This window comes from Nematostella vectensis, chromosome 9 (assembly GCF_932526225.1).
Source record: "Nematostella vectensis chromosome 9, jaNemVect1.1, whole genome shotgun sequence".
NCBI lineage: Eukaryota > Metazoa > Cnidaria > Anthozoa > Actiniaria > Edwardsiidae > Nematostella > Nematostella vectensis.
This window is the reverse complement of record NC_064042.1, coordinates 5,120,495-5,688,941: the sequence shown is the minus strand read 5'-3', so window position 1 is coordinate 5,688,941 and position 568,447 is coordinate 5,120,495. Positions and strand designations below refer to the sequence as shown.

At 41.1% G+C, this 568,447-nt stretch overlaps 48 protein-coding genes and 4 long non-coding RNA genes across 99 annotated transcripts in view; 22 read left to right on the top strand and 30 right to left on the bottom strand.

The window, feature by feature from the left end:
• The window catches only part of LOC5500091 (tetratricopeptide repeat protein 28), a 27,714-nt gene extending 8,938 nt beyond the window's left edge, over positions 1-18,776 (bottom strand). Inside the window, exons 1-2 of one of the 2 annotated variants that reach the window (XM_048732036.1) lie at positions 18,634-18,776; positions 14,336-14,479 (exon numbers count right to left, since the gene is read on the bottom strand). Coding sequence is in view for 1 of the 2 variants with exons in the window: in XM_048732041.1 (XP_048587998.1) it covers positions 12,981-13,332 (352 nt within the window). In the remaining variant the exon portion in view is untranslated. Of the gene's footprint in view, positions 1-12,980; positions 13,345-14,335; positions 14,480-18,633 lie in introns of those variants that run through there. The other variant, XM_048732041.1, reaches the window with a different exon arrangement.
• The window catches only part of LOC5504906 (tetratricopeptide repeat protein 28), a 93,988-nt gene extending 44,541 nt beyond the window's left edge, over positions 1-49,447 (bottom strand). Inside the window, exon 1 of the mRNA XM_048732046.1 lies at positions 49,375-49,447. The gene's annotated coding sequence lies outside the window, so the exon portion shown is untranslated. The remainder of the gene's footprint in view (positions 1-49,374) is intronic.
• Positions 4,888-6,872, top strand: LOC116613810. Its single transcript, XM_048732060.1, has 3 exons — positions 4,888-5,114; positions 5,493-5,534; positions 5,946-6,872. Exons 1-3 carry the CDS (start codon positions 5,009-5,011, stop codon positions 6,200-6,202), a joined length of 405 nt encoding a protein of 134 aa, XP_048588017.1. The 5' UTR covers positions 4,888-5,008; the 3' UTR covers positions 6,203-6,872.
• LOC5502288 lies at positions 20,924-26,359 on the top strand. 3 transcript variants are annotated; one of them, XM_048732058.1, is made up of 7 exons: positions 20,930-21,273; positions 21,785-21,934; positions 22,645-22,680; positions 23,441-23,567; positions 24,396-24,592; positions 24,980-25,021; positions 26,054-26,359. In XM_048732058.1, exons 1-7 carry the CDS (start codon positions 21,216-21,218, stop codon positions 26,101-26,103), a joined length of 660 nt encoding a protein of 219 aa, XP_048588015.1. In that variant the 5' UTR covers positions 20,930-21,215; the 3' UTR covers positions 26,104-26,359. The 3 variants fall into 3 exon arrangements, 2 of the variants coding, with proteins under 2 accessions (XP_048588016.1, XP_048588015.1); XM_048732059.1 differs by lacking the exon at positions 24,396-24,592 and having other exon boundaries at positions 20,924-21,273; XR_007313603.1 differs by lacking the exon at positions 22,645-22,680 and having other exon boundaries at positions 20,931-21,273; positions 23,457-23,567; positions 24,980-26,359.
• LOC5499448 (tetratricopeptide repeat protein 28) lies at positions 30,049-38,736 on the bottom strand. The gene is made up of 3 exons (XM_048732061.1): positions 38,600-38,736; positions 34,309-34,452; positions 30,049-33,961 (listed from the first exon to the last, which is right to left on the bottom strand). The coding sequence occupies exon 3, from the start codon at positions 33,933-33,935 to the stop codon at positions 30,483-30,485; it is 3,453 nt and encodes a 1,150-aa protein (XP_048588018.1). The 5' UTR covers positions 33,936-33,961; positions 34,309-34,452; positions 38,600-38,736; the 3' UTR covers positions 30,049-30,482.
• Positions 49,448-64,560: 15,113 nt separating the features above from the next.
• On the bottom strand, positions 64,561-65,487 carry LOC125572210 (transcription initiation factor IIB-1-like). Its single transcript, XM_048732384.1, has one exon. The coding sequence runs from the start codon at positions 65,485-65,487 to the stop codon at positions 64,561-64,563; it is 927 nt and encodes a 308-aa protein (XP_048588341.1).
• A 3,316-nt stretch (positions 65,488-68,803) lies between these two features.
• LOC116605798 lies at positions 68,804-118,460 on the top strand. Of its 4 annotated transcripts, none has more exons than XM_048732051.1 (7): positions 68,806-69,148; positions 69,657-69,809; positions 70,527-70,562; positions 71,327-71,453; positions 116,143-116,339; positions 117,081-117,122; positions 118,130-118,460. In XM_048732051.1, exons 1-7 carry the CDS (start codon positions 69,091-69,093, stop codon positions 118,261-118,263), a joined length of 747 nt encoding a protein of 248 aa, XP_048588008.1. In that variant the 5' UTR covers positions 68,806-69,090; the 3' UTR covers positions 118,264-118,460. The 4 variants fall into 4 exon arrangements, with proteins under 4 accessions (XP_048588009.1, XP_048588011.1, XP_048588008.1 ...); XM_048732053.1 differs by having other exon boundaries at positions 68,807-69,148; positions 118,156-118,460; XM_048732052.1 differs by lacking the exon at positions 70,527-70,562 and having other exon boundaries at positions 68,804-69,148.
• LOC125572146 lies at positions 72,140-73,978 on the top strand. Its single transcript, XR_007313604.1, has 2 exons — positions 72,140-72,228; positions 72,610-73,978. It is a non-coding gene; the product is annotated as an uncharacterized LOC125572146 (long non-coding RNA).
• On the bottom strand, positions 76,578-107,340 carry LOC5499909 (tetratricopeptide repeat protein 28). 3 transcript variants are annotated; one of them, XM_048732032.1, is made up of 4 exons: positions 107,186-107,340; positions 102,594-102,737; positions 101,545-102,243; positions 76,578-80,325 (listed from the first exon to the last, which is right to left on the bottom strand). In XM_048732032.1, exons 3-4 carry the CDS (start codon positions 102,215-102,217, stop codon positions 76,925-76,927), a joined length of 4,074 nt encoding a protein of 1,357 aa, XP_048587989.1. In that variant the 5' UTR covers positions 102,218-102,243; positions 102,594-102,737; positions 107,186-107,340; the 3' UTR covers positions 76,578-76,924. The 3 variants fall into 3 exon arrangements, with proteins under 3 accessions (XP_048587989.1, XP_048587990.1, XP_048587991.1); XM_048732033.1 differs by lacking the exon at positions 107,186-107,340 and adding an exon at positions 103,179-103,811; XM_048732034.1 differs by lacking the exon at positions 102,594-102,737 and having other exon boundaries at positions 107,186-107,332.
• On the bottom strand, positions 109,942-112,432 carry LOC125556685. The gene is made up of 2 exons (XM_048732055.1): positions 112,121-112,432; positions 109,942-111,797 (listed from the first exon to the last, which is right to left on the bottom strand). The coding sequence occupies exons 1-2, from the start codon at positions 112,430-112,432 to the stop codon at positions 111,381-111,383; spliced, it is 729 nt and encodes a 242-aa protein (XP_048588012.1). The 3' UTR covers positions 109,942-111,380.
• A 4,108-nt stretch (positions 118,461-122,568) lies between the features above and the next one.
• On the bottom strand, positions 122,569-130,887 carry LOC5504889 (tetratricopeptide repeat protein 28). The gene is made up of 3 exons (XM_048732062.1): positions 130,674-130,887; positions 127,251-127,381; positions 122,569-126,899 (listed from the first exon to the last, which is right to left on the bottom strand). Exon 3 carries the CDS (start codon positions 126,871-126,873, stop codon positions 123,052-123,054), a length of 3,822 nt encoding a protein of 1,273 aa, XP_048588019.1. The 5' UTR covers positions 126,874-126,899; positions 127,251-127,381; positions 130,674-130,887; the 3' UTR covers positions 122,569-123,051.
• A 1,389-nt stretch (positions 130,888-132,276) lies between these two features.
• LOC116605287 (uncharacterized protein K02A2.6-like) lies at positions 132,277-134,595 on the bottom strand. The gene has a single exon (XM_032368079.2). The coding sequence runs from the start codon at positions 134,593-134,595 to the stop codon at positions 132,277-132,279; it is 2,319 nt and encodes a 772-aa protein (XP_032223970.2).
• A 2,301-nt stretch (positions 134,596-136,896) lies between these two features.
• On the top strand, positions 136,897-142,967 carry LOC5504911. 2 transcript variants are annotated; one of them, XM_048732056.1, is made up of 8 exons: positions 136,897-137,233; positions 137,739-137,885; positions 138,547-138,582; positions 139,346-139,472; positions 140,255-140,451; positions 140,842-140,883; positions 142,205-142,227; positions 142,779-142,967. In XM_048732056.1, the coding sequence occupies exons 1-8, from the start codon at positions 137,176-137,178 to the stop codon at positions 142,818-142,820; spliced, it is 672 nt and encodes a 223-aa protein (XP_048588013.1). In that variant the 5' UTR covers positions 136,897-137,175; the 3' UTR covers positions 142,821-142,967. The 2 variants fall into 2 exon arrangements, with proteins under 2 accessions (XP_048588013.1, XP_048588014.1); XM_048732057.1 differs by lacking the exon at positions 138,547-138,582.
• On the bottom strand, positions 142,231-172,074 carry LOC5504897 (centrosomal protein of 164 kDa). The gene is made up of 33 exons (XM_048732031.1): positions 171,841-172,074; positions 170,815-170,926; positions 169,859-170,072; positions 168,338-168,646; positions 167,751-167,885; positions 167,256-167,405; positions 166,774-166,854; positions 166,286-166,341; positions 165,710-165,793; positions 164,664-164,732; positions 163,898-164,219; positions 163,269-163,481; positions 163,059-163,136; positions 162,493-162,615; positions 159,803-159,862; positions 159,638-159,700; positions 158,711-158,854; positions 158,150-158,254; positions 156,947-157,036; positions 156,703-156,806; positions 156,004-156,148; positions 155,635-155,853; positions 154,290-154,482; positions 154,025-154,106; positions 153,417-153,510; positions 153,249-153,314; positions 152,278-152,334; positions 151,547-151,657; positions 150,785-151,242; positions 150,363-150,475; positions 146,915-146,981; positions 145,205-145,369; positions 142,231-142,878 (listed from the first exon to the last, which is right to left on the bottom strand). The coding sequence occupies exons 1-33, from the start codon at positions 171,911-171,913 to the stop codon at positions 142,746-142,748; spliced, it is 4,488 nt and encodes a 1,495-aa protein (XP_048587988.1). The 5' UTR covers positions 171,914-172,074; the 3' UTR covers positions 142,231-142,745.
• Positions 172,075-172,151: 77 nt separating this feature from the next.
• Positions 172,152-187,482, top strand: LOC5504896 (N-acetylneuraminate lyase B). Of its 3 annotated transcripts, none has more exons than XR_007313602.1 (12): positions 172,152-172,351; positions 172,419-172,459; positions 176,091-176,161; positions 176,333-176,420; positions 182,102-182,159; positions 183,236-183,311; positions 183,667-183,759; positions 185,292-185,437; positions 185,917-185,963; positions 186,279-186,419; positions 186,552-186,636; positions 186,709-186,846. XR_007313602.1 is itself a non-coding variant. In XM_048732049.1 (12 exons), the coding sequence occupies exons 1-12, from the start codon at positions 172,334-172,336 to the stop codon at positions 187,397-187,399; spliced, it is 918 nt and encodes a 305-aa protein (XP_048588006.1). In that variant the 5' UTR covers positions 172,165-172,333; the 3' UTR covers positions 187,400-187,482. The 3 variants fall into 3 exon arrangements, 2 of the variants coding, with proteins under 2 accessions (XP_048588006.1, XP_048588007.1); XM_048732049.1 differs by lacking the exon at positions 186,279-186,419 and adding an exon at positions 187,245-187,482 and having other exon boundaries at positions 172,165-172,351; positions 186,709-186,748; XM_048732050.1 differs by lacking the exons at positions 172,152-172,351; positions 172,419-172,459; positions 186,279-186,419 and adding exons at positions 172,594-172,694; positions 187,245-187,482 and having other exon boundaries at positions 186,709-186,748.
• A 4,358-nt stretch (positions 187,483-191,840) lies between these two features.
• Positions 191,841-201,435, bottom strand: LOC5504908 (serine/threonine-protein phosphatase 2A regulatory subunit B'' subunit beta). 3 transcript variants are annotated; one of them, XM_048732064.1, is made up of 15 exons: positions 200,467-201,435; positions 198,721-198,824; positions 198,213-198,315; positions 197,699-197,773; positions 197,408-197,494; positions 197,107-197,145; positions 196,655-196,772; positions 196,259-196,307; positions 195,646-195,732; positions 195,335-195,479; positions 193,806-193,836; positions 193,444-193,562; positions 192,926-193,032; positions 192,501-192,724; positions 191,841-192,460 (listed from the first exon to the last, which is right to left on the bottom strand). In XM_048732064.1, exons 1-14 carry the CDS (start codon positions 201,001-201,003, stop codon positions 192,550-192,552), a joined length of 1,776 nt encoding a protein of 591 aa, XP_048588021.1. In that variant the 5' UTR covers positions 201,004-201,435; the 3' UTR covers positions 191,841-192,460; positions 192,501-192,549. The 3 variants fall into 3 exon arrangements, with proteins under 3 accessions (XP_048588021.1, XP_032229152.2, XP_032229153.2); XM_032373261.2 differs by having other exon boundaries at positions 191,841-192,724; XM_032373262.2 differs by having other exon boundaries at positions 191,841-192,724; positions 197,432-197,494.
• On the top strand, positions 195,379-197,531 carry LOC116612495. Its single transcript, XR_004293933.2, has 2 exons — positions 195,379-195,509; positions 195,617-197,531. It is a non-coding gene; the product is annotated as an uncharacterized LOC116612495 (long non-coding RNA).
• An 803-nt stretch (positions 201,436-202,238) lies between the features above and the next one.
• On the bottom strand, positions 202,239-210,366 carry LOC5504907 (coatomer subunit delta). The gene is made up of 12 exons (XM_001625718.3): positions 210,241-210,366; positions 209,791-209,830; positions 208,714-208,946; positions 208,302-208,481; positions 207,584-207,801; positions 206,582-206,670; positions 205,257-205,326; positions 204,625-204,790; positions 204,406-204,553; positions 204,045-204,153; positions 203,334-203,538; positions 202,239-202,985 (listed from the first exon to the last, which is right to left on the bottom strand). Exons 1-12 carry the CDS (start codon positions 210,241-210,243, stop codon positions 202,896-202,898), a joined length of 1,551 nt encoding a protein of 516 aa, XP_001625768.2. The 5' UTR covers positions 210,244-210,366; the 3' UTR covers positions 202,239-202,895.
• Positions 210,367-211,879: 1,513 nt separating this feature from the next.
• LOC5504901 (serine/threonine-protein kinase PAK 1) lies at positions 211,880-228,930 on the bottom strand. Of its 4 annotated transcripts, XM_032373265.2 has the most exons (18): positions 225,483-225,855; positions 225,283-225,374; positions 222,003-222,077; positions 221,626-221,713; positions 220,061-220,573; positions 218,741-218,823; positions 218,477-218,566; positions 218,290-218,338; positions 217,584-217,679; positions 217,077-217,140; positions 216,687-216,735; positions 216,227-216,364; positions 215,956-216,048; positions 215,528-215,627; positions 215,036-215,151; positions 214,325-214,405; positions 213,903-214,040; positions 211,880-213,533 (listed from the first exon to the last, which is right to left on the bottom strand). In XM_032373265.2, exons 1-18 carry the CDS (start codon positions 225,634-225,636, stop codon positions 213,447-213,449), a joined length of 2,106 nt encoding a protein of 701 aa, XP_032229156.2. In that variant the 5' UTR covers positions 225,637-225,855; the 3' UTR covers positions 211,880-213,446. The 4 variants fall into 4 exon arrangements, with proteins under 4 accessions (XP_032229156.2, XP_032229155.2, XP_032229158.1 ...); XM_032373264.2 differs by lacking the exons at positions 225,283-225,374; positions 225,483-225,855 and adding an exon at positions 228,413-228,930; XM_032373267.2 differs by lacking the exon at positions 220,061-220,573 and having other exon boundaries at positions 225,483-225,850.
• An 11,052-nt stretch (positions 228,931-239,982) lies between these two features.
• LOC5504909 (rho guanine nucleotide exchange factor 12) lies at positions 239,983-289,664 on the bottom strand. Of its 17 annotated transcripts, none has more exons than XM_032373246.2 (67): positions 289,272-289,664; positions 288,705-288,786; positions 282,806-282,910; positions 282,479-282,528; positions 281,191-281,248; positions 280,613-280,669; positions 280,160-280,200; positions 279,660-279,734; positions 279,529-279,579; positions 279,276-279,350; positions 273,562-273,732; positions 272,923-272,976; positions 271,272-271,457; positions 270,381-270,407; positions 269,457-269,699; positions 269,101-269,155; positions 268,752-268,807; positions 268,500-268,598; positions 267,973-268,076; positions 267,737-267,834; positions 267,331-267,403; positions 267,178-267,234; positions 267,025-267,082; positions 266,506-266,598; positions 266,015-266,120; positions 265,594-265,670; positions 265,114-265,189; positions 264,539-264,652; positions 264,342-264,379; positions 264,220-264,272; positions 263,981-264,028; positions 263,791-263,809; positions 263,581-263,621; positions 263,337-263,403; positions 262,575-262,654; positions 262,031-262,131; positions 260,499-260,554; positions 259,505-259,561; positions 259,333-259,384; positions 258,027-258,079; positions 257,845-257,938; positions 257,341-257,420; positions 256,600-256,725; positions 256,266-256,383; positions 256,084-256,133; positions 255,785-255,835; positions 255,601-255,678; positions 255,415-255,490; positions 254,515-254,624; positions 254,276-254,333; positions 254,090-254,177; positions 253,477-253,523; positions 252,389-252,646; positions 251,148-251,395; positions 250,495-250,756; positions 249,958-250,031; positions 249,129-249,164; positions 248,296-248,327; positions 247,988-248,016; positions 247,366-247,487; positions 246,331-246,384; positions 245,954-245,988; positions 245,312-245,508; positions 244,613-244,668; positions 243,433-243,483; positions 242,391-242,460; positions 240,464-240,534 (listed from the first exon to the last, which is right to left on the bottom strand). In XM_032373246.2, the coding sequence occupies exons 2-66, from the start codon at positions 288,736-288,738 to the stop codon at positions 242,410-242,412; spliced, it is 5,439 nt and encodes a 1,812-aa protein (XP_032229137.1). In that variant the 5' UTR covers positions 288,739-288,786; positions 289,272-289,664; the 3' UTR covers positions 240,464-240,534; positions 242,391-242,409. The 17 variants fall into 17 exon arrangements, with proteins under 17 accessions (XP_032229127.1, XP_032229129.1, XP_032229132.1 ...); XM_032373248.2 differs by having other exon boundaries at positions 245,324-245,508; XM_032373236.2 differs by lacking the exon at positions 242,391-242,460 and having other exon boundaries at positions 239,983-240,534.
• Positions 274,808-281,616, top strand: LOC125572148. Of its 2 annotated transcripts, none has more exons than XR_007313607.1 (3): positions 274,808-274,859; positions 278,347-280,690; positions 280,962-281,616. It is a non-coding gene; the product is annotated as an uncharacterized LOC125572148 (long non-coding RNA). The 2 variants fall into 2 exon arrangements; XR_007313606.1 differs by lacking the exon at positions 274,808-274,859 and adding an exon at positions 275,645-276,709.
• Positions 289,665-292,122: 2,458 nt separating the features above from the next.
• LOC5504892 (serine/threonine-protein phosphatase 2A 65 kDa regulatory subunit A alpha isoform) lies at positions 292,123-307,065 on the bottom strand. Of its 2 annotated transcripts, XM_032373269.2 has the most exons (21): positions 306,905-307,065; positions 306,707-306,797; positions 305,387-305,433; positions 305,001-305,054; positions 304,282-304,332; positions 304,063-304,153; positions 303,442-303,532; positions 300,495-300,561; positions 299,890-300,078; positions 299,288-299,335; positions 299,013-299,127; positions 298,269-298,339; positions 297,943-298,028; positions 297,810-297,858; positions 297,372-297,423; positions 296,743-296,999; positions 294,936-295,016; positions 294,493-294,635; positions 294,004-294,095; positions 293,555-293,603; positions 292,123-292,714 (listed from the first exon to the last, which is right to left on the bottom strand). In XM_032373269.2, the coding sequence occupies exons 1-20, from the start codon at positions 306,980-306,982 to the stop codon at positions 293,596-293,598; spliced, it is 1,761 nt and encodes a 586-aa protein (XP_032229160.1). In that variant the 5' UTR covers positions 306,983-307,065; the 3' UTR covers positions 292,123-292,714; positions 293,555-293,595. The 2 variants fall into 2 exon arrangements, with proteins under 2 accessions (XP_032229160.1, XP_001625764.1); XM_001625714.3 differs by lacking the exon at positions 293,555-293,603.
• Positions 307,066-307,328: 263 nt separating this feature from the next.
• On the top strand, positions 307,329-308,822 carry LOC5504899 (F-box only protein 36). Its single transcript, XM_001625731.3, has one exon. It carries the CDS (start codon positions 307,446-307,448, stop codon positions 308,076-308,078), a length of 633 nt encoding a protein of 210 aa, XP_001625781.1. The 5' UTR covers positions 307,329-307,445; the 3' UTR covers positions 308,079-308,822.
• A 2,789-nt stretch (positions 308,823-311,611) lies between these two features.
• LOC5504895 (netrin receptor DCC) lies at positions 311,612-316,224 on the top strand. Its single transcript, XM_001625730.3, has 5 exons — positions 311,612-311,890; positions 313,208-313,471; positions 314,198-314,479; positions 315,308-315,592; positions 315,851-316,224. The coding sequence occupies exons 1-5, from the start codon at positions 311,821-311,823 to the stop codon at positions 315,925-315,927; spliced, it is 978 nt and encodes a 325-aa protein (XP_001625780.2). The 5' UTR covers positions 311,612-311,820; the 3' UTR covers positions 315,928-316,224.
• Positions 316,225-316,923: 699 nt separating this feature from the next.
• On the bottom strand, positions 316,924-326,264 carry LOC5504912 (tumor necrosis factor receptor superfamily member 16). Of its 5 annotated transcripts, none has more exons than XM_048731990.1 (7): positions 325,800-326,075; positions 323,463-323,630; positions 322,847-323,092; positions 321,994-322,204; positions 320,753-320,944; positions 319,777-319,920; positions 316,924-317,586 (listed from the first exon to the last, which is right to left on the bottom strand). In XM_048731990.1, exons 1-7 carry the CDS (start codon positions 325,869-325,871, stop codon positions 317,315-317,317), a joined length of 1,305 nt encoding a protein of 434 aa, XP_048587947.1. In that variant the 5' UTR covers positions 325,872-326,075; the 3' UTR covers positions 316,924-317,314. The 5 variants fall into 5 exon arrangements, with proteins under 5 accessions (XP_048587947.1, XP_048587948.1, XP_048587949.1 ...); XM_048731991.1 differs by having other exon boundaries at positions 323,481-323,630; positions 325,800-326,052; XM_048731992.1 differs by having other exon boundaries at positions 322,051-322,204; positions 325,800-326,051.
• Positions 326,265-326,444: 180 nt separating this feature from the next.
• Positions 326,445-350,314, bottom strand: LOC116612493 (thioredoxin domain-containing protein 16). 2 transcript variants are annotated; one of them, XM_048731987.1, is made up of 27 exons: positions 349,679-350,314; positions 349,518-349,603; positions 348,048-348,106; positions 347,200-347,274; positions 346,026-346,147; positions 345,530-345,626; positions 344,621-344,774; positions 343,389-343,543; positions 342,539-342,635; positions 340,407-340,515; positions 339,715-339,825; positions 337,103-337,233; positions 336,667-336,797; positions 335,218-335,366; positions 334,778-334,930; positions 334,475-334,531; positions 334,026-334,140; positions 333,504-333,572; positions 332,578-332,711; positions 332,175-332,259; positions 331,795-331,936; positions 331,551-331,714; positions 330,949-331,036; positions 330,394-330,484; positions 329,590-329,752; positions 328,031-328,142; positions 326,445-327,412 (listed from the first exon to the last, which is right to left on the bottom strand). In XM_048731987.1, exons 1-26 carry the CDS (start codon positions 349,851-349,853, stop codon positions 328,055-328,057), a joined length of 3,000 nt encoding a protein of 999 aa, XP_048587944.1. In that variant the 5' UTR covers positions 349,854-350,314; the 3' UTR covers positions 326,445-327,412; positions 328,031-328,054. The 2 variants fall into 2 exon arrangements, with proteins under 2 accessions (XP_048587944.1, XP_048587943.1); XM_048731986.1 differs by having other exon boundaries at positions 326,445-328,142.
• Positions 350,315-350,366: 52 nt separating this feature from the next.
• LOC5511008 (mitochondrial adenine nucleotide transporter ADNT1) lies at positions 350,367-357,493 on the top strand. Its single transcript, XM_032380215.2, has 6 exons — positions 350,367-350,485; positions 353,013-353,619; positions 354,019-354,171; positions 354,579-354,804; positions 355,372-355,526; positions 355,976-357,493. Exons 2-6 carry the CDS (start codon positions 353,026-353,028, stop codon positions 356,195-356,197), a joined length of 1,350 nt encoding a protein of 449 aa, XP_032236106.1. The 5' UTR covers positions 350,367-350,485; positions 353,013-353,025; the 3' UTR covers positions 356,198-357,493.
• On the bottom strand, positions 357,373-358,423 carry LOC5511007 (fibrous sheath-interacting protein 1). Its single transcript, XM_001631369.3, has one exon. It carries the CDS (start codon positions 358,297-358,299, stop codon positions 357,502-357,504), a length of 798 nt encoding a protein of 265 aa, XP_001631419.1. The 5' UTR covers positions 358,300-358,423; the 3' UTR covers positions 357,373-357,501.
• A 48-nt stretch (positions 358,424-358,471) lies between these two features.
• LOC5511020 (U2 small nuclear ribonucleoprotein auxiliary factor 35 kDa subunit-related protein 1) lies at positions 358,472-372,687 on the top strand. Its single transcript, XM_048731988.1, has 15 exons — positions 358,472-358,593; positions 358,823-358,914; positions 359,284-359,317; positions 359,590-359,652; positions 360,090-360,198; positions 360,502-360,588; positions 361,684-361,728; positions 362,072-362,146; positions 363,567-363,622; positions 364,213-364,333; positions 368,424-368,516; positions 368,833-368,888; positions 369,301-369,410; positions 370,608-371,499; positions 372,207-372,687. Exons 1-15 carry the CDS (start codon positions 358,520-358,522, stop codon positions 372,430-372,432), a joined length of 2,133 nt encoding a protein of 710 aa, XP_048587945.1. The 5' UTR covers positions 358,472-358,519; the 3' UTR covers positions 372,433-372,687.
• Positions 365,440-367,300, bottom strand: LOC125572128 (somatostatin receptor type 2-like). The gene has a single exon (XM_048731995.1). The coding sequence runs from the start codon at positions 366,690-366,692 to the stop codon at positions 366,036-366,038; it is 657 nt and encodes a 218-aa protein (XP_048587952.1). The 5' UTR covers positions 366,693-367,300; the 3' UTR covers positions 365,440-366,035.
• A 4,953-nt stretch (positions 372,688-377,640) lies between the features above and the next one.
• On the top strand, positions 377,641-381,202 carry LOC5511004 (prenylated Rab acceptor protein 1). Its single transcript, XM_032380234.2, has 4 exons — positions 377,641-377,932; positions 379,135-379,232; positions 379,667-379,768; positions 380,142-381,202. Exons 1-4 carry the CDS (start codon positions 377,667-377,669, stop codon positions 380,234-380,236), a joined length of 561 nt encoding a protein of 186 aa, XP_032236125.1. The 5' UTR covers positions 377,641-377,666; the 3' UTR covers positions 380,237-381,202.
• On the bottom strand, positions 380,828-384,830 carry LOC5511018 (beta-2 adrenergic receptor). Its single transcript, XM_001631366.3, has 2 exons — positions 383,824-384,830; positions 380,828-382,180 (listed from the first exon to the last, which is right to left on the bottom strand). The coding sequence occupies exons 1-2, from the start codon at positions 384,219-384,221 to the stop codon at positions 381,559-381,561; spliced, it is 1,020 nt and encodes a 339-aa protein (XP_001631416.3). The 5' UTR covers positions 384,222-384,830; the 3' UTR covers positions 380,828-381,558.
• A 2,253-nt stretch (positions 384,831-387,083) lies between these two features.
• On the bottom strand, positions 387,084-390,646 carry LOC5511003 (beta-1 adrenergic receptor). Its single transcript, XM_048732590.1, has 2 exons — positions 389,575-390,646; positions 387,084-387,895 (listed from the first exon to the last, which is right to left on the bottom strand). The coding sequence occupies exons 1-2, from the start codon at positions 389,931-389,933 to the stop codon at positions 387,259-387,261; spliced, it is 996 nt and encodes a 331-aa protein (XP_048588547.1). The 5' UTR covers positions 389,934-390,646; the 3' UTR covers positions 387,084-387,258.
• A 433-nt stretch (positions 390,647-391,079) lies between these two features.
• On the top strand, positions 391,080-397,858 carry LOC5511017 (NADH-ubiquinone oxidoreductase 49 kDa subunit). The gene is made up of 15 exons (XM_001631390.3): positions 391,080-391,217; positions 391,516-391,646; positions 391,978-392,162; positions 392,718-392,838; positions 393,213-393,325; positions 393,470-393,544; positions 393,763-393,840; positions 394,366-394,451; positions 395,111-395,230; positions 395,536-395,587; positions 395,730-395,807; positions 395,954-396,049; positions 397,080-397,163; positions 397,255-397,312; positions 397,676-397,858. Exons 1-15 carry the CDS (start codon positions 391,126-391,128, stop codon positions 397,711-397,713), a joined length of 1,407 nt encoding a protein of 468 aa, XP_001631440.3. The 5' UTR covers positions 391,080-391,125; the 3' UTR covers positions 397,714-397,858.
• Positions 397,859-400,355: 2,497 nt separating this feature from the next.
• LOC116617487 lies at positions 400,356-401,975 on the bottom strand. Its single transcript, XR_004295772.2, has 3 exons — positions 401,838-401,975; positions 401,114-401,211; positions 400,356-400,427 (listed from the first exon to the last, which is right to left on the bottom strand). It is a non-coding gene; the product is annotated as an uncharacterized LOC116617487 (long non-coding RNA).
• LOC5511001 (hormone-sensitive lipase) lies at positions 401,205-408,663 on the top strand. The gene is made up of 7 exons (XM_032380186.2): positions 401,205-402,000; positions 402,676-402,915; positions 403,361-403,540; positions 404,153-404,269; positions 404,594-404,780; positions 405,299-406,365; positions 406,710-408,663. Exons 1-7 carry the CDS (start codon positions 401,431-401,433, stop codon positions 406,941-406,943), a joined length of 2,595 nt encoding a protein of 864 aa, XP_032236077.2. The 5' UTR covers positions 401,205-401,430; the 3' UTR covers positions 406,944-408,663.
• Positions 408,664-409,936: 1,273 nt separating this feature from the next.
• LOC5511016 (homeobox protein PKNOX1) lies at positions 409,937-417,714 on the top strand. Its single transcript, XM_032380190.2, has 5 exons — positions 409,937-410,228; positions 410,366-410,722; positions 414,155-414,871; positions 415,193-415,269; positions 415,583-417,714. Exons 2-5 carry the CDS (start codon positions 410,384-410,386, stop codon positions 416,235-416,237), a joined length of 1,788 nt encoding a protein of 595 aa, XP_032236081.1. The 5' UTR covers positions 409,937-410,228; positions 410,366-410,383; the 3' UTR covers positions 416,238-417,714.
• Positions 417,715-419,149: 1,435 nt separating this feature from the next.
• On the top strand, positions 419,150-431,566 carry LOC5511000 (ATP-binding cassette sub-family G member 4). 3 transcript variants are annotated; one of them, XM_032380189.2, is made up of 14 exons: positions 419,150-419,288; positions 420,884-421,225; positions 425,090-425,164; positions 425,389-425,431; positions 425,823-425,955; positions 426,369-426,425; positions 426,595-426,740; positions 427,212-427,335; positions 427,840-427,954; positions 428,393-428,640; positions 429,288-429,504; positions 429,862-429,962; positions 430,339-430,497; positions 430,758-431,566. In XM_032380189.2, exons 2-14 carry the CDS (start codon positions 421,015-421,017, stop codon positions 431,121-431,123), a joined length of 1,995 nt encoding a protein of 664 aa, XP_032236080.1. In that variant the 5' UTR covers positions 419,150-419,288; positions 420,884-421,014; the 3' UTR covers positions 431,124-431,566. The 3 variants fall into 3 exon arrangements, with proteins under 3 accessions (XP_032236080.1, XP_032236079.1, XP_032236078.1); XM_032380188.2 differs by having other exon boundaries at positions 419,179-419,293; XM_032380187.2 differs by lacking the exon at positions 419,150-419,288 and adding an exon at positions 420,359-420,662.
• Positions 431,567-432,238: 672 nt separating this feature from the next.
• LOC5511015 lies at positions 432,239-440,327 on the bottom strand. Of its 2 annotated transcripts, XM_032380191.2 has the most exons (11): positions 439,811-440,325; positions 439,092-439,349; positions 438,471-438,719; positions 437,439-437,505; positions 436,679-436,819; positions 436,341-436,459; positions 435,640-435,835; positions 435,074-435,217; positions 434,537-434,657; positions 433,753-433,865; positions 432,239-433,289 (listed from the first exon to the last, which is right to left on the bottom strand). In XM_032380191.2, the coding sequence occupies exons 1-11, from the start codon at positions 439,849-439,851 to the stop codon at positions 433,179-433,181; spliced, it is 1,560 nt and encodes a 519-aa protein (XP_032236082.2). In that variant the 5' UTR covers positions 439,852-440,325; the 3' UTR covers positions 432,239-433,178. The 2 variants fall into 2 exon arrangements, with proteins under 2 accessions (XP_032236082.2, XP_048588480.1); XM_048732523.1 differs by lacking the exon at positions 438,471-438,719 and having other exon boundaries at positions 439,811-440,327.
• A 1,180-nt stretch (positions 440,328-441,507) lies between these two features.
• On the bottom strand, positions 441,508-445,272 carry LOC5510999 (pinopsin). Its single transcript, XM_001631362.3, has 4 exons — positions 444,578-445,272; positions 443,362-443,623; positions 442,799-442,958; positions 441,508-442,063 (listed from the first exon to the last, which is right to left on the bottom strand). The coding sequence occupies exons 1-4, from the start codon at positions 444,958-444,960 to the stop codon at positions 441,792-441,794; spliced, it is 1,077 nt and encodes a 358-aa protein (XP_001631412.3). The 5' UTR covers positions 444,961-445,272; the 3' UTR covers positions 441,508-441,791.
• Positions 445,273-445,860: 588 nt separating this feature from the next.
• LOC116617480 lies at positions 445,861-453,236 on the bottom strand. The gene is made up of 7 exons (XM_048732381.1): positions 452,883-453,236; positions 452,189-452,293; positions 451,851-452,032; positions 450,657-451,475; positions 449,551-450,369; positions 447,009-449,263; positions 445,861-446,643 (listed from the first exon to the last, which is right to left on the bottom strand). The coding sequence occupies exons 1-7, from the start codon at positions 452,965-452,967 to the stop codon at positions 445,962-445,964; spliced, it is 4,947 nt and encodes a 1,648-aa protein (XP_048588338.1). The 5' UTR covers positions 452,968-453,236; the 3' UTR covers positions 445,861-445,961.
• A 1,957-nt stretch (positions 453,237-455,193) lies between these two features.
• Positions 455,194-495,218, top strand: LOC116617479 (centromere protein F). The gene is made up of 16 exons (XM_048732380.1): positions 455,194-455,619; positions 456,875-457,132; positions 461,233-461,454; positions 462,492-462,758; positions 463,045-463,226; positions 473,344-473,538; positions 474,218-477,300; positions 477,472-477,725; positions 478,319-479,068; positions 480,036-480,269; positions 480,613-480,903; positions 484,631-484,747; positions 484,940-485,011; positions 485,547-493,468; positions 493,834-493,985; positions 494,336-495,218. The coding sequence occupies exons 1-16, from the start codon at positions 455,386-455,388 to the stop codon at positions 494,638-494,640; spliced, it is 14,538 nt and encodes a 4,845-aa protein (XP_048588337.1). The 5' UTR covers positions 455,194-455,385; the 3' UTR covers positions 494,641-495,218.
• LOC116617486 lies at positions 464,785-466,154 on the top strand. The gene has a single exon (XM_032380196.2). The coding sequence runs from the start codon at positions 465,723-465,725 to the stop codon at positions 466,152-466,154; it is 432 nt and encodes a 143-aa protein (XP_032236087.2). The 5' UTR covers positions 464,785-465,722.
• LOC116617483 lies at positions 466,063-466,633 on the top strand. Its single transcript, XM_032380193.2, has one exon. It carries the CDS (start codon positions 466,196-466,198, stop codon positions 466,631-466,633), a length of 438 nt encoding a protein of 145 aa, XP_032236084.2. The 5' UTR covers positions 466,063-466,195.
• Positions 495,219-495,529: 311 nt separating the features above from the next.
• LOC5511014 (leucine-rich repeat-containing protein 74A) lies at positions 495,530-502,622 on the bottom strand. Of its 4 annotated transcripts, none has more exons than XM_032380192.2 (3): positions 502,477-502,622; positions 498,436-498,489; positions 495,530-497,126 (listed from the first exon to the last, which is right to left on the bottom strand). In XM_032380192.2, exons 1-3 carry the CDS (start codon positions 502,480-502,482, stop codon positions 495,858-495,860), a joined length of 1,329 nt encoding a protein of 442 aa, XP_032236083.2. In that variant the 5' UTR covers positions 502,483-502,622; the 3' UTR covers positions 495,530-495,857. The 4 variants fall into 4 exon arrangements, with proteins under 4 accessions (XP_032236083.2, XP_048588666.1, XP_001631411.3 ...); XM_048732709.1 differs by lacking the exon at positions 502,477-502,622 and adding an exon at positions 499,616-500,087; XM_001631361.3 differs by lacking the exon at positions 498,436-498,489.
• Positions 502,623-504,765: 2,143 nt separating this feature from the next.
• On the bottom strand, positions 504,766-529,077 carry LOC5510998 (fibronectin type-III domain-containing protein 3A). The gene is made up of 25 exons (XM_048732328.1): positions 528,206-529,077; positions 525,258-525,301; positions 524,778-524,908; positions 524,282-524,341; positions 522,012-522,150; positions 521,056-521,237; positions 520,453-520,580; positions 520,217-520,260; positions 517,732-517,818; positions 517,330-517,405; positions 516,522-516,584; positions 515,362-515,427; positions 514,695-514,813; positions 514,382-514,493; positions 513,653-513,730; positions 513,385-513,488; positions 511,822-511,935; positions 511,414-511,485; positions 510,700-510,870; positions 509,962-510,161; positions 509,833-509,877; positions 509,481-509,642; positions 508,861-509,027; positions 508,166-508,299; positions 504,766-506,399 (listed from the first exon to the last, which is right to left on the bottom strand). Exons 1-25 carry the CDS (start codon positions 528,708-528,710, stop codon positions 506,040-506,042), a joined length of 3,363 nt encoding a protein of 1,120 aa, XP_048588285.1. The 5' UTR covers positions 528,711-529,077; the 3' UTR covers positions 504,766-506,039.
• Positions 529,078-530,137: 1,060 nt separating this feature from the next.
• Positions 530,138-533,479, bottom strand: LOC5510997 (dehydrogenase/reductase SDR family member 12). The gene is made up of 3 exons (XM_001631359.3): positions 532,883-533,479; positions 531,288-531,446; positions 530,138-530,983 (listed from the first exon to the last, which is right to left on the bottom strand). The coding sequence occupies exons 1-3, from the start codon at positions 533,418-533,420 to the stop codon at positions 530,709-530,711; spliced, it is 972 nt and encodes a 323-aa protein (XP_001631409.1). The 5' UTR covers positions 533,421-533,479; the 3' UTR covers positions 530,138-530,708.
• A 1,782-nt stretch (positions 533,480-535,261) lies between these two features.
• LOC116617496 (uncharacterized protein K02A2.6-like) lies at positions 535,262-536,275 on the bottom strand. Its single transcript, XM_032380206.1, has one exon. The coding sequence runs from the start codon at positions 536,273-536,275 to the stop codon at positions 535,262-535,264; it is 1,014 nt and encodes a 337-aa protein (XP_032236097.1).
• A 282-nt stretch (positions 536,276-536,557) lies between these two features.
• Positions 536,558-538,875, top strand: LOC5511013 (BTB/POZ domain-containing protein 1). Its single transcript, XM_048732204.1, has 2 exons — positions 536,558-538,023; positions 538,081-538,875. Exons 1-2 carry the CDS (start codon positions 536,775-536,777, stop codon positions 538,332-538,334), a joined length of 1,503 nt encoding a protein of 500 aa, XP_048588161.1. The 5' UTR covers positions 536,558-536,774; the 3' UTR covers positions 538,335-538,875.
• An 853-nt stretch (positions 538,876-539,728) lies between these two features.
• LOC5511012 lies at positions 539,729-549,388 on the bottom strand. 2 transcript variants are annotated; one of them, XM_048732202.1, is made up of 11 exons: positions 548,801-549,388; positions 547,253-547,790; positions 546,841-546,944; positions 545,309-545,400; positions 544,681-544,764; positions 543,861-543,942; positions 542,854-542,926; positions 542,208-542,291; positions 541,588-541,732; positions 540,804-540,901; positions 539,729-539,953 (listed from the first exon to the last, which is right to left on the bottom strand). In XM_048732202.1, the coding sequence occupies exons 1-11, from the start codon at positions 549,318-549,320 to the stop codon at positions 539,746-539,748; spliced, it is 2,028 nt and encodes a 675-aa protein (XP_048588159.1). In that variant the 5' UTR covers positions 549,321-549,388; the 3' UTR covers positions 539,729-539,745. The 2 variants fall into 2 exon arrangements, with proteins under 2 accessions (XP_048588159.1, XP_048588160.1); XM_048732203.1 differs by having other exon boundaries at positions 542,854-542,923; positions 548,801-549,384.
• Positions 549,389-549,595: 207 nt separating this feature from the next.
• Positions 549,596-556,381, top strand: LOC5510996 (choline-phosphate cytidylyltransferase A). Its single transcript, XM_001631385.3, has 7 exons — positions 549,596-549,822; positions 550,193-550,304; positions 550,431-550,550; positions 551,015-551,166; positions 552,110-552,337; positions 553,484-553,630; positions 555,414-556,381. Exons 1-7 carry the CDS (start codon positions 549,715-549,717, stop codon positions 555,639-555,641), a joined length of 1,095 nt encoding a protein of 364 aa, XP_001631435.2. The 5' UTR covers positions 549,596-549,714; the 3' UTR covers positions 555,642-556,381.
• A 5,087-nt stretch (positions 556,382-561,468) lies between these two features.
• On the bottom strand, positions 561,469-566,991 carry LOC5511011 (alpha-L-fucosidase). Of its 2 annotated transcripts, none has more exons than XM_048732201.1 (8): positions 566,201-566,991; positions 565,636-565,742; positions 564,921-565,051; positions 564,502-564,635; positions 563,684-563,781; positions 563,480-563,615; positions 563,202-563,372; positions 561,469-562,204 (listed from the first exon to the last, which is right to left on the bottom strand). In XM_048732201.1, the coding sequence occupies exons 1-8, from the start codon at positions 566,860-566,862 to the stop codon at positions 561,592-561,594; spliced, it is 2,052 nt and encodes a 683-aa protein (XP_048588158.1). In that variant the 5' UTR covers positions 566,863-566,991; the 3' UTR covers positions 561,469-561,591. The 2 variants fall into 2 exon arrangements, with proteins under 2 accessions (XP_048588158.1, XP_032236131.1); XM_032380240.2 differs by having other exon boundaries at positions 563,480-563,612; positions 566,201-566,990.
• Positions 566,992-568,447: the final 1,456 nt, after the last annotated feature.

Sequence of the window (568,447 nt, the reverse complement as noted above, 5' to 3'; positions counted from 1 at the left end):
GTTGCGCTTGGGTTTCACTGATTCTCTCTAGTGCTGCTCTTGCGTTTCACTATTCTTTCTTAAGGTTGCCCTAGCGATTAACTGATTCTCAATTGTGTTGCGCTTGCATTTACCGATTCTCACTTGTGCTGCGCTTGCGTTTCACTTATTTTCACTTGTGTTTCACTGATTCTCACTTGTGTTGCGCTTGCGTTTCTCACCGATTCTCACTTGTGTCGCGCTTGCGTTTCACCGATTCTCACTTGTGTTGCGCTTGCGTTTCACCGATTCTCATTTGTGTTGTGCTTGCGTTTCACAGATTCTCTCTTGGGTTGCGCTAGCGTTTGACCGATTCTCGATTGCGTTTCAAATACGATCAGTGGTGCTTGTTTTGTATGGATTTATGGTTACTACTTTTTTTTCTTAGTTATTACAGCTTACCCTAATTGACACTAATTTTGGGGCAATTTTCTTTGCTCGATTTTATCACAGACCCAACTTAATCATATGAAATATCGCTGGGATATGGTATTGCTTTTCTGTAATTTGTAAAATAACATTAACTGGCAATCAATAATGCAGTGTCTCTTGTAGTTCATATCTTGTTCACTTAGCTTATCAATTTGTTGCTAAACTTTGGTGAGCAAATAACAAATTAACCCTATCTTAAATGTCTATGGCTTTCATGCACATATTTGTGTGTGCCACCTGGGCTTTAACTGTTTAATGGTTACTGCTGCATATCGCCACCATCGATTGTTTTCATCTCTCGTCACCTGCTCACCACCATCATTAAGCTGCGCCAAGGAAGGTTAGCTAACACTAGTGAACCATGTTTTCCTCATTCAAGCCCCCCCCCCCCCCCCCCGCCCACCCCCTGTCAGCGTCTGTTAATAGAATACTGTAGCGTGAAAAATTGTGAGAAATGTTTACCATTGTCCAACAACAAGCCATACACACCTCAAGTGGCACGTGACGGTAAAGTTTTGATAAGTCAACTTGAGGGCTGGTTTGCACTGCAGTAGCGGATCTAGGGGGGGGGCTAGGTGGTTTAACCCCTCCCCCCCCTTTAGCCTTCCAAAAGCAAATTGTTATGTGAAGAAAATACATGTCCCTATCCATTCCCTTTGCTGTGTTTTTAACGAGGTGCCATGACAATAGAGACGTTAGAGTACCAGCACAAAGTGAAAAAATATTTCTAAGCAGCGTCCCGATTGGTGCACATTTCATCGATAAAATTGGTATTCGTGTCTGGTGTGAGTCAGAAAGCCAAAAAGCCCCCCCCCCCCCCCCCCCCCCACACACACACACACACACTTCAACGGAAAGTTACATCCGCACTAGACCCTCCACTGGATGTTGTAAGATTATCATAAGGCAGTAAGGGGTCAGGAAGGTCAGACACCCCCCTCCCCCCCCCCCTGTATAAAAATGCCAACTCTACCTTCTAGTCCGATAGAATGTGTAAAAAAGGAAACTCAGTAGAAATAAAGCTACGAAACCAACTCCCCCTCCCCCCTCCCCCTGAACAAGGTAGAATTTGAACATTCCGTCACCATTATATGCTGTAAATACTTGTTTTAGGACCCTTGACGCTTTAAGGCTTGTTCTCACGAGCGATGGAAGTGTAAGCGGAGACGGAAGACGGAAGTGCCTTATGTCGCGTGAGAACCGGCTCGACATAAGCGCAAGAAGAACGGGAAGGTTTGATAATCTTACGTCTCCGCTTACGCTTACGTCGCGTGGGAACCAGATCGGCGTAAGCATAAGCGAAACATAAGAATAAATTAACCAAACTCGTCGAGGAGGAATGGACACTAGACTACAAACTGAGCATGCGTAAAACCTTGCGCTTACGTCGAGCCGGTTCTCACGCGACATAAGACTCTTACGTTTCCGTCTCCGCTTACACTTACGTCGTCGTGAGAACCAGCCTTTAATTTTTAGAGTCGGGAGGAAGAGGCGTAAATTATATGCGCGGTACCCATTTCAATATTTTATTCTTATATCTTAAAAAGACATAAGCTCGTATAAATAGCTGTCCTGATTGGTTAAGAGTATTTCAACTTTGAACTCGCGTCAAAGCGCGCCTCAAGCACGTAAAAGCACAACTCAGAAAAAATCCAAAACATTTCAAGTACACTGACAGCATGGTATGCAAAAAACACTACAATAATAATACATCTATGTCCTACCCAAGTCTTCTCATTTACAATCGCTTTAAGCAAAGTTCTAATGCAAATTGACCAACTTCGTCACTAGAAGAACGATCGTCTTGAAATACGAGACAGTGTTGTGGATTGTATATTACGGCTCAGACGCAATCCCAGACATTCCGCGGTAGAATTGGAGCAGAGTGCAACCCGCCATGCGCCATTTAGCCATGATTATTTGGTTGGCTGTACTGACCGTCTTCCCTTCGCTCGGTAAGACATTTCAAGATCATTCAAAGTATGGTATATAACAGCCAAGAAGTAGTTTTATGGGACATCTTTGGCGTATCCAGATAACAGATACAAATTTATGCTCTCTTCGTAAAATTAAGTAAAAATGCCCCAAAATGTGTTAGAGATCATATGTATAATATTTAACAGCACTTATACCGTGACAACCATGTTTTTTAAAACATTAACGCTTTAAAATGTTATGCGTTTAAACTTCTATGGAAGTTCTCGTTAAATATTCGGAGCTCCGAAAAAGGGGCTTTCTAAGAGGGGGGAGAGGAAGTTCGGGTGGTTGTAAGAGGGCAATGGGAGGAGGGGGGGGGCTAAGAATTATGTACAATGGCTCTGAAGTTGTGTTTTTTAATGCGATTAACGAAATGTTACCGATAAGACTTACTAAAATACGGCTGGTTGCCAAATGGGATCAAGCACAACGTCTTGGTGCAAGCTAAGCTTTGTGTAAACCTCACAGGTCCACCAGTAGTCTCGCAAACAACACCATACCCAGCAAGAGAACCAGCAAACATGACGATGGCTCCAACAACAAGAGAACCAGCAAACATGACGATGGCTCCAACAACAAGGGAACAATTATAACCAAACATGACAACAAGTAAGTCTTGATATTCTTTATGTTACGTTCTCTTGAAAAGAAATTAAAGCCGATCTCCCTTCTCAATAACGCTGTTAAATAGCTTCCAGATGCCAAAAGTTAAAAATACCCATGGAAGGTAATCCTTTCTCATGCATTAAATCTGTAGTATGTTATAGTAAGTTGATGATGATATTTGTACGCACGTTACAGTGCTTCGTGTTGAGAATATAAAGACGAATTCTGTGACTAATCCTTTACTGTCGCAAAAAGTCGATGCAAAGAGTCATTTCATTTGCTAAATCCACTTGGATCAAAGTGAAACTCAATCCATCCTACGATAGAAACAGCTCCATTATTTTACTAGCGTATCAATATATACAAGGGGAAATAATATTTCCAAATTGACGAGAGTTTAAAACAAAAAACAAACAACTATTGTATAGATTAATTATTATATGGAAGATATTTCTGATAAGCCCAGAACAGCCCAACCCGGCCGTTTGGCTTATCTGCGTGGCAAAGTCGCTATGTTGAATACTAATAAGTCAGTACCGTAGCAGGCCTCGGAATATTGGAGGGGCACAATACAGAAATATTAAGAAATTATCGGGAGACACAGCACGCCCATGCTGGTCATTTCCTTATAATTTTTAAATTGTGTGTGTGAGGGGGGGGGGGGAGGGGACATGTGCCCCTAGTGCCCATCCCCCCTACGTATAAAAAATATCTCTCTAGAAAATCTTAATTATGCTCTGCTATTCCACAGTCCTTCCCAATTCCATCGGAACACCATCTCCAGCAAGTAAGATATGAATCAGCGAGGGCTTTCCGGGGCCAGAGATAAATTATGCTCCAGGAAATAAAACTATGACTAAGGGATCTTGTAAAGATAAAAACATTCCAAAAAATAAATAAAAAAATGTATGGAGGAGCCTCCTATCCCCTATCCGTTTTTTTTTTAATAAGCACAATATTTAAAAATATATATAAGAAAGTCATCATGTATATCAAACTGAGATGAAAATAATAAAAATAAAAAACACACTATAGAAAATATCAGAAATAGCGCAAAAATATAGACCAGCATTTTTTTTTTCGATTTTCCAATTTGCCTTTTTTTTTCGAGTTGGCCCTTGACTTAACCACCTACTTCCGAAGTTTTCTAGGATTTTCATATCTTTTATCTTTACAAGATCCCTAAGAAAATATCATCACGACCAAGGCAAAATGCTACACTGTTGATAAGCGGTATAAGACTGATAAGAACAATAAAAACAATGAAGAGAGCTCGACGTTTGAATTGGCCTCGTGCTTTTTGTCGTGTGACACGACTTGGTGCGGCCGTGCGCAGCGTCGGGCCGAACCTAATTGATTCAGACATCCAACTGTTAATGTGCCCAATCCAAATAATTAGATTCGGCACGGCAGGAGCGCGACAAATAAATTGGGCCGCGTCACGCAAGCCGGATCAAAAGACTAAAGAAGGCCAATCACGCCGCCTTTTTACGCTACCGCTCAATTGGCGAGTCACACAAAGCACCCATTTCCATCGGCTTATTCAAGCAAGCAAGATATTCTCAATCAAATATCGTCAATAACATATCAGACTTAATTCGTAGATTGTTATTTTAAAAGGTTCCTTGCGAATAAACCGTTGTATTTTCAATGATAAACAATAAGAAAGGGGTGGGTGATTGGCATTCTTAAAGAATGTCAACCGTTGCTCCTATCTCTTCACTTGATTTGGCTTTACTATGACCAAATGCTTGTAGGCCGTCTATATCTGACTCGCTCGCGATTATCCGGGACTTTTACTTTGAACGCGAAAAATATACTTCAAGTACGCGCGCGTGTAACATGTCGCGAAAAAGATTGTTTCTTGTGTCTCTCCACATGTAGAGTGTCCACAAGGCAAAGACCAGGAGAGATAATCACTCTCAAGCGATGTGCTCATTCCATTATTTGTGAAGAAGAAAGAACACTGTGTATCATGGCCGAGAGACTGGCAGGGGGGGTCCTAGCATCCTGCTCTGCTGGGTGTTGCCGCGGAAGTCTATGCAATGTCGGTGACGCAATTCCCAGTCAACCTACAACAGGTCGGTGTTGCACTCTATCTAGTCATGAAAGTAACGTGTGCAATTGTTGTAATTCAACGCCCCAGTCTTGCCTAAATAATTCTGTGCTATAGTAGTAATGCAATTCCAAGTCAACCAAGTACAGAAAGCCAGTACAAATCTCTCATAACCTTGCGCCTGACCTCCTCACTTTTTATAAAGTATTCTGTTAGCATTAGCGAACTAAAAGGGGGGGGGTACGCAAGGTGCTGGCCAAATCCACCCCCACCCCCTCCCCCTCAGCAAACGGACTCACCCCCCCCCCCCGACTGTTAGAGGTGCACCTGACGGTGCCCCACCCATGTAACTGAGACCCCTTTCTCTTTTTCGTAACGTTGTTTATTTATTGATGATTTGTAGATGCATCAACCTTCGATCCAACAACGCATCCACCGAGCAAAGGTAAGTGTGGTAGTGGAACAGCCAAGTATTGACGACTTTTGTTTTGATCTTAATTTCTCGTGAGAATCTTTCACCTTTGCTTCATGAGAGACTCGTTATCCTAAATCACAATAACTACGTAATAGTTACTGATCAAGGTTAAACTTTTTATTTGGTATCTTGCAGCTAGTCGATATAATTTTCGTGATCAAAGTTGAGGAGTTATATTTGTTTACCATAACAAAAATAACCTTCAACAAAAAACAGTCGCTGAATTCAAACAATACTTAAAGAAGACTGTTTGTGTGTTTGTTGTTAACTACACCCATTGCAGAGCAAGATGGTATGTTGTCGAACTTCGCAACATTACCCAACATGGTGCACATTAAGCACAGCATTGCTGTTCTCAGTAATGTTGTGTGTGTTTTTCAGCAATGTTGGCGGTGTTTCCACGGGACAGCACCGGTGCAACATTGCTGGAACAACTTGTGTATTCGACCACAATCCAAAAGATGCTTCCTTGGTGTTACAACAACACTTTATTACTAGAAACAGCATTTTTCGTAGCCGCCTCCGCAAACATCTTTATTTCCTTTTTGGGAATCCTGTGGGAAAGAAGAGGGAAATTTACTCGTCCCAGTCTCCTTTCCTCAACACAGGAGCCCTGTCATCTTGAAAGAAATCAATAAAGGAGATGTGTGTGGAGCTACATTTTCCTCTGTAATACTGCGTTATTTGTACCTTATGTTACGACACGATAAGGATTCATATTCTATGTGAAAATAAAAACTGCATTGATATCCTCTAAAAAGGGACAGAAAGAAGGGGAAACCATCGGGATTTTTTTCGAGTAAAATCGATAAACAGCCCGTCAACTTGTTTCCCTCTTTGGTGAATCTGACAAGGGTTACTTCTTTTTCAACATCATCATTTTAAATAGCTATCCCAATTTTTCTGCCATTCAACAGTCAATTCGTTTATATATTTGATTATATACTAATACCCTTTTTTTCTTCCTATATCTCGGATATATGGCGGCTCACATCTTCGAAGACACAGCCTTGGTGGCCTTGGGTGTTATCGAACAGACGGTATACAAGTGATCACTTTGTATCATTTGACAGAAGGCCAATAGAATTTATCATTATGCACAAAGGTTAAAATGAAGCAGTTTCAATCAGTGTATTTAGGATGTACAAGATGTACAAGCCTTTGTTTAATAATATGTTCATGATGAAGAAGAAAAACGTTTGATTTATTTATTTATTCTTCTGTAAAAAAAAAAAAAGTAAATTCCACTGTGCTTGTTACGAGAATCTATAAAAACAACACAATTCCTCGGCTTTTACTGCAACTCAATATGTGTGTTTTATCTGTTATCGCGAATAGACATACGTACCAGTGGTCCTGGGGGCAGGAAGGGGGAGGTAGAGTTGTGGGCTCTTTCTGTGCTGGTGGGGAAGGGGGGGCCTGGAGATAAGGATACCGTGAATTATCTAATAAATGCCCCCTATCATAAGAACGCCTCCTATCTAATGAACGCCCCCCCTCCCCTAGGCTTACAAATTTGTATTGAACGCCCCTCTCTAACAAACGCCTCCCCTCCTTACCCTCCCTCCCAGCCTAAAAACAAACGACATAGGAATTCCGGTGATATAAATTCAAATTCAATTGCCCTTTTGCTTAATCTTAATGTGAAGAAACGCTTGCTACGAAGGTTATAATTTAACGTGATCCTGATGACTGGGACTAGAACCCCAATGCACTTGGGTTTGTTATATTTTCATAGTTTGTAAAGTACGCCCCTCTCTAATAAACGCCTCCTACCTATTGAACGCCCCCCTCGGACCATCGACGCCCCGGTCGTTTATTCGATTATTTACGTTGCGCATGTTTTTTGTCACTTGACATCGGCAGGGATTTTCGCTACTTTAGTATTTAGCAAGGGGAGGGGGGGAGGAGGGCTCTGATTTTTTTTGGGGGGAGGATCTTATTTTTTTTCGCATGTCTAAAGGAAGGGTCCTAATTTTTTTACATCTCTAGGGGGAGGGTCCTATTTTTTTTCAACAAATATTTCGTGTGGAATAGTTCTTTGCTCCATCACATAAACCTCAGCATGGAACTCATTAATCTGCACAGTACTGTCTCTTATAGTTGTGTCACTTTACGAGTCAACCATTAACTGGCCGTTGTGCAATTAACATGTATAATTTCTTAGCATCATTCTAAAAGTAATCGTCAGATAAATGCTATAGAAGGGACATGGAGTAGGATTTATTACAATATGGTCCAATTTCCTCCGTTGACTTTGACGAGTCACTTAAATGGCCGAGAGTCAGGTGACTTTTTTTCCTTCTAAAGGCCCATGACAGGCGCGTACACAGGGGGGTCCGCAGGGTGCTCTCACCCCCCCCCCCCCCTACCCCCTTGCGGCCTATACGTGGGTGATTTCTTATTAAAGAATCTTCAAATACTACGCTTTTTCCATATGATACCTATGACTGCGCACCCCCCTTCAGCCAATCCGCTTGTATGTGTTGAAGAAAAGAAAGAGGAAGCCAAGAAGGAGGCTGAGCGACAAAAAAAGTTTGAAAAAGTATGACAACTATGATTGGGTACACCCAAAAAGAGATGGAAAGCCCAAGGAGCTAAAGATGTCGGCCCTTAGTCTATACATAGAGAAGGAGAAGCTCAACTGCTAGAAGAGGATGTTGGAGGGCGATCAAGTCGATGCCATCACCTTTGCACGGAGGACTGTAGCGAACGCTAGGGCCAGAAAGTGGCGATTCAGATTAGAAAACGTAGCGATGTGATAGGTCAGATAGTGATGGAGAACTTGATAATTCGGAGAGTGACTGATATAAGGGTGACAGACAGGAAACGCTATACAATTGTTTCATGGTTTCCGCTAGATAATCTGATAAAATGGTAAAAAAATATCAACAAAATGTTTTAATGGTACAAGCGCTCATCGTCGTCATTAACATCCTCGATCATATCTGTTGTGCTGCAGTTTTCGTGCATGGAGAAGATCGACAAGCCATTTTGTTTGTGTATTATCTATAGCATCAACCTTTATCAGGTTGACAATCTGGATTTAGTCGCATCTTGGAAAATGTTGTTCCTCCTGAAGGGGGGAGGCAATTAATTTTAACCCTTACTTTTACCGAACTTCTCACGCCCCCACCCCCCTAAAATAAATGAACTTTCCCTTAGTGAGTTTATGGTACTTAGTTGTAGTGAGTTGTCTTGAGTTTATCCGTACCTAGAGTATTTGTTTTGTTATTTAGCGTCTTAGAGAGTTTCTCAAGGTTTCGTTTTTTCCCAATTTCCCAATCTACGGAAATGGATGCTTTCTCGCGCTTTTTAAAGTCATTTAAATTTTTTTAAAGTCATTAAAAAATTACTTGATATTTTAAGTTGATAACCAGGGTCGGATCTAGCTTTTTGCCAAGGGAGGGGGGGTTGACCCATCATTATTATTATTTTACCTTCGTAACCATTTTGGAATGAAAAGATGCAATGAAAATAATGGAAAAAGACAGCCCAAGGGGGGAAGGGGGAGTTTAAAACCCTAACCCTTCCCCCCCCCCCCCCCCCCCGCAGATCACAAACGATAGAGACGACATGTGTGGACGGTACCGGGTTTACTTGGTCGCTGATACAAACGCTACTTTACCAAAGTAATTTTAAGATGAAGATGGGGTATCGTACCGCATCCCTTTTGTATGCTTTCTAATGACGGCAAGCCCAAACAAGAGACCTTCACCGACACCCCGAAAAACATTTAGTTTCGTTTGGATAAAGGTTCTCGGCCAATGGGTGTTCGAAGGAAGACATTCCAACACAGCAATACCAGTGGGTTACCCTTAGACTTGCCGTGACCTACATAATGATTATACGATTATTGTTGACTTCGGAGGTAACGCACTTCATGCTTACCGAACAAGTGCGCATGACAATCTTCATGCGTGACCACAATGATTGACAACATCCCAATCATTTTTGCACTTGCTTCCTTAATACCAATTCTGGCTATACCAGAATTTCACTAGACCTTGACGATACCTAGAGTTACCTGCTCCCGAAGTCAAAACCAACTTTCTACCGGTGGTTGATGAATACGGAACGGGCATAGGTGCTCGATTTACGATTCACGAATATCTTGAAAACAATATGGACCCGCCTACAATTGGGGAGGGGCCAATTCCCGTTGACTCATAACTAAACAAAACGCATCATTAACCCCCGGCATAAGTTGGCGGTAAATGGACAAAAATGCTAAAGTTATAAAAATAGCGAAACCCATCACCTAGTATTAATTTCCCGCTTGGCTAGTACTAGCGCATCCCGACTCCAAGCAATAATTTTCCGCGTAGCAAGTAGTAGCGTAGCCCCGACACCCTGCGATATTTTCCCGCGTGACAAAAAACATGTATTCTTAATGTGCTTTAAATTACAAATCTCAATTTTACAAATATATACACTTCTGTTTCTAGATATTTCTCGCTACAAGCATCCCATGATATCTAGCGAAGCAATAGAGCTTGTCTCTATTGATAACAACATTACAAATAAATCGCTCTTTCAAACAGAGAGGTAACACGGAGCTACACCAATACAATAATTTACCTTATTTAAAACTCTATTTTAGAATGAAATGGCTCCCTCATACAGAAAGATGTGTTGAACTGAAATTAAGCACACATTATTTACAACTTTATAATAGAGTAACATCGTCCATTTATACACTATGATAAGTTGAGCTTCATTTAAGCCCTCATTATTTACATCTTTACGTGAGAGTAGCATCGTCCATTTATACACTATATGTCGAGCTTCATTTAAGCCCTCATTATTCACAACATCACGTGAGAGTAACATCGTCGCCGACTAAGATAAATGCGCCCCAGTAGTACGGGTGGCTGTATTTGTCTTTGTCGGCGATTGTGTCGCGGATAGTCTGTTGGAGACTGGCACTAGCAGTCAGTCCGCTGACCAGGTGGCGATAAAAACGCTTCATGAAGTAAAGCGTAGCCTCATCGCTGATCTGCCATAGTGTGGCAAGAACAGAGCGCGCTCCTGCAGCGAGGAACGCTCGGGTGAGTCCCATTACACCCTCGGCTCTGATCTCGCCTGTACCGCTATGGCAGCAGCACAGCACAACAAGACGCGCGTTGATTCGGCACGAGTAGATCTCCTCCATTGTCAGAAGGAAGTCTTTGGAGGGGGCGATTTCGTCATGTGGGCGTGGTCCAGGGGCTACTAGGATTTTCCCTGTCCTTGCGTTGCCATGCGATGCTATATGGACTATCCCGACACCCTCCTTGAGCTTGGCAAGGATCGCATTCTTTGTTGCTCGCTCTTCCATCAGACAAGTCACATCGGGCAGAAGATCGCGGATCATTTTTGCTTCTTCACTTGCCTTAGGGAGACCTGCAAATGTATCACTGAATGGCTTGACCTTAGGTTGTCCGAACTCATCGGGCCACTCAATGTTCACATTAGATCTCGGGTTGGCGACAACCAGCACACTCTGCTTGCTGTGTTTGTGTTCAGGACACTCCCTCAGCAGCTTGAGGGTAGACAGCGATGGGCCAGTCCGGATGCGTTTTCGCTCAGCCAAGAATCTCCCATCGGGGTCTTTCATGGCCCCAAATGGAATCTTGAAAGTGAAATCTTCCGGAATGAACACCACTTCAGGCCCAGTGAGGTGATCCTCAATTGGAGAGATCAGCAGTCGGTACAACACTTCTAGCGGGTCGTGGTGTATGGGTGTCTCGGGACCGCTTGGTAGGAGTGGTGTACACGTGTCATCCTCGTGCTCCTGCGGCACTTTAACAGAGGGGATTGCATCGCTTTCTTGTGGTATCCCTGTGGCTTGGATCATTGGAGCTTGGGTAGGTAGTTGAGGTTGATTCTGTGTACCACCAGTAGCCTGACTATTTGTCGAGCTTGTTTCAGGGAAGTTCCCGTCTTCACTGTTCTCGCTTGGCTCGGCTCTGACCTCAGTCGACTTGCGAGCCCTCTCAATCTCGGTAGCTGTTCTCACGCCTCGTGCTAACACGGATGGCTGCCGTGACTCATCACCGTCGTCATCGCAGCTCAATCTCAGGGATCTGTCTTCAAACGATTCGTCACGGTTTAGACGAACGTGTGCATTTGCCTCATTTACCATCCTGTCTATGTAGTCTCGTAACCACTCTTTTCCATTGATTTCAGACTCGACGCTTGAGAATATTTCTTTTGGTACCGATTCGGTAACCAAGGGCTTCCCGCTTGCAAGTGTAAACAAATGAAGCCATTTTAGTGACAAGCAAATGACAACAAACGACGTATTGTCTTCACTGATTAATGAGCTTGTATAGCGTGTGTCCTCATCACTGGGGGCATTGCTTTCTAGTCCATATTTTTTCTGTAGGCTATCTTTGAGAGCGCGTGATCGTCCTTGTTCGCTTGCTAGTAGCGCCTGTTCTGGTTTGTCTAGTATAATGGAGACGTAAAAAAGACAACGATATGTTTTGATGTAAGTCTCTATAACGGTAATTTTCAATTTTTCGAGGCTTCCAATGTTCATAAATACTAGTTCAAAAAGCCGTAAACTCTCTTTTAAACTCTTCTCTGCCTCTGGATGCTCCGACATATTCAGATACAGGATACCTATGTTGTTCCATGTTTCAGCCTGAAGAATCACGTCACCGCGTTTTTGAAAAAAGGCTAGTGCAGACCTGTAAAGCTCCATTGCTTCCACGAGATCATAAAATCCAACAATAGCAGCAATGTTACTATATGCGGCTGCTTGACCGTGCTCTTCCCCAAACTTCCTGAATATACATAACGCTTTTTTGTAGTTCATCATAGCTTGACCACCGTCACCGAGGGAATAGAACACAATACCGATGTTGGAATAAACACCTGCTTGTTTACGCTCTTCCCCAAACTTCTCTTGTATACATAACGCATGTTTGACGTTCACCATGGCTTGACCATTGTCACCGAGGGACTTGAACACAGCACCGATGTTGGAATAAACATCTGCTTGTTTAAGCTCTTCCCCGAACTTCTGGTGTATACATAACGCATGTTTGTAGTTCTCCATAGCTTGACCATTGTCACCGAGGGACTTGTAGACTATACCGATACTGTTATAAACATCTGCTTGTTTACGCTCCTCCCCGATCTTCTCGTATATACATAACGCATGTTTGTAGTTCTCAATGGCTTTACCATTGTCACCGAGCGACTTATACAATAAACCGATATTGTTAGAAACATTTGCTTGTTCACGCTCTTCCCCGAACTTCTCGTATATACATAACGCATTTTTGTAGTTCACCATAGCTTGACCATTGTCACCGAGGGACTTGAACACATTACCGATATTGTAATAAACATCGGCTTGTTTACACTCTTCCCGGAACTTCTCGTGTATACATAACGCATTTTTGAAGTTCACCATGGCATGACCATTGTCACCGAGGGACTTGAACACAACACCGATGTTGTTATAAACATCTGCTTGTTTACGCTCTTCCCCAAACTTCTCGTATATACATAACGCATTTTTGAAGTTCACCATGGCTTGACGATTGTCACCGAGGGACTTGAACACAGCACCGATATAGCTATAAACATCGGCTTGTTCACGCTCTTCCCCGAACTTCTCGTATATACATAACGCATTTTTGAAGTTCACCATGGCTTGACGATTGTCACCAAGGGAATAGAACACAGCACCGATATTGCTATAAACATCGGCTTGTTCACGCTCTTTCCCGAACTTCTCGTATATACATAACGCATTTTTGAAGTTCACCATGGCTTGACCATTGTCACCAAGAGAATAGAACACAGCACCTATACTGTTATAAACATATGCTTGTTTAAGCTCTTCCCCAATTTTCTCGTATATACATAACGCATTTTTGTAGTTCACCATGGCTTGACCATTGTCACCGAGGGACTTGAACACATCACCGATGTTGTTATAAATATATGCTTGTTTACGCTCTTCCCCAGTCTTCATGAAGGCGTTTAGTGACTGCTTGTAGTAGTCCAGTGCCTTGTTGTAGTTATGAAGCTTGTTATAGGTACTGCCCATGTCATTATAACATGTTGCCTGCAGCCCTATGCTGCCTATTGCTTTTGCAATTTCTAGTACCGTTGAGAAACATGCCAGTGCTTGGTCAAACAGACGCATCTCACGATACACCTTACCCGCAGTCCCATACACCGCCACCATCATCTTACTGTCTCTTAGCAAGAAGGCGATGTCGTAGCACACCTTCAGTAACTGAATCTGCTGGGCTGGCGTAAGCGGACTGATCTCCGTCCCCCATATTAAGAGGAACCAGAAAATGACGGGCAGGTTTGGCAACACCCTTTGCACCCTCTCCCACTCGGCCACGCCCCAGTGAGTGAAGGGCTTGCCCTCATTATCCATCTCGCTGCTGGAGAAACTCTAGAATTCTGGATAAAAAGAAGAAAAAATATAGAAATCAAACTGGTAATATATTATATATTATTATCGAGGAGAAGATTGAAACAATAACACATATATATATACAATCAAACATTCTACTGTAACATTCTACTGTAACTCAAACAAAAGATATATTGAGTGTCACGTGACAAGTATAACGCAAGCAACAAAACACATGATTTGATCTTTTATACTAATAAAGCTGCCAACGAGGAGCAAGTCGGTTTCAACTTGTACTTATGAGGATTGGGATTCCTTTGTTTTGAGACAATAATAAAACCTTAGCAGTCACTGAGTGAATTGTGACGTGCAGATTCCACAGAAGTATGAAATTACTTACTTTAAAAGTATTGACTCCTGAAAAACAGGCTCGACGTATGCAGACACTGGAAATAAGCTTGTCTTGGACACACACCAGTTATTCAATTGATTCGGTTGAAGTTCGGTTCGACGTATACCTTATTGGAGATTTTCTGTTGTGAACCTTTCAAAAGAATAAAGAACAATAGTTTTTGCTTGAAATAATTTTCACAAGGTTCACCACATAAGATTTGTTTAATAAGCCATATTTTACACATAACTTGTATTTAATTGCTGCGTGACAGTATAGTTAATAATTATTTGACTTTCACAAGGTTCCCCACATAAGATTTGTCTAATAAGCCATTATTTTACACATACTAATAAATCCTAAGTCTCATATTTTTTTAAACAAATATTAAAAAAGGTTTGCCAGCATTGAGCTTAAAAATATTAACAAAGGCATTTTTGACATACAAGCCTGCACATGCCGTTAGGTTGCCTAGTTCTTACATGGAGCATCACTGTGCTAGCGTCCCGTCCTGGCCAGTCCATACATACTCGCAAGGTTAGTTTGGCTATCCGACGGAGTCTCAAACTAGCAAAGGTCGCATGCGTGATCTGCACAATTGGCATCACGCTAGCCCGGTCGCAGCTGAAGATCCCACATGGATCTTAGCTGTGGTTTAAAGCACTTGGTTCGAGTCGAAGTCGCCCTACAGTTTATTGCCGATGAAGTTTAACTGAGGCAAACCGGCTATTCCATGCTGACGAGTCCTAAAAACGACGAAACAGCTGTCCATGGTTGCCGAACTGCACGGGTAATAGACTGTGCTAGAGTCCCGTCTTGGCCAGACTGGTGCCAATGTGTGTATGCTAGTGTGCTTCAAAAGTCCACTTAAATAATGGCAGAAAGTTGGGTCTGACTTCCCCAAAGCAGGCGCGTACACAGGGGGGAGCGCAGGGTGCACGTGCACCCCCCTTGGCGGCCAAAAGTCGGTCATTTCTTACTAAGGAATCTTCAAATATTATGCTTTCTACATATGACACCTATCTGCACATCCCTTTCAGCGAATCCTGGGAACTAGCTCGCAAACGCTTACTACATGTACACACTTCGGTATATTTTAACTATGGTATTAGGTCCCTCCGGCAAAGTGACCAGCTCGTTGTTACAAAAGCCTTTTAAAACGGTTTTAAAACATGGAAAGGTATGAAAATCTCACCACAGGGTACCCGCAACCTTAGATTTCTAAAAATAAAGAATTGCTCTTTATCTATGGATCCGCTAATGGTACCGCTGGGCACCGGTCTCAATATTAATTACCATCTCATAGGCTATAATTATACCAAATTTGGTGCTTTTTTCCGCTGTGTATAGATTGAGCTCTTTTTGTGCGCTTAGCGACCCGACTATTAGCAAGATTCCATTATATTTTTAAAACATATATTTTTAAAACATAATCTGATCATGAATCGCTATGCCATACCAGAGGGCGAATTTCTAAAAAAAAATAAGGAATTTAGGGAGTGTTCAATAAATGATTTTTAATCAAGACACCTAAAAATTTCAGAGCCCCCGTTTCATTGTAAACATTGTTTTTCCGTGCCCCCCTTTCAGAACCCCAAAATTTCCAGACCCCCCCCCCCCCGCCCGCTTTACGACCTCAATAAACAAATAGGTCTTTAAATGTGGAAAAGGAATACTGGGAAGCTGCCCTCCTTGTCCGAGTTGATGATCCTGTCAAGTTCATCATTATTTCTGACTTCTTCATAACTTTCGCGTTTCGGCCTTCATAATCTCATATTTTTTTTGCTTAAACATGTAAAATGGTGCAGGGTTGTGTTTGTAGGGATTTTTTTCCTCGACCAGTTTTTTCAGGAAATTGTTTTTTTTTTTCAAAATCGCATGTCCTCCCCTCATAAGTCACATGGTCCGCCCCTAAGAACGCCTGTGAAGGAATATACATTTGAAAATTTAAGAGCTACTTTAAATTTTGGAATTGCAGGAAAATAAAAGTCGAGGTTGGTATTTCTTTAAAAATACCTGAATATGGAATAGAAGTAATATAAAAAAGAAGATGCGAAAGTGAACATAAAAAATAATTATCTAAAACTTTAGTTAGAAAACTACTAGCTTGAAGAAATTCCAACTCCCTTAACCCTATTCAGACCGGGCTTTTTAAGGCTTCCTCTGACCGGTGGGGGGGGGGAGGGGGGCTCTTTCGGCCCCCCATCCGTTACTTTTGAACCATTGGAGCTCTTATGACCAAAATTTCAAAGAATCATTATCTGACAAAGAGGAACAAAATGATATATTGTGTTGCCAAAGCAACACAATATGACGTGATTATGACGTCATTTAAGGACATATGGTCCTTATCATAATCAGTTAGTATTCAAAAAGCGACCAATATCCTTAAAAAATATTGTCTTTGTGACGTCACGATGACGTCACTTAAGTGAGCAAAAACGAGCAACATTTCTGTTTTTGTTAGATGTGTATTTCTGTATGTCTTTTTTCGATAATCTTGCAGGTAGACATATATTATTAGTGACACTGTTTTCATGACAACACTATATGACACCTGTGACGTCATTGATTGGTATGGTACCTTTAATATAGCATAAGTTTGCAACTGGACTCTTAATTAAAGTAATAATTTAAATATCTTTCCCAAAAATGTTTTTTTCTATTTTTTATTTAAAATAGAGGAAAATAAAATTTTGCCAAATTTAGATGTTAGTTTAAAAAAAAAAACAGCGAATTCTAGCTAATTATGTGACATCGGCATCCGCCATCTTGGATCCGCCATCTTGGATTTAATGAAAGTTATTTATTTTAAAAAACTGGGTGGCAAAATCTGAAGCTTTTTGACAATATTTAATCTTCGTTTCAAGTTGTATTAATGATTTCAGGTGACTATGAATGTTTTTGCTATTTCTACAAGCACAATTTCGAGAGGGCAAAAATAACACCACAAGTTTTTTCAAAACTCGGTATAAAACGTTTATATGAAATGGATTTACGTTGAGCCAACGTATGAATAGTTGATCTTAACGACTTAAAGCGTTTTGCCTAATTTTCATTAAACCTATGTCTCAAAACTTGGTTACTATGGTTACCAGGGTACACATATCAAAATTTTTTTACACCAAACTGATTCAATATAAATTTTAGGAAAAGTCGTCAAATTTCAATGCTCTAGCCCTACTAGTTCAAAAATTATTACAGATCAAAGGTGCTGGGGGCCTCAAAAGCCCCCCACCCCCCCCCCCCCCGGTCTGAATAGGGTTAAACCTGCTAGCAGGCTCTAATTTCGGGATTATACGAAGAAATGAAGCAGGAAAACTTTTCTATTGAATCGCCTGTTCTTCGCTTTGTACTTTTGCAACCCGTCCTAATTCGGCTACCGTATTCACATTACAGCACAGGCCTGTGCATGCTGGTTATATCACAAGTAGCCCAAGCTCACTGTGTGTATGAATAAATTATAGTGGTTCACGTTTACAGTAAACATATGGGATTGAAATAAGCCGTTCACTTTACTATGAAATAAAATCGTAAAACTCTCATAAATATTCTGACCTGACAGTGGAGTCTTAAATGTGGTCAGGGTGAAGTTTGAAGCAATTTGGGCTTTCATTTCGAGAACAACGTAACTCATTCGACTTGGAAGCGAGTAAAATAAGCACACGAGGCTGAATTCTCCGAATTCTCTTAGAATATATTATGACGCAAATTTACTACCGCAGTAGAAAAAAAAAGTAAGCCCTATTTGCTAGAAAACATGTTCCTACTCAACAATATTACAGTATAGATCATGTCCTTATCCACGATTTCAATGGCAAATCGACTAAATGTTCCAAGGTTTCATGCCCTTAGCCACGAATTCATTGCAAATCGAGTAAGAATTCATGGAAAGTGGCGTAGATATTTGTAAGCTTCCGCACAAATAACACTGTGTTTAGTCTTGTAAAGACTAGATGTCACCGCGTGTATTGAAACTTTCGCAGAGAGAAAGCCGAGTGGATTTAGAGGCACAGTTGACATGGAAGCGAGTAAATATAATAAGCACACGAGTGCCGAATTCTCTTTGAATACATTATGACGCAAAATTTACTGAGTCATACCGCAGTAGAAATAAAAGTAAGCCCTTTCGCTAGAAAACGTGTTCCTTCTCACCGACACTACGGTATAGATCATGCCTTTATTCACGATTTCAATGCAAATCGAGTAAATGTACCTTGTTCAGAATTCATGGCAAGTCGCGTAGATATTCCCAAGCATCCGCACAAATAACACTGTGTTTATTCTTGTAAAACAATTCCACTCACCGTTAGAAAACTGAGATGATATCGAGCCACTGTTAACTTGAAATTTCGGGAGTAGAAATGAAGAGTGATAGCGAGAGCGTTCTCAAAGCAAGTAATTACGCCAGCGAAGCAGATTTTCACTTTCGAAAGGTTGTTACACTCCAGCAGTTCCCAACAATGATGACCTCATAGTATGAATATAGGACTCAATAGCGATGGTACCATGCATGGGGTACATTTTTTTCACGGCAATTTTTTTTTCTTCATTGCGGTCCGGAAAAAAAGGCGTTTTCATTTCGCTGTTTTTCGCGCTTGCGTTTCACTGATTCTCTAGTGTTGCGCTTTGGTTTTAACTGATTCTCTCTAGTGTTGCGCTTGCATTTCACTGATACTCATTTGTGTTGCGCTTGCATATCCACTGATTCTCACTTGTGTTGCGCTTGGGTTTCACTGATTTTCTCTAGTGTTGCTCTTGCGTTTCACTATTCTTTCTTGAGTTGCCCTAGCGATTAACTGATTCTCAATTGTGTTGCGCTTGCATTTACCGATTCTCACTTGTGCTGCGCTTGCGTTTCACTTATTTTCACTTGTGTTTCACTGATTCTCACTTGTGTTGCGCTTGCGTTTCTCACCGATTCTCACTTGTGTCGCGCTTGCGTTTCACCGATTCTCACTTGTGTTGCGCTTGCGTTTCACCGATTCTCATTTGTGTTGTGCTTGCGTTTCACAGATTCTCTCTTGGGTTTCGCTAGCGTTTGACCGATTCTCGATTGCGTTTCAAATACGATCAGTGGTGCTTGTTTTGTATGGATTTATGGTTACTACTTTTTTTTTCTTAGTTATTACAGCTTACCCTAATTGACCCTAATTTTGGGGCAATTTTCTTTGCTCGATTTTATCACAGACCCAACTTAATCATAATGAAATATCGCTGGGATATGGTATTGCTTTTCTGTAATTTGTAAAATAACATTAACTGGCAATCAATAATGCAGTGTCTCTTGTAGTTCATATATTGTTCACTTAGCTTATCAATTTGTTGCTAAACTTTGGTGAGCAAATAACAAATTAACCCTATCTAAAATGTCCATGGCTTTCATGCACATATTTGTGTGTGCCACCTGAGCTTTAACTGTTTAATGGTTACTGCTGCATATCGCCACCATCGATAGTCTTCATCTCTCGTCACCTGCTCATCACCATCATTAAGCTGCGCCAAGGAAGGTTAGCTAACACAAGTGAACCCTGTTTTCCTCATTCAAGCCCTCCCCCCCCCCCCCCGTCAGCGTCTGTGAATAGAAAACTGCAGCGTGAATAATTGTGAGAAATGTTTACCATTGTCCAACAACAAGCCATACACACCTCAAGTGGCACGTGACGGTAAAGTTTTGATAAGTCATCTTGAGGGCTGGTTTGCACTGCAGTAGCGGATCTAGGGATGGGGGGGGGGCTAGGTGGTTTAACCCCTCCCCATTTAGCCTTCTAAAAGCAAATTGTTATGTGAAGAAAATGCATGTCCCTATCCATTCCCTTTGCTGCGTTTTTAACGAGGTGTCATGAAAATAAAGACGTTAGAATACCAGCATAAAGTGAATTCTAAGCAGCACCCCGATTGCACATTTTATCGATAAAATTGGTATTCGTGTCTGGTGTGGGTCAGAAAGCCAAAAAGCCCCCCACCTCACCCCCCACCCCCATCCCCCCCCCCCCCCCCCCCCCCCACACACACACACACTTCAACGGAAAGCTACATCCGCACTAGACCCTCCACTGGATGTTGTAAGATTATCATAAGGCAGTAAGGGGTCAGGAAGGTCAGACACCCCCCTCCCCCCTCCCCCTGAACAAGGTAGAATTTGAACATTCCGTCACCATTATATGCTGTAAATACTTGTTTTAGGACCCTTGACGCTTTAAGGCTGGTTCTCACGAGCGACAGAAGTGTAAGCGGAGACGGAAGACGGTTACGTCGCGTGGGAACCGGATCGACATAAGCATAAGCGAAACATAAGAATAAATTAACCCATCCAGCTTTGGCTTATCGAGGAGGTATGGGCACTAGACTACGAACTGAGCATGCGTAAAACCTTGCGCAAGCCGGTTCTCACGCGACATAAGAGTCTTACGCTTCCGTCTCCGCTTACGCTTTACGTCGCCATGAGAACCAGCCATTATTTTTTAGAGTCGGGAGGAAGAGGCGTAAATTACATGCGCTGTACCCATTTAAATAGTTTATTCTTATATCTTGAAAAGACATAAGCTCGTATAAATAGCTGTCCTGATTGGTTAAGAGTATTTCAACTTTGAACTCGCGTCAAAGCGCGCCTCAAGCACGTAAAAGCACAACTCAGAAAAAATCCAAAACATTTCAAGTACAATGACAGCATGGTATGCAAAAAACACTACAATAATAATACATCTATGTCCTACCCAAGTCCTCTCATTTACAATCGCTTTAAGCAAAGTTCTAATGCAAATTGACCAACTTCGCCACTAAAAGAACGATCGTCTTGAAATACGAGACAGTGTTGTGGATTGTATATTACGGCTCAGACGCAATCCCAGACATTCCGCGGTAGAATTGGAGCAGAGTGCAACCCGCCATGCGCCATTTAGCCATGATTATTTGGTTGGCTCTACTGACCGTCTTCCCTTCGCTCGGTAAGACATTTCAAGATCATTCAAAGTATGGTATATAACAGCCAAGAAGTGGTTTTATGTTACATATTTGGCGTATCCAGATAACAGATACAAATTTATGCTCTCTTCGTAAAATTAAGTGAAAATGCCCCAAAATGTGTTAGAGATCATATGTATAATATTTTACAGCACTTATACCGTGACAACCATGTTTTTTAAAACATTAACGCTTTAAAATGTTATGCGTTTAAACATCTATGGAAGTGCTCGTTAAATATTCTAAAGAGCTCCGAAAAAGGGGCTTTCTAAGAGGGGGGAGAGGAAGTTCGGGTGGTTATAAGAGGACAATGGGAGGAGGGGGGGGGGCTAAGAATTATGTACAATGGCTCTGAAGTTGTAAGTTGTCTTGAGTTGAGTTTTTTAATGCGATTAACAAAATGTTATTGATAAGACTTACTAAAATACGGCTGGTTGCCAAATGGGATCAAGCACAACGTCTCGGTGCAAGCTAAGCTTTGTGTAAACCTCACAGGTCCACCAGTAGTCTCGCAAACAACACCATACCCAGCAAACGTGACAAGAGAACCAGCAAACATGACGATGGCTCCAACAACAAGAGAACTAGCAAACATAACGATGGCTACAACAGCAAGAGGACAATTATTACTAAACATGACAACAAGTAAGTCTTGATATTCTTTATGTTACGTTCTCTTGAAAATAAATTAAAGCCGATCTCCCTTCTCAATGACGCTGTTAAATAGCTTCCAGATGCCAAAAGTTAACAATACCCATGGAAGGTATTCCTTTCTCATGCATTAAATCTGTAGTATGTTATAGTAAGTTGATGATGATATTTGTACGCACGTTACAGTGCTTCGTGTTGAGAATATAAAGACGAATGCTGTGACTAATCCTTTACTGTCGCAAAAAGTCGATGCAAAGAGTCATTTCATTTGCTAAATCCACTTGGATCAAAGTGAAACTCAATCCATCCTACGATAGAAACAGCTCCATTATTTTACTAGCGTATCAATATATACAAGGGGAAATTATATTTCCAATTTGATGAGAGTTTAAAACAAAAAACAAACAACTATTGTATGGATTAATTATTATATGGAAGATATTTTTGATAAGCCCAGAACAGCCCAACCAGGCCGTTTGGCTTATCTGCGTGGCAAAGTCGCTATGTTGAATACTGATAAGTCAGTACCGTAGCAGGCCTCGGAATATTGGAGGGGCACAATACAGAAATATTAAGAAAATATCGGGAGACACAGCACGCCCATGCTGGTCATTTCCTTATAATTTTTAAATTGTGTGTGTATGTGTGTGGGGGGGGGGGGGGGGGGGGGAGAAAAATCTAAATTATGCTCTGCTATTCCACAGTCCCTCCCAATTCCATCGGAACACCATCTCCAGCAAGTAAGATATGAATCAGCGAGGGCTTTCCGGGGCCAGAGATAAATTATGCTCCAGGAAATAAAACGTTGGCTAAGGGATCTTGTAAAGTTAAAAACATTCCAAAAATCCCCCCAAAAAAAAACTGTATGGAGGAGCCTCCTATCCCCTATCCGTTTTTTTGAACAAGCACAATATTTAAAAAAAATATATAAAAAAGTCTTCATATATATCAAACTGAGATGAAAATAATAAAAAAATAAAAAATACACTATAGAAAATATCAGAAATAGCGCAAAAATATAGACCAGCATTTTTTTTTCGATTTTCCAATTTGCCCTTTTTTTTTTCGAGTTGGCCCTCGACTTAACAACCTACTTCCGAAGTTTTCTACGATTTTCATATCTTTTATCTTTACAAGATCCCTAAGAAAATATCATCACGACCAAGGCAAAATGCTACATTAAACTATGACTAGACTACATTTTCTATCTCTTCGTCATGCGTTTGGGCAAGAGAGCATGAATTCATTTTTTCTTGGTTTGGGCTATTCCGTTTTTCTCATTACGTCTTGTTGCATACTTCTTTGTACACACACACTGTGACGTCATCTGTGCATCTATTAGAGGACGACACACGAGAAAATGTGATCTTTTTGTTTACCTATTAATCTGGCGTAACTATATTGACCATTATTTTTTCATTTCGAATTGGTTTTCTTGGAATTGGTACTTGGAATATCTGAGATACTCGGATTGACAGTGATCCCCTATTCTAATTACAGCACCTTTGCGGCCAAGGTTCAAGTGTTACGAGACTAATTGCACCCAAGGGGTGGCTGAGTGCCAAGTGGTATGCAAGGACTCCTTCATGGGTCTACCTGTGGTCCCGGACAGGTGCACGACTGCCAGGTGATTGCGCCTGCCATGCGTTATTTTCAAAAATAGGCCCGTAAAACATGCATGTTGCTACACTACAACAATTATTTACAACTGTGTGTAATATATTCTGTATATATACAACTTTCATATGGTTCTAGGTTGTTTTTTAAGTATAATCGTAGTATAAAAACTGTTGATAAGCGGTATAAGACTGATAAGAACAATAAAAACAATGAAGAGAGCACGACGTTTGAATTGGCCTCGTGCTTTTTGTCGTGTGACACGACTTGGTGCGGCCGTGCTCAGCGTCGGGCCGAACCTAATTGATTCAGACATGCAACTGTAAATGTGCCCAATCCAAATAATTAGATTCGGCAAGGTAGGAGGGCGACAAATAAATTGGGCCGCGTCACGCAAGCCGGATCAAAAGACTTTAAAGAAGGCCAATCACGCCGCCCTTTTACGCTCCCGCTCAATTGGCGAGTCACACAAAGCATCAATTTCCATCGGCTTATTCAAGAAAGTTACCAAGATATTCTCAATCAAATACCGTCAATAACATATCAGACTTCATTCGTAGATTGTTATTTTGAAAGGTTCCTTGCGAATAAACCGCTGTATTTTCAATGATAAACAATAAGAAAGGGGTGGGTGATTGGCATTCTTAAAGAATGTAAACCGTTGCTCCTATCTCTCCACTTGATTTGGCTTCACTATGACCAAATGCTTGTAGGCCGTCTATTTCTGACTCGCTCGCGATTATCCGGGAGTTTTACCTTGGACGCGAAAAATATACTTCTTGTACGCGCGCGTGAACATGGCGGGAAAAATGTTGTTTCTGTGTCTCTCCACATGTAGAGTGTCCACAAGGCAAAGACCAGGAGAGATAATCACTCTCAAGCGATGCGCTCATTCCACTATTTGTGAAGAAGAAAGAACACTGTGTATCATGGCCGAGAGACTGGCAGGGGGGGTCCTAGCATCCTGCTCTGCTGGGTGTTGCCGCGGAAGTCTATGTAATGTCGGTGACGCAATTCCCAGTCAACCTACAACAGGTCGGTGTTGCACTCTATCTAGTTATGAAAGTAACCTGTGCAATTGGTTGTAACTTAACGCCACCGTCTTGCCTAATTACTTGCCTAAATAATTCTGTGCTATGGTCAACCAAATTTTGTGCTATGGTCAACCAAGTACAGAAGGCAAGTACAAATCTGTCATATTCTTGAGCCTGACCTCCTCCTTTTCATAAAGTATTCTGTTAGCATTAGCGTACTTTAATGGGGAAGTACGCAAGGTGCTTGCCAAATCCCCCCCACCCCCTCCCCCTCAGCAAAGGGACTCACCGCCCCGACTGTTAGATGTGCACCTGACGGTGCCCTACCCATCTAACTGAGACCCCTTTCTCTTTTTCGTAACGTTGTTTATTTATTGATGATTTGTAGATGCATCAACCTTCGATCCAACAACGCATCCATCGAGCAAAGGTAAGTGTGGTAGCGGAACAGCCAAGTATTGACGACTTTGGTTTTGATCGTAATTTCTCGTGAGAATCTTTTACCTTTGCTTCATGAAAGACTTGTTATCCTAAATCACAATAACTACGTAATAGTTACTGATCAAGGTTAAACCTTTTATTTGGTATCTTGCAGCTAGTCGATATAATTTTCGTGATCAAAGTTAAGGAGTTATATTTGTTTATCATAACAAAAATAACCTTCAACAAAAAACAGTCGCTGAATTCAAACAATACTTTATGAAGACTGTTTGTGTGTTTGTTGTTAACTACACCCATTGCAGAGCAAAATGGAAATGTTGTCGATCTTCGCAACATTACCCAACATGGTGCACATTAAGCACAGCATTGCTGTGCTCAGTAATGTTGTGTGTGTTTTTCAGCAATGTTGGCGGTGTTTACACGGGACAACATCGGTGCAACATTGCTGGAACAACTTGTGTATTCGACCACAATCCAAAAGATGCTTCCTTGGTGTTACAACAACACTTTATTACTAGACACAGCATTTTTCGTAGCCGCCTCCGCAAACATCTTTATTTCCTTTTTGGGAATCCTGTGGGAAAGAAGAGCGAAATTTACTCGTCCCAGTCACCTTTCCTCAACACAGGAAGCCCTGTCATCTTGAAAGAAATCAATAAAAGAGATGGGTGTGGAGCTACATTTTCCTCTGTAATACTGCGTTATTTGTACCTTATGTTACGACACGATAAGGATTCATATTCTATGTGAAAATAAAAACTGCATTGATATCCTCTAAAAAGGGACAGAAAGAAGGGGAAAGCATCGGGATTTTTTCGAGTAAAATCGATAAACAGCCCGTCAACTCGTTTCCCTCTTTGGTAGATCTGACAAGTGTCACTTCTTCCAACATCATCATTTTAAATAGCTATCCCAATTTTTCTGCCATTCAACAGTCAATTCGTTTATATATTTGATTATATACTAATACCCTTTTTTTTCTTCCTATATCTCGGATATATGGCGGCTCACATCTGCGAAGACACAGCCTTGGTGGCCTTGGGTGTTATCGAACAGACGGTATACAAGTGATCACTTTTATATCATTTGACAGAAGGCCAATAGAATTTATCATTATGCACAAAGGTTAAAATGAAGCAGTTTCAATCAGTGTATTTAGGAAGTACAAGATATACAAGCCTTTTTTTAAATAATATGTTGATGATGTAGAAGAAAAACGTTTAATTGATTTATTTATTCTTCTGTAAAAAAAACCTTTAAATTCTACTGTGCTTGTTACGAGAATCTATAAAAACAACACAATTCCTCGGCTTTTACTGCAACTCAATATGTGTGTTTTATCTGTTATCGCGAATAGACAGACGTACCAGTGGTCCTGGGGGCAGGAAGGGGGAGGTAGAGTTGTGGGCTCTTTCTGTGCTGGTGGGGAAGGGAAGGCCTGGAGATAAGGATACCGTGAATTATCTAATAAATGCCCCCTATCATAAGAACGCCTCCTATCTAATGAACGCCCCCCCTCCCCTAGGTTTACAAATTTGTATTGAACGCCCCTCTCTAACAAACGCCTCCCCTCCCTACCCTCCCTCCCAGCCTAAAAACAAACGGCATAGGAATTCCGGTGATATAAATTCAAATTCAATTGCCCTTTTGCTTAATCTGAGCTTGGTTTCTTCTGTGTGACACTTGCTAAATGTGAAGAAACGCTTGCTACGAAGGTTATAATTTAACGTGATCCTGATGACTGGGACTAGAACCCCAATGCACTTGGGTTTGTTATATTTTCATAGTTTGTAAAGTACGCCCCTCTCTAATAAACGCCTCCTACCTATTGAACGCCCCCCTCGGACCATCGACGCCCCGGTCGTTTATTCGATTATTTACGTTGCGCATGTGTTTTGTCACTTGACATCGGCAGGGATTTTCGCTACTTTAGTATTTAGCGAGGGGAGGGGGGGAGGAGGGCTCTGATTTTTTTGGGGGGAGGATCTTATTTTTTTCCGCATGTCTAAAGGAAGGGTCCTAATTTTTTCACATCTCTAGGGGGAGGGTCCTATTTTTTTCAACAAATATTTCGTGTGGAATAGTTCTTTGCTCCATCATATAAACCTCAGCATGGAACTCATTAATCTGCACAGTACTGTCTCCTATAGTTGTGTCACTTCACGAGTCAACCATTAATTGGCCGTTGTGCAATTAACATGTATAATTTCTTAGCATCATTCTAAAAGTCATCGTCAGATAAATGCTATAGAAGGGACATGGAGTAGGATTTATTACAATATGGTCCAATTTCCTCCGTTGACTTTGATGAGTCATTTAAATGGCCGAGAGTCAGGTGACTTTTTTTCCTTCTAAAGGCCCATGACAGGCGCGTACAAAGGGGGGGTCCGCAGGGTGCTCTCACCCCCCCCCCCACCCCCTTGCGGCCTATACGTGGGTGATTTCTTATTAAAGAATCTTCAAATACTACGCTTTTTCCATATGATACCTATGACTGCGCACCCCCCTTCAGCCAATCCGCTTGTATGTGTTGAAGAAAAGAAAGAGGAAGCCAAGGAGGAGGCTGAGCGACAAAAAAAGTTTGAAAAAGTATGACAACTATGATTGGGTACACCCAAAAAGAGATGGAAATCCCAAGGAGCTAAAGATGTCGGCCCTTAGTCTATACATAGAGAAGGAGAAGCTTAACTGCTAGAAGAGGATGTTGGAGGGCGATCAAGTCGATGCCATCACCTTGCACGAAGGACTGTAGTGAACGCTAGGGCCAGAAAGTGGCAATTCAGAGGAGAAAACGTAGCGATGTGATAGGTCAGATAGTGATGGAGAACTTGATAATTCGGAGAGTGACTGATATAAGGTTGACAGACAGGAGACGCGCCTAAAAGGACTAGGTCAGGGCGGATTTGCCGTACTTGGAGGGTCCGTACAAATGACGTTAACAAGTGCACTTTCCATGAATTTCATGTTCACACGAGCGTACACACACATTTGTGTTAGGGTTGTTTGTATGAGGGGAGAGCCATTTTTTATCCTATGGCTGGGGGGGGGGGGTACTATATTTGTTTTTCGTGTGTCTAGGGGGAGGGCCGCATATTTTCAACAAAAAAAATCAGAGCCCTCCTTCCCAGAGTCCTCCTATCATGAATAACTTTCAATGCGATAAAAATGATACCCAAAAACGATGTCGAGCTGTAGTGAGTTTATGGTACTTAGGGAAAGTTCATTTATTATCCGGAAGGGGGGTCAGTGGGGATACCGTGGGGAAGAGGGAGGAGGGCTTCGAAAAAATTATTGATTTTGAAAAGGGGGGGCACTGATTCCTTGGGTGTTGTCCTTTCTATAAAATTTGCCCAAGTTTCAAATCAGACTTTTTGGTTCAACAAGTCTCGGTTTCGGGGCAGTTTAGTATTTGGCATCCACAATCCATGAGTCCAGGATATGTATTAAGCCACGCTTTACGTATGCAATGCAAACCTGTATATAAACTCTATACAATTTTTTCATGGTTTCCGCTAGATAATCTTTAGAAAATGCTTGAAAAAATCAACAAAATGTTTTAATGCTACAAGCGCTCATCTTCGTCATTAACATCCCCGCTCATATCTGTGGTGCTGCGGTTTTCTTGCATGGAGAAGATCGTCAAGCCATTTTGTTTGTGTATTATCTATAGCATCAACCTTTATCAGGTTGACAATCTGGATTTAGTCGCATCTTGGAAAATGTTGTTCCTCCTAAAGGGGGGAGGCAATTAATTTTAACACTTACTTTAATCGAACTTCTCACGCCCCCCCCCCCTAAAATAAATGAACTTTCCCTTAGTTAGTTTATGGTACCTAGTTGTAGTGAGTTGTCTTGAGTTTATCCGTACCTAGAGTATTTGTTTTGTTATTTAGCGTCTTAGAGAGTTTCTCAAGGTTTCGTTTTTTCCCAATTTACCAATCTACGAAAATTGATGCTTTCTCGCGCTTTTTAAAGTCATAAAAAAATGCCTTGATATTTTAAGTTGATAACAAGGGTCGGATCTAGCTTTTTGCCAAGGGAGGGGGGGTTGACCCATCATTATTATTATTTTACCTTCGTAACCATTATGGAATGAAAAGATACAATGAAAATAATGGAAAAAGACAGCCCAAGGGGGGAAGGGGGAGTTTAAACCCCTAACCCTTCCCCCCCCCCCCCCCCGCAGATCACAAACGATAGAGACGACATGTGGGGACGGTACCGGGTTTACTTGGTCGCTGTTACAAACGCTACTTTACCAAAGTAATTTTAACATGAAGATGGGGTATCGTACCGCATCCCTTTTGTATGCTTTCTAATGACGGCAAGCCCAAACAAGAGACCTTCACCGACACCCCGAAAAACGTTTAGTTTCGTTTGGATAAAGGTTCTCGGCCAATGGGTGTTCGAAGGAAGACATTCCAACGCAGCAATGCCAGTGGGTTACCCTTGGACTTGCCGTGACCTACATAATGATTATACGATTATTGTTGACTTCGGAGGTAACGCACTTCATGCTTGCCGAACAAGTACGCATGACAATCTTCATGCGTGACCACAATGATTGACAACATCCCAATCATTTTTGCACTTGCTTCCTTAATACCAATTCTGGCTATACCAGAATTTCACTAGACCTAGACGATACCTAGAGTTACCTGCTCCCGAAGTCAAAACCAACTTTCTACCGGTGGTTGATGAATACGGAACGGGCATAGGTGCTCGATTTACGATTCACGAATATCTTGAAAACAATATGGACCCGCCTACAATTGGGGAGGGGCCAATTCCCGTTGACTCATGACTAAACAAAACGCATCATCAACTCCCGGCATAAGTTGGCGGTAAATTGACAAAAATGCTAAAGTTATAAAAATAGCGAAACCCATCACCTAGTATTGATTTCCCGCTTGGCTAGTACTAGCGCATCCCGACTCCAAGCAATAATTTTCCGCGTAGCAAGTAGTAGCGTAGCCCCAACACCCAGCGATATTTTCCCGCGTGACAAAAAACATGTATTCTTAATGTGCTTTAAATTACAAATCTCAATTTTACAAATATATACACTTCTGTTTCTAGATATTTCTCGATACAAGCATCCCATGATATCTAGCGAAGCAATAGAGCTTGTCTCTATTGATAACAACATTACAAATAAATCGCTCTTTCAAACAGAGAGGTAACACGGAGCTACACCAATACAATAATTTACCTTATTTAAAACTCTATTTTAGAATGAAATGGCTCCCTCATACAGAAAGATGTGATGAACTGAAATTAAGCACACACTATTTACAACTTTATAATAGAGTAACATCGTCCATTTATACACTATGATAAGTTATGCTTCATTAAAGCTTTTATTATTTACATCTTTACGTGAGAGTAACATCGTCCATTTATACGCTTTGATATGTTGAGCTTCATTTAAGCCCTCATTATTCACAACATCACGTCAGAGTAACATCGTCGCCGACTAAGATAAATGCCCCCCAGTAGTACGGGTGGCTGTATTTGTCTTTGTCGGCGATTGTGTCGCGGATAGTCTGTTGGAGACTTGCACTAGCAGTCCGTCCACTGACCAGGTGGCGATAAAAACGCTTCATGAAGTAAAGCGTAGCCTCATCGCTGATCTGCCATAGTGTGGCAAGAACAGAGCGCGCTCCTGCAGCGAGGAACGCTCGGGTGTGTCCCATTACACCCTCGGCTCTGATCTCGCCTCTACCGCTATGGCAGCAGCACAGCACAACAAGACGCGCGTTGATTTGGCACGAGTAGATCTCCTCCATTGTCAGAAGGAAGTCTTTGGAGGGCGCGATTTCGTCATGTGGGCGTGGTCCAGGGGCTACTAGGATTTTCCCTGTCCTTGCGTTGCCATGCGATGCGATATGGACTATCCCGACACCCTCCTTGAGCTTGGCAAGGATCGCATTCTTTGTTGCTCGCTCTTCCATCAGACAAGTCACATCGGGCAGAAGATCGCGGATCATTTTTGCTTCTTCACTTGCCTTAGGGAGACCTGCAAATGTATCACTGAATGGCTTGACCTTAAGTTGTCCGAACTTATCGGGCCACTCAACGTTCACATTAGATCTCGGGTTGGCGACAACCAGCACACTCTGCTTGCTGTGTTTGTGTTCAGGACACTCCCTCAGCAGCTTGAGGGTAGACAGCGATGGGCCAGTCCGGATGCGTTTTCGCTCAGCCAAGAATCTCCCATCGGGGTCTTTCATGGCCCCAAATGGAATCATGAAAGTGAAATCTTCCGGAATGAACACCACTTCAGGCTCAGTGAGGTGATCCTCAATTGGAGAGATCAGCAGTCGGTACAACACTTCTAGCGGGTCGTGGTGTATGGGTGTCTCGGGACCGCTTGGTAGGTGTGGTGTACACGTGTCATCCTCGTGCTCCTGCGGCACTTTAACAGAGGGGATTGCATCGCTTTCTTGTGGTATCCCTGTGGCTTGGCTCATTGGAGCTTGGGTAGGTAGTTGAGGTTGATTCTGTGTACCACCAGTAGCCTCACTATTTGTCGAGCTTGTTTCAGGGAAGTTCCCGTCTTCACTGTTCTCGCTTGGCTCGGCTCTGACCTCAGTCGACTTGCGAGCCCTCTCAATCTCGGTAGCTGTTCTCACGCCTCGTGCTAACACGGATGATAGCCGTGACTCATCACCGTCGTCATCGCAGCTCAATCTCAGGGATCTGTCTTCAAACGATTCGTCACGGTTTAGACGAACGTGTGCATTTGCCTCATTTACCATCCTGTCTATGTAGTCTCGTAACCACTCTTTTCCATTGATTTCAGACTCGACGCTTGAGAATATTTCTTTTGGTACCGATTCGGTAACCAAGGGCTTCCCGCTTGCAAGTGTAAACAAATGAAGCCATTTTGGTGTCAAGCAAATGACAACAAACGACGTATTGTCTTCACTGAATAGTGAGCTTGTATAGCGTGTGTCCTCACTGGGGGCATTGCTTTCTAGTCCATATTTTTTTTGTAGGCTATCTTTGAGAGCGCGTGATCGTCCTTGTTCGCTTGCTCGTAACGCCTGTTCTGGTTTGTCTAGTATAATGGAGACGTAAAAAAGACAACGATATGTTTTGATGTAAGTCTCTATAACGGTAATTTTCAATTTTTCGAGGCTTCCAAGGTTCATAAATACTAGTTCATAAAGCCGTAAACTCTCTTTTAAACTCTTCTCTGCCTCTGGATGCTCCGACATATTCAGATACAGGGTACCTATGTTGTGCCATGTTTCAGCCTGACGAATCACGTCACCGTGTTTTTGAAAAAGAGCTAGTGCAGACCGGTAAAGCTCCATTGCTTCCACAGAATTATAAATTCGAGCAATATTAGCAATGTTTAAATATACGGTTGCTTGACCGTGCTCTCCCCCGAACTTCTCGTGTATACATAACGCATTTTTGTAGTTCACCATAGCTTGACCATTGTCACCGAGGGACTTCAACAAAGCACCGATATTGTTATAAACATGGGCTTGTTTAGGCTCTTCCCCGAACTTCTCGTATATACATAACGCATTTTTGAGGTTCACCATGGCTTGACCATTGTCACAGGGGTAATTGAACACAGCACCTATATTGTTATAAACATCTGCTTGTTTACACTCTTCCCCGAACTTCTCGTATATACATAACGCATTTTTGTAGTTCACCATGGCTTGACCATTGTCACCGAGGGACTTGAACATATCACCGATATTGCTATTAACATCGGCTTGTCCACGCTCTTCCCCGAACTTCTCGTATATACATAACGCATGTTTGTAGTTCTCCATGGCTTTACCATTGTCACCGAGGGAATTGTAGACTATACCTATATTGTTATAAACATCTGCTTGTTTACACTCTTCCCCGAACTTCTCGTATATACATAACGCATTTTTGAAGTTCACCATAGCTTGACCATTGTCACCGAGGGAAATGAACACAGCACCTATATTTTTATAAACATCGGCTTGTTTACGCTCTTCCCCGAACTTCTCGTATATACATAATGCATTTTTGAGGTTCTTCATGGCTTGACCATTGTCACCGAGGGTTATGTAAAGAGTACCGATTTTTTTATAAACATTTGCTTGTTCACGCTCTTCCCCAAACTTCTCGTGTATACATAACGCGTGTTTGTAGTTCTCCATCGCTTGACCATTGTCACCGAGGGACTCGTAAACTATACCGATATTGTTATAAATATTTGCTTGTTCACGCTCTTCCCCGGACTTCTCGAGTATACATAACGCATGTTTGAAGTTCTCCATGGCTTGACCATTGTCACCGAGGGACTTGTAGGCTATACCGATATTGTTATAAACATCGGCTTGTTCACGCTCTTCCCCGGACTTCTCGAGTATACATAACGCATGTTTGAAGTTCTCCATGGCTTGACCATCGTCACCGAGGGAGCTGTAGATAGCACCGATATTTTTATAAGCACCTGCTTTTTTACGCTCTTCCCCAGTCTTCATGAAGGCGTTTAGTGACTGCTTGAAGTAGTCCAGTGCCTTGTTGTAGTTATGAAGGTTGTTATAGGTACGGCCCATGTCATTATAACATGTTGCCTGCAGCTTTATGCTGCCTGTTGCTTTTGCAATTTCTAGTACCGTTGAGAAACATGCCAGTGCTTGGTCAAACAGACGCATCTCACAATACACGTAACCCGCAGCCCAATACACCGCCACCATCATCTCACTGTCTCTTAGCAAGAAGGCGATGTCGTAGCACACCTTCAGTAACGGAATCTGCTGGGCTGGCGTAAGCGGACTGATCTCCATCCCCCATATTAAGAGGAACACGAAAATGACGGGCAAGTTTGGCCACACCCGTTGTACCCTCTCCCACTCGACCACGCCCCAGTGAGTGAAGGGCTTGCCCTCATTATCCATCTCGCTGCTGGAGAAACTCTAGAATTCTGGATAAAAAGAAGAAAAATATAGAAATAAAACTGGTAATATATTATATATTATTATCGAGGAGAAGATTGAAACAATAACATATATATATATACAATCAAACATTCTACTGTAACATTCTACTGTAACTCAAACGAAAAGATATATTGAGTGTCACGTGACAAGTATAACGCAAGCAACAAAACTTGTAACTTTTATACTGATAAAGCTGCCAACGAGGAGCAAGTCGGTTTCAACTTGTACTTATGAGGATTGGGATTCCTTTGTTTTGAGACAATAATAAAACCTTAGCAGTCACTGAGTGAATTGTGACGTGCAGATTCCACAGAAGTATGAAATTCCTTACTATAAAAGTATTGACTCCTGAAAAACAGGCTCGACGTATGCAGACACTGGAAATAAGCTTGTCTTGGACACACACCAGTTATTCAATTGATTCGGTTGAAGTTCGGTTCGACGTATGCCTTATTGGAGATTTTCTGTTGTGAACCTTTCAAAAGAATAAAGAACAATAGTTTTTGCTTGAAATAATTTTCACAAGGTTCACCACATAAGATTTGTTTAATAAGCCATATTTTATACATAACTTGTATTTAATTGCTGCGTGACAGTATAGTTAATAATTATTTGACTTTCACAAGGTTCCCCACATAAGATTTGTCTAATAAGCCATTATTTTACACATACTAATAAATCCTAAATCTCATATTTTTTTTTAACAAATATTAAAAAAGGTTAGTCAGCATTGAGCTTTAAGTGTATTTTATGTTGTATTTTTTTGTCTTATCAATCAAATTTCGCGGGAAAATATTAACAAAGGCATTTTTGACATACAAGCCTGCACATGCCGTTAGGTTGCCTAGTTCTTACATGAAGCATCACTGTGCTAGCGTCCCGTCCTGGCCAGTCCATATTTATGTATACATACTCGCAAGGTTAGTTTGGCTATCCGACGGAGTCTCAAACTAGCAAAGGTCGCATGCGTGATCTGCACAATTGGCATCGTGCTAGCCCGGTCGCAGCTTTAGATCCCACATGGATCTTAGCTGTGGTTTAAAGCACTTCGTTCGAGTTGAAGTCGCCCTACAGTTTATTGCCAATGAAGTTTAACTGAGGCAAACCGGCTATGCCATGCTGACGAGTCCTGAAAAGGGCGAAACAGCTGTCAATGGTTGCCGAACTGCACGGGTAATAGACTGTGCTAGAGTCCCGTCTTGGCCAGACTGGTGCCAATGTGTGTATGCTAGTGTGCTTCAAAAGTCCACTTAAATAATGGCAGAAAGTTGGGTCTGACTTCCCCAAAGCAGGCGCGTACACAGGGGGGAGCGCAGGGTGCACGTGCACCCCCCTTGGAGGCCAAAAGTCGGTCATTTCTTACTAATGAATCTTCAAATATTATGCTTCTTCCATATGACACCTATGACTGCACATCCCCTTCAGCGAATCCTGGGAACTAGCTCGCAAACGCTTACTACATGTACACACTTCGGTATATTTTAACTATGGTATTAGGTCCCTCCGACAAAGTGACCAGCTCGTTGTTACAAAAGCCTTTTAAAACGGTTTTAAAACATGGAAAGGTATGAAAATCTCACCACAGGGTACCCGCACCCTTAGATTTCTAAAAAAAAGAATTGCTCTTTATCTATGGATCCGCTAATGGTACCGCTGGGCACCGGTCTCAATATTAATTACCATCTCATAGGCTATAATTATACCAAATTTGGTGCTTTTTTTCGCTGTGAATAGGTTGAGCTCTTTTTTGCGCTTAGCGACCCGACTATTAGCAAGATTCCATTATATTTTTAAAACATATATTTTTAAAACATAATCTGATCATGAATTGCTATGCCATACCAGAGGGCGAATTTCTAAAAAAACATAAGGATTTTAGGGAGTGTTCAATAAATACACCAACGGGGGGGGGGGGGGAAGATTTTTAATCAAGACACCTAAAAATTTCAGAGCCCCCGTTTCATTGTAAACATTGTTTTTCGGTGCCCCCCTTTCAGAACCCCAAAATTTCCAGAGCCCCCCCCCCCCCCCCCCCCGCTTTACGACCTCAATAAACAAATAGGTCTTTAAATGTAGAAAAGGAATACTGGGAAGCTGCCCTCCTTGTCCGAGTTGATGATCCAGTCAAGTTCATCATTATTTCTGACTTCTTCATAACTTTCACGTTTCCGCCTTCATAATCTCATATTTTTTTGCTTGTAAAAACATGTAAAATGGTGCAGGGTTGTGTTTGTAGGGATTTTTTTCCTCGACCAGTTTTTTCAGGAAATTGTTTTTTTTCAAAATCGCATGTCCTCCCCTTAAAAGTCGCATGGTCCGCCCCTAAGGACGCCTGTGAAGGAATATACATTTGAAAATTTAAAAGCTACTTTAAATTTTGGAATTGCAGGAAAATAAAAGTCGAGGTTGGTATTTCTTTAAAAATACCTGAATATGGAATAAAAGTAATATAAAAAAGAAGATGCGAAAGTGAACATAGAAAAGAATTTTCTAAAACTTTATTTAGAAAACTACTAGCTTGAAGAAATTCCAACTCCCTTAACCCTATTCAGACCAGGCTTTTTAAGGCTTCCTCTGACCGGGGGGGGGGGGGAGGGGCTCTTTCGGCCCCCACCCCCATCCGTTACTTTTGAACCATTGGAGCTCTTATGACCAAATTTTCAAAGAATCATTATCTGACAAAGAGGAACAAAATGATATATTGTGTTGCCATAGCAATATGACAATATGACGTGATTATGACGTCATTTAAGGACATATGGTCCTTATCATAATCAGTTCGTTTTCAAAAAGCGACCAATATTCTTCAAAAATATTGTCTTTGTGACGTCACGATGACGTCACTTAAGTGAGCAGAAACGAGCAACATTTCTGTTTTTGTTAGATGTGTATTTCCGTATGTCTTTTTTCGATAATCTTGCAGGTAGAAATATATTATTAGTGACACTGTTTCCATGACAACAATATATGACACCTGTGACGTCATTGATTGGTATAGTACCTTTAATATAGCATAAGTTTGCAACTGGACTCTTAATTAAAGTAATAATTTAAATATATTTCCCAAAAATGTTTTTTTTTTCAACTTTTTATTTAAAATAGAGGAATATAAAAAGGATTTTGCCAAATTTAGATGTTAGTTTAAAAAAAAAACAGCGAATTCTAGGGCAAAAATTGACAAAAATAACACCACCCATGTAAATTGTGTTTTTTCAAAATTTGGTATAAAACGTTTATATGAAATGGATTTACGTTGAGCACGTCGTATTAATAGTTGATCTTAACGACTTAAAGCGTTTTGCCTAATTTTAATTAAACCTATGTCAAAACTTGGTTACTATGATTACCAGGGTACACATATCAAAATTTTGTTTACACCAAACTGATCCCAGATAAATTTTAGGAAAAGTCATCGAATTTCAATGCTCTAGCCCTACTAGTTCAGAAATTATTACAGCTCAAAGGTGCTGGGGGCCTCAAAAGCCCAACCCCCACCCCCCCGGTTTGTATAGGGTTAAACCTGCTAGCAGGCTCTCATTCGGGATTATACGAAGAAATGAAGCAGGAAAACTTTTCTATTGAATCGCCCGCTTTTCGCTTTGTGCTTTTGCAACCCGTTCCAATTCGGCTACCGTATTCACATTACAGCACAGGCCTGTGCATGCTGGTTATATCACAGGTAGCCCAAGCTCACTGTGTGTATGAATAAATAATAGTGGTTCACGTTTACAGTAAACATATGGGATTGAAATAAGCCGTTTACTTTACTATGAAAAGAAATCTTAAAACTCTCAAAAATATTCTGACCTGACAGTGGAGTCTTAAATGTGGTCAGGGTGAAGTTTGAAGCAATTTGGGCTTTCATTTCGAGAACAACGTAACTCATTCGACTTGGAAGCGAGTAAAATAAGCACACGAGGCTGAATTCTCCGAATTCTCTTAGAATATATTATGACGCAAATTTACTACCGCAGTAGAAAAAAAAGTAAGCCCTATTTGCTAGAAAACATGTTCCTACTCAACAATATTACAGTATAGATCATGTCCTTATCCACGATTTTAATGGCAAATCGACTAAATGTTCCAAGGTTTCATGCCCTTAGCCACGAATTCATTGCAAATCGAGTAAATGTACCTTGTTTAGAATTCATGGAAAGTGGCGTAGATATTTGTAAGCTTCCGCACAAATAACACTGTGTTTAGTCTTGTAAAGACTAGATGTCACCGCGTGTATTGAAACTTTCGCAGAGAGAAAGCCGAGTGGATTTAGGGGCACAGTCGACATGGAAGCGAGTAAATATAATAAGCACACGAGTGCCGAATTCTCTTTGAATACATTATGACGCAAAATTTACTGAGTCATACCGCAGTAGAAATAATAGTAAGCCCTTTCGCTAGAAAACGTGTTCCTTCTCACCGACACTACGGTATAGATCATGCCTTTATTCACGATTTAAATGCAAATCGAGTAAATGTTCCTAGGTTTTATGCCCTTTAAGCCACGAATTCATTGCAAATCGAGTAAATGTACCTTGTTCAGAATTCATGGCAAGTCGCGTAGATATTCCTAAGCTTCCGCACAAATAACACTGTGTTTAGTCTTGTAAAACAATTCCACTCACCGTTAGAAAACTGAGATGATATCGAGCCACTGTTGACTTGAAATTTCGGGAGCAGAAATGAAGAATGATAGCGAGAGCGTTCTCAAGGCAAGTGATTACGCCAGCGAAGCAGATTTTCACTTTCGAAAGGTTGTTACACTCCAGCAGTTCCCAAAAATGATGACCTCATAGTATTAATATATAAAACTCAATAGCGATGGTACCATGCATGGGGTACATTTTTTTCACGGCAATTTTTTTTCTTCATTGCGGTCCGGGAAAAAAAGGCGTTTCCATTTTGCTGTTTTTCGCGCTTGCGTTTCACTGATTCTCTAGTGTTGCGCTTTGGTTTTAACTGATTCTCTCTAGTGTTGCGCTTGCATTTCACTGATACTCATTTGTGTTGCGCTTGCATATCCACTGATTCTCACTTGTGTTGCGCTTGGGTTTCACTGATTCTCTCTAGTGTTGCTCTTGCGTTTCACTATTCTTTCTTGAGTTGCCCTAGCGATTAACTGATTCTCAATTGTGTTGCGCTTGCGTTTCACAGATTCTCTCTTGGGTTGCGCTTGCGTTTCACCGATTCTCTCTTGTGTCGCGCTTGTGTTTCACCGATTCTCACTTGTGTTGCGCTTGCGTTTCACCGATTCTCATTTGTGTTGTGCTTGCGTTTCACAGATTCTCTCTTGGGTTGCGCTAGCGTTCGACCGATTCTCGATTGCGTTTCAAATACGATCAGTGGTGCTTGTTTTGTATGGATTTATGGTACCTACTTTTTTTTCTTAGTTATTACAGCTTACCCTAATTGAGCCTAATTTTGGGGCAATTTTCTTTGCTCGATTTTATCACAGACCCAACTTAATCATATGAAATATCGCTGGGATATGATATTGCTTTTCTGTAATTTGTAAAATAACATTAACTGGCAATCAATAATGCAGTGTCTCTTGTAGTTCATATATTGTTCACTTAGCTTATCAATTTGTTGCTAAACTTTGGTGAGCAAATAACAAATTAACCCTATCTAAAATGTCCATGGCTTTCATGCACATATTTGTGTGTGCCACCTGGGCTTTAACTGTTTAATGGTTACTGCTGCATATCGCCACCATCGATTGTCTTCATCACTCGTCACCTGCTCATCACCATCATTAAGCTGCGCCAAGGAAGGTTAGCTAACACTAGTGAACCCTGTTTTCCTCATTCAAGCCCCCCCCCCCCACCCACCCCCTGTCAGCGTCTGTTAATAGAATACTGCAGCGGGAATAATTGTGAGAAATGTTTACTATTGTCCAGCAACAAGCCATACACACCTCAAGTGGCACGTGATGGTAAAGTTTTGATAAGTCATCTTGAGGGCTGGTTTGCACTGCAGTAGCGGATCTAGGGAGAGGGGGCTAGGTGGATTAGCCCCTCCCCCCACCTATCAGCGTCAAGTTGCACGTGACGGTAAAGTTTTGATAAGTAATCTTGAGGGCTGGTTTGCACTGCAGTAGCGGATCTAGGGGGGGGGGGGCTAGGTGGTTTAAACCCTCCCCCCCTTTAGCCTTCCAAAAGCAAATTGTTATGTGAAGAAAATGCATGTCCTTATCCATTCCCTTTGCTGCGTTTTTAACGAGGTGCCATGAAAATAGAGACGTTAGAGTACCAGCACAAAGTGAAAAAATATTTCTAATCAGCGTCCCCTGGTCCCGTGTGGTTCACATTTCATCGATAAAATTGGTATTCGTGTCTGGTTTGAGTCAGAAAGCCAAAAAGCGCCCTCCCCCCACCCCCCCACACACACATACACTTCAACGGAAAGCTACATCCGCACTAGACCCTCCACTGGATGTTGTAAGATTATCATAAGGCAGTAAGGGGTCAGGAAGGTCAGACAGCCCCCCTCCCCCCCCATACACACACACACACACTTCAACGGAAAGCTACATCCGCACTAGACCCTCCACTGGATGTTGTAAGGTTATCATAAGGCATTAAGGGGCAGGAAGGTCAGACAACCCCCTCCCCCCCCCCCCCCCATACACACACACACACACACACACACACTTCAACGGAAAGCTACATCCGCACTAGACCCTCCACTGGATGTTGTAAGGTTATCATAAGGCATTAAGGGGCAGGAAGGTCAGACAACCCCCTCCCCCCCTGTATAAAATTGCCAACTCTACCTTCTAGTCCGATAGAATGTGTAAAAAAGGAAACTCAGTAGAAATAAAGCTACGAAACCAACGTGATTTATGCAAAAAAGGATCAAACGTATGATCGGAAAACAACGATTTCAAACCTCGACAAAAGGTGAGCTTTTTATGCCTAAAATTTACTTTTCATAACTTTAAAACTCAGAAAACAGGATTTAAATTAGTCATCATAAGCTTATAGGTACTTAAAGTGGCTGGGAAACTCTGTTTTGCTGGAAAATAACATTACTGCCGAAAGAAGTAACTTAAGTAACGCAGGCCTTCTATAGAAAAGATGTTTTTTGTAGATCAAATCTTGCTTTACTCTCGTTTGTTTTTATTTTTTACCTCGCCTCGAGCTCGGGCATATTTGTTTTGTGGTGTGTGAGGTTTTAATTCTATTTAAAAGCTACTATAAGTTGGAATTTAAGTATGCATATGTAGTAAATTGTAGTGTTTTTTTATTGTTCGGATATTTCTATCAATACACATAAATCACCAGAGAAAGCAGTCCATTATATGTATTCTAGTATTGTTAACTAAACAGTTTAGTAAGCCTTTCTGAATTAATTTGGGGCCAAACTCGACTGTTGAATCTATTATATATAATTTCTAATTCTATAATTTCATCCTAGCTATACCCAAGTAGCAAGTCATAGTAACATCTGAATAATCAACAAGATATATTCCTCAAGAAAAAGCAGATACATAGACTAATTACATTGCCCTTTATAAAGGAAACATGTTTTTTTGACTGATATTTATGTATACATACTCGCAAGGATAGTTTGGCTATCTGACGGAGTCTCGAACTAGCAAAGGTCGCATGCGTGATCTGCACAATTGGCATCACGCTAGCCCGGTCGCAGCTTTAGATCCCACATGGATCTTAGCTATGGTTTAAAGCACTTCGTTCGTGTCGAAGTCGCCCTGCGGTTTATTGACGATGAAGTTCAACTGAGGCAAACCGGCTATGCCATGCTGACGAGTCCTAATAACGACGAAACAGCTGTCCATGGTTGCCGAACTGCACGGGTAATAGACTGTGCTATAGTCCCGTCCTGGCCAGACTGGTGCCAATATGTGTATGCTAGTGTGCTTCAAAAGTCCACTTAAACAATGGCAGAAAGTTGGATCTGACTTCCCCAAAGCAGGCGCGTACACAGGGGGAGGGGGGGGGCACGTACTCATGTAACACTTCGGTTTATTTTAACTCTGGTATTAGGTCCCTCCGACAAAGTGACCAACTCATTGTTACAAAAGCCTTTTAGTACGGTGGAGGGAAAAGTATTTAAACTTTCACACATAAAGGATATGAAGTTACCTCGGACATGACGACTTATAAACATTACCTTTATCTCGGGTAATTTTAGCAAGATTCTATTATATTTTTAAAACATAATCTGATCATGAATTGCTATGGCATACCAGAGGGCGAATTTCTAAAAAAGCAAAACAAACTTAAAAAATCCTTAGAAAAAATAAGGAATTAGGGAGTGTTCATTAAATGCACTGACGATGGCGGGGGGGGGGGGGGATTTTTACTCAAGACACCTTAAATAAGTCTTTAAATGTGGAAAAGGAATACTGGAAGCTATCATCCTTGTCCGAGTCGATGTTCTAGTCAAATCCTGTCAAGTTCATCATTATTTCTGACTTCTTCACAACTTTCATATTTTTTTTGCATGTAAAATCATGTAAAATGGTGCGGGGTGGGGTTTGCAGGGTTTTTTGCCTCAACCAGTCGTTGCAGGAATTTTTTTTTCAAAATCCATCCCCCCTCAAAAGTCACATGGCCCGCCCCTAAGGATGCCTGTAAAGGAATATACATGTATATATTTGTTTTTGTTGAGAATATTTTTCTGTATAAAAAGGGATAATGTCTAACGTATACAACATTGTATGTATCATTTGGCGTGCTCTACCACTGTTTAGAGGTTTATTTCCATTTGTTCCTGTTAATTGATAATAAACTAATAATAAATAATCGGTAAATCCAACTGTTATATACTGGGATTATCTATATTACGGTTTATAAAGACAAAAGTATTAAATACATTGGTCATTTGGCTTAATATCAAAGCTAAAAATTAAAACTATAAAGTACGCTATTTGTGGATTTGCATGCTCCACAACTGTTTAGAAGTTTATTTCCATATGTTCCTGTTAACTTATAATAAACTGGATAGGTAAATTCAACTGTTATATACTGAAAGCTGGAAGTATCTATATTATGGTAATTATAAAGACAAAAGTATTTTAATACTTTTTAAAAATACATTGGTCATTTGCCTTAATTTTAAAGCTGAAAAGTACGGCTCCTAAAATTTCAGAGCCCCCCCCTTAGGGGACCTTTTTTTTAGGAGCCCCCCCCCCCCCTTTTGGCGGTTACAAATTTTCGGAGACCCCCCCCCTCAATATCTCCCCCCCCCCTCTCCCGCTGTATTAAATGAACAGATTTAAGAGATATTAATACTTCAGTTTTTGGAATTGTAGGAAAATAAGAGTCGAGGTTGTTTTTTCTTTGAAAATACTTGAATTACTTGAATATGGAATTAAAGGGATATAAGAAGAAAGATGCGAAATTGAACAAAGAAAATAATTTTTTAAGACTTTATTTAGAAAACTACTAGCTTGAAGAAATTTCAACTCCCTTAAACCTGCTAGCAGGCTCTCATTCGGGATTATACGAAGAAATGAAGCAGGAAAACTTTTCTATTGAATCGCCTCTTCTTCGCTTTGTACTTTTCAAAACTCGTTCCAATTCGACTACCGTATTCACATTACAGCACAGGCCTGTGTATTCTGGTTATATTTCAGGTAGTCTAAAGTTTATGCAAGTAAAGAAAAACATTCTTCTGTTGAGCGAATGCAACTGCCGTTCTACAGCAAAAAAAAAAACAAATCCCGTTACCGCGTGTATTAAAACTTTCGCAGAGAGAAAGCCGAGTGGATATAGAGGCGCAGTCGACTTGGAAGCGATAGTAAAATGAGCAAACGAGGCTGAATTCTTTGAATTCTCTTAGAATACATTATGACGCAAATTTACCGAGTCATACCGCAGTAGAACTAAAAGTAAGCCTCATTCGCTAGAAAACTTGTTCCTACTCACCGACACTACAGTATAGATCATGCCTTTATCCACGATTTCAATGCAAATCGAGTAAATGTTCCTAGGTTTCATGCCCTTAGACACGAATTAATTGCAAATCGAGTAAATGTACCTTGTTTAGAATTCATGGCAAGTTGCGTAGATATTCCTATGCTTCCACACAAATAACACTGTGTTTAGTCTTTGTAAAACAATTCCACTCACCGTTAGAAAACTGAGATGATATCGAGCCACTGTTGACTTGAAATTTCGGGAGTAGAAATGAAGAATGATAGCGAGAGCGTTCTCAAAGCAAGTAATTACGCCAGCGAAGCAGATTTTCACTTTCGAAAGGTTGTTACACTCCAGCAGTTCCCAAAAATGATGACCTCATAGTATGAATATAGGACTCAAAAGCGATGGTACCATGCATAGGGTACATTTTTTTCACGGCATTTTTTTTTTTTTTTTGCGGTCCGGAAAAAAAGGCGTTTCTTTTTCGCTGTTTCTCGCGCTTGCGTTTCACGGATTCTCTAGTGTTGCGCTTTGGTTTTAACTGATTCTCTCTAGTGTTGCGCTTGCATTTCACTAATACTCATTTGTGTTGCGCTTGCATATCCACTGATTCTCACTTGTGTTGCACTTGGGTTTCACTGATTCTCTCTAGTGTTGCTCTTGCGTTTCACTATTCTTTCTTGAGTTGCCCTAGCGATTAACTGATTCTCAATTGTGTTGCGCTTGCATTTACCGATTCTCACTTGTGCTGCGCTTGCGTTTCACTTATTTTCACTTGTGTTTCACTGATTCTCACTTGTGTTGCGCTTGCGTTTCTCACCGATTCTCACTTGTGTCGCGCTTGCGTTTCACCGATTCTCACCTGTGTTGCGCTTGCGTTTCACCGATTCTCATTTGTGTTGCGCTTGCGTTTCACCGATTCTCACCTGTGTTGCGCTTGCGTTTCACCGATTCTCACCTGTGTTGCGCTTGCGTTTCACCGATTCTCACCTGTGTTGCGCTTGCGTTTCACCGGTTCTCATTTGTGTTGTGCTTGCGTTTCACAGATTCTCTCTTGGGTTGCGCTAGCGTTCGACCGATTCTCGATTGCGTTTCAAATACGATCAGTGGTGCTTGTTTTGTATAGATTTATGGTTACTACTTTTTTTTCTTAGTTATTACAGCTTACCCTAATTGACCCTAATTTTGGGGCATTTTCTTTGCTCGATTTTATCACAGACCCAACTTAATCATAATGAAATATCGCTGGGATATGGTATTGCTTTTCTGTAATTTGTAAAATAACATTAACTGGCAATCAATAATGCAGTGTCTCTTGTAGTTCATATATTGTTCACTTAGCTTATCAATTTGTTGCTAAACTTTGGTGAGCAAATAACAAATTAACCCTATCTAAAATGTCCATGGCTTTCATGCACATATTTGTGTGTGCCACCTGGGCTTTAACTGTTTAATGGTTACTGCTGCATATCGCCACCATCGATTGTCTTCATCTCTCGTCATCTGCTCATCACCATCATTGCTGCGCCAAGGTTAGCTAGCACTAGTGAACCCTGTTTTCCTCATTCAAGCCCCCCCCCCCCCCCCCCTGTCAGCGTCTGTTAATAGAAAACTGCAGCGTGAATAATTGTGAGAAATGTTTACCATTGTCCAACAACAAGCCATACACACCTCAAGTGGCACGTGACGGTAAAGTTTTGATAAGTCATCTTGAGGGCTGGTTTGCACTGCAGTAGCGGATCTAGGGGGAGGGGGGCTAGGTGGTTTAACCCCTTCCCCCTTTATCCTTCCAAAAGCAAATTGTTATGTGAAGAAAATGCATGTCCCTATCCATTTCCTTTGCTGCGTTTTTAACGAGGTGCCATGAAAATAGAGACGTTAGAGTACCAGCACAAAGTAAAAAAATATTTCTAAGCAGCGTCCCGATTGGTGCACATTTCATCGATAAAATTGGTATTCGTGTCTGGTGTGAGTCTGAAAGCCAAAAAGCCCCCCCCCCCCCCCCGCACACACACACTTCAACGGAAAGCTACATCCGCACTAGACCCTCCACTGGATGTTGTAAGGTTATCATAAGGCAGTAAGGGGTCAGGAAGGTCAGACACCCCCCTCCCCCCCCCCCCCCCCCCCATACACACACACACTTCAACGGAAAGCTACATCGGAATTAGACCCTCCACTGGATGTTGTAAGATTATCATAAGGCAGTAAGGGGTCAGGAAGGTCAGAAAACCCACTCCCCCTGTATAAAAATGCCAACTCTACCTTCTAGTCCGATAGAATGTGTAAAAAAGGAAACTCAGTAGAAATAAAGCTCCGAAACCAACGTGATTTATGCAAAAAAAGGAGCAAACGTATGATCGGAAAACAACAATTTCAAACCTCGACAAAAGGTGAGCTTTTTATGCCTAAAATTTACTTTTCATAACTTTAAAACTCAGAGAACAGGATTTAAATTAGTCATCGTAAGCTTATAAGTACTTAAAGTGGCGGGGAAACTCCGTTTTGCTAGAAAATGGATCTTGACTTTGCCCACATTACTGCCGAAAGAAGTAACTTAAGTAATGCAGGCCTTCTATAGAAAAGATGTTATTTGTAGATCAAATCTTGCTTTACTCTCGTTTGTATTTATTTTTTTTACCTCGCCTCGAGCTCGGGCATATTTGTTTTGTGGTGTGTGAAGTTTTAATTCTATTTACAAGCTACTATAAGTTGGAATTTAAGTATGCATATGTAGTAAATTGTAGTGTTTTTTTATTGTTGGGATATTTCTATCAATACACATAAATCATCAGAGAAAGCAGTCCATTATATGTATTCTAGTATTGTTAACTAAACAGTTCAGTAAATCTTTCTGAATTAATTGGGGGCCAAACTTGACTGTTGAATCTATTATATATAATTTCTAATTCTATAATTTCATCCTAGCTATACCAAAGTAGCAAGTCATAGTGACATCTGAATAATCAACAAGATATATTCCTCAAGAAAAAGCAGATACATGGACTAATTACATTTCCCTTTATAAAGGAAACATGTTTTTTGACTGATATTTATGTATACATACTCGCAAGGATAGTTTGGCTATCCGACGGAGTCTCGAACTAGCAAAGGTCGCATGCGTGATCTGCACAATTGGCATCACGCTAGCCCGGTCGCAGCTTTAGATCCCACATGGATCTTAGCTGTGGTTAAAAGCACTTCGTTCGTGTCAAAGTCGCCCTGCAGTTTATTGCCGAGGCAAACCGGCTATGCCATGCTGGCAAGTCCTGAAAAGGACGAAACAGCTGTCCATGGTTGCCGAACTGTACGGGTAATAGGCTGTGCTATAGTCCCGTCCTGGCCAGACTGGTGCCAATGTGCGTATGCTAGTGCGCTTCAAAAGTCCACTTAAATAATGGCAGAAAGTTGGATCTGACTTCCCCAAAGCAGGCGCGTACACAGGGGGGGGGGGGGGGGGGGGGTGCACGTACTCATGTAACACTTCGGTTTATTTCAACTCTGGTATTAAGTCCCTCCGACAAAGTGACCAACTCATTGTTACAAAAGCCTTTTAGTACGGTGGAGGGAAAAGTATTTAAACTTTCACACATAAAGCATATGAAGTTACCTCGGACATGACGACTTTTAAACATTACCTTTATCTCGGGTAATTTTAGCAAGATTCTATTATATTTTTAAAACATAATCTGATCATGAATTGCTATGGCATACCAGAGGGCGAATTTCTAAAAAAGCAAAACAAACTTAACAAATTCTTAGAAAAATTAAGGAATTAGGGAGTGTTCATTAAATGCACTGACGGTGGCGGGGGGGGGGGGGAGATTTTTACTCAAGACACCTTAAATAAGTCTTTAAATGTGGAAAAGGAATACTGGATGCTGTCATCCTTGTTCGAGTCGATGTTCTAGTCAAATCCTGTCAAATTCATCATTATTTCTGACTTCTTCACAACTTTCATATTTTTTTGCATGTAAAATCATGTAAAATGGTGCAGGGTGGGGTTGCAGGGTTTTTTTTGCCTTAACCAGTCGTTGCAGGAATTTTTTTTTTTCAAAATCCATCCCCCCTCAAAAGTCACATGGCCCGCCCCTAAGGACGCCTGTGAAGGAATATACATGTACATATTTGTTTTTGTTGAGAATATTTTTCTGTATAAAAAGGGATAATGTCTAACGTATACAACATTGTATGTATCATTTGGCGATTTGCATGCTCTACCACTGTTTAGAGGTTTATTTCCATTTGTTCCTGTTAATTGATAATAAACTAATAATAAATAATCGGTAAATCCAACTGTTATATACTGGGATTATCTATATTACGGTTTATAAAGACAAAAGTATTAAATACATTGGTCATTTGGCTTAATATCGAAGCTAAAAATTAAAGCTATAAAGTACGCTATTTGTGGATTTGCATGCTCCACCACTGTTTAGAAGTTTATTTCCATTTGTTCCTGTTAACTTATAATAAACTGCATAGGTAAATTCAACTGTTATATACTGAAAGCTGGAAGTATCTATATTATGGTAATTATAAAGACAAAAGTATTTTAATACTTTTTAAAAATACATTGGTCATTTGCCTTAATTTTAAAGCTGAAAAGTACGGCTCCTAAAATTTCAGAGACCCCCCCTTAGAGGGCCCTTTTTTTAGGAACCCCCCCTTTTGGCGGTTACCCCCCCCCCCCTCAATATCTCCCCCCCCCCCCACCTCCCGCTGTATTAAATGAACATTCATTAATGCAGAAATTTAAGAGATATTAATACTTTAGTTTTTGGAATTGTAGGAAAATAAGAGTCGAGGTTGTTTTTTTTTAAATACTTGAATATGGAATTAAAGGGATATAAAAAGGAAGATGCGAAATTGAACAAAGAAAATAATTTTTTAAGACTTTATTTAGAAAACTACTAGCTTGAAGAAATTTCAACTCCCTTAAACCTGCTAGCAGGCTCTCATTCGGGATTATACGAAAAAATGAAGCAGGGAAATTTTTCTTTTGAATCGCCTCTTCTTTGCTTTGTACTTTTCAAAACTCGTTCCAATTCGACTACCGTATTCACATTACAGCACAGGCCTGTGTATGCTGGTTATATTTGAGGTAGTCTAAAGTTTATGCAAGTAAAGAAAAACATTCTTCTGTTGAGCGAATGCAACTGTTGTTCTACAGCAAAAAAACAAATCCCGTTACCGCGTGTATTAAAACTTTCGCAGAGAGAAAGCCGAGTGGATATAGAGGCGCAGTCGACTTGGAAGCAATAGTAAAATGAGCACACGAGGCTGAATTCTCCGAATTCTCTTAGAATACATTATGACGCAAATTTACGATTTACACGATTTCAATGGCAAATCGAGTAAATGTTCCAAGGTTTCATGCCCTTAGCTACGAATTCATTGCAAATCGTGTAAATGTACCTTGTTTAGAATTCATGGCTAGTCGCGTAGATATTCCTATGCTTCCACACAAATAACACTGTGTTTAGTCTTTGTAAAACAATTCCACTCACCGTTAGAAAGCTGAGATGATATCGAGACACTGTTGACTTGAAATTTCGAGAGTAGAAATGAAGAATGATAGCGAGTAGTAGGGTTTTGGCGCAGCTGGCGCAACTTTTTGATCTCCCCAAATTTCATTCCAAAAGTGGCGCAAAAGTCTCCGCACACCTCCGCCAAGCCTCGCGACCTGCGCATGCGCGAGTTTGCCAGAGATCTCTTGCACGACCAAGCCCACCTGTCAATCACTTTGTCACGTGACGGCCACGCCCACCTGTCAATCATTTTGTCGAAAACCTGTCAATCACTTTGTCACGTGACGGCCACGCCCACCTGTCAATCACTTTGTAAAAAACCTGTCAATCACTTTGTCACGTGACGGCCACGCCCACCTGTCAATCATTTTGTCGAAAACCTGTCAATCACTTTGTCACGTGACGGCCACGCCCACCTGTCAATCACTTTGTCAAAAACCTGTCAATCATTTTGTCGCGTGACGGTCAAGCCCACCTGTCAATCACTTTGTCACGTGCCGCACCTAGGAGGAGCTCGGGAGGCTAGCCTCTAAGCTTCACATCTAAAAAAAAAGCTTTTGAAAAGTGGTTTAAAGACATGGCTGGTTTGATAGAAATGGAGAACCTGAAGGTGAAAGATCTGAAAGCCCTCGCCAAGGAGCGGGGTATCCCAAGATATTACTGGATGCGGAGAGACGAGCTCGTCGGGGCGCTGACCAGCACGTCACCACCACCACCACCCCGACGGGTTCCTTTACCCAAACTTGTCAAAGGGCTGCCACGACCACCCCGCATTACCCCGTCCAACACGTCGGAGAGTATTCTCGACGGCCCGATACCTGAGATTAATGTCCCTATTCTAAAACCCTCCCAACCCCCACGGAGTTCCCGCGTCCAATCACTCAAGCATTTTGCAAACAGGGCGGCCAACTCGATCAAGAGCGAGTTAGACAAGTTTGCGGATTGGATACTATCTTATGTCCCTGAGCCCATCAAAAAGACCGTCAAAGAGGCTGCAGATAAACGGGTCGAACGTCTGAAGGAGAGGATTAAGCGTCTACACGAGGAGGTGGAAGATCGCTTCACACCCAAGGAACAACAGACGGCGTTGAAGGGGTATCTTAAAACCCACGGAATAGCCGGGCAGAGAGGTTACGACCCCAAGACATTCATCGCCAGAATCAAACCGAAAGTCTTAGAGCTCATCAGTCGACAAAAAAAGCCTATCAAAGTGAAGTTTATCTTTACTTGCGGGTTTATAAAAGAGGATCCGGCTACAGCTCAGATCGAAGAAGAACTGGGATATTTTCATACAGAAAAGCCCGAGATTGTGACAGAGTCGACTGATCTCTCTGATTTGTTCGATACGATGACAAATTATTTACTCGGATTAGTTGAGCTGTTCCAGAAGCAAGGCTCCGGATGGCAGTTTGACCAAGTGGAATACTTTGACATCAACATAGATCCCTTTGAACCGCTTTCTGGGTCTTCCTATATTCCGCTGCCGCCGAAACTAGCGTCTAAGAAGGCGATCATCAATGTTAAGAACGAGAATGATCACGAATGTTTCAAGTGGGCAGTAACCTCTGCTGTGTATCCTAGGGAGAAAGATCCTCAAAGGTTCAGTAAACAAATGATAGAGAACTCTGAGAAATTCGACTGGTCAGGGATAGAGTTCCCCGTCTCACTAAAACAGATTGACAAGTTCGAGAAACAGAACCAGTATACGGTTAATGTGTTTGGATACGAAACCAAAGTATATCCATTGAGAATCAGTGAGAAGGATCCAGATAATGCAATCAACTTACTTCTCATCTCGGATGATGAGACGAATCATTACTGCTGGATAAAGAATATGATGAGATTAGTATCTACTCAAATTGATGAGTTTCATCATACTCGTTTTTTATGCTGTAGATGTCTGAACTCGTTTCGGTGCAAACAATCATTAGAAAAACATTCTGAATGCTGCGGCAATCATGAAGCGGTTGGAATAGAGATGCCTAAGATAGATAAGGATGGAAATCTACCCCACATTAAATTCAAAAACTACAACAGAAAAATGCGCGTCCCCTTTGTTGTCTATGCCGACTTTGAGAGCTTCACAGAGAATATAGACACTTGCTCCCCAGATGGGAGTAAAAGCTTCACTAAGCAATACCAGAAACACAAACCGTCTGGTTTCTGCTATCTCATCAAGTGTTTCGACGGAGATATATCCCCACCCGAGCTTGTACGATACACAGCTGAATCTCCAGACGAAGATATCCCACAGCTTTTCGTAGAGTCTTTGGAGTCAGACATTAAGAAAATTTACGATAAGTTCAGGTTCCCTAAGAAGGTGAAAATGACTCCGAAGGACAAAATCGCCTATAACGACGCCACTCACTGCCACATCTGTGAGGGTGAATTAGGGGGAGACAAGGTTTTGGACCATTGCCACCTCACCGGAGAGTACAGAGGTGCTGCTCACAACGCATGCAACTTAGATCACAAAATTCCAAAGTTCTTTCCTGTTATCTTTCACAATCTGTCTGGGTACGACAGCCATCTATTTATCAAGAACCTTGGTACATCGGAAGGTAAAATAAACTGTATACCTAATAACGAGGAAAAGTATATTTCTTTCACAAAACAGATTGTAGTCGACAGTTTCACGAACAAGGAGGGCAACAAGATTGATGTTAAACGTGATATCAGATTTATCGACAGTTTCAGGTTTATGTCGGCCAGTCTCGACAGTCTAGTAGGTAATATGTCAAGGGAGTGCTTCAAAAACATGGCGGAGTACTACGAGGGGGAGGAGCTCCAGCTGTTGTTGAGGAAGGGTGTTTTCCCTTACGACTGGTTCGACGGCTTTAGCAAGCTCGACGCAACACAGCTCCCACAGAGAGAGGCATTCCACTCCAAACTCAACGACACCGACATATCGGAGGAGGATCACCTGCACGCGCGGAGAGTGTGGGAGGCCTTTGGGATGGGGACCATGAGGGATTACCACAATCTGTACCTAGAGTCGGATGTGTTGCTTTTAGCTGACGTTTTCGAGAACTTTAGGGACGTTTGTCTCAAGAATTACGGTCTGGACCCCGCTTGGTACTACACAGCGCCAGGGTTGGCTTGGGATGCAGCGTTGAAGACCACCAAGGTGAGGCTAGAGCTTCTAACGGACTATGACATGTTGCTCATGATTGAGAAGGGCATCCGTGGGGGTGTCTCCATGATAAGCAACAGACATGGGGAGGCAAATAACCCTTACATGAAGGAGTATGACCCTGACCTACCCACAAAATATATCACCTACCTTGATGCTAACAATTTGTATGGCTGGGCGATGAGCAACCCTTTACCGACTCACGGTTTCAGGTGGATGGGTGACCAAGAGCTGTCAGGTTGGAGAGACCGCCCATGCATTCTGGAGGTTGACTTGGAGTACCCTCACCACCTACATGACTTACACAACGATTACCCACTAGCCCCGGAATCTATCGGGCTAGGCAATGTGGACAAGTTGGTCCCAAACCTTAACGACAAGACGAAGTACGTTATCCACCATGAGACTCTGAGACTTTATGTGAGTTTTGGGCTAAAAGTCACCAAGATTCACAGGGGTGTCACTTTTGAGGAGTCTGCTTGGCTGGAGCCCTACATTGACTTGAACACCGATCTGAGAGCCAAGGCGACAAACGATTTTGAGAAAGATTTTTTCAAGTTAATGAACAACTCCGTCTTTGGTAAGACTATGGAGAACATTAGGAACAGGGTGGACATTCGGTTGGTGACGGACGAGAAGCAGGCCAAGAAGCTCATATCAAAGCCGAACTATCAACATCGCACCATCTTTTGCGAGAATCTAGCCGCCATCCACATGAAGAAGACAAAGCTGATCTTCAACAAGCCTGTCTACTTGGGCATGTCCATTCTGGACCTGAGTAAGACGCTCATGTACGATTTCCACTACAACTTCGTCAAGCCCAAGTACGGTGAGGATGCAAAGCTCTTATTCACTGATACTGACAGCCTGATGTATGAGATCGAGACGAAAGACTTTTACGAGGACATCAGCGGGGATGTGAGGTCCATGTTCGACACCAGCAACTTTCCGAAGGGTCACCCATCTGGTATTGAGGTGGGTGTGAACAAGAAAGTCATCGGAATGTTTAAAGATGAGGCTGGGGGCCAGCAAATCACAGAATTTGTAGGACTGAGGGCCAAACTTTACTCGTACAAGATGGATGAAGGTAAAGAAGAAAAGAAATGCAAGGGCGTCAAGAGAGCAGTCGTCAAGAAGAGCATCGGTTTCGATGACTACAAGGATTGCTTATTTGGTAAGAAACCTCAGATGAGACTTATGAATGTCATCAGAAGTCATAAGCATGATGTTTACACTGAAACGGTGAACAAGGTCGCTCTATCTCATGAGGATGATAAACGGGTCATCTGTGATGATGGTATTCACACCTTCGCTCACGGTCATTTCAGAACGCTATTAGGTGGTGGCTCAGTATCTTCAGGGACGACTTGAAGTTCTTCCCTAACGAACGACCTCCTTGGAGCGCCTTCGGAGAGGTAGTACAACACAGGCTGTCCAACTGAAACAACACTGCGTGATAGATCAAACACTTTTAAACTCCAAATAGGGTCTGTGGCTCGTCTGCGTTCACCTCCTTCCTCTTCTCCAGGAGCTAATAGATATCTAACTCTAACCCCTGGTGGTAGTCTAACTTCGTCAAGTCCAACAGGCCGCTTATACGTTGGAGGGTCAATATCAACCTCTTTCAAACCAATAGATTTTGCAGGCTCTTTGCCAGTAATTCTTATGGGTTGACTATTCAGAGTTTTCAAAACACCTGGCAATCGTTTCACCCAAACTCTGGACCGATCATCGCTAACCATTTCTTGAGCATACTGATGAGAAAACAACCTCTCCGCCAGTGTTCTATTGGCGCGTTCGACAAAAGCCTGTGCGCGATGGTTCCCAGCCTCGCTTCGCTGGATGGTGACACCCTTCTTTTTCATAATCTTCGTTACCTCTCCCCTAAATTCTGTCCCCGGATCGACAATCACCGTATGAGGCCATTTAAGTTTTCTGGAGTATATCTTTTCAAACCCTTTAGCAATTCCACTCGAATCCTTGGTAGTCAGTGCTTCTGCATCTTTATATCTCGAGGCAATATCAATCACGACCAACGCGTAACGGTAGGTTTTTCTGCCTACGTTATCGTGGGGCATAAACAACAGATCGGCTTGGTGAATCTGATTAGGTTTATTCACAGTCCAATGCGGTCTGGGGACGTACTTTGGGGCTGGGAGATAGATCTGCCACAACGCCTGTTTTTCAAACCACCTCTTAGCCTCAGCTTCACTGACTTTAGCGACACTAGCTAACTTAGAAATAGCTGAATACCCTTTCCAGTATCCATCGGTGGAATAGTATATTTTTGATAACCTGCTTTCGTTACTCATTTAAAGATTATCTCTCTTTTCTTAAAATAAAAGATGGCACAAGCGATATCAGAAAAAATTAACCCAAACAGGATCCCACGGGAACCCTTCGGCCTGAAAGCGGAATCGTCGCTGAATCGGATTACATTCAATCCCTCATCGGCAAGTCCTGGAGAAACCCTCTATATAAATATTCCAAAACTTGCTGAAAATGTAGTGATTGTTCCAGGTAGTGTATCCTTACTATTTGACTTAAACGTCACAGGACACGCGAATAATACTCTCGTCAACAACGTTGGCCGGAACCTAGTGTCAAGGCTCAAGATTCTTTTCGGTGGAGAAACACTACAGGATACTCAAAGATACGATCTCTTCCAAACCTATCACGACTTATACTTACAAGCTGAAGATCGTGAGGATAGAATAAAACAAGGTATCTCCTCTGAAAACATGAGGAAGCTCAGGACAAATGCAGGTGACAAAGCGACATCAGATGCTAAGGAAGTAGCTCTTGCAGCAGTTCACAACACCAAGTACTGCATTCCACTCGACCATCCTATTCTCGGCGAGCATGGGGTCTTTTATCCAAAGGCGTTACCTCATCCGCTAATCTTTGAAATTACTCTAGCCCCAGTTTCCGACGTCGTTGTTTATGCTGACACGGTCAAGACTCCAACGTACACAATCACAAACCTCGAGTTGGAATATGCTTGCATCTCAAGTGAATACTTGGCTCGTGAGGCGTTGTCGGCTTATCAGGTTGGTAGAGGATTCTTTTACGAGAACGTCATTCTCCACAAAACGTTCACCATTTCCAAACCTAATGATGGTGTCATAAACGAGCACATTAATCTGCCGAGGAGGTCAATGACAGGGATATTGTGTCTGTTCACAGAGAGCTACACAGGAGGAGCAAGGGATTCCGAAAAGTTTGTCAATCCAAGTATCACATCGATCAACATTAATGTGGATGGCATGCCAAACCGTCTCTACTCCAAGGGGATGACACCGCCGGACCTCTGGGAGTCGGTAAAGAAACGTTTCGGTAGAGAGGGTGTTAAGCAAAAGGATTTTTACGCTAATAACAAGTTTGCTCTGTGGGTCGACTTGAGGGCACATCCAGATAACAGCATTCACGGAGGAGGTCTGGTCTTGAACAACACGCGGGACGGAGTAAAACTAGAAATGAAACGAAAAGTTGGAGGAACGGGAAACATCACCTGCTACATGTTTGTAGTAGCCGACGCGTTGATGGAGGTTATGAACTCGAATTTGAGAGCAATCATGTATTAAAAAGGACTTGTGTGATAATACAAAAAGAATGGAAGAATTACGGGAAAAAGTTCCTTTTCATTGTATTATCACAGGACCTACTAATTGTGGGAAGACAAAGTACCTAACGGAACAGCTCCGAGGGCCGTTCCGGCATGTGTTTGAATACATTGTGTTGATTTGTCCGACTTATGCGAAAAACAAGTCCTATCGTAGATTTGCTCACGGAGATAAACGTTTCTTGGTATTATCGCCGGATGCTAGTAACACCGATGAGATTAACGAGTTACTAACAGATTGTGCGGTGCTATTTTCTAGTACAAATACGTTACTCGTTTTGGATGACTGTGCTGTATCGAAAGATCTAAAGCAACGCTCGAACAAGTTTATCGATCTAGCGTTCTCAGGGAGACACGAAGGATTATCAGTGTGGGTATTGACGCAACAATTAACATCCATAGCAAAGCCCTTCCGTGATAACGTCGCCTGTGTGGTTACATTCCATAATCCATCTCAAATCGGTACCAAAACACTGTTTGAAGATTATGGGGGTGACTTAGACGTCGAGACTCGTAAAAAGTTTGTAGAACTGCTGAAAACTGAAAAGTATTCCAGACTCTGTTTCTGCCTACGACATCCATTCCAACGTTATTTGGAGATTCCTGCCACGCGGTGAGAGCTCGAGGGGCTGACCCCTCGAAGTGGTTTAAAAACATCTTGGTCTACTTACAAAATAAGATGGCAAGCGTCGAGGATTACATGGAAGAGAAACCCGAGTCTGAGGGAGCCCGAGGGGCTAGCTCGAAGGGCGAGCCTCCCGAAGATGATGTTGAAGTCAAACGAGAATCGCTGGCTATTCTCGCATCTCTTGGGACTACGAAGGAATTTCTTGGTGTCGGTATGAGTCTTGGTGATATCAAGAAGCTCTCGGCGAAAGACGTCGAGAAATACTTTGTTCGCTACCAGACTGTCTTAGGCAAGCAAGTTACTGATGGATTAGTAGAATCAGCACTTCAAGTGGTGTCTCAAGTCATTTCCTACGTGGTTCCTGTAGATGACACCGAAGCGCTTAGCAAAGACTTACAGAACGACGAGTTGGTTAAACGCGAATTGTCAAACTTTGCAGGTCTCTTGGTATTGAAGGGAGGAAGGATGGTAGCACTTGCTAGCGGTCTCTTCCGAGTCGCTAAGCATGTTAAACTAACACCTTCTTCACAGGAGACTTCCAACAAACTTCAAGAAGTTTCAAGCACAACTGAGCAAACTCTTGAGCACACCTGAGCACACCTAAGCAAGCTCTTGAGCACACCTGAGCACGTCTAAGCAAGCTCTTGAGCACAACTGGGCAAGCTCTTGAGCACAACTGAGCAAGCTCTTGAGCATGATGTGATTTAAAGATTCTTTATTCAGAGTAAAGAATCATGTCTGACGAAAATCAAGAGGTTGAGCAAATCACAAAGGACCCTCCCCCCAGGAAGAAGAGTGCCGCTAAGGAGAAAGATCCTATAAAAGTCGCTTCTGGTAAGAGAGTTGCCGAATATAATAGGAGGTGTAGAGAAGCGCTCGCTAGGGAGATGAAACGCGAGGCGGAGGCGAGTTCAGAAGACGCTGCACGGGCAGAGACACCCCACCAAGAGGGAGCTCGAGGGGATAGCCTCTCAGACGCTTGGATTCCAGAGCTATCGTTTACAACTGTACTGGCTCTAGTTGGAATAGGGCTCACCGCATTGGATATGTATATGCGTTTTTACAAAAAGACGCCCAAGATCAACGCCAACGAGACTGAAACTTTCGAGAGGCCTGCCGCTCGAGTGGCTAGCCTCCCGAACGCGACGCCAAAAATAGGAATGTTGTGATTTAAAGATTATCTGAATCTGTAATAAATAAAATCATGTCAACTGAAAACAAACTTGTGAAAACGATCACCGACTCAGCAGTCATCATCGGATTAGCCGCCGGTATGGGTTATGTTGCTAAAAAGGTTATGAAAGAGTCATTCATCAGCGACCCTTCGTCAAGTGTTACAAACTACGCTAAATGGGTTGCTGTCCTGTCCGGTAGTATGTATCTGAAAGATTATCTGGAAACACAAAAGATTTTGCCAAAACCGCTGTAGGCGACTTAAAGATCTTATAGATTGATTAATAAATGGCGAGTATAGCATTTATGATTGGTGGAGCTATTCTTAATGCGACGGCATTCGTTGGAGGGAGTTACCTAGCGAGATACTTATCTTCTGACGCTACTCATGTTGATAAAGAAAAAATAAGACACGATAAAGCGCTTGAAAAGTATCAACAAGCAATGGGTGATTGGCAGAAAAAAAGACAGGAATACCAGGATTGGTTGACTGAACAATACAACGATAAAGTTCGTGCGGATGAGAACGATAAAGAGACGGATGAGGCCTTCAAACTATACGCTCAAACACATCCAGATTTTGATTTGAAAGAGCCTGAGCTCTCAGATTACTACAGACCAAGTAGCAACCAAAAGATGGGAGAGATGGCATATGTTGGAGGTGGAATGTTAGCCCTTGGCTATGTAGCGAGTAGGTGGATATGAGCCGGCACGACTTAAAGATTTCTTATCTTCAAACAAGATAAGAAATGGATACAGATTTTGATCCCACAACAGAAGAAGGTAGAGAAGATTTGAATACTACTGTAGACGAAGATTATGACTCTCTTATTCCAAACGATGGTGAGGGAAGAGAATCATGGAATGAAAGGATTTCAAACAGATTTGGTAGAGGTGCGAGCTATGTGATTAGGAGGTTGACCGACTTATGGAAAACACGAAACCCCGGGAGGGTTGTCCCCGAATACATGGAATTACAGAATATTGGAGGTTCTTCTTCAACGGACACACTTAGGGTAGACCTTTTGTTATCGAAATATCCAGATCTTGATGAAAATTTAGTTCAGATTTCGACGGATGAAAGAGGGAAACAATTCATTTCCTTCTATTCTGCGAGAAAAGGTGGTTGGACTAGACCAGAAAGGTTGTATAATGAGGATGGAACGGTGCGGAAGAGTGTTGACGACAAAATCAGATCCGGAAAGTACAAGCAAATTCAGATTCAACTCGATGAACTAGACGCTACAGGTAATACACTCAGAGAAGAAGAAGAGAGAAACACCGAGCAAATGAGAAAAAATAATGAGGAACGAAGTGAAACAACTAACCAAGAAAGACTAAGAGCTATAGATCGTAAAAATGAAGAGCTCAGCGAAAGAAATTCTGTCATAGATGAGACTTTGGAAGAGAATCAATTGGAGAGAGAAAATCTTGAAGAGAGAACGTCGTTGAAAGATCGTGTCAAAGCGATTTTTAAGAAATACGGATTTACAGTCGCTGCTGTCGTTACCGCTGTGGGTGTTGTTATCGGTGTTATCGTCTCTAACCTGAAGACGGGTTTGACAAGTGTTGCAAAAGGCGTTGGAGACGGTCTTAAAACAATAGGCAAGAAACTAGGAGAAATACTCCCAGGAATGGTTGGTGCGATAGCCAGTTTCATCTTTAGAACGGCGGGTGAAGTCGTAGGCTTTTTAGCTAAAAACGCATGGCTTCTCATCGTCGCCGTCGTCCTGTATTTCGTAGAACGATTTAAAAGGAGACGGAAATCATAACAAATGGTATTACTCTACATTGAAGGGAACGTTGGCGACTTTACCGTCTATTTAGAACACCCTATTGAAAAGCCGCGGTTTATCGCGCTGCGAGGATGTGCGTTTCATAATCGTTGTAACAGTCTCTCAAGCGAGGGAACGGTCTCCGACGGTGAGAACATTATCCTTAGGATCCCCGCGGGGCAGTATACGATCGAGACGCTAAAACGTCAAATAGATGGGGGTATGCGTCTTGGTGAAAAGTCAGTCTCTATTAGAGACTCGTCACTCGAAGTTCATCGGAACGTCGTGCTGAATGAGCCGCTCGCCTGCCTGTTAGGACTCAAGACCAGGGAGCTGGAAGCAAACACTCACCACAAGATAAAGACGATAGGTCACGAGGCTATTTTTATCCACTGCGATCTTGTGAACGCGTCCGACTCCCTCCAACAAGGGGCGCCCTCACAAATCCTAGCAAGTGTAGAACTTGATGAAGGAAAGATATACCTCAATCCAAGCGATCCGGTACGGGTTAGCACCACATCAGTCGGTTACGTGAGTAGTCTCCGTCTTAGTATAAAGGGCGGTGACGGAAACACAATAGAGCGCGGTCTCTACCCGATACGTCTAATTTTAGAAATCACTTAAAGAATAAACTCTCCCCATAATAAAGCTATGGAAGAGTACAACTCAATCTACCCGAACGTACCCCGAGGGGTCAGCCCCTCGGGTGATAACTTCAGACTCCAAAAGACCCACGATGTTTTGGGAAGTTTGGAGCAAGAAGTTAAACATTACGAGAACGTGAGGAAAAAGTATAAACGAGGGCAGAGCGTGTTTTCAAAGTTAAGTGTGGTCTTAGGACTCTTATCCGTCATTCTTGGGTCTAGTGGTTTGGGGACTTCTCTGTCAGGTTTGGGCATCATCGTTGGAGTTCCGTTGGGTGCTTTGGCTGGTGTTTTCGGTCTCACCTCTGTAGGCTGTGCGGCGGTTTCTAAACGGCTGTCGCAAAAAGTCTCCAAGCACGACCAAACAGCGGCGATGGCAAAGGCAAAAGTAAATAGCATACGCGACCTGGTCTCTAAAGCTTTAAAAGACAACAAAATATCAGACGAAGAGTTCTCTTTAATCTTGAACGAGTTGGACAAGTTTGAGGCTCTAAAGCTCCAGATCCGTCAAAAGTCGGTAAGAGAGGACGAAAAAAACGTAAACATTACCAAGCTGAGGGAAACAGTAAGAGAAGAGATTTTGAAAGACCTGGTGAGTCGACCCGCTCGGTGAAATTTCTGTACGAGAGAACTCCCGTCGGATGGATCTATGAATTGAGATGCGTAAAGGACTGATTTAAAAACATCTTATATGTCATATAAGATGAAGTTTACAGAATTTGTGAAAAGGTACCCCTACTACTCACGCTTCAGGTTCTCTGCCGACGAGCACGGCAATGTGAAATTCGTTTTCAATGGGGACGAATACGATCCATTCGACAAGAATGGGAATCTAGTCAAAACGTTATATCACTTCCCTGGTGATAGCTGGAAACCCGAGAATATCCAGGATTTTCTAGTCGCCGACGACACACAAGCATACAAGGAAACGATCCAGCAACTGTTTGGGTTCCCAAAACAATACAGACTAGACGCGCGTGCAGAGTACAAGATATTACCGTGGGACGAAAACCCTACGAGAAATAATTACGTCTCTTTTAATGTTTTTATAACACCAAAGGTGAAGACACACTTTGTTTTTAGGGACATATTCACCGACAGCTTGCTAGTATTCAGAACAGCAAAGGAGGCTAGTAGGTGGCTCGACGCCCCAAACCTCAGTTATTGGAGTCAAGCCTTAAATTTTGCTATGTTTTGCGCGACTGCTGGATGTGGTGTGACGCGTGACATGATTGACGACTCTCAAGTGGGGTCATTCTACAGATTTCACATCATTTTCACTATCAGACGAATATTAAACGAGCTACAATGCCCTCTTCCAAAAGATAGGCTCTTTAGTTGGAATAAAAACTTTTACAGCGAAGCGGCTTACCAAAAACTAAGAACAGAATTCCGAACTGGTGACGATTTCCGGTTCCTCGGACCGATAAATCATGGGTTAGGGAACGTTTATAATTATGATTATCACGGCTTGTCATCTTCTAACGACAAGTATAAGCCTTATGGCACCATTGATCAATTACACGACGAATGGGACGCTGCCAAAAGCGACCACGAACACATGAATCACTTTGAGATCGAGTACCTGAAAGATCTTAGAACTGGGTTTCAGTATGAGTGGTTCTTTCCAGAAAAATCAATGGGGTTAACCAAAGCTGGGTTGTCTAGGATAAACCAGAGCATCGAAGCCTTTGTTTACTGTATTCTAGGCGCGCAAGTTCAGACCCGGTCGTCAATCGTCGGTGATAGCGGTTCAGCTCAGGAAACGAAACAGGTCTTCACGAAACTCTTCGAAAGCGCGGTGGTGGAAAACAGTATATCGAAAAGTATACAACGGTATCAGTTTGCTTTACAACAGGCGAGACAAAAACTAGACCTGGCTTTCGCCCTCGGCTGTTGGTTAAGTCCATCGTATCTTGTGATAAATAACAACACTTCGATCGCTGACTATAATAACAAGTTACAAAAAGCCACCACAGATATGAAACTGGGGTTGAATCCGATAAATAACGAGATAAAAACGATCCCAAAACATAATATGGGTCATTCAAAGATTGTGTTACCTCATACCGAGTCAGTCACGGCTCACAAACCGGAACCGGAGGCGAAAACTAACCCAAAGCCGGACGTGATTAAACCCACGAACACACAGCACGAAACTAACCTTGCCACGATCACAGCCTTTACGGCTGGTTTAGCTTGGTATCTATTCCGGTAACATGCGGGGTGCATGTGGACGGATGTGACGTACCGCAAGAAGACAATACCTGTTCACGTGTGCATACCAGACCACCCTGGCGACCGCGAACTCTCAATGTAAATACAAAACCTATTTTCAGAATCGCTAGTTGTTAGGGTGATTAGGAATGTATGTGTTTTGTAACGTGAGACGCGTTACAAAACTGAGTGGGTCAATGTTAATTTCCGTTACACGTTCTGCAATGATGCTTTTGTCTATCGTGTTCGCATATTTGAGACCCTCCGCATAACTTACAAAAGGGTCTCTGTTTGCCGTGTTCACACATCCCTTTCCCCTTGCAGTCTTTACAGACATATCTTGCTCGTCTGTGCTCACAAATGCTACCGCCGTTACATTCTCTGCACCGCGTTTTTCTCCGGTTGTGAGGGCAGATTTGCGATCCGTGACAATCTTTGCAATAATATTTCACTCTACCATGAAGACACTTATAATCCGTTGTTCGCTTTACGGGGGATACTTTCGGGTCTTTCACCGTTTGGTTCTCCATTTCTATCAAACCGGTCATGTCCTTAAATCACTTTTCATTTTTTACGCCTCGATACTCACCCTCCTAGCCGGCCGACGTCTACCTAGCGAAGCATTCTCCCAACATTTCCTTCTCTTGCTCATCCATGCACCAATCCCAGAACCTGTCTGGGTGCCAAGCCTTGGGCATTAACTCATCCTCAATCTTCCTCAAGAACTCACGCTTATGCCGACTCCTAAACAACTCCTCATGCACATAACCCCAACCCTGCGCCTCGCGTAGTAGGGCCATGGCCTCACGCATACCCCAAAAACATGCATAGACCATAGGTCTAGAGAGGTCGACCGCACCCAACTCGAGGCACAGCCTCATAATACCAATATTATTACGTTCAGTAGCTTCTAACAGGGCGTAGTCTGGGTTGAAATTCTCAAAGCTCTCCCTCAACAGTCTTAGAAACCTATAGCAGCCATTGGACACCGCCTCAATGGTGTAAGCACCAACATAATCACCAACACCCCTCTCTATTAACCACCTGGCCACCCCCACCTGATCCCACCCCGCGGCCTCAATCATGGCCTCCTCCCAGACACATACATCATCACAGTAGTCATTCATCACCTCTAAAACCCCTATGTGACCGTACCTGGCCGCCTCGGTGGCCGGCTCAAAGAACGAACAGGCCCCCAGCTCACAACACATTCTAACGACCCTGACGTTGCCGCCCCTGCCAGCCCTCTCCATCTCTGAGTCTAGGTGTCCCAGCCACTCCCAGTGGTCGCCATCGGGATCTTTGACGTCATACTCCACATCAGATATCTTTGCACCTGCGTCACGAAGCATCCTCACAGTCTCCAGGTGACCGTTAGAGACCGCGCATCGAAGCGCCTGCCCCAACCCACCGGCGCCCCACTCTAGACACCTCCCCACCACGCCGACATGACCACGAGAGGAAGCGCGCGCCAAAGCCCCGTCGAGGCCGACCGCCCCGTGGTGGCGGCACGCCTCCATGGCACCAAGATTGTCACAGCTCACTGCGGCCAGCATGACCTTCTCCAACTCGTCAGAGAGGCGGTCACCTGTCGCCTCAGCTGGGCTACTAAAGTACTCATCAACCTCCGCGACGCCGCCACGTCCTACGGCGTCGACTACTGACTCAAAGATGGTTTGATCATAGTCATCAGACGCACCACAAAACGCATCGAACCATTGAGGCCGTCCATAGTAGTCGTCAGTGGGGTCCCCCCACGATTCTCCCCAGGAGTATATATCGCACATGTTGTCATCCTGTAGATGTGTATCACCGCCACCGCCACCGGTCACCAGCAATCTTGTTCCAACCATTTATACAACCGGCGCAAATCTTTAAACCACTTTTTTCGAATTTTTTAGACGTGTTAATTCACATCTACTCCGAACTTACAGTTTTCTGGAAATCCTGATTTCTCTGGAAATCAGGAAACATCATACCACACCAGGCGTACCCAGGACTGTGGCCACTTCTCTCGCTTTCCTACTGATGGTTAACTCGGAGACGCCCGTTCTTTCGGAGAATTTTTTAAGTGTAATATCGACCCCCTTTAGCCGTACCCAGTAATAGGTTAAAGCGACCGCAAAGGATTGTGGGCGAGCGCGATTCAACTCAGACGAGCGGTTCTTAGATCTGTAGTAGAGCTGGACCACCTCTCCCTTCTGTGCGGGGGACGCCGAGAATCTATCCATCACATCGCGAATGTGGTCCACGACGGTGGGAGACGTCCCGTGTAGTAAGTAATCTTTAGGCATGTTAATACTAAAGATTTTTAGACCCTTAAGGCAACTCTTCCTGCTCAATCCAAAAGTCTCCATCAAGGTTTTCGGTGTCTGACACTTACCGGACATCTTGTAGGCGTAGTAGATACACGCAAAGACGATCGCCTTCCGTGGGTCGCCGCGAAAAATCTGGCCTTTCGTCACCTGAGTGTATATCTCGTTAGCTTTGGATACAATTACCCCGCTAAAACCCATGTTCTCCACATCCTTGTCAATATTTCTATCCTCAGACCTACGTACCTGGACCCGACTTAGGTCCGAAGACCGTTTGCCGTCGGAATGTCCGTAAAAACCCCACTCCCTTTCGTGTGCGATCACGCGCTGCATCTGTTCCCCGCACTCTAAGCAACTAGTGACCCCGTCTTCTGTGACTAGGTCGTCATGATTGCAAAGGGTGTTACTACTATCCTCGTCTCCCAAGGAGGCTCTACTAGTCTCGTATTCGGTGAGGGCTCGGTCAAACAGTGCAAATTCCGGTATGAGGGTGGGGACGTCAATCTCAGGCACCGGTCCGCCGGGGATATTATATGGTGGTGGTGACCGATCTTCAACCGTGCGTTCAACTGTTCGTTCCTCCATTTTATTAAACTGTTCATGTCTTTAAACCACTTTTCAAAGGCTTTTCAGATGTGAAGCTGAGAGGCTATCCCCTCGAGCTCCCCCTAGGTGGGGTCTAAAGTCTCCACACCACATCTGTGGACTAGTATCTCACCCATCTTTTTTCACCATACCGTGGCATGGAGACTAACATTGCTAAAACACCGAGGACAATTGTCGCCGCTCCGGCCACAAACCCAACGGGGTCGAAGCTTCCGTATTCTGAGTCTTCATAGTAATCAGCGTCACAACAGCAGTGTTCAGGCCCCGCATCCGCAGTGTTACTCACATTCACCTCCAGCACCGGACAACCGCCGGCTGTAGCCGCATCGTTTTTAATCTTCACCTCCGTCTTTAATGTCATTTTATCTATGACCCCATTCGTCTTTAGACCAGAATAGCCTCCCGAGCTCCTCCTAGGTGCGACACGTGACAAAGTGATTGACAGGTGGGCTTGGCTATCACGTGACAAAGTGATTGACAGGTTTTTGACAAAGTGATTGATAGGTTTTTTACAAAGTGATTGACAGGTTCTTGACAAAGTGATTGACAGGTTTTCGACAAAATGATTGACAGGTTTTTTACAAAGTGATTGACAGGTGGGCTTGGCTATCACGTGACAAAGTGATTGACAGGTGGGCTTGGTCGTGCAAGAGATCTCTGGCAAACTCGCGCATGCGCAGGTCGCGAGGCTTGGCGGAGGTGCGCGGAGACTTTTGCGCCATTTTTGGAATGAAATTTGGGGAGATCAAAAAGTTGCGCCAGCTGCGCCAAAACCCTACTACTTAGCGAGAGCGTTCTCAAAGCAAGTAATTACGCCAGCGAAGCAGATTTTCACTTTCGAAAGGTTGTTACACTCCAGCAGTTCCCAAAAATGATGACCTCATAGTATAAATATAGGACTCAAAAGCGATGGTACCATGCATGGGGTACATTTTTTTCACGGCAATTTTTTTTCTTCATTGCGGTCTGGAAAAAAAGGCGTTTCCATTTCGCTGTTTTTCGCGCTTGCGTTTCACTGATTCTCTAGTGTTGCGCTTTGGTTTTAACTGATTCTCTCTAGTGTTGCGCTTGAATTTCACTAATACTCATTTGTGTTGCGCTTGCATATCCACTGATTCTCACTTGTGTTGCGCTTGGGTTTCACTGATTCTCTCTAGTGTTGCTCTTGCGTTTCACTATTCTTTCTTGAGTTGCCCTAGCGATTAACTGATTCTCAATTGTTTTGCGCTAGCATTTACCGATTCTCACTTGTGCTGCGCTTGCGTTTCACTTATTTTCATTTGTGTTTCACCGATTCTCACTTGTGTCGCGCTTGCGTTTCACCGATTCTCACTTATGTTGCGCTTGCGTTTCACCGATTCTCATTTGTGTTGTGCTTAAGTTCCACAGATTCTCTCTTGGGTTGCGCTAGCGTTTGACCGATTCTCGATTGCGTTTCAAATACGATCAGTGGTGCTTGTTTTGTATGGATTTATGGTTACTACTTTTTTTTTTCTTAGTTATTACAGCTTACCCTAATTGACCCTAATTTTGGGGCAATTTTCTTTGCTCGATTTTATCACAGACCCAACTTAATCATATGAAGTATTGCTGGGATATGGTATTGCTTTTCTGTTATTTGTAAAATAACATTAACTGGCAATCAATAATGCAGTGTCTCTTGTAGTTCATATATTGTTCACTTAGCTTATCAATTTGTTGCTAAACTTTGGTGAGCAAATAACAAATTAACCCTATCTAAAATGTCCATGGCTTTCATGTACATATTTGTGTGTGCCACCTGAGCTTTAACTGTTTAATGGTTACTGCTGCATATCGCCACCATCGATTGTCTTCATCTCTCGTCACCTGCTCATCACCATCATTAAGCTGCGCCAAGGAAGGTTAGCTAACACTAGTGAACCATGTTTTCCTCGTTCAAGCCCCCCCGCCCACCCCCCACCATCGATTGTCTTCATCTCTCGTCACCTGCTCATCACCATCATTAAGCTGCGCCAAGGTAGGTTAGCTAACACTAGTGAACCCTGTTTTCCTCATTCCCCCCCCCCCCCCCTGTAAGCGTCTGTGAATAGAAAACTGCAGCGTGAATAATTGTGAGAAATGTTTACCATTGTCCAACAACAAGCCATACACACCTCAAGTGGCACGTGACGGTAAAGTTTTGATAAGTCATCTTGAGGGCTGGTTTGCACTGCAGTAGCGGATCTAGGGATGGGGGGGGGCTAGGTGGTTTAACCCCTCCCCCCCTTTAGCCTTCTAAAAGCAAATTGTTATGTGAAGAAAATGCATGTCCCTATCCATTCCCTTTGCTGCGTTTTTAACGAGGTGCCATGAAAATAGAGACGTTAGAGTACCAGCACAAAGTGAAAAAATATTTCTAAGCAGCGTCCCGATTGATGCACATTTCATCGATAAAATTGGTATTCGTGTCTGGTGTGAGTCAGAAAGCCAAACAGCCCCCCCCCATCCCCCCCCCCACACACACACACACAGACACACACACACACACTTCAACCGAAAGCTACATCCGCACTAGACCCTCCACTGGATGTTGTAAGATTATCATAAGGCAGTAAGGGGTCAGGAAGGTCAGACACCCCCCTCCCCCCTCCCCCCCACACACACACACACTTCAACGGAAAGCTACATCCGCACTAGACCCTCCACTGGATGTTGTAAGATTATCATAAGGCATTAAGGGGTCAGGAAGGTCAGACAACCCCCCTCCCCCTGAACAAGGTAAAATTTGAACATTCCGTCACCATTATATGCTATAAATACTTGTTTTAGGACCCTTGACGCTTTAAGGCTGGTTCTCACGAGCGACGGAAGCGTAAGCGGAGACGGAAGACGGAAGTGCCTTATGTCGCGTGAGAACCGGTTCGACATAAGCGCAAGAAGAACGGGAAGTTTTGATAATCTTACGTCTCCGCTTACGATTACGTCGCGTGGGAACCGGATCGGCGTAAGCATAAGCGGAACATAAGCATAAATTAACCCATCCATCTTTGGCTCGTCGAGGGGGTATGGGTAATAGACTACGAACTGAGCATGCGTAAAACCTTGAGCTTACGTCGAGCCGGTTCTCACGCGACCTAATACTATTACCCTTCCGTCTACGCTTACGCTTACGTCGTCGTGAGAACCAGCCTTTAATTTTTAGAGTCGGGAGGAAGAGGCGTAAATTACATGCGCGGTACCCATTTCAATATTTTATTCTTATATCTTAAAAAGACATAAGCTCGTATAAATAGCTGTCCTGATTGGTTAAGAGTATTTCAACTTTGAACTCGCGTCAAAGCGCGCCTCAAGCACGTAAAAGCACAACTCAGAAAAAATTCAAAACATTTCAAGTACACTGACAGCATGGTATGCAAAAAACACTACAATAATAATACATCTATGTCCTACCCAAGTCCTCTCATTTACCATCGCAAAGCAAAGTTCTAATGCAAATTGACCAACTTCGTCACTTAAAGAACGATCGTCTTGAAATACGAGACAGTGTTGTGGATTGTATATTACGGCTCAGACGCAATCCCAGACATTCCGCGGTAGAATTGGAGCAGAGTGCAACCCGCCATGCGCCATTTAGCCATGATTATTTGGTTGGCTCTACTGACCGTCTTCCCTTCGCTCGGTAAGACATTTCAAGATCATTCAAAGTATGGTATATAACAGCCAAGAAGTGGTTTTATGGGACATATTTGGCGTATCCAGATAACAGATACAAATTTATGCTCTCTTCGTAAAATTAAGTGAAAATGCCCCAAAATGTGAGAGATCATATGTATAATATTTAACAGCACTTATACCGTGACAACCATGTTTTTTTTAAACATTAACGCTTTAAAATGTTATGCGTTTAAACTTCTATGGAAGTGCTCGTTAAATATTCTAAAGAGCTCCGAAAAAGGAGCTTTCTAAGAGAGGGGAGAGGAAGTTCGGGTGGTTGTAAGAGGGCAATGGGAGGAGGGGGGGGGGGGGGGGGGGGCTAAGAATTATGTACAATGGCTCTGAAGTTGTAAGTTGTCTTGAGTTGAGTTTTTTAATGCGATTAACGAAATGTTACCGATAAGACGGCTGGTTGCCAAATGGGATCTAGCACAACGTCTCGGTGCAAGCTAAGCTTTGTGTAAACCTCACAGGTCCACCAGTAGTCTCGCAAACAACACCATACCCAGCAAACATGACAAGAGAACCAGCAAACATGACGATGACGATGGCTTCAATGACAAGAGAACCATCAAACATAACGATGGCTCCAACAACCAGAGGACAATTACCAAACATGACAACAAGTAAGTCTTGATATTCTTTATGTTACGTTCTCTTGAAAAGAAATTAAAGCCGATCTCCCTTCTCAATGACGCTGTTAAATAGCTTCCAGATGCCAAAAGTTAATACCCATGGAAGGTAATCCTTTCTCATGCATTAAATCTGTAGTATGTTATAGTAAGTTGTGGATGATATTTGTACGCACGTTACAGTGCTTCGTGTTGAGAATATAAAGACGAATTCTGTGACTAATCCTTTACTGTCGCAAAAAGTCGATGCAAAGAGTCATTTCATTTGCTAAATCCACTTAGATCAAAGTGAAACTCAATCCATCCTACGATAGAAACAGCTCCATTATTTTACTAGCGTATCAATATACACAAGGGGAAATTATATTTCCAAATTGATGAGAGTTTAAAACAAAAAACAAACAACTATTGTATGGATTAATTATTATTTGGAAGATATTTCTGATAAGCCCAAGACAGCCCAACCCGGCCGTAGCTACGTTGAATACTGATAAGTCAGTACCGTAGCAGGCCTCGGAATATTGGAGGGGCACAATACAGAAATATTAAGAAATTATCGGGGGACACAGCACGCCCATGCTGGTCATTTCCTTATAATTTTTAAATTGTGTGTGAGGGGGGAGGGGGGGGGGGGTGCTCCTAGTGCCCATCCCCCCTACGTATAAAAAATATCTCTCTAAAAAATCTTAATTATGCTCTGCTATTCCACAGTCCTTACCAATTCCATCGGAACACCATCTCCAGCAAGTAAGATATGAATCAGCGAGGGCTTTCCGGGGCCAGAGATAAATTATGCTCCAGGAAATAAAACTATGACGAAGGGATCTTGTAAAGATAAAAACATCCAAAAAATAAATAAAAAAATGTATGGAGGAGCCTCCTATCCCCTATCCATTTTTTTTTTGAATAAGCACAATATTTCAAAATATATATAAGAAAGTCATCATGTATATCAAACTGAGATGAAAATAATAAAAATAAAAAATACACTATAGAAAATATCAGAAATAGCGCAAAAATATAGACCAGCATTTTTTTTTCGATTTTCCAATTTGCCTTTTTTTTTCGAGTTGGCCCTTGACTTAACCACCGACTTCCGAAGTTTTCTAGGATTTTCATATCTTTTATCTTTACAAGATCCCTAAGAAAATATCATCACGACCAAGGCAAAATGCTACACTAAACTGTGACTAGACTACATTTTCTATCTCTTCATCATGCGTTTGGGCAAGAGAGCATGAATTCATTTTTTCTTGGTTTGGGCTATTCCGTTTTTTTCATTACGTCTTGTTGCATACTGCTTTGTACACACACACTGTGACACACTGTGACGTAATCTGTGCATCTATTAGAGGACGACGCACGAGAAAATGTGATCTTTTTGTCTACCTATTAATCTGGCGTAACTATATTGACCATTATTTTTTCATTTCGAATTGGTTTTCTTGGAATTGGTACTTGGAATATCTGAGATACTCGGATTGACAGTGATTCCCCTATTCTAATTACAGCACCTTTGCGGCCCAGGTTCAAGTGTTACGAGACTAATTGCACCCAAGGGGTGGCTGAGTGTCAAGTGGTATGCAAGGACTCCTTCATGGGTCTACCTGTGGTCCCGGACAGGTGCACGACTGCCAGGTGATTGCGCCTGCCATGCGTTATTTTCAAAAATAGGCCCGTAAAACATGCATGTTGCTACACTACAACAATTATTTACAACTGTGTGTAATATATTCTGTATATATACAACTTTCATATGGTTCTAGGTTGTTTTTAAGTATAACCGTAGTATAAAAACTGTTGATAAGCGGTATAAGACTGATAAGAACAATAAAAACAATGAAGAGAGCACGACGTTTGAACTGGCCTCGTGCTTTTTGTCGTGTGACACGACTTGGTGCGGCCGTGCTCAGCGTCGGGCCGAACCTAATTGATTCAGACATGCAATTGTTAATGTGCCCAATCCAAATACTTAGATTCGGCAAGGCAGGAGCGCGACAAATAAATTGGGCCGCGTCACGCAAGCCGGATCAAAAGACTTTAAAGAAGGCCAATCACGCCGCCCTTTTACGCTCCCGCTCAATTGGTGAGTCACACAAAGCATCCATTTCCATCGGCTTATTCAAGAAAGTTACCAAGATATTCTCAATCAAATATCGTCAATAACATATCAGACTTCATTCGTAGATTGTTATTTTGAAAGGTTTCTTGCGAATAAACCGCTGTATTTTCAATGATAAACAATAAGAAAGGGGTGGGTGATTGGCATTCTTAAAGAATGTAAACCGTTGCTCCTATCTCTCCACTTGATTTGGCTTCACTGGCAGGGGGGTCCTAGCATCCTGCTTTGCTGGGTGTTGCCACGGAAGTCTATGCAATGTCGGTGACGCAATTCCCAGTCAACCTACAACAGGTCGGTTACACTCTCTCTAGTTATGTTGTGCAATTGTTGTAATTCAACGCCACCGTCTTGCCTAATTACTGGCCTAAATAATTCTGTGCTATGGTAGTAGTGCAATTCCATGTCAAACAAGTACAGAAGGCAAGTACAAATCTGTCATATTCTTGAGCCTGACCTCCACCTTATTCATAAAGTATTCTGTTAGCATTAGCGTACTAAAATGGGGAAGTAGGCAAGGTGCTTGCCAAATCCACCCCCACCCCCTCCCCCTCAGCAAACGGACTCACCCCCCCCCCCCCCGACTGTTAGAGGTGCACCTGACGGTGCCTCACCCATCTAACTGAGACCCCTTTCTCTTTTTCGTAACGTTGTTTATTTATTGATGATTTGTAGATGCATCAACCTTCGATACAACAACGCATCCACCGAGCAAAGGTAAGTGTGGTAGCGGAACAGCCAAGTATTGACGACTTTTGTTTTGATCGTAATTTCTCGTGAGAATCTTTTACCTTTGCTTCATGATAGACTCGTTATCCTAAATCGCAATAACAACGTAATAGTTACTGATCAAGGTTAAACTTTTTATTTGGTATCTTGCAGCTAGTCGATATAATTTTCGTGATCAAAGTTGAGGAGTTATATTTGTTTACCATAACAAAAATAACCTTCAACAACAGTCGCTGAATTCAAACAATACTTTATGAAGACTGTTTGTGTGTTTGTTGTTAACTACATCCATTGCAGAGCAAGATGGAATGTTGTCGATCTTCGCAACATTACCCAACATGGTGCACATTAAGCACAGCATTGCTGTGCTCAGTAATGTTGTGTGTGTTTTTCAGCAATGTTGGCGGTGTTTACACGGGACAACATCGGTGCAACATTGCTGGAACAACTTGTGTATTCGACCACAATCCAAAAGATGCTTCCTTGGTGTTACAACAACACTTTATTACTAGACACAGCATTTTTCGTAGCCGCCTCCGCAAACATCTTTATTTCCTTTTTGGGAATCCTGTGGGAAAGAAAAGCGAAATTTACTCGTCCCAGTCACCTTTCCTCAACACAGGAAGCCCTGTCATCTTGAAAGAAATCAATAAAGGAGATGGGTGTGGAGCTACATTTTCCTCTGTAATACTGCGTTGTTTGTACCTTATGTTACAACACGATAAGGATTCATATTCTATGTGAAAATAAAAACTGCATTGATATCCTCCAAAAAGGGACAGAAAGAAGGGGAAACCATCGGGATTTTTTTCGAGTAAAATCGATAAACAGCCCGTCAACTCGTTTCCCTCTTTGGTAGATCTGACAAGTGTCACTTCTTTCAACATCATCATTTTAAATAGCTATCCCAATTTTTCTGCCATTCAACAGTCAATTCGTTTATATATTTGATTATATACTAATACCCTGTTTTTTCTTCCTATATCTCGGATATATGGCGGCTCACATCTTTGAAGACACAGCCTTGGTGGCCTTGGGTGTTACCGAACAGACGGTATACAAGTGATTACTTTGTATCATTTGACAGAAGGCCAATAGAATTTATCATTATGCACAAAGGTTAAAATGAAGCAGTTTCAATCAGTGTATTTAGGATGTACAAGATATACAAGCCTTTATTAAATAATATGTTGATGATGTAGAAGAAAAACGTTTAATTGATTTATTTATTCTTCTGTAAAAAAAACCTTTAAATTCTACTGTGCTTGTTACGAGAATCTATAAAAACAATACAATTCCTCGGCTTTTACTGCAACTCAATATGTGTGTTTTATCTGTTATCGCGAATAGACAGACGTACCAGTGGTCCTGGGGGCAGGAAGGGGGAGGTAGAGTTGTGGGCTCTTTCTGTGCTGGTGGGGAAGGGGGGGCCTGGAGATAAGGATACCGTGAATTATCTAATAAATGCCCCCTATCATAAGAACGCCTCCTATCTAATGAACGCCCCCCCTCCCCTAGGTTTACAAATTTGTATTGAACGCCCCTCTCTAACGCCTCCCCTCCCTACCCTCCCTCCCAGCCTAAAATCAAACGACATAGGAATTCCGGTGATATAAATTCAAATTCAATTGCCCTTTTGCTTAATTTGAGCTTGGTTTCTTCTGGGCGACACTTGCTAAATGTGAAGAAACGCTTGCTACGAAGGTTATAATTTAACGTGATCCTGATGACTGGGACTAGAACCCCAATGCACTTGGGTTTGTTATATTTTCATAGTTTGTAAAGTACGCCCCTCTCTAATAAACGCCTCCTACCTATTGAACGCCCCCCTTGGACCATCGACGCCCCGGTCGTTTATTCGATTATTTACGTTGCGCATGTTTTTTGTCACTTGACATCGGCAGGGATTTTCGCTACTTTAGTATTTAGCGAGGGGAGGGGGGGAGGAGGGCTCTGATTTTTTTGGGGGGAGGATCTTATTTTTTTTCGCATGTCTAAAGGAAGGGTCCTATTTTTTCATATCTCTAGGGTAAGGGTCCTATTTTTTTCACATCTCTAGGGGGAGGGTCCTATTTTTTTCAACAAATATTTCGTGTGGAATAGTTCTTTGCTCCATCACATAAACCTCAGCATGGAACCCATTAATCTGCACAGTACTGTCTCCTATAGTTGTGTCACTTTACGAGTCAACCATTAATTGGCCGTTGTGCAATTAACATGTATAATTTCTTAGCATCATTCTAAAAGTCATCGTCAGATAAATGCTATAGAAGGGACATGGAGTAGGATTTATTACAATATGGTCCAATTTCCTCCTAGGTCAGGGAGGATTTGCCGTACTTGGAGGGTCCGTACAAATGACGTTAACAAGTGCACTTTCCATGAATTTCAAGTTCACACGAGCGTACACACACATTTGTGTTAGGGTTGTTTGTATGAGGGGAGAGCCATTTTTTATCCTATGGCTGGGGGAGGGTACTATATTTGTTTTTCGTGTGTCTAGGGGGAGGGCCGCATATTTTCAACAAAAAAAATCAGAGCCCTCCTTCCCAGAGCCCTCCTATCATGAATAACTTTCAATGCGATAAAAATGATACCCAAAAACGATGTCGAGCTGTAGTGAGTTTATGGTACTTAGGGAAAGTTCATTTATTATCCCGAAGAGGGGTGCGTTGGGGATACCGTGGGGAAGGGGGGAGGGGTTGAGAAATTTCAAATTCAACTTAGTTGTAGTGAGTTGTCTTGAGTTTATCTGTACCTAGAGTATTTGTTTTGTTATTTAGCGTCTTAGAGAGTTTCTCAAGGTTTCGTTTTTTTCCCAATTTCCCAATCTACGGAAATTGATGCTTTCTCGCGCTTTTTAATGTCATTTAAATTTTTTTTAAAGTCATTTAAAAATGACTTGATATTTTAAGTTGATAACCAGGGGCGGATCTAGCTTTTTGCCAAGGGGGGGGGGGGTTGACCCATCATTATTATTTTACATTCGTAACCATTTTGGAATGAAAAGATACAATGAAAATGGTGGAAAAAGACAGCCCAAGGGGGGAAGGGGGGTTTAAAGCCCTAACCCCCCCCCCCCCCCCCGCAGATCACAAACGACAGAGACGACATGTGGGGACGGTACCGGGTTTACTTGGTCGCTGTTACAAACGTTACTTTACCAAAGTAATTTTAAGATGAAGATGGGGTATCGTACCACATCCCTTTTGTATGCTTTCTAATGACGGCAAGCCCAAACAAGAGACCTTCACCGACACCCCGAAAAACATTTAGTTTCGTTTGGATAAAGGTTCTCTGCCAATGGGTGTTCGAAGGAAGACATTCCAACGCAGCAATGCCAGTGGGTTACCCTTGGACTTGCCGTGACCTACATAATGATTATACGATTATTGTTGACTTCGGAGGTAACGCACTTCATGCTTGCCGAACAAGTGCGCATGACAATCTTCATGCGTGACCACAATGATTGACAACATCCTAATCATTTTTGCACTTGCTTCCTTAATACCAATTCTGGCTATACCAGAATTTCACTAGACCTAGACGATACCTAGAGTTACCTGCTCCCGAAGTCAAAACCAACTTTCTACCGGTGGTTGATGAATACCGAACGGGCATAGGTGCTCGATTTACGAATATCTTGAAAACAATATGGACCCGCCTACAATAAGGGACGGGCCAATTCCCGTTGACTCATAACTAAACAAAACGCATAATTAACCCCCGGCATAAGTTGGCGGTAAATTGACAAAAATGCTAAAGTTATAAAAATAGCGAAACCCATCACCTAGTATTAATTTCCCGCTTGGCTAGTACTAGCGCATCCCGACTCCAAGCAATAATTTTCCGCGTAGCAAGTAGTAGCGTAGCCCCGACACCCTGCGATATTTTCCCGCGTGACAAAAAACATGTATTCTTAATGTGCTTTAAATTACAAATCTCAATTTTACAAATATATACACTTCTGTTTCTAGATATTTCTCGCTACAAGCATCCCATGATATCTAGCGAAGCAATAGAGCTTGTCTCTATTGATAACAACATTACAAATAAATCGCTCTTTCAAACAGAGAGGTAACACGGAGCTACACCAATACAATAATTTACCTTATTTAAAACTCTATTTTAGAATGAAATGGCTCCCTCATACAGAAAGATGTGTTGAACTGAAATTAAGCACACATTATTTACAACTTTATAATAGAGTAACATCGTCCATTTATACACTATGATATGTCGAGCTTCATTTAAGCCCTCATTATTCACAACATCCCGTGAGAGTAACATCGTCGCCGACTAAGATAAATGCGCCCCAGTAGTAAGGGTGGCTGTATTTGTCTTTGTCGGCGATTGTGTCGCGGATAGTCTGTTGGAGACTGGCACTAGCAGTCAGTCCGCTGACCAGATGGCCATAAAAACGCTTCATGAAGTAAAGCGTAGCCTTATCGCTGATCTGCCATAGTGTGGCAAGAACAGAGCGCGCTCCTGCAGCGAGGAACGCTCGGGTGAGTCCCATTACACCCTCGGCTCTGATCTCGCCTGTACCGCTATGGCAGCAGCACAGCACAACAAGACGCGCGTTGATTTGGCACGAGTAGATCTCCTCCATTGTCAGAAGAAAGTCTTTGGAGGGGGCGATTTCGTCATGTGGGCGTGGTCCAGGGGCTACTAGGATTTTCCCTGTCCTTGCGTTGCCATGCGATGCGATATGGACTATCCCGACACCCTCCTTGAGCTTGGCAAGGATCGCATTCTTTGTTGCTCGCTCTTCCATCAGACAAGTCACATCGGGCAGAAGATCGCGGATCATTTCTGCTTCTTCACTTGCCTTAGGGAGACATGCAAATGTATCACTGAATGGCTTGACCTTAAGTTGTTTGAACTCATCGGGCCACTCAACGTTAACATTAGATCTCGGGTTGGCGACAACCAGCACATTCTGCTTGCTGTGTTTGTGTTCAGGACACTCCCTCAGCAGCTTGAGGGTAGAAAGCGATGGGCCAGTACGGATGCGTTTTCGCTCAGCCAAGAATCTCCCATCGGGGTCTTTCATGGCCCCAAATGGAATCATGAAAGTGAAATCTTCCGGAATGAACACCACTTCAGGCTCAGTGAGGTGATCCTCAATTGGAGAGATCAGCAGTCGGTACAACACTTCTAGCGGGTCGTGGTGTATGGGTGTCTCGGGGCCGCTTGGTAGGAGTGGTGTACACGTGTCATCCTCGTGCTCCTGCGGCACTTTAACAGAGGGGATTACATCGCTTTCTTGTGGTATCCCTGTGGCTTGGCTCATTGGAGCTTGGGTAGGTAGTTGAGGTTGATTCTGTGTACCACCAGTAGCCTCACTATTTGTCGAGCTTGTTTCAGGGAAGTTCCCGTCTTCACTGTTCTCGCTTGGCTCGGCTCTGACCTCAGTCGACTTGCGAGCCCTCTCAATCTCGGTAGCTGTTCTCACGCCTCGTGCTAACACGGATGGCTGCCGTGACTCATCACCGTCGTCATCGCAGCTCAATCTCAGGGATCTGTCTTCAAACGATTCGTCACGGTTTAGACGAACGTGTGAATTTGCCTCATTTACCATCCTGTCTATGTAGTCTCGTAACCACTCTAGCTCTTTTCCATTGATTTCAGACTCGACGCTTGAGAATATTTCTTTTGGTACCGATTCGGTAACCAAGGGCTTCCCGCTTGCAAGTGTAAACAAATGAAGCCATTCTAGTGACAAGCAAATGACAACAAACGACGTATTGTCTTCACTGATTAATGAGCTTCTATAGCGTGTGTCCTCATCACTGGGGGCATTGCTTTCTAGTCCATATTTTTTCTGTAGGCTATCTTTGAGAGCGCGTGATCGTCCTTGTTCGCTTGCTAGTAGCGCCTGTTCTGGTTTGTCTAGTATAATGGAGACGTAAAAAAGACAACGATATGTTTTGATGTAAGTCTCTATAACGGTAATTTTCAATTTTTCGAGGCTTCCAAGGTTCATAAATACTAGTTCATAAAGCCGTAAACTCTCTTTTAAACTCTTCTCTGCCTCTGGATGCTTCGACATATTCAGATACAGGATACCTATGTTGTGCCATATTTCAGCCTGACGAATCACGTCACCGTGTTTTTGAAAAAGAGCTAGTGCAGACCGGTAAAGCACCATTGCTTCCACAGAATTATAAAATCGAGCAATAGCAGCAATGTTACAGTATGCTTCTGCTTGACCGTGCTCGTTATCAAACTTCTCGTATATACATAACGCATTTTTGAAGTTCATCATAGCTTGACTATTGTCACCGAGGGAACAGAACACAGCACCGATGTTGTTATAAACACGTGCTTGTCTACACTCTTCCCCTAACTTCTCATATATACATAACGCATGTTTGTAGTTTTCCATGGCTTGACCATTGTCACCGAGAAAGTAGTACGTATTACCGATGTTGCTATAAACATCTACTTGTTTACGCTCTTCCCCGAACTTCTCGTGTATACATAACGCCTTTTTGTAGTTCACCATGGCTTGACCATTGTCACCGAGGGAGTAGTACGTATTACCGATGTTGCTATAAACATCGGCTTGTTTACGCTCTTCCCCGAACTTCTCGTGTATACATAACGCATTTTTGTAGTTCTCCATGGCTTGACCACCGTCACCGAGGGAGTAGTACGTATTACCGATGTTGTTATAAACATTTGCTTGTTTACGCTCTTCCCCGAACTTCTCGTAAATGCATAACGCATTTTTGAGGTTCTCAATTGCTTGACCTTTGTCACCAAGGGAGTCGTACGTAATACCGATACCGTTATAAACATCTGCTTGTTTACGCACTTCCCCTAACTTCTCGTATATACATAACGCATGTTTGTAGTTTTCCATGGCTTTACCATTGTCACCGAGGGAGCTGTACAAACCACCGATACCGTTAAAAACACATGCTTGTTTACACTCTTCCCCGAACTTCTCGTATATACATAACGCATTTTTGTAGTTCACCATGGCTTGACCATTGTCACCGAGGGACTCGAACACATCACCGATATTGTAATAAACATCGGCTTGTTCAAGCTCTTCCCCGATCTTCTCGTATATACATAACGCATGTTTGTAGTTTTCCATGGCTTGACCATTGTCACCGAGGGACTTGAACACAGCACCGATGTTGGAATAAACATCTGCTTGTTTACGCTCTTCCCCTAACTTCTCGTATATACATAACGCATGTTTGTAGTTTTCCATGGCTTGACCATTGTCACCGAGGGACTTGAACACAGCACCGATGTTGGAATAAACATCTGCTTGTTTAAGCTCTTCCCCGAACTTCTCGTGTATACATAACGCATGTTTGTAGTTCTCCATGGCTTGACCATTGTCACCGAGGGACATGAACACAGCACCTACATTGTTATAAACATCTGCTTGTTTAAGCTCTTCCCCGAACTTCTCGTATATGCATAACGCATTTTTGAGGTTCTCCATGGCTTGACCACCGTCACCGAGGGAGTAGTACAAATTACCGATATTGTTATAAACATTTGCTTGTTCACGCTCTTCCCCAAACTTCTCGTATATACATAACGCATTTTTGTAGTTCACCATGGCTTGACCATTGTCACCGAGGGACTTGAACACAACACCGATGTTGTTATAAACATCTGCTTGTTTACGCTTTTCCCCAGTCTTCATGAGGGCGTTTAGTGACTGCTTGTAGTAGTCCAGTGCCTTGTTGTAGTTATGAAGCTTGTTATAGGTACTGCCCATGTCATGATAACATGTTGCCTGCAGATCTATGCTGCCTATTGCTTTTGCAATTTTTAGTGCCGTTGAGTGCCATGCCAGTGCTTGGTCAAACAGACGCATCTCACGATACACCTTACCCGCAGTCCCATACACCGCCACCATCATCTCACTGTCTCTTAGCAAGAAGGCGATGTCGTAGCACACCTTCAGTAACTGAATCTGCTGGGCTGGCGTAAGCGGACTGATCCTTGTCCCCCATATTAAGAGGAACCAGAAAATAACGGGCAGGTTTGGACGCACCCTTTGTACCCTCTCCCACTCGGCCACGTCCCAGTGAGTGAAGGGCTCGCCCTCATTATCCATCTCGCTGCTGGAGAAATTCTAGAATTCTGGATGAAACAAAGAAAAAATATAAAAATAAAACTGGAAATATATTATCGAGGAGAAAATTAAAATAATGACATTACATCAAAATATACAATCAAACATTCTACTGTAACACTTAGAAGCGGGAAGTTTTAACATATCAACTCAAACGAAAAGATATATTGGGTGTCACGCCACAAGTATAACGCAAGCAACAAAACACATGATTTGATATTTTATACTAATAAAGCTGCCAACGAGGAGCAAGTCGGCATTAACTTGTACTTGAGGATTGGGATTCCTTTGTTTTGAGACAATAATGAAACTGAGTGAATTGTGACGTTCAGATTCCACATAAGTATGAAATTACTTACTCCTGGAAAATAGACTCGAAGTATGCAGACACTGGAAATAAGCTTGCCTTGGACACACGCCAGTTATTCAATTGATTCGGTTGAAGTTCGGTTCGACGTATACCTCAAGCCTTATTGGAGATTTTCTGAACCTTTCAAAAGAATAAAGAACAATAGTTTTTGCTTGACATTATTTTCACAAGGTCCCCCACATAAGATTTGTTTAATAAGCCATATTTAACACATACTAATAAATCTTAAATCTAAAATAGTGAAAAAGATTAGGCAGCATTTAGCTTTAATTGTATTTTATGTTGTATTTTTTTGTCTTACCAATCAAATTTCGCGGAAAAATATTAACAAAGGCATTTTTGACATACAAGCCTGCACATGCCGTTAGGTTGCCTAGTTCTTACATTGAGCATCACTGTGCTCGAGTCCCATCCTGGCCAGACTGATGCCAACGTATATGCTAGTGTGCTTTTAAAGGTTAGTTTGGCTATCCGACGAAGTCTCAAAATAGCAAAGGTCGCATGCGTGATCCGCACAATTGGCATCACGCTAGCCCGGTCGCAGCTCTAGACCCCACATGGATCTGAGCTGTGGTTTAAAGCACTTCGTTCGAGTCGAAGTCGCCCTGCGGTTTATTGACGATGAAATTCAACTGCGAGGCAAACCGGCTATGCCATGCTGACGAGTCCTGAAAAGGACGAAACAGCTGTCCATGGTTGCCGAACTGCACGGGTGATAGACTGTGCTAGCGTCCCGTCCTGGCCAGACTGGTGCCAATGTGTGTATGCTAGTGTGCTTCAAAAGTCCACTTAAATAATGGCAGAAAGTTGGGTCTGACTTCCCCAAATCAGGCGCGTACACAGGGGAAAGAGCAGGGTGCACCCCCCTTGGCGGCCAAAAGTCGGTCATTTTTTTCGGTGCCCCCCTTTCAGAACCTCAAAATTTCCAGATCCCCCCCCCCCCCCCCCCCCCCGCTTTACGACTTCAATAAACAAATAGGTCTTTAAATGTGGAAAAGAAATACTGGAAAGCTGCCCTCCTTGTCCGAGTTGATGATCCAGTCAAGTTCATCATTATTTCCGACTTCTTCATAACTTTCGCGTTTCGGCCTTCATAATTTTATATTTTTTTTGCATGTAAAATCATGTAAAATGGTGGAAGGTTGTGTTTGCAGGGATTTTTTTCCTCAACCAGTTTTTGCAGGAAATTTTTTTTTCAAAATCGCATGTCCTCCCCTTAAAAGTCGCATGGTCCGCCCCTAAGAACGCCTGTGAAGGAATATACATTTGAAAATTTAAGAGATACTTTAAATTTTGGAATTGTAGGAAAATAAGAGTTGAGGTTGGTATTTCTTTAAAAATACCTGAATATGGAATAAAAGTGATATAAAAAAGAAGATGCGAAAGTGAACATAGAAAAGAATTTTCTAAAACTTTATTTAGAAAACTACTAGCTTGAAGAAATTCCAACTCCCTTAACCCTATTCAGACAGGGCTTTTTGAGGCTTCCTCTGAACGGGGGGGGGGGGGGGGGGGGGAGGGAGGGGGGCTCTTTCGGCCCACCATCTGTTACTTTTGAACCATTGGAGCTATCATGACCAAATTTTCAAAGAATCATCATCTGACAAAGAGGAACAAAATGATATATTACGTGTTATGACGTCATTTAAGGACATATGGTCCTTATCATAATCAGTTCGTATTCAAAAAGAGACCAATATTTTTCAAAAATATTGTCTTTGTGACGTCACTTAAGTGAGCAGAAACGAGCAACATTTCTGTTTTTGTTAGATGTGTAATTCCGTATATCTCTTTTCGATAACCTTGCAGTAGAAATATATTATTAGTGACACTGTTTCTATGACAACAATATATGACACCTGTGACGTCATTGATTGGCATGGTACCTTTAATATAGCATAAGTTTGCAACTGGACTCTTAATTAAAGTAATAATTTAAATATCTTTCCCAAAATGTTTTTTTCTACTTTTTATTTAAAATTGAGGAATATAAAATTTTGCCAAATTTAGATGTTAGTTTAAAAAAAAACAGCAAATTCTAGCTAATTATGTGACATCGGCATCCGCCATCTTGAATCCGCCATCTTGGATTTAATAAAAGCTATTTATTTTAAAAAACTGGGTGGCAAAATCTGAAGCTTTTTGACAATATTTAATCTTCGTTTCAAGTTGTATTAATGATTTCAGGTGGCTATGAATGTTTTTGCTATTTCTACAAGCACTATTTCGAGAGGGCAAAAATAACACCACAAGTTTTTTTCAAAACTTGGTATAAAACGTTTATATGAAATGGATTTAAGTTGAGCCAACGTATTAATAGTTGATCTTAACGACTTAAAGCATTTTGCCTAATTTTCATTAAACCTATGTCTCAAAACTTGGTTACTATGGTTACCAGGGTACACATATCAAAATTTTGTTTACACCAAACTGATTCAAGATAAATTTTGGGAAAAGTCGTCAAATTTCAATGCTCTAGCCCTACTAGTTCAAAAATTATTACAGATCAAAGGTGCTGGGGGCCTCAAAAGCCCCCCACCCCCACCACCCCCGGTCTGAATAGGGTTAAACCTGCTAGCAGGCTCTAATTTCGGGATTATACGAAGAAATGAAGCAGGAAAACTTTTCTATTGAATCGCCTGTTCTTCGCTTTGTACTTTTGCAACCCGTCCCAATTCGACTACCGTATTCACATTACAGCACATGCCTGTGCATGCTGGTTATATCACAGGTAGCCCAAGCTCAATGTGTGTATGAATAAATTATAGTGGCTCAATTTTACAGTAAACATATGGGATTGAAATAAGCCGTTCACTTTACTATGAAATAAAATCGTAAAACTCTCAAAAATATTCTGACCTGACAGTGGATTCTTAAATGTGGTCAGGGTGAAGTTTGAAGCAATTTGGGCTTTCATTTCGAGAACAACGTAACTCATTCGACTTGGAAGCGAGTAAAATAAGCACACGAGTCTGAATTCTCCGAATTCTCTTAGAATATATTATGACGCAAATTTACTACCGCAGTAGAAAAAAAAGTTAAAGCCCTATTTGCTAGAAAACATGTTCCTACTCAACAATATTACAGTATAGATCATGTCCTTATCCACGATTTCAATGGCAAATCGACTAATTGTTCCAAGGTTTCATGCCCTTAGCCACGAATTCATTGCAAATCGAGTAAATGTACCTTGTTTAGAATTCATGGCAAGTCGCGTAGATATTTGTAAGCTTCCGCACAAATAACACTGTGTTTAGTCTTGTTAAGACTAGATGTCACCGCGTGTATTGAAACTTTCTCAGAGAGAAAATAGCCGAGTGGATTTAGAGGCACAGTCGACATGGAAGCGAGTAAATATAATAAGCACACGAGTGCCGAATTCTCTTTGAATACATTATGACGCAAAATTTACTGAGTCATACCGCAGTAGAAATAAAAGTAAGCCCTTTCGCTAGAAAACGTGTTCCTTCTCACCGACACTACGGTATAGATCATGCCTTTATTCACGATTTCAATGCAAATAGAGTAAATGTTCCAAGGTTTCATGCCCTTAGCTACGATTTCATTGCAAATCGAGTAAATGTACCTTGTTCAGAATTCATGGCAAGTCGCGTAGATATTCCTATGCTTCCACACAAATAACACTGTGTTTAGTCTTGTAAAACAATTCCACTCACCGTTAGAAAACTGAGATGATATCGAGCCACTGTTGACTTGAAATTTCGAGGGTAGAAATGAAGAATGATAGCGAGAGCGTTCTCAAGGTAAGTAATTACGTCAGCGAAGCAGATTTTCACTTTCGAAAGGTTGTTACACTCCAGCAGTTCCCAAAAATGATGACGTCATACAGCAATATTTTATCTTCGCGGCGGACATGGTATTGGTAGTCTCCCGACACAAAAAAACGGCTGCGCGGGAGACTAGATTTTATTACAGACCCAAATTAATTATATGAAATATAGCTGGGGTATCGTATTGCTTTTCTGTAATTTGTAAAATAACATTAACTGGCAATCAATAATGCAGTGTCTCTTGTAGTTCATATATTGTTCACTTAGCTTATCAATTTGTTGCTAAACTTTGGTGAGCAAATAACAAATTAACCCTATCTAAAATGTCCATGGCTTTCATGCACATATTTGTGTGTGCCACCTGGGCTTTAACTGTTTAATGGTTACTGCTGCATATCGCCACCATCGATTGTCTTTATCTCTCGTCACCTGCTCATCACCATCATTAAGCTGCGCCAAGGAAGGTTAGCTTACACAAGTGAACCCTGTTTTCCTCATTCAAGCCCTCCCCCCCCTGTCAGCGTCTGTGAATAGAAAACTGCAGCGGGAATAATTGTGAGAAATGTTTACCATTTTCCAACAACAAGCCATACACACCTCAAGTGGCACGTGACGGTAAAGTTTTGATAAGTCATCTTGAGGGCTGGTTTGCACTGCAGTAGCGGATCTAGGGAGGGGGGGCTAGGTGGTTTAACCCCCCCCCCCTTTAGCCTTCCAAAAGCAAATTGTTATGTGAAGAAAATGCATTTCCCTATCCATTTTCTTTGCTGCGTTTTTTAACGAAGTGCCATGAAAATAGAGACGTGAGAGTACCAGCAAAAAGTGAAAAAATATTTCTAAGCAACGTCCCGATTGGTGCACATTTTATCGATAAAATTGGTATTCGTGTCTGGTGTGAGCCAGAAAGCCAAAAAGCCCCCCCCCCCCCCCCCCCAGCGTCACGCAAGCCGGATCAAAAGACTTTAAAGAAGGCCAATCACGCCGTCCTTTTGCGCTACCGCTCAATTGGCGAGTCACACAAAGCATCCATTTCCATCGGCTAATTCAAGCAAGTAACCAAGATATTCTCAATCAAATATCGTCAATAACATATCAGACTTCATTCGTAGATTGTTATTTTGAAAGGTTCCTTGCGAATAAACCGCTGTATTTTCAATGATAAACAATAAAAAAAGGGGTGGGTGATTGGCATTCTTAAAGAATGTCAACCGTTGCTCCTATCTCTTCATTTGATTTGGCTTTACTATGACCAAATGCTTGTAGGCCTCTATATCTGACTCGCTTGCGATTATCCGGGACTTTTACTTTGGACGCGAAAAATATACTTCCAGTACGCGTGTGTAACATGGCGGGAAAAATATTGTTTCTGTGTCTCCCGTGTGTAACATGGCGGGAAAAAGATTGTTTTTTTGTCTCCCCACATGTGTGTCCACAAGGCAAAGACCAGAAGTCGACGGTTCAGTAGAAGACCATCATGGCGGCCAATCACGTCTCCCTGAGCTCTGTCATCATTTTGTTAGCTATACGATCCTTGCTACTTTTTGCTCAGCCACCTATTGCTAATCGCAATGGCAAAGAGACGTCATTCTATATATGGAGATTTTGCAAAGTGGGTTTCTCTTATAGGCCTGATCTCGGGAATCAACATCATTCCCTGTTTCGTCCAAGACGAGACTCCACCAGACCAAACAACTACCTTGTTGGGCTTCTGCTTCTCTGCGGAGATGTTGCATCCCATCCTGGCCCACGGGCGTTCTCTAGAGGGAAAAGTAATTGCTGTACCACCGTGAAATGCTTGTATATGAATTCTAGGAGCGTCGCTAAAAAACGGAGTGAACTCCAAGCACTTTCCATTGGCAAGGACTTAATATTCTGTGTGGAGTCTTGGCTGAATCCAAATTATCTGGACTGCGAATTACTCCCTATTTCCGCGGACTACACAATCCACAAATGGAACAGACAGTCCCGTAGAGGAGGAGGAGTGTTCCTGGCGGTCAAAAACAGTATCGTGAGCCTCCGTCGATGTGATTTAGAAACCGACGCTGAACTTTTAGCATGCGAGCTCCGTCCTAACTCACGACGCAAGATTCTGGCTATCATTTATTACCGATCGCAGGACACTGACCTAGAGTATCTAAAAACAACTCAAGAAAACTCTGCGCCTAGCTTCTAAAGCGAAATACGATCAGTTAATAGTGATTGGCGACTTCAATCTCTCTCAGATCGACTGAACGACAGGAGCCGCTAAAACCGGCGATTGCCTCACAAACTATTTCTGCAAAATTATAAAAGATAACTATTTATGGCAGCTTATTGATTTCCCAACAAGGGAAAGGAACATTCTCGATTTAATTTTGACGAGTATCCCATCCAAATTTCAACACATACACGGATTCGATGACATTATTTCTACCGACCACAAGTTGATCAGTCTCGAACTAGACTTGAATATCTATAAAAAAAAACAAAACAAAGACCAAACGCGTTGTGTACAACTTCAAGCGTGCAGACTGGACGGGACTTAATGAGTCGCTTAAGAACATCCCGTGGGACCTGTGTTTCTCTCAAAGCGATAACATCGATTCATCACTCGCTAATTGGACTGATCTATTTCTTGCCGCTGTTAACGAGCATATTCCGAAATCAAAACCAAGGAATGTGAACGATTACCCGCAAACAAAACCGGATCGCTGGCTGTTGAAAGAAAATACAATGAGCTTCGACGCGCTGCGAAACAAATGCTTTCCAAAAAGAAAAAAGAGCACGCCGCAAAACTAAAATCTGTTATATCTGACAACCCAAAGCGTTTCTGGACATACGTAAAATCATGCACTTCCAACAAGCCTTCGCCGAATAGTTTTCGCGATGGCTACAGAATACAGACCCGCCAGTCACCATATCTAGACGTCTTCTACAATCACCATACCGTACGAATGACCGTCGACAGCGGTGCCACAGGCAACATGATAAGACTCTCCACCGCGACACGCCTCGGTTGCAATATTACAACCAGCTCTCAGTCCGTAAGCCAGGCCGACGGCTCATCCCAGTTACGTGTTGTTGGTGAAACGCGCCTTTCTTTCACCCGGGCAGATAAGTCTTTCTCATTTGAAGGTCTCGTTGTGGAAAACCTAGACGTAGAAGTGTTAGCCGGCACGCCCTTTATGGAGAAAAATGACATTGCGGTCCGACCTGCAAAAGGGCAGATTATCCTTGGAGACAACACCATCTACACTTATGGAGCCCACCACTCCAACCTCACCTCGACCACGGCACGCCTTGTAACCGTCCTCCGTGCACCACCACGCAACGCAACAGTCTGGCCAGGCGAGTTTCTTGAAATCACACTACCGGACGACACACCCACTGATGCCGAGTATGCACTTGAACCTCGTACCGACGCGCCGAGCGCTCGTAGAGTAAAACCATCTGCTGTCTGGCCTCCCCCTGGCATCGTTACCAGCATAGCCGGAAGAATACGTATTCCTAACCTTACATCGGAGCCACGCTCACTCAAACGTAACGAGCACTTCTGTCAAGTCCGCCAACTTTTCGAACCATCGAACGTCACAACGACCAGCCCAGCCCGTGCGTTCCCTTCTACAGACACCCTTCATTCAGCAAACGTTTCTCTAGATCCTGACAGTTTGCTACCATCAGATATCAAAGCCAAGTTCAAAGCCCTCCACCATGAATACGACCAGGTGTTTGACGCTAATATCGAAGGCTACAGCGGCCACGTAGGCCCCTTCGAAGCCAGAGTCAACATGGGGCCTGTTGAACCCCCCCAACGGAAAGGGCGCCTTCCCCAATATGCACGTGAAAAACTTCTCGAGTTACAAGATAAATTTGATGAACTGGAGAATCAGGGGGTCTTTAAACGCCCAGAAGACGTAGGCATCTCCGTGGAATATCTAAATCCATCATTTCCACCCGCGTCATCACCCTGCCAAGACCTGAGGATTTCCTATGGATTGTCACGGATGGCGCCCTGCGTGACCCAGGAATCGGCGCCACACTTTACATCACACGTAACGGCAACCTACACCTCGCTGGGTTCTACAGTGCCAAGCTAAAAGGTTCACAGTCGTCTTGGTTGCCCTGCGAAGTTGAGGCACTGTCTATAGCCTCTGCTACCAGACATTTCAGCCCCTACTTAATACAATCTCATCACCGAGCGTCCATCTTGACTGACAGCAAACCCTGCGTACAGGCGTACGAGAAATTATGCCGCGGCGAGTTTTCCGCAAGCCCACGAATTTCGACCTTCCTCTCTGCAGTCAGTCAGTACCAAGCCACAGTCAGACACGTATCAGGGTCCTCCATTCTCCCCTCAGATTTCGCAAGTCGAAACGCTCCACCGTGCGAAGATGAAGCCTGTCAGATCTGTTCCTTTGTCAAACAGCTCGGGGACTCTGTTGTCAGGCGCTCATCAATTCAGGACGTCATTGATGGCAACGAGCGGCTCCCTCTCACTAGCCGATCAGCTTGGCTCGCGATTCAGTCCGAGTGTCCTGACTTACGTCGAACTCACTCCCACCTCAAACAGGGCACCCGACCTTCGAAAAAGGTAACAAACATCAAAGACGTCAAACGATATCTTGGTGTCGCCACCATCGCCAAGGATGGCTTACTCGTCGTAAAACGTGAAACACCCTTATCGCCCAGCCGTGAGTGCATCATTGTTCCACGTCGCGTTCTTGACGGCGTACTCACAGCTCTACATATTCAGCTATGTCACCCGTCAACTCACCAACTCAAGATGGCCACCAAGCGCTATCTGTTCGCCCTTGATCTTGAGAAGGCCATCGTTCGCGTGTCTCAAGCTTGCCACCATTGCGCTTCTCTCCGTACAAGCAGCAAAGCACGTATAGAACAGTCGTCTTGCGACCCGCCCGACGCCATTGGAGTTTCTTTCGCAGCAGACGTCATACGTCGGTCAACCCAGTTTATCCTGATTGTACGAGAGTGCGTGACTTCGTACACCACCAGCTTACTGTTAACCAATGAGCAACACTCTACCCTTCGCGATGCTCTCATTCGTCTTTGCGTGCAGATGCGTCCCCTCGACGGTCCCGTCGCCATCATTCGCACTGACCCAGCCCCAGGATTTCAAGCGCTAAAGGAAGACAAGCTCCTGCAACACCATCGATTAGTTCTCGAAATTGGACGCGCAAAGAACGTCAATAAGAACCCGGTAGCTGAAAAGGCAGTACAAGAGTTAGAACGTGAGATCCTACAGCTTGACCCACTAGGGGGCCCTGTCTCTGAAGTAGCACTTGCAGTCGCTACAGCTAATCTCAACGCCCGCATCCGATTACGTGGTCTGTCTGCGAGGGAAATGTGGACTCAGCGTGACCAGTTTTCCAACAGTCAACTCCCCTTCCAAGACCAAACCCTCATAGAGAAACAGCACGACCAGCGGAATTCTAACCACGCGTACAGCGAGAAATCTAAAGCGCCCACCGCAGACTTTCGCCCATCCACAGCAATCACTGTTGGCGACCTCATTTACCTGCATCCCGACAGGAACAAGACCCGAGGGCGAGATAGATATCTCGTCGTAGACACTGAAGGAGGCTTCTGTAATATCAGAAAGTTTATTGGCTCGCAGTTACGTTCTACGTCATACAGAGTAAAAAAAACAGATTGCTACAAGGTTCCATCTGAAGTACCGGACAAGACACCGACTGCAGCCTATGACTGTGACTCTTCCGCAGATGAAGATGACACTCCGGCCACCAAGAGGCTTCCGCCCCCAGCCCCACCAGATATACCGACAGCGATAACTGATCCACCTTCCCGGGATGTACCACCCCAAAGTGATGCCGACGCCTCTGAGACGAGAGCTATGGACTCCAGTCACTGTCCCTCCAATCTTCAAGATGATGACACATCCCCACCTAGGAGGTCTACCCGCGAGCGTCACCTTCCCTTACGTTATAGAGATGACGACTTTATCACTGACTTTAAATAGGGCTTAATGTATAAACTATGCTAGCAATTAGGCTTACTGTTATAGTCCTATCCTTTAATCAGTCCATCGTATTTACATTGTACGCCGTGAAAGACATTAGTTGTGTGATTTCTCTACAGTAGATAGTATAAGAGAGAAAGAAAGGAAGTCACGCCAGTACCGGTCAGCGGTACTTAGTTATGTTACGTTCACCAAATCCGGCCAACGTCCGCCATCTTGTTTTTGCTGTGTTACGATACCGGCTTTGGTTCTCTGTTGATTAAAGCGTTTCCAAGTTGTGTCCTAGTTTGTGGTCTTATTCAACTGGCGACGCCTTCGTTACAGATACCAAGAACATGGCTAACCTGTTAAACAGATATTTTCACTCCATATTCAGCCCATCCGCCAGAGAGGAATTTGTTAGCGCCCAGCCTACCAACCGTGAGCCCGTGTTGGGTCTGGGCTCTATCCAACTCACTGTCCTTGAAGTACTGAATGTCTTACGAAATCTTGACTCCCATAAAGCCTGTGGAACGGATCAAATCCCTGGTATTCTGCTGAAAAACACCGCTCATCAAAACGCACCACCGTTATGTCGGTTGTTTAATCTGTCGCTGTCTCTTGGATCCGTTCCCGCGCTTTGGAAGGACGCAAATGTCACACCTGTGTTCAAGAAGGATGACCCCACCCTGGCAGAAAACTACAGGCCTATCTCTCTTCTGTGTATCCTGTCAAAAGTTCTTGAACGCTGGGTCTTCAAGCGCTGCTTCAACTTCATTTCCCCCAATATTTACCAGCTTCAACACGGATTCCTTAAGGGAAAATCCACCGTGACGCAACTTGTTGAAGTCTATCATGACATCGTAGACAGACTAGCAGGGGGGAAGGACAATGATGTCATTCACCTAGACCTTTCCAAGGCCTTTGACAAGGTCCCTCATCATCTGCTTATTTCCAAGCTGCAGCAGTATGGAGTCACGGGTTCTCTGCTGAAATGGTTTGTGTCCTACCTAACGGGAAGGAGGCAGCGTGTTGTCCTCGATGGTGTGTCCTCCTCTTGGCTGTCAGTGACCTCAGGGGTCCCACATGGATCTATCCTTGGGCCCCTGTTGTTCCTAGTATATGCCAACGATATGCCTAACTACGTGCAGCAAGGCTCAAACATCGCTCTTTATGCTGATGATTCTAAGCTCTGCCGCTCTATAGACACTGCAAGTTCTTCAACCTCGTTGCAGGCTGACCTTGACTCCCTGTACAGCTGGAGTCTAGAGCACGGCATGGAGTTTAGTGCATCTAAGTGTAAAGTGGTGCACATGTCAAAGAAGCGTTCCACCAAGCGTCCTCCGTACCCTTACCAACTATGCGGTCGCACCCTGGATCAAGTAGCGCAGGTGACTGACCTCGGCCTTACAATTACCAAAGATCTGTCTTGGGGTCCTCACATCGAGCCTATGTGCGCAAAAGCAAACAGGGTGCTTGGACTAGTGAAGCAGGTCTGTTCTGACATCCTCGACCCAACTACAAGACAGCTGCTAGACTGCACCCTTGTTAGGCCCCACCTGGAGTATACTTCTTGCATTTGGTCGCCTTCGACAGGCAAGCACAAAGCTCTGATTGAGAACATCCAGCGTCGGGCATCCAAGTTTATTTTGAACTATCCCGCCGATGTCTCATACACAGAAAGGCTGAAAACTCTTAAGCTCCTCCCATTAGAATATCGAAGAGACATAACTGATCTAGTTCTGTTATTTAACATACAAAATGGTGATGTGAGCATTAGTTTAGCTAGCCTTCTTTCTCCAGCCACGTCCCGTTACAATACTCGAAATTACCATCCTAACAATTACCGCCTTTTTTCCACTCACAACCAAAATTATTACAGGAATTTGTATTTCTTTAGAATTGTCAAACTTTGGAATAGTCTTCCTTCACTTATGAAATCTTGCACTACGCTTGCGTCTTTCAGATATCAGCTGACAACTCACTATTTAGAGAAACTTGCTTTTTACCAGAAGGCAAGTACAAATCTCTCATAATCATGAGCCTGACCTCCTCACTTTACATAAAGAATTCTGTTAGCATTAGCGTACTAAAAGGGGGGTACGCAAGGTGATGGCAAAACACGTTGTTTATTTATTGATGATTTGTAGTTGCGCCAACCTTCGATCCAATAACGCATCCACGGAGCAAAGGTAAGTGTGGTAGCGGAACAGTCAAGTATTGACGACAGACAGCACTTTTGGTTTGATTGTCATTTCTCGTGTGAGTCTTTACTTTTGCTTCATGAGAGACTCGTTATACTAAATCACAATAACTACGCAATAGTTACTGATCAAGGTTGAACTTTTTATTTGGTATCTTGCAACTAGTCGATAATTTTTGTGATTAAAGTTGAGGAGTTATATTTGTTTACCATAACAACAATAACCTTCAACAAATAACAGTCGCGGATTCAAACAATAATTTATGAATACTGTTTGTGTGTTTATAGATATATTAACTTCAGCCATTGCAGAACAAGATGGAAATGTTGTCGATCTTCGCAACATTACCCAACATGGTGCACATTAAGCACAGCATTGCTGTGCTCAGTAATGTTGTGTGTGTTTTTCAGCAATGTTGGCGGTGTTTCCACGGGACAACATCGGTGCAACATTGCTGGAACAACTTTTGTATTCGACCACAATCCAAAAGATGCTTCCTTGGTGTTACAACAACACTTTATTACTAGACACAGCATTTTTCGTAGCCGCCTCCGCAAACATCTTTATTTGCTTTTTGGGAATCCTGTGGGAAAGAAGAGCGAAATTTGTTTCCCTCTTTGGTGGATCTGACAAGTGTCACTTCTTCCAACATCATCATTTTAAATAGCTATCCCAATTTTTCTGCCATTCAACAGTCAATTCGTTTATATATTTGATTATATACTAATACCCTTTTTTTTCTTCCTATATCTCGAATATATGGCGGCTCACATCTGCGAAGACACAGCCTTGGTGGCCTTGGGTGTTATCGAACAGACGGTATACAAGTGATCACTTTGTATCATTTGACAGAAGGCCAATAGAATTTATCATTATGTACAAAGGTTAAAATGAAGCAGTTTCAATCAGTGTATTTAGGATTTACAAGATGTACAAGCTTTTTTAATAATATGTTGATGATGTAGAAGAAAAACGTTTAATTGATTTATTTATTCTTCTGTAAAAAAAGCTGTAAATTCCACTGTGCTTGTTACGAGAATCTATAAAAACAACACAATTCCTCGGCTTTTACTGCAACTCAATATGTGTGTTTTATCTGTTATCGCGAATAAACAGACGTACCAATGGTCCTGGGGGCAGTAAGGGGGAGGTAGAGTTGTGGGCTCTTTCTGTGCTGGTGGGGAAGGGGGGGCCTGGAGATAAGGATACCGTGAATTATCTAATAAATGCCCCCTATCATAAGAACGCCTCCTATCTAATGAACGCCCCCCTCCCCAAGGCTTACAAATTTGTATTGAACGCCCCTCTCTAACAAACGCCTCCCCTCCTTACCCTCCCTCCCAGCCTAAAATCAAACGACATAGGAATTCCGGTGATATAAATTCAAATTCAATTGCACTTTCGCTTAATCTGAGCTTGGTTTCATCTTGGTGACACTTGCTAAATGTGAAGAAACGCTTGCTACGAAGGTTATAATTTAACGTGATCCTGATGACTGGAACTAGAACCCCAAAGCACTTGGGTTTGTTATATTTTCATAGTTTGTAAAGTACGCCCCCCTCTAATAAACGCCTCCTACCTATTGAACGCCCCCCTCGGACCAACGACGCCCCGGTCGTTTATTCGATTATTTACGTTGCGCATGTTTTTTGTCACTTGACATCGGCAGGGATTTTCGCTACTTTAGTATTTAGCGAGGGGAGGGGGGAGGAGGGCTCTGATTTTTTTGGGGGGGAGGATCTTATTTTTTTTCTGCATGTCTAAAGGAAGGGTCCTAATCTTTTCACATCTCTAGGGGGAGGGTCCTACTTTTTTCCAACAAATATTTCGTGTGGAATAGTTCTTTGCTCCATCACATAAACCTCAGCATGGAACTCATTAATCTGCACAGTACTGTCTCCTATAGTTGTGTCACTTTTCGAGTCAACCATTAATTGGCCGTTGTGCAATTAACATGTATAATTTCTTAGCATCATATTCTAAAAGTCATCGTCAGATAAATGTTATAGAAGGGACATGGAGTAGGATTTATTACAATATGGTTCAATTTCCTCCGTTGACTTTGATGAGTCAATTAAATGACCGAGAGTCAGGTGACTTTTTTTCCTTCTAAAGGCCCATGACAGGCGCGTACACAGGGGGGTCCGCAGGGTGCTCTCACCCCCCCCCCCACCCCCTTGCAGCCTATACGTGGGTCATTTCTTATTAAAGAATCTTCAAATACTACGCTTTTTTCCATATGATACCTATGACTGCGCACCCCCCTTCAGCCAATCCGCTTGTATGTGTTGAAGAAAAGAAAGAGGAAGCCAAGGAGGAGGCTGAGCGACAAAAAAAGTTTGAAAAAGTATGACAACTATGATTGGGTACACCCAAAAAGAGATGGAAAGCCCAAGGAGCTAAAGATGTCGGCCCTTAGTCTATACATAGATAAGGAGAAGCTCAACTGCTAGAAGAGGATGTTGGAGGGCGATCAAGTCGATGCCATCACCTTTGTACGGAGGACTGTAGCAAACGCTAGGGCCAGAAAGTGGCAATTCAGAGGAGAAAACGTAGCGATGTGATAGGTCAGATAGTGATGGAGAACTTGATAATTCGGAGAGTGACTGATATAAGGTTGACAGACAGGAGACGCGCCTAAAAGGACTAGGTCAGGGCGGATTTGCCGTACTTGGAGGGTCCGTACAAATGACGTTAACAAGTGCACTTTCCATGAATTTCATGTTCACACACATTTGTGTTAGGGTTGTTTGTATGAGGGGAGAGCCATTTTTTATCCTATGGCTGGGGGGGGGGGGTACTATATTTGTTTTTCGTGTGTCTAGGGGGAGGGCCGCATATTTTCAACAAAAAAAATCAGAGCCCTCCTTCCCAGAGCCCTCCTTCCCAGAGCCCTCCTATCATGAATAACTTTCAATGCGATAAAAATGATACCCAAAAACGATGTCGAGCTGTAGTGAGTTTATGGTACTTAGGGAAAGTTCATTTATTATCCAGAAGGGGGGTCAGTGGGGAATACCGTGGGGAAAGGGGGGGGCTTGAGAAATTTCAAAGTCTAAAGGGGGAGGGCTTCGAAAAAATTATTGATTTTGAAAAGGGTGGGGCACTGATTCCTTGGGTGTTGTCCTTTCTATAAAATTTGCCCAAGTTTCAAATCAGACTTTTTGGTTCAACAAGTCTCGGTTTCGGGGCAGTTTAATATTTGGCATCCGCAATCCATGAGTCCAGGATATGTATTAAGCCACGCTTTACGTATGCAATGCAAACCTGTATATAAACTCTATACAATTTTTTCATGGTTTCCGCTAGATAATCTTTAGAAAATGCTTGAAAATATCAACAAAATGTTTTAATGCTACAAGCGCTCATCTTCGTCATTAACATCCTCGCTCATATCTGTGGTGCTGCGGTTTTCTTGCATGGAGAAGATCGACAAGCCATTTTGTTTGTGTATTATCTATAGCATCAACCTTTATCAGGTTGACAATCTGGATTTAGTCGCATCTTGGAAAATGTTGTTCCTCCTGAAGGGGGGAGGCAATTAATTTTAACCCTTACTTTTACCGAACTTCTAACGCCCCCACCCCCCTAAAATAAATGAACTTTCCCTTAGTGAGTTTATGGTACTTAGTTGTAGTGAGTTGTCTTGAGTTTATCCGTACCTAGAGTATTTGTTTTGTTATTTAGCGTCTTAGAGAGTTTCTCAAGGTTTCGTTTTTTCCCAATTTACCAATCTACGGAAATTGATGCTTTCTCGCGCTTTTTAAAGTCATTTAAATTTTTTTAAAGTCATAAAAAAATGCCTTGATATTTTAAGTTGATAACCAGGGTCGGATCTAGCTTTTTGCCAAGGGAGGGGGGGGTTGACCCATCATTATTATTATTTTACCTTCGTAACCATTATGGAATGAAAAGATACAATGAAAATAATGGAAAAAGACAGCCCAAGGGGGGAGGGGGGAGTTTAAACCCCTAACCCTCCCTCCCCCCCCCCCCCCCCGCAGATCACAAACGATAGAGACGACATGTGGGGACGGTACCGGGTTTACTTGGTCGCTGTTACAAACGCTACTTTACCAAAGTAATTTTAAGATGAAGATGGGGTATCGTACCGCATCCCTTTTGTATGCTCTCTAATGACGGCAAGCCCAAACAAGAGACCTTCACTGACACCCCGAAAAACATTTAGTTTCGTTTGAATAAAGGTTCTCGGCCAATGGGTGTTCGAAGGAAGACATTCCAACACAGCAATGCCAGTGGGTTACCCTTAGACTTGCCGTGACCTACATAATGATTAAACGATTATTGTTGACTTCGGAGGTAACGCACTTCATGCTTGCCGAACAAGTGCGCATGACAATCTTCATGCGTGACCACAATGATTGACAACATTCCAATCGTTTTTGCACTTGCTTCCTTAATACCAATTCTGGCTATACCAGAATTTCACTAGACCTAGACGATACCTAGAGTTACCTGCTCGCGAAGTGAAAACCAACTTTCTACCGGTGGTTGATGAATACGGAACGGGCATAGGTGCTCGATTTACGATTCACGAATATCTTGAAAACAATATGGACCCGCCTACAATTGGGGAGGGGCCAATTCCCGTTGACTCATAACTAAACAAAACGCATCATTAACCCCCGGCATAAGTTGGCGGTAAATTGACAAAAATGCTAAAGTTATAAAAATAGCGAGACCCATAACCTAGTATTAATTTCCCGCTTGGCTAGTACTAGCGCATCCCGACTCCAAGCAATAATTTTCCGCGTAGCAAGTAGTAGCGTAGCCCCGACACCCTGCGATATTTTCCCGCGTGACAAAAAACATGTATTCTTAATGTGCTTTAAATTACAAATCTCAATTTTACAAATATATACACTTCTGTTTCTAGATATTTCTCGCTACAAGCATCCCATGATATCTAGCGAAGCAATAGAGCTTGTCTCTATTGATAAGAACATTACAAATAAATCGCTCTTTCAAACAGAGAGGTAACACGGAGCTACACCAATACAATAATTTACCTTATTTAAAACTCTATTTTAGAATGAAATGGCTCCCTCATACAGAAAGATGTGTTGAACTGAAATTAAGCACACATTATTTACAACTTTATAATAGAGTAACATCGTCCATTTATACACTATGATATGTTGAGCTTTATTTAAGCTCTCATTATTTACATCTTTACGTGAGAGTAACATCGTCCATTTATACACTATGATATGTTGAGCTTCATTTAAGCCCTCATTATTTACATCTTTACGTGAGAGTAACATCGTCCATTTATACGCTTTGATATGTTGAGCTTCATTTAAGCCCTCGTTATTTACATCTTTACGTGAGAGTAACATCGTCCATTTATACACTATGATATGTTGAGCTTCATTTAAGCCCTCATTATTCACAACATCACGTGAGAGTAATATCGTCGCCGACTAAGATAAATGCGCCCCAGTAGTAAGGGTGGCTGTATTTGTCTTTGTCGGCGATTGTGTCGCGGATAGTCTGTTGGAGACTGGCACTAGCAGTCAGTCCGCTGACCAGATGGCCATAAAAACGCTTCATGAAGTAAAGCGTAGCCTCATCGCTGATCTGCCATAGTGTGGCAAGAACAGAGCGCGCTCCTGCAGCGAGGAACGCTCGGGTGAGTCCCATTACACCCTCGGCTCTGATCTCGCCTGTACCGCTATGGCAGCAGCACAGCACAACAAGACGCGCGTTGATTCGGCACGAGTAGATCTCCTCCAATGTCAGAAGGAAGTCTTTGGAGGGGGCGATTTCGTCATGTGGGCGTGGTCCAGGGGCTACTAGGATTTTCCCTGTCCTTGCGTTGCCATGCGATGCGATATGGATTATCCCGACACCCTCCTTGAGCTTGGCAAGGATCGCATTCTTTGTTGCTCGCTCTTCCATCAGACAAGTCACATCGGGCAGAAGATCGCGGATCATTTTTGCTTCTTCACTTGCCTTAGGGAGACCTGCAAATGTATCACTGAATGGCTTGACCTTAAGTTGTCCGAACTCATCGGGCCACTCAACGTTCACATTAGATCTCGGGTTGGCGACAACCAGCACACTCTGCTTGCTGTGTTTGTGTTCAGGACACTCCCTCAGCAGCTTGAGGGTGGACAGCGATGGGCCAGTCCGGATGCGTTTTCGCTCAGCCAAGAATCTCCCATCGGGGTCTTTCATGGCCCCAAATGGAATCATGAAAGTGAAATCTTCCGGAATGAACACCACTTCAGGCCCAGTGAGGTGATCCTCAATTGGAGAGATCAGCAGTCGGTAAAACACTTCTAGCGGGTCGTGGTGTATGGGTGTCTCGGGACCGCTTGGTAGGAGTGGTGTACACGTGTCATCCTCGTGCTCCTGCGGCACTTTAACAGAGGGGATTGCATCGCTTTCTTGTGGTATCCCTGTGGCTTGGCTCATTGGAGCTTGGGTAGGTAGTTGAGGTTGATTCTGTGTACCACCAGTAGCCTCACTATTTGTCGAGCTTGTTTCAGGGAAGTTCCCGTCTTCACTGTTCTCGCTTGGCTCGGCTCTGACCTCAGTCAACTTGCGAGCCCTCTCAATCTCGGTAGCTGTTCTCACGCCTCGTGCTAACACGGATGGCTGCCGTGACTCATCACCGTCGTCATCGCAGCTCAATCTCAGGGATCTGTCTTCAAACGATTCGTCACGGTTTAGACGAACGTGTGCATTTGCCTCATTTACCATCCTGTCTATGTAGTCTCGTAACCACTCTAGCTCTTTTCCATTGATTTCAGACTCGACGCTTGAGAATATTTCTTTTGGTACCGATTCGGTAACCAAGGGCTTCCCGCTTGCAAGTGTAAACAAATGAAGCCATTCTAGTGACAAGCAAATGACAACAAACGACGTATTGTCTTCACTGATTAATGAGCTTGTAAAGCGTGTGTCCTCGTCACTGGGGGCATTGCTTTCTAGTCCATATTTTTTCTGTAGGCTATCTTTGAGAGCGCGTGATCGTCCTTGTTCGCTTGCTAGTAACGCCTGTTCTGGTTTCCCTAGTATAATAGAGACGTCAAAAACTTCACGATATGTTATGATGTAAGTCTCTATAACGGTAATTTTCAATTTTTCGCGGCTTCCAAGGTTCATAAATACTAGTTCAAAAAGCCGTAAACTCTCTTTTAAACTCTTCTCTGCCTCTGGATGCTCCGACATATCCAGATACACGATACCTATGTTGTGCCATGTTTCAGCCTGACGAATCACGTCACCGTGTTTTTGAAAAAGAGCTAGTGCAGACCGGTAAAGCTCCATTGCTTCCACAGAATTATAAATTCGAGCAATATTAGCAATGTTACAATATGCGGTTGCTTGACCGTGCTCTTCCCCAAACTTCCTGTATATACATAACGCATTTTTGTAGTTCATCATAGCTTGACCATTGTCACCGAGGGAATAGAACATAACACCGATGTTGTTATAAACACCTGCTTTTTTACGCTCTTCCCCGAACTTCTCGTATATACATAACGCTTTTTTGTAGTTTTCCATGGCATGACCATTCTCACCGAGGGACTTGAACACATCACCGATGTTGTTATAAACAGTTGCTTGTTTAGGCTCTTCCCCGATCTTCTCGTATATACATAACGCATGTTTGTAGTTTTCCATGGCTTGACCATTGTCACCGAGGGACTTGAAAACAGCACCGATGTTGTTATAAACATCTGCTTGTTTACGCTCTTCCCCGAACTTCTCGTATATGCATAACGCATTTTTGAGGTTCTCAATTGCTTGATCTTTGTCACCGAGGGAGTCGTAAGCACAACCGATACCGTTATAAACAGCTGCTTGTTCACGCTCTCCCCCAAACTTCTCGTATATACATAACGCATTTTTGTAGTTCTCCATGGCTTGAACATTGTCACCGAGGTAGCTGTACAAATCACCGATACCGTTAAAAACAACTGCTTTTTTACGCTCTTCCCCGATCTTCTCGTATATACATAACGCATGTTTGTAGTTCTCCATGGCTTGACCATTGTCACCGAGGGACTGGTACACAGCACCGATACCAAAATACACATCTGCTTGTTTACGCTCTTCCCCGATCTTCTCGTATATACATAACGCATGTTTGTAGTTCTCTATTGCTTGACCCTCGTCACCGAGGGAGCAGTACGTATGACCGATTTTGCTATAAACATCGGCTTGTTTACGCTCTTCCCCGACTTTCTCGTATATACATAACGCATGTTTGTAGTTTTCCATGGCTTGACTATTGTCACCGAGGGACATGAACACAACACCGATATTGTTATAAACATCTGCTTGATTACGCTCTTCCCCGAATTTCTCGTATATACATAACGCATGTTTGTAGTTCTCCATGGCTTGACCATTGTCACCGAGGGAGCTGTACACAGCACCTATATCGTTATAAACATCTGCTTGTTTAAGCTCTTCCCCGAACTTCTCGTATATACATAACGCATGTTTGTAGTTCTCCATGGCTTGACAATTGTCACCGAGGGACTGGTACACAGCACCGATACCATAATAAACACCTGCTTGTTTAAGCTCTTTCTCAAACTTCTTGTGTATACATAACGCATGTTTGTAGTTCTCCATGGCTTGACTGTTGTCACCGAGGGACTTATACAAAAAACCGATATTGTTATAAACATCTGCTTGTTTACGCTCTTCTCCAGTCTTCATGAAGGCGTTTAGTGACTGCTTGTAGTAGTCCAGTGCCTTGTTGTAGTTATGAAGCTTGTTATAGGTACTGCCCATGTTATAATAACATGCCGCCTGCAGCTCTATGCTGCCTATTGCTTTTGCAATTTTTAGTGCCGTTGAGTAACATGCCAGTGCTTGGTCAAACAGACGCATCTCACGATACACCTTACTCGCAGTCCCATACACCCTCATCATCATCTTACTGTCTCTTATCAAGAAGGCGATGTCGTAGCACACCTTCAGTAACTGAATCTGCTGGGCTGGCGTAAGCGGACTGATCTCCGTCCCCCATATTAAGAGGAACCAGAAAATGACGGGCAGGTTTGGCAACACCCTTTGCACCCTCTCCCACTCGGCCACGCCCCAGTGAGTGAAGGGCTTCCCCTTATTATCCATCCCGCGGCTGGAGAAACTCTAGAATTCTGGATGAAAAGAAGAAAAAATATAGAAATAAAACTGGTAATGTATTATATATTATTATCGAGGAGAAGATTGAAACAATAACATAGATATATACAATCAAACATTCTACTGTAACATTCTACTGTAACTCAAACGAAAAGATATATTGAGTGTCACGTGACAAGTATAACGCAAGCAACAAAACACATGATTTGATATTTTATACTGATAAAGCTGCCAACGAGGAGCAAGTCGGCTTCAACTTGTACTTGAGGATTGGGATTCCTTTGTTTTGAGACAATAATAAAACCTTAACAGTCACTGAGTGAATTGTGACGTGCAGATTACACAGAAGTATGAAATTACTTACTTTAAAAGTATTGACTCCTGAAAAACAGGCTCGACGTATGCAGACACTGGAAATAAGCTTGTCTTGGACACACACCAGTTATTCAATTGATTCGGTTGAAGTTCGGTTCGACGTATACCTTATTGGAGATTTTCTGTTGTGAACCTTTCAAAAGAATAAAGAACAATAGTTTTTGCTTGAAATAATTTTCACAAGGTTCACCACATAAGATTTGTTTAATAAGCCATATTTTACACATAACTTGTGCTTAATTGCTGCGTGAAAGTATAGTTAATAATTATTTGACTTTCACAAGGTTCCCCACATAAGATTTGTCTAATAAGCCATTATTTTACACATACTAAAAAATCCTGAATCTCATATTTTTTTAAACAAATATTAAAAAAAGTTAGGCAGCATTGAGCTTTAAGTGTATTTTATGTTGTATTTTTTTTGTCTTACCAATCAAATTTCGCGGAAAAATATTAAGAAAGGCATTTTTGACATACAAGCTTGCACATGCCGTTAGGTTGCCTAGTTTTTACATTGAGCATCACTGTGCTAGCGTCCCGTCCTGGCCAGTCCATATTATGTATACATACTCACAAGGTTAGTTTGGCTATCCAACGGAGTCTCAAACTAGCAAAGGCCGCATGCGTGATCTGCACAATTGGCATCACGCTAGCCCGGTCGCAGCTTTAGATCACACATGGATCTTAGCTGTGGTTTAAAGCACTTCGTTCGAGCCGAAGTCGCCCTACAGTTTATTGCCGATGAAGTTTAACTGAGGCAAACCGGCTATGCCATGCTGACGAGTCCTAAAAACGACAAAACAGCTGTCCATGGCTGCCGAACTGCACGGGTAATAGACTGTGCTAGAGTCCCGTCCTGGCTAGACTGGTGCCAATGTGTGTATGCTAGTGTGCTTCAAAAGTCCACTTAAATAATGGCAGAAAGTTGGGTCCGACTTCCCCCCAAAAAAGGCGTTTCCATTTCGCTGTTTCTCGCGCTTGCGTTTCACTGATTCTCTAGTGTTGCGCTTTGGTTTTAACTGATTCTCTCTAGTGTTGCGCTTGAATTTCACTTATACTCATTTGTGTTGCGCTTGCATATCCACTGATTCTCACTTGTGTTGCGCTTGGGTTTCACTGATTCTCTCTAGTGTTGCTCTTGCGTTTCACTATTCTTTCTTGAGTTGCCCTAGCAATTCTCAATTGTTTTGCGCTAGCATTTACCGATTCTCACTTGTGCTGCGCTTGCAGGCGCGTACACAGGGGGGAGCGCAGGGTGCACGTGCACCCCCCTTGGCGGCCAAAAGTCGGTCATTTCTTACTAAGGAATCTTCAAATATTATGCTTCTTCCATATGACACCTATGACTGCACATCCCCTTCAGCGAATCCTGGGAACTAGCTCGCAAACGCTTACTACATGTACACACTTCGGTATATTTTAACTATGGTATTAGGTCCGACAAACTCCGACAAAGTGACCAGCTCGTGGTTACAAAAGCCTTTTAAAACGGTTTTAAAACATGGAAAGGTATGAAAATCTCACCACAGGGTACCCGCAACCTTAGATTTCTAAAAAAAAAAGAATTGCTCTTTATCTATGGATCCGCTAATGGTACCGCTGGGCACCGGTCTCAATATTAATTACCATCTCATAGGCTATAATTATACCAAATTTGGTGCTTTTTTCCGCTGTGAATAGGTTGAGCTCTTTTTTGCGCTTAGCGACCCGACTATTAGCAAGATTCCATTATATTTTTAAAACATATATTTTTAAAACATAATCTGATCATGAATTGCTATGCCATACCAGAGGGCGAATTTCTAAAAAAACATAAGGATTTTAGGGAGTGTTCAATAAATACACCAACGGGGGGGGGGGGGGAGATTTTTAATCAAGACACCTAAAAATTTCAGAGCCCCCGTTTCATTGTAAACATTGTTTTTCGGTGCCCCCCTTTCAGAACCCCAAAATTTCCAGAGCCTCCCCCCCCCCCCCCCCCCCCGCCCGCTTTACGACCTCAATAAACAAATAGGTCGTTAAATGTGGAAAAGGAATACTGGGAAGCTGCCCTCCTTGTCCGAGTTGATGATCCAGTCAAGTTCATCATTATTTCTGACTTCTTCATAACTTTCACGTTTCCGCCTTCATAATCTCATATTTTTTTTGCTTGTAAAAACATGTAAAATGGTGCAGGGTTGTGTTTGTAGGGATTTTTTTCCTCGACCAGTTTTTTCAGGAAATTGTTTTTTTTTCAAAATCGCATGTCCTCCCCTTAAAAGTCGCATGGTCCGCCCCTAAGGACGCCTGTGAAGGAATATACATTTGAAAATTTAAAAGCTACTTTAAATTTTGGAATTGCAGGAAAATAAAAGTCGAGGTTGGTATTTCTTTAAAAATACCTGAATATGGAATAAAAGTAATATAAAAAAGAAGATGCGAGTGAACATAGAAAAGAATTTTCTAAAACTCTATTTAGAAAACTACTAGCTTGAAGAAATTCCAACTCCCTTAACCCTATTCAGACCAGGCTTTTTAAGGCTTCCTCTGACCGGGGGGGGGGGGGGGAGGGGCTCTTTCGCCCCCCCCCCCCCCCCATCCGTTACTTTTGAACCATTGGAGCTCTTATGACCAAATTTTCAAAGAATCATTATCTGACAAAGAGGAACAAAATGATATATTGTGTTGCCATAGCAATATGACAATATGACGTGATTATGACGTCATTTAAGGACATATGGTCCTTATCATAATCAGTTCGTTTTCAAAAAGCGACCAATATTCTTCAAAAATATTGTCTTTGTGACGTCACGATGACGTCACTTAAGTGAGCAGAAACGAGCAACATTTCTGTTTTTGTTAGATGTGTATTTCCGTATGTCTTTTTTCGATAATCTTGCAGGAAGAAATATATTATTAGTGACACTGTTTCCATGACAACAATATATGACACCTGTGACGTCATTGATTGGTATAGTACCTTTAATATAGCATAAGTTTGCAACTGGACTCTTAATTAAAGTAATAATTTAAATATATTTCCCAAAAATGTTTTTTTTCAACTTTTTATTTAAAATAGAGGAATATAAAAAGGATTTTGCCAAATTTAGATGTTAGTTTAAAAAAAACCCAGCGAATTCTAGGGCAAAAATTGACAAAAATAACACCACCCATGTAAATTGTGTTTTTTCAAAATTTGGTATAAAACGTTTATATGAAATGGATTTACGTTGAGCACGTCGTATTAATAGTTGATCTTAACGACTTAAAGCGTTTTGCCTAATTTTAATTAAACCTATGTCAAAACTTGGTTACTATGATTACCAGGGTACACATATCAAAATTTTGTTTACACCAAACTGATCCTAGATAAATTTTAGGAAAAGTCATCGAATTTCAATGCTCTAGCCCTACTAGTTCAGAAATTATTACAGCTCAAAGGTGCTGGGGGCCTCAAAAGCCCAACCCCCACCCCCCCGGTTTGTATAGGGTTAAACCTGCTAGCAGGCTCTCATTCGGGATTATACGAAGAAATGAAGCAGGAAAACTTTTCTATTGAATCGCCCGCTCTTCTTTTTGTGCTTTTGCAACCCGTTCCAATTCGGCTACCGTATTCACATTACAGCACAGGCCTGTGCATGCTGGTTATATCACAGGTAGCCCAAGCTCACTGTGTGTATGAATAAATAATAGTGGTTCACGTTTACAGTAAACATATGGGATTGAAATAAGCCGTTCACTTTACTATGAAAAGAAATCTTAAAACTCTCAAAAATATTCTGACCTGACAGTGGAGTCTTAAATGTGGTCAGGGTGAAGTTTGAAGCAATTTGGGCTTGCATTTCGAGAACAACGTAACTCATTCGACTTGGAAGCGAGTAAAATAAGCACACGACGCTGAATTCTCCGAATTCTCTTAGAATATATTATGACGCAAATTTACTACCGCAGTAGAAAAAAAAGTAAGCCCTATTTGCTAGAAAACATGTTCCTACTCAACGATATTACAGTATAGATCATGTCCTTATCCACGATTTCAATGGCAAATCGACTAAATGTTCCAAGGTTTCATGCCCTTAGCCACGAATTCATTCCAAATCGAGTTAATGTACCTTGTTTAGAATTCATGGAAAGTCGCGTAGATATTCCTAAGCTTCCGCACAAATAACACTGTGTTTAGTCTTGTAAAGACTAGATGTCACCGCGTGTATTAAAACTTTCTCAGAGAGAAAATAGCCAAGTGGATTTAGAGGCACAGTCGACATGGAAGCGAGTAAATATAATAAGCACACGAGTGCCAAATTCTCTTTGAATACATTATGACGCAAAATTTACTGAGTCATACCGCAGTAGAAATAGAAGTAAGCCCTTTCGCTAGAAAACATGTTCCTTCTCACCGACACAACGGTATAGATCATGCCTTTATTCACGATTTCAATGCAAATCGAGTAAATGTTCCTAGGTTTTATGCCCTTTAAGCCACGAATTCATTGCAAATCGAGTAAATGTACCTTGTTTAGAATTCATGGCAAGTCGCGTAGATATTCCCAAGCATCCGCACAAATAACACTGTGTTTAGTCTTGTAAAACAATTCCACTCACCGTTAGAAAACTGAGATGATATCGAGCCACTGTTGACTTGAAATTTCGGGAGTAGAAATGAAGAATGATAGCGAGAGCGTTCTCAAGGCAAGTAATTACGCCAGCGAAGCAGATTTTCACTTTAAAAACGTTGTTACACTCCAGCAGTTCGCAAAAATGATGACGTCATACAGCAATATTTTATCTTCGCGGCGGAAATGGTATTGGTAGTCTCCCGCTTAGCCGTTCTTTGTGTCGGTCACGCAACGCTGACCGACACAAAAAAACGGCTGCGCGGGAGACTAGATTTTATTACAGACCCAAATTAATTATATGAAATATAGCTGGGATATCGTATTGCTTTTCTGTAATTTGTAAAATAACATTAACTGGCAATCAATAATGCAGTGTATCTTGTTGTCCATATATTGTTCACTAAGCTTATCAATTTGTTGCTAAACTTTGGTGAGCAAATAACAAATTAACCCTATCTAAAATGTCCATGGCTTTCATGCACATATTTGTGTGTGCCACCTGGGCTTTAACTGTTTAATGGTTACTGCTGCATATCGCCACCATCGATTGTCTTTATCTCTCGTCACCTGCTCATCACCATCATTAAGCTGCGCCAAGGAAGGTTAGCTAACACTAGTGAACCATGTTTTCCTCGTTCAAGCTCCCCCCCCCCACCCCACCCCCTGTCAGCGTCTGTTAATAGAATACTGCAGCGGGAATAATTGTAAGAAATGTTTACCATTGTCCACCAACAAGCCATACACACCTCAAGTGGAAAGTGACGGTAAAGTTTTGATAAGTCATCTTGAGGGCTGGTTTGCACTGCAGTAGCGGATCTAGGGATGGGGGGAACTAGGTGGTTTAACCGCTCCCCTCCTTTAGCCTTCCAAAAGCAAATTGTTATGTGAAGAAAATGCATGTCCCTATCCATTCCCTTTGCTGCGTTTTTAACGAGGTGCCATGAAAATAGAGACGTTAGAGTACCACACAAAGTGAAAAAATATTTCTAAGCAGCGTCCCGATTGGTGCACATTTCATCGATAAAATTGGTATTCGTGTCTGGTGTGAGTCAGAAAGCCAAAAAGCCCCCACCCCCCCCCCCCCCCCCCCCCCCCACACACACACACACACTTCAACGGTAAGCTAAATCCGCACTTAACCCTCCACTGGATGTTGTAAGATTATCATAAGGCAGTAAGGGGTCAGGAAGGTCAGACACCCCCCTCCCCCCTCCCCCTGAACAAGGTAAAATTTGAACATTCCGTCACCATTATATGCTGTAAATACTTGTTTTAGGACCCTTGACGCTTTAAGGCTGGTTCTCACGAGCGACGGAAGCGTAAGCGGAGACGGAAGACGGAAGTGCCTTATGTCGCGTGAGAACCGGCTCGACATAAGCGCAAGAAGAACGGGAATTTTTGATAATCTTACGTCTCCGCTTACGATTACATCGCGTGAAAACCGGATCGACGTAAGCATAAGCGAAACATAAGAATAAATTAATTCCACTAATTGTGAAGAAGAAAGAACACTGTGTATCATGGCCGAGAGACTGGCAGGGGGGGTCCTAGCATCCTGCTCTGCTGGGTGTTGCCGCGGAAGTCTATGCAATGTCGGTGACGCAATTCCCAGTCAACCTACAACAGGTCGGTGTTGCACTCTATCTAGTCATGAAAGTAACGTGTGCAATTGTTGTAATTCAACGCCCATCCGTTACTTTTGAACCATTGGAGCTATCATGACCAAATTTTCAAAGAATCATTATCTGACAAAGAGGAAAACAATGATATATTGTGTTTCCATAGCAACACAATATGACGTGATTATGACGTCATTTAAGGACGTGGATATGGTTATAAATAGCCTACCTTTCGAAACCTTTGCATAGAACATCCAAAAATCCAAATAAGTTATCATAATCAGTTCGTATTCAAAAAGCGATATATATTCTTAAAAAATATTGTCTTTGTGACGTCATGATGACGTCACTTAAGTGAGCAGAAATGAGCAACATTTCTGTTTTTGTTAGATGTGTATTTCCGTATGTCTTTTTTCGATAATCTTGCAGGTACACATATCTTATTAGTGACACTGTTTATATGACAACAATATATGACACCTGTGACGTCATTGATTGGCATGATACCTTTAATATAGCATAAGTTTGCAACTGGACTCTTAATTAAAGTAATAATTTAAATATCTTTCCCAAAAATGTTTTTTTCTATTTTTATTTTAAATTGAGGAATATAAAATAGATTTTGCCAAATTTAGATGTTAGTTTAAAAAAAAAAACAGCGAATTCTAGCTAATTATGTGACATCGGCATCCGCCATCTTGGATCCGCTATCTTGGATTTAATGAAAGTTATTTATTTTAATCAATAAAAACTGGGTGGCAAAATCTGAAGCTTTTTGACAATATTTAATCTTCGTTTCAAGTTGTATTAATGATTTCAGGTGGCTATGAATGTTTTTGCTATTTCTACAAGCACTATTTCGAGAGGGCAAAAATAACACCACAAGTTTTTTCAAAACTTGGTATAAAACGTTTATATGAAATGGATTTACGTTGAGACAACGTATTAATAGTTTATCTTAACGACTTAAAGCGTTTTGCCTAATTTTCATTAAACCTATGTCTCAAAACTTGGTTACTATGGTTACCAGGGTGCACATATCAAAATTTTGTTTACACCAAACTGATCCCAGATAAATTTAAGGAAAAGTCATCAAATTTCAATGCTCTAGCCCTACTACTAATTGCGTTCAAAGTTTTCTTTTGTTTCGCATGAACGGAGAACGAGATCGTCGACTTCACACAATCTCGTGCTCCCCCAGCCCAGGACTGATGCTGGCAAACGCACCTTTTCCTTTTCTGCAGTTTCTGTTTTTAACCTTCTACCCCCCAGCCTTAAACAACTTGCTGACTCCCGTATTTTAAATCCCAATCAACTACAAAATGTTACAAGTCTTGCTAAGAAAAAAGTCCGTGATATTTTCCACTCTCACCTTAACTCGGTATCTCACTTAGAACAACTTTTTTGCCATACATGCCGTTTTTATATAGACTGCCGCTGCTACTTTTCCTAAAACCGGTTATCCATTCTCATGTTAATTATTATTGCATGTTAATTAATGTTTGTCTGTTTGTACTTGTTTCTATGTTGACGTCTACCTGTTTTTGTAGTTAGTTTTGTAGTTAGTTTTTAGTTGCTTTATCAAGATGTAGTATTAGTGATGTCTTGTATAGTTTAATTTTCAAGTTTCCCCTTTGTATTTCCGTAAATGTCTAACATCGTCTTTTATTATTATCATAGGTACTTAGATATAGGGAGGGCCATATATTATAAAACTGTAAAAGGTTAATATGAAACCCTCGTTAAATAAAGTTTATTGTATTGTATTGTATTGTATTGTATTGTATTGTATTGTATTGTATTGTATTGTATTGTATTGTATTGTATTGTATTGTATTGTATTGTATTGTATTGTATTGTATTGTATTGTATTGTATTGTATTGTATTGTATTGTATTGTTTCTACGGGAAATGTCCCTAAAATGGGACACTTCCCGGGACATTTCCCGGTTAGAAATGGCAGTTGTCCCGGGAAGTGTCCCGTTTTGGGAAGTGTCCCGGGAATTGTCCCGTAAAGTGGGAAGTGTCCCGGGAATTGTCCCGGGAAGTGTCCCGGGAACTGACCCATCAGGGAAATGTCCCGGGAAATGTCCCTTTCAGCTGGGAAGTGTCCCGGGAAGTGGACCCTTGTGCATGGAATATCGAGGAGAGAAGCTTACGAGCTTCAATGACGCTTACGAGGTTCAACAAAGGTGACAATATCTCCTTTTTAATAATAAGCCTTTTACTGTATACAAATTTTCATTGAGTAAATGATAAGTTAATTTAACTACAAAAGGCTCGTATCATCTGTATGAGTTTGTACATTTTTCCCCAAACTCTAATGGGATGGACTTATCTGCTGCAGTATACCGGTCTTGATTGCACTAAACGTGGCACTTCTCTAACGTAACGGAAAAACATATATAATCTTATGATCATCACAGTCTTCGAATTTACAATGATATAATACAACGTCTCGTTTACTTTTCCTTTAAGAGTATCATTTGGGCTTATCAAAAGATCAAACTTGTAATCAAAATTATGAATTGTGGGAAAAGTATGGAAACAAGCATTTGTAGTTTATATTAACACCCTACCCTTTCTAGACTTCCTGTTTAGAGACAAATGCATAGTTTTGCATTTTGCCAAGAGCCGGTACTGAATTGTTGGCTGGTTACTCCCGAGAGAGAGCATCAACATTTGAAAGTCTTCGTCTTTACACGTGTCCATGACATGCTTTATATCATGGACCCGAGGAAGGCGAGACCCTCTCTTGAACAGGTGAGAGTACACTCTCTCCACAATGGCTTCATCCTCAGTTGACCAATACTTCCGCGTACCCATGGAGCTCCCCTTGAGCAGCGAGGTCACTGTCGGTGGGATTATGTCGGAGGAATTGTCATCCACCCACTTAGCGGTTCTGTCCTCGTCTGAAGAAGCTGTTGGGAGCTCTGGATTTGGCTCAAGGGAGGACAGATAGCGAATGCGGTTGAAAATCTAAACATGAGAAGGCGTAAACTATGAGTAGGTCATTTTTTCTCTGCATATCAAGGTAGACAGCGACATAAACCCCTAGTCAGTAAAAGGAAAGCGTGCTTTCTTGGTTTATTTCTTTGAACTATATTGATGTGATTGCTGGAGATCAGGGAAGAATAAAAAAGTCAAAAAAGACCAAACAAATAAATATCTTTCAGGGGCGGGGGATATGTAACATACATAAATTTGAAAAACTCTGTCATTAAGGGGGGATTTCAATCAAATGACAAAGAATATTAACAAGCAAAACAGATTAGACTGTAACAGGAATATATTTTACTAACCTTTTTGATGTCTAGGCCCTGCAGTGTTTTGCTTGTCTGTACTCGTTCGCCTACCAGGTCCTTGTTGATTACCAGCTTGTTCTTGATCTCTCTCTCAAACAATGTTAGAAGCTCAGCCTCTTGCTGTTCGTCAAGTATGGTAGGACGGCCAGTTGGACGGTTGCTCTGTGAAGACGCAGCATCTGAAAGTTCGCTTGATGGCTCATTAGAGCATTGGAATCGCTCTGCGAGACTCTTCTGAGCACTTACAGATCGCTCAATCTTGTCCTCCAAAACATAGTATTGCTTTTGGGTCTGGATCTTGTGCGTCATCAGATTATAAAGGTCTGTGCGGCTCTCATCAGACTCATTGCGAAAAGACGACGCCGCAACCTACCGAAACTTGGTGGGGAAAAGCCGTCCCTTCTCAACTCGACCATATTTTCTCCCCTGATATGCAAAGATTGAGGAAATTCGGCTTGACTGAATTGAAGTCCCTGCCCTTGTCAAAAAGAACGCCCTTCGTCCTTCCCAGGGTTCTCCGCCGCCGCGATAGGTCGAAACACCTCAGATATCTCTTCATTAGGTCGTGGGTCTCTGTGGTTAGGACCACAGGTGCTGGACCATCGGCACCGGTCTTGTGATTTTTTACGAGAACTACGAAGCGTTCTTCTCTCCACTCCGCCTTCTCAAACTCAGAGACTTGCAGCCCCTCCCCGACACCAGAACGTTGGGCATTGGAGTGTACCACCATAAAAATCTGGTAATCCCTTACTTGATTGTGTTCTCTAAGAGAGTAGCTGCCTTTAGTAGTAGCGTTTGATAGGAACTTTCTGTCTTCTTTAAGCCAGAGTTATTCATGTCCTGTACCTCCTTTAGTGTCAGCTGGTTGTGATATTTTTCTACCTGCTTGTCGGATCTCTCTTGTCTCAATACCGGCTTAAGAGAGGTTTTCCAGCCTGACATAGCTGCTAATGTCTTTTTGAGGTCTTTCTCGACATCATAAGGCAATATCATTTCGCTTTGGCAATTCAAAATAAAATGCAAGAAATCCTCCAGTGCTAAGATGTAATTATATACAGTGCGCTTCTTAAATCTTGAAGCAATACTTGCTGGGTTTGTGGTCATACCAAAATTGTCCCAGATAAAGCAGTGATCACGGAAGAGCTCGAAGTCTACACGTTTTCCCGATTGGTTGCTTAGTTCGATCATGAGCCGGTAAATTTTGCTTGTGACCTCAGCGGCAATTGTAGCGGTTTTTTTCATGCCACCCTCCGGCCTCAGTAGATGCTTCCAGAATGCTGAAAGTTGTGCTTCAACTCGATCTTTGCTATTCCCAAGCTTAGACCAGTTCTTGGCTTTGTTTTTTCTGCAAAACTTTTCCTCCTCGTCGTCTGCCTCGGTCTCATTTTCTTGTTGCTGCGCTCCTTCTTCGTCTTTCCTAGGAATGTAGTCGGGGTCGGCTTCCTCCTGCGAGGGCTTTCCCGAGTTTACCTGGGCTGAAGTTATAAGTAGAACGGCGTCCTTGTGGCTCATTGGGCCTACTAGCTCATCATCCTCAGTATCGTGTACGGTATTGGAAGCCCCCACGTTTTACAGAAAAGAATACGAGGGGGTCATTACTCTTGACTTTCTGACTACCAAAGACACAACTTCCTAACTCCTAGCTAAGGCGTTTAGGTTATTGTTTTATGCCCTCCTTGGGATTCCGACTCCTCCATTTTCTCAGCACTTTTTCGAAAGCAACGCAGCAAAAGAGATAGATAGCGGCATGCACCAAACACTTTCCCTTTGCATCCCAGAGAGGAGGGGAACCTCACTCTAGATCCGCTGCTGGTAATGCATCGCTCCCTTATTCAATGCTATTTCCACGGACTTTGATATTCTATCATATCCAGCCTTCCAGCGTCATGTAATATACGTTTTTCTTACTTTTTTGTCAAAACGTGTGAATATCTCAAAATGTGGAAAAGGCGAAACAATTGTTCTGAGTAACAACGCTTCCTTTTTTAGCTCTTTCTCAAACCAAACCTAACGCTATTGCTAACCCTAATTATAACCACCCTGGCCTTAACCCTAACCCTACCTTTTAATCGAAAAAATGTTTGAGAGCTAAAAAAACGTGGTAAAAACCAAAACCATTATTTTAACTGTTTTATGTCCTGCATTTGATGGATTCCGCTTATTTATTTATTTCAATACAACACTCAACAATTGTGTGGGAAGTGTCCCGTGCTGAACATACAAAAAGCACCTACAAATGGATAAAACTATAACATTTTCCCCTAAAAGACATGCTATCAGCAGATCTAACTGTAACACATCGTTCGTTTGGTTATACTCCATTTGCTACGATATTTTCCATCATCTATAGCATCACGAAGTTTAGCGGGACATTTCCCGAATTGCAGATATTCAAGGGCCGTAACAAAAATGTTCATTATACAGGTTTATACTCTCCCGAAAGGATGTAGGTATAAATAGGCATGATCAGCAATAGTTTCATTATCTTGCTCCATGTAGTGAATAAGAAATGTATTCCTATTTACAGCATTTTCTATTTGTTTAGGCGTTTTTTTATTAAAAACACTTAAAAAAAGCTAGAGGTTTGAGAATTTTGTAAATCTCGTCCAAGCTTTCTGATCTTGCTTTTCATTAATTTTGCCGTTCTTTTGACTAAAAAAAGCGACATGAAGTAGTTATTTCGGGTTGCTATAGTAACCACTCCCTTTTCCCCCCACCTACACCCCCTCTAGGACAACAAAACCAAGGAACGGAAAAAAATCCGTAAAACAGTTTACAACCATTATTACAACTAACATTTATCGTGTATGGCCCTTTTTCCTTAATAAATTTTGAAATAAATCTTCTATAATTTTCTGGGAAGTGTCCCGCATCGAATATATTTGAAGCGTAAAAAAAATGATAAAATTGCATATCTTTAAAAATATGGACCGACACTCCGAAGTACTTAGTATAACACACCACTCCTCTTGTTTGGTCCTATTTGCAACGACGTTTTCTATCATTTCTAGAGTCATATAATCTACAGGGACACTTCCCACTCTTCTGGGTTTCAAGGGCCGTAACCAAAAAAGTTCGATAAATGCGTTGATCTTCTTTTAGTAAAGTAACCACAGAGTTAGGAGTCACCAACAATAGCGGGAGACTCTACTCATATGACACGAATCAGTAATACAGACCATTTTAGAGCATTTTTTCGCTTTAGAACGTTTTGTACATATTTTTTTTTCGTGTAAGTGCACCAGATCTTGTCCCGGACTTGTTGGTGAACATGACTATTCTCTCGAAAACACCAATGTCAGTGTCCCGCACTAGATAGCGGCTTGTTTTACTGGCAGTATTGAGTGTAAAGTTGTTTAGGGATGAACTGATTTCTCCTTGAAAGTATCGGGAAATTCGATAAAAAAATGAAGTTTTAGACCACCTTTTGGAATTTGTCCCGTGAGAGTCGGGAAATTGCAAAAAAATACCACTTTTTTTGATGCGCATTCAGAGAACTTTCAGCATACTTTAAAAGAGATAGATACGTCACTGATGACTGATTGTGTGAGCTGGATTACTCTATTCGTGGGAAATATTGCGAAAAGACGTAATACAATTTCGCGGGACAAAAATTTGGAAGTAGAAACAGTAGTATTGTATTGTATTGTATTGTATTGTATTGTATTGTATTGTATTGTATTGTATTGTATTGTATTGTATTGTATTGTATTGTATTGTATTGTATTGTATTGTATTGTATTGTAGTTCAGAAATTATTACAGATCAAAGGTGCTGGGGGTCTCAAAAGCCCCCCCCCCCCCCCCCTCCCACCCCTCCGGTCTGAATAGGGTTAAACCGTTGCTCCTATCTCTTCACTTGATTTGGCTTCACTATGACTAAATGCTTGTAGGCCGTCTATATCTGACTAGCTCGCGATTATCCGGGACGTTTACTTTGGACGCGAAAAATATACTTCAAGTACGCGCGCGTGTAACATGGCGGGTAAAAGATTGTTTCTTGTGTCTCTCCACATGTAGAGTGTCCACAAGGCAAAGACCAGGAGAGATAATCACTCTCAAGCGATGCGCTCATTCCACTATTTGTGAAGAAGAAAGAACACTGTGTATCATGGCCGAGAGACTGGCAGGGGGGTTCCTAGCATCCTGCTCTGCTGGGTGTTGCCGCGGAAGTCTATGCAATGTCGGTGACGCAATTCCCAGTCAACCTACAACAGGTCGGTGTTGCACTCTATCTAGTCATGAAAGTAACCTGTGCAATTGTTGTAATTCAACGCCCCCGTCTTGCCTAATTACTTGCCTAAATAATTCTGTGCTATGGTCAACCAAATTTTGTGCTATGGTCAACCAAGTACAGAAGGCAAGTACAAATCTGTCATATTCTTGAGCCTGACCTCCACCTTATTCATAAAGTATTCTGTTAACATTAGCGTACTAAAAGGGGGGAGGGTGGGGGTACGCAAGGTGCTGGCCAAACCAACCCCCTCCCTCTTATCAAATCCTGGCGGCTGTACTTCACAATCCTACCTACTGCCAACACCCCAGTTAACACAGGCTCGGACACCCCCCCCCCCTCCTTGACTGTTTGGGATGCAACTGACGGTGCCCCACCCATCTAGCCGAGATTGCAATTGATGTAAGTCAACGCCCCCGTCTTGCCTAAATAGTTCTGTGCTATAGTAGAAATGCAATTCCAAGTCAACCAAGTACAGAAAACAAGTACAAATCTCTCATAGCCTTGAGCCTGACCTCCTCCTTTTCATAAAGTATTCTGTTAGCATTAGCGTACTAAAAGGGGGAAGTACGCAAGGTGCTTGCCAAATCCCCTCCACCCCCTCCCCCTCAGCAAAGGGACTCACCCCCCCGGCTGTTAGATGTGCACCTGACGATGCCCCACCCATCTAACTGAGACCACTTTCTCTTTTTCGTAACGTTGCTTATTTATTGATGATTTGTAGATGCATCAACCTTCGATCCAACAACGCATCCATCGAGCAAAGGTAAGTGTGGTAGCGGAACAGCCAAGTATTGACGGCTTTGGTTTTGATCGTAATTTCTCGTGAGAATCTTTTACCTTTGCTTCATGAGAGACTCGTTATCCTAAATCACAATAACTATGTAATAGTTACTGATCAAGGTTAAACTTTTTATTTGGTATCTTGCAGCTAGTCGATATAATTTTCGTGATCAAAGTTGAGGAGTTATATTTGTTTATCATAACAAAAATAACCTTCAACAAAAAACAGTCGCTGAATTCAAACAATACTTTATGAAGACTGTTTGTGTGTTTGTTGTTAACTACACCCATTGCAGAGCAAGATGGAAATGTTGTCGATCTTCGCAACATTACCCAACATGGTGCACATTAAGCACAGCATTGCTGTGCTCAGTAATGTTGTGTGTGTTTTTCAGCAATGTTGGCGGTGTTTACACGGGACAACATCGGTGCAACATTGCTGGAACAACTTGTGTATTCGACAACAATCCAAAAGATGCTTCCTTGGTGTTACAACAACACTTTATTACTAGACACAGCATTTTTCGTAGCCGCCTCCGCAAACATCTTTATTTCCTTTTTGGGAATCCTGTGGGAAAGAAGAGCGAAATTTACTCGTCCCAGTCACCTTTCCTCAACACAGGAAGCCCTGTCATCTTGAAAGAAATCAATAAAAGAGATGTGTGTGGAGCTTCATTTTCCTCTGTAATACTGCGTTATTTGTACCTTATGCTACGACACGATAAGGATTCATATTCTATGTGAAAATAAAAACTGCATTGATATCCTCCAAAAAGGGACAGAAAGAAGGGGAAACCATCGGGATTTTTTTCGAGCAAAATCGATAAACAGCCCGTCAACTCGTTTCCCTCTTTGGTGAATCTGACAAGTGTTACTTCTTCCAACATCATCATTTTAAATAGCTATCCCAATTTTTCTGCCATTCAACAGTCAATTCGTATATATATTTGATTATATACTAATACCCTTTTTTTTCTTCCTATATCTCGGATATATGGCGGCTCACATCTTCGAAGACACAGTCTTGGTGGCCTTGGGTGTTATCGAACAGACGGTATACAAGTGATTACTTTGTATCATTTGACAGAAGGCCAATAGAATTTATCATTATGCACATAGGTTAAAATGAAGCAGTTTCAATCAGTGTATTTAGGATGTACAAGATGTACAAGCCTTTGTTTAATAATATGTTCATGATGAAGAAGAAAAACGTTTAATTGATTTATTTATTCTTCTGTAAAAAAACCCCTTTAAATTCCACTGTGCTTGTTACGAGAATCTATAAAAACAACACAATTCCTCGGCTTTTACTGCAACTCAATGTGTGTGTTTTATCTGTTATCGCGAATAGACAGACGTACCAGTGGTCCTGGGGGCAGGAAGGGGGAGGTAGAGTTGTGGGTTCTTTCTAAGCTGGTGGGGAAGGGGGGGCCTGGAGATAAGGATACCGTGAATTATCTAATAAATGCCCCCTATCATAAGAACGCCTCCTATCTAATTAACGCCCCCCCTCCCCTAGGTTTACAAATTTGTATTGAACGCCCCTCTCTAACAAACGCCTCCCCTCCCTACCCTCCCTCCCAGCCTAAAAACAAACGGCATAGGAATTCCGGTGATATAAATTCAAATTCAATTGCCCTTTTGCTTAATCTGAGCTTGGTTTCTTCTGGGTGACACTTGCTAAATGTGAAGAAACGCTTGCTACGAAGGTTATAATTTAACGTGATCCTGATGACTGGGACTAGAGCCCCAATGCACTTGGGTTTGTTATATTTTCATAGTTTGTAAAGTACGCCCCTCTCTAATAAACGCCTCCTACCTATTGAACGCCCCCCTCGGACCATCGACGCCCCGGTCGTTTATTCGATTATTTACGTTGCGCATGTTTTTTGTCACTTGACATCGGCAGGGATTTTCGCTACTTTAGTATTTAGCGAGGGGAGGGGGGGAGGGGGGCTCTGATTTTTTTGGGGGGAGGATCTTATTTTTTTCGCATGGCTAAAGGACGGGTTCTATTTTTTTAACATCTCTAGGGGGAGGGTCCTATTTTTTTCACATCTCTAGGGGAAGGGTTCTATTTTTTTCAACAAATATTTCGTGTGGAATAGTTCTTTGCTCCATCACATAAACCTCAGCATGGAACTCATTAATCGGCACAGTACTGTCTCCTATAGTTGTGTCACTTTACGAGTCAACCATTAATTGGCCGTTGTGCAATTAACATGTATAATTTCTTAGCATCATTCTAAAAGTCATCGTCAGATAAATGCTATAGAAGGGACATGGAGTAGGATTTATTACAATATGGTCCAATTTCCTCCGTTGACTTTGATGAGTCACTTAAATGGCCGAGAGTCAGGTGACTTTTTTTCCTTCTAAAGGCCCATGACAGGCGCGTAGACAGGGGGGTCCGCAGGGTGCTCTCACCCCCCCCCCCCCCCACCCCCTTGCGGCCTATACGTGGGTCATTTCTAATTAAATAATCTTCAAATACTACGCTTTTTCCATATGATACCTATGACTGCGCACCCCCCTTCAGCCAATCCGCTTGTATGTGTTGAAGAAAAGAAAGAGGAAGCCAAGGAGGAGGCTGGGCGACAAAAAAAGTTTGAAAAAGCATGACACCCATATAGAGATGGAAAGCCCAAGGAGCTAAAGATGTCGGCCCCTTAGTCTATACATAGAGAAGGAGACACTCAACTGCTAGAAGAGGATGTTGGAGGGAGATCAAGTCGATGCCATCACCTTTGCACGGAGGACTGTAGCGAACGCTAGGGCCAGAAAGTGGAGATTCAGAGGAGGAAACGTAGCGATGTTATAGGTCAGATAGTGATGGAGGACTTGATAATTCGGAGAGTGACTGATATAAGGGTGACAGACAGGAAACACGCCTAAAAGGACTAGGTCAGGGCGGATTTGCCGTACTTGGAGGGTCCGTACAAATGACGTTAACAAGTGCACTTTCCATGAATTTCATGTTCACACGAGCGTACACACACATTTGTGTTAGGGTTGTTTGTATGAGGGGAGAGCCATTTTTTATCCTATGGCTGGGGGGGGGGTACTATATTTGTTTTTCGTGTGTCTAAAGGGAGGGCCGCATATTTTCAACAACAACAAAATCAGAGCCCTCCTTCCCAGAGCCCTCCTTCCCAGAGCCCTCCTATCATGAATAACTTTCAATGCGATAAAAATGATACCCAAAAACGATGTCGAGCTGTAGTGAGTTTATGGTACTTAGGGAAAGTTCATTTATTATCCCGAAGGGGGGTCCGTGGGGATACCGTGGGGATACCGTGGGGAGGGAGGGGGGGGGGGGCTTGAGAAATTTCAAAGTCTAAAGGGGGGAGGGCTTCGAAAAATTTATTGATTTTGAAAAGGGGGGGCACTGATTCCTTGGGTGTTGTCCTTTCTATATAATTTGCCCAAGTTTCAAATCAGACTTTTTGGTTCAACAAGTCTCGGTTTCGGGGCAGTTTAATATTTGGCATCCACAATCCATGAGTCCAGGATATGTATTAAGCCACGCTTTATGTATGCAATGCAAACCTGCATATAAACTCTATACAATTTTTTCATGGTTTCCGCTAGATAATCTTTATAAAATGCTTGAAAATATCAACAAAGTGTTTTAATGCTACAAGCGCTCATCGTCGTCATTAACATCCTCGCTCATATCTGTTGTGCTGCGGTTTTCGTGCATGGAGAAGATCGACAAGCCATTTTGTTTGTGTATTATCTATAGCATCAACCTTTATCAGGTTGACAATCTGGATTTAGTCGCATCTTGGAAAATGTTGTTCCTCCTGAAGGGGGGAGGCAATTAATTTTAAACCTTACTTTTATCGAACTTCTCACGCCCCCAACCCCCTAAAATAAATGAACTTTCCCTCAGTGAGTTTTTGGTACCTAGTTGTAGTGAGTTGTCTTGAGTTTATCCGTACCTAGAGTATTTGTTTTGTTATTCAGCGTCTTAGGGACGTTTCCCAAGGTTTCGCTTTTTCCCGATTTCCCAATCTACGGAAATGGATGCTTTTTCGCGCTTTAAATGACTTGATATTTTAGGTTGATAACCAGGGGCGGATCTAGCTTTTTGCCAGGGGGTGGGGGTTGCCCAAAAATTTCCGTCATTATTTTACCTTCGTAACCATTTTGGAATGATAAGATACAATGAAAGCAATGAAAAAAGACAGTCTAAGGGGGGAGGGTAGTCCCCTAACACCCCCCCCCCTTCCCGTAGATTCGTAAGTGACTTAATATTAAACTTCACCAAAGCAACTTTGCAAATTAGATGCTGAGAGATAACACAGCCACTAACAAGTAAACTGTAACAAACAACAGAGAGATGTGGGGACGGTACCGGGTTTACTTGGTCGCTGTTACAAACGTTACTTTACCAAAGTAATTTTAAGATGAAGATGGGGTATCGTACCGCATCACTTTTGTATGCTCTCTAATCTACGGAAATGGTTGCTTTCTCGCGCTTTTTAAAGTCATTTAAAATTTTTTAAAGTCATTAAAAAATGACTTGATATTTTAAGTTGATAACCAGGGGCGGATCTAGCTTTTTGCCAAGGGGGGGTGGGTGACCCATCATTATTATTTTACATTCGTAACCATTTTGGAATGAAAAGATATAATGAAAATAATGGAAAAAGACAGCCCAAGGGGGGGAAGGGGGAGTAATTTCAACATGAAGATGGGGTATCGTACCGCATCCCTTTTGTATGCTTTCTAATGACGGCAAGCCCAAAAAGAGACCTTCACCGACACCCCGAAAAATGTTTAGTTTCGTATGGATAAAGGTTCTCGGCCAATGGGTGTTCGAAGGAAGACATTCCACCGAAGGCATGCCATGCCATGCATAATCCCATGCCATACATAATGATTATACGATTATTGTTGACTTCGGAGGTAACGCACTTCATGCTTGCCGAACAAGTGCGCATGACAATCTTCATGCGTGACCACAATGATTGACAACATCCCAATCATTTTTGCACTTGCTTCCTTAATACCAATTCTGGCTATACCAGAATTTCACTAGACCTTGACGATACCTAGAGTTACCTGCTCCCGAAGTCAAAACCAACTTTCTACCTGTGGTTGATGAATACGGAACGGGCATAGGTGCTCGATTTACGATTCACGAATATCTTGAAAACAATATGGACCCGCCTACAATTGGGGAGGGGCCAATTCCCGTTGACTCATAACTAAACAAAACGCATCATTAACCCCCGGCATAAGTTGGCGGTAAATTGACAAAAATGCTAAAGTTATAAAAATAGCGGAAACCCATCCCCTAGTATTAATTTTCCGCTTGGGTAGTACTAGCGCATCCCGACTCCAAGCAATAATTTTCCGCGTAGCAAGTAGTAGCGTAGCCCCGACACCCTGCGATATTTTCCCGCGTGACAAAAAACATGTATTCTTAATGTGCTTTAAATTACAAATCTCAATTTTACAAATATATACACTTCTGTTTCTAGATATTTCTCGCTACAAGCATCCCATGATATCTAGCGAAGCAATAGAGCTTGTCTCTATTGATAACAACATTACAAATAAATCGCTCTTTCAAACAGAGAGGTAGCACGGAGCTACACCAATACAATAATTTACCTTATTTAACCTCATACAGAAAGATGTGTTGAACTGAAATTAAGCACACATTATTTACAACTTTTTAATAGAGTAACATCGTCCATTTTTACACTATGATATGTTGAGCTTCATTTAAGCCCTCATTATTCACAACTTCACGTGAGAGTAACATCGTCCATTTATACACTATGATATGTTGAGCTTCATTTAAGCCCTCATTATTCACAACATCACGTGAGAGTAACATCGTCCATTTATACACTATGATATGTTGAGCTTCATTCAAGCCCTCATTATTCACAACATCACGTGAGAGTAACATCGTCGCCGACTAAGATAAATGCGCCCCAGTAGTACGGGTGGCTGTATTTGTCTTTGTCGGCGATTGTGTCGCGGATAGTCTGTTGGAGACTGGCACTAGCAGTCAGTCCGCTGACCAGATGGCCATAAAAACGCTTCATGAAGTAAAGCGTAGCCTCATCGCTGATCTGCCATAGTGTGGCAAGAACAGAGCGCGCTCCTGCAGCGAGGAACGCTCGGGTGAATCCCATTACACCCTCGGCTCTGATCTCGCCTGTACCGCTATGGCAGCAGCACAGCACAACAAGACGCGCGTTGATTTGACACGAGTAGACCTCCTCCATTGTCAGAAGGAAGTCTTTGGAGGGGGCGATTTCGTCATGTGGGCGTGGTCCAGGGGCTACTAGGATTTTCCCTGTCCTTGCGTTGCCATGCGATGCGATATGGACTATCCCGACACCCTCCTTGAGCTTGGCAAGGATCGCATTCTTTGTTGCTCGCTCTTCCATCAGACAAGTCACATCGGGCAGAAGATCGCGGATCATTTTTGCTTCTTCACTTGCCTTAGGGAGACCTGCAAATGTATCACTGAATGGCTTGACCTTAAGTTGTCCGAACTCATCGGGCCACTCAACGTTCACATTAGATCTCGGGTTGGCGACAACCAGCACACTCTGCTTGCTGTGTTTGTGTTCAGGACACTCCCTCAGCAGCTTGAGGGTGGACAGCGATGGGCCAGTCCGGATGCGTTTTCGCTCAGCCAAGAATCTCCCATCGGGGTCTTTCATGGCCCCAAATGGAATCATGAAAGTGAAATCTTCCGGAATGAACACCACTTCAGGCCCAGTGAGGTTATCCTCAATTGGAGAGATCAGCAGTCGGTACAACACTTCTAGCGGGTCGTGGTGTATGGGTGTCTCGGGGCCGCTTGGTAGGAGTGGTGTACACGTGTCATCCTCGTGCTCCTGCGGCACTTTAACAGAGGGGATTGCATCGCTTTCTTGTGGTATCCCTGTGGCTTGGCTCATTGGAGCTTGGGTAGGTAGTTGAGGTTGATTCTGTGTACCACCAGTAGCCTCACTATTTGTTGAGCTTGTTTCAGGGAAGTTCCCGTCTTCACTGTTCTCGCTTGGCTCGGCTCTGACCTCAGTCGACTTGCGAGCCCTCTCAATCTCGGTAGCTGTTCTCACGCCTCGTGCTAACACGGATGGCTGCCGTGACTCATCACCGTCGTCATCGCAGCTCAATCTCAGGGATCTGTCTTCAAACGATTCGTCACGGTTTAGACGAACGTGTGCATTTGCCTCATTTACCATCCTGTCTATGTAGTCTCGTAACCACTCTAGATCTTTTCCATTGATTTCAGACTCGACGCTTGAGAATATTTCTTTTGGTACCGATTCGGTAACCAAGGGCTTCCCGCTTGCAAGTGTAAACAAATGAAGCCATTCTAGTGACAAGCAAATGACAACAAACGACGTATTGTCTTCACTGATTAATGAGCTTGTATAGCGTGTGTCCTCATCACTGGGGGCATTGCTTTCTAGTCCATATTTTTTCTGTAGGCTATCTTTGAGCGCGCGTGATCGTCCTTGTTCGCTTGCTAGTAACGCCTGTTCTGGTTTGTCTAGTATAATGGAGACGTAAAAAAGACAACGATATGTTTCGATGTAAGTCTCTATAACGGTAATTTTCAATTTTTCGAGGCTTCCAAGGTTCATAAATACTAGTTCAAAAAGCCGTAAACTCTCTTTTAAACTCTTCTCTGCCTCTGGATGCTCCGACATATTCAGATACAGGATACCTATGTTGTGCCATGTTTCAGCCTGACGAATCACGTCACCGTGTTTTTGAAAAAGAGCTAGTGCAGACCGGTAAAGCACCATTGCTTCCACAGAATTATAAAATCGAGCAATAGCAGCAATGTTACAGTATGCGGTTGCTTGACCGTGCTCGTTATCAAACTTCTCGTATATACATAACGCATTTTTGAAGTTCATCATAGCTTGACTATTGTCACCGAGGGAACAGAACACAAGACCGATGTTGTTATAAACACGTGCTATTTTACACTCTTCCCCTAACTTCTCATATATACATAACGCATGTTTGTAGTTTTCCATGGCTTGACCATTGTCACCGAGGGAGTAGTACGTATTACCGATGTTGCTATAAACATCTGCTTGTTTACGCTCTTCCCCGAACTTCTCGTGTATACATAACGCCTTTTTGTAGTTCACCATGGCTTGACCATTGTCACCGAGGGAGTAGTACGTATTACCGATGTTGCTATAAACATCTGCTTGTTTACGCTTTTCCCCGAACTTCTCGTGTATACATAACGCATTTTTGAGGTTCTCCATGGCTTGACCACCGTCACCGAGGGAGTAGTACGTACTACCGATGTTATTATAAACATCTGCTTCTTTATGCTCTTCCCCGAACTTCTCGTAAATGCATAACGCATTTTTGAGGTTCTCAATTGCTTGACCTTTGTCACCAAGGGAGCCGTACGTAATACCGATACCGTTATAAACATCTGCTTGTTTACGCACTTCCCCTAACTTCTCGTATATACATAACGCATGTTTGTAGTTTTCCATGGCTTTACCATTGTCACCGAGGGAGCTGTACAAACCACCGATACCGTTAAAAACACATGCTTGTTTACACTCTTCCCCGAACTTCTCGTATATACATAACGCATTTTTGTAGTTCACCATGGCTTGACCATTGTCACCGAGGGACTCGAACACATCACCGATATTGTAATAAACATCGGCTTGTTCAAGCTCTTCCCCGATCTTCTCGTATATACATAACGCATGTTTGTAGTTTTCTATGGCTTGACCATTGTCACCGAGGGACTTGAACACAGCACCGATGTTGGAATAAACATCTGCTTGTTTACGCTCTTCCCCTAACTTCTCGTATATACATAACGCATGTTTGTAATTTTCCATGGCTTGACCATTGTCACCGAGGGACATGAACACAACACCGATATTGTTATAAACATCTGCTTGATTACGCTCTTCCCCGAATTTCTCGTATATACATAACGCATGTTTGTAGTTCTCCATGGCTTGACCATTGTCACCGAGGGAGCTGTACACAGCACCTATATCGTTATAAACATCTGCTTGTTTAAGCTCTTCCCCGAACTTCTCGTGTATACATAACGCATGTTTGTAGTTCTCAATGGCTTTACCATTGTCACCGAGCGACTTATACAATAAACCGATATTGTTATAAACATTTGCTTGTTCACGCTCTTCCCCGAACTTCTCGTATATACATAACGCATTTTTGTAGTTCACCATGGCTTGACCATTGTCACCGAGGGACTTGAACACAACACCGATGTTGTTATAAACATCTGCTTGTATACGCTCTTCCCCAGTCTTCATGAAGGCGTTTAGTGACTGCTTGTAGTAGTCCAGTGCCTTGTTGTAGTTATGAAGCTTGTTATAGGTACTGCCCATGTCATGATAACATGTTGCCTGCAGATCTATGCTGCCTATTGCTTTTGCAATTTTTAGTGCCGTTGAGCAACATACCAGTGCTTGGTCAAACAGACGCATCTCACGATACACCTTACTCGCAGTCCCATACACCCTCATCATCATCTTACTGTTTCTTAGCAAGAAGGCGATGTCGTAGCACACCTTCAGTAACTGAATCTGCTGGGCTGGCGTAAGCGGACTGATCTCCGTCCCCCATATTAAGAGGAACCAGAAAATGACGGGCAGGTTTGGACGCACCCTTTGTACCCTCTCCCACTCGGCCACGTCCCAGTGGGTGAAGGGCTCGCCCTCATTATCCATCTCGCTGCTGGAGAAACTCTAGAATTCTGGATGAAAAGAAGAATAAATATAAAAATAAAACTGGAAATATATTATCGAGGAGAAAATTGAAATAATGACATTACATCAAAATATCCAATCAAACATTCTACTGTAACACTTAGAAGGGGGAAGTTTTAACATATCAACTCAAACGAAAAGATATATTGGGTGTCACGCCACAAGTATAACGCAAGCAACAAAACACATGATTTGATATTTTATACTAATAAAGCTGCCAACGAGGAGCAAGTCGGCTTCAACTTGTACTTGAGGATTGGGATTCCTTTGTTTTGAGACAATAATGAAACTGAGTGAATTGTGACGTTCAGATTCCACATAAGTATGAAATTACTTACTCCTAAAAAATAGACTCGACGTATGCAGACACTGGAAATAAGCTTGCCTTGGACACACGCCAGTTATTCAATTAATTCGGTTGAAGTTCGGTTCGACGTATACCTCAAGCCTTATTGGAGATTTTCTGAACCTTTCAAAAGAATAAAGAACAATAGTTTTTGCTTGACATTATTTTCACAAGGTCCCCCACATAAGATTTGTTTAATAAGCCATATTTAACACATACTAATAAATCTTAAATCTGAAATAGTGAAAAATTGTATTTTATGTTGTATTTTTTTGTCTTACCAATCAAATTTCGCGGAAAAATATTAACAAAGGCATTTTTGACATACAAGCCTGAACATGCCGTTAGGGTGCCTAGTTCTTACATGGAGCATCACTGTGCTAGAGTCCCATCCTGGCCAGACTGATGCCAACGTGTATGCTAGTGTGCTTTTAAAGGTTAGTTTGGCTATCCGACGAAGTCTCAAAATAGCAAAGGTCGCATGCGTGATCCGCACAATTGGCATCACGCTAGCTCGGTCGCAGCTTTAGATCCCACATGGATCTTAGCTGTGGTTTAAAGCACTTCGTTCGAGTCGAAGTCGCCCTGCGGTTTATTGACGATGAAGTTCAACGAGGCAAACCGGCTATGCCATGCTGACGAAACAGCTGTCCATGGTTGCCGAACTGCACGGGTAATAGACTGTGCTAGAGTCCCGTCTTGGCTAGACTGGTGCCAATGTGTGTATGCTAGTGTGCTTCAAAAGTCCACTTAAATAATGGCAGAAAGTTGGGTCTGACTTCCCCAAAGCAGGCGCGTACACAGGGGGGGCGCAGGGTGCACGTGTACCCCCCTTGGCGGCCAAAAGTCGGTCATTTTTTTCGGTGCCCCCCTTTCAGAACCTCAAAATTTCCAGAGCCCCCCCCCCCGCCTGCTTTACGACCTCAATAAAGAAATAGGTCTTTAAATGTGGAAAAGGAATACTGGGAAGCTGCCCTCCTTGTCCGAGTTGATGATCCAGTCAAGTTCATCGTTATTTCTGACCTTCATAACTTTCGCGTTTCCGCCTTCATAATTTCATATTTTTTTGCTTGTAAAAACATGTAAAATGGTGCAGGGTTGTGTTTGTAGGGATTTTTTTCCTCTACCAGTTTTTTCAGGAATTTTTTTTTTTTCAAAATCGCATGTCCTCCCCTTAAAAGTCGCATGGTCCGCCCCTAAGGACGCCTGTGAAGGAATAAACATTTGAAAATTTAAGAGCTACTTTAAATTTTGGAATTGTAGGAAAATAAGAGTTGAGGTTGGTATTTCTTTAAAAATACCTGAATATGGAATAAAAGTGATATAAAAAAGAAGATGCGAAAGTGAACATAGAAAAGAATTTTCTAAAACTTTATTTAGAAAACTACTAGCTTGAAGAAATTCCAACTCCCTTAACCCTATTCAGACAGGGCTTTTTGAGGCTTCCTCTGAACGGGGGGGGGGGGAGAGGGAGGGGGGCTCTTTCGGCCCACCATCTGTTACTTTTGAACCATTGGAGCTATCATGACCAAATTTTCAAAGAATCATTATCTGACAAAGAGGAACAAAATGATATATTTTGTTGCCATAGCAACACAATATGACGTGTTATGACGTCATTTAAGGACATATGGTCCTTATCATAATCAGTTCGTATTCAAAAAGAGACCAATATCCTTCAAAAATATTGTCTTTGTGACGTCACGATGACGTCACTTAAGTGAGCAGAAACGAGCAACATTTCTGTTTTTGTTAGATGTGTATTTCTGTATGTCTTTTTTCGATAATCTTGCAGTAGAAATATATTATTAGGGACACTGTTTCCATGACAACAATATATGACACCTGTGACCTCATTGATTGGTATGGTACCTTTAATATAGCATAAGTTTGCAACTGGACTCTTAATTAAAGTAATAATTTAAATATCTTTCCCAAAAATGTTTTTTCTACTTTTTATTTAAAATAGAGGAATATAAATTTTTGCCAAATTTAGATGTTAGTTTAAAAAAAAAAAACAGCGAATTCTAGCTAATTATGTGACATCGGCATCCGCCATCTTGGATCCGCCATCTTAGATTTAATGAAAGTTATTTATTTTAAAAAACTGGGTGGCGAAATCTGAAGCTCTTTGACAATATTCAATCTTCGTTTCAAGTTGTATTAATGATTTCAGGTGGCTATGAATGTTTTTGCTATTTCTACAAGCACTATTTCGAGAGGGCAAAAATAACACCACAAGTTTTTTCAAAACTTGGTATAAAACGTTTATATGAAATGGATTTACGTTGAGCCTACGTATTAATAGTTGATCTTAACGACTTAAAGCGTTTTGCCTAATTTTCATTAAACCTATGTCTCAAAACTTGGTTACTATGGTTACCAGGGTACACATATCAAAATTTTGTTTACACCAAACTGATTCAAGATAAATTTTAGGAAAAGTCGTCAAATTTCAATGCTCTAGCCCTACTAGTTCAAAAATTATTACAGATCAAAGGTGCTGGGGGCCTCAAAAGCCCCCCACCCCAACCCCCCCGGTCTGAATAGGGTTAAACCTGCTAGCAGGCTCTAATTTCGGGATTATACGAAGAAATGAAGCAGGAAAACTTTTCTATTGAATCACCTGTTCTTCGCTTTGTACTTTTGCAACCCGTCCCAATTCGACTACCGTATTCACATTACAGCACATGCCTGTGCATGCTGGTTATATCACAGGTAGCCCAAGCTCAATGTGTGTATGAATAAATTATAGTGGTTCACGTTTACAGTAAACATATGGGATTGGAATAAGCCGTTCACTTTACTATGAAATAAAATCGTAAAACTCTCAAAAATATTCTGACCTGACAGTGGAGTCTTAAATGTGGTCAGGGTGAAGTTTGAAGCAATTTGGGCTTTCATTTCGAGAACAACGTAACTCATTCGACTTGGAAGCGAGTAAAATAAGCACACGAGGCTGAATTCTCCGAATTCTCCTAGAATATATTATGACGCAAATTTACTACCGCAGTAGAAAAAAAAGTAAGCCCTATTTGCTAGAAAACATGTTCCTACTCAACAATATTACAGTATAGATCATGTCCTTATCCACGATTTCAATGGCAAATCGACTAAATGTTCCAAGGTTTCATGCCTTTAGCCACGAATTCATTGCAAATCGAGTAAATGTACCTTGTTTAGAATTCATGGAAAGTCGCGTAGATATTTGTAAGCTTCCGCACAAATAACACTGTGTTTAGTCTTGTAAAGACTAGATGTTACCGCGTGTATTGAAACTTTCGCAGAGAGAAAGCCGAGTGGATATAGAGGCACAGTCGACTTGGAAGCGAGTAAATATAATAAGTCGGGTAGATATTCCCAAGCATCCGCACAAATAACACTGTGTTTAGTCTTGTAAAACAATTCCACTCACCGTTAGAAAACTGAGATGATATCGAGCCACTGTTGACTTGAAATTTCGGGAGTAGAAATAAAGAATGATAGCGAGAGCGTTCTCAAGGCAAGTAATTACGCCAGCGAAGCAGATTTTCACTTTCGAAAGGTTGTTACACTCCAGCAGTTCCCAAAAATGATGACGTCATACAGCAATATTTTATCTTCGCGGCGGACATGGTATTGGTAGTCTCCCGCGCAGCCGTTCTTTGTGTCGGTCACGCAACGCTGACCGACACAAAAAAACGGCTGCGCGGGAGACTAGATTTTATTACAGACCCAAAATAATTATATGAAATATAGCTGGGGTATCGTATTGCTTTTCTGTAATTTGTAAAATAACATTAACTGGCAATCAATAATGCAGTGTCTCTTGTTGTTCATATATTGTTCACTTAGCTTATCAATTTGTTGCTAAACTTTGGTGAGCAAATAACAAATTAACCCTATCTAAAATGTCCATGGCTTTCATGCACATATTTGTGTGTGCCACCTGGGCTTTAACTGTTTAATGGTTACTGCTGCATATCGCCACCATCGATTGTGTTCATCTCTCGTCACCTGCTCATCACCATCATTAAGCTGCGCCAAGGAAGGTTAGCTAACACTAGTGAACCCTGTTTTCCTCATTCAAGCCCCCCCGCCCACCCCCTGTCAGCGTCTGTTAATAGAATACTGCAGCGGGAATAATTGTGAGAAATGTTTACCATTGTCCAACAACAAGCCATACACACCTCAAGTGGCACGTGACGGTGAAGTTTTGATAAGTCATCTTGAGGGCTGGTTTGCACTGCAGTAGCGGATCTAGGGATGGGGGGGGCTAGGTGGTTTAACCCCTCCCCCCTTTAGCCTTCTAAAAGCAAATTGCTATGTGTAGAAAATGCATGTCCCTATCCATTCCCTTTGCTGCGTTTTCAACGAGGTGCCATGAAAATAGAGACGTTAGAGTACCAGCACAAAGTGAAAAAATATTTCTAAGCAGCGTCCCGATTGGTGCACATTTCATCGATAAAATTGGTATTCGTGTCTGGTGTGAGTCAGAAAGCCAACCCCCCCCCCCCCCCCCCCCCCCCCCCCCCACACACACACACACACACTTCAACGGAAAGCTACATCCGCATTAGACCCTCCACTGGATGTTGTAAGATTATCATAAGGCAGTAAGGGGTCAGGAGGGTCAGACACCCCCTCCCCCCTCCCCTAAACAAGGTAAAATTTGAACATTCCGTCACCATTATATGCTGTAAATTGTAATGATCCGAGCTTTGTAGAAGATGAAGGATAGTGTAGGATGGATAGCGGAATAACGTACTCCAAGGGTAGTGATTGAATAGTGTTTATTGATGGTCGAGCTAAAGCTTATACGTGATTACAAATGGGTGAGGTTATCTAGTATTGATTACAATGTCGATCAAATAATACAATAGGCTATTATTATTACATCTCCCTTCTTAAAGAATTTGATTTAAAAGGCATTTAAAACAAATTAATAAAATATACAATGTTTGCGTTATTTACACGCTATATTCTAAAAGCTGAAATAAAACGATTATAGTGTTCATAGTCTATATCAAAAATCAAATCTATTCGTCGTATCCATATCTAGTAGGTGCGTTGCGAGATCTGTTTGATCGGCGAAGTTCGGGTTGTTCTTTGGGTGCCGTAGGTTGTTCTTTGGGTGCCGTTGGTTGTTCCGTAGGAGAGTCGGGCTGCTCTGGTTCTGGTGGTTTTACTTCGGGAGCTTGTTCGTTGGTCTTAAGAAGGTGTCGTCGATTTCGTCTTAGCTCCTGACCTGTCTCTGTCTGTATGATGTATGAGCGAGGAGTTCCAGCTTCTTGTTTGACAGTTGCTCGTATCCATTTCTTCTTGTCATAGACTCTCACTCCCTCGTTAGGTGTAAGGGGTGCTAGTGGTTTTGCACCTCTATTGAAGTATTTGGCTTGTTTGTCTTGACATGCCTTTAGCTCTTCCCTAACGCCAGTGGGGACACTAGGAACTAGTAATTCCTTGTTGACAGGAAGCTTAGATCGTGTAGTGCGGCACATAAGAAGTTGAGCAGGAAAGTAGCCCATTCCTGTTACTGGGGTGTTGCGATACTCCAGTAGTGCAATGTACGGATCGTCAGATTTCTTCAGGATGCGCTTTATTATCTGTACAGCCTTCTCGCTGCGTCCATTGGACTGTGGAAATCGGGGACTACATGTTGTAAGTTTGAAGTTCCAGTCTTTGGCGAAATTCTTAAATTCCTTTGAGTTGTATGGCACGTTGTCTGCCACGGGTTCTTCAGGAATTCCGTGCCTTGCAAAGATCGATTTCATGTTTGATTTTACTGTAGCGGCTGTCTTGTCACGCAATAGACAAACTTCAATAAATTTAGAGTAGTAATCAACTACAACTAAATAGTCCTTTCCCTTAAGTTCCATTAGGTCAGATCCAACTTTTTGCCAGGGTCGTTCCGGTCGTTCATGTGGTAGCATTGGCTCTTTGATGTTCTTATGCTGGTGTTCCATGCAGACTTTACATATGCTGACTTTTTCGTAGATGTCACGCGACATACCAGGCCAATAAATAATAGCTCTGGCACGCGCTTTGCATTTTTCTATGCCGAGATGGCTTTCGTGAATGAGGTTTAACATCGTTTCCCTCATAGATGTAGGAATAATTAGTTGATTTCCCTTTAAAAGTAGGCCTTCAGCCTCACTAAGTTCGTCTCTAATTGTCCAGTAAGGTGCAATGATTGGTTTGACCTCTCTCTTGTGGTTGGGCCATCCCTTTATTAGTTGTTTTCCTAACTCTTGTAGGGTCACGTCATTTTCGGATGCGTGTTTTAGCTCTAAGAGCCTGCCAGTTGTCGCCGGGATTTCCTTGACAAAACTGTGGACACACACCTCAATGTCCTCATTGAGATCCTGTTGTTCGTCCGTGTCTTCAATCAGAAATGCCCTTGACAGCGTATCCGCAATAAACATTTCTTTTCCGGGTACAAAGCGTACAGTGATGTTGTATTTCTGTAATCTGATAAGTAGGCGTTGAATGCGACAAGGTGCTTGAGATAATGGTTTAGCCATTATCGCCTCGAGTGGCTTGTGATCGCTGTGCACGATTATGTCATTTCCGTAGATAAACTGGTGAAATCGCTCGCACGTGAAGACGATCGCCAACAGTTCCTTTTCGATCTGGGCGTAGTTTCTCTCAGCATCCGTGAGTGATCGTGAAGCGTAAATTACAGGGTGTCCCTCCTGAATCAAACATCCTCCCATTCCGTTTTGTGAGGCGTCACATTGTATAACTATTTCTTCATTGATGTCAAAATAGCGTAGTACTGGGCTATTTGTTAGCGCTTCTTTTATCTTATCCACTGCTTGTTTGTGTTCGTTATACCAAACCCATTGTGCGTTCTCCTTTAGAAGTGACCTCAAAGGTGCCGTGATTTCTGACATATTCGGTATGTATTGTGACAGGTAATTGACCATGCCAAGTAATCGTTGTAGATCTTGTTTGGTTTCCGGTTGTGGCATTTCCTTAATTGCCTTTATTTTCTCTGGGTCAGGTTTAAATCCGTCGGCTGTGACAATATTTCCAAGATATTTGACTTGATTCACGCGTAGTTGGATCTTGTCACGGTTAAACCTGATGTTACGTTCCCTTGCGCGTAGTAACACACGGCTCAGAGCTTCGTCGTGCTCCGCCTTGTCGCTCCCTGCGATGATGATGTCATCGTGTACCGCTAAAACTCCAGGAATGTCACTGAAATTATCATCAACCATTTTCTGTGCTACATCAGCAGCTACAGAAATTCCAAAAGGCATTCTATCGAACTTGTGTCTCCCGAAAGGCGTGTTGAATGTGCACAAGTACGAAGATTCCTCGTCGAGTTTCTTGTGCCAATAACAATTGGACATGTCAATCACGGTGAAAATCCTTTTTCCGCTCAGTTTGCTTGACAATGTCTCTGCGGTTGGCGGCTTGTAGTGCTCGCGCTTGATTGCATTGTTTAGTTCCTTTGGATCTAAACACAGACGCAAGGTTCCGTTTTTCTTTTTCTACGATAACTAAACTGCTAACCCAGTCTGTCGCTTTTTCCACTTTGCTTATGACACCCATTCTGGTCAACTTCTCCAGGGTTTCCTTTAACTTGGGCATCAGACTAAGGGGTACCTTGCGTGGCGGATGGATTGTAGGTTGAGCCTCATTACTCAAAGTGATATGGTACTCGCCATCCACGAGTCCAAGTCCTTCAAAAACATCATTGAATTCGTTGAGAATTTCTGCATCTCCTTTGCTTATTTCGCTCACGTTTCTGCCGATTCTTATCAGTTCTAATATCCGGCATGTCTCTAGACCGATAAGGGGTTTTGCTTTGTTAGCTCTGACAACATAGAATTCCGCGGCTAACTCATTTCCGTCGCGTCTCACAGCGAGAGAGCATTTTCCCAACAGCGGTATTTTCATTCCACCATAGGCACTCAGCCTGATATTTGCATCTTGTAGCCTTTGTTTTTGCGGCAGTGAGTTGTAGATTTCTTCTGGAATAACATTGCATTGAGCTCCAGTATCAACCTTGAATTTGATATCTTTGTTTTCCACGTTAAGGGTAACAAAGAGTTCATTGGCGTCGCTTTTTGTTGAGTCGATCTCGCCAAGAAATAACTCGTCAATTGAGTCGTCGCTCTCTGAGACGCTGTCCTTTTCCAAGTCGTGAACTTTCTTGGGCGGGACTTCCTTCGACTTGCACATAGATGAAAAATGATTTTTTCCGTTGCATTTGAAACATTCTTTACCAAATGCTTTACATTCTTTTGGCTTGTGGGAGGGAACCGCAACGTCCACACGTTTTCCTGTCCTCTCTCTTAGGGTAACGCTGGTTATGCTGTTTTTGGTTTCTCCTAGCTGTTCCTCTTTTGTTTAGGGCGGCTGCTTCGAGACTTGCACCATCTTTCAGATTTTCTATCTGCGTTTTACTCGTCTCGGCGGCTCTAACAGCATTGATAGCAGTGTTAAGGGTCAGTTCGGTGTTTCTGAGTAGTCGCTCCCTAATACTATCACTATCGATTCCACAAACAATCCTGTCTTTAATAAGACTGTCTTGGAGTGTTCCAAATTCACAGGTCTTGGCTTTGGACCTTAGATCTGTTACAAATACGTCGATAGACCGACCATTTTGTGCGCACGAGTTGAAAATGTATCGCTCGTACGTCACATTCTTCTTTGGCGTGCAGTATGCCTCAAACTTGCTGATTATCGGTTCTAGTTTGTCCGTTTCACTATCTGCAAAAGTGAAAGTGTCGTACACTTCTAGTGCGTCTTCCCCAATCGTGTGCAGGAATATGGCGCACCTAGTAGCCTCAGGCTTCGACTCCGCTCCACTCGCCTTTGCGTAGAGGTTCCATCTCTGACTCCACTTTCGCCAATTTTCTGCGGTATTTCCTTCCAACTTCAGGGGTCCCATTGGTTTCATGTGTTCCATTTTGAGCACTTTCTGACACCATGTAATGATCCGAGCTTTGTAGAAGATGAAGGATAGTGTAGGATGGATAGCGGAATAACGTACTCCAAGGGTAGTGATTGAATAGTGTTTATTGATGGTCGAGCTAAAGCTTATACGTGATTACAAATGGGTGCGGTTATCTAGTATTGATTACAATGTCGATCAAATAATACAATAGGCTATTATTATTAATACTTGTTTTAGGACCCTTGACGCTTTTTAAAGCCTTAAAAGGCTGGTTCTCACGAGCGACGGAAGCGTAAGCGGAGACGGAAGACGGAAGTGCCTTATGTCGCGTGAGAACCGGCTCGACATAAGCGCAAGAAGAACGGGAAGTTTTGATAATCTTACGTCTCCGCTTACGATTACGTCGCGTGGGAACCGGATCGGCGTAAGCATAAGCGAAACATAAGAATAAATTAACCAAACTCGTCGAGGAGGAATGGACACTAGACTACGAACTGAGCATGCGTAAAACCTTGCGCTTACGTCGAGCCGGTTCTCACGCGACATAAGACTCTTACGCTTCCGTCTGCGCTTACGCTTACGTCGTCGTGAGAACCAGCCTTTAATTTTTAGAGTCGGGAGGCGTAAATTATATGCGCGGTACCCATTTCAATATTTTATTCTTATATCTTAAAAAGACATAAGCTCGTATAAATAGCTGTCCTGATTGGTTAAGAGTATTTCAACTTTGAACTCGCGTCAAAGCGCGCCTCAAGCACGTAAAAGCACAACTCAGAAAAAATTCAAAACATTTCAAGTACACTGACAGCATGGTATGCCAAAAACACTACAATAATAATACATCTATGTCCTACCCAAGTCTTCTCATTTACCATCGCTTTAAGCAAAGTTCTAATGCAAATTGACCAACTTCGTCACTAGAAGAGCGATCGTCTTGAAATACGATACCGTGTTGTGGATTGTATATTACGGCTCAGACGCAATCCCAGACATTCCGCGGTAGAATTGGAGCAGAGTGCAACCCGCCATGCGCCATTTAGCCATGATTATTTGGTTGGCTCTACTGACCGTCTTCCCTTCGCTCGGTAAGACATTTCAAGATCATTCAAAGTATGGTATATAACAGCCAAGAAGTGGTTTTATGGGACATATTTGGCGTATCCAGATAACAGATACAAATTTATGCTCTCTTCGTAAAATTAAGTGAAAATGCCCCAAAATGTGTTATAGATCATATGTACAATATTTAACAGCACTTATACCGTGACAACCATGTTTTTTTAAAAAAATTAACGCTTTAAAATGTTATGCGTTTAAACTTCTATGGAAGTGCTCGTTAAATATTCTAAACAGCTCCGAAAAAGGGGCTTTCTAAGAGGGGGGAGAGGAAGTTCGGGTTGATATAAGAGGGCAATGGGAGGAGGCTAAAAATTATGTACAATGGCTCTGAAGTTGTAAGTTGTCTTGAGTTGAGTTTTTTAATGCGATTAACGAAATGTTACCGATAAGACTTACTAAAATACGGCTGGTTGCCAAATGGGATCAAGCACAACGTCTCGGTGCAAGCTAAGCTTTGTGTAAACCTCACAGGTCCACCAGTAGTCTCGCAAACAACACCATACCCAGCAAACGTGACAAGAGAACCAGCAAACATGACGATGGCTCCAATAACAAGAGAACCATCAAACATAACGATGGCTCCAACAACCGGAGGACAATTACCAAACATGACAACAAGTAAGTCTTGATATTCTTTATGTTACGTTCTCTTGAAAAGAAATTAAAGCCAATCTCCCTTCTCAATGACGCTGTTAAATAGCTTCCAGATGCCAAAAGTTAACAATACCCATGGAAGGTAATCCTTTCTCATGCATTAAATCTGTAGTATGTTATAGTAAGTTGTGGATGATATTTGTACGCACGTTACAGTGCTTCGTGTTGAGAATATAAAGACGAATTCTGTGACTAATCCTTTACTGTCGCAAAAAGTCGATGCAAAGAGTCATTTCATTTGCTAAATCCACTTAGTATCAATATATACAAGGGGAAATTATATTTCCAAATTGATGAGAGTTTAAAACAAAAAACAAACAACTATTGTATGGATTAATTATTATTTGGAAGATATTTCTGATAAGCCCAAGACAGCCCAACCCGGCCGTAGCTACGTTGAATACTGATAAGTCAGTACCGTAGCAGGCCTCGGAATATTGGAGGGGCACAATACAGAAATATTAAGAAAATATCGGGGGACACAGCACGCCCATGCTGGTCATTTCCTTATAATTTTTAAATTGTGTGTGAGGGGGGAGGGGGGGGGGTGCCCCTAGTGCCCATCCCCCCTATGTATAAAAAATATGTCTCTAAAAAATCTTAATTATGCTCTGCTATTCCACAGTCCTTCCCAATTCCATCGGAACACCATCTCCAGCAAGTACGATATGAATCAGCGAGGGCTTTCCGGGGCCAGAGATAAATTATGCTCCAGGAAATAAAACTATGACTAAGGGATCTTGTAAAGATAAAAACATCCCAAAAATAAATAAAAAAATGTATGGAGGAGCCTCCTATCCCCTATCCATTTTTTTTTTGAATAAGCACAATATTTAAAAATATATATAAGAAAGTCATCATGTATATCAAACTGAGATGAAAATAATAAAAATAAAAAATACACTATAGAAAATATCAGAAATAGCGCAAAAATATAGACCAGCATTTTTTTTTTTCGGTTTTCCAATTTGCCTTTTTTTCGAGTTGGCCCTTGACTTAACCACCTACTTCCGAAGTTTTCTAGGATTTTCATATCTTTTATCTTTACAAGATCCCTAAGAAAATATCATCACGACCAAGGCAAAATGGTACACTAAACTGTGACTAGACTACATTTTCTATCTCTTCATCATGCGTTTGGGCAAGAGAGCATGAATTCATTTTTTCTCGGTTTGGGCTATTCCGTTTTTTTCATTACGTCTTGTTGTATACTTCTTTGTTCACTAACACTGTGACACACTGTGACGTCATCTGTGCATCTATTAGAGGACGACGCACGAGAAAATGTGATCTTTTTGTCTACCTATTTATCTGGCGTAACTATATTGACCAGTATTTTTTCATTTCGGATTGGTTTTCTTGGAATTGGTACTTGGAATATCTGAGATACTCGGATTGACAGTGATCCCCTATTCTAATTACAGCACCTTTGCGGCCAAGGTTCAAGTGTTACGAGACTAATTGCACCCAAGGGGTGGCCGAGTGCCAAGTGGTATGCAAGGACTCCTTCATGGGTCTACCTGTGGTCCCGGACAGGTGCACGACTGCCAGGTGATTGCGCCTGCCATGCGTTATTTTTAAAAATAGGCCCGTAAAACATGCATGTTGCTACACTACAACAATTATTTACAACTGTGTGTAATATATTCTGTATATATACAACTTTCATATGGTTCTAGGTTGTTTTTAAGTATAATCGTAGTATAAAAACTGTTGATAAGCGGTATAAGACTGATAAGAACAATAAAAACAATGAAGAGTTGGTGCGGCCGTGCTCAGCGTCGGGCAGAACCTAATTGATTCAGACATGCAACTGTAAATGTGCCCAATCCAAATAATTAGATTCGGCAAGGCAGGAGCGCGACAAATAAATTGGGCCGCGTCACGCAAGCCGGATCAAAAGACTTTAAAGAAGGCCAATCACGCCGCCCTTTCACGCTCCCGCTCAATTGGAGAGTCACACAAGGCATCAATTTCCATCGGCTTATTCAAGAAAGTTACCAAGATATTCTCAATCAAATATCGTCAATACCATATCAGACTTCATTCGTAGATTGTTATTTTGAAAGGTTCCTTGCTAATAAACCGCTGTATTTTCAATGATAAACAATAAGAAAGGGGTGGGTGATTGGCATTCTTAAAGAATGTAAACCGTTGCTCCTATCTCTCCACTTGATTTGGCTTCACTATGACCAAATGCTAGTAGGCCGTCTATTTCTGACTCGCTCGCGATTATCCGGGAGTTTTACTTTGGACGCGAAAAATATACTTCCAGTACGCGCGCGTGTAACATGTGGGGTAAAAAATTGTTTCTTGTGTCTCTCCGCACGTAGAGTGTCCACAAGGCAAAGACCAGGAGAGATAATCACTCTCAAGCGATGCGCTCATTCCACTATTTGTGAAGAAGAAAGAACACTGTGTATCATGGCCGAGAGACTGGCAGGGGGGGTCCTAGCATCCTGCTCTGCTGGGTGTTGCCGCGGAAGTCTATGCAATGTCGGTGACGCAATTCCCAGTCAACCTACAACAGGTCGGTGTTGCACTCTATCTAGTCATGAAAGTAACGTGTGCAATTGTTGTAATTCAACGCCCCCGTCTTGCCTAAATAATTATGTGCTATAGTAGTAATGCAATTCCAAGTCAACCAAGTACAGAAAGCCAGTACAAATCTCTCATAACCTTGCGCCTGACCTCCTCACTTTTCATAAAGTATTCTGTTAGCATTAGCGTACTAAAAGGGGGGGGGGGTACGCAAGGTGCTGGCCAAATCCACCCCCACCCACTCCCTCTCAGCAAACGGACTCACCCCCCCCCCCCCCCCCCGACTGTTAGAGGTGCACTGACAGTGCCCCACCCATCTAACCTAGACTGCACCCCTTTCTCTTTTTCGTAACGTTGTTTATTTATTGATGATTTGTAGATGCACCAACCTTCGATCCAACAACGCATCCACGGAGCAAAGGTAAGTGTTGTAGCAGAGAAGCCTAGTATTGACGACAGACCGCACTTTTGTTTTGATTGTAATTTCTCGTGTGAATCTTTTACTTTTGCTTCATGGGAGATTCGTTATCCTAAATCACAATAATTACGCAAAGTTAAACTTATTATTTGGTATCTTGCAACTAGTCGATAATTTTTGTGATCAAAGTTGAGGAGTTGTATTTGTTTATCATAACAAAAATAACCTTCAACAAAAAAAAAACAGTGGCTGGATTTAAACAATACTTTATGAAGACTGTTTGTGTGCTTGTAAAATATCTTAACTTCACCCATTGCAGAACAAGACAATGGAAATGTTGTCGATCTTCGCAGCATTACCTATACCCTGGGTAACAAGAGCCTCCAACTTCCCGCGCCCAGTGACGCTCAGCTGGTAGAGCGTCACTGGACGAGAAAAGTCTGGAGGCTCTGGTACCCAGGATACATTACCCAACATTAAGAAAAGCATTGCTCATACTCGAGGATCCAGCGTACTTTGCGGGATGCTCGAGGACCCAGCGTACTTTGCGGCATGCTCGAGGATCCAGCGTACTTTGCGGGATGCTCGAGGACCCAGCGTACTTTGCGGCATGCTCGAGGATCCAGCGTACTTTGCGGGCGCTCCCAAGGATCCTCGAGCATGAGCATTGCTGTGCTCAGTTATGGTGTGTGTGTTTTCAGCAATGTTGGCGGTGTTTAAATGGGACAACATCGGCCAACATTGCTGGAACAACTTGTAGATTCGACCACAAGTCAAAAGATGCTTCCTAATATGGTGTTACAACAGCACCTTATTCCTAGATGCAGCATTTTTCGTAGCCGCCTCTGCAAATATTTTTCTTCTCCTTTTTGGGACTCCTGTTGGAAAGAAGAGGGGAATTTGTTCGTTCCCAGTCTCCTTTCCTCAACACAGGAAGCCCGACATCTTGAAAGAAATCAATAAAGGAGATGTGTGTGGAGCTACTTCTTTCTCAGTAATACTGCGTTGTTTGTACTTTGTGTTACGACACGATAAGGATTCATTTTCTCAGTGAAAATTAAAACTGCATTGATATCCTCCAAAAAGGGACAGAAAAAGGGGGAAAACATCAGGGGGGAAAACATCAAACTTGTTCTTTTTTTATAAAATCGATAAACGTCAACTTCAAACTGTTCCCCTGTTTGGTGGATCTTTTCACCATCATATTTATCCCACTTTGTCTGCCATTCAACAGTCACTTCGTTTATATATTTGTTTATATACTAATTTATCTTTTTTGCTTTCAATATCTCGGATATATGGCGGCTCAAATCTTCGAAGACAGCCTTGGATTTTATCAAACAGACGGTATACAAGTGATCACTTTATTATTTGACAGAAGTCTAATAGAATTTATCATTATGTACAAGGTTAAAATGAAGCGGATTCAATGGATTCAATCAGTATTCAATATAAAGAATGTATAAGATATGCGTTAGTTTTTAAAATAATGTTGAGCAAGTAGAAAAGAACGTTTATTTGATTTACCACTCTTCTGTAATAAAACACCCTATAGAAGATTTTAAATTCCACTCGTGCTACAGGGATTAAACTGTGCTTGTAACAAGAATCTAAAAAGAAAACATCACAATTCCTCTATTTTCACTGCAACTCAATATTTGTATTTTATCTGTTATCACGAATAGACAGACTTACGTAAGCATTATCTATACCATACGCACCTGCTATTTTTAGTCGAATAATATACAGAATCCTAAAACCTACACATTTTTACAAGTAAAACATATTTGTAGATTCAAACAAGTGCAAGATTATAAAAATCTGAATAAATACTGTCTCTGAGTATATAAAACTATTTTTGCTTGTCATACGTATCTGATCTCATTGTTCTTGCCTAGCTCAAAGCGCAAAGGCCTATGGGACATTGCGTGACCACGTGACGGATCCTGCCACATCTGATTGGCTCCTTGGTTGTTGTTAATCGTGGTGGACTGTGTGCTAGAATGTTGTCAAGGAAACAATGGTTGCTGGGAGCTCGGTTTAACTAGATGCAGCTGCAGAGACTACAACACGTGCACATTAATCCATAGGAAAGATGAAAAAATTTTGTAATACACAAGCCCTTAATACAACCGGTCCCTGTAGTGCTATCAGTCCCGACTGAGGTGATTTACAAAATGCTATTTTGCTAACTCCTCAGAGCTGTTGTCAGCACTGAACTGGTACAGTCCAGCCATGATCGCTGAAGTCATGCCACAAACAAAAGCTTTGTTTTGTTAATCCACCACCCCTAGATTTTAATCAAAATAACTAGGCCTTTTTAGACTTGTGCTGTGACATACACCAGTGGACTGGATCACATATATGCCATTTCTAGCAAGTGAATATCTTTAACCTAGAAAATAGATTTTTTTTTACTTGTACATGACTCGACTCATTGATAGGGATGATATGCATAGCTTTTTTAGAAAAATATGCCCAAGAAAACATCAGATTCAGGCAAGGTTTTGTGATAAGATTACTTTGACGGTGAATATACAGGAAAAATATCAAAAGTGGGTTGACACTGCTGCTTTGAATTTATAAAGGCAAATACTTTATAGAATTTGGGCTCCCTGTGGTTTCCCAAATGGTTTTAACATAAAAAATTATCTGTTAGAATATCAGCCATAACTAAATGGAGGCCTGTGTTTCTATCAAGCATAATTTGCTTACACTGTTGTATGCACCTAAGCTTGCGAAAAAGGCATTGTTCTCAGGCAGTGAGGCAAGCATAATTTTTTTAGGGTGTGTTGGTAAACACATTGACCCCTCAACCGGCCTGTACCGGCTTTGGGAAGTACCCACAACCCAAAAAATTCATAAATGCAAACTAAACACAACAAGATGAAGATACCCAGGCATCAGTCTAAGGGATAAATGGTCTTGAAGATATGCATCCAACCAAGGTGTTGGCAACTACTTTTAAGCCAAATAATAGCACAGGTTCTTTGACAAATTTCAAATCGAACAATGAAAGAAAAGCAGAATCACCCCTCTCAATAAAACGCTCAAAATACAACACAAGGGAGAGAGATCAGCAAACACAGCTCAAGACACAAATAGATACCTTTATTCTGATCCTCCAGGTTCATTTCCATGGCCTCAAAACACAATGTCCACTTCTTGAAGGCTTGTAAAACCACGAAGATGCCTTTGCGGATTGAAAAGCATTCTGGGAGATCCAGGGAAAAATTCACGAGGGGAGGGCCAGTCAACACTCCTCTCCCCAAAGTCAGATGGTTTTTTATAAGTCTTTTCACCCCGAAGCCAAACAAATCAATTCCAGGTCATACAGACCCAGAATAGCAGTGTAAACAATTTTGGAATCAATTTGGTTTCAAAAAAGACAGCATTTAGGAGAGCTGTGGTGATTCACTAGAAAATTATTTTCTCATCCAGGCAAAGCCAAACAAGAAAAAATCATCATGAATCCACCTTTGCTTGCAAATATCCATAAGCAAAGCACTCAATTATGCCCCAAAAGACTTCATGATGTCCTGAGACACTCTCCTAATATGCTCATAGCTGTATTTTTGATGAAAAATACAAGCAACCATCAACTTGTGCTGGCTTCAGCACAACGACGAGGGATTAAAAGTGGGGACCGCAAAGCACTGTTGGAAAGATTGGATACCGCTGACTAGGTGCAGCTGTGTTTGACTTTGACAGGCTGTACAAAACTCAGAATAGGGGGGAGGAGGTATCTGTTTTCAGTCTGTTTTTAGTAAATTCAGCTCAAAAATAGCCAGGAGTTAATGGGTTAAAATCACTTCTATCATATCATTTGTATCTCGGTTTGCTTCCAGTTACCTCAAAGTCCCTGTCCTCAGGTATCCGTAGTTTTTTCGTCCGTTCATGCCTCCCCTTACCAAGTTTAGTCTAAATCGTTGTATCTAAATGGTCTTTTCGAGATTAGCTCGTATAATTTGTCTTCTAAACGAAAACATTAATAAGGCATGTCTTAGGCATAGACATTGTTACCAGTTTGCTTCCGGTCGATTACGTAACAATCTCTGACGATTTTTAACGAAAACGCGAAAACTATTTTAAAATACTGAAAGCATTGTGTCCATTGGAAGTTTCTTTGAGGATGTGATTGATAATTTAGAGCGGATGGCCTGTTAAATATCTTGGATTCTAATGGCTTCTTTTGTCTTTTAACGGTTGAGGTTTCCGTCGGACCTCCGAAAGTAAACTGGTGACAATGCGGCTTTAAGCTCGGAAATGCGGCACATGGTGATCATTCAAGACATGCTAGCCCTGCTCGATTTAGCAAGGATACAATAAAGCGGAAGTGGTGGTGCTTCTGTTCGGTGTGCCTGGGCCCAGTCCCATTTCGCGCCGGAAGTTGCGAAGCCACTCAGCATGATTCTGTAGCCGCTCCGCCACGTTCAGCTGTCCTTGTGAAGTCCAGTCCGTCAAGCCTTCTTGGGCGTTAGGCGGACGGCTGCGAATTGTGTTGGTTGAGTGTTAGAATTAAATACTGGTCATCTCGCATACTAATGCCTCGGGCAGTTTTTTTTTCAAATCTTTCTCCCCTGGACAGCGCTGAGTAACGTATGCGCATGCGCGGACAAAATCCAACTCGACCGTAGTGGATCGCGCGAGGATAAAAATCCCAACTTTTTTTTTCAAAAAGAGTGCCTAAAGTCTTTAGAAAATTAAGTTCTGTTTGTCGAGCTACCAAAATCCGATCTCCCAAAAAATAACCCGTAGTAGCTAACGTTCAAAACAAATCAGCCTGAGGAAAAGGGGGCATGATATTATTATTATTATTATTATTATTATTATTATTATTATTATTATTATTATTATTATTATTATTATTATTATTATTATTATTATTATTATTATTATTATTATTATTATTATTATTATTATTATTATTATTATTATTATTATTATTATTATTATTATTATTATTATTATTATTATTATTATTATTATTATTATTATTATTATTATTATTATTATTATTATTATTATTATTATTATTATTATTATTATTATTATTATTATTATTATTATTATTATTATTATTATTATTATTATTATTATTATTATTATTATTATTATTATTATTATTATTATTATTATTATTATTATTATTATTATTATTATTATTATTATTATTATTATTATTATTATTATTATTATTATTATTATTATTATTATTATTATTATTATTATTATTATCACATTTAAGAGATCGCACTAAAAGACACTGTTTTCGCCACTATTTATACGGTAAAAAACGCCATTTTGAAGTATTTTTAAGGCCTTTTTAAGAGAAAATAAACAAACTTCTACAACCCAACTTTTTTTCTTCTTTCAGTATATCATTTTTCCGTATATATTTAACTAATTGAGCAAATAAAAATTGGGGTAACCGACTTCGTTTTTCTGTCAAAGTGATTTTTTTAAAATTTTTAAAAATTAAAAATTAAAATTTTTTTCTTGTACAACTATGGCGCGCACGCGCACTTAATACCTGAAAATTCAAACAAACAGCGCGCGCCACTATGCGCAGAAGGGGTGCGCAGTGCAATTCAAGGGTATTAACTTAACTAGGTCTACAGCATTCAAACCGAAGGTATACAAGAGGTGACGGGTCCTCTTGTTAATAAGGGAGTCGTACAGAAAAGTAAAGCGTTGGTTTGCTCTATTTTTCTTGGTTTCAAAAAAGTATGAAAGTTTGTCGGTGAAACGCCGCAATTTTTTAACAAAAAAAGCCGATTTCAATAACCCGTACTGGAACTAGTCTTGCGTTTTTCAGCCCTTCTCTCCCCTGTATCAAATTTCCGCATTCATCTCAAATCACACTGCCCTTCAAACCCGCAACAACCATCTAACCCCTTCCCTCCCCTCATCCTTCACATTTCCCCAACAACCATCGTCCAAAACTGGCCCATCCCCGAAAGTATAGAACCACGCCCTCAGTGTTTTAGATTTGTCAATTGGTGGAGCAAGGCTCTGACGCGCCCTCACTGACCTTGTGGTTATTTGAGTCCGTAGAGTGGCGCTCATGTTCAGATTCGCAGGGTTGTCACGGTTGCTCTCTGAGAAGAATAAATATAGGAACAAAGCCATTTTAGACTGAGAGAACCTTTTAAGACAGGGTGAGACCTTGTTTAGACTTAGCGAGACCTTGTTTAGACTTAGCGAGACCTTGTTTAGACTGAGCGATACCTTGTTTAGACTGAGCGAGACCTTGTTTAGACTAAGCGAGACCTTGTTTAGACAGGGCGAGACCTTGTTTAGACAGAGCCAGACCTATGTTTACACTGAGCCAGACCTTGTTTACACTGAGCGAGACCTTGTTTACACTGAACGAGACCTTGTTTACACTGAGCGAGACCTTGTTTACACTGAGCGAGATCTTGTTTACACTGAGCGAGACCTTGTTTACACTGAGCGAGACCTTGTTTAGACTGAGCGAGACCTTGTATAGACTGAGCGAGACCTTGTTTAGACAGGGCGAGACCTTGTTTAGACAGAGCCAGACCTATGTTTACACTGAGCCAGACCTTGTTTACACTGAGCGAGACCTTGTTTACACTGAACGAGACCTTGTTTAGACTGGGCGAGACCTTGTTTAGACTGAGCGAGACCTTGTTTACACTGAGCGAAACCTTGTTTACACTGAGCGAAACCTTGTTTACACTGAGCGAAACCTTGTTTACACTGGGCGAGACCTTGTTTACACTGAGCGAGACCTTGTTTACACTGGGTGAGACCTTGTTTACACTGGGCGAGACCTTGTTTACACTGAGCGAGACCTTGTTAATCAGAGCGAGACCTTGTTTAGACTGAGCGAGACCTTGTTTAGACTGAGCGAGACCTTGTTTAGACTGAGCGAGACCTTGTTTAGACTGAGAGAGATCTTGTCTAGACTGAGCGAGACCTTGTTTACACTGAGCGAAACCTTGTTTACACTGGGCGAGACCTTGTTTACACTGAGCGAGACCTTGTTTACACTGAGCGAGACCTTGTTTAGACTGTGCGAGACCTTGTTTACACTGAGCGAGACCTTGTTTACACTAAGCGAGACCTTGTTTACACTGAGCGAGACCTTGTTTACACTGAGCGAGACCTTGTTTACTCTGAGCGAGACCTTGTTTACTCTGAGCGAGACCTTGTTTACTCTGAGCGAGACCTTGTTTAGACTGAGCGAGACCTTGTTTAGACTGAGCGAGACCTTGTTTAGACTGAGCGAGACCTTGTTTAGACTGAGCGAGACCTTGTTTAGACTGAGCGAGACCTTGTTTAGACAGAGCGAAACCTTGTTCAGACTGAGCAAGACCTTGTTTACACTGAGCGAGACCTTGTTTACACTGAGAGAGACCTTGTTTACACTGAGCGAGACCTTGTTTACACTGAGCGAGACCTTGTTAAGACTGAGCGAGACCTTGTTTACACTGAGCGAAACCTTGTTAACACTGAGCGAGACCTTGTTTACACTGAGCGAGACCTTGTTTAGACTGGGCGAGACCTTGTTTAGACTGGGCGAGACCTTGTTTACACTGAGCGAGACCTAGCTTAGACTGAGCGAGACCTTGTTTAGACTGGGCGAGATCTTGTTTAGACTGAGCGAGACCTTGTTTAGACTGGGCGAGACCTTGTTTAGACTGAGAGAGACCTTGTTTAGACTGAGCGAGACCTTGTTTAGACTGAGCGAGACCTTGTTTAGACTGAGAGAGATCTTGTTTAGACTGAGCGAGACCTTGTTTACACTGAGCGAGACCTTGTTTACACTGAGCGAAACCTTGTTTAGACTGGGCGAGACCTTGTTTACACTGAGCGAGACCTTGTTTACACTGAGCGAGACCTTGTTTACACTGAGCGAAACCTTGTTTACACTGAGCGAAACCTTGTTTAGACTGGGCGAGACCTTGTTTAGACTGAGCGAGACCTTGTTTACACTGAGCGAAACCTTGTTTACACTGAGCGAAACCTTGTTTACACTGAGCGAAACCTTGTTTACACTGGGCGAGACCTTGTTTACAATGAGCGAGACCTTGTTTACACTGGGCGAGACCTTGTTTACACTGAGCGAGACCTTGTTTAGACTGAGAGAGACCTTGTTAATCAGAGCGAGACCTTGTTTAGACTGAGCGAGACCTTGTTTAGACTGAGCGAGACCTTGTTTAGACTGAGCGAGACCTTGTTTAGACTGAGAGAGATCTTGTCTAGACTGAGCGAGACCTTGTTTACACTGAGCGAAACCTTGTTTACACTGGGCGAGACCTTGTTTACACTGAGCGAGACCTTGTTTACACTGAGCGAGACCTTGTTTAGACTGTGCGAGACCTTGTTTACACTGAGCAAAACCTTGTTTAGACAGAGCCAGACCTATGTTTACACTGAGCGAGACCTTGTTTACACTGAGCGAGACCTTGTTTACACTGAGCGAAACCTTGTTTAGACAGAGCCAGACCTATGTTTACACTGAGCGAAACCTTGTTTACACTGGGCGAGACCTTGTTTACACTGAGCGAGACCTTGTTTAGACTGAGCGAGACTTTGCTTAGACTGCTGCTCGAACATATTTCTCATTTTTATTTCATAAAATTCATTGTATCACACATTTCCAAACATATCTGCTTATCAACCAATCAACAACGAGGCTGCAATCAACAACGAGGCTGGGGCACTCACATGGCACCCAGTCACGCAATTCATTCACACCAGATGAAACGTCTGGTGTGCAAGTCGATATTTGCTAAATCCATAGATTGACAACACAAAACCAAATTCGAATCGTCAGTTCTCTGGATTTAAATATATCACGCCTCCAACGTACGACTTATGACGTAGATATTACACACCTCCAAAGTACGACTTATGACGTAGATATTACACACCTCCAAAGTACGACTTATGACGTAGATATTACACACCTCCAAAGTACGACTTATGACGTAGATATTACACACCTCCAAAGTACGACTTATGACGTAGATATTACACACCTCCAAAGTACGACTTATGACGTAGATATTACACACCTCCAAAGTACGACTTATGACGTAGATATTACACACCTCCAAAGTACGACTTATGACGTAGATATTACACACCTCCAAAGTACGACTTATGACGTAGATATTACACACCTCCAAAGTACGACTTATGACGTAGATATTACACACCTCCAAAGTACGACTTATGACGTAGATATTACACACCTCCAAAGTACGACTTATGACGTAGATATTACACACCTCCAAAGTACGACTTATGACGTAGATATTACACACCTCCAAAGTACGACTTATGACGTAGATATTACACACCTCCAAAGTACGACTTATGACGTAGATATTACACACCTCCAAAGTACGACTTATGACGTAGATATTACACACCTCCAAAGTACGACTTATGACGTAGATATATCACACCTCCAAAGTACGACTTATGACGTAGATATTACACACCTCCAAAGTACGATCTCCACTTTTTTTCGAGCAGGGCTTCCGCGCCTTCTTGTGGGGGCTTGAACAGCGACTGGTAACCGCCAGGGACTGGAGCGGGGGCTAGATCGGGTCGGCTGTGAAGAGAGAAGTAATCACATCAAGCAAAACAGAAACAGATGACATGTATCGGCTCGGCGGGTAACGTTATATATGACACGTAGGTACGAACGGACAAAAGAACGTCCAAAGAACAAAAAAATTATGGACAAAAGAACGTCCAAAGAACAAAAGAATTATATTTCAGGACAAAAAAAATCATATATAACGTACCTACAGCTCGGCGCACGAATCACGCTTTTGTAACGGCTCGGCGCACGAATGCCTTTTTTCTAATGCTAACAATAAAAATATCGGAGAGAAATAAATCCAGGACGCAAACCTACCTTGTCTGCGCATGCTCCGGTGCGTAGCTCGCCCCAGGCCTCATGCTCTGCAAGAATGGCGTTGGTTCAGAGATGGCCTGGGCGTAGCGGGAGGACTTGGGCCCAGATGAACCATAAGAACTACCACCTCGTTGGGATGCCTGTGTCTGTAGCAGGGAGAGAATTCGCGCCAGATCCGTGTTGATCGAGAACAAGGAATGCTGCACTTCGTCTATATTAGTAGACTCGCCACCCGCGGGAAACCGAACGCTCTTGTGACCGCGGGCGCCCACTCTGACGTCATTGATGGCGTCACCATAGTCGCTGCTACTGAAGCCGCTGGAGTCATCGTCGTCCGCGGGACGTCTGGAGGTAGGGGCTGTCCTGTGAGGGCGGTATTTGTCCCTCGACTGGAGGTGGGATTTTCGGGATAGAGCCTCCGGGATGGGGATGCTCTCTGAGTCAGACGTCGTGGTGGTCTAGGGACAGAGAGAACTCTTAAGGATCATCATGACATAATCACCAATACCACCAGCATCTTCTTCTCTGGTCATCCTTATTATCATCATATCATCGCCTACCATTTCCAAATCACCAGGAATACTAACGCCATCGACATCATCAACACCGTTATCATATTTCTTGACATTATAAACACCATTTCTGTTATCATTGCCACCACTACTGTCATCATTACCACCATCTCCTCTGTCAATGTCTCCCTTATAATCATCACTATCATCATAACCACCACTACTATCATCGCTACCACAACAGACTTACCATGCCTCCGAGAAGAGCGTTCTCGAGGATCTTAAGTCGTTCCTCCTTTTGCTGCAGTAACTCCTGCCCAACGTTCATGTTATCCATGACTATCGTCAGCTCGGCTTCCTCCTGTTATCGTATTAAAGGAACAAGGAATAAGACGTGTTTGTGTGTTTTGGAGTGAGGAGTCAAGAAGGGCGTGTGTGAGGGGGGATCTATATGCCCTAAAAACCCTGAATGAAGGTATTCCTTATGTTAAAGCCGCATTGCCACCAGTTTACTTCCGGTCGATTACGTAACAATACCCGATGATTTTAACGGAAAACGTGAAACATATTTCAAAATATTGAAAGCAGTGTGTCTATTGGAAGTTTCTTTGAGGATGTGATTGATAATTTAGAGCGGATGGCCTGTTAAATATCTCGGATTCTAATAGATTCTTTTGTCTTTTAACGGATTAGGTTTCCGTCGGACCTCCGGAAGTAAACTGGTGACAATGCGGCTTTAAGGCTCTATTATATGAAATAACAGCCTGTAATACTGAGAAATTGAAATATTACGGGCCTTGAACATTACGAGGACGGGGGGACGACGACACACATGTGACTCATCAGAGCGCTCGAAAATATTTTTCTTTCAGCGCGCTGATAAATCTAACCAGAGTACGGTCTTCGTTCCCTCGTCGTCCTGAATCGTAAAGTCCCTACCATACAGCAAGAAAGCTAGCAAGTAATCCCGGCACTATTTACCTCCTCCAGCTTAGACTTGACGTTGTCGAGGATGGACGCGTTCTTGAACGAGGCGGGCTGGGGAAGAACGCAACACTCTCTTAGTTGACTAACAAAAAAAATGTACGTTGCTCTAACGTCTTTGACCGACGTCGTTGTGTAGTTACGTAAACACCATAGTTGCCTGCTAGCTTTACTATGGTTACGTAAATGGGTCGATATGCCACCGACTCTCCTCTCCTTCGGAGTAATCAAACGTGATAGTGTCCATCAATTGCGTTCTCGCTTTATTGTTTTATTGTACCATTGTATCGTCACGTCTTTGTGTTTTTACGTCATTGTGTCGTTACTTCATGGTGTAGTTACGTAATTGTGTAATAACGTCATCATGCAGTTGTCATCGTGTAGTTATGTCGTGGTGTACTTACGTTAGTGTCGTTACTTCATGGTGTAGTTACGTCATTGTGTCATTACGTCATGGTGATGTTACGTCATTGTGTAGTTACGTCATCATCATAAAGTTATATCATCTTTATGTCGTGTTGTTATGCCGTGGTGTAGTTACGTCATTGTGTAGTTACCTCATCGCGAGGTTACGTCATTGTGTAGTAACGTCATTGTATAGTTATGTCATCGTGTTGTTGTCATCGTGTTTCTACATCATGGTGTAGTTACGTCATTGTGTAGTTACGTCATCGTATAGTTATGTCATCCTGCTTTTACGTCATTGTTTAGTTATGTCATTGTGTTGCTACGTCATGGTGTAGTTACGTCATTGTGTAGCTACGTCATCGTATAGTTATGGCATCGTGTTGTTACGTCATTGTGTAGCTACGTCATGGTGTAGTTACGTCATTGTGTAGCTACGTCATCGTATAGTTATGTCATCGTGTTGTTACGTCATTGTGTAGTTATGTCATTGTGTTGCTACGTTATTGTGTATTTACGTCATTATTTCGTTACGTCATCGTGTTGCTAGGCGGCTGACTTACCTTGCCCTTTGAGTAAGTTGAAGTGACGTCATGCTTCCATTCTCTGCGCGCCTGCTCTAACGCGGCCTGAGAAAAAAAAAAAGACCCCTCATCTGTCTTGCGCCTCCATTAGCCGACGTAAAGCTATCGCTCCACGAGGAAATAGGGCGTTACGTGACGTAGCGTTACCTGTCGCTTCTGGACTGACTTCTTGTGTCGTCTCAAAAAAGCCCTGGCTTTGGAAATAGCGTCACCTTCCACCGCTAAACGCTTCTTCAAGTCACTAAAAAGATAAGCAACTCATATCTCTCCATTCTTCACTTGTACGTCGAGCGGAGTCGGAGAGGGTATATGGATGTCATTGTAACTCGTTGAGCTACAGTAAATACCTTTTAAAAGTATTTATTTTTTATATATTTTTTATTTTTTTATGTGAGAGGTTGGAATCCTTCGGCATTGTTACCACATTAAAGTGCAACCCCAATCGAAAAAGGCTAATTATAATATTCTGCGAACTCTCGCCGACGACTTTTCACAGCTAAATCGCCTGCTGACTTTTCATTGGCTTACACTGAAATGGTCTCTCCGCAAGGTGCTGGCAAATCATAAATCACCAAATGTGATTCCGTTAGTTTGAATGACGAAAGCCAGAAAGTGATTCAGCAGTTGGTAATTATTGATGACAGCTCGCAGAATACTGAAAATCGCAGTAAATGAAACTTTGATACAAAATGGCAAGTCACCTAAAATGGTTCTATGTACAGTCCACGTGGTGGCAAGATTGTCTTGATACTTACGCGTTACGTATCTCGGCCTGCTTCTGCAGTAGAAGTAAGTTTTGTTGAAGTTCGTCTGCAGTGCTCTCATCTGAAGATACATCTGTACAAAACATTAAACAAGGCCAAACTCGCTCATCCAAAGACACATCATACAAAACATTAGAAGAGGCCAAAATCGCCCATACAAAGACACATCTATACAAAACATTAAACAAGGCCAATCTCGCTCATCCAAAGACAAATCTATACGAAACATTAAACAAGACATAGTCACTCGTCTCACCTATGGGTGCAGGTTTAGGGGCGTGGCTCTTGACCAGGGCTTTGCCCCTCTGGGAAGTCTTGCCACGCCCTGAGTTCCTCATAAATTCTGCCCGAGGGGACACCTCACCCGGGGAGTCGGACATGTCAGACTCGGTGTTTGAGGAGAGCTGGGTACGTCTCTGCTTGTTGGAGCCTGCGCGCGAGTCGCTACCCTACAATACGAACACCTGGTTATTACGGAAACTTCCATTATAACACTCCTTACAGTCATAACATACACACACACACACCTCGTTATTATGAACAATTTCATGATACCACTCCTTACAGTCATAACATACACACACACACACACACACCTCGTTATTATGAACAATTTCATGATACCACTCCTTACAGTCACAATACACACACACACACACCTCGTTATTAAGAACAATTTCATGATACCACTCCTTACAGTCACAATACACACACACACACACCTCGTTATTATGAACAATTTCATGATACCACTTCTTACAGTCACAATACACACACACACACACACCTCGTTATTATGAACAATTTCATGATACCACTCCTTACAGTCATAACATACACACACACACACCTCGTTATTATGAACAATTTCATGATACCACTCCTTACAGTCACAATACACACACCTGGTGATTACGGACACTCTTATATACACCATTTATTATATACACCATCATACCATGTCAAATCACACCATCATACCTTGTCACATCACACCATCATACCTTGTCACATCACACCATCATACCTTGTTATGTCACACCATCATACCTTGTCATGTCACACCATTATACCTTGTTATGTCACACCATCATACCTTGCCACGTCACACCATCATAACTTGTCACATCACAACATCATACTTTGCTATGTCACACCATCATACCTTGTTATGTCACACCATCATACCTTGTCACAACACACCATCATACCGTGTCACGTCACACCATCATACCTTGTCACGTCACAACATCATACCATATCATGTCACACCATCATACCTTGCTATGTCACACCATCATACCTTGTCATGTCACACCATCATACCTTGTCAAGTCACACCATCATACCTTGTCAAGTCACACCATCATACCTTGTCACAACACACCATCATACCTAGTCACGTCACACCATCATACCTTGCCACGTCACACCATCATACCGTGTCACGTCACACCATCATACCTTGTCAAGTCACACCATCATACCTTGTCAAGTCACACCATCATACCTTGTTATGTCACACCATCATCATACCTTGCACGTCACACCATCATACACTCTGTTGTCACACCATCATACTTTGTCACGTCACACAATACCTTGTTCGCTGTCACACCTGGCGGCTCCAGGTCCTCTAAATGTAACGCCATGTCTTTTGATGGACGCCTCCCTGTCACGCCAGCTCTGTCAGGCACTCGCTCCTGCTCCTTGACAGGGGCGCTCCGAGAATGCTTCCCGTGATCCTCCACAAGCGTATCGTCCAGGTCTTCATTTGCATTCATCTGGTCAAGTTTACGCCTCAGAAGCTCCTGTTTCTCCTACAACAATATTTACACTAGATAAACATAAAAACTGGCTTAATGTTGGCTTAATATCCAACGTTTATCTTCATCAAATTTCGGTCATTAGCGTTACCTGTAATGGTGTTGCGTTACCTGACACGGTTTTGCTTTACTCTACTGCGTTACCTGTAAAGCGTTGAACTCTTGCTCCTGCTGACGGTAGCTTCGCTGCATTTGATCGTAGCGTGACCTCATATCGGCGATGTCGTGACTCAAGCGGTCACGCAATCCACTCAGCTTGTCCACCTCTTCTTGGAGCTCTTTCTTTCGTCTGGAACATGACGTTATCAATTTATGAGAAGGTAGATAATTTTAACACCCTAAACAAACTTTGAATTTCAGGGGAATTTGGAATGTTTGGTGAATTTTAAAAAAGCTTCTTCACGTTGGAGGCAGAAAAATACAGAGCAAGAAAGGATGGCCAAATAAATTCAAGGTATTTTTATATCTTTTAGGGGGAATAATATATAGAAAATATTTCCTTTCAGTGCTCTAAAAGTGGCTGAGTACAGACCGCCAGGCAGACAGAATAGATCACAATCTTATCTTTGCTGGATCACATTTTTATCGGGAATTTGTTGAAATATGGATCATAGTCGCCATTTTTAGCGCAAGTTCGAAGGCCACAGACAGATTATTAAATTTTTGTTGTTAATTCTGGAGATTCGCTACAAATTGTCTTTCAAATCTGAGCCTTGTAATATAAAAAAAAATCAAATAACGCTCTTATAGAGAATAAATATCTTTCCGAAGCAATTAATTCCGAATCAAAATAGCCCCGTCTACCTTAGCAAGCAAAATTGTACGAAACTTTCTAATACACACCTTTCTATCTGTTGCATTTCTTCTCGACTGCGATTAATTTTCCTCTGAATCTCCTCCAGGTTTGAGCCCGCTGTTGCCTCTTCAGCGGTATTCTCACTCAGAGCCTACAGGGAAAAACATGGTTTAAATCAATTGTAGAAGTAGTACACAGCTTAATGCGTTACGAGCTCACAGAGCCACCGTTTCGCGCCATTTGGCTTGTTGTCATGGTAGCGCATAGCAAAATTATAACCACGTGACGTACCCTTCGGTTATCATTCAATTGTTCTCTCTCGGCCTCAAAATTCGCTTTCTCTTCATCAAGCTTCTTCCTTTTTTTCTCGACGTCCTTCTCCTGAAAGAAAAATTATACACGTCTAATGTGTATCTAGGATTTACCAAGATAGCAGGAAATGAAAGTCCTTCGGTCCAATTTAAGTGAAAATGCTTGAATGTTTTAAACTAAAACTATTTTATAAAATATAACTTCCCCTTTATTTTATGATACGTTAGGAATATAACAGAGCCGTTTTGTTGTATGATGGTTTGAAATCAACACCATTCAAGCGGATTTAGTATTTCAATTGCATTTTGGTGTTTTCGTTACGAAACCACGAGACGCAGATCGGATCAAAGGGCTTTAAACGACCTAAGATGGCGCGTTTCGGAAAGGTAAACACGTGACTTGCTGATCATGTCAGTTCAAACCAGTTTATCCAGTTCATGCAAGCTTGTTTTTTCGCTTTCCAATGGCCTATTTCCCAAGTTTGTGCTACACCAGTGACCGACAGTGCTGAATAACGTATGCGCATGCGCGTGTTCTGGTGAAAACAAACAAAATCTCATTGTTGAATCGTTCGAGTAAAGGTACGAAAGGCTGACTTCGGTCGCTGTTTCGACTTACTGTACAGCATTAAAACCATACTGTACAAAAGATGACAGATTTTTTTGATAATGAGGGAGTCATAAAGAAAATTTTAGCCTTAGGTTTGATCTAGTTTTCTTAGCATTCGACAAAATGTGACAGTTCACCGGTAAAACGCCGCCATTTCAAAACAAAAAGGCTGGTTTAACCGCGGGGTACTGGAAATAGTCTTGCGTTTTTCAGCACTGTCCCAGTGCCCATCAAGTCAGGTCACTAGCAGGTAAATCCAGTTATAATTTACTAATTTATTTCGTCGTTTATCCAGTTTGAACGCTTCACCTTTCTAGTAACATAGTGCTTATAGCGCGACCAAGAAAACCGCGAGCACCGGAAATATGTATGGAATGTTTGTTCCGACCAATCACTTGCGAGATATTAAAAAAATCAACTAGAAACATGTCTCAACAAGTCTCAGTGTCTGAATTCTCGCGTCTGATTCGTCAGAAGACAATAAACATTCAACACATATTTCAGGTGTTCACGGTTTACTGGTTGCGCTGTAAATCAAAATTTTGGAAGCCTGTTTATCTTGTTTGTGCTTACCTGATTTTCCAGTTCTGCCTGCACTTTTTTCAAAGCCTCCTGTTCTTTCTCCAGCTGCTGGCGTTGCTGCTCAACTTGCTGTCTCTCGTTACTGAGTCGGGATTCCTGTGGATCACAAAACAAAGGTAAGTGGGGATGTCGTCTTCGGGCTATCTGCAATAATGCGAGCGATACTAACAACCGAAGCGATATCCTCTACCTATCTGAGCGATACTAGCAACAGTAGAAATGTCGTCAAGCGATCTTAGCGACAGTAGCAACATTAGCGATGTCGTCAAGCGATCTGAGCGACAAGTAACAACAGTAGCGTTGACGTCAAGCGATTTGGACGACGCTAGCAACAGTAGCATTTTCGTCTAGCGATCTGAGCGACACTAACACCAGTAACAATATCGTCAAGTGATCTGAGCGACAAGTAACACAGTAGCGAAGTTGTCTACCGATCTCAGGGACACTAACAACTTAGCGATGTCGTCTAGCGATCTGAGTACTACTAACAACAGTAGCAATAGCGACACTAACAACAGTAGCGATGTGGTCTAGCATCGCTGTAATACTTACTACGCTCGCGATGTCGTCTTGAAGCATCTTGCGCTTGTCCGCGCAGTCCTGGGCAAGCTCAGCCATCACCTCCTCGTGCTCCTCCTGCAGACGGCGCCGCTCTCTCTCGAGCTTCTCCTCCAGTTTGAACTTCTCCTTCGTCTCCTGCAAGTCGAGGTAAATATCAACGATAAAAGCCCACTCGAGGTGAATATCAACGATAAAAGTCCACTCGAGGTGAATATCAACGATAAAAGTCCACTCGAGGTGAATATCAACGATAATAACCCACTCAAGGTTAATATCAGCGATTATAGCCCACTCGAGGTAAATACCAACGATAATAGCCCACTCGATGTGAATATCAACGTTAATAACACAGTAGAGGTGAATATCAACAATAAAAGCCCACTCGAGGTGAATATCAACGATATTAGCCCACTCAAGGTTAATATCAGCGATTATAGCCCACTCGAGGTAAATATCAACGATATTAGCCCACTCGATGTGAATATCAACGTTAATAACACAGTAGAGGTGAATATCAAAGATAAAAACCCACTCGAGGTGAATATCAGCGACAACACAGTCGACGTGAATATCAACGATAACAAATGGTGGTGAACGATATTTATTATATCGTATATCAATAACAATAATAATAACAAGAAACATAATTTTTACTGTACAGAAATACAACTTTTACTATTACAAATACTTTCGGGACCCTGATATGGTGTGCATATCGAAAGCCCTTACGACAAGTCAAATTTATTGTATTTGGTCTCGTCAGGGACTTATTTTCTGCCAATAATAAAGTGCAATATATAGTTATTTTAGAAAGTGTAGCAAATACTTGCTCAAAGTGCGTTCCCCTTGTCCATCCAGTAATTTGTTTACCCTTGCAGTCATATCTCGCCTCACGGACACCCCGTTATCATATCTCACCTCTTCCTTCCACTCCTGTTTCGCTCGACATAGCTTTGCCTCAAACTCTTCCTTGGCTGCATTCTAAGGGGAAAAACAATTTTTTTCTAAATGCAGAATACAATACCAAAAAACAATAGAAATAATAAATGGTATTTATAATTTGATGATATATAGTTTACTTACAAACTGCTCTGCGTATTTTGCTTCCATCTCCTGTCGTTTTTGCAGAAATTCCTCTTGCATCTAAAAATAAACGAATCACATCAGCTTAATAGCGAGCAACCAGAATAAAGGCCATCTTAAGGAAACTTCGATGGTGTGGCAAACACAGTCTTTATTGAACACGACACCAGAGTCCATAGTCATGTGTGGCGTACTAACCTCCGCGTCAAGAGAGTCCATAGTCATGTGTGGTGTATTAACCTCCACGTCAAGAGAGTCCATAGTCATGTGTGGTGTATTAACCTCCACGTCAAGAGAGTCCATAGTCATGTGTGGTGTATTAACCTCCACGTCAAGAGAGTCCATAGTCATGTGTTGTGTACTAACCTCCGCGTCAAGAGAGTCCATAGTCATGTGTGGTGTATTAACCTCCACATCAAGAGAGTCCATAGTCATGTGTGGCGTACTAACCTCCACATCAAGAGAGTCCATAGTCATGTGTGGCGTACTAACCTCCGCGTCAAGAGAGTCCATAGTCATGTGTGTTGTATTAACCTCCACGTCAAGAGAGTCCATAGTCATGTGTGGTGTATTAACCTCCACATCAAGAGAGTCCATAGTCATGTGTGGTGTACTAACCTCCACGTCAATAGAGTCCATAGATAGTCATGTGTGGTGTATTAACCTCCACGTCAAGAGAGTCCATAGTCATGTGTGTTGTACTAACCTCCACATCAAGAGAGTCCATAGTCATGTGTGGCGTACTAACCTCCACGTCAAGAGAGTCCATAGTCATGTGTGGCGTACTAACCTCCGCGTCAAGAGAGTCCATAGTCATGTGTGGCGTACTAACCTCCACGTCAAGAGAGTCCATAGTCATGTGTGTTGTATTAACCTCCACGTCAATAGAGTCCATAGATAGTCATGTGTGGTGTATTAACCTCCACATCAAGAGAGTCCATAGTCATGTGTGGCGTACTAACCTCCGCGTCAAGAGAGTCCATAGTCATGTGTGTTGTATTAACCTCCACGTCAATAGAGTCCATAGATAGTCATGTGTGGTGTATTAACCTCCACGTCAAGAGAGTCCATAGTCATGTGTGTTGTACTAACCTCCACATCAAGAGAGTCCATAGTCATGTGTGTTGTACTAACCTCCGCGTCAAGAGAGTCCATAGTCATGTGTGGCGTACTAACCTCCACGTCAAGAGAGTCCATAGTCATGTGTGGTGTACTAACCTCCACATCAAGAGAGTCCATAGTCATGTGTGGTGTACTAACCTCCACGTCAAGAGAGTCCATAGTCATGTGTGTTGTATTAACCTCCACGTCAATAGAGTCCATTGTCATGTGTGGCGTACTAACCTCCGCGTCAAGAGAGTCCATAGTCATGTGTGGTGTACTAACCTCCACGTCAAGAGAGTCCATAGTCATGTGTGGTGTACTAACCTCCACATCAAGAGAGTCCATAGTCATGTGTGGTGTACTAACCTCCACATCAAGAGAGTCCATAGTCATGTGTGTTGTATTAACCTCCACGTCAATAGAGTCCATAGATAGTCATGTGTGGTGTACTAACCTCCACGTCAAGAGTCCATAGTCATGTGTGGTGTACTAACCTCCACGTCAATAGAGTCCATAGTCATGTGTGGTGTACTAACCTCCACGTCAAGAGAGTCCATAGTCATGTGTGGTGTATTAACCTCCACGTCAAGAGAGTCCATAGTCATGTGTGGTGTATTAACCTCCACGTCAAGAGAGTCCATAGTCATGTGTGGTGTATTAACCTCCACGTCAAGAGAGTCCATAGTCATGTGTGGTGTATTAACCTCCACGTCAAGAGAGTCCATAGTCATGTGTGGTGTACTAACCTCCACGTCAAGAGAGTCCATAGTCATGTGTGGTGTACTAACCTCCACGTCAAGAGAGTCCATAGTCATGTGTGGTGTACTAACCTCCACGTCAAGAGAGTCCATAGTCATGTGTGGTGTATTAACCTCCACATCAAGAGAGTCCATAGTCATGTGTGGTGTACTAACCTCCGCGTCAAGAGAGTCCATAGTCATGTGTGGCGTACTAACCTCCCCGTCAAGAGAGTCCATAGTCATGTGTGGTGTACTAACCTCCACGTCAAGAGAGTCCATAGTCATGTGTGGTGTATTAACCTCCGCGTCAAGAGAGTCCATAGTCATGTGTGGTGTATTAACCTCCACGTCAAGAGAGTCCATAGTCATGTGTTGTGTATTAACCTCCGCGTCAAGAGAGTCCATAGTCATGTGTGGTGTATTAACCTCCACGTCAAGAGAGTCCATAGTCATGTGTGGTGTACTAACCTCCCCGTCAAGAGAGTCCATAGTCATGTGTGGTGTACTAACCTCCGCGTCAAGAGAGTCCATAGTCATGTGTGGTGTATTAACCTCCGCGTCAAGAGAGTCCATAGTCATGTGTGGTGTATTAACCTCCACGTCAAGAGAGTCCATAGTCATGTGTGGTGTACTAACCTCCGCGTCAAGAGAGTCCATAGTCATGTGTGGTGTATTAACCTCCACGTCAAGAGAGTCCATAGTCATGTGTGGTGTACTAACCTCCGCGTCAATAGAGTCCATTGTCATGTGTGGTGTACTAACCTCCACGTCAATAGAGTCCATAGTCATGTGTGGTGTACTAACCTCCACATCAAGAGAGTCCATAGTCATGTGTGGTGTACTAACCTCCACATCAAGAGAGTCCATTGTCATGTCGTACTTTGCTTGCACGCTTGACATCTTCCTCTTCGTCTCGCTCAGTTCTGCATTTTGCACCTGATCCAACTCGGTCAACACGTCTTCCATCGCCTGAACGATTAATCACGATTAATCATAAGCTAATATATAAACTGAGGCACGATTTAGGCGCTATCTAAAAGCGTTCATTTCAGGCAAACAAACTTCGAAAATAACCTATATATGTAATGATAAGCGAATAAAAATATACTGAGACAGTGCGCCGCTAGATGAATTGTGACACACAGGGTACCCGCGCGATGACTACGACAACGTGGTAGTTATATCAAATTTCTATATTCTCTTTTTCCATAGCTTCTTTTCAAGCCTCTGCACCTAGAAACTAGTTTGCAGGTGTTGGGACCAAATAAAATTACACCCATTACAGTATAGCATCAGACTTCATTCGTGGATGGTTATTTTAAAGTTGTATTTTATATAAACAGTCGTATTTCAATTGTAAATAATAACAAAGAAGTTGTTGGTCGACATTCATTGATGAGACGAGGAATCACCTTCTCGTGTTTTTCAATCAGTTCGGTTTTCTTCTGCTGTAGTTCATACTGGTTTTTCTGCTGAAGCTTCTCGATTTCCTTGGAAAACAAAATGCAACGTTCATAATATACATGGACCCTAGTATACTTGTTAAAATGGCAGTAAAGGATTTAAGGGCAGAACGGGAGGGTTAAGGGTGGTAAAACCCCCTCCTGGCTATCAAAACTCACAGCATCTTTCTCCTTGTCCAGTTTCTCTCTCTGCTCGTCTAGGGCCGCGTGATACTCCTCCTCAATCTTTCTCTTCTCTTTCTCGTGTTCCCTCGCGAGACTCTCGCGGAGTTTTCGCAGGCTCTGTTCCTTCTCATCTCTGAGTCGCGATTCTTTTTCCTCCTGTTCTTCTTCCAGCTCCTCTCGAACGGCGTCCAGTGCCTCCTCTTTTTCCTGAAGGGGGATTGTTTTAAAAAAAATTAAGAACAATGAAACAAGAAGCCTTATGATATACTCTTTAGCAAACCTACATACTTTTGAACGCAATGCATATGTGTTTGTTACAAGTGTAAAACTAGAAACTTTTAAATGCATTCCGTGTGTATTTGTTCAAGTGTGTTAGCACTGTGACACAAGATAGTAATTTGGGGTCAGAAATTAAAGCTTGAGAAGCAAGCCTGAGTCACTGAGTTACAGTACAAGTCTGTGACATTCTCATCTTTTTGAAGGCCGTCTATCACACAGGCCATACGTCACATGACCACACCTTACAGGCTGTAGCATATTGAATCACATTACCTCACCTTTCTCAAAGCTACTTATCGTGTAAGCCTGTGACATTAAGTCACTTGGCAGTTATATGGCCTCACCTTTCTCAAGGCCGCCTCCTCTTCTTCCCTCTCTCTTTGTATCGTCTGTCGGAGCTTGCGTAGCGCATCCTGCTTTCCTTCCTGTAGCATGGCTTCTTCTTCAAGCGTGTCCTCCCGGGCCTTGTCTCCGAGTGTTCTCATCACGGCGTCATGTTCCTTCTGCAAGCGTTCCTCCTCGCTCTCCCGCTCCTTCTCAAGTCTCTCCTTCAGCTTCTTGACAGAATCTTTCTTCTCCTGTTCCAGTTTGACTTTGGCGTCTTCCAGCTCTTTTTCCTTCGTTTTTCGAAGCTCTTCCAGAGTCTTGGTTACTTCTTTTGCTAGCCTACACACCAACAAACCTTTGTCATCACAATCTTTTATCACGATTGATAAAACTCAACAATATCTTCTTATTCACAAAATATGGTAAAGAATGTAATGTAACGAAAAGAAGAGATTTTCAAAGGTCTTCCAGAGTTTTGGGTATTTCTTTTGCTGTACAACAAGAAACCCATTTGAACTAAATCTTTGCTAATGCAAAGTTTAATCACAATCACTGAAGCTCAATCCAATGTAACGGCATCACTCTTTCAGAGTTTTTTTTATACTTCTTTTACTAACTTGTTCACCACAAACCAATCAAATTGATAATAAATCTCGAGCAGTATATATATTTTTGTCATGTAGAAGGTCTGGGTTTTTTTTCTTCAAAAAGCCCCCGCCCCCTTTAAAAGTTAAATAAGTTGGCCCCTTATGACATGGTAGCAAACTAATGGGTGGCAATTACTTGTCTTGCTCTTCTTTCTCTCTCTTTTGCTTGTCCTTGCTATCGCCATCAGTCTGGAATGTGACCCTCCTAAAACAATAACAGAAATGTAATTTATATATGGATAGCACTCTTTCTATGGCGCGATAGCTCAGTTGTACCAGCTTCGTCTCTCGAGCAAAAGAACCAAAGTTCGAACCACGGTCAGGTCAACTTTTTTCACAGGTGGAAAGCCTGGTTTTTATATTGAGGACTCTGTAGCCTGCTTTTATCCGGTGTTATTCTAAACAACATTGAAAAACAAATACATTTGAATGAGAGCCGGCTAGCATAGTTCTCAACGTTAAGTCAGAGATCCCATCTCTCACGCACGACATTGACCTGTATTGGATGACTAATGCTTATCTGCACTACAATTTTTCATGTGTGACAATTTTTCATTGCCAAGAAAAACCTGCTGGCTTTTGAGCAACTATAGTTGCCACATATAGTTGCTCCATCTACACTTAGCAAATAAAAAAATGCCACATAAAAATTGTTAACTAAAAATTGTTAGTGTAGATGGGGCATTTGGTTATTGATATGTTTTAATTTGCACTATACAAATACCAAATATTAGTGTTACTGCTCGTCATCTATCCATCAGTGTTTCCCTACACAAAAGCAGCTTTTTACAAAAAGTGTTTACAAAACAAACAGTGAAGTAGATGTAACAGCTACATGACTATCAAACATTAATAAATAAAAGTGAATTTAGGGAGCTAATCACCATCCTTGCACCTGGGGTGCTGAATAACATACGAGAACGCAGATACAGATAGATATAATGCAGATATAAGTGGTCGAGTCGAAGGCATAGAAGGCGTCTCGGGCAACAACCATACGGAACACGGCTAAGATAAAAATGGTTGGTTCTGGAGGAGGAGAAAACTGGAGACCCGGGGGCAAACCCTCAAAGCCAAGTTCTCTTACAAGTAGACTATTGTATTATCAATTGTAAACAATATCCCAAAGGAGAGTGCCTGATCAACATTCTTTAAAGGCCAAAATATCGAAATAATGCCTACCTCTCAGCTGCCTCTGCTTGTATTCTTGCACGAGTCAGTCGCTCCTCTTCTTCAACTTTCTTATTTGTTCCTGCATCCATAGCACTACGAGTACAAATATTTCCTTATCAGCAATACAAGGACGGTGTATAACCATAGAGATTTTCATAGCACTAAGGGTAAATATATTTCCTTATAAGCTACACAAGGAAGCTAAATGGCATTAAATTCAAAGAACACAAACTCACTTGCATCCATGGTATGACTAGAAAGACTACTGACGAGCTGTAGCATAACTGGGTTGTTTGTGCATAGGGGTTTTGGAGTCAGGGAAATAAATCGATACAAGGTTGAAATGGTGCTTTTATGCCTCTGTCAAAACAGAGTAGTTTCACTGACGTTTCGAATTTCGTCAGAGCAAAAAAAAAGAGGTGAACAACTATACTCGAAATGTTAGCAAAATTACTTTTCACAGTGGCATAAAACATACAATTTAATCATGTGTTGATTTATACACTTGCATCCAGTAGTTAGAAAAACATAAGACAGAATAATCTAGTATAATATGTGGGCACTCAGCGTTATTTGGCATTTTACCTTCCTGTCAATTGAATCTTGCCTTGTTTAGTAGGGGCTTCGTTTTCGCGAAGTTTCTGGAAACACAAATGGGCAAGTGATTACTTATGGTCCATGATCCGCATATCTGTTTAATAACTCTTCCACAATATCCAGTTTAGCGAAGTTTAGCAAAGAAAGTGCTCAAATCAGGTTTGAAAGTCAGGGGTGGATCTAGCTCTAGCACTAAAGGGGGGTTTGGCTAACTGACAAAGGGGGGTTTGGCTCACTGACAAAGGGGGGTTTGGCTCACTGACAAAGGGGGGTTTGGCTCACTGACAAAGGGGGGAGGGGGTATTTTTTTTTGTTACATACAGTATGGCTTTCTGGCAGCCCAAAGACGGAAGTAAACCCCTTAAACCCTCCCCCTTGATCCGCTAGTGAAAGTGATTGTGCACAACTACAACATTTTGGTCAAAATATCTCATGTATTTTATGTGGATGGTCACAAATAAGGTTAGAGCAGGTACCTTGGACTCCTCGGCAGGGAGAAGGTTTTCTACACTCATTCCCTCCAAGCGGTCAGACAGTGTCCCACTGATGCCAAAGTCCTGCGCCAAACAGCAGGTGTTAGTACAGTAGGTTTGAGCTACTAAAAGCAGTAGCATAGAATAGAATGACAGTCATACATAGAAAAGCATGATGTAATTATAAAAAAAATAAACCTATTTCGAATTTTACTGTACTGTTAAGTACTTGGATTCTCTGATTATTCTGATTTAGACAGCATGATTTTGTTGTATGCGCCTGCCTTCGACATGTCTTAGCCCTGAATTACACGCTATGACTTTTGTATTTGAGCATCGTAGCGGAGTCGTAGGCTGATTTATACTCTACGACTTGAGTTGTAGAGGTGTCGCATACAACTTAACCGTGCTGTCTAAATCAGCCTTCAGAGAATCCACGTACTTTACAGTAAAGTAAGACACGCATGCCACCTAGCATCACTTACCACCTCCTCGCCGTCATCAACATCACTCAGAGACGGCGTGACAGGCTGGCGGAGGTTAGAACTCTCCTCAATGTCTGATTCCTCATAATCCAAGGCAGCAATATCTTGCATGCCACCAAAGTCAAACGTGCCTTTTCGAGGGATTGGGCTCTGAAATGAGTACATGAAGTTGTGGGGTGTGAAATAGGCTTTTGCTTTTGTTTGGAGGGTACAGTACACATTTAACAGTCACTGTATTCTAAAATAACTGTGTAGTAACTGAGATTTTGAATAATCTCATGGGCTGTGACACAAAAAAAAATTGGCTGGTGACTCTCTGAAAACACAACCACCCAATATTGTGGTCTTGCATGACTTTCAAACAATGCCTAGCTGTCAATCAACCATATATGTGAACCAGAAGTGTTCTCTGGCACATGTAAATACCTCATTGCCATCTGATGACAGAACCTCCATTAGATGGAGATTGATAGTAATATTATAAGTCTTAGATACCTCACTGCCATCCGATGACAGATCGGCCATTAGATTGAGATTTATGTGGTCACCAGATCCTGTGTTCAGGGTGATTCCCAGTCCCTCCCCGCTGTCATCTTGGTCACTAATCTGACCTTGACCTTTCTTGCTCTTCTGAAAGAGACCGAATCAACAACGCATTTAATATCCTTTGGCCTTGCTTGATTGCTATATTCAAACTGAAGATATAAATATTCATCATGAAAATACATGCCAACAATTATAAAAATAACATTTATTGTAGCCTAAAGTGAACACGGGGAAATAAATAAACACAAGGCTGAAATGGTGCTGTATGTTTCACACCTCTTCTGTGAAAACAGGGTGGTTTTGCTGGCATTTTGAGCTCCAATGAAGGGCTAATGCTCAAAAGGACAGTGAAACTACACTGCTCTCATAGAGGCATAAAACAGGCCATTCGTGTATTGATCTATTTTCCGGATCCCACCTAGCCTATTGTTAGTTTGTCTGGTCATCATAGCATTTAAGAAAACCCAATTTCAACTCACTGATTGGACAAGATGGCACAAAAGGGTTCAAATCCTTATATTTTAAGTGCTTCTTACCTCCTTTAGACCAGACTTATATAAAGAATCCTGTGCCGAGGATATGTTTGAAAACCTTGAGCCTCCACCTTGACTGTCAAGAGTTCCTTTAGGTCCTAAAGAATTCCCAGATAAGGGCCCTCCTAAGGGAGGAGCTCCAAGGGAGCCTCCAAGTGGGGGTCCTTTGAGAGGCCCCCCCAATGAAGTTCCACCAAGAGAGCTGCCCATTGGCCCCCCCAAAGGAGCTGGAGCTGTGCTGCGCAGGGGTGCAAGTGACCCTAGAGGGGCTTCGCCTTTCAGAGGTGCAAGTCCGCCAACAGAACCAAGACCCTGCACAAAAATATAAAACATGCTAATCAGTGTTCTTTTTGTATGTGTTTTCAAGATCTAAACTACAGTAAATGGCAGTTAATGTGTGAGTTTAGTCGTCCATAGAACAGTGTTCAATACACAGAATGTAGAGCGGGATATATCTTGGTTTGTAGGGGAAAAAACATACGAAACAGGCTTGTAGAGATGAAACGGTAGTTCACGTTTTTTTCCCTACAAACCAAGATATATCCCGGTAAATGGCAGTTGTGTATTTTCACACCATGCACAGCTCTTTTTTTCTGGTATCGTATACAAATGATTTCCCAACAAAGAGTGCTCTGCAAGTGTTTTTAACAGATGAGTTTATTTTCTCCAGCGCAGATCTTCGCTATAAGCTTTTATGGTTTGAGCGGCTGGATCATGTCAAAAGATGAGTTTAGCAATATACTTCATGTATTCTGATTTTAAGAACTCGGTTGGGAGAATGTTTCTAATATAAAAATGCTCATGACTTCCACAAAGTAGTGTACTAGCCTTGTTGAATGACTACTGTATGTTAAATGACAGCACACTGGAAACCCGGGATTTCGCATTGTCATTTGAAAATAGGTGTAAGCTTGCAGCAAACAAAGCACGCCCTGCATTACGGTAGTTGTGGTAGGTCTCCATGTTTATTGGGCATGCATACTTATAGCTGAAATGGCCTTTTCTTGCAATTATATTTTCTTTCTTTCATTCTTTTCACAATGTGCAGTAACAAATTCTGCATTTTCATTGGTCCAGTTCTGACTGACACAGTAACCATTAATTTGTGTAAAACAAAATTTCAAGTCTTAAGAGATCGCAAAAACAAATGCATAAGTTATTTACCAATGAAGGTCAGGCAGTTTTGGGAAAAACTGTAACAGTGGTCTAGAAAATACCAATCTTCGCCTAGCAGCCTCAGGCAGAATTTTCATGGCCTCAGTCTACAGGGTTTCATTAAGTTTCAGAGTAGGTGGCGGAGATTGATAAGTAGGGGTGGAAGTTATTTTATTTTATTAGTTCAAAAAAACTTAAAATAACTTTAGCTGGCACTCAGTGGAAAAAAGCTGGCGGTTCCGTCGGCTACCAGGGCCTAACGGAACCCCTGGTCTATATATATTTATCATATTATATATCATACATCATCCCTCTCTTGTCACTGAGAAGGCATCATGAATCCCCTTTCCCTGTCCTATTGTACTGCACCTTTTGCTTAGAAGGAGGATCAAGAGACTTTGATAATTTCTTGTTCTCTTTTTTCTCCTTCTTCTTGCTCTCTTTCTTATTCCCAGAGTTGGCTTTTCTGGGCTTGCTGCGCTCTTCTTGCACCATATTCCGATAATAATCATCACAAGGGTGGTCCCAGACGCTGTCGCCAGTTGTGAAGTTGAAGTAGTAGATGTCTCCACTGGCATCTTGGCTGAAACAGCGATAAAAAATAAATGAGCTTTTATACACACAACCTAAAAACAGGTGATGAAAAAATAAATCAGCTTTTATACGCACACTCTTCTTCAAGCTGGCAACAGGATAATTCCCTGCTAAATTAACTGAATTACTAATTTCAGTCAATCCTACTTGCATAACTCTCTGCTCTCAAGCTGACTTCGAGTTCTCCAAAGACTAATAATATTGAGTCATCTCTACTAGAATAACTTAAACTCTCTGCTACCTCAAGCTGACTTTAAGTTCTATAGAGACTAATATTCGGTCATCTATACTAGAATAACTTATCTTGAACTGTTTTCCTCCCCTGGGTGTTCTATCACGTTATCACGGTTTAACTATAGTGTAGTCAGTGTGGGGTCATTTCTCAGGATAAGACCTCCCCAGCTTTTGCTTTGTCAAGCAAAATGCAGCCCTTTCCACAACCCCCTACCACAATACTCCTAATACACCTCTTCTTATATTGCAACAGGTAAATTTGTACTATGAAAACCCAGTTATATGATGATACAGTAATGTTTATTACTAGACTTTTACCTTAACTGTACCATATAATATACAAATTGACAGAAAAAAAATAAAAATCTAATGATGATTCATATTTTAGGATTGAAGAAGCTATTAGATCTTAGGATGTACTGTACATCCTAATAATTTCTATTTCTATATCTAAATACCCAAATCTACTAGCTAAACTCTCTATAATCTGCCCTCACCATGGTTTCCAGTCTGGTGGTAGGGGTGCCACTATCCCCTCGCGTGCAATCCATAGGAGATCAGACTCCCTGTGAGGGTCTATGCCAATCAGCTGTGCATACTCATAGATTTCTGAAAAATATAAATATACATGTATAGGGCTGGTTTTAATAAAAGAAGAAACAAAGGGATGTAAATAAAGTACACCTAAACACCCAGCAGCACAAGTGGCCAAGTAAGCATGTCAGCTCGGCATAGCTGTCAACCCAACTTGGACAAAAATCTCATGAAATCGGGTGAAATACAGTAAATTTGTAAAAAAAAAAAAAAATAAAAAAAAAGAGAGCCAATGTGGGCTAATAAAGAGAATGTATAAACATTCTCACAAAAATTAGGCTGTGATGAGGTCTAAAATCTTGTGACACCTGCCTAATAAAGGTGAGTCGACAGCTATGGCTCTGACAAGTTGGAGTTATCAACATGGAAAATGTCCTATTTGCTCATAATATGCAAACAATTACCAAATCTAGAAAATCCATTTCCTGACACAAAGCAAGATAATATCTAAATTTCCTAGAGCGCCTGTAAGAAAGTTGAATACACAACACAAAATATTAAATATGACTCAAAAACACATGACGTTTGGTATCTGCTAGGTCTAAGTTTAAATTCACTCGTAAATTATTGCAATCGTTTCATTATAATTTTATAGTAAATCCTACAGCATATTTTCTTTTATAATAGGACCCTTCAATCTTTTAGCGGCTTCATTGTTATTGTTATTCAGTAATGATTAATTAGGTATGGAAAAACCTGTTAAAAATGTCTACTCTACTAAAACGAGCTAACACTATTTTATACAGTATAGGTACAACTGAAGTTCTCAAACTGAGTTTTACTAACGCTTCAATCAAACTAGAACCAAAAGAGTCCAAATCATGAGTACAATTATCGATAGGGTAAATAATTAGCACTCGCGTTTTCAAACTTTTCTAACGAAGACCAAAAAGAGTTCTCAAAACAAAATTCGAATTTGACCGACTAACCTTGCTCGGTTGGTTCATATGTTTCATCGTATTCTTCCTCCAGAATAATTTGCCCGTTGATCATATTCGCCATGGCGAGCTAACTGACTATCCCTCGCCCTTTAGAGCAGTTTGTGCAGAGATACTTCGTCAGGGGAGCATGTTTTGTGGGGTGTTTTGTGGGTTTTCGAGCGATTATTGCTTCTTCTCGTCTCGACGCTTTTGTTGTCAGTGAAACGAACTTTTTGAGATTGGATCGAGGAGGACTAGGGGCTACCTCAAAGCACAGGGAGCCCACAAACACGTCTGAGAAAAAAACTTACTGAAAAAACTGGTCAATATGGAATTTTTTGTAGATAAACTAAAAGACGGCTGAAATATTGAAAAAAAAATTCAGCATGTGATGTTAGCGTGTGCATTGTAGCAGAATCGCTTAACTTTTGCGAATGCGTGACAAAGTTGAGTAACGCCATATCTCCGCTAGCAAGAAGCAAAGCTAAAAACACGAATTTTAATGATGAAGGAATTTGAGGTACTCGTGATTTTCTCACCGGTTTCCATCGCTTCACCACATTAATGCGTGTTTCTTATTACCCAAGGGACTGATTGCTGCACCCTACACTCCTTTTGATCAAAATGGGTGAGTAATTATTCGCTTGTGGGACGATATCTCACATATCCCCACATGTACGTAAACATCTACACTTTGTTTCTGGTTATCTAGCGTATCAGGATAATTTAAGCAACACCCTGGGCCCTGGGGTCACATCATTCACAATAGCTTTAGATGAGCTGCCTCATTCATCGAAAATATCGCAACCCTCTTCTTCAGTATCTTTCCGTCGTGCTCGACTAAAACTCATATGAAGAATAAGGTATTTTTCAATGTATATTATAGGTGATAACACAAATCCCGGCTTGTCGTATATGGGAAATACGTTCCTATATTTAATATAATTTTCGCCGGTGCGTCGAACCGTTTGTATATTCTCACACACCTCGTAAACCCTTCTATAATCGGAGCAATTTTCATCCCGGGGCAACCCGTTTCTCTGATGGGGTTGCCTCGGATGTAAATCTGCCACGTTCGTCAAATGTCTCATGTAAACACGCGATCCTAACCCGGTATTATGTAAAGATACAGGGACGTATCTAACGTAACAGCCAAAAATACAGTAAATGTATGAGACATTATCTAAAATACAGAACAAAATGCCTTGAAAGTCTCTTTTGGCCCCCCTCCTATTAAAAATCCTGGCTACGCCGCTGAGATACCCTTTAATAAGACCGTTAATATCTTATCTGAAGGCAAAAAAATCTCCAAAAAAAAAGATTGGAGCAAGCAAGAATCTCTAGAAAAAATAATCAAATACGTGACCCGTGACTAACGTGACTAACGGTATCTTTACATGATCCCGGGTTGAGCGCGAATCCGGGCTAGCGGCCTAACCCGGGTCAAAATTTGTTTTACTTTATATGAGCCGAGTCGACCCGTATGTCTTCGCAATTCTCGGGTTCAGGCGCGTAAACAGGGGGTACACAGCGCACTCTCCCTTGGCGGCCAAAAGTGGGTCATTCCTTATTAGGGAATCTTCAAATATTATGCATTTTCCATATGATACCTATGACTGCGCAACCAAGAGACAAGAGCAAGAGACCATGATGTAAAAAAAAAAACGAATCCCAATAAACGTTTTCAAAGCTGATTCGCAATATAAAACAACAATCAATCAGAAATCTGTGTTTACAATCAGTGGAACAAACCGGCAATTCTGTTTTTTTGTTCAATGATAAAAGGCGGTTGTCCAAAAATGGGCCTTTCCCGTGTAACACCGATATTGTGGTTATTAAAACATATATTTCACAAATAAAAGATTTCAAGTCTTTATAATGAAGTAAATCTTCATTTCAGTGACAAGGGTTTCTTGAGTGACATGATTTTTTTAAAATTTGCATGAAAAATTGAAGTTCATTCATTTAAAAATATTAAAGATCAAAGAGCCTTCTTTTATTTAAAAAAACATAACATAGATTCTAAAAATGCCTAGGATTCTATCCACCGAATTGAAGAGATAAAGAACTTTTTAGGAGTCTGCATCTTGAATAAACTTCAAATTCGCCGTCTCCTCGACATCTTCCCGTCGAGGAGACGGGAATTAAAAAAACATTAACCCATTGACTCCTGGCTATTTTTGGAGCTGAATTTACAAAAAACAGACTGAAAACAGATACCTCCCCCCTATTCTGAGTTTTATACAGCCCGTCAAAGTCAAACACAGCTGTACCTAGTCAGCGGTATTCAAGCTTTCCAACAGTGCTTTGCGGTCCCCACTTTTAATCCCTCGTCGTTGTGCTGAAGCAAGCACAAGTTGATGGTTGCTTGTATTTTTCATCAAAAATACAGTTATGAGCATATTAGGAGAGTGTCTCAGGACATCATGAACTCTATTGGGGCATAATTGAGTGCTTTGCTTATGGATATTTGCAAGCAAAGGTGGATTCATGATGATTTTTTCTTGTTTGACTTTGCCTGGATGAGAAAATAATTTTCTAATGAATCACCACAGCTCTCCTAAATGCTGTCTTTTCTGAATGAAATTGATTCCAAAATTGTTTACACTGCTATTCTGGGTCTGTATGAGCTGGAATTGATTTGTTTGGCTTCGGGGTGAAAAGACTTATAAAAAACCATCTGACTTTGGGGAGAGGAGTGTTGACTGGCCCTCCTCTCGTGAATTTTTCCCTGGATCTCCCAGAATTCTTTGCAATACGTAAAGGCATCTTCGTGGTTTTACAAGCCTTGAAGAAGTGGACATTGTGTCTTGAGGCCATGGAAATGTACTATTATCTATTTGTGTCCTGAGCTGTGTTTGCTGATCTGTCTCCCTTGTGTTTTATTTTGAGCGTTTTATTGAGAGGGGTGATTCTGCTTTTCTTTCCTTGTTCGATTTGAAATTTGTCAAAGAACCTGTGCTATTATTTGGCTTAAGAGTAGTTGCCAACACCTTGGTTGGATGCATATCTTCAAGACCATTTATCCCTTAGACTGATGCCTGAGTATCTTCATCTTGTTGTGTTTAGTTTGCATTTATGATTTTTTTGGGTTGTGGGTACTTCCCAAAGCCGGTACAGGCCGGTTGAGGGGTCAATGTGTTAAGATAACTTAACATCAGACCACCACCACCCTACGAGTAGCATTGTGATCATGAGCTATGGGAGCAGCTAAAAGGATAAAAACAGGTAGCGAACAAAGTAAAAAGTGCAGAGGGAAAAAGTTTTTGTATGAAAATGTACTCTAGCTCGCGAGGTGCCCATCACCAAATATGACGCGACGAACCATATATAGATGCTATGATTGACAAGCTCGCGAAATCTAAAAATCGCTTTCAAGGACGACATCATGGGCCACGGGGATTCGTTCTCTTATATCATGGTCCTTTGCCTGGGGTTAGTTTTTGGCTGTTCGTCATGTAAACGTGTGTTTACATGTGAAAACTGACCGAAAATAACTACCTTCAATCCCAAATCCACTCCCCCAATAAAATCCGTGTCGTCAATAGAATGTACTCGTAACTATCGACCCCGTCTGTTTATGATATTAAATATATAGGCAGGCTAGGAGTGAAAGATGCTGAAAGAAAAAAATAAGGGGGAGGAGGTGCGCAGTCATATGTGTCATATGGAAAAAGCATAGTATTTAAAATGACACACTTTTTGACCCATATGAAGAAACCGTTGTCGTTTTAGGGGTCTGGTACCGAGGAATTTTAGTTTCTTTTCAGAGGCTTTCTCCATTCACTAAAAATGGTCACGGTCACTGTTTTTCTCTTCTGAATACAATTTATAAAGTTTGCGAAGCACCTGCGGTACGGCAACCTTAAAAATGACAAGAATCGTCCAGGTTTTCCAAATAAGGAGTATATTAATTTCTTTATATGGAAGTGACCGCGTCTGGGAAAAACGACAATTTTTGGCTAAATTTTCTTGATATGCCAAAGGGGGGGGAGGGGGGTTGCGCGCCCACTTTTGTACGCGCCTGAAGCCAACTGCCGAAGATAACTTCAACTCATTAGCTTCAATCCCTTTCCCTCTCCCAATAAAATCCGTCTCGTCAATAAAATGATACCCCCAAAAAATCCTAACCAAATAGATAGATCGAAAGGACACGAAACGTCATAAAATATACTTATAAATATGCACGTATGTTTTTTTTCGTGTGTTTCTTGAGTCGAACAAAATGTGTCGCTGATCAAGGTCTGTACTCTCCCTAGTGACCTGAAGCTCGATGTTATTTCAAAGTACATCCAGTTGCTGCTCGACCAAGGAGTACAAGGGGTCTGGGGTGAGTAGCCACGCGTTCATGTGGCCTAGGGAGAGCCCGTTTTACAAGTGCATACCGTGCAAGCAAAAGGTTTCACCCTTTCGCGCGTTAGTATAGTTAAGGTGTTTTCAAGGTGTAAAGAATATTTTGTTTAATTCGCATAAATTGAATAAAATGTATGCTTTGATTTAGTTTGCGGTGCTACTGGCGAGGGAATGTCTCTTACAGTCGAGGAGCGTAAAGCGGTGGCCAGTGCATGGGTGTACGAAGGCAAAGGACGGTAAGGGGTGCATACGGGATATAGAACGCAGGGGCTTGTGGGGTATAAGTAGATCGTAGGGGCTTGTGGGATATAAGTAGATCGGGGCTTGTGGGATATAAGTTAATCGCAGGGGCTTGTGGGATAGAAGTAATATCGCAGGGGCTTGTGGGATAGAAGTAGATCGCAGGTGCTTGTGGGAAAGAAGTAGATCGCAGGGACTTGTGGGATATAAGTACATCGCAGGGGCTCGTGGGATAAAAGTAATATCGCAGGGGCTTGTGGGATATAAGTAGATCGCAGGTGCTTGTGGGATATAAGTAGATCGCAGGGACTTGTGGGATATAAGTACATCGCAGGGGCTCGTGGGATAAAAGTAATATCGCAGGGGCTCGTGGGATAGAAGTAATATCGCAGGGGCTCGTGGGATATAAGTAGATAGCAGGGACTTGATGAAATGTACTCGTTACTATCGTTTTTTGATATTAAATCATAAACTATCTGTCTATCTGGTAGCAAGGGGTGGGCGCCATGAAAAGGTGCAAGTACAAGTGATAGAAAAGAAAAAAAACGGAAAAAAAGGGGAGTCTATTGGTCGAGGATCGAACCTCATCCAGATCAGATAGAAAAAAAAAATAGACCATACTTCCAGACATACGCTGAAACGCCGTATGGCAGTATTAAAGCCGCATTGTCACCAGTTTACTTCCGGAGGTCCGACGGAAACCTCAACCGTTAAAAGACAAAAGAATCTATTAGAATCCGAAATATTTAACAGGCCATCCGCTCTAAATTATCAATCACATCCTCGAAGAAACTTCCAATAGACACACTGCTTTCAATATTTGAAATATTTTTCGCGTTTTCCGTTAAAAATCATCGGATATTGTTAGGTAACCAGTAAACTGGTGACAATGCGGCTTTAAGCTTTACGGCTAAGCTGGAGATTTCGGCCCCATCACCGCTTTCTAGCGAACTGTACAACACAAACGAACCTGAGGTACCCGCGCATTAACGGGGAGGCAATAACCAGAATCCCAGCCCTGTCTTATGCTGCATTCACACCAAAACCATGTTAAGTTAATAACAAGGTTTTTCTTTGCGTGATAACTTGCCAAGTTTCTCATTGTGTTGAATTCTAACTAGCTAAATGATCACTTAGTAACATGTACAGCACAGTCTATTCAGTTTTGTTCTTGGTTCTGTCCACTTTTGGGAGGTTGAGATTTAAACAAGTTTAATTAAACCACCTTTAAACTGGTTTAGGTGCTGGTGTGAATGCGGTATTAGTCGGTTACGCCTCGCACAGCTTGCTGAAATGTAGAGTGAAAATCATCGGGGTTTTGACACTATTGCAGTGCAGGCAGGCCTTGACATATTGTCTCTAACTTGCCTTTCCATAGCTATTTTCTAGACACACATTTGAGATTTGAGACCAAATTAAACAACTACCCTCGAGTAATGCATTTTTATCTCCTATAACACTCGGGAACAAACTGTTGGTTCCACTTAAAAGTCCGATATATCGGGAGAAGTATGTATTTTGTAAGGTCTGTTTATCTAATCGTTGGGTTGTATTGTAAGGTCTGTAGTTAATTCTGTGTATATTGCCAGGTCTGTATAGCTAATCGTATAGATGTTGTCAGGTCTGTATAGCTAATCGTATGGATGTTGTAAGGTCTGTATAGCTAATCGTATGGATGTTGTAAGGTCTGTATAGCTAATCGTATGGATGTTGTAAGGTCTGTATAGCTAATCGTATGGATGTTGTCAGGTCTGTATAGCTAATCGTATGGATGTTGTAAGGTCTGTATAGCTAATCGTATGGATGTTGTCAGGTCTGTATAGCTAATCGTATGGATGTTGTCAGGTCTGTATAGCTAATCGTATGGATGCTGTAAGGTCTGTATAGCTAATCGTATGGATGTTGTCAGGTCTGTATAGCTAATCGTATGGATGTTGTAAGGTCTGTATAGCTAATCGTATGGATGTTGTAAGGTCTGTATAGCTAATCGTATGGATGTTGTCAGGTCTGTATAGCTAATCGTATGGATGCTGTAAGGTCTGTATAGCTAATCGTATGGATGTTGTAAGGTCTGTATAGCTAATCGTATGGATGTTGTAAGGTCTGTATAGCTAATCGTATGGATGTTGTCAGGTCTGTATAGCTAATCGTATGGATGTTGTAAGGTCTGTATAGCTAATCGTATGGATGTTGTAAGGTCTGTATAGCTAATCGTATGGATGTTGTCAGGTCTGTATAGCTAATCGTATGGATGTTGTAAGGTCTGTATAGCTAATCGTATGGATGTTGTCAGGTCTGTATAGCTAATCGTATGGATGTTGTAAGGTCTGTATAGCTAATCGTATGGATGTTGTCAGGTCTGTATAGCTAATCGTATGGATGTTGTCAGGTCTGTATAGCTAATCGTATGGATGCTGTAAGGTCTGTATAGCTAATCGTATGGATGTTGTCAGGTCTGTATAGCTAATCGTATGGATGTTGTAAGGTCTGTATAGCTAATCGTATGGATGTTGTAAGGTCTGTATAGCTAATCGTATGGATGTTGTCAGGTCTGTATAGCTAATCGTATGGATGCTGTAAGGTCTGTATAGCTAATCGTATGGATGTTGTAAGGTCTGTATAGCTAATCGTATGGATGTTGTAAGGTCTGTATAGCTAATCGTATGGATGTTGTCAGGTCTGTATAGCTAATCGTATGGATGTTGTAAGGTCTGTATAGCTAATCGTATGGATGTTGTCAGGTCTGTATAGCTAATCGTATGGATGTTGTAAGGTCTGTATAGCTAATCGTATGGATGTTGTCAGGTCTGTATAGCTAATCGTATGGATGTTGTAAGGTCTGTATAGCTAATCGTATGGATGTTGTCAGGTCTGTATAGCTAATCGTATGGATGTTGTCAGGTCTGTATAGCTAATCGTATGGATGCTGTAAGGTCTGTATAGCTAATCGTATGGATGTTGTAAGATCTGTATAGTTAATCGCATGGATGTTGTCAGGTCTGTATAGCTAATCGTATGGATGTTGTCAGGTCTGTATAGCTAATCGTATGGATGCTGTAAGGTCTGTATAGCTAATCGTATGGATGTTGTAAGGTCTGTATAGCTAATCGTCTGGATGTTGTAAGGTCTGTATAGCTAATCGTATGGATGTTGTAAGGTCTGTATAGCTAATCGTATGGATGTTGTCAGGTCTGTATAGCTAATCGTATGGATGTTGTCAAGTCTGTATAGCTAATCGTATGGATGTTGTCAGGTCTGTATAGCTAATCGTATGGATGTTGTCAGGTCTGTATAGCTAATCGTATGGATGTTGTCAGGTCTGTATAGCTAATCGTATGGATGTTGTCAGGTTTGTATAGCTAATCGTATGGATGTTGTCAGGTCTGTATAGCTAATCGTATGGATGTTGTCAGGTCTGTATAGCTAATCGTATGGATGCTGTAAGGTCTGTATAGCTAATCGTATGGATGTTGTAAGGTCTGTATAGCTAATCGTATGGATGTTGTAAGGTCTGTATAGCTAATCGTATGGATGTTGTCAGGTCTGTATAGCTAATCGTATGGATGTTGTAAGGTCTGTATAGCTAATCGTATGGATGTTGTCAGGTCTGTATAGCTAATCGTATGGATGTTGTAAGGTCTGTATAGCTAATCGTATGGATGTTGTAAGGTCTGTATAGCTAATCGTATGGATGTTGTAAGGTCTGTATAGCTAATCGTATGGATGTTGTCAGGTCTGTATAGCTAGTCGTATGGATGTTGTCAGGTCTGTATAGCTAATCGTATGGATGCTGTAAGGTCTGTATAGCTAATCGTATGGATGTTGTAAGATCTGTATAGTTAATCGCATGGATGTTGTCAGGTCTGTATAGCTAATCGTATGGATGTTGTCAGGTCTGTATAGCTAATCGTATGGATGCTGTAAGGTCTGTATAGCTAATCGTATGGATGTTGTCAGGTTTGTATAGCTAATCGTATGGATGTTGTAAGGTCTGTATAGCTAATCGTATGGATGTTGTCAGGTCTGTATAGCTAATTGTATGGATGTTGTCAGGTCTGTATAGCTAATCGTATGGATGTTGTAAGGTCTGTATAGCTAATCGTATGGATGTTGTCAGGTCTGTATAGCTAATCGTATGGATGTTGTCAGGTCTGTATAGCCAATCGTATGGATGTTGTCAGGTCTGTGTAGCTAATCGTATGGATGTTGTCAGGTCTGTATAGCTAATCGTATGGATGTTGTCAGGTCTGTATAGCTAATCGTATGGATGTTGTCAGGTCTGTATAGCTAATCGTATGGATGTTGTCAGGTCTGTATAGCTAATCGTATGGATGTTGTCAGGTCTGTATAGCTAATCGTATGGATGTTGTCAGGTCTGTATAGCTAATCGTATGGATGTTGTCAGGTCTGTATAGCTAATCGTATGGATGTTGTCAGGTCTGTATAGCTAATCGTATGGATGTTGTCAGGTCTGTATAGCTAATCGTATGGATGTTGTAAGGTCTATATAGCTAATCGTATGGATGTTGTCAGGTCTGTATAGCTAATCGTATGGATGTTGTAAGTTCTGTATAGCTAATCGTATGGATGTTGTCAGGTCTGTATTGCTAATCGTATGGATGTTGTAAGGTCTGTATAGCTAATCGTATGGATGTTGTAAGATCTGTATAGCTAATCGTATGGATGTTGTCAGGTCTGTATAGCTAATCTTATGGATGTTGTAAGGTCTGTATAGCTAATCGTATGGATGTTGTCAGGTCTGTATAGCTAATCGTATGGATGTTGTCAGGTCTGTATAGCTAATCGTATGGATGTTGTCAGGTCTGTATAGCTAATCGTATGGATGTTGTCAGGTCTGTATAGCTAATCGTATGGATGTTGTCAGGTCTGTATAGCTAATCGTATGGATGTTGTCAGGTCTGTATAGCTAATCGTATGGATGTTGTCAGGTCTGTATAGCTAATCGTATGGATGTTGTAAGTTCTGTATAGCTAATCGTATGGATGTTGTAAGGTCTGTATAGCTAATCGTATGGATGTTGTCAGGTCTGTATAGCTAATCGTATGGATGTTGTCAGGTCTGTATAGCTAATCGTATGGATGTTGTAAGGTCTGTATAGCTAATCGTATGGATGTTGTCAGGTCTGTATAGCTAATCGAATGGATGTTGTAAGGTCTGTATAGCTAATCGTATGGATGTTGTCAGGTCTGTATAGCTAATCGTATAGATGTTGTCAGGTCTGTATAGCTAATCGTATGGATGTTATCAGGTCTGTATAGCTAATCGTATGGATGTTGTCAGGTCTGTATAGCTAATCGTATTGATGTTGTCAGGTCTGTATAGCTAATCGTATGGATGTTATCAGGTCTGTATAGCTAATTTTATGGATGTTGTCAGGTCTGTATAGCTAATCGTATGGATGTTGTAAGTTCTGTAGCTAGTAGTATTAGTAGGGATTTTAAGCAGGCGCGTATACAGGGGGGTGCACAGGTTGCGCGCACCCCACGCACTTTTTGGCGGCCAAAAAGTGGGTCATTCCTTATTAAGGAATCTTCAAATACTATTCTCTTTCATATGACTCCTATGACTGTGCACGCCCCTCGTTTAACCCTGTAAACGAGCCTGGCAAGGCTTTCAGTTATTCTTATGTGAATTCTACATGATATTTTCTCATCAGTTTGAAGCACATCATTATCAACGTCGGAACAGGGAATCTGAGAGACACACAAGAACTGGTAAGGGACTCGTCGAAACGGTCTTTTAAATGAAAATAATTCGCAAAACAAAACTGAAATGGCATGTTTTAAGCGTGTTCACAGCAGGGGCGGCGAGTGGGGGAGGGGTGGGTAGTGGTTCCAGGGGGAGGGGTGGGTAGTGGTTCCAGGGGGAGGGGTGGTTAATGGTTTTAGGGGGAAGGGATGGGTGGTGGTTCCATATCCTATTTATAAGAACGCTGAGATTTTAAACTGTTCAACAAATTTGTTGTCGGTTGCATGTATACCGCTTGAAACCCGTTAGATTAAAAAGACGTTAATATATAAAGAAACATCCGCTCAGAAAAGTAGGGGGGGCGCGGCCCCTCCCCTTCCGCCGCCCCTGGTTCACAGAGACGTAAAACATGCCTTTGTCAGGGGCGCATCCTGGGGTTCAAAAAAGGGTGGCCGAAGTAAGGGTCTCAAGAAAGGGAGGGGCGGAATCTGAATATAGGGGGGGCAGGGCCCGATCGGCCCGCCCCTAGATCCGCCGCTGATTGTAACCTTGTTTTAATACGATTCCACTGGGTGGAACGAGTGTACCCTTGCCCCTCCAATTTTTAGAAACTTTGATTAAGAAGTATAAGTCCTTGCCCCCCCCCCCTCTGATTCATCTGCATACGCAGACCAAATACAGCTTGACTGTAGTCTTTCTTGTCACGCCATACTTATGAAAAACTTGTACCATCGAGAAAAAAAACTATTTTGACAATATTGTTTAGTTAAAGTATTTCTGTTACTAGCATCAATTAACCTATGGAGATTGATGTCTCGTTTTACTGGGTATTGTATGTCGTTCCCGCGTATCCGTTTTCCTTTAAAAAACGCAAACGATGATCGAAAACGTTGACGTTTGCTGCGATGTAAATAAGCAAAATAGTGTGCAGTTATCGCATCTGTATCGTTTCTGCGTTTCAATATAAAAACGCTTCGTGTGGACGCGAATCTTTTGAAAACAAAACAAACAGATTGCGTTTGTAAACGAAAACGGATACGCGTGAACGGTGTCTTAAATGACGTAATACAGCATGTCTGGTTGTCTCTTGACCTATTTTTAGGCCAACCATGCGGCAGCTATCGGTGCAGATGCAATAGGATCAACCCCAACGGTGTACCCAAGGCCAGTCAGCATAGGTAACCCTACCGACGAACTGCAGGCGCACAGGGGGTCTTGATGTATTTTGCTAAGGGGGTTTAACTTGTTTTTATTCGCAGTAGATCCAGACCTTCCACAATCTCAATGTCTCTTCCTCTGGAGTTACAATTGTATGAATTCATCAATTATATGGGCTCTTGTCTGGACTGTCAAAATGAGGAATACTTTGCTTTTGTTCGAAATAAGGGATTTATAAATGGCATTTTTTACTCCCATAATCTGATCTGTTTACTTTTCTATTTTGATAGAAAAGCAGAATGAGGTAAAAGTAAAGTTTTATCCTCATTTCAGCTGTAACGTCAAGTTACTGTGACTTTATTAATTTTTAATCAGACAACCTGGTGCAGTATCTTTCCGAAGTTGGAAGAGTCGTCCCAGACACGCCCCTCTTATACTACCATGCACCGGGAGCAACAAATGTCACGTGTGAGTACCTAACTAGCATGCACTTGGAGCCACGAATGTCTCGTGTGAGTAGCTAACTAGCATGCACTGGGAGCCACGAATGTCACGTGTGAGAACCTAACTAGCATGCACTTGGAGCCACGAATGTCTCGTGTGAGTAGCTAACTAGCATGCACTGGGAGCCACGAATGTCTCGTGTGAGAACCTAACTAGCATGCACTTGGAGCCACGAATGTCTCGTGTGAGTAGCTAACTAGCATGCACTTGGAGCCACGAATGTCTCGTGTGAGTACCTAACTAGCATGCACTGGGAGCCACGAATGTCTCGTGTGAGTAGCTAACTAGCATGCACTTGGAGCCACGAATGTCTCGTGTGAGTAGCTAACTAGCATGCACTGGGAGCCACCAATGTCTCGTGTGAGTACCTAACTAGCATGCACTTGGAGCCACGAATGTCTCGTGTGAGTAGCTAACTAGCATGCACTTGGAGCCACGAATGTCTCGTGTGAGTAGCTAACTAACATGCACTTGGAGCCACGAATGTCTCGTGTGATTAGCTAACTAGCATGCACCGGGAGCCACGAATGTCACGTGTGAGTGCCTAGCTAGCATGCACCGGGAGCCACGAATGTCTCGTGTGAGTACCTAACTAGCATGCACTGGGAGCCACGAATGTCACGTGTGAGTAGCAAACTAGCATGCACTGGGAGCCACGAATGTCTCGTGTGAGTACCTAACTAGCATGCACTTGGAGCCACGAATGTCTCGTGTGAGTAGCTAACTAGCATGCACTGGGAGCCACGAATGTCTCGTGTGAGAACCTAACTAGCATGCACTTGGAGCCACGAATGTCTCGTGTGAGTAGCTAACTAGCATGCACTGGGAGCCACCAATGTCTCGTGTGAGTACCTAACTAGCATTCACTTGGAGCCACGAATGTCTCGTGTGAGTAGCTAACTAGCATGCACTTGGAGCCACGAATGTCTCGTGTGAGTAGCTAACTAACATGCACTTGGAGCCACGAATGTCTCGTGTGATTAGCTAACTAGCATGCACCGGGAGCCACGAATGTCACGTGTGAGTGCCTAGCTAGCATGCACCGGGAGCCACGAATGTCTCGTGTGAGTACCTAACTAGCATGCACTGGGAGCCACGAATGTCTCGTGTGAGTACCTAACTAGCATGCACTGGGAGCCACGAATGACTCGTGTGAGTACCTAGCTAGCATGCACCGGGAGCAACGAATGTCTTGTGTTAATACCTAACTATCATGCACTGGGAGCCACGAATGTCTCGTGTGAGTACCTAACTAGCATGCACTTGGAGCCACGAATGTCTCGTGTGAGTACCTAACTAGCATGCACTTGGAGCCACGAATGTCTCGTGTGAGTAGCTAACTAGCATGCACTTGGAGCCACGAATGTCTCGTGTGAGTACCTAACTAGCATGCACTGGGAGCCACGAATGTCTCGTGTGAGTACCTAACTAGCATGCACCGGGAGCAACGAATGTCTCGTGTGAGTATTTAACTAATGAGAGCTTTGTGTTATTAGTTCCCATGGAGGAATTCCTTGTGGCTGCTTCTGAAAAGATCCCATCCCTCGTGGGGATCAAATATTCGTCCCCAGACCTCTTCGATTTCAGCAGATGCCTTCGGTACAAAAATGGGAAGTACCAAATGATGTGGGGAGCAGATGAGGCATGGTTATAATGGACCTGTTATCTCTTATTATCATCTTTAACGCATCGCCATCGTCATTATCATCATCAACACACGACAGCAACCAGCTTTTTTATCATCATCATCATTAACGTATCGTTATCGTTATCATCATCAACACACGACAGCAATCGTCTTTTTTATCATCATCATCACTAACGCATCGTCATCGTCATCATCAACAAGCAAACGATCTTCTATTTCATCATCATCATTAACGTATTGTCATCACCACGACAGCAATCATCGTCTTCATTATGGTATCATCACCAGCATCATTGTCGTAGTCATCATCGTACTCTTCATCATCATCATCGCCATCATTATCATCACCATCATCATAATAATCATTATCATCATCATCATCATCACCATCATCGCCAATCACCATCACGTTATTATTATATATTACTATCAGCATGGCTTATTCGTTGATGTTTTTTTTCATCTCTTTATAGCTACTAATCGGTGCTTACAGCGTTGGTGCTCGCACTGCTATTGGCTCGTGAGTATCACGTGATCACTAGTTTTGTCAACATTGAGAGAACACCAAATGTTCACTTGTGGCAAATAATTCAAAATTTTCCTTGGAGGGGTGCTAGTTGTCGAAAGAGGAGACTAATTTCAGTGTACTACTTGGTGAAGGGAGCTAGCTAGTAGACTAGAGCAAACCCAAGGCTATAATCTTACAAATTATATATTACTCCTTTATTAGCAAACCTCTTTTGCACACTTATAGATATAAAGCTGCAAACTTCATAAAACAGCGATATCTTGTACTTAACCCGAATGACTTAACACTGCGGTTCTGTTATTTTAGCCTGTGTACGCGCATGCGTATACGTTATTCATCTCTGTCGGGTACCAGAGGCTTTTCGTTTCCAGGCCCTCCCGTCGGCATTGGTTTGTCGCGCTCTCGGTTCCCGTCGGCGTTCGTTTGACGCGCTTCGGATTTTCGGCGGTAAGGGAACCTCTGGTACCCAGGTTACTGGACAGAGAAACCACAGGGAGCTCACCTTAGCGTTTAAGTAAAGTTTAATTGTTTCCGCGGCTTTGTAAACGCTCACACTCACTGTGTAATTTTTTATTTCAGGACATACAACTATATGGCGCCCGTTTATGCTCGTATGATTACAGCGTTCAAACAGGGAAAGATGGAGACGGCACGCAAAGAAATGGTCAGTTATGAGCCCGCGACTTCAAACAGCGGGTGTTTATAGAATTGTCATGCGTATTTTTTTTTCTCGCAGGATCGATCACAAGCTCTGGTCAAGATCCTTTTCAAGTTTGGTAAGATATTCCTCTCATTGAAAATAAGTATTAAGTTATCCTTCTATCTCTTTCATCCTTAATAGTAACACGAAATAAAGTTTGATGTTTACATCTCACACGTGATTTCTGTGTTGGTGGAGATATACAGGCGCGTACCCAGGATTCGATAGGGGGGGGGGTGGGCAGTCATAGGTATCACATGAAGAATAGTATTTGAAGATTCCTTAATAAGAAATGACCCACTTTTGACCCCGACCCCTGCACAACAGCTGTGTACGCGCCTGATATAGGAGTCATTCCGGTCAAACGCTATGATCACGTGCCCTGGCTTCCAGAGGCTGAATACCCGCTTTTCCCAGCATGCTACGGGGGCGGGGGATCACATGGGCTGACGGCGTCAGCTTCGCTTCGCTCGAAAAACTCTCGCGAAGAAAAAGTCTTGCTTCGCTCGAAAAACTATCGGAGCCTCTGGTTTCCAGGGTAATATGATCACGTGATTCATTGATATGTTTAGGTGGCGACGGTGTAATCCGCTGCAAGAGCGTGCTCTCCATGCTTGGGGTAGATGTCGGTCCTCCTCGCCTTCCCATCATGCCTTTAGATGACACTGAGTTAGACGCCTTGAGGCGTGACCTGGGCGGCATTGGGTTCTTTCAGTGGCACAAATGATTTTATTGTTATCTTCGCATATTACCTGTCTCAGAATTGTTAAAGTTTCGTACGCAAAACTAGTAAAGCTTTCGCTAGCAGCCCTCCTTTGTATGTTGTGTATGAACGCTATAAGTGCGTGGGTTGACCCGTGAAATCCAAGAGAAATTTAAAGTCTTGTAGAGGTTTGGCTCGATTTCCAGCTCGTCTGTGAGCCCACAATCCGTTCTCCGAGAGAGGCAGCATCTCTACACTCGTACAATGTTAAGCGCGCTACCGTGACCACGTGCTATCAGAATTACAGGAATTTCTCCAGCCAACCAATGTGCCAAACAAATGCTCTTATCTGCACATCAAACACGTAGTGTGATGTCAATCAAAACTGATTCCCGCAGCCTGCTTGGCTATCTTTATCTTCGTGGTCACTGGTATTGCGTGTCGCACTATGAAGGCTGTTTTACACCATGTCGCAAGCACAAATTAATACCTCGCAATCTCTTCGGGTTTCCTGTGATTAGGATCGCTCTTCCTAGTCTCCCTAAACTTCCAGCCAACCACAGGAATCCAGAAGAGAATGACCGGGAGTAAGAAGGGCCAGGGGATTTAAAAGCTGCTTTTGATCGGATCCTTGTTTTGTTCTGCGAAATAAAATAAAAAGTCATGAATCGGTTGGTTACCCAAGGAGGACTAGAACGCACCGATTTGTCTGACCGACGTCGTCCAGGGCATTTACTTTATCCATTTGTCGTACCTATTCAGAATTTTCTTCCTGTTTGTTTCTATCAGTACAGTATTCGTGTCGCAAATTTTGTTTATTCGCGTATGTTTTTCGGGGCCCTGCTTCATGCAGTTAGAAATCTGACGCCAAATATACTTGAATTATTAAAATTAGCCCGACATTTCAGCGCGTGAAAATCAACCTACATACTACGTGTTCACACCTCCGTTCATTTCCTCGTTTATTTTGTCAACGACGGAAACAAAAAAAATACGAGAAAAACGAGAAAAACTTTTTTTTGCATTTACTATTGCGGTCAAAAGAACGTCTTCTTTTCAGCTCAGCTCGTTTTTATTTGATAAGCAATTAAATTTTCCCCCAATTTCAGTTCAATGACAAAAAAATCCACCTTATTTGATTCTGGGTGTTATTTTTTACTTGTTCACGTTGTGGTTTCAAATTTTAAGGAGCGAAACTTATAAAAATAATATTTTTTATATAAAAAGAGTGTAAAGGTATTAAAACAAGAGGTAACGTAAAGCTAGTATTAGAAATGCCCAAATTATAGCTAATTATGACAAAAACAAAGCAAGGGCAGGTCCTATTTAGCAAGGTCAAGGAGTCCATTAGCATGCCTGCAATTGGGTGATTGTTGTAGGTGTTTTCAACCTGAAGTAGAACACAAACGACGCAAGTAGGCGATAAGTTGTCCGTCACACCCTTGTTATTCTTTTTATTCTAAATTATAAGAAAAAAGAATGTGAAGAAATTTCAAAATAAAAACCTAATAAGAAAATTGTATACGTTTCGCCCAATGACAAGTTCTCCAATAGGGTTCTGGATTCCGGATCCTAGTGTGCTGATTCCGGATTCCATGTGGGTTTTTTCCCGTGGATTCCGGATTCCATTTTTTCCAGGATTCTTGCATTCCGGATTCTAGTTTATGGATTCCGGATTCCAAGTCTCATTTTTTCATGGATTCCAGATTCCGGATAACCTGTCATGGGGCGATACGTTATTTAACAACGTCGATCTTAAATGTCGCAATAGCTTTCCCGAAACAGCCGATAGGAATGTCGGAAATGGATTCTTGTAGCACTTCGTTAGGAAAACAAACTGGCGGCTGTGGTTTGGGTTATACTCTTAGCATTCTCCCAACAGCGTTAAACCTGGAGGTAGGATAGCAATAATAGATAGACAAAAGAAGACGCAGTAATAGAGGAAAGGAATTGAATTTGCGAAATTTCCTTATTAGGCAGGTTTTAAAATTGTTAAGTGTTTTGCATTTAGTAACACTAACCGTGTGTTGTTAACATTAATAATAAAAGGGGGTTGTATTTAAACATTGTTTGCTTGGATGTTTACCACTTCCTTCTGAGGAAAGCCGAGTGATGTTATCAAGTGGAGGAGTTGTGAATCAAATGCAACAAAACTTCCAAAAAAGGCAAGTAAATTTTCGTCCTCAGTCGTACAAGAACAACTGTCTTCCCTTTTTCTTCGTGCACGCTGTTAGGGGTCCCTTTGTACACATGCATCTGATCAGGGCCGTAGCCAGCATGATGCAAGTGAGGCAATCACCTCGGTAAATTTTTGATGTTTCTAGCGTTTCACAATTGAAAAGTATGAGATAAAACACCCGCTTCTTGTTGGATTTATCATCCAGTGGCTAGCTTTGCCTCGGTATAAAATTTTGATTCTGGCTACAGGCCTGCTGATTCAATGCGTACTTTTTTTTTTTTTGCATTCTCATCGAAGTTTAAAAAAATATATTGTTCTTTCATTAATCCACAGTTTCTGATTCTGATTAAAAAAGCGAGCATAATATTTTGTATTGTATCTGGGAATGCATCGGTAAAAGCATTGCTCCTTATATATTTCTCTTTTGCAAACCTTAATTATGTGTGACCCTTGTTGCAAATGTACATGGATACGAAATATCACTTTTGGTTGTCATGACAATCAAGAGAGCATAAACATATCAATCAATCTGTTTAAAAACTGTTGTTTTTCTAGCTCGCTCGGTCATTACATACCATGCTTTAAAGTCCGCTTCAAACATGCTTTCGCTTTTTGTCGCCAGAGCTTTGTGCATCGAAAATTTCCACACAAACTTGCAGGAAATCGTGTTTACTGCGAGTCTGCATCTGCAGGCCGCCATCTTGAAATAGACTCAGGCCCTATCGCTTTTAGAACACGCTCACCCCAGGCCCTTTTAGACCATTTTAGAACATCACAGACTTTCTGCACGCTCACCCCAGGCCCTTTTAGACCATTTTAGAACATCACAGACTTTCTGCACGCTCACCCCAGGCCCTTTTAGACCATTTTAGAAAAACGACTGCCATTTAATGATATGTATTTATGCTATCTTGTGACAACTTAATATTAATTTTTTTTTTGTTACAGAAAGGCAAGTGATAACCAATACAAGGCATCCTGGGATAATGAAAATGCAAGGCATTGTATGTGGGTTTGTAGCTCATAGCTCGTATTGAAAGGCATACTATATATGCTATTACCTCCTTCGTGCCATCTCTAGTATAACTGTAAGTACAATAGGTTGGGAATATCTTGCAATATACCATTATAAGTTAGTATATGGATTCTTAGCTCTCACTTTGTATTGAAAGGCACTCTAAGCAATATGCCTCTTTCGTATCATCTCTAGAATAACTCTAAGTACTCACATTTCTTTGCACCCTCTCCCCAACTTACCTCGGCCTTTGCACGCGCCACAGAATTCCCAATATATCCGAAAACAAAACATTTCCGAATAACCCCGAAACAGAACCGGCTAGCAGGCTACTAGATGATCCTGAGAATCCTAAACCTATACATTTACATAAGTCGAGAAAAAGTACAGATCCCTCTGACGGGAGTTCCCGTAAGTATATTTTAACGACACACATCTCAGTGAATATACATGCAGCAATTGCTAAATAATACAAAGAGCAGAGATTTTGAGACACATAGAACGATGGAGCGAGCGATACTAACTGCTGTGTAAAAAAGGGCGAATGGGCTAGTCATGTTCTTTCAGCGGTAGATGTTGCCTTCTGCGTAACCAACTTCAAGCTTCAACCGTGAGGGGGCTGGGCGCTTCAGGATGGCTATTCTACTAAAACGGATGTTTTTTCAGTGCCGTAGCAGGCTTTATATTTGTATATTTGGGGGCTTGAGGAGAGGAAAAATACAGAAACATTAAGAAAATATCTGAGGGCACAGCCGGTCATTTCCTTATAATTTTTTAACAAAATTGCGGGGAGTGCAGGCATAGCACTGCCACGCCCCACCCCACCCCACCCCCTGCTACGGCCCTGTTTTGATACCCTCAACACGAGGTTATAACTCCGCAATTTCAAAATGCCGAAATTTCGCGACAATTCATTTTCGCGATTTTACTATTTTCGGTAAAAAAGGTTACTATTTTCATTTCGGACAAATAAATTCAATTCAAAACAAGTGGGATTGTCCAACAAAAAGCATAGACAAACGTGTACCCATAACGAGTATATTTCACCCAAGAATGTCACTTACGTTTTCCCGCATGGATTTTTGGAAATCGCGAAACTAGAGTTACGTGTATCAGTCGGTAGGTAATGTTTTATTTTATTTTTAAGGATCTTCTCAAGTGCTATCCTTTTTCTATATGGCACCTAAATCTGCACCCGCCAGCAAACCTGGAAACGCGCCTCAAGTTCGTAATATTTCGCTAGCCTCACGGCACATCAAAGGCAAACGTAGTAAGACTTTATCTGACCTTTATTCGTAACAAAATCTATGCCATCCGTTTTATTTTTTCAGAATATATACGTTCATTAGTTTTAGGTTCATTTACATGCATTTGCATTTGAAACGGTACATGAAAAGAACGTTGGTTGCCCTGGAACTGAAATGTGACAATTGCGCCAAATGTTATACATATTTTATTTGCTTTTATTACTGCACATCTGCATTCAAGTCGATAAGCTTAACCACGCTATCACACATCTCGGTAGCCGGCCACTACCAAATAAATACCAAATAATCTTCTTAGCAGGGCTTTATTTGGTGACATATAACAATGAGTGGATCCTTGCTGAACGGGGCGATACAAACTTCTGTGTAAAGAAACGGTAAATGGCAATAAGGCCACTGAGATATACCCTTAACGAATGCTTTACTGGCTTTTCGCTTGTACACCCATGTGTTTCGAGCCGTGGGACAACTTGAATACTAGCCTCCTGCCATTATAAAAATTGATAGGATTATCGGTATGCTATATCATAGAACCCTTTATTGCACACATTTGGAATGAGTATCGGTGTCTCCGTTGTGACACTGACACGAGCTCAGCCATTTGGCGACTCAACCAGCAGCAAAGGTAGACACCCAGAAGTGCACCCTTCAGTAGAAGGAGCCGCGAAGACACCCAGAAGTACACCCTTCAGTAGAAGGAGCCGCAGACCACCCTTCAGTAAAAGTTGAAGTCGTCATCATCGTCCTTATCGTCATCACCTTCGTCAATCCCTGTCACCATCCCCCAGGGTTTAGGGTCCTCTTCATCGCTCGTCAGTCCTTTTAGCGAGAGGATGTTGTCTTCTGCGTTAAATTCCTGGAGCTCTTCTTCCTCAAAGTCATCTTCGTAGCTGTGGAGCGAAAACGCCATAACAACATCTTCTTATTTGGTGCTTAATTCGAGCTTAACCGCGAGAGACTGTTTCGAGGGTGGCTTTTTTTAAAGGCCTGTTGAAAATTCGGAATCGGCCACGAATTCATGATCTTATTTGTCACCTGTATTGGCCAGAATGCCTAGTTTTCTATGCTTTGTAGAGAAGTGTTGTCCTTACCCGTCACACTGTTCGGCAGCGCCTTCCTCGGCTACAAGGAGCTCGTATTCCTCTTGGGCGTATCTCTCCCAGTCTGTTGGGGGCGGCAAGTCACTGTCGGCCACTTCCTGAATCACACAAGCATAACTCTAAGGAAATGCTACCACTAACCATGACATTTTAACTCCTGAATGGCCAAAGCAGAACACACAACCGTGACATAACCAACAATAAAACACTAGCTTCTGAATCAGCAGAACATCCAAACATGTCATCACCCAGCCACAACACACTAGATTCTGAATTACTCAAAAAAAACAACCAACCCTACAAAAGCAGATCATAAACCTCAAATCAAATGTATCTTCTGTCATCTCTTATGTTACTAACAGACTCCAGTAAGCGCAGACTAACAAACTTTCTGACCTATACCAGACTGCACACTCCATTCTTGTGATTGACACAGAAGAGGTTGAAACATTAACTCATTTCATATTCAGGGACCTAACTGCTGTGGAAGGCATGATCAATTCACCCACCCTGGCTGAGCCAAACGGGTCCCTCTGTTCGAATTCCAGGTACTTGTCCAGATTAAAGAAGGTGTTGAAGAAGATGAATGCCATCTTGCAGTTTTTGAGATCTGTCAGGGTTATCTTGCCTGTCACACCAAAGATAGACAACAATTAGACAAATAGACTGATGTGATGAGAAATTAGCGAGGTAGATGAAAGACCAAAGGAATACGCTCAAATATCAGTGGTGGCAGTAGTTCGGGTAGGGGGGGTTGGGATTGTGTTCCAGAGAAGGCTTTTATGTTGAGATAAGAAGGCAGCTACATCGAACTCCTACGGCGCCATTTTCAAGTCCTTCACAGGAACCTAAAGTGTTTTATTTTTCTTACCCTCAGTCTTTGGCTTGACCATGTCAAGAATCTGCAGGGAAAAGAACAATAAATAAGATCGTCACATCTTTTGTAAGAACTCCAAAAAATAGTTATGAAAGGTGTAAAAGACTGTTATTTTGGTGGCCATCTTTAAGTTTGACAGTTTTGGAAATACATAAATCAATAACAGAAATATACTATAAGATTTACATGCACGCATCTAGTCATATGAGGTGGCATAGAAATTGTTTTGTTCATTACATGACGGAAACTCCACTGTCCTAAATGTGTCAATCAAAACCTTCGCATTTTCGCTTCCTAATTGGCTTTGTCGTCGTAGTCATGGTAGCAAATGTCACAGTTAAATAAAACGGAGCTATATTCTATGAATTCTAGAGGATTAAAATACTGTTGATCCACTTTTAACTCAAATTCTGTTTCTTTAGACAAAGCATAACTATTGGTAAACAAAATAAATAGAAAAACAAATTATATTGCAACTCCTGGCGACAGGGTGGGAGATTTGTTATCATATGAAGTAAGGTTTATATATGATTGACAGTTAGGGCCTCTTAATATGGCGTGAATTCCACGCCGTGGCATTAGCATTTATCAACAAAGATGGTTTTGGAGCAATGCCCGAACTCAATAATGTCGTACCAATTACACAAAAGTCTATTTCGCAAGAAAGAATAAACATTTCGCTCTGCCATCCCGACTGAACCAAGTAATAGCATGGTGGTATATGTCTATGAGTGATTGAGGGCCAAGTAGAAAAGCTAGTCGCCTTAATCGGACCTTCAAAAAGTGGTGTTAACCTTTCCCTATCTTCATATTAGGCGAAGGTTATGGGCAAGTCTTGGAAATGTAAAAATCCTTCGGTTTGCTTTTTACTACAGACGATCGAACTGATGCTTCACATATTATAGGTTATAAGATGACTTTTAGTCAATAAAGTTCAAGTTCGGGTCTTTTGTAGAAGATTGTAAAGACATTTGAATTTGTATAATTAATTGCAAGATATTTTACTATGCGATTAAAAAAAGCTATGAAACGCAGAAATGCGTCCTACGATTTTGCTCTCGTTTTCAGGAAATGTCCACCAAGTGTGTTGAAGAAGATTAACAAAGTAAGGTGCAAAAATATCTGCACAAGAAGCGCCTAAGAAGCGCTAATAGCGAGGTTACTTTGATCGTATATTATTAAAAATACAAAGACTATGAAAAATCGAATAAATCGCATCTATTACAGAAGGTCAGTCTTTCATTTGGTCCAAGTATGATATCTGAAATGTGCGCATTGCGCGAGTTACAGCAAAAAAAGGCAGCTTGGCCTAGACGCGCTTGGGTTAGCTTGGAATTTCTTTCGAGTCACCTTAAGACTGCACTGGATCACAGCTAGTATGTGGCAACTGAACGCATTCAAACCGCAAAGAGGCTTTCAAATGATCACACAATCACACAAAATCGGAGGGGAGTTTCCATATAATCATACACGAACTATATGGCAACCAGCCTTAAGGTTCCAATATCCGATGAACTTCCTACCTGGCATAGACAGTCTTCAAAAGCCATCGTCTCTATCCCAAGAGCGTCCATTTTGGCTACTTGCTCTTCATAGAAGTACTCTAGCTCGTACATGGACAGCACGCCATCGCCGTCAAGATCCATACAACGGAACCAGTACTCTATACTGAGTGGGAGAGGGTCAGCAAGTTGTCAGGTTACTTGTCTTTTTGTACAGTTCTTTGATCAAACTTATGAGCTTATGAACTTTGTATTGCAACGTTTTGGAGAAATCAATGCCAATTGATATAGGTATTTCTTTAGGAAAAAGGGAATAACTTTAGCTACTGCACCTTCTTGGGTGTTTTTTGTCTTCTTCTGACAGCAGGAACCACACATACTTAGGGTAAGTCATTTTCCCTTCCAAGTACGTTTTACCCCTGAGATAAAATAACACAAGTTAACACAAGGTATTTCTCTTAACCGGAAATTTGCTCAAAATTACGCCAATTTGCTTGCACTAATTTGCTCAAAATTACGCCAATTTGCTTGCACTAATTTGCTCAAAATTACGCCAATTTGCTTGCACTAATTTGCTCAAAATTCTAGAAAAGAGCTCTGGGGGATGCTACCCAATGCTAGAATTTTCATAAAAAGTGCTTACACACTAAGTCCCATTGATAATTTTTAACTGCTCTGCATCTTAGCCGGATTACTCATCTAGATTCACAGTGAAGCACAATTGATCCTGTCTCGAGATGTTACTTTGGGCTTCAAACAAAAAAGCTACATATAATTTCATTTTTCATAAGATCGAGTGATTTTTCAATAAGAAGATACATCTGTTTGTCGGTCTAGGAGGGGTGTGAATACCCCCTGTACCCACGTTAGCTATAGGTCTACACACAGCTGGTGGTTCAGCTACTATAATCCTTACGATGATCTGGTGTGCTGAAAGAACCATACCTTGTGACACAGCCTGAAAAAAGTCTTTTCACCATCCTAGAGGAGAGGGCTGCAAACAATACCAAGAGCTAAATGTTAACATGTGCAAGTGCAAGCTTAATGTTTACATGTGCAAGTGCAAACTAAATGTTAACATGTGCAAGTGCAAGCTAAATGTTAACATGTGCAAGTGCAAGCTAAATGTTAACATGTGCAAGTAGATTGTTTGGATATAATGTGGCACAAAACAATTAGCCAACAAACAATAACACATGAAAAATAAATAAAAGATCGTTTGGATATAACCTCTGCAACTGGAAATCCCTCAGGTAACAAATCAGTGGAACACTAAAAACTGTTGGCTACTTCATGCCTAATTCTAATGGTCGGATTTGAGCTTAGGGCTATGTCTCTCACCATGGTTGCTGTGTTTACAGAGGTCCTTCTCATCAATCAACAAGTCATGGTCTGTGTCAAGCTCCCAGAACTTGCAGTATATTACATAAAAATGTTCATATGAAAAATACTCCAGCACCTAGAAAAACAGCGAGATCTGAGCACCAGAAACACTCTTGTGTGTTATACATCATTTTTACATGAATTAGGCATGTGTTGTACCTCATTAAAATGTGAGAGTGTGTGTTGTAACTGATTTATATGTAAATCGAAAGTTTTTACCTCATTTATACGAAAGGTGTTTGTTAAAAGTCATTTTTGTACATATATAAGGCATGTGTTTATTTATACATATATGTAAAAGGCATGTGTTATGCCTTACATATATAAGGAATGTGTTATACCTCATTTATACATATAAGGCATGTGTTATACCTCATTCATACATAAAGTATATAAGGAATGTGTTATACCTCATTTATATCTTCCTCCTCCTCAAGAGATGCTAAAACCTGAAAATAGAGATGAAAATGAGAATGGTGAACATGAGAATGGTGGAGAACTAAAGCTGTCTTTTATCAACCTTACTAAGTGTTGGCGTATCTTGCCATGAGTGTAGCTAGGGGTGTGCATGGGAAGGATCATCAAATAATATACTCAAAATCCCAAAATACCTATGACTGCAAAAATATTGGGTGTGGGCCTGCTTCGTCTAGGAGCTCCCCCCTTATCATTTTTGGCAACCCTCAAGCCTTTTTTCATCATAAACCCTACCTCTAAAAAGTTACTATGTCTCACTTCTGGTATTGTTATCTTTCCTGTCCATGAACTGTTTACACTGTAGAAGATTCTTGCTATAACCTGAAATAAAGGAAAATACTGTACATAAAACAATTCACATGCACTGCCTTTTCCCTTATTTTTAACAAGAAGTTACTTAGTGTGCATAGGAGGAGTTTCAATTATATGAAGCTAATTCATTGGATCAGCCAGTTTTATATCTGTTTGAAACCTATGATTATAATATTAAAAGTCATTGAAAGGTAACAACATTGATTAACTTACAGTATGCACATATCTTGAGTGAAATTCGGGCGCATCCTCAAGGAAGGATAAGCCAGGGTGAGACTGAACAATATCCTAAAAACACAAGTGTCATCATGGGGATGTAGATAAATAGTGTTGGGGAGAGAAGGGAAGTCAAAGAGGGGGGGGGGGGGGGGTAGAGATGCATGGGAGCAGTGAAAGATGCTGGAAGAGGGGAGGAGAAGAAAAAAGGGTTAGCTGGGAGGGAATGGCGAATGAAACCGAAAGCTGTGGGGGAGAGAAAGGAGGGTTGGCTGGGAGGGAATGGGAAATGAAGCTGAAAGCTGGGGGGGGGGGGGGGGAGAAAGAAGAAGAATGAAGGATACAGGCAACAAGTTCGAATCTTTGTACTTCAGGATATATGCTTTATGGAGGTTTTACTGTAGTACAATATGATAGAAGATGTAGAGGGATTTGCAGCTCAATAACCAAAAAAGAAGCAGAGTCAGAAGAATTTTGCACTGTTAAATATTTGAAATTCTGCGATATTAACCTGAATGAGAGGTACAAAATCTTCTGAATCCAGATGGCTACGACCTGGCTTGGCCAGCAGCCTCACGAACCTTGAGGCATCATCATGGCAGGTGGCACTCACCCTGGATATTTACACAACAGTTTACACATTTCTATATTCCTATGAATAGGGTATTCATTTACACTTGCAAACAAGTGCAAGATTGTTCAAACTCTAACAGGACCTATCCTGGAAATTACAAAAAAGTTCATAATTATATATTCCTTTGCATAGGGATATTTATTTCCAATATTCTAACATGACAAGTAGCATTCTTCCTGGAAAAATTAACACAGTTCTATACTCTCCCATATTGCTGTATCTCTACTTTTGCATTTTTATATTCTCCTGTTTCTTTTCTATACGCTCCTGTTCTTTATTCTGCTGCATCATTACATTTCCTGACAAGACAGAGGATTAACTATTTTATGGACAGTGTCACAGAAAAAAGGCCTGGAAAACAACAACAAAAAAACAATCGGCATACCTCCTCCACATAGATGTGAACATCGGCAGAGTGACAAAGCCATTCTTGTTACCACCAGCACAGGCGAACAGTGGTTGCTTCCAGTACAAGGGCAGATTACATGCCTAAAATAGAGAGTAACAAATCATAATATCATATAAGGAATTATGCCTTACAGTACTAGGGAAGATTATAACCCTAACATGAAGGGGAATAGGAAATCTGTTAAACACAGGTTACAATAAGGCCTTCCAATACAAAGGCAGATCATTTGCTTAAAACCAGATAGTAGGAAATCTAATGACCTAGAACATGACAAAAATAAACAAAAAACTGGGAAAGAACATATTTTTAGTTAAAAATACATAATATTTAAGAAAAATGTTTAAATTCTTCCCCTATGTTACAAGACATATAAAAATCCTAATGCATTAACTTCTTATTATCATAAGTTAGTCAGTTAGTTTTGCCCATGGAGAAATCAAGATTCGCCTGACTGAGCAAGAAGATTAGGATCATTTTATCAAGTTATCAAACTTATTTGGTAACTTAATATTTTTCCTTTACCATAAGCCAAAAGCAATGGGGAGTAACAAGATGAGGAAACACCTTTAGTCCTCAGTAGAATTAGCATGTTGATAAGCATGTTTATACAACTTTGATAAACTGCTTTTATCATGCAATGAGCTATTTGCATGATGCTTTGTCTCTCTAGATGATTGTTTGCCAAGCAATTTACCAAGTCAACAAACATCATGGATCACATTGTTATATTAGAAAGTAGAATCTCAAAACCTAAAGACTAGAAGAAGAAAAAACACAATTGTTTAAGTTGCAATAACACATTTGTTAGATCTGTTTTTATTCTATTTTTTTAGAAACAAATTGTTAAACGCATCATACTGTTTGTCCAAGCATTTTCAACTTGGCCTGAATATTCGATTATAGAAATTGAAATGAAATATCAGCGTTATTTTAGAATACTGTACTAAATTTACAATGCCGTGACTTTGGTGTTGAGATACATTTCCAATAAGATTAGCCAGCTACTTCACTTTCCACTTAAAAAAGAAACTATATTTTTAACGGCATTCGGTTTAGGCAGCCGTTCTTAATATGCTATAAAATTAAAGCCGAAAAACCTTTACAAACAAAGAAAGAATCATAAGCGGATCCCATTTAGTGGTAATTCTAGAATAAACCGAGAGGTGTATTTCGTAAATGTTTCCATGTGTTCGGCTAATTACCTCCATGTGTTAAAATTAGCAAAAAAATCACCACCGTAAATACTAAATTTATAATGAGCCGTTTCACACCAAGGGTTTTTGGTTATACTTTTCTGGCTCATGGCCATATGGTGTGAATATTACGGGGATATGAAAATGGTACTTCCGTTTCGGATTTAGCTCCGTACTCACTCCAGACGACATAGCGTGAACGGTCTTGTGAAATTAGAAACCCGTAGCGAACTCACGCGAAAAATGCCCGCTCGTTTTTCGGTGACCTTCCATAACCGAGCAAGAATTTGACGAATTATTTGATGAGGTTAACAGTCTGGGATTGAATTTGACGGCCAATGAATACATACAAAGATAAATTCTGCTACAGTGTTTATGCTTTGCGATAACGAATTATTGTGAGCTCTTTGTTGTACTTGTACAACTAAACGCAACGCTGGCCTTCTTTCTTTCAGCGCGCGCGATAATGTAAAACAAAATATTATACACGTTATTGTTTTCCCCCTAAGAAACCTTCACATATTCCTACCTTTGTCACGGATGAGAATTGTTCCTTTTTTGCTTTCCCTCCTTCAAAAACACCAAAGACTTCAGAAACTCGTTTGAAAGTTAACTCAAGTCTCTTTCCGCTCGGTGGTGGAGGTCCGTTTGGAAAGTAAAATTGGGGAATATTCGCTGCACAACCCTCGCGGATTTCAGAGCCATTTAAGTCAATTTTAACATGCTCCTTCATGAGATTTTTCCCTGAACCATGCCGCTCTAGCCTTGGCGATATCGGCGGAGTTTTTGTCCCGGATTTTCTCAGCGCTCTCACATCTCTCGGACTTCTAGGTGACCGGGAGGGGGTCGGGGACGAACTAGGGGCGGGAGGGGAAACCGAGCGACTTGAACCCACTGTCAAATTACTTAGCACATTCTTGTCGGTTTTCTCCGCGATCGGCCGCCCCTCAATGACTCTCTCTAAGTCCTCATGGAGAATCTTTTGAGTCTCTGGCATGGATAGCCATCGTAGGAATAATTCATCGACTTTTGCCTTTAGCAGAGGTGTTACAGCCATTCGTGTCATCGAGGAATGACTTTCTATCTATGATCTGTGCTGTAAATGTTTATAAGCCCACGTTTCCTGACGTTTTTACGCCCAATAGTTTTGAGCATCTCTCCTGGGTACGAGTGGGCAAGTCAAAGGTCTGAATGTTTTCAGAACAGCGTCATTAAAACCCAAATTATCCTCCTTTCAAGACTAAAGAACGCGCCCCAACTAGAAGTTACCGTTGACATCGAGGAGATGAAAAAGTTTGTAATATAATCTTGCTCCAGTAAAACCAGCCAAATCCGCAGTATTACAGTGCACCAAGTCCTTTCAAAGCTTCCAGTATGTACTTCAAGTTGATAAGATAAATGAAAAGGCCATGGAATCCATGATTTACGAGGTGAATCCGAAAGAAATTCAAGTTCTTCACATAAACAACATCTCGAAAGTGGCGCGCGCCGAGCCGGAAGTCGGCCGGTCAGCGGTATGATTAGTTCTCATTTTTACTCTTGAAGTAAAACCACAGGTATGCCCACATATCCCGGGCGTGGTGAGTTTGGTCTTCTGAATAAAATCGCCGATACTAACTATCTAGGTCTGAGGTAGAGTTGACATGGGATAAGGAGGTTCAGGCCAGGGACCGCGGAGACCATGGTAGGACTAAAAATTTGGCCAAGACAAACGAGCCCTGAGAAAAATCTGGAGCCCTGAAAAAAATCAACCCAAGCCAAAAAGTGGTAGGGCTATAGCACTACCAGCCCTTCCCTATACATGGTCCCGTTAGGCCCATAGACAGACCAGCCCTCTCAACCAGGGCCAGGTTCCTAGAAAGCTAACAACGCTAACCCTGGGATGAGTGCCCTTTTTATCCAATCAAGTCTCAAGATAGCCGTATTTATCCTGTGGTTAGCACTAACTTGCTTTCTAGAAAACAGCCCCAGTCTGGTCACGTAAAGGATGCACTGCTGGATATAATAAGTCATTTTTTTGTCCAGCTAAGTATTTTTCCATGGCCAGTTGGCATGCTTAATTTTTTTTCATGGAAGATTGATATGCCTTTTAGTCAAGACAGATCTTGGACTGCTATTTTTTATAAACAGACCAGTCCAATTTGCAATGTCTGCCCCTAAATATGTAAATCACACTCCCCCCTTTATGAGAGGATATGGCCACCACTTTCCAGTTTCGTAGTCACCACCACCACATTTAACACTTTTTGGTATGGAAAATTTAAAATTGCACAACAAAATAAAACAAATTGCACAACAAAATAATGAACGTCCAGAGTTCTTTAAAATTTACTAATCAGTTACAATCACATTAGCTCATCTACAGTAACAGCCTAAAGACCTACAAACATTTTTATTTTGATCATAACACTTATAGCATCCATACTCTTCTGGCAGTGTTCCCCCTTGAAGAGCTCAATTTACAGTATAAATACAATAGTGTGAGGCTTTAAAAAAACATAATTCCAAGAATGATGATAAACTACTTTATAATTCTTTCTTTTAGTATTAAGATATTGCAGTAAGTAATATTGATGTGTTTTGAAAGCGCATACACAGGGGGGTGCACAGGATGCCTGCCCCCCCTTGGCCACCAAAAAGTGGGTCATTTCTTTTTGAAAGATCACCGAACTACCTTTCCATATGACACCTATGACTGTGCACCCAATGCAGCGAATCCTGTATACATGTCTGCTCTGCTTCCGTTTCATTTCATATACCAGATCGATTTTGATATTTGATTTGTCATGGATGGCCTGCTATATGCAGCAGGTATGAGCTGGATCATAAACCAATCTATGTATGCCATGCACATATCGTTGATCTCTATTTCTCTTCCTCTGGTAACACTCTTGTCTGCTTGCTTTGTAAAATATGAATTGCCTATAAGTCAGTTTATTCGATAACATGTAGTAATTTCTATACGAATTCATATTTATCCACAGTAAATTGTACTTCTTGGGAAAATTTGACTGGTTCTCCACCTTGCACCTGGGAAACACTGATAATCTAAAAAAGAAGAAGTGTTAGTCTATATATGTATACCATTATTGCATGAATATATAACCACCTCCCCCAAATTAGCACCTTGGTAGAATGTTAATATAGTTCTCAAACATTCCGTTTAGCCCATAAAGTCTCACAGACAATTTTCAATACCTAAATTGTGATCTGGCTTCCTTCAATTAAGTTTATTAGTTGGAAATTAGAATATTGAAAATCGAAAAATAAAAAAATGCAGCAATGAGTTTCAAACAAAATGTTTGAAGAATGACTCTAAATAAGAATCATTCTTCATTCAGATCATTTTGCTAACAAAAAGAACCCCCCCCCAAAGTAGATGAGGGAGACATTTACCTTTAAATCACAATATGTTTTTGAAGAGAAGAATGAGACGGTAACTGGGAAGAAGTCGCCAGGTTGCCCTGCAATACTGAACTCCATGCTGCCACTCTTGTTACTTGCATCAATGACTGGCACCTGCCAATCAAGCGTCGACTGCTTGTGGTTGTAGTGATACTCGCCATCAATTTCGCCAACGACTGGACCACCGACGCCATGCCTATAGAGAGATTCACAAAATTAAAAATAAACAATGATGTAGCATATGACATGCTGTTTTGATTTTAGAATGTAAAATATATTATGTCAATATTATTTAAACTTAAATTGTTGTGTGCTTTCAGCAACCTCTTGGACATCCACGGAAAATCATAAAATCAAGGGTATAGCTCCAAATGTGTAACCAAGTAACAAGCTTCATTGCAAAGCTATTCTATGATTTTATGTTTGTTAGTTGCACTTCTGATTAATCTTTAAGACCCTGTGTAACCATTCTTGGATAACTTACTCTTTTGCATTTAAAATTGGGGTAACAGATAACAGATGGAGGTGCATGTCCTTGTTGGATACTTACGGCACAGGTATGTATTACGATAACATTAGGGCTAACAGATAGGATATGGATGCAAATGGTCTTGTTGGATACTTACGGCACAGGTATGTATTATGATAACAACAGGGCTAACAGATAGCAGATGGATGCAAATGGTCTTGTTGGATACTTACGGCACAGGTATAGTGATGACAACATCATTTAGTTCCAGACCATCCACCAAGAGCTCATATTCAATGTTAACATCACACTGACCATCATTTTCTGAAGGCCAGCAGTTTACTGTTGAGATAAAATGAATTGTAAAAATTAAGAAAAATTAAAATGGCTCAGATAGTAAAGATGCCAATTACTCATTTAGGTAAATGTATGAATGTTATTGGGAACAGTACATAGAGACACCTTAAAACTAGACTACGCATTTATCATATTTTAAAAATCTACTATACATCTTGTATAGTACTCCCATGTAAATGTACAAATGACCCATTCAATCCTAAAACAAGATGTTTCAAATGAAAAATGTATACTCACTTGATAAAGGCATCAAGCTCTCATCGGTTGTCTGCATTCTCCACCTAAGTAGACCGATATCAGAGTTGGTGGGAAAGGATTTTCCTGCTTGCTTCAGCACAAGGATATTGTCTTGGGCAAACGATTTCTTGTCTACATTGGGGTGAGTCTGAAAAAGACGAATGAATGCATGATTTTCTGTAATCTCTGAAAGAAATCTTCTATGCTATATTTAGTCACCTGTATCTGAAAGCCTTTATCATCATTATTCTCCACAGCAAGCTTGATTTGTGCAAACTGGCTGTCAGAGATTCTAAGTAGAACAATGCCGCGGATCTCCATGTTTTGCAATCCACCATCTCTGCCTGCAGTGAGTGTGATCTTCTCTTCTGTCTTGAGGTGAACACTACCAGGCACAGATATGCTTTTTGTTAGTTACTTAGATATTCATGTTTTCTATATTTAGTATAGTTTATTGAATCATGCAAGTGTCTGTCTCCCCTTGTTTCCATATTGTATGACTGAAGCTCCCAAACAAACAAATACAATAGATAAATCTAAATACATACAATATCATAATGAGCTGAGAAATTAATGTTATGCCAAGAATATTGCTATATTGAGTATCGTTTTTGTGGAGTTTCCCCTGTAGAAGGGTAGTACAGTAGAACATCTCATACATTTCACAAATGAAATGGCTTCTTGCAACTCTGGCAGTAACATATATACACAAATGGTAAGAGATGTGAACGATGACATTAGCATCAGAGCTTTTAAAGTTGTATGAAACCCAATAGCAAACAAATAATCACATTTCTTACTGTATAATTCTTACAGTAAAATTTTTACAGCAAAATAAAAATAAATTTTACCTGGACTGGTTTACTACTGGAGCTGCTGCCGGCTTCTGAGCGAGAGATTTCTGTTTGTGACTGATGACTTCTGAAATTTGAGAGCATGTACAAACTTGAGCTAAGCTCAATTACCAAGACAGAGTAGTAAAATCTGTAAGAAGGAAAAGCTCTTTTTAAAGAATGTACATCCTTTGCTATTATGTTTCATGCATTAGCCCTTATCAGATTCGACCACGCCTACACAACCAAGATTTTCTACAGCTTGTATATAGTCTAGTCATAATGTACAGCCTGGAAGAAACTTAACAGCGTTGCGCGTTTTTTGCATGTATTTTGAATGTAGTTTAAGTGTAGTGCATGCGCAGACTTTGCGTGTAAAACGCTGAGTGTACTACACAATCGGTGCATGTAGTTTTCTTTTGTCATGCATATTTTAGTAGGACGATTCAGTAGGGCCGCAGTGATTGTTGGACATGCCTTTGGTTCTATTTCGCTGTTCGACAAGAATAAAGCCCCAACGGCTCACAACTTTTACATTTATTCCTTTCGTGCATCAAGAACCTCTCTCCTACATTACTGGTTACTGACGCCAAATTGACCAGTGAATTGTATAGACTAAGGCTTTTGTCGTTATTTCTGTGTGATTTCGTAAAACGGCTAAGAACAGTGATATTTGAAACGGCTTTCAGAGCTCTTCAGTTGTTTGAGAAACTGGAAGGAGTTCAACAGACAACATTTGCTTTTATCCCTTCAACACATTGTGAAGTACAAAATAACACCATCCATATATAAAGACTAAAGATTTCATAGCGATTTTAGTAGCGCTGCTAAATATATTAGTTTGACACGGCTTTTTTAACTTTTTTGTTGTTTGAGCAAGAAAGCACCAGTTTAACACAAAACCTTCGCATTTATTCCTTCATATTAGTACAAAAAAAAAACTTTCTTCTATCGCTTAGTAAAACTACTTGTATTAAGCCAAATTTGGCATGAAGTTTGTAGAGATCAGTTTTTATTGCCAATATAAATTAAAGGAGCTAAAGTTGTATCAGGCTATTGAATAGCGGAATTCTATCACATCGAATGCCAAACGCCCAAGTTTGCTTTACGTGGCATTGAGTTGTAGCCACAAATACTCTCAAGGGATTTCATAGAAGTTAATGAGGCAAACAGGTGCGTGTAGTTTGGTGCGTGTAGTCCACTCTAGGTGTGTGTAGCTTGAGCGTATGAATCTAATTACACTCAAATTACACACAAAAACGTGCAAAATTTGGGCACAACATGTTATGTTCCCTGCAGGCTGTACTGTACTTAACCAATGAGAGAGTTTAATGTTATGTTACCTGTTCCTTCAGATCTCAGCTTGTCAACAAAAGAATCAACATCTTTAGACTTGCTACCTAGCTTCATGGCCTTGCCACTTCCAGCAGGTCTGTAAGGCAAATATCGTTTTAGGGAAATAAATCAAAACAAGGTCATGTCTTATGCCTCTGTGAAGACAGTAGTAGTTTTTGCTGACATCTTAAGCAATTGCTTGTCTGTAGTTTTTCTAGTCATACCAATTCTTTTTACGCACATTATAAGAAACTTAACACTTATTTTAAAAAATAACAATAATAACAGAACATTTATTTACTATTAAACATATGTGTGTTCTAGCCCTTTGCCAAGTAAAGCACATATCACAGTGCAACACTATACTGTTTGAACTAGAGTTATTCTACCTCATGCTTTTACAGATCAAGCAATGGACATGCCCAGACCTGCCTTATTCCTGAGGCATGTTTGTGGTGGACACAGTACTTTAAGCAGTTGTCAGGTTGTGGTTGTCTCAGTATGTATGTCAGGCTCTAGGCAAGTGACTAGTCAGGTGCATGTCAAAAAGGCTTTCAAAATGCAAGCAAAGAATACTCTCCTCATTTCTCTTTTTTTTTTTTTTTTGCTGTAGGGTGAGTTGGGTGTGGCTTTTGGAGAGGGGGGCTCAATAGAGAGGTGAATTATTTCAAAAACTTGTTTTCCCATTGTTAATACGATGCATTTTGGCCACTACAGAAGTCTCAGATGCTATAAATTAGTGTACATTACACTTGTCTCTACATTAACAAAGTCCTTTTGAATGTACTGTGTTCTTACATTCAAACCAAGAAAGAATAGTGTTTACTATTGTAGCTGTGATGGGTAGGAAGGTTTTGGTGTTATCTAGCCATGATGGGTAGTAGTTTTGGGTGCTGGTGTTGGATCAATAACAGGTACTGTGTGATAGGTTGGCTTGGGTGTTATCTTACTATGAAGTGTTGGATAGTTTGGGGAGTTATCTTTCTGTGAAGGCTAGGAAGGTATCGTACCGTGAAGGGTAGGAAGGTTTTGGTGCTGGTGTTGGATCAATAATGGGTACTGTGTCCATGTTTCCTGAAGAGATATCTGATTTCGTTGAGCTGGATCCCATCCCACCAAAACCAGGCATGGCCACCCTGCCACCACGTCCCTTTGCAGCTGCCACTTTAGCAGCTTGTAGTTCCTTAGCCCTCTTCTTCATCTCTTCTTTAGCTTCGCGTTCTTGGGTCTACAAGTTCAGGAGGCAAATTTGTAAAAGAGTGCTTGGAAATCATTATTTCACGTTTGTCAAAAAATTAATCCCTGATGAAAATTTGCTATGTCATTATTAGTAGAAGCATCTATCTATTTTAAGAATCTTTTATTGTGATACTGAGATATTTTAGTTCAAGATGGATAAATAACACATATCAAATATCGCTTTACAGTAATTTTTCAAAATTTCTTCAAATGGTTTTATGCATCTTCCAATTTTGAATAGAAATAAAAACAAAAGCGTGGCTGATGGTCATTTTTCAAAATTTCTTGAAATAGTTTTATTCATGTTCCAATTTTGAATGGAGATAATAACAAAAGGGTGGCTGGCAAGATCCATTTATCTTGTTGTTACTGAATATTGAATGTGCACTATGCCTTTTTATACCAGCACTAATACTGCCAAAACAACCTCTCTGACATATTAGAAATGACCTCAATTCACGGGTAAGGGACTTGCAACATTTTTATTACCTGTCTGACTGCCTGGAAGACCTTCTCTTCATGACTGTCCATCTCGGTAAATGTCCTTATCTGTGCTAGGTTGACATTCTCACGGTAACCAAGAGCAACAATCTCATCAAAAGCGAATATCAACTCAAATGCATGCTCTCCTATCTCGCTCTCCTCCATGGCTCGACAGTACTCTGGGATCTAAAATGCGCAAAAATCAATAATCAGGTTCTCAACTAGAAGGGACTGAGGGGAAGGGGTGCCAGGGTTTGCTAAGGGGGAGTGAGAGGGGTACACAAAAAAATGCTGAGGGAGAGAGGTGCACATGATTTTCTGGCACAGGGAGGGGTACACATAAAAGAGCCCTATAAAACCTAAAATCCTATAAAACAGTAAAGTTTATATAAAAACAACCTCAAAATTAATTACGTACCACTCTAGAGAATAATCTGAGAGTTTCCAGGTCTTCCAAGATATTACTGTGTTTAGTTGTGATCAACAACATGTAGAGTTTTTCTAGTGGTTGGTAAACATATCGAACACTTTCAGTCTCAACAAACGTGTGCTGTTTGACACTGCTTCCTGACGTCATGAGCTTGGGGAAGGCGGAGAGGAGACCTTCTATCCTAGATCTTGTCATCTCCACAAACTGCCGGGAAATGATGGCTGAAACAAATATCAAATTGAGGGTCATAGCTACACTGCAACAGCTCAGTGGTACGGGCTTCAACTCTTACGCAAGAGGAACAGGGTTCAACCCCTTGGGAACTTTTCAGTGATGTAAAAAAAAAAACAGATCTCGACATTAGGTGCTGCAAATCCCGCGCTGCAAATCCCTCTTCTACTGTAATTGGTTATGGATATTAAGCCAGCCGCAGTTAAAAAGTTAAATACATTGACACAAGCCAGGAATATAGTTATTTCTTACTGCTTAGGAAAAGATAAGTACACCTGTGACTTCTAACATATAACGTAGCATTAACTACCAAAATTTATTTAACGTTTTAAAACTGCTATGAAATTTCAATACAACCCAATCACAAATTTTAGTGCAACAACTTTATTGTTTATATCCATGTTTAACCATGATCAGTTAGTCCTTGCTTTCTAGTGAAACTTGATTTTTAAGCCAAACAGTGGACAAATGCTTTATGGACAGGCCAGTAGGGTAACACTTGTCATCTCTAGCAAACAGCCAGAGTTAGACACAAGGTTGGATACAGGAAATCCCTGTGGCATAGCATATGGATACACTATTAAATTCAAAGGTAGGGGAATGAAGTAAAAAATAAATAAAAGTGGTTGGAAAATTATATGGGTATAGGAAGTAAAAACACAAATATATTGAACATGGTTATAATGTCCCACAAAACTTGCTACAGTTTAAGCTATTGCATAGACGGCAGTTATGGACAGAAGTGTGAAAACAAATGTTCCAGGAGAGATTATATTTAAGTTATAATATGAGGGTTTCATTTGTGGTAACAAAAACAATGCCAGACTTGCTTACCTTTTCCATTTTTTGTACATATTGCGGCAGCGAGGAGAACCTGCGAGAGGGGAACAAAGTTATAACGAATATTTAACAAGCAAAAGAATAGCCAGCTATTCCTAGTACAGAAAGCCGGGTTAGAGATTGCAAATTCAAATTTCATTTTAAAGAGTCATAGGAACAGCAACTTCAGACAATGTTTGAATGCAACAGAAGTGATGTAACGAGTAAATCAAGGCTTAAAATAATATCTAAAGCAAGAAGAATATCAGTGTACCAGTGAGGATCTTCCGATCGCCATAAGCTCGTAGAAAGAAATGAATTAAGAACTTAGAGAATGTCAGTGTCACGTTCATAAAGTTCACACACCACTTTCCAGATCACGACACGTAATCACTTCTCGTCGGCTGAATAACGATCAAACTCAGCAAAAAACGCCCTCAATCTGTACTCTGATTATCAACTTACCATTTTGGCTTCCGTTCGCTGTTTTTAGAGCTTTCTAGGCTCTCTATGGCCGAGTTGTTTCACGATTTTCTCGTTCTCTTCGGCCGCCACGTCCGCAATACAGTCGTCGACGACACGAGGAGGATTATGGGAGAAATGATTAGTGCGCATGTGCACCCCGGATCAACCAATATTCGTTCCCAGGCCTAGGTGCGACCACGGGCTTTAGGATAATATTGAAAATCGTTGGGTATACTGTTTTGGACGCCTATAATATAATTCACAAGTTTCCCATAGTTTTCCGTGGTATGCGAACTCTTACTTCGTATGTTTAAGTGTGAATGTTTCGACATAAAGACATAAGCCCGACACAATGACATGGACATAACGACATAAGAGAAAAGAAATGTTTTTTTCTTATGTCACTATGTCCATGTCGTTATGTCACTAGTGTGTACCAGGAATCATACACAACCAGGAGTACACCACGATATTCGTCACCTCATGATAAAAATTTTGTGTAGTCACAAGGCGCGTAGTAAAATATCGTGGTGTATGAGAGTGCATACCACGGAAAACTAAGGGAATTTTCTTTCTACATCACAAAAAAAAGTATTTTAGAAAATCAAAACAGCGCTTGTTAGTTTGATATCGCGTATTTTCCTAGTGCGTGCTCGAGTACATAAGCGAAAATAGAAAAGTTTAGCTTCAAAACCCTACGGTCTTCGTTACTTTAAGTGCCCTTTTGTACGAATGGGGGAAAAGCATTTACTAGGAAAAGTTGAGAACCAAACTTCGCGAAGTTGAATCATGGTTTTCGGTCGTCTTCGCCCAAACCTGCTATGTGGTAAATGACGAATCCAGGAATATGTTGGAGGCAGACGCGTAGTCAGGATTGGCTGAGGGGGGTTCTCAGTATATATAATATAAGTATTATATGGATAGAGCATAGTATTTGAAGATTTCTCAATATGAGAAGTGACCCACTTTTTGGCCGGGGGAAGCGCGCGCACCCCCCTCCCCCCTGTGTACGCACCTGGGAAGGGCGAGGAGCCTGGGGTCGAGGAGGGCAGACAAGCCGTAAGATTCTTCTGTTTTAAAATCTCGGCATTTCAGGTGGGGCAGCTAACCATCTTATCATGTGCTAGCTGGTTACGCGAGGTTTCCCTGTACTTACAGTAGCTTAGCCGACGAGAGTGAAGCGATTTGGAGTGGGACAAACGGCGTACATGTACCGTTCCTAAATGTATGCTAATAAACTGATTCGATTGTCGTATGCTAATCTGCAAGTATATGAATTACACGAGAAGAGCGAGCTCGTACTGGGTCTTAGTCACTAATTGTCCTGACACGTTGACTCACTGACGGCCGATTGATAACTGATTGTTCTTGGGCCCGGGGTTGGGAGCGGAACCTCGTGTTTAAAATCCATGCTCCTGTATGGGCGTTAAAGGGGAGGGGGGGGGGGGGGGGGGGGGGCGCATTGTGTACTACAAACAAATTAAGTGAAATTGTATCTGTTTAGTATTTAAATAATCTTAGGCATTAGAAGCTGGTATATGTGACCATTTTACCTGTGATTCAGTTTCACTGCAATGGGTAATTAATAAACGAATTATTATTATTCCCTTCAAACGAGGCACTTAATTTATAAGAATGATAATTCTTTAGTAGGTTTTATTTCCAAGAGTTTTTTTTCCATGAATTACACTACAATAAAGAAACAAGTACCACACACCGTCCTTGCAAAAATGACTGACATATGAATGTTCCTTTATATTTCATGAAATAGATTAGCGCTATATCGACAATTATAATCATGTCCAAGAAGTTGTAGAATCTGCTCGATAACGGTTCAGCCTGGGCACAAATTCCAAGAAACGGGCAGTAGAACAGAGCTCCATGTAACGAGAAAGTGAAGCCGAATTTATACCTTTGCTCTTTCTTCTCTTATAAGTGCTACGGGTTTATTATTTCAGAGACACTGCAATAAACTTCATGCTGATGCTAATCTGTCTTAACACCGACCAGCGCACCGCATTCTTTCTACCAGTAAAAGGCAAACGCTCTGCCCTACCCTAACAGTAACAAAAACAGGGGCAGACCATAGGGGTGAGGAGCGGACACAGGGGAAAGGGTATTACAATCTTTACTGGATCCATTGAGCAAAAACCCAACCATGGTTCTTGACGCGTTTTAAGTATCTTTGTCAGCCATAAGTATATTATTGTTTTCATTCTAAATTAGAAGTCAAATTATTTGAAACAAATGTCAAAATAACCTCGATAGCAAGTCTAAAACATTTTTTATATGTTATTTACAAATTTCAATCGAAAACTTTGCAATAGCTGCTCCAAATCAACCGATGGAATTGATTTTTTGGTATTTTGCTAGAATGACAATAGCACACGTCATTAGACACAACGCACAACAAGCAATGTGCCCTAGCTCTTGTGCGCAAACATCCAGGCTAACACAACGCACAACAAGCAATGTACCCAAGCTCTTGTCCGCAAACATTCAGGCTTAAACAACGCACAACAAGCAATATACCGCATAATTCAAACGTCGTAATTTTTTCATGAGCTGTACCAATGCAAATACCTGTAAATTTAGTCGAAATATAGTCGATTTAGTTTATTTGCATTGATACGGCTTAAAAAATACGAACTTGAGCTTTAAAGGCTTAATGTATCTGGCATTTGCTTGCATTGGGCAGATAACGATAGCTATACTGGAGTTCTACATCCATATTTTATCTTCTCAGTAAATAATGCATTACACTAGAATGGAAGCCCACTTGTCGTCTCCCTCTCCTTTTCATTGCTTTTATATCTATACAGATCAGGCAACGACTCTAAGTCTAAAGTCTAAATCTGAACGTTATATAGCAATATAAAAATCGAAATTCAATAAAAATTTACAGTTCCCCGCGGATAAACTCTTTGCCCAATCTCTCACGCTTTGTACATACAATGAGGTCATTACGGTAAAAGAGCCAATTAGCGCTATTAATTTTCTTTTTTGATGATTGAAAAAATACTCAAATAAACTGTAAAAACGCCCCGGGGATATTATCACTTTCGAGGTAATGTCGTGATGAACTAAATTCTTTTATATTTAATTTTCTAAAAAAAAATGAAAATAATTAAAAGAAACCTAGCGGCATAGTCGCATGTCCCTCTCCGAGCAATTTTTGCTGGTAGAGGGGGGTCTAATATATTGGATTAGTGAGCCCTTGAAGTGGCCTCCTTGGCTGCTAAGATGAGGGGCACCAAACTTGCTAGTGGCTTGGCTTGCTTCAAGAACGGGTGCTGGGAACAAAGAAAACAGCCAACATTAAAACATTATCCTTGTTTTTCTTACTGCAGTCAGTAAGTCTATATTAGGCAATATTCTGCAATGAGATGAAATGGTTTCCCATGAGGTCACATCTCCAAAAGGCGCTGACTAATAAAAAGGCAGACCAAACTGAATTCCGTTTGAATGACTGAAAGCCAGAAAGCCGTTAAGCAGTTGGAAATTATCGAGAAGAGAAATAGCCAATTTCGTTCATAATTTATCTCAGACTTTCATTGAAGTTTGAAGAGAAATGGCACACAGGAAAATGTACACAAAGCCGCCCCTGAGTAATGACTGATGTCTTTTTGTTGACCTAATTGACTAACTGAGTCACAAATTACTTGTAATAGTTCCCGTGCAGAGGAGCGCTTTTCTACATCCATCTCTAGTGACTGAGCAAGGAAGTCTTTGAAGACTGGCGAAAGCTTCTCTGGGTGCGCAAGTTCAGGTGTGCCGTTCGTGGCGATGAGATATAACGCCTGCAAAGAAACAGAAGAAAGTATTAGCATACTCCTGCTCCCAGTAGCTTTACAAACTATGCTAATAATGCAAAGAAACATCCAGCCACCATTTGTCATCCTAACAAAGTACCAAGTGTGAGAAGACTTTTGTATCATTTCTTTATCAGATCCATCATGGCGGATTAAAAATTGCAGTTGAGATGTGTTACTTACTTGTGATGCGTTTAACAAAGCAAATATAAAAAAAATACTATAAGAGACTCAATCATATAACGATTTAACAGTTAAGTGTGCTAACATACTCTGAGTGGATTTTCATTCAGATATGGCGGTTCCCCCTCAACCATTTCTATGGCCATGATTCCTAAACTCCACACATCAACCTGCAACAAACAACACCCAGAATTAATAAGTGATAAATAAAAGTGGGGAGAAAATTAACCTAATTGTCACAGGGATACTGAATTATGAGGGCACAGATAACCAATGTCAAGTTGAAGGCATATGGACGCTGTTTGCTGCCACAATGCAGAATATCGATGTATAAAAAGCAACCTCTGTTCAGGCCTCCATTTTAGGCATTGTAACACCTCTTGGTTTAGTCTTACCCCGGAAAGCTAGCAAGTATCACTAAAGATTTTTGTTGCAAATACTGCAACAAATGAAATGGATTATTCAAGCTTATACAGCATAAATATTACATAGCAACTTCAGATGTTATAGGCTATGGTATACCATGAATCTTGTTATGAACAATGTTAAAGCCCCATTGTCACCAATCCGGTCGATTACCTAACAATCTCCGATGATTTTTAACGGAAAACGCGAAAAAATATTTCAAAATATTGAGAGCAGTGCGTCTATTGCAAGTTTCTTCGAGGATGTGACTGATAATTTAGAGCGGATGGCCTGTTAAATTTCTCGGATTCAAATAGATTCTTTTGTCTTTTAACGGTTGAGGTTTCCGTCGGACCGGAAGTAAACTGGGGACAATGCGCCAATGGCAATCTTACCCGGGGGCCATACTGTTTTCTCGTGACGACTTCCGGTGCCATCCAATAGGGCGTGCCAACCATGGTGGAGCGTTTATTCTGCTCAGGGGTAATGGTAGCGCAAAAGCCAAAATCAGCTACAATTAGAAAATAATGAATGAGTTTCATAAACATTCAAAGCTGAAACCAGCTGTTATAACAAATTAGTGGTAAATGAAATTATGTTGTTTCGTTTGAGAATGCAAAAAATGGTGACAATTTTCCAGAACACACTTTGGAATTTCTGATATACTCTTTTAGGAAAAGAAACATGTGAAAGCAACTGAAAAGATTGGTCTCTGTTGGGCACAAATAAAAAACTTAATTTTCTGTTTCTCACTGCAACACAAGCGCAAGAAAATCAAGCAGTGAAGTTTTCTTGTTTATGATGCTCTCCTGTGTTGCACTTGCAGTTATGATCGCCCTTCCACCCTAGTAAGAATTACCCTAAAGTTATCGATTGGAAATACTTACTTAGCTTTACTTGCCCGTCCATACCAAGAAGAATATTATCACTTTTGATATCTCTATGGATCACACCATTACTGTGTAGGAACTCAAGGGCTTGTAAACACTGACAAGAGACAACAGCAGAATTTTAAAAGACAGAAACTTTCACATATTTTCCAATAGTTTCCAGTAGTTTTTCCAATTATATCACTTATATTACTGTATTTTGTTATTCTATAGCCCGTGTAGTTTTTTTTTAGCCATACCTCTCTACAGACAACAGCTATCTGCTGTGTAGTTTTTTAGCCATACCTCTCTACAGACGGCAGCTATCTGCTGTGTAGTTTTTTAGGCATACCTCTCTACAGACGGCAGCTATCTGCTATGTAGTTTTTTAGCCATACCTCTCTACAGACAATAGCTATCTGCTGTGTAGTTTTTATGAGTCATACCTCTCTACAGACGGCAGCTATCTGCCCTTCATCCATACATGTCTCAGTCACAACATCTGTCAGGGAGCCACCAGCAAGGTACTCCATGACAACCTGATGAACAAGAACCACTTTTCAACACTACCACATAGCCATGGCTATAAAGTATGCCCACCACCATTTAGAACCAATGCATAAAAGTGAATGCTTTGCAGGGCTTGGTATTGGGGGTAAAAAATGGGGTGTCATTAACTTCCTTCTTGAAACCAAAGTGAAAAGGTTGTGTACCCACCCAGAGTTCCTCGCCGACTAGGTAACTGTCAACATAGTTGACAATATTTGGGTGTTTATTCTCTCTCATGACTAAAATCTCATTGATGATCAGTTCCTTCTTTGGCTGCTGGGAAAGGTTCATCTGTTTGATGGCAACCTATGACAGAAATGATAAAATAATGCTTTGAGTGGTGTGATTTGATACGTTTTAGCACTATGAAGTTCATCCAGTGAGTCAGCTTAAAATCTTGAACTCAATAAAACCAGTGAACTTTTCAACACCAAAACAAATATTATTCAAACAGAACCACCAAATAATAAGGCAAATTTTGTTTAGCATTTTCAGTGTTCATATTGTCGCCTGTGCGTATGTTGATATTCACCAAGTTGATGACACCAGGAATTATTGCATTATAGTAGGGCCAGCATAATGACATCAAATGTAAAAAAATAACAGTATTATCACTAGAATGTCATACCTCATGCCCAGTTGCAACTTCTATGGCTGTGTACACAGTTCCAGAGGCTCTTATGAATAGAAAAAAAAAACAATTCAAGGAAACATACAATATAGGTTACTTTGAATACTCCACACAGGTCCTAAACATCGGATAATTCCAATTGCTGGATAACTTGAGCTGGGTTAATCTCCCCAGAATTTAATTTATTATTTTTAGTCATTTCTAGACAAGAGAAATAGAGCTTAAAGCCTGGATAACACAAAACTCGAAGCTAACTTGCATTTTTTATCATTTTCCTTGGCCTTAACCTTGAAACTCAAAGCCAGCAGACTTGAACCAATATTTGCCCATCAGAGTTCAAGTTAAAAGAGTTGTACCATAGTGCTTCACAAAGTGTTGTTTACTCACCCCTGACCAATCTTCTCAAACTTTGTATATTTCTTTTTAGGATCACCGATGCTGACTATAGTTCCTGCAACAATGTCAAGGAGGATTAAAAAAGGACATGGAGGATAAGGAGGGAGTCATGACCTCAGCAGAACATCAAAAAACCATAAAAACAGCAATGAGAACAACAGCAACAAAAATATCAACATCAACAACAACAAAAACCTTAACAACAACAAAACAAAAAGCAGATAACATTAACAAGAAACTAGAGACAGTAACACAGAGAAAAGTAGAAAATAGTAAACATAATTATTAGTGGTGACAATAATAGGATCATAACCAGAAATAGGAGTGACAATACACATAACAGCAACAACAGCATCAACACCAACACATTAGCACAACAAAGCCATCACCAGGAACAGCAGTGGCAACACCACGACCCTAGAAGCACAATAGTAATACTAACAATGCTGGAACAACATACTATAGCAGTAACAATCAATGAGAGTTTGTTGTTCTTACTGAGTCTAGCTAGGATTTCCTCATCTGACATTTTCTTCTTCCTTTTGTCCCGGGCTTGTACTTGCCCATGAGATGGCTTGGCTGGGTGATCACTGGCTGCTCATTAATTCAACATAACTAGTTTAATATTAACACTTTACCACCTTAGCAATCTAGCACATGGGCTTTAAAATCTTTCTGATTTTCAGTTGGGCATTAAAGGGCAGATCAGGAGCTTATGGATTAATTGAATTTTTAAAAATAAAGAAATGTTAAAGAAATGTTTTCACAAATAAAGAAATGTTGATGAAATTCGGTCAATCCAATCTATCTTATCTTTTATGTAAAGAAATGCTATTCTGTCATTGGGATAGTTGATAGGGTTTCACGTGCAACCTATTAATTCATTTCTTATTTGTTATTATTCATTTCACTAGTCAAGATACCAGTAGTAGCTCTTTAACAAGCACAATAGAAGGTTGTCCAGGTAATGGCAATCATGTGAAATTGAAGCATGAAAGTGAGGCAGGCCTGAGTCTTGGTCACATTCTTGTGACATTCTACTAATTTTACAAAAAACCTTAAAGGCTTGAATTTGGAGAAATATAGCAATAAACATTTGCAGGGCAGCTGAAAACAAACTCAGACAAAGGCCTGGCTTTTCTGATCAAATTCCACAGAATCTGGAACACAGACCACTGTACAAAAGTACAGAAGGACACCTCACCTTTTTCATCATCTTTCGGCTTTATGGTCACTGGTTCATTCGGTATATACTGCATGACACATTAAACATGATGAGAAAACAAATTGGTTGAAATATGGATAAATCAATGCTACAATTACTGGACAATAGTTAAAAAACGGCCATAACAAAGAGTTCTGGCCTTGTAGAACATTCTTGCAAAACCAACCTTAGATTTTGTGTGCTCTGGCCGTGATGGTATAGCTGGAGGCTGTGCATCGTCATTGACTGAATTACTTGACCCGTGTTCAGTTATTGTCTATGTGAACATCAGAACATACCATCAATAAGTTTCAAATAATGCTGTTACAGTATATCTAATTATAAAGCCATAAAGAGTAAAGTGGCAACGGAAAATGGGGAGTGTTACACAAATTCATCAAGAAATGTGTTTTGGATATTCTTTTACGGCTCTATGAGTCACTGTACTTACATGTGTAGGCGTAGCATGTGGAGGCGGAGGGGGGACGTACGTGTTCTCCCCAATAGGTGGCCTACTGGATGGTTGAGTCTGGCCTGCCAATAACAAGTTACCACGACGATAAGTTAGGTATGGATCAGAGGGAGAATGTAGGCCGGCCTACCTGTGAGTAGATAACCCTTTCCACAGTTCTGTGTCTAAGATACAAAGCCCTGAGTTTTGCACCTGTGCACCTAGTGGTATTGGCTAGGTAAGTAGTTGGGCAAAGCTCAAGTTATCAAAAAGGCTCTTATATTTCATCTTGAATTGTGGTAAGTTAGCAAAAGCTCAAAAGCTAAAATCAAAAACTGCAAAGTCATTTTTTTTAATGGAGGCAAATTCGAAAAACATTTTTCTATAAATGCTTGGTCAACCTCCTCTGATATCATATTTTTTGGGGGGTAGCTGCATTATTTGCTGAATTTCTTCACAAGATACAGAGGCCAGAGCAAAAACACCAAATATAGATATGAAAAAGAAAGTTCATAATGATTTTGGTGTCTTTACAATGGAATTAAAGCTGCCTACAAACAAATCCAGTGTTGGGGTAGAGGGAAACATGACTACTATAAACATACTAAAAAGCTATTCTAAAATCAACTCCAATTAACCTTTTTTGCAGCAGCTTTAATTCCAGTGGGGTGAGCTCTGATAACTTGCAAACTCTATACACCAACTCCAGCACCCATACACCAGGCAATAACATCCAAAATTAAACATAAAATAGAAAGAGGCCACTCTTCTTTCCTGAGTGGGATCACAGAAGATTACATTTTGTTAGAGTACGACAACTGAGCGTTTTGAGTTGGTGGTTAGTATAGCGGCACTGGCATGCAAAAGAGGGTACGTATGAGGGACAGTGCACATGTTGTGATATGCACTGTTGGGACGAAAGCTGATGCCGAAGTTGCAAGTACCAGTAGCCCATGACCTCTGTTGCCCTAGTAACCATATGCTGCCCTAGAAACCGTACACAGCTGGCTTTTAAATACATTTGGCAAACGATAACAAACACAATAAAAATAAACCACACAAGATAAATTGATGGTTTACAGAAATTAAATAATTATAACTTAGGATGAATAATTAGAAATGCTGGAGAAATAAATATTTCAAAGAAAAACACATTTAGAAATAGGTAAAATTCTTTAGATAATAAATGTAGGAAACAAAAACAATTTTAAAAATAAATAAATTTACTACATTAAGCACTGAAAATAACAAATTTAATGTTTATGGCTTTACACAATTTACACAAATGGTGTTTCTTCTGGCAGGGAAGGCTTTAAATACCTTTAGAAGGAGATGAATTAAGCTTTGAGGAATCGTTACTTGTGCGTATGGGTTCAGAACGAAGACTAAGGGTGGATTCAAGCTCATCGCCGAGCGACGCCGGTGACGAACCCGTAAGTGAACTTGAAGTATCAGATCTCGACACAGATGGTACCCTCTCGGTAGATTCTCGCTGTGACCCAGTCCTGGCCGGTGTCGAATGTTTACGGCTTGGTTCTTTAGTTTTTAAAGTCTCTTTACAATCATTACAATGGTTACAGGTCGAAGAAGGCAGGGATTTCCTGCGCTTCTTTGATAAGCTCCGTTTGAGTTTTAAGCGAAAGCTTCCTTTACGGTTTAGTGGTTGTTGTTGTTGTTGGCTTTTAGCTGAGGAGCAAGCAAAAGGGGAACAAGAAAGGGGTGGGGCTGATGGGTCCTGGCTTGGCGAGGTACATGGGCTACTGGTATCATGGGGAATCTTGTGATGGGAACAGATATGCTCAGATGAAGAAGAGGAGGATCGATGCTTGTGAGCTGTTAGAAGTTAATAAAAAAACAATTATAGCAGTATTCACAGAGGTTGAGTGCTGTTCTCTGAGCTGATAGGGCTGAATATGGCATCACAATGATCCAAAGTCTGTACCTTCTTGGCATATCTTTGGTGGCAACTCAGACCTCTTATCAACCAATAACTTTCAAATAGCAAGTCTCAATTTCATTTGAATATGTATGTTTTGATCATTGCAACATCATAAATTCAGCTTTAATGCCACTATTAGAGGGGGTAGAAAATAATTCAAAATGTCTAACATGCTTGAATGCACAACTTTTAAGGAATAAAAAGAGACTTGTAAAAACTGTTGTAAATGGTGGGCAACCAAGCTTCACTGAGGTTAGTAATCACACTTTCATAAGACAATCAGTAGCTTTACCATTAACAATTAGTATGCTTTTTACAGTTTATAGTATTGTTAGTAATATTGTTAAATGGTGGTGGTGGTGAAGTTGTTTTTACATTTTATTCTAGGAATCCAGTATCAAATCAATCTTCACTGCTTTCTCGAGGCAAGATGCTAGTGATATTGTAAACAGTGCAGACCAATTGGAAATTGGACATTTATAATCAGGTTTCTTTAACTTTTGTGGTAGTTTTATATATGTATCATTTTTAAGATTATTAGTCATTGCTATTACAACAAGGGATCTCAAGTTATATGATTCCAACAAAGTCCAAATTTTCCATTTAATGTGCAAGTTCTTCCTTCTTTCTCAGAGTACCATCTCATTACTTCTCACATCTCTTTGCCCGGTGAGATAACACAAGCAAATCAGCCCAGCATATGCACACTATGGGCATTGTGGAGGTAACTCATCCTGACAAAATGATTGCTTTGGTGGCCATTATCGATACCAGATAAAAAAAATGTCAAGCTAAATGTATCTTTGTACATTATAACATCTTGAATGGACAAAATCCTACGGATCAAAACCATGATGCATTGTGGAAGAGTGACACTGCCCCTTTAACTTTTAAAGTAATTTCAAAATGTTACCATTCTCTCATGTGCTATTTGAGTATTACTGACCATAGGCAGGCTTGACAGTTGTCCAGAACTTGGTGGGCTCAGTTTTGTCTTTACTACTGTCATAGAAATTCAGTACATCCAGAACCGCCTAGAAAGGAAGAAAGAATGCATAAACCCAATTTGATACTCAGAAATATGATTAATTATGATGGTTATAAATGTGAATGTCACTGGTTCCATCTTTCTTATTATATTTGATCAATCCATGATTTAAAAAAAATAAGATGAGCTACCTTGAACACGAAATGTAGAAATGCAGTTCTACAATGGAATAAATGCCAATAGACATTTTTGTGTGTGCACCATGCTATTACATAATACAGATATTAAATTATTTTGCCAAAATAAATGAGAATATAATAAGAAATCAACCTCACCTGTGGGTTCTTTTTCTGTTCGGCCTGGGTGATGTTTGACACTTGGAGGAGACGTGCCCATGCCTCCGGCATCCCCTGCAAAAAAAATATGTAAACTCATTATTTGATCACTTTTGCTGATTGCTCTCATAACTCTTTACTTTTAATGTATCTAGTTTTCAAACAGATTCACCAGTGGACCACAGTAAGGGTTGGAGAGCCCTAGACAGCAAGCTTTCATTTTATTCAATATCAGAAGATAAAGTTTTCAACTTTATCATATTCACTTGGAAATATTGCAATAGCTCTCACAAGTAAGCTGATGGGATGGATGGTCTGGCACAATTGGTATTTTAGCATTTATCTCTCCACTGGTAAGAAATATTGCCTCCATACAATATTTACCAATCCCTTCTAGAAAATTGTTTTTGTTGTTGTCTTTTTAGCTAACTGAACATTATATCTACAGGCTAAAACTTAGATATGCATTGGCTCACCATGTTTATTTTCAACTTCGTGCAGGTACACAAATTAACAACCAGTAATATAACAAAGTCTGTTACTAAGAATTCTACTAAGACTTTGAAAACATTATATTCATCACTTCCATTATATAACAACATATGTAACAAGACTACCAACATCAGTTTACTTCCAGTCGATTACGTAAGAATCTCCCATGATTCTTACGTAAACGGAAAACACCAAAAATATTTCAAAATATAGAAAGCAGTGTGTCTATTGGAAGTTTCTTTGAGGATGTGACTGCTAATTTAGAGCGGATGGCCTGTTTAATATTTCGGATTTTAATAGATTCTTTTGTCTTTTAATGGTTGAGGTTTCCGTCGGACCTCCGGAAGTTAACTGGTGACAATGCGGCTTTAATTCTTTGTAGTGCTATACATGAGCTTAGCAACTGTTAAAAATAACTAGGAAAATAAAGTATTATACATTGGGATATCCCACATATCAATAGAAAACAATTTTCTGAAGTAACTAGCTGTTAAAGTTTTGGACAGGGATATAAAGCAGGTACCAATAACATTCAAATTTGTCATCTCAAGTCAGCAATATTTTTTAATACGCCCATAAATGCTTGTTTTTAGTAATCTAAAAAGCATCCAGAAAACATGACTTTGTTTATACAATATTTTAGATTTTAACAGCAGTTTAACTCAATACAATACTACATGACAGAAATTTTTGCAAAATACACAAAAGAAGTCATGTTTTCTTACAAAGGCTGTTGGTTCTTTGGCATATAGCACAGCATGGCAGACTTTGTTTAAAGTGACAGAAACAAAATACTGTGCATGATGTCTAATAAAGCCAAACAGATGCCCCCCATCTACTGCCTTTACTGTGAAGGGATTATTTTTCGTATATTGCTGCAGGAGAGTGGATGGCTGAGTCGCCACCATAGCTAATTATACCAGGGATCCAATCAAATGCAATATAAAACCTCATAATGACATTACAGGAAGCAAATATTTGCAATCTTGTAGATATCTTTTAAGTCTTTGGTCAACAAAGAGCTCAGGTTGATAATTAGATCAGAAAAAGGAATAGGATATGTAAGTCCTTAACATTTATCAAGATTTTTTTTTAAATTCATCCCTGTTGGGTGGGGAGTACAATCAAAATTTGACCAAGAGGATGGCTCTAAAGGAAAATGAAAGATCAGCTGGAAATCAGAGCTAATTGGAAAATCAGATATTCAATGTCATGGCTATACTTGGGAAACAGATCCACTAAATAAGATAGTAAAATCATATAATTCATGTAAATCCCATTTAATAACTTAGTGATTGCAACAATACAACAAAGTTAGATCTTAATTGACTTTGAGCTCGATCAAAAGTGAATTTGCAAAGGGCACTGGGGTTTAAAATGAAAAAATCTCAAAGGCATAGGTAGATAGCATGCAGAGCATTGTTTTGTACTCCTCAGAGTTTAATCATCAGAATTTAAATTAAAAATACATTAAGAATTATAATTGAGAGTCAGTAGGTGAGCCAGCTGTTAGGTGTAAGGGGATGCCATTCTAAATAATGGTGATGTACATACTGCAAACATCACACATGACAGCTAGTTAGCATGGGTAGTGCTTAGATAAGGAAACCAAAGGAACCCATGCATACTCCAAAACAAACCACAAGTCGGCTTGACCATACAACGCGCTGAATTCAGCCAGATGGGGTTGGACTAGTCAAAGCTGTTGAATCCAAACACTGAATGGATGCATATCAGAGCCCGTGGTGTAAATTTCAAAGCTATATCACTTGATCTTGTAATGATAAAACTTAAACATGATTTGATTCCAATAAACATGTCAATGAACGCTAAAGGATTTTAATTTTTCCTGCCGAAAACCTATACGCAAAATTGAAGCTCATACAAAATTGATATTCTATTTTCAACACGTCCTTTAATTCCAATAGAATTCTACAAGTAAACTCACATACCGGAAAATATTCTTTCTATAAACATTAATCTAAAAATATAAACAGAGGCACCTCATATATAATAATGCGATTCTGGTGGAATTTTCATACTGAATTCTTTTATAGGAAATTCACCCCCTGAAACATAAACTGTAACTTTTACGAATCCGGGTTTCGATTCCATTGAAAATGATCCAATTCAGTTTAACATCATCGGATACGGCCCCTTAGCTCGTTGGAAATTGTGCAAAGATGAAGTTCAGCCAAATCTAACACCTGCTTAGCAGAGAGAGTATGAATTTTAAAAATGCAGATGTAACAAGAATTAATATCATAATAGCATAGCGAAGCACCAAGCGCTGAAACGTAGAAAAGCGTTTAGCATTATTAGACGAAACCCAATTTACAATAAAAATCTGTTCCTAGGTTCGACATGAGAATTAGCCGAATAGGAGTAAAATACGTGTAGTGGAATTATTCAATTCACGGAGCTATAGCTAAACAAACTGTAACGCGTGTATAGACTATACATATTCTAGGTCGCCTCTGTCACCGGTACGAAATGTCAAACTCACGCGCGCACATAAAACACTCAACATTTGCAATGATTCCTCGATTTTCTTCACTCTTAGTTTTTGTTTTAGGTGCTAAAAGGGTACCTAAACCCAGGGTTGGGTGAGCTAGGCTCATGTTTGGGGTAATCGAAGGAAAAACCCCGTGGAATGGGTGTGTTAGCTTGTATCCTGGTGGGTTTTAGTACTTCTGAGATCAAAGAGTTTATTGAACGCGACGGAACATCGGCATATCGCCATGATGTCTAGCTAAAGGTAGACGAACTCATACAAAACAAAACTTACCGTAAATTCTCCAGTAACAGGATCAAAACCCACATGAATCGTATGCTCGAACTGAGTTGGGTACGAGATTTCCGGTTTGTTTTTCTTGTTATCTACGAGACGAATGGAACAGACTGCATTCAGAACTAAAACGAAAGCAGGCCGATGCTCGAGCGAAATCGCTGAAATTGCCCTATCCACGATTTGCTACATATACGTACATTCTGTCTTGTTTGGGAACAGACGAAATGTCGCTGTTTTCTTCTTCTTTTCTTCCACCGGAGCATTCGGAAGAGGTTTGGAGCCAAGAGAGTTCGAAGCGTCTTTGCTCGTAAGTCGAATAGGAGGGGCCGGCGGTCTCTCTTCATCCGCCATTTTGAAGCGATACAAATGCTAGAAGCCTTTCTCCGGGATCTGAGATGTTTGGGGTTGGGTTTTAGGAGAATAAGGCCGAATTCCAGCAGTGTTTGGCCACATCAAGAACTCATAGTTTGCTCGGCAAACTGAAGGCTATGATCAAGCAAAGAATCTGCTTCCACTCGGGGTCTCCTAGTATTGCCGCACGCCGATTACAATGACCACCCTCTAGATTAAAGCAAAACATGTTGCCGAGAGAGACTAGGCTCCAGTAGGAAATAAAGCATCCTTTTCCGACTCGGTTATATTTCGAGTGATGACTTCATTAAAATCGATAATTTGTCAAAAACATGGACCAATAAAACTCCTACCCAGAGTTGCATCATCTATGACTTTCTCTCCCATAGTATGTAGTTTAGATATACGAATATCCTTTATTTACATCCGCGGGGGAATTTTTCAGATTTTTGTCATATTTATCAATGCCATGCCCTTCCATACAGGACAAGGGACTGATTTTGGCGGAATGGGAGAAGAAACCAAATTAACACGAAAATCCACAAACGATTTCGGTGTCACACTAGCTAAAGACCACCAAAAGCTTTAATAAAGTATCGATGATTTATGGTTAAAAAATAAAAGCCCCCCCCCCCCCAAAAAAAAAAAAAAACACTCTAAAAAATAACAAAAAAACAACAACAACAAAAAAGAGCAATAACAAGAACATTGGGGTAAAGGCGTGGAGATGGAGGAAGATTAATTCCTTGACTTGTCATTGTGCAAGCTAATAAGGTACTCTATACAGCGACCCATTGCCCATTTGTACTGTTGTTAATGGTTGGAGAATGGCTAATTCTGGTACTCAGGTAATTAGTGTCTTCATCTGGGCGCCAAAACAAACTCTCAGTCCCGCAAGTCATTTAGTGAGAAGGGAAGATTATGTTGCTTCTAGACTGACTTTACTAATTATACATAACCAGGTCAAAGCCGACGTTGGCTTTCATTACCCGTATTGCTAATAGCGCAAGCAGATCTACTTAGACCAATTAAAGCCATCAGATTCAACGCACTATGCAACTAATTATACGGGAAAATAGAGTATCCAACAATGGCGTAACAGCGTAAGTGGTTTTCATGGCATAAGACAGCTGACGAGATAGAAAAATTTTAAAAAATAATAATAATAAGCTTGGACCCTGATAACACCGAGCTTGGATAACCGAGCTCCCTGTTAACCGTACTGTTAAAAGGGTTCCATTGTTTTTTAATTTAATTCTTTATATATGTGAAAAGGGTCTGCACCGAAACGTTATCTCGGAGAGAAGTGGAAAACATCATGATGTATTTGGGCGAATGGCTTACGTACTCAAACAAATGTACATAAAATGTATTGCAAAGAGATTTCCCATCAAATCCGTCTTATTACTTTCCGTTTAACTAATACAGATAAAAATGCACTATATCATATACCGAGATGGTTATTATTTAGTGCGCGAAAGCGAATTCCTACTTTGTCCCCATACACTACAGGGTACCCGGTGTACTGCGAATTATCACCACGTTACGTAGGATCGGATTTGTTGCAAAGCGGCTACGATTCTCGAAATAATCAAGCTCATGTATCCGCCGAACTCTTCTTGTGCTACTTGATTACGCTTGCGGTAAATACAGCTTCGAGAAGAGATTGGCCCGTCTGTCTCGCATATAGCCAGCGCGAGGGCGAGAGAAAAGAGAGGACTCCAGCCCCCAAATCCCTCTTCTCTCGGCCACAGGAAGTCCAAGACGCACCACAAACACAGACTCCTAGTTTTGTTTTGTTGTTGTTGTTTATTACAAGCTAAATTATTTTTCGAGAAGATATGTTTTTTTTAGATTTTGTGTAACTCTGTGGAATGCTGTCTGTTTCTATTCTGACCATAAGAGGGGAAACTACTCAAAACAGGTTAAACGGAAACCCGCGATCTTCCGCTTAGTTGAAAAGGAGTAACGATATAACTCCGCGGCATGTTCGCGATTTCAAATTTTTCCTCTAAAGAAAAAAGGCTTGAACAGATAGTCCCAAACGGTGATGCATTGTGGGATATTAACGAATACTGCGAAAAAGAAATTGGCGGGAGAATTTGGAACAGCAACACGCGCGTTATTTTTACATTTTATGCGTTAAACCCAAGCGTTAAGTATTCCAGAAAAGGTTCTTATTCTTATTCACCGGAATGCTGGTGATGTAGTATTTTTTTAATTACCCCGGATTTTGTGCAGGATTTGCATGTTTACAAGATGTCTCTTTGTAGGATTTATCACAACGATCTGCAATTGATAGCATTAATAAGCGTATCATTATCTCGGCCAATCCCGCCCTGAGTACGTTCAATTAGCGAAGTCACCTCTGTCAAGAGGGAGAAAAGGTGAAATGTTTATACCGTCTGAAAGTCGGAGGAAGTTTGCTTTTGCTACTGTCAAAGTTCGAAAACGTAGACCCACGGTAATGGAAAAACAAATAAAAAATCTAATTGTTTTCCTACGACCTACTGTTAAAAGTCAACGGTGATATTAAAAAAGCGTATGGATTTGTTTATTTCTTTGAGGGGATGAAGGATAACAAATTATTTGTTATAATCAAAAACTTCGTCCCCACTCCATGACGTCCCAAATACTAAAACACAGCAAATAACTTACAGCGTTTAGCACCTAAATGGAATCATTTGTGGACGCAACATAATCCTCCAAAGTCATTAGCACTTAGCGTTTACTCATCGAATGGCGTTTTTGTTATCACTACTATAGCCATACATACCTGGATTCCGAATTTGTTGATGTTCACTTGGATTAATGGCATCTTTATTTGGCATTTCGATCCAGTTTGGTTTTTCGAGTATCGTGCGTTTTGTGCGGCCTGGAGTCCCGCTCGGGGAACAGATATTTGTACAACTTTCTGAGGACTTCTAAATTGCTGCGGTGTAGGTTTTCCCGTTGGTTTAGAATGCGGTGAAGGTTGAATGTACTTTACCACGAGTTTACGACTTGGAGATTGTTCTCCGGTCTTCATCTTTGAACTCGGTGTGATCTTTAGCATCAGAACGATTCAAATGGCGACGAATTGTTATCCCGTTATTTACAATCACACATCCATCCTTTGTTGTAATTCGAACATATGCGTGTAGTCTAATCTTGTCAGAAATCTACTTGAGTCGAACCAAGTGCACTTCGTAACTTAAAAAACAGTCTAGTGGGTCGTCCTATTTTTGTATTACTCGACGGGGTGGTCACAGCTCAACGGATTGTAGTCAACATTCAGAACACAATAGGAGCTGCCCAAGCGAAGTCATCACATCACTCTGTCGACAGGAGCTTTTGATGGGTTCGTGCGCGAAGGGAGTGGACTAAAGCGCACATTACCCACACAGATAACCCACGCCTCGGCGTTGATCGAACACGGATAATCTAGTCACACACGGGGATTGATATGCATAGAGCCGCATAGCGCGGGTTAACGACCTTTTTATTGATAATACTCCATTCAAAGGGCCTCTTTCAGCCGCCATTTTGTCGTCCTTCCAAAATTGAGAAGCAGCAAGCCCGTGGTCTTTGCCTAATTTTTGTTCGTGTAAAATGAACTCAAATCATGAAATGACATCATAGACGAAAGGGCAATTTTATTCTTCCCATGATGAGGTTAGAGAATGGCTATAAAAATGATAGAAAACATACATCAAACTAATTTTAATGACTTTTGGTAAAATCGTTCGGGAAGCTCTAAAGTTTCCAGTATCAGAGAAGGTTTGAGATCTTTTGTGGCTCTTGTCCACCCCCCCCCCCCCCTCTTGGTCTTTTATCCCATTACTCTAAAAAGACGGTTGTATTTTTCATTTTAAACAATGACAAAGGAATGGCTGGTCGACATTCTTTAATTTGATTGAATCATTGAGATTTGAACGCGTGCATGCAATGATTGGGGTCTATTACCAAAACAAACCGACTTCGTCATCCTGCGGGACCCAGGGCCACGCGATAAGAGCTTTTCACATAGTTCACATGCTCAGTTTGCACCGAAAAGAGTTCAAGGGTGTGTATCACCCATAAATGTAATTACACCCATAAATGTTATAACAACCATAAATGTAATAACAGTCATCCATAAATGTTATAACAACCATAAATGTAAGAACACATCGCCCATAAATGTAATAAACAGTTAATCATAAATGTAAGAACACCGACGAACAATGACGTCATCAATGACTTCATGCCGAGTTGACATATCGTTGCACCCCTCTTGACACCTACAAGACATCTGCCAAGTTTGGTTGTCTAATGTTGTTTCTACGAGTCAAAATTATAAGTTATAACATTTATGGGCGACGTGTTATTACATTTATGGTTAACGTGGTTTATAACATTTATAGGCGACGTGTTCTTACATTTATGGTTGACTGTTTATTACATTTATGGGCGATGTGTTATTACATTTATCGTTGTTATAACATTTATGGGTGGCTGTTAGTACATTTATGGTTGTTATAACATCTATGGGTGACTGTTATTACATTTATGTTTGTTATTACATTTATGGGCGATGTGTTATTACATTTATCGTTGTTATAACATTTATGGGTGACTGTTATTACATTTATGGTTGTTATAACATTTATAGGTGACTGTTATTACATTTACGGTTGTTATAACATTTATGGTTAGTATAACATCTATGGGTGACTGTTCTTATATTTATGGTTGTTATAACATTTATGGGTGACTGTTATTACATTTATGGTTGTTATAACATTTATGGGTGACTGTTATTACATTTATGATTGTTATAACATTTATGGGTGACTGTTATTACATTTATGGTTGTTATTACATTTATGGGTGTTATTACATTTATGGGTGACTGTTATTACATTTATGGGTGTTATTACATTTATGGGTGTTATTACATTTATGGGTGTTATTACATTTATGGTTGTTATTACATTTATGGGTGTTATTACATTTATGGCTGTTATTACATTTATGGGTGTTATTACATTCATGGGTGTTATTACATTTATGGTTGTTATTACATTTATGGGTGTTATTACATTTATGGTTGCTATTACATTTATGGCTGTTATTACATTTATGGTTGTTATTACATTTATGGGTGTTATTACATTTATGGCTGTTATTACATTTATGGCTGTTATAACATTTATGGTTGTTATTACATTTATGGGTGTTATTACATTTATGGGTGTTATTACATTTATGGTTGTATTACATTTATGGGTGTAATTACATTTATGGGTGTTATTACATTTATGGGTGTTATTACATTTATGGGTGTTATTACATTTATGGTTGTTATTACATTTATGGTTGTTCTTACATTTATGGGTGTTCTTACATTTATGGGTGTTATTACATTTATGGGTGTTATTACATTTATGGGTGTTATTACATTTATGGTTGCTATTACATTTATGGCTGTTATTACATTTATGGGTGTTATTACATTTATGGTTGTATTACATTTATGGGTGTAATTACATTTATGGGTGTTATTACATTTATGGGTGTTATTACATTTATGCGTGTTATTACATTTATGGTTGTTATAACATTTATGGGTGACTGTTATTACATTTATGATTGTTATAACATTTATGGGTGACTGTTATTACATTTATGGTTGTTATTACATTTATGGGTGTTATTACATTTATGGGTGACTGTTATTACATTTATGGGTGTTATTACATTTATGGGTGTTATTACATTTATGGGTGTTATTACATTTATGGGTGTTATTACATTTATGGTTGTTATTACATTTATGGGTGTTATTACATTTATGGGTGTTATTACATTTATGGTTGTATTACATTTATGGGTGTAATTACATTTATGGGTGTTATTACATTTATGGGTGTTATTACATTTATGGGTGTTATTACATTTATGGTTGTTATTACATTTATGGTTGTTCTTACATTTATGGGTGTTCTTACATTTATGGGTGTTATTACATTTATGGGTGTTATTACATTTATGGGTGTTATTACATTTATGGTTGCTATTACATTTATGGCTGTTATTACATTTATGGGTGTTATTACATTTATCGTTGTTATAACATTTATGGGTGTTATAGCATGTATGGGTGTTATAACATTTATAGGTGATACAGGGGTGGCCGCAGGCAAGCGCATTATACTCAGTAAACCCTTCGACCTGGTAACCCTCACTATCCACACCCTCAGCAAACCCTTTGACCTGGTAACCCCTACTATCAAAAGACCCTCAGTAAACCCTTCGACCTGGTAACCCTCACTATCCAGACCCTCAGTAAACCCTTTGACCTGGTGACCCTCACTATCAAAAGACCCTCAGTAAACCCTTTGACCTGATAACCATCGCTATTTAGACCAACAGTAAACTCTTTGACTTGCTAACAACGGCCATGTAGACCTAGGCCACAGCGTAAGTGATTACTACTAGCTCTTTATTTAAAATTCCCATGAGACTAGCGTTAAAAAAATTCCGATATTTCCCCCTCTACGTTGCAATGGGCTGTGCGTGGCTTAACCGACTAAGACAAAGGCCTTAGGTTAACGAGTTCGTTTGTCTGTTATTATCAGTTTTTCATGGACTTTTCATTCAGCTCTCGGGAAAAAAATGTTGACTTATAGGATTTGCCGACGAGACACGTACCCCTCTACACTACGCACCGGGGGAATGGTGAACAAAACCTCCTTCAAGACCCTGTCACCGGGGAAATGGTATACAGAACCTCCTTCAGGACCCTGTCACCGGGGGAATGGTATACAGAACCTCCTTCAGGACCCTGTCACCGGGGGAATGGTATACACAACCTCCTTCAAGACCCTGTCACCGGGGGAATGGTAAACAGAAGCTCCTTCAGGACGCTGTCACCGGGGGAATGGTATATCGAACCTCCTTCAGGACCCTGTCACCGGGGGAATGGTATACAGAAGCTCCTTTAGGACCCTGTCACCGGGGGAATGGTACACAGAACCTCCTTCAAGACCCTGTCACCGGGGGAATGGTATACAGAACCTCCTTCAGGACCCTGTCACCGGGGGAATGGTATACAGAAGCTCCTTTAGGACCCTGTCACCGGGGGAATGGTATACAGAAACTCCTTAAGGACCCTGTCACCAGGGGAATGGTAAACAGAACCTCCTTCAAGACCGTGTCACTGGGGGAATGGTATACAGAACCTCCTTTAGGATCCTGTCACCAGGGGAATGGTAAACAGAACCTCCTTCAAGACCGTGTCACCGGGGGAATGGTATACAGAACCTCCTTCAAGGCCCTGTCACCGGGGGAATGGTATACAGAACCTCCTTCAGGACCCTGTCACCGGGGGAATGGTATACAGAACCTCCTTCAAGGCCCTGTCACCGGGGGAATGGTAAACAGAAGCTCCTTCAGGACCCTGTCACAGGGGGAATGGTATACAGAACCTCCTTCAGGACCCTGTCACCGGGGGAATGGTATACAGAACCTCCTTCAAGACCCTGTCACCGGGGGAATGGTAAACAGAAGCTCCTTCAGGACCCTGTCACCGGGGGAATGGTATACAGAACCTCCTTCAGGACCCTGTCACCGGGGAAATGGTAAACAGAACCTCCTTCAAGACCCTGTCACCGGGGGAATGGTAAACAGAAACTCCTTCAAGACCCTGTCACCGGGGGAATGGTATACAGAACCTCCTTTAGGATCCTGTCACCGGGGGAATGTTAAACAGAACCTCCTTCAAGACCCTGTCACCGGGGAATGGTATACAGAAACTCCTTCAAGACGCTGTCACCGGGGGAATGGTATACAGAAGCTCCTTCAGGACCCTGTCACCGGGGGAATGGTATACAGAACCTCCTTCAAGACCGTGTCACTGGGGGAATGGTATACAGAACCTCCTCCAAGACCCTGTCACCGGGGGAATGGTAAACAGAAGCTCCTTCAGGACCCTGTCACCAGGGGAATGGTATACAGAAGCTCCTTTAGGACCCTGTCACCAGGGGAATGGTAAACAGAACCTCCTTCAAGACCCTGTCACCGGGGGAATGCTATACAGAACCTCCTTTAGGACCCTGTCACCGGGGGAATGGTATACAGAACCTCCTTCAAGACCCTGTCACCGGGGAAATGGTATACAGAACCTCCTTCAGGACCGTGTCACTGGGGGAATGGTATACAGAACCTCCTTCAGGACCATGTCACCGGGGGAATGGTATACAGAACCTCCTTCAGGACCCTGTCACCGGGGGAATGGTATACAGAACCTCCTTCAAGGCCCTGTCACCGGGGGAATGGTAAACAGAAGCTCCTTCAGGACCCTGTCACAGGGGGAATGGTATACAGAACCTCCTTCAGGACCCTGTCACCGGGGGAATGGTATACAGAACCTCCTTCAAGACCCTGTCACCGGGGGAATGGTAAACAGAAGCTCCTTCAGGACCCTGTCACCGGGGGAATGGTATACAGAACCTCCTTCAGGACCCTGTCACCGGGGAAATGGTAAACAGAACCTCCTTCAAGACCCTGTCACCGGGGGAATGGTAAACAGAAACTCCTTCAAGACCCTGTCACCGGGGGAATGGTATACAGAACCTCCTTTAGGATCCTGTCACCGGGGGAATGTTAAACAGAACCTCCTTCAAGACCCTGTCACCGGGGAATGGTATACAGAAACTCCTTCAAGACCCTGTCACCGGGGGAATGGTATACAGAAGCTCCTTCAGGACCCTGTCACCGGGGGAATGGTATACAGAACCTCCTTCAAGACCGTGTCACTGGGGGAATGGTAAACAGAAGCTCCTCCAAGACCCTGTCACCGGGGAATGGTATACAGAAACTCCTTCAAGACCCTGTCACCGGGGGAATGGTATACAGAAGCTCCTTCAGGACCCTGTCACCAGGGGAATGGTATACAGAACCTCCTCCAAGACCCTGTCACCGGGGGAATGGTAAACAGAAGCTCCTTCAGGACCCTGTCACCAGGGGAATGGTATACAGAAGCTCCTTTAGGACCCTGTCACCAGGGGAATGGTAAACAGAACCTCCTTCAAGACCCTGTCACCGGGGGAATGCTATACAGAACCTCCTTTAGGACCCTGTCACCGGGGGAATGGTATACAGAACCTCCTTCAAGACCCTGTCACCGGGGAAATGGTATACAGAACCTCCTTCAAGACCCTGTCACCGGGGGAATGGTAAACAAAAGCTCCTTCAGGACCCTGTCACCGGGGGAATGGTATAAAGAACCTCGTTCAAGACCCTGTCACCGGGGAAATGATATACAGAACCTCCTTCAGGACCCTGTCACCAGGGGAATGGTAAACAGAACCTCCTTCAAGACCCTGTCAGGGAGGGAATGGTATACAGAACCTCCTTCAAGACCCTGTCACCGGGGGAATGGTATACAGAACCTCCTTCAGGGCCCTGTCACCGGGGGAATGGTAAACAGAAGCTCCTTCAGGACCCTGTCACCAGGGGAATGGTAAACAGAAGCTCCTTCAGGACCCTGTCACCGGGGGAATGGTAAACAGAAGCTCCTTCAGGACCCTGTCACCGGGGGAATGGTAAACAGAAGCTCCTTCAGGACCCTGTCACAGGGGGAATGGTATACAGAACCTCCTTCAAGACCCTGTCACCGGGGGAATGGTATAAAGAACCTCGTTCAAGACCCTGTCACCAGGGGAATGGTATACAGAACCTCCTTTAGGACCCTGTCACCGGGGGAATGGTAAACAGAACCTCCTTCAAGACCCCGTCAGGGAGGGAATGGTATACAGAACCTCCTTTAAGACCCTGTCACCGGGGGAATGGTATACAGAACCTCCTTCAGGACCCTGTCACCGGGGGAATGGTATACAGAAGCTCCTTTAGGACCCTGTCACCGGGGGAATGGTATACAGAAGCTCCTTCAGGACCCTGTCACCAGGGGAATGGTAAACAGAACCTCCTTCAAGACCCTGTCACCGGGGGAATGGTAAACAGAAGCTCCTTCAGGACCCTGTCACCGGGGGAATGGTATAAAGAACCTCCTTCAGGACCCTGTCACCAGGGGAATGGTAAACAGAAGCTCCTTCAGGACCCTGTCACCGGGGGAATGGTATACAGAACCTCCTTCAGGACCCTGTCACCAGGGGAATGGTAAACAGAAGCTCCTTCAGGACCCTGTCACCGGGGGAATGGTAAACAGAAGCTCCTTCAGGACCCTGTCACCGGGGGAATGGTATAAAGAACCTCCTTCAGGGCCGTGTCACCGGGGAATGGTATACAGAACCTCCTTCAAGACCCTGTCACCGAGGGGGTGGTATACAGAACCTCCTTAAGGACCCTGTCACCGGGGGAATGGTAAACAGAAGCTCTTTCAGGACCCTGTCACCGGGGGAATGGTATACAGAACCTCCTTCAAGACCCTGTCACCGGGGGAATGGTAAACAGAACCTCCTTCAAGACCCCGTCAGGGAGGGAATGGTATACAGAACCTCCTTTAAGACCCTGTCACCGGGGGAATGGTATACAGAACCTCCTTCAGGACCCTGTCACCGGGGGAATGGTATACAGAAGCTCCTTTAGGACCCTGTCACCGGGGGAATGGTATACAGAAGCTCCTTCAGGACCCTGTCACCAGGGGAATGGTAAACAGAACCTCCTTCAAGACCCTGTCACCGGGGGAATGGTAAACAGAAGCTCCTTCAGGACCCTGTCACCGGGGGAATGGTATAAAGAACCTCCTTCAGGACCCTGTCACCAGGGGAATGGTAAACAGAAGCTCCTTCAGGACCCTGTCACCGGGGGAATGGTATACAGAACCTCCTTCAGGACCCTGTCACCAGGGGAATGGTAAACAGAAGCTCCTTCAGGACCCTGTCACTGGGGGAATGGTAAACAGAAGCTCCTTCAGGACCCTGTCACCGGGGGAATGGTATAAAGAACCTCCTTCAGGGCCGTGTCACCGGGGAATGGTATACAGAACCTCCTTCAAGACCCTGTCACCGAGGGGGTGGTATACAGAACCTCCTTAAGGACCCTGTCACCGGGGGAATGGTAAACAGAAGCTCTTTCAGGACCCTGTCACCGGGGGAATGGTATACAGAACCTCCTTCAAGACCCTGTCACCGGGGGAATGGTAAACAGAAGCTCCTTCAAGACCCTGTCACCGGGGGAATGGTAAACAGAACCTCCTTCAAGACCCTGTCACCGGGGGAATGGTATACAGAACCTCCTTCAGGGCCGTGTCACCGGGGGAATTGTATACAGAATCTCCTTCAGGACACTGTCACCGGGGGAATGGTATACAGAACCTCCTTCAGGACCCTGTCACCGGGGGAATGGTAAACAGAACCTCCTTCAGGGCCGTGTCACCGGGGGAATGGTAAACAGAACCTCCTTTAGGACCCTGTCACCGGGGAAATGGTAAACAGAACCTCCTTCAAGACCCTGTCACCGGGGGAATGGTAAACAGAAGCTCCTTCAAGACCCTGTCACCGGGGGAATGGTAAACAGAACCTCCTTCAAGACCCTGTCACCGAGGAAATGGTAAACAGAACCTCCTTCAGGACCCTGTCACCGGGGGAATGGTATACAGGACCTCCTTCAGGACCCTGTCACCGGGGGAATGGTAAACAGAAGCTCCTTCAGGACCCTGTCACCGGGGGAATGGTATACAGAACCTCCTTCAGGACCCTGTCACCGGGGGAATGGTATACAGAACCTCCTTCAGGACCCTGTCACCGGGGAAATGGTAAACAGAACCTCCTTCAAGACCCTGTCACCGGGGGAATGGTAAACAGAAGCTCCTTCAAGACCCTGTCACCGGGGGAATGGTATACAGAACCTCCTTTAGGATCCTGTCACCGGGGGAATGGTAAACAGAAGCTCCTTCAAGACCCTGTCACCGCGGGAATGGTATACAGAACCTCCTTCAGGACCCTGTCACCGGGGGAATGGTAAACAGAACCTCCTTCAGGACCCTGTCACCGGGGAAATGGTAAACAGAAGCTCCTTCAGGACCCTGTCACCGGGGGAATGGTAAACAGAACCTCCTTCAGGACCCTGTCACCGGGGAAATGGTAAACACAACCTCCTTTAGGACCCTGTCACCGGGGGAATGGTATACAGAACCTCCTTCAAGACCGTGTCACTGGGGGAATGGTATACAGAACCTCCTTCAAGACCCTGTCACCGGGGGAATGGTAAACAGAAGCTCCTTCAGGACCCTGTCACCAGGGGAATGGTATACAGAAGCTCCTTTAGGACCCTGTCACCAGGGGAATGGTAAACAGAACCTCCTTCAAGACCCTGTCACCGGGGGAATGCTATACAGAACCTCCTTTAGGACCCTGTCACCGGGGGAATGGTATACAGAACCTCCTTCAAGACCCTGTCACCGGGGAAATGGTATACAGAACCTCCTTCAAGACCCTGTCACCGGGGGAATGGTAAACAAAAGCTCCTTCAGGACCCTGTCACCGGGGGAATGGTATAAAGAACCTCGTTCAAGACCCTGTCACCGGGGAAATGATATACAGAACCTCCTTCAGGACCCTGTCACCAGGGGAATGGTAAACAGAACCTCCTTCAAGACCCTGTCAGGGAGGGAATGGTATACAGAACCTACTTCAAGACCCTGTCACCGGGGGAATGGTATACAGAATCTCCTTCAGGGCCCTGTCACCAGGGGAATGGTAAACAGAAGCTCCTTCAGGACCCTGTCACCAGGGGAATGGTAAACAGAAGCTCCTTCAGGACCCTGTCACCGGGGGAATGGTAAACAGAAGCTCCTTTAGGACCTGTCACCGGGGGAATGGTATAAAGAACCTCGTTCAAGACCCTGTCACCAGGGGAATGGTATACAGAACCTCCTTTAGGACCCTGTCACAGGGGGAATGGTAAACAGAAGCTCCTTCAAGACCCTGTCACCGGGGGAATGGTATACAGAAACTCCTTTAGGACCCTGTCACCAGGGGAATGGTAAACAGAAGCTCCTTTCAGACCCTGTCACCGGGGGAATGGTATAAAGAACCTGGTTCAAGACCCTGTCACCGGGGAAATGATATACAGAAACTCCTTCAGGACCCTGTCACCGGGGGAATGGTATACAGAACCTCCTTCAGGACCCTGTCACCGGGGGAATGGTATACAGAACCTCCTTCAGGACCCTGTCACCAGGGGAATGGTAAACAGAAGCTCCTTCAGGACCCTGTCACCGGGGGAATGGTAAAGAGAAGCTCCTTCAGGACCCTGTCACCGGGGGAATGGTATACAGAAACTCCTTTAGGACCCTGTCACCAGGGGAATGGTATACCCTGGCATTAGAAATGTGTTTTGGATTGAACTGGACTAATAAGCGTGCTCTAAATGTGGAGCTACCCCTTGGATTAGTGACTTAGAGTCACTAATTAGAGTCGCATGGGATGGTCCTGAGATCGATATTGTGGTTCTACTTAAGAGCGTTTATTTTTTACATTACCGGCATTAAAAGGTGTTTTATATCAAAGCTGTCATTAAGGGCTTTTTCCAGGGGCTCGTTTCTCGTAACACCCAAGAATTCTTGGGCCCGAAAACGTTTTATACCCTAAATTTGAAAAGCTGGCTAATTCCTATAAAATTAATGTTATCTAAATGTGTTGAAATATCGTCAAACATCTTATTTTACCACAAAGATTCATGTTAAGGATGATTCTCTTTATAGATCCTCCCCGAACTTAGTTCTCGGGACCTCGCAGTCACCAGACTTTTCGGATAACTTTTTGGATTCAGCAAAACTTCGAAAAAAAGCCCTATAGAGCGTGAATATGAACCAAGAGGAAGTTCAAACTGTTCTAAAACATGAAAGCGGTTCTCAAAAAGAAAAACATGTACGATTTTGAGCAAAAATGCAAAATAAAGTTTTCGGGCCCGTGAATTCTCGGGTGTTTCGAGAAACGAGCCCCTGTTCATCCCCGTTTGATACAAAGGGGATCCACCAGACAGAAAATAGAGAGCTTAAGCAAGTCAACACGAACGGCATCAAAAACGGCGCACGCTCTGACGAATTGTTGGAAAAACGGCGTTGACGTCCGTGACCGCGCACGTAGAACGTAAAAATAGGGAAAATGCCGTTCTAGATTTCCTGTCACGGACGTCAACGCCGTTTTTCAGCAATTCGTGACCGCGCGCGCCGTTTTTGATGCCGTTCGTGTTGACTTGCTTAAGCTAGTCCACAGGGAGGTCCCAGGGGTGAATGAATCCGTGCAAGAGTGCGGCTCGATATCCTCGGGAAGTGTGATAATAGGGTCAATATGGGCGGTGGTCGGCCTCGAGAAGTATAATGTGGAAGTTCTGAGTAAAAAGCTACCGCGTATAATATCCATTTAAAAGTGATTTATTACTTTATTTACAACAAAGTAATAATGTAGCAGGAATATCCCCAAAAGCTGTTACAAACTTCATCTCTAGATTTGGTCATGTTGACACGAAAAGGCGTTTTTAGTTGAATTGATTTTTGAGTGTTTGATGCAAAAACTCTCTAATAACTGCGATCTGAGTCTAGTCCTGCAAGCTGTCTTGCAATGCGCCCTTAGAATGAAGCAAACGATTCGAGAATTGTCTCTACACAGGAATGTTTTTTATAACCCTTATTAATACGAACATGCGGGGCTACTAGCCCACATACAGGAAGAAAAATTAAAGGGCTAAGAAGAATTATTTACCTATATATAATATATATATATATATGATTTGCTAATTATTAAATAAAGCCTAACGCTTCGCTTGGATCCAGTCCTGCGCGGATCGGGGAAGCTAAAATTGGGACTCGTAGTCTGGGTCGTCACTCCAGTACGTTTTGTTTGAGGGTATCCTGTGGCGAGTATGGCGCGCAGCAGACGAGCCTGTTGAGGAGCGATAACCACTCGTGGCCTGTGGAACGAGAGGGACTGGTTATACGTCAACGAACGGAAGAAAGTAGCATGAATTGGTGGATGTGCGTACATAGTATTTAAGGTGCATAAGGTTTATAGTGCAAGGTTCTCTGAGGTATCATGACGTCATACATTCTCTTATAAGGCTGTGTGAAGCCTTAGGGGCCGTCCACACTAACACGGATTCGTTTGAATCCGTATACTTTTTGATACGTTTAGGGCCTTCCGTCCACACCGACACGGATTCGTTTGAATCCGTATACTTTTTGATACGTTTAGGCCTTCCGTCCACACTAACACGCGCGCTGGAAATAGCGAATCCGGATACTTTTGAAAACGCTGTCGAAAGTGAATCAAAATGAATCGGTATACTTTGGTCCGTAGTGTGGACGGTCGAATCCGTATCAAGATGAAAAGGATGGCGTCATATCGTAGGCGCGCGCTGCTTTGAGCATGCGCATATCATAAAAATGACGTCACCCCGTACCTTTCAGCGTTTTCAAACGTTTGAATCCGTGTTAGTGTGGACGGCTGGATCCAGGCGAACACGATTCGAAAACGATAGTGTGGACGCGAACCAAGTGATGCGTTTTCGGGGAAGAGAATCCGGATACTTTTGAATCCGTGTTAGTGTGGACGACCCCTTAAGCATTGCGGTGGTTTGGGTGCGGTGCAGGCGAACCTGATAGAAACTTGGCCAGAAATGTTCCTAAAATATTTCCGGTGGTTGGGGTAAGAAAAGCTATGACGTCATATACATCTTGGCTATTTATCGTTTGCCTTATTTGCAAATTTAACGTTTTCATAAGCTGCTTAGAGTTTACTTAAAATGCTTTTAATTCATTTACAAAACGCTTACCGTGGAAATCTTTAGCTTACTATTTTTAATAGGGTGATAGATTTAAAGAAAATTTAACGGATAATAATAATATACACAAGTTGTTGCTTGATGGCTTTAGGCACCCAAGATGGCGAAGTGCGCTTTTTAGCTGGAATAATTACTTTAGATTCTTCGGTGAAGCTAACTTTATAAAACATATTCTCTTCGGTGAACATGGAGGAGTCAATCTATTCTCAGCAAATCCTTCACATATTTTGCTTATAAAAAATCAAGCATCGAACAAACGGAGATGAGAGTTGATGAGACTTAAGTGACTTTATGTAAAATGGGATTAATTCTGTCAGAAGTTTGCACAAAAAGTGAAATTTGACATGAATTACATATTCGGCGATGAATCCTTAAGTGCAATAATGGGTTGATTCTTGGACAATGAAACTCTCATCTCCGTTTCATCGAGACTTTCGTGCATGAAATCATTGTTTTGGGAAAAGGAACCTCAGGAAAAAACTAAACAATGCCCCACTTAATGCACACGGCTTGCTTGCGACTGTGTTACATCGAGTGTGTTCCATCCCTCTCTTGAAATTGTTACTTCTGTGGTTCAACCATGTAAAACAGAAAAGAAACTATCGACAGGAATACCACAACTCCCTTTTTCCCGGGTTTCATTTTATCAAAATTGCACTCTAATAACAACATAAAAAAATATCTAGAACGTGGACATCGAACAATAGATAGACGGCCCTATTTTTGGAAAATAGATAGATGACCCTACATTCGAGAATAGAAAGTTTATCCTATTTTTGGACAGCAGATAGATGGACATTTTTTCGGACAACAAATATATAGCCCTATTTTTGGAATAAAGAAATATGACCCCTTTTTCAGACAAGAGATAGAGGGACCTATTTTCGAATAATTGACCTATTTCCGGACAACTGACAGGTGGCCCTATTTTCAGACAACTGACATGTGGCCCTATTTTCGGAAAGTATATAGATTGACATACTTACCGGACAGCCGGCACGGCCGTCACACGTCACAGCAGTCGGAGCCAAAGGAAATATCTGCGTTTGTTAATATCTTTAACAGCAAAACAACAAGTTTAGGCTTTAACGACGAACAGCTTAGTGTTTCACAAAAACCCTCTTTGCCCCTTAAGTGCAAACCAAACCACGTTAGAATGTTAACCGTTTAGAGGTTTAGATTAGAGGACAGGTTACATTGAGCGGTTTTGTCGAGCTCCGACGCGGTTTAATGGCTGAACAAAATTGAAACAAAATTTGTATCTGTTTTAACGACAGAATAAATATTTAGCGCCCACAAGCATGTGGTCAGCGGACTTTCGTTCGCTTTCTCCATTTCCCCAGTTTATGAGTTAAGTTGAACGCCTATAACAAGAACAGAATTTCACCATGTTACATGCATGCAATGGTGATCTTTACTGGATTATTGATGAGTTTATCATTTATGAGTGGTTTTAAAGTGTCTCATATCTTTCTTTGAAAACAGTTTTCAGTTTCTCCTAGTAACGACTTCATTGATGTGATTTAACTGCAACGCAGTGTTTGTCAAGGTAGATCTAAGTTATTTACTTGAAGTCGCAGGTTTAAATAATATAATGAATTCATTTTTAAGTACAAGATACATGATCAAAGTACATACATACATCATAACAAATGAAGGTTATCGAAGGTCATACAAGGAAACCCAGTTTTTTGTCTGTCTTACCGTTTTTGGGTTTCAAGGCACGAGTAAACAAAACAAAGTCTAAATACACCCATAATATTTCTTTTTGCCATCTTGTTTCGAAGTTTAGTGTACCTATTTCAACCAAGGTTGCAGCCGAGAATCCATGTGATGAATCAGATAATCTTTTCAACATAAGCCATCCTATTATTTTGAGAGTTAGTTAAAAAAAGTTCATCTACAATTTATTGCCAAACGAAAGGATGAAATGCTCTCGTTAAACCAACGAGAAGCCAAACTCAACAGACAATCGAAATGTGAAGATGGCGTGACATGCGTGACGCAAACATGGAATGCGTGACTTACAAAGGAGCTTCTAGTCCTGTAGCCACTGAACGACGATGAGCGATTGACTTCCTGTGGTGGGCAAATGCATGCACATGAGTGGCTAATGAAGCATCACGTGTCAACCATTATTGGAGCATGCGTGATAGCCATGACATGTTTAACATGGTGTGATGATTGCCCCAAGCGTTAGACCTCATATTATCTTATTCCCCGCTGGAATTACGTTGGCGAAAAAGGGGCATATAACAGCGATTTTAAATAATCTGCGAACTCTCGTAAACAACGTCTAACAGCTAAACACTTCTCTGGCTTACATCATTCAAAAATAAACAGAGCTTTTTGAGTGATAGGAAACCATTTCAGTGCTGGCCAATGAATCCTCTTCAAGGTTTTTGAAAGACAGAAGCCAGAGGGTGATCTAGCGGTTAAAATTGTCAGTGAGAGTTCGCTTCATATTAAAAAATGCAGTAACTAAGCCATAAATGAACACGTATACAATTATTCTATAATAACGTTGCTCCTTGAGAACCAATCTATTGACAACACGCGTTGCCTCACGAATGACCAAATCAATGTTTTAAAATCCATAAAGGTTTGAAAACTGCATTGCTCTTATCCTTTTAAAATTCCAAACGTTAATGGCTAAATGCCCGAAAGTCGGGCATAAAATTACGATTTTATACTGTACACAGACAACAGAAAGTATTCAATACCAACAGCAAAGCTCAATTCATATTCGCTTGCCCTTTCTCAACAAATATAGAATACTTTGAACTCACTAGGAAGACAATTTACTGGGTTATTTGAATAAACTGAAAACTGTCGGGCATTTAGTCCATCCAAGACCTGTACCGACTGTCGGGCATATAGCCACTGCGAATTCAAAAATGGCCGAGATTTGGCCATTTATATGCTACCCATGATACAACGCGGGTTACGAGGCATAACCTTTCACAGTGCCAACTTATTTGAAAAACTTGTATGAATTCGTTGTCCTTCCTGAGAATCCAGCGCCCAGATTGCGGGACTCAAGGGCAGTGAAGTATTCAGGGCAACCCATAAACAGATGAATCAGAAACATCATTATAATAGGTATGAAAAACTTTCACAATTTTCTAATCCACGACTAAAATAAACGGTTGAAACTGAAACTTTGTACGATATATTTTAAGGGAATTTTTGGATTTGGAAAACCTACCATATTATCTTCTGATAACCAGTCACTTGTGCTTGCTTCAGATAAAGGTGCATAATCTGCAAATATTGGACATGGTCAGGAACGGACAACCGGACAGGGGTTTCAACGAGAAGGCAACGAAACGAGAAGTGATTTTACTAGTATTAAATGCCATTAAGATTCAATCACAAGCTATAAATTTAGTTATTACTGTCTTTTGTAAAGATAAGTATACCAAAAAGTGACAACTTTCTAGTACGCCATACAAAAAAAAACTGACTTTCAAGTCCGTCGATACTAGCTTGCGTCATGCGTACTTTCGTAGGCTATGAAACCCTATGCACATAAAAAAAATCATTTCTGTAGGGAATTATACATTGAATAACCGTATATATTCAACCATCTTGAAATAAAAACGGCTCAATTACATTTTTAGCGCACTAAAAAATGCAGGGAATATTTTCCAAAATAGTGAGAGGTTGTCATGTAAGTCGGACCGACGAACTTTACCCGTTGGAAAGTCACAAAAATTCAACAGTGCAAACGCCCAGGCTTTTGTCGGAGAAGGTAGCTTCTCAACGATACATATCATTAGTTCGTTGTTATTAGTCCTGTGCAGCGGATACAGCTGCGAACGCTGTGAAACTGTTCAGCACAAATCACAACACAACACAACACACACATACACACACAGAGTATAGAAAGAGGTTTGACACTAGCCTGATGGGATACCTGAGTCTATGTCGGCCGTGTTCGTCGGGGAAGTGGGCCGAGGTGAGTCTACTCTGAAGCCCGAGTAGCCGTCATCGTGAGAGAGGTAGTTACTACTACTGCTTTCGCGACTGCGCCGGGAGGATGTACGACCCTGCTTCAGTCTCTGGATTTGTGTGTTGGCGAGCTGAAGATCGCACCGTAACCTGCAGAAAGATTGAATTCAGTTGCTCATCATAAAATATATCTTTTTTTACATACCACATTCAATATAGATTTGAATATAGATAAGGGACCGGCCCCTAGAAAGCAGGTGAGCGCTATCCCAGGGATAAATACGGCGCTATCTTGACATTTGATTTGATAAAAAGGGCATTCATCCCGGGTATAGCGTATAGGAACCCAGCCATGGACTTCAAGAACAGATAGGAAGACTTTCCGGATGAGATCAATTGCTTTAAAAGCCCCTGCCAGCCGCCATCTTGTCATCCTAGCAAAATACCAAGTGCAAGAGAGCATCCATTTCAATCGGCTGATTTAGGGATGCTATTGTTATATTTAAATGATCGAATTTGGTAAATGAAGTAATAGCAGCAGCAAACAAGAAAACATGAAATAATGAAGTAATAAGATCAGCACGAATTTTCTCACCTTTCCCTCGCCATGTCTCTCTCAGTGATTATTCCCTGTGAAGAAACGCGAAAATTAGCTTCCGAAACTAACAAACATTAGGAATAAAATCAAAGAGAAAGGGATAAAAAAATAAACAAGGAACTCTCGGAAATAACCCGACGAGGTTAAGGTGGGGAAAGCCACGAGGATCCCACAGGAAACCCAAGGAGAATAATTGGAATTGGAATAGTGTTAGTCAAAAGGATTGGGATCCCTGTCCATGCGCATCAAAGGGCCCAAAAACTTTAATGTTAGTCCAAAGGATAGGGATCCCTGCGTACCGCGTACCACAGGGCCCCCAGACTTAAGTGTTAGCCACAAGCCAGCAGCGATTACAAGTTAGAGGAATTTCTTACCAGAAGGGTAGTAAGTTGCTCGTTTAGTATGGACGTCGATAACACAAGCTGCTGCTGTAAAATCAAGCACTAGAATGTTAGTTTATATCATTTACCCATTAAAGCAGGCTGTTTTGCTAGCAAATAGAAGGACACGGAGAAGGAAGCGGATACTTAAAGCGACAATGTCATCAATTTACTTTCGGACGATTACTAACAATCCCCGATGATTTTTACGGAAAACGCGAAAAGTATTTCAAAATTTTAACAGCAGTGTGTCTATTGGAAGTTTCTTTGAGGATGTGACTGATCATTTAGCGCGGATGGCCTGTTAAATATTTCGAATTCTAATAGATTTTTTGTCTTTTAACGGTTTAGGGTTCCGTCGGACCTCCGGAAGTAAACTGGTGACAAGTGGCTTTAAGATGATTACTTCGAGTGTGGAAATCGGTGCGAAGGAGACGCTAACGGAATAGGAAGAAAAGCAACCGTTCTGTTCCGTCCTATTCCGCGAGCGTCTCCTTCACGCTGGTTTCAACACGCGAAGTTAGCATCTAAGTGTCCATCTTCCTCTCCTCCCTGCTTTCTTCGGTAGAGATAAATGCCTCAAGCACGCATGCTCGGTGAACCAGCGGTTTTTGCGGGCGATCGACTATCTCCGATTAAAGTCTGATACTTATTTACGATATTTCAAAGATACAATTTGGTATTTTGAGATCACTGCAGTATGTAAATCATTCGCATAGTGAAATCTGGAGTCACGCAAGAGAGTTAGAGTGCCAAAAAAAAACTGAAACCACAAAATGCCGCCATTTTACGCTCATGCATTCGATTCCATTTAAGCATTTTTCCATTTTGTTACTTTCGCAAGCAACTAAAATACTTCTAAAGAAATACCTTAAAAAAGGCATCACACTTTTCAATGATAAACAATAAGAAGGATGTTGTAGCATCTGCTTATATTAAAACTTTATGAGGCTAGTTTGATTTAAGGTGGCGACAAAAGGGCTACCATGGCGACATGGTATCCACAAAAGGGTTACCATGGTGACGCACCTGTGGCGAACACATGTTCTCTCCATCCGAACGATCGAGTGACGTCATCGAGTAGGACCGACTGTAATCCTCCCCAGGCCCCGGACTTAACACATCGCTCACGGCAACCGTCAGCCGGTTCGCTGTAGAAGTTCAAGGGATCATTCTTCAGTCAGGGGATACTCGGAATAGTAAGTAAGGGAGGGGATGGTGGGGATACTCAGAATAGTTAGTTACGGAGAGGAGGTTTGGGATACTCGGTAATAGTACATAAGGGAGGGTAGGGTGAGGGTACTCGGAATAGTAAATTAGCGAGGGTAGGGTTGGGATACTTGGAATAATAAGGGAGGGTAGGGTTGGGATACTCGGAATAGTAAGTTAGGGAGGGGAGGGTGGATATACTTTAAATAGTAAGTTAGGGAGGGGAGGGTTGGGATACTTGGAATAGTCAGTTAGGGAAGGTAGGGTGGGGATACTCGGAGAAGTAAGTTAGGGAAGGTAGGGTGGGGATACTTGAAATAGTAAGTTAGGGAGGGGAGGGTGGATATACTTGAAATAGTAAGTTAGGGAGGGGAGGGTTGAGATACTTGGAATAGTCAGTTAGGGAAGGTAGGGTGGGGATATTCTGAATAGTACGACTCACCTTGCAAGATGGCCGCCAGGATGAGGTCCCTGCAAAAGGTAAACAAAATGCAAATATTAATGTGTTAATATTCACGTGGCACTGGATCCCTGGCTTAATGTCTTTATCTGAAAAGACGAGAGATTCACAATCCTCAAGGTAAAGGGCGAGTTTCTTACACCTCTGAAAAAAATCCCAAGTTGACCTGACCTGAGTTCGCACCCTCCTGGTCCTCTTGCTTGAAAGACCAAGCCCGTACGACTGATCTATCAAGCCACTCTCTAACGTTCAATAGGTTCAAACTAGTAATTCGTGGATTTTAAACTCACCTGGCTTCCAGAGGGTCCCCATTTAGATTGCCCTGCAACAACATCAAAACAACATGAGTCATGCAGGACAGTCAGGACGCAAGATGTCTACACCTAGCTGGCATAATGAATTCAAACAATCAAATGGAAACAGGCCTTAAGTCCCATTACAGTAGTGAATTAAATCCGCTTTGAATCACGCTGAATTTCAATCCATCTTACAAAAAAAAGAAAAAACGACGACAGAAAACAATAGTGAAGTACACTCTGAAACGGATACATTTTAGCCGCATTTTTTAATTCACGAATTGTAAACTCCAATACATGGGCTAGTGAGGAAGGAGCCGTGTGTGCCATAATGAAGACTTTCATTGGTCGCTGTGGTAGAAAAAAGCTTCTAGGTTTATCTTTACTTGTATGGAACTACAAAAACAAGTAATTTTGTCAAAACTAGTTTAGAATTGAGTTCTAAGCATAAAAGCATTTTTTTTATGGTAACATTCGTTTTGCCATTGCCGGGCGACTGCAGGGAGAACGTGATCCCCAAATCCATCAATTGCAATCAATTCTAAACTTGTTTTTTAAATTTACACGTTTTTGTATTCCCTAAAAACTGTAGAAAAGCCTAGAATCTTATTTCTAACATAGCGAACAAGGATAGTCTAGTCACGTTCCCGCCCTCGCTAGACCGTGAAACTTGGGAGTTTTCACGTTGTCGTTTGAAGGATAACGGCTAAAATGTATCAGACAGAATCCATTTCAGAGTACATTTCATGTCTGGCTCTTTATTCTCGATTGTTTTCTGCCGTCGCCGTTTTGGGTTGCTGTTTTCGCTGTTTTGTGACGACACACACCTCATTTGAAGACAGACCGGTCGTCATAGTCGAACCCTATGATAAACCATAGCCGTAGTCAGTAAGAGCTCTCATTGTTACGCACAGAGATGCTGCGCTTAGAAGGAGAGATAAAGAGTGTTTGGTAAGGGTTAGAGGAGAACTACTGAGTGATTACTAAGATCGCAGGAAGGTTGGCGTACAGGGTTTGACGAATGGATTGTTCACTCAGCCTACGACACATCCGGCAAACACACCACTATAGGCGACTTGCAATAAGATGGGTAGCAAACGCGCGCGCACCGAATTTTGACGTCAAAAATAACAAAAAGAAAATTATTCAGCGATTACAAATCAGCGTACAGCCGTAGCCATAATTGTGTTAATTTTAGGGTGAGTTTGACACTCAAAAGGCACGTCTAGGGCTAAGTTTAAACGTCGTATTATTTATGAGCCGTATTCAATGCAAATGCATGCGAATGATACGATTCGAGTGTTTCATCTTCATTTGCATGCATTTGCATTCAATACGGCTCATGGTAATACGACGTTTGAACGTAGCCTAAGTGCAAGTTGTTTATTAAAGAGCCCGTGCCATGACTCGCCGTTTGACACATCAATCTACTCCAAAAATCATGTCTCATTCTTTCAACATCACGCTTTTACCTTTCATTGTTAATTGTGATATTCCCCTGGAATATCGAAAAAGTCGAAAAATTGCTTCTCGAAAAAATCATGACACACTTCATAGTAGTGGATTTTATCCGGACGGCCTTAGCTTAGGCTATTTAAAGTACGATGAAATGTTAAGCCGTTAGTTGAGCGAAGTGAGTTAGAAGCAAGCACCAACCCTTAGTTCAGCTATGATTCTCGCCTTGTCCTCTAGCGTTCTCTTCAGATCTTCATCTTTACCGCGAAGTTGTTCTGCAGGGAAACAGGAAGTGTTCCCTGTCAGATATCAACTGTTTTTCTTTGATTTTAAGTACCATCAACAAATCCCGACATAAAAATATGGCAAGGTAAATAAAAATTTCATCATTAATGGAGATTACTTCTTTTATATTTGACTAATGTTGAGACCTATAGTAGATAGACAAAAATCCAGCAATTGAATAAAGTTTGTGCGCATGTATCTCTTGTCTGCTTTCTTGTCGCCTGGTGCTTATCAGCGCTCTCTGATTGGTTAGCGGTCTAACGGCCCCCGTAATTGCGAAATGGCTTCTGTCACCGAAAACCAGTCGCGACTCGGATGGGAAAAACACAAGGGGCACGTGTGACTGAAAACGAGTGTAATGTCGAGATCCTTTTTCACATGTCTTGTAATTCTGAATAAAACAGAAATAAAACAATGGCTGACTATGGTTTCTTAAGTGGGTGGGCCCCTTACCTAACAGTTCTAACGACGACCTGTTTGAGCTAACGCTTCTGCTGTCATCTTGCTCCTCGCCGGAACCCTGGCCGAAGCCGTTCCGAATCTTCATCGTCTCGTTTGATGAGGAACTCGATGACCATCCGGATTCCGAATACGCATTCGTGTGAGTCGGAGACTTCTCGTCGACGCTCTCCTCGTTCGTGAGGTCGGCGATGGTGCACGGGCGGTCGTACATAGGGGGGACGTTGATTGTGATCGGAGGGGGAGGGTCGGGAAGCTGAAATCACAGAGTTGTTGGTGCAAACATTAGCAAACAATAAGCTATTTGCACTAAGAAATCACGCGACTTTTAGGGTGGCAAACTTCTGCCAAAAGAAACAGAGATGGCAACGGCCGTCAAGCCAGGGATCGACGAGAAAATACAATATTTCAATGGAAATAAGCCCTTTAAAACAAAGACAATTACTGACTGATTCGTAAGCGCTACTTGCATTTTGTTGTTATTTTGCCCCCCTAAAGCCTGGAAGCGCACGAGTTTGGCACTCAAAAATTCAAGTGATCTCTAAGGGTAAGTCGCCGATTCGAGCGCAGCTTCCAGGGATGTTTTGTGTTTGCATGGGCAATTCCTCAGACAAAGAAAAGGAATGGTCTAATGGTCCGTCGCTAACCTGCATATCAGGCGGTGGATTGGGCAGCTGTGTGCTATCCGTATCATCCCCGTCATCATCCGGAATGGGAGGAGGTGGGGGAGGAGGGAGGGGCTCATCACTCTCCACCTCTTCCGCCGTTTCCGGTTCCGTCTCGGTCTCCGTGTCAGCCTCCTCTTGGGGGTCCTCTACCTCAGGCTCATTAACAGGCTCCTCGATCCGAGGAACCGCGCGACTTGAGGTGCTCTCATCCTGCGGCGCAGGGGGTGCTAGGAAATATAAATTAACGGAAGTGAGATAACAAACACGTGAATGAATAAACTCGGGAAGGTGCTCTGTTGCAGCTGGGATACTGAATAAAGACAGCGCAGATACAACGTGGGCATGTGGCAAGCACAAAGGTCCCTCGGGCAGCTACCACGGGACTCATGACAAACCACGGACAGAGCACCGAACGTGGTATGGAGTAGCTTTAAGGTCCCTCGGGCAGCTACCACGGGACTCATGACAAACCACGGACAGAGCACCGAACGTGGTATGGAGTAGCTTTAAGGTCCCTCGGGCATCTACCATGGGACTCATGACAAACCACGGACAAAGCACCGAACGTGGTATGGAGTAGCTTTAAGGCCCCTCGGGCATCTACCACGGGACTCATGACAAACTACGGACAAAGCACCGAACGTGGTATGGAGTAGCTTAAAGGTCCATCGGGCATCTACCACGGGACTCATGACAAACCACGGACAAAGCACCGAACGTGGTATGGAGTAGCTTTAAGGCCCCTCGGGCATCTACCATGGGACTCATGACAGACCACGGGACAAAGCACCGAACGTGGTATGGAGTAGCACGGTATACGATAACGACGGAAAAACCTGGGAAATGCGCCATTCGAGATAGAGAAAGAAGTCACACTTTCATACAATGGCCATCGGTTCCTTGTATTCCGGAATGATTTTTAAAACACAAATAACGCGAGGCCGAAATGCACACACCCAGATTTTGCGCCTTGCGCTAAGTATGGGCTAAGGGACGAAAAGCTCAAATTTCAATCACTTTACAAAAAGTCACATCAATTTAAAAAAAAGTCGCATTTGATATTTTGTTTGCTATTACTCAATAAGTACTTATAAAAATTTTGAGGCGTCATGCCATGTTTTTCCGTCATGTTTAACGACGTATAACAGGTAGTTATTAACCTTGCGAGATATTCTCTATCCGTATATCGGAAGAGATATACGTGTTATATAATATCATACCTTGCGAGATATCCTCTATCCGTATATCGGGTGACGTGTTTCTCTTCTTGGTGGAGTCCTCCTCCGGTCCAGGAGACAGCGACTCATCTCCCGTCTCACCATCATCGTCGTCTTTCTTGTCCAGGTTCTCCGGGGGTGTGAGTGGGATGCCTGGGGGCGGTAACGCCCCTCTCCTCTGCCGCAGAGGGGGGTTCATCGGGGCGGAGTCAATGTCTGAGCGTGGACCTGCAAGCGAGACTCCACCTCTTCTACCGCGCTCTGTTAAAACAAGGAAAACGAGTTGAGAGATTTCCACGTTTTGCTCGCTATACGCTTGAAGCTGGTTGTCACTAGGACAAAAGTGCAACAGTGCAACTGAGAATCGGTGAGACGCAAGCGCACACAAGTAAAAACCAGTTAAACAAAAGCGCAACACAAGTGAGAATCAAACAAGTGAGAATCGGTCAAACACAAGCGCAAAAATCGACTAGTTCCTTTCTCTTGCTCTTATGTTTGTGTTCTCGTTTGCGCTGTGTTCCTCGTGTGTTGCGCTGCCCTTGCGTCCTAGTAAGACCAACGATTATCATTTTGGAGCATGCGTATTAGATAACAGTTCTAATGTATAAAGATCTAATTTAGATCTCGCACAACTAGTTTAATACCTGTAACGTCTTTCCTTTTTCCCCCTGCACTGACGAAGTCGTGAAATAAAGTTCACGAAAATAATATAATCCGATTTATCAGATATGGTTTGAATCACTTTCTCGGTGCAGATGACATTCTTAGCGCTAATCATAAAAAACTAAACTCTATTATACATAGTCACCACTTTTGAGGTTTGCCATCAAACCTTATTCTTCGCTCTTGAAAGCAAACAAGAGACACGGCATCACTGATGGCTGATGATTTTTATATTATTTTGATCGGACTAAAGCGTGGCAGACTCTTAACATTATCATGCATTCTCGGCTGAAGTCGCAACCAGTTAATTATCATTTGGTTTCGCTATTTCGCCCGATCCCATTCCGTATGTAAGGAGCGCGGTAGGTTGTGGGAAGATTAAGGGGCACGCTAGGGGTTGTGGGATGGAGGAGCCGTCATTTGTTTACCTCTTCCTTTAAAAGCTTCAGCAGCATCAGTAATATGCTTATACCAACTGAAAGGGAACGCAAAAAATTGTCAGAAAGAAGATCAACTTTTTATATGTCAGTCGTACTAAAAATATCACGCAGGCTGACAAGATTTCACTTCTGCTTCAGTAAATATCAATCGGTATTTATATTTTTATTACATTTCAGTATCAATAGTTAAGAAAAGCGCAAATATCTAAATATCTATCTAAGTTTTAATCAGTTAAAATCATAATATTAAGAATGATCCATCTTGGAACTTAGAAAATCAAGCTTTTATTGAGTTCACATACGTTCGATAAGTGAAATATGGGGCCGAAAACACACTCACCCTCACACACACACAAAAAAAAAAAAAAAAAAAAAAAAAACAGGAAACAGAAACAGAAAGATACTCTCCATGTCTCGACCAGGAATCGAACCCGTTTCAGCAGAGGTGAGAGGCCCCATACGCTGACGCGCTAACACACTGATCTCCCGGCAAGCCACACATTCAAGCGCTAACACACTGATCCCCTAGCAAGCCACACATTCAAGGATTATTTTTTACTAATGATAACCACTATTTTCTGTCAATAACATCAATCCTTACTTTTTCCGCTCCGTTATGGTGGCGGCCACAAGTTCGTAAATCTGCGGTCCAACCGACGAGGTTCCGACGAGAAAAAACGCTCGCTTATCTACGCGAAACAATATTTGGGTGGGGTTAGACAAGGTGCATACTTGGAGTAATAAAAGGAGGGGTAGGGGAGGAGAGTGAGGTCGCTTCCGTACAAACCTGTGGCGACGTTTCTCGTGAGTACGTTGTTCAGCTTGATAATAGGGCTATGTGTAGTCTGAAATCACATGAATCACCTTTCAGTACATCATTCTAGCCATTTCTTAGCGATTAAAAAAACATAGTTGTGATCATCTTGGCCGAGTGACACCTGAGTACTAGTCTATCGACCTACTTTTTCCTGGTAGCCTGTTGTCATGTTGGTAGAGTGACACCTGAGTACGAGTCTATCGACCTACTTTTTCCTGGTAGCCTGTTGTCATGTTGGTAGAGTGACACTTGAGTACGAGTCGATCGTCCTGCTTCTGTAGGATCACCAGTAGGTCTTCTAGTAGAAGCACATGGAGGTCTGTGTACAGGAAGACGGCATTGAGTACATCACGCGAGGTAAAGCGCATATCACGTGAGGTACATCACACATCACGTGAGGTACATCACACATCACGCGAGGTACAGCGCATATCACGTGAGGTAAAGTGCCCATCACGCGAGGTATGGCACACATCACACAAGGTAGAGCGTAAATCACACGAGGTATAGCGCACATCACGCGAGGTATAGTGCAAATCACGTGAGATATGGCGCACATCACGCGAGGTACAGCGCACATCACGCGGGGTAGAGCACACATAACGCGAGGTATGGCACACATCACACAAGGTAGAGCGTACATCACGCGAGGTATGGCACACATCACACAAGGTAGAGCGTACATCACACGAGGTATAGCGCAAATCACGCGAGGTATGGCGCACATCATGCAAGGTATAGCACAAATCACGTGAGATATAGCGCAAATCACGGAGGTACAGCGCACATCACGCAAGGTAGAGTGCACATGACGCAAGGTAGAGTGCACATGACGCGAGGCAGAACAGAAATCACGCGAGGTAGAGCGGACATCACGCGTGGCATTGCGCTCATCACGCTAGGTAAAGCGAACATCACGCAAGGTAAAGCGGACATCACGCGAGGTATTGCGTACATCACGCGAGTTAGAGGGGACATTACTCGAGGTATTGCGTACATCACGCGAGGTACAGCGGACATCACGGGAGGTATAGCACACATCACGCGGGGTATAACACTTATCACACGAGGTATAGCGCAACACGTTCTCTTTTCCAGGGCCTTCCTACCTATAGATTTTGTTCTACTAATCCGCCACGTGAGGGGACCATCATAAATAAGCTTTTTCTTGGAAAAATCAAGCGTCTGAAAATAATCAGTGCAACCGACAGATCAGACAAATACATCATATGAGTGCATAAAGAAGATGGAATAACTTCTGACTTCTGACTGACGTGACTTAGTCAGAAGGGTACCTTGAATTCCTCCATCTGTTTATTAGTGGCGCTGTCCATTGGTTTTCTGTCCACTTTTTTCTGGAACTCTTCTAGTCTCTAACAGGGCAAATAAAATAAATTATAACACGAGAACAGTCAATATCAACTTCCTAGCTTTCGTGAGGGTATGAGGTGTTAACAAAAGTTGACTGTAATTACTTACTTGTTGATTTTCGCATTCTTTTACACTTTGATTGACAAAGGCGAGAAGATCCTGCAAGGGTCGGACAAAATGAAACAAAACATTATTGATTGATATATTGACACATTCATTGACAGTTTTGTTAGCACTTTGGTTGACAAGAAGATAGAAGATCCTAGAAGGATTAGACTAAAAGGAAAAATAATCATTCCGAGTGACACTTTGATTGATTCATTGACCTACTGATCGACACAATGAATGTTATTTTTCTGCATTGTTATATACTCAATACTTTACAAAGTTAAAATGCTCATTCTCACCTTTGCACATTGTATTGCTCTTTCTATATCCCTGCTATCAGGCAGTGAACCTTAAAAAGTAAGATGAAAACTCGTTACTAGTAACGTAACGAATCTTCCATGTGGATTCGAGCCTCAATATTTTCGGTGAACTCACAAGAGGGAGAGATTACAAGAAAATGAGATCAGTATTCAATACTTACTAGGAGTGTTTTTACCGATTCCTTCAAGCAAAAGCGGGTATTTTGTTAATCTTTGATAACTAGTTGAAATAATCTCGTTAAGTTTTAATCTCCGGCACAAGGGACTTGCTTCGCAGTTCTGAAATCACAAAGAAAAAAAAAACGGGTAAATAAAGAGATCTCTTGAACAACTTAGAGCTTATTTTGGAAATTCCAACAAAAATCAAGAATCTGTAAACACAGTAAATGGAGCGCTTCCAGCGACCCCACTCCACCCCCCTGAATTGTCTTATTCACATAGAATTCGTGGGGGGAAGGGGAGGGAAGCTTCCTTTAGCTGAGAATAAAGCCTCACCATAATAAATTGCAGGAGTTTGGGGTCCTTTTTCTGTCTTTGGCGTAGCTCTTCCAGAGCGTTCTTTTGGTAATTACAAAATGTGGCGCAAGCTTGCTTAGCAGCCTCGCCAGCCTCGTTATCAAACTGAAATTAAAACAAGTGCAACGTTTGACAATGGAAGGCACTTTTTTTTAAAGTTTTCAAATACACTGTTTGTGACAGGAGTCGAACTGGAATCCAGGAAGGTGTACGTAATTAGATGTAAACTTGTGTTAGGAAGGCGTCCGCGATGTAATAGGAAGGTGTTAGCGAATTACGATTGATACTCGAGGATCTAGCGCTTTCTTTCTCTGCCGCAAAAACACGAGTCCCTTTCAGAGCGATCACAAGTTACAATGAGTTTAAAGCCTGCCAAACAACTAAAAATGAAACGAGTCTCTTTCAGGGCGACCACGTGGAACAATGAGCTTAAAGCATGCAATCAACGAATGAAGAATGATATTTTATTGACTATGTTATGTTATTATTATTGATTAAAAATATATTGGCTACTCGCTTGAATTAGCCGATGGAAATGGATGCTTTGTGGTGACTCGCCATTGAGCGGCGTGATTGGCGTTCTTTAACGTCCTTATCCGAGAAGACCTCTGGAAGTTGACCAGACCTGGGTTTCGGGCGCCTGGTCATCTTGCTCGAGAGACGACGCCCTTACCCCTGAGTACGGGCACCATGACAAAGAAAGATGTTCATATACGTTACCCTATTGAGCATAATGTCGCCAATACACTGGATCACCTCCCCTTCTGCCTCTCGCTTCTTCATCGACTGAAGTAGATCGCCTGAAACCCGAAAACATAAAGCCTCAGGAAAGTGCTTTCCAGAGATGAGTTTTTGTAGGTTAGGAAAGAGCTTTTTGAGGTATTCTTACCGTGAATTTCGATGAGTTCTTGTAGGTTAGGGACTTTTTGATGTATTCCTACCGTGAATTTCGACGAGTTCTTGTAGGTTAGGGACTATTTGATGTATTCCTATCGTGAATTTCGATGAGTTCTTGTAGGTTACGGACTTTTTGACGTATCCCTACCGTGAATTTCGATGAGGTCTTGTAGGCTAGGAAAGAGCTTTTTGATGTATTCGTACCGTGAATTTCGATGAGTTCTTGTAGGTTATGAAAGTTTTTTTTATGTATTCGTACTATGAATTTCGATGAGTTCTTGTAGGTTAGGAATGGTAAGAAAAGAGCTTTTTTTTATGTATTCGTACCGTGAATTTCGATGAGTTCTTGTAGGTTAGGAAAGAGCTTTTTGATGTATTCGTACGGCATGATGTTCATCTTTTTCATAGGTTTGTGGAATACCTGAAAAATAAGCACACTCGGTGAAATAACAGAGCTCTGACAAAGTCTCAAAATACCCTGAAACAGTCATTTTAAGTGTCTCACTTACTTTGTCTAAGACTTTAAGATTTCTAACGTGAGTTTTTTCAGTATAAATGAGTTCTGAAATAAAAAGAAGAAAATAATGTAAGTAAAAAGCAAATAACAATGAGACGAGCACCTTTACTTTAAGGGAAACCTGGGTCCGCCCTGGGTGACGCATAGTTTCGTAGGCTATGAAACCTTATGCCAATTAGAAGTTCATCTGAATAGTGAATTAAATCCGGCTAAATCACGGCGAATTACAATCCATCCTATAATTGAAATTGCTCAATATTTTTAAACTATTAAAGGAAGTTTTTTTTTTAATGTTGAGATCTTTGTATATCCTTACCATGTATAAATCAGTTTTAACACATTGACCCCTCAACCTGCCTGTACCGGCCTTGAGAAGTACTCACAACCCAAAAAATTCATAAATGCAAAATAAACACAACAAGATGAAGATACTCAGGCATCAGTCTCAGGGATAAATGGTCTTGAAGTTATGCATCCAACAACTAACTACTCTCAAGCCAAATAATAGCCCGGGTTCTTTGAAAAATTTCAAATCGAACAAGGAAAGAAAATCAGAACCACCCTTCTCAACAAAACGCTCAAAATACCACACAAGGGAGAGATATCAGCAAACACAGCTCAAGACACAAATAGATACCGTTATTCTGATAATTCAGGTCCATTTCCATGGTCTTTTCATCCCAAAGCTAAACAAATCAATTCCAGGTCATACAGAATAGCAGTGAAAACAGAATAGCAGTGTAAACAATTTTGGAATCATATTAGTTTCAGAAAAGACAGCATTTAGGAGAGTTGTGGTGATTCTTTAGAAAATTATTTTCTCATCCAGGCAAAGCCAAATCACCATGAATCCACCTTTGCTTGCAAATATCCATAAGCACAGCACTCGATTATGCCCCAATAGACTTCATGATGTCCTAGGACACTCTCCTAATATGCTTATAGCTGTATGTTTTGATGAAAAATACAAGCAACCATCAACTTGTGCCTGCATCAGCACAGCGACAACGGATTAGAGAAGGGACCGCAAAGCACTGTTGGAAAGCTAGGATACCGCTGTCTAGGGCAGCGGTGTTGGACTTTGACGGGCTGTATAAAACTCAAAATAGTGGGGAGGTATCTGTTTTCAGTCTGTTTTTTTTTTGTAAGTTTAGAGTCAATAGGTTAACCTTTACTTTTTCTTACCATGTAAAATCAGCTTTCAACTTTAGTTTTTTTACCATGTATAAATCAGCTTTTAACTTTAGTTTTTTTTTCTTACCATGTAAAATCATCTTTCAACTTTAGTTTTCTCTTACCATGTATAAATTCTTGACGCTTGATTTCTTTCTGCTTGAGTTTCTTTATTGTCTGTCGATGATATGTTAATTTTAAAATAAATAAAAACAATGCAATTGTATAAGAGTTGCTAAATAGAGATGTGGCGATATTAACCTAGTACTCGAGGTGAATAAAAGAGGACATATCTACCTTTTTATCAACAGTTTGTTGCCATGGTGCTTGTGTATCAGCTTCCATATCGGAGTCCTGAGAAAACAAGAAAACACAGTTAGAAATGCCAACATCTAAAGACTGTTAATACTTGAATCACTCTTTGAGTCTCCTCGCGAATGATCTATGAGAATATGATATTATATCAAAGCTTAGAAAATCCAAATATTATTCTGTTGTCCGTGTGGTCGTAATGAGATGGAAAGCCCTTCAAATAAGTTATTATGGAAGATTCTCGCTGTGTTAAGAAATAACATTGGAAATGCCCCAAGTGACTTTTCTTTTACTCATAGCAAAATAACTATTCCAACGATTACTTCTCCAAACTCTTAAACCTTTAGAACAATAGTTCTTTTACTTTGACTATAAAAGCATTTAGGCAGTGGGGACACGTAAGAGAAAGTAAATATTCAGTTTCGTGGGGTTCAATAGTTCCAAAATGTTATAGGTTAGTTGATAGAGTAATACAAGAAGGCAGACGTTATGCATGAGCTGTCACACATGAGATGTTACACCTGACGCCGATACATGGCTACATGAAGAAAGAAAATATTAGCATGCACAGTGAGAACACACAAGGTAATGTGAGCAGCAATGTTGAGGCAACATAGCATACGCAATTCACGTAACAATGTTTTCTGTGTAAGCATGTTGCATCAACATTCATCACAAACGACGTGTGAAAAGAAGATTATGGTATCAATGGACATGGGGGGGGGGGGGGGAGAAAAATGTATTCGACTACAAGAAAAATTCAGGTAACACAGTGAAATCACTGGGTGAATGTCATGTTTTAACATTTTAAAAAAGCATAAATCGAAGAAGAATGAAGTCATTAATGTTCCCATTAACCAAGGAGTTCTAGGAAAGGTTAATTCAAAATTAAAAGTAAGAAAATGTAGAAAAGTTGTATTATTCTCGGAAATCTGTAAGGGGAGCTAAATTCTAAGAAATGCAATAAAAAGGTACTTACGAATTCCTCTTCCTCTGCAGATGGGAAAACAGGAGAACGTGAGCGAGCACGTCTCTCTGATAACAAAAACACAATCAGTACATGGAACCTTGTGGCGTGACATGAGGTGATATGCGTGACACGGTGAGAAAGGGAAGCACTAATCATCAAATATATCGCTATATTTTTTCTTCATATGTAACAGCTTCCTTATGTCTCTATTGCTGCTGCAGAACCTCGATTAAGGCATATCGATCACCCACTCTTTTGTTATTATTAATCATTGGAAACACAGGGTTTTTTTTAGCATGGAAACTTCAAAATAACAATCTACGATTGAAGTCTGATATGTTACTTGCTTGAATAAGCCGATGCAATTGGATACTTTGAGTCACTCGCCATTGAGCGGGTGCATAAATTTGCGGCATGATTGGACTTCTTTAATCTAACGCAAACGCCATTATCGTCCAAATTTGGTTGTCGTAAGCTTAATTTGTGTATACTTATCACCGTAATGCGCTGTACCGGTTTGAGATTCACATCTCTTTAGTAGAGTTTTGAATTTGTAAAAAATTGGAACCACATCACTGGACACGGAGTGAGATGGTGGGGGACCGTGTGACGAGACAGTGCTGGAACTATATTGCGTGACGGTGATGGGCAGTGAATGCGTGATGGTGCATTGATGATGTATTGCGCAATTATGATGTGAAGATATAATGCGTGACGAACAATGACAGCGTAATGCGTGACAATGATGTGACAGTACGATAGACGATGAAATACTGCGTAACAATGGTCACGCGTAGCACACTAATCTGCAAAATAAAATCGCAATTTCTTGCAAATTAAAAATCATTTAAAGTAAATCAACAAAACATCATTTCAAATTCGAATTACGCAACAAAATAGTTAGTTTAGAGTTATTAGATTAACAGAGTTACGACACAAAATAAGCATGGTCAGCGGTATACACGTGACGAGTCCACAACAAACAAACAAACAACGAAACACGAACACCTACACTACAAAACGCGTGGTGTAAGCAAAAATAGCGACCGAAACATAGCACGAAGAGGAACTATTAGGCAGAAAGATGGGGTTAAATAACGGATATAAAATATTAAGTGACTTTATTATATAAATAAAGTATAGCATGATGATAAAAAAAACACAATTACAATCTAGAAAACCAGATAAAATTAATTTAAAAAAACATAATAATTTGTTGTCAGACTGCTTTCAGACGAAATAATCACTACAACGATCATATATTCGGAAGAGATTCCTATCCAAATTTCTAAGTAAGCACTAGCCGGATGGCTGTAGCGAGTTTAAGACGCCTAGTCAACCCCCTCTTTGTTTTATTTCATTTTTAATAACCATCTAAAAGCAAAGTTTTTATACTTTATTTACTCAATTTGAATTGAGAATATATCGCAATAGCTTCTCCAAATAAGCCGATGGGAATGGATGCTTTCTCCTACTCGACATGACAAAATGGAGTCTGACAGAGAAACTTTAAGGTTGTGTAGTTGGTAGGAGAATCTTACCGTCTTCTGACAGTGTATCTAGCCCCGCTGTCGGTGAGTCAACACCACGACCGTAATTCAGATTCAGCGCAGACTCAGACATATCCACCTCGCGCGCAAAGCTAAAAAAAACATAAACGACACGAGAAGGAGTTTAAGGAAAATGGTCGACCATTTAACGTTCGAGGAAGGAGGTACTTTGTAGGTTTCTCACAATCGTAACAGGCGTGCATGAAATCTGTCCCCCCTCACCCCCTCCAAAGTTCCCATGCTGTTGTTTTTCTAAAGGGTCCAAAAAGGGGCCTGAGGCGATTGCGCAAAGGAAAGCTGATCTAAACGTCAGGATCTGGGCCGATTTTTCCAAATGTCGGCCTTCAAAATCCTAGTTCACGAGGATATTCTCGATATACAGTTCTAGGGCGAAACAATGGGGAAAAATATGGTCGAAGCGGATTTTCAAATATGGGCATAGCATTTTTTTTTTGCGTGACATAACATGCATGACTCATCGTGTGACACTGTTTGCGTGACTTTCCATAGCGTGACATGTCCCTGGTGTACTTACACATCTCCGCCAGCGACGGATTTCCGAGACCTGTGCATGATGCCTCCAGACACGATAGGCTTTTTTCGGATCATCTCTTTCTGTACTCAGAAGTAGAAACAAAACGGTCACAGAGGACGGTCAGACTTTGCTAAGGGTCAATCTAGTCACATACAGTATAAAAACCAGCGTTTACAGCGCGACCGAAAACCGTGAACACCGGAAATATGTATGGAATGTTTGTTCTGACCAATCACTCGCGAGATATTCAAACAGTCAACTAGAAACATGTCTCAGTTTTTTAATTCTCGCGTCCGATTCGTCAGAAGACAATAAACATTCCACACATATCCTAGGTGTTCACGGTTTTCCTGGTTGCGCTGTAAGAACTTAGTTAATTAAGAATAAAAAAAGGTTCTTGTATAATGGTTTTTTCCATGAAAAATGAAACAATTTATGGGGCTTTGAAATATAATTTTCCTAAACATTTTGCTCTTCCATAAAGATAATATTACAGAATGAAATAACATTTATACAGTAGGATAGCAAAGTAGCTATGTATTCAGTCACACTTATGTTATTATAAATCCTACTGTTGATTAAGCATTTTTGAAAAAAAAAAAGAACCTTATAAGAACACATTTTGTCTCAATTGTTAGTAAGTACCCCAAAAATATATGAGCCCGTTTTGCCGTTTTTAAAAGAATTTAGATTCTTACTTACACACAGGTTTTTACTGTACTGACATGTGATTTCAATAGTAATGCATGTAACTCAACGTACCGGGGTCTTGACACTCTCTGATCGTATGACAGGACGGGCGAATCTGCGGGGTGTTGAAAACAGCTCGCTGGATGTGACAGGGAAAAACATATTTTTAAAAACAGTTGCTCTAAACCTAATCACTATGTACCGGTCGTCTGTCTGTCTGTCTGTCTGTCCGTCCGTCCCTCCGTCTGTCTGTCCCTTTATTCCTTTGTCTGTCTGGCCTCCTGCCTGTTTTCAGTAGTAATGTAGTCCAAGCTACCTTTTTTTCGTTGCTGTTGCCGATGTTGGTATCGTTAACTCCTATAGGAAGAACAAGTGAAAACCGTCACATTCTCCTCTTAAACATCAAACAAATTTGCAAATGTCTGTCTTTTTTAGAGCATCCAAATCATAGCTCGGAAAAATAAATATTGTGAAAACCAATGAGAAGTATTCAGACATCCCCGCCTACCCACGTATGCTCACTTACATCAGGTGACGATATAGACCTGTAAAATACAGATGAAAAATATGTCAAAAACTGATGAAATACATGTCAAATGCAGATAACATACATGTAAAATACAGATGAAATTAACAGATTTACAGATAAAATACAAATAGAATATACATGACACAATGTAAGGGAATCAAAAGAGGAATATTGTGTAGGCAATTACCTGTCCTCGCCTTCCGAGGTGGAGCCAAGGTCGATTCCTTCCTCGGGTCTAAAATGGAACAAAAATGAAATGACATTTATAATCCAGCGCAATCTGTCCCCTCCCTCCCTGCTTCAACCCTCACCCCTCCCCCCCTTTCCTTCCGGCGACAAGAACTATCAAACCTTCCCTCCCCTTCCCCCTGCTAGAAGCCTCGAATTCCCCCCCCCTCCCCCCTCTCTCTCCCGGTAGTCTCAGACCTGTTAAAACTGTCCAGGCTCGCGTTAACTGACCTGTCTCTCCTTGAAGATAACTAAAAAAAAACAACACTGCGTTAGATAAAGAGTATGAAAAAAAATCCTTTCAGACGTCTAGTACTTACAATTTCCTCATCGAATGATCCTTGTTTCTTCCTGCCATCTATAGATAAATGATAATAATATCATTTGATATTGTTCAATTTTTCAAGAAAACAAATGAAATCTGAAAAAGACTAAAAAAAAAATCTGAAAAACTATGAAGTATGCACTTTGCCCAATTTCCGAAAAATATATTTAGTTCCTCTATTTGTACTTGTACCTTCAGACCGGAAGTCGTTAGACTCTGCATCCTTGTCTTTGTCTTTACCCGTTTGGTTTACGGTAGGTACAAGGTGAACGACGTTAGACACGTGACGGTTATGCGCCTGCTCGACTGTTGAACCAATCAAACATCCAGAGGTTAGTAACATGATACCACAGGTATACCACATGTTGTGGGGTATAGAACAGACACGACACCAGGAGGCTTCCTTTCTGCAAGTGCCTTTCATTTGAGTCTGTTTGACCACTAGGTAGTCCGCACAGTCCCCGCTTCGAAATACATACATAAGAGAAAGAAAAGAACATATGATATATAAAATATTGTTGTGGACTCCCTCCCATTATCAGGTTTCAGTCCGCCTACTACCTGCGCCACCCATTTCCCCACTTCACGATCCCCATGAGACCTCCCGCACAAATATAACCTCTGCTTGGCGAGTACACTCATAGTCCCCTACAAATTTAATGGAATCATTCTTTCTAGGTCACACTCAATCGCCTTTATTTCTCTACATTTGTCAAGCCAGGAGATTTTCAGAACATTTGATCTATTTCCCACTGAATATGACTTACTCGCGTCAGGATTTGGCGCACTAGTTCGTCGGGGGTTTATCCCTCTTCTTGTTGACAAACCATTGACTTTTTGCTGCTGAAACAGACAATCCGTGTCAGTTGGTACAAGACAAGCACGTGATCTGCACGTGATTTCAGATCGTGACACAGTACACGTGATCTGCACGTGATTTCAGATCGTGACGCAGTACACGTGATCTGCACGTGATTTCAGATCGTGACACAGTACACGTGATCTGCACGTGATTTCAGATCGTGACACTCGCCTGCCTGTATGCTTTGGTAGTTTTTCCGGCACAAAAACCCCGAAAACACGGAGTTCGGGGAGGTTGAAGAAAAATGCCCCGCACATTTTTCTTCCACCTCCCCCTGCGGAGCGAATTATCCAAGATGGCGGCCGGGTTATGCAACTTCGTGTTTTCGGGGTTTTCGTGCAGGAAAAACTATCAAAGCCTACAGGTAGGCTAACACAGTACTTACTTTTCGCTTCTTGGGGCCTGGGCACATCTCTTCAATACTTTCCAAACAACCAACTTTGTGTACGTTGAACTCGCATACTGGAAAACAGGAAATGTGGTGTAAGTAAGGTCACAAACTGATTTGGCGAGGCACAAAACATCTTATTATCCAGGAAAAGTACGCCATCTTTTAATCTCGCTCGTCTTATTCCCGGCTGTACTAACAGATTGAGAAAATCGTCAAAGCAGTCCCTGGTCAAAGTGATCAATACGCTCATAAAACAACGTTTCCATAGCAAATCTAACAAAAAGAGAATGAAGAACCAGGTAAGGCTTACAGTTTTCCATGATCCCTTTTGCAATGCTCACACAGAATGAGAAGGCTTCACAAATGAGATCACACATGAAACAATTTACCTTGAAAACGAAATAAGATCACTTACTTGAGCACTGGTAACCTTGATCACCGATCCCCCACAGCAGGTTGGAGCAGTGATTACAAAATGTTGTACTTGTATAGTGTGTGCTCACAAAGTGATGCCCTTTTATCTGCAAAACAAATATTATATGCAGTTTAAAAGGTAAATTTTTAACCAAACAAAATGGTACATAAATGGTTATCCACTTGTGTAATTCTATCTACATGTGACATTAATTTCGAAAAAAAATAGTAAAGCAAGAATGTGACATTAATTTCGATAACATTTGGTAAACCGATTAGATTCTTTTCTAGAGCAGTTACAAAATTCATTGGTTAAGCAACACTACTTAAAGAAGTTAAACTAGAGTGATACAGGGTCCTACTGGATAAAATCTATATTCATCGAGAAAGGGATACGCAGAATATATCTCTAATGCCATAATGCATGTGGCAAATGCTGTGGTAACCGTTAAGAAAAAACTTATATATTACATAATTCAAATAAGATCTCACCTTTTTACTTCCTTTAATCTTGAACAGTGATTTGTTCTCTTTTTGTGTAAAACTGGAACATCTTTCCAAAATGTTTCCGTAACTTGACCCCGCCTGTAACAGAAAGTCCGACATGGCATACAGTGTAACATATTTTTTTAATAGGTAAAAGAAATGAAATATTTAGTATTTGATAAGCACAAATTGGCATTGGGAGACATGATCAAATGCACTCTACATGTGAATGATTTTACTCGTCAGTGTGTATTCACAGACTGCTCCATGGGGTTAAAACACACGAGTGTGAGTAGGTGTGTAAGCATCTTCACTGCAGATGGTACCACAGGACAAAGTCTCCAGTGATTTTTTTTTTTTTTTTGCGTCCCAATGACAGGTTGACTAAGTGATGTCCTTATCTAAGAAGATGAAGGATTCACAGTCCATAATGTAAAATGCTAGGTTTTCACACTTCTACTGTCCTTTTACTTGAGGGACAAAGCCTGTAGCAATGTGCAAAGTGTGTATATAAGTGTTATCTACCTTCAATGAGAGACCTGTCTGCTTCATGAAGGTTGTAAGTGCTGAGGCCATGGCAGAGCTATAGAAAATGATAAAAGGGCAACACTTAGAAAAGCACTGGCAAAATAATAAAAAAAAGCACATTTGCATAACAAACACAATGGAGAAACCTACTTTCTATCATACTGTGAGCTGGTCGCAGTATTTGATGTGGTTGAGTCCAGCTCAGCCCTGTCAAGATAAATGGAACCTACGTTACCAAACAAGAAATGGACAAGAAAAATAAATAAATATGAAAGGAGGTGATATCAGGCTGTATTTACTTACATTAAATTATCTAAATGTGGCATAAGAGTTTGTTCAACAACACTCATTTCTTTACTTTTGTCCATGTTATCATCTGAAAAAAAAAACATATATACTTTACACAAATTGCCAGTATCCTGATCTCAAATCAATAAGGCTGAAGACGAGTGCGATTATAACAATAGATTTATTAGCAGGTCATCATTGTTTTAAAACGATACACAGTTATAAAGCCCTTGTCAGCCACGCCTTTGCTACTGTTTTAAAGCAAAATGGAAGACAATTTGATTGGAGAAATTCTGAAATAACCACAAAACAGAGTTTTATGCTTTATTAAAAATTTCAACCGAAAAAAATCACAACAAACGGGTACTTTTCCACACTTTGTCAAAATGGAGGCTGACAGATGCTTTTTTACGAGTTTTACCTTCTAATTGATGGTCACCAAATAGGCTTCCTAATCCTAAAGCTCTTTTATTTCGGAAGTCCGCAAGAAGTTCATTTATCTCTTCTGAACATGCCGACCTTATAAAACAAAATAAATTGCTATTACTTTATTTGATCTAATTAACAATCCTGTATAATTTTCATTATCATGTTCAACAGGAACCTTTTCCTGTAAAATCAACGAATTCATGGAATGCTGTTAAATATTTAGTTTACCTGGCGGGGATGAAAAGATTCCTTATACATTCTTCACTACAATCTTTACCAAGCGTTGACTCGATGGCTTGAACAATGCCACGGTCAATAACAATTTTCAATGGCTGAAAATGAACAGAAACATTTGGTTAACACCTAGTTTTCAACTTTTGGGAAATTACATGGGAGGGGAAGACTACAAAAAGTGTGTTAGGGAGGGGGGGAAGGGGCACAGTGCTCAAGCCACCGTCATCCAATGGGAGACTTGCACTTAGAAATCATATGACATTTACTTGGCAAACTCACATTAGCTGCAGCTTTTGGCGACAAAACGCTAAACATTCAGTGATTATTTCAAATGAAATATTTTTTTTATCGTCGCTCACTGGCATAAGGGCCACAGCCATTGCTATGTTTATTTTGGCATGAGTAGCCACTGATGAAAAAGTCAGTAATTAGCGAAAGTCAACTTATATTTTTGCTAAGGGATAAAGGCAAGTTATACTATGAACCAGATTGAGCTATCACAGTTATTAATTATTACTCACAGCTTTCTCAGCGAGAAATGTAGAATAGATCTCGTAAGACCATTTCTTCATCTCCTTCAAGTTTCCGTCTCTATATGATTCAGTCACCAGCCAGAAAAACTAGAAGAGACCACAAAGCATGGGGTATATTTTTTCTTGAGGAATATCTATCTTTGTTCTCTATCTACTAGTCTATATCTATACCATATTCATATCTCAACTACTATCAACCCTTCTTAAACTGCTACCTTAACACATAAGGCACAGACTTACCAAGCTACTGGGGTCACTGTTGGAGATGAGATAGTGAAGAAAGACCGCCAAGTGAGCTGTAAAAGAAAACCAATCAACATAAGTGGTATTACCAGTTAACTTTTTAGGGGGGCTTATTTGTCCTTCGGGTGTAAAAAAATCCTGCATCGTTAGGTGCAAAGAAAAAAAAACACTAAAGTACAAACAATATCCCACACGTAATAGTTACGCATAGAAAATAACCTTCAAACAAAACATAAAACGTCCATAAGTTGAATGGTCGACCCCTAAACTCGGCCCATGAGTGAATGCTAATGTCATTATTTTACATATTTATTTTCGTTTATCATTATGCTTATCATGATCTCACCAGGTTTGTTCTTCAGTATCTCCAGATCATTGAATGGGCCATGGTCGTCACCAAACTGAATTGAGAATAAAACTATGAATTAGCGAAATGGAGGGTACCATTATGTACAAAGTAAATGATCAAACAATTTCCCATAATACACCTTCAAGAAAAGAGGAAACATATCTAAACAATATCTTACTATCAACTTAAAAATACAACTGTCAGAAGACAGAATAATTTCAATTGAACAACCCATGCTTTAATTTCTTTACTTTTTTGTCAACATAGAATTTCATGTCATCGTTGTTGCATAGGCCCCTAATATATATGTGCATCGCCATTATAACCTCAACCTTCCCCTAGCTAGTGGTTACCTTCTCCTCATCTGACTGAAACTCGTCGTCTTCTTGCGAGATGATCTGCATGTTGACTGGGATTTCAGGTTTGGTGCTCTCCGTCGAGGTGGACCCTGACTCATCATCGGCTAACGATTCTGTAGTCTCGCTGCGGTTGCGCTTTTCAGCAGGCTCCATCTCACTAGGTGTTGGTGTTGTCGAGGATGTACTGGACTTGCGCTCGACTGTGTCTGGTGTCCAGGCTGATGGTAGTGATGGTGACTGGAAAAGACCAATAACAAATCAATATAAAGACGTTCGATTGAAAGGGGGACGAAGTAAAAGCTTGAAATATTGTAATTCTCAACAAAGTGGTTAGATGAAAATGATTATGTCCAAGAGTAGATCAAATGAGATATACAACCCAAAACATTGGCATTGCATTGGTGAGTGGTAAAAATAAGTAGAAAAAGTCAGGCATGCATTTACCATGTAAAGAGCACGCAGCAAACCAACACAATGTGTGTGGATTACACTAAAACAGCTATAGATAATATTTGCATACTTAGGGGTATGCAATATCCGAACTAATATGTGCATATTGTGTTTTAAAAGAAATTCAACTTATAAACGTCTGCCAGCTCAGGTCAGGCCAGGTAGAGATCAGAAAACAACTCATAAAGGCTATAATTCAAACTTTGCAAACTAAAATGTTATCAGTTTTACCAGAAACCATTTTTAAATGTTTAAAATAATATCATTTCAAATAAGGCGTTTAAAATTCGGACAGTGTTCTCCATTAGGAGGGTTCTGGGGCCCCTGAAATCCAATTGGGTACACCCCTGCTAAAACATATCCAACGTTAGGGTGGTTAGGTCTGTTAGTGAAGCACGGTGAGTCAGGGGAGGGATGGGTGGTAAGAAGGGGAGTAATTAGTAATCAATTGTGAATTGATGCAATTACCTTTTTGAAATTAAAAATGGTTACCTTCTAAAGAAATGACAAAGGAAAGATGTTATGGCATGTCAAAGGTTAGGAACAACACAAGGATAAATAAGTTATACACATATACAAATCACATAACCTAAATACCTACTGCAGCTACACATTTAGTTTCTGCTCCAAATAACTTACAATTGGCGATCACCTGACTTTTTAAGTGTCAAACTCACACAAAAATGGCTTAACTTCATATGCAGCTCAAAAACACTTCCCAAGTCCACAACAGGGACTTGAGCATCAAGGAGGAGATGTGGAAGGCAGTAACAAAATAAGCTGTATTTAAGAGAATTTACAATTTATCTAAATGCTACATTCTCATGCTTCTAACTGGACCCATAAATCCCTGGAATATGATACTGATACAGCTGAAAAGTCACCCCTTGCCTAGGAACAATGCAATCACACAGTAATCCTAACATGACCTCCCAATGATTAAACATTGGGTTTCTTCCTGGGCAATGTGTTCCCTGGGATATGGTACTGATATATTATGAAACCAGTTTCCAGGAGCATTGCAACCACCAAGCCATACTAATATTACATTCCACTAGTTATACAAAGGTTGTGCCTGGGTATTGTGTTTCATGGGATATGGTACTGATATATCTGAAAACCCACACACTTATCCAGAAACATTGAGCCCACCCAATCATACTAGCATGACCCCCTTTTAGTTATACCAAAGTTTTCCTGGACATTGTGTTTTCTGGAAAATGGTACTGATATATCAGAAAACCCATCCCCTTATGCAGAATCAGCCAGTCATACTTACATAACCCCCACAAGCTATACTAGAGTTTTCCTGGACATTGTGTTTCCTGGAATATGGTACTGATATATCTGGAAACCCACCCTCTTATCCAGTAGCAACTTTCTTATCTGTGAAGGGGAGGAGGGTGTGAGACCACCAAAGTGAGACACGTCCTCCAGACTGTGCTTCTTGTCCCGGTTGCTCTTTGGCCCACCACCCTCCCCCTCAGGTCGAAAGAACGCATCCGGACTTGAGTGCTGTCGCTGGTGGCTTGGCCCTTCAGGACACTGAAAGGTCACCAGAGTATGCTTTACATGGTTATGCATGACAGCATAAGTGAATGATTTCAGCCTCGGGGTGTAACTGACACGATTTTGATATATAAAGTATAACATCTATTTCAAATAACGTTGCACTCAAAAATCAATGTCATAACCCATAGTGCTGCGTGAGTAGCATACAAGTGGACAAGTCCTGGTCTCTTAAATTCAGCTGAATCGTCATAAGACATTTGAATGCTAAAGCTACATTAGTTTCCATTGAAACAATTAAAAAAAACTCAAACTTGAAAGAGATCAACATCTGTATTTTGTGTAATTAGTTGAGGCCTCAAAACGTGAATATGCGAAAACTGTAAATGCTTATGGTTCTAGTGCTGTAGAACATTTATATATTATGTATCAAGTAAAAATACTAATCTAGACAATAAAACAAGTTCATGAGCTTGAATGAGTTTCTTTTCCTTGGTTCCTTTGCAAAGTATTGGAAGGTGAAAAGAAGCCCATACAATCTTGAAAGATAGAATTGAGAATTGTAGTGGACTCCTGGTAACAATCTACCAGCAGTGGCAAATTAAGTGGTGCAAACAGTGCAAGTGTTGGTGAAGGATAAAGCTTGTGCGAACAAAAGATACAATATCAGAACATTATCACACATGGCTACATAGATCAGAGGGTTGATCAGCTTGTCTGAGATCTATAGCAGCTCATCACTAGCTACCCACCCAGCTATCAGACCTTTACTTCTGTGTTCCTATCAGTTCACTTATCCCCCTCATGTCTCTGTGCTTCCGTGTTTTGGTTGAACAGAGATGCAACACACATGAGTGAACAGATAGAAACAAACAGGATGCTCTGCGGGCAGGGTCCTAGTGACATAACTGACTATGGTCATTCTAGAGCAGTGACAGTGTCTTCCCAAACGAAAATTTAAGGAAAAATATATGGGATATAAATTCCACAAATTTGCTTGCAACCATATGATTATTATATTATATATTGGTGCCCTCATTTGGGATGTTCACACCACACCCTTTGGTAAAAAAAAAACAGATCCATCCCTCTCCTAACTAACTGTGACAAAGAGATTGCAATAAAAAATTATCTGATATTTACATTATTGAGTAACATGCTGAATACTCTTGACTTATCGATGGAGAGATTACTGTAGTTGCTACATATTTTAAAACTGTGAGAAAAGGGTTAAATAAGTAATGTTATAACTTTGTTAGTTTTACTACCAAGACCTGACCATCACTGGAAGAGATTCACGGTAAGAAAAATGCCTTTCCTCATGCGTGTATTAGTGCAGAACAAAAAAAAAAAACTTGGAAAAACAAAAACTGAACACACAAAGTGTGACAGATGTGCACACAATAAAGGCACATGCTAAAAGAATATGCAGAATGTGCAGAATACACAAAATAAAATAAGAGCCTAAGATTAGCAGTATCAGTTGGAAGGCTATACTTACAATCTGGTGTCTAATTCTCCCCGGGAGAGTGCTAGACTTATTTTGAAGCTGAGACTGAAATTAACATAGCCTGGTTATTAGCTTTAGATTTTTTACATGCAGTTAGGGGCCAAATATTAGTACTTTTTGGCATAAAGTATATGCCACAAAACAGACCAAACCAAATGCATTCTCACATATGTTTCTATTGCTAATTTTGCATTTTTCTAGTAGTTATTACTGTATGTCTTGTTTATACTAGTACTTGATATTAATAATGTATAAGCTTATATCAAATTTTCATTAAAAATGAATAAAACAATAAACTGCTAATGACTAAGCTTTTTAGTTTTATGAAGACAAATGTATGCAAATTAGGAGAGGAAATATCCACTCCCTATATCAATAGAGAATAAGGAATAAAGTATATTATTACCAATAAAACATGAACAATTCATGTATAGAGCATTTATTCTGACCAATCACATGCGACGTTATCAAACTGTCAACAAGTTTCAGTTGACTATATTCTCGCCTTCGATTTGTCAGAGACCGTCAAACGTTACCCATATAATTTTGGGTGTTCACAGTTATACTGGTGGCGTCTTAAAGGGACAATGTTCATAGTGTCAAGCATGATGGTAGGATTACTGTACTTACAGCAAGCTGGTCGGCCTTGTTGTGGTATTTCCTCATTGGAGGTTGAGGGGGAAGTCCATTATTTACATCCCTAACTTCTGACCAATCAGAATCAGACGCTGATCGAAATAAGTTGGTAGGGGCTGATAGTCGACCGGGTGGAGCTGATTGAGGCCCTCCAAGTGGGGTACTCTGAAATAAAAGAGTTCAATAAAAATAAGTTCATGATTAGCGAGCATCATCTTGTTAATGTCAGGGGTGTGGTCACCCTATGGACGCAGTGGTCATAAAAGCTGAAAAATTTAGTCATTTTTGTTACTATATGTTTGCTATATTAACCAAGGTGGACCATTTGCAGAGGCATGGCAAATCCTGAAATTAAGGGTCAAGACCTTGTTTTTTTTCCCCCTTTCATTAAATTACTGTTTACATGAATCTTAGGCCCCCCTTGCCATGCTCATATTTTCCAGAATATCATGAACACTTTCCCATTTAAAAATGTACTTTCCCATTTAAATGTGTACTTTTGCGAGAGCGTTGTTTTCACGTCCTCAAAACGCGGGTCAACCAATCAGAGACCGTCACTTCAATAGCCTTAATTCAACGCGTCTGGAGAACGCCAGTCAGCCAATGAAATGATCTTGAAATTTGAGCCTTCGTGATTCCGCGTTCTTCGACGCGACTTGACCAATCACACGAATCATTCTTATCCCGCAAAAAGGTCAATACAAATAGCCTTCTGTCAACAGATGCAGATTGCCGGTGATAACGATAATTAACGCGGACTAGGGGTCAGAAGAGATCAAATGGAGAAGACGACTTTAGAAAATAAAAGGAGTAGCCTTACATCTTCAAAACTACGTATAGTACTCGAACTTTAACAAGTCATTAAACAAGCTATTTCTAAAACCAACACCAAGGACACTCGAATTGGCTTACCCTAGTAATGACCTTTTTCTTCTTTGCACAGCTCTTCCAGAATCTCTTTTCGCTATACCAAATATGTCATGTCTTTCTGTGAACAATTCACCAAGTGGATATTTTTAGTGTTCCCAGGTCGGACTAATCATACTTGATCTCAATGAACCAAAGATTTGTGATGGCGCGAAACGAAATTGGCGCCCTTTTAGTCCCGTGGCTTGGCTCGATCACGGCTGTATCCAGCCTAAATTTGTCTGCATCCAAATCAAATATTGTTCTTTTTGCCGTCGGTTTCATCCAAGAATGACCCATTCGTATTGTTCTCATTATAAAAAGATGCAGGAGAGAAATCTTCTAGCTCACGCTGCACATGATGCCGTGTAACACGAGATCTCAGGGTATGGAATGAATTGATAAACAATTTACTGTTTCAACAGATTCGGATTATACAGCAAATCAAAGTGCGTTTTCGAACGCAGAACGTGCAATCTGTAATATAGGTGAACTCGAAAAATACCATCGTGTTTCGAAGCAATCACATACGGAAAACCCCTTTAATAAAGCAAACCTCTAACTACTGAAACATTTCACCGAAACGTGAAAGAGGAAGATAGTATACAACATCATCATTTATTGCAAGGAGAACGAATAAAAGCCAATCACATTCCCAATCAGTGCGTTTGCAGACGCAACGAGTGTCTAGGATCGATTTACAAAGCTACATAGGCATGGAAAGCCGGTAAAAATTTTAGTGTACTATGTATCTAAAGTGACTAGCCTTTAAACAATATATCGGCGTTTTCTTACTTTTTAAGTCAAGCACGCAAAAGGATTTGTTCATTTCACAGAGATCGGACATAGCCATGCGTTATACTTCTCGATAGACACTCAAGAGTAGGCTTTGAAAACAAACCGGAAACTGTGCGTTTTAAAGACGCAGGCTAGTCAATAGTGTGAAAGAATCTAATTTTCGGAACGAGAAACACATTATGGCGTTTGTAATTGGTTGTTAGAAGACCAGGTTGATACAACTTTCTTATTCAAACATCAAAAGCAAGCTGTTATAAGTTGATTTACGTCTAGTTATGTGCTTTGGGAAAGCACCCGACTCCGGGACAGATGGAGCACCAAAGGTTGAGCTCTCTGTTGGTGGTCATATGATATGATTAAAAAACTGCTATCTTGTAAGCTAGAGAATAAGGCCCGAACAAACCGGAAAGTGTGCGTTTTAAAGACGCAGGCTAGTCAATAGTGTAGAAGAATCTAATTTTCGGTACAAGAAACACATGGCGCTTGTAATTGCTTGTAAGAACATGATATAATTTTTCTTGTTCAAACATCAAAGAAAGCTGTTATTAGTTGATTTATAGTTGATTTACGTCTTTAAAGCTAGTTATGTGCTTTTGGTTTGCTTAATTTTGGGTATAAGTTCATAATATTTTCTACATTCATGTCACCATCCTGGGTTTACATTCAAAGTAGTGGACTACAATTTATTTCATTGAGCATTTTTGTCTATAGTTTGGTGAGCTTGAGTATAAGCAGGGTATAAATAACAATGTCAAGTAATTTATCCCTTAGGATAAAACCAATCGCATGTCTTTAGTGTGTTCGAAAATGCAACGGTCTAGATATTCATGCAAGCATGAGATCAAGAGACAGATATAGGCATGGAAAGCCAGTGAAAATATTATATCCTCGCAAACTTTAAACACCGCCAGATTACTGTTTTCCAAAAGTAGTTGTTCATCCGAGAACTAGACATTTTGTTGCCAATAAACAGTGAACAATACGCTCTGAGAATAAAGCCGATGTTCTGGGATGTTGGCGCGTTCTAGAGACCCCTTTTAGGGTTAGCGATGAGTAAGTTCGAGATTTGCCGAGGCGCCGAGACCGCGTTTTAGAATCCGAGCCCGAGACTTTAAGTCAAATTTCGGAATCAGTGTCCGAGCTTTTACTAGCTTGAGTTCGGACATCAGATAACTTGCTCGAGGTATGTCATAAACATTAGTTGAAAAAGAATAGCTAGAGCGGAAAGGCTTAAGACTCGAGACTCGAAAAAGAGGGAAACCCTTAGCAGTAACAACATAAAACAGATCGCGTTTAACAGAGACTCCGAGAACGTGGTAGAACAAGAGGCTCCAAGACCCTAAAATGTCGGGGGGAAAAACGAGACTTCGAGACTTCCGTAAAAACGCCGAGATTCCGAGACTTTGCGAAATTTTTGCGAGATTTTCGAAATTTTAAGGTACCCATCGTTACCCCTTACATATATTACAGATTGCACGTTCTTTTTGCAATTGGTTCCCTCCAAGAATGACATATTCGTATTGTTCTCATTATAAAAAGATCTTCTAGCTCACGCTGCACATGATGCCGTGTAACACGAGATCTCAGGGCATGGAATGAATTGATAAACAATTTGCTGTTGTTGCAATTAAATATTGACAGATTCTGATTATACAGCAAATCAAAACGTAGTAAGTGCGTTTTCGAACGCAGAAACGTGCAATCTGTAATATAGGTGAACTCGAAAAATACCATCATGTTTCGAAGCAACCACAACTTGAGTAAATAGCCGCGGGTATAGGTGCTGGGGCTCCCACGTGCTACATGAATCTACTATACTGTAGGATGATAATAGGCTAAATTCTTTTAAACAGATTATCTGTTCAAATCTTTTGATTTTTCTCTAGAATTATATTGATGCGCTCTTTTGCTCGACTGGTGCTTGGAATGCTTGTGTGCAAAGAGCAAAGCTCCCTAGCTCGGGCCTTATCTCCTAGCTTACAAGATAGCAGTTTGTTAATCATATCATATGACCACCAACAGAGAGCTCAACCTTTGGTGCTCCATCTGTCCCGGAGTCGGGTGCTTTCCCAAAGCACATAACTAGACGTAAATCAACTTATATCAGCTTGCTTTTGATGTTTGAATAAGAAAGTTGTATCAACCTCGTCCGCTAACAACCAATTACAAACGCCATAATGTGTTTCTCGTACCGAAAATTAGATTCTTTCACACTATTGACTAGCCTGCGTCTTTAAAACACACAGTTTCCGGTTTGTTTTCAAAGCCTACTCTTGAGTGTCTATCGAGAAGAAAATATAACGCATGGCTATGTCCAATCTCTGTGAAATGAAGAAAACCTTTTTCGTGCTTGACTTACAAAGTAAGAAAACGCCGATATATTGTTTAAAGGCTAGTCACTTTAGATACATAGTACACTAAAATTTTTACCGGCTTTCCATGCCTATGTAGCTTTGTAAATCGATCCTAGACACTCGTTGCGTCTGCAAACGCACTGATTGGGAATGTGATTGGCTTTTATTCGTTCTCCTTGCAATAAATGATGATGTTGTATACTATCTTCCTCTTTCACGTTTCGGTGAGATGTTTCAGTAGTTAGAGGTTTGCTTCATTAAAGGGGTTTTTCGTATGTGATTGCTTCGAAACACGGTGGTATTTTTCGAGTTCACCTATATTACAGATTGCACGTTCTGCGTTCGAAAACGCATTTTGATTTGCTGTATAATCCGAATCTGTTGAAACAGTAAATTGTTTATCAATTCATTCCATACCCTGAGATCTCGTGTTACACGGCATCATGTGCAGCGTGAGCTAGAAGATTTCTCTCCTGCATCTTTTTATAATGAGAACAATACGAATGGGTCATTCTTGGATGAAACCGACGGCAAAAAGAACAATATTTGATTTGGATGCAGACAAATTTGGGCTGGATACAGCCGTGATCGAGCCAAGCCACGGGACTAAAAGGGCGCCAATTTCGTTTCGCGCCATCACAAATCTTTGGTTCATTGAGATCAAGTGTGATTAGTCCGACCTGGGAACACTAAAAATATCAACTTGGTGAATTGTTCACAGAAAGACATGACATATTTGGTATAGCGAAAAGAGATTCTGGGAGAGCTGTGCAAAGAAGAAAAAGGTCATTACTAGGGTAAGCCAATTCGAGTGTCCTTGGTGTTGGTTTTAGAAATAGCTTGTTTAATGACTTGTTAAAGTTCGAGTACTATACGTAGTTTTGAAGATGTAAGGCTACTCCTTTTATTTTCTAAAGTCGTCTTCTCCATTTGATCTCTTCTGACCCCTAGTCCGCGTTAATTATCGTTATCACCGGCAATCTGCATCTGTTGACAGAAGGCTATTTGTATTGACCTTTTTGCGGGATAAGAATGATTCCGTGTGATTGGTCAAGTCGCGTCGAAGAACGCGGAATCACGAAGGCTCAAATTTCAAGATCATTTCATTGGCTGACTGGCGTTCTCCAGACGCGTTGAATTAAGGCTATTGAAGTGACGGTCTCTGATTGGTTGACCCGCGTTTTGAGGACGTAAAAACAACGCTCTCGCAAAAGTACACATTTAAATGGGAAAGTACATTTTTAAATGGGAAAGTGTTCATTGCATCAATAAGATTCCAAATTTCAGCACAAAGCTTGTCCAGCTGATGCAATACATCCAATGCAAGACTTAATCTGATACAAAATTTCCCTGATATTTTCCATAAAAGCCTGTTATATTAGAGTAGGGAAAATTAGTATGTTAAAGTTAAAAATGGTTAAATACACCCAATGCAAGACTAGATCTGACACGTAGAACAACAATGCAAGACTTTATCTGATACAAAATTTTCCTAAAATTCCTAATAAACCCCGCTTATATTACAGTTGGCGAAATAAGTATGTAAAAGGTAACAGATGGTTAAATACATCCAAAAACTTGATCTTTTACTAAGTTCTTCTGAAATCTCTTATAGAAGCCTCCTACTACAGTAGAGAGAAAACAATGTACCTTGACATTCTCTACCCCAATTAGAGCACCAAGCTCAGCATCGAAAGCTTTGATCCTTGTGGTAGACTCTGCAAGCTGAGGGGATACAACCAAAATAATATGGCCCAACATTAAAGTGCTGAGTTATCACTGTACCTCCTCCTACTTATTGTTAAGTTAGGGGCAACAAACATTTAAACTGTATGGGGGGTAAAATATTTGAGGTGGTTTTTTTAAAATATTTATTCATTTTAACAACTTGCAGTTTCTATACCTGTTTTTGCAGTTTTTCAGAGGGTTTCTTCATGTATTCTTCTCTGGTTTTCTAAAAATGAAGAGCACCAAAAAGAATGATCAAAGATAGTCTATCGATGCACACTGTCTTTGCCATCAAAAGCGATATACCTCATAGAATTGTCGTTCCTGGTCCAATACCCTCCGTATAGACATAGTCTTCTCATCTTTACAGGGGTCTCGCGGCTGAACAGAAAAATACAAGTCAACATGGTTCATTTTCTTATTAGAGATTTTAAGCAGACACTGCATCTATTGAAAAATTTTAAGTTTACAGTTGGTACTACAGGCCAGTGTCCCCAGCAATTCTTTAGACAGGTTTTCACACCACTCAAACCCTGGCCCGGCTCTGGCCCTCTTACTTTTGAGAATAAGCCTGTACCATGGAACCATCAGGCCGCTGGATTGTGGCCCGCTCTCCAGTAATGACTGTCAGTTAATACCCAGAGTGTCACGGGTACCATTGACCAGCTTTACAGTAAAAAAAGATACCCTGACCCTGGAATGAACACCATCCCTCTGGCGTAAAAAGCAAATCATGTTCCACTGAACTTTTGCAGCTCATTTATGTGCAAGAGCTATCAAATCTCATTGTTATGTCTTTCACTTACTGTTGCAGGAGGAGACACAGGTTGTTTATCTTGGGAAGATGCTGAAAATTAACCAGATTTTTATTATCTTTAAACAGCTTTATTTATACCAAAAATAAAATCAATTACAGAGGTTATATGCAATGAAAATTGCATTTGCATATGCAATGAAAATTAAATAAACTCAATATAAAGCAATACTGTATAATCTATACAATGCTGGGTTGAGGATCAATAAAAAATCTTTATCATTATGGAAAAAGCTGGAAGGTAAGGACAATAATGCAGTTTCTGGATAAGTTTCAAAATAAGGCAAAGAAAAAAAAGGCTTTTGTTTAATTAGCACAATCTTGGTTGAAAGAATATAATCAATAAAACTCATAATATACTCATAAAGGTGCGATTTTCACCCTCTGAATTTCTAGAATTTGTAACAAAAGCAAAACTTAGTTCATGCAGGCAGGTGAGACATACCAGAGGAAAAGGATGAAGGTGGTTTTCCAAGCAGCGTCAGAGCAACATATGATCCCGCTGGAAAGATTCATACATCACGTAAGTTAAAACACAATCAATGATAATGATGATGTGGTGGCTCTTTGTCCTATGGGTTTAGAGAGAGGGAGATAATGGTTGCTGCTGGAGTAATTCCAAACTCTTACTATATCTTCCTCTTTAGATTGTAAGTAAAGCACAATAAGTAAATAAGTAAACACAATCAATGATAATGACGATGTGGTGGCTCTTTGTCCTGTGGGTTCAGAGAGAGGGAGATAATAATTGCTGCTGGAGTAATTCCCAACTCTTAATATATCTTCCTCTTTAGATTGTAAGTAAAGCTGGACCTCATCCCAAAGACTGGAAACACAGGAGAAATAAGTTCGACCCACTTACAACACCCTAATCAAATCAAGGCCTGAATCCAAAAAGAGGCCCCAAGTTTGGAGCTGGGATTTAAACTTGGACAGCAAAGGTGAATAACAGTATGTAGGTGTTTGTGTATTTATTTAAACCAGCTGTAATCACAGGTATCATGTGATAGAAGTAGTACTCACACTTGATGAGGTTCACAACTTCAATATGGTTGAGATGTGTCACCACTGTACCATTGACCTAGAGAAAGGGGGGAAAACTCCATTAATGAAATTCATTTTGTAATGACTTCAATACTCTGTTGGCGAAGGCAAAACATATCTTTATAATGGAAAAAAAATTCACCTCAGGAGCTCAATGAAAAAATAACAAACAAAACAAAGAAAGTTCAATTAAGGAAAGATATTGATGATGCACTTGGTCACAAAAATAATTTAACCAGAGCTGGCTGTGAAACGCATGGTTTCTTGTCCCGTCCTTCCTCAAGCACTTTGCACTTGCTACACCGGCTCTAGCAAGGAATGATGCAAAAAAAACACAGGAGATATTACTACTTACTATAATACTACCTACTTGACTTAAGGTTACAGTTCACCTTCATGATCCTGTCGCGTTAGAAATCAAATGTGTGCGCCAGATTTTTGGTAATAGCAACAAACTGCACATACTTTGATTCATAAAACAATTGAGCATCTACCCATGGATTTATTTTCTCTGAGGATTTTTTTTATTTTATAGTTAGATGCCAAAATACTCAAAACCATACTGTTGTCTTTAGCACAAATGTCTGTACCTTAATCGTGTGCCTAGATTGATAGAATAGGTCTTATTTCCATCAGCACATGTCAATCTCCATAAGTGTATATCATTTTACCCATATCTTATTCTAAGAGCTATTTTATTTCAAAGTTGCTGTATGCAAATTTTGGCTATTTACTACCTTTTGGGGATAACAACTTTTAATTAAAAAAAAAAGAGAGAACCACTTTCAGGGCCGTAGCAGGGGAAGGTGCACTGGGGGCATGTGCCCCCCCAATATTTTCCAACGTTTTCAAAAATTAGGGGCGCCCCCCATATTTTCGTAATGTTTCTGTATCATGCCCCCACCCCCAATTCTTACATGGCATGCTACGGCTCTGACTTTTGAAGCAGGGCTATCATTCTACATGCAAATTATACAAAAAATTGAAGGAATTCTAGGTTACCAACATTTTAAAAGTTTGTTGCTTTTGAGTGCATTTTAGTTTCCCTTTTATGAGCCTCTTAAGGGCATGAGGTCTCACATTGACTCTCTAATTTCCAACACTTTTACACCTAATAACATCTTGCATGTCAGTCAAATACACTTAATTGTTTTTAGTACTCTAGATAATGACCTAAACAAATCATTTTTGCATGTAAAATTTTTTTGACATTTTTTAGGGTGAACGTGAACCATAGTAGACTTTTTAAAAATACTTCAGTTCTGACCTTAATGATTCGGTCACCAACTTGAACACCAGCCCGTTGTGCGGCCCCATCTGTCAATCAAAATACAAAAGCTACAAGCTCTCTGTCTAGCATTTGAAATAAATGGATATCATAAATGATGGAGGGTTTGCTGCCCAAAGTGGGAAATTCCTGCCCTTTTTTCTTAATTCATTTTTTCTTTTGTTTCAGAGATTTTCAGAAGGAGATTTGGGTGGAAACTGATATATACGTGCTATGTAACTAAGAGATTTGGCAGGCCTGAATATTCTGATTACAGATTTCAAGATAGTAGGGGGAAAAGACACTTAACATTTTCATCAAACTCACCATCCTTGACTGACTGTACATAGACCGGGTTGTCTCCAGTCACAGTCAAGCCATAGCCCTTCTCGTCACGCTGGATTATTACACACCGCTGAATCAGATGCTGACCTGAACAAGGTACATCAGTTTAAATGTTATGAGCTGTATGCGATAAGCATATCTCTTGGTTCTCACTGGTTCACACAAGCGCAAGAGCAAGGATAAGGGAACACAATTGCTTGAATTTCTTGCACTTGTTTTTCACTGATTCTCTATTGTATTATGTTCTTGCACTTGCATTCTACTAAGAACCAACCCTTAACGCTCAAAGAAATAAGTACCTATACTACAAAAAATAAAACAATTAAATTAAATATAGACGAAATATTAATGTAGAGGTGCTAATACTAAAACAGGAAACATTTTTTTCTTCTTGGATAATAGTGAAATTTTAATAAAATATTAAGTATGTACATCACAAGCCAGTGAACTAATAAAAAACATTAAATCAAAAGCAAGCACATCATAGTCCAAATTATTCATGAACTTTGGACTCACTGTAAAGTAAAAATAAATCTAGAGATGCCAGACCTAGAAAACACTAAATTATCATTGAATAATGGTAGCCTTAATATAAATTTAGTAATGAGAATTGAAGCAGTGATCTTGAATGAACAAGGTGTCCAGCCCAATTAACTGACTTATCATCTTAAAGACCTTAAAGAGTGCTAATCATAAAGTAGATAATTCTCAACAATTCAAAACATTCAACATGGACTTCCTCAAAGCATTAACAACACTATAAATAGAATCATAAAAAGGGTATTTTGAGAATGGCAGGCAAAAATAACTTAACAACAAAATACATTTTTGCTAAGTGGCATTGAGTTGCGTTGGTCTGAAAAAGGGTATTTAATCAAGGTGTTCTTTTTCTTAGTGTTAGAATAACTATCCCATCTACTAGGATTATTTAATTTGATGTAGAATTCCATTTTGATGTACTTTCCATGTATGGCCTTATACTGACTGGGCACGCTGATATTTACAACGAGAGATGTGTCCTACATACATGACTTTGACCTTTTGTAAACAAAAATAGAACTTCTTATAAATAAGAGGGAAGAAAACAATAGTACAAATTAGTACTGTTAAGTACATACATCACTTAAAAAAATACAACAAAAATCACCAAAAATATTGGCTATATTTCTATTTCAGGGAAAAATCTTTTTAACAACTTTACTTCTCTAAATTCCAAAAGGGGAAATATTGCATAAACTGATAAAGAAAGAAAGAATTTTAATTAGCCTATTTTTAGAGAGATCAGTTATTAAGTGGATATTGGAGATCAAAATAGCGTGGGGGAAATAGCATTGCAACAATTCATAGCACTACTGTGAGCTGAAACATGTTTGGTATTAATAATTTAGTCACCCATCAAAAGTGATACGCTTTTCAGTCAAAATAAAAAAACATACATAAAAATGACTAATCAAAATGCCTTTCTTCCTAGAACACATTAAATTGTATGTACAAAACTTCTGATCCTAACCTTTAACTTTTTTATAGATACTGGTTTGCCAGAAAGTCAACAAAATACAAAATATCTTGCTATGAAAGTTGCTATAGCAACTATACGCCTACACTGATTATGTTTTGCAATTTTGACACAGCTTAATCTTATAATAGCTATCTAAAATTAAGGTAAGAAAGAAGAAGAAAACAAATGCTGTGGTTGAGACACCTTAAAATTCCTTGGCTTAAAAACATGATATATGCACTGACAGATTTAAGAGACCATTTCTTAAAAATGAAATCTTTGACAGGAATCTCATTATTATGATCTTACATCTCTTCAATCTTTAGCATGTAAGTGTCAATTCATATGCAAATCTGAATAATCCTTGCATGTTTATTAAGGCCTATAGCATTGGTCTACCAAAGGATAATTAAGAGATTTAAGCAATAGCAATAAACAATTAAATTCAAGACAGTCTTGCAAAATAGGGAATAGAAACTAATGCTAAAGTACAGGCCATTGCATGTTAGATGAAAGTGATAACAGAATTATTAATATGTAATGGAATGGATTATAAGACACATAGAAATATAAAAATTCTCTTCTTTTTCCGCCCACAACCACAAATGTAAACAAGAACCAGCTGTTTCCCTTTTCCAAAATAATTTAGCAATCAATATATAATCCATCACAGGAACACAAAGGAGATCACTCCAGATTAAATAATGAGCACAAAATGTCTGTTTTGACCATTATGACCATTCCTGTAAAGAACAAAGCCATTAGATGATGAGACTAAATCACTAGCGACGTCTTCCTCACAATCTCATCAACATCACATCGTGACACCAAAATCATGACCGTAATCATTATATCACCTGTGCATCATGACACCACCATTATAACTGTAATCAGTGTCATCATCACCATATCATAATCATCATATCACCATGTAATAACACCACCATTATAACTGTAATCATCATTATCATCATATCATAATCTTTAAACCACCATTGCCTCATGACACTACCATTATAACTTTTATCATTGTTATCATCATATCATATCATAATCATAAAATCACTATCACGTCATTACACCATCATTATAACTGTTGTCATCATCAACATCATACCATAATCATCATACCACCATTGTGTCATGACACCACCCTTATAACTGTTATCATTGTAATCATCATATCATAATCATTAAATCACTTTTACCTCATTACACCACCATTATGACCGTAATCACCATCATCATCATAATCATATTATCATGTCCACGACAACATCATAACCATCATCATCATCATAACATAATCATGCCATGACACCACTATTTTGACTGTAATCATTGTCATCATCATATCATCATCATGTCCATGAACCTTCCATCATTGCCATCACTATCACAAATATCATGATTTTGTCATTAGTCACCATCATTCTATGACTATCATTATCACTATCATTGCCACCATTAACATCCTCATCATTTAGATTACCATCACAAGCATTATCGACATTAGCTTTGTCAACTAGCCTGCATCTGTGTAAATCCTAGCGAGAAATCTTAGAAATATGCTTGTGTAGTAAAAGCCAGCTTCCTTTTCATGCAACATAGAAATCACAGTATCACATTTTATTTTCTAAAAAAAAAAAAAATTACCAGATGGTCTGTTTGTTGGCTATTAACATCATTATAACCATCAACATCACCTTTAAATCAATATTATTGTTATCAGAATAAAACTAGATTATCAGGATCAAATTAAATTATCAGGTGAGATCTTATGAAAAAAGAAATGCATACTTCTTACAACCGTCATATTTCTACTATATCAGATGATCAAAACTCGTATGAATTATACATCAAGCATCATGAGTTTTCTAGTGCACATGGAATAGATGTACTGCTACACTTTTAGATGCTTGTTAGAATTTAAAAGAACAAGGAAAATGAGGAAAAAAGTAGGATGGAGACTGTTAAAAAACAATTAGCCATTTGTCTTAGAAAAAAACTAATTTCAAAACATCAGACCAAATTTTACTTGCTGAAATATTATTGCACTTTCAATTAAGCCATAACTATAAGCATAACTCATTTATCTAGTTTTTCCTCTGCTCCTGTTTATATCAAATATATTTTCTACTGAAATAAGAATTCATCTTAAACTTGTGGTGAATTGTCACATATTTTCTATTGTTTAGTTATATGGACACTATGGATATCGAGAATCAAAATGAGAAAATTTCTAGCAAAAATATCAAATTGATTCCCATTTATACACATTAGATAATTCAATCATCAAAATTTCTTTTTTTCATATCTTTAACTGAAAATAGTCTTTAAATGAATACTCTATGGTAGCAGAGGGGCTAAAATTCAACTCATAATTACATTGGACATAAAATCATCAAATTATTTGACAAAATCTTGTGAAATCAAGATAAATTACCTGTAGACAAATCAGAGGAGACCCACCAACTAAAATACTAACTGATTATATGTACCACAGAAAGGTAGACAATCTTTTTATTGTAATGATTACAATATCTGTGACTTGTGGTGTTCTATATTACATTCTGCAGTAGCAGCAACAAAACTTAGTTTGTTCTAATGATAACAATCACAAACTGGATCATGTATGTTGGAATAAAAATTGGGAATTATCAATATTTTTAGGAAGTGATAGAAATACACCAAACAAAATGCTGTGTGGGTAAGGGTACAAAAAACTCAAATTGTTTAGAATGGTAATCAGTATAAAGTGGCCAGTGTTTAGACTACGGACCTGGGGAAGACAAGAACCACTTATTTAGTTCAATAAAACTGCCAATTCTGCTAAAGTTGACAAGAACTCAGGAGGTAGCTAGCGGATATCAAAGGGAAAATAATCCTAGCCATAGTCAATGAGAAATGATCCTAGCAATAGTCAATGAGAAATGATTATAGCCATAGTCAATTGGAAATTATCCTAGCCATAGACAATGAGAAAGGAAGCTGAAGATTGATTAAATATACCTACTGCCTCGGGGATGTAATGATAACTGGCCTGGTACGGCTATGCCTGACTGTCTTTAAACCAATTGTGGTAATGACTACAATAGCACTTCTTGCAATGCTCTATCAACCTGGTAGAGGAACAATCTCCCAAACATATACTCATCCAAAATCATGTCCATCATCGCCATACCCGTCTGATGTTTTAATCAGAAAAAGGTTTCCTGAATACCTAACTCCAACAGTTTGGAATATTCTCTTTTGATGTATATACTCTTGATGTTTAATTTTTTTTAAAGGGTGGGAAATGTTTTGGTGAGCAAATAACAATAAAATAAGGAGATTAGAAAAATTATGACAGGTATAATGGTAAATAATTATTTCTTGCGTGAATTCATAATTATGAAGTTAGAACATTCAATCATAAGGCCACCAAAACAGACTATTTCCCAATCAATTAAGTTCACTGAGAGCTGCGGAAAATTCATTTCAAAGCGACAGCGAGTACATTAGTACTTGCAAATGATTTATTTTTAGGCACACCAAAAAGATCAGTAGCTACGTGAGAATCAAACAAGACTTCTTCGAATAAATAACAGATTGCGACGGTTTTGTTACGAACAAAAGCGCAATCGAGAGGGCTTTGTTGTCGCCAAAATAAAATTTCTAATCAAAGAACATTTATAACATAATGCGCGATGGAAACCTTCGGGTGGAAACATGGAAGGAATGCGAGAAATGTGGGGTAAAAATAAACAAAAAAACAAACTTGAAATGTCTACTATCTTTGTAGCGATCTCAACAAATACAAGACTTGTAGCAAACGACCTTTCAATTTAAGGAAATATCATAGGCCTATTCTCACGAACAGTTGGCTGTAAATAACAAATAAAACCTAACTGACTGCAACACGATAGCGTAATTCACCTCAGCAGTATAAGCAAATGACTCCTTCACATTATAAATAGAGAATAACACAGACCAAGCAATAACTTTACGCATTATTTTATAGTTAACACAGTCAAAAGAGCGATACACAAAATGAGCAATAAGGAAAAGAAAAGTAAATAATTATAAATCTGGATCGAGGGAATGTACAGGGCAAATAATTCGAGCGAATGTCGGCGAGTCGATGTCACTATATCAACTAATAGTCCCCGATAAAATTTCTCTCACAAGCTTGACAACCTCCTAAACAAACTCTATTATTTCGACATGTTGAAGGTGATTATTTAATATTGTTCGGAGATTTAACGCTCACTACGGAAAATGATACACATTTACTGGGGCGCGCGCAAAAAAAAACATTTCGCAGTCGAAGAAATTTATCGCGTAGTGTACGCCTGTCGATGTTGTGGCTAAGTTAAATTCTATATTACTACTTCGTACTACCTTGAACTTGGAGCTCCGATGGCTGTGTTTCCATCCTTTATGAAACCTTCTTGGAACTGTAAAAAGGGTCTAGTACATCACCCTGAAATCGGACGGTAGAGTTAAGTAAATAGCTGAATTTTTGGTGGTAAATAGTGCTCTGTTATGGAGCAGATAGCGTAGTGACTAGATCGCATCCAACCTCTGTCGCCTGTCAGATAGCCTGTCTTAAACCAGTTAAACAGAACCAAAGTAGAGCTATTCAAAGAACAAGACATTCCATCAGAGTAAGAACAAGGGAATTTAAGGGAACTTAGAGTAGAGAATATTCCAGTATTCGACGCAAGAGAGAACGCCGCTCTCATACCAAAACGTCGTCGTGTCTCTCCATTTTGCCGAATCTCGACTAAGGAAACTTGCGATTTCCGCTGCCGTTTGCTAGATTTGTAATAATATTCCAATTGGACCAACAAATAGCTATCTGCTAGAGAGCATGGAAGTATAGCCTTAACTTGGAGCTGCGATGCGCTCCAATTCAACAACGAGTAATATCACAGTCGGATGGTACTTGGTTTATGTTGACCGTACCTTTCTGTCGTAGAGTGCGCACGCTCTCGGCACATACCGTCTCCATACTAGATTTAATTCATTTGGTGATCCGGTGCTCGACCAACAATAAGCAATAGTAACTACTTCAGCAAAACACCGCCGCACTACAAATCTCAGGTAAGAATCGGACCGAGGCACCAGGCAGAAAAGCACTGCTGCAGATTTTAGCTCACGCGAGCCAGAGTTGTTGATTAGTTCTAATACTACTCCAAAACCTTGGATGTTATTTCAAATGTTGGCTAAAATTCTCAGTTGCTCTTCCCAATGTATGCGGTCGTTAAACCAGGATGTGATTTGCAGCTTTATTGCCATAGACGAGTCGCACAACTTGCAGGATGTGTTCGTCCCAAACCAATATGGCGCTTGCCTAGAACCCCTGAATAACATCGAGACGCCCCGCAGATCACGGCAGCTACGCACGTCACGTGACCACAGCTTCATTCCGTTGTAAAGGGTTAAATCGACTAAAACGGAATAAAGTTTTTCAGATAAATTGTTTTTAAACCTAGAAAACCTGCGGTTTGTTATACAGTGATCAAGTAACAGGTTTGAATTCGACAAATACTTACTTTTTTGCAATGAAAAGATGCGCTAATTCAAATTTGGGACCATGTATTTTTTTGTTTCATTTCGCGCGCACTATCTCTGCCTTTCGCTCAAACCAAAAAGATGTTTTAAGGAAATATACAAAGGCGGTTTGGTAGAAAAGGCGAAAAGGGACGGGGAATTCTGATTGGAGCTTGGGGCCAATACATATTTTATTCACTTTGAATTAAGAGGTTTCGGCCATTCCGGCCAGCTCTTACTAGCAGATATAGGTGCAGCAGCCGCATGTCGCTTACACCATGAAAACATGCATGAACACTTATATTTTTTTAGGTCAAGTTAAAAGAATCTGATCGTTTAAATTCTTTTACTGTCAAATACAGTTGCTTTTTGATTTATAGCACTTTTCGGTTTATTTTCTTTTAATTTTTTTGTAATGATCTTTTTTTTCCAGTTTTCTATTGCGCAACTTGAGGAACTTGAAGTAAATGCAAAATAGTGCCATGTTTTCGTCTAAGGCCAACCAAGACATAATTGGGACTGGATAAAAAGTGAATCACGAAATTATGCTGACCACAACTTCCCACGCGTGTACAACACCAAAAATCTACGTTTGTAAAGACTTCTATGAAGAAGATAGTACGCGGGAAGGGAAGCGCATCTTTCCCTCTCATTTCGGCTCGAAAACACACATGGCATTACGTAAGCTAAAAACGACACAACTTGTCCCTGTATTGCCGATAAGACCAATTGCGCAACACGTGAAAAAACAGTGAAAGGGGGAAGTGCGAGAGACAGTTAGGAAGTCCATGGAGTGGGAAAGGTCCTTGTGAAGTCAAAACAAAGCGAAATTAGTGCACTTTCACGCCATAACACACACGAACGTGCTTACACCAGTATTCGAAAACAATGTGCCCGTGCGCACTGCGTACCTCAATTAACAAAATAACAGGAATACCCAACATTCTCTGTGAGGACATGTTGCAATATCAGCTGTCAGGCAGCCTTCGGCCTTCATAGTTATTTTTGATATCATTAGATACATGTCAAAAAACATCCACAAAAAAAGACACAAGCGCTTGAAGAAATGGGGTTTGGGGGGGAGGGGGCTCATGGCTCATGACTTCTGACAAGAGGGATCATGACTTCAGACATGAGGGGTCATGACTTCTAACAAGAGGGATCATGACTTGAGACATGAGGGGTCATGACTTCTAACAAGAGGGATCATGACTTGAGACATGAGGGGTCATGACTTCTAACAAGAGTGATCACGACTTCGGACGAGAGGGATCATGACTTCGGACAAGAGGAATTATGACTTCAGACATGAGGGATCACGACTTCTGACAAGAGGGCTCATGACTTCAGACAACAGGAATCATGACTTCTGATAAGAGGCATCATGGCTTCAGACGTGAGGGATCACGACTTCAGACAACAGGGATCACGACTTCTGACAACAGGGATCACGACTTCTGACAACAGGGATCACGACTTCTGACAAGAGGAATCATGACTTCTGACAAGAGGGATCATGACTTCAGACAAGAGGGATCATGACTTGAGACAAGAGGGATCACGACTTCTGACAAGAGGGATCACGACTTCAGACATGAGGGGTCATGACCTAAGACAACAGGGATCTTGACTTCAGACAACAGGGATCACGACTTCAGACAACAGGGATCATGACTTCTGACAAGAGGGATCACGACTTCAGACAAGAGAGATCATAACTTTTAACAACAGGGATCATGAATTCTGATAAGAGGCATCATGGCTATAGACATTAGGGATCACGACTTCTGACAAGAGGGATCATGACTTCAGACAACAGGGAATGACTTCAGACAAGAGGGATCACGACTTCTGACAAGAGGGATCATGACTTCTGATAACAGGGATCATGACTTCAGACAACAGGGAATGACTTCAGACATGAGGGATCACGACTTCTGACAAGAGGGATCATGACTTCTGACAAGAGGGATCATGACCTAAGACAACAGGGATCATGACTTCAGACAACAGGGAATGACTTCAGACAAGAGGGATCACGACTTCTGACAAGAGGATCACGCCTTCTGACATAAGGGATCACGACCTCTGACAAGAGGGATCATAGCCGATGACAAGAGCGATCATGGCCGATGACTTCTGAAAGAGAGATCATGATTTCTGACAAGAGGGATCAATTTTCTTGACTTCTGACATGAATGTTTATGGATGGCTTCTGAGAGAAAAGATATTTCTAAAATAATAACAGAAGGCAACAGCGAGCTTTTTTTATTATATGGTTTTTATTCGTTCTGTACGAGGCATTGCTGCCTGCTATTCCAGTTATCCCTGTATTCTAACCCGTAGAGGCTATGCAATTCGATACCTTAGTGAGTGAACATTTCCCAGGACAGCCATGGTGTTAGAATACAAGAAACTACAGTACAATACTTATACAATACAAAATAAGCTAGAACACAATAATTAAGTTCACGCATTGAGCGAGTCACTGAAATTCGTTAACACGCGAACTGCCGCGCAATTTTGAGGTAATTACAAAATCTGCGTAATCGTATATCTGTCACTATATCCATGAAATGAGATTTAAGCTAAAGAAACATCTAGTCCTACAGTCGATGATAAGAGCTGTACAATAGGGGGCGTTGAAGCTTTAGAGAGAAGAACACCGTTCCAAGGGAACAGTTTAGATATGCTGTTGTAATACAAGTAAAAAATGCTGCAGTACTACACTCGGGCATATTTCCGGTAGTGTCTGGTAGAGAATGAGGTTCCACTTCCTGGCACCTGATGGTATGCTGTCCAGTTATCCAGCACCTGGTATTGACCCACAGTATATAGGCCAAGGGCTCAGAATGCTGTAAAGGAAAGCACAATTGAAGCATGGGACCAAAGGTACAGCTACGGCTAATTTACAACGAAATAACCATTCAATGCTGCTAGCATACAACGCCATCATTGTTGGGATAAAATGTTTAATAGAATTTCTGGGCCAAGCAATGTTATGTTGTAGGTACATCACGTATCTCTTTTCAATTTTATTTCTGTGATCAACTATTCAGCCTTGGACATACGGAAGCCATTTCGCAAGCACCAGACGTCAAGTCAAGAAAGCAGACAAGAGATACATACGGACAACGCACTAAATCAACAACAACGCAAAACTAAGAAACAATTTGAAAAGTATTCAATTTTTGGCTTAGTGTTTATCGGTATTTTTCAGTGACAGTAGCTAAGAAGACGATTCTTTTTAGCTACTGTCACTGCAGTTGTCATAGATCTAAACTTGCGACGGATGCAAACTTGAAAGAATACAAAAGTCATGACTGACGTCCACCAAAAAAAAAATGTGACTCGTACGAAAGGAACGGGGTGCACGTGTGACTGAAAACGAGTGTAACATGAAAATAGTGGCCACGCGGTAAAGCACAACACACTGTGGCGCAAAAAACGACAACTACAGATATAACACACTATGCCACACAACACACATGAATATATATCATTTATATACCAGAAAAAAAATAAACAGTAATCCTTGATAAAATTGACCATGCGGTAATTAATAGGATTATATCATCAAGCATAGTTACAGTAGCAATCAAGCAGAGCTAATCCAGCTGTAAAACTTTTTTAAAGCTGTATCTTTGGACAATGATAAAATGACGAACGCCTAGAGGACCTCACACGCAACCCACCTCGCATTGAGTACTACTCAGTCGTTCAGCTAAGATTACATTCACATGACTGTTGAGTAGACAAACATTATCACATATAATCAGCAATCCAATAGCCAAATCACTACAGAATTATCAGTTCATTTGTACGTTGATTGCTATTCTAAGTTCCAATGTCCACCTCAACTGTCATGTGAAAAGTTTCCTTTGCAGCAAACAGGAGGCTAAACTTAACAGCATTTATAAAAAGAGCAGTAGTAGAGTGGTTGAGGGAAAGTACACAGTTGAATGCAGAACTATAACTTTCATGTAAAAAAGTCCCTTAACAGGGAGCATAACTCCTAAACCAAGCACTAGGGCGGTTTAGGGCGGTACAGGAGAAAATACAGTAGGTCCATAAAGAATGTTTGTAGGACAGTACACAAAGGTTTTATTAGAAAACAGAAAACTTTGTGAAATTAGGGAGTTACCTGTGAGAGCCTCCTGTGCAAAGTACTTGACGTCCACATCTGCATCTGCATTCAGTTTGTCCAAACACGGCTTGATTTGTGCTTGAATGGTACTGTTTATGCAAAGATGGCCTCTCATAAGCAACACAATTCTTACATAAATATCAAGAACAAAGATCTACAACTCCATAACAAAATCTCTCTCAAGTTCCTATTTCACAAATTTCTATTTGAATTGCGTGGTGTATACAAAGATAGCAAAGGTACAGCATGTATTTTGGTATTTACCAAGTTTTGAATATATTGTTTAACAAATTAATTCATTCACTTGATCTCTGTTGTACCATTGAGTAAGTATATAAAACTGGTTTAGAATAGTCATTACAAATTTAAGCAAATTTTACTTCAATTACTTCCAAAAGAACTTTTCTAATAATCTTCAATCGAATCAAACGTGTGCAACACAATTGTAAATATGAAGGACAATCACAAGGGTCACCTTAAACTTACCTAGCATCTAAAAGAGGTCCTATTTTCTGCAGAGTTTTAGCCACATTGAACCGGACATTAGCTACGTTGTCAGTAGCCAGATTAAGAACAACAGGAAGCATCAGTTTGCTAATATTCTCCGGCCCACAAACATCAGCCAACACCTACAAAATAAGAGGTAGAATAATGATTTATCATACAAGGAAACACAAACCAACATCAGTGTGAATCCACTACAAACTCTTTCAACCTAGGAAAAACGCAGCAAATCCAAACACATTTTGCTGGCTGGGAAGTGGTAACTATCAATTGGATTATGGCTTGTACAAATTAAAGCATGTCTACTGTACATTTATCAAACTCAATTTCCCTATAACCAACAGACAACTTCTTCTTTCTTAGAGACAACCCTGTTTTTATACCCCATACTGTACAACAGACAGAAAGATAGGTTGAGTACGTACACTGACGGAGTTGAGGGTGGTGAGTCGATGAAGGTAGTTTGGCTCCCTTGCCATTGCCAGTACTTTGGGAATCACTTGTTGCTGAAGAAGATAATTTAAGGAGGCTCGTTAGTAATTCTTTATAGCCTTCTTTTCAATTTACTCGTTACAAACTTGACGTCTGGTAGTCTCAAATCTTATCCGATTTCATTTATGTTGTCGGAGGATGATATTCAATCATCCTATTTTAATGTGCTACTGTTTTATTTTATTTATCGGTAACCAATTTAAAGTTATTAAACATATGAACAGACCAGCAAAACCTGTTGAAAATGATCTTTAAAGTAGTCTTACTGAAATAATTTACAATATGGAAACTTTTTATTACTCACATCCCCCTTCCCCCCATTCAAAGTTGCTGTCTAGGGTTGTCAGTAAAAGAATCCAACATTGATTTGGGGAGGGAGGTTTGGAGGGGGAGGGGAGGATATCAAAGTTACTATGCTACCTATTTAGATTTCTATCTGAAACTGCATTTAAGGCATACAAATTTTCACCAGTTTTGTCGCTGATTGTCTGAAAATGGTATTTTTCGAAATGTCACAGTTTTGTTATTTTTGCGAAGCTTTTAAGCAAATTCAGCAATAAGAAGGCGTACTATTATACAATAAGCGTAAATTAAAGGCTATTTCCATTGGTTTTCGTAGCAAAATGGGATGTTATAGCACAACCATAAATGTGCCTTTAAGCCGTAGTTAAAGCAAAAATGACTTCTAGCAAGCGAATATAGACCCTGAAATACGGGCTTACGTTAAGCATCTGAGATTCGAATTGAAAATGCCTTTACTAGAGGTTGCCAAACTAACCAGCATTGCATCTGTTTCTCGTATGGAAAAAGAACATTTCCGAGGAAAGAAGACAGATTCCCGGAGAAACAAAGGCGAAAGGCCTTGTAAGCTGAGCGTGCGGTAATGGAGAAGGATGTAGCGAAATATTCAAACCCAAAGAGAACGAGAGGAAAACTTCACTGCGAAATTGTCGCAGCTTTGGCTAGTCGCTCTTTCAGCACAAATTCAAACACACAACGCGAAACCCAGAGACGTAAATCGGCAAGTACGAAATTAAAGAGAATTGAAAGCTTTGCTACAATTTTACTTGTTTTATTTGCACATAGTAGAGGAAACTTATTATGGTTTGCAAATTAACAGCTTGAATTGGACTGAATCGTAGAAGACCGATTGACATCAGTGACAAAGGCGCATGCGCACGCTCAACCCACATGGAAGATTTTTCTGAAGAAACTAGCTCATATATACAGAAAAGGGGTTTTAATACTGAATGGTCATTGGTTAAGATTATTCATTTGAACTCTGCCCATAGGAGCCTTCAAGTGAGATAGCAGGGGCAGATCCAGAATTGGATGGGGGGTGGGGTAAGTGGTCCAGTGGTTCTTGGTATGTCACATAGATCTAACTACTTCATGCTGTATTGGATTTGTCGTGAAAGCAAAGTCAAGCAGGCAAAGGCACATGGACAGTACCTCCCGTCCCTCAGATATTTATTTTCTTCAAACAAAGTGACCTTTCATTTTTTTTTTACTCAAAAAGGGGGGTTGATATCCACCCAATCCACCCCCCTGTATCTGCCCCTGGATAGCTATAATGAAATATACAATTGGCTCATTTTAAATATTGCAAAGATTCAATAAAAGATTATTTCCAAGATGTGTGTAATGCTGGTTACTATTAGCAAACTCATCCAAGCCCTTCTTGCATCACAAGAAGTCATTCATTAATCGACTGGGAATGATGGACATGTGTGGCTGTACCTGAGCCCACTCCGGGCCAAACTTCTCCACCAATTTCTTGAGGTTGATTGCGGCAGCCTCACGAATGGAGCAAACATGGTCAACAAGCCATGACATGCAAAGAGTGTTGAGTTTCTCATCAAAGAAGTCCACCCCTAGCTGTCCTGCAAGGAGGGGCATGTACTCTATGATGGCCAGGCGAACACGCCACTTTGTATCTTCTGCCAACTCGACAATCGCAGGCAGTAGGGACTGAGAGAGCTGGTGAACTCCAATAACTGCAAAAGAAGATAAAATAAATAAGTAACAGTAAAGCTAATCAACCTCCTTGCAGCCTGAATGCTGAATCACAGAACGCAGATACTCGTGTCTGACCATAGAACACCTGATAACCGTTTTTCCCATGGTACTATATCCAGAATCAATCGATTTCATATATATACTCACTTTTCTAATGTTTTTTAAATATTTTGTGGAGTAGCTAACTACAGTGGAACCTTTATACAGTGATAATCAATATAAGAACACTCCCAATACATCCATTTCTGTTCCTGTCTATCATAAAACATAACAGCTTTTCTGCCCCTTGCCACATTGTTATGTCAAGTTTCACTGTATCTGGTATTCACAGATATTTAAGTGAGCCTCACCTTGGTTGACACAGTCCAAATTAGAAATAATGTTCAAACGAACTTCAGGGAACTAGAACGGATAAAAAAGAACACTATATTTACAGGTTGACGAGCAACATGGCTAACTACATAGACATTATCAAGAGTGTGTTTAGAAGCATCCACTCAAATCCATCCATTTCCATTGGCAAAGATCGAAATTAGTTAATAACATAAAAAACTTTATTTTAAGATTGTTATTTTGAAATTTCTTCAAATTATCTGTCCACCAATTTAGGATGAAAACCACCATAAAGGTATGGCTGACAAGGGCTTTTTCTTTTGCAAAGGAATGAATCCAGGTCAATATAACAAGCTCAAACTCCAAGAATTTAACCATTAAGTGATATGACATTACAAGACCAAGACCAAAACAAGTTGTTAACTTGCAAAAAAGCATATATGAAATGAGCTCACCTCGTCTTTCAACATGGTTAAGAACAGTGGTAAGAGATGCTCTATTGTGCTGCAAACAGAGAAAATGTTCGAATTTATTATAAGTCAAATGGAGTAATAAGATCTTTGAACTTGGTTTAGCCTTCAAACTCACTTGTCTTTTCCCAGCAGTGGTGAGAGACCCATGATGACAGAGGCAAGAGCTGATTTGACATGTTGATTGGGATCTATCACTAATTCCTAAAAAGGAAAACATTGAAACATATGACAACATGTAACAACATCATGTTGAGCGATATGGTTTGTTACGTGGCAAGTTGATTTGAGTATAAGTGAAAAATAATGCGGTGCAAATAACTAATGAGGGCATTGTAAGACAATTTTGTAAGACCTAAAACATATTCCTCATATGATAATGATGGTGATGATTATTTGTTTATCAATAGTCTTTTTGCAGCTTAGAGCACTTTCTAATCATACCTTTACACATGGTAAAATGTTTGTCATAAGCACAGACTCTCTGATGTCAGATGACAGGCTCTCTGAAAATTCTAGAGGGAAAACATGGGAGAATAGGTTCAATATCAGGAAAAAGGATTCAAGTTTTTCAACCATAAAACTTATAACTTATCTATATATTAGTCACTTATAACCTATATACAAATTAGTCAACCAGCATTTGAAGTAAAATCAGGCAACCGGACTAAAGAATCAAGCTAGGACATCAAAAGGTACAAACAATGGCTGAGAATTAAACCCAGAACTCGGATAAAAGAAGTCTCATATTCTAGTAAGGGTGTCACCTTGCCTCTCTTTCCCCCCTCTTGTATCATCCTAGGTCATACACTTGACTTTACCAGTAGCCCCTCCTATACCTCTTTATTATCCCTGTCACATCTAACATCCTTCTGTATCATCTCTATGTCATACACTTGACTTTACCAGTGGCCCCTCCTATACCTCTTGTATTATCCCTGTCATATCTAACATCCTTCTGTATCACCCCTATGTCATACACTTGACTTAACCAGTGGCCCCTCCTATACCTCTTGTACCTCTTGTATTATCCCTGTCATATCTAACATCCTTCTGTACCATCTCTATGTCATACACTTGACTTTACCAGTGGCCCCTCCTATACCTCCCTATGTCATACCTAACATATTTACATAACAATTTTGTCACCTTACAATTCTTCTGTATCGTCACTATGTCATACAGTACCTTTGACTTTTCCAGCAGCTGCAGCCCTGACTTCAGCCTCACAATCTTTCAATAAAACTTGGAAAGCAGGAACTAGCTCAGTCTTGGTAATCTCTGGTCCAACAGCCTTTTGTAACTAAAAGTAGAAAACAGATATATTTAATTATATTATATTTTTTTTAAATATAAAGTTGTAACTTCAAAAGCAAAACTTGAGCATTCTTTAATTATCCCAGATCAAATCTGATCCCTAAGTCACAGAAAATAAAATCACATTTTTCTAATCAGTCACTCACTTCAGTTATTTTATCAGCGACCATGTAACGCACTCTCCATGACTTATCCTACAAAAACAGAAACAAAGTCAGAACAATAACAAATCATACACACAGGACAAAAATGTCAGAACATCTGTTTAAAAGATGAAGGTCAATTGAGCCTCCATTTTATCCTCCTACAAAATACCAAAAGACTCAAAGAATCCATTTCAATCGGCTTATTCATTCAAGTGACTGAGAAACTCCCAACCAAGTATCAGACTTCAATCATGGATGGTTAGTTTGGAGTTTTCTTACACATGAATGGTTGTATTTTCAGTTGTAAACAATATCAAAAGAGTGGTTGATTGACATTCTATAACGGCCCTGAATCTAACTTGAAATCCTATATAAATGATACAGTTACTACAGCAAACTAAATGTACTTTAATCACTGTAGAATTCAACCCATCCTACAATAAACATGACTTAATTCTACTAGATTCTAAGTACAAGTAAGCACAGATAGATTTATACTTTTAAAAATGATGAGATTTAAAAATACTAAACCAAAATAAAAAGAAAGCATTGTGGCACAAGTCAGACCAATGGACTTTAAACAACCAAGATGACGTTCTTACATAGGCAGCAGATTTGACTGTAGGCATGAGTATTGAATCCTTGTCTTCATGAGGAAGCACTTGAGCGATCTGTGGGCAGTTCTCAACAGCTAAGAGTCTTACTGAGTCCTGTTCATCTGATGAGAGGTTTGTGAATAGCGGCACCAGCTCAGACTTGACAAACTCCAGTTCCATCACTTTGGCAAATTCCTGTAGAAAGAAAGTATATAGTATTAAAAAAAAACAATTGGGGTATGGATTGTATTGTCTGTTGGTATTGAGGTCCAGAAGATATAGTGGAATCTGGATTTCACGATATGCCTCAGGATCGAAAATATTGTTGCATTGTAGCCAGGTCAGTAAATTTTAATTTTATAATTATTAATTTAAAAAATCCAAGAACAGTCACAAAACAGATAATAACATTGCTGTGGCACCCCTAAAGGCAAAGGAATTTTCTGCCATCCTTTTTGCATTTTAAATGAAGAAGTTTTCTTGATGCCTCATCATCCTGGTTGATTTTTCATACATTTTACTTTATTTTCTAAATTGTTAAATCCAGTTTCATAAAATTCAGGTTTCACTGTAGTAGCTTAGCTTCTAAGAACAACTGTTGGTTTTAATACCCCAAGTTTTCCTGCCGCAGCCCGCCTGACCATGGGAGTGTCATCATTACACAGGTTACGGAATTGACTGAAAATCATAATGTAAGTTGTCAACAACAGTCAGAGACCATTTTAGTAACAAACTTTTATGGGCAATAGGCAACAGATTGACTTAACCCTGCTAGTAGGGCTTTCTTCCAGTTTGTTTCTATCAGTTCACTTATCTGTGCTGCATCTGTTTTTTGTTTTTTTTTCGCATTCTGTTTTGTTTGTGTTTACAGGAGAAACTTCTACCAACAGCTGCTACCAAATCCCTTTGAGCATGCGACTTAGTCACCTCCAAGTTTTTGGGTTAACCGATTGACAACAGAAATTTATAATCATAGTTGTGACAGCTTTAAAAGATTGATTGAATTAATTGATTGAACTCTTACCGCTATATGCTATGCCCCTACCCGTGCGAGATGGATTCCTAGGTTTTAAGGAATTCCAAGGTATTCCTAGAAATTCCCTAAGTTTGATCTAAAGGTGTTAACAAAATATGATTAAACTCCCTAAAAATTCCTAGGATTTCCTAGTATAAGCAGTAGACCAGAAAATCAGAATAATTGGGATTAGGAAATCTTAGGAATTCTTAAGAAGAAGATTTGAAGCATTCCATAATATTTAGGAACTCGTAGGAAATTCTTAGGAAATCCTAAACGAACATTTTTATCACAAGAACAGACCTCACCATACTTGAATATATTGTAAGCTATACTTACTTAACAATAAGAAACGTAATCAAAGACAGGCATTGGACTCGAACACGAGTTTTATGAGGTCTACTTTTTTTCAGAATTAGTACTACATTGAAAAGAAAGATACGAAGGGTGATAATTGTTTTAAAATCTTAGATCTGATTTAGAAATAATATATATTGTTTCTAATAGAAATGCTACTTGAGATTATAAGAAAAGAAGTCCCGCTTTGCAGATAGACCGTAAAATGAAAATGTACCAGGCGTCCTTTGCTTTAGTGGTCGAGAGGGGCTTGGGCCCAAGACGCAAAACCATAACGGTCAAATGAACGCCATTATCATAACCTCCAAACGGATAGCCGTTTACTTCCGTCTTTTCTACGTGAAACTCACCTATTTTAAGGACTTGATGAGCAGAACATGGATTGCAGTGAAAGGTTAGTGTGCAATGGGCTTCATAATGTAATAGGATCAATAATAAATGTGATTTCTGTGACCAACTTTAACATAGAATCATCGTTTGTGAGAGGACTTCTCGAACTAGATGTGTTTTGTGATTCTTTTCTTCTTAACACTACTACCTTCTTATGTGTTTCTCTTAATACCTTTGCAGGACATTTAATGATAGAGATAGCAAAATGTGCTTGAGCTGCAAAGCCAGAAAAGAAAGAAATTTGAGGTACATGGAACGTATCAATGCGTGAATAGCAAGAATCGGATAAAAACTTTTCAAACTGATACACTAATTCACTGAACTTACATATAACGTTTCTATCTTTATAAACTGTTGCTTGAAGCACAAAATTGGCTAACTTAGCTTAGTGAAAACCTAGTAATCAGTCTTGCACCTAAAATTTGTCCAGGTATGTATTTTGAATATCCAATACTACTGTTGTAGTTCAGGTTCTTGTCCAGATAATATATTATTTTTAATATTCTGATCAGAGTAAAACCCTGCAAATGAAGAACCTAGTTATCTACCCTAGTTATCATGCTAACCTACTAGGGTTCGAATTTAAATGGTGCATATAGGCTTTAGGCATCTAGCTTCTTATCTGAATATACAAAGTTATAAACTATGACTATACAAAGATGCCTATTATAATGTAGCTAGTATCCTTTTTTCCTATACCATTTTGCTTCCATTTTGTTTTATACTGAGGCACTAGGTTTGCTTGAATGAGGTTAGATTATTTTAAACATAATACTCATCCAAATGGGTCCCACAAATATTAGTTGTGCTGGCATACATGGGACTGGTTTTCTAAGTCCAAGATTTTGCAAAAATAGACAATAGTCTTGTTTATGTGAGTTCTACTTTATGTTTGTATTTACAATCAACCTGCAAGAAAATGCGATGCACCTAAACTTTGAATAAAAAGAATCTTAAATGCTTTCATTGTTTGTGGTTTGGTGTTTGTCATTTCCTCTGAAATTCTATATTGCAATCCTAGGAATTCTTAGGCTTTACAAGCAATTTTCTTCCTAGGAATTCCTAAGAAATTCTTAAGAATTTCCTAGGAATTACTAGGAAAATCTTAGGAAACTCTTGTTTGTTTTGTCCCAATTTACCATGAAATTTCAAACCTCATTCCTAGGTTTTTCTTATGATTTCCTAGGAATTCCTAGGATATCCTAGGATATTCCTAGGTTATCCTAGGATTTTCCTAGTCCACCTCACACGGGTACTACTGAGCTCAAGCGTGATTGCTTTTTAGCAACAGAATTCAGATTAGCTAAGAGTAGCTGCAGTGTGGAATTTTAAAATACAGGCCACATGGGAAAATTCCCACGGTAACACAAAAAATAATTCTTCTCATGCTCAATAGGATTTGATAGCAGCTATTGGCAGAGGTTTATCGGCACACACAAACAAACAAGAACACGAAAAAACAGAGATGAGACACAGATAAGAAACAAACAGGAAGAAAGCTCTGCTAGCAGGGTAATTGATTAAAGCCTAAATGAGTCAAAACTTTACAGCATAAAAATTCCTTATACAATTATTGGAAGGGGAGGGAAGTGTGAATGAAAATTTGTTATGTGAATACCTTTGCCCCAAATAATTTGGTAACAGTCGTAGAAGGCGATCCCTTCAACCTTTATGAGTTCAAACTTAGAAGTGCTCTCTAAAGCGATTCTCTAGATATGGCTGATTTGTATTTATAGGGGATTTTTAAGCTATACGGTCAATAACAAACAAGTTGACAATTATCTACAGAAACTTACACTCTTAGCTCCGCCTTCATATTTGCATTGATACGAGGGTAACACACGGAGAACAGGCCACATGCTGATGTTCGGAGGGTAAACCAATCACCTGAGGGAAAATATATATATTTGATCATTTCTCAATGAAAATGGTGAATGACTGAAAACATTTAAATGGAAAATGTTGATAAAGATAAAACATGCAATGCCATTTATTGGATCTTTTCTATTTTATCAAAGGAAATGACATGATTGCTGTAAGAAAAATTCAAATTTGAAAGTATGGATAAGGTATCATCTGATTGTTCTCAAAATTATCTGCATTATATGCATATTTCTTAATAATTCAAATTTACAACAAAAAATAAATAAATAAATGTTGCTACAACTTCCTGTGCTAACAAAATGTTGAAACATCATTGCTTATTCAAAGATTGATAGCTCAGTTGCACTAACCAAGTAACCAAGTAACCGAGTAACCAAGCCCTTTAAAAAACCTGACCATGCCCCTTGAAAAATGACTTTCAGCCATAAGCATAGTTGGAGGTTTTAAGGATCATTCATATCAGAATCATTATAAAAAACATATTCTGCCTGAATATGTTGCTTCATAACGATTCCAGTTATACAAAATAGTACCTTGTGAAAGTCGCTTTAGGAGGGGAACAAAATGATTTTCTAAGTCTTGTGTTGAAAGGTCCGCAGATATAAGTCGCAGCGATTCTACCGCCTGAGATAGAAAGAGTTGAAAAAGTGTTAGCAACATCTGGTGTAGTAGTACAGTATTTTCTGGATTTCTTTTCTTGATACAGTATTTTCTTGATTCATGTTGAATCATACAATACAAAACAGGCCTACCTTGTCTCTAACAACTGTTTCCTCAACTGTAGCTAAATTTTCAAGGGGAGGCTGTAAAATCAAACCAAAATTAATCAGATCTTCAACAAATACAAATGCACCCCCCCCCCCCCCACCCCACAATGGCTGAAAGTCCACTTTTGGTTCTCAATAGACATGCTTTTTGAAGACAAAACTAAAAATCATAAGCTAGATCACTCTGGTATGTAGCCAAATCCGACAATAAACGTCCCGTCGAGATACTACAAAGGCTTTAAAAAAACTTTTTTTTGTTCTTTCGGAGTTGGTTTGCACTCCCCCCCCCCCCCCCAACCCCCGGAAAAATTACGTCCACTTTTTCTGATTTCACACCTCCCAAGAAAAGTCCTGGGTACGGGCCTGTAACTACAACTCTGATGAATGTCACTAAAGGCAATATGACTTCCGCATGACCATGTTTAGTCTGTGCTTGTAATCCAGCACTCTAACTGAAAGGAGTGGTAAGCTTTCCGAATTAATTAAATAATGTTAACTTGTTAACCCATAAAAACTATCCAATTTTGGTGGTATTAAACTGTGTAAAAAGTCTACCAGGTGGACAATTTTGGCAAAAGGTTGGCATTGCATGTAGAGAGAACTACTATGCAAAAGAAAGGGAAGATATTTAAAATTGGATTGATGGAATCCACCATAAACACAGAAAAATATATTTTGTAAAGGTCATCTACACACTAACTGACCAGTAAACAGTGAGCATGCTCAGGTCCTCCAACAAGTGGTGTGAAAGTTCCAAGCTGCAAAATGAGTTACCCACTGTTAACATCAAGCAGAAATGATAATAACAAGAGATAGGGCACATGATAATGAATTATTTGAAGGTAAGGTTTGTGACAACAGTACTCATACAATTGGTTAAATGGATGAATTGCCATCATAGAACCCCAAAACTTTTTCAAATCAAATTTGTTCAGTATTTTCCTGTTGTGAAAGTCTGAAATCAACATTTGAAATTACAATGTTTCTGCTATGTTGGGGGCAAGGTTATTCCTATAGAGGGGGTAAGAAAATGGGAAAACTAAGCAGGGGTATACACTGACAGCAGAATAACATGCAGTGCAAGACTTGCCTGACTAGCTAGAGCTAACAGCACCTCATCCTCATCGTATATTGTGTCTAGAGAAAAGATATAAAGAAGTTTTGGTTATAGGTAGTACAATATTAAATTAAAATTTATTTACAGGAGGATTCAGAAGAGCAAAGACAGCAGGGATTATTTTAATTACTTGTGAACTATATAGATCTTATTGACAGAATATGGTGTCGCCCAAGAATAAAGCCTGAGGGCTAAAAAAAATGGAAAAATCTGAGGTTCTATAAGTCCCCTATAACAAAAGCAGGCAAATAAGATATTAATTATAAAGAAAATGAGGGCAATAAAATATCTATAATAAAGTGATTAGAGAAAACACTTTATCGCTAATAAACCAATGAGGGAACACATAGCATCATATCTGCATAATATTTTATTTATTGCGCCTTCTGAAGGGGACAAATGATATCCAGAGCATGGTTGGTTGACTTGGACACCTTGAACAGTACATTTCTAGGATTATGAAAGACCCATAAAGACAGAAGCTAAGCATATCAAGAGAACAACCAGTTAAATCTAAAGTTAAAGGTTAAGGGTAAAAAATCAAGGGACAGTGTATTAACCTCATAAAAAAGGGTCTTGAGCTCAAAGAAAAGGTTTCAAAAACCTGGGGCTGTAACCCCTAAATTAACATTAAATTTACAGTAAATACCAATACAGAATTAGAAATTATATTTTACACAGTATTTCATTCCACGCGCAAAAAATTCACCTTAAAAAGTGTGAATAACGTTATAAAGAAATTACTGTAAATATGATTAAAATGGAAGTGTAGGAATAAATACATTTATTGTCATCTAAAAAGGGTGGTATTTGACAAGTCTATTTACGAGGGGAATGCAAATGTTTCCGGTTGTATATTTACAAAGTACCAGGATAAAAAGACTTGCAATTGAAATAATTATATATCATACATATAAAAGATGATTTCAAGTGAAATGTGGATTAAAATTCCATTGTACTGTCTAGGTCTTGTGTACCCAAGTGTATGGTCGTTTGTATTGTACGCTGGGAGGTATGACATTTTTGTGATGTCGTTATCAGACATTCAGAAATGGCTGAGAACAAGTCAAATGCTGAACCATGAATCGAACAGATTTGCAAGCAGAGCAACATACACAGGGTTTAAATGGATTAAGGGTACAAAAATCTAACAGACGTTGGAGATTTTGAAATATTATTCTTACGATTTGAGCTGCATATGCATTAACCGGTGAAACCGGCGACGAGTTCTCATCTTTCATGTACAAAGACAGGCTTAAAAATACCTATAAGTAATCTTGATACGATATTTACCTGTTAGGAATGGAATGAGTTCAGTTTTCGTCCTCTCCACGCCTAAAGCCAAAGCGATGGTCGACAATTTCTTGATTGAATTCAGCCTCAACTGAACGATAAAAGAACGACTCAAATTATTCCCCTTTCAGAAGAAACCACAGCTTGAAACTTGAAGTTAGAGCAAAGAATTGTTATTTAGTTATCTAACAAAGCTACCTGTACATCTTCATTTCGCAGTTCGTCGATAAGAACAGCTATAGGATAGAGAGAGTCGTCCCCGTCGCTCGACGCCATGTTGAAATCTTCCTTTTACCGACTGCAACTCGCGCTCAGCACACTGGGGGCCTCGTTACCAATTGAAGGGCCACGGCCGGGGGATGCAAACAGCGAGATAATAAACCTAGTAGGGGAGAGAGCTCACCGCTAGCACAATTCAAATTAAGATAATTTGAAAAAAACAGCTCATAATAAATGTAAAAACGAAAAATAGTCTAAGTCAGAAGGAGTATTTAAATTGCCCTTAAAGTTAGAATTAAGGTTGACGGGTATTTGAAAATATTCCGACTAAGTGAACAAATTGTGGGGGTGGTAGTAAAAATGGAAATGCTCTTCCCTGAATGGCTTATCATGTCAACGCGCCTGAACCCAGACCTCGCTCGACCAATCAATGGCGGTTGTTTGAATGTTGATTTCTCGTAGTAACTGGTGTTACATTTCGTTTTGCTTGACAAACATCGAGATTTGCGTTGTTTAGACCATGAATCTCGGACGCCATATCTATCTGGAAAAGACGGCACAAGCGCCTTCACCAAGCAAAGATTTTCACCAGTTGATCGTGCAAGACGGAGAAGTTCTTTGGAGAACATGGCGCATTTCGGCTCGCAAAGATCAGCGTTACATCCCACCTAGCCAGCGTCGAGTCCCTTGGGAAGATTTCGATGATGATGCCCTTACCCAAATGGACATACATCGTGTTTTTGGAGACGATACATTGCGTCTAGTCCATTCCCTGGTTTGTGGGGACTGGCTTGTTCGACTACCTTCGAACACAGTAGTTCACATTGCAAGTTATCTCGATCTTATTGACGTCTCGCGTTTGGGATCAGTTTGCAAGTTCCTTCGAAAAGTTTGCTCCAGTGATGAGCTTTGGGAAAAGATCTATAGATCACACTGCGACACTATAACTGACGAAATACGCGAATTAGCAAAAGATGTTGGCTGGAAGAAAGTGTTTTTCACCAATAGGTTACAACTCCAAGTTTTGATGAAAAGAAAGAAGGACAAAGAAAACGCTCTCAAGAAACGAGCGTCGGAGCTGAAGAAACAAGCAGAGATAGAAGAATCACACCATTCCTCTGCTTTCCTAACAAAAAACAACAACGATGACTGAATGGAGACATACATGATCAATTTTGTATTTTATAGTAATCTCCTTCAAAACCACTTGTAGTTGTTATATATTCATTTTTTGCGTGCTTGTGGTTTGTACCATATTGTTTTAGGTGTTAATTTGTTTTTTTTTGAAAAGGCGTGAAAAAACATCAAGTACAATTAACCATATTCGTTCAATCGCTTATGGTATGTGGCGAACAATGTTACAATACTAGGCTTGTTGTATTGACCTAGTCTAGTCAAACCCTACTCTGATCTAGTAATGGATATTTAAGACAACAGCAACAATTTACAGACTAAAGGCTCTTTGCTGAAAATCTGATGGAGTGTGATGGGTTGTGATTGGTTGTGGTGGGGTGATGGGGTATACTGTTGCATTTTCTGTAGGCATTGATTCACTGTATATCTGAGCAAAGCTAATTTTTTATTTTACAAGAAATCGTGAGCTGTGATGCATCACAAAAAAACTAGGCCTTTCCCAAAAAAAATATATTGTGCATGGTATAGTCAAAAGAATTATCACAAGGTACCAATTATAATTTTAGTGCCATTATGGTTTTCTGCCAATAAATAAGTGCAGAATTATTTCAGGGTTGCACTGCCATGCATTGAGTTTTGTTGGTACAATTCTAATCAATTTGAATTCGAGTTTTATTCACCTGTAAACTTATAGATAACATGTATAAAATACATAGAAGTGATAGAAAACAATTTATTTGAAATATGTTTTGTTTTCAATCTGTATAGTATGCGGTAATTAGAATATAACAAATATTCTTAAAACAGTGATAAAGTAGCTTGTGTAACTATGCCAACAACAATAATTTAAAGTTTCAATTAACTAATGCTCTCTTGAAGCTTGTTCTATGTTGAAATTGATCCTTATTTCACTTTTCTTTTTATGCAGATTCACTTGAGGTATCTTTAAAAGTATGTTATGCAGGCACTCATGAAAGTAGCTAGAAAATTCTGTCCGGGTGGGGTGGTGGGTTAAACACTTACTCATTCCTTGTATTTGATACTTAGGTGTAGGGTTTGCAAATTGACCCTTGGACATAGCCATAGCAGGGCTCAAATTATTGGGGGGGGGGGGGGCATAATACAGAAACATTAAGAAAACATTGGGGGGGCCTACTGGTCATTTTCTTATAATTTTTGAAAACATTGGGGGGCATATCCCCCCAGTGCCCCCTCCCCTGCTAAGGCCCTGTTGGAGGAGCACCTCTGCTAGCTACAAGCATTTCTCAGGTAAAAAGATGGCTATGCCCTGGACATGACTATAAAGCCTGAGTGAAGTTAATTTTAACACTGGTATCCCACTTGTTTCAATTACAAGAATTGCCCACAGAGCATCCTTGGTACTGCCCTGGTTCCAGAATCTTAAAAGTCTCTTTATTTTTCACTGGCCACCAAATAGAGAGATATTTGAGGTTCTGAGACCAGGTTACCTTGGTACTGCAGAAAGCTGGAAATAAAGGGTCCTGAGTATTTTTGGTTCCCAGTCCACAGAAAAACGAACTGAAGTCCCAAAGGCCTTGTGTGTATTTATTATGTAGGTAGATGTTGCCAAGGCATACAGAAAAAGAAATATTCAGATTTAGTCATAGCTAGTAGTCTACTAGACTCTTAGTCACCTATTAAATTTCAGGCAAAAGGTTATCTTTTAAGGCATACTTGTCTGGTTGTTCCTAACCTGTGAGTCTGGCCAACAGTGACAACAATTGGGATATTAACTTAAAATAACCTTTTTTGAGGCTTGATGAAATTAACTTTCTTAGCTAATCCTGACTCTCAGCCCTCTCCTCAGGGTGGTGAAGAAGGGGTGAGAATCACAAAGTTATTTTTCAGGCTTTCACGAATCCTGTTTAAAAAAGAAGCTTTCACGAATAACGGTTTGAACTTTTGCTTTGCTCATGAATATATGATTTAATAAACATAGATCAACGCCGCGGTTGATCAACTCCTCAATTGAACTAAAACACAAAGGCATCAATGTTTACTTCTACGTATAAATGTATGAATCGTGACGATTGCACTACAGCGCTGCGCATCTCGTTACATGAGTTCGTGTCTTAATTATTCTTGGCATTTACGGTCATATTTCACGAATTTAGCCATGCGAAATCTGGAGTCACGAAAGAATACCCCAATCACGATATAGTACTCGACCATCACGATTCACGAATTTATTTTTAGGCTTTTCACAGGGGCGTAGCCAGGGGGGGTGGCCCAAGGGGGCCGGATCCCCCCTTTTACTAGGCAAAAATTACAGTAAATGTAAGAGACATTATTATAAATACAGGAGAAAATGCCTTGAAAGGGCCTTTTGAGCCCCCTCCTGTTCGATATCCTGGCTACGCCTCTGTTTCACGAATCACGAATTCCATTTAGCGGAAATCACTTTTGGAGTCAAAATCCAGATATTTATCAAATGGGCCTAGTGAAGGTAGTAAAAAGAGGGGACGAAGAATGTAAGGAATGCGAGCTGGGTTATAGGGAGGGTGCTTGTATGTGTGTACTGGCCTACATTTCACACGTTCTATGTTCTGACGACGACACCCTCCCTCGCTCGCATTCGGGTCCGAGCACCTTTGACACAACATTCTTCGTGCCCCTCTATTTACTACCTTCGCTACTCTACGTCCCCTTCTACAATATTCTTCGTGCCCCTCTATTTACTACCTTCGCTACCCTACGCCCCCTCTACAATATTCTACGTGCCCCTCTATTTACTACCTTCGCTACTCTACGCCCCCCTCTACAACATTCTTCGTGCCCCTCTATTTACTACCTTCGCTACTCTACGCCACCCTCTACAATATTCTTCGTGTCCCTCTATTTACTACCTTCGCTACTCTTCGCCCCCCTCTACAACATTCTTCGTGTCCCTCTATTTACTACCTTCGCTACTCTACGCCACCCTCTACAACATTCTTCGTGTCCCTCTATTTACTACCTTCGCTACTCTACGCCACCCTCTACAATATTCTTCGTGTCCCTCTATTTACTACCTTCGCTACTCTACGCCCCCCTCTACAATATTCTTCGTGTCCCTCTATTTACTACCTTCGCTACTCTACGCCCTCCTCATTTGGTCGACGCCTATGCGAGAGGTTGTTATTCAATTTTTCCTCTAGACTTGCGTATTGCACTAGCGGCCTCGTAATTCTTGAAATACTCAAGAGTTGAAATACTCAAGAGTCGTGGCGGAGGTTCTAATAAACGATGAGTTTTCCCCGCGATAAAAATAACCCATTACCTGTTATCAGGCTACTCAAAAATGGGACGCAAGTGCGTACAAGGGGGGGGGGGAGCCAATCCTGGGTACGCGCCTGGGAAAGTACCAAGCGCTTACCGGAATGCCCAGGGTGATGACCATGACAAAGTGGGAATAGACAAATACTATCCTTTCTTCATAATCAAATCCCCCCTCCCCTCCCCTCCAAAAACCCTTTTGGCGCTAAGGCGAAAGGGGGGCCGTACTTACACTAAACTAACGCGCGCCAAAAAAATGCCCTGTAAAATCACGCAGCGGGGAGGAGGAGGGTCCCTGCAAGCCGAAGTTGTCAACAAAGTCTTTTGCGGTTATCGCTCTGTGTTGCAATCGTGCGCCCTCATCGCTGCGTGGATACAAAAGAAGCAACAAATAAACCGCAGCTAGAATCATCACCACTCGCGCAACGGGACATTAAGCCTTAGCCAGCTTCGCTAAACAAGGAAACTCAGTGACTGCTACAGAGATGCTAACTGCGGTGAGGGTGCTATGTCTGTTGTCCTTCATAGAAAGTATTCAATTCACTCGAGTTTCAGGTAAGGAAATTTGATTGATCACAACGGGAAATTCTAAAGTCTGAATCGCAGCCTTTATTGCGGCTGATTATTGCATTATAAAACGGATCATAATATTTTCATGAGTTACAGGGTTACTTACTCGTGAAAAGTCTGTTTTTTTTGTGATTGCGTTATTAATAGGTGATATTTGGGTGAAGATTATATAAGATATGTGACAATGAGGCTGTAAGAAAAGGTTTAGACAGTTCAGAACGCGGATCTGTGTTGGTGCGGTGTTGCTGTTATGGCAAGTTTGTATCCGGATGTACAGTAAATAATATAGATACACCATAAAGTAATCCAAAGTACTAAACACTAAATTGTGATGTTTATTTCAAACAATTTAAAATAATAATAATAAACGTTAAGAAGTACATACTTTTTTGGTGCGCTTTTTCAGGCTGGAACTCACTCATGTGACACAGAGGCCATGGAATTGAATAGAGTCTGGCCTTAACTATCTTGATTTAGATACGTTATCGCGAATATTAGGAGATACCATCAAGTCTATTTAAAAAAAAAAGTCGAGGCTACTATGTACGTCCGAGCGACTCTATTATGTTTTGTAGCCCTACGCCCTCAAAAGAAAATAAATAAATAAATGAAATAATTAAAAAATAAAATAATAGATGAACATTTTCAGAAGTTTTATTCGGGATAGCGAATTTAGCTAAAAATTCTATGAAAGTTACAGGATAAAACGTATGGGAACATTCCCTATCTTTTATAATGAAAATGCGGGCCGTAAAGTGATTATTGTTGAAATTATTTCGCCTTTGAGTAATTCAGAGTATTGGTGATCCCTTCTGTTCACACAAGTACACTTTCACGATCAGTGATTATCAACAGCGGCTTAGCTCATTTGACTTCGCTTCACACACGATGCCGCTGAGAGCGGTTTCAATCATCATAGTGGTATAACGTTTAAGTAAGATGACTACCCAATGGTCCTCTAGAACATCCATCAAACCATGGGTCCGGCATTTGCTTCCGGCTCGAGAATACAATAAATACCTCACTATATCTGAAGTGGTATTTAATTTGCTTTAAATTTGATGTAATGAAAGCTAGCGCAAACAGTTAATCCAAAATTTATTATTAGCACAGCCCAAGCATGAACGGTTTATTTACCAAGCTTACTAAGGGAAGAATTCTAACTCTACGTGGAACTGGACGAGGATAAGACCCAGGATAAGACTACAATTGCCACCCCCATACCCCTCCCCCCCAAATAAAAACCCTTCCCCTTGGATCCCCTCTGCATTTAATGAAAATATTTCCCTTGTTTTCTTCAAGGCGGAGTAAATATATCATTCACGAGTTATCGCGCGGCTGAAGGGAGTCGGACAAACATATCGTGTCAGGTGACCGGACAGGCCTTTATCATGTGGACCACTCCTCTCGGACACTCTGTCCCGTATGACCGGACGAACCGGCTTTATGTCTTCAGCAATGGATTCCGTCATGACGTCATCATTGAAAGCGTTAACCGGACAGACGCCGGCTTGTATCGTTGCTATGGGAACACGGATTCAAAAGCAGTCCGATTAGAAGTAGAATGTGAGTGTGTGCCACACAAGCAAGGATGCAGGGGTGGATCTAGCTTTTCGCTTAAGCGGGGGGGTTGGCTCAGTGACAAAGGGGGGAGGGTGTAATTTTGTTTGTTACATATGGCTTACGGCAGCCCAAGGGGTGGGTTTAACCCCCTAAACCCTCCCCCTAGATCCCATACTTAGATGCTACAAGCCACTTTTCCGACTGGTGCCAATGTGAAAAAAAGCTATGGTGTTCTTTAAAAATTCATTTAAAATGCATGGTTTTAATAAAAAATTTTGCCCTTGTGGGAAATCAACTTTTGACTTCTTTTTATTCTTTAACATTCGCATTATATCGTTTTTCTGAATGGTTTAAAAGAGCCTTGGGTGATCCAGCGGGATACCTGTGACAATCTAAACGTTAGGGTCTGGGCCTTTTTTGAAAATGACTGCCTACAAAATCGTAGTAAATACAAACTCCTCCAAAATAACATGGGAATTCTAGACGAACACAGTTCAGTAGTCTCCTGCGCAGCCGAAGGACGGCTGCGCAGGAGGCTAACAGTTCAGGGGCAATACAAAAAGCGGAACCATTGACCTAGAGAGCGACTGTCTCCAAAAGATCGAGTTTTTGTCATGTATAATCCACACGTGATACGCGTAATCCTGTGGGTGAAACTTTATCTGAAATAGGCGTATAGTTGACTCGAATTTCCATGACAAGCAATCACTGATGATTATGTTCTTGTAGACGCTCCTGAGCTTATCCAATCAGAATCGACGACCCAAGTCACGTGGTCAAACTATGCTGATCGTGACCCAATCGAACTAAATTGCACATTTGATGGGTTTCCTGTGCCGACGGTGGAGCTCTACAAAGACAGCAAAGTAATAACGAGTCACGTGACTAAGGGACGTGGCTCTTTGGTTTATAAGGCCCGAGCGAAGAGTATTGAGTACTACGGGTTCTACCAGTGCACCGCAAGGAATACTCAGGGAGAGGTCACTCACGTCATGGAGGTCTCCAAATCAGGTTAGACTCGTTACTATTGCTGCAGCAATAACATCACAAAGGGGCAAAGTCACCCTTCACATGATGCTGCATTGCCCTCTTTCTGACACTGTTTTTGGGTGCAAGTGAGTCAAGACATTCTAAGTAGGCTTATGTGTATTCTTTTAAAAAAGGAAAAAAACAAGCGATGCATATCTTATTTATTTGTTTTAAAAGTTGTTATCTGAAAAGGAGATCGCATATCATATTGGAAAAAGCTCGCCTCATACATACCTATGACTCCCCCCCCCCCTTCGGCAAATCCCATATCAAGAAAATTGAGCGCAAAATTGTCGTTTTTGCTAAACGCGGTCACTTCCATATAAGGAAACTAATATATTCCTTATTTGGAAAATCTACATTATTTTTGTAATTTTTAAGGTAAGCGTACCCCAGGGGCTTCGTAATCTTTATGACTTGTAACCAGAAGAGAAAAACAGTTACTGTGACCATCTTTAGTTAGTTGAGAAGGTCTCTGAAAAGAATTGAAGTTTCCTCGGTACCAGACCCCCAAAACGACAACGTTTTCTTCATATGGGGGCAAGCGCTTGAACGCAAATATAAACATCCGCACTCAATAACATCGAGAGAAAATTTTTTTTTACCTGGTCTTTCTTCGAGTTCTTGGGTCGGAGTGTAAAAGAGTGTTTTTAATATTAATTTATTTAGTAGCTTTTATCGCAATAGTATTTGGTATTTGATAGGGAAATTCTATCACTGTTAGAGCCGCACCGGAAACGCAAGAAATAAACGCGTCGAAGTGTTTATTTTCACACAAGACTCTTTGTGAATTGTTTCCACCCATGCCAGGTCCAGCAGAACCCCCGCCCCATATACGCCTATCCGTAGGGTGTGACTATGTGCAAGTCAGCTGGAACCGCTGGACAACCAGTCGTGGTAGCGCAGTCTCAATAATCAGGATAGAGCTCATGCAAGGGATGACCGTGATTAAGGCTGAGAACCTAGGACCTAGTTTAACATCACGGACGTACAAAGGACTCAAGCACCAATCAGCTTACACCGTGAGATTGACAGCTGCTAATGAAATAGGGGCGGGGCCATGGAGTGTGCATCAATTTAACACAAAAGAAACTTGTAAGTTCTCACTTTCTTATGAAGGAATCAAACTCGTTCTATCACTAGCTTCCAGTCATTACTGTAGTATCAAATTTAATTGCTATTTATTGACGATCAAATGCAGACTTTATTCCTGAATTTTTATTTTACCGAAAGGGCCTGTTGTCAGCGCTTTCTCTCTTTGGACGCGTAAAACCACGCCGTTGGGTGTCGCCAGTGGCTAAATGCACATAAACCATGTATAAACCTTATCAAAAATCTCTACTTACTTTTCAGGTGCCAGTTTGATGTTAGCATCTTCGTACCTACCCATGGTTCTCGCGTTGATAGTTGCCATAGTAATGCCGCAATGATTGACAATAGTTACCATAGTAACGTCTTTGTCCTTGTTATTGACAATAATTACCATAATGTCATCTTCTCTACCTTGTTGCATTGATAGTTACCATAGTAATGCTGGAGTGATTGACAATAGTTACCATAGTTACTATTGGAAATGTGTACCATAGTTATGTTGCTGTGATTGACAAGAGATTAAGATAAAAAATAGTGACTGTCTGACTGTTATAAAATGACTGAAACTATGACAGCAAGAAGAAGAGGTGCAATGCAGAAACCCAGGGGAGACTCCAATAAAAACAGACGGGGTTGATCGTTGACAAAGTTGATTTTAACAAGGCTTACAAGAAGGGAGGGGCCGTTGTTTTTAGGTGGATTTCTTTATATTTTTTTGTTATTTTTAAGCCAAACATCTGAAAAAGGGGGGGGGGGGAGGTCAGGGCTTGCTCAGCCCAGTTCATTTGCAATACAAACATTATTCTTTAAAATATCTGGGAAAGGGCACATGACCTACCCCTTGCTATGGCCTTAGAGTGACTCAATGTTATGTAGGAGTGCAACATGTCTGCATGACTAGCTTTCAACTGCAAATATGAGAAAAGCTTAATTGTTGAGCCTCTGCTGGCATTTAAGCAAGGTTATGCTCGACCCATCCTACCCCCTACAAACACACATACACAAACCCTAATAAGTTTAGGGGCAAAGAGGAATTTGTAAGAATTTAACTGAAGACTAAAGTTACTGACTTTTATAAAAATAATTTTAATTTTTTTTAAATGTTTTAAAAAGTTTGTAGATTTTATTACATTCTTAAAGAATGTCTATCAACCACTCCTTTGTTATTAGTTATAATTGAAAATGCAACGCTCAATTCACAAGAAACTTCAAAATAACAATATATGAATGAGGTCTAATTCGTTATTGATGATATTTGATTGAAAATATCTCAGTGACTTGCTTAATTAACCGATGTAAATATGCCTTGTGTGACGCAGCATTGAGCAGGAGCATAACATGGTGGCATGATTTGCCTTCTTTAATGTTCATGACATGTTTATGTCAACATAGTTTCTTCATTCACCTTTTTAAATTCCTACTATCATCCTCTACAAGTTAACCACTTGGGAATCCATGCAAAACATCTTGGTACAAGCTTAGGCACAGCTGAGTTAAGCGTAGACATTTCTGTGCTTGAAAAACTCCATGTTTTCATTGTTAAATGTTCTTTCTTAAGATAGAGCCAGCTGCGACACATCTCCATCTATGTACCAAAGAGGATTGTACTAAGGAACCATGTTATTTTGTGATTTCTTGGTGCAAGTCACATGTGGACAGGATATTAAGGGCGTGGAACAGCCCATTCATCAACCGCCAACTTTTTTTCAAACAACAATAACGTTTTTATCTGAAGGTTTTCAGCTTCGCGGCAGCGTCATCCCGTTTGATGGATATAAGAGTTCTATATAGCTTTTCCACTGTACTGGTATCACGAGTTCCCCAATCATGCAGGACTTGTTGTGTGCTTTGAAGTGGGACTAGCTTCCAGTTAGCTATTTGTAGTGCTGTGTAGCCCAGTTCACTTGCGAGCCGCGTCCAGTCATTGCTGCTTGACGGGTTAAGCATCAGTGCAAGGGATTGTATAACATCTGCGGGCAGATCCCTTACAAGTATGACTAGAATAACAGAGATACATAAAATAAGCATCATACAAAACAAGGTTAAATATAAAACCAACACTTCAGAATATGTTAAGAAAACATGTACAGTACCTTGGTTTTTCAGCAAATGCTATTGTAAACAATAAAAGCCAAGATTGCTATTGCAATGGAAATCCTGGTTATAGCTTCCCTAATAATTTGTCTCTCCCATTTAGTGCCGCCAAACGAAATTGACACACTTTTCGTGAATTCGCATTTTTTGTTTTCATGAGGGAAGTCAGGTGTTGGTATTGCGTGACCTAGAAAGTCACACAACGGCTGCCAACCTTGCGTTACACTGAACACGAGTAACTGGTCTTTAGGGACGTTTATTCTGACGCGATTGTTATGCATGTGAATGAATTTCCGATGAATAAAAGTAGATTTCGGTGTGAAGTTTCCACACATGGCAGTTTCCATTATCAAGCTTATTCGTTTAAGTTTGGCAAACGTTGGCGACAAAAAAGCAAGCACAGAATTCTTCGACCACATTTTAGCCGTCTCCGCTATCTCTAACGATAAACTCCTTGCCCAGGCGTCCTCATCTCGCACAGTAAGCACTACTTTAGCTTGCGGGAAAGCTGCTAGAATCTCCTCAAAGAAAAAGCTGCCAGGATAATCCGTAATAGCGTCTATATCGTGAAACATTGATTTGAAGTCGGGTAATTTTCCCTCGATTATAAGATCCGTCCATTCATCGGCGAACTCTCCAAGTTGTTCGGCTATGTCGTATACCGTATAACCTAGCATTCGTAATGCCTTTGCCATGGACTTAGTGCCCGTCTTTGTCGCCCCGGCACATATAATCTTCATTCTCGTTTATGCTCGAGCTAGTACTACAACACTTTGTACTGTGACAGAGGTACTGTGATGTTTGGAGGTGTTGTGTTACCGAATCGACCAATCAACAGAGAGTATTCGTTACGAAAAGATTTGGGATGGAACGTAGCCAATGGAATAACGGATTGAGATTACGATATCAATTTGATTTACCCTGACTTAGAGAATTATTCACTAATAGTACATCGGTATGATTATTCATGATTCTTTTTTTTCGTTCTTGGCTTTGTGACATCTGCAGATAACAATTTTCATATCAGTAAGATCTTCAAATCTTCTGTTGGTTCCAAACAACAACAGAAAATAAATATTGCGGAAATAAATATTGACATATAAAAAAGTGCCTAGTACCTTATTTAATCGTAGGGTTTCCTAGTCAAGTACTAGGTATGTGCGATTTCCCCAAAGATAACCAAAAACAATAAAATCGCTTTCAAGCTTCTGCCATTCAAAACAGCATGGATATGGTTTCCAAACGCGCCACCTCTGTTCAAGTCCCATCTATCAATTTTTAGTTGACAATTTTTATTTGCTAGTGTAGATGAAGTAAAGTGGGCAATTCTTATGTGGCAACTATAGTTGCTCAAAAGCTAGCTTTTTCTAGTCAACTAAAAATAGTCACGCATGAAAAATTGCTAGCGTAGATGCCAACAAATATAGTTGTCAACTAAAAATTGTCAAAAAAGTATCAAATGTAATTCTGTTAGTTTGAATAACAGAAGCCAGGAGGCGTTTTAGCAGAGTTTGTAGAATCACAGGTAGACCAAGCTCTGTATTTTTGCCTATTGATCTTATGACGAAAAACATTTTTATGAAAGATAAAAATATCTTGCAGAAAAGAAAAAAAATGTAGTTTAGTATTGTGTTTATGTTAACGTTTGCATGTTCTCTGGCCATTTTAAAGCGTCTTTGGTGTTTTTGAAGAATCCGTTCTGAACATTGCTCGCATTGTATTTTTCGATGTGCTCGCTGTTGCTCGATTTATTCAACAACTAAAAAATGCTCGCTCACGCATAAAAAAACCGGGTGCTTGCAAGCTCGCAAGTGCTCGCCAAAGACCATTCGGGGCCCTATTGTTTGAATCGGGATTCTTCAAAAACACTAACGACGCTTTAATATGACCAGAAAACACACAAAACGTAAACAAACACAATAATAAACTACATTTTTGTTTTTGTTTTCCTTTCTTAGTTTTAATATTAATAGGCACAAATACACTACATTTTTGTTTTCAGCAAGTTATGTTTTGTTTTCGTAAAATATTTATAGGCACAAATACAGAATATTGGACTACCTGTGGTAGAATTTCGAAAATGGCGGTAATACCTTTTCCCCGGGTGCCCTCTTGCGAGCCTGTGCTTGAGTCGCTCGAGTCTCTGTTATGGTTAGAGCGACGTGGAACGCTCTTGTGTCGTCCACGCAAACCCCGTGCTTGCTCTTCTACCATGGGATTAAGGGGCATAGATAGTTCTGAAAAAACAAAAAGAATAAAGAAATCGTGGCTTTGAAATCATTTCTAGGCAGGCATTACACTTAAATAATATTCATGGGAGGGCAGAAGCAGGGAGGAAGAGGACTAGGGGCAATGGGTGCAGTCAGTTGCGTAGCCAGGGGGGTGGCCCAGGGGGGCCCAACACCCCCCCCCCCTTTCTAGCAGCCAAAAATACAATAAATGTATGAGACATTGTCTAGAATACAGGACAAAATGCCTTGAATGGGCCTTTTGGGCCCCCTTCTGTTAAAAATCCCGGCTACGCCGCTGGCAGTTTTCAATATTGCGAATCTCGGTGACGATTTCCAACTGCTAAATTGCCTTCTGGCTTCCGTCATTCAATATACTTGAAGCGTTTTTATCGACAAGCACTGAAATGGAAATTCTGTTATATCGAATGCTGGATTACAAAAAGCGGTTTAGCAGTAAAAACAACATAGTTTGCCGTCATTGTTGCTATTTTCGGGAGGACCTCCCGACTCAACTGGAAGATGAAATAAATTTTAGAACAGTGTAACACGATAAACGGCCTAATGGCCATATGAAACCACTCCCACTCCCAGCCCTCCTCAAAATTCTGACACCGGGCCTGAGAGTTTTGTTTATTGCCCAATAAACTCACGGGCTATAAAATGACGTGAAAATTCGAGGCCGCATAAATTCCTGTAAGGGTCGCTAATCAACCAATGAGAGCGCGCGTAGCATGTATAATAAATTACTTACTACGTCTGATATATTTCCACATGCAAGTAACGCCACCGATCTCATCCAGTTTTTCAACACACTGCTCCGATTCCCTCATCTACGTACCTTGATCCGTCACCTCAGTGTTTTCCTCTACATCCGGAGGCTCCTCTAGGCACGCTTTGATGCACGTGCGGAAGTGGTACAGGCCCACTATCGCTAGCAGCACCAGGAGGGTACCTAGCACCGCAATCGTGGGGATGATCCACTCTGGACTCGAGGGGCGCAGGATTGTATGGTTTGTCCCGGGGGAAGGTTCTGTAAAAATGGACAGACTCATCTTCTCAATCAAATCTCTTGACATCTCTCCACTGACTACAAAGTAACAGGCGACTTGCACTGAGAAATCACGTTCGCTCCGGCATTTCGCGGCAACATAAAATAACAACAAAAAGAAACTTATTCATTTTCATCGAAAGAAAGAAATCGTCGCTATCTGGCGTTGCGGCCGTAAACATAAGTGTATCAATTTTGATGAAAATATGCCACTGAAAATGTCACGTTATTTCTTAGTGCAATTCACCGTTGTGCGTAATCGCCTTTTGCCAACTTTATCAAAGTTTTTTATAGCCAATGTTTAAGATTTTTAAGCAATGTTATAAGTTCAATTTGTTGCAAGATTCATTGGGCGGGAGTACTGAGAAAGCACAGTCAACAAAGAACTGCCATTAGTTTTTCATATAACAATAATTTATATCCACACTCAGGAATACCGAGTATATATAATACCCGTATCCCAATATTCTGGGCCGCAAGAAAATTGAATGCTCATTTTAAACACCCCGAGGCACTCATAAACATTCACGCATCATTCCTCTCACGGGTTGCATTTGTGTGATGAATTTTAAGATATTCATCCTTTTGGAAATAAATACTCCCTCTACCCTCGACGTCATACCACCGACACTCGACTCCCGACAATTACCTACCCCGCTTAGAGGAAAACGGCTCAAATATGTGCATGAAATGTGTGCATTCTAATTTTCAAATGTTCTGAGCCGTTGCCGTGATCTTTGTCATCGCCCTTGCTAAACTCCCTATTCTAACCAGCAACTCACCAGCCTGATTCGAATGTTGACTTACTGCTCGCGGTAGACGGAGGTTTGCTTGTGTTACACCCTGATAAGAGAGTTGACTTACTGCCCATAGTAGACGGAGGTTTGCTTGTGTTACACCCTGACTAGAAAGTTGACTTACTGCTCGTTGTAGACGGAGGTTTGCTTGTGCGGAGGTTTCGAAAGTTGACTTACTGCCCATAGTAGACGGAGGTTTGCTTGTGTTATACCCTGACTCGAAGGTTGACTTACTGCTCGTGGTAGACGAAGGTTTGCTGTTGTTATACCCTGATTCGAAGGTTGACTTACTGCTCGTGGTAGACGAAGGTTTGCTTGTGTTCCTCGACTTGGTGCACTTTGTATTGTTCACCGAGGAGCACGGCGTCGCGATCACATAACCCGTCGAACACACTCGACATGGCCGACAAGGCTCGGACAAACTCTCCTTGTCCGAAAACGTGCCCTGTAGAAAACATGCGAAATGGAATGGCTCATTTTTTTAATTCCAAAATTTTATATGCAGCCGAACTACAAAGAGCTAATATTGACAGTATAGTATGTACACATTAGAGGATCCAGAAGTATTGAATAAACAAATGTTTATTCAATTTTAGAAATCAAGTGACTCTTTGAGGGACAAACTCAATATAGAAAAAAAAACATGTAGCAGAAGCTGTTTGAAAATTATGGTGAAAATTAAGGTGGTTCCTCAACACGGTGATCAATTGAGCGAGCCCATCAGGCCCGTACCCAGGTGGTAGTGGTGGTGGTGGTGGGGGGGGGGGGGGGGGGGTATAAAACTAGATCACCTTGATATGTCATAAATCTAAAAGTCAAAACATTTTGTAGCCAAATCCGATAATTAACGTCCTGTGGAGATACTACTGCAATGAAATTAAAAGATAAACTTTTTGTTTTTCCGGGGGTGGTCAGATTTGTTTTATCAGAAAATCCCCCCCCAAAGGTACGCTTTTTCGGATTTCACACTCCCCCAAGAGAAATCCTGGATACGGTTCTACCTATAGTTTGCACTAGCAATACTTGACGTGCTGGCGCTAATTGCACGGGGTTTGAATAACACACAAAGAAACAAAGATATACTCACTGCCTCACAAGGGTGGCACTCTGTGTCGGATTTCGTGCTACATGGCCTTGTCGCCCCATGCCCCACCCGGCACACGGTGCACTCCTTACAGAAGAGAAGTCCTGTGTCGTAGTACTTTCCCTCTGCACAGCTGCATATAGTGTCAGCAGTGGGGGAGCAGGGCGTGGCTATGAACATTGAGTTGGGGCATGGGGTGCAGGCCTCGCACTTTGTGTCTCTATTTGCGTGGGACATGAACGTGTTTATCTAAGAGAAAGCAAAATGGAGTTATTCCAGAGTTGTGAAGGTATGCTGCCCTGTTTGCAGTGCGGTCGACCTAGAATCTGCGAGAGCCGCCGGCCATCTTTGACGTGACACTCACTCAAATTCTTGGGACCATTCCCAGTGATCCGCCGCCTGCAAGTTTGTATATTCATCAATGTCCAAGATAGGATGGCCTAGACATTTGATTACAAGAGAAGCCCGCTAACTTGAATTATATTTTTTTGTTATGGGACACCTAAATTTCCCCGCCTTCCGATGGGTGACGCCCCTATTCTACTTGTCTTCTCATGTATGTCACCCGAATCCCCCTGACTCTCATTGAGCGACGTCCCCATTCTCCTCATATTACCACGTTTGTGGTTGTGCTTACAGGGCAGGCATCACACACAGAGTCCGTTGTGTTGTTCCGTCCGCATGGCGTCACAAGGAACGTCCCGGGCGGACAGAGTTTGCAACACTTGTCCCCTTCGTTGAATGTCCCATCCGGGCAACCAGAGCCCGCGACTGCTAGGATAACGCTCTAAAAATGGAACATAATTATAAAACGTGAAAAAGAATAAATAAATAGATAACTAGACTAATTATACAACTATTTCAAATTAGGTTGCACTCGGAGAATCCACCTGTCGTAACCCGCAGTGCACCATGGGTATCGAATAAATAAACAATCTAGCGTAAATAAAAACATATTAAGGTCTGGAAAGCTTTAACATTCTTGTTTATGTGCCTGTGAACATCTACATGGCTCTCAGAGATCGATTCAGCCATTTATACGTTACTCATGAATCACTGCAGCTTACGACACTTGCATTCTAAGTTCGATAGTGCATGCAGAACCTGGTTTGTCAAATAATACAAGAAATGACACATCTCCAAGGTTTCCTTTAGCGCACCCCCTCCTACCTCGCCAATAAGCTCCCTAAAGCCAAAATTAGTTAATGTTAGAGCTTTTACGATGATAGGGTGATTCTTTGGCACAAATCCACTTTTCAGCAATGAAAACATTATCGTGATTATGATTATTGTGAATCAATTAGAGGAAAGTTCATTCACGTAGACTTTCACAAGGGTCTATTTATTGTGTAAAATGGTAGTATCGGCACCAAACTCTGTTAAACAGGAGCTAATATTTTCTAAATAGAAAATTCGAAAAACGGAAATGTTTTTTTAAACAAAAACAATTTTTCGCGTAATCGGCTCATCCCGTTCAGGGATTCTAGGTCTAGGCAGGTATCTAGGCCTATTTTAAGTGCGGTCTAAAAGGCTAAAATACTTTGTTAAAACATCGCCTATTTCTGCATCCTTTACAAATGTTTATAAACAGTGTTATCTGTATTCTGTAAGAATGTCGTGACAAATCAACAATGACAATAAAAATTACCCGGAGTTTATAGCGAATTGATCTCAGCATGGGTTTCAATTCTTCACAGTTTGAGCTTTATTCAAGACAAATTTATTTTCATGCTGCGTTTTATAAAGACGTAATATTCGCGCGATGCAAGAATACATAAACACACAATAAAAATCTCCTGGGCAACTAAACGTTGCGTCGTTGAAATTGTTTGAAGAACACGAGCAAGGGAAATCTATCGTGGAATTGTCATACAAAAAAATATATATAAAAGTATATATTTGAAAACCATTTTCGATTCTAAATGAAGCAGCGAATTTAGGTGATGGGAAAGAGTCACTGTTAAGAAAACGAGAAACTATATAATTTTGTCAAAACTTGTAGTCATATTACTCTTTTTAATTTTCTCATTGAAAATGATTTGTAAAAGAAAGCGTGGATGACTTTTTTTCAAAAGGGAATCAAGATTACACAATTTTCGTCCTTTCTAGCGGCTGAATAAGTCAAGCTAGAAATAATATTGTACCAGAAATAAAATGGAAAAGCCATGAAAATCAATTGACTATAGTAAGCGATAGTAAACTTTTTATTATAGTCATTGTGTTTCTTGGTTTATTAGAATGGGAGGCTTTATTATAGTAAGTACGTCTATCGAATAGCGAAGACTCGTGGAAGCCATTTCACGATTACTGTACACCACCACAAGTTAAATTTTTTTTAAGTGAATTGAGTACAACACAATCGATAAATAAATACCGACAACAACAAACCTAAGTAAAGAATTACTTTAGATCTCACTCGCGACTATTAAGATTGTAGATATTGTTGTGGTTGTTTGACAAGAATGTGCTGAATCATCGATTTCCAAGGAATTTTTAACCCAGTTATTTAGGAGACTTTTTGCGACAATTATAATCAACAATGAGCTGACCTGAGAACTAATGCCAACGGTGTAAAGCTACAAGGGTTTAGTTTCGCTTGAATTACGAAACCCATTGACAAAGGTTTTGTGATTCTGTGAGCATGTTAGCGGGCCGATTGCATTTTAATGTCTGCGAACATTCGCTTTCAATTTAAAAGTGTCAACATAACATATTATTTACTACATTCTACACCAAAGACAAAGTCACTTAGAGACCAATATACGGACATTTAGCTAGATTCGATGGCGAGTTTAGTATCTGAAGATGAAATTTTGTATGGGGCACAACGTTTAGAGAACGTTTTGAAGTTTGACATGTCTAGTTCGGAATCCGATGATCATATGAGCGATTTCATGACATTTCTAAAAAACAAACGATTAGGGCAGTTACAAAATAAAACATACTTCCTACTTACATATAGTACTGTTCCGAATAGTATTTGCTCCATCCAAATCGAACGTTTATACATGTTTATAAGTTTATACATCAAGTATTATACTTCACGTTCTTCTGAGCGTTGCGTGAGCCGGGCATGTTTGGACATGCAGTAATACGGCCTTCTGATTGGCTGGCCTGAGAGCGCGGGACAAATGCTGTCTAGCGCCAGTTGTGAGGCCATGTAATCAGACAATTTGAAGAATAAACAGTGAAACGCAACTCTTAACTAACATTTCGGCTAGCTACGCATCTCAAATAACAAAAAAACTTTATTTTGAAGAGGGAGATTACAGATAAATAGGCCTAATGGGCGATCAAGGGCTTAGCAGCCGTTCCTCTCAGTCACACAGTTAGTCTCAATAACAACACAGGGAGCCCAAACTCCTTGTTCATGAAGTCAGAGCTAAGGTGACCGCACAGGGCCGAAGAGGGAGAGCTGGGGTGGAGGGATGGAGACTGTGTGGAGGGTTTAACGGCAAAAAATAAAATAAAATAAACACTGAATCACACTCGTGCTCATTGAAAAAGTTGTTAACAACAACAACAACAACAACAACAATAATAATAATAATAATAATAATAATAATAATAATAATAATAATAATAATAATAATAATAATAATAATAATAATAATTCTTTTATTGAGGTTAACACAATGTTATATGATGAAATACAACTGTACAAGTGGCCTTCAAATTAACGGCGAAAGAAATTAAAATAAAAAATAATGTATAATAACAAACAACAAAATTTACGCATCGTTGCGAATAACTTAGCTGGTAATGCCCAAAAGCCGCCGAAACACAATCTCTTCAACGAGATCTGTGTCGTATGTTCCGTCGTAGGCCCAAAAGTCATCGTATTCTTGTCGTGTGTCCATGTCAAACGTCCATGTTGCAAGTATGTCATACTCCCGAAGCTCAAAGCTCATCGTGTCCGTTTCGCACATCTATGTCGTATGTCCATGTTGCATTTCTGTGTCATACTCGTGAAGCTTAAAGCTCACCGTGTCCGTGTCGCATATCTATGTCGTATGTCGGTGTCGAATGTCCATGTCGCATGTCTGTGTCATACTCGCGATGCTCAAGCTCATCGTGTTCGTTTCGCATATCTGTGTCGTGTGTCGAATGTCCATGTCGCATGTCTGCCATAGCCTCGAAGCTCAAAACTCATCGTGTTCGTTTCGCACATCTGTGTCGTATGTCCATGTTGCATTTCTGTGTCATACTCGTGAAGCTCAAAGCTCATCGTGTCCGTGTCGCATATCCGTGTCGTATGTCCATGTCGAATGTTTATGTCATGTTTGTGTCGCATGTCCGTGTCGTATGTCCATTACGAATGTTTATGTCGCATGTCCGTGTCATACTCTCGAAGCTCAAAGCTCATCGTGTTTGTGTCGCATGTCCGTGTCGTATGTCCATGTCGCATGTCCGTGCCATAGTCTCGAAGCTCAAAGCTCATCGTGTTTGTGTCGCATATCCGTGTCGTATGTCTATGTCGCATGTCCGTGCCATAGTCGCGAAGCTCAAAGCTTATCGTGTTTGTGTCGTATATCCGTGTCGTATGTCCATGTCGAATATCCATGTCACATGTCCGCACAATACTCGCGAGGCTTAAAGCTCACCGTGTCCGTGTCGCATATCTATGTCGTATGTCGGTGTCGAATGTCCATGTCGCATGTCTGTGTCATACTCGCGATGCTCAAGCTCATCGTGTTCGTTTCGCATATCTGTGTCGTGTGTCGAATGTCCATGTCGCATGTCTGCCATAGCCTCGAAGCTCAAAACTCATCGTGTTCGTTTCGCACATCTGTGTCGTATGTCCATGTTGCATTTCTGTGTCATACTCGTGAAGCTCAAAGCTCATCGTGTCCGTGTCGCATATCCGTGTCGTATGTCCATGTCGAATGTTTATGTCATGTTTGTGTCGCATGTCCGTGTCGTATGTCCATTACGAATGTTTATGTCGCATGTCCGTGTCATACTCTCGAAGCTCAAAGCTCATCGTGTTTGTGTCGCATGTCCGTGTCGTATGTCCATGTCGCATGTCCGTGCCATAGTCTCGAAGCTCAAAGCTCATCGTGTTTGTGTCGCATATCCGTGTCGTATGTCTATGTCGCATGTCCGTGCCATAGTCGCGAAGCTCAAAGCTTATCGTGTTTGTGTCGTATATCCGTGTCGTATGTCCATGTCGAATATCCATGTCACATGTCCGCACAATACTCGCGAGGCTCAAAGCTCATCGTGTTCGTGTTCGTGGACCGGGCTGTGAACGTTCCCATCCTTGTGTCTGAAATCCTCGGGCTTCCTCTGCCTGAATCTACAACGGAAACAAAAACCGTCAATACGTCAGAAAAGGTATCTAACAACAAAGAAAATTTTAATTCGTCAAAAAAAGTATCTTACAACGAAAACCAAACCGTTGATACGTCAGAAAAGGTATCTTACAACGAAAACGAAACCGTTACTGTCGACTCGGTTGTATCGCGACCCGCGTTTTCAAAACACGATTTGTTTTGGTTTTCTGTTCCGTCAGTAAAATCATTCTGAGCCAATCAGAGTCTCTATTGTGCACTTCCTTGGCTATCCTCTGGCTTAGAATATTTGACTGGCGGAACAGAAAATCCCAAAAGACAAAAACAAACCGATGTTTTGAAAATGCGGCGTCGCGATACAACGGATTCGACAGTAATACGTCAGAAAAAGTAAGTTACAACGTAAACAGAACCGTTAATACGTCGGAAAAGGTATCTTTGCAAGGTATCTTTGTTTTTTTAAGTGCGATTAAAACAACATTGAACGTTTAGCTCCCCTTTGAAAGCCTTTTTATCGACAAACTGCGCACCAATAAGGTTACAAACAACTTTCCTTGACAGCTCTCGAAACCCCCCCCTAGATCAGCTACTGAAACAAAGCATTTTGTGACCGCAGTGCGTCAAACCTTATTGTCATCTTTCTGAGAAATTTAGGGCCGAGCATGCTAGCTGACGCTCATTTAGATTGTTAGGGATTGTTTTATTTTAGAAGCCGATTCAGTCCATTTCATCCTTTTGCGCATCACATGTCTAGACCGGGAATCGAACCCTTTTCAGCAGAAGTGAGAGGGGGCCCATAAGCTAACGCGCTAACACTCTAATCCAAACTAGTCCAATAATTTTTACTGTAAGGTTATATATAATTTCAGCATATGCACATTTTAAATACGTCTTAGGACTTTAAATGTAAAGTGCTTGGAACACTGCTGATATAAGCGCAGAACAGAACATGACTGATAATGTCTAGTGCACACTAGCGACATATTGACATAACGACATGGGCGCGCGCACTCTTATCTTCGACATAACGACATGGACATAACGACATAAGAGACAAAAACATGTTTTTTCTTTTATGTCATTATGTCCATGTCGTTATGTCGGGCTAAACATAGTGCGCGCGCCCATGTCGTTATGTTGTTATGTTGCTAGTGTGCACTAGGCATTGTTTTTTATGTCATTATGTCCATGTCGTTATGTTGTTATGTTGCTAGTGTGCACTAGGCATTGTTTTTTATGTCATTATGTCCATGTCGTTATGTTGTTATGTTGCTAGTGTGCACTAGGCATTGTTTTTATGTCATTATGTCCATGTCGTTATGTTGTTATGTTGCTAGTGTGCACTAGGCATTGTTTTTTATGTCATTATGTCCATGTCGTTATGTTGTTATGTTGCTAGTGTGCACTAGGCATAAGCGGTACATAAATACTATACATATATGTTTGTTTCACCTCTCTGACTTCTTAAAGTCTTCTGATTCTTCCCCGTTGTCTGACGTCTTTTCCTCTGCCTTCTGCTCCTCCTTCCTGTTCTTGAGAGCTTCTTCCTCGTCGATTAGCTTAAGGTAGTCGTATCCTTCAAGTAGAGGCTCCCATTTGCTCTCTTTCAGTTTATCTACACATACATACAAGCAACTTTAAAAGTGCCCTTAAGAGACACATTTCAGGCCCGTACTCAGGGGGAGGGGGGGGCAGGGAGTGCCCCCCCACACACACACACAACGGCCAAAGGTCCACTTTCGGTTCTCAATAGGCGTGCTCTTTTGTAGATTAAACTATAAAGCATAAGCTAGATCACTCTGGTACGTAGCCAAATCCGACAATAAACGTTCCGTGGAGATACTCCAAAGGCATAAAACATCCCTCTTTGTTCTTTCGGGGGTGGTCAGATTTTTATCAGAGAACTCCCCCCCGGAAAAAATTAGGTCCACTATTCGGATTCCGCACCCCCCGGAAAAATTAGATCCACTTTTCGGATTCCGCATCCCCCCAAGAAAAATCCTGGGTACGGGCCTGCATTTGTAATTGTTTTCAACAGTATAATAGAGAACGGATTATGTTTTGGTGACTCGCCATTGAGCCGGAGCGTAAGATGGCGGCGTGATTGGCCTTCCTTCAATCAAGACTCACGAGGATCCCACTATCGATGCCTACCAATTTGGTAGGCATCGATCCTCCCATGACCCTGTATATCGTTCGTATTGACAGAACTATCTGTAACAATATCATAAAAGTCGAAAAGACATTTATTCTTACGAGATGGTCTGTTCTTGTCATCGAGACAGCGGTTGGTCCACTCGATCACCTCCTTGGCACCAGCCTCCCGGCGATATTGGTAAACTGCGGACTAACAAAAGAGTGCGTCATTGATATTCTTTGTGCCCGTCTTTCCGAGATATTTGTAAACTGAATCCTCGATCAAGCGGAGGTGAGAGTCGATATTTCAAAATAAGGGCTGTAAAAATTACTCTATCAGCACACATCTGGGAAATCAATGTCTAAAAACTTCATGAAGGAAACACGTTCTCACACAATAGGCATCGAGATGCTCACGTTCCGTGGGAGAGACAGGGAAAGGTTGTGAAAACTAACACAGCCATCTTTTCAACGATTGAACATTGTATCGTAATAAGGAATCACAAAATTTATTGTGGATGAGCAAGAAGTCCAAAGTCAGGTATTTTAGTTTAAGTCAGATATAGCCAGGTAGAACAGATACGTCTTCTTTCATTAGATTGTAGCAAAAACTTTACAAAGAATGGAAACTTCTGTCTGTCGTCAAGAAACGTGTTTGCTTAAGTTCCCTATTACCTTAGAATGGTCGACAAGGACAAGAATTGGGACATCCATCTTGCCTGTGTAGGACTCCAGGATAGCACCATTCACATCATTACGGGAGCTGGAGGAGATATAAAAAATCACATTTTATAGTAGGGACAACACTACAACTATAGGCGAGAAAATAACAATTTAACATCGGTAGTAGTATATAGTAGGTAAGAAAAAGTGTCTTTTGGAGTATCAAAAAAAGTTTAACAATCACAACATCACTAAAGGAAGAAGACAAGAAAAAAATACGTATACTTAGGCGCAGTAGTTACGGGTAAGAGAAGGACAGTTTTGAAATATCAAAGAAAGTTCAGCAGTCACAACATTACGATAGGAAGACGACGAAAACACAAAAGAAAGCTTACGTATACAAAGGCAGAAGTAATTAAAGGTAAAGGAAGAACAGTTTTAAGGTCGGTACCATCAGACCCTCTTTTACTGACATTATTGACAGGTGACGTTGTCAACATTGTCAATGAAAGAGAAAAGGCTTTAACTCACAAAATCACAACATAAGCCATAGCATTTACTGGTTGGGTACATAGTTACTGTGTACAATAATATGCAAAATAAATGCAACATACAGAGCCATCCAACAAAGGAATACATCTGGCAGGGATGTGTCAGCGGCTATCTTCTCCATGACAGGCGTGTACTTATCATCAGGCGCCATGTTTTGTCTGAAAACGACGAGCAGTGGACGACGGTGTTTGTTGTACAGCGGTAGGTTGATAGGCGTGAGCTCGCCCTGAAATCAGCAGTATTTTATTGTTGACAAATGTTGGAATAATTCAGTCCACTAGTTATGACCAATGACTGTAAACTTACATATGTTTGAAGATTGGAAATCTCCACAAATTTCACAATATTCGCTTTCGTAAAGGGTTGATAAAACACCACACGGGGAACCAGTGGGTCGTTACGCTTGATCGCCAATATGCCAGGTGTCTCCAAGCCATAACTCGCTGCACTGAAATGAGATACAGATTAAGATTCAAGAGTTTTCCAGTCATTCATTTGCTTGGGGGTGGGGGTGGTTAGGTACGCTGTCAGCTGTCAGATATCAAATGGGGAAAGAAAGAGTTCGACGGGGCAGTATCTAGGAAGAAGCACCTAACGTAGAGGGAAGGCTGTCGAGTGAGGGAAAGAGCTGTAGTAGGAGAGAGGGAAGAAGTATAATATACGGGTTGAATGGGGTTGTCACTAACCTCTTTTTTGCCGCCTCTCCAGAGACGTAACCCAGCAGGTAATCGCCACGCAGTGATCTAGCGGCGTTACTAAAAGCCTCAAACTCTGAAGGGGAATGTTAAATAGCGCTTGTCAGCCACACATTTCTTATCGTTCTCACTAAATATTGGAAGACAAATGAAGAAATCTCGAAATATCCATCTTAATACAAGGATTAATCTTTTATCTACCAATTCAATCCAAAACATAACAACAGCTACATCAAATCAGCCGATGGAAACGGATGTTTTCTAACGGTTTGTATTTCGCTAGGATTTCAAAATGGCGGCTCCTTTTAATCAGGAGCTTCATAGGCTCGATTACAAGCCGTTTCTGCAAGACTACTTGTTTATTCAATGTCAATCAAAGATGATTTAGCCTTACCCGAGCTTGACTCAGATTCGAAAACACCCAACACGGCGATGCTGGTCGCTTTAGCAGCGTTTTTAGGGATGTCTCCTTTCAGGAACGGATCGATGTCATCTTCAGAGAGACGTATAGGGGAGGGCTGCTGCAGCCTGTGGGAAAATCCGTCAACATCGCTATCACATTGCATGCGAGGGGTTTAGAATCGTTCAATAAGGCCATCGTCCCCACTGGTTTATTTTTGTCCCCCAAAACAAATGATGTGCGGTTAAAGACAGGAGTTTCAGCTCTAGTCATTTTCCGAGAAAATAAGGGATTCACAGTCCCAATTATAACCAGAATTCACCTAATTTATATTTAGTCGCACTAGGGAACCCATGAACTGTACCCCGCAGTGGTTCAACACCCCCGGGTGAACCCTGTTGGAAATAGGTGTATCATACATAGAAGCGTGCATAGCAAGCGCAAAGGGCTTGGAAAGGTGCTGAAAAACGTATGCGCATGCGCGTGCTCTGGCGAAAACAAGCACAATCGTAGTATTGAATCGTTCTAGTAAAGGTACGAAAGGCTGACTTTAGTCGCTGTTTTGACTAACTGTACAGCATTAAAACCATACTGTACAAAAGATGACAGGTTTGTGTGATAATGAGGGAGTCATTAAGAAAATTATAGCCTTAGCTTTGCCCTAGTTTTCTTAGCATTCGCCAAAATGTGACAGTTCGCCGGTAAAAAGCCGCCATTTTAAAACAAAAAGACTGGTTTAACCGCGCGGTACTGGAACTAGTCTTGCGTTTTTCAGCACGCTTGGGAAGATGAGCCCGAGACCCCGCGAGAGAAGGATAGGGAGCGCGCGCGTGCGTCTACGCCTCTCTTTTTACCTTACCCCCTTTTGGCTTACTACGCGGGCTATATACATAGCAGTATCAAAATTGTAAAGTTCTTACATGAGAACAGCTTTGACGAGGTGGTCAGCGTCCAGCGGGCCGCCGTATATCAGCTCATCTGCACCTTTTCTGAATAAAACAAGACAAATATCCAGTCTTGTCCATGGTGTTATGTTCGGGGTTCCTGTTGTCGGCCGTGCGGCAATGTGACGTCATATCACCACAGGAAATCCGAAACACCAAACGCAATCCGAAACACCACAGGGAACCCGAAGGGTTCTAAATTCGAACAATATTTGCGACTAGGATAACTGAGGAGGATGCGATAAAAAAGAAGCAAATCAGTCGGCTAGGTAGATAGTAATGGTCGGATGGATAGTAAAATCATTATAGATAGATAGTCACATCATTATAAATAGATAGTCAAATCCTTTTAGATAGATAGCAACATCATTATAGATAAATAGTCAAATCCTTATAGATAGGTAGATAGATAGATAGCAACATCATTATAGAAAAATAGTGATATCATTATATTATTGTCTAGCAAGCTAGTATGTTCTTACTAGAAATCTTTTTTACCGAAACAACTTGATGGTCGGATAGACGGTGATGTTGTTGTCCTGGCACACGTCCGTCCAGTCGAAGCAGTTTACTCGCGCCAGACGCACGTTGAAGTTACCGACATCAATTTTACCTACGGGAAAAACGCATCTAGTAAACCCCATACTTATCGACGGAAGAAACACATTTACTGAACCCCACAATTATTGACAAAAGAAACACATTTACTGAACCCCAAAATTATTTAAAATTGAAACACATTTAGTGAACCCCACGATGGTAGGGTTAGCGTGGGGCTAAATGAATACCACATCCGGCGCGTAGCTGGGATGGGTGCGTAACACCCCCCCCCCCTTGACCGCGTCAAATATTATACTTTTTCCACCCCCCCCCCCAAAAAAAAATCATTTGTTAAGCGCTTACCCATTGTCAAGAAAATCAATAGAAGACGATCTGCTGGTACCTACCTAAGTTCAGAGCTGCATCAACATAAGGGCCAATGATTGCTTTCGACCTGGGGTCCCCTGAAAAAAAAAACACATCTCACAATTATCACAACTATTGCAATTAAAGAAAACAATACGTTAAAATAAGGACAATGGAAACCAGTTAATCACTTTTTTTGGCCTTTGCGAAAAAGTGGCCAAGGTAGAAAACTTACGTGGCCTACAATAAAAACTAGTCCAAGCCATTATTTTGCGCTTGCCAAACAAAAATAAAACACTTACTAGACTCACTAGATCCACTCCCGAGGCAAATAAGGTACTTACAAGGCTGGAAGAAGTTCACCACCAGAAGGTCGTGAAGGTCGCGCTCGGGCTGGAAGGTCTTGTCGGTGAGGGAGGGGACTTTGTCCTCTGGGACGTGTGGGGGGGCTGTGTACCAGACCGCGCCCGCAACCTCGTCATCCTCAGTCTCCTCCGCTACACAGCATTTCTATGTTAGCATAATACTCCATACAGCTTGAATATACTTAAGATCAGAGAGGGGAGACATGAAAAACTGAGAGCACCACGTGATAGACTTAAAGCACCACGTGATAAACTCAAAGCACCACGTGATAAACTCAAAGCACCACGTGATAAACTCAAAGCACCACGTAATAACTAAAAGCACCACGTGATAGACAAAGCACCACGTGATAGACTTAAAACACCCCGTGATAGACTTAAATCACAACGTGATAGACTGAGAGCATCATGTCACAAACCTGGCACGGAGCCATCGTCTTCTTTCTGGCTCTCATCCCATGATTCCTCGCTAGACGGCTGATCCTCTTCTGGCGACAATTCGAGTGAATTCTCAGTCAAGTAAGGGATCTCGTCAGAATTGCTAGGTGGCAACTGAGGATACGTGATTCTAGGATAACGACAATGATGAGACTATAAGATTACAACGACTAATAATAAATTGGAGCAGCTCATCACTCTCTTTGCAGCTAGATTCTGAATTACGAGAGCGCAGATTCAGACGTGGTCGAGTTGAAGGCATGGGAAGTCGCCCCAGGCAGCCGCCATACAACTCATGTCTGACCACGGATCACAGCTAAGATCGAAATTGTTGGTTTTGTGGATTGTGGAAAACCAGAGAACCCGGAGAAAAAAGGCGAGACCAACTAACTTAACTCACGGCGGAACCGGAAATCGAACCAGGAACCCAGTGGTGAGAGGCACAGGTACTACAGAGCGACCGGGAAACCTGTGGTGAGAGGCACAGGCACTACAGAGCGACCGGGAAACCTGTGGTGAGAAGCACAGGCACTACAAAACGACCGGGAAACCTGTGGTGAGAAGCACAGGCACTACAGAGCGACCGGGAAACCTGTGGTGAGAGGCACAGGCACTACAGAGCGACGCTCTGCCAACTGAGCCACCTAGGCCCCCTGATGATGGGCATGTTGATGGACAGAGACTAAAAGTGTGCAGAATTTTTGGTTCGATTTATATTGGGTGTGCAAATCTAACAAAACATTGCGTTCAACAAGTAACTGGCTAAACATAGGTAAATACAGCTGGTCTTGAAGACATTTCCAATAGAAACGTCACTATATATTCACTTTCAGCGAAGAAATTTCTGGGTACATCATATTTACCGCATTTCGCAAGCACGCCAGTGTAACAGTCTATAACACACCAGATATTCCACAGGCGCGGAGATTGAAAATTGGATATGTCTCTTTCGATGGACAACCTGTTCAAAATTAGCTGCATACCCACTTTAAAAACGCACTCTGCTCATTTATCTTTGGCTTTCCAATATAATTGTTTGGCTGTCACAAAAACAGAGAATCCCCGCTTTGTGCGCTCCAACGACCAGATCCCAAAGAAAAGTTTTTAATATTAAGTTTATACAAACAGCTCGACACAGTCTCAAGCCTTTTTTACATCCCCAGGATAGGTCAACGAAGTAGTTAACAAAACACTGTTACAGTTAAATCAAAATTTGAGGAGAAACGCTGGGACCTCAGGTTTCACGTCTTTTAACGAGGGTAAAGACATTCGAAGTCCTTAATGTAGGGCGCTAAGTTATTTTTTACCTCGAAAATAAACCCAGGCAGATCTAATCTGGGCTCGAGCCTGGGGTTAGAAAGTGAAGGTTTTATCTTTAAGCTATCGTAAATTTATGTTGTTAGGAGGAGAATAGATTGATTTCTCATTACCCTGTGTTCATCTTTATGAAGCCCAGCATCTCTTTGTACGAAGGTAATGAATCCTTCCAGTCGGAGTTCGGGGCGTAGGCTCCTTTGTGCCTGTTGTACAGACGAAGAGTCGGGATTTCCTTCTTAGAGCCCTGTAGCCAAGATATAACAAGCATAGTCATTTTGTCATCGAAGAATCATCATCAATAACACCATCATCATTGTCATCATCATTATTATCATTATCATCATTATCATCACAACCCAATTATTCTTATCATCTTCTCAAGACTAAATCATTATAACAATTATCATCGTCACTGTGATTGTCACCGTTACCATAACTACCATCATCTTCGGCCTTGCCAACACAGTTATCGTTGATATTGCAATAACCCTCATAGAATAAATAGAAAGATAAAAAAGATTGCTAAGTAGGTTGGCGAAGATTACTTACAAACTTGGCGATATCCTCCGCGTTGAGTGGAACGTACACTGGCGTTATACCACGTGTCACGTGGCGATCAATGGTTCGACTTAGTCGGCGGAGGTTCTTGAAAAACACAGAGCATCTTGCTTCCGGATTATCTGCAAGGTAATATAAAGTTCCACGATCATTATCAATAACACAATCATTATTATCATCATCATCGCCACTATCAAGCCATTATCATGCAATAATGGTATTCTACCATGTAAGACGACCTATCCTATCCGACCAACACAAAGTACCTACATACATCCCGAACAGCACAAAGTACTTACCATGCTCACACATCCCGACCAACACAAAGTACTTACTATGATCACACATCCCGACCAGCACAAAGTACTTACCATGCTCACACATCCCGACCAGCACAAAGTACTTACCATGATCACACATCCCGACCAGCACAAAGTACTTACCATGATCACACATTCCGACCAGCACAAAATACTTACCATGCTCACACATTCCGACCAACACAAAGTACTTACTATGATCACACATCCCGACCAGCACAAAGTACTTACCATGCTCACACATCCCGACCAACACAAAGTACTTACTATGATCACACATCCCGACCAGCACAAAGTACTTACCATGCTCACACATCCCGACCAGCACAAAGTACTTACCATGCTCACACATCCCTACCAGCACAAAATACTTACCATGCTCACACATCCCGACCAGCAAAAAGTACTTACCATGATCACACATCCCGACCAGCACAAAATACTTACCATGATCACACATCCCGACCAACACAAAATACTTACCATGATCACACATCCCGATCAGCACAAAGTACTTACCATGATCACACATCCCGACCAGCACAAAATACTTACCATGATCACACATCCCGACCAGCACAAAGTACTTACCATGATCACACATCCCGACCAGCACAAAGTACTTACCATGATCACACATCCCGACCAGCACAAAGTACTTACCATGCTCACACATCCCGACCAGCAAAAAATACTTACCATGATCACACATCCCGACCAGCACAAAGTACTTACCATGATCACACATCCCGACCAGCACAAAATACTTACCATGATCACACATCCCGACCAGCAAAAAGTACTTACCATGATCACACATCCCGACCAACACAAAGTACTTACCATGATCACACATCCCTACCAGCACAAAATACTTACCATGATCACACATTCCGACCAGCACAAAGTACTTACCATGATCACACATCCCTACCAGCACAAAATACTTACCATGATCACACATTCCGACCAGCACAAAGTACTTACCATGATCACACATTCCGACCAGCACAAAGTACTTACCATAACATACTTACCATGATCACACATCCCGACCAGCACAAAGTACTTACCATGATCACACATCCCGACCAGCACAAAATACTTAACATGCTCACACATCCCGACCACAAAGTACTTACCATGATCACACATCCCGACCACAAAGTACTTACCATGATCACACATCCCGACCAGCACAAAATACTTACCATGATCACACATCCCGACCAGCACAAAGTACTTACCATGATCACACATCCCGACCAACACAAAGTACTTACCATTCTCACACATTCCGACCAGCACAAAGTACTTACCATGATCACACATCCCTACCAGCACAAAATACTTACCATGATCACACATCCCGACCAGCACAAAATACTTACCATGATCACACATCCCGACCAGCACAAAGTACTTACCATGATCACACATTCCGACCACAAAGTACTTACCATGATCACACATCCCGACCAGCACAAAATACTTACCATGATCACACATCCCGACCAGCACAAAGTACTTACCATGATCACACATCCCGACCAACACAAAGTACTTACCATTCTCACACATTCCGACCAGCACAAAGTACTTACCATGATCACACATCCCTACCAGCACAAAATACTTACCATGATCACACATTCCGACCAGCACAAAGTACTTACCATGATCACACATCCCGACCAGCACAAAATACTTTCTTATTCTCACACATTCCGACCAGCACAAAGTACTTACCATGCTCACACATCCCGACCAGCACAAAGTACTTACCATGATCACACATCCCGACCAGCACAAAATACTTACCATTCTCACACATTCCGACCAGCACAAAGTACTTACCATGATCACACATCCCGACCAGCACAAAATACTTACCATGATCACACATCCCGACCACAAAGTACTTACCATGATCACACATCCCGACCAGCACAAAATACTTACCATGCTCACGCATCCCGACCAGCACAAAATACTTACCATTCTCACACATTCCGACCAGCACAAAGTACTTACCATGATCACACATCCCGACCAGCACAAAATACTTACCATGATCACACATCCCGACCAGCACAAAATACTTACCATGATCACACATCCCGACCACAAAGTACTTACCATGATCACACATCCCGACCAGCACAAAATACTTACCATGATCACACATCCCGACCAGCACAAAGCACTTACCATGATCACACATCCCGACCAGCACAAAGTACTTACCATGATCACACATTCCGACCAGCACAAAGTACTTACCATGCTCACACATCCCGACCAGCACAAAGTCCATTATGAATGACGAGATCTCGCTAGACATGCCTCGCTCCAACTCCGCCAAGGAGTGAGTGCGCAGTGAAGTGCTAGACGCTGGAAATAAAACATAACAAAAGTCATGACATGACATGACATGACAGTTAAGTGAGTACACGAAGTACTTATTAGCACGTTTCTTTAATCAAAGCAAAAAAACAACAACATGCATGCTAGGAATATTGCACCACCCTTTACAGCCGTGGCCAAAGCTCTTTTGAGGCAAGTCTTGAGGCTAGCGCTAACAACTAGTAAACGACTAACCAGCGTTCTTCTTATTTCCACAAGATCTACTTATCCACCTTTGTTAGTACCCCCATATTACCACAAACATACGTAAGGAGGAGGGCGATGAAAGAATTAATTATTTCCCAATATTTTTTTTTCGTTAAGAACGTTGCATTTGCAAAAGGCAAATGTTCTTGTGAAATTCTAAGGTTACCATGGGTCTCAATATATTTTAAGCAATTTAATGCGTCAACCATACGATAATCCATTAAAAGCCGTCGATTTCTGGCTCTGGCATCGCTGGAGTTAATTTATTTGCTTCATTTTTTTATGGTTGTTTAATAAAAGAAAATCTTCCAAATGGTAGAGATGAGAAACAAATAGAAGAACTACGCCCCAGTCTCCCTTACCTATCCTAGAGTAGGCTTTCTGGGGGTTGTCGACCAGCTCTTCCACAAACTGTTGGACATTAAGGACATCGAACTCCAGCTGGTTTTCTGGGAAAAGTTCTGCAAATACCTGCGAATTTTAAAGCAATTATAAGACACACCCGGTCAATAACATTCTTTTGGGTTTCCTGTTGTTAATCTCCCCAGCCCCTCTTGTATTATGGCAACCACAGGAATCCCGAGCAAAAACTAGTCACTGGGCGGTGGATGAATATTCATTCAGGCAATCAGTGAGCTGCACCTATCAATTATATGTTTGCTCTTTTATTTTCCTATGATTAGATACCTCTTTCGAAAGCCGAAAACACAAAAAAAGAATGAAAACTGAAATGCTTGGTCAATGGATCACGCGACTCGAAACCGAAAGTTTAGAATACGATAAACAAGCTGTCGATACTTCAAATCTTTCAAGTTTTCGAACAAAAATGATCTGAGATATCTATACATACTTGAATAACAGTTAAGACGGTAATTACAGGATAATTTGGCATCGATAAAGGTCACATTGGCTATGTCCTCCAGGCGACAAAGCGACATTTCACAAAGGGATGATGAACTAAAAGTCATTCTTCACCACTCTATAATGAGCACTTCTACTCCGCGAGGTAGACCCTATCGCTACCAGACCGCCCTAAAAGCCCCACTTGCCACGCTATCACTAGTGACAGGTCTCTGGCCTACACGGAAGGCGCTACGCGTCTCTCTCATCGCGATAGCCGTCCTAGTACATGGCTACATTTCACTCGGAAACATATTTGCCTGGCAGGTTTGTGGCAAGATTCCGCTAACTGAAGCAGACAGATTGAGTCCTTGGTTGTGCTACGGGAACCTTACGTATCATGAGTCTAAAAAATCGTGGGCAGGCTTGTTGGAACCCGTGGTTTTCTCGCGATACCTGTTCTGTTTTTCGCAGTTCTCGGGCTACGTTTTCATGGCGTACTCGGCTAGCTTGTTGCAAGGGCGTGTGGACGCCATGAGTATCGACACCGCGGCAAGCCTGCTAACGCGTAGCCAGTGGATCAGCCTCAATATACAGATTGTGATTTATTTTGCAGTTTGGTTGACGTTCCAGCTCTTTGACGCGATTCTAATACCCGGGAAGTACATGCCCTCGGGGTCATACCAAGTTAACTGGCTTATTATTGAGAATGCCCTTATGTGGTTATACATTGGCACTCCGTGTTGGCTATTCGCCATGATCACCTTCGCGCTGGAGTCCTTCGCAGTCAATACCCTTCATCACATCCGGGACCTTCAATCCGGGACCCTCAATGACGTCATCGTGATTCACCAGCAGTTTAGTGAGCGTGTGTTTGGTACGGTCCGCGCGCTGAAATACTGGTTCATCGTGCACTGGATCTCGTTCGGCTTCACGTTCGTCACAGATACCGCCATTGGTTTGAAAGTTGCCCAGTTTAGAGACAAGACGGAGTTCGTCTTTTGGGTCTTTAGTCTTATGTATTTGCTGATGGTGATGATTCCATTCTGTTACCCATGCATCCGCGCGGCCGCGCTCACAGACACGTGCGATTTGATACTGGAAAAGCTTTGTTATTTCCTGGAAGCTGATTGGCCGATACAACACCCCCTGCGTTGCCGCTTCAACATGAATGGCTTTCTGGAATATGCACATCACGTGGGGTGCGGGTTCTGGGTCGGGAGGCTCCGGTTCACTCTCGGCCTCAAGTGGCTTTCTCTCTTTATAAGTCTATGTGGCCTGGCTAGTAAATTGATTTAGAAGAGAGGCGCCACTTCAGCTCTGACCTCAGTTTCACGGGCGCGCCGCAAAGAGTTGTGGGAAGGCAATGATTCGCAAAATCACAAACCACCGTCACCACAGGAAACCTAAAGTAGTACAGTCAACTCATTAACGGACTCTAATGATTGGAAAGCTCTACTTACGGACACCAGTTTAAATCATCGTTTCAATACAAAAGGAAATTTGACACTCTCATACTTTTTCGGTTTCAAAAGTTGAGAAAGTCGATCTACTACTGTTGGCCTGCTCGGGAACCCTGTGGTTTGCCACGCATACACGGATACATTGTTACGATGACGTCACGCTACCACAGGAAACCTGAGAAACTACTTACTTCTGAGTCGGTACTTTCTGATGAGATAAACGCTGCTGTCGGGTAGAGTGTGTCCTCTGAGAGTCCGAACTTGTCTGCAGTCTTAGGGTGCTTGTTACTAAGGAAAAAGTACATCCACAAGTTACCTTATGATCATTGTAAGTAACACTTGATGAATCTCGCACGTTTATTGGTCGAGAGCACGAGACGCTTCTTAGAAATAAAGCGCAAACACCTTTTTATGTACTTGGGGAATGTGATAGCCAACGCGACTAAGCTTTGTTATGCGTTGGCTAATATTTGCAGCTGGGCGCTTTAGTGGTTTTTACCCATGCTTACATGCGGGCTTGTCGTGTAGTCGCGAAGCTAGTTATAACGATAACCTTTTGCCATTATACTGTATATAGTGCGCGCTCTACCGTGGCCATAGAGAAAAAAGTTATTTAAGTTACAGTATCAAACCAGAGGGGGGACACCGTTTGTTAATTGGCACGAATTTTGGTCATGTGTTAAGTGCTATGCTGATTGGCTGGGTGCAATTCTTGTCAATCAAAAAGTAACTTTCTCTAGGTGGCGACGGTCGCGTGGCACTTGAAGAAGGCCAATCAAAACAAATTTTAAGCTCCAAAAATATTAGGTCACGTTAGCTATCCACTTTAATTTCATTTGAGCCAATTATATTTCAAATCTTATCTTCTCAATAAAGTATAATAAAGCTTTTCTTCCAAATAGACAATTTTTATTCAAATGTTCACAACAAAGGACTATTTGTGGATTCCGCTGTTTTGGTATCCCTGCCTCGTTATCATGCAATTTCTTTCTTAGCTTTAAGCGTAGTAAATAAAGATAAATATTTATTTAAATGGCTTACACCTCCACGAAGACCACCCCCGCTGTGCCGTATAGCCGCGTAGCGAGTGTGTCTGCATCCTTGAGGGTGAATGGCTCCTCTTTCGTTAGATCGCTGAACACGTAGAGTTGGTTAACTCTCTCATACACCGTGCGACCGTCAGCTTCAAGCTCCACCTGTATACCGAACAATTATTTTTTTGCTTTTTTTAAAAAATTATAAAACCTTCATCATTTGGAAAAATATAGCAAATCCTCCATTGAATTGTAGTTATTTTTAACTCATGAATTTGCGCAACACCCAAACCTCCCCCACCACACCCATCACAAACACCCTTCTCACTACACCCCTTTCCCATATCTCCCCCACCACACCCATCACAAACACCCTTCTCACTACACCCCTTTCCCCATATCTCCCCCACCACACCCATCACAAACACCCTTCTCACTACACTCCTTCCCCATACCTCCCCCACCACACCCATCACAAACACCCTTTTCACTACACCCCTTTCCCCATATCTCTACCACCACACCCATCACAAACACCCTTTTCACTACACCCCTTTCCCCATATCTCCCCCACCACACCCATCACAAACACCCTTCTCACTACACCCCTTCCCCATATCTCTACCACCACACCAATCACAAACACCCTTCTCACTACACCCCTTCCCCATATCTCCCCCACCACACCCATCACAAACACCCTTCTCACTACACCCCTTCCCCATATCTCCCCCACCACACCCATCACAAACACCCTTCTCACTACACCCCTTTCCCCATATCTCTAGCACCACACCAATCACAAACACCCTTCATACCCTCGTCAACACACCCTTTTCACTACACTTTCCTCACCACGCCCTTCACACTATACCCTTCTCCCCATACCCTTGTTACCACGCCCTCATCAACACACACTTCTCAACACAACTTTCTCACCATGCGCTTATTAACATACCCTCATCAACACCTTCTCATCACACCTTACTCACCATACACTTCTGCCAATACCCTCGTTACCACACCCTCATCGCCACGCCCCTCTCCTTATAACCTTTTAATGACTTAATACAAAAAGCCCAAATTGTTGTGTTCGTGAAACAAAAGAATAAAAACAATACACCTAAAACTGGTAGTCGACTCTATCAAATTTTTGTCTTTAAGGAGTCTGCCCAATAAGTATTACTAGAATTACTTTTAATGACTCATGTGTAGTTGTGTTTGTTAAATTACACTTACCAGTCGAGGCAACTGTATTAACTTGCTAAACCGACCAATGAAATAAGGCTTGTATTGACCCCTGAAGAGAGCTGAATCACATGGTCCAGTATAAAGGAGGTCTAGTTTTTTGCAGTTAAACCCAACAACAGCTGCAATCTTGTCCTCAGAAAAACTAAGGAAATTAAACAATTTCAATGAAGGTATTCTAAATACACATGTCGAGGAGACGCTCCATGTTACCATGGCAACCGTTTTTTCACACATAAATTTCCAAAAACTAAAAAGTAGTAAATTTTGGTCCTGTTTCTCAAATTTAAAAGCCTGCTTCAACATTTGAAGTTTCACAACAGCACTAGAATTTTTTTATCTTAGGATATTTTTGGGGGGAGGAACGAGTAAATTTTGCTCTCTCAAAGCTGTTGTTTTAAATCTCACTAGATTTACTAGAAGACACTTTAAAAGCTGATATTATGTATTTATTGTCACTATGAGCAGTAATACATGCATGCAAATACTTTTTCTGTAATAATTTCAGATTTTTTGGGGGCAAAAATAATAAGAATCCAAGATGGCAGATCCAAAATGGCAGAAATTCTAACAAAAAATGATTATAAACGTTTTTGTGGCCTTTTTGCATTATAGAGGTGTAAAAATGTTGGTTCTGACATATCTGAATGATGCAAGATGATTTCTGCCTGATATCTGATAATTTAGGCAATATTTGAAAATATATCGTATTTATGAAATCATTGTGACAACATAATTAATTCGACCACACCTAAAATAGGGAGGGACGATACTTTGCATGCTTGTGATCATTCTCTTTTATCCCCCCCCCCCCCCCAGTCACAGGCAGCTCAAAAAAGCCCAGTCTGAATAGGGTAAATAAACCCAGAACGATTCCCATCACACATCTGCCATACATACTTTGGGATGATTCCCTTGGCAACGTCAGCATCAGTGGTCAGAGCAAAAGCCAACTGGTTACTGTATACAAAAGCAGCTTCTACAATTGCACGATGTGCTGAAAGGACACAATAATGTCTGGGTTAAACAATTTAAGGATAGATCAAAGGCTATAACCAGACTTTCTTAATGGCAAGCGAGGAAATTGGGAATATTATCAATCTTTAAGATCTATTTGCCAGCTGTGCTGTGCAAAATTAAAATTTTTGAGTCTTGACACGTCATAAACCCTATTATTTAAAAATAATAAGGGGTCAGCAATGCTACTGAGGAATTAATTTTAAGAAATTTCTTATGTGCCAAATACATGTAATTTTCAGGAAGTAATCTTAATTCTACAAATATCAATTTCCCAAGAAATGACAAATTTTCATGGCCCAGTGGTTATCTAAGTAAGATATGACCAAAGCCAATGAATGGTAAAAATTAAACGTTTGAAAGGGAAATGAATGCCTACCTTTAGAGCCAAACCCTTTGACATATGCAAATAACACATCTTTACTTCCTTTTGATTCCGTGATGAGTTGGTCTGCTGAAGGCTTGTCATATAGGTATGTAATTTCATACTTGAGAAGTATTCTGTTAGACAATGAAAGAGAACTTGTCATGAAAAACTGTATTATATGATAAGCAAAAATAAAGAGTAAAAATCGTCTCATGTAAACAAAGGAGGAGGAGTCTATAGGTGCATGCTAATGTCTATCTTGTCTTTACACATTAAAGAGTAAAAGGTGGTAAAGGGGGGGTATGGATCACATTTTACAGACTGGGCAAAATCACATTTTACGGACTGAAAAATGGCATTTTAAACAGCATCTCTAATTCACGGAACTTACGGGAACCTATGAAAACGTAGAAGAGAACTAACACCCAAAGAAATCAGTGCCCCCCTTTTAAAGTTTTTGCCCTCCCCCCATGTTATCCTCTACCCCCTCCCCCCCTTCCTTCGGGATATTAAATGAACTTTCCCTCAGTACCACAAACTCACTACAATTCAACATCGTTTTGGGGTATTATTTTTATCGCATTGATTTTATCAGCCTAACTGGGTGACTTTATGCACATTTCGAAAAATATATCTTCCTAACCTTCCAGTGAAATTTAACATGTGAAGCTCAAGACTCCGGTACCCAGTGTATGTAAAGGAAAGTATGTTTTTTTTGTTATTTAGCAGCTTAGAAAGATGTTTCCATAGGTTTCCGTAGGTTCTGTAAATTAGAAAAGCCGCTTTTAAATCATTGAAAATTGTGTTTCACGGACGTCGAAATGGATGATTTCACGTTTCTCGACAGTGAAACATGGCCAAATCTTGTTTCATGAAAAAACTCTTTACCACCTTTAGATGAGTAGTGACCAATTCTTCCAACTCTCTTTTTTTATAAGAACCTTTTTTATAAGAAATTTTAAGAACATGCTAAGAACATGGTGAGACCCTGATGTGTTCTAAAGTGCAGAATCAAATTGTGCTCATATTAACAACCAATTGTTATTGCTAATGATCATTAGTGTAATTCTCTTCCTAATAATTCATTGGGTATTGTATATACGCTAAAATTTATGAACATCATTAAGAAAATATTCAGCCCTAAAATGCTCCAAAAATTAACATAAACATAATTTACAATACTTACTGTAATAGGTGGGCCATAATGGAATCAACATTGAATAAAGTGTCCAAAGAAACACTTTCTTCCAACTCGCCATCTCTATTGTCATGGAAACAGAAAAAACACATCAGACTTTATCAGACTTAATTAAAAAAATTATATGTGGTTGAAGGTATTCAAGCGTAGTTGCCTGTGTCCGAGTATGTGGTCTATTCCGAATAACAATCGACCAGCCCCTTGGGATCAGGGCCCCCCGCTTGACCTCTCGGGGCCCTGCTTTTTGATACCATGAGTTAGGTCCCCCGCACAGCTCCTCTCTAGAGTCTGGAATTGGCTTCATGCAGATTGATTTTACTCATTCCCACCCCCCGCTCCTTGGGTTAGGTAAGTATGTATGTATACAGAGGCTTAATTCCAATGATTATTAGTGTGACAGGTACTACCCTGGGGGGCAGGGAGCTGTGGCCTAGTTGCCATGGTTCCTCGGGTAGTGCGAGGTCGGGCGACCTCCGTCTAACCCCAACTTATCAAACGCATAGCTTTCAAACTCACTCTAGGAAAAATCTTGAGAAAATACAGTGAATGTATCAGAAGTACCAAGATAGCTGATTGGGGAGAATATGGTAAATGTATGGATATTTTCAAGAAAATTAGGCTCCCTAATGCGGGAGAGTTGACAGCTATGCAGAAGATGAGTTTAATATTGGAGAGTTACAATACCAAGCAGACTTGGCATGTTTGATGGGTGTCTTTGACTGTAAATAATTTTTTTTTTAAATGATAGTTGCTATACCTTAGAGTCTAAGGGGTCCCTAAGATGTAAACATCTATATTGGCCACACCACTTTTGCTATGGAGTAGAAACTACATACCTGTATGTGAGCACAGTCAATTGTTGACACTCTGGTATGGAGGCAGAATCACAATCAATCTAAGGATGTAAGATAGAACAATTAAACTCCTTTTGGATTACTTACTGTCTTTCCCAGACTGGCAGAGCCAGGGGTGCTCTGTGGGTTTAATAGAATTTCAGCAGAGCTGCTGCATATGAAAATGAGGATATGAGGATATTTTAATCGCAAATAAGATACCACCCATTTCAATTTCAAAATGAAACAATTCATTTAACATTCTAGCTTAAAGATGATTCTGTGTTTATAGAATTTACAGGTTTGCAATTTGGTAGTGATTGTATGGCTTCTAACAACAGATGAGTCGTTTAAAAAAAACTAGATGGGTATTGTGATTGACGTTTTGTTATGTAATCAAACATTTCGGTCATATTGTTTAAATCACAGTTAACAAATGATTGGGTTTATGGACAGAAGGAGCAGGCAATGCAACTCCCCCCCCCCCCCCCCCCCCCCCCGGATGGTTCAAAAACAGCTTCTCAGAGCTCATGGGTCCTCTAATTATATTTTTCAGAGTAAAACTGCACGATGTTACATTTGTGAGAAAAAAAAATTTAGGATGGCTTGGAAAAAAATAAAACACAGATGGATGTTAGAGGCATTGTATTGTTGCATGTGTGGTATGAGTTGGCCTCTAAAAGCTCCAAAACAGCTTGGTTATTCATTAGGAACAGAAAAATGTTTAATTTAAAGAAAGATTTTATCTTGATAATTAAAAAATTAAAATGAAACACCTGTTTTTACCTTTTATAAGGTACTATAGCCCATTCTAAATTCAATTCTGATTCAAGTGCTTTTTTTAAATATTAAAAGCAGGAAGTAATACTCCAAAGGCGAGATAAATGGAATCAAAGTATAATAGGGAGCCCATTCTAATTATGATTATTGTGTTTAAAAATAAATCAGATCATGACCATATCCTTATTATAAATTGGTCCTTTGACAAATTATCCAATCGTATAACAAAAGCAAATGAGAAAATTCAACGTTTCCTTATGGGATTTGGAATATGCTGGCATATTTCCATGGCGTTCTTGTCATAGAATTCTTATGTAATGCTTTTATGATGTGTATTTTCTCTTATCAAAACAGTTTTATAACTGTAAAGTAAAGAGGAAATATAGACAGGTATAATATCAGCATAGGCGGAAATTCAGAAATGCTTAAAAGATTAAGGATCAGGAAACCCCGCGATTTATAATTATTATATCCAAGAGTGATCACATAGTACTTTGGTGTAAATGCAATGAAATGGTCTTATAACAACAAAGGTGTTAAATAAATCACTCGCATTTTTGCAATCACTAGACATCTAATAAAACTCGCTGTTATATATTTTCCCAATTTACTTATAGGACGGGTTCCCATTGAATTTGCTAACAATAACAAAACACGAATTTTACTTGGAGTAAAACTTTGATTCGAACTTACCCTGGCTAGCTGAATGCCGTAGGCGTCTAGGTGGTCGCATGCTTTCCGATATTCTTTAAAGAACGATGGATACTTCTGCCTTGCATCTACAAAAAAAAATGCAAGCCAGAATAACTTAAACAGTTATATAATACACGTACAAAAACCTCACTCAGTCTTACCTTTGTGATCAAAATAGACTGCAACAAAGTTTTTCGAAGTCGACTTGGCTAGGTTTTGGAATTCATCTGGACTTAGATCGCGGACTGCTTTGCCAGTAGAATAAGGCAAAAAATTCAGCAAAAAGCAAGTCCAAACTAGGGTCTTCATTGCCATCTCCATACAGGGGTAAAACATCGGCTTGTCTTACTTTTGTATATTTTCAGGCTAGAGTAAATAGGAAGTCAAAGTAGAGCCAATGAATAGAGGCCTCGTATAGAACTATTGTCGTTAAAACAAGAATCGAATATCATTAATCTTAATTCTTTTCAAATTAAACACGTATTGATGTGTTTAGTCTCGTATCATAAAATTAGTTTGATTCCTGAATAATGGTGCAAAAAGCCATAAACAATTTAGCTAATTTTCGCCCCCAAACGGAACGATCTTAGCTCTTCTTCAGCTTTCAGAGTGTGAATTATCCGCAGCTGGCGATCGACTTAAAATCACATCTTTCGGCATTAGCTTCAAAGGAAGTGATTGAGAAAACATGCAGGTATAAAATTCCTGTGGAAGAAAATGTCATGTTCCGGTCGAAATCTGGTAAAAATATTTACAACAAGAGAATGATCATTTCAGTCAGGCTTTTCAACCGTGTGGTCGAGACCACCTGGGTTCAGGGTTTGAATTACCTGCGCACAGACCCCCCCTCCATACTCCCCCCCCCCCCCCCCCCTCCCACGTTGCATGATCAGTAACGCTAGCAGACCAAGATGGCGTCGATTCCAAACCACAAAAAGCACGGCCTAAAAAAACTCAAGTTTTTCAAGGTAAGGATTTGGATTTGGATAACTTATCTTTTTCTAAATACCTTTTGGATAACAAAATCATGCTTTTACGCCATTATAACATTATCACAGCAGCTTACGATTTTACTTATATAGTAGGGTTCAGTCGATTGGAAATCAAATGGATTCAAAGTAAAATCCTATAACCTTACTTAATTCCGGTCGTCACAAATACAATTGAGCAAGTTTTAAGGGGAAAGCCATTTCTCCAAATATCAGGTATTCTTATGACCCTAAAATAAAAAAAATCAATTAATGATACCAATCAATAATAAAACACCCGCCGGGGGGGGGGGGGGGGGGGGGGGGAATTCGAGAAAAACACATGGGGTTGCTTGTCAGCAAAATCAATTTTAACCCTAAGGGATAGCACTAAGGGTATGGTCAACAACAATTTTTACCCCGTTTTAATTGGCTGATGGATTCTGTATTGTTATGTTACCGACAATAAAGCCAAAAGTATCAACCGATCAGTTGACTTGTGGTTTATTGTAAAATACGTTTTGAGCAATTGGACTACCATTTAGTGTGAGACACCCTAAGAGATAGCAGAATCAGAAAAATCCTTCTCTCCAGGCGTGAAAACCCCTAAATGATAGCAGAGTTGGAAAAAAATCCTAAAACACCACCTAAGAGATAGCAGTTGGTAAGAACATTTTATACCCTAAAAGATAGGTCAAGCATCCCCGCCTACTTTTCTGGAGAGTTCCCCCGGGGGACAGAATGGACTAAGGGAGGATTGCAGGCGGGGGAGGACCGTGGGGTAGGGGGGTTGCAAGCGTGTGGAATTAGATTTCCAAGTACTTGTTGGTGTAAGTGAAGGTCAAACTCAAATATTTTTTCTGTTCAAATGAAATGTTATCTACAGATCAAATGTAGAAAAGGTTTTTGCTTTAAAATCTTTATTTCTTTTTTGTTTAGTCACCAGGAAAGATTGAAAATTCTTTGATCTATTGGTGTTAATTCGAATTTGATTGCATGTTGAAAAGAGTTTATGTAAAAATAGAAGGAAAGAGCTGCAAGAAACAAGATGTCCAAAAGCAACAAAACAGAACCTGGAGTTTACTTTGACATTGATCTGCTCCTGGCTGACGAGGGGTGTCTATGTTGTGGTTTGAAATGCTTCTTGGTTTGAAATTGTTAAAACCAGTTTGAAAAAAATTCAATCCATGCCACATTTGTTGTGGTTTGAAATGCTTCTTGGTTTGATTTTTTTTCAAACTGGTTTTAACAATTTCAAACCAAGAAGCATTTCAAACCACAACATCTACAAAACGAAGACCTAAAACCTAATACCTAAAACCTGTGACCCCAAAAGCTACGACTCCTAAAGCTGCAACCCCAAAAGCTACGACCCCCCAAAAATTGCAGTTATTATTTAGTAATGAGGTAATTAAGCTAATTCAGCTGTTCAATTGTGCTTTTCGTGAAAGAAATATTCTCATTTGCACACGCCAATGAAGAAACCATTTTGTCGTTATCTGTCGTTATTTTTCTCATTGAAAATTGTAGTAGCACTCATTTTTCAGACACGCTCCTTTGCCCGAAAAATAATCCCGGGCGAGGAAGAGGTTTTATCAAACAAAAGCTTTAGCGTACAATACAGGTTCACGACGAGTAAATTATAATTTCCAAAGTTTATGAATAGATTGGCTAAATAATAGTTATTGAAATCCTAAATTTGTCGATGTCTGTAGACAACTTGCACCCCAAACATTGCTGTGGCATCGGTATTTTTCGAAAAAAAGACAAAGAAGTAAATAAAGTCTCATTTTGTAGAAAAACTTCTAATAACTTTGCAAAGCTGTTTATATTTTTTAGGCGCACTGTTTTTACGGGGCAGTGGAATGGTTTTCTCTGTGATGAAAATTTTCTAAAACTTGACACAACTAGAACATGGAGCGATTTCTCGTATAAAGTTAGAGGGCAATTAAGATTTTTTGAAGAAACACCCGAAAAGTTTACCGTGTGACATTCCGGGTTTCTGCGTTTTCCGGTGTTTTAAAGAAACAACCACCTGGAAACACAAGTAGTGCTTTACCCTATTTCCAAATTAATTAAAAATGAACTAGCTAATTATCTCATAAGGATCACTGATTCCACATAAAAACTTCCACGCTGTGTAGCTTTTGGGGTCACAGGTTTCAGGTTTTAGCTAGGTCTTCATTTTGTAGACACCCCTTTAACGAGTGGGGTCAGGGGGAAGGGGGGACGCTCCACCCCCCTCTAGTATCAGGGTTTGACAGGCAACATTTGCTAGAAAATGGCATCTGCCCTACCCTGGGTACCAGAGCCTCCAGACTTCTCTTGTACAGTGACGCTCAGCCAAAATGCTGAGCGTCACTGGACGAGAGAAGTCTGGAGGCTCTGGTACCCAGGGTCCATCTGCCCCCACCTCCTAGCATATAATAAAAGCGATATATATCCCAAGTTCCTACCCAAGACATAATGTTTCTAGCTATGGCCCATAAAGTTAATGATTTAATCTTTTGTTTTTTTATATTCTCAGTGTATGAGACAATATGCCCTTAACAAGCAAACTTCAAGATGTGTTTAATGAAGTTGATGAGAGTGCAGACCATCGTATAAGTTGGGCAGAGCTGCAACAGTGCTGCAAAAAACTACAGATTGAATTAGATAATGATGACCAAAGTGTATTCCATTCCTGTGAAGATCAGCAAGGGGAAGGTCTCAGTTTTAATGGCTTTTGCAAGTTTGTGACATTAAGTTTAGAAAAAATTTTCCAGGAAATTGATGAAGACAATAGTGGTTATATTGATCACAATGAGATATCAAATGCTTTAAAAAAATTGGACATTCATTTGCCTTCAAGACAGATTGATGGTATCCTGAAAGGCATGGATCTTAATAATGACAATAGAATTGACTTTGATGAGTTTTGTGCATTCTTCTCGGATATCCCTTCTCCGAATTTACAGCTTATTGCTAAGAAATGGAGTTCAGGTGTTGGCCTGGATTTTGGATCTGATATAGCCCCTACATCAATACCTCCAACTGAGATGCCGCTAGTGCAGTTCATGTCTGCTGGGGGTGTGGCAGGCGTGGCATCTAGAACATTAACAGCGCCGTTGGAAAAAATGAAAATAATCGCCCAGGTATGGAAAGCTCAAGTCAGACATTCTTATGAACATCTCAGAGCTATATATTACTTATGGAGTTACTTATGGAGTTACTTATGGAGTTCTAGTTTCTGTTTTGTTCCAATATCTTGCTTGATTTTTTTGTTTGAGTTGTTTGAAATTCCTTGTATGGGGGGTCTCCCCTAATTTTCCTAATTTTTTTAAAAAAAAATTGAAAAAAATTTGTATAGGGGCGTGGCTGTGCCCCACTTGTTTTTTTCTGTATGTCTAAGTATTTTGACTCCCACTATGGCTAAGGAGTAATTGAATTGGAGTTTATTTGTACTGTTAGAGTACAGGGATTGTCTGGGGTATATACTGGGTACTGTCTAATGTTTGAGTATTCAGTTAATTTTTATCATTGTTTGTCCAAAGACCTCATCAGGTAGATCCAGCATCGCAAACATGTTTACAATGATCTGGAAAGGAGAAGGGATTCGAGGTCTTTTTAGTGGTAATCTGACCAACTGTGTTCGTGTGTTTCCTACATCTGCCATTGTTTGCTTGGTTTATTCAAGGATGATTAAGGTGAGGTGAAGTAGGCAAGGGGGTGTGACCATTTAGCAAGAGAGGATTATGAATTCAAGTTAAGGGGTGGATCTAGCTATTTTGCTAAGTGGGGCTTTCACCTCTAATAATAAAGATGGGAGGGGGTTACATTGTCACTTCCTGGGCTTCTTCACACTGATTAGAAATGCTGAAAGAAATCATGCTTATATAATACCCTACTAAGAACTCCAACTCCACATCTTTTATTTTCTGAGCACCGCTCAGCTTTACTGTTTTTCAAGTTGAGCATCTCTGGTGCTAAACGTTTTTCCAACTTAGGCACTTAATTCCCATGGCTTTGCTGTTTACCTAATAGGCTTGTCTCCATGCACTTACCACAGCCCTTACATGACATATCGAACCTGGGATATTCACTTTCTTTACAGTATACACCAGTAGACAATGACAAAAACCCTCACCAGCCATTATGGCGTTTTGTCTCTGGGGCTACCGCTGGTGTTGTCGCCACGGCATCGACCCACCCCTTGGACGTGGTGAGAGCACGCTTGACAGTACAGGATATGTCAACGCGAAGTATTTCAAACTACACTGGTATTGTAAGCGCTTTGAGGAGAATACATATCGAAGAAGGCATCAGAGGTCTCTATAAAGGTACAGAGAGGGTTGCAAAAGGGGTTTGGAATATGGGGCCTTTCCTAGGTAGCAAGGGAAGGGGCGGGCTCTGCAGATCTCTTTATTTATAAAAGAGGGTTACTTTAAAAATAGGATGACTTATACAAATATTGAATGCCAAGGATACAAAAAGTGTACCCAGTAACTTGCCCCAAAAAGGGTGCAGGGGTGGATACAGGGTGGGTGGATGGATATCCACCCTCTTTTTGATTAAAAAGTTACTTTGTTTGAAAATGAATGTCTGAGGGACAGTTGGTACTGTCCAATTTCCTTCGCCTGCTTGACTTTGCTGACATGACAAATCCAATTCAGCGTGAAGTATTGCATTAAGATCTATGTAGTGACCTACCAAGAACCGCTGGATCAGTTATAAGCCATCTATCCGGCCATTATCAAACCCCCATTATCAACGGAACCACCACTCTGATGTAGTACTCGTCCCTCTCCCCCCGCACAATTAATTTTTTGTGTGCCATAGTTTAAATTGTCCACAATGTGTTCTTGTTTTAACCTTTTAATGATTATGAATCAATCTGTTTATTGTAGGCTTAGTACCATCTTTGGTCTCAATTGCACCTTTTCTTGGTGTCCAGCAAAGTGTTTATGACATCATGAAGCTTCGTGCACTCGACAGTGCATTTGCAGCAAACTCAGGGACTTTTCTTGTTTGTGGGGCAATCGCCGGAATGATTGCGCAAACGGTAAGCTGGATTCTCTTTGAGGCTGTTACTTATATTTTTTGCCAAAATAATATAATTTTCATTGTGAAGCCTGCTTTTGAGTTGCTGCCCTTCTGAATCAGGACCTAAAAATGTATAGAAAATTTTAGAATTTTAATAAAAGAATTACACTGTTAAAGCATTTAGCATCGTAGAGCCAGCTCATTCCTAGTGAAAGAAACAAGTCAGAGAATGCAGAGAAGGAGGAGCTCAGGCGTGCATTAAAAAAATTAGTGCAAAGAAGGCGCAAACCGAGGAGAAAGAAAATATACCATTCTGTTTCTTCGTTCTCTGCTTCTTTCTTTGCTTTCATCTCTTTTACACTGCTTTTCACACAGGACACAAGCATCTTCTCTGCTTCCTTCGCTAGTGAAAATAGACCTTAAGCTTTTTTTTTTTTTTTTTTTGCTTTTTGTCTTGTTTCCAACCAGGTTGTTCATCCTCTGGATGTTGTCAGACGTCAGATGCAAGTCGACCGAGGTCGCTCTGGAAGCATCACCCAGACCTCCTTGTCTGCACTGAAAATACTCTGGAAGCAAGGAGGTCCACGGAGGATATATGCTGGGTTAACTGCGTCCTACTTGAAAGTGATGCCTGCTGCTGCTACGAGTCTCCTGGTCCGTGATGCTTTGTTAGGAAGACTCAAGGACTAGTTGTTTCAGAAAGCTTTAAGAACACCCATGCACCAACTTTTTCATTCTCACATGCCACAATTTCAATCCAATAGTTTTTCTGTCGTCTTCTTCGTCATTGTTCTTGTCAAAAAGTTGTAGTTGAATGTGCAAATACATTTAAACTTTTGATACTTTTAGTTCTCTTTCTGTTATCAATCAATTTTTTAGTTTTTTTACAGCATAAGACATATCTTATAAAAAAAGAGATCATACTGTATATATATAAGAACTATTGTTAGTTTTTGTGTAAAGATCATTTTTTCTAAATTTAAGATTGAGTGTCCAAAAACATGTTTTTGCATGTTTTTTTTTACTGTACCCCTCCCTTCTTTCGTAGGGCAGTGAAAAAAAACGATCCGAGGGAGGGGAGGAAGGGAAACCGTTTTAGTACAGTAGACCTTGCATTTAAACATGAGGTTCCGCTATAAAAGAGAAAGCTTCTCCCACCCCCGGGCTCAAATTTGCAATTATAATCAGAACACTTGCCATGCTAGAGGTCACAAATTATAAGTGTCCTGCAAAATATTGCTTATCTCAGGGCCTGAGTCGGCTTTTAAATTTTGCGCTATCCATAATCTAGCGCACCTGCATAAATTATTCTTGTGCTGTGATGAAAATGCTCGTATTTTAGAGCGCACACATAGCATCATTTTATTACATTTTTAGATGGAGAACTCTAGGAGTGATATCTATTTTGGTTTAGAATATGAAATTTGAATTTAGCGCTCAGAGCAATTGTCCTGACATGTTGAATCATTGACGGCTGATTGATAATTGATTGTTCTTGAGCCTGGGGGTGGAAGGAACCTTGTGTTTAAGGAACAAGTTGGGACCTGCAAACATGGTCCCTTTTACAGCTATTACAGAGAAAAGTTGCCCTCAAGAATTCTTGTGTTACAACCTGCAGTGGCTCATGAGTAACGTACAAGTCAGTGGATGTTTATGGGCTCACTAACAAGTATGATAGCCTTCCAAGCCTAGGTATATTTTTATCACGTTTTTTTGCATATTTATTTGATACCCATGAAGAACTGTGGGTTGCAACACATCAATTCTATAGTGAACCTTACCTATGGAAATGCTTGAAATCTTTCACACGCTAATATTGAACTCTGTCCTTTACACACCAAAGCAATAAAAACCCAAAATTGGTATATGTTTAACCCTATATTTATTTTGTCATGCCATATAAAGTTAGTTATTGTGCTTGATAGGTAGCATGTTTTTGTATTACCTTGAAGTAGAGTATATTATCTCAATAAACTTAAAAGGGTATAACATGTTCACTTAGACTTCAAAAACTTCAAAGCAGGCCCTCTCAGCTTGCCTTTTCTTTTCAAAGTTTCGTCCTTTAGAGAGTCCACCCTATTTAGTCGTCCACCATAGAAGTGTTGATTGAGAAAGTCTGTTGCAGAATCTAGAACTTTCATTTTTTTCTTGTTTCGTTGATCATTCAAAAGTTGAACCTGGACACCGCTGGGTTCATCAACAGAAGAAGGGCCCCCCTCTTCTTCTGAGTCGCTATCAAACGTGATGTGCTGAGATTTTTTCTTAACTCCCTCTACATTACTGCCAACAAAATCACCCTGGCTATTGCCAGCCAGTTCTTTCTCTTTGTCAGCTAATTTTTGTTTCTTGGCAATTCTCTCTAGTATATGGTCAGGGAGTCTAGAATACTTCTGATTTGATGAACGGGATTGTTTTTGGAGCTTTAATTTTTCTTCTCGTTCCTTACGTATTTGTTTTTCTCTTAGCTTTGTTTCTGCCACAATGTTTTGTTCAATTTGCCTCTCGTGGATCGCATGCTCTTTGCTAGCACTCCAAGAGACTACATCGGGAGCTTCACTCTCCGAATCTGATCCCTCTTCTCTGTTTTCGAATTCGCCATCATCGTCACTTTGCGGCGATTTAGGAGCTTCACTCTCCGAATCAGAGCATCTTTCTCTGTTTTCGAATTCACCATCCTCGTCACGTTGTGCTGATTCAATCTCTTGTTTATTCTTGGCCTCGATTTCGGCCTTTTCCTCCGTTGTTTCCCTAGCTATCGATCGCAAGACACGCTTGGCACCTTTCTTCTTCATCGTTAGAAATATCTTTAGCTTATCGGCTTTACTGATCTTGGAAAGCTATTTCAAAGTTAGAAGCACGCTTGTTTTTTTGGTTTCATAACCTTAGGGTTGTACTTCATGTATGCGACATCGTACATGGAGTATAAATCTTATGGCTTGCGGGCTCTTACTCATTGGCTTCCTGTGGATTATTATTTGGGCGAGAAGGCTGGTACAGAGCTATCAAACCAATATGGCCGCCGAAGAAGACGGCGCGAAACATGAGGAAGGTCAAGCAAAAGAGGCTTTACAGCGGCAGAAATTAAAGTAACAATGCATTCATAACTACTCGGAACCTTTTAAATAATAAACTTGCTTCATTGCAAAGGAATAGATAACGCCTGTCGCTGATTTTAAATAAGTTAATGACATTGCAACTAACTTTAGCTTGCTTTAATTACTATAAACTTTCCAATTCAAACCATAAAATGTCTTCGCATTTGTTGTTGTGGCTACTAATTATTTAGTAAATGGTGAATAAATTAATATCTTTCAGCCACAAGCAGTTTCGTCGGCTTATTTACAAAGAGAAACGTCGAGTGAAGAGGCAGCGAGAAGCAGAAAAACGAAAGGAACTCGAAGAACAAGGTAAAATACTAGAGAGCAACAAATTTCCCCGTCTCTTCCCTTTCACGCATCTCTCTTCACGTTTGTAAGGAAATCAAGAAAAAGGTAATATTTGAGAGCCCTTAGCTCAGAGTGCTATCTACCTATCTCTCATTGCAATGTGCCATTTCAGATGATAGGATTTGAGTGAGAGATGAGGTTTTGGCAGTTTTTTGCTAGTTGTAAAAATAGTGTGAAGCGAAACATTTGGTAAAAATTGACTTTTATGTGGATGCATTACCAATCACTCCATGTGTGAGTGATTGTGTCTTCAACTCATTTTGCATGGCACATTTTTACAAGCAATGCTTTCCCATTTATACATGCAATGCTGTTAATTCTATTTTACAGAGAGATGGAGATTTGAGAATGATGCATATTACAGGTAAAGAAATCTTATGCTCTAAATGTTGTTAGTTTATTTATTGTTCAAAATAAATTCCAACCAATAAAGATTAAAGTTTTTTCAGCTTGACTTAATGGGGGGGGGGGGGGGGGGGGTACTGTATACTTATTTGTGAGTATCATACATAGTTAAGCCTCCTATGAAAGAGCGCTTTGTCTGGGCGCTTACAAGCAGTTAAAGTATATTCATACATTATGGGAATTACAAATTACCTATTCTATGGTGTACCTTTCTTGGTACCATTATTTTAGGGCAAGAGTGGAAGCCAGAGAAAAAGCTGCTGAAAGAAAACAAAAAGAAGAGGAAGAAGAAAGGTATGCCAATCCTTTTTTAGATAACCTTTGAAAATGAAGTGATATAAAACAGCCTTTTCTTTAAAGAAGGGACACACCTAAAAATGTCAGTTTGTTCATTTGCAAGTGCCGGTAATAAAGCAGAAAAGAACCATGAATCACAATATTTCTCTACCAAATGAAGAGAAAACAATGGGATATTGTTTGAATTATTGTCATCACTTGAGTTTTATTTATCACTGTTACTCATACAAAGCCTTTTAAATCTGAGAATTGGCTTTTGCCATTAGGCATTTGCTCTGACAACAGTTTTTTAAAAGGTTTAATGCGCAGTTCTGTAGCAAATGCATTATTTTTTTTAAATGTTAAAGCTGAAGAGAACAGGGTATTGTCTTTTTTGTGTAGATCATTCCACTGGGTTTTCACATACTACAGTCATGCTCTTATCCCTCTTGCAGAAAAGTGCAGGAGCGTTTGTGGCTTGAGAGAGAGGAGATAGCTCAACAAGAATTTCAAAGGCGACTTGAGCGGGAAGAGAAACGGGAACAGGAGAGACTTGAACAAGAGGTGGGTGATACAGAGGGTAAATAGAATGGGTTGTGACAATAACCGTAAATTCTAAAAATATTTTCATTTCACAGTCCCTTAAAAAAAGCTTTAACTTAAACTTTTAATATAGAAGAGACTTGAACAGGAGGTGATACAAAGGTGTGAACCAATCATGAAATGACCATGACCATAATATAGATATTTTCTACTATAGACATTTTCATTGTGATAGGCCTTATTACACAATGGCCTTATTACCTTAGGTCTATCAAGTTCACACCCCTTATACAGTGGAAAGTTTTTTAATTTTTTCACCAACAGAGCAGGATCCGTGAGGAATGGGAGGAACAAGAGAGAAAAGAGAAAGAAAGACAGGAGCGCAAACAGAAATCCATCAAGGAAAAAGAGGTGATTGCATGGCCGTGGAAGGTGGTACTCTACCTATATCCCACATGTGTTATTCCATTTATCCCTATTAGGCCTAATTAAGTTGCTATACTTTTCATGTGCCACTTCAAATGAAAATGTATGCAAATGAAGATTTGCTACAATTATTTCAAATCTTAATAAATTCACAAAATTTTGAGAGTTCTAAAATCCATGAGATCATTGTGACCTAAAAAATTCATACAATCAACGGTACTATCAATATTTATTTAACTTACATTGTGTATCAAGGCATTAGACGATGAAGTGAGAATTTAATTATGTTGAAAGCTTGAATATGTAAACTGTCAATTCGATATCCTTAACAATACTAAACACATGGAATCAAGACGACTTTGAATCAGAGATCTCATTCAAGGGTGTTCATCTGCCAACAAGTGACTCTCTCCATCCTGGATAAATGTATCTTTTATGCTATACCACAACCTTATTTAATTTTTTTGGGGGGAAGGGGACGGCATGCTATTCTGCATGAACTATTCCTAGAAACCTTACTACTTTTTACATCATATGAATACCAGCTAGAATCTCTGGGGAATATAACACTGCAAAAACTAGCAAAAAAAAAAAAATTATTGGTATTTGCAGTCAGTTTGTCTGAGACTGGGGCTTCTAATATATCTGTGTCTAGTAGATTTATATAGTGCACATATTAGGTGAATTTAAACCTGGACTACTCTACTCAAAATTTATTAAGCCATTATAAATAAGCTGTATGCAATGATGGAATATTAAAACATGGCAAAAATCTTTACAATGGTTGGAATGAAAAGATTTGTTAGGTGATAGCTTTATTCAGGACTCTCTAACTTTTCCAGTCAGGGGTAGCTTAGGAACCCAATCTGTCTTGTGTTTCATTGTGTAGTGCAATAAAAAATAAGTAATTTTCAGTGAAGTGTTAGTTACCAAGCAGACATAGTTTTAGTTTTCATTTCAATCAAAATCTTATTCCTATGCCACAGATGAGGTTAACTTAATTGTCAACACTTAACTGACTTGTATCACCTAGATCCAATCTTCAGTAACATTGGTGCTTTATCAACTTGCTTTCATTAGAATGCAGTCTTCAAGGAGCTTGACAAGGAACAATCAACTAGCCAGGTACTATCAAACAAAACTATTATAGCATTTTCCATGGCATAGGACTGTCTGTCAGTCCGTCTGCTGTCTGTGTAGCCCATCTATCTCTTCATGTAATTCTTCAGGGCCATAGCCCAGGGGGTTTCAGGGATTCAGAAAAAAAAAACACCAGAGTGGATGGTCCTTTCTATTGAATTAAATCAAGTATCACTGCAAGAAGATAAGCTACCTCAGAAAAAATGGTGTCCTAATTGGATAAATGTACTCAAAATTCTGGCTATGGGCCTTTTTGTTTATGTGGATCCCTGGTCTACTATTTGTTGATTTCTTGTTCAAAGTATTCCCCAACATTATCTACCCCCAGGGCCATTCTAAAGACGAGCCATGGCACAATCCCCTTGCTCCAAGCACCAGATCTGCAAACTTTGGCACAGAGCAGGTAAGGGGAATAATACTGATACTCATTTGGTATAAAACATCATATTTGGGATTTTATTGGAAGGGAAACCAGTTATGATACAAACAGTTAATAGGGTCTGTCAGCCAGCATTTTGACATCCTACTAAAATACCAGGAAGTATCCATTTCCATCGGCTGATTAAGGGACGCTATTGCCACATTTGCAATTGAACTAAGCTAAAGAAGTATAAAATTTTGTTTTTAGGTGGTTTTATGAGATTTTAAGAAGTTTTTTTATTTCAATTTTGATTGAAAACAATAACAATGGTGTAGTTGACTTGTGCTCTTTAAAAATAATGTTGTTTCCCCCTCCCTCCCCTCCTGGTGGAATTCTGGGTGGGGGGATGCATAATCAGTTATAGGCGTGATTTGGGAGACTTGGCAAATTTCATACTGAAAAAATACCAGCGTAGAATCTCATAGCCTACGTGTAGCTGCTGCCTCGTAGTGTCTACGCAACGGTGGTGATAATCATGTTCAGTGACGCCATTGTAATAAATTTGAATAAATTAATTTTGACAGTTGTGCATGGTTTTCTCTTATTCAGTGCACGAAACACGTCCAGGTTTCGTTCTGCAAAACAAACATTCCAACATCTCCCTATAATGCTGCTACTTTCCAAGTGCACATTCCTTCGTTTTATTTCTGCTAATGTATACCTGCATTCTTTGTACTGTAAGAGGGTAATTGAGAAAGATTACGACATGTATCTCTTGGATAGTCTAGCCCCTTTGGATAGAACTTGGAAAATAACTAAAATAACGGAATTGCTTGGTAAATGAAAGACTTTCTGTAGCCAGTAGGAAACTAGAAAGGCCCATAAAGACATCAGCATCATCATTCAGAAAAGAGATAGCCTTCTCTTGTTCTTTTTGTGGTTTCTCTTTCTCAAATGACTTTGACACATCTCCTAAGGCTTAACTAAGGACGGATTTTTCTTGAATAGGTGGTAGAGTCGTTGTGTTTTTATCCTTATTTAAACCGCTCGATAAACTCACACCAGGAACAGCGGGAACCGATTATTTCTACTTCTGATCTGAGCCGATCAAAATATCCAAGAGAACTTACTGAGTGAGTGGCCAATCAGAGACTATTATAGGTTTTCCTGCTAATGTCGTGACGTCACGGAACATGATTATCGCTGCCGTTGCATAGACGCAAGTCAGCGGCTACACGTAGGCTAAGAATCTCACAATCCTTACTTCGAACACTGCAACCCTAAAATACCTGGATGTCTAATACTCTGAACATCAACTCTATAGATATTCAGTTGGGTTTTTATTTAACTCAGGATATTGAACTGTGCCTTCTACAGTTTACTACACATGTTACCCTAGCTTATAACCCTTTGGTTTATTGCTTTTTTGGAGATATAACTTCAGTTGTGTTGTTTTTCACAGGATACTGTAAACTGTGCCTTCTACCTCAAGACTGGATCATGTAGATTTGGAGAAAGGTTGGTTTCTTGTTTTAAACAACACAAGCTTGGTGTTTTACATTGTCCTTAAATAAGGGATAATACCTAAACATCTGCAAAACAGCTCTGTTTTCTGAGGCTTACAGCATTAAACTCAACCCTGTGTCCCCATAAAACCTCCACAGACTAGTTTTTCCACAGTTTGTAGTCTTTTTAGTTGTACAATTTGGTATATTACTGTCATTATAGTCTTATGACATCATCATTGCTTAAAGCTGTTTTTTTTTTTCGTTTTTAAAAACTGCCAAACACCTGGATGCAGGCTAACAAAGACCCTGTTAAACTCTGTCATTACCCATTTATAGTGAAATAATTAAGAATGATTAACGAATAATTTAAAATAGCTGCTAGTTCAGCTCATACGCTTATGTGAGTAAACAAGAGACTCCTAAACATTGATTATTTGGATTTATATTTTATTATTGTCTATCTCTCGTGAGGTCACAGCTATAATTGCCAATAAAATCTCTAGCGTCCCCCTTCTAATTCCTGGCATGTTTTCAGATGTTCACGACAACACCCTCGCCCGCCTTCTAGCATCCCCCTTTTAATTCCTGGCATGTTTTCAGATGTTCACGACAACACCCTCGCCCACCTTCTAGCGTCACCCTTCTAATTCCTGGCATGTACCAGGACATCCAGTTATACCAGGGAATGCTGGACGAAGCAGACCACGACACAGGGCTTGAGGTATGTATGCCTCACTGGCACCACCCTGGGTCTAAAGCCCAAGCTGCCAGCCTCCGTACTAGCAAAACGTTGAATAGGAGAAAATATCCATTTCCATCTGCTGATTTGGGTAAGCTATTGCAATATTACCAATTAAATTTAGTAAATGGTTTATAAAACTTTGTTTTTAGATGGTTATTTCAAAATTCCATCACATAATTTGTCTTCAAATATTGAAAACAACGATTAAAGTGTGACTGAAGTGTGACTGATTTGATGGCTTGAATCCTAAGTACAACTAGTATTTCGTACCTGATTCTGAGTTTCAATATGCACTCTTCAATGGTTTGATGCTAATTTGAAGTTATATTTACTGTTTGTCTAACCATTTATCTAACATTAACTGCAAGCGATGCATCAAAAACTAGACTTGGGTTTTCCTCTACACGTGGATTTTCTCCTTATAAATTAAATAAAATAAAACTTATATAGCACTTTAATATCACCTATTGCATATAGTGCTTTATTTTAAATCTTTTACATATTCAATGTCCCATCTTGGAACTGAGGAACACAAGCTTCTATAAGTTCACATAATTTAATAAGTCAAATTTAAGTCAGAGAAACAGAAAGATAATTGCCATGTCACGACTGAGAATCAAACCCATTTCAGCAGAGGTGAGAGGCCACTGATGCAGGTACACATTGTGGTTCCTCCCACTTCATACTTGGGTTTTTCCCCTATACATGGGGTTTTCCCCTATACATGGGTGTTCCCTATACTTGGCTTTTCCCCAACACACCGATGTTCCCTATACTTGGGGTTTTCCCCTATACATGGGTGTTCCCTATACTTGGGTGTTCCACTATACACAGGTGTTCCCTATACTTGGGTTTCCCCCTATACATGGGTGTTCTCCTATACACGGGTGTTCCCTATACATGGGTGTTTCTTTAAACATGGGTTTTCCCCTATACACGGGTGTTCCCTATACTTGGGTTTTCCCCTATACATGGATGTTCCCTATACATGGGTGTTCCTTTAAACACGGGTTTTTCCATATACATGGGTGTTCCTTTAAACACAGGTTTTCCCATATATATGGGTGTTACCTATACATGGGTGTTGTTTTAAACATGGGGTTTCCCCTATACACGGGTATTCCCTATACTTGGGTTTTCCCCTATACATAGGTGTTCCTTTAAACTAGGTTTTCCCCTATACATGGGTGTTCCTTTAAACTAGGTTTTCCCCTATACATGGGTGTTCCTTTAAACTAGGTTTTCCCCTATACATGGGTGTTCCTTTAAACTAGTTTTTCCCCTATACATGGGTGTTCCTTTAAACTAGGTTTTCCCCTATACTTGGGTTTATGGATGTTACTTTAAACATGGGTTTTTTCCCTAAACGTTTTTCTCTCTATACATTGATTTTCCAATATAAACGGGTGTTTCTTTACACATAAGGTTTCCCCTACGGATGGGTTTTTCCCAACTCGTTTTTGATGTAGCTGAGCATCTCCCCAAGCTCCTTCCCGAGTGAAGAGCACATGCGCACTTGTATCAAAGGGTTGGCGGCCGCTTTCAGGAAAGGGATCACTCTTGTCAGCTTGGCAGCGTTGTATACGTCTCTTGGCATGCGGCTCTTCAGAATCGTGACCAAACAAACCGGCACGAAGCTGATGGCGAACGTGACAGTCATCATAATGGCCAGGAAAATGATTCACCGCCTGTTCGCCGCTTCTTCCTGAGCTGGCACATTCAGCGGAGCCACAGAGTTTCCGAAGTAGACCTCCTTTCCGATGCACGCGTAGCAGAATGTTATGACGACTAGGGGAATAAACACTACGACAATCCCAGCGAAGATTTCGTACGCGGACCTGGTATGTTCGCCTGGTATGTCAAAGGTGCATTTTTGGCCTTTTGCGCTGTAGCCCAAGAAGATGAACACAGGGAGAACTAAGGCGAACGTTAGAAGCCATATCGCGGCGACGGCATAACGCACTGTATCGTCCCTCAGCTTGAACCTGGCGCTCATCGGGTGCACGACCGCCTGGTAGCGTTCCACAGCGAGGACGGTGAGGGTAAAGATACTGGCTAGGAGAGCTGTACCTGTCACTCCAGGACCTATAAACACCTTGCAAAGGGCATCCGCAAAGAGACCTTCGTTCATGTCGTAACGCAAGGGAACGAAATAAGCCCATAGCAGCGTTATAAGGTACGCCAGTGCGAGGTTCCCGACGAAGGACAGAGTTGTTGTACGAAGTGATCGCTTTCTTACGAGCGCCACTACTATCCAGGCGTTGCCAACTGAGCTGAGCGCAAAGATTATAGCGTTGGATGCGTATACTATCGTGTTATAAGGAGCGAAGAGTTCCATTTTCTTGTTCTGCGTCGCTGTGCTTTCCCAAAACCCCAGCTGTAGTTATTCTGTCCTCTTTCTCTCATCTGAACTGTTTTTTAGTGTTGAAACTTTAGAAGCTGCTTTCTTCGACATTCAACCAAGTTCTAGCAACCAAGTTTTAGCCTCTGAGTCGTTAACGTCGTACTCACATCCTTAACAATTATACTTGCTTTTCGCCCTTTCCCTGTCTCGAAAACTCATCTACATTATTTACACATGCCTTGTCGCTTTTGCCAACACTGCTTCGCTTGTGGCTTGGTGTGCTTAAGCTTAGTAAGAATCGGGAAGTGCTAAGAATCGGAGTTGTTTACGGTCGTGAGAGACCATCCAAAAAGAGTGCAAGAAAAGGGTTGAGAAGTCTAGGCAGTCGTGGGAGGAGTTGAAAAATAGTCCATCAAGAGAGTGCAGAAGAAAAAAAAGCTATTGGTTGAACAACAAGGAAGGGGAAAGAGGTTTTGAGAATGTCTTGTTCTTAGAATGAGGGTTCTCAAAAAAATTATTCTATATTCATGAAGATAAGGTTTCTTTTTCCGTTTCAGGCTTCCTTATTTTCACAAATCTACACAGTAAGGAATGTATTCTTTTTATGTAACCAATGTAACTGGCCCTTTCCCCTGTTTCTAGTTTCTAGTACCCTATTATGGTAAATGGGATTAGAAATTTATGTCTCGCTATTCTATTTCACGTCAAAAGAACACGGGTTCAATATGTTATCTTTCAGTATTTGCAAAGATTTGACTAGCCTTTAATTGATTGTATAAAAAAATGAAAACAAACTTCCTCATTTTCGTATCTATTTTCCGTTACCCACCTGCTTGGTAATGGGAGTACATCACGTAAAAAACACTTTTCGTTTCTCTCATCACTTAGTGCTATTATTAGACATATTTAGCAATAATGACAAGTTCAACTGGTTGCCCAGTGTGCTAGCACAGGACCTAATGCATCGTACTTTCGTTATCTTTTGTTTGTTACAATACGTTTCATCACATATCGTATATTATATAATACAATGGAAATATGACAATTTTTCGTCTCGCCTGTTAGACGTCATAAGTGTCGTAACCAAACTTCATGAAATAAATAAATAAAGGCCTTTTAATATTAAAATCCTCGAGGCCAAACATCAACGAATTCAAAGTCGTTTTCTTTCCAACAGGGTTTTATCCCGGTTTTTCGTATCGGGCGTGTGTGTATTAGTACATACACCACGTATTGCATTTAATATTTGAATTTAATAAATAAATGTGTAGTGGTACCATTGTCCGCACACACCCAGCATGAGTCCCCGTCGAGACATGGCAAAGTGTGTTTCTGTTTCTCGGAATTTGACTAATTGGTCGTATGTGGCTTGCTAGAAGCTTGTGTTCCTCAGTTTGAGCATGGAGATTCTTAATAAGTATTTGTATTTAAGTGTGTATTTGTATTTATTACTGCTATAAAGAAATAATTTACCCACAAAACTAACCAAATTATTTTGTTTTCCTGTTGTTTTGCTATTAAACACTGTACACAAAACTAACTCACGAAACTTGATCTGTTTATACGATTTGAAATCCTAGCTCGCAGTGATATTCAATTTTCTTTCATTTAAGTGGACGTACAGTCAAGGGGGTCTGTTCCTCCAAACACATCGAACTCCCCTGGCTTCTAGCTACAGACCTGACTGGCTCCATCTTTTATTTGCCTCTGTTGTTTATTGTTTAGTACGATGACCACGAGTCGTTCGAGCGCTATGAAGAATTCTTCAATGACGTCTTGCCAGAGTTCGAGAAAGCGGGCAAAGTGGTACAATTTAAGGTGAGGAGCATTGAAAATGTAAATAAATTTGTGTACTCAAAGACAAGTGGGTGTGTGTGGGTAGGGGGAGTGGGTGCTTTGTGTTAATACATTCATATACTCGGCGGCAAGGGGATTGAGTAGTCAAGGCGTGAGGGGTGAGCGACAAAGAGTAGTTATTAAAGGGTGACGGGTTGTGGGGTGTGGCAAGGGGGTATAGAGGAACGGCAGGGGGTCCAGAAAACCTCTCCTAATACCGAACAACTGGAAAACATGAGAAATCCCTGGTGATGGCAGTACTCACTGCACCACTGATGTTCTGTGCTTGTTTGTTTAGGCGTGCTGTAATTACGAGCCCCACCTGAGAGGCAACGTCTACGTCCAGTTCAAAGAGTATGTGCTCTATATACAGTCATCACTAGACACACTGCTATCTTGTGTTTCTTGTTTGCACTCCTGAATAAAAATAAATAAAAACGTCTTATTGTTTTATTTATCTACTAGTTTATAAATTTTTAATTTATTAAATAAGATAAATAATCGCGAACTGTTCTAGGGCTATTCTTGATAGATGCAAGTGTTAAGGTATCGATTTCCAGAAAATTATAAATTGAATGTTGCATTTATCATTATTCAGTAGACACGACTACCACGTTAGAAAATTGAGACCCAAAGTTGGGGGTATATATATTTTTTACATATTCTCAATTAAACTCCAGGCTGAACGTTCTTTAAATGAGAGCTTTGGAATAATGAGTGTGGATTGTTTTATCTTTTGGCGTTTTACACAATTTGTCCTTTGCAGTGAGGAGAGTTGCGCCCGTGCGTTCGCTGCGTTTAATGGCCGATGGTACGCTCAGAAGCAGCTGTCATGCGAGTTCTCGCCCGTCACGAGGTGGAAGTCTGCTATTTGCGGTAAGGGCTCAATTGATAGTTTTTAACAGCACCATTAGCAACTTTAAAGGGGCAGCGTCATATTGGAGGCTTTTAATTGTCTACAAACAATTCTTTGTTTCCGTGCCGGAGAGCTATTGCAAAGGTCTTACCATACTTCCCCTTTAACTGTACCAGGAGACTGGCGCAATACCTACCCTATAACACAACTCTTACCCTAAGACTATTACTTCCGTAACACGACTCCTGCCGTAACAAGACTTCCGCCGTAACAAGACTTCCACCCTAACACGACCATCCTATTAAACACGACTTCCACCGTAACACGACTCCTACGTAACACGACTTTCACCGTAACACTACTCCTACATAACACAGCTCCTTTCGTAACACGACTTCTACCGTAACACGACTTCTACCGTAAGACGATTCCTACCGTAACACGACTTCTACCGTAACACGACTCCTACCGTAACACGACTCCTATCGTAACACGACTCCTATCGTAACACAACTCCTACCGTAACACGACTCCTACCGTAACACGACTTCTACCGTAACACGACTTCTACCGTAACACGACTTCTACCGTAACACGACTCCTACCGTAACACGACTCCTACCGTAACACGACTCCTACCGTAACACGACTCCTATCGTAACACGACTCCTACCGTAATACGACTCCTACTGTAAGACCACTCCTACCGTAACACGACTCCCGCCATAACACGACTCCTACAATAACACGACTCCACCGTAACACGACTCCTATCGTAACAACTCCTACCGTAACACGACTCCTATAGTAACACAGCTCCTACCGTAACACGACTCTTACCGTAACACGACTTCTACAGTATCACGACTTCCACCTGACTCCCGCCATAACACGACTCCTACAATAACACGACTCCACCGTAACACGACTCCACCGTAACAAGACTCCCGCCATAACACGACTCCACCGTAACACGACTCCACCGTAACACGACTCCACCGTAACAAGACTCCTTCCCTAACACGACTTCCACCTTAACACGACTCCTACAGTAACACTACTCCTATCGCAACACAACTCCTGCAATAACCCGTCTTCCACCCTTACACGACTTCCACCATAATATATATATATATATATATATATATATATATATATATATATATATAAAGGACTTTTTTCTCTGTTTACTGATCTGCATTTATCTCTCTCCACAGGGCTGTTTACTCGCAAACGCTGCCCACGTGGCAAGAATTGTAACTTTCTACACGTGTACCGTAACCCTGGCGACGCCTTTCGTAACATGGACCTCGGCAGAGATGACTTGAGCCCAGGCCGCACGCCCTACTCGGAGCGCGGGTCCGAGCGAGGAAGCACTAGGGCATGGAGGCGAGAAGGAAGCGTGCGTGAAGATCGCGATAGACGTGCACATAGTCGTGACAGAGACCGGGGTAGAACGACTTCACGTGATAGAGACTGGGATGAGCATCGTGAAAAATACCGTGATCGTATTCGTGAACGAGATAGATTCGGTCGTGATAGACGTGAACGCAGTGAGCGAGATCTCGAACGACAAAGTCGTGACCGTGATACGCGGCGTGGCCGTAATTCAAAACATGATCGAGATAGGCGTGACCGTGATTCAACACATGATAGAGATACGCGTGATCGTGATGAAGATGCGCGTGACTGTGATCGAGGTACGCCTGATCGTGATTCAAAATGTGATAGAGATACGCGTGACCGAGACTCAAAACGTGATAGAGATACGCATGACCGTGATTCAACACGTGATGAAGATACGCATGAGATTGATATACCCGATGGTCGAGAGCGTGACCATGAAGACAATCGCTCACGTGCTTCATCACGAGCTTCGTCACGTGCATCATCACGTGAGCGTGACGCACGAAACCGCGGTCGGTACAAGATTGAACGTGACGCAAGGAAACGCGCTTCAAGTGATAGCGAAGACAGTACAAGTAAAGAAGACCGTCTTCTTGATGAGGGCAAAAGTCGTGGTCGTAGCCACAAGTCTAAGAAGAGGCGCAGGCAAGACGGGGAGGAGACTGGGGATGACGCTAATGGCACCGCTGATACACATGACAGGTGGGCCGGTGGTCGCTTTAGAGGGCATCGGTGGAAGTTTATTGGTGAAATTAAAGATAACTGATAAAGATAACTTCACCGGGTGTTTTAAATTTATCCTGTGGTAGTTCTTAAATAACTGGCCACAAAAAGGTTTTATTACAAATATCCTTTGGTACGGCTTTAGATAAGTGGTCGCTTTACAGGGCGGTTTATGAAAGGTGTCTTTTAAAAGTGTCTATCTGTTGGTAACGTCTGCTCTGATTCAAGCTGTAATATGTCTGTAAAGCTATAAGTGTAAAAAAATCGCCTGCCTTTGAAAGATAACTACGCGAATGTTTCTTGGATTTAATGGGTTTTGCCGTCGTCTTAAAGGGATGAGCAAATAATCGTGATGATAACGAAAAAAACCTTAGTGGGGTAGCGGCTTCTTTACGCAGGTGGCAAGGTGATAATCGCGCTAACAATAAGCGCTAAGAACAGAAGTTTAAAGGTTTACCTCTTCAACGGTTTCTATTGGCAACTGAAAAAAGATATCAAATGTGTGATATGGGGGCAATGACATGAAAAATATAAGTAATATTGGAGCAATATAATAAAAGATATAAGTAATATTTGAATAAGCCTCAGATATTAACGTCCAATCTACTCAGGCATGATTAATTTGAAAAAACAATCAATAACCTGCATGGAAAAATACCTATTTCTCCTTTATATTAATTTTGCAGAACCTCTCCTGAAAGTGAAGGCGGGGAAAACAGGGAAACAGAGAGGACCAATTCGCTTTCGCCACCTTCACAATACAAACATCGGCATTCTCACAAACACAAGCGACGTCTCAAGAGTAAGAAACACAAACGCCACTCAAAGCACAAGCGAAAGAAGGACAAAAAGAGCAGTAGCTCTGAAGATAGAGACTCGTCTCATGAGAGTAGTGATAAGAAAGAGGTATAAGAAGAGAGAAAAATAAAAGAAAATTTTGGCTCATGGCGCGCACCATGTTTTCTCTGGCGTGCACAATATTTTTCTATTTTTATTCACACCTAGCGCGTCAGCTTTTGCATTTTGTTTCAGCTGTCTGAGCTGTGCCCCATATATTTCCGCTAATACCGTCGTCAAATCCCCTTTTGTAAATGCTCTCGTAGGAGTTTCGGATAAGTATCGGATAAGAGGCAGATGATGACGTAAATAAAACAAACTTCTCAAAAAGGTTTACGTTTTTATTTTTCCTTCAGGGTCGTGACATTTATGATAGAGTGTTGCAAAAATATATACGCGATTGAATATGTTCTTGATTGGTTAATTTAATTTTTATTGTTCAATTATGCAATATACGTTTATTTATTCAGTTTGTATTTTTATAAGCAATATTTATGCTGGCGGTTTCAGTTCAACAATGGCTGGTTTGCCTGGAGACTTGCTTCTAACGAAAAAAAACAATATAATGATACACGTTACATACAAAACATAGAACTACGAATCAGACAATAAACCTTTGTTTATTAGAATTTCCGCAAAATTTGAAATAACCCAGCTTCTATACAGTACGATCACTAGTTCCGTATCACTTCATATTAAAATTGCTCTATTTTTTTTTCGGAGGACCCAATGCTCATGATTGTTTCTAAGACGACTACAAATTTACCTATGCATAGAAAAGAATACACATTTTCAAATGTCAACATCCTGAAAGATTACGGGTCCAGGGGTCGTTTCTCAAAAGTCCCGATGAACTCGGAAACCCGGAAAGTCACCCGGTGGTAAGGCCCCGATAAACACTTCGGGTGTTTCTCAAAACGCCCGCTATTTTCGGGCCCGGAAAAAATCCCGGTAACTTACGGGAGCTCAAGAGCTCCCGTTAACTTACCGGGAATTAATTTTAATGCGAAAATTGATACCCCAAACGATGTTTTTCCTAAATATTTTCAGCTGAATTTATAAATCAACCATTCATCTTAAAATAGCCAAGTTGAAATATCCAATATGGTGCTTTTTTTCCGATGAAATCTCGCCATTTTCAAGTTGTGTCGAGTTAGTGAGTTTTCATCACTTGAGGGAACCATTCCACTGCCCGATAAGAAGTGAGCCAATCACGGCTAACATAATTTTAAGGGATTCCCTACCAGCCAATCAGGTTTCTTTTCTGTCAAATGATTTGACATTCAGCTGTCACCGTGTGCCAAAAAAGATGCGAAGGTACTAAAAGTTTTGTTTCAAAATGATACTTTATCTACTTGTTCTTTGTCTTTCTTTCGAAAAGTGCCGATGCCACAGCAGTGTTTGGGGTACCAGTTGTCTACAGAAATCGACAAGTCTACGATTTTTATTGATATTCAATAATTATTTAGCCAATATATTCATTAACTCTGAAAATTATAATTTGCTTATCGAGAACCCGTAAACAACCGGGACCCTACCGCTAGCTTTGTGAAACGCTCTTCCTCGCCCGGAAAAGTATCCCGAAAACTCTCCCGGTACCCTATCTTTGGGGGTTTCATTAAAAGTGACTCCCGATGTTAACGCTAGCTCTTGAATTCCCGCAAGTTTATCGGGATTTGTTAAAATGGAACGCAAGAAGGGGAACGCTAAAAATGGAACGCTCAAATGGAACGCTCAAAAGGGAACGCTCAAAAGTTAACGCTTAAGTGGAACCCTCAAAAGGGAACCCTCAAAGGGAAGGCTCAAAAGGGAACGCTCAATTTAGGATGTAACGCAATTTTGGGTAGCAACTCAGTGCATATAGCCATATGCTTTTTTCTGTTTGCACATAGTTGTAGTAGTTCCGTATAGGTGTTCCGTATCACTCAAATATTTTGTCGTCTGGTACGAGTTTTTTTTTTTTTCATTTGAGAATCAATAAAAACTTATTTACTGACTAACATATTACATCCCTTCCTTTATGCTTAAAATTAGTGTATAAAAATGGTTTTGGCTTCGCAATGCAGCAGGTTAACAAACCAACAACCGTCAATGGGCTTTCGCTCGCCCGCCTAACAAAACGGTGTGAATGCAAAAGTGTAGAGGATAACAAGATAAGGTTAGACCAAGAATTGGTTGATTTTTTTTTGTTAATTTTCGTGCACGAGAGCTCAACAAAACCGTTTTTATTTACAAAAACAAAAAGTGAATGCTACGCTACGGCCCGCAATACGTTGTTGTCGTTCTTTTATTAAGAGTTCTTCGATAACAATCCCATATCCCTTTTTAAGTTAGCCAGCTAATGATTTAACTATGGTTAATCTTGGCCGTTTTATTTAATCATACTAGCATATTGATATATAGATATCACAGTTATTTTATCGAGCGCTAAAAAATATCAAGGAGATTGTCTTTAAAATGAAGTCATTCATTCAGCCGAATGACTGAGATCAAAGGCCCAGATAATAAAAATTAACCGTTAAGATTTGACATTTTTGGGAATGAAATTATTAATTGTGAATACAAATCATTCCTTTTCGCGGCTTTATTTCTGCAGTCAAACCAAAACACACTATGGGCGCGTTCTTGTTGAATTACATGGGTGCCTCTGAAATGGTTCTTGTTTAATTACACGGGCGCATCTCAAATGTTTCTTGATTCACCTCAGCTTCCACCGTAGTACGTCTGCAAAGGAGTTTTCGAAGGGCCGTACGAAAGTCTTCAAGAAATACAAAATAGAGAATTGGCCCAAAAGCTGCATTAACGTAGCTTATAGGGAAGATGATAGAAGTTACCTTGGACGACGAGATCCAATCCTCAAGAGTAACGCTGGTCCCTTTGACAAAATGGATCTCAAGGAAGTAATAGTAGTGGACAGCATAAGCGATGTACCCTGGGGCAACGCAGATGGCGTAGAGAAGTGTAGAGGATAAAACCATGCGAACTATTGAGCGGAATGTCTTCGTCCTTCGCTGCTTAACAGCTTCAGGGAGACTCACTTCCGCCTGTGGGCGGGTCAGTTTTTGTATGATTCCAATATTAGTAGAAGTGATCGCCAACACAAGGAGCACAGGCACAAAGCAAATGGACAAACTATAAATTATGAAAGACTTATTGGTTAAATCAGCTCCGCAGTAATATTGATGAGAGGCAGTTTGACGCATAGTTGATTCAATGGCAGATCCTGCCATTAGTCCTCCAGATGCGATCCAAGAGAAAGCGATCAGAGCTACGAGTGTGCGTCGAGACAGCGGTGTTAACTGTACTGTGGCTGACACCGCCCTTAAACGCTCAACGGATATGACGAGAAGAGTAATGGGGGACACAGTGAGTGCAGAGTTGGAAATAAAGAAAAGTAACTTACAAAGTATGATTTTCCATACGCTATCGTCGTTCAGAGGAGGGCTTTTTCCGGCAGCATATTGCAGAATTTGGACTATTGTATAAATTGGGAAAGTCGTAAGTGACAGCAAGTCCGCCATAGCCATATTGGTGACAAATAGGTGCATGTTTTTTCTCGGAACCTTCCGCGTCCAAACCAGCAGAATGACAGTCATGTTTAGAGCCACTCCGAAAATAACCAATATAAAGTACGTCACTAAAACCACTGTGGACTTGACCGACAAAGAGCGAGACACGTCGGTAGCGTTAGATATGGAGAAGGACACATTGGTAGCGTTAGACCAGTTTATCGTGTACATGTTGAAACAAATTTACAGGCTTCGGAGACCTGTTTTATACTATATGTGCATTAGTCAACACTTACCGGCTTGTTTGCTCAGCTTAATCGTGATGTCAAATAACATCTTTAAACACCTTGACTTTTCTTTAGAAAGAAAAATTCAGTCCAGTGATGTATTATATTATTCTGTAGTACTTGCGTTCCCAACAACACGGCGATTGCGTAATCCAATAAGTAACTGACGTTTTCCCTTTTTATTTTAACCTTTTGTGGAAAGTTCCCCTTGGTTGTTTAGCTTATCCGTACGTCTCTAACCTTGACGTATGATCCAGAGGCCATGTCAATGACGGGACTGCTACATATTTGTCATGTCTTATTTGATATGTTTGCAAAATCTTTCCCGGCTTTTCATGAAAAAATCGCCTCGCTATTTCCCCCTAAATATTTACTCTTTGGCGCGCAATGAAAAACAAACACTGTCTGCTAAGCCACTAATTAAAGCGGCACTCGTTTTGCGTGTTAGGAAAAAGGTGGAGTAAATTTCGGATTAGCAAGGAAAACTGAAACCTTTTCTTACGGCAAGGCAAAAGCTTGACCAAGATAAAATTGTAAGTCACGTCTCTTTGTTCGGTATATAAAATAACAAATAGAAATCTAGATTCTTTAGCCCCCCCCCCCCCCCTCCCCCAAGCTGCCCAGGGGAACTCCAACTACAGGATACAACAAGTACAATTGGGAAACACTTGTAACTAAGAAAACCTCATAGAATATAAACTCGCTAAGTGTCGCCCCAATGGTTCCGAACAATAGGATGGAATTTTATTTCGTATGAAAAGTCATTAAATGGTTTAAGTGGCATTGAGATAAGCTGTGTTTACCAGTTTTGACAGGGGCTCATAAGTAGGGGCAATCAACTTCCCCACATTCTGGTACTATATAGGTGTCACGGCGTTTCCTAGGATCAGGCTATTTTTAGACGTGCGGATTAGCCAATCAGAGGCGGCCTTTGTGTTGACGTTTTGTCTGAGCTCAACTGCACGCGCAGTCTCAGACAAAAAAGCTATGTTCTCTCTTCAGTACTTTTACTTTTGTTGCTCTCTTCTTTAATATGAATCCAACCCTACCTACGACTTTCTATCTTCAATTTTTGGTAAACAAACAAAACCGACGGATGATGGATAAAAAAATATTCTTCCTAACTGTAATTTGCGCATGCAGCCTCACGTCACTCGCTCGCGCGACCAACGTCAACGTAACTGATTGGCCCGTTCGTGCGCGCGCGTCTGAAAATAGCCTGATCCTGGGAAACACCGTGATTGCCCCTACTTATGAGCCCCTGGTTTCGACTGATAAGATACTGAAAAGAAACACCCATAAAAAATTCAATGATACTGAACTGTGCTTATTGTTGTTCTATCCGTATTATTAGGAAATAAATTGAAAAGGGGTTTTAATGTAGATTAATAAAATGTCGAAAAACGAAAAACGAAACTGCGAACTGTGGGTGCCTGTGATTTATTTTATTGCTGAGGTCCTGGTATCTAATGCCGCGTAAAGGCTGGTGACGTAAACAACATTCTAAAATAATATGGCGGATTCGGAAGAAATAACCGGCGTAATCGAAACTCCCAAAGATATGGCGGCCCCGATCACAAAATCAACACAATTTCAGTTAGCCAAAGAGTGGTTTAGTAGACAAAGACAGTCTCTAAAACCATGGGGAGAGTTTGTAAACACGGGGAAGTTCTCCAAACCGAAAAGCGCCGCCGAGTTGGGGAGAAGGGTTATGAAGAATCTGGAAGTGTATCAGAGTAACTACACATTAGTTGTTCTTCTACTGACGGTGTATTGTGTGTAAGTAGATCTCGTATCTTTTTATATCGGGGCTGGTTTGTTAGGGCTTGAGTTGTTTGGATAACATGGGTATTGTTAATGTTTATTTTTCGCAATGTGAAACAGCCGCCTTCTATTACTTTGTTGTGTTACTCAAGTGAATCCAACAACAAAATCTTAAACGATCCAGAAAATTTAAGCCATTCATTAATCAGAGTTTGTTTATTGTGTATCATATATTCTTAAGTCATGAAAAGTCATAAAAAGCTATAAGATATTAGTATATAAAACTCCGGAACCTCGAAAGAACAAGCGATTTGATTGTTTGAGAAACTCGGGATGAAATGCAATATACACTTCCTAGGAGATGGATATTTTCCTGCGGCCGGAAATCAAGCAAAATGGCGGGTTTAACAGCCGATTAGCAAGTGTTTCCGAAAAGAAAATTGCTCTAAAGCTTGTTTTATATACTAAAACAAATTTCAGCGGATAGTGGCTTTAAAAACATCTACTTACTTTCGCCACTATCTACCTAAATGGAAATGGTATAATTGGTAATTACTAAAAAAAATGTTTAGTTGAATATTTCTTCTCTTTTTCAGTAATATATAAATTGATCATGGTAAGCTTTCACAGTATTCTAAATGCTTTGCTGGATCATGTTGTATCTATGGTTACCTATTGCGTCATTTTCAGATGCCAACTGAAACGAAAATAGAATGTCAAAGTGAAAAATAGCCTAGGTTATGATATATGTGCCAATGCTTACAAGCAATAACCTCAAGCAGAAGCTTTCCTGTAGAATTACAGTAAGCATTAGCATGTATATTGGACCTGGGGTATTGCTAAGCCAATTCCACTGTGCTATTGTCCATAATACAGTGAAGGCTCCATATAACAGGCCTACATAATTGAACACCCTAAACACACTGGACACTCCAAAAATTATTTAGTCAGTCAGTATAGAATAAAGCTTTCATTACAAAGCTGCCATACAAAAGGGGCTAGTCAGTGTTATTTGTGGGGAAAACACTCTCCTTTCGATGTCATCGGGCGCCATCTTGTGTTTTGAGCTGTAGAATCAGGCTAAGAGGAAATATCTTCTTGTTCCAAGGGTGTACATTACATAGAGGTTCCACTGTCGTAAAACAATATATAGTATGTTAACAGTATATCCTACTTCAGTAAAAGCTATATATATGTTAACAGTTTATTTTCTACAGTGTAACAACCCCGTTACTACTTGTTGCGATATCAGTGGCTGGTGGTGGGTGTTGGTACCTTACATACAAAATGGAGGGGAAGAAAATCAAGATGTTTGGTAAGCTTTGAAACTCCAAACACTCATGCACTGTGTGTTATTGTCAAGGTTAAAACTTGTTCAACAGAACTTGTTTCAGTATGATGATAACTGCTATTCAGAAATGGTTGTTTCATTAATTTTACGAAAAAATGTAAATGCAATGCTATGCATTGGTCTATAAACTGGAGGCAGGTTTTTTGAGAACTTAGTATTTCCCAAAATGTCAGATAATAAAGGTTTACACTAGGATGCAAGCCCAAAGCACATTGTTTTTTCAATTTTCACTGAAACGCAAGCACAGGAACAAGTGCAGAAAAGCACAACTGCTTGATTTTCTTGCAATATGCTTTAATGTTGTATTGCAGAACATCTTGCTTCCAATTAGATGACAACAATGATCACATAAATAAGATGCTTTTTTGTAATAATACTGTCTGTTTCTCATTGCCCAGGTCGTGAGTTTTCTGTCATAGAACAGTATGGAATTATTGCTCTTTTGTGTCTTCCCCTGCTCTTCCTGGCATCGGCAGGATCCGCTGTTTTTTGGATCATAGGTACAAAATACCAGTGGGAACAGTGGAAAAGGAGAACAAGTTCCACTTAAAATCATTAAGATAGCTATCCAGATAACTCATATTTTTAATGTCAATGGGTTGTTAGGAAATTTGAAATTCAAGAATTTTAACTTTGAAATCTAAGGATTTGGCTATTTCATGGGTATTTTTTTGTATCTAGGACTACATTAAAAAATCTATGAAGAAATGACTAAAATAATGGGTCAAAGTTAGTGGGGAAATCATGTTATCATGTTCCACAGTATTTGCTTTTGTATGAAACCTTTTTTTATTTAGGTGCATCAGTGTTCATCATCTTGTTTCATGCTTGTTCCACAGTATTTGCTTTTGTATAAAACTTTTTTTTATTTAGGCGCATCAGTGTTCATCATCTTGCTTCATGCTTCCTTCCTGGATACCTCATCGCCAGACTCAAATGTGTTTGAGCTTGAAATGGAACCTGTCTAAAGCCAGGCGAACATTAATCCCTATCCCATCATGCAGTAGGGCATAAGTAAAATGCCTGGTCACTCAACAGACTACACCTGAGGGCGACATAGCTGTCAACTCACCTGCACTAGGCGGGTGTCACAAGATTTTGGACCTCATCACAAGCCTAATTTTGGGAGAATGTTCATACCTTCATATATGTTTTCTTGTTTTTTTTTTTTCCACATATTTACTGTATTTCCCCGATTTCACAAGATTTCTGTCCAAGTTGGGTTGACAGCTATATAGGGCGATCACCTAAGTAAAAGACCCAGTTTGCATTACCAGAAGAAAATAATGAATCAGTATACATTTCATCAACCAGGGGTTATAAAGCAAGGGAAATAATTTGTTTTCAGGATGTATTTGTGGACTTTTTGTACTTGATAGAATTCTTGGTCCATTTACTATGCTATTCCAGCTAGGAGAAGGAAGGTTATTTCTTTATTTCTAAATGTTTTGAAAGAAAGTCATTGAAAATAGTGTACATCATATTTACACAACTTCCTCTTTTAGTTTTTTCTGTGTTTTTTATATGCTTCATCTTAGGGGAACAGGAAAATGCGAATATAAACTTAAATAAGCTATAGTTTATTTTAATATAATATTAAATTATGTATACTTGACAGTAAATATCCCCGCAAGCCTTGTTAAAGACATGAACTTCTAACGTATCTAACTCAAAGACAGTTGAAAGCAGGCGCGTACACAGGAGGTGCGCAGGGTGCGCACGCACCCCCCCCCCCCCCCCTGGCGGTAAAAAAGTAGGCTATGTCTTATTGATGAATCTTCAAGTATTATGCTTTTTCCATATAGTCCTATTTACTGCGCTTCCCCCCCCCCCTCCCCACCCCCCCCCCCTCAATCCTGGGAACGCGCCTGCAATGTGTACAGCTATTAACAAAACATTCCCATTTACAAAATAAAACAAGGTTTAACATTTAATCTTTGGTACTTATATTAGTTTTTTTTTACCGCATTATCTTCTTCATATGGTGTCTTCACTTGAACTGTCAATGCAGTATTTTTGGATTTTGTAAACATGGAACCGCTGCGGACGGTTATGGAATTTTGTGCACTTTTTTATTCTCGTGTAACGAGCATAGCCTCGCTTTCGCGCTCTCTCCGCAGAGCCTTCTTCGTGACGTCCCACAGCCCTTTGCAACGCGCATGTGAAATCGAGATTGCGATGTTTGCTCCGATGTTGGTTTTACGCGCACATCGCAAAGAGCCCTGGGAAGGCATTCATAAGCCGGTCTACAGTTCAATCAGTTTCATTTCTACACAAGCCCTTTTTTATATCATTGCCTGCATTTCAGAAGACAATCCCGAAAAAACTTTCTAAACCCTCGCTTGAATCTGCGATCTCTCGAAGAGAAAATCAGCGGGTTTACGCTACAGCTCATGAGCGCTAGCGTCAGCCCTGTGTTCGTAAAGCGCAGGGAGCCCATTGGGTCTTTTTTAAACAGTCTTGTTAGCGCTACAATAACATAGGCTACCCAGCACATCAAAAACACTACTATGATAATAAGGATCGTCTTATGAGCCCGCATATCCTGATGTCTGCGGGTTTCCCCTAAACCGGAAATTGACTGCTCAGCGTCGGTGTTTAGAGAGGCCACAGATTGAGATATGGAATCCTTGACAATTTTTCGGACTTGAACCCTAGCTGCAGTAAAGATCTTGGCGTAACAGAAAATCATAACTAGTACTGGAATGGCGAACACGAAACATGCCATGCAAATGACGTAAGACTTGCTAATGAGGCCTGCCGCTGACCAGTTAGGACGACAGGTGTGCGTGTGAGGATCGCTCATGTACTCGCCCCAGTTTACCAGCGGGAACGCCGCCCAGATAATCGAGTGAACCCAGCTGAGGACTAGTAACCAGCGCATGCGCCTTCCCGTCATTTTTAGCGGATATCTGTGAAGTGATAAAATACATGATTCAAAATTATCCAAACCAAAGAAAATGGGAGATTGAGTGGTTGAAAAATATTTTTTTTTACTACGCTGGTTGGCAAGAGGAGTTCATGACAGTCAGATGGGTGATCTGATTCTCACATCCTTATTGGTATACCTTCAAGGTGGCCACGGTAGCGCGCGTCGCACTGTAAAACTGCATTGGATGCTCAAAAAATCTAGGTAGATAAAAAGTCTTCCAAATTTGTTGGATAACATATTCACCACCGGCGGATGGAAATTAATTGGAATTGAACTTTAATTAAAGCCTAAAATGAAGACCTGAAGACAGCTTTATGGCTTCCAACGGTGTCCTAACGGGGGTCAAATAAATTGTCTTCATATTTTGCTTTTTTAAAAATCTATTTGGACCTCAAGTTGAAGGATTAAAAGGAACGAAGAGCATCGCCCTGGGTCTAAGACAAAGAAGAAATCAATTAGTCTGACTTTTGACGTACATTTGCCAATAACCGCATTTCATAACATATGCTATTCCTATTCTTTCTGCTCTTAAACTCCACGATCTTGGAGAAATGATCAATTAATTGTGGCTTTCGAGGAAATTGAGGTCCCTTTTTGCTCAATCAACCGCTGAGAATATTATTTGAAATTTCAATGTTTTTATTGTAATGAATGACTTAACCATGACGTGGTCTGGTAGCAGGGACCGCGGAACCGGTATTGCCGGTATTGCCCGAGCAATACCAGAAATCGACGGTGGAAAGAAGAAAGACCTGCGGCCTCCGGCCGCCGCGGCTCCGCGGTCAGTTATGGCCAAAGAGTTGGCAATACCAAGATCACGCCCGCTCCGCGGGCCCTGGGTAGTTTTCTCCGTAACATCCTCATTCTGATGTAGATTAGTTTGGCCTACAATAAGGAATTGCATTTGGTGGACCACTTTTTTGAAGTCTTTTTTATGTAATCTTTCCATGCTGCACGTATCAAAAAATTTATAGAGAAAAATTACTCTTATATATGTAAAAACTGAACCTATTTCAATTTTTTTTGTTTAAAACTACGTAAATCTTTGATCCGAACTAACCAACTGATAGCTAACTATGTAAATCCTTGTTTTATTATTCTTTTTGATCCAGACTGAAAAATGGAGATTTGAAAATCAAATTATTTTACATAATGTACTGGGCGTTAGTTGTGGATGTTTTTTTGTTTTTTTTAATCTCCGATGGGTATATACACTTTTCCTGTTTTTATTAAAGTATACATCAGTTATCCTACAATAAATAAAACATACACGTCCGTCAGAGGATGTTTTAACTTTAAAGTTCAAAACTAAAAAAAATTGTCCTTATGACCCATATAACGATTCTCTACCCTCTCTATTCCTACCTTAAACTGATAGTGTTTCAGAATGAGCGTTGCATGTGCGCTTATTATACGTTAAAACATTCTTTCTTTCTTTGCGTGGCATTTTCATAAATATTTTAACTGTGGAACTGTTTGATTTAAAATTTTAAAACATGTATCGCTTACGTTATCAAGACACCCTTCTCGGCGGTTTAAAACTTCTTTTAGTTTCCTTAAAATCCTCGCTAGCCTGAAGCTATTCTAGCACTTGTTTGAACTGAAGTACTATACAATACTTACTTTAAAGGCGAAGTGATCGCAAGGTATCGATCAAAGCTGACCAAACTTAATGTTATCAGCGACGCGTTGAATCCTAAACTGATGAGAAAAGCGTGAATCTGGCAGAACTCCTCCCCGAAAACCCACGAGTGCTGTATCACTGAGACGACGTAAAACGGGATATAAGCCACCGCGGTGAAGATGTCCGCAGCGCATAGGTTCACGAGAAAGTAAAAAGTCGGCATGTGGAGGCGAGAGTCTAGTTTTATCACGTGAATAACGAGGGAATTCCCAATTATTGCAGTCACAAATATTAAGAGCAAACACGCGACATGGAATACATGGAGGAAAGAACCTTCTGTGTGGAGACTGTGGTCCTCAATCGAGACGTTCGCACTAGAGACTCCTGTGCTAGCCATTCTTAAGATAGTTCTTTCAATGTTTCTTCCATTCGCTTCTGCCTCTCTATATTACAGGCTCTTCCGATGAGTGTTCACATCATTAACGAGGGTTATTCTCGCCGCTAAGTAACGTGAACGAGCATAAATGTCCTTGGATATTCCAGACTTGTCTTTAGCGGCAGAGCACAAAAGGTGTTTGTTTTTTGTGTTCTTTGAATGCAATATAGCGGAAGATGAACCCTGCGGCTTTAAAAACCAAAGAACAAATGAACGAATTTATTGAATCCCTATATGCACTCATTAATATTTTAACATTGGAAAATTCACTAATTGATTTCTTAGGCCAGATTTTGACATCTACTCACTCCTTGTTGCCAATTACTATTTTCCACTTACAAAAAATTTGTTTTCAAGGCTGTTAAGGCTGCAATCACTAGAATAGATTACTGTTATCTTCTGAGAAATGGAAATAAACGTCTCGTCTGTCTCGAAAAATTATACCGGATGACATAAGCTATGTTTATTTTCAATTTTTATTCAAGGAAGCGTATTTTCAGTTGCAGGAATCGCGATAGAAGCCGTTCTAGAAAGAGTAAGAAAATAAAACTCCCGAATCATTTCACACCTGTTCTTTTGTCGCAGGTGCTTCTCTTAACAAAAAATAAACACTTAAGATTATCAGCATTTTTGAATTCTTAATATTAAATATTCTTTAGTTAACGCCACAGCGAAACCCGCAGTGGAAATAACAATTAATTCTTCATTTGCCGATGTCTTTTATTTTATGGCGTTAATTTTTATCTCTAACCAAACCAAATAGCTCAGTCTCGTGTTAACCATTGAGGCTACTTAATGCCAAAAGCGAGTAGAACCACGTTTTTTTTAAATCTATTTAAAAAAAGGCAGTTTTTACACTAAATTTATTGCAAAAATGTAATTTCAAACATACTTGTAAAGTTGGAATAGCCTCAAAATCGGACGTGCTTCTCTATTTTTTATTAATTTTTGACAATTTTGTATATTTTGCAAAAACTATGTATATTCGGCCCATTTCACGTGTCAATAATTCGTTGAGTTCCTTGTTTCTGTACCTGTTAACTTTTGACATCTAGATAACTTCTAAGAGCCTCTGCTACGTTTGGTAGACAACTTTAATTGACAGCTCACGAAAAGCTCTTATGACAAACAACTATCTTTGCAAATACCAAGTGTAAAATACTCCTCTTTGATCAAATATCACTCTGGCTCTTTTAGCTCCGAGCGATGTGGCGTGTTTTTTTGGTGGGTACTTGGGAAGCGAGTGATTGGATCTAATGTCTGTCCGAGTGATGAATTGAAATCAATTACGATGAATACAGCATTTTATATCTAGATCAGCAACCTTTTTAGGCCCTTCCATTGCTTTACCCGTATATTGTCAAACCTGTTCTTCATTCGCCGTGCTATTTATTTATTTTTTCTTTACCCCTAATTCAGTTCAAATTGACTATAAGAAAATGGAAAATAACGAATGCCTTATAGTTACATAAAACAAGTAATATATTTTTCTTTTGCAAAAAGCAGAACAAACTATAAACAGGGCACAAAATGGATCGTCCCGCAAAATATCAGTTGCGCAGCCCGTGTTTTTTTTTTTTTTTTTCTTTCTTTTTGCTGGCTGGGAAGATGTTAGACTCCTCGGTTGTTGGGGAAAAATTCGTCCCTCATGGTTCTGCTGGCAAATTTATGGAGTCGAACTAGTTGTGCTGGGAATATTTTTGGGGCGCTGGAGAGGATGCTTGGAAAAAAATCGTCCCAATCGGTTATAAACGGGCAATTATTCATGTGCTAAAATGCCTAACCAATGCTGCCTGGGGAAAAAAGGGATCCCTCCTGGAAAAAAGGAACAGATATTGTTTTTTTTTTCAAGCAACTTTTATAATGGATATTTTCGGCATCAGAACATATTCAAACGACGAAATATGCCATTTTAACATGTTTCGGTAAAGGGGGTTCATTGTATGCCCTTGTATTAATGTAAAGCCTAAGAGCACCTTACATCTGTACATTGTTGAGCCGAAAGGTGTTACTCCTTATTTAACATGCCTGCCCTTAGTCTGCTTGCCGGCTGTGCTGTGGGTTTATTCGAAAATTACCGTTTTCAGAGTTTTGGAATACAGACCCTGTTCCCACGTATCCGTTTTCGTTTGAAAACGCAACCTTTTTGTTCCGTTTTCAAAAAGATCCGCGTCCACTCGAAGCGTTTTCATTTTGATACGACCCGTCCCCACGAAAACGCAGAAACGATAACAAGTTCTACAGCGCATGCGTTTCGCGCGCCACCTGGACTGGACCTGAGTTATCACGTGATCGTTTTCGAAAGGTTCGGTTTTCGTCCGTCCCCACGGCACCGAAGGGGTATCATTTTCAAATTGTTCCACTCTGGAGATCGTTTTTAAATTGTTCCGTTTTCGATCATTGTTTTCGCGTTTCCGTGAGAATGATACCCGTATCAGTAAGAAAAAAGTTGCGTTTTCAAACGAAAACGGATACGTGGGGACGGGGTCTCAGGAATCCCTGAAACAAAAGTTTCCGAATAAACCCACTTGAGAGGCGGCTAACAGGCTAGGAGCATGGGCACAAATCATATTTCCTGTTCCGTCAACCAGATACACTCTTTTTTTTTATTAGAACCTTTTTATAAGAACGTCTAGCTTGAGATTTCACCAAATTTTAAGAACATCCTAAGAACATGCCGAGGCTCAGATTGATGCGTTATAAAATGCAAAATAAAACTGGCCCATAGTAACAACCTTATTATTGCTATTGATCATTAGTGTAATTCTATTCCCTAATAATTCATTGGGTATTATATTATCGTTAAAAACATATTCAGCCTTAAAATTCTCCAAAAATAAGAACTGCTCAGCCTCAACTGAAATTTAGACGTTCTTATAAAAAAAAAAAGAGTGTAATGTATTGTGTTGGACATCCGCTGTCTGTCTTTTACAATGTCGCAGCGTCTGGTATTTCGGCTGGTGTTTCTTGTTTCCTTGATTTGCAATCATCCTGAGGTTTATAGCTCGACTGCGAGAAACTTCCCGCTAAGTTTCTTACGATATCTCTCGCCACATACAAGCTTCATGAATCCCATTCTGACCCTGCGATCACGGAGAGTGTAGATCAGCGGATTCAACGAACTATTGGTAAGCGCCAATGTTAGTCCAACATTGGCAAACCAATACAATTCCAATGCATGTCCCGTCGCCAGTTTCCATGATGTTCCAATGCTGTAAGGAAGCCAACAAACAACAAACGCACCAATGATTATCAAGATTGTTTTGTGCGCTTTACGCTCTCTCCTCGGATGGAACGTAAGGACGATATCTTCCTGAACATGACCTGAAGTGAAATCTTTCCTAACTGAAATCTTAGCGATTTTTCTCGTCTGTTCTTTGGCCATTTGGTATATCTTTATGTGACAGTATCCGGTCACTAAGGAGGGAATTGCAAACCCGAACACGACAAGTAAAGCTGCGTAAACTCGGTTCGAGATTCCCGAAGCTGCGAAGTCCGGCCGACAAGTTTTCGTGTTGTTGTCGAACGAGATTTCGCCCCAGTCCACAAGCGGCATTGCAGCCCAAAATAATGAGTGAGCCCAAATACAGAAAATAATCATGGCCGATCTTCTCTTTGTCATGCGCCCAAAGTACCTAAAAAATGATAAAAGATCAAATTGTTTATTTGCTGATGATAACAATAATACCATTCCCATTAGGTGGATAGTGGTGAAATAGCTACCGAGAGCTTTAGAGCAATTTTCTTTTCGAAAACACTTGCAAATCGGCTGTTACACCCGCCATTTTGCTTGATTTCGGGGCGCAGGAACATGTCCACCTCCTAGGAAGTGTTGCGTTTTATCCCAAATTTCTCAACCAATCAAATCGCTTGTTCTTGCGAGGTTCCCGAGTTTTATATGCTAACTACATATATATATATATATATATATATATGTAGTTAGCAAAAGTTAGTGATTGATGAGCTTTTGAGGCTTATTTCAACAGGAAGATGAAAATACTTTTAATCATTCATTCGATTCTCCTACTCAGGAGATTATACGAATACCGCTCTTGTCAATAGTAATTTTAATATAAAGTAATTGTGAATCTAGTTTGGATATGACATTGCATATTTGCTTTGTTCCCGTTGTCGTGCTTCTAGATATTATTCCCTCTGAAGATAATATATCAAATATGACTAACCGTAACTGGTTTTAAATGCGAAAGAAAATTAATGAAGATGCCAAATACGCCAAAAGGTTTGCGATGATGTGGTTTTGTGTCTTAAAATTAACGCGGTTTTTCGTATTGTTAGTTTTTTTTTGCAACAAAACGGTTTTGATGCAGTTTTTGTGGCCCTCATCGTGGTAGGTAATAGTAAAGAAATCCTCAAGTACCTGCAAAATAGTTATTCCGAAAGGGTTTTCGCCTGCTGACCGACTCTTTATGGTTATTCGGAAATATCATTAGCATTTTGGGAGTCTTGTGGTGCGCGATAGCCAAGGTGCACTAGGGCGACGGCCAATTGAGGAGATCTGGCTAAAAAGGCGTTTTATTCATAACCGGGGGGGGGGGGGGGGGGGGGGGGTGAATAGGGGTATGTAAATCCGCCGATCCGCTACATTTTCGGGGCAAATCCGTGGATCCGCAGATATTTTTAGATCCGCACGGTTTGACAGATAAATAATAGTATAGATTGAAATTCATTTAAAATCCCCGAAATTCGACCGTCAAAGCAGTCGTAATCCGAAATACGCGCCCAAATTGTTAACAGATCCGTGATCCGCCGAATTTCCAAAATTCGCCAATCCGCTGAAATAATCATCAAAATCCGTAATCCGTGAGCATTTCTGGGCTGAATCCGCCGATCCGCGAACCTATTCACCCCCCCCCCCCCCTTCCCATAACCGCTCTTTTTTTTGTGGACCTTAGAAGCACACTAGCATACACACATTGGCACCAGTCGGGCCAAGACGGGACGCTAGCACAGTCTATTACCCGTGCAGTTCGGCAACCATGGACAGCTGTTTCGTCCTTATTAGGACTCGTCAGCATGGCATAGCCGGTTTGCCTCAGTTAAACTTCATCGGCAAAAAAACTGCAGGGCGACTTCGACTCGAACGAAGTGCTTTAAACCACAGCTCAGATCCATGTGGATTGTATTGCTTATACCAAACTTTGTATCAGGTTACTGAAGTATTGCATTTTTATACCCAACAAAAGAGTAAATGAATGAAGTTGACCTCACATACTACACAATTTTCCTATCAAAACAATGCTATTTCCTATGATAACACTTTTCAGGAATTCCGCGCGTAAAAGCCTAGTCTTACCTGAGTGGGTCTCTTATATCCAAAAACCTATCCACACTTACAACACAAAGAGTGATCAGCGAAGCGTTCACACTGCTCGTCACAACAAACGCATGGGCTCTGCACATAGTCTTTCCGAACCTCCATCTTCCTTCTAATACAGCTGCAGTATAGAGTGGTACAAAACCCACGCCGATTAGCAACTCGGCAAAGCTAAGATTTCCAAGAAAGTAGAAAGTTGGCGAATGAAGTCGTCGATTCAAACGAATTAAAACAAGGACCAGGCTATTTCCGATGATGATGGCGAGAATAAGGAAGCAGAGGTAGCAGACATGGAATATGGAAGATTTTGGAGGCACCGTATCTGTTGTGTTATCCATTTCTTTTTGCGTTCGAAGCTATCGAATTTGCTATTTCTCGATTAATTTCAAATTTTCACAGAACAAGTTCCGAAATCACACGTAATCGACAATTAATTTTCTCAATCCCTTGTTACTTCTTCCAATAAAACCAATTCAGAAATAATTGCGAATCCCTCCCTTTCTTTTGTCTTCGTATTTTAAAAGTTTGAAGTCAATGGCCTCTTTTTCCACCAGGTTATTGTGTACTTTCAGGAACTCCGCCATCTCTTTGTAGTCAGATTGCGATAATAGTATGTCTCGTTGCTTATACGAAATAAGCTGTCGAGTTGTCTTTAACTAAAAATTGATCCCTTTCTTTGATAATATAGTTTGCTTGCATAAGAAAATGAAAGTCAGTCGAGTAATATTAATTCTGGCCTTTGAATTTATTGACATACAACTTGTTCAAATGTAAACATTTGGAACTTCTATACAAAATAACTTCTAGTACCCTATCCATTCAAGATACACAAAATTTGGTTCCAAAAGTCCATTAAAAGACACACAAGCTTTTTGTAAATAACTTTCATTCTGCCCCAAAGTATTAATTTTATTGCAAATTCGCACAACTGTCGGTGAGCAGCTTGTACGTCAGCCTAGAAGACAGTTGGTTGCCTCTGTTTGCTATCTGATTGGATCCTACTGAAAAAATAAACCTTCGTAAATACATTAAAGACTTCAAAACTGCACAAATACGCAAACAAGAAAAAAGTTTGAGAAATAGATTAATGTCATCATGCCTTATGACAAGAAGACAAGTTGGAAAAGTGAAAAAACCTTAAAACCTTAAAATTTTTTAAAAAGGCTGATATTCTTGGACGCCTTTTCTATCTCATTATTCACTTTTTCTTATTCTTTTCTTTTTCGTAGACTTAGAATCTTGTTCCAAAAGGAATCTAATATAAGAAGAACGCCATCTTCTAGTCATCCTAGCAAATGTGTGAAATTTTCCGATATTTTCGATTGAATTTGTTAAATGTAGTAAGGACTTCTTTATTAGTTATTTTTTGCATAATTTGTCTTCCAAAAATCAGTAAAAACATTAACAAAGGTGTGAATGATTAATCATCGTTGGATGCTCAAATTCCCCTCATCCTTTGGTCTACCTTTGGCGGAAACCTGGGACTGAGGTGCAGTGCGCACGCGTAGAAGGCTACTCTCTCAATCCAAGATGGCGGCGGCCTCTAGTTGTATCCGGCACCTTGGCCGCCTTCTCACGGCGAATCCAGCTCTAAGGCGGATTCCAACAGTCACCAGTATAAGGTATTCTTGCTCTCTGTAATTTTTGGAACCTATAGACTTGTAATTCTTTGTATCTGGTGTTATTGTTGGTTTAAAGAGTTACCTCTTTCGCATGTCTTCTGCAACGACGAATTTATGCAACGCATATTTAATGCTATATTATGATGCTTCGTGCTTTGTACTTTAACTTACGCTGTTTTAATAAGCGGATTTCTACTGAAAATAAATACCTTGAAAGAGGACGCTGTGCTTGTCCGGACGAAAACAATATTTCTTTACTATGCTTCTTATTTTTAATATATCTTTTGTTTATGTTCAGATGTCTTCGTCGTCTGCCGGATAGTGAGATTCACAAGGACATTCAGCCCATGAAACTACCGGGAAGGCTCGCGGAAATGACGGGAACTGTGATGTACCCCGACGAAAACTCCGCCAAGTGGGACATTGATGGTGAGAAAATATCTATTAAAACTTGATCACAGTAAAATATTATTTGTATGTTATTGTTTTTTATTGATATTATTGATTTCTTTATATTACAACGGAACCCTTTACTTATGATCTAATATTTTTGTAATGTATCTTGTTAAAACAGCATATTAGAAACACCATGAAAGTTTCAGTTTATTTCCTTGGTTATTGTTTTTGTGTTTGCTATTTTTTTTGCCAAGGACTCAGATCAGAAGCCCACAAGGAGATCAGACTTGTTTTTTTAAAGCTTTTCTAGGAGTAACACTTTTGTTTGGATTTCCCAAACTTAATTTGTGGTTATGATTGCTAGAGCCTATCCCTGAGAAAGGCGTCACCAACATGACCATCAACTTTGGCCCCCAACACCCTGCTGCTCATGGAGTGTTACGTCTGGTCCTGGAATTGGATGGTGAGGTGGTGGTGAGGGCTGACCCGCACATCGGACTGTTGCATCGGGGGACAGAGAAGCTGATTGAATACAAGACTTACCTGCAGGTATGGGAGAATAGTGGAGTTCTTTGTACGATTTCTAGTACTTAACACTATTATCACCGGGACATACTTAGGGAAAGCTTACAGGCCGCTAAGTAAAAATTGCTGCCTTGATAGTGAAAACTTGTGCCTGTTTGGCTGCAAGGCCAGTTGAAAGCTCAGGATTTTTTTTATTGAATACAAGACTTACCTGCAGGTATGTGAGAGTAGTGGAGTTCTTTGCATGATTTCTAGTACTTAGTACTATTATCACCGGGACATACCTAGGGAAAGCTTACAGGCCGCTAAGTAAAAATGGCTGCCTTGATAGTGAAAACTTGTGCCTGTTTGACTGCAAGGCCAGTTGAAAGCTCAGGATTTTTTTTCTATTATAATTTCTTTCTTTTCTTTCATTTTTCTGGGCTCATCCACATTTTTGCTCTGTATTATATTTTTTCTTTAGCTTGAATTTTGCTATACTTTGACCCTCTTTTAGGGTCCAAGTCCTCAGATACCTGCTTAAACAGCCAAACAGTTGACTGTGAAATGTGTTCTAAGCCACTGGGTATTATCTTTTAGGCATTGCCATATTTTGATCGTCTGGACTATGTTTCTATGATGACAAATGAGCAAGCCTACTCTCTTGCCGTGGAAAAGCTTCTCAACATCGATATCCCTGAAAGAGCGAAGTGGATCAGAGGTAAGAATCAGCAGCAAAAAAATACATCTTATTTGTTTTCCTCTATATCATTTTAAATAGTATTTTAACAAAATTTTTATACAAGTATTCGTAACCTCTAAAGACTGCAAAAAGAAGGGTTCACTTCGCTCAATAAGACTGTTAATATCCAAAAAATATGTGTGACGATAAAAAATGTGTAACGATAAAAAAGCAAGAATTTACATAGTCCACTGGAAATTTTTAAGGCTGTGTTTTTTGCTGTTTTAATATATTATCGATGATCAGACAAACATTCCACATGTACATATTTCCACTGTCCAAGGTTTTGATGGTTGCACTGTAAAACTTGTGCCATGCAAAAGTAATAACTTTTGTGTTTTTTGTACTATAAGTGTTGTTTGGTGAGATCACACGCCTGCTTAACCATATTATGGGAGTAACTACTCATGCCTTGGATGTGGGAGCTATGACTCCATTTTTCTGGATGTTTGAAGAGAGAGAGAAGGTAAGCAATGTCTTTGGGGCACTAGCTGCTTGCTTGCCTTTTTACAAGTTTGTGGCAGCTTTTTTGATACTGTATTTAACATTTAATAAATATGCCAACATATACCTGCACTTTAAACATATAACATATTTTTATCTATTGTAGTTGATGGAGTTTTATGAGAGAGTTTCAGGAGCCCGCATGCATGCCGCTTACGTTAGGCCAGGCGGCGTGTCCCAGGTAAGATAATGAGACCATTTCTTCATGATAAATCCTTTTTATCTGATTGTTGTTAAGCTGTTTGTTGGACTCATTTACCTAAACTATAAAAGATAAATAGATATTTTCCATATTATTTTTTTGCTTTTAAGGGATTGTTATTTGTTTTCAAAGTTTACAAAGTAGGTATTTTACCACCTCTCGACCTCTTGTGCTAAGAGTTGTTTTCCATCATATAGGATATGCCTCTTGGTTTGATGGATGACATTTACCAGTTTATTCAGACATTTCCACAAAGACTTGATGATGTTGAGGAGGTAAGTGTTTTATTCCTTTTAGAGAATAATTAACTGAGACGTGTATCATTAATTACTCTTGCTGTATGAAAGCAAAGTTTAACTTTGTATGGTGCTCTGGATATATGCTTATTAAAGGCATATGAAAGTTATTGCCTTTTAATGTATAGATTTTTTCTTCAGGAAAAAAATTGAGGGGTTGCCTGACTATCTTTAAATTGTTGTTTTGATGCTCAGCTATTTTAACCCCAGTGGGGAAATGCTTGGAAAACAATTGCTTGTTGATAAGGTACTTGCACTAAGAGATCACATGACTTTTCTGGGTGCTAATACAAAACAAAATAATCAAACAAAAAAATCAGAAATTACTGCACCTGTCACATCAAAGAACAACGAAAACATAGTCACATGATCCATTTCCGCAAATCAAGTCTATTGCATGTTATAATAGGCAGAGCTATAGTCAGGGCTCAAAATTAGCGATCAAACAAGTTGAAAATCACAGCAGCATTATCATGTGCTCTCATGCATGTATATGTATATTAGATGTTGACCAACAACAGAATCTGGAAGCAGAGGACGGTAGATATTGGTGTGGTGTCAGTAGAGGACGCCCTTAACTATGGATTCAGGTGAGCATTGCTTAGATATCAGTTAAAAGGAGGCATTTGTACCATGGTATCTAATTTGGAGGGGGAGGACATAAAAAGGATAATGGGTTGAAGGGGCAGTAGTTACAAAGGGGGGTATGATGAGGGCTACAGTAGTTGAAAGAGGAGTAAATAACAAAGCAGTAAAAAGTTGAGAAAACAGCAAAGGACCAAAGGAATACATGCACATAAATGTATAATGTACAACAGAAAATAATGAATGTGTTACTTCATTGTAAGCAGATTTTTTTTATTTTTCAATGTATCTTATAGAGAAATTATTTATTTTTACCAGATTAAAATGACTTCAGCAAATTATTGAAATACTAGGCACTGTTGAAACAGGGTGAATAATGGTGGATATTCCCCCATGTGATTACCTGTCTTTTAGTTTCATATTATTGTAATAAAACAAGGTTCAAACTCATGCCCTCACAGACTTTATACATTAGGAATGTATGTGCATTTGGTGGAGTTTGACTGTTTAATATCAATAGCCCCACATGTTTTTTCTTATATTCAGTAAAAAATTATATTTATACTCTATAACCTTTCCTAACCTGTTCTGTATTTGTATTATTACTTATTTTAAATGTTTTTTCACTGGTACTTCGTTGATAACCCATCCCATCTCTCATCAGTGGTGTGATGCTGAGGGGTTCAGGGATTAAATGGGATCTCCGCAAGGCTCAGCCGTACGACCGCTATGACCAAGTGGAGTTTGACGTCCCTATTGGCAAGAATGGAGACTGCTATGACAGGTAAGGTATCTTGTGTAAACACTGTTATGTGATATATAGGTGACTTGGACTAAGAAAAATTGTGTGCTCTGAGTTTTGAAGGCAGCAACTTTATTCAGCCCTTATGAATCAGCTAGAAAGTTTCTATTTAAGAAAGGGCTTACACTCATTAGAGGATTTTATTTTTTCATTGCTCCCTGGCTATAATAGCATAACTGCCCCTTTACCTTTCTTGCTAAGTACTCAGTTTGGTACAAGTATCCCATGTGAAGGGGGTAGAATTAATCTAAGTATTATTCTCAACTGAAATCTTGCCCATATGACAGATATCTTTGCCGAATGGAAGAAATGAGAGAAAGTCTGAAGATCATCTTACAGGTAGGAAAAATAGCTGTGCTTTAATAATTATTAGGTATGGTATGTGCTTTGATATGTACCTGATAGGTATTAGTTTTTACAGATCTTGTTATTAAATCCTTGCTTTGTAAGAACCTTTTATGATATTGTGAATCTTCCATAGTGCTTGAATAAAATGCCTCCTGGAGAAATCAAAGTGGATGATGCCAAGATCTCACCCCCAAAGAGAAGTGAGATGAAGGTATTTTCTACTAAAAAAAATTGTTTAATCATTGCCAGCATGTGTAGGGATGTCTTGCAATGTTCTATTTCCAATCCTCACCTTATCCCCCTTCCCTCTTTGCATTTTGAATTCCTGTAAAATATTATTTGACTTGTTCTTGACAGGATTCCATGGAGTCTCTTATCCATCATTTTAAGTTGTACACTGAAGGCTACCAAGTGCCCCCTGGTGGGACGTACACTGCCATAGAGGCACCTAAGGTACTGAACACACCCTTTCATCCACCCCATGCACCCTCACTCTAGGCTGCCGAGTTCCCGGCAGGATACACTGGCATAGACGGGTTTTATTAGGCCCTGGCGGCCGGTGGAAGCGCCAGCTATTTTCCACTGAGCGGCAGCTTTTTTTTTAAATCAACTTAAGTTTTATTTGAGCTAAAAAGATCAAACTACTTCTACTCTGAAAGTAAATGAATGTCCTGATATAAGTCCCTATGGAACTAACCACAACACCAACCACACCCTTTCACACACACCATGCACCCTCACTGAAGGCTACCAAGTGCCCCCGGCTGAATGTAAACTGTTATAGAGGCCTCTAAGGTACTGACCCCACCTTTCACACACACCATGCACCCTCACTGAAGGTTACCAAGTGCCCCCGGCTGAGTGTAAACTGTTATAGAGGCCTCTAAGGTACTGACCCCACCTTTCACACACACCATGCACCCTCACTGAAGGTTACCAAGTGCCCCCGGCTGAATGTAAACTGTTATAGAGGCCTCTAAGGTACTGACCCCACCTTTCACACACACCATGCACCCTCACTGAAGGCTACCAAGTGCCCCCGGCTGAATGTAAACTGTTATAGAGGCCTCTAAGGTACTGACCTCACCTTTCACACACACCATGCACCCTCACTGAAGGCTACCAAGTGCCCCCGGCTGAGTGTAAACTGTTATAGAGGCCTCTAAGGTACTGACCCCACCTTTCACACACACCATGCACCCTCACTGAAGGTTACCAAGTGCCCCCGGCTGAATGTAAACTGTTATAGAGGCCTCTGAGGTACTGACCCCACCTTTCACACACACCATGCACCCTCACTGAAGGTTACCAAGTGCCCCTGGTGGGCATACACTGCTTTAGGGGCTCCTAAGGTACCAACCACACCCTTTCACACACCCCATACACTTTCACTGAAGGCTACCAAGCGCCCCCGTCAGGACGTACACTAGTATAACAAGCCTTTGACCACACCCTCTAATTAACACCTTACCTTTATTTCCAGGGGGAGTTTGGTGTGTACCTAGTTGCAGACGGCACCAGCAAGCCATACCGGTGCAAGATCAAGGCTCCAGGATTTGCTCATTTGGTGAGTGGTATGAGATGGATGTATCTAACCTCCTACTGTATTTATTAGGGTCTTCCAAACTTAGACTGATTTGTTTGGTTTTATCTTGTAGGCTGGAACAGATTTCATCACCAAGGGGCACATGTTAGCTGATGTAGTGGCTGTTATTGGTATGTACTCTTGAAGTATTGTCTGCATTATACCTTGTCTCAGGCCAATCTATTCAACAAACAATGGCAATCATCTAATTGCACACTTGTACTTAAAAAAGTAATATTGTCAATCTATTTCCATCTGATCAATGAAAGAAATTCAAACCACAATAATATATTTATCTGGGGGGTTGAAGATTAAGGCTACAACTGTATCGTGAAGAAAATGAAATAAGCACTATGACAAATATGGAAAACAGGAGCTGGCTAACATGGAATTTGCTCTTTTGGTCTTGTCACTCAGACTTATTATCATTTACTGTAGACCAGCCCCCTTCTCCAAATTACATCTAATTGTTCTGATCTTATTTTTTTTGTCAGGTACCCTTGACGTGGTGTTCGGGGAGGTTGACCGCTGATGATGTAATGTGATTTTATTTCTGAGAGCTGTTACCCGAAGTTGTTTTGTGTCCATGTAAAAATTTAAAATCTGTCAAGTGATATCCATCATTCCCTGACTGATAGTATTTTGTAAGATAGAAAAAAAATTAACTCTAAACCAAATGTATTGTCAGCTTGTTACGCTAGTTACCCCCTCTTGCAGACATGACTGTGACCCAAGGGTATTCCCCCTTTGTAGACATGACTGTTGCCCAGGGTATTCCCCCTTTGTAGACACGACTGTTTCCCAGGGTATTCCCCCTTTGTAGACACGACTGTTTCCCAGGTTACTCCCCCTTTGTAGACATGACTGTGGCCCTAGGGTACCCCCCCTTTGTAGACATGACTGTTGCCCAGGGTACTCCCCCTTTGTAGACATGGCTGTTGCCCAGGGTATTCCCCCTTTGTAGACATGACTGTGGCCCAGGGCCCTTCCCCTATTGTAGACATGGCTGTTGCCCAGGGTATTTCCCCTTTGTAGACATGGCTGTTGCCCAGGGTATTTCTCCTTTGTAGACATGGCTGTTGCCCAGGGTATTTCTCCTTTGTAGAAGAGGTGTGGCCCAGGGTACTCTCCCTTGTAGACATGGCTGTTGCCCAGGGTATTTCTCCTTTGTAGACATGGCTGTTGCCCAGGGTATTTCCCCTTTGTAGAAAATGGCTGTTGCCCAGGGTATTTCCCCTTTGTAGACATGGCTGTTGCCCAGGGTATTCCCCCTTTGTAGACATGACTGTGGCCCAGGGCCCTTCCCCTATTGTAGACATGGCTGTTGCCCAGGGTATTTCCCCTTTGTAGACATGGCTGTTGCCCAGGGTATTTCTCCTTTGTAGACATGGCTGTTGCCCAGGGTATTTCTCCTTTGTAGAAGAGGTGTGGCCCAGGGTACTCTCCCTTGTAGACATGGCTGTTGCCCAGGGTATTTCTCCTTTGTAGACATGGCTGTTGCCCAGGGTATTTCTCCTTTGTAGACATGGCTGTTGCCCAGGGTATTTCCCCTTTGTAGAAAATGGCTGTTGCCCAGGGTACTCTCCCTTTGTAGACATGACTGTGGCCCTAGGGTACTCCCCCTTTGTAGACATGACTGTTGCCCAGGGTACTCCCCCTTTGTAGACATGACTGTTGCCCAGGGTACTCCCCCTTTGTAGACATGGCTGTTGCCCAGGGTACTCCCCCTTTGTAGACATGGCTGTTGCCCAGGGTACTCCCCCTTTGTAGACATGGCTGTGGCCCTAGGTACTCCCCCTTTGTAGACATGGCTGTTGCCCAGGGTACTCTCCCTTTGTAGACATGACTGTTGCCCAAGGTACTCCCCCTTTGTAGACATGACTGTTGCCCAGGGTACTCCCCCTTTGTAGACATGGCTGTTGCCCAGGGTACTCTCCCTTTGTAGACATGACTGTTGCCCAAGGTACTCCCCCTTTGTAGACATGACTGTTGCCCAGGGTACTCCCCCTTTGTAGACATGACTGTTGCCCAGGGTACTCTCCCTTTGTAGACATGACTGTTGCCCAGGGTACTCCCCCTTTGTAGACATGACTGTTGCCCAGGGTACTCCCCCTTTGTAGACATGGCTGTTGCCCAGGGTACTCCCCCTTTGTAGACATGGCTGTGGCCCTAGGTACTCCCCCTTTGTAGACATGGCTGTTGCCCAGGGTACTCTCCCTTTGTAGACATGACTGTTGCCCAAGGTACTCCCCCTTTGTAGACATGACTGTTGCCCAGGGTACTCCCCCTTTGTAGACATGACTGTTGCCCAGGGTACTCCCCCTTTGTAGACATGGCTGTTGCCCAGGGTACTCTCCCTTTGTAGACATGACTGTTGCCCAAGGTACTCCCCCTTTGTAGACATGACTGTTGCCCAGGGTACTCTCCCTTTGTAGACATGACTGTTGCCCAGGGTACTCCCCCTTTGTAGACATGGCTGTTGCCCAGGGTACTCTCCCTTTGTAGACATGACTGTTGCCCAGGGTACTCCCCCTTTGTAGACATGGCTGTTGCCCAGGGTACTCCCCCTTTGTAGACATGGCTGTTGCCCAGGGTACTCCCCCTTTGTAGACATGGCTGTTGCCCAGGGTACTCCCCCTTTGTAGACATGGCTGTTGCCCAGGGTACTCCCCCTTTGTAGACATGGCTGTTGCCCAGGGTACTCTCCCTATTGTAGACATGGCCATTTCCCAGGGTACTGCCCCTTTGTAGACATGGCTGATGCCCAGGGTACCCTTCTTGCAGACATGACTATGACAAAGGGTTGGCCTCTTGTAGACATGACTGTAGTCCAATAAACAAAAAAGGCTGTTCACGGATTACGAAAATAACCCTTACCACCGCCCTTGTCTGAAAAGCGAGGCAAGTCAAGATGTTTATATAGACAATTGAAGCCTCACCCCCATGGTCCCCGGGAAGGGTGGGGTGTTAGACTTTGACCCTGTACAAAACAGCAGTTAAATGCCCCTACCCCTTGGATGCAAACTATAGGCAACTACTTGACAACAAGTCATCTAAAATAAGCTTTTTTATCTTTCAAAGCCAGTACACTTCAGCGAGTACATTTGTACCAATTACTATGAAGATAACAGTTACAAAAAAAAAAAATGGAAAAATAAATCATCTTCATCTGGCTTCTTTTTTAATATTTGTTTTCGTACGTGTTGCCGTGCAGCATGCCACATATGCTGATACATGGTTTGCTTGCTACAAAAGAAAAAGAGTCTCAAGTCAGAAACTAACATGATATTTGTGACACTATTCACTTGTCCCAAACCCCCAAGGTGTGGATAAGTCTTATAGTAAAAAACTGTAAATTCCCCCACCCCCTCGGGACAGATTCTCGTTCAAAAGTGTTCTTAGCCCCCCCACACTTCCCCGGGACCATGGGGGTGGGGGTTTCAAACGACTAGTGCATTATGCAGCGTCTTAGAGACTTTTTCATCGCAAAATGTTGCGTTACTTCTCATCTCTATTTTCTAGGAAATCAAATTATACCCAACAAACCTAATATTGGGTAAATAAAATGTCTACTGTCAATAGCTGCTATGATCATGCTCTCTTCCTGCTACGATACCGTAAGTTGTACAAGCACGAAATAAAAAACCGGAGGTGAGTAGAGAGTGCTCTTCTCTAGAGCAAAGTTCATTACTGAGTCGATATCGTACGACAAAAAATGCCAGCAATATTTCAACGAAGATCCTCATAAGAAGACATTCTGTCTTGTCATCACGAAATGTCTATGCATTTCTCTATCGCTATCGTATCATCCTTGAATAGGTATTATATAAAAAATTCATGTTTTTCATAAATAACAAATCAAACTATCCCCACCCCTCCCCGGTCAAGTATCGTACGATATGTACAACAACGATCACACACAGGTGGAATACCGGTAAAATGTGGTTGGTGAACGTGTTTATCCACGGTCGATTCCAGTTATTTAATACCAGGACTTGGACTTCGACCATTCTGTGAAATTGTCCCTTATCTGGAACAAGAATGACATGGTCAATTGCAAAATGTTCCCGCAAAAGTATAAATGGTGATCAACCGTTGATGAGGCGAACTCGAATCGTTTGAGTCCTGCCCTATTTGGTTCTTATTATTTGTGATTTCAGGTGGAATACTCAAAATAATGGGATTCTAGACCACATCAATGATCTACCACTGGTAAATTATCTCGAATCCGCAAAATTATATCTAAAAGATGGCGTCAGATCCTGGAAACCAAACGGTGTGCGTTTGTCCTCCCGGAGAAAGGGAAGATTTCGACTCTTTTCCCGTGTTGTTATTGCATCTAAAAAGGATAGTCGCAGACAATGCCGAATATTTTAGTAAATACGCTCATAAAGCTGTCTATAAGAGGTTTCATGAGTCTTTTAAGCAAATTTTAGATTCTATTGGATCAATGGAAGAATTGTCGACCTATCTCGCTCAGAGAGTAACCCTCTTCGACTTCAGCCCCGAAATCAAAGGCAACGGCTACAGGAGTTTATTACGAATAACGGAGCATGGAATTCGAGTGGTTACAGAAATCAGTTACTATTGCCTTACACACCGAGAAAAGTTTTACTTTAGAACTCATCACTACTGTTTAGAAGTTGAAGCATATACCTCGCTATTTTTGAGAGTGAGGGACCTCCTTCAGTATTCCAAGACTTGTATGGCAGAAAGCAAGCTAGGCGACTTATTCCCGACTTCAATTGACTCGCAAGTTATGATAGAAGCCGAGCAAATGGATAGAGAATGCTTCTACGGACGTACGCTCGGGTTTCAGGTAGGTTTATTAGGAAACAGCGGACAAGCGAAATGTAGTGTAAACAGTGATCAAAATTTGAATGAGTTTTGACGTGTCGCGCAAATGTTTGATATCAGCCTATGAATGCATAAAGTAAACAAGGCTTATATTTTTCCTGTCAGTGTTCACACACGAAATTATACGCTTTTTTAAAATAAATACCCGTTTTAATGGTGATTCTCAATTAGATGTGAATGATATCGTGAAAAAATATGTCACGATCCTATCGTCACGCACGCAATTGGAGTCACGCACATTCGACAAAAAAGTCCCTGTATATGCAAGATTTTTCAAGCCACATTTAAATCTCAGTAACCTTATTTTTATTCTAAAATCGTGTTATCTGACGAAACCTTGCGTTGGGCATCCACACACCTTTTGAAGTGACCCCCAACACACACACACATTGTGAACTTGAAAATTCTGTATAGACTTGAATTCGATATAGGAATATTATTAATATTATCATTATCATTATCATTATCATTATTATTATTATTAGCCACTTATTGATAATTCAAATGATTTTGCAATTTTGAAACCATTTACTTTGCTTTACTTGACCCAACATGGTGCCATTGCAGCTATCATAGACACCATTCAATCAATTCCTCTATGAATGATTAAGAACTTGATTTTTTTTACTGCCATCAGTACATGCCATCATTACGACAGTTCCTTCACATGGTTTGTGTGCTCATGGCATCCTTTGCTGAGGGCTTTGACCGTCATAAGACCAGTCCAATAGCCCTCATGACGGCATCTGTCCTACACACTGGCAAGTACACCGTCAACCCAGAGATGAGGGCCAAGAAGATCATAAAATTGACCGAAAAGACAAATATGGACTTTTGCCAGGCATTCTGGGGAATAACAGAGGGCTATGGGATTCAGGTAAAAGACCCGTGATTGCTTAGTTGTCAGCCCCCCCCCCTCCTTATCTCAATTAATATTCACACTAATAAGCCCCTCAAGGTATGTACCTAGGTGTGCACCCTATGTCCACCCCACCCGGGACCGCTCAGTTTTCAGCCCCCTTCCCCCCAATCTCGTTTGATATTCTCACTTAGGTGGGTTGTTTCTTATCGAAGGATAAAAGGTCTTAATATTATGACAGCACATCACCCTGTCCCCCAACCCCTCATCAAATACAGTGCCCTCTACCAAAGCCGAAGAGCTGAAGAGCAAATAAGAATGAGCTTAGTAGAACATCTTCCTGCGCCTATCCAAACTTAGAAATAAGGGGGTGTGTGCCTTGGTCCAAAATGGTGAGAGTTTTGTCATCATTGTTTCCTGTTATTTTTCACATTTGCTTTTATTGCTTTTGTCTATTTTTCAGCATTTTCCACTGCTTGTGTGCCCCGCCCTTAAGGTGAACAGGGTTTTCCACATCCCGTCTCAGCCATTTGAGCTTGCATCTCCTGATGGGGAGTTGATCTCTATCGTACCTCCATGCTCCTGGTCAGGGCTGGCCCCCACCCAGGTCCGACTGATGTCATATGAATGGAGGGATGGCCAGGTAACCATGACAACTGCTGAGTGATGACCGCAGACCATACTTAGTACTAAGAACGATAGTTTGTTGCTTGTAGTACCCAACAATTACTTACAAGTCAAAACAAAGCAAGACCTTCAACAACCCATAGGATACTAGTGTAGTTTGTTTTAACGTTATGCTTGTTTTGTTTTTTTACGTTTTGTCTTGTTTGGTTATTTAATCTGCTACCTAGGTAAAGCCAGGGTAACAGGAGAGGTTACTTTTTTCTTTTTTTTTATATTTTATTTTAGTTAACTATGTTATAACAGGGCAGTAGCAGGGGGTGGGACACTAGGGGCACCAGCCCCACCCATTTATTTAAAAAAAAATACAAGGAAATAACCAGGCCCTGTGCCCAGCCCCCCCCCCCCCCCAATATTTTCTCAAGGTTTCTGTATGGTGCCCCCTCCACCACCAATAGCACCAAGGCATGTTACGGTACTGTATAACACATTAAATTACTTATAAGTTTGGACAGGGATAACGCAAAATAGTTGACACCATTGCATTTTGAGCCCTCCATAGTTAGGCCAGCTCCTTGGGTAATATTCTAATGTCCACATATCAGAGCTTCCTGTTTTTTTTTTTAAACAGAGTCGTGATGGCAGTAAAGAAGAGGGCTCGGTGTCCAAACTCAAGCCTCGTGCTAAAGGTTTGATTCTGCACATTCACGGGGGAGGATTTGTGGCCCAGTCTTCCAAGTCACATGAGGTAAAGCAGTCACATGTAAAAAATAAATTGCTGATTTAATAACCTGCATTATTTGTTAGCCCCCCTCCACCCTAAGCCCTGCTTTTAATAAAATACACTACTATATATTAGGGTCACGGTCAAGTTTTTTTTTTCCTTTTCTAAAACTGGGTATGTTTCCTATTAATAAGACCCATGCTTTATTTTATTGTTGCGCATTATTCTCATTGTAACTTTTTTTTCCCTTGGAAATAAGGCAGGGTATTTTTTTTGCATGGAATGATGATTCAACGCATAACATTAAAAACATTGTTTTTTCTATAAATTTTGCACGTTTCCGCTAAGGTCTATCTACGCATGTGGGCACGTGACCTCAATGTACCAATCCTGTCCGTGGATTACTCACTAGCCCCTGATAACCCGTTCCCCCGGGCGCTAGAGGAGTGCTTCTTTGCATACGCGTGGGCGCTGAAGAACCCCGACAAGTTGGGCACCACCCTGGAGTACGTGTGTGTGGCGGGAGACTCGGCAGGTAGGGCTGTTGTCATTTTTGTAGCAGGCTTTGCCAACCACGTTCCCACGGTCTTCTGGGAAATGTTCAATATTGCTTCTAGCTGGGGAAGACCCAGGCGGGAGCTGTTTTTTCCTCATAGGGAGACCGTATCTAGAGCATTTACTGAATCCAAAATGGCCAGTAGATTGGAAAGATTGTGGCATGGAGATTGACAAAAAACGACCGTTTTTATCACTTCTATTGCCAAATTAGAGCATGTGAAGACCACTCATATCTTCGTCAGTTAGACGCCATATTGAAAATTACCAAGAAGACCCTGGGAACGGGGTTGTTTACTGTCGTTTCCTTGGGATCATAAAAAATAATTACCAATTGGACTTGGTTTGTTGGGTATCTGCCATTTTTAACCAAAATGAATGTTATCTGAGCAATACACTCTCTAAGATGCGCCCTTGAAATTTTTGCTCTGGCTGAAATATATTGCCTCCAAATCCACGATAGTCAAAATACAATATGGCTTGTTTTTTTTTTTACAGGTGGTAACCTCAGCGTCGCCCTGTGTATGCGCGCGGCGGAGTATGGGATACGTCGACCGGACTCGGTCCTCGCAGCATACGCTCCATTCAATGTACAGTACATCCCGTCCCCTTCCCGCTTACTTAGCTTGATGGACCCCCTGCTTCCGACAGGCATATTAGAAGCATGTCTGAAAGCCTACGCTGGCCTTGGAAAATCCCCCTTTGAAGAGTGTATCAAAACACCCTTTGTGCCACTGATCGAGAGGAAGGTAACTGCACCCGTGGATATACATGCGAACAATGTGAAAGCGGAGTCGTTTCTGGATAGACTCAGGTCGAGAGTGAGAAGCCCAGAAGAAAGTCCATCAGTCGAGAGCCCCACTGTAGCAAATGGTGACTGTGGTGAGCACGGGAGCCTTCTTTTGGCAAATGGTGACTGCGAGGGGGCTGAGAGCTTTCATAGTTGTCAAAGCTCTCCGTCAAAAGCTGAAATTCAACATAGACATTCCACGTGTGGATGCGCCCATGGGGAATCAGGATATGGCTGTGAAAATGGTCAATGTGAGTCGAAGGGTTCATCTGTTCCTGAGGATAACGAAGATAAAACGGAGGCAAGTAAATCCAACGGGAACAACAATTCAAGAGGAGATATCGGTGATGATTTATCGAATGAAGGGGTCGATATTGAGAGCACTTGCAGCTTTCCTCAACGCCCAGGACACTTGAATCTTAACATCAATGATAGAAGTGACCATTACGAAGTGACCCCTCATGCCTCGGGCCACATAGGCGTGCAGTACAGGCGTGGCAGCGATGACTGTATAGTGGTCAACGTGGTCGAATCCCCGACAGGAGAAGACATAGTCGAACCGTACTTACGCATTGGTACCCCTCCCGACGAGGAGGATGAGGACGGCGATACCCTTTCACCCCAGAACGAGGGGGTTACTCTAAGGCGTGGCACGAAGACACCTAGGCCGAGGTCAATGTCACAGGTGCCGCTACCCATCGCTAAGAACCCGTACATGTCACCACTGTTGGCGCCTGATAACATGCTTAGAACTCTGCCGCCCGTAGATCTCGTGGTAAGTATACGAGAAGCAACCTGGTTCCTACTGTTTGGGATACCTGTGGTTGACCGTGAGGCAAGAAGGACTAGAGAGGAAACCCAAAAACACCTCAGGAAACCCAAAACATCATCTAAAACAGCAACGACAAAAAAGGCATCCCTCCCCCTCTTCAGCCCACGAGACTGTATACGACATACTCATTGCTACGATTGAAGGAAAAGTTTTTGCTCTAGTCCGGTATTATTCACTTGTATTATCTAATCACACACTTGACCGTACAGAAACTTTTTTTTACATTTGCCCTTGATGAATTTCATTCTTTTATTGTGTCTGAATCAATATTTTTTATCAATCTATAGGCGTGCACGCTGGATCCTATTCTAGACGACTCCATCGAGTTCGCCCGTCGCCTGCGTTCGCTTGGGAAGCCTGTGGAGTTATACATCCTAGATGATCTACCGCACGGCTTTCTCAACTTCAATCTGCTCGCACAGGAGGCCAAGGAAGGATGTGACCTGTGTGCAGCTTGCCTTAAGAGAACGCTTATGGGAAAACGGAAACCTGACACGACCGACCGACCCCCTGTCTATTAGGACCGGAAGTAAGGCTATGACTTGTGTGCAGCTTGCCTTAAGAGAACACTTATGGGAAAACGGGAACCTGACACGACCGACCGGCCCCCTGTCTATTAGGACCGGAAGTAAGGCTATGACTTGTGTGCAGCTTGTCTTAAGACAACACTTATGGAAAAACGGAAACCTGACTCGACCGACCTTCCCCCTGTCTATTAGGACCGGAAGTAAGGCTATGACTTGTGTGCAGCTTGTCTTAAGACAACACTTATGGGAAAACGGAAACCTGACACGACCGACCTTCCCCCTGTCTATTAGGACCGGAAGTAAGGAGGTCTGTCACCAGTACTGATTGTTCTTTTTCACCTCGCTTATCAAAGTTTAGAGAGGAAGAAAAATCAACACAAAGCTCCAACAAGCGAGTACAGGCAAGCGCAATGCTCTTTAGTCATAAGGATTTGAAATGTGTATATCTGCAAACAAACAAGAGTTCAATGCTTAGAAAACATTTCTAGCGTGTATGTTTTGTATAGTTCACAGAGACATGCCTGAGTTCCGGAAGTTTCTAATAATAACACTACTTTTGGGGCATTATAATAATAACAGCCTGTCAAAAAACACTGTTATGTGTTTTTTTCCGGGAACGATTACCTTTCGGGACTTGATGTCTTAGACGAGGAAAAAGAGTCGTTCGTAGGTTGTTGCTACATCAGATGAATTCATCGATTACATTTTTTAACTCCTTGGCTTTCGGCTAAGACGTGAACGTGATTGTGGGGGAAATATGGGAATGGGGTGTAGGGGATGCTGCATAACGGGGTCAAGAATATGTCCAAACCCTTTTTAAACGGTATTAAAGAATTCTAAATTACATAGTACATACTTACGAGGGTAGTACAGCCTCAAAATAGCGCCCCAGCAGTTAGGGGATTCTCTCACAAGTTTCTTTGAAGTTATTAGCAAAATGTACAAAATACAATGCGATTTTGATATATAAGTTATTCATAGCTATATGTTTTCGCAAATTCTAATATTTGTAAAATTGAATGAATCTCAGATGGCTTTAGTCATTTCTTATTTCGAAAATGTTTTATTTTGTTTCAATGTTGCACAATCAGTGTTTTTTAATATTCAATTGGGATGACGTCACTATACTACATACACCTATTTCAAATATGGTTGCACTAATGAATCCTTGCAGGGGCGTAGCAAGGGGGTAGCCTAGGGCCCCCCCCCTTTTAGCTGCCAAAAAAAACCAGTAAATGTATGAGACATTATCTAAAATACAGGAGAAAAAGGCCTTTAAAAGTCCCTTTTGGGCCCCCTCTTGTTAAATATCCCAGCCACGCCGCTGATATGGACGAATCCTGGTCTTTGAAAGCAATGTTAATGTTTACAGGCTCATTAACAGGAATGATATAGATTTCCACAACTTGATTTGTTTCCTTCGCTCTCATTTATTATTCGATACTAATAAAGCATTGTGGATCACAATGGATTCTCCGATTGCAACCTTATTTGAAATAGTTGTATCATTGCTTTGTGGTAAGAAATGGTTGTGCAGCTTTGTTCTGCCTGTATATAATGTAATCTTATATAAAATTATATCCATGCATGATGAAATCCTAAAAAAAAAAATAAAAGTGGTTGGGACTTATTTAAGGGCAAAGTATTTTATAAAAAAAAGATATTCCATCATTCCAATTGTTACCTGAATGTTTGAATAAAAAAGGAGACGTGAGCTGTGTTATTCTGATTAGCAATATATTAAAAAAGGACTATGAACGATTCTCACCTTCTCCCCCCCCCCCCCCCCCCCCCCATTGTAAAGTGCAAGAGCTTCACGCCCTGAGGGGACTCGTCAAGAAAATTAGACGGGGGTGATCGTCCTATCCTTTAGGGTATAAAATTTCTGTTGACCACACCCAAAGTTGCCGACCCCGTCAGTTTTTATTCGAGTCCCCCCCCCCTTCCCCCGCACCACTTATTGTCAACGAAATGTTTATCCTCGCGTGGCTGTTATGGTATCTAATAAGGCGGATGTGACGTCATTTGGAACCCAGAAATAGATCTGCGAGAGTCGTTCAGGTAGCGTTGCCACATTAACATCAATCATATGATCGAATGTATTTCAGTTACAGAGTTCGACCTCGTACTACTGAAAGGTACTAAGGTATCTTCCTTTAGGACGGACCACTTGATATTTAACGGGAGAGTGGCTACTTCTTGATTTATTTATTATTTTTTATTTTTATTTGTTAATTATTTATCATTGTTAGGACATGACTTTTTGGGGTGGAATCAGCCACCCCCCCCCCCCCCCCCGTCAAATATTAATTGGTCCTAATGGGAGTATTCCACAGTTTTATGGCACTGAAGAGATAAATTTAAATTATATTGGCCAAAAGTGCGCTTTACTCTACAGCAAAGAATCGTAACGAGAAACCCTAAAACATATAATTATGTTGCCTTGCCGCTTTGAAATTATATTTTCTCTTAAATTTGGACATGTCCGCAAAGCAAGTACAGCGCATTGCAGTGCTATATGCATTTTTTTTCTTCAATAGATGGGCTTGCACGTTCGATTTCTTGATTAATACTCGCAGTGTTTTGTCAGTGCACGCCAGAAACTGGATTCTGTAGCCCTATCAGCGACGTTTCAGTTGCAGACTCCAAATTTATTCAGCATAAGCCCTTCTAAGCTTAATTTTCAAAACGAGCTGGAACTGAACCTATTTTGAGGCCTAAATATTTCCATTACCCTGAATGTAGCGCAAAATTTGTGTTAATTTCAAAAAGTGTTAATTATTATTTGAAAGCTTTCGCGCATCGCCGGCTATGCATAGCTTCATTAAACCCCCGCTCACACTCCTTTGTTACTCTGTTATACTCCCCAGTGGCCAGATTACCATACGAGCAACATGATTCGTCGAGCTTTTTTCTTTACTTTCAACCAAATTTCAAGCGCCGTAATCTATCACGTGACTCCACTTGAGTTGAAACCGCATCATTTCGAACTCACGCAAGTGAAAAGCTCGCGCTAAAAAAGAACACGAAATAATACCTGACATCAAAGAAATGTTTTTCAGTAGTGTCTTTGGCGAATACTAGGGATGCTGGTTGTAAAATTCGATTTCGTCTTTGATGCAGTTTTAGAGTGTAGGTGTCGTGAAAGCGGCAGTAGGTGTTTTGAGAAATATCACGTGATCCCGTCTTCTGTGTTTTCTGTATTTGATGTTGGAGTGACACGAGGCCTTGCCAGTCAATGTCGGATCCGCGGGCAGTTCTTTTTAATAACGACCAATTGTAAGTCTTTCACCCTCCCTCACAAACACATTAACACTACAAACCATTACCTTAACATTTACCTTTCACTGCCGGATCGATCGAACCACTATGGATGCAAGATATAACGCCATGTTTTGTTGTTTTTGTGACCGTAGAGAAGCTGCCATATTCGAATGGAGGGAATCACCAACCGTCCCCAAAGCATGTTATCGCCACAACAAAACATCGCCGTCAGCTCACCTTACGGACTTCAACAAAGCCAGGATAAGATGCCACCGTCTTATGAAGAAGCCCATATAGCTGTACAAAGCATGGAGAACGAAAAAGTCGCAATTTATCGCCACCCTCTTTTTCCTTTGCTAGCGATGCTTTTAGAAAAATGTGAACATGCTACGCAAACTAGCGATTGTCCAACTTCTGATGCCTTTGACAACGACATCAAAAACTTTATGATGCAGCACAATAGAGAGGGAAAACCATGCTTTTCTGGCGATCAAGAACTTGACAATCTCGTAAGTGGTGTATTTAGAGTGAGTGATAGCCTACTCCGCTGTTGTGTTTATTTTCGAAGCTCGGGAGAAACTCTGAATGAGTAATATTTCCCTCGAAAAAATCGCCACCTTTATTTTATTTTGTGGTTGTCCGAATTGGTGTTTTTCTGAACCCCAAATTACCAAACATCGTTTATAAAATTCTACCCGGTTGTGCTTACATCTACAGTGAGTATGATTTGAGATTTGCTTTGTTGCTACGTTTCGCTATTGAGTGGAAGTAGTCGACACATCGCACAAAGGAAAGTGCCCCAGTAAAAGGGTCTAGTATTTCACTTCCAGCACTGTCGGCGCCAAACTTGACATTTTTGACATCAGACCTTTTTCTCGGGTACCAGGTAATGTTTTATCCACGAACACACAATTCTCGCTGCGTTTTATCAGGTATTAAACGCACTCTTTGACGCCTACAGGTCTTTCGGATTTTCTTGTTTGTTGTAACCCCCAGTCCATTATTCATATAATACGAAAAAGGTGAAAAGAAATGATAACTTAAAAAAGTGTTTTTATCAAATGGACATTATATGTTAAGAAAACCTTAGCCAATTAAAATTAGCTCATAATTTCAGATGAATTACAGTGGGTTGAAGTTAACAAACATGCAATTTAAATGTTACACTCGATTAATTTTTCTCTAGGATATTAAAAATTTAGATATTTGTTATTAATAAGAAAAGTAGATCGTGGCTTTAACTGAATCGAGAAAGTCATTTTGGTTTTAGGCTTTTTTCTTCAGTCAATTGTGCCTTGTATCAGACCATAAATTTCCTGGTGCCAAATTGGACATCAATTGGTTCCAAATTGGCATTTGTCCATATCACCTTTTCATTCAAAAAGGATAAAGCTATAAGGTTAGTTTATCTTACACCAATAAATTCTTTACAAATTTTCCTTGTAGCCTTGACTTAAATTTTAGACTTTATTGAGTACAAATAGCTTTTCCTAATGTGCTACAATGTTGCCAATGTTTAAAAAAGAAATGTTAATTTGACCTCATCTCCATTGAAAATCTTGGCTTGTCTTTAATAAAGTAATCTTTTGTCTAACCAAATGTCTGAAAGTACCAAACCAAAAGTTAAGGGGACCGACCATAAAATTTCCATAACAGTGAGGTAACCAATTTTTCCTTCTCATTTTTAGGAGCCATTTGCTGATTTGTATGAACTAGGTTTTAAAATTTTAGAAAATATTTGATTTGAATTTTTTTTTGCACAGGATTTTGGCTTACTGTAAATGTTTTTTTTTAAATTTAGTAATTAGGTTTCCCTTATAGGGCTTTAACAGTAAAAGTTTTATTTCCTGTTTCATTAATGCTGCTCAGATATTTGATGAAAATAAGACTAATAGCAGGATTGTCCTGTACGTGCCACCATTGAAGTTTACTGGTTGAAAAAGGGTACTATGTATATTGCAGACTGGTTAGACAATTTTTTTAAACCATAAACTAGATGAACAAACCATAGTTTATGCATTAGACATAAATACAAGAATACATAAAGAAATGTTAAAGAAATCTTGGATAACTAATTGAAGATATTGCTAGGATGACAGCATTTGGTATATTAAAATTAACATCTTGTGATCAAGTTTTTTTAATAGTTTATTGTATAACTGTAAAATACATACACGTTTTGCTAGACATAAGTGCAAAGGATAGATAGCAAAGAGATGTTCTCTGTTTGTTTTGAAGACTGTTTACATTAAAATCTCTTGAAAAACCTTTACCTAATATAGATTACACTAGATTTTTACGGTAACTATAAAATGACATTATCATTTTGATAATGTTTGGTTTGAGTAAATTGATATCACATAAGGAAGAAGTTAAAATGTGTGATTTTGAAAGAAGACCTGTCTATTCTGCTATGTATTTTATATGTATCTTTACTTTCATAATGTATTGCAAACACTGTGCAGGTTATATAAGATATTTTGAGTGCTTCCACCTGTTATTTTGTGGCTGGCCAGCATTTTAGCTTGTTGTTGATGTGTTGTTAAAAAAACACCATTACCACCCCACCCCTAGTTCCTCCTCTGAGCTCTTGAAAAACTGCCTCACACCATTGCCAAGATATGGCTGGAGCAAGAATAAAGTAAAGTCAGTTTTGATTTCTTCTTGTTCTAGGCTTTTTATTCTTCTTATATTTTCTTAGTTATAGTTTATTTTTGTATATATAACCCTGGCTTGTATATTAGCCCTGGTTTGCTCGACTGCTTGTAGAGCATTCTAGACTTTAAGTGGTTCAAATTGGTTTATAATATTTTTAGGCCCTATGTCTCTAGAAAATAAAGCATAATTAGAACCCGGACTGTGATGTACAAACAGTGATTACATTCACAGCTGGGCTCACCTGAAAATTAACTTCAAATTACTTATCAAAGACTGGGTTTATGACTTGAATATAACCAATATAATGCATCATTGATTCTAATTAATTCTACTTTACTCTATCCATTTTTGTCTGTCAAAATAATAGAATCACACTGCTGTCTGTGTGAAAGGTTGGTTAAGTTTTTCTACTGTTTAATGACATGGTTAGAGTTTTAAGCATATTAGGAAGTTTAAAATGTTTTTTTCAGTTTTTTTTTAAATTATTATTCTTAGAGAGAGCTTTATTAAGTCATTCATAATTTTACTCCCTTGATAAATTGTTAATGTGGGATGGACAATTTGATAAATGAAAAAGAATATGTACTTGTTATCTATCTGCTGGTATTCTTTTGTTTTGTTTTTGTTTTGATATCTTTCACATTGGTATTCATGTTTTTCTTGTGGATTAAACTAGAAAATAAGACTCTGAAAACACAGCGAAACGGTTTTAATTAATTGTCAATTGATCATATTGATCACTTGTGTTTTGCAAAAATAATGTCTATTTGCTGCTTCATTCTTTTCTTCATGATGCTTTTTTAATGTAAAACGAAATTGAAACAAAAACCTGGTTCAAGAACATGTTATGGCATGGTTGATCAGGCAGGTTTTTTAAGGTGGCTTAGTCCCTGCTGCTTTCAAATCAGTGTTTTAGTTACATAGTTCATGAATATGCCATAAGCTCAGTTTTTTTTCTTTTCCATTGTTCACTCTTATTTTTTTTGTGGATTCTTTGAGAGTAATGACAAAGTGATCAGTTCAGTTTCATCTTGTATCTTGTGGGGCCATTTCTATGATTCCCATAATCATGATCATGTTTTAATTCATTGAGATCAGGTTAACCTTGTTTTACAATCTACAATATCAAGGTTCAAAAGACAACCTGTTTTAAAGCTTCATTGTGTTTTACTCCTTGATTTATTCTGTCTTTGTTTCATTTTTTTCTCATCTTCTCATTTTGTCTCATCTGTCTCATTTTCGATTTTTTGATGTTTAGTCTTATTCTATTTTTCATTTCATAGATCATCAAAGCCATCCAAGTTTTCAGAATCCACTTACTAGAGCTTGAGAAAGTAAATGAGCTTTGCAAAGATTTTTGCCAACGGTACATTGCCTGTCTAAAAGGAAAAATGCAGAGTGAAAATTTGCTGAGAAGCCCCATGTCAACGACTTTCCAGACCCCATCAATCGGCTGTGTCTCTCAGTCCTTCCAGCAACTGCCATCTGCACAACCACAACAGACTTTTATACAGCAGGCACAGTTACTTGCACCTCAAGACGTCGCCTACTATACAACTTCCCCATGCACAATTGCCATGGCAACACCACCTAACATCAGCGTCATAGCAACCCAAGTACAACAGCAGCAGGCTTCGCCAATGTCCTACACCCCCCAGCAGTCAGCTACTGTCGTTGTCACTGCTGCTACTGCAGCTACCCCTATAGTCACCCCTACAGGACAGACGGTCCTTCTCGCGCAAATGCCGCAGCAGCAACAACACATCGTCCCTGCTTCTGTGACATATTCGACGCCTAGTAGCATTGTGGTTACCACACCAACCACACCAACTAGTTCTGGGGCGGGGTCACCAACTGAGATTGCACTGCCTACTGCCTTGCCCATGCCAGCACTTGACTCACCGACAGACTCCAACGACAGGTCAAAGAAGTCTAAGCGAGGCGTGCTTCCCAAACAGGCGACATCTATTATGAAAACTTGGCTGTTTCAACATATCATGGTAAGTACCTTTGTGACACATCAGTATACAGTGGTACCTCTATTAATTCACCGCTGTCAGGTACTTAAAAGTTGACTGCTTAATAGACTTCATCTCCTTAATGGAGGTAGCTAAATACAGGACTTGATATTTGGAAATTGCTATTTGGGGCATCACTGTAGTTTTATCACATACAATATTGTTTTACACAATCTAAGCTACATCTTATCTATATCACACAAACCAACTACACTCACTGCTATGATTTCTCACACACTTCACAAATGTGACAAATCTTTGTGTGCTTTGTGCACTGACTAGCTAATAATTGATTTTACCTAGCATCCCTACCCGACAGAAGATGAGAAAAGATCCATCGCCCAGCAAACCAACCTCACCATTTTACAAGTCAATAACTGGTAAATAACACTTTTTAGTCAGAGTTTACTGTCTCTAGCCATCAGAAAACATGTCATATTATTTCTACTGGGTTGTGTGGCCCATCTTTTAAACACCTCTTACCTTTTAAGTTTGAAGTTGAGGGTTTGTGCTGTATCATACCATCAGAAAACATGTCATTTCTTCTACTATGTTTTATGGCCCTTCTTGGGATCACCTTTTAACGTCAAAGATTGTGTTAGCTGGTTTGTGCCGTATCTTGCCATCAGAAAATATATCGTAGAACTGTGTTCTATTTCCCTTCACTTGATCACCCCTTACCTTCATTGGCAGGTTTATCAATGCAAGAAGGAGGATTCTGCAACCAATGCTAGACGCTGGTAATCCAGAGGCTCACAAGGCCAAGAAGGCGAAGATACAGACCAGGCCTGCTCAGAGGTTCTGGCCAGATTCCTTGGTCCCAACTCAATACAATACTGTTGTGCCGATCGCACCCAACAACCTGGCCGTCCAAGCTAGAATGCCATCTACGTTACAAATGCAGACCTTGCCTGGTGGCACCATGTCTTTGCCAGTAGCCATGTCAACCCTAACAAACTCCAGTGGAACTGTTACTCTCCCTCCTGGGACTGTGACTTTGCCGCCGAACTTTGCTATACAACAAGGAAGCAATATTGTAATCGTCACATTGCCAGCCCATGCTAGCACCATATGCACTGTAACGGACAGCATTTCTGCATCGCACTCTGGGGCAACGTCATCAACAGCAACAACCCAGGCGAATGCAGCATCTCGAGGGGACATGTCACCACTGTTGGTCAGTGTGCAGCATGGTAGCCCCGCCCTTCAAAGCTCGCCGCTACCGACAATGGCACACAATGGGGGTATGGGCTCTATGGGGTCGCCTCATCACATCTCCACTGCTTCTAATGTTGTACAGGTTGACAATCTGGTGCACACGCTAGCTCTACAAAACAATGATGGTTGAACCACTTCAACTATATTACAGAGGTAGTGCACTCCTGTTCAACTCTGCTGAGAGCCATGTGCTTAAATTGACATGCTCAGAATGTGTGCTTGAAAGTACTTTTGGTTGGGTTTTCTAAGAAAAGGATAAACTGGACAGTCGTATCTAATGTAGGAAAGTACATAAAAGCAGCATTGCAAGAGCAAGTGACAAAATTGCTGGTAACATCTAAAAGATCTGTATTAACACGGTAATGTACATATGACTAAAAAGTGGGGAATGGACTAGCAGTACAGTTTGAAACTTCAGCGTTGCCCCATTATTGGGAAAGCCTCTCAAAGAAAATACATTTAGATTTTTATAATCTAATCATGTCAAAGCAGATTAAGTCTAGTATGGCAGTAGTAATAACACATCCCTATACTCTATTAGCTAATAATTTTGCAGAAATGCTTACCTTTTTTTATTTTGTATTAATTCTGAATCCTACTGTCCTAGTGCAGAAATGAAACGATCCTCTTTTAGTTGCCATTTTGATATATTTCTGGATCACTTATAATTTGTATTCCAGTGTTTACTAAAAACTATAACAAAGTTGGCTCTGAATGGCACTCTTTAGGTCAAGTGTTTTAAAGTGGTTATGTTATAGTGTCTTTCCAGATTACTGTGCATCTTTTTAGCAGTTTTATTTTTGCGATAATAAGAATCGTTTTAAAGGGCCCTTGACAGCCACACCTTTGTTAAAGTTTTCATTGAATATTGGTAAACAAATAATTTTGATGAGGTAGTCATCTAAAAACAAAGTTTTGTACTTCAGTTACCAAGTTCAAATAAAAATATCACCATAGTTTCTCTTAATCAGCCGATGGAAACGGATGCTTTCTCCACTTGATATTCTAACAAAATGGCAGCTGACAAGAGTCCATGGGATGAGCTGTGTTTGTAAATATCATGTTCAGACTTACTAGAAAAGCGGTTAAGATTTAAAAAGAGCATTGGTATCATTGCGTTGCTGTTTTCATGGACAAGGAAATCCTTGAAATAAGAATCATTTTTCTACCCTAACAGTGGCCTTCAGTGGCTCTTGTTTTGTCAGACGTTTGATGAGTTGGCTTCGGAAATGACGTGAATGCAATGCATCATGGCAAGCATAGTTTTTCACTAATCATATTATAGAAAGGTATTATTAGAAGTTTAATATTACTATTGAGTTGTACCTCTATGTCACACATATAAAATGATGGTTCTGTTTCTTTACGTACTAATGACTAGATAATATATGCTCTTTGCGTACATTTAAATAGAATAAGACCTGGCATTGAAAGGTAGTTGTAAATGTCTATGTTGTCTTTTATGTACATATATAGAAAAGGAGACAATAAGGTGATTTTAAGATATTTTATTAAAAAATAGTCATTGTGTGCTCAGGACTCACCAAGAAATTTAAATTATTCTAAAATAACTTTGAAAGTTTTAATAAAGTTTATGGTGAGCAAAAGCCTGTCTTGCTGGTTCGTGTATGGGGGACGGGAGGGTGGGGGGACGCAATGCCTCCTATGCGAGAAGGAATCTTTAGGGCATTTATTTTCTTTCACAAGGTGGGCATGCCCGTAGCCGGGGGGGAGGGGGAGGGGTCGAAAGACAGGCTAGACCACTAGACTGGAAGGTCCGCTCTTATGAAGAAAAATTTAGTACCACAGCGAGCTATCTTATAGAAAACGTCCGCTAAATGGGTAAACGATCCTGGCTACGGGCCTGGTGGGGTTGCACTCCTCCCAAGGCCCAACATCCCCCCCCCCCCCTAGTCCGCAAATGACCCCCATAAAAGCACACGGTAGGCCCGCAAATGACCCCCATAAAAGCACACGGTAGGCGCGCAAATGACCCCCATAAAAGCACACGGTAGGCCTGCAAATGATCCCGTAATAATTTACGAAATGGAACGCGGAATAGAGCGCTCGACTCTACGCTAGATAAAAAAATAACTCTTTCTGTTAAAGGAAATTATACATTATTTTAAAAATGAAAATACATTGAAAAAAATAATGCAATATATTTTATCTTAACTCTCTCTATTTATGCGGAAAGACAATGTTCTTGCATTTGTCAATAATAAAACGTCAGAAAAAACAAAAAGTTAGAATTATATTTGTAAGCAAGAGATTTGTAAACTAATATTGGATGAATTCCGCATGTGTTTTTCTAGAATTCCCGTCGCTAAAAACACGCTAAATCCCTCATACATTTAGCATAGGTTATTGTGATAAAAGTCTAGTCTTTCCTCCACATAAATACAGAGAGTTAAGAGAAAAAAAATTACTTTATTTTTTTAATGTCGAGCACTTCATTCCGCGTTCCATTCCACAAATTATTACGGGATCATTTGCGGGCCTGCCATGTTGTTTTTGGGGGTAGTTTGCGGGGGTCATTTGCGGTAATTTGTGTTTTAGATTGTTTTTCGGCATTTTATTTATTATTTATTTATTCATTCATTCATTCATTCATTCATTCATTCATTCATTTATTTATTTATTTATTTATTTTTTTATTTTTATTTATTTATTTATTTATTTATTTATTTTTATTTATTTATTTATTTATTTATTTATTTATTTATTTATTTATTTATTTATTTATTTATTTATTTATTTATTTATTTATTTATTTATTTATTTATTTTAGTTTATTTTTTTACTTCGCCATAAACAACAACACACAAAAAATAATAATACACCTTTAACAAAAACGAAACACTGGCCACTACAGGGGAGCCACTACAGACTGGGCCAATTACAGTGGTCCTATTTTTTTTTTTTTTTTGCCAATGTTAGACCCTCACTACTGAAGAAGTTATCCTTCGAAAACAATGTTTAGAACATGAACATAACACCAAAAACCTGCAAACACAATCACTATGACGTCACAGCTATTGTGACGTATTTCAAGTAAAGAGCGCGCGGAGCATGGCGATAGGCATCACATGATCGATTCCGCTTCTGCTATTGGCAGCGCTGCGTCCCGCACGTCATACCCTGGTTAGGGACTGCCGGAAACATGGATCTGATCTGTCAGGTAAGGTGAGCATATTTGAAGAGTCTCAAATCTATTTTTTCCTAGTCGAAAAGAGCCCGGGTAGTCGTTGTGCGAATATCACATTGATACTTGCTGTGCGCGTTCAGGGGTTTCTCAATAATAGGACGAATTTCACGGTTTTTTTCCCATGACCGATACTTCGACAAAAAACGATAACTTATATGTCGTGATGTGCTGTTCTTTTGAGGATCTGATGATTGATTACTAGTGAGAAGCACTAATGATGATATATTATCACAAGGACACGCACAAGGCACACGCCGATGATTGATGAAAATGAGAACAGATTAAAAAAACTATGTACACACAAAACATCTTATTAAAATTTGAATTAAAATACGACAAAATGTCACAATCTCAATTGAAACTTTCGTTCGGATATCAGTGGTTCATTTCCCACCCCCTCCCCCCAAAAAAATAATTAATGAAAATAAATTAAGTACCATTGGAGCCAGGTTTTTTTGGTCTCAAACTATTATTCTGTCTTATATCCTCAACCACGGGCTTACGATGATATTTTGATAAAAAATTTTTATGTATGTTTATACGCAGATAAGGGATATTATAATGGTCCTAGCTTTTGTTTGCAGTGAAAGCAATTTGTGATTTTTGTGACGTCAAAAAATGAAAACAGCATAAAATCTCCAACGCGATTGCTCGCTTATATTTATTTATTTATTTCTGCTATTTTAAAATTCTTATCTATTTGTGCTATAAGAAAAGGTGGTACTTATTTATCCCTAAATAATGACAAAATACAAAAAAAAGAAATATTGTTTTCCTGATGGGAACTCGTTCTTCCCCCTTTTTTATAAGAACAATAAATGGTTTCAATCAAATAAAAACTAAGAAAAGCAAAAGAAACAAATACTTTACCCCTGAAAAGGTTACCTAGCAACGTTCTGCCACACTGCCCTTGATGACGTCACAATGGTGTAGCCCCACGTGTCGTCCTTTCAAAGAAAACTCTCACTTCCGGTTGAAAACGGCGTGGGTGGTTTTAAAAGCTTTTCGCTGCCGATTCAGAGTTAGCAAAAGGATAGTAAATTCAGTTTTCCTAACGAAAAACGGTCAATGAAGACCCTGCTTTTTGGGCGCTCCCCTAACTACCACAGTCTGTTTAGTCTTTAAAAGTATTGTTCTGCTCAAGGCGACTGACATCGAACCACACACAGCTATTTCCGGTTTCCGGTTTCAGTTTATGCCCTGGCGTGCACAATTTTTTACAACAAAAACGCGAGTCCTAAAAAAAAAACGGGATTTGATTTCCCAGAGCTCTTTTGCAGCCCTGCATTTATTTGCAACCGAGAACTCCCCCTTGTTTGCTTGTACTTGTGTTCACGGGGTGCAAAGGTAGGCCGGGTTTGTTTTATGAGGAGAAGAACACATAAAATGCCGTGGATTGTATTGCTCAACATGCTTGTCTAATCTACAGCAATCTCCACATCTCGGGGAATTTTTTCTTTAGCCGAGTTCGAGCTCAAGCAACCTGCTAGCTCGGTTCACCACACTTTCCGTGCATATTTTTTTTCTATCCATCGTTGTTATATTCATGAATTATTTATTTTGCATAGGTAATTGGACTTTGAGACATCACCAACAATACAGTCGAGGACTCACATGACCAAAAAGCGAGCAGTTTAGCGGGAAGAGGTAAATCGCCTACTGAAAAAAACTGTACACGTTGCCTGTTGGAATTCTCAAGATGGAGAATTTCTTAGCGGCGCGTGCGGAGAGTTACAAGACGGCGATAAAGTGTTGTGGAGGCGAGGAGACGAGTTCAGTCGCCAGTAAAGACTGTTCTATGCTCGAAGCTGGAGAATACGTGGAACAGCTCAGCTTTTGGCAAAGACCGCGGCAGAGAGTGGATTTAGAATTTACCAATGTGAACTACACTATAAAACTTGGTAGAAATGGTGAGTTTAGCCTTCCTTTAGGGTTTATTCGTGGAATTGCTTTCGTTTAGCGTCGTTGTTTATGGCAATTTCGAGGCACAAAGAGAGTACCTGCTACGCGAAACTGAATTAGTGGAAAATTATAAATTTGGCTTTTTGAAGAAAAGTGAAAGTTTTTTATTTGGGAACCGTAGCTTCACAATAAATGGAAATATTATTACTCTATCTATTAATCATATTATTGGAGACATTCAGAAGTAATGTTGGGACACGACGTTTTTAATAGACCCGAATAATAATAGAAACGTTGTGTAAGAAAGAAAAATAGATCCCACGTATTACGAGAGCTGGTTGGTTTTATATTTTCGCGCATTCTCTTCTTTTTATTCTTTTTTCCTGTGTTTTTATTTTTCTCTGTTTTCCATGCGACATTAATGTTTGCAGTATCAACAAAAATATGCGTTCGACCGTGAATTTGTTCTAATGTGTGCAATTATCGAATTAAATTACTTTAGAAAGTATTGAAGCGCATGTTTCACAAGTTCTTTGCACATTTGTATGCTTCAGAGACCTCAAATGAATAGAAGTATCTAATCTATAAAGGAAAAAAAATATATATTTTGCACGCGAGTTTGATAAAGCCATTCAAATGTTCAATAACTGCACACTGGCTTCCTTGATTGACACCGTTACGCACGCGAGCGATTTTCTCCTTTTCGCTGCTAACTTTTCGCTTTGCGGGGCCTTCCCAGATAAAAAAATCCAACATACTAAAGATGATACGAATGCTCCATTCGCCAGGAGCTCTTCACTGGAAAATATCCAATTTCACTCTGTGGGTATAGGCAATCTGAACTTGTCTACAAACAACTCGCACCGCAATGTCAATACAAAAGAACTTTTGAAGAGTATCAGTTCATTTTTATTGTCATAGAGTTATAGTCTTTTCAAAAAGGTTATTTCTTTCCAAAACCATGGTGCTTTTCATGGAACGTTAAAAATAAGTGTAAGTCATCCTTCAAGGAAATTAAAATGCTATTATTATGCGCATCTTCTGCGAATTAAAAAAACAAGATTGTATATTCGATTAACTTTTCTCAACTCTAGCTATTTTTAGCAGTATTCAAGAAAATGTAATGATTACGGATCCGAGTATACAGCCCCGGAATTTACTCGTCTAAAATCAGGGGGTTTTATCGATATCAAACTACCGAGGACCTAATTCCACCGTCCATGAGTTACCAAGCTTTTGTTTAAACATCGCAGAGTTTTATCGATATCAAACTACCATGGTTCCACGGTCTATTTATCGATATCAAACTACTGATGACCTAGTTCCACCTTCAATGAACTACCTAACTTTTATCTAAACATCGCAGAGTTTTATCGATTTCAAACTACAGAGACCTAGTTCCACCGTCCATGAATTACCAAAATTTTGTCTAAACATCGCAGAGTTTTATCGATATCAAACTACCGATGACCTGGTTCCACCGCCAATGCCCTATGCAAGTCGTGTTCTTTTGTTTTCCTTTTAACCTGAATCCAGATTTCTATCGTATAAAGTTGAGACACGTCTGGGCATACGCCGTTCTTTTCATGTACCGTTTCAAATGCAAATGCATGCAAATGAACCAATGCGATTGTTCTATGTTCATTCCTATTTGGAACGGCCCATAAAAAGAACTTCGTTTGTCCTAGACCTACATTTTCGTGCTTATAGTCACTTTACGTTGAACGCAAACTTTTCTCTGTAAACATGCAATCTTGGACGCGCTTTAAGGGTTTGTTAGTCTAATGATTTAAGTAGCTCTTATTGCCGTGAGACATCCTCAGATAATCTCGAAATTGTTTTAAGACATCAAATGATTGCAACATTTTAAATAAGAATTGAGTTCAGAGGCAGTGAATGTTCTCTTTTATCACTTTCATATTATTTATTGTCTACTTTGGACCTGTTTCCTGCTCTTATTCTCACAAATACTCGGGCTCTTTCATTGACAAATATCAGTTGAATTTGCCTCTGCTTGCGTCGCTTATGTTGTGGTGAAGAGCTGAAAGCCTTACACATGATAGAGTATGCATCAAATGGTACGAGCTTAACAAAATCTTTTTTTTTCTCGTGCATTTAACCTCGTTTGACTAGGCACTGTTTGCCTAGTCGATTTCTATAGAACGAGCCAGTATTACAATGGAAATGAAAAAAGTTCTGTAGTCTGTTCTCTGTAGTCTAGCTTAAAATGATCATTGGTATGCACCAAGATTGCAATCCATTAAAGCCTGGGTTTTCTGAACCTTGATGACCCTTAGAATGGTGCGATACCGCACGATTTGACGCTCAGTCTGTGGTAACGTTAGCTACGCCCTCTTGTCCCGATCCACGGGGAGACTTTTTGCGTTTCGCGAATTCTACACAAAACAAGCTTACATATATGTGCCCATCTTTTAAGCGCTTAATGTACTGAAACAGGGGCTCATAAAGTCATATCACTAAAGAGCCTTGTTTTACCATCAACGGAAACTCCTAGACTCGGGAAGTGTGGTGATAACGGTAGTACGACATTGTTTTCGACAACTATCGCCATATATCTCTGTTTATGGAATACATGGTAATGTATTCCCCATCAGACCATGGCAGCGCTATTTGTAATTAGGATGTCGCGATAATCGGTCTTTATCTTTATCTTTATCGTATCGTATCGTATGTTTTATCGTAACAATGCTTGCCAAAATGGACATGAGTGCAAGTCATGTTTTTCAATAGATTTCGCACACGAGTTCGTGACCTTGGCCTCTAACCCGCAAGTTTCTTCATTCCCCACCCCTCCCCTCGCTATTCAACAACATGGCACACGCGTGAGGGTTTTGTGTAATTCAATTGAGCCATATCATACGGTAGACTAAAATGTACCGTACTCATTCCTTGTGGTAATTATGTGATGGTTGTTGCACGCGGGCTACATGATAATGATGTTTAACCGCAACAAGAAAGAATACTTTCTTGACCACAACGAATAAATACAAAAAGCCCAAATAGTCGTGTCCGTGAACCAGAAGAATAAATACCAAATTTTCATCTTTAATAAGACTTCTTCAGGGAGGACTGAAACTGCCCTGAAGAAGTCTTATCTAAAAAAAAAAAACAATTTGTCAGAGTCGAATACAAGTTTTTGGTGTATTGTACTTTTGACCACAACAATACACAGTGGGAAAAACTAAGTATAGTAACTATTTTATACGTGCGTCAGGCACTAAGCGAGGTATTTTTCCCAGCGCCTGACCCACAGTAGTTACTAGCGTGGCGATTCCAAAACGGCTGCGAGGGAGACTACGCGAGGATTTGCCGATTCGAATTCGTAAAGTGTAAGATTTATTTTATTGATGGGTGTGGAGGTTGGGTGTTGGTGGAGGGAGTTAGGGATGCGCGCCAGACGGCGTTTTGAGGTGATTTCATTATTTTTTTGATAGAGAGAAGGACAGTGGAGTTAGCACACATAATTCCCTCCCCTTTCTTATCGCCCTCGTCAACGTCTTGTCTCAACCTCTCTTCTACTCAGAAGCGCAAAAATGGGAGAAGACAATACACAGGGATGGGGAATTTGGAAAGAGAGAAGCACTCCTCCTTCCAGTGTCCCTCGTCAACATTCCCTTTTGTGTCACTAAGCAATGCAAATTTGTAGGATGAAACAGATGATGATGGACCAGATTTAAGGCAAAACCGCACCACCGCAAACCTTTTACGCCCCCCCCCCCCTTTACAGAGCGAACACCAAAGCATCGCGAGTACTGAAATGTACCGTGAAAATGTTGTTGGCACAAAATCAGTCTCAAATATTACCCAAAATGTTATTGAGATGAATATCGTTCTTATTCGTTGGTTTGCAGATTATAAGGATATTATCAAAGATGTTTCTGGGAAATTTAAAAGCGGGGAGCTCGTTGGCGTCTTAGGACCTTCAGGTAAGTCAGCCAATAAGATCACAAGACTTAATTAACCATGGAACCAATCACATCACGAGAAAGAGCAATAGACATAACCTTAGATCAATAATATTTCTAGTAAAGTATTTAACTTGTGAACCAATCAATACCAGACATAGCCCATGACCCTTGTACCAGATTAAATAAATTGTATCACTTGTACCAAGCCATTCGCGTGACGTCGTTTGTTTGTGGTGTTTTAGGGGCTGGAAAATCAACTCTGATCAACGTACTAGCGGGATATCGGTGAGTTAGTTTTGCTAAATTTTTTATTTGGTCGAAAAGTTTAGTTTTGGTTTTTGAGAATAGTGTCTTTGCCGTCAAAAGAATTATCGCCTCCTTTTTAAGTAATTCCTTTGGTATAATTATTACTATCAATTAATCTTGTTTTAAAAATTGTCTTTTTATTACATACAGTATTTGGGAGTCCGCTTCGATCATTTTTTGTTTGTTTTTATAGCCCTAGAACTGTGTAAGTCGAGAATTACCATGTAAGCTTGCAGGGATTTGTGTTAACTACGTTTCTACTGGCTGCCATTTTGAAAAACTAGCCCCAGATCCTGACGTTTTAGAATATCCACAGGTTTCTCACGCACTCGCACGCATTGTTTGATATTTTGTACTCTTTTCTTCCCAGGACCAAGTTTGCAGATGGCTCTATCAAGGTCAATGGGGTCGAGAGGAATCTACGGCAGTTTAGGAAAATGTCGTGTTATATCATGCAAGATGACGTGTTACTTCCTCATCTAACTGTAATGGAATCCATGATGGTATGTACCTAGGGGGTAGGGGTGGGGATATCATGTAAGATGACTTGTTACTTCCACATCTAACTGTCATGGAATCCATGATGGTATGGACCTGGGGGGGGGGGGGGGGGGGGGTAGGGGTGGGGATGTCATGTAAGATGACATGTTACTTCCCGATCTAATTGTCATGGAATCGATGATTTTATGGACCTAGGGGGTGGGGGTGGGGGCGGTGGATATCATGCAAGATGATGTATTACTTTTGTGCCATCATCGCCATCGCTATGTACGGGGTGTGGGTGGGGAGGTTGTTGCCATTGGGAAAGGTGGCGGGGATGATCAGTTCTACCCTGGATGTTGGGTTGGGGTGGGAGATGTTGTATACGCTGGGATAATGTGAATTCACTGCGTGTTGTTTTACACTTGGTCTGCAGGTATCAGCTAATCTACATCTTAAGGAAAACATGCCTCTGGATGACAAGGAACGCCTGGTAATTTACAAATTCTCAACACAATCGTCGATTTTTTTTAGCTGTTGTTCAGATCAAAGAAACTCCAATTCTTGGTTTTTATTCCTGTTCAGATAAAAATTATACTAATTTTTGTTTTGTGGTTGTTTAGATCAAATAAATTCTAATTTTTGTTTATGTGATTGTTCAGATTAAAGAGATCCTGATCAATCTCGGTCTTCTCGAAACGGCTGACACGCGGCTCAGCGAAGTCTCTGGTGGTCAGCGGAAGCGCGTTGCCATAGCACTGGAACTCATAAACAATCCTCCTCTGATCTTTCTGGACGAGCCCACTAGGTGAGAGCCTAAGTATTAGTCTTTTCTTCTTCTCTGTTAACCCTCTGTTCCCAGCCATCGCTAGGCCTCGTTGGCCCAACAAACGGCTGATCAATGGTCAAACACACTTCTAACACCACTTTCGGTATTATGCATCGTCTTTGCACTAAATCCTGCTGTTAAATTCTCGTGAACACTTGAAAAGGCAAAAGAAGACACGAAGGAGTAAACAAGATTTTTAATTGTTCTGCCGCAAGTCCTTATTTGCAACACGAGCGATTTTCCAAAGCCTGTAAGCTGAACTTTCCTTTCCGTGTAATTCAACGCCACTGACGCCATTAGAATACCAAACACTATCTATCGGGATTATTTCAACATTTTGCTTTCCGATATAATTCAAGACTACAACACTACCCTACATGTTTCTTTGTGCCACCCCTCCCCTCTGGGGTAAAACTAATGCTTCTCACAACTCCCCCCTTATCTTGGTAGCGGTCTTGACAGCTCCTCGGCGTATCAGTGCATTAGCCTGATGCGCACCCTCGCCCATGGCGGACGGACTGTAGTTTGTACGATACATCAGCCAAGCGCCAAGCTATTCGAGATGTTTGATAAGGTGAGCACGTATAAGCACACAGGGGCAAGCCAGACGCACAGCTGGTTTGTGCGATACAGCATTAGCCCAGCGCCATCTCGCCACATGACAGGTAATCCGGAATCCATAAATGAGACTTAGAATCCGGAATCCATGCTACTGGAATCCGGAATCCACGCACTAGGATCCGGAATCCAAGACTTAAGCTGGAATCCGGAATGCAAGAATCCTGGAAAAAATGGAATCTGGAATCCACGGAAAAATACCCACATGGAATCCGCAATCCACACACTAGGATCCGGAATCCAGAACCCTATTGGAGAACTTGTCATTGGGCGAGCCATCCTTGCGCGCCAGTGTTCCGCGTCGAGTTCTCACGCATTTCACGAACTTCGTTTATTTGCGTGCGGTGATATTGATCGATCTCTGTTATATCCATTCGATCTCTATTGTAAATGACCGATCTCTGTTATGTATGTTCGATCTCTTTTGTATGTTTACATATGAGTACCGCTTCTGTTTCAGTTGTATATCTTAGCGGAAGGGAACTGCCTCTTTCAAGGCCCGGTCGCTCAGCTCGTCCCGCACATGTCTCGCGAGGGCCTCGAGTGTCCCAAGTACCACAACCCCGCAGACTTCAGTAAGTGCTGTTCACCCTAACACTAGCTATAACCGTAATGGCTCTAGGGGGTAAGGGGCTTTCATATTTCCTTATTATTGCGTTTTCTTGCGCTTGCACCAGCTGAATTACTGACACTCTTTAATACGGTAAATTTCTTTTCTCCGTCCCAAACCATATCACTCATATGCAGTCTTTTCTCTAAATGGTCTCAAAGAGCCTCTTTCAAAATTTTGGCCTGCAAAATCGTATTAAACGCGAATCCCTGCAAGTTTACGTGAAAATTCTCGACGTACACAGTTCTAGGGCGACAAAAAGTGAACAAATGATTGAAGCGGATATCCAAATATGGTATGTAATGTCCTTATAAGGAATTGACCGAGCGAGCTAGAAAGACGACAGCCTTTAAAAACAAGATTGATTCATATGCTGAATCATTTTCTCGATACTTGTCCCTAGTTATTGAAGTTGCGGCCGGAGAATACGGCGAGGACGTCATTCCCAAGCTCGTGAAAGCGTGGCACGTGCACATGGCGGAAGAGAAGAGGCGAAAGAGCCTGGAGATGAGCCCGGGCTCAGATGTCAGCGGCGACAGTAGCGTGAGCAAATCCTCCACGGTTACCGTAGCAACAGGAGGCTGTAATTTGAGCACGAAAACGAGCACGGAGAGCTTGGGGATAATTCATGCGGCTAGCCAGACAACACAGGTGACTATGGGGGAGAGGATGGGGAACGAAGATTATCATCATGTTCATCCTACGCAAAGTAGGATGAAGTCTAGATAGTTTTGTTGGCAAAGTTTTTTGTGCTCCTGGTTGTACAGAATTGCTCGGGCATTCAGCTAGGTGCAGTAGAAAAATTGCTTTGGTATCCTATGGTATGTTGTTTTATCCCAAGAATTTCCGATTTCGGGCACAACTCTTAAAAGCTCTATATTTTTTTAAAGTTCGAAATCTAATAGTAGTAGGTGGGTTAGTTCTATGTTCCTCGAAAGAGGACGGATTTTTCCCCTCTCGGTTTTTCCCACTCTTAAATCAGCACGAGATTGATGGGCAACTTCGCTAACACATCACATGACTGTTTGGGTGCCAAACTCGCGCGCGTTCCGGCTTTTGGCGGCAAAATAACAACAACAAAAAGCAACTTACTCCGCGCTTACGAATAAGCCAGAATGTTTCTTTGTCAGAAAGGGTTTATTTTCATTGAAAGTTTTAAGTTTTTCGTCATTCTCTAGCGTGATGTGCGCAGTCATTTCGGTGTTTATTTTGTCTTTAATTTGCCACTTTAAAAGTCACGTGACCCGTTCAAATCGCCTATTTACAATGCTATCTAAAAAGCGCCTCGCTCCGTACAGTTCGTAGTCCTGTTCAAGCGGGCGTTCCAGTCCATCCTCCGAGACCGCGTGTTCACGCACCTTCGAGTGGTTTCCATAGCAGCGGTGGGGCTTCTGATTGGTCTACTCTACCTGGGGATTGGTAATGACGCTAATAAAGTGTTCAACAACACGGGTTGCCTGTTCTTCTCTCTTCTCTTTCTCATGTTTACGTCGCTGATGCCAACGGTTCTAACATGTGAGTACAAGCATATTATTTAAAGACAATTTATGTGATAAAATCACAAAAAAAAACTATACAAAAATGTTTTATTGTTCATTTATTAAACCCAATCGGACATATCGCTACAGCTTTCCAATATCGGTCGATTGAAATGGATTCTTTCTCACACTTGATATTTTGCTGGGATGACAAAATGGCAGGACTTAATGAGTGTAGTCTAGGACCCGTCTGGGGTGGGCGTTGTTCGGGTTAGGGGTGTGTCGGGGTGCACTTGACTAGTGCATTATTTCTCTAAACCACCCTGATATCTTAGCGTAGGGATACTCTGTTGTCATTTTTATACCTAACCCTGTGCTATCTTTACTGGCTTAGTCCCAATGGAGAAACTTGTCTTCATCCGGGAACATCTAAATAACTGGTACAGTCTCAAGTCCTACTATCTGGCCAAGACCATGGCAGACGTCCCTTTCCAGGTTAGTCCGTGCGTGAAAGACGCGACTTCTATTTATAATTCAGTATGTTTTGTTTCGTATGAGAGGGGTGCACTGACTCGTTTCTCTATATTCAGATCCTGTTCCCTTCTTATGAATACTACTCAGTTATGCACTGACTCGTTCCAATTCTGTACTGACTCGTTGCGTTTCTCTATATTCAGACCCTGTTTCCCCTTATCTACTGCACCATTGCGTGTTTCAGTTATGCACTAACTCGTTCCAATTCTGTACTGACTCGTTGCGTTTCTCTCTATTCAGACCCTGTTTCCCCTTATCTACTGCACCATTGCGTGTTTCAGTTATGCACTGACTTGTTGCAATTCTGTGCTGACTCGTTGCATTTCTCTATATTTAGATCCTGTTTCCCCTTATCTACTGCACCATTGTGTACTTTATGACGGAGCAGCCACATGAAGGCCTCAGATACACGCAATTCGTGGCGATCACCATTCTTACATGTTTAGTCGCGCAGTCGATTGGATTACTCATAGGAACTGTAGCTCCAAGTCTACCGGTAGGTGATTAAGGAACGTTCGAAAAAAAAAATATTAAGTGTGGAAAGGATAATGATTTATTTTAGGTTACTGGGACCGCTATAGATGTAAACGATGAACGAAAAAAAAACGGATTAGCGGTGATGTTGGGTAGAGGCCATGATTATTATGTTTTTGATGATGATGATGGTAGTGATATAGGGCAGTAATGGTCCCCCTTCACACTCAAACACTCTGCATCGTGTCAGACTCCAGCTAATGTCGTCATTTCTCTCCACAGACCGCTGTCTACGTGGCCCCAGTCACCGGCATCCCGGTCCTTTTGTTCAGCGGATTCTTTGTGAACTTTGACACCATACCTAATTATATGCAGTGGCTGACGTACGTGTCGTACGCGCGGTACAGCTGGGAAGGCACCGTCCTCTCCATATATGGAAACAACAGAGGGCCCCTGCACTGCAAGCAGGAGCGGTGCATATTTAAGAACAGTGATGACGTCCTCGATGCGATGGACGTCGAAGAGAGCGCTTTCTACCTAGAAGGTGCCAAAATCTACTTTGACTGTTTTGTGTTACTGTTGTTTTTCATCGCTTTGAGACTTGCCGCCTATCTTGTGCTGAGATACAAAGTAAAATCGATGCATTGACGACGGTAACAACAGCCTAAAGGTCAGCGGTGTGACCAAAGCACTGGTCGCGGGAATGTCCCTCTGGGAGGGACAATATTGAGCTGGGCTCAAGCGGAAGGTGTCTGTGTGTGGCCCTGGCAATTATGTGCTCGTTTGGCTTATGTGACCTTATAGCCTTGCTGGAAATAAACGGGCACTAGATATTCGGGCACTTGGTGAAAGTTTTAACGACTAGTCTCAAGTTCCCCCATTGCTGTTATACCAGAGTTCGAGTTGAGAGTTTAAGAAATTCAAGACATTGGGCTCCCTGTGGTTATAGAAGTCGTTTGGGTTCCCTGTGTCTTTCGAGATGGCTCTTATAGAATAGGTTTAGTCTACAATGTAGAGTGGTTATTTCAACTCCGCTAGAACTTAGTATTTCAGAGGGTAAATTTGGAAACTATAAAACCTATTTAGTGTTTGTTGTTCGCTCTTCTGTATCCTGAACGAATCTCACTGCACATATAACTTTGTCAAAATCTGCATTGCCCTTTTTGAATTGCTTGTCAATGACAATTAGTAGCAACGGCGGATCAAGTTTGACCCGTTTGTATCATGCACTTCTTTTCATGTTCATTTTCTAGTTTGTCCACCTCCTTGTCTTAATTGGTGATGCGAATCTTATATGGCCTTTGTCATGCGAACCATGTATGGTATTGTTGATGCGATCCTTATATGGTATTGGTTATTCAATCCTTATATGGTAATGGTGGCGCAATCCTTATATGGTAATCTTGGTTTCGACAAAGTTATACATACAGCAGAGCTTTTCTACCTTCGTGAATGCGTAAAGTGTAATTTTGTGGCCGTAGCCAATCAAATCCTTTATAATAAACAGACGGACCTAGAAATGGGAACACGTCAATATTTGGACGAAAATATTGCGCACTATTTTATCGTAATATTTATCAGTTATCAGATGTAGGAAAATCCGCAAATAGAGAACAAAATAAATAGACGCTGTTTTCTATTTGCTCAAAAGCCTTATCTATATTTCATATACGGGACTGTTTTGTTACTTTTTCTATATTCTTCTGTCAGTTCTTGTCTTTCGGGATCTAAAACTAATAGGATATAATTCGGGAAGATGTATATTTTTGAATTTTGATACATCGTTTATTCAAAAAATCTAATTGTATAATAAATATTGAAATACAACAAATATTGACATCATTATTATTATTATTTCTACGCTGTGCGTAGATAAGTATAATGTAATTTGAATAAACTACTTTGGTTTAGAATTACAGCCGTTCCTATTGAATATGATCGAAGTAGCTCAAACCGGGTCTGATCCGGCCTAGTCCGGACATCTTTACCGGGTTTCCTGTACTTAGAGATCAACCGTGAGGCAGTTCGGGGTCTGGAACCAGCCAACCACAGGAAGCCCGAGCAAGGGGTGGCTAGGGCATTAAATTAACCTTGCCCATGTTTCCCCACAACTCTTTGCGATAAGCGCAAGAAACCGAGGTCAAGACAAAGTTGAAAAGAAGATGGCGAAGTTTACCCCCTGGCCCTCGGTTTCACGCGTGCGTTGCAAAGATTTGTGGGAAGACAAGGGAGAGGTGAATGCGTACATGGGATGGAGGAGATCTGGATTATGTGGAAACATTGAGGCATAACGCACATTTTCATGTGCCGTTCCTAATGAAAATACACGCAAGTGAATGAATTCGATATTTACGTGCATTTGAATTTGGAACGTCACATAAAAAATGAGTCATCTAAACTAGGCCCGAAAAGCCTTAATATAAATCCGCCCCGATCGCCTGGACTGGGGCGATCACGTGTACATCAACCATTAAAGAGTCTCCGTAAGCCGCCATTTTGCCATCCTAACAAAATACCAAGTGCAACTCACTCTTATATTATTAAAAAGCTAGTCAAGAATGAAAAGTCCTACAAATTGGTAAATGTAACTGACCACCTCACACAAACAAAGGTGGAACAACAGGACATGATTAAACCTTTAAATAGCTCTAAGTAAAACATACATATTTCCCTTATTATACACTAATCGAGAGTTCCTTTTGTCTATGATGGCGAAAAGCAATCAATTTGGTCAGCATCTTTCTGCTTTTCCAGCAAGTCTTCCATATCTTCATCCAAGTGCGCCTTGAGCTCGTTTAGTATTACATCCAGAGCCTGCGAACCAGCAACGAGAGAAATCTATCCATAATAATCTATGTCCAGCTGTCTGCTTATTGTGGTTTCCAATATTATGCGCCAACGATTAATTCTCTCGATTTAATTCTCTTCCTTATAATTCATTGGATATTAAATTCTTATAAACAATAAAATTCAAGAACATATTCAGCCTTAAAATGTCCCAAAAATAAGAACGGCCCAGCCTCAACTGAAAATTAGACATTCTTATATAAAAAAAGAGTGTAAGCACCGAGAAATTTTATTTTGTTAATAGAGGCTTTATTTATTCAAAAAGGTTGTCTGAGATGAAAATATTCAAATGTCTTGAAAATTTCACCCTTACTACAGCCAAACCTACAAAATCGCAGTTGCATTTCGTTTAAACAGCACCAGAATTCCCAGCGGTACATGTGTGTGTATGCCCAGGTGGTATTTTACTGGAATTCCCAAGGGTACGTACCAGGTCTGTGTGTAGGTTCAGGTGGAATTCCCTGAGTGCCTGATTAGATAGAGTTTTCTGCTTTTCATCGTATACTTGAAGATATTGATGAATCAACTGGCCACACACAAGGCCTGCGAGGAGAAAATAACTTGTGCTTAGAATTCAATTACCACCAGAGTTAAACCAATTGGGTAACATTTAGAGCCGTGCTCTGTAGTTTTCGCCTCTATGCATCGTGGTAGAAGCCTTATAAATCAATCAATTAATTAATCAGCGGCAGCACAAACATCACTATCACATCAACAAGACATAACTACCACCATCATCATCATAAATTATATTAAATTAATAAACTATCATCATCACTACCAGCATTATCATTGTCATCATCATCATCATCATCATCATCATCACCATCACAATTACTTTTATCGTCACCACCGCCATCATTATCATCATCATCATCAATTTAATCAAGCTAATCAACTATCATTATCACTATCAGCATTATAATCATCATCACCACTACCACCACCACCGCCATCATTATCATCAATTCCATCAAGCTAATCAACTATATTCATCATCACTATCAGCATCATCGCCACTAACACCACCACCGCCATCATTATCATCAATTCCATCAAGCTAATCAACTATATTCATCACTATCAGCATCATCGCCACTAACACCACCATCGTCGTCATCATCAGCAACAGCAGCAGTATCACCATCACAACCGCCATATGTAATATCATCAACAAATATACATTGTTGCAACTAATTATGGATAGCACGTACCATCCATTGTCTCTTCAGTGTAGTCCCTCAAATACAAGCTGAGGTTGTTGCCGGCAAGAAGACTCAAAAGATGCTCCAAACACAGGTCGTCTAGCAACCGCCCCTCGGCAAGCTCTCTCACCTGTACACATTGGACACGATTTTAACACATACGGTTTAACTAAATATAAAACTCGAGTTATCCGGGTTCTAGTCACCGGGTGTCTTAATCTACATTAACAAATTCAACGTTTCAAAAACTTACTTCATTGAGCTTTTAGGGTGTGGCGCGAAAATACAGGCTTTGTAGATGGTGCCAATCATAAACGTAACAAACCTTGCATTTTCCCGCAATGTTACACACGCACGCACCAGAAGTGTATTTTTCTCACCCGAAAAGTTAAAGTCCCGGATAATCGAGCGCAAGTCAGATTTGAAATGCCTACAAATGTGCATAGCAACTGTTCATTGTCGTCGTTGGGTAAATTTAAATGATTGCCCATTCGTAACAGCCAGACTGAAGAGTCATGATGATTCCCACTTTGTGTTAATACGTACCTGGTGGAGCTGTGTTTGACGCTGTGCTCCGCAGACCTCCCTCCACGCATCCTTAATGACGGGCCTCATAAGATCGTCCAAGACCTCGTCAATCAAATCACTCACAGTGATCTCATACTTGTTCACGTCAAGTGATACACAAGCCTGAAATCGTGCAGGAACTTACTGAGTGCCTGTACCCTCCCCCGTTTACGCATGTTGCAAACGTCCTCAGAAGGATGATGGACATAAAACACCAGAAACAGTGGTAACCAGGACTTAAAAAAGTCTAAGCAGATTTGTCACCTATTGACAGACACATGCAGTCTGACATAGTCAGACATAGGGTGTGCCAAATGAATCATGAGGCAACATGTGGCGTAAAAAAGATCATGACCAAAATACTGCTACTGTGAGAGTTCTTTCATAACAATGAGTACAAATCAAAAAGAGGGTACTAATGATGTTAAAAAATGTGCTGTTTGTACTAACACAAATGTTAAAATAAAAGAAATCCGGAAAAAGGTAAACATACATATCTGTCCTACCTAGGGAAAAGCCCTGGGTAAGTTTTTAGGGAAACATACCACTTGATAGACCATAGGATGAATGGTCTCAAGTATCAGCTCCTCCAGCCAATCATCTCGCTTCTTCTCAGTCATGTGACCAGTCACCAAGTCACCAATGGCAGATTTCACAATGGGTAGTGATGTCTCCATGACAACCTCTTCAATCAGGTCACATGATATCTCCCGCAAAGGGTCATGTGAAGGAAGATACTGTCTGCAATAGTTACATAACCCTCATAGGTTATTGAAAGATTATCTTTTACAAAAACATTATGAAAAATTATGCCTTGTTTTTCTGGTGGGCATTACTAAAACCTCTGGCTTTTTAAAACAATTCATGGACGATATGAATTTCCAGGGATGACCCCAGAGTTTTTTTCTTTTCTTTTTTTTTTGCAAATTCTCATTGTGTGTTACATGCAAATAAGTTTAGGCATTTAAGAGCTGTGAGGACAAATCAGTCGTGTCTACAGAGGAGGGGGGGAGGGGGGAGGGGGAGGGGGGGTTGAGGGGTGAGGGGGCCAGATCCTTCTGCTTTTGGGCCCAGATGAGAAATGCAAACATGGATAGCTCTGGTTGACACCCTCGTCAGAAGTTACGAAGGTGACTCAGTCTAGACCAGAGCTAGGGGTGCTGCTTTTATTAAGTCAGCGATTTACTGCTTTTTACTTCATCCTACATTGTTCTATAGAAAAGGCCTCTTCCAATCTTGCACTCACATGGGGACATGTGTGTAAAACACACCAGCGGCCAGCTGATTGATGATCAAGTTGAGGTCTTCATTGATAAGATCAGTGCACACATGGCTTGCTAGTCTATACCAGGGATGACTAGGGTTCTGTAATCAAAAATGCATTAAAGTATAAAAGGGTCCGGAACACTATACCTACTACAAATCAGCATCATCATTTCTTTAATCATGTCAAATTTTCTGAGCTTTTTGGCTTCATACCATGAACAGAAATACTAGGATTGCCAAAAGATGTTAATTTGATATTAGATTTTACAAATACATTTCTGCATTATTCATAATGCAATTTCAAAATATGAGACCTACCAAGGTTTTCTTATGTGAAAGTACATCAATCAGAAGATCTGGGATAATGTCCTCAATAAGAAATTCTTCAATCAAGCCTTCTGTGAAATGCCTGGCATTTGAGGATTTGCCTAGCCATCTCAGTTGAAAGATCCATGAAGACTAAAAATAAGCAGAATAATCCTGTTTACACACAATACTGATTGCATTTATGGGAAAGCCTAGGTTGGTGGAGCTGGTAGAACATAGTCTTATATCACTTATATCACTGGGAACTCCTAGTTTTTTTCTTTCTCTAGCAAAACCCACAATTTCAACCAAGCTGTGTTTCCATGGTGTGACAAGTCATATAATGGCAGCATTGAAAATCCCCCTATACCTCCCCTCAGTCATGTCAGCGTGATCCAGAATTAGCTGAGGGGGGATGCGCAGTCATAGATATTGTGTAGACAATCCTTCAATAAGAAATGGCCTATTCACTATGGGCCAGGGCCTATGTAGACACTTGCACATTGTATTTGCATTCTCATATGATTCAGCATCACAACTGTAAGAAGGGACATGGGGGGATGTACCTAAAGAACCAACACACAGACCAGGGGCATATCCAGGATAGCAGAACCCTGAATTTTAAGAACAAGGGCCAAATTAATTGTTCTTTAGCGGACTGTCCTTTATTTTTTAGTATTTTAACCAAAATACCTGAAAATAGGGGAAAGGGGCCGCTTGGTCTACCCCTACATCCAGCCCATTCAGACAGACAATGAGCACACCATCTCACCTTTCTAACTCTCCAGCCTCTAAAATGCCTCTGAATGCTAGTTGCAGCTTGGGATCTAGTCATTTGCCTTGAAGTATAATCAACTACATTTAATACAGGGGCAGTGGAGTGGTCCCATAAGTAGGGGGGCGAAAGTTGGGGGGAAGGGGTGGGAAGTGGTTTCAGGGGGAGGGGTGGTTGGTGGTTTCAGGGGGAGGGGTGGGTGGTGGTTTCAGGGGGAGGGGTGGGTGGTGGTTTCAGGGGGAGGGGTGGGAAGTGGTTTCAGGGGGAGGGGTGGTTGGTGGTTTCAGGGGGAGGGGTGGGTGGTTTCAAATTTTTAAGCGCTGTTTACAAGAACGCGGGAGATAACCTAGGTTTTTATGCAATGCATTTTAAACTGTTCAACAAGTTTGTTGTTGGTTGCATACACCTATTTCAAAAAAGGTTGTCAGTGCAAATGGCGAATGGCAAATAGTAAATGGCAGTTGTAAGCCCAAACGGTGCTTATGGGTACTCATTCGTAAAATTTTAGGTGTTAAATAAAGTCTAGCAATGTCAAAGACATACATTGATGATCTTAAATGGATAATTGTTTGATTTATCCATATTCTTCAGCATTTAGTAGAAATTTAATGAGACCTATGGTTCCTTTCGGTCCTAGAACTGCCATTTGCCAATCGCCATTTGCCGTTTCGCACTCACAACGTTTTTTTAAATAGGTTTATGTACCCCTTGAAACTTGTTGGTAAAAAAACGTTCATATATTCAGAAAAATGGGGGGCTGGCCCTCCTCTTCCGCCACACCTGTAGTAAAATCCTGGCTTCAAAACATAGAATATTCTATTTGAATAGATTGTTTAAGAATAAATGTTTGAAAACTTTTTCACACAAAAACTTATAATCAGAATATTTAGAAATTTTCCTATAAAAATATATATAATGACTAAACCAAAATCTTTATCTATAGAGGGTCATAATATACTGTAGCTACCAGGTTTTATTATAAGGATTTTGTACCCATCACTTATACCAACATTCTATCATGGTGTATACCTTCTCCGGTATAACTCTTGTCCAGGTCCAGGCAATACAAAATTTCCCATGGGTACCCCTCCATGGAAAGAAGCCCCAGGAACAATGGGTGCATAGCCCATATAGACAGGCATAGGCAGAACCCCAGGGGGGTAGGGATAGGCAAGGTTAGGCACCATCTGGTTATTGCTGTATAGGACGTTTGGGACTATTCCAGGAATACTCCCATTAGCTGGCAAATAGTTGGCATTTAGAGTCTTGTCTTTGTTCCTTCAAATGAATCAAAATTCAAAGATTGAGTTGAATTCCAGGTGTCAATTCTTCCAGCAAAAACCGTGTCAGCAGGGAATGTAGCAAATCTACTTTTAAAATGTGTCTTAATTAGAAGGCTCAGAATATCGCCAGTAACATGACTATTGTGCGTTGACATAAGTATGGTAATGGACATTGCTACATCTATTTTAATGATTTACTCAAAAAGAAAATAGAAAATAAAAAAGATAAATAAGTATTATACAGGTAAAAAAATATGTTTTCTACAATATTGCTTTATAAATTGACTTCATGTTATTCTAATTGTATGTAACCTCTGTGTTGTTTTCATCTTAAATATAAATAAAGCTGTTAATGTTATCTATATACCTTTCAAAAGCATTCTTCTCTCTCAACCAAACAGGCGGGACTACACCCTCTCTGCCACGCCTTAAGTCCCGCTTGTTGTTGTACTCAGGAGGGGTTTTGATTCTTGTCAAGTACTGTGGGCTCTGTGATCTTCTTGCATATTGATGTGTCGGCTGATTGTCTTGGCCTGACTCTGCCGACCAGCGGCGGATGTGCCTATGGTGACCAGGATAACTAGAGAGGGATGCCCAATCTCTATTCTTCTCTTGATTCCTAAGTCTGTTGGTTTATCAGAGGGAGAGCCTCGTTTGTTTTTACACATTTCATGTAAATACTGTAGATAAATATTGTAGGTATACTGTAGGTAAATACTGTAAGTTTGGCGTGAAATTTAAAAAAAAACCAGGGCTGTTATAACATTATTTAAAACTGAGAAAACTTTCAAGTTGTATATAATAAATAACTTCTGCCAGTTGTACTAGTGCTGAATAAGGCACACAAGAGCAAGGCTCAAAAATCAAGTTCCCAGGTGTGTGTATTGTTGGCAAGCACTGTCACTGGGGGTGGTCACTGCCAGATGGTTTACTGCGTCCCCAGTGGTTCTTTTACATTCGTTCGATTAGGCAGGTTAGTGTAGGGCAGCTTGAAGAGTCGGGACCTCCGGTTTAGTGTCCTTTTCCGAGAACACAGGAGAAAAAACTTCAACACACATGGCAGTTGAAGCGTGTGAAAATGCATACCTTTCTAATACGGTTCTCCTTGTATCATCTGGTGATTTCATCCTAAGTACAGTGCTATTATTGATTTGTTTTCCATAAACAACAAATCGCAGTAGTTTCTGCACAACGCCATGACAACACAATCAACTGTGCATTAAGTCCAAACAGATCTCTCAAAACCGTAGAAACTCTTACAAATACTAGCAATTTCTTTGATAGGACAGTATTAAAGCTGATTGGTTATCATGATGATTGAACAATTGTTTCTAAGAACAGACTAGAGTTTCTCACACAAGGGGTGTTGTTTTGCTGAACGAGTCCGCCATTTTGGATGGGTCACACCAAAGGAAGCCCAAGCCGATATTGTTGATTGCCTAGTACTCGGGGCATACCTAAAATATTGAAAGTCGTGACCATGTTAACAGGCCTGAAGGAATAGCGTGTTTTACTTTAGCTCACAGTAGCAAGAATGAGCAAGCATTTTTACTCTTTTTTAAACAGTGGGGAAAAAAAACAATTCAAGGCAATGGTCGTGAATCGAACCTCACACAGCTCATATAAAATGCGAAAAAAATAGACCATACTTCCAGACATGCGCTGAAACACCGTATGGCAGCTTACAGCTTTACGGCTAAGCTGGAGATTTCGACCCCAGCACCGCTATCTAGAGAACTGTACAACACAAAGGAACCTCAGGTACCCGCGCATTAATGGGGAGGCAATAACCAGGATTCCAGCCCTGTCTTAGTCGGTTACGCCACGCACAGCTCGCTGAGATATACAATGGAAATTATCGGGGTCTTTTCCACGCTTGCGTAGCTTGGGAATAGGTGTGTTGCTATAGTAATGTAGTGATGTCGTCATCATGTGCAGCACACTACGACCTAGGTTTACATAGGTCTACATTGCTGCCTTTAGTCTTTGTACTTTTTTGTCCAGACACGCACGTGCATATGTCACTTTCTGTGCCCAAAACAACAAAAGCAAGCTACATTGAAATGCACGCAATCTAAGATGTTTAGTGTTCTAAGGTTTTACAAAATACTGTGATAAAACCTCCCGTAAGTTCCCTGCTAGCAGAGGTCTCTTTTCTCTGTATTTCGAACTCCAGCCCAGCGAAATACAGAGAAAAGAGGCCTCTGCTAGCAGGGAATCCCGTAAGCTACTCTCCTCAAACATTTCAGATTCTTGTTCACCCTCGCATTTATTTCTCATCCCTTTTCGGATATGATTTATGATTTATGATTTATAAGGCTTCTACCACTATTTCACATATGAAATAGCGGTAAGGTTGACACAACAGAGCACGGCTCCAACTCAAGTGTAACCTCGGTTAGTAAGCACTGTCACTGGGGGTGGTCACTGCCAGAGGGTTTATTGCGTCCCCAATGTTGATAATAAGATCAAAGGATCCCCCGAGAGCATTATTTTGATTGTGATCTTAATTCTAATTTTAATTCTTAAATATTAAATAATGAAGTGCCGAGCACAGGCTCACCGTTTTAACCCGGCGGCCCCGTAAAAGACAACAATGGTTCTTCACCTTTTCTCCTGGGAGAGAGAGAAAAACGCACACCCGTTCCTAGTCCAAGCAGCATATGCTTGATGCGATCGCGCTGCAGGCTTTGCGCGCTCAAGTCCCGTCGGGACTAGCTAACTGCGTAGGGTAACTCAACTTTTCACTAGCACATTTTCTAAGCCTTCAAAATATATTAAAATTTTATCAGTGATTCAGGCTTTATTCAATTTTTTTTCCGATGACGTGTTACTTGCTGGTCCCCTGAAAGTGTCACGCTCACGTCATTTCACGTCGCCCCGGTCTCGTCGCCCCAGTCATGTCGATGCATTGCGCAAATGTGCCACGCCATGTGTTACGTCATTTCGTGTAATCTTGGAATCATGAATGATAGTGGTCAAAGCATTGCGCTTAGGATTGTAGATGCGTCAAGCCCCCGAATTTCGCTTATTCTTCCGGATATGTCACGGCATTGAGGAGGGGGGGTTAGTTTCTGGCGCCATTCGTCATCTTCTCGTCTCCATTCTCCTCTTCGCCATCGTCGATCACGCGCATCGTTTGAATAATCCGGGGAATGTTGCTGGGCCTGATGGTAAGGTTCCCGGATGTGTCACGCAATCGTCTCCTACAGACGAGGAGAATGAGGTCGTTTCTGAACCTCTTGTTCATTGTGAGGTAGATTATGGGGTTGCACACAGAGTGAGAGGACGCCATGAACCCAGTGAAGATGAACGCCTCCTGGGGAATCGTCACCACACCTTCAACACAACACAACAATAAACAGTAAACAAAACAAATAAATTCTAACGTCACCACACCTTTAACACAACAACAATAAACAGTAAACAAAAAAAAAGAACTTCCAACGTCATCACACCTTCAACACAACACAACAATAAACAGTAAACAAAACAAAGAAAATAACCACACCTGCAACGCAACATAACAATAAACAGTAAACAAAAAAAAAGAAAATAACCACACCTGCAACACAACATAACAATAAATAGTAAACAAAGCAAATAACTTCTAACGTCATCACACCTTCAACACAACATAACAATAAACAGTAAACAAAACAAAGAAAATAACCACACCTGCAACGCAACATAACAATAAACATTAAATAGAACAAAGACGTCACCACAAATGCAACACAACATAACAATAAACAGTAAACAAAGCAAATAACTACTAACGTCACCATATCCGCAACACAACATAACAATAAACAGTACACAAAACAGAGAGAATAACTACATAATAAAACACCAAGCTTTATGCAGGGAGGGGCCGGGCCATAGTGGGGTTTGGTCTCTCGGGGCTCTTGTACCTACAATTGGGGACCTGCGCTTAGAGATCACGTGACTGTTTGGGTGGCAAACTAGCTCAGGCTTTTTAGCGGCAAAAAAACAGCAACCAAAGGCAACTTATTTTAGCGCTTACGAAGCAAGCTAGATTTCTTTTCAAGATCCCTGATTTATATGACTAACCCGAGCCGCTGATGGCGTAAATCAAGACAAACGGCGTCCAGCAGATGATGAAGGCTGTGAGAACGGTAAACACGACCTTGGCCGTGTGGGTCTCGGCGCGCAACCACACGTCCTGCGTGAACTTCGCCCACATCTCAACACGGCGACGGCTTTGACGGACCTGGGTAGTGAGGTGATATGATGACCTCATTATCGTAGTAATCGTCATCTTCGCCACCTTCATCCCAATAATTATTATTGTTACTTAAACAACGATAATAATTCTACCATCACAGTCTTCGCCTTCGTCTTCATCACCATAATCGTCATCATCATCAGCAAAATTATCTTATCATCATCACCACCAGTCCATCATCCAACATCATCACCACTATCATCCATCTTCTTATGGCGATTACCATCACCATCGTAATTATCATCATCATCACCATCCATCATCATCATGGCAATTACCATAATTATCAGCATCGTCGTCTGCATTGGTTTCACCATTATTATCACCATGTCATCATCGTCATCACCATATCATCATTAGATGCAGCATCATATATTCCCTATCTTACCGTGATATATACCCGCAGATAGCAGAACACCATAATACACAATGGGACTATGTAGCTGAGAAATGCCACAAGCTCAATATAACCATCCTTCTGGCCGAACTTTGCCCTACACACGGAACTAGTGGGCGACCAAATGTACTCATTCCAGCCAAGGACCGGCGGGAGAGACTGGACAATAGCCCACAGCCATATAAACACAAGGATGCGGTACGCATGCTTAGGAAGAAGCCGCTGACCAGCTGTAAGCACGATGATGCGGTATCTGTATTCAAGAGAAAGGTATTTGTCAGTAAACTCACAGCGAGATCATCTCAGCGCTTTCCGAGCTATGGGGTTAGAAGTCCAGTTCGTATTTGTCTTTTTTCTAAGGTTTCCAAGCCTGGCATTGTGGGCAGCTCTCTAAATGGCCGGTGAGACCAACCGTAATTTATTTTTTATTGCGAAATGGCTTTGTTGTCACGGCCTTAAACTTTATTCAAACCGTTCAAAGATGGGCTCCCTGTGGCAAGCCTTGCAAAATATGCCGACCCCCTTTTTTAGCGAAATTATGTGCCCGCGAAATATAGTACCAGGGTAAGTTGGTCAAGACAAGATGCATCGTTTTGAGTTCTCAAAGTTCATTAACTATTACTCGAAGAAAAATAAGTACAATTTAGTTTATTTTGTTTGAAGACTGCCCACGGAAACAAATAATATCACATATTTTAATACACTTCTTCTTCAGGAATAATCCATTTCTGTAATTACCGCTTTTTTAATGTACGATTTATGAAATTTTGTTTCTTCTCATCAAAGCCTATATCTTTGTTTCCTGGACTTCGTTCAAAAGGAAATCGAACTCATTTTGTAATATGTTTTAGCCAACTTCAGGTTTTCTTTGTCATAAATGGCAATGATAAGTATATTTGAAAACATAAGCAACGCCAACATGAACTCATTTGTCATCCATTTCACGATCTTGTCTACTGAGATGAGGAGTTTTTCTCTGACGTGAAGCTGGTTCAGAAAGAAAATACAATTAATTTGCCACCAGTATTCGAAACAGTATTTTTGGTGGTGTCTAGATGGAGTTAATTTACACCTCCGGTTAGAAATATTATGAAGAATACAAACAAAACAAACACAATTAAAAAGTGTCTAGTTCATTGAGCACTGACCTCATCAAATCTAGGGCGATACAAAAATGTGAAACGAACAAAAAATTCCTTTTTTTTACCTGTCTACTGCAATAGCTGTCATAGTAAGAATTGCTACTATTCCCACTAGCATTGTGGTAAAACCATTCACCTCGCAAACAACCCTTCCGAATGGCCATTTTCCGTGAATATACGTAGAAATGGATAATGGCATTATTAAAAGCGCAATTGACAAATCCATGAAGGCAAGATTTCCAAGAAAAATGGTGACCACTCTTTGACTCGCTGTTTTTCGTTGTCTGCTGAGGACGATTAGCACCAAGGAATTGCCGATGATGATGGCGAGAGTTGCAATGCTCAGAGCGCTTATCAAACATACTCTTTCCAAAGGATTAAAGGCAATGTAATCACCCGTTTTGGTCCAATTTCTTTGTGAAGGCTCGGAAACTGTAGAGTTTTCCATGGTTATTTTCTTGATTCAGTCAGATAGCAACAGTTCTGAGCAATTCTCAATGCTTCTTGTGAAACCACTTGAGACTGTCTTTGCTATTTTTGATGCCCCAACAATAGGTCACTTTCTGATTCAATGTCGATAACTTTCAAAATAGCGACACGTCATTTTGCTTTAAAAATCCTCTTTTTCGGTAGTAAACAGCTAATAAATGGCAGTCTTGTCTATTTTTTAGCCCAGCCAAAGAAATTAGTTATTCTCCTGTCGAGATGTTATAGGAAGTGGAATTCAATAAATATTCTGACACCTTTTAAAGAAGTCTTGTTTCCGTCACACGTCCTGATTGGCTGACAGGAGTGTTGTCTTTGCACAAGAAATTACACGCCAAAATCATCTGCCTTTTAGATAAATATGAACTCTTTTATCGATATATCATGGGCTGATCCTTTACAGTCTGGTTTGTGAATAACAAAGCAACGAAAACAGTCTTTCAGCAAATAAATTATGATTTTTATTATCTTTTTCAAATGGGATATTTTCGATAAACTCATTCATATCAAACATTTGCTAATTGATTTTTTTTGCCAGTTTATTCATTTGGAAGAAAATTCATCCAAGATAAGTTTGGAGTTAGAGTGGTCTCTTGATCTTATTGGCATATTGGCTGCATTGATTTTTTACCCAGTTTAATAGTGTATGATCTTTTTTGATCTTTATCCATCCCCTTCAGTTTTTTGATAGTCCGTCCCTTAATAAATTTTGGGTATGAACAATAGAGGAATTTTGACACTTGTAGGGGCCAAAAAACTGGTTTAAAAAACGGGGGGGATGAAAAAACACGCGAAAAGGGAGCCTTTCTTCACCCATAGAGCCTCCAGTTAATTCGAAGACGGGGTATAAAGGAAGAACAGATGATATTGAACGTATTTTATTAGCTATATACAAAATATACAATATTATAAGAATAGTAAGCAAAGGATCTCCAGTAATTGCCACCCGCAAAGGATCCTGGTTCAGCTCAAGACTGAAACCTTTATGCCGGCCAGTTCATAGCTCAATTGCGAATCATCTAGCGGGCGTGGACTCGTCTCGTCACTGAAGCCGTTGGAACTCACGAACCGCCTGATGTAACACGCAACACTTCTTAGAGTCTTGAACTCGAGAAGAACGGCCTTTCCGTCAGGATGTCTAAATCCATTCTGATCGCGATTATGCGAGTCAAACAACAACCATGTTTGAGATGTCTTAAATAGAGCGATTGTATACAACAAATATCTAACAATAAACATATCATACTCGCTTAGAGTTTCAATACTACTCTCAATGCCTGGTAGCGGGCTGCTCTTGTCTGTGCCATCGTTCATGATGTCACCACACATTACATCACTTCTCTTCAAGTGGAAGTGCCGACCCCGTAGTTTGATATCTAGCTCTATCTCGTCAATGTGAAGAAACGCGGTTTTTGGGCGATTCATCTTTTCTTGGGTCTCCCTGTGTTTTCTGTCCCCGGTGAGGATTATATCGTCCATGTCCTCGGGCGTCCAGAGCAATGGGCTTTTGCCGGATGCCCTGAGGATGGCACAGAGAGCAATGGAACAACACTGAACTCCTGGGATGATAAGTCTTGCATCCCCTTGGTGCATGTTTGCCTTGACGAGAAGACGCGAGCTGCTCTTCCCATCACGTAAATCCAAGCTATTAACAGAAATACAAAACATCTAGTTTATGATCTTTGAACAATTTAGCATTTTCTTTATATCACCCGCTCTCCACTTCAGCCGTTTAACCTGCATAGCGCAAAAAGCTCAAAAATAGGAATGCAGGATGATAGAGTAGCACTCGAGAGAAAGACAACCTCCACCCAACACTCCAACCTCCAATCAAATTTCTTCCTTTTCCTTATCTTTTGCTATCCACGCTACTCAAGTTGCCATTTTATTTAAAAGACAAGGTCTACTCATATTATGAAATTAGGTTTTGATCATAAATCTTTTTTTAATTTCAAATCCTACTAGGGATACCTACCCAGCGAAAAATAATCAACTTGCTTAGCCTCTTACCTATTATTTGATCTTGCACCATCTTGTACCATACCATTCATCTGGTATGATTCTTTGTGGTTTTCTCTCCCTGTGCTGTTTCCCTTTTGGGTCGCTGTGGCGTATGAACTCCTCTTGGTGGTGGAAGGCGTGGAAGGTCTACCCATTACTCCACAGGCGTGGCCCTTTCTGGGGTAATCATCGACATGATTGTTCCGATGCTTCCTTTTTTTGCTTTCCTTTCTGTTCTGGTTTTTGCTCTCTCGGAGATTGATCTTAACTCCTTGCACAGACAATAATTCAGCCTCTGCATCCGTGTTTTTCGACTTGCTCTGCTTTGTCCGAACGTTGAGCTTATTACTCCCCTTGACCTTCCCTTCTTGTGCATCCGTTATACTTGCGGCTAGTTCAGAAGCTGTCGGCGTCTTATGAGGAGTCCTATCTTCAGCCTGATGGCTGATTTTATCAGATCTTGCGTCTGATGACTCTGTCATGGGGTATTGCTTAGCAGATACGACGTCTTGTTCGACTATAGCTTCTGTTCTGAAGTTATGAAGGATGGATTCCTTTCCTATTACCGATAATTCTGGTTCGTTTTCTTTCTTTTGACACTCTTGTTTCCCTGTCCGTGATTTGCGTTGAGATATTTTTGGTCTTTGGTTTTTGCGCTTCGCCTTCTTCTTCTGTGCTTGGGTGCATTTATGAAGGAGCTGCTGGTTTTCTTTGCTAGTGTCCCCATCATTAGTAGACATCGGAGTTGTGCGATCCGAGGGAAGCTCCCGATCAACGCCTTCATTTGGAGTATGCACAACACCTGCTACAGTTGCTAGGTTAGCATCGTTGTCATTCTTTGATACCCGATCCTTTTCGACTCCAATGACCAGCCGTGGTTCTTCTACACTTGACGACTCTTCGTCCTTTTTGAGATACTGGTTATACTGGATAGATAAACCGTCAGTGATATCTTCGGGTAACGTCTCTGACATTAAACTCTTAGGCTCTTTTACACAACATTCGTGCTGCTCTAGCGCAGTGTCTTCGCCTTTACTTTCTTCTCCCAGCGAAGATGATTTAGACTCATACACTGGTGCTGGGAATGGTGTATCTGGTAAATCTCCTGCAAAATCTGTTCCCAGCGTAGTAACACCGTCTGCGTTACCTTTGGGTAACGTCTCTGTCATTGGGTACTGAGGCTCTTCTTCACAACATTCATGATGCTTAAGATCAGGGTTTTCGCCTTGACGTTCCTCCCCAAACGAAGCTGACTTAGGCACAGACACTGGATTAGGGACTGCTATAGCTGGAAAACATGCGTCAGCTCTTGCAAGATCTGTTGCCGGAGTTACATCGAGGCTATCCGAACTTTTTTCCACCACGCACTGATGGTCATTCCGCGACAGCTGGATGGCAGACGATGGAAGCGCTGCCATATGCTCTGGCGCTGTGGCACAGTCATAGATTAGATGAGTCTTCCGTGATCCACGAATGCCAGGAAAGTAGGGCTTCATGCGATCCGAAGGTAAATCGATTACCATCTGTCTCACCGGCGAGAACATTTCTTCAGTTGATATAAAACAAGCTTGGTATTGTTTCGTCTCCTCGGATTCTTCCTTACGAGCTTCTTCCTTCCCGCTACCAAATCCAGGCTCTAATAGAAAACGGACTGCCATATCCATAAGACCCATGCCAAGTCTCTCAAGGTTTAGTTGCAGAGTGGAAACATTGAGTTTGTTAGCTTTAAGGTGCTCAGACATCTCTGCCACCATCCACTCATGCTCATCATGTGACACCTGGCTGACAGAAGATAGGAGGGTAGACTTGTTGTCTGGTTCTGTTCCGCAGTAATCCATCAGATGAACCTTGACGCGACGTCGAATGATTGCATGTCTACCATGCATGGTAACAAGCACAGGTCTTTTAGCTGATGACGGAGGCTCCATTTGCTCAAGCTCTAAGCTGAGGGGTCTCATCAACCTGGTCAAAGACTCGCCGAGTGAGGGATGGAGTGTGACTTGACGCCCCTGGCGCGATGCACAAGCGGCAAGTCTCTCGAGGCTTTGTGTGTCCCATGATGCACGCAGATCAAAAGGGCGGAGCTCCTTGAGTCCTGTAGAGGATGCAGTCACAATCGACTTTACGGATGAGGACGGCTGGACGTTCACCTCGGTGGTTACGAGAGCATCACTCTCTTGGCGGTCTGTTGACGCAATAGATGGACAAGCACCAGCCCTCTCTTGGAACTGGTGCACCTCTGTGATGCTGGCAAGACGAGCTCCCTGATAAAGATAAGAGCAATAAACGCAACTGTGAATACGTTTTAAACCGCTTTCGTGGCATCGTTTGTTTGATTGAAAAATAATTTATTGTTTGTTTAGCGCTCCTAGTCAAAAGACTTAAATGTTCGATTAGTTACCATAAATTCCAACAGGCTTTAGCGGAAACATGATAACATGAAAATATTCGAGTATAACTGTTTAAATCTATACTAATGGAGATGCTATTTTGTCCGCCGTGTTTGTGTAGGGATGTGGTATTCAATCTTCCCAATTATATAAACACTCACCTCAACACTTCGAGTTTTCAACGATCCAAAAATGTGAGGTAGGTAAGGCTTCTTGAAACCGGAAAGCAATTCCGTCACCATCTGTTTCACTCGCGAGGACGGCTTGAACATTTCTTCAATTGCCATGATGTAAGCTTGGTCTTGTTTAGTCTCGACCTGAGCTTCCCCCTCCAAGCATCCAAATACAGACACTGATAGAGGGCGGGCTGTTGTATCCATGAAACCCATGCCAATTCCCTCAAGGCCTAGTTGCAGAGTTGTTACACTGACTGTGTTAGCTTTAAGGTGCTCAGAGATCTCTACCACCATCCACTCATGCTCATCATGTGACGCCTGGCTGACAGAAGATAAGAGCGTAGACATGTTGTCTGGTTTTGTTGCGCAGTAATCCATCAGATGAACCTTGACGCAACGTCGAATGATTGCATGTCTACCATGCATGGTAACAAGCACAGGTCTTTTAGCTGATGACGGAGGCTCAATTTGCTCAAGCTCTAAGCTGAGGGGTCTCATCAGCGTATTCAGAAACTCGGCGAGTGAGGGATGGAGTGTGACTTGACGCCCCTGGCGCGATGCACAAGCTGCTAGGCTCTCGAGGCTTTGTGTGTCCCATGATGCACGCAGGTCAAAAGGGCGGAGCTCCTTGAGTCCTGTAGAGGATGCAGTCACAATCGACTTTACGGATGAGGACGACTGGACGTTCACCTCGGTGGTTACGAGAGCATCACTCTCTTGGCGGTCTGTCGACGCAATAGATGGACAAGCGCTAGTCTTCTCTTGGAAATGGTGAACCTCGGTGATGCTGGCAAGACGGCGTCCCTGAGAAAGATACGAGCAATAAACGCAACTGTGAATACGTTTTAAACCGCTTTCGTGGCATCGTTTGTTTGATTGAAAAATAATTTATTGTTTGTTTAGCGCTCCTAGTCAAAAGACTTAAATGTTCGATTAGTTACCATAAATTCCAACAGGCTTTAGCGGAAACATGATAACATGAAAATATTCGAGTATAACTGTTTAAATCTATACTAATGGAGATGCTATTTTGTCCGCCGTGTTTGTGTAGGGATGTGGTATTCAATCTTCCCAATTATATAAACACTCACCTCAACACTTCGAGTTTTCAACGATCCAAAAATGTGAGGTAGGTAAGGCTTCTTGAAACCGGAAAGCAATTCCGTCACCATCTGTTTCACTCGCGAGGACGGCTTGAACATTTCTTCAATTGCCATGATGTAAGCTTGGTCTTGTTTAGTCTCGACCTGAGCTTCCCCCTCCAAGCATCCAAATACAGACACTGATAGAGGGCGGGCTGTTGTATCCATGAAACCCATGCCAATTCCCTCAAGGCCTAGTTGCAGAGTTGTTACACTGACTGTGTTAGCTTTAAGGTGCTCAGAGATCTCTGCCACCATCCACTCATGCTCATCATGTGACGCCTGGCTGACAGAAGATAAGAGCGTAGACATGTTGTCTGGTTTTGTTGCGCAGTAATCCATCAGATGAAGCTTGACGCAACGTCGAAAGATTGCATGTCTACCATGCATGGTAACAAGCACAGGTCTTTTAGCTGATGACGGAGGCTCCATTTGCTCAAGCTCTAAGCTGAGGGGTCTCATCAACCTGGTCAAAGACTCGCCGAGTGAGGGATGGAGTGTGACTTGACGCCCCTGGCGCGATGCACAAGCGGCAAGTCGCTCGAGGCTTTGTGTGTCCCATGATGCACGCAGGTCAAAAGGGCGGAGCTCCTTGAGTCCTGTAGAGGATGCAGTCACAATCGACTTTACGGATGAGGACGGCTGGACGTTCACCTCGGTGGTTACGAGAGCATCACTCTCTTGGCGGTCTGTCGACGCAATAGATGGACAAGCACTTGTCTTCTCTTGGAAATGGTGCACCTCGGTGATGCTGGCAAGACGGCCTCCCTGATAAAGATAAGAGCAATAAACGCAACTGTGAATACGCTTCAAAACGTTTTCGAGGAATCGTTTTTATGTTGCACAAATAGGAAATGGTTTTGTTTAGCACACCTAATCCAAAGACTAAAGGTGATCGATTGGTCACTCTTTCAATGAAAATAATAAAGTACACTCGTTTTTATCCATACAAATCGTCTTAAAGTACAAACATAACAATAATTACAGTAACCAGAATGATTCCCCGAAATCTAACAGCTTTATTGGGAGAATTATAACAAAAAAAGAATGCAAGTATAACAATAAAACTGGAGATGCTATTTTGTCCGTCGTGTTGGTGTAGAGGCGTGGTTCTTGAATCTTCACGCTTTAATAAACGCTCACCTGGAGGGATTTGACCTTCGACTGGATATTCATCTTCATGACGAAGTTGATAACAAAGCATATAAGAGCGGCGAAGGTAACCGCTGACATCAGGTACAGGATATCCCCCAGCACGACGGTGGGAGCGGGACACTCAAAGACAACGAGTGCTTGCCTTGGAGCAGACACGGTCAAGACTACAACTGAAGAGACAAAGCAAAATGATCATTGATTTAGTCTGACGCGAAATGATTTATAAATAATTTTAGTAAGTATCTGTATATCATTTTAGTAAGGCCTTATCGTCCGATGGCTAAATGTTTTAAATTAATTTAGTGTATAATCATTATTGCACTTACTTGGCATCAGCAGTCGTGGCTTGATGAAGATGTTAAGCAGGTTCCGGGGGTGGAGCTCCGGGAACACTTGCTTGTAGCTGGGCAGCAAAAGCTCCCAAGAACGGGCTACAAATTCGAGAAACAGTTAAGCATCATCAGTTAGTGGTTATAAAGATTATAAAAATAAAAAAGGACAATAATAGCAAGCATAGCACATCCGTTAGAAAACATTACTGGAATTTATACAACGACACTAGTAAATCGCGCGCTCTGATTGGTTGATTGGTCTAGGGTCCATGTGTTATTACAAGACACACGCACTCTTGGCGTCAGCACGGGCACACGCTTACACTAGATTATAATGTAAGACAACATTTTAATTGTTGTATAAAACTATTAGATTTCATTTTTTTGCGCTTCAGTCCTCTGATAGATGCACAGATGACGTCAAAGCATGTCATGAATAACAGTCACGCAACTCGACTGGCGTCAAGTTGCGTACATTTTTATAAAATGAGATCTATTTGTTAAATAACATTTATCCCAGTACTATCGGAATTTGGCAAAAGGCGTATGGAAGAAAATGGCGTATGTTCCCCTTAGCTAAAGATTCATAAATTGACTTGAGCTACTCAGAAAAGATACTCTAGCTACGGCATGTCAAAACTTGACATATTACCCATAATTTTTTTGTAAAATTAAGTCAGCCACATACCTTGATAAACAAGCAATTCTTGACATTGTGAAGACTTCTCCGCTTGCAAAAGGTCGGCTGGAAAACACGCTAATACAAAAGGCATCCTGATCAAACGAAGATTCAGAAACTAAATGCATTTAGAAAAATAAAAAAGATATAAATATTTTTTGTAGAACGTTGAGAAAGAAGCTCTTTTATCAAATTGGGAAATATACTAAAAATAATTATAAACCCGAAAAGGCGGGACTCACCGGAGACATCTTCGACAGCGTCTTGTACCGCGACGGGTACTTCTTCTTTGGTCTCTTCTCCTTGACCATCACTCTAGAAAATCACAACAAAACAAATAATAAGCCGAAGGAAATAGAAATGTTAAAGAAACACCATGCTGTACATTGACACCAACACGCCACCGCACGCACTTTTTCTCACAAAACGACGCTACGTACCTCGACAATCGATTTACTTCTGCAATAGCAGAACGCTGCGGCTCCTGCTGTGCAGACTGCTAGTCCGGTGAGGACGGGGTGGTCCTTAAAAAACTCTATCATTTTGAAAACTTGGTACGCTCCATGAATACTTGTTTATCGTTTCGCTTTCATGAACGTTTTGATCAGTTTGGGGGAATGCTGATTATGACGTCAGACAATACGTAATCATCCTCGAGCGCGAAACAAAAGTTATCAATTCCAGGATTTCTCTTAGAAATAACATATTATCAACCCCCCCCTAAAAAAAAACGAAACTGAGTAGTTCCTTATGTGACGATACATATTATAAAATACCACCAGAGGCTGTTTGGAATTATCCATCAATAAATTCCCATGAGCCTTTTTGTTTCTAGCGCGAGCTTCGCTGCATCGCGTGTGGACGCGCGCGCAAAGCTAGACGGTATTTATATCATCCGTAGAAATCATAGGGTACGCAGGCAAAGTTAGAAAACAAAGGTAGAAAATGATTATTGCAGGGACCGTCTACAACCGAGAAGTTCAGAACAACAAAAAAATAATCTTTTTACAGGATATAGCCCTTGATGACCTCAGTAATCTGTGAAAGTTTGAATCATCTCGGATAAATATTTTTAGCTTGAGAGGGGGAAATAGATATTTCGAATAAAATTGGCGATTTTTCGGTACTTTCGACTTTTGCCATACTCGTGTTCAGTCCCTCACGGTGGCTCGGCCACATGCTTTTACGAACACAACAAAGACGCATTTAATAACCTCCCCTCCCCTCGCGAAGTAATAACGCACATGACTTAAAACACCACTAGCAATCTTCTCGTCGTCATCGTTTTGTTTTTATTTGAAAATATGGCTGAGTCAAATCTAGATATCGTCCTAGCCTTGCTAGCCGGCTCTCATTGAATTTTGGACTAGTCGGAGATTGCGACTTCAGTACATACGATAGTTATCATTATGCTTTAAAGTATAGTAAGCATTCTCAAATTTTTAATTGACAAGTATTTTTTGTATGGCATTTGTAATTAAGAATATTGCTCAGCAAAGCAAGAAGCACCCATCATTGATAGGTGTATATATTCACTAGAGAGCTACCAAAAACCGTGACACTTAAACAATTCCATGGTACACCCACATAAATTTGTACAAACCACATAACATGGTATGAAAGTTTTATCTGTTTATAGAATAAGATTATCACCAAAAAAATTTTTGTTTAAGCTTTTGTAAAACACAGCTTTGTGTATGAAAAGATTTAAACAAAGAACAAAAACATAGCTTTAGACGTAAGGTTAATTAACATCCGGCCTCGTTACAGTAATGAAGGGATGTTATGACTGTTTTAAGAAGCAAGAGTTTTCAACTTGACGAAGTGTTTCTCACTTCAATATTGCGGTTTAAGAAACTTTGCCATTTTTCTGAAAATTAAGTTTTGAAGAGCGACAGGTCAACCTTATAGTACAGCTATCAGTTAAATGTTTGAAAATTTAAAAGTGCGTTGATGAAAACAAAGTAGTTTTCTCAGTGTGAAACAAAAATCATGTACACAGATGACTCAATCATTGCATTTCTGTGCTATTCAAGCAGTTTTTTAAATAGCAAATATCTGAGAAGTCTAATCGAAGACTTTTATTACGAGTCGAGGACTTTTCTTTTGTACTGTTTCAATGGCTCAGATGATGCGTGAAAAGGGACGCTTACTAGAAACGTTAGCTGCCAATTTCTTGTAAAATCCCTTTTTGCACTCCTATTTATAATAAAACTAATGCAAAAATAATTTGACCATTAGTATATCTTAGTATCTTTTTACTTGAAGATACTTTCGTGGAATTAAAGTTCAAAAATTATTTGGCGTTCCTCCCAAGGGAATCTTCCCCTTAACGGTGAGCCCATCATAGTCCTCTCTCAAATACTACCAAGATGATTGACAGATAAACCATCTAAGTGCTGTTGTTTGTGGCGGTACGCTTCACCTGATCAGCTGACAGCCAGCAGCTTGGATCAGATTCCTCTCCCCCATCTAAACCTCATCCATCCACCGATTAATAAAACTGCTACCAATGTCAACTAAAGTCAAAGACCAGAATGGGAATCAGGTGGAAGAGAGCGTCGAGAAGGAAGTCGCAAGCGAGTCTGAATCAAGCTTTAATAGCTCGTACGAGCATACTGAGAGCGCGGCGGACGTGACTTTGCAGCAGCTAGCGGCGGCCAAGGAAAGCTTCACCGATCTGGAAGTGACGTATCAAAAGTTTAAAGTCGAGCTTGATGGAGTGCGGGAGGAGCACCGCGCAGAGGTAGAAGGACACCGCACAAAACTTGCCCTTATAATTTGAAACTTACATAACTTGCTCTTTCAATGCAAATCTTGCACTTCACAAAACGTGCACTTTGCAAAATTTGCAGATTGTTAAATGCGCATCTTTACAAAACTTGCAGATTGCAAAACACACACTTAAATCGCACATTTGAAAACTCGCACTTTGCAAAACTTGCAGATTGTAAAATGCGCATCTTTACACAACTGGCAGATTGCAAATCTCGTACTTTGCAAAACTTGCAGATTGTAAAATGCGCATCTTTACAAAACTTGCAGATTGCAAAACACACACTTAATAACTTTGATTTGGAAAAAACGGCTTAGAAAAGTACCAAACGAAGGATCTAAGCCCCCTATTTCAAATGGCTGTAAAACATCGGCGCAAAGCATAATCGCGTTTTGAAAACCATTGCAGAAATTTTTGCAAACTTTTCCTTGGACTCCAACATGTAAACAAGCCAACATTGGTACTTGTTTAACAGATAGGTGGAAACAAAGCTATGCAAATGATTGATTGGTTTTATGAGGATTGATAATTGTCTGCCGTGGTTGACTTGTTGATGGCCGTAAAATTGCGTTGAATCGTTTTAAAGGTATCAAGATATTGTACTACTCAATTAGAGCTAGATCATTTGGGCATTTCGCAAAACCAAGTAAAAATTTCAAAAAAGAATTCAAAATAAATAATACGCGTCCCCACAATACAGTTGCCCGCATTAAAAAGTCTACCCAACATTTTACAGAAAAAAACTTCTTCACACCAAATCAAACTGTTTTCCAGGAAACGAAAATATTTGTAATAAAATAGGCGAGGTCCTTATCCCTGTTAACAAAAAACATATTTTACATTCCATACGCATTGTTTTTAAGAGCTTTTACAACCTTTTTGTTGTGTCGAACAATCCAGAAACATCTAAGCTGTGCAGCTCCCTTCCGCGGGCCAAGAGAGAAAAAAAGGCGCCCCAACTTCTGCTTGTTTGTCAGCGGTGTGCTTTACTACCCATGAGGCTCTTCGAGTTTTCCCCGCCATATTTGAACCCTTGCGCGAAGCGCGAATGATAAACACTTTCTTCTTTCTTCTTTCTCGAAAGGCCGTAACAACTATCCATATGCAAGGTTTGTCCAATGATAACCTACATCGGAATTGTTCCCAAGATGCGTTTGACAAGTCACATCTTATCAATATTTTTTTGTCATTCGCCTGTTAAAACAACATTTTCGTTCTTCCACAGCAAAACAGACTGCAATCGCAAATCGACAATTTGTCGAAACAAAAAGCAAGTTTGGAGGAGCAGCTACGCGATTCAAAGGGCGAAACCAAGAAATACCAAGACGACTTGTTGAACACGAAGAGACAGCTAGCGGAGACGGAATGGGAGAAAGGATCGCTGACTCGCGAACTGTCTTCAAGCAAGTCCATCATCGAAAAGATGAAGACGGAAAAGAAGAATCTGGAGAATGAAGTGGCATCACTTAAGCTTAAACAAGAGGTAAGATACCACTTTCTACGATTTCCAGCTTGAATTAGGAAACGAAACAAAACTCAGAGACATTTAGAATATTTGGGGGGAGGGGGTGGCTATTAATAAGAAGCGAATAACTGTGGAATATCCCAGGTTTAAGAATCGTCAATATTCCAACTTTATTACAATTTTCATATTGAGCAGAGACGGATTTAGCTTTATCTCTGGAGGGGGATTTCGCTCAGTGACAAAGGGGGAGGGGGTCAATATTTTTTGTTACTAACAGCACAAACATAATGAAGTTTAACCTCCTCCCAATCACAACTTCTTTTGCAGCACACCAAAAAATTATCAGTGATATTAGTAAATTGCCAAGGATATCATTTACCAATAGTACAAGAGGTGGCTATTAGCTGTTAGTGTGTAGCTGCATTTGATTGACAACTGATACATTTCTACAATAAATAATAATCAGGTCTAATATAAATGTGTCTGGCCATGTTATTAATTTCTTTTTTTAAGTACAGCTTTGAAGATCAGGAGACTTGAGCAGATGTTTGCGGCAAGAGAACCCAACCTCTCACAGCCAAAACTACCCATGATGAAAATTTTCAGTCCTTTTTTAACACTTTTATTAAGTTCAAGTACTATATTAATAGAAGATGAAACTAAAAATGTGTTTTATAGCACTATCCTTCACCTACTTTATTCACAAAGCACAGTTATCCTTCTTGAAATGTTAACCTTTAAAAAATTCAAGACAAATTTCTCGACCACCAAAGATTTGCTGTCATAAATGCAACTACAGTATAAGATAAGAATGGAAAAATCACAGTTTGGACAGCATTCATTCAAGAAGGGGAGGGGCTTCTTAATGGTCACACATACTATAAGTGTTTCCTCCTCACACATACTTTAAGTGTTTCCTGCTCACACATACTGTAAGTGTTCCCTGCTCACATATACTATAAGTGTTCCCTCCTCACACATACTATAAGTGTTCCCTCCTCACACATACTGTAAGTGTTCCCTGCTCACACATACTGTAAGTGTTTCCTGCTCACACATACTATAAGTGTTTCCTGCTCACACATACTGTAAGTGTTCCCTGCTCACACATACTGTAAGTGTTCCCTGCTCACACATACTATAAGTGTTTCCTGCTCACACATACTATAAGTGTTTCCTGCTCACACATACTATAAGTGTTCCCTGCTCACACATACTATAAGTGTTCACTCCTCACACATACTATAAGTGTTTCCTGCTTATGCATACTGTAAGTGCTCCCTGCTCACACATACTATAAGTGTTCCCTGCTCACACATACTGTAAGTGTTTCCTGCTCACACATACTATAAGTGTTCCCTGCTCACACATACTATAAGTGTCCCCTGCTCACACATACTATAAGTGTTCCCTGCTCACACATACTGTAAGTGTTCCCTGCTCACACATACTGTAAGTGTTTCCTGCTCACACATACTATAAGTGTTTCCTGCTCACACATACTATAAGTGTTCCCTCCTCACACATACTATAAGTGTTCCCTCCTCACACATACTATAAGTGTTCCCTGCTCACGCATACTATAAGTGTTTCCTGCTTATGCACACTGTAAGTGTTCCCTGCTCACACATACTATAAGTGTTCCCTGCTCACACATACTATAAGTGTTCCCTGCTCACACATACTATAAGTGTCCCCTGCTCACACATACTATAAGTGTTCCCTGCTCACACATACTATAAGTGTTCCCTGCTCACACATACTATAAGTGTTCCCTGCTCACACATACTGTAAGTGTTCCCTACTCACATATACTGTAAGTGCTCTCTGCTATTTGTAAATAAATATAAGGCTTCTGCTACCAGATTAGAGATCATAATTAAGAAAATCAAATAAATTTTGACCCGAGGGTGTAGCAGAATGGGTAGATGGCAGATATGACATAGACACCTCCAAGTCAACCCAGCTTGGACAATCTTTTGCCATCGGACAGAACCAATGCAGGAATACAAAGAGAATGTATGAGCATTCACACAAAAATTAAGGCTTTTGATGAGGTCCAAATTTTTGCTCACCTAGACAGCTATGTAAATATTTTTCTAGTGTCTGAATAGACTGGAATGTGTCTATTTTATATTATTTTACCATATTTCTTAGCTCCTCAGGTCAAAATCCATTTCATTTTCATGCTCTTTACTCTGCCAGCACAAAGGGCTGCCCATAAGTAGCTTGATACCTAAAAATAGAATGGGCCCCTCCCCCCCCCTTAAAAAGGAAAAATAAATCACAGTTTTGGTCATAATTGTTGATTCAATATCAACAAAACATGAAAATATCTCTACCTAGGGGAAGAATGCAGATTGATTGTAAGGAGAAGAAAAGTTAAATATTTTGCCTATAATGCCTTCATTCAGTCTGATATTGTTTCACCTTAATAAAAGAAAAAAGATTTTTTTTGTCATCTCAGACATTTCATACCTTTTCCAATTTTTTTCAAAACATGAGAAAAACATAAAGGAAACAAAAATGATTATGATATTATCCTAACAGGCAAAAAATATTGTCTCTTACGAGAAAGAAGGATAGACACTTTGACATTTTGCTATCTTGAAAATAAACTTTGGGATAAAACCATAACAAAGACAGAGATGATGAAGAAAAGAAAAAGAAGACTTTGCAAGGATGATTGCGAATTTTTTTTTGTTTTTCCTCTGTAGATAAGAGAACAAACAAATTCTCAATTAAATTAGCTAAATGATAGTTTTACAACATAGCTAGGTTTATACATGAGTAGTCAAAGTTGTCCTTACCTTATTAGTTAGATAAGCCTTGATTTGTAGATATATTTTATTTGAGAAGGAAAGTTTCTTTTACAATTTGTACAGAACTGGGAAGCCATTATATTGCGTGCCGAAATAGCATCCAATCAGCATTCAAAAATAAGCATGTTGATGGAAGGTGATGACACCATCGGGAAAATCATAGGTTATCAAACAATGAAAATCGTTTTGTTTGAGGATTATTATCAAATGTATCTGCAAAAAAGCATAATATGAAAGAAAAAGAAGGGGAATTACGTTTTTATTTATTTATTCTATAGACAATATTTGGAATTGAAATTTTCATCCGGAACTCACCTTGACTGTCCATTTTGTTTGCTTGGTTTGTCTTCGCTTGTTGTTAAGGTGTTAATTATGGTACATAAGACATGACGGAAAAACATGACTTGACGTTTCCAATAAGCTCATTTCACATCAAATAAGGCGAAAAATTCCCCTAATTACTTAGTGAGTAATATCAAACAAAATATCAAATGCGACCTTTTTTAAATTGATGTGACTTTTTGTAAAGTGCCATTGAAATTTGAGGTTTTCGTCCCTGAGCCCATACATAGCGCAAGGATGATCGAGAAAAATTTTTTTTCTTAAAAAGCCAAAATCAGGGTATGTGCATTTCGGCAACTTTTTTTTGTGTTTTGAAAAGGGAAAATCAGTCGGGAATGCAATGAACTGATGGCCATTGTAAGAAATTGTATGTTCTTTCTCCACCTCTTCGAAGTGCGCATGTTCAGGGTTTTTCCGTCATGTCGGTCCTTAACATTTCAATGAGAATTAAACCCACCCTATTTTCATACATCCGATCTGATAATCAGGGTTACGGTTCGTTGTTTTTGAGGAGGATACTATAACATTTTGTGTGTGATTTTTCAAGATAACAAACATAAACGGTTGAATTTTTCATGGAAAGAGTGGACTAAAATAATATTGGAAATATATGGTAAAAGGGTTCTTCAAAAAGAAATTTAGTATTTAAATAGCTAAGATTACCCCTCCCCCCTAAGTTTCCAGTGGTTCTACCCTTACAAGCACTTAGGCTAAGTTTTGTTTCGGAGAGGGGGAAAGGAGGGAAGTATTTTCTGAGGTTCCCTGTTTAAAGTCCAAATATGTACTTTACTTAATGGAAGCTGAGGTTTTGCTATAATACTCGTGCAAAAAAAAGGTGTTTGTGTGTGGGTGCTTCCATACACTTTGCACAAACCCACAGGCGATGGCCCTGTCTTTATCACCTTGTCGTCTCAGCTCGCATGGTGCTTGTACTGAAGTAGTGATTAACTTTAGATTCAGTCTGCTTCTAAGACCATCAAGGAGGAAGTCGTGGAGGAGATAGACGGAGATGAGGAGTTTCAGAAGCTCCAGAACAAGTACAAGCAAGTGGTTGAGGAGAAGAACACCCTACAAGGGGAACTGGATGGGCTGCAGACTCAGCTGGAAGAGCTGCAGGCCGACTACGAACAGGCTCAGTGTGAGCTTCACTCACAGAGCAAGACAAGTACTGTCAAGGTATGATGCCATACCTGGCATTTACAAAGGATTTGCTGAGGGAGGGAGGGGGCAAGCAAGATCAGTACTGTCAAGGTATGATGCCATACCAGGCGTTTACCCAGGATTTGCTGAGGGAGGGGGGGCAAGAACAGTACTGTCAAGGTATGATGCCATACCTGGCATTTACAAAGGATTTGCTGAGGGAGGGGGGGGGGCAAGCAAGATCAGTATTGTCAAATAATGATTCAACATCAGCCATTTACCCAGGATTTGCTGAGGGAGGGGGGGTTGAGCAAGAGTGGTACTGTCAAGATAAAATAGCACATCAGACACAAACTCAGATTTGCCAAAGGGGGGAGTTGCCTGTCATGAGTATCATATGGAAAATGATAATATTTGTTTACCATTTTTAATTGGAATTGACATTTTTTGGTGGCCAAGAGAGTACACATGCACCTTCAGCACGTGCAGATTAATAAAAGGATTAATAAACCTAATCCTCAACACCAGTCAGACAAATTGAGTCTTTCTTATGAAATGGAGGGTTTTTAAAAAACAGAAAATAAAAAGGTCAAAACAAAAGGTCAAGTGGTACACAGAATTGTTAAGAAAACCTTAGGGTAAATTCATTTTTGATGCTGAAAAGCCACACTAAATACATTAGTTTCAACAAAAATGCACAAAAATATGATGTACAGTAATCAGCATAGCTGCAAACCACAATGCCCCACCCTAGTCTTGTAGCTACTGTAAGAGTGGGTAAGATTGTTTACCCAGTTTACTATTTTCTCTTTATCCTAGTTTATAGTCATACTTAAGAAGGCCAATCATGCCACCTTTTTATACTACGTCACACCACCATTACCAAGTCACACAAAGTTGGACCCCCTGATAGTTGGACCCCCTGATCTCCCCCTTCCCCAGTCTATGGCCTGCATCCCCCTCAACAGAATAAAATGACAGCAATCTGTGAGATTATAAAGTATATTAACATTAAAATCTATTTCAGAGAGAAAATCAGCTCTTGATATTAAAAAAAGTGTTCCTTTAAACAGGTTTCCAAGGCTGAGCGCCAAGTCACCGACATTGGCAAGCAGAAAGAGAGCATTGAAACTCAGCTGGAGACAGCTAAGGAAGAGCTGAAGAAAAGCAAAGAAACTCATTGTGGCCTGCAAAAGGAGTTGCTGGAACACCAGGAACAGATGGCCAACTACAAGGAGGAGCTTGCGGCCAAGACCAAACAAGTGGACGCCCTAACCAACAACAACAAGGAACTCGAAGAGAAGCTTGAGGCCATCAGAAAGGATTTCTCCAAGCAGCAGGTTTTTTTGTTAATTTAACAGATTTCTTGAATAAATGTCTCCCCAAAATAGGTGCCAAGTGGCATACCTAAGAGGAAATGTAGATACAGTTATTTCCCCCAAATAAGTGTCTGGCACAAATAACCTCTACACCTAAGAGGAAATATATGTGTCTTGTTCTTTTTTTCTATATTCTTTCTTTTATTCTTTGTATCTTTCCCATATTCTTTCTTTCTTCCAGAGATTTTTGAAATGCCAATAGACTGATATTTGCTTGAGTTTTTGATTCATTATTTTTCTTTTATAGGTGTCCACAGAGATGCTTTTCTCTGCCAAGGACACCTACAGCAAGAATATCCAGATCTCCCAGACCAAGATCCAAGAGCTGGAATCTGCCTTGCGCTCTTCTTGCGATGAGAAGGATAACGTCCAGCGAGAAGCACTTCTTGCCTCAGGAAAGCTCAGTAACTTGGAAAATCAATACCAGAGGTGAGTTATGTTGTTATTACTTAAACCTGTAAAACGAAAAGGCACGTACATTATGTCATCATTATGTGTATGTCATCATTCCCTTCATTGAATGCAGAGCTCCGTATATAGTCGACAAAGTTATAGTTGACAAAAGGTTGTCGTCAACCGGCTTTGCGACTACGCGACAAGCCCGCATGTAAGCATGGGTAAAAACCACTGAAGCACCTAGCTGCATATATTAGCACCGCTACTGTGTCTAAGTCTGAAGTAATGCGGTGACTAATATATGCAGCTAGGCGCTTCAGTGGCTTTTACCCATGCTTTCATGCGGGCTTGTCGCGTAGTCAAAGAGCCGGTTGACGACAACCTTTTGTGAAACGACTGTATATTGACAAAGCCGAGCCGCAGATTGACTTTGATCATTTCTAAGCTAATAATGGCGGACTGCTTAGAATTTGTTTTATTTACCAACAATGACAAAATGCAATGAGCAGAAAGCTATTTATTTCCAAAAGCCTCAGATGCCATTGATAGCAATTACTAGAACGAATTTCTTAAGTGTGTGAAAATAATACATAATGATCTATTTATATACACTAACCCGTGTGGTCAGGTAGTTCGAACTTGGATTTTGTGGTACCACGTGATTTTCACACAGTAAGAAATCCGTTTTATGAGCCTGCTGTGGTAGGGCAGCGTGCTCGTCTTCCACTAATGGCTGTTTATCATTGGTGGGATCTTCAAGTTTTCTTCCTTCTTCCATTCATCATAAACTCTTCTCAATAATTCATTTCTTATCATGCTCCACATATATATATCGGTCCTTCTTTGCAAACATTATTGATGATGTACCTTAATTATTTTCGCACTTCAAAGCACAAACCGTAGCTCTTTCTTTGCTATGAAAGTCGATATTCGATGCGGAGTTGCACGTTTTGGGAAGACTGGGCCTGGTCACCGATACTTTCTCCAGCCATTAGCGGAAGAAGAGTCACGTGACTTATATGGAAGTGCCTTACATGGATGTTGCCTTATATGGACGTGCCTTACATGGATGTTGCCTTATATGGAAGTGCCTTATATGGAAGTGCCTTATATGGAAGTGCCTTACATGAATGTCACCTTATATGGAAGTGCCTTACATGGATGTTGCCTTATATGGAAGTGCCTTATATGGACGTGCCTTATATGGATGTTGCCTTATATGGAAGTGCCTTATATGGATGTTGCCTGGTTGCAGGTGTCTGGAGAAGAACCGATCCCTCGAGAAGCAACTCAGCACAGCGCGTGACGCAAACTCAAGCCTTGAGTCTGAATTATTCGCACACCGGAGCAGGAATTCTCAACTTGAGGCCTCTCAAAGCCACGTCAAAACGCACGCAACTGATCTAAGTACCCAGTTAGATGAAGCAAGCAGTCGAATTGTCAAGCTGGAATTGAAGTTTCGACCAAGTTATTCACGAGCGAGACGAATACAGAGAGAGAACCTCTCTAGCGGACCGCAAAGTCTCCAAGCTCTCAAGTCTCCTGCAGAAAGCAGACTATAATAATAACGATCTGGACCAAGAGTTGAGCGCACTGAAGGGTCAGATTTGGAAGCTAGAAGGACAGGCCGAGTCGAACTCGAGGCAGAAAAGTCAACTAAAGATTGAGCTAGACGAAGAAAGGGCAAAGAATGCTGGGCTGAAGAAAGAGCTGGTGGTTGTTCAAAGCAAGTATTCGGAATTCCAAAGAAGCATGGACTGGTACAAGAGAGAATCCTTGTCCAAGGAGAAAACATCCGAGGGGCTTAGAAAAGCGATCGAGCCGTACGATTCCAAGATAGAGGGCTTCTACGAAGAAATCATTAAGCTGCAGTCAAACCTTGAGGTCTCGGAGAAAGAGAAACGAGGTCTCCACGAGGAGACTCTGCAGGCGCATAAGAGGTTAAAGGAAGTTGAGGCCGACTTTAAGCTTTGTGAGGAGGAAATCGAACGGCTCAATACGGAAATGCAATCATTCTACAAAAGGGTTTCTGAGATTCAAGCGAGTTATAATGTCAGCGAGCAAGAGAAAAACGATCTTCATCACCAGGTCTTGCTGTTACAGCAGAAAGTAAAAAAAATACGAAGCGGAGACGGAAGAAAGTCTTAAACTCCGTACGAGCCTTGAGATCCAAATGAAGGAAATCACAAACAAGAGTTCCAAGTCCTCAGAGGAGATCGCCGTCTACAAAAGGCAGTTTGACGATCAGCAACGTATGATTGAGGAGTACAGATATGAGGTCAATGAAAAGAATGCCGAGATTGATCGCCTGAGGGAAAGGGCTATAGCTCAGACGGCAGAGGCCGAGTCTGCTCAAAGAGAACAGGACCACTTTAAGTCCATTTACGACGCTTGTGATAAGGATAAGAGGAATCTTAATGAGCAGTTGATAACAAAGACCGAAGAGCTCTCTATGGTAAACGTCTTGTTTGAGACGACCTTTAAGCGTAAAGAACAACTGGAAAGATTGTAGAGCTCAACAGGAAAGTCATGGCTGCCGTGGCGAGCTACAGAAAGGCCCCGGATGTGAATATTGTGAAGGAATTAGAGTATGAGCGCGCACGCGCGGCAGAATCACAACGACAGCTAACCAATTACAAGAAAAAACTGCAGACGCTGCAATCACACACTGAGATGACCAAGAAATATGTTTCCGGTGCAGTAGACGAGCTACAGCTTGCGAAAGACGCCATGGCGTTTTTGAAGGTCGAGCTAGAAAAAGCAGTCGAGGAGAGAGATAGTGAAATACAGAAATCTGCGTCGTTGCATAAGATGGTGGAAGATTTAGAGAAGGAAGCTCAGAATAGCGCTAAGACAAAAGAGAAAGCGGACGATGATGTCTTCAGCATGAGATCAAAAGTCTTAAAGCTTCAATCGACCATACTCTTCAAAAACAGCGATCTCACTCCAAGGAACAGCTAGAAATTGCCAACTAGAATGTCATTACATCCAAAGAAGAGATCATGAGGCTTCAGAGCCGGTTGAGCGAGGAGAAAAAGATTACAGAGTCGCTGAACAGGGTGATTGCTAAGAAAGACGAGATGGTTAATGACTCCCTTAAGAATATCAGGACTAGTGAGGGTGATGCCGAGAAGATGAGACACGAGCTGATGACCTACCGTGTCACCTGTGAAGGCCTGAAGGCGGAAAAAGAGGAGACCGATAAGAGGTTTACCGCTTATCAAGACAAGATCCGCGCGCTTGAGAAAGAAGTATCCGAGATCCGCGAAGCGAAGAATAGTCTAGACCAAGAGGTTAATACACAGAGGTTTAGGCTTACGAGCATGAAAGGCAAGATGGAAAATAACATTAAGGACCGAGACCACTACAAGACGGAATACGAGAACGTTCAAGTGAATGTCCGTAAAGTAAGACAGGAGCTGGCATCCATGAAGAACTAGCTGATAGAAAAGGAACGGATCAGCGAGGCTTGCATGATGGAGATGAGCGACAAGGAGAACACCATCGAGAGACTGAGAAGCAGTAAGATCGCCCTGTAGACAGAGCTGGTCTCTGTAAAAACCGACATGGACACCATGCGGTATAACTTCGAGCACAGCCAAGAACGTGTGAAAGAGCTAGAGTTCAGTTTGGAAGAAGCCACGATGAGTATCTCTCGATTGGACGCGACGATTAATTCCCTTAATGAGGGTGACGGCTCCCAGTTGACCGAGTCATACGACGCTAAGTACTTTGAAGTCGAAGCTTTGTACAAGCGGTCACAGGATCGAGAACGTAGCCTTAAGCAGGACGTCAAGGACTGCAAATCGAAGATAATGACCGTGGAGAATGATCTAAAAGCTTCACAGCAGCACAACATAGAGTTGAACCACGAGATAAACGTGTTGAATCGGAGGCTTCACGAATGGGAAGTCGCACAAGAGAGACTCGAGCGTGAGAAGAAGGAACTGTACAGGACCCGAAATGACCCCAGGACCCGAAACGATCCCAGGACCCGAAATGATCCCCAAAAGTACCCCAACTGATCCCGGGACCCGAAACGATACCGAAGAGTCCCCGAAATCAACCCCACGGAATTGCGGTAATGGACAAAGGGAAAGCAGAAGAAAGCACTTCCAATTCTTAAAGCATAATTAAGGGTTGACAGCGAATCTATTTCTAATTAACATGACTTAAAGAACTTAAATTCCAATACAATACTTCTATTTATTACATTGCCCCGGCGGTAAACCCATAAACAGAGTCCAAAACAAATACACAACTTTTAATTGCTACTGAAAGGAGTACAACATAAACATAGCACAGCCAAAGCACAGCCTTGCTCAGAACAACCAAAACTTTTGACCTTCGAAACATTTGCAGTTCCAGCACATGACTCTGACACTATAAATCTCGTTTCCGGTAAACATCACCCCTAAAAATCTATATTCATTTGACAACCAAACGTGTTTTTCACCACGAAATCCATGTTCACACGAGCGAATATTTACTGACAGCCGGTTTGGCCGAGAAGATGGAATGACAAAAGCACACTGAGTAATGCACTCGAACAACCTTTTTACTACCGTTGCAAAATATTAAGAGATGTGGCTTTTGTTGAAAGTAATATGTGAGTTTTGAATTTCCTTATGTAGTAGTGCGTACACCACTGCATGATTTCTCTCTATCTCTTTTGTCTTTCATTCACCGAACACAAACAAACATTTTCCTACGGGAAAGCAGAGGCATGTCTAATCTGTGGAGACATTTATGGCTTGTTATGTATAAATTATTTATTTACGCCTGGTTCTTCAAATTACCATCACGGGAATTTTTATTTGACCCCAATTGCTGACTCAACCAAGCTGTCGAAAGCTGTATTTCCCGCGCAGTCGTATATAAAAATCTTAATATTATGGTTTTAGTTAATTCAAATTTCTGGATAGTAACAAAAATGACGCTAAAATGTTTCATATGTTTTTAAAACTGAAAGCCAATCCTTCCACATTCCTTTTGTTTGTCCATTACTGTAATTCCTTGGGGTTCATTTCGGGGACTCTTGGGGATCGTTTCGGGTCCCGGGATCAGTTGGGGTACTTTTGGGGATCATTTCGGGTCCTGGGATCGTTTCGGGTCCTGGGATCATTTCGGGTCCTGTACAGAACTCAAGACGGAACTTATGACCGCGACGAGCCAGGTTTGCGACCTTGAAGTGAAGTACGAGTACGAATGTCGGGAGAAGGCATCCCTGGAGACTCAGCTTGAGGACTTAAAGAAGAGAGGGACAACCAATCGAGAGGAGCTCTCCAAGCTAGAGCAGACGATTACGGAGCAGAAACTGGCAATCGATACCGTTAATCGAGACGTAAAAGACAAGGAGCACTACATTGAGCAGCTTAAAGATGGGAAGGAGTTCCTAGAAGAGCAACTGAAAACGTTGCGTCTTTCATTGGAAGAGAGAGATAAAGAGAGTGAGAGGTCTAGGCAAGAGTTAAGCGGCATACAGCGGGAGCTTCTGTCGCTGAAGTCATCCACTTCTGATCACGATGCGAGGATCAAGAAGAGTAATTTGGAGAGGGATCGAATACAGGTAGAAAACCACAACTTGACGATTAAGATAACATCATTGGAACAGCAGATAGCGGAGTTGAACAGGGAAAAGGAATCGTTGTTTGAGAATGTGGAGCTTGAAGCGTATAGAGGGAGATTACACGGCTGTTATGGAGGAAAAGAAAAAGGTTGAAGCTCAACATAAGGCAATGACGGAGAAAATTTCACAGTTGTCATCAACCAGCGAGACGGAGATGAAGAAGATACGAGAGGAAAATGTTGTCGTGAAAAGGAAGCTTTCAGAACTAGAATCTAATTACAAGACAAGTCTAGAGAATGTAAAGGAACTCCAGGCTAAAGTGATTGACGTGAATGCTGAAGTTGCTAAGTGGGAATCGCAATACAACACGGTCAACAAGCAGAAGCGGCAGTTAGAGAATGACATCTTGTCTATGCGGAAAGAGTTTGGACCGCTGAGGGAAGTCCACGAGACCTCTATACATCATTTGGATAATGTCGAAGTTGAGCTGCAGGGCTCACTGAACAAGATCTCTCAGTTGGAGATACAGCTGGAGAAGGTTGGGAAATCCAAGGCTCAGCTTGAATACCAGCATCAGCAACAAGTGCTGAAGACCACTTCACTGGAGGATGAGCTGATAAAGTCTCAACGTAAGTTGCATGAGACCAAGATGCTTCTGGATCATAAAGCGAAGACCGATGGGACTGTATTGTCTACCGAGCAGCTATCAATCGAGAAGAAGGGACTTGAGAATGATGTAACCATGTTGAGGCGTTAATTGACGGAACAACGAGGCGCGCATCATGTGACGCGGCGCGGTAAGGATGAGGCTGAGAAGGCGAACTTTAAGCTGAAGACCGAAGTCACCGAGTTGAACCTTAAGTTAAAGAGTTATCAGCAGGAGAACGAAGACCTCAACCAAGAGGTGATTTCTTACCAGCGTAAAGTGTCCGAGAAAGAAGACCAGCTTCAACGGCTGAACATGGGGAAAAACTCTGTGCGAGGAAAGCGTGATGAAGCCAACCGTCTTATGTCCAGCAGGGAGGAGGCTACACTATTACAGCGAGAGATGGTAGCCTGCAAGGCGACTTTAGACGCTTACAAGAGGGAGCTTGCAGACGCAAACAGCGAAAACGAGAAGGGAAAATCAACTATCAATTTCCTTCAGGAACAGATCTCGCAGTTGAAACTGTGCGCAGTTGAAGTCGAAGGTTTGAGAGATGACAACGAAAGAGTACAAAGGGAAGTCAACAGACTGAAGTTCCAGGTCCAGGAGAAGACGGCTAAGATATCGGAGCATGAGCACTCTCTCCGCATGGCGCGCCAACACGGCGATAAGCTCCAGTATGATCTGGCGGCGTGTAGGAGCTCTGTGTGTGAATACAAGAACTATGAATATTATCGGTCTTAACTAGAAGATTTCGCATCTGGAAGCGCATAGTTTGGCGCTGGAAGGCGAGAATGAGGTTATAGAAATGAGTATTCTGCCTTAAAGAAATCTGTATCGGACGTGAAGAGCCAGATAGACGTCTTGCAACACGAAAACTCTCGGCTTCAGTCAGAGATCACGGTGGCCAAAAAGAAGATCACGGATAGCCATTTGAGTTATATGGGTAAGGAAAGTAATGAGGAGGCCAATTCAGGGAATTTCGAGTTTGAGAGCTTACAGATTGACTACGACGTTGCCGTAAAAAAGAATGAGGGTTTCTTGAAAGAATTGAAAGAAATCAAGGAACAATTGCAAAGGTCTGAAAAAAAAATGCATCGAATACGAGAAAGCCAAGCAGACTTTGGTGTACCAAGCACGAGCAAAGGCAAGACAAGTCGAGGAGTTTGAAGAGAGTATTAAGTCTCTTGAATCACGAAATAAAGGGGCAACGGACGAAATTCTCGACTGGCAGACTCGACAGACATCCACTGAGCAATAGCTAGAACTAGCTAAAAGCAAGATAGCAAGACTTAAGTCCCACAACTCCTCCCACATGGAAAAGATCCAGAGTCTCAACAAAGAGATAAATCTTCTGCAGCAGAAGGCATTACAAGGAGACTCTTCAGCCTCGACCATCCAGAAGCGCTTGGCGTCGCAGCATAAGGAGTAACAGGATGCATACCAGAAGATGTCAGAGCTGGAGTCGTCATACGAGGAAGCGTTAACAGCAAAGGGCAAAGCAGTCAGGGATTTAAATATGTATCAGACCAGGTACAAGCACTGGAAGAAGAACGTAGCTCTAAACAGAGCGTTGAGAAGAGAATGAACGATCACGTAAGGGAGCTGAAGTCGCAGAATGAGAGCCTTAAAAATGATGTTATTCGGTTGGAGAAGAAGCTGAGTGAGCAGCAGGAGAAATTAGATAGCAATATTCGACAGAGTACTGAAAAAAGACACTCTCTGGAGCGCATCACCACCGAGAACACGATCTTACAGAATGAAGTGAAGGCGACCAGGAAAGCGCTGAATGATGTTAGGACAAAGTATGAAGCGCTGGTAACTGAGATGCGTGAGTTGAATTTACAACTGCAGGTATCGAAAGTGCAGGTGACGGAATGGCGGACAAATTACGAGGGACTCAAGCAAGAGTACGAGTCTGAGACTTCTGAATCACCAGGAAATGGGTCGCCACACAACTCCGAGGTGACCACTCTTAGATTAGATCGTGACCGATTCAAAGCTAAGTTCGAAATGATGCAAAAACAACAGAAAGAGCTTGAGAGGTCGTACGAGGAGAGCTGTAACGAGAAGCTTAAGACAAGAGAAGAAGGTCGTGCTGTTGGAGGAAAAGGTGCGATCTTTAGCGGGCGATAAGAAGAAGCTGCAAAGAGAGGTTGAAACATTCCTAGAAAAGCAAACAGAGTTACTGACTGAACTAGAGTTTGTATCTAACGAAAAACAATTAATGCTTTATGAATTTAGGTCCGCGCAAAGTAAACTAAATCGTTTTAAAAACGGCGAGTCTCTGATGCAACCTGAAGCAAAAGAAATAAGTCCAGTTTCTGTTAAGAAGATTGATTCAGAGGAACCGGCAAATGACCTGAGTAAGAAGCTTCTTTCAATAAAGTCGAAAATGTCAAGTCTTGAACGCAGACTGAATATAGCACACGAGAGAGTAGAAACCGGTGACGCTGTCAAGGCCACCCTTGAGAAGCAAGTCGAGAGTCTAAATGCGGAGATCACCGCTCATAAAAGCACTATGAAGGAGATGGAAGAGTCCTCAAGGGCAGCAAAGGAGAAGTCCAGGGAGTTGGAGCACAAGTTATCGGTACTTGAAGCTAAAGCGCTTAGTATCGAAACGGGAAGCGTCAGCGGCGAGAAGAAAACTGACCTTGAGTTTGAGGTCACCACTTTGAGAAGCCGAATTGCCAAGCTCGAAGTACAACTGGGAGAACTTGCGCAGAGAGGGATGACTTTAGCTCTAAAGTCGAGAAGTTTGATCAAGTAGAGAAACAACTCGCGTCGAAGTATACTTTGCAACTGGACAACATGACAGAAGAGTGTAAAAGTAAGGATGCGACCATCCAGAGCCTCCAAAGCGAGCGGATCAAGTCGCATTATGTAATGGAGAACATGAGAAGCAAACTAGCGACGCTGCAGTCATAAGTAGAGAGTAAACTAGCCATCACGGTTGAACCAAAGATTGACCTTCTGCGGAAGTCAGGAAGGGAAAAATGCCGCAATTGAGAGGTTATACGGCGAAACAATGAATTCAATTCACACATTACAGAACCTGAAAAGCACACTAGAGTCCATTCAGACTAGCATCGAGAGTAACGTGAGTATCGTTAGTGATGCAGAGTTCGCCGACTATCGCAGGAGTGTACGAGAGAAGGATAGCCTAGTTGAGAAGTTAGGGCAAGAGAGAGCTCAGTTTTGTGCCGAGACTGAGCGTTACCGAACTGAGAACTCCAGGCTGGAGAAGCACATTGAGATGCTGAGGCAAATAGTGAACAAGCAGGCGCAGCAGGGCTCGCCTAGCTAACCAGAGATACACGTGCCATCTATGGGGTGAGATACAGATAGAAGACGATATTGCGTCGATACCTTCTCGTGTTCGTCTATTCTTACGATACAAAGTGTCTAGAAAGCATCAATTTTCATCGGCTGATTATTTGGGAAATCTATTGTGCTTTTTTTCAGTTTAGTTGTTTCGAAATTCCATGACATAATTTGTTTTCCAAACAATGACACCGATGTGGCTTATTCTGGCTCTTTAAACAATTCTCTTTCATTAAAAAAAATTACCCTTCCATTGAAACAGACCCTACTTTTATTTCACTTTTCTTCCCTTCATACTATTTCACTTGACCCACCTTTACTATTCCCTTCTATTAGCTTATGAATTATCTCTGTTTTTTTTTATTGTACTGTATCTACTGACCACTGACGGCTCTTGTAGTTCACTTTTCTTTTCATGTTTTTTCCCTTACTCTACTCTATTTTATCTTACTTTCATTTTATTAATTTCAGATGCATTTTTCCCATCTTATATGACTTCTAAAATCTATTACTACTTCATGTCTTCGCTGCTAAGTAGGAGTCTGTATAGGAGACGTTTTTTACTATCCTGCTATCTCTTGCTAATGCACGTATTATGTTTTCCCGTACAGTGTTACCTATGAGTCCAAGTACGTTGCTGGGGGCCAGACTGAAGTCTTCCACAAGGAGATCCGTGAAAAGGACTTTGTCATCGATAGACTTCGATCAGAGAAGACGCGACACTTGGCCGAGATCGAGGCCCTGAGGCGTAGATTAACTGACATCCAAATAGAGAATCAGCGGAACTTCACCATCAGTCTTGATAAGTGAGTAGCGATCTTACAATTTACACACATTATGTTTCAGCGCGCTAAAAAAATGGTAGTGTCACGCGCAGAAATCTTACGTGCGCGCCGTCATAGACTCTCGTCGTAAGTCTTAAGGTCCTTAGTATTACGGTTAAACTACAATTAAAAACGCCTTTCGTAAATAGTATTATTTGCGGTGACAATAAGGAACTTAGGTTTTATGACTGCTAAGGAACGACGACTACGTATACGTTAGAATTGTCCAATCGCTGAATTGAAACTTGCGCAGATAAATCATGTGCGCCGTCTTAAACACCTTGTTTTACCCTCATGCAAATTCGTTTATAACCCAGTTTCTTTTCTCAGTTATTTGCAACGTAATGTTGTCTTGTCGTAAAAAGTGTCAACCAATTTTGAAAGGTTTAAAGTGGCGTTGGTATTCTTTTCTTAGTCAGAGGTTCCCAAGCACAATCCTCAAAGGAGTCAAGTCATCTTATGAGAGATGGGGACTATGTCTGCCACGGTTTAAGTTGTAGGGTGCTGTCATTAAAAAGAAATCTAAGAGTTATAAGTCTAGCAATTGTACTGGTACTGACAAATTGCACGAATTTGTAGGCTTGTAGTTCCTTTGTATGTTGTCTATGTCTTCTATTTATAACTTTAGCGTTTAGCTCAAGTACAAATCATTGTGTTGTAGGTACTCGTCCGGTAATACGAAGGAGATCAAAGATCGCGACTTCACCATCCAGCAGTTACGCGAGGATAAGTTGAGGATGGAGCGGGAGATCCAATCCCTGAAGCACGCGGCAAGCCACATGAAGACCCAAAACGTCTCGATAATCCAATCGCACTCAGACAAGTCCCTGATGGAGAAGGATTACCAGCTGGTACAGCTGCGCGCCGAGAAGGCAAGTCTTGAGAAGAAGGTGAAATCCTTGCAGAAGGAAATCCAGTTTGCCAAATACGAGCAAGACAGGTACGTGAAGATTCAGGCGGAGACGGCAAAGGAAGGCTTCCGCAAGGAACTACGAGAGAAGGAATACCTCATCGAAAAGCTTCGAGCGGAAAAGTCTGCCTCGGATGGCCAAATCGAGTCCCTGAGAAGGCAGATTACTTATGTTCAGTCTGAGAAAGAGAAGAATGTCACTTTGTACGTTGAAGGTCAAACAGCGAGCTTGAGAGATGAGATCAAGCAGAAGGAAGCGATGATTGAGCAGTCGAGGGCTGAGAGGACGCGCTATGAGGAGACAATCTCTGGTTTAAGGAAGGAAATCGTCGTCGTGCGCGATGAAGGCCAGAAGAAGGTGTACCAGCAACTCGAGTCTTACTCGGATGGGTATAGGCGCGAGCTCCAACGGAAGGAAGCCATGATACAACAGCTGTATGCCGAGAAATCTAAACTGCAGTCGGAGTTCGAAAGGCAGAAACAGGAAGTGTATGTCCTTCAACACGATTTCCAGAAGCAGGTGGCGATTGAGGTCGCCAAGCAAGCTGAGTCGTATCAGAGACAGATCCCGAGCCTGAGAGCAGAAGTCTTGCAGTACCAGACCCAGGCCGAGTCTGTCAAGAGAGAAATGACTGCAATTCAGTCCAAGAGCGATTACGAGGTATCCATTCAGGTTGAGCGGAAATCTGAAGACTTCAAGAGGCAGATCATTGAACGAGAGATGGAGATTAGTAAGCTCAAGAGTGAGACGACTGGATACCAGCAGAAGATTGCTGCGCTCGAGCGTGAAGTGGAGTACAAGACAAGCATTACACAAGGGTACACCTCCGAGATCGAGAGGTTAAGGTCTGATCGGGTCAAGCTTGAGAGTGAGATGGGAACCCTGAAGAAAGAGTACACCAACCTGAAGGTCAGCAGCGAGAGAAACATCGCTATTCAGCTACAGAAGCACGTGGATGGACACAGGAAGGAACTCATGGAGAAGGAATATCTCATCGCCCAGTTGCGAAGCGAGAAGGCGAGCATCGAGCGACAAGTCGAGTCTCTTAAGAACCAGATAACAGTCATCCAGTCTGAGAACGAAGCGAATGTGTCGATCCACGTGGAAAGCCAGACGGAGAGCTACAAGCAAGAGGTCCGAGAAAAGGAGTACGAGATTGAAAAATTACGTACAGAAAGGGCGACCTTTGAGCATCAGCTTGAAGGAATGACGAGCCAGATCACTAGAATAAAGGCGGAAAATGAAGGCCACATCAAGCTGGTGCTAGAGAGCAACGCTGAAGGATATGAGAGTCAGATCAAAGAGAAAGATCTGGTGATTCAGCAGCTTCGTGATGAGCGAGAGCAATACGAAAACCAGATCGAGTCTCTCAGGCAACAGATTGTGGTGATCAGAGAAGAGAGCAACAAAACGATGACTCTACAACTGGTGTCTCGAACCGAGGGATTCAGAACCGAGATCAACGAGAAGGAGAAAGTGATCCAGAGCCTGTACGAGGAAAGATCCAGGCTTCAGGGAGAGATCGGCAACCTGAGGCACGAGATTGTATCCATAAAGAATGAAGGACAGAGGAATGTGACGATCCAGGTGGAAAAGCGCGTCGAGATCTACAAGAATGAGATTATGGGGAAAGAAAAAGAGATGCAGCAGCTGAGAACACAGGTTTTCAAGCTACAGGAAGAAGTCGAGGCAAGCAAACGCGAGATCACCAGCGCGCATACCAAGAGCGAGTACACCATCACTGTGGAGATGGAGCGCAGAGCCGGGGAGTTCAGGAAGGAGATCAGGGATCGTGAGGTCACTATTGGTAATCTGAGAGCCGAGATGAACGGATTACAGGCCCAGATACACGCCCTAAACTGCGAGATTGAGTACAAGACCAGCACTATCCAAGGTTACAGCGTGCAGATCGAGACTCTGCGTGGCGAGAGACAGAAGATGGAGATGGAGCTAGGCAGCGTTAAGACCGAACTAGTCTCGTTGAGATCCGAAGGCGAGAAGGTCGTCATGCTGAAGCTCCAAGAAAGTTCAGACAGCCATAGAAAAGAGCTGATGGAGAAGGAGTATCTCATCTCTCAGTTGCGCAACGAGAAGGCGAGCTTCGAGCGTCAGATCGAGTCCCTCAAGACACAGATAGAATACATGGAGTCGGAGAACGAACGTAACATGTCCATTCACGTGGAGAGCCAGACGGAGACCAATAAACAGGAGATTCGAGAGAAAGAATACATGATCGAGAGGCTACGGACGGAGAAGTCGACCTTGGAGCAGCAGTCCGAGTCCTTGAGAAACCAGATCACTCAAATCAGGGCTGAAAACGAGAAGAACATTCAGGTGTACATCGATAGCGGCACTGAAAACTATAAGAGAGAGCTCAAGGAGAAGGAGATCATGATCGAGGCCCTGCGCTCCGAGAGGGCAACATTCGGAAGGGACCTAGAGGCCCTGAGGCAGTCCCACACAGAGAGTTACAAAAAGGAGATCGCGCATAAAGAGGCGATGATCCAAGAATTGTATTCCGAGAAGTCCAAACTGCAAGGCGAGGTCGAGTCGATGCGGTACGAGTTGATGATGGCGAAGAGCGATAGCGAGAGGGTCGTGGGTGTGGAGGTGGAGAAGCGCGTCGAGGTTTACAGGAGCGAGGTGGTTGAGAAGGAGACCGATATCCAGAGTTTGAAGTCTCAGCTGTATAAATACGAGAGCGAGGTGGCCTTCCTGAAGCAGGAAGTGGACGCCGTTCAGCAGAGGAATGAGTACAACTTGTCGATCCAGCTTGAATCTCAGACAGAGAGCTTTAAACAAGGCGTCAGGGAACGCGAAATGACTATTGAAGGTAAGTCGGGGATTCTTCACTTAACCCCAATTCCCCAAACGCTCAGTTGATCTTGATAAGTTAGTTATTAAGTAACTATGACAAGAATTACTGGACCTCGGTATACGGTACTCATATAGATCTTGAGTGTATACGAACCCTGTTTAAACATTTTTAAGCATCGTTCTCTAGGGCTGAAGGCAGAGATTGAGTCCCTCCGACGGGAACAGCGTAACAGCACTGCGGTCACTGAGGGTTACTTGGCGGAGATTGAGCGTTTGAAGAAGGAGATTTCCAGCAGTTCCCATGACAAGTACACGCTCGAGACCACTCGCAAGGAACATGAGTCGCTCAAACTTCGCTACGAGGAGCTGAACAAAGAAAAAGATGGTCTACTCAAGGCGAGATACGAGGTGGAACAGGAGCTGAGAGAGGCTAAGGATAAGGTAACATATCTATACTCTCTGAGAGGGGCTAAGGATAAGGTAACATATCTATACTCTCTGAGAGAGGCTAAGGATAAGGCAACATATCTATACTCTCTGAGAGAGACTAAGGATAAGGTAACATATCTATACTCTCTGAGAGAGACTAAGGATTCTAAAAGCGCGCTTCCGAATCGATTGAGAGCATTGTTTATCGTATTGTAATGTGAGAATGTCAGTGCGAGCTAAATATTTTGACTATTTACATCATTTAAAGGGTACTTTTGTTAAGATCTTTAAAAGGGGAGGGGGGGGCTTATTCCAAAATTCGAGGTCGATGGGGGGGGCTTATTTAAAGAAGGGCGCTTATTCGAGTCATTACGGTATCTAGACCCCCTGAGAGAGGCTAGGAATTAGGCAACTATTTAACCTTGGTTGAAGATCATAATCCGTAGCCTAGTACAAGCACCGATCTTAGTATCTTAGCTCCTTGTATGCAGTATTGCTCCTTTGGTCACTAGCAGAGTAAATTGGCGATGCACCTCCCAATACTGCGATGTGGTGGGCAATCAGTTAAGCGTTTCAAAGCTAAGTTATATTTTTTTGTTTCACAGCTGATGACTGCAGAGATCCAAGCCCGAAACAACGCCCATCGCGAGATCAGCGAATACCAAGCTAAGTTCTCCGACGCCGAACAGAAATACCAGATGATCCTGATAGAGAAGAAGAACAGCGAAAACGACGTCCAGATGAAGGTTAACATGGCGGTCTGGGAGAAGGAAGAGACGATTAGACGCCTTGAGAGCGAGACCGCGAGATTAAGGCAGGAGATGGAAGTACTGAGACGTTCAGCATCCGAGAGCTTCCGTGCTGAGCAAGAGCTCACCAAGTTCACTTACATGAACCACGACTACGACAACCTGAAGATGAAATACGAGAATGTTTGTAAAGAGAAGGAAACGCTTCTCAAGGATAAGTTCGCAGTGGATTACGAGCTCAGCGCTGCGAAGGCTAAGATCTCGGACCTCGAGTCCTCCAGTAGAATGGTGACCAGACAAGACGTGGTGATCTACCAGGATAAGTACTCTAAGCTTGAGAGCGACTACCACCAGCTGTTGGCGGAGAAGTCCCGCCTGGAGAGCGAGCTGGCGGCCAGAGTGCGACAGGAGGCGTGGGGTAAGCAGGAGCAGATCTACACGCTCGAGAAGGAGGTCAGAGAGTTGAAGACTTCCAACGAAGGGTACATTAGGTCCAATGATGAGAAGAACGTGCTGATCAGCGAGTTGAGGATGAAGATCGCGGCGCTGCAAGGAGAGCTGGGGCAATACAGGAAGGATGCGTACAGCAGCGCTAAGACTTCTGAGGTAAGAAGACTTTAATCATTGTGGGACAAACTTTATAAAGAAGGGGTGTATGTAAATGTGTGCATGCGTTCTCGTGCGAATAGTACGCGTGGATGGTACGAGCGTGCTCGTCTTAGTGTTACGTGTGGAAGTGCGTGCTCGTGTTTGTGTTGCGTGTGGAAGTGCGTGCTCGTGTTTGTGTTGCGTGTGGAAGTGCGTGCTCGTGCTAGTGTTGCACGTGGAAGTTCGTGCTCTTGCTGATGGTGCGTGTGGATGGTATAAGCGTGCTCGTCTTAGTGTTACGTGTGGAAGTGCGTGCTCGTGTTAGTGTTGCGTGTGGAAGTGCGTGTTCGTGTTAGCGTTGCATGTGAAAGTGCGTGCTCGTCTAAGTGTTTAGTGTGGAAGTGCGTGCTCGTCTTAGTGTTACGTGTGGAAGTGCGTGCTCGTCTTAGTTTGCTTGTGAAAGTGCGTGCCCGTGTTAGTGTTGCGTGTGGAAGTGCGTGTTCGTGTTAGTGTTGCACGTGGAAGTGCGTGCTCTTGCGGATGGTGCGTGTGGATGGTATAAGCGTGCTCGTCTTAGTGTTACGTGTCGAAGTGCGTTTTCGTCTAAGTGTTACGTGTGGAAGTGCGTGCTCGTGTTAGTGTTACGTGTGGAAGTGCGTGCTCGTCTTAGTGTTACGTGTGGAAGTGCGTGCTCGTGTTTGTGTTGCGTGAATGTTGTGCTTGTGCGGATGGTGCGTGTGGATGTGCGTATTCGTCTTAGTGTTACGTGTGGAAGTGCGTGCTCGTCTTAGTGATGCGTGTGGAAGTGCGTTTTCGTGTTAGTGTTGCGTGTGGAAGTGTTTTTCTTGTTTTTATCGCAGTCGTTGGAAAAAAATTATTATCCAACGATTACTTTGGTTTCGTTTTGATTCCGTAGATTCAGCTAATCTCTTGCATTATTGAGCGCCTACTCATGTCTGATGATATCGTTTTGTCCGCGATCTAGGTTGTGAAGCTGATTTCAGAGCCGAATGCAAAGGAGAACGTGTCTTACGTGACTTCACCCAAGTCTACGTACAGCGATACAGCGAGTCTGGTCAGCGGCAACTTTGTGGCGACGTCCACGCCTCGTTCCCGAATCGCGAGCCCGTCACAGCGGTCAGCGTACTTCACTGCTGATGACGTCAATGAGATGAAAAAGTCTTTCAAAAACGAGATTGGCGAAGAGGGTGGCTCTAAGGTAAGAGGATGATTATGTTGGTGATAATGGTGGTGACGATTGTGGTGGTGATGATGCCGATTTTGATGTCGCTGATGCTCTTAATGACGAAGAAGGTGGTTATCATGAAGGCGATAATGATGGTAACGATTTTGTTGTTAAAGGTTATGGTGACGATGGTGATGATGATGATGGTGGTAGTGATGATGATTACGATTTTGTTGTTGTTGATAATGATGATTATGACCGAGATGATGATGATAGTTATGGTTGTGGCGGTGATGATGACTATGAAGATGATGATCATCATGGTGACGGTGATTCTGCTTCAACGAAGATAACATTAATATGTTCCCTGTTACAGGAAACCACCATTATCACCGAGGCCACAAGCACTAAGAGCTCCCCCGAAAAAACAGAATCCAGCGAGAACGAGACTCGCTCCCGGTCATCCACCATCACTGACACCCAGCTAGAGGCGGCGTCCACCCTCTCCAGTACGACCACTACAGGGGGCCGAGCACAATCCTATAGGTACACCACAGGAAACAGTGGAATATACTTAAGCCGCGGGTACAGCTCCGGTAGTGCGTATCGATCATCTGGGTACTATAGCGGACGATACAGCTCGTATCCAGTAACAAGGAAGTACTTTTAGAGGAGTCAAGTAGTGGTTCCTATCCATACCAAAGCCTGGTTCCCAATGGAGACATAGTACAACTCTGTAGCATAAAGTCTGGTTCGCACTATTCCAGTAGTACCTAATTTTGCCATAAAGCCTGGTTCACCCTAAGGAAAACCGAGGAATCAATTTGCAAAATGTTACCCGATTCATGAAGGACAATGTGTCAATGAAAAGTCGAGCATTTTAAAAAGAGATGATGACTGTTTCTATTTACTCATTCATTTACTATTTTATTTATCTGTTTCTTTATTGATCAATCAGGTCAATCAACGACAGGATTTAATTCTAAACTTTCAAAATGTATATGATCGATATTTAAAATCGTGTGTTTCATCCTTGAGGCGATCGCATGCGTTGGTTTCTGGCTGATTTTAGCAGCCTCTAAGGAAATAATTTTTAAATATTTTATCGTGTATTCGTATATTTAAAGTTTTTGTTATTAATTTTGACAATCAATATACATTATATACATCAATTTACCTCGCACATAATGCGCGTTTAAGCAACGTTCGAAAGTAGAAGTCATAGATGTTATTGTGTGTTAGTCATGTGTTGGTATCTATCATATATCTTTCCAGGCCTCGATGGCAGCTTAGAAATAATACAAATTCATCTGCACTGAATTGTCATATTTAGAACTCTTTTTAAAAGCACTATTAAATACATGGTTATTAATAAACTCGTTGGCTCTAAGAAACTTATATTTAATTTTATTTTAATTTTCCTTGAACTCGATTACTGTCCCCCTTATCCTTCGTCATATTTTTAGAAGTTGGGTCAACACTTGATTGGCCAACCGGTTTCTAGGGTGGCCGCTTAATTTGGACCCCTGTGTCCTTTCATACACAGCTGTCACAAATATGGTAAACTGGGATATTTTGTCTAGAAAGCAAAAGTGCAATGTTGCGATACTGCATTGTACCGTGTTTAGAGAACGGAGGTATCCGAGGGATTTTATTTAAAGAGTTTGACTGAAAAAATTAAAATAAGGACTTTGGAAGTCCAAATACATGGGACCCTCTATTTAACGGATACTTCATATATTTTGATTCCAAATTCATCAGTGAAACTTTATAGATAAACCCCTATTAATATACTGCGTATAATATGATTCCAAATCATCAATGAAACTTTATAAATAAACCTCTATAAACACTGCGTATATGATTCCAAATTCATCAGTGAAACTTTATAAATAAACTTCTATTAATACTGCGTATAATACGATTCCAAATCATCAATGAAACTTTATAAATAAACCTCTGTAAATACTGCGGATAATATGATTCCAAATTCATCAGTAAAACTTAATAAATAAACCTCTATTTAACAGGCACCTCCAAATAACGAAGACATTATCCGGCCATTGGGGTGACCGTTTTGGAGGCTCCACTTTGAAACCTTCCATAACAACTGTGAAATCACCCAACACTGATCACACCGCGCAAAAATTTAAAAGCTTGAAAGCAGTTCTACAAAACGCCCTGTCCTTGCGTGAAAAATCAATAAACGTAGCTATAAACAATCTCTCCAGGAGTCAAACTCAACCAATCATAGCGCGGATAAGCACACAAGCCTGGCAGCATACACTCCTAGATTTCGGACTTGAATTTGTCTTCGCAAGAGGTTGGACGCTTGTTTCTGTACTTCTACAAATCTCTTGGCATTCGCAAGTGAACAGTGCCCGCACTTGCTGATCGATCTCAAGTCGCAAAGCAAGTTTCTTGAGTTCACGTGAGTACCTTGTACTTTTGTTGTTTTTAATCACTTTTAAATGCTTTTTAGAGCAATTTGGTGTTTTGGTGGGTGTGGGCTTTTGCAAAAGTGCATTAAACGTAGTTCAAAGGGGAATCATTTCAAAAATACTTTTGCAAACATCTCAACGTATGAATTAATATCTGTATATAAGCTTTGTGCATTTAAAAGTCAGATCTCCAATTATAATTGGGCCATTATCGCGACAATGTTTCGATGGGATTAATGAAAGTTTAATAACAATCGTAGGGTTATACAATCTATTACTGGTATGAACACCTTGGTGTTGGCAATTATCAATATTTTGCAGCAGAATTTGGTTTGATTTTTTTTTTTTTTTATCTTTTCCGAAGTATGGTTGGAATGCATCCCAGCGCTGCTTTGTTTAAATTCCTTTATTTGTTTTATATGTGGAAACTTCTAGAAACAAACGCATAACCTGAATTTATTCCAGGTAAACGCGAACAGACTGTTAAGTTTATTTGAACATTATACATGTATTTTAATACTAGCTATTCCATTCGACAAGTTAAGAAATGCATTTTCATTTTTAAACTCGATATAGGGATATAGATAAATCAAAACAAAAATATAAATATTTGTTTTAAATGGATTGATATATAAGTTCAGAGTTGCAAATTAGCAAAAATGATAATAAATGATAGCCAAAACCAAAAGAACATTTGAACAATGCAAACATTTTAGTATACAACTCTGATCTAAAAACTAAAAATAGGTTCTAGCCCTGCCTACCGCCATGCGGGCCCAAAAAGCTCAGACTTTCGATAGCCATGGTTTCAGGCTTACACATATCAAACCAAAGGGAAGTTTTTAAACATCTTTAAATTGTTTGAGACTTCGATGTGAGTTCATATCCACGGAATGTAGAACCTTTGGAATGTAAACAAACGCGGCTCCAGACAGCAGGGAGCAAGTCCAGCTGTGAATTGTATTGTAGAGAATATTAATCGTATATTAATCAATCGTATTGTATATGATGAACGTATTTGATTTGAGTGTCAAATGAATATTTCATTTGAGGCGCAATTTGTAACGTATAATCTAAAATGAGATTGATAATAAACGTACAGCAGCAAAGAATATCATTTTTACTCAAGAATGACTAATGATGTCACAATGTCCCCTTTTTATAAAATTTTAAACCCCCAAAAAACTATTTTAATTTCTTTGCATCAATTTTGACTGTCTAGAATCGCCAAAGCTAACCATAACAAAAATACCAAATAATCCTGAACAAAAACATCGTATTGAGAAAAAATAGTTTAATAATGTGATTTAGTTCAGTGTTACCTTTATGACACATCATCAGCAGGAAGAAAGTCAGCGGCGTACGGCATCGTGTTGACTTACCAAAAGAGCAAAGCCTTGGCATTCTTTCAGCGAGTTTCCTGTGGTGTTTTGGACTCTCTGTGGCTCTCTGTGGCACCGACGAACCGACTTCACAATAAAATCGGTTCGTCGGTGAGCCTTTTCGTCTGAGAAAGCTCTAACTTTTTGATTACTTGATATTCTAGAGAAACAGTTTATAAACTCATCTACCGTATTTGTTTATCATCCAGGGATCGTAGACTCGAGCTACAACACATTTTAACACAGGAAGCCCGGCTTTTTGCACAAATATATAACCAATAATATGGATTTTGGATGGGGGTTGGGGGTGGGGGGTTTAAAGAATGCTTATGTTTTAAGAATATTGCGAAATTCGATGTGGCGATTCCATTAAGTTTAGCAGGATGGATTTTTAATTTGGAAATTGTTGTTTAGAGTTTTCGGGATTCCTATGGCGCGAAGCAAGTGGCAGGGGCGAGAAAAATGAGTGTTGTGAGTTTTTTCCGACCCCCTGATCGCCAGGGTAGATTGAGGGACTTAATTTTACCCTCCGGAATTGCGAATTAAATGTTTTTTTTTGCGTCTTTTAAAGCAAGCGAAGTGGCCGATTCTTGTCCGACTCCTGTCAGACTGTCAGACCCTTGTCCGACCACCGTCCATCATGTCGAAGGTGATCTCGTCAAGCCACGAACAGGTCGTCTCCAAAAAGGTACTTAGAGAGTCTCCTGTCAGCCGAACATTTTAAACTTCGTAATATCAGGCACGTAGTCAAGATTTGCATATTTTTATAAATGCATCATTCAAACACAGTCTATCTATATAGTTCATAGGAATTTGCTGATTTGGGGTAATTTTACATTACCGGGTTAACAATATTAATAACTTATTTACTTATTTTAAGGTGATCACGTCAAGCCACGAACAGGTCATCACTCTGAAGAGAGAGTACGATGACGCGGTTGTCGCCAAAAAGGTACTAGAGAGTCTCCTGTCAGCCGAACATTTGCTGATTTGGGTTAATTTTACATCAGCTGGTTAACAATAATAAGAACTTATTTACTTGTAGTGCTTGTTTTTTGATATAATACTCACACGCGCCGTAATTGTGTATTACTTTCTAGGTAATTCGTACAATCCCCCCCTCCCGGGTTTTATCGTTAGTTTCAGCAAGTACAATGAGATATTAAGATAGAGCAGTGTCAAAATTAGTTAATTCTTTGTTTCCATCGGGTAAAGAGCAAATACATACATGCCATACTAGTGAAAGACGACAGACGACGACAACAAATAATAAAAAAAATGTTTTTTCACGATCCATGATGGCACTTTCTTTCTACAAAAGCAAACAAATCCAACAATGATGATCTATGGATAACGCGAGTGTTTTCCATCTAAGTCCTTGCGAATGCAATTTTTTATTTGGTTTCTTTTTCCTAGCTATTGTTGTCAGCCTTCCTAAGTTAACTCCTAATGGAGTGGTTCCTTATGTTTCGTTGCATGCACACTAGGCTTTGTTTGAAGACTACCAGGAGCTGGAAGATAAGCTGAACGACGTACGCACGAAGCAAGAAGATCTTCAGAAAGACTATGAAAGGCTGAAGAAGCAAAAGCAACTAGAGGCTGCTAAGCTAGAAGCCAAGGTCAGCACCGAGACTAAGAGAAAAGAAGAGTACCGTATAGAAAACGAAACTCTGAAAAGAAAGCTGAGAAAAGAAAAAGAAAAGCTTAGTTTAAAGGAGAAATTAATTCTAGAGATTCAGAAGAAACTGGATGTGACGACGATTGCAGTAAAAGATCGTGAGACCACCATTCTGAAGCTCGAAACAGCTCTTCAAGATTTACAAGTGAAATTCGACTCCAACAGAACGGAGCTGGTGAAGTACCAAAACCAGGTAAACGCGGATCTCAAGAGAATAGACCATTTGGAGCATGAGTTGATGATCTCTACCAAAACAGTAGAGGAACATGTGATCACCATCAATGAGATGAAGGTCGGGAAAGACCAGCTACAAGATTCCTTGTATGAGTTGAAGCGGAAACATCAAGCCCAGGAGGATGCGTATGACAAACTCCACCAGAAGAACTATCACCTGCTCGACTCAGAAAAGTCCTACAAAAAGAAGATCACAGAGCTGGAGTTTGACTTGAAGAGTTTCAAAAGCAAGAATATTCAGCTCGAGAAGGATCTAGAAAATGCTAGAAACCGACCCTCAGAGAAGCAATTTGAAGTTATCCAAGTGGAAAATGTCCAAGCTGTGGAATCAGCACCAACTGATGACTTCTCCGCGTTTGATTCTGAGGAGTTAGAGCGATCCAACTACAGAATCAAGGAACTGGAAGAGCTCGTGCACCAGCACGAGGTTGAGAATAGTTCCCTGAGGAATAACTTGACAAGAACTAGCAGCCAGGTGACCAAGCTGAAGTGTGAGCTTGACAACGCGCAGAGAAACAAGAGCATTGGATCGGCCGAGCTTGGTGGTGAGAGATCCAAGGTGAAGGAACTCGTACACGAGATTGCAGAGCTCAAGGAAAAGCTTCAAGAGTCGGAGAAGGTCATAGAACTGCGGAAGAAAGATCTCGGAAAGAAGGACAAGACAATTGAAGAGCTAAAGGAAAGAATTATCGTCTTAGAAAAGTCTTTGAAAGACAAGAATGACGAGATTTTTGGGATTGAGGGGAAGATTGCAGAGCTTGAGGCGAAGAATGATAGACTTCATGATGATCTCATGGATGGAAAGAAGAGGTTTGGAGAGCTGGAAGCCGAGCTGAAGTACACTGAACACGACAAGGAGGGAGTAAACGGAGAGCTGGTGACCAATTCTCGAACAATCCAAGAATTAGAGTCAAAACTTGAGGCATCCGAGAGCAAGCGCCAGATTCTTGATGAACAGCATCAAAGCCTTGAGCTAAAAATCCAGCAACTTCAAGAAGAACTTTTTGAATTGAAGCAGCAAAGAGATTCATTTGAGCATCAAATCACTGAGATAGAAGTCACGCACAGTAAGAACAAGGACGAGTTGAACAGGTCCAGGAAAGAAATGCTGGAGCACCGTGGGGCAGTGGATGGCCTAAATAAAGAGCTAGCAGAGAAGCAAGAGGTCATTGACAGGCTCCGGAGACAGTTGGCTGACATGAACGAGGACTTTGACGAGAATAAAACCGAGCTTGCTGATGTCAGATTGAATTTGGAAGCGCGAGAAGGCGAAGTGAAGAAACTTCAGAATAAGATTAACCTCCATGAAGCAGAAATTGACCGCCTGAATGAGCTGGTGAATCGGACGGCCAAGGAGAGAGATGACTCAGAGATCCAATTGGCTGGTCTGCTCGAGAAATATAAAAACCTTGAAGGAGGAAGCGTTCGGCGACATTCAAGCCGCACATCGATAGAGGTCAATGTCAGCAGGAATCAAGGTCTAGAAAGTCAATTATCATCCTTAAGACAAGAAGTACATACACTAGGACGCGAAAACGATGCCAACAAGCAGTCTATCAACTTCCTGAATAGTGAGATTACAGACAAGAATGATAAGATTGCGTACCTGGAGAGAGAGCTGGAAAGTAGAGGCTCCGGTAATGAGGATGCTTCGAGACAGGCTGCCGAACTGAGGAAACGATGTAGTGCTTTAGAGGAAGAGGTTGAAGATCTAACAGCTGTCAAGGAAAAACTAGAGGACGATTTAGCTGACTACCCAACGAGAGTGAACAAGTTGGAAACGGAGGTTGACTCGTTGACTAAGCAGAAGGATACCTTCAGGAACTCATTGTCTGAAACCAATGAAAAGTTAAGAAATTCTAAAGAAGATTTAAATGAATTGGAAATGAAACTGTTGGAGCAACAGAAAGCTAACTCATCATTAGGGAGGATGTTAAAGAAGGCAGAGTCGACAAATGCTGACCTGATGGAGAGACTGCGCAATGCCGAGAGCGAGCTGGAGAAACTTCGACGCTCATTAGCTTCAAGTAATGCAACTTGTGATGCGCTGACGGCTTACAAGAAAGACCTAGATAAGAAAATTGAAGACTACCAAGCAAAGATCGCTATGCTTGAAGCAGAGCGTGGGCAACTGAGAGACCAGCGCGAAGCAATTGAGGGCGATCTTGGTTCTATGAGTTACAAACTAAGCAGCCTCAACACCAAAGTTAAGTCGATCGAGAAAGACAAGTCTTTCTATCAGACGGACAGTGAGCAGTCACAAAGCAAGCTCCGCAAACTTAAGAACGAAGTAATCCAGGCAAAGAACCTAGTCAAGGAGAAGGAACGCATTATCGAGGACTTGTCTGCCGACCTCAAGGAGCAAGAAAACAGCAACAGCGTCTACAAAAGACAAAACAAGGGACTGGAAGATGAAGTGAATACTCTGCGCAAAGAACTGGAGTCCCAAAAGCATGCCAATGAGGTCAATAGGGAAAAGATCAATGAACTGATTGCTCAGCTTGAGAACATGCCTATGCAAGGTCCAGTACAGAACATTCTGGTGGAGTCAGCACCACCAGTCATGTTTGAAGATAGCCTGCAGTCTTCTCCTGATGATGATAAGCTGAGAGATCTGGAGGCTCTGTATAACGCTAGCAAGGATCGCGAGAAGATGCTTCGGGTAGAAATTGACGAAAAGTCAAGCAAAATGAAAAACATCGACCTTTCGCTGAAAAAGGCTGAGGAGAGGGGTATTGAACTTGATCACCAGATTTCTGTGCTTCAGAGAAAATGCCATGATTTAGAGCAAGCCAACAACAGGCTAAGCCGGGAACGAGATGAGTGTAGAAAAGATTGGATTGAAGCGTCAAACCAAAGATCCCTGTTTGAAACTCGAGCCGAGACTGTGGAGGCTGAGAGAAAGTCCCTGCAAAAGCAGCTGGAAGAAGCCAATCGGAAACTGCGCGCATGTCAGGATGAAATCCTCCAAACTGATGAGAATCTTGTCAAGCAGACGATCGAAGTGCGTGATCTTAGCAATGATAAGGATCACATTTCCGCGGAAGTCAAGAGGCTTAAAGATCTTGCCATGCATCTAGAGGAGCAAGTCCAGAACGCAAGGGCAAATCTCTCGATCGCTCGTGACGCCAATGACAAGCTAAAAGCAGAGAAAGATGGCATGCTGGAGTCCAATCTATCAAAAGACAAGGTGAATAACAAACTCAGAATAGATAATCAGAAGCTGCTTGTAGATGGAGAGCGATTGCGTGATAACTTGCACAATGCAGAGGAAAAGATAGAAGATCTTGAAGCAAGGCTAGATGAGGCAATCAAACGTCGTACCTCTGCCGAGGAAGACTTAGACGACATGCAAACGGAGCTACAAACTCTGAAAGACGAGATGGCCGAGGGGCAACGCAGGTATAAGAAGCAGCAAGACAAGCTTGAGGCGCTCAATGTTGAACTTACAAAGGAGCATGAATACGTGGAGGAACTGCGTGAAAACAGAAGGAAGCTTGAGGCCAAGATTAATGAGCTGGAGCAAAAACTTGCCTCACAAGCAGATATCATTCCTATGCAGCCAATACAAATTCAACAAGTTGAATCAGTACAAAGCGCTCCAGACATGGACTTTGGAGACAGTGATGAGATTGCAAGGCTTCGTGATGAAAATAAACGCTTGGAAAGACAACTAAAAGACGGAGAGGCAGAGTACCGAGTCATGTCTGAAAAAAACAGAGATCTAATTTCCAAAATGGCTGAATACGAAGGCAAGATTTCTAAGCATGAAACCACGTCTAGCCTGGCACAGAACCGCATGAAAGAGGCTCACCAGGAACTCGACACCCTTAAAAGGGATGCGAAGCCTTTGATGGAAAAGTACGAGTCTACAATGAGAGAATATGAGCTTCTGAAGGATGAAGTGGAACAGCTGCGCAGTAAGTTGAGCACCACCGAGTTACAGCTTGACGAAGAAATACGAAAACGTAAGGCTCTTCAGAAGGAACGCGATGACAAAGCAGAGGATTTGTATGAGAAGGACAATGAAGTTGTGGTCATGAAGAAAAGAGTTAAGGAGTTCGAGCTACTCATAAGCAACTCGAACGACTCGGCGGCAAAGGACAGCCTGCTTAAAACAGTAAAAAACGAAAACGAAATCCAAGAGAAAGAGATAAAGAAACTGAGGTCAGAGGTTCTCGAGCTGCAACGGGAGGCCAGTGGAGCACAGGGCAAGTGTGACACTTTGGAGAAGGAGCTCTTCAAAACCAAAGAGGAGTGTTCTGACTGGATTATGAAATATGAAAGCATTCAGATGCACAATGACACATTGGTGGAGTCACTCAAATCTTGTGAGAACAAGATATTTGCTCAGGAAGAAGCCATGCAGACCCTGAAGAAAGAGAAATCAAGTATGAAAACAGACCTTGATAATACTAACAAAAAGCTGAGCAAAAGCAAAGCAGAACTGGAAAACTACAAGAAGAGAGTAGCTGATCTCCAGGTGATCATTGAGCGCTTGAAACAAGAACTTCTGGAGAAGGAATCAAGCTCGTTGGTTAGCGTTGGAGGTTCCGAGGATGAGCTTCGCAGGCTAAGGGACAAGATTGCGCGCTACCGTGATGACCTTCAGAAAAGTCAAGAAGAAGTCTCCAATCTTCAACTGCAGCTGCGAGACAAAGACAGCAAGATGTCAGGCTTTGATAACTCTGCTGGTCTACTAAGGGCGGAGAATGATAAGTTGAAAAATGACGTAAGGGCTTACCAGACCCAAATCTCGGAGTACAAAGCAAACTATCAAAATGCCCAAAAGGACATCGAAAAGATTCAACTTGAGCTTCTCACTGCCAATCAAAGGCACAATCATCTGGAAGCAAGGACAGAAGCTCTAGAAGATGACAAACAGCGCTTAAAAAAGTCTCAGTTGGAAGCGATGGAAGAGAAGTCGAGATTGAATGGTGAGATTGATAAGCTACGTCATGAGAAAAATAGCCTCACCAACGATTATAAAACCTTGAAGAAGAAGTACGATGCTCTACAAGCACAGACGAATGCGTTACAGCTTCAGAAGACAGGATCAGGAAAGGATAGCGCAAAACTTAAGAGGCTGACGGAGCTGGAGGCTCTTTACCAGAAGACACTCCTTGAGAAAGAAAGTGTGAGGAATGAGCTCTTTGTGCACAAGAAAAATCATGCCAAGGCTGAGAACGAATTGTCAGGGCATGTTCGAGAGAAGGACAAGCTTGAAGACAATTTGAAACAGATGGAACGCATCAATACCAAGATAACCAAGGACCTGAAGGACGTTCAAGAGAAACACAAGACCGACAAGGAAGAGTTGGTGAAGTGTAAGAAGAACATTAAGACAGTAGAGCAGGAATTAGCGACCACTAAACATCACTTGGATCGACTGAAGAATACCAATGAGATCCAGGATCAGCAGATTATAGCGCTAAATGAGGATATCAAAGAATTGAACAAGAGGATTGAAGATCTGTTAGGAGATCAGTCAGATGGATCTGACACTGAGTACCATGACTACCTTGAAGCCCAAAGGAAGGTATCAGAGCTTGAAGCACAGCTGAATAGTGCACGTGAAGGCAAATTCAAGGCTGAGAAAGAGTTGGAAGCTGTCAAAGCCAAGGTGTGGGATCTGGAAGATGATTACAAGAGAGAGGAAGGAAAAGTAAGAGGTCTTCAGAAGCAACTTGACGAGACAAATCGCATGAATGATAAACTGAAGGCCGAACTCGCTGAATTGAAGAAGAATTCCTGGGACGCTCAACAGAACTATAACACAGTCGTGAAGGAAGCGCACGAGCACCGCTACGACAAGGAGATGATGGAGACCGAGAAGGAAGATTTGGCAAAAGAGATACGCCGATTGAGAGACGAGGTAGGAGAAACACGTGCCCAGAAGGAGCAAGTGGCCATGGAGAGAAACGACCTGAAATACCAAATACAGCGACTTCAGATTGATGTGTCGCAACTCACGATGGGACTCAACGAGGCAAAAGAAGATAACGAACACCTGAAACTAGAGCTGATAAAAGCCACCTCAGACAACGAGAAACTGAAAGAGATGGCAGCTAATCAAGAAGTTGCTCCTGTCCAAGTTGCAATGGTAGAGAGCGTGGAGAGCGAAGTGCCGTTTGATTTTGATGAACTAGATGGAGCGAAGAGGGATCGAGACAAATTTGAAATGGAGAAGACAAGCTTGGATAACAGACTCAGAGAAGTTGAAGATGATTTGATAGATAAGCAGAAGCAAAAAGAGCGCGCAGAAACTGATCTGGGTGAAGCAAACAAAAGGATCAGCACACTCGAGATGGAAATCAAAAGCTTGCAGACGGAGCGAGATAATGCTCTCTATGAACGTGATCTCAACAACAAGGACTACATCCAACAGAGAACCGACAATCAGACGCTGAGACAAGAAAATGAGACTGTTCTTCTGGAGAATAAAGATCTGAAAGCACAGATTGCTGCGGGACTGAAGAAGATGGCAGAATACGAACGAGAGATAACAAAGATGGGGCAACGTCCGACAGAAGTCGTCAAACGAAGGGGTCGCAGAGGAGACAGCGAGATTCAAAGAGAAAACATTGAGCTACAGAAAAGAATAGCAGAGCTTGAAATTCAACGCAAGAGCGTTGAAGAAAACTTTGGAGAATTAGAAACGAAGTACAAAAAAATGGAGAAATGGAATGTTGATTTGAGAGAGGAGGTGATTGCACACAACGCACGAGTGCAGGAGGTAGAACATGAACTCGACAGAGCGAAGAAAAGGATTCAAGAATTGGAGGAAGAAATAAGGGATCTGATGCTTAAGCTAGGAACATCCAGAGAGTCTGACAATCAAGGAGACAAGCAAAACTCGGAAATGAGTGCCCGGATTAACTCACTAGAAAAACGAATCACGACTCTGCAAGGCCAGGCGCAAGACAAGGATGAAGAAATCGCACAACTGAAGCGTAAGCTGAACGAGTATAGCGATGGTCTTGGACAGGGGTCAAAAGATATCGAGACGCATTTGATAGAAATAAAGGATAAAAGTGAGATATACCGCAAGGCTGATAAGGCCAAGGCCCTGGTGATTGAGGACCTCCGCGCTGAGAAGACATCCCTGGAGATTGAGCTTGATAACCTGAAGAAAGATCTTGAATTTGCCAAGCAAACTGGAGTAGAATACACCAAAGAAAACGATACACTACAGAAAGAGATCATAGAGCTGCGAGAAGAGAACATCTCTCAGAAGAGCAAGCTGTACGAGATTAATGACCGCTACGAGCTGCAGATAGCAGAGCTGAAGAATGACAACGAGATCAAACAGGACAAGATAGAACAACTGGAGATTTCTATAAGCAAGTACGAGAATGAAATGAGAGATCTGCGAGAGCGACAATCGTTGCCACAAGAGCACGCATCCACGACTCTGATCTTTGATGTGGACAAGCAGAGGCACACACAGCAGAGGCCGCATTCCATGTATGTGAGCTATACCGACGTCTCCAGCAGGTAATGTCTTTGACAATAGTTTTCCAAACACATTCTACTCAGGCCGTAAGAGAGGGGTTGGGGAAGGGGGGGGGGGGTTCTTTAGGGCTCCATATCAGTATTTCAGTTACATACTTTAATTAGTACCAGCCACGTTTCCACTCAGCCGCGAATCTTGGCTTGAGTCGAACGCAACACTACCCCTTCCCCCACCCCCCAGTATACGGGCCTGATGCTGCTTATAATGCATCAAATGCTTGTTGTCTACCTGGATTGTTCCTTTAAGTCTCCTAATTTTAAAAGTACTTCTTTACACTTTGTTAGCTTTAAATAGCGATCCACCAGATCCAGGTGGAATAATGGTTCTTTCCTTACTCAATTTACAGGAAAGAATTGAGCGATATCAGCTCCATCTCCATCGAGAAGGGCAAAGATGTAAAGCGCACAGAGAGTGAACGCAAATCCTTGGACTCCAGCAAATATGATCAAAGAGAAAGCACAAGACGGAATGAGACTGAATTAGACAAAGATCGATTCGGTAATTAAAGAATGTAGATCAGCCTCTCCTTTCTTGTCGCTTACATTTGAAAACAAAAACAAACAAACAATGGTGGTTTTACTCTTATATAACTACGATAATTGTCGTGCGCTTTTGTGAGGATGGGAAAATTTTTTTCATAGACTATATTGAGATCCCTATTTCGTGAGTTTGGGCCCAGCTTTTTCGTATCTTTTGCTTTTTAAATTAAACTTTTAGTGATCCATTCACATTTAGTGAATGGCGAGCCCCGTGGTATGTCTTATGATTCACCATAGCTAACATCCAATCAGTGTTGTAGCATATAATATAATGTAATAACAATAGAATATATTTTTTTTGTGGAACAGCAAGCCGCAGTTCAAGTCGGTACAGCTCACGAGTCACGTCCGACCAGGATATTAGCCGCGACAAAAACCGCGAAACATCCCGCTACAGCTCGAGAAGCACTCGTGATACCGATGACAAATCGACTCGATACAGCTCCCGGACAAGCAGTAATCGTGACTCCCGAACACCCCCTGCTGACGAGAAAATCCGAGCGGACATCAACAGCAATGAAGTGCAGAGTAGCCCGAGCCCGAGCACGAAGAGAGAGGAGGCGAGGAGAGAGAGATCGAATGCTCGCAATAAAGACGAGTGTAAACAAAACTAGAAAGCGAAAGAGGGAATGAGAGGTAAATAGAGAGATTTAGAACCACGATGAGAGGTAGATAGAGAGAGAACAAGACAAAATAGGGTGATTACAACCACGATGAGAGGTAGATAGAGAGGAAACAAGACAAAATAGGGTGAATTAGATGGCGGCCACATGGCGTCATGGAAGACAAAGGCATGGAACCACATGGCGTCATGGAAGACAAAGGTATGGAAGACAAAGGCAAAGGAAAGGGAGACCGAGACATAGAGGGAATGGAGAGGGAGAATGAAAGAGAGAAAAAAAGTCAAAAAAGAAAGAGCAAAATAGAAAGATGCGCATAATTTGGCGTGAAAGGGAATAGGCTCTATTTCTATCTGCAAAGAGTCTTATTCACACGCATTTTCCATTTTCATATATGAATTTGTAAGCGTATTATCTTTATATTTGTTCAAAGGACTAAGTGCCTCCTATAGCCAATGCACACACTATTTTTTAGGAAACAAGTTACAAAATAAGGCATTATAATGGAATATAGTTTAGAGGTGCTGTAAAGCAGTTTCACGTTTTTTAATAAAAGTTCATCCGAGCAAGCACGAACGTATAATTTTCCTGTTAACAACCCCACCCCCTCTGAAAAATATATACCCTTGAATTCAATCCAGTCACTAGGAGCGTACGGCACAGGTAGTCTATCAATAAGAGCATACAACGCAGCACAAGTAATCCATCATTAGGAGCGTACAACACAGGCAACCCGTCACAAGGAGCAAACGGATAAAACAAGTCCTCAAATAGAAGGTCCTAAGCGCCGAATGAGGATTTGGAAAAAGAAAGTTTCAGGAGGTAGTCAAAAAGGGTGCAAAGAACGTACTGTCTTATTGACAAGAACTTCACAAGTCACCAACGTGGTTAAAGTAATGCTTTAATGCGTACCAAAACATGACGGAATCATCCTTTTATGAAAGTTCGTATAAAACACAACTTTAATTTTATAGTCGATCTTGCAAACTTGCTCCAAAATAAACACGGCCACCACGCAAAAGAGAGACGAAAATAATAATCTTTCAATAAATATTAGTCCTCTCTGATATTGAAACTTTCTGGCTAATTCCTAAGCGCTGAATAAGTTGATTATTAGTTTTTGTTATTTTGCCGCAAAAAGCCGGAGCACGAAAAGTTTGCTACCCAAAAAAGTCACGTGGTGTCTTAGTTCAAGTCGCCTATTGGTCAACTCAAGAAGTTTGCTCATCTGTCTCGTTGCTAAACCCGTTCCGCTGTAGATAGTCATCCAACATCGCAAGTGCACTTGGAGGCTTCTGAAAGTGGTAATGATCGCCACCGGGCGAGCTCATCTCAAGTACGCGGAACAAAGGCTTCTTAACCTTCACCCGCCAAAACAAGTCCTCAAAAGCAGACGTCACTTCAACCTCCGCTAGGTGCAAGGTCTCAAGGGCTGAATGAGGATTTAAGCAAAGACACTCTAGAATCTTGCAAGCTCCACTAGAGGTTATCAAATTGAAGCCCACTTTTAGAAGCCTCAGTGTTTCGTTAACTTCGAGCCCCCTCGCGATGCTGCGCAAACCATGATCAGTGATGTGGTTGTTATCGAGATTTAACTCGACCAATCTGCCGTTATTTTCTATGAATTCTGCAATGTAGCCAGCACCATCACGACCGATTTCATTCCAGCAGATATCAAGTATTTCTAGCGAACGATTTTCTTGTAAACCCGCGCATAAGTGCTTGGCGCCCTCGTCACCAAAGTGGTTCCATCCTATGTACAGTTCACGCAACGAGGTATTTTTCTTGACCATTTCGCCTAAGTACAGCCCTGCCTTTTCCTTGAAGGCATTATGGCGCAAGTCTAAAAAAAGTAGAGCGTCCGCAGTCTGTAAAACGTTCGTAAGGAAATGAATGTCGTCACACGTGAAACTATTTCTAGAAACATCCAGACAAGTCAAAGTGTTATTCAAAATAAGCATGTTTCCTATTGAGTCGAGGCCTGATTTAGAGAGATTATTCTCAGAGATGTTGAGGTCCGTGATCCATTGATTGTGCTCCAGTAATTGCGCCACAGCAAATGCTCCTTTGTTTTGGATTCCATTCACTGACAAATCAAGCACGCGCACACTCGAATTTCCCGCCAAAATCTCCGCCACAGCAGCCGCGCCTTCAGGAGCTATCCCTAGATTTCTCATAACCAGCTCAGTGACATAACGCGCCATGTTGTCTAAAAAATACGTCATCGCGAATGGCGGAATTCCCAAATTCTCGCATCTCCTGAAAAACTCCTCCTTAGAGTCTAAATCAAGAACTTGACATGCTTCTTGAACCTCCGTGTCTCGGTCGGCTCTGTCGAGGCGGTAGATCTTCTCCTGTAGGTCATCCGCTTGCAAGGCTGTTGACTCCTCGTCTTCATTCATGACTTTCTTCTCATCCTCGTACTTTTTTAACACGCGGTTCAGGTGAATCAAGAGGTTCGTATGAGACACGGCTTTTCCCTGTGAAGTCAAATGGACATTTTCATTACGAGTTAGCTTGACAATGTGCGGGTTTTCTTTGAGGAATTTCTCCATCGTGCTACTAACGACAAGTGTTGCTACTCTTATCAGTTGGGAACTCTCAAGTTTTCTTGGTTCTGTATATTTCCTTCTAGTTCTGTCCTCTACTTTTTGGCCGGGTCGCTTTTTAAGACTAGTTTAACCTTTCAGGAATTTCAATCTTGATTTAATCGCATGTGAAACATAATGCGGTTAAGTCACCCTCTTGATTATTTCCCTGATATTCCTCTAAATGTTACCGGATTTCAAGCCGCTCATATTAACCATATTCAACACACCCACACTCGTGTTCAAACAAAATAATTACTTAATTCATCAAAAACACTGCTTGACCTTTTTTAAGATAAACAACTGCATCCCTTAATGTTATTCTGCATACCAAAAGTGTATTTGTTTTACAATTCACCCTCTTAAAGAAATATCTGGGAAGTTGTTTTTAGATTGTACGTGACGGTAAAAGGAGATAAGAACATTTTATCTCTTAGAAAATTAAATAAGCGCAATATTAGTCAATTTATTTATTTGTATTGTGGTAAACGGAAACGCGAGCGGATGCCCACAGAGAAATATAAATAAGAAATTTACTCAATTATCCTATATATTCGGATGATGACGCCAAAGGGCCACGGGGGGGGGGGGGGGGGGGGGGTCCAAGGGAAAAGTGATAGGGATGCTCGTCGGAAAATTCGATAAATACCACTAAAAATACCTGAACGACCAAAAATTGCTACCCTAATAATACCAAAGAAGCCCTAGAGATACCATTTCTAAGAGAAAAGCCTTTTTTCTCGCCCCCCCCCCCCCCCCCCCCTAAAATATACCCGAGGCCCGATTTCGACCCCTACAAAATACGAAGAGCGCCCCTATCAGGTCGACATGGGAAGAACCCCTCCCCCCGGGGACCACGTATTGGCTAAATTCTTCTGCGTTTTATTAAAACCCCTATAGACCTATTTTAAATAAGGTTGGAAAATCAACATCAAACAAATAAGTGAATATAAAAGGGTAAATAAAAGCAATTCCAGGTTTGAAGAACTAAAGTATTCTAGTTCGTCTGCCGTGAACATTCACATGACTTTCAGAGACCAGTTTGTTCAGCCATCTATACGTTACCCGTGAATCACTGCGGGCTGCGACACATGGTTTCCCAGTGCCATCTTTTTTGGAATAGAGGGTAGATGAGTTCTGGTGACAGGGAATTGCGGGTGGCATTAGATTATCAATTAATATCCATAAATGCGTCTATTACCCGAGCTTGTGACACTAGCTTCGGTCCAGGCCTTCTCGGCGATCTTCCAGTTGGCTTTAAACAATGAAAAACAGTTGCCCATATTTGTTTTCAAATAAGTTACAAAAGATAAATAGCGATTTAACCCTAAGTGTTACTCTTCTCCATGTTAACCTTACCTTGTTGATAAACGAAATAGGCAGTATAGACTAAGTCGTTTTTCAAACCAAAACAAGGGGAATACAGCTATGCCGCGAATGTAGGCAATATTCGCGCAAGATTATTCGGGTATCATAACGATGTTTTGTAATATATTGCCCCGCTCTTTATCCATGTATTCCGAGTTCTTTTTTTACGAATCGATAATGAAGTGTAAATTAGCTTTATAACGTCCAGATTAAATTTGCATCATATCTGCTCAAAATGCATGACAAACACCAAACACAGCACTAACGTTAAAACTAGAAGTCTAGAATAGACTAGATTCGATATCTTCGTTACTGGGCGTAATTAAATCATTTATGTTAGGCCATCGAAAGTCAAGTTTCAAATGAAATGAAAATATATAAAAAAAATAATAATTATGGGTTTGAGAATTTAAATTGGAAATGACGATGGCAATTAGCATATACCCTAGCCTGTAGCGAATGGTTGTATTTTTTTCAACTGGTTTCACTAGGAAACTGTCTAGGAGGTCAGCTTTTATGGTTAAAAAGGAGTTTGAAAAAGCTACAAATCTCTTACGCTTTCATTTTTTTAGTGAAACGTAGCGGTTTTTTGCCGTCATTAGCCTCGCTTTTACCTCAAAATGTAGCATTGTGGTAAAAAATCCCGTAAAATTATAAAGAAAAAAACTGAGTGTAAAATGAGTGTTTGTTTAAGTACATGCTAAATAAAACCAAAACTAAAACGAAAAATATTGAGCTTGCGATGTCTACGGATGTAATTTCTAAATCAGATATATCATTTATATGTTCTTGGCTTAAAGTAAAACAAACGTTACGAAGATTGATTAAACGCCTTATTCGATCGAAACTCGTACTATTTAGCTTGTTATTTTTATTCAAAGAGTTCGTTTCCTCAAGGTGTGAAATAATAAATAGAAGTGGAAAACAGCTCGCATAAATTGTCTACAATGTGCGTTTAAACAATGAATTTAACGAACATACCAGCCATATTAAAGACAGCTTTTCCTCCTTACCTTAAATTTACGCCTTGAATTTGAGGGAGATTTGATTCAATGCAAGTTTAAAAATACAGCCTTTACGACTTTACAGACTTTACGTTTAAGATTTATCCTACGAATATACTTTTCTGTCGTTACTTGATTGGCATAGTAACCATTATTGTATTTGGTCACATTGTAAATTTGCAGGTGAAATGTGATATCAAATCGAATATAAAACTCTTGTGTACAATCTCATGTTAAAATAGTCACTTTTGTATTATACAAACTGAAGAAGTAATTTTTTTTCTGACATAAGCAACATACATAGTTTTCGGCAAACATGCTCTAAAATATTGGAGTTTTTAAATATATACATATTTTTTACCGTTCTAATAAGCCGCCGGGACCCAACCTCGTCCCTAGGGTCTTCTGGGTAATTTTCAATATGGCGTCTGGGGACGAGGTTGGCGGGACCTTACTTCTCCTTTTTTGTCTCGAAGAATGGGAGGGGGGGGGGGGGGGGGGGAGGGACTAGGGGATCCATTCCACTGGAAAGTCCGCTCCAATAATAGACATGAGTAACACTACGATATAGGATGACGTGACTAATTGAAATGTAGACCACCAAACCAAGAGGACGACTCCCTTTCCCTTCGGTAGATATTCCCCTAAAGTTTATTATCCGAAGAATTCGCAGTCTTCACTGAGATATAAGTCATTTTTTTCCCCTTTGAAAACATTTCAAGCTGATCTCACCTTGGGTCGAAACTCTAACGGGGTTTGACTTGGTAGAGGTTACAATTATTTTGGTTGTGTTTTTGGTTCGCAAACGAGAAAGATAAGTAGTGATTGAGATAATGGCGATGATATGATAAGCTTCGGGAAAAAAAACTGTTTTCTGTAACCCTATGTTATCATACCGCTCTCGCAGACCACATTTTTTTAAAGCTTTTATGTTGTTGTTCCCTATCATTTTAAACCAAACTGCAAATGGTGAACACTTTAGCTAATTATGCATAAGCTCTAAACACTGATTATCTATAAGGGAGTGTTCATTATTTATGGCCGGGGGGGGGGGGGGGGAGGAGGGGGGCCGTCTCCACATGGAGGTATGTTGATGTTTCATCCCAACTTATTTTTTTATTATTATTATAGCGTTGCCAATAACATATTTTGGCTACATTTACTGCTGTTGTGCCGTGAACACTTTTCCACAAATGACAAATTCATCAATATCTATTACTCGGTAGTAGTTCATTTAAGCTTGACCTATAGGATCAATAAAAACACTGACAGCGAGAGCGTTCCTGCTTCGGATACTCCCGCGAGTACAAGATCTGGGAGATCTATCAGACCAAGGACACAGGACAATTAAATATAAAATTGGACTAGTGATATGGCATGCAAAGATAGATATACGAATAAATACAAAAAGCCCAAATTGTCGTGTTCTTGAACCAGAAGAAAAAATACAATACACCAAAAAAAAACTTACTTGACTCACTTGAGTCTTGAGACTTGAGTCTGCCCTGAAGAAGTCTTATTAAAGACGAAAATTTGGCAGAGTCGATCACCAGTTTTTAGTGTATTCAAAGATAGATATAAAACACCAAAAACTGGAATTCGACTCTGCCAAATTTTCGTCTTTAATAAGATTTCTTCAGGGCAGACTCTATATTTCAGTCCGCCCTGAAGAAGTCTTTAAAGGCGAAAATTTGAGTTCAAGTTCCAGTTTTTGGTGTATCGTATTAATTGTTGTTGTACGAGACTACGACAATTTGGGCTTTTTGATTCTATTCAAAGATAGATATAGGTATAGATACATATTCTTATTGTTTCAAAACGCCACAAGGCCACATTTGACTTGTTTAAAATTAAGTGTTTTATAAAAAAATATTATTTCCTTGTTGTTTTTCATTGCATGATTTGTTTATATGTATCTATATTTCGTATTATAAAGGAAGTTTTGTGGATTTGTGGAAGAAGGAGGGGGGGGGGGTCAAATAAGTTTTTGGGTATCTCCTGGGGGGGGTCAACAAAGTTTTGGGATTGACAAAGGGGGGAGGGGGGCGTACAGAAACCCCCCTCCCCGGCCATAAATAATGAACACTCCCTAACTCATATTTTTAGGATAAAGAATGTTTCAGTTTTTTTTTCAATATTCCTGTAATTTTACAGGAAAATTCTTTTTTTCTCGTGTAAACTCCAAATGAAAGAAAATTCTTTTTTTCTCGTGTAAACTCCAAATGCTATAATAACGCTTGTTTGTTCAGCGCAGCTCAGGATGTGTCATCAAAAACGCCGCTGAAATTCACCTGTTCACTTAGTTGTACCCTAAATACTACAAAAATTGAGATTGCCTTTTCTTGTTTCCCCCGTATGATTTATGAGCTTTATTTTGATCATTTCCTGCGTGTAAAATTTCTTCATTTAAAAGTAAAAAAAGGAAATAGAAAGATGACTCGCGCAGGCTATTGGAGTCATTAAAATCGTGTTATGTTTGTCAACAAGCTGGACTTATAATAAGAAAACGAGAAATAGAAACCCAAGGGGATTTTTTAATCTTAAATAAAAAATGAATATTTTGATATTGTTTGAAAAAAATGTTCACACAGCTCCTTTGAGAAATCTCAACCTAAAAAAATCATTTCTTACTCCATTTTTTTACTGTGAGACATGCAGAAAGTAAATTCACAGGAAAATAGGTAAAATTTCAAATTCATAATATAAACTTCTTCACGTTTGTTTTAATTCGAAACCATTCCCTTTTCAGATAATTCAAGAAATTTTAAACGGATGTTTTTTAAGGCGCCAACAAAAGTTTGCTTACTTTACCACTCACAGTGTAACATAAAGTTGCAAAGAAAACATATAAACTCCCACATTTTACTGACCTTCATTGCCGGAGTCTGTTGCCTGGTCTTTATAATTTCCTTCGTGTTACCGCGTTCTTAGAAAGGGCAAAGCTCTTGGTGATTTCAGCTGCAAGTTGACACTGTGACTCACAGTTTTCGTTGATAGTTTTAAACATCCGTTCTGTATTTGCATGCAAACTAGGATGACAGAATGCGGTTAATTATTAAAAGCCCTATTATCTGTCATTTGAAGCCATCAATCGAATCCTGTTTGATTGTTATCATTTTATTTTAAGCGAAACCTCATTTTCGGTTTGAAATAAATTTATCCATTTTGCGAAATAACAAAAATAAACATCATGTCAGTGATTTGTAAAGGGAGATTATAATCTGCACTGCGTAGCGTTGCCATAGTTTCAGATTTGTGTTCGCTTTTTACTAACTTTTTTACACAAGGGCCATGTAAGTGCCTGGTGCACACTAGTGACATAACGACATAATGTCATAGGCGCGTGCACCCTTATGTTCATATGTTCAAGTGTGAATGGTTCGACATTTTGACAGAAGCTTAACATAAAGACATGAACATAACGACATAAGAGAAAAAAAAACTGTTTTTTCTTTTATGTCATTATGTCCGTGTCGTTATGTCGGGCTTAAAAGAGTGCGCGCGCCTATGTTGTTATGTCGTTATGTCACTAGTGTGCACTAGAGCATTAGAGCAAAGCTTTGTATCACATTTTGTGTATCACACTTTGTGTCACATTTTGTGTATCACACTTTGTATCACATTTTGTGTATCACACTTTGTATTACATTTTGCGCGCGGAGCTACACACTGTATGCGCGCGCGGAGCTACACACTTTGTACGCGCGCGCGGAGCTACACACGCGTGGAGTTGTGGTGCGCGTTCTCCGCATCATCAAACGATTCACCAACTGAAATATAGACCTAGCTCTCACGCAGACTTAAAGTGCTTAAAAACTATACTAGACGCTATTGGAAAAAACATAGTTGGTATGTCAGATAAGTGTTGTTCAGACAGGCGTTGGGCGGCTACAGAGTTATTAGAGATGCCATTATCTAGCAAAACACAGTTGATTCTTTATCAGAGCTTGGCTGTGCAAAGAGGCTTGGAGCGACTCCAAGCAGACATGGATGTACTTGCTATACGACTAGCGAGAGGGCGCAGCGAAACAGAGCAAGCTATAGCAGAGTTGGGAGAGGCTCTGTCTGAGGAGGCTATCGCTATGCTGGATGGTGAAGCGCAGACAAAGCATAAGCTCATTATCAAGATGTGGGAGCAACGCTTAGAAAATAGGAGACCTTATAGAGTTAACAGAGCGGCTGAGCACAATTGGAATGAAATCTTCGAAACGCGTAAGCTTGAATGCGGTATCTTAGCGGGTGCATGGATAGCTTTGTGTACGGGCCAAAGGACAGGCTGTGGATTTCTTATAGGTTTCGCTACAGGGATTTTTATTGGACTGCTGAGATGAGCCAAATGATGTGCTTCCAGATACTAATGGGTCGCAGTGAAAGTTATGAGAAGAAAAGGAAACAGTCGTTGAGGAGACCGCTATGTGTGATGTGCATGTGGACTCGAGGTTGATATGTGATGTGTCACTTACAATAAAATAAAATAAATATAGAATTTATATAGCGCAAATACAAAAGCGCTTATAGGGGCCCCCCTTATACAAACCATGTTCTAAGCGCTTCACATTTAAAATCCTAATATATTAGGAACTGAAGAACACAAGCTTCTAGTAAGCTCACATATGTTCAACAAGTCAAATGCAGGGCCGAGAAACTGAAAGATACTATCCATGTCTCGACCGGGAATCGAACCCATTTCAGCAGAGGTGAGAGGCCCGATACGCTGACGCGCTAACACACTGGGCCAACCGTGATTCCGACTTAAATAGCCAATGTTAATAAAAACCGACGTATTATTCAATAACACGTCAAATATCATGAAAAAAAGTACTTTAGGAATTTCTAAATCAAAACCAAACTGCCTTGACACGAATCAATCTGGATAGGTGGGAGAAGAGAAGCATTTAGAGTTGCAGAGGTAATAAGCTTGACCATAGGTTGTAGGATAGTTTAAACACCGGCCACGACTATCTTTATAGGTAAACTAAACCCTACGGATTTGTTGACTGGGAATTTTTCACTAAATACCAGGGGTCTAGTCAGTTCCAGAAAATTTTTACAAGGAAATTTTGTTCAGAGGGAAGTGAGGGTGGGGATGGGGGGGGGGGGGGGGGGGGCTGGAGTAGCATACACCCATGGAACACAGAGACTACGCAAAGACACGAGAGTTCTGAGAGTCAGACCCAGTTTTATTGTAGCGAATGTTGTGTCTACCACAGGATGACATAAATACAAGCCGACGGCATACATTCCTGTACACGGTTACCGTTACAGACAAACGTCATTAACATCTAAAAATAAATATCTCTTTTTAACTTTCTTTCTCTATTCCGTTCTCACTCGAATTCAGCTTCTCTTTCCGTTTTCTCTCTACAAACATTTTTGTCGGTTCGGATTTATTTTTAATATTCAAGTATAACCCATTAATAACTATATCGTTCTATAGCTTTGCCCCTAACAGCAAAAAGTTAATATCTAATAACTATCATACCTTTTGTATTTGTTATAACCCGCTGAACTGCACAGTGGCGCAATTTGATTGGCCAACACAAAAATCACAAATGCGCTTATTTGGGCATTCCTTTTTTGGCGGGAAATGGTTCAGAAAAGCGCGCGCGCCATGCAGAATTGGCGGGAAATTATCTATATTCTCTTCTATTCTCCTCTCACTTTTTTGTCAAAATAATAAATCGTTTAAGGATTATTGGGATAATTAAAATATATATTTGTCAATCTCTAAATTTTAAGAAAGGTTTTTTACATGGTTCAAATCATGTGACCGATAAATAATGGCGGTATAAAGTTTTGACACACGAAGAAGAAATGTAAAAAAATCATAAGTGTTGGTAATCTGAAGGGAAAATAATTTCAAGGAGTGTGTGCCTTTAATTGATCCTCATCTTATGAATTTTTAAAATCAAAAGATTTTCGAAAACCTATGAAAAATCAAAATGTAAACCAACTGAAATATAGAATGTTGCTTTAATAAAGCTAAAATCTCGTACGAGTAATATACTTACCAAGTATACACCGAAATTCCTAGAATTGTTAATTATGCATGTAATATAATGACGAACGAATCTACTTATTTCATGCTAAGAATTAAAGAAGCATGGATCAAGCGACGGTTTGTGTTACCTTATGGAGTCATGACAATTATGGTAAGTCTGGCGTGACAAAAAGCAACTTGTGTCAGCTTTTGACGTCATGTGAATTGCAGAGTGATAAGCGTGACGATTCACAAATAGCCTGTTGTTTCTATTAAGTAATGACGTCACGAGAATCGCGTGACAAGTAGCCAACTGTTTGCGTTACACAGTGAGTTCACGAGACTTAACTGGTGTGACGCTTAACAAAGTGAACCATATCGATAATCTATTTGCTATTTGTGGGTCTAATGTATTTTCCAAGATTCGTTCTAGGAATCAAAACTCATTTCGAATTATTCCGAGACCCCAAAGAGGAGGGGAACTACAAAGGCGAATCCTAACGATAATAGCGCAAAGCCTATAAAGAATATAAGCGCCCATTGAGTATCGGTCAGCGATTTGCGCTCTTCGACTTCAACTTCCTCTTCATCTTCGTCGCCGCGGCTGCTAGACTCGGACACCCTGTGTCGACGCATGGACTGGGTCCTGACCGATACCACAGGGCTGAAGACGCCCTTGAGCCCACGGGACGGGGAGTCAGTGGCGTCGAAGTCTCCGCCCGCGATGTGTCGTACGGCGCATACTCGGAAACGGTATTCACTGCCAGTCGGCAGGCTCGTGTATGCAAAGCGGGTATCGGACCCTTGATAGGCCTAAGGGAAACGAGCTCAAGGTTAGGATAGAAACTAGGTGAGATGAAGACGTTCTCTCCTCCACACCAGGTATGCTATACCCCCATTAAGTCCTAGTCCTAGGAACTACTCTTTGCTCTCGGTAAACCAGTTCTGACGAGTAACCTCTCACCTCCCCTTACCCAAATATATTGTAGTTTTGCTCCCCCCCCCACCCAAAAAAAAAAAAAACAACAACAACAACAAAAACATGCTCACCCCAAACCCCCTATCCTCCCAATAACTCTATGCCAGTGATGCACTCCAGCACAAAGTCCCGGTTCCTAGGAACTACATCAACTCTGTTACCCTCTGACCTGTCGAGATCCACGCCATCTCATACCCCATAAAACCCTCTCCCCCCTCACTATACTCTAGTGCTGCTCTCACCCGAACAAAGTCCCGGTCCTAGGAACTACCTCAACTCTGTTACCCTCTGTCCTGTCGAGTTCCACGCCATCTCATACCCCATAAAACCCTCTCCCCCCTCACTATACTCTAGTGCTGCTCTCACCCGAACAAAGTCCCGGTCCTAGGAACTACCTCAACTCTGTTACCCTCTGTCCTGTCGAGTTCCACGCCATCTCATACCCCATAAAACCCTCTCCCCCCTCACTATACTCTAGTGCTGCTCTCACCCGAACAAAGTCCCGGTCCTAGGAACTACCTCAACTCTGTTACCCTCTGTCCTGTCGAGTTCCACGCCATCTCATACCCCATAAAACCCTCTCCCCCCTCACTATACTCTAGTGCTGCTCTCACCAGAACAAAGTCCCGGTCCTAGGAACTACCTCAACTCTGTTACCCTCTATCCTGTCGAGTTCCACGCCATCTCATACCCCATAAAATCATCTCCCCCCTCACTATACTCTAGTGCTGCTCTCACCCGAACAAAGTCCCGGTCCTAGGAACTACCTCAACTCTGTTACCCTCTGTCCTGTCGAGTTCCACGCCATCTCATACCCCATAAAACCCTCTCCCCCCTCACTATACTCTAGTGCTGCTCTCACCAGAACAAAGTCCCGGTCCTAGGAACTACCTCAACTCTGTTACCCTCTGTCCTGTCGAGTTCCACGCCATCTCATACCCCATAAAACCCTTTCCCCCCTCGCTATACTCTAGTGCTGCTCTCACCAGAACAAAGTCCCGGTCCTAGGAACTACCTCAACTCTGTTACCCTCTGTCCTGTCGAGTTCCACGCCATCTCATACCCCATAAAACCCTTTCCCCCCTCGCTATACTCTAGTGCTGCTCTCACCAGAACAAAGTCCCGGTCCTAGGAACTACCTCAACTCTGTTACCCTCTGTCCTGTCGAGTTCCACGCCATCTCATACCCCATAAAACCCTCTCCCCCCTCGCTATACTCTAGTGCTGCTCTCACCAGAACAAAGTCCCGGTCCTAGGAACTACCTCAACTCTGTTACCCTCTGTCCTGTCGAGTTCCACGCCATCTCATACCCCATAAAACCCTTTCCCCCCTCGCTATACTCTAGTGCTGCTCTCACCAGAACAAAGTCCCGGTCCTAGGAACTACCTCAACTCTGTTACCCTCTATCCTGTCGAGCTCCACGCCATCTCATACCCCATAAAACCCTCTCCCCCCTCACTATACTCTAGTGCTGCTCTCACACGAACAAAGTCCAGGTCCTAGGAACTCCCCTAAACGCTACGCTACTCTCTGTCCTGTGGAGTAACCCACCAATATTCCCCACCCCCCCCTCCCACTATATTTTAGTGTTGCCCTCACCCAAACAAAGTCCTGGTCCTTGCCGACGTGCTGTCTCTGGAGGAGGTACTCGACACTATCTCCCCGCTTGACCGATTGCACCGGCTCCCAGCACACGGTGAAAGAGCTGGCCGTGACGCTCTCGGCGCGTAGACCTAGAATGAACGAGAGGTGGTCAACTCACGAGCCCGTGCGTTTCTGTGCGCACAGTTTTCGTGGGAGAGACAGGGAAAGGCTGTGAAAATGGCTAACTAAACCAACCATCCATCATTTGAAGAAATACAAAACTTATTGTGGATGAGCAAGAAGCCCGAATGTCTATTTACTAAAGTCAGTTTATGTTAGGTATTAGGGAACTTTATTTACACAAGTTTCTGGAAGACGGACGGCAACCGGAAGTAGAGTTTTCGTGTGATTCACGCTATCACACGAAAATAGAATCGTTACTCTATACTCTAGAAAATGAATGTTGAAACATGGGGTGGATTTTAAGTGTATCTGGTCTTCTAATGAAATGTACTTTTCATCTTATTGGTTTCTTTTGCGATACTAAAATGACATAATCGGAAGAAGGGCCTTTTTTTTCTCGACAACCTATGGAGCCTCGAATTGTTTTATTTTAAAACAATGGAAAAATTTCTAGTTCACAAGTTCCCGTAAGGCCGGCGCACTCGCTATTTATAGCGGCCCAAAAACACTAATGAAAAGCGTGCTACCTTTGATTGCGCCCGGCGGCTGTGCAGTCGTCATGAATGTGAAGACGTCAGAGTAGGACCCAGTCCCCGCCTCGTTACTCGCTTGGATCCGGAAGTCGTACTCAGTCCTCTCGCGGAGCTTACCGACCTTGTGAGATGTAGTCGCGCCGTTAAAAATCGTCTGGAAACTAAAAACAAAGGGGTTTGGTCTACATCTTGAGGCTTAAGGAAAGGAGATACAAGACCAACCTAGCGCCAACAGAAGCCATTGCCATTGCTGGTACCGCTATGCTAGATTGGCCACAAAACAAAGAAACTACTACACAACACCTCGCAAAATGGTGTTCAAACTGCGCAAGCATTACGTCCCGCCAGATGGTCGCCAGCAATAAATCCGATTTGCGTGACACTTGAGCCGACTTGCGTTACACTGGGGCCGACTTGCGTGACACAGTTGTTTTGGTTTTATTTAAAGATTGAGCGCTGGGTCAAGGTTTCAGGGGCGCCCTAGGGGATGGGTAGGGCAGACACAGCAATCGCGCAGGCTACAGCGTCCAAGTGTCTTCCACCCCCCCCCCCCCCCCGACAACGATGCCACTGGACCCCCACCCCATCCCCCCAATCACACCATGCCCACTTACTTTCCGAGCTCGTCCGCCATTTCGAGCGTGTACGTGACGCCCATGTTGTCCTTGCCTCCGGGCGAGCCCCACCGGAGCTTTAGGCTTTGGTAGGACGCTATAGCCACCTCGAGGGTCGGGGCAGGGGGAGGCAGGTCACGGGTAGACGCGATGATCACCGGGCTAGGGACAAAGACAATACGCGTTAGCAAGACTTTGGTGGCTATCCACCTCCCCCCATAACCTCCCCCCCCCCCCCCCCACACACACACACATACTTTGAAGAATGTCTAGTGCATCTGGTGCATTATCAACCCCATGTATTTACTAAGGCATTGCCCCTGTTATAGTCAAAGGAGAGAAAGTCTCATACCTGAAAGGGCCGCACCCGATTTTATTGACAGCCTGTACACGAATCCTGAAGGAGATAAAGATGAGAAAAAAATGTAAACACTTTTCTTATAATCAAAGCCTCGAGTTGTGAGCATGCGATCTTACTAACCTATACGCGGTGCTCGGTTGAAGATCCGTTATGTCATACTCTTGTACACGTGGTGGCTCTTCTCCAGCCTCGTTCTCACCCGTGACATCATAGCAAATGTTTCTCGCGCCCGCGATCTCGATGTTGTACGACGTGATTTGCGCGCCGTTGTCGGCGGGGTGCTTCCAGCGCAGGCGCAGATGGCTCGACGACTGGTCCACCTGGAGGGTACGGACAGTGGTCATTCACACGATTAATATAAAGAGGCGATTGGATGAACCTATATGGAGTCTACATGACAGAATCCAAGAGAGGGGGGGGGGGGGGCAGTATCATATTTCGCACTTCTCCGATTGACCCATTAGGAATGGAGGACAATAGACTGCTTTTACGACTGTTTAAACAGAGATTCTTACTGAAGACTATGTGCCGCACTTACGATATAAGAACAACCGCATTTTATCACATATCTGAATAAATACGGCAATCTATATTTCACGTATACCGTCTACGATATACGGCATTTCATGTAAACCAGGAATACGACATTCCATTCCATTCCAGTATACGATATTTTATGTATACGGCATATGATACTTTTCAAGGATACGGTACAGACCAATTTTAAGGTACCGATATACGACGTTTCACATATGTAATGCGACAATCCATGTATATGGTAATAAATAACACTTCAGTATATACGTCATCCAGGTATCAATACACGTTCACGTATCCAATATAGGATATTTCACTTACGCATCTGACGGAAGAGACCGCCGCAGGTGAGGCCGCTGGGGTCTGACACGTGCTCACTTGACTCCACAGACTCGCTCCCACCGCACTCAGCGCCTTAAGCCGGAAGTAGTAATAATTTGCGGGAAGTAGGCCTTTGCGTAACTCGTAAGACAAGTCTGTGCCCGTGTACAACTACAGCAGGAAAGACGTTTTAGTATTTTATCAATGTAACAGGTCTTAAATTCCATTGACCCGGAAGTAGTAATAATTGGCGGGAAGTAGGTCTTTGCGTAACTCGTAAGACAAGTCTGTGCCCGTGTACAACTACGATAGAAAAGCCATTTTAATATTTGATTGTTGTTATTTGACGGTTGTTTGAAGGAAAATCTCTAAAATGTATTCTGAGTTCTCTGAGTTCAATGTAAGCCTGCCTTTTTTATTTGTTCTCTGCCGTTTCCGTTGCGACGCACGGTCATGTGATGTGATTTCTGCTGCTTCCAATACCCTCCCCAGTCTCCTCCCCACCCCAGTAAAGATCCCCTCATCAATATACTCCACTGTTTTGACCCTTACATGTCAAAGCCCCCTACCCTCCATTGTCAAGGCGTGGTTCTGCTTAACTCACCTCGTTGAAAGTCCCCTCATCCATATACTCTAGTGTGTATCCCGTCACAGGCCCCAGCCCCCCTACCATCCTTGTCAGGGGTGTGATGGGCGTTGTTCTGCTTAACTCACCTCGGTGAAAGTCCCCTCATCCATATACTCTAGTGTGTATCCCGTCACAGGCGTACCATTAGTAGAAGGTGGCTAAAAGATTTAAGGATGAATAAGGATACTGGTTATTTTGACTCCTTGGGGCCATCTTGCATTCCGAAATCCCGAAAAATTCTCATAGTACAAGTAGGAAAAGAGGTCCGGGTTCGATTTCCGGTTCCGATGTGAGTTCAGTTAGTTAGTTCTAGGCTTTTCTCCGAGGGGTTTTCTCCGGTTTTACCTGTTTTCCTCCCTCCACAAAAAAAAAAACACAACACTATTTCTTTCTTCCAATGTTCGCGTTTCAACGGAATTTCTAGTCTTTCCTTAAGATGTTTAAGATGTTAAAGTGTCTAGGTAAATTAATTTTAATTGAGGTTCAATTCTCACCTCCCACGTAATTTGTATAGCCGCCGCTGACCGGCACACAGTGTCAGGGGCTCGTGGAGCATCCGGGACACCAGGCGCCGTGCTGAGCTCCGCGATGCGGGATACTTTCCCCGCCTGCGATTCAAACAGGATGGTTCAGCGGTCAGTTATGACGGCAACTATAACAATGCCACTCGTTTTAACCAGCATTTCCCCCTTCTCTAACCTTTTTAACGATACACAACCTTCCCCATGAGCAATTTTGCTGTGAAAACCGTTGTTTTTAATACTGCGCTATTCATTATTAACATATCACATTATGGAGTCTGCTTCGATGGTTTTGTTATTTGCTCCCTCCCCCTAAGAACAGTGTATGTCAAGAAATACCACAGAAACTTTTTAGAAATCCATGTTCACCTGCGTTTCTGCTGTCGGCCATGGTCATGTAGTGTGTAGTAGATTTTCGCACGCTAGTCCACTGCGGAAGGGTTATGAATTTGCCCCTCATGTGCGATTGGCGCTACAGAAGATCAACATCTCACCGATTTTCCTCCCACAAGTCATGTTCTCGACTTACCCCCCCTCCCCCCCCAAAAAAAAACAAAACAAAACAAAAAAAAACCAAAGATGTGTTATTGTTCTCTTTACCTCTCCCCCCAAAGTCGTGTTATTGTACTGCCCCCTTCTCTCCCCCCCCCCCTAAGTCGTGTTATTGTGCTGCCCCTTCTCTCCCCCCCCCCATAAGTCGTGTTATTGTACTGCCCCTTCTCTCCCCCCTCCAAAGTCGTGTTATTGTACTGCCCCTCTCCCCCCCCCCAAAGTCGTGTTATTGTACCCACCCCTAAGTCGTGTTATTGTACTGCACCTTCTCTCCCCCCCAAGTCGTGTTATTGTACTCTCCCCCTAAGTCGTGTTATTGTACTGTCCCTTCTCCCCCCTAAGTCGTGTTATTGTACTCTCCCCCCTAAGTCGTGTTATTGTACTCTCCCCCTAAGTCGTGTTATTGTACTCTCCCCCTAAGTCGTGTTATTGTACTCTCCCCCTAAGTCGTGTTATTGTACTGCCCCTTCTCCCCCCCTAAGGCGTGTTATTGTACTCTCCCCCTAAGTCGTGTTATTGTACTCTCCCTTCTCCCCCCTAAGTCGTGTTATTGTACTCTCCCCCCTAAGTCGTGTTATTGTACTCTCCCCCTAAGTCGTGTTATTGTACTCTCCCCCTAAGTCGTGTTATTGTACTCTCCCCCTAAGTCGTGTTATTGTACTGTCCCTTCTCCCCCCTAAGTCGTGTTATTGTACTCTCCCCCTAAGTCGTGTTATTGTACTGCCCCTTCTCCCCCCCCTAAGGCGTGTTATTGTACTCTCCCCCTAAGTCGTATTATTGTACTCTCCCCCTAAGTCGTGTTATTGTACTCTCCCGCTAAGTCGTGTTGTTGTACTCCCCCTCCCCCTCCCCCAAGTCGTGTTATTGTACTGCCCCTCTCCTTCCAAAGTTGTGTTATTGTACTTTTCACCCTTTCCCCCAAAGTCGTGGTATTGTACTGCCCCCCCCCCCCCCCCCCCCCCCAAGTCGTGTAACTGCTCTCACCCCCGCTTCGTTGACAGCGCGTACGCGGAACGAATACGCCTTGCCGGGCTGGAGACCGCTGACCGCGCACATGTGATCTGCGCCGTGGTATATTTCACGGAATTCTGAAGCGAAATGCAAAAACACGAGTGCTTAATAAAATAACCATAACAATAATCGCTGCTGTTCCTGAAAACATGTATAAGTATAAGGGTGGAGAGGATGGTGTTTTTATACGTATGGATGTAAGATGTTGTTTGGGTGGTGTTTTTTTATTTGGTCTCTTCACCTTTGACTCCGAGTTTTTCCATCTCCATCTCGAGGATGTAACCAGAGATAAACGCGCCCCCAGTGTACTCGGGCGGGTCTGAAACAACAGCCACGATATTTATAAACAAGTCATATTTGTGATTTTCGCATTGCTAATTACCTAACTTCCCTTTAACGTTGTATGGGTGTGTCTGCGTGCTCTATAAGATGCGACGACGGAGTGACTGAGAAAAGACTTTTTAGAGTCTTATCTCAGTCAAAAAGGCGCAAAACTCAATCAAGTTTCGACAAAAACGCCTAGACTTTATACCCAAAAGCATGTAAAAACGAACTGCAGATCTCTATTACAGAGCAAATAGACAGTCGAGTTTATAAGGCAAAGGTTCTCGATAGACCGTGAAAGGTGGAACTTTTAAGTCCAAGTTGGTCAAAAAACGGTTGATATCTACGAAACAAAACACGTGATATTTTTGAACTCTTAAATTGTTTTCTATTGTCGCCGTCGTCGCTTTGTAAAGCTTCTATAAGCCGCCACTTTGTCATCGCATCAGCTATAGAGCGAGCAGAAAAATCCGTTTGCATCATCTTGTCGGAAAACCCTCTGCCGTATATAACGATTGAATTTGGTAAACATAAGATGAAACTATGTTTTTGGATGATTATTCTGTAATTTCATCTGAGATAATGCAAAGGTAAGCAACAAAAAACTGGTGACAATGCGGCTTTAAGGTCCCTACTGTCACCTTACCCCAGTTGAGGTGGAGGGCATTCGGCAGAGCCTTGTGCAGCTTGGACAGGACAGGCGGGTTGGCCTGGCCCGGACACACCGGTATCGTACGAAGTTTGACGACACGTGACCACTACGTAAAAGAACAAGTCTCGTTAGCTTGTGGCCCGTACTAAGATATCAAACTATTTGATTAAAAAAATAACAGTGTCATAGTGCACTTTCTAGAACTCTCTAGAGCTTTCACTAGAAATGTATGCAAGTGCCCGTTATTACGAGTTGTGTTAAGTCAAAACAATCCAGATTTTCTCGGAAGTGCTAGCGAGTGTTTCACCTCGCTGATGCCTCCCTCGCTGTAACACGCGAGCCGCATACGATAGTGATGTCCAGGGAGTAATCCATCGAATGACCGCTCCGTCTCCATGCCGCCATAGACCTCCTTAAATGGACCCCCTGGAATGCACACAAGAAGGGGTGAGGGGTGAGTGACATTAAGGCACGAGAGAGGAGGACTCACTGACAAAAATGGACAGAGAGGGGGAGGGGGAAGAGTAGAAGGCTTGTTCAAGATGATGGGAAAAAAATTGAACAGGGGGAGGGGGAGTGATGTTTGTACAAAAAGATGAAAACAAAAATGGAAAGAGAGGGGGGAGGGGATTTAGGCTTGCTCAAGACGATGAGATGGCGGCGAAACCTTGTCTTCAGTCCTAAAACTATGTAAATCAAAACATAAGACTGACTCCCAAACCTCTGAAAACAATTTCTGTGCCGTCAAATAAATCAACACGAGGTTGAAATGGCATGTTATACGACTCTATGAAAACAGAGAAGTTTTGCTGATGTTTTAAGCGCAAACCTAGGTCTGGACCTACTCACGGCTTAATTCCAATCACATGACACTTGGCTAGGCAGTTGCGGTGGATTACAATCGGACTCCTCCTACCCGTTCACGTTCCTGGGCTATAAGTAATTTGGAAGAAAATATATTTTGCATAACTTACCCTTCCCGTCATCCATTTCGAGCACGAACTTTGAAATGGGAGTGCCTCCCGTGTCGCCCGGGGGATCTGGAACCGAGAAGAGAAAAATATAACGGACCGGGCCTGGAAGGAAGCTTTAGCGGGATAATAATACGTGTAAAAGACCTTGCGATAGAATGAGGAAAGGATATCGTTTGAGTGTTAACGAGATTACGCTTAGGTTTCGATCGAGATATCAGATTCTGATGTGCCTCAAAATAGTGATTGATATCCGCCAATACGGGGAACAATCGTTCTTATAACATCAGAAGGCTAGTCCTTAACCCAGAGACTATATATCTCATCAACACGACAAAGCAAACTACATAAAACGACAATTGTAAAATGCCTTTTCGCATTGCACAAATACGTAGGCTTCGCTTTTAGGCAGGGCCTTAAACTATGTAGGCAAACTAACCTGTGAAAAGAGTAACACCGTCTTCCAAACATGACGAGTTATAACAAGCAAGGAGATACAAAAAGTAGCGGCGGGACTAGCTTTACACCATCAAGAGGAAGGAGAAGAGGAGGAATGCAAACAGCTGGCCCATAATATAAACTCATAATTATGCAAATACTTGGCGATACGAGTGAAAGAAAAAATAAACAACGTTTGAAAGAAAAACTAAAAAAATGCGAAGCAGCTGAAAAAGCACTGGACAATGGTACATTATACAATGGGCGCATTGGAAATGACTACTCATTTTGTGTCCCTCAACAAATATCGAACCAGCTGAATGGCGATAAAGATGATTTGAGTATGCTACTTGTTCTTCAAGATCCTTTGGTCGAACCGGGGGACATGTTAGACATACACACTTGGGATATTCTAATATTGCAGTCTGAGTGCCTGCAGAACAGACGGACTAATGGCACATAAAAACAGTGTACGTTTGGGACAAATTCCACGCGCATTCCAGCGAAAACACAAACGTGTGAATTCTACATGATTTTGCTGGCTTTTGTAAACGAGTGGTATTGTATTTATGCGTCCTTAGTGCCAGTTTCCAGCGGGCACAGTGGAATTCGAACCTGGATTATCTAACGTGTGTAAAACGTGAAACCAAGAAACAATATTCACCCAATCAATCCCTTTGAGGTCTGGGTTCTAGAGTCTTCCTGACATGAGCAGTAGCACTTACCCCACGTGACGGCGAAGGAGGAAGTCTTCGCTTTGCCTTGCAGTGCTGGAGGAAATGGTCGCGCTGTTATGAAAGCAGGAATTTTTATTAGGAACGTTCACGAACGCCGAAATTGTTTCTTAGATATAGGACTTGGACCGTAAAACCCCTGTTTATTGCGAAGTGATATCAACTTTTCACCTTTCTGATCAACCAATGGGCACTCAAACGGCTTTAGCGTTCTTTCGAAAAGCTTGAAAACAGTTGAAATTATGAGAAATAACCAAAATAACTAGCTAGGTCTATAAAATGACCTTTCATCTGACAGTTTAAAATGATATTTTTAAATGTTTATATCACATCAAGCGAATGGATACAGATAAAATATGGAGCTTTTATGAGGAAGTAGAGGCTGTGAGTTTTACTCAAACTTAAAATTCTAAAAAGTCAGCGGCGTAGCGGCGGATTTTTAACAGAAGGGGGCCCAAAAGGCCCTTTTCTCCTGTATTTTAGATAATGTCTCATACATTTACTTTATTTTTGGCTGCTAGAAGGGGGGGGGGGGGGGGGGGGGGGGGCGGGCACCATGGGCCACCTCCCTGGCTACGCCCCTGAAAGAAGCCCAACTAGATTCTTTGTTTAAAGTTCTTTGTTTATATTTTGTTTCCTGCATTTGCAAAGTAGAGAATGACTGTATGAGCCTTACCTTCCTGCGCAGAGCTTTCTGTGTCGCTCGTTTATTTTGCAAGGAAAAGAGCAACACAGAAAGGAGCGACACAGAAAGCTCTGCGCAGGAGGGAATATGAGCCTGCGCTGTCAGCGGTGTTACCTGGTCGCTCAGGCACAGTAGTGAACACACTAGTCTCGCTCCATTTGCCGCTGCCTTGGCAATTGATGGCCGACACCTACAAACAAACACAACCAAATGTGAACAAGACTTGATAAGAACAAGGCTAACAAAGGGATTTCTGTTGTCCACATCTAAAGCAGCGGCATATCAGATCAGAGTGAAAGGTTCTGGCTGGGATTGAAGGGATAAATTCTGGGAGTGATGGTTAGGAAGAGTTCTAGGGGGTATAGGGCACAAGTATGAATCAAACATGGGCAGTAAGAAAACAGTCTAGGAGAATGAGGTCATTTTGATTCTGTTATGAGGGTCATTAGAGTTTGGGTAAGGAGTGTGACTTCCGCAAGCTCAGGTGGTTGGAAGTTTGCATGAGAGTGAACATACCCTGAATTTGTAGGAGGAATGTCTTTTCAGATTCTCCACTTTTGCTCGTTGCTCTGGTCCCCTATATCTCACCATGAAGCCATACCCCTGTCAACCACAAGACACAAAGAACATTACCAAGAACCCCACTAACTCAATCCACCATGCCCCTGTCAACCACAAGACACAAAGAACATTACCAAGAACCCCACTAACTCAATCCACCATAGCCCTGTCAAACACAAGACACAAAGTTAATAACATTAACAAGAACCCCACTAACTCAATCCACCATACCCCTGTCAACCACAAGACACAAAGAACATTACCAAGAACCCCACTAACTCAATCCACCATACCCCTGTCAACCACAAGACACAAAGAACATTACCAAGAACCCCACTAACTCAATCCACCATACCCCTGTCAACCACAAGACACAAAGAACATTACCAAGAACCCCAATAACTCAATCCACCATACCCCTGTCAACCACAAGACACAAAGAACATTACCAAGAACCCCACTAACTCAATCCACCATACCCCTGTCAACCACAAGACACAAAGAACATTACCAAGAACCCCACTAACTCAATCCACCATACCCCTGTCAACCACAAGACGACAAGTTAATAACATTACCAAGAACCCCAATAACTCAATCCACCATAGCCCTGTCAACCACAAGACACAAAGAACATTACCAAGAACCCCACTAACTCAATCCACCATACCCCTGTCAACCACAAGACACAAAGAACATTACCAAGAACCCCACTAACTCAATCCACCATAGCCATGTCAACCACAAGACGACAAGTTAATAACATTACCAAGAACCCCACTTACTCAATCCACCATAGCCCTGTCAACCACAAGACACAAAGAACATTACGAAGAACCCCACTAACTCAATCCACCATACCCCTGTCAACCACAAGACACAAAGAACATTTCCAAGAACCCCACTAACTCAATCCACCATAGCCATGTCAACCACAAGACGACAAGTTAATAGCATTTCCAAGAACCCCACTAACTCAAACTAACTTAGCCCTGTCAACCACAAGACACAAAGTTAATAACATTAACAAGAACCCCACTAACTCAATCCACCATAGCCATGTCAACCACAAGACACAAAGTTAATAACATTAACAAGAACCACACTAACTCAATCCACCATACCCCTGTCAACCACAAGACACAAAGTTAATAACATTAACAAGAACCCCACTAACTCAATCCACCATAGCCATGTCAACCACAAGACACAAAGTTAATAACATTACCAAGAACCCCACTAACTCAATCCACCATACCCCTGTCAACCACAAGACACAAAGAACATTACCAAGAACCCCACTAACTCAATCCACCATACCCCTGTCAACCACAAGACACAAAGTTAATAACATTACCAAGAACCCCACCAATCAAAGCTTCTAGACCAATGCCAATCACAAGGCGTCAAGTTAATAATATTTCCAAGAACCCATATCACTCAAACTACCATACCCCTATTAACAACACAAGACATCAAGTTAAAAACATTTCCAAGAACCCCACAAACTCAAGCCACCATAGCCCTGTCAACCACAAGACGACAAGTTAAAAGCATTTCCAAGAACCCCACTGACTCAAGCCACCATAGCCCTGTCAACCACAAGACATCAAGTTAATAGCGCTTCCAAGAACCCCACTAACTCAACCCACCATAGCCATGTCAACCACAATACCACAAGTTAATAGCGCTTCCAAGAACCCCACTAACTCAACCCACCATAGCCTTGTCAACCACAAGACGACAAGTTAATAGCATTTCCAAGAACCCCACTAACTCAATCCACCATAGCCATGTCAACCACAAGACGACAAGTTAATAGCATTTCCAAGAACCCCACTAACTCAAACTAACTTAGCCCTGTCAACAACAAGACGATAAGTTAATAGCATTTCCAAGAACCCCACTAACTCAATCCAACATAATCCTATGAGCATCACAAGACATCAAGTTAATAGCATTACCAGGAACCCCAGTAACTCAAACTACCAAAGCCTTGTCAACCACAAGACGACAAGTTAAAAGCATTTCCAAGAACCCCACTAACTCAATCCACCATAGCCATGTCAACCACAAGACGACAAGTTAATAGCATTTCCAAGAACCCCACTAACTCAAACTAACTTAGCCCTGTCAACTACAAGACATCAAGTTAATAGCATTTGCAAAAACCCCACCAACTCAAGCTACCATAATCCTATGAGCATCACAAGACATCAAGTTAATAGCATTACCAGGAACCCCAGTAACTCAAACTACCAAAGCCCTGTCAACCACAAGACTTCAAATTATAGCATTTCCAAGAACCCCCTTACTCAAACTACCATATCACTGTCAACACTACTGTAAAAGGCACCAAGTTAATAAACTATCCAATCATGTACGAAGTAGACATATGGTAAACCATTTGACCAATCATGCGACCAATCACTCCACTTACCGTGCTCTCATCTTCCATTTCAAGTAAATATTCTGTAATTTCAGCTGGAAATGGATAACAACAAGGGTCTGAGATACATATGCAGTAAGTTAACTCAATTTCAGGAAGAAATAATATACTTTTTTATTTGCTTTCCGATGTAAAAAACATTACTCTTATACCTCTATTACACTCATACACCAACCTGACGAGAAAGTTCACCCCAACACAATAATAATAATTCTTCTAATTCTTACCTCCATTACACTGGGGCCTATTCCAGCTAATGATGAGATAGGCGACACCGGCACGGTCCAGGATAGGAGCCTGCGGTGCATCTGGTACTCCAGCAATTGTAAAGGTTGTTAAGTCCTTGCTGAAACCACTAGGAAATGAAGTACATAGTTAATACATAGAACATAGAAGTTGGCATGTCAAGGCTAGCAGGGAATGGGGAGAAACTGAATGACAATATTAATAGGGGAATTGGACTAAGAAATCATCTGATGCCAGAGAATAAAGAAATAAGTCCTTTCTTACATAGAAACTTTCTGGCTGATTCATAAGCACTGAATAAGTTGAATCTTGTTACTGTACTTTTTTATCAGCTTCAAACACAGGTAGACAAAACCTGATAGATAGTACGACTAGAAAAACTACAGACAAGATGTAGAATAACTGTATCAACACAAGGTTGAAATGGTATGTTTTACAACTCTGTGAAAACAGACTAGTCTCACTGATGTTTTAAGCATAACCTTTTACCAGAGCAAAGCCTGTTTTTTCCAAGGTTTGAAACATACCATTCCAACCTTGTATTGAATTCTTTATCTGCTACCTTAGACAGTACCAAACATTACCTTACACCTATTTCATTGATTGCCTGGACCCTAAAGATGCACTTAGTCCCTGGAGGAAGCTTGTGCGTGAGCTTGTATTGTCGGTTTGGGCCGTAGTAGATCTCGGTATAAGTGCCATCGCCAAGACCTTCGTCCCACTCCAGCTTGTAGCCGGTGATAGGGGACCCGTTATCGCTTGGTGCCTGCAGAGTGTAATGATTAGCCCAACTATAGGTAAGAAATTGTATTCATTGTAAGGCATGGTGCTATATTGGTGACAGCAGGTCTGACTTGTGACTAATCTTTAACTGCCACAATAAATCAGTGAAAATGAGACAAACATTTCAGTAGCAAACTAGTCCAGTTGAACCAATAAAAAATTAATAACATCTTATGTTTTGCTAAAGCGTAACATATGGATAATAATGCAGTCAAAGCTCTTGTAAGCCACCCTGGAGCTCTTGGAGCTGAAAATTGTGGCTGTCATTAGAGGTGGTCATTTATGAGGTCAGTTGCTTTGACAGAACTTTGACTGTAATTCCTAAAATAACAAGATATTGCACTATTAAAAATGTGAAACAAAACAACAATGTGATGCGAGTCAGACTCAGACTAAATAAGTTTCGTTGTGGTCATGTGTGGAGTACAGCACAGTACAGAATGAACTTTAGGATTATAACAGAACCCTACTGGATAGGTTGGTACACTTATCTGCCCTGTCTGTCTGTCTGTCTGTCTGTCTGACTGTCTGTCTGCCTGTCTGTCTACTGTATGTGTTTGTCAAAACCCTACAGAACTCTACTGGATGGTTTGTAGACTTATCTGCCCTGTCTGTCTGTCCCTCTGTCTATGTGTTTGTATATTCATCTGTGTGATTGACTGTTCACCTATTTGTTTGTCGGTATATGTCTTTCTCCCCCTTTATGTCCATCTGTCTGTAAGCATATCTATGTATGTATGTCAATGTGTCCACTTACCGCCCACTTGATATTAAACCCAGTCTTGGTCTTGTTAGCCAGATGGGGTGGGATAGGAGTAGATGGAACGTCACAAGGGGTCTGTGCACTAGCTTCTGGTGAATACTCCCCTCTAATTTTATCTTTCACAGCACACAACCTAAACATTTCACAAGCTCATAACCACATGGACAGAGTGATCATACTCTAAAGGGGCCCCACAATATTCCCCTCTGATTTTATCTTTCACAGCACACAACCTAAACATTTCACAAGCTCATAACCACATGGACAGAGTGATCATACTGTAAGAAGGGCCCCCACAATACTCCCCTCTGATTTTATCTTTCACTGCACACAACCTAAACATTTCACAAGCTCATAACCACATGGACAGAGTGATCATACTGTAAGAAGGGCCCCCACAATACTCCCCTCTAATTTTATCTTTCACTGCACACGACCTAAACATTTCACAAGCTCATAACCACATGGACAGAGTGATCATACTGTAAGAAGGGCCCCCACAATATTCCCCTCTGATTTTATCTTTCACTGCACACAACCTTAACATTCCACAAGCTCAGAACCTCATGGACAGAGTGATCATACTGTAAGCAGGGGCCCCACAATATTCCCCTCTAATTTTATCTTTCACTGCACACAAACTAAACATTTCACAAGCTCATAACCACATGGACAGAGTGATCATACTGTAAAGGGGCCCCACAATACTCCCCTCTAATTTTATCTTTCACTGCACACAACCTAAACATTTCACAAGCTCATAACCACATGGACATAGTGATCATACTGTAAGAAGGGCCCCCACAATACTCCCCTCTAATTTTATCTTTCACTGCACACAACCTAAACATTTCACAAGCTCATAACCACATGGACAGAGTGATCATACTCTAAAGGGGCCCCACAATATTCCCCTCTGATTTTATCTTTCACAGCACACAACCTAAACATTTCACAAGCTCATAACCACATGGACAGAGTGATCATACTGTAAGAAGGGCCCCCACAATACTCCCCTCTGATTTTATCTTTCACTGCACACAACCTAAACATTTCACAAGCTCATAACCACATGGACAGAGTGATCATACTGTAAGAAGGGCCCCCACAATACTCCCCTCTAATTTTATCTTTCACTGCACACAACCTAAACATTTCACAAGCTCATAACCACATGGACAGAGTGATCATACTGTAAGAAGGGCCCCCACAATATTCCCCTCTGATTTTATCTTTCACTGCATACAACCTTAACATTCCACAAGCTCAGAACCTCATGGACAGAGTGATCATACTGTAAGCAGGGGCCCCCACAGTACTCCCCTCTGATTTTATCTTTCACTGCACACAACCTTAACATTCCACAAGCTCAGAACCTCATGGACAGAGTGATCATACTGTAAGCAGGGGCCCCCACAATACTCCCCCATAATTTTATCTTTCACAGCACACAACCTTAACATTCCACAAGCTCAGAATTACATGGACTGAGTGACCATACTGTAAGAAGGGGCCCCCACAGTACTCCACACTGATTTAATCTTTCACTGCCCACAACCAAAAGATTTCACAAGCTCAGAACCTAATTGAAAAAGTGATCATACTGTAAGCAGGGCCCCAACAATACTCCACTTCCAGGGGGAGTTCTTCAAGGTAAAAGTGATACGGAAGCTTGTCAAAATTCGAAAAAAAAAACCTAAGGGATACCTGCACAACCAAAATTGCTACCCTAAACAATACCTCAGGTGCCTTAAAAATACAATTTATAAGAAAAAAGCCTTTTTTTTTTTTGCTTGGATACCCCCTAAAGAATACCTGAGGCCCGATTTTGACCCCTAAAAAATACGACGAGCATCCCTATCAAGTCAACATGGGAAGAAGCCCCCCTCCCCCCCCCCCCCCCCCCCGGGACTTCACTATGATCTTATCTTTGACTGCACACAACCTAAAGATTCCAAAAGCTCAGAACCACAGACAGAACAGAACATTACAGAAACACCTAGAAAATATGCAATTTGAGATACAGAAAGGAGACACACTTTCTTAAAAATGGCAATCGGTTCTTGTATTCCGGAACGATTTTCAAAACACAAATAACATGAGGCCGAAATGCACATACCCAGATTTTGGTTTTTCAATTTTTCAAAAATTTCCCATCAATTTTAAAAACAGGGGGGAGGGGGCTTGATTCCTTATCCACAACACCATAGAAAACTTTTTTTTTTTCCAAACCATGTACAGCTTTGTACAACATTATTTTGTACCTGAATTTGTAGGCTGTTCCTGGCCTGAGGTTTGTCTCTTTATGCTCCATGCTTGTGCCACTGTAAAAATTAATTAGAAATATTATTACATGCCCTATAAAATGGTCCAAATATCAATTTGCTATCATTAATTAACATTCATGTAGACAATAACTATTACCCTAGCCCAAATTAAAGCTCTGGGTAAATTGCTGGTGGGGCAAAACCCATTTCATCTCATAGTAAATGCATTTGTATGGCCAAATTCATTATCTACTCAGGTCATTTGCCTTATGTCTAGCCATTGGCCCCTCTGTCTAGCCATTGGCCCCACCTTTGGCTAGTATTTCAAGTATGCTCATGTATAACTGGCTAAATGGCCTCTACAAAAAGTACTATTATCGACAGAGCCATACTTCAATTAATGTACATATCTAAAATGGATATGCGAAAAGTTGATTTAGTGAAATTTACAAGTGTTGTTGTATAATTAATGATACAAGGAGCTCTTTCACACCTGTAAATATTTTTGAATCCTCCATTCTTGGCAGCAGATTGGAGTTCGAACTTGCACCCAGATAGATGGCTGTTATTGCTAACTTGTGCTGACCATGAGATCTTGGCACATGTACTGCTGATAATCTCCACCTTGTAAACAAGAGTTAACAAAAGTTCAAATATTCCTGGTAACTCTGGGCCGCAGGGTTGAGGTTAAGTTTATAAATGTCATGTGTTTATAATAAAGAGGTGTGAAGCTAGACATGTATTAGGGGAGGGATGAAGTCGTGGGGAGGTAGGGGTGGAGGTTTACATAAGGGGGCAGTATTGTTATAGTTCGAACAAGCACCAAGGGAAAAAAAATTCTATATTGAGTAATGTTATTTCAAAGTTCAACTGTACAAATCTAATAATAAAATTCAAATTTGTCTGGAAACATAAACCTATGAGTAAAATATCCCATGAAAAATGTCAAAGAAAGACAAATAGCAAAACATACCTCTGGCGACTTGTGAATTTTTAAATCATCAATTTTGTTTTGCTCTGGAATAACAGAAAAACAGGTTTTACAATTTTTAATTGATTTAGACAGATGCACCCATAAAATACATCTTTTGTGATATTTAACTGTTAGAAAATAGCTTCTCATGAAAAAAAAAACAATTTAGATTAAAAGAGAGGGTATCATGGGTAATATCAGGGTGGTAAAGGTATTTCCGTGAAACAAGATTTGGTCATTTTGAACCCTGCAAGAAACGTGAAATAGTCCATTTTGAAGTCTGTTAAACGTGATTTTGCACAATCCGTGAAACGTGATCCATACCCCCCTCTACCAGCCTATTGATGCATGGGTATCACATTCACTGAAGTCAGTTGTTCTGTAACCCAATGCCTATGGGATATTCATTTCAATTGCAAACTAAAATCTGCATGAGCCACTTTGAGATTCAAATCATCATACAAGAAAGGCAGCTCAATTTTATCTCCTATGGTATCAAAAACACAAGAAAAGTGATATTCCCCAAAATGACTAGGTTTCAAATGCGAGAACGAAACCATATTGTCAGACAAGTTTGGCCAACAGACATTCTAATTGATAACAAAAGAAGACACATATTGCTCTAATAACAGGCTAACATGGCCTAAGGACAGAGTTCACTTGAAACCATCCCATTCTTGGTTATGTCATACAGTAAAACCTTATTTATCCTACCAAGTTCAAGTAACTAATGGCTGTATAATGGTAATTCCATGTGCACAAGATTGCACACATTTTATAAGGCCAAGCAGAGGTTTGAATAGAAAGGGTAGATATTAATGCTGGTCTAACAAAAAAAGTTCAGTCAATGTGATTGATCAATTTGACATTGTATACCAACCTTAGTAAATATAGATGGCCATTGATAGTGAAAAAAAAACATGTTTACAAAGTTTTATCTGGTTGAAAAATTGCAAATATATAGGATTTCAGGGAACTTTTTAAGAAAAAAAAAGAAACTTGAGATTTTTTTAAAATTAAAATAAAAAGGAAAAACAAATCCCAACCAGTATTTTATGACTTTGATCCATTGTAAAACTAGGCAAAAACATCATAATTGCCTGACATAAAAGCTATGTCCTGGCTGGTTGCCAAGGAGACAGCAAGGCATTTAAACCTGACCCTGATAAGACATTAGTCTGCTATGTTAATGTCCCAGCAAAGCATTAACATTTTTTAACTTACCTATTCTACTAAGGATATCATATTTAAAAAACTTGGATTCAGCATTTGATTGTTAACTATCAGTCACCTGGACAACCTTTGAGAAAGTAATTTTTCTAAAGTACAACCTACACTAATCATTTATGAGGAAAAAAAGGGCTTAAAATATCACCTGTTACATTGGAAATTAAAATCAAGGTAAAGGCAATTAAGTAACCTGATGCTCACCCCAGTTATAACTCAGACAAACTTTTATAATTTTATTTTTACAGTGATAATGTGAACATTAAAAGCAAAATATTATTATACTGGACACCCAAATGAAACAAGAGAAATCTAGAACACAAAGTTTGTCGTTCATGCTTTTTGTAAGAAACTTAAACAACATTTTGAATGAAAAAGGAGCAAATTAATTGTGCTCTCATAACATGAACAACCGACTAAAAGTTCATTTATTGCTGTCAATACCATACAGCACATGATATATCTCATCTTAAACTTTGCTGAGTACGAAATATTATAAAATTACAAAAGATTGATTAGAATGAGTGCATTATTTTAAACCATCAGTTGACACTGGTTTGAGAAATAAAAAAAGCAAGGATATGTTGCATGACCACATAGGAACTCCTGGCATTTATAATCATAGGGATTAAGAGATTTGGAAGAGATGGGCATCCTGTTTTAATTTGGAGTAAAATGTAAATAACAATTGAAATTCTAAGAAAAATTTGTCACGAAATCACGAAAATAAGATATGCTAAAAGGAAATGAACAATTTGCAGAAGTTTGGTATTGTTGCCTGTAGCAGCACAATGTTACTGTTAATGTTAATGTCAAGTGAAAAAAATTAAATTAAATAAAAATACCTTGGAAACAAGGAGATGTTACTGAAGAAAATAAAAAAAAAAATTCATGATTCCAGGGAAGGAAAAGGTTTTATTAGTGAGCAAGGTTGGACAATGTTTTTGATAATGCATTGTTGACAATAAAAAACTTGTTAATAATTAGACAAATAAACTGACTTATAGGAAGTTAGAGAGACAGACAAGCGGAGGGGGGGGGGAGACAAAAAATAAAATAAAAATACATTTTTAACAGATGGATTTATATCTTGGGATGTTTTGATATCAATCTGCTATAATTTTTTAAACTAAAACTGGATGAAAGAAAAAAAAGTACAGTAGATTTGTTTAATTGTAATAAAAGAAGAACACCTCACTAAACAATGGGATTTTAGAACTTGATACAATTCATAGGTTAGACACAATAAAACTGGTACAAGATCAAACGCACAAGACGGAAATGTACTTTTCTTTAAAAAAAAACACACATCGAAATATAGCCGAGATAAGCGCCTTCTCTACGTATTGAGTAATTTCCTTTTGGATACAGGGAATTGACACTACATTCAATAAGAGTTGGGATAATCAAAGCTACAGTACGTCAGAAAGCGAATCCCGACATATTCTACTTCCAGTGTGATCATATTTCTCAATGGCTTCTAATGGAAAAAAGAGTTTCTACGTTATTTTTAAACTATTTTTAACATAACAAAAACATCCAGGGGTGTTACAAGATAGGGGGGATTTCTAGGTCTATACGAGGAAGGAAAAGTTAAAAGTCGTTAAAATCAGAAAGACGAAGACTCGGTAATTTTAGCTTCCGGTTTAAGACCGTCCCACGCTTACTTAGCAGTCGGAAAAGGGACGAAATAGCTAAGAAGAAATTTAATAAAATCTTACCGTGGTTTATGGAATTGTCGCCGCTTTCATCATCACAAGAAAATGAGTTACGTATGTGATCCAAGCCTTGGACTGGGATTTGAATCATTTGGTGGCAATGCCCAGAACAGCCATCTTCGCCTACGCTCCCTTTCTTTTCACGAAGCTTTTTCTGTAGTTTCTCTCGTCTTTTCTCGAGCCTTTCGTCGGAAGACTGTCTTTGGAACTCGCTCGTCCCGTTTGCCTCATCGTGAACGCAGCTACAATGTTGGCAATGCTGACTAGCATCAACTTCATTCAAAATTCTTTCCGAATTCTCCACGACTTCATTGTAAACGCCGTTTTTGTCGAGTGGAAATAGCATGGTTTGGCCAGTATCCGGGTCAACCAGTTGAATTATCTTTGGCAAGGGATTTTCATTGACGGGAAAACTCAAACATATCGTCTCCCCCGAGGTTGTGTGTAAGTCAACTCTTCGGCCTTCTTCCTCTTCGCCGTTCGCGCTTGTCTTCAAATCGTTCGACATAATCAGACAAACCACTCTTCTCTTTGAATCCCCAAACCCTTCTGAAACAATTCAAATACAAGATCAAAATAGCGCACTAGCGTTCGATACCAGTGTCCAGTGTAAGATCAAAAAGTCTGACGGTCTTGTAGTTCGGTTTCAAACTAGAAGCGGTTTATCGCTTAGTTGAAATTGCCCCCAAACTTCATAATACCGCGGACATTTCATCCAAACGGCTTCAAGGGAGTCTTTGGATGTTCTCCTGCCTTTCTGCTTGTAAAACGTCGTGAAAAGGCGGCAGTTTTTACGTAGATTTTCGATGTAATTCCGTGACCAGCTGGCCGCCACCGTGCTCTTCCACGTAGTCTTTTTGTTTTTCTCTGACAGAGACCCCGCTGGCCAGCAGGTTCCGAACTGTCGGGCAGGCTCAAGTGTAATTGTTCTCGTGTTCGGTGTTTCCGGTAAAATACCCTTCTTACATAGCCTATAAATAAACACCTGAAAGTTCCTTTTGGAAACAATTATACAAATATAATTCTCGTAAAAGAAACGTCAATGTTATTCGGAATCATCTTTGATAGTTCGCGCGTCGTTCCGGGGGACAGTTTCTTTTTCCTTTTTGACAGTCAAATGGGTGGGAGGTTGATGTTTGAATAAAGCTACAGGTTCTAGCAGGACGCCTTTTATCAAACTGAGACAACTCTCGTCTTTGTTTATTTTGGGCTTTATTGTTAATTGAAAAAGACGAAACACGCACACTAAGACGAACTAAAATACACAAACACGAAATCAAACACACCTATACAAACTGCATACGCCAGCATACAAACTCGGATAGACGCCCGCACACAAAATTATAAAAACAAAAAACGCACACGCCCCGCATACAAACTCAAATATGCGCCCGCACACGAACTTTTGAAAATACGCGCACACCCGCATACAAACTCGACAGGTACACGTCAGCACACGAACTTTTAAAAATACGCGCACACCCGCATACAAACTCGAGTACACGTCCGCACACGAACTTTTAAAAATACGCATGAGAGTGCACACTTACCACGCCCGCATACAAACTATATTACACGCCGGGACACGAACTTTTAAAAATACGCGCACGCCATCATATAACTCGAATACACGCCCGCACCCATATAATTCATTTAGTAAAATCACACCAGTGGTCTTTAATGACTATTTAATTATTAGTTGACCCACTAGTTGGCTCAAGATCTAGCCTACCAGTAGCGAAGTGTACCCAAAAATGATAAATGTTGAAATAGGAGACTTGCACTGAGATGACGTGACTTTTGGAAGGCAAACTCGCGGGCACTCAGGGCCTTTACGGCAAAGAAACAAAATAAAAAGCAACTAATATAGCGCTTACGAATCAGCCAGAAAGTTTCTATGTCAGAAATGGCTTATTTTCATTAATTTTTTTTTTCTTTTCATCCCTTCTAGCGTGGCGGGCGCAGCCATTTCAGCAAAAAGTCATGTGATTTCCTAGTGCAAGTCACCTTTGTCCAAATCGATTTTAACTAAAACAGTTATCCTCTCGTCCTCATTATCGCTGAGTCAATATTCCATTTGGCACTTGGCCCTTTCCTTAAACCATTGACCTGTTGACCCATTATATAAAACCTCCAGCCCATTCACGCCTAAGGAATAATTGTTAAATAGCCACCTGCATGTACATACAAGATCTCAAATACACACACGCCCACATATGAATTACAACACATGAGCACTTTCAAGTAGTATGTATTCAAGCCTTTTTATCATAAGACTACATAAAGGGCTGCTGCTAAGCAGACTAGGGTTTCTGGTGTTACACAAACACATAAAAGCGTTTGTCAATTCATAATAAAAATCAAGCTCTTGTACAACATTTCATTACACAAGTTTTAACCACATGTCCATGCGATCTACTAATGATTTGTCATTTGATGATGACAAATGAAGAACAATTCATAGCAAAAAAAGATCATATATTGACTATAAAATCAAATCTTCAGATTACAATTTTGCCTGAAACTGATCGGCAATAGTATTTAATTGCTTCATAAAGGACTTTTCATCTTCAGAGGATGATTTTGTCCAAGCTAAAGGCAAATGCTTTGAAACAGGGTTTCTATCTTGGTAAAACCCCCCACTTTTTAGCTTTTCTTGCTCTGAAGACACACACAGCCACACTACAGTGTCAGCACCCTGTTCACTTGTGCGAAGCATGGTCTTGGTGCGTCGGTAGAAGTCAGGCATAGATGAACGGACAGCTGGGGTGTCTGCCCAACCTAGCATAAAAATGATAATGTTTAGGATTTTAACTAAGGAAGCACCTTTAAAGGAGCATGCTTGATCTAAAAAATCTGATAGAACACGAATTTGTGCACAACAAAACAACATTAAATCTTCCTATTTACTTTATTCAAGCTTTTATTGGCATTTTCCATCAAATTGATTATATCTGGAGAATCTTGTTTGTTTACTATATGCAATTTGAAGGTTTTTTTAAGCATGCAATCTATACCAAGAGCTATAGGTATTATTCTCAATCCATGTCTATTATTATTATCAAATACATATTGAATGATATACCTGGATGCATTGATGCAAAAAAGATATTAGGATAATCTTCAGCAAATCTCTCCATCATTACTACTTGTTGCCTCTTGTTCTGTGAATAGACCATAGCACCATCAAATGTCCTCTCAGACTGGAAGTCAGAGCCATCTAGCTTCACCAGCAACATTCCACCTGATGAAACAAATATTTAGCGTCACTGACCAAAAATACCCACCCACACATTTATTTTACTATTTCACAACCTACTCTCAATTGAGAATAAAAAAGTATTCTCTTTTCACTCACTCCATATTAAGGGGAGGGGGGGGGGTGTTCCGAAAATAATCCCATGTCCAAACACCAAACTTTAACAAATACACCACCCACACCCAACGGTAGTGATCCTTGTTTTTGGCACCGCTACAAAAAAATAATAGTCTAGTTAATGGCTATCCATCTCCACCCTTGCTTCTGCCTTACACTTACTCAATTGATAGTGCTGAAGCAGGTAAGGTATCTGCTCTCTTTCCAAAAAATACAGGGGATTACAGTGGAGCCAGGAATTTCAAGAGCCCTCGATTTTACGATGGCATTCTTTTCTCCCGCCGGAAATACAATGAAATGTATAAGAAATTACCTTGATTTAACGATATTGGATGCAACAATATTTTTGATTTTATGATACATATCTGTTCTCCTGAGCGTAATTTTGACCTCAATACAACAATATTACTTATCCTGTCTATCAACATAGAGAGAAAAGCTCAAGACACCACACATGCACACCACAGCTAATCTGTTTTTTTGACTTGACAGGTCTTGTTAAATACAGATTACGGTCTTACAGAGAGTTTAATTATTTTGTAAAAGTTGTTAAATTAACCTTGCTACAACAATATTTTCAATGGACTTTCTTTTATATTCAAAATCAAGGACCTCTTTGCAATGATACCTCTATTCTACAATATATTATCTTTCCCCCAAGGCATATCGTAAAATCCTGGTTCTACCGTAGTGAGGTTTGTCCCCAGGCAGCCCAAGGCTACTGCCAGTGGTTTATAAAGGAATGTATTGGGGAATTTATATGAGGGTGTTTGAAGCCCACTACGAATTGTGTTTCTTACTGTACATAAAAATAGTAAAGGCTGGGGAGTCGATCTGCTAACAGCCATTGCTACTTCGAGGCCAGATAAAACTCGCAAAAATCAACCAGCCGCCAATCCAGCACAAAAACACTTTGAATACCTTAGCTTTCAATTGAACCGAGTCTCATGTCACTGATTTGCAAATTTCACTCATATTTTTTCCATTGTTTACCGCCAACTGTTGAATTCACCATCTGTGGTGGCAGATCGTGTGCACTTTCTGACCGAGGGGTTCTAGGAACAAGGCACTGCTTCGGAAATTCAAACTTTGAGGTCGTACCGATTGAGTGTCTTCTGTGGTTTCCCCTGCAACACTGGTGGTACAACAGTAGAAACTTACTTGGCGCAGGTGTATTTTTTTCGCTAACATATAAATTCCCCCATTCATTTCTGTATAAACAACTGACAGTAGCCATGGGATACCTGTGGTATGACCAGCCCCGATCCCCACCAACGAAATTGTCTAGCTACGGCTTTAGTCACCTGATGACACCGTGATAACTCGAGGCGATTCTTGTGACGTCAGACAGGGAAGCAACTCCTTCGTCAGTATATACGTCCCTAGTGTATTCGTAGCGAAATTCATCTCCAGCCCATCTTCCGTTATCGTCCTAGTGTTCACCATACAGCCCGCGTTATTTACTAGGACATGCAATGGCCGATTTGAAGCAGCAAAGTCGCGAGCAAATTTACAAACGTTTGAGGGCTGGGACATATCTAACACGTGTAGATATATATTTTGATTGCCTGATTCTTGTAAGAGCTCTTGTCTCGCTTGCTCTCCGCGCTGTTCATCCCTACAAACCATGTGAACAGTAGCTCCGGACTTAGCTAATGCTCGAGCAGTCTCTTTCCCTATACCACTATTAGCGCCTGTGATCATGAAAGAGCGCTTCGATGCTGCTGCTAAGTCGTCTGTAAATGATTTCTGGTTGAAGCATTTATCTGCTGCTGTGAAACCTCCTTTGGTATATTCTCGGAGACCTTTTGCGAACCAAACCGAGTAGCGATAGACCGACATCTTGTGTTATTTCAAGATGGTACTTACTGTTACATAATCATGTTTCGTCCATGCTCGACCCAAGCTCCAACGGGAGTGAACAGGTAACCCAAAGGCTAAAAGGCAAAGGTATTATTTAAATTCGACTTTGCCTGCTTTTCATTCCTTTTCAGGGTATTTTTATTTCTGGTGGAGATATTGAATTGTAGAATTTTAAACTTACTTTGTTTTATGATTTATGATTGAGAACGAACGAGGTGTCTTGATTTTCTAGGTAATATTTATTAGAAACAACAACGTAGTTTACAAGGTCCGAGCTGTGTCAGCTATGCTTTCATGTATGCCTCTATTCTAAGTGACGTCACGTAAACCTACAAGAGACTGTCAATCAACTATCGTGACATCTCCCCCCTAAAAGTAGATACTGCTTATCTAACGTAATATGAACTTTACAGTCTTAATATTAGTCCTTAGAACTCTTCAATGTATCTCATTGGCTTTTTAACAGTTCTACCACTACGGGTTTTGAGCTCCCTAGTATTAGCATCATCAAACTGCTCAGCTCCTGTAGAGTCATCAACATTTTGAGTGTCATCGCTCTTGACATCCTCTTCTTCCGGTAGCTCGTAGGGAATAGGGGTGACGACAAGATAATCTTGACCATCCGACATTGCAAGATCTGCTGCAATCATCTGCCATGGTCTATCCGGTAGGGGTGTGGTTCTTAGAGGTTCCTTCCTCTGCGTAGGCTGGTTGACTAAACAGAATTCACATGACGCAACCTTCCGTGCGATACTTCGTGCTCTCTCGCGGCACTTTGTTACACCCTGGTGTCCATCATGGATTCTGTCCAAGACGTAACCGCGCATCGATTCTGGGATAACAATATGACTTCCAAACACGAGCTTGCCATTGACTTGTGATAGTTCGTTACGAATTCCAAAATACTCTCGTATTTCTTCGGGAACCTGTTTTGGATGCATAGGCCATCCATTTCTAACGTATTCCAATACTAACTTAAGCTTGGAATCTTCCTGAGTTTCTTGCTCTATCTCTCGAAGTTTATCTTTCGAAATTCTAGTGTTCACTACTGAGTCTACGTATGCTTTAACATCTTCGCTGTCTGACACATTTGACTTAAGTGGGTTTCTGCTCAGTGTGTCTGCTATTATAAGTTCCTTACCAGGTATGTGCACTGCTTTCGCATTAAACCTCAATAGGCGCATTAGCAGGCGTTGACATCTCACGGGTGTCTTATCCAAATCCTTACAGTTAATCAGCGGTACTAGCGGTTTGTGATCTGTAAGAAGTGTGAAAGATTCTAGACCAATCAGATAACGTGAAAATCTCTCACAAGTCCACACGGATGCCAAACAGTCCTTCTCGATCTGCGAGTATCTGTTCTCTGCTGGTGTTAGTGTTCGCGAGCAGAATGCTACTGGACGCAATGTCCCTTTGTCTTCCTGAAGTAGAACTCCCCCGATTCCGTAGCTACTAGCGTCTGCGCTAACAGTGATCGCCTTGTTTGGATCGTAAAATGTTAGAACTGGCGTTGTGGATATCATCTCTTCGACCTTATCAAAGGCTTCTTGTTGTACTTCGGTCCACTGCCAGACTGTATCTGACTTAAGCAAGTCGTTCATTGGAGCCATGACTGTGGATAAGTTGGGTAGGAATTTGCCAAGGTAGTTAATCATGCCTGTCACTTGGCGTAACTCACTGACATTCTCTGGCGCTGCGAGTGCTTGGATAGCTCTCACTTTCTCGGGGTTTGGACTAATGCCTTGCTGGTTAATCACATGTCCGAAATAAGAGATTTCTTTCTTTCGGAACTCACACTTTTCTTTGTTCAGTTTCAAACCCTATTCTTCAATGATCTTCAAAGTCTCGCGTAATCTTTTGTCGTGTTCTTCCGGGGTTTTTCCGACGATAATGACGTCATCCATTATCGCGTATGCTCCTTCTTGGTTCTTCAACAAATCTGTCATGCATCGCTGGAATATCTCGGGTGCAGAGGTTATACCAAACGGCAATCTTCGGAAACAAAATCTGCCTTGTGGTGTGATGAAGGTCGTAAGCTTTGCGCTTTCATCAGTGAGGGGTATTTGCCAAAATCCACTTGACGCGTCGAGCTTTGAAAACAAGGTCGCTCCAACCATCTTGGGCGCAACATCATCAAGGGTTGGCAGGACATATCTCTCTCGCTTCACAGATTCATTTAGTCGTCTCAGATCAACACAAATCCTGACCTTCTCATTACTCTTTGCGACTGGAATCATAGGCGCGCACCAATCAGTAGGCTCTGTAATTTCCACAATTATACCTTCGCGCTTCATTCTATCCAGCTTACTCTCGACTTTAGGTAAGAGTGGGAACGGGATTTGTCTGGCGGTATTGACGTGATACGGTTGTGCACCCTCTCGTAACTCGATTTTCACTGGCGCACAATTAAGAAGACCAATATCTCCGAATACGTCAAACAAAACTTCTCCAACTCTCTGTACTAGACCCATTTTACAAGCAGTGTCCCGTCCTAGTAAATTGTTCACTTGCTCTCCTGCAATAACAAACATCTTAACCTGGTATGCCTCCCCATTTGGCTTAGCTTCAGTCAGAAATTGTCCTTTACAGATCAGTTTTCCTCCTGGACTTGAAATATCAGCGCGCTCTGGCTCTAGCTTTGGAGGGTTTGGGAGATGATTATAAGTCGATTCCGACAAAACTGTAATATCAGCCCCCGTGTCAATCTTGAAATTAACAGGTTTCTGGTTGATTAACAAATCAACTGTCCATGGATTCTTTGTTCCGTCCGATTCTACATCTCCTAAGAAAAATCGCTGGTCTCCCTGTGGTTGTGGAACCTCATTAGCATTCATAGGTGGCGAGTGACAAGCTGCCGCAAAATGATTGTTTTTATTACACTTGTTGCACTTTTTTCCTTTAGCGGGACAAACATCATTATTAGCGTGTGTGCGGGCGCACCTGTCGCATTTCTTAGCTCCTGTTTTTTTCCCTTGCCCCTTGTTTTGTTCTTTGAACTTCCGGTTTCTGCCGTGCGTGCGGGAACCCTGTGGTTTACGGTGAACTTCTTCGAGCAATTTCTTTGGACTTTGGTCTGAAATTTGAGATTTGATCAACTCGGATTGTCGAAACAGTTGATGGCGGAGGAGGCTTTGGGAACGGGAATGGGATTTCCAGGAAATAACTCGTTTCCGTTTCGTTTCCAAGCCCTCGCGGACATGTGTGTGAACCAATCAGATCAGATCTTATTGTATATCTATCAGATGAAAACGAAAGCCACTCCTACAAGCGGAAAAAGTAAAAGTCGAGTATCTGCCCGCTCTTTACCTAAACTACTAGACACACTAGGAGGAAATGGACTCTTCGAGTTGGCAAACAGAGAAGACAAGCATCAAAGAGAGGGTACACTATATGTATAGTAACTCTTTGTTTAGCGATATCGAGTTTCTCATCACTAAGGCGGACGGTACCGAAGTTCGATTTCCAGCGCATAAGTTCGTCTTGTCCGTCAGTAGCCCTGTCTTTGAGGCAATGTTCTTTGGCAATCTGGCAGAATCCGGACCCACTGTCCGTCTTCCAGACTGCACCGTAGATGGTTTTCAAGAACTTCTGCGGTATCTTTACTGTGACCAAGTGGTTTTCACAGGTAAAAACGTTTTGGATGTTTTGTACCTCTCAAAGAAGTACATCATTTCGCATTTAATCGAGAAATGCTGGGATTACATCGAACGTGTTATCGGCTATGATGATGTTTTCCATGTTTTACCAAAAGCTATAACAATGGGGGAAGAAAGAGTGCAGGGTATCTGTTGGGAGCTTGTGGACATTGATACGGCTAAGTGCCTAGCTTCTGACGCGTTCCTGGAAGTCTCGAAAGAATTGTTGTGTGATCTTTTGAAACGAGAAAGCCTAAGTATCCCAGAAGTCAAGCTATTTCGAGCTGTGAATCGCTGGGCAGAGAAGAAAGTTGAGGAGAAAGGGATGCTTGGAAATCCTAAGGCAAAGAGGGAAGTGTTAGGAGAAGATTTGATATATCTTATCCGTGTACCTTTGATGACTGCAATGGAATTTGTAGAAGTCCTTTCCAACAACATTCTCAACGAAGTGGAAATTCAGGAACTTTCCAATCATCATGTCAAAAAAGAGGCTCTGACCCGCTTCAATGCAGAACCAAGGCCAGGACTTGAGCCCATTGATGAGTTGCCACTAGGGAAGGCAAACTCAAGTGATGTATCTGGACTGTTAGACGGAGAGGTAATTAGATTTACTGTTAACTCAGAGCTGTATTTGACTGGTATTAAGCTATTTGGGGAAAAAATTTTAGATAATTTTAATATAAATTTGATGATTCTTAACGGGAATAATGAAGTTGTTAGTCAATGTAATTTTGGTAAAACATTTCTATCATGGGTAGCAGGGAGAGATCTAGATGAAATTGCTCTCAAGTTGCCTGAGCCAGTTCGTGTCACACCTGGTTTAAGTTATTGTGTTAAGGCACATATCCAGGGCCCAGTGAAGTACGATTTTGGGATCACAGCCTTGCCCGTTGTTTATGGTCAGTGCACAACTACGTCAAGTCCTATAAGATTCAGTTCAACACCAGGCCCACCATGCAAATCTAAGTCAAGTTCTAGAGGTATTAGTTCTGGTACATCACCAGTTTCAACTAATTCAAGCTTTAGTACAAATTCTAAAAAATACACAAAAGAACCAGCTCTCCAGTTTTATGAGAGAAGTGCCAACAAAGTTGCATCTGAAACACATACACAGGAAGAAGAGGGAAGTCCGGAACCAGTATTCGAAGGGTATCAGTTTTCCCTTGCATTTGCAACACATACACAGGAAGAAAAGGGAAGTCCTGAGCATCTACAATGCACACAAACGAAGAAAAGGAAAGTCTGTAACCAGTATTAAAGGGTCTCAGTCCTCTCTAGACTCCAAGTCTCCTTAATGTATCCTAGGCATGGGATAATTCCAGTGCTATTTCTATTCAGAAATGTCTAAACCATCTGACAGGGTTTCCTGTGGTAGACAATTGGAGGTGACATTAAGGAACCTTCTCCAAGATGGTACTTTTCTTATAGATAAATTTCCTTGCATTACGTATCAGGGCAGTAGCAGGCCTTGAAATATTTGGGGCGGGATACATAGACATTTAGAAAGCTAGGGTTTTTGAAAGACTGGTGAGGTTAGGTAGGTTGTATATTAGAGTAGAAAATAATATAAGCAAGTCACTAGAATCACAAATATAATGTAATCACAATATATTTTTATAAATAAATATTAGGGTAGATATGGTCAAATAAAACTATATTATTTTATCACATGTAAATGAAATCAATGTAATCATGTCAATAATAGCCATTCTAATGGCTAACTCAATTCATGTATCATGTAAACAATAACATTTTACTGCCTCAGTGATAGCTGCAAATAAACATGTGCTTGACTTCTACTCGTGACTCTTGAATATTCATTAGCTCTCCAAATGACTATTTGGGACTATGAGTAATGATAATTATGCAAATGTCATTACTTGCCAACAAAGCTTTTAAATTTTTGAATTTGTCTAGCAAGGGTGTAGCCTGACGTTTTTCGTGATGCATGCGGTTCCTCACAAAAAAAAAAAAACAACCCATCACATTAACTGTCTCTCACAAACAACTTAGCTCAGTCACCACGAGGTGGCTATTTCTCAACTTAATTGGATGCTAATAGGAATGCATGGTGGCATAATGAACTATCATGACTGCTAATTTATTGTTGCAGAAAGGATTTAAGCCAGGAAATGTTTTATACTCGGTCAGGGATAAAAAAAAGGATAGATCATCTAGGAGCAATGGAAGCTGGTGTAACAAGGTCGTTTAGTCAAGTGTCCAGAGATTGGGTCCTAGAGGTCAGGACCCCAGCCTGCTCATGGTTGTCCAGGACAACATTTTTTATGTCTTGCTCTTTAAATTTTACATTGTTATCTGACATTGGCATTGGAGCGCTCGTTATGTACAGTATGGGGTTGTAATTATATGGATATGATGGGTAACAAATGTTTTCACCCTTAGTTCACGGTAAAAGTGATAGGGATGCTCGTCGGGAAATTCGAAAAAATACCTGCACGACCAAAAATTGCTATCCTAAAAAATACCTTAGAAGCCCTAAAATACTATTTCTAAGAGAAAAGCCTGAAATACCCGACACCCGATTTCAACCTTTAAAATACAACGAGCATCCACATCAGGTCGACATGGGAAGAACCTGGGGTCGAGACAATAGATCGCTACAATAATAGAGGTCATGAAAATACACATTTCTAATGTGACATCCATTTTTATTCATTCTTGGTTATAGTTATGCCATTGCGGAATAACCAGAGTGCTAAGCCATCCTTGTTCTTCACGAACTTTTTTCGGCAATACTGAGAGCACGAGGAAAAGAGAAAAGGGAGGTTCTTTACGCCAAACACCTCGTCGAGTCCTTTAATCACACGCAAACCTTCGCCAAACTTTGCCCCTCCACAGCAATCGCATTTGTCAGGCCTGTAAAACAAAACAAAAACATAAATACACCAGACACTCTGAGAGGCATGGGGGGGGGGGGGGGGCTCAGACAAAACAATAAAAACAGACAGGGGTGATCATCCGCAAAATAAATTTTAACCCCAAGGGATAGCACTTTGGGCGTAGTCAACCGAAATTTATTAGAGGTGGTAAATTGGGTGAGGTCAAAGAATGGAAACCTTTAAACACCCCTAAGAAATAGCAGTTGGTCGAATTTTGTACCCTAAGAGATAGAGTAATTGGAAAAATCCTTCAACACCCCTAAAGGTTAGCAGTTGGTAAAAATTTTATACCTTAAAAGTAGGACCCGACAGCTGTGTACTTTTTTGGAAAGTCCCCCCGGGGGTATATATTCGGGTTGGTTCTCACAAGTAAGCAAACACAAGAGCAAGGTAGTTCTAGTCAAAGACTAGAACAGGCACACAGCTATAAGTCTTCCTTTTTTGGAAATCTGGAAATTTTTGCACGAGGTACTGTACGGGGAGAGAAAGAAAGAGAAATACTACGAAGAGGGGTGAGGAAGTTGAGGAAAAGGTTCGTTACTGCGGATTTCAAAATTCTGCGAACCCCTGTCAACGATTTCTAACAACTAAACCGCTTTCTGGCTTCTGCCATTCAAACAAACGAAACTATATTAGGTGCTTTTTTATTGGTTAGTGCCTTGTGGAGAGGTGTCGTGATTGAAAAAAAACAACCATCAGTGCTGCCAATCAATCCGCACAAGAACTTTGAATGACAGAAGCCAGAAGGCGGTTTAGTTGTTGAGTTGTTGGAAATCTAGAGTTCACAGAATATTGGAACTAAAAAATGTTGGGCAAACAAAACTCACATGTTTAATAATTTTTTCAATGTTTCAGGGAGTGCAATCATAGCTGCAATGTCTTGATCGTGTCTTGCTACATTGAGTGCACACAAATCTAATAGTCTCTGCAAAATTGGAAAAAAACAGAAACAGATAAATAATTTTTTAAAATGGGTTAGGGACTGTCAGATGCCATTCTAGCAAAATACCAAGTGTGAGAAAGTATCCATTTCCCTCGGCTGATTTGAGAAAGCTGTTGCAATATTTTCAATACTTGATGGAAACAATAACAAAGGTGTGGCAGCCAAGGGCTTTTTAACGACTGCAATAATAATATACAGCTGTTCATTAGCAGGTTTTCCAATGTCATGTGGCTCATTGTACTTCCGTGTGTATAAATCCTTTTATTTCTTTCATATGCCCTTTGTAAAATTCTGGCTTTACTAGGGAAGGAGAGCAGGGGCTTTTCCAGTACTCCCATAAAAACAGACGGGGGTGATTGTCAGCAAAATCAATTTTAACCCTAAGGGATTGCACTTTAGGCATGTTCAACAGAAATTCTTGCCCCTAAGAGATAGCAAATTGGGTATGGCCGAAGGAATCTTTAACCAAGAGATGGTTAAAATGGAAAAAAAAACATGTTAAACACCCCCTTAGGAATGACAGTTGGTTGAAGTTTCATACCCTAAAAGATGTGACGATCACCCCTGTTTACTTTTCTGGAGAGTCCCCCCCTGGGTTATTGATATTACCCAAAAGACCCCGGTGACGAGGTTGACCAAAATATATTCCTGTCTAGGGAATGGTATACCTGTGGTTGGTTACTTGCTGTCTCTCTCCAGAAGAGTGGGTGAATGAAGTTATTACTGATCCTGAAGTACTTGAGCGGTAAGAAGAGAGTACTGATTGGCATGGCTCCGAGCTGATTCCCCTCAAGGTTCAACTCACGTAGTGCTCTACAAGTTTGGAACACCAATTTAAGTCCATATCATGCCTGTACATTTAGGGGTAGGGTTTGGATGAGTATTTCTTGATCAAAAACTCAAAAGGCCAAGTTGAGTGCAGATTTAGAATTCTTCGTCACAAAGTGGAAATGTGGCTTCCATTGACTACAAAAAAAGCACACTCCCCATCCAAATCTAGTATGATGGGGACAGTCATACTCATTTTCAACAGCCAATATGGGAAAGCTAATATTTATTTTTTTTAAAGTTGGTATAAAACTAAGTTATGAAATTTCGTTTTTGACGATTATTCTCTTTAAATTAAGTGTCTTACAAATATTGAGAACAACAACAAAGGCGGGGCTGACCGAACCACTTCAAGTACCAGACTTTATTGCAAATGAACTGTTGATTTTTTAAACTTAAACAAGAACAAAGGAGTGGCCAATCAACATTCTTAAAGCCTGAAGTAAGTCTCTTGAATTACCTTAATTTCCCTATATCAGCAGGAATGAAGGATAGTCGGTTATACGACAGGTCTAGCAGTTCCAAGTCTTTTAACTCAAACAAACTGCAGATAAAACACAAAAACAATTTAGTTAAAAAAACTTGAATAACAACTAACATCAATCTCTATCAGGCCCTACACAAAACAAATAACAACAACAGCAATCTCTATTACATAGGTCCTACACAAAGCAATCGCTTGCTGCTTTTGTGTTGCTGCTTGCTTTCCGAATTTCCTTGTAAAACTGTTCCTAGTTAGCCACTCAATAAAAATAATATAAGAAGCAGTGGTGCTAAAACAAGCATTTATGGTAATTGCAGTTAAAAAAATATATTTATATTATACAAAAAATGATAGCTACAGTATGACTAAATTGTAAGATTGGTCCATATACAATTTGAAGATAAACATTGCAAGTTGTCTATATATGCTAATATTAGCTTCCATATCTAATCTTTAAAACAAAACAATAAAAAAAAAAAATATGCCTGCCCATCAACTTGCTAGCTATTAATATGTTTTCAAAATACTTTTATAGTACCTTTAAGTGGAGTATCAGAAATAACAAAGACCTACATACTTTTCAAGATCTTGTAAAGGACTTTCAAAATGATACCATACTCACCTTGCTGGAAGACTTGTCAGTAAATTGAAAGACATCTCAAACACTTTTAACTGTGATAAATTGCCAATACCTGCTAAGACAAGACGTTTTTAGAAATAGGTAAAGTACTAACAGTTGCTGATTAGCCTAGACTTGGGGATTGCACACCCACCTGACCACAAAAAGCAGTAAATTCTCATCAAATAATTGCTGAAGTTTTTGCTTAAGGTAATTCCCTTGAAATAGTTCTACAACCCAAATTTTTTTAAAACTTGGCATAAACAATATTGAAGCTAAGGGCTTTCAAAAAATGTAATAAAAAATAGGGGTACCGACCCCGTTTTCACAACAGAGGGGCGTAGAGTTGACGCGTTTTTACTGATCGCGCAAGGAAACATCCCAACTCTTAGTTTTCAAAAAGAGTGCCTATAGTCTTTAGAAAATTAAGTTCTGTTTGTCGAGCTGCCAAAATCCGATCTCCTAAACAATAACCCGTAGTAGCTAATGTTCAAAACAAATCACATTTTAAGAAATCGCACTAAAAGACATTGTTTTCGCCACTATTCATACGGTAAAAAGCATATTTTTACGGCTTTTAAGAAAAAAAACGAAACTTCTACAACCCAACTTTTTTCCCCTTTCAGTATATCATTTTTCCGTATTTGAGCAAATAAAAAATGGGGGTAACCGACTCCGTTTTTTTGCCAAAGAGATTTTAAGTAAAAAAACGTGCGCCTTTTGCTGTGTTTTCTTGTACAACTGTGGCGCGCGCGCACTTAATACCGGAAAATTCGAACAAACAGCGCACGCCACTATGCGCAGTGCAATTCAAGGGAATTACCTTAAATCCCTACCTGAGTACCCCCACTCAAATAACGTCAGTGCTAACAGCAAATGGTGATTAGCAAAAAAACATAATGCAGTTGAATAAAATTGAAACTCATTGCTAACGTGTGACATTTGAGCATACCGACAGGCTAGCACATGACAGGTGCTGGTCCGTTCTTGTTTTTGCTGCTCCAACTTACCATTTGGAATTGCTTTGATTGGGTTGTTTCGAAGTTTGAGGGATACAAGCATCTTCAGTTCCAATATCTCTGGTGGAAAGACCTACAAGAGGGGGTGTCATACTTCAGCTTTATCAAGCATCAAATACTTAGTCGTCATGGCAGTCATAGCTATCACATGGAAAAAGAATAGTATTTATGACGACCCTTCAGCAAAAAATGACCAGCATTTTTGCAGCCAAGGGGGGTGTTGCATTTTTATAGGGAAAGTGAATAACACAATACTACAAACTGTGATGGGTTTTTGCTGGCTCGGTCACTTAATTTCAGGGGCTGGGTCTAGCTGAATGGGGGCTTTGGCCCAGCGACAAAGAAAAGGAGGGGAAAATTATTTTTTAGACATTTGAATTTTTGGCAGCCAAAAGGGGGAGTATACCCCCCCCCCTTAAGGTACGGTTATACGAGCAGCAAAATCATACAACTTTTTTGGCAGCATTTGCAAAAGATAAACTGGTTCTTGCTGATGATCAGCCATTTTTTTTCTTGTGACTCTCGTTCAACCAACCAAGTAATATGGGCTACATCTCTGAGTTTTGTTGCAAAAAGTAGAACCATCTTCTACTTTCTGCAGCACACTTTTTCAACTTGCAAGAAAAAATTTGCTGCCAAAAGTTGTACGATTTTTGTTGTTCGTATTACAATATCTTTAGATCAATTACTGAATTTCCAAACACTTAGTGTTATTAGGCATGATTTTTTTAGAGGGGCTGCACAATGATGAGCGGCATTTTGGGGAATGAGAGGGGGTGGTGTTTGTGGTGCTGATGATATTTTTTCTTACCCAGAAGTCATTGAAGGATGCATTAAGATGTGTCAAGGTGTCTACCAACTGACTCAGACTAGGCAGCCTGTTTAGGAAGTGGGCCTATAAAAAAAATTACTGAGTACTGGAGGAGTTAAAGCAGAAATACAGTATACCATTATACATTATTCTTTTAAACCACTTTTCCTAAATAAAATTACTTGAGCCTAAGCTTTCACCAAAAACTGTTCATGGTTCTAGCCTGGGGAAGATACAGTGGGTTTTGGGTGGATATTTATATACAGTTTTTTTTATTAAAAAAGAAAAAGTTTATCTCTTTGCACTATCAGGATCCATATCATCTAGCCTGCAGCTTTAAAGAAATGAAAAAAGTAAACCATGGAGAAATTGTAGGTTTTTTTCTGCTGTTTGAGATCAGTCAGTCACATAGACAGGATTTCCTGAGGAAGGGTGGCAATTACAGATATCACATACAGTATGCTGGATATCAATATAGATAGCAAAATGAAACAACCCACGTTCAGTGGTAACAAGTGACCCATGAAATTACCAATTTTGGAAAGTTTAAGACGGCGCATATCCCCCTGTACCTGGAGACACCTACAGAGGAGGTTGCGAGAGAGGTCAACCTGCAGTTACTTCTCACCTTGACATTCAGCACAGCAGACTCGGTCACTATGGCATTGAGAATGACAGCTTCTAAAGGAGTCACCTGATCTGAATAATCTTCTGCACTCACTGCAGAAAAATAAACTCTTTTTCAGTTTACAAGTATGGGACCAGTGGTATAGCCAAGATTTTTAATGGGAGGAGGCCCAAAAGACCCTCAAGGCATTTTCTCCTCTATATTAGATAATGTCTCATCCATTTATTTTATTTTTTTTTTTGGGGGGGGGGGGTGCTTGTGGGGGGGTATCTGTGCCCCCAGGGCCACCCCCTGGCTACGCCCCTGTGGCACACACTACCAGCCATCACAAACTTCTACTATCCTATAGTTCAACCAGCACTATCTCTAGAGTTTATAAACGAATCAATGTAATTGGATGGGAAGGATATGATGATGATTCACATGCTATGATGATAATGATGGTAGCGGTGATGATTATGTTGATAATGATGGTGGTGTTGATGATGATGATAATGATGGTGGTGGTGATAGTGATGAAAATGGTGGTAGTGATGATGATAATAAAAAGGATGATGGTAGTGGTGGTGGTAGTGGTGATGATGATGGTGGCGATAGTGGTGGTGATGATGGTGGCGATAGTGGTGATAATGATGGTGATAATGACGATAATAATAATGGTGGTGATGATGATATTGGTGCCAAAGAGAGTGGATGATTGATGATCCAGATGGTGGTGTTGATAATGATGATAATGGTGGTGGTGGTGATAGTGATGAAAATAATAATAGTGATGATGATAATAATAAGGATGCTGGTGGTGGTGGTGGTAGTGGTGATGATGATGGTGGCAATAGTGGTGATAATGATGGTGATGATGACGATAATAATAATGGTGGTGATGATGATACTGGTGCCAAAGAGAAAGGATGATTGATGATCCAGATGGTGGTGTTGATGATGATGATAATGATGGTGGTGGTGATAGTGATGAAAATAATACTAGTGATGATGATAATAATAAGGATGATGGTAGTGGTGGTGGTAGTGGTGATGATGATGGTGGCGATAGTGGTGATAATGATGGTGATAATGACGATAATAATAATGGTGGTGATGATGATATTGGTGCCAAAGAGAGTGGATGATTGATGATCCAGATGGTGGTGTTGATGATGATGATAATGATGGTGATGGTGGTGATAGTGATGAAAAATAATAATAGTGATGATGATAATAATAAGGATGATGGTGGTGGTGGTGGTAGTGGTGATGATGATGGAGGCGACAGTGGTGATAATGATGGTGATGACGATAATAATAATAATAATAATAATAATAATAATAATAATCTTTATTGCCTTAGATAAATCAACATGTCTAAGTTTACAAAATATAGGAGAAACCGATTATAAGTAAATGCGCTACATCAATTATATGTCACTATATTTAAAGACAAGCCTATTGATGATGATATTGGTGCCAAAGAGAGTGGATGATTGATGATCCAGATGATGATTAGTGATGCCCTATTTGATGATGACCAAACTTACCAAATGGAGACGCAGTTCTAGGTATAGCCTCCCCTTGAAAGAAAGCTGGGGCAGAGCTTGGCAGGATGATATTAGTTTCTTGGTAGGCAATCACCTCTGGCCAACTTAACAAAGAATTTGATAACGGTTAATAAAAAAAGGACGGTTCATCTGGAATTATTTCCATCTTTCATATACATTTTTACCACTACTAAATTTAAAGTGTTAAGGGGGGGATCAAATGGGCATCTTTTTGGGGTAAAAAAACCCAAACAGATATTGTCTGTCACCAACCCCTCCATCTTCTAAGGATAAATCCAACAGAATATAGAGCAACTTCCATCAATTGGCATCAAAAATCTTGAAATTTTGAGTCTGCATAATAGTTTTGGTGTCTTTAAAAATGTAAATGTCAGTATCCATTGTAACTTACTCTTCAAATGTGAGTGCTTTTTCTTTCATCATGAGTTCTGCTTGATAGTGAGCATCACTGTGTGCAGTTTGTGGTGTCTTTATCCTCTCTCTACCTGAACCATCAGCATTTTTTCTGATCTCTTGTTGTTTCCTGAGAGAACTTCTAAGTTCAGCATCCTGCTTAGCTTGACTTTGAGTCCTTGGCCCTTCAGGGGCAATTAACTCTGTGACTGTTGGTTGAGCGACTGTCTGGATAGTCTTTGCAGACTCTGGGGTATGTGTATTATCGGCCCCTGGTTGTTCAGCACTGTCCCTACTTGTGTCATACATTGTTTTTGGCTGTATTGGAGGCAATGGTCTTTGTATTTGTCTTGATGGAATAGTGTGTTTAGATGTTGCAGGAGTTACTGGTTGGGTCTTGTTGACTTTTTTGTTGTAAACCTCCTGGTCTTTCATTGCCTCTAGATTGGTTTCCATTCCTAAGTCAGGAACTCTCATTTCAATTGAAACTTGTCTAGGAGGTTTTCTTGGGGTAACATCTGGCATTTCAACGCCTCCTGAATAAAAAAAAACACTTGCTAAAAAGAGGAAACTTGATATAGTAGTATTAGTATGAGAGTATTATTGGTATAACAGTATTGATTCTATAATGCCAACAGTATAACATGTGGGATAAAATCTTGATTTAAAGATATTCCAAAAATAATGGTGTCAATTTTAAAGTCCTAGCTTGTAGACTACACATTGTCCTCATGCAATCCCACCAGTTTTCTTCTGGTGGGCTGAGAGAAACCTCAACCGACAAGAGAGAAAAGAATCTATCCAGAAGAGACTTCCAATAGACACACTGCTTATACACTATGCTTGACACTCTGAACATAAGAAATTGCGACAGTTTAAATGAATTCAAGACAATGGTTGAAACCCATCTTTTCAGAAAAGCTTTTTAACATGTTTTAAAGAACCTATCATTTCTAGCATTATATATTAATGGAATATTTTCCCCTATACTAAGTTTTCTTTCTATTGAATTGTTTGCTGTTTTTACTATATTTCTTATATCAAGTGTATTTTGAGATGCTATGAGTTAGTTAGTTAGTCTAGGCTAGCTAGTTAGTTTTTAACTTTTTTAATTTTTATATTGTAAAGCGCCACTGGATTCATAGTAGAAGTGGCGCTATAAAAATTGATTATTATTATGTACTGCTTTTAAATATTTATGTTTTCTGTTAAAAACAGAGATAGTTTTAAGCAATGGACCAAATTTTAAAAGGAACTAATGGATCAAAAAGGGCCAGTAACATAAGTAGAAACAGTGTGTGTGTGTGTGGGGGGGGGGGGGGGTGTCTGTCTTTTTTCAGAAAACAAATCTTGAGGTCCCAAAAATTATATCACACTATTGACAAATGCACCATAATTTTAAGTGTTAAGGTGTTAAGTCCATTCAGTAGCTGAGTATTACTGTATTAACAGTAGGCTATAATCACGGTTTGAATAAGGTTAAGTGTTGGGTGTACTAAGTAGAACTTTATTAACTTCAAATAAATTATTAATCAAAACCACTTACTTTCAATTTCCAAATTGTGTAGGTGACCCTGCCTGGGTCGATTGGCGGCAAACCAGCTCGTTAGCTTCTCGTAGTTTTGTTCTGATACCATCGTCTCGAAGGAATCCTCGTCACATCTAGAAGGCAAGCGCTGCAGAAAGTTCTTGAGTGTGAATGTAGGAGGCGGTCTTTCGTATAAATCTTTAATGAGAACGTCTGGTGGATATTCTCTGATTTTCCTAGGAGCTCTCGCAGGTAATCCATCGGGTCCACGAGGCTTGTAAGGCTGCACAACAGAAGTATCTGGCAAAGGGACATCCCCGTGGTACAGCTTTCTCCCTCGCAGGGGAGAGAAAGGTTTCGGCTTGACTTTTCCAGAGTAGGAAGTTACTGGTGATTGGGGACGGTGCCCTGACTCTTGATTCTCGCAGGTTATGGGAGGTACCGGAGACACGGATTTAGGCGGAGTTGGTAGTTGTTTTGGCGGCAAAGGGCGCCGTAGAAGAGGCATAGGCCTCAAAGAACTTGCGGCAGCCGCCATGTTGGCTTCTTGTGATCACTCTTTGACTTTGGTGTTGCTATGACAACGCCAACTCTTCCAAATGGTAAAGGCGCCAAAAACAATTAAATTATATATGATAAGATGATCGCAAAATACTGTTGGATCATTTTTCTTTTTTTGTTTTCAAACGCACTAAATATATTTTTGAATAATTTGAAAAATTGAATTAATTCAGACTTTGTTCGAACCGGAAGTCTAGTTTACCGGAAGTGTGGGGATATGTACGTGGATTTTGATCGGCAGCGTGGAACTGGTGACGATGTGGAATAGAAAACGTGATATTATATACAACACAAAGTTCAACTTAGCACAGCATATAGAGTGGGTATTTTAGCAGCTAGCGCAGTACTTTGCGACCAAAATCAACAGCAGTATGGCGACTGCTACAGAACTTAATACTGATTCTACCTCTAGAAAGCGGAAAAGAAAAAGTCCGCCGCGAGAAAACGGACATTCTAGCCCGGAAAGAAAGCGATGTTTGGTAAGAAACTCGTCCTGTATTGTTCTACGTTTTGTTGAATGAGAAAAAGTATTTTGCCCCTTTAATGTTGGGATGGTAATGAGAATTGGTAGATATAAAACCCATGGTTTTATCTTTTATCATTACCCACAGTTTTGTTTTCGAAAGTACAGCGTACCTTTTTGCTTCCTGTCCAAACAAATCTCATTTGCCGATTTCTTAATAATCCATAACAAACTAATTATTTCACCTAAAAGCTGATAGTTTATTATCTGATTTTAATAGAATTTCAATTAAAACTATCCTGTTAAGTTTATGATTTTGTATGCACCAATTTTTCCCTTTTTCCGTAGCTGTGAATTGTTATATATTGTTTGCTTTTCCATCTCAGGCCCCCAGAGAACCCGCAATATTCTACGAACCAGATTTGACTATTGCCAGCGATGACACAGAACCGGAGAAATTCGAGCCTATTTCCCTAGAAGATGCTAAAAGTGGCAAAGGTTTGGATTTGCATTTATGTTTGTTGATATTTTATGCAAACCACAGCTTTTTAGCACGCGCGTCTTTTCAAGTCTACAGACCTGTGAATAATAATTGATATTCGAGTATATAACATTTCCTTTCAGCGAAAAGGCCAATTCGTGTGTATGCAGACGGCATTTACGATTGCTTTCACTTTGGACATGCTAGATCTCTGATGCAGGCGAAGAGAGCGTTTCCTACAGAAGTATATTTGATGGTTGGAGGTAAGCCACTATTTATAACAAATGAATACATTTTTCATGAGGATTACAAATAATTATGCCACACTTTTTGTGCTTAGGAAAACTGTATTGGCCATGGATTGGAATTGATTTAATTTTCTTATATGCTGGATTGGTTTCAATGCCATAAATTCAGTCAATGTTGTGCTTATAGTATTTACATTTGGTTTGTGCTCCAATAGTTCAGAATTTGAAGGCCATTCAAGGTCATACAGTATGTTATATCTACCCCCTCTATCCTCTCACCCTGAAAAGTTGTTGGGAAACTAACAAAAACAGCCAAGAACAAGAAACCAGAGCAAGAAAATATATCTGAGAATATTCCATTTTTGGGCAAAATATCACGAAATGGAAAACTAGAACCCAAAAAGTGTAGTCAAAGAAAGACACATGTCCTGGGTATTATAGAACATGCAATTGACAGATTTACAATACTGTATTTTTAGTGTGCAGTGATGAGCTCACCCACAAGTTAAAGGGTTTCACTGTAATGACAGAGGATGAGAGATACATGTCTCTTTTGCACAGCCGTTATGTTGATGAAGTTATAAGAGATGCACCCTGGATCGTTTCACCAGACTTTATTGATATCCATAAGGTATAAGCAAGCATTAAACCATACAACGGAACCCCAATCACTGAAACTTTTATAACCTAAACTCCCTGCTAACTTGAAGCTGACATGTTCCCAAAAAAAACTAATTTTCAGTCAGTTTAATTCATATAAACTTGAATCCACAGTATAAATCAAGCTGTCTTTTTTTCTTTTATGAGGGTTTAAATTATTTGAGTTTTGTTGTAGTTTTAGAGACATGCTCCCTGTAGTTAATGTGCACGTAGTTATTTGACTTGCTCCCTGAATAGTGACCCCAGACTTTACATGTATACATAAAATGTGTGCAACTTTACAGGGAGTCGGGGGGGGGGGGGGCAACTTCCACTTTGCTTCCACACTTGCCATCGCCTTGTCTTCACACTTGCCATCGCCTTGTCTTCACACTTGCCATCGCCTTGTCTTCACACAAGCTCATCGCCTTGTCTCCACACTTGTTATCGCCTTGTCTTCACACTTGCCATCGCCTTGTCTTCACACTTGCCATCGCCTTGTCTTCACACAAGCTCATCGCCTTGTCTCCACACTTGTTATCGCCTTGTCTTCACACTTGCCATCGCCTTGTCTTCACACTTGCCATCGCCTTGTCTTTACACAAGCTCATCGCCTTGTCTTCACACTTGCCATCGCCTTGTCTTCACACTTGCCATCGCCTTGTCTTCACACAAGCTCATCGCCTTGTCTTCACACTTGCCATCGCCTTGTCTTCACACTTGCCATCGCCTTGTCTTTACACAAGCTCATCGCCTTGTCTCCACACTTGCCATCGCCTTGTCTTCACACTTGCCATCGCCTTGTCTCCACACTTGCCATCGCCTTGTCTCCACACTTGCCATCGCCTTGTCTCCACACTTGCCAAACTCCTATGAAGCTAATTTTGATAAAACATTCACATATTTATGATAGAAATGGAACTTTGCATTTTTAGATTGACTTTGTTGCCCATGACGATATCCCTTACAAAACTGCTGGTATGCAGACTGACGATGTGTACAAAGACATCAAGGCCATGGGTAAATTCGTGGCTACAGAAAGAACAGAGGGTATCTCTACGTCAGACATTATTGCGAGAGTTGTTAAAGACTATGATGTGTATATCAGAAGGAACTTAGCTCGTGGTTATACGGCCAAGGAGCTCAACGTGGGATTTATGAAGGTGAGATATTGTTATTTGACTATTTTCTCTGTTACTGGCTTTAGATGTGTTTAGTGGTGGGTAGTGCCAGAAAGCAAACTATTTGCTTCTCTCTGATTTCAAGTATTTGCTACTCTGTGACTGACTTGGATGTGCGCTATGTGGTGGCACCAAAGTGCAAACTATTTACCCCTCTGTGACGGAAGCACAGGTGGCCTAGTGTGTAAGCGCGTCAGCCTTTCACCGGTGTGGGCCAGGTTCAAATCCTGGCTCAAACTTGGGATTTTTTTTCCGGGTTCTTGCCTTGATTCAAATTTGTTTCACAAGTGAGTTGAGATTATTTTCCTGTGTTTCCGGTGTTCTCGGCTAAGGACACTAAACCGGAGGTCCCGTCTCTTTAAGCTGCACTATACTAAACTGAACTGTAGGGCATAAAAGAACCACTGGGGACGCAAAAAACCCTCCGGCACCACCCCCAGTGACAGTGCTTACAATGCTTACGCGGGCCATATGTTACAAAACTGTGTATTTGGTTAATATGCTACCCTCAATAAACAAGGGTAATGGTATTGTATTGTATTGTATTGACTGACTTCAAGGCAGGTTTACTTGTGGCATCAAAGAGCAAACTATTTGCACCTCTGTGATTGACTTCAATGTGCGCTTTGTGGTGGCATCAGAGAGCAAACTATTTGCACCTCTGTGACTGGCTTCTATGTGCGCTTTGTGGTGGCATCAGAGAGCAAACTATTTGCACCTCTGTGACTGACTCCAATGTGCGCTTTGTGGTGGCATCAGAGAGCAAACTATTTGCCCCTCTGTGACTGACTTCAATGTGTGCTTTGTGGTGGCACCAGGGCGCAAACTATTTGCCCCTCTGTGACTGAAGTCAGGTTTGGTAGTAGTCACCAGGGGGGGAGGTGGTGGTAACTCCCCACAGCCCCTCCCCCATAAATATAAAATCATAGTGGAGATGCATGTGAATGATGATGATTTGAAAATGTCAAAGTGGAGCATTATAAAATTCTGTGCCCGCTCTTCCAGGGAGAAGTTGCTGCTGCCAGTCATGATGCTAGACTGATGTTGATTGGTCAAGGCAGCATCCTTCAAACAAAACAGATACAATTTTCTTTTCACTTGTCAGATCTATTTTGTTCTCTATCTTAGGAGAAAGAAGTACAAGTTCGTAACAAGGTGGACCAGGTGAAGGAGAAGATATCTGTCAAATCCCAGGAGCTGATCCAGAAATGGGAGGAGAAGTCTAGGGAATTTATCGGCAGTTTCATTGACATTTTTGGTCGAGACGGTCACCTGGTAAGTCTTGTCAGGTCCTTTAGTAAAACAGGCTTGTTTGAGGATGAGAAGGAGGATAAGGATTCTGATCAGGAAAAGTCAGACCAGGAGAAAGAAAGATGATTATCTCAAAAGATAATGTCTGATAGGTCTGTGTTAGTATTAAGTTGTCATTTTGAAATGCAGGTTTTTTTTAATGGTAACTGAGTAAATATTTAAAGGCTTCCAGTATGAAAGGCAAACCTGAACAGACTTGAGGGAAGGGTGGAAGGGCTGGCTGAGCTGTCGCTGATCACTTTAAAAGGGAGGAGCTGTGTATTCTACCCAAATCGTTTAACCTTGTTAAATAAAAAAAAAACAGCTAAATAATACTATTTTTACAGCCGTATCTCAAATTTATTCATTTTAAAATTGACTCACAGTCAACGGTGATTGTTACACTCATACCTGACTGCATGCAAATTTAAAAGCATTCCAGCAAAACAAATGAAATTCGCAGACATTTTAAGGGATTAGCAATGTTACCCATGCCAATGAATAGTAAAAATTAAATGTACATATAAAGGTGTGTTGTTACAGAACTTCGTGTTTATTGTTCCGGAAGCTCTTGTAAGGGGTAAAGTTGTAATTATGGATTGAACTTTTTAAAGCATATGATTTCAAATATAGTTTTACTACCAATTATAATTTGTAAACCCTTAATAAAAAATAAATATGATAGGATTTACATAAAAAGAGTAAAAAAATAACTCAAATAAAGTATGATAACCCTTGTAATATGTGTACCAAGATTTGAGACAAAATACTATGGACCAGCAAAATGTTAGACCAACGGTTGAGAGTTTTCAACGGAAGCATAACTCAAATGTGTGTCGATGTTGAAGATGACTCCGCAAGAATGTGAAGGTAGACCACTGCACTGTGCACTGGGAAGAAGTTCAACACGCACTGCATCATTTCAATTCTTGCACCTTTTTGCACTTTGCACAGAATGCATGGCCATTAATACCTTCCGTCATAAACAATAAAAACTAAACTAAACTTAACCATCATAATGGTTTAAAGCATTTAAAAAGTAAAAACATATCCTAATGATCAATAGTCTTTATTGTGTACTTAATAGTAAGCTCAACTAAAAATGACCTTTTTTAACAGTGCGACGCGCGTCACCTTGACTACCAATGAAAAGTTTAAGGAATTTGGCCAATCAGGATGCGAAAATCACAGATGATTGACTTTTGTCATGGATTTGTCATATAATGATACTCATTTCAGGCTATGATACTGAAGCCTTTTCTTTTCACACCGCGTGGATTTCATGTCAATCATTGCATTTCTCGCGCTTTTATTGTTTATTTCAAATATAAAGGTGGCTACGGTGGCTACGGTGGCGTGCGTTTTAAAAAGAAGATCTCGTATATTTGTTTTTATTGTATGCTTGTTCGTTGGTGATTTGAGGAATGTCTCATCACTTCTGTAATACCCACATAGCACTGTTCATCATTGTATTGTAGACGCGGTGTTATTTTTTTCATGTGCGTAAAGCCCCGTACAGACAGCGTCAGTTTTGCTGGCATGACGCTGACCTAGTGCTAGTAATGTTGACGCTGTTTTGTATGGTAACTTAAGTGGTGCTGTGAGTTTCCCAGCATTTCCCTCGCCTTGTGGTCAACCGAGTGTAGCAATGCCAGTAATTCTGGGTATGTTGATGCTGTTTGCACGGGGCTTAACGGTTTTTTCTCTCTTTTGGGTATATATATATTTTTTCTCCTTATCAATATCATGCTTTTCGCCTTATTTGTAGGATCGACTGTTCGGCAAAGGTAAAGAACGTATCTCAGACGTTGGTGAGCGATTGAAAGGTGCCGGACGTCGCATCAAACGGGCTCTTTCCCCGGGAAAATGCGACGATGACGAGGCCGTCTACTATTACGAGGACGACGACGTCCCGAGAAAAATTCCCCGTCTTTCCCTCGACCCAGAAATTTCCGACGACGAAGATTCCGCAAAGGGAGCGAAGTTGGTAGACTAATTATTTTTTTATATTATTAGTAAAATTATAACGCTATTTAACTGTTTGATGTAAATTCGGGGTAATATTCCAAAGGGGAAACAGATAAACTTTTGATAGTTCTTGTCAATGAAGTGAGTTGGGTTTTTCGCTTAAAAAAAAAAACAAAAAACAACGCATTAATAACGGTATTAAAGTGTAGAGAGAAACCCGTTTTCGTAATGATTAGGGTAATTACTGCCCTAAAAATAAAAAAATTCATGGTATTGTTATAAAGGTTAGTGGGATCCATTTCTCTATATTCATTTTTTACTCGAGAAGAAAATATCCTGCATACTGTTCCGTGTTCACAGTGTCACAGAAACATGTTCTGAGTTTCCATGATTCAAAGTTTATTTTTTTTTTTTTAGAAATTAAGGCCAAAAACCGTTTCCTGGCTTCCGTTTTTCAAACTTACGGAATTACATTAGAATCTTTTTCGATTGGTCTGCTCCTTGCGGAGAGGTGACCAATCAATGAGTGCTTCAAGGATTTTGAATGACGGAGGCTAGAAGGCAATTTGGCCGTTGGAAATTGTTGGCTGGAGTCCCTAGAGCATTGAAAACTGTGGTACAGTGCATAAGTTCTAAATTTAAACCATCCGGTGTTAGGGCAGCATTAGAGAATGGTAATCTAGTAGGTTCTACATTGTTTCTCTGGTTGTCATGATGTTTTCTCTATTCCTATTTTACATATTAAAAAATAAAGATATTTATACCATTGTATCGATTACTACCATGACTCAGAGAGAACAATATCCTTGTCCCCATTTTTGATGACCTAACTTCGTATTTAGGTTCTATATAAAATAAGAAGAGAGTGAAACAACGCTCGATTCCATTGTTCGAAAACCTGCCTAGTTACGGCCAATGATGTGATGTTGGTATGAGACATGATTGACTGACAGCTCACCTTCTCTTTGAACTTATCTCGCCGCCGACACACACCCAGGCATGCGACAAGTGCTGGGATCGGGGCTCCTTTAAAAATGTTTTACGTACCCAGAACCGTACCCAGGGGGGGTGCAGGGGGTGCAAACGCATCCCCCCACAACGGCCGAAAGTCCACTTTTGGTTCTCAGTAGACGTGCTATTTGTAGATAAAACTCAAAATCATAAGCTAGATCACTCTGGTTTTAGCCAAATCCGACACTAAACGTCCCGTGGAGATACTGCAAAGGCATAAAAAAGTCCCTTTTTGTTCTTTCGGAGGTGGTTAGATTTTTATCCACCCCCACCACCTCGAAAAATTAGTTCCTTTTTTTCGGATCTCGCACCCCCCTCCCCCTCCCCAAGAAAAATCCTGGTTACGGGCCTGCTTCTTCATACAAAAAGTTAAATGACAGGAGCTTATAATCTGATTTGCTTTATCCCCCCCCCTTCTCCACTTCGCCATTAATAAAAACACTTTGCCCTCTGCCGATAACTTGCAGAATTTTCTGTTGTTCCGGGTAAAAATTCAACATCATTTGGCAGTTATATAACATCTTTCGTTATATGGGCGGGATTTGCTTTTCCCGCCTAGTTCGCTTAGTTCAATATTCAACATAAATTGAATAATTTTTGTTTATTTTACAAAGAAATCGCTGACAAAGTACCCTTATTCCCGTGAATAAACCAAATCTTGGGGCGTGTTGTCATTTTTGCTTTACGCCTCGTGATTTCTTGGTACTAATAAACCAAATCTCGGGGCGCGTTGTCGTTTTTGCTTTACGCCCCTAATTTCTCGGTATTATAATTACTTACTACTAGTAAACCAAAACTCGGGGCGTGTTGTCGTTTTTGCTTTACGCCCCGTAATTTCTTGGTACTAGTAAACCAAATCTCGGGGCGAGTTGTCGTTTTTGCTTTACGCCCCGTAATTTATCGGTATTATAATTACTTCCTACTAGTAAACCAAATCTCGGGGCGTGTTGTCGTTTTTGCTTTACGCCCCGTAATTTATAAGTATTATAATTACTTACTACTAGTAAACCAAATCTCGGGGCGTGTTGTCGTTTTTGCTTTACGCCCCGTAATTTCTCGGTATTATGATTTCTTGGTACTAATAAACCAAATCTCGGGGCGTGTTGTCGTTTTTGCTTTACGCCCCGTAATTTCTCGGTATTATAATTACTTACTACTAGTAAACCAAATCTCGGGGCGTGTTGTCGTTTTTGCTTTACGCCCCGTAATTTCTCGGTATTATGATTTCTTGGTACTAATAAACCAAATCTCGGGGCGAGTTGTCGTTTTTGCTTTACGCCCCGTAATTTCTCGGTATTATGATTTCTTGGTACTAATAAACCAAATCTCGGGGCGTGTTGTCGTTTTTGCTTTACGCCCCGTAATTTCTCGGTATTATAATTACTTACTACTAGTAAACCAAATCTCGGGGCGTGTTGTCGTTTTTGCTTTACGCCCCGTAATTTCTCGGTATTATGATTTCTTGGTACTAATAAACCAAATCTCGGGGCGAGTTGTCGTTTTTGCTTTACGCCCCGTAATTTCTCGGTATTATAATTAATTACTACTAGTAAACCAAATCTCGGGGCGAGTTGTCGTTTTTGCTTTACGCCCCGTAATTTATCGGTATTATAATTACTTAGTACTAGTAAACCAAATCCCGGGGGAGTTGTCGTTTTTGCTTTTTGCCCCGTCATTTATCGGTATTATAATTACTTAGTACTAATAAACCAAATCTCGGGGCGAGTTATCGTTTTTGCTTTACGCCCCGTAATTTATCGGTATTATAATTACTTACTACTAGTAAACCAAATCTCGGGGCGTGTTGTCGTTTTTGCTTTACGCCCCGTATTTTCTCGGTATTATAATTACTTACTACTAGTATACAAAATCTCGGGGCGAGTTGTCATTTTTGCTTTACGCCCCGTAATTTCATTTAATAGTATAGTTATTATTATACTAGTAAACCAAATCTCGCGGCGAATTGTCAGATTGCTTTCTCGCCCCGAAATTTTGTTTACTAGTATGTTTTTATCTATAAAATTTTAAAATTCTATAAAATTTCAAAATAATACCACTAAACTTTCTCGCCCCCAATTTCATTTACTAGTACTAGTAAGTTAATTTGCTAAGTTAGCTAATATATGAATTCCCGCTACTTAATCGTGCCTCCTTCGATATTCATTTTCATCTGTAAACGTTTTATATGACAAGTGTATTACGATCATCAATATTTCTTTCTTTTTGTGTCTGAGGGCTAGTTTTGTTGTCGTTTTATTCTTTATTATTAGATCAGGTGCACGGAAACCATGGACGACAGCTCGTGTTGCAAGCCTTTGTGAACACACCAATGCGGAGACAAGAATTTTGCTACGTAAATCTATGTATTGTATGGCAGGGGTTCGTCACGTAAGCCCATGTACAGGCGGGACAAGAGTTCGTCACGCGAGTCTATGTACAGGCGGGGACGAGAGTTCGTCACGCGAGTATATGTGCAGGCGGGGACGAGAGTTCGTCACGCGAGTCTATGTACAGGCGGAAACGAGAGTTCGTCACGCGAGTCTATGTGCAGGCGGGGACGAGAGTTCGTCATGCGAGTCTATGTGCAGGCGGGGACGAGAGTTCGTCATGCGAGTCTATGTACAGGCGAGTCACGCAAGTTTATATATAATGAGACAGAGGCAAGAGTTTATGTATAGTATGATCGGAACAAAAGTTTGTCACGCGAGTCCATGAGTTTGTAATGTGAATTACGTGTAACGAGTTGAGAATTCATAACTATTAAAGCGGAACGAGGGATCGTCGGGAAATTTAATTATTTTATATGCATCAAAGCCGGCGCAAGAGTTTGTCACGTGAATTTATAAAGCCTGGTATACCAGGGCGGGGACGTCAAGCAAATTCTTTGTATGAAGCATGTAACCGGCCAACATGGGGATGGGACAGGACAGGAGCAGAACTTAATGCAAGCTTTTTTATGTACGGGAAAATGAGAATCCGTACTGAGCTCCTTCTCAGCTGCGATGCTAGCCATAGGGATCCCATGTTTGTGCGAAAGTAATATCATTATGTGCAACTCGACGCTGACTAGTTGATTGCTCTTTTGACGACTCGTTTTAGTCTATGTCTATGTACTTGTGTACTACCTCCAGGTCCCAGAGGGGGGCGACAGTTTTGAAACAGGCTACCTTAACAGCCCCTCAGTTGTACTGGGCCAAAACTGTCCTCCTCTGTGGGTCCGTACGGGGTTTCACAGGTAGTGAGGTATTGTTCTTTCTTTGTATATTCCGCTTTAGAAGAGGTTGTAGTTTTTGAAGAAGGATACTGTTTTTGATATGGCAGTATATTCCGGGAAATTTAAGGCAAATAAGACTTCTTGGGGTGAATGTCAAGAAAACCCTGTACCGACCCGCAGGGGGGTGACAGGAAACGACCAGTTAGTTGACCTAGTGATACGGGTAGAAAAAAGGGGAAGTTGATGTCGTTAAATTGAATTTTAGAGACTCTGGCAGCTTTGTTGTAGGGCAACTCTAAAAGGAGATCCTAAGAACGAGATTGCTCACTGGTTGTTTTGAAGGAATTTGATTCTCTGCCCTGGGGCTCGTTTCTCGTAACACCCGAGAATTCTCGGGCCAGAAAACGTTTTATTCCTTAAATTTGAAAAGCTGGCTAATTTCTTTAAGATTTATGGTATCTAAATGTGTTGAAATATGTCAAACATCGTATTTTACCACAAAGATTCATGTGAAGGATAACCCTTTTTTTGGTTTTATAGATTTTGAGCTTTCCCGAACTTCTCAGGCCCGTAATTCACATGGCTAAAATATTAAGAATGTTCTCGGGACCTCGCAGTCACCCGAGACTTTTCGGGTAACTTTTTGACTTCAAAAAAACTTCGAAAATAGCCCGTAAAAGCGTAATCATTTGGAATACGAACCAAGAGGAAGTTCAAACTGTTTTTAAACATGAAAGCGGTTCTTCAAAAGGAAAACATGCGAAATTTTAAGCAAAAATGCAAAATAAAGTTTTCGGGCCCGAGAATTCTCGGGTGTTTCGGGAAACGGGCGCCTGGCGCGAGGAGACACTTTCAGATAGGTTTGGGATAAGAAGATGCGCGCAGACGTATCTGTCCTGCTCGCGGAGTTGAGCATTATATGGAGGTTGCTCTTGCAAATGTCAATAAAGGACCTATTCAAGAGTGGCAGGATATTAACTCAAACGTTGTTTGTATGCGTTCCCTTCAGGCAATTCTGGAAAACGTCTTCCCAAGTAACAACGACCCGACCGGGTTATTTAGGTTTGGGGAGAAGAAAAGATTAGAATATTAAAGAGGTTGGATGAGTATGATAAAGCGTTGTCATGAATGCGCGCAACGCACTTACTGGCGTCCATGGATTCCCTGTTAAAGATATTAAGGTTTGGGAAGTAGGGAACCCATCGACATGTGTTAAGTCAGTGGGAGTGCACATAGTGCACGGTTACCGCGAGCCAAATTTATCCCCAATCTTAATACGATGCGACAATGGATGCAGTGTAGAATAGGTTACTATTCACGCTGAATACATTAGAGCAGAGTATATAAGATTAGTGAATATGAATAAATTATCGAATTGCTCAACTGCAGGGAGGTAATAGGTTAAATGGTGGTTGTCCGGGATATGCTGGGCGAGACGTGACTAAGGCCAGCACGCTGTTTACACGCCCACCCACCCGTGTTCTATGCCTTTTTGTTTTTCACGCACTGCGTTCAGTGTCGGATTGCCAAATTTATCCCCAATCTTAATACGATGTGACAATGGATGCAGTGTAGAATAGGTTACTTTTCTGATTGCTTCTGATGCGTTTTGAGGAAAGTTTTGCTGTGCTGTGCAGGGAAATCTATATTTTCAATTGAATTCAGCTCTTACCATTACTTCCACAAAAAAAATCTCAATCTGTTTCAGCCAATCAGAGCACGTGATAGAAAACTACTATAGGATTTGTCCAGTTCATTTGACATCTTTTATCTTGAACACCCAGGCCAACTTGGATGGTAACTCAAATATGGGGATCGCTGGAACCTCGATTGCAAATGCATACGCGTCGAAACCATCGTAACCTTTTCTTGTCGCTTCTCCACTGCTGCCACTCCCGCTCCCGTCAGAAATTTCGATTACATTCCTTGCTTTCCCGGTTTTCTCGTTTGTAGCATTTCCGGTTTTATCATTTCCGTCACGCTGATCTTTCTGTTGTGGACCCAAGGCCTCTCCCTGACCAACGTGCTCTATAGATTCAACTGAGTGACCTTCATGTGTAGTCTCCTCGAGCTCACCTCCGGTCTCAATCATTTGATTTCCGATGCCTTCCTGGTGACTTCCGACTTCTTCCAGATGACTTCCGGTTCCTTCGATTTGAGTTTCCGTTTCCGGAACACCAACCTCATGTGGGATCTCCTCAGCGCCATTTATCTTGTCATAGTGCACGTACCACGAGAACTCCCCTGTCAGACCCAGCATGGTGACCGTGGTATTCTGAGAGGGGACTGGGGCCCCCAGGAGAAGAGTCCCAGATGTTGGCCACTCTAGGACGATGGCGTATACATAGCCATCCTTAGTCGTGTACCTAAAAATAAAAAATGCGTTAAATTTATCGTTTTTGTTTTGAAAACTATCCTTTTTCATTCCCCCCTGCCCCCATTGTCAACATTTGAAATTAACACATCCATTACTATAACGCCCTTATACGCCCGTAAAATATAGGCTCGACTCTAAAACGTCAGAAATGCAAACTAAACATCACCAGACCCGGATACTCATGGATTCCTCCAAGGCATAGACGACCTTCATGGGAGTCTTAAAAACACATTGACAGAGAGGCGAACAAACCCCAAAGCCAAATTAAAACATTTCCAGGTTCAAGGAACCCAGAATAAGCCTGAAAACAATTTTGAATAAGGTTTGGTAGCAAGATGTTCCACATCGAAGAGTATGAGGCCATTCAGTGGAAAGTTTCTTTCTCACTCGGTGAAACCCAAACAAGGAATTATTTAATTGAATCAACCTCAGCGTGAAAACACACACAAGCACAGCATTAATTATGCCCAAAAAGACTTCCTGGTGTCCTAAGGCACTCTCCAGATGTGAAAAGCTCTAATTTTTAAGCAAATTACAAGCAAAATTGTTGTCAGCAACAGGCTGTAGCAGTGCCGTCGCTAGACTGAAAAGATACTGCATTGCATTGTTGAAAACTTTAAGGCTTGGGTCAGAGGGTAGCTTAATTTAACCGGTAGTGTTGCATTTAAAATAGGGGGGGTTCTGTTTTCAGTCTGTTTTTCTCGCAATTTTGCTCAAAAGTACTCAGTAGTGAAAGGGTTAAAAGCCTTAGTTTAGTGCATTCTAGAACATTCTAGAACATTCCGTGGAATATTAGACCAAATAATCACCAGTCCTGTCTGTCAACCCCTGAGCTGTAAACTGGCTTATTATACCAGGGTATTGTTCAAAGTGTATAGAGTAGAGGCTGTAGGGAAGGTTATGACAAAGTTTGGTATGTAAAAGTGCCCGTAAAATCTTGTGTATGTATAAGAACAGGAGATATCTCTATTCAGAGCAGTACGCACCACACGTTTCCATTTCGCGAGTCGTTTTGTGCTTTCCAGGGTCTGCTACCATATATGGCTTCACCATTGAATTGTAACCAGTCCCCCATCTCTTCGAGCCGCTCCTGGAATATCAGCGGTATGGACCCATCCGGCGCAGGCGCAATGTTCATTAGGAGATTACCACCGCAGCTAGGAGATGATTTCAAAACAACTTGTTGATTTTTTAAGATCATAGGCTGGTATTCCATTTGAATCAGATTAACATGTCGGGAGGGAGTAAACAAATGAAAAATTACCTGACGGTCGAGGCGAGCTCACGAATCAAGTCATATGTACTTAGATACTCGCTCAGCTTCGCGTTCCTCCGATAACCCCACGACTTCTTATCGATCGTCATGGCGTTCTCCCACGGACGGTGCATCATGTGACCTACACATCAGACCACGTGACTTCAGCCAAGTGAACACGTGATTACGGCGTTGGCCAATCAAATGACTTACCGGGATTGAACCTGTCAGCACAGACGAGCACTCCACCGTGATTACATCCGCACCCTCTCCCCCACCGGTCATTCACGACAATGGACGAGGCGACAGGGCTACGGGAATACAAACATATAAGGACTTGATCCAATATAAGTATCATGCGACTACATACACACCATCCAAATTTTGTCATGTGGCTCGTTATAGAGCCATATTAGAAGCTCCTTGCTGCCCCAGTACGAGTCTTTCACTTTCCAGTCTAAATATGGTCATGTTACCACGTGACCCTCTTATAAGCTGTACGTGATGACTATCGGTCATTATAGAGCTTTTGCTGCTCTAGTACGAGTCTTTCACTTTCCAGTCTAAATATGGTCATGTTACCACGTGACCCCCTTTAAAGGAGTGCGTGACGACTACCTGTCATTGCAGAACCATGTGAGAAAGCCCTTGCTGCCCCCAGTACGAGTCTTTCACTTCCCAGTCTAAATATGATCATGCTACCATGTGACCCCTTTATAAGGTATGGGTGATGACTACCTGTCATTGTAGAGCCATATGAGAAGCTCCTTGCTGCCCCAGTACGAGTCTAAACATGTTAGTGTGATCTTGTGATCCCCTTATAAGGTGTGCGTGATGACTACCTGTCACTCCCCAGTCTAAATATGGCCATCTTACCACGTGACCCCCTTATAAGGAGTGCGTCATGACTACCTGTCATTGTAGAGCCATGTGAGGAACTCCTTGCTGTCCCAGTACGAGTTTTTTGCTTCCCAGTCTAAATATGGTCATGTTACCACGTGACCCCCTTATAAGGAGTGCGTCATGACTACCTGTCATTGTAGAGCCATGTGAGGAACTCCTTGCTGCCCCAGTACGAGTCTTTTGCTTCCCAGTCTCCGTCGGCCCACAGGATGTCCGGCATGTATTTGTTGACCAGCTCCCGCAGTTGCGGCTTTACCACAGTCTATTACATAAATAATGCATCACTATGAGTTCAGAATTAGAGTAATGGGGTCTAAATCCCGTATTCCCCGCCGAACTTGTTCCCCAATATATTTATAGTGAAAAAAGAATATATCGATTCCCTCAACTGGATAGGGCTTCATAGCTTACGGAAAAATGTGTCAAGCCAGTCGAAGTAATGGTCGCACATTTAAATTTTAGACTAAAATCTTCATAGTTAAATAGAGGCCTTTCGACACGCTGTTTTATCGAAGTCGTCCTCGCGAAACAAATGATTTGCCATTACCTTGACATATTCGTCGGTCATGAAGTTCTTTCTCTTGTCCTTGAGATAAAGTGGGTTGAACCACTCGTAGAGCGAGTAGTACAAGCCAAACTTGATATCACCATACATATGGAACACACTCGCTAGTTCACCTACAGAAAAAATACAGGGGCGGATCGAGCTTTTTTCTAAAAGGGGTTGGGGTAGGCTTAATGACAAAGGAGGAGGGGGAGGGGGTAATTATTCTTTTGTTACATTATAGCTTTCTGGCACCCCATTGGGGAGTTTAAAACACCCCTTTACCCTCCCCCCTAGATCCGCTACTGACAGGAGTTCATAGAATGATAAATTTACTGCGATTTTCAATAGTCTGGGAGCTCTCACTATCGAAAACTGCAGGGATATAAAAAATGTCAATCATGAGGCATTTTTAGGGGTTTGTTTGGTTGAATCTGCCATATGAAACACAAAAGCTAAGTTCCCCTTTAGAAAACAGGAGTATATATGCAGTGGAGACTCAGAGGTTGATGCTGTCGAAGCGGGTTCCCAAGTGGTATTCAACATCCTGATAAGGAATTGACCAAGCGAAAGGAAAAACGATGATCTTTTTCAAAACAATTGTGTTTGATGATATGAGGCCAGTTTTATCGCCCTGTTACCCCCAGTGTGGTAAAGGGTCTGGAAAACATCAGCAAACTTTACACAATCAGATCAGAGCCAGGAGGTGTGTGCTTACCTACGATATCCCTGTGTGGTCCATTATCAACCGAGTTCCAGTTCCACGAATAGCTAGTATTCCAGTTCACGAATCCATCGTGGTGTTTACCGGTGAAGACAAAATATCTGCGAAACCGGAGTAGGTCAGTAACATCCACTTTTTTTTTCTATAATATCAATTGGAAGCGAGGGCAAGTAGCGAGGCATTCGTGTCTGAATGCAGTTTGAGGAGCGCCATGTCTTTCTATCGGCACTCTTATGAACCATTCGCATCTACCATATGTTCTGTGCGCCATTTCTTTTGAGCGCTTATCTCTTAAACTCAACAAAACTCATGCTGCGTAATTCACGGAAAGCTCTACCGTAGATATTTTGAACAACACGTGTAGCCAGGGCCTATTGAATGCGCATAGAATTGGATGCAGAAAGATTTCACAATTCTTTTCGCTTTTCTTGCGGTCGATGCGATGGGGGTGTGCTTGATAGAGAGTAAATAAATCAATGAATGACTGATAATAAATTGGCTTTAAAATAGATAATAGATAAATAAAAAATTGATATTAAAAAGCTGTCTCTTTGCTCACCTCGCCCCAGACTTCGCGATGAGCTCATGCCACGCGGTCGCATTGAACATCTCCGCCTTGAGCTTTGATGCGAAGTCAGCGTAACTGAATCCGGGGGGGTAGTTCCTCCACATGTACTCCATGATCTCCGGGTAGCCCTGTCTCCAGTGATACCAGAACCACTCACTACCCACCCCCGGGACCGAGTACAGTCCCCAGTGCACGAAGATCCCGAACTTCGCGTCTTCGTACCACGAGGGTAGTGGCCGCGCGTCCAGGGATTCCCAGTCGGGGGTCGAGTAATACGGGATTTGATTCAGCTCGTAATACGAGTCATCTTTCTGCTGAGAGCGAATTACGCTTGCGAACATCGCCTTAGGATGGTTGACGATCTTTCGCGCGCGTTTGGACGGCTTCTGGGCATGCGCTATAGAACCTCTCTTGGCATGGTGGTCCTTTTGCTTCGACTTCACTTGTGTCATTTCTTTGATTAGTTGTTTATTTGCCTTGCTGGGGTTATGGCCTTTTTGTAAGGTAATTAGTGGCTTTTGTGTCTTTGACAGCTCCCGTTTAATGGGTGATCGTACCTCAGGGACATCGTCGATGTATTTTTTTAGTTCAAAGGAAGAAGACCTTGCCAACACGAAACTAAAGCAAGCCACTAAGAATACCCAGCGAATCATCGCAGCTTTACTCGCCTTGGCGCGATCAAGCCAGTGGAGAGTGCTTCAATAACGTACTTGGAGATCTGAACGAAAATGACTAATGCTTGGAAGTCGACATTTAACAAGATTTCCTTGTTGAATAATTAAATGAGTAAAGTAAAATATTTGAAGTTGAATCAATGTTTTGCGTGCAGGTCAAATCGCGGATGTCAGGCTTTGAAATGTAAATAGTCAGTGGGAAATAAATCAACTAAGGGCTGATGTTATTTATAGGTCATCGTTATTGCTCGAATAAGCGACTTGACTTTATTTTTCAAGTCTCAGACGAGGCGTTTATTCGGTAAAGGCGCTTATACGGGATGTGCGCTTATTTCTTGTTTTATCGCTAGATCAAAATTTCTTTTTTACAACGTGCAAAGGGTACAAATCCTCCCAGAACCATAACAAACCAAGCTTTCAATGATAATGTTGTGAGCGGTAGAACTGTAGGTTCATCGTTAATTCCTTTCTTTTCCTCCCTCTTTGTCGGGTCCTATAAACAGCACAAACTTTCGTAAACCACAAAATTTCAAACTACGACAATTGACATTTCTACCTATGCTAACAAATGAAACATTTGCTATAATTACGTCGCATGAGCTTCAAAATGGCAAAAAATAAAAATAAAAAAAATAAAGCAAACCGCTGTAGCGGGTTGACCAACCGGTTAGAAGCCAACCCGCTTAGCCCGCCATAGCGGGTTATACCTGCGGTAACGAGTTGACTAAATCTGCCACAACGGGCTGGCTTCAATCCGGTTGGTCAACCCGCTAGAGCGGCTTGGGGACCATAGTATACTATAGGAGCTTGAAGGTTCTCAACCCGCTGTAATGGGTTGACGCTCAATCTACTACAACGGGTGGCTTCTAACCGGTTTGTCAACCCGCTAGAGCGGCTTGGGGACCATAGTGTACTATTGGAGCTTGAAGGTTCTCAACCCGCCGTAATGGGTTGACGCTCAATCTACTACAACGGGTGGCTTCTAACCGGTTTGTCAACCCGCTAGAGCGGCTTGGGGACTATAGTATACTATTGGAGCTTGAAGGTTCTCAACCCGCCGTAATGGGTTGACGCTCAATCTACAAAATCGGGCTGGCTTCTATCCGATTGGTCAACCCTATACAGTGGCTTGGGGACCATAGTATGCTATAGGCGCTTGAAGGTTTCCAACCCGCTGTAACGGGTTGACGCTCAATCTACTACAACGGGTTGGCTTCTTTCAGATTGTTCAAACCGTTACAGCGGCTTGGGGGCCATAGTATACTATTGGAGCTTGAAGATTTCCAACATGCCGTAATGGGTTGACGCTCAATCTACTACAACGGGTGGCTTCTAACCGGTTGGTCAACCCGCTAGAGCGGCTTGGGGACCATAGTGTACTATAGGAGCTTGAAGGTTCTCAACCCACTATAACAGGTTGACGCTCAACCTGCTACAACGTGTTGGCTTCTCAGGCCGGTACGCAGGATCTGAGTTATGGAATGATGACATACCAGAGCGATCTAGCTTATAGTTTTGTCTACAAATAGCACGTCTATTGAGTACGGAAAATGGACTTTCGGCC

Excerpts from the sequence above, each read along its gene's own strand:
- LOC116617483 (XM_032380193.2), top strand. The coding sequence starts at position 466,196 with ATGAGGCTTCAGAGCCGGTTGAGCGAGGAGAAAAAGATTACAGAGTCG.
- LOC5510996 (XM_001631385.3), top strand. The coding sequence starts at position 549,715 with ATGGCGACTGCTACAGAACTTAATACTGATTCTACCTCTAGAAAGCGG. Across the intron at positions 550,305-550,430 it reads AGATGCTAAAAGTGGCAAAG|CGAAAAGGCCAATTCGTGTG; the intron begins GTTTGGATTTGC and ends ATTTCCTTTCAG. Across the intron at positions 550,551-551,014 it reads AGTATATTTGATGGTTGGAG|TGTGCAGTGATGAGCTCACC; the intron begins GTAAGCCACTAT and ends CTGTATTTTTAG.
- LOC116617479 (XM_048732380.1), top strand. The coding sequence starts at position 455,386 with ATGTCAACTAAAGTCAAAGACCAGAATGGGAATCAGGTGGAAGAGAGC. Across the intron at positions 463,227-473,343 it reads TTGGAAAATCAATACCAGAG|TGTTACCTATGAGTCCAAGT; the intron begins GTGAGTTATGTT and ends TTTCCCGTACAG. Across the intron at positions 473,539-474,217 it reads TTCACCATCAGTCTTGATAA|GTACTCGTCCGGTAATACGA; the intron begins GTGAGTAGCGAT and ends ATTGTGTTGTAG.
- LOC5510999 (XM_001631362.3), bottom strand. The coding sequence starts at position 444,960 with ATGGAAAACTCTACAGTTTCCGAGCCTTCACAAAGAAATTGGACCAAA. Across the intron at positions 443,624-444,577 it reads ACAGCTATTGCAGTAGACAG|ATACCGCATCATCGTGCTTA; the intron begins GTAAAAAAAAGG and ends TCTTGAATACAG. Across the intron at positions 442,064-442,798 it reads TTACGCCATCAGCGGCTCGG|GTGTGGTGACGATTCCCCAG; the intron begins GTTAGTCATATA and ends GTTGTGTTGAAG.
- LOC116617496 (XM_032380206.1), bottom strand. The coding sequence starts at position 536,275 with ATGAATGCTAATGAGGTTCCACAACCACAGGGAGACCAGCGATTTTTC.
- LOC5504896 (XM_048732049.1), top strand. Across the intron at positions 183,760-185,291 it reads GGGAGCAACAAATGTCACGT|TTCCCATGGAGGAATTCCTT; the intron begins GTGAGTACCTAA and ends TTGTGTTATTAG. Across the intron at positions 186,749-187,244 it reads CAAGATCCTTTTCAAGTTTG|GTGGCGACGGTGTAATCCGC; the intron begins GTAAGATATTCC and ends TGATATGTTTAG.
- LOC125572128 (XM_048731995.1), bottom strand. The coding sequence starts at position 366,692 with ATGGAACTCTTCGCTCCTTATAACACGATAGTATACGCATCCAACGCT.
- LOC5504899 (XM_001625731.3), top strand. The coding sequence starts at position 307,446 with ATGAATCTCGGACGCCATATCTATCTGGAAAAGACGGCACAAGCGCCT.
- LOC116617486 (XM_032380196.2), top strand. The coding sequence starts at position 465,723 with ATGGCTGCCGTGGCGAGCTACAGAAAGGCCCCGGATGTGAATATTGTG.
- LOC5511008 (XM_032380215.2), top strand. The coding sequence starts at position 353,026 with ATGCCCTTAACAAGCAAACTTCAAGATGTGTTTAATGAAGTTGATGAG. Across the intron at positions 354,172-354,578 it reads TTTATTCAAGGATGATTAAG|TATACACCAGTAGACAATGA; the intron begins GTGAGGTGAAGT and ends CTTTCTTTACAG. Across the intron at positions 354,805-355,371 it reads CATCAGAGGTCTCTATAAAG|GCTTAGTACCATCTTTGGTC; the intron begins GTACAGAGAGGG and ends TGTTTATTGTAG.
- LOC116605287 (XM_032368079.2), bottom strand. The coding sequence starts at position 134,595 with ATGTCCAATTGTTATTGGCACAAGAAACTCGACGAGGAATCTTCGTAC.
- LOC125556685 (XM_048732055.1), bottom strand. The coding sequence starts at position 112,432 with ATGACGCACAAGATCCAGACCCAAAAGCAATACTATGTTTTGGAGGAC. Across the intron at positions 111,798-112,120 it reads AGGGCCTAGACATCAAAAAG|ATTTTCAACCGCATTCGCTA; the intron begins GTTAGTAAAATA and ends TCTCATGTTTAG.
- LOC5504889 (XM_048732062.1), bottom strand. The coding sequence starts at position 126,873 with ATGGATAATGAGGGCGAGCCCTTCACCCACTGGGACGTGGCCGAGTGG.
- LOC5504901 (XM_032373264.2), bottom strand. The coding sequence starts at position 228,691 with ATGCTAAAGATCACACCGAGTTCAAAGATGAAGACCGGAGAACAATCT. Across the intron at positions 217,680-218,289 it reads GCCGAAAGATGATGAAAAAG|CCAGTGATCACCCAGCCAAG; the intron begins GTGAGGTGTCCT and ends ATTAATGAGCAG. Across the intron at positions 214,406-215,035 it reads GAAAACAGTATGGCCCCCGG|GTTGATGTGTGGAGTTTAGG; the intron begins GTAAGATTGCCA and ends TGTTTGTTGCAG.
- LOC5511000 (XM_032380189.2), top strand. The coding sequence starts at position 421,015 with ATGGAGAATTTCTTAGCGGCGCGTGCGGAGAGTTACAAGACGGCGATA. Across the intron at positions 421,226-425,089 it reads TATAAAACTTGGTAGAAATG|ATTATAAGGATATTATCAAA; the intron begins GTGAGTTTAGCC and ends GTTGGTTTGCAG. Across the intron at positions 425,165-425,388 it reads TGGCGTCTTAGGACCTTCAG|GGGCTGGAAAATCAACTCTG; the intron begins GTAAGTCAGCCA and ends GTGGTGTTTTAG.
- LOC5511007 (XM_001631369.3), bottom strand. The coding sequence starts at position 358,299 with ATGAAGAAGAAAGGTGCCAAGCGTGTCTTGCGATCGATAGCTAGGGAA.
- LOC5504895 (XM_001625730.3), top strand. The coding sequence starts at position 311,821 with ATGCTAACTGCGGTGAGGGTGCTATGTCTGTTGTCCTTCATAGAAAGT. Across the intron at positions 311,891-313,207 it reads TCAATTCACTCGAGTTTCAG|GCGGAGTAAATATATCATTC; the intron begins GTAAGGAAATTT and ends GTTTTCTTCAAG. Across the intron at positions 315,593-315,850 it reads ATTTAACACAAAAGAAACTT|GTGCCAGTTTGATGTTAGCA; the intron begins GTAAGTTCTCAC and ends CTTACTTTTCAG.
- LOC5511003 (XM_048732590.1), bottom strand. The coding sequence starts at position 389,933 with ATGGATAACACAACAGATACGGTGCCTCCAAAATCTTCCATATTCCAT. Across the intron at positions 387,896-389,574 it reads GATATAAGAGACCCACTCAG|GTACTTTGGGCGCATGACAA; the intron begins GTAAGACTAGGC and ends ATCATTTTTTAG.
- LOC5504911 (XM_048732056.1), top strand. The coding sequence starts at position 137,176 with ATGCGCCATTTAGCCATGATTATTTGGTTGGCTCTACTGACCGTCTTC. Across the intron at positions 140,452-140,841 it reads TCCCAGTCAACCTACAACAG|ATGCACCAACCTTCGATCCA; the intron begins GTCGGTGTTGCA and ends GATGATTTGTAG. Across the intron at positions 142,228-142,778 it reads TGGATTTTATCAAACAGACG|CTCAAAGCGCAAAGGCCTAT; the intron begins GTATACAAGTGA and ends GTTCTTGCCTAG.
- LOC5499909 (XM_048732032.1), bottom strand. The coding sequence starts at position 102,217 with ATGGATAATAAGGGGAAGCCCTTCACTCACTGGGGCGTGGCCGAGTGG. Across the intron at positions 80,326-101,544 it reads ATACGAGAAGTTCGGGGAAG|AGCGTAAACAAGCAGATGTT; the intron begins AGCTTAAACAAG and ends AGACTGGGGAAA.
- LOC5504892 (XM_032373269.2), bottom strand. The coding sequence starts at position 306,982 with ATGGCGTCGAGCGACGGGGACGACTCTCTCTATCCTATAGCTGTTCTT. Across the intron at positions 304,154-304,281 it reads AAACAGTTGTTAGAGACAAG|GCGGTAGAATCGCTGCGACT; the intron begins GTAGGCCTGTTT and ends TTTCTATCTCAG. Across the intron at positions 298,340-299,012 it reads AGCTGCTGGAAAAGTCAAAG|AATTTTCAGAGAGCCTGTCA; the intron begins GTACTGTATGAC and ends TTTTCCCTCTAG.
- LOC116612493 (XM_048731986.1), bottom strand. The coding sequence starts at position 349,853 with ATGTTTTACCCCTGTATGGAGATGGCAATGAAGACCCTAGTTTGGACT. Across the intron at positions 344,775-345,529 it reads GCCAAGGGAATCATCCCAAA|TTTTTCTGAGGACAAGATTG; the intron begins GTATGTATGGCA and ends TAATTTCCTTAG. Across the intron at positions 332,260-332,577 it reads CGAATCTGAGTCAAGCTCGG|AGTTTGAGGCTTTTAGTAAC; the intron begins GTAAGGCTAAAT and ends ATTCCCCTTCAG.
- LOC5504909 (XM_032373236.2), bottom strand. The coding sequence starts at position 288,738 with ATGGAAACACAGCCATCGGAGCTCCAAGTTCAAG. Across the intron at positions 268,599-268,751 it reads ACAGTGACCCCAGTAGCTTG|TTTTTCTGGCTGGTGACTGA; the intron begins GTAAGTCTGTGC and ends GGTCTCTTCTAG. Across the intron at positions 240,535-243,432 it reads ACAGGACTAGAAGCTCCTTT|GCCACGAGTGGTTATCGCTC; the intron begins GTAAGTCACGCA and ends CTCGTTCCACAG.
- LOC5504908 (XM_032373261.2), bottom strand. The coding sequence starts at position 201,003 with ATGACACGAATGGCTGTAACACCTCTGCTAAAGGCAAAAGTCGATGAA. Across the intron at positions 197,146-197,407 it reads GACATAGTAACTTTTTAGAG|GTTTTAGCATCTCTTGAGGA; the intron begins GTAGGGTTTATG and ends CTCTATTTTCAG. Across the intron at positions 196,308-196,654 it reads CTGTAAACACAGCAACCATG|CCCTCTCCTCTAGGATGGTG; the intron begins GTGAGAGACATA and ends TATTGTTTGCAG.
- LOC5511018 (XM_001631366.3), bottom strand. The coding sequence starts at position 384,221 with ATGGCTAGCACAGGAGTCTCTAGTGCGAACGTCTCGATTGAGGACCAC. Across the intron at positions 382,181-383,823 it reads GCGATCACTTCGCCTTTAAA|ATATCCGCTAAAAATGACGG; the intron begins GTAAGTATTGTA and ends ATCACTTCACAG.
- LOC5511012 (XM_048732202.1), bottom strand. The coding sequence starts at position 549,320 with ATGGCGGCTGCCGCAAGTTCTTTGAGGCCTATGCCTCTTCTACGGCGC. Across the intron at positions 543,943-544,680 it reads CATCCTTCAATGACTTCTGG|GTCTTTCCACCAGAGATATT; the intron begins GTAAGAAAAAAT and ends CCCCTCTTGTAG. Across the intron at positions 541,733-542,207 it reads GCTGATATAGGGAAATTAAG|AGCACTACGTGAGTTGAACC; the intron begins GTAATTCAAGAG and ends CCAAACTTGTAG.
- LOC116605798 (XM_048732051.1), top strand. The coding sequence starts at position 69,091 with ATGCGCCATTTAGCCATGATTATTTGGTTGGCTCTACTGACCGTCTTC. Across the intron at positions 70,563-71,326 it reads CGGAACACCATCTCCAGCAA|CACCTTTGCGGCCCAGGTTC; the intron begins GTAAGATATGAA and ends TTCTAATTACAG. Across the intron at positions 116,340-117,080 it reads TCCCAGTCAACCTACAACAG|ATGCATCAACCTTCGATCCA; the intron begins GTCGGTGTTGCA and ends GATGATTTGTAG.
- LOC5504912 (XM_048731990.1), bottom strand. The coding sequence starts at position 325,871 with ATGTATAAACTTATAAACATGTATAAACGTTCGATTTGGATGGAGCAA. Across the intron at positions 323,631-325,799 it reads TATTCGGAACAGTACTATAT|AGCGTTATCCTAGCAGTCGC; the intron begins GTAAGTAGGAAG and ends TTCCATTTTTAG. Across the intron at positions 317,587-319,776 it reads AGAGGGCACCCGGGGAAAAG|TCATACTTGTAAGGGATCTG; the intron begins GTATTACCGCCA and ends CTGTTATTCTAG.
- LOC5511015 (XM_032380191.2), bottom strand. The coding sequence starts at position 439,851 with ATGAAATCACCAGATGATACAAGGAGAACCGTATTAGAAAG. Across the intron at positions 435,836-436,340 it reads TTTTACACACATGTCCCCAT|ACAGTATCTTCCTTCACATG; the intron begins GTGAGTGCAAGA and ends TAACTATTGCAG. Across the intron at positions 433,290-433,752 it reads TGAACCTACACACAGACCTG|GCTCTGGATGTAATACTAAA; the intron begins GTACGTACCCTT and ends GCTGGTTCGCAG.
- LOC5510998 (XM_048732328.1), bottom strand. The coding sequence starts at position 528,710 with ATGTCGAACGATTTGAAGACAAGCGCGAACGGCGAAGAGGAAGAAGGC. Across the intron at positions 524,342-524,777 it reads GGATTCAAAAATATTTACAG|TGGCACAAGCATGGAGCATA; the intron begins GTGTGAAAGAGC and ends TAATTTTTACAG. Across the intron at positions 522,151-524,281 it reads GGAACAGCCTACAAATTCAG|GTTGTGTGCTGTGAAAGATA; the intron begins GTACAAAATAAT and ends TGAAATGTTTAG.
- LOC116613810 (XM_048732060.1), top strand. The coding sequence starts at position 5,009 with ATGGCCGAGAGACTGGCAGGGGGGGTCCTAGCATCCTGCTCTGCTGGG. Across the intron at positions 5,115-5,492 it reads TCCCAGTCAACCTACAACAG|ATGCATCAACCTTCGATCCA; the intron begins GTCGGTGTTGCA and ends GATGATTTGTAG. Across the intron at positions 5,535-5,945 it reads AACGCATCCACCGAGCAAAG|CAATGTTGGCGGTGTTTCCA; the intron begins GTAAGTGTGGTA and ends TGTGTTTTTCAG.
- LOC5511013 (XM_048732204.1), top strand. The coding sequence starts at position 536,775 with ATGGACTCTTCGAGTTGGCAAACAGAGAAGACAAGCATCAAAGAGAGG. Across the intron at positions 538,024-538,080 it reads AAGATTCAGTTCAACACCAG|TTTCAACTAATTCAAGCTTT; the intron begins GCCCACCATGCA and ends GTACATCACCAG.
- LOC5511011 (XM_048732201.1), bottom strand. The coding sequence starts at position 566,862 with ATGATTCGCTGGGTATTCTTAGTGGCTTGCTTTAGTTTCGTGTTGGCA. Across the intron at positions 565,743-566,200 it reads ATCGCGAAGTCTGGGGCGAG|ATATTTTGTCTTCACCGGTA; the intron begins GTGAGCAAAGAG and ends CCGGTTTCGCAG. Across the intron at positions 563,373-563,479 it reads GAGCTCGCCTCGACCGTCAG|CTGCGGTGGTAATCTCCTAA; the intron begins GTAATTTTTCAT and ends ATCATCTCCTAG.
- LOC5511004 (XM_032380234.2), top strand. The coding sequence starts at position 377,667 with ATGGCGGATTCGGAAGAAATAACCGGCGTAATCGAAACTCCCAAAGAT. Across the intron at positions 377,933-379,134 it reads CTACTGACGGTGTATTGTGT|TGTAACAACCCCGTTACTAC; the intron begins GTAAGTAGATCT and ends TATTTTCTACAG. Across the intron at positions 379,769-380,141 it reads CGCTGTTTTTTGGATCATAG|GCGCATCAGTGTTCATCATC; the intron begins GTACAAAATACC and ends TTTTTTATTTAG.
- LOC5511014 (XM_048732708.1), bottom strand. The coding sequence starts at position 498,398 with ATGCCACCCGCAATTCCCTGTCACCAGAACTCATCTACCCTCTATTCC. Across the intron at positions 497,127-498,299 it reads CAGCCCGCAGTGATTCACGG|GGAAAAGCCGTGTCTCATAC; the intron begins GTAACGTATAGA and ends TTGACTTCACAG.
- LOC125572210 (XM_048732384.1), bottom strand. The coding sequence starts at position 65,487 with ATGGAGGAACGAACAGTTGAACGCACGGTTGAAGATCGGTCACCACCA.
- LOC5511017 (XM_001631390.3), top strand. The coding sequence starts at position 391,126 with ATGGCGGCGGCCTCTAGTTGTATCCGGCACCTTGGCCGCCTTCTCACG. Across the intron at positions 394,452-395,110 it reads GCCCTTAACTATGGATTCAG|TGGTGTGATGCTGAGGGGTT; the intron begins GTGAGCATTGCT and ends ATCTCTCATCAG. Across the intron at positions 395,231-395,535 it reads AATGGAGACTGCTATGACAG|ATATCTTTGCCGAATGGAAG; the intron begins GTAAGGTATCTT and ends CCCATATGACAG.
- LOC5502288 (XM_048732058.1), top strand. The coding sequence starts at position 21,216 with ATGCGCCATTTAGCCATGATTATTTGGTTGGCTCTACTGACCGTCTTC. Across the intron at positions 24,593-24,979 it reads TCCCAGTCAACCTACAACAG|ATGCATCAACCTTCGATCCA; the intron begins GTCGGTGTTGCA and ends GATGATTTGTAG. Across the intron at positions 25,022-26,053 it reads AACGCATCCATCGAGCAAAG|ACACAGCCTTGGTGGCCTTG; the intron begins GTAAGTGTGGTA and ends ACATCTGCGAAG.
- LOC5511016 (XM_032380190.2), top strand. The coding sequence starts at position 410,384 with ATGGAGGGAATCACCAACCGTCCCCAAAGCATGTTATCGCCACAACAA. Across the intron at positions 410,723-414,154 it reads ATCAAGAACTTGACAATCTC|ATCATCAAAGCCATCCAAGT; the intron begins GTAAGTGGTGTA and ends TTCATTTCATAG. Across the intron at positions 415,270-415,582 it reads ATTTTACAAGTCAATAACTG|GTTTATCAATGCAAGAAGGA; the intron begins GTAAATAACACT and ends CTTCATTGGCAG.
- LOC5511020 (XM_048731988.1), top strand. The coding sequence starts at position 358,520 with ATGGCCGCCGAAGAAGACGGCGCGAAACATGAGGAAGGTCAAGCAAAA. Across the intron at positions 360,589-361,683 it reads AATCCATCAAGGAAAAAGAG|AATGCAGTCTTCAAGGAGCT; the intron begins GTGATTGCATGG and ends TGCTTTCATTAG. Across the intron at positions 368,517-368,832 it reads GCAAAGTGGTACAATTTAAG|GCGTGCTGTAATTACGAGCC; the intron begins GTGAGGAGCATT and ends TTGTTTGTTTAG.
- LOC116617480 (XM_048732381.1), bottom strand. The coding sequence starts at position 452,967 with ATGCCTTTTGTATTAGCGTGTTTTCCAGCCGACCTTTTGCAAGCGGAG. Across the intron at positions 451,476-451,850 it reads CGAAGGTCAAATCCCTCCAG|GGAGGCCGTCTTGCCAGCAT; the intron begins GTGAGCGTTTAT and ends TATCTTTATCAG. Across the intron at positions 446,644-447,008 it reads GGTGCAAGATCAAATAATAG|CTTGGATTTACGTGATGGGA; the intron begins GTAAGAGGCTAA and ends TTCTGTTAATAG.
- LOC5510997 (XM_001631359.3), bottom strand. The coding sequence starts at position 533,420 with ATGTCGGTCTATCGCTACTCGGTTTGGTTCGCAAAAGGTCTCCGAGAA. Across the intron at positions 531,447-532,882 it reads AGTTATCACGGTGTCATCAG|GTGGAATGTTGCTGGTGAAG; the intron begins GTGACTAAAGCC and ends TTGTTTCATCAG. Across the intron at positions 530,984-531,287 it reads TTTTGCATCAATGCATCCAG|GTTGGGCAGACACCCCAGCT; the intron begins GTATATCATTCA and ends TTTTTATGCTAG.
- LOC5511001 (XM_032380186.2), top strand. The coding sequence starts at position 401,431 with ATGGCGTCAGATCCTGGAAACCAAACGGTGTGCGTTTGTCCTCCCGGA. Across the intron at positions 402,916-403,360 it reads CAGAGGGCTATGGGATTCAG|CATTTTCCACTGCTTGTGTG; the intron begins GTAAAAGACCCG and ends TCTATTTTTCAG. Across the intron at positions 404,781-405,298 it reads TGTGGCGGGAGACTCGGCAG|GTGGTAACCTCAGCGTCGCC; the intron begins GTAGGGCTGTTG and ends TTTTTTTTACAG.
- LOC5504907 (XM_001625718.3), bottom strand. Across the intron at positions 206,671-207,583 it reads AAACCTTCCTACCCTTCACG|ACCTGCTGGAAGTGGCAAGG; the intron begins GTACGATACCTT and ends TTTGCCTTACAG. Across the intron at positions 205,327-206,581 it reads GCTGAGATCTGAAGGAACAG|AAGTCATCAGTCACAAACAG; the intron begins GTAACATAACAT and ends CTCAAATTTCAG.
- LOC5504897 (XM_048732031.1), bottom strand. The coding sequence starts at position 171,913 with ATGGCGAATATGATCAACGGGCAAATTATTCTGGAGGAAGAATACGAT. Across the intron at positions 164,220-164,663 it reads GAGAAAGAAGAGCAAGACAA|GCTAGCAAAAGAAGTAACCA; the intron begins GTAATTGCCACC and ends GTTGGTGTGTAG. Across the intron at positions 163,482-163,897 it reads AGGAGGCGGCCTTGAGAAAG|GAAAAAGAGGAGGCACTGGA; the intron begins GTGAGGCCATAT and ends ATCCCCCTTCAG.
- LOC5499448 (XM_048732061.1), bottom strand. The coding sequence starts at position 33,935 with ATGGATAATGAGGGCAAGCCCTTCACTCACTGGGGCGTGGTCGAGTGG.